Consider the following 576,716-nt stretch of genomic DNA (forward strand, 5'->3'; position numbering starts at 1 on the left):
GAGTAAAGAAAAGTGCCTCCCCCAAAGAGAATAAAAGCTACAAAATTAGAAGACACCAGGAAGGAGGAAAGGAGCATTTATCAGCTATTACCTGTGAGGGGCAGCAGCTGTTGGGTGTCAGCTCCTCTCCTGGGTGCAGATGCCCACATAGAAGATGCTGCTGCTCCAGGGGGTGGTTCGGTTGCACAAACTCTGTGCACTTCAAACAGAACCAGCTTAATATTCCACACCAGACCCTCTCCCCTTGTCAAGGAGGGGTCAGGCTACTCAATTCAAATGTTTGAGCTGCTACAAATCAGGGAGGACCCCGCAGGCAAACCCAGTTGTTGGCACACCTGGCAGGTAGACTCCTGCCAGTTCAACCCCAGGAGCATGGCCAGCACAGCACTTGACCTATCACAAGCTGGCTATCCCAAGCTATGTCCTCTGTTTTGAGAAATCCCGATGAACCAGGAGGGGCCGATGCCTCACACACTGCCCAGCAAAGCCACACTGCCTCCAGCCACACACCAGTCCCACAACAAGCCATTTTTCAGCCCAGATCTGCATTGCCAAGCGGAAGAAAAACAAAACAAAACAAACCACACCATACCTCATTTCACACAAAGGACTTATTTGCCCTTCAGAAATGATCTGGAAAGAAAAAAAAAATGGAAATACTGCCAGGTGAATTCACACTAGACTTTTTTAAATTAATCAGATTTTTCTGAACACTGAAAAACTGTGTTAACATTAGCAGAACCCTCCATACAAGCCTGTCTACTTTTTATAGTTTTCCATCTTCACACAGGGAGCTGGTAGGTGAGTATATATTTTTAACTGAACTACATTTATTCAGGTGAGAACTTAGCATATTTCATTGACTAGTGATTTTATTGTAATACAGAGAGTAAGAGATGCTCATTCTAAAATGCTCTGTGAACTCTATATGCTCAGCAATACTAAAGTGTGGCCATTTCCAGGCAAAAAACAGCAAATTACTCATAAAAAAGACGGACAGAGATGGGGAATCAACTTTCTTACCCAGAGCACAGTGAAGGTTTGTTGACTTTGGAAGTCTGAGGAATAAAACAGATGACAAGTAGAAGTACCTCCAGGAGTCAGGCAGGTCAGATTTATGGAAGCAGATACATTCACCCCCGCTCTGATACAGCACAGCAGAATCAGCTCCTGCTATAGGTTGCAAAAATAATTTTATAGCTTCTTTTTTTCAGGCGTGTCCTCCATTTCTAACACATTTTAGAGAAGTGCTAGAAAACGGGTGAAACACTTTTTACCATTCAGTTCGCCTCAAACTACTTTCAATTTTAAATACATCATGGTTAATACACCATTTTGTTTCAGAGGTCAAATTCATTTGGTTTGGAAAAAAAGACACACAAAATTTGAACCTGAAATGGAGCGATCTGCCTGCTATCCTACTGAGCACTTCATATTGACTCAACTCAATTTTTTCCAAGGATTTTGGTTCACAGAAAATTTTGAAGATTTTCATTTTTTAATCCCATATGCAGAATAGGAAAACAAAAAGCCCACAAACAAACAGAGTGTTGTGGAGTTGAAAACATGTTTCCCACGCAAGTCAGTCTAAAATGTTCAAGAAATGAAAGTTTCCTAGGGTAGGTTTTCTAATATATCATGTGATAATGTATGTGAGGAAGGTGGGAGGTTTCATCATCTCTCTCCTTAAAGCCTCCAACCCGGCTATTTTTTTGGATAACTGTAATTACTGTTTTGTATTCAATTATAAAAGCGCTTTTTAGTAACTAGCAACCTGCACACTTAACTCCAGATCACAAGCAAAGGATCTGCTGTGCCAGAAGCTGCCAGGCAGCTCCAGACCCGAAATCAAAAGTGGGCAAGAAGGAAAAGCACTTTGAAACCCTTCCACGTGGAAGACACCTATGGTTTTAATCATCACACACATTGGCTCTGTTATATTAATCACAGATTAAGTAGGAAGCAAAGTGATGACTAAGCAGCAACACGTTAATCACTCTCCTTACAAGCAAGAGTTCAAAGCCATTAATACAGCAAGACAGCTGAACAATGCAACGGGAGTTTGCTGAAAGTGCAGAAGGCTGCAGAATTCAGCAAGGAGGGAGTCCCGGGGTAATGACTCACCACTTCCTCCACACCACTTTACCATATGCTCAAAAATGAGTGGGAAAGCCATCAAGTGCTCTTCCCTCCCCAGCACAGAGAAGTTGCTGCGTCTCAGCCTTTACATATTAGACATCATCTCCCACCCAACAGTGAACCCCAGGCCAGGTGATCTGTCCAAGAGTATGCTGGTTCGTAGCACATGAACTGCTGCAGGGAAGTCCCGTCAATCCAGTTTTCTATTAAAAAGCCTTCAGGAAGGAGCTGGAAAGTGAGGAAAAAGCCAAATCACAAACACACAAAAAAATAAGATGTTCTTCTTTGCTCAGGAGAAACGAGCATCATCTGCTTCCATGCAGGGGTTTCCTAGGGCACAAGTTGTTTGGGGCAGCATGTGGTGTTTTAGTCTGAGCAGCCAGGACGTACCAGGCACACACCTGGTGACAGGCAGCATTGGGGAAAGGACACTCCAGCACCTGGTAGGCAAGTATCCCAAACAGGTCTTTTGAATGAATGGGAGCAAAGTCAGAAGCTCTGGTGGAGTTGTCTGCAAGTGAATAATTTGATCAATCTCAAAAACCTAATTTTCTGGTAATACTCTGTCATACTCCATTTTTCACTCTTAAAGTGTACTACAGAAGACATCCTGCATAGCTGTCCAGGAGGCTTTCTCTGCACTAAGTAGTACCAAAATGAGGATCAATAAAATCAGGACCAATATCAGAGGGAATTCAGATCCTCTCCTGTCACAACCAGGTCTTTACAGGATATCTCCAACCAGCACACTAATTCTGAGACAGGAGACTAGAGTGAGGGACTGCAGCCCATGTCACAGAGGGACACGGGGGACCCTGGGCAGCTTTGACTGTCCCTGCCCCAACAGTGAGCAGTGTCAGCTCCTGAGCACCCACAGGTCTGCATGCAGGAATTTGGGATGCCCTCACAGCTCCTGGTTTTCTGGTCCTGCCATTAACTCCGAGCTGCTGAGCAGTCACCTTAAGAAAAAAAATCTCTGCAGTCTCAGATTTCTGCTGCCATCTCTGGCAGTCCTTCATCCCAAGCCAATAACATTCTGGCTGCAAACAGCAAATCAGTGATCTAGGAAATCTGTGGTTCTCTCGTATCCATTCGGAGTCCCCTTATATCTCTTCTGACCTCTCTCTGGGTGACAACTTGGCCATGCTGGTCAACACAGGCAGGAAAGCCAGAGAAGCAAAGCCCAAATGCCATCTATTTCCCATAGTCAGAGTGACATAAACTGGGTCAGCACTAACTCGGGCAAGAAGGCTTTTGTGTCACCAGTCCTTTGACTTCAGTGTTGGTCACCACCACCTGTAGCTTGCAATGCTCCTATCACCACAAATGACTCAAGGGTTCCCCCAAAGGGGACTGTGGGGAAAGAGCATCTGGGACCCCCTTATGTCATCACTGGTCACTGACACTTATGCTGTACTGAACCACATCCCCGGCTCCCAAACCCCAGTGGCTCATGCCCAAGATAACCCTCAGAGCTCTCACACCTCACACCAAGAACAGGACAGGAGGTGGCAGCCCACCCGGGAATGCCATCAGCATGTGGCTGAGTACGCACTATGGCGTGGGGCAGATATCTTGATGATAATCTTTATCCCTCATGTACAGTGGTTTGCAGGAGCTGCTTAGAGCATGGTGATGGTATAACCACTGCCCCGAGCTCAGAGGCCATCTCACCCGCTGCAGAGGCTGTGTGTACACACAGGGGTGGGCTTGTCCTCTTCTCGGCTATGCAAGTAGAAATATTCACCTCTGTCCTTCTCTTGTGTTGCCTCAGCTGTTTAACAAGCCAGTCTGACAATTACTTACAGACTTCGATAAAAATCTCATGCCCCAATGCTGTTAAATTATGTAGAACAAGATTATAATTACATGTTAGAAAAAAGAAAAAAAGAAAAAACCCAAACCCTACACTTAAAATATTATTCACATTGTAAAAGAAAACACTCGAAAGTTACAAAATTCCAGAAGTAGAGCTGCCTGAACAACCTCTACGCAACACCACTTGCATATATATGCATTGCAATACAGGCTCTAACTATGCAGTGACAAACCATTTTCCACAGGACTCCTGGCCATGCCCCAGACAAAAGACCTTTAGTTAATGAGTCATTTTTAGATACCTTCTTTCACCTTTGTTGTTCAGTGTTTACCTGGATTGTTTGAAGATTTTTTTTCCCCTGGAGACTAGGGCTTCACTGACAGTGGAGACCGTAACAGACTTTTCCCAATGGTCCTTATTTTCAGTGTCTCCACACCTCCCCCTATTCCTCCCCCCCCTTTTTATTTTTAATAACGTTGTTTGAATCCAGCAGAGCTCCTGCTCAGTGACTCCAGGCTATCTCCAGCATATAGAATATAAAGAATTAATGCAATCTCAATGTATTACATATTTGCACTGCGTAGCATCTCCTGCTCCTTGGAAAGCAAATAAGCACATGCAAGTTGCAATACATTCAGATTTTTGAACTGATGAAAATAATTATGCAGTTCTATGGAAGATGAGGTGGTCTAGCAGCATACTAGGACAAGGACTGTACGGTGGTTCAAGACTTTTCTGTGTCCTCATGAATGTGGGTTTCAAGCTGCAGCTCAAAGAGCTGTGAATTAGCAAGGCTAATTGTGTACCTGGCAACAGCAGTCAGCACAAGTTTGTCCATGTCTTGTAAGGGACAAGCACTGATAACAGCATCTTCGCTCTCCCTGGGTATACCAGCAGCTCCAGCTCTGCCACCAGACTGTAAATTTATGAGCAAGAAGATCTGGAGCTGAGGCCAGGCTCAGCTGTGAGCCTGACCCAGAGCCTGACACGGCTGCTGCCAGCACATCACCTCTGCCCACAGCGCCGGCAAGGACAGTGCTACTGAGCACAAAGATGTTGAGTGGTTTATAGCAGGTGAAGCCAAGCTTTTACAGATTTATACACACATGGCTCTTGTAGGGATACAGGAAACAAAAAAAAAAAATCACTGTCAAAAATTATTATTCTAAACAGGGATTCAGCAGGCAAAGTTTTTCCTGTGTTGAATCACAGGGTTATAAAAGCTCAGGCCCAGAGAAAGGCGTGAAGAATGAGCAAGGTGGTGGCAGTCACTGCCAGAGCATGGCAGCAGAGGAGCCAGAGATGCCACAGGCTGCTCACGCAGGGCAGCACCCCTCACCTCGGCCTGGATCACTCAGACCGGTCAGGAACAGCCATGTCCTCATGTGCCACCACTGAAAGCCTTCTCCCTTGACATGCCTTTATACAGATGTCTGAAATTTTACTCACAGAAGCAGGATAACTGATTTTTCAGCAATAGCTTTCTATCAGATAATGGTATTTCTTATCCCAAAATTTCAAAAGGAGATTGTGACAGTATCAATAACATTTTATCTTAAAAGATATAAAAGAGAGTACTTGACCTCCTCAGATGAGGAATTTCTGTTTGGAGTTAAAAGTAACATATTTCTTGCTTTTGTTTATCTTGTATTATAAACAAATCAAATGTCATTTTGGTATCAAACCAAGACATCCCCCAGCTGTGTTGTTTGCACTGACCTGAACTGCCACATTGAAAGAAACCACGTTGTCACAGGGAGCAATAAATCCTAGGCTCCAGCTACTACACTCAGAGCAGTTATTTCATGCTCTGAACACCCCAACATACACAACTCTGCTGTCAGGCACAAGGAAAGAATTTGGAAACTTGCAGGCTCTGGGGATGTGGGAAATACAGAGCAAAAGCACAGTGGAGACCAGGGAAACATCCGCTGAAATTTGCCCAGGAAACCTGCAAAACTCGCACTCAGCTTTGTCAAGGGCAATTGGTTTTGGTGTGGAGCAAAGACTGCAGCAAGAGCAGCTGAGCAGGGAAAGGGCTCAGAGGCTGGATAACACTTTGGGTTTGAAAGCTGGAGCTGAGATGGGCTCTTTCAGCTGCTTATGGGTCCTGGGGAGCAGGTAAGAGCTGGAGCTGTGTCTGCAAGGGGTACAGCAGCCTGTCCCAGGGCCTACCACAGGGGAAACTGGGGCACACTGACTTCAGCCAATGGATAACATGCATTTCTCTTACAGAGGCACATTTTCAAAGCCAGATGCTGAGCTTGTGCCCTTGGAGTCACAATTTGCCCATGTATATTTGGATGTGCATCTTGTGTTTCAAAGTACGGCTCATACTACGGTGCAGTTTTAGGCAACTGGACAGTTACAGGACAGTTCTGCCTCACTGAGTTGCCTTTGAAATACCAGACACACACAGGTTTTTTTTTTTAAGAGCAGGGATATGTTTCAGTTTTAGAGGCTACGATAAAGCCATTTTGAAAATTCAGGTCCTGAATGGCCAATAACCCTTCAGAAGCAGAGAAACATTTGCTAAATGGCAAAGTTGCTTAAGCTGTACCTGCCAGCCTGAGCTGAGGTACCACGCTGATCTGACACCCTCATTAGCAGCATCCCCCCATCAGTCTCTGGACTCCCAATGTGTTTGTATCTGCCACTTCACTGCTGGGGAGACACCAAGCAGGGCAGGCTGCGAGGGACCTGCAAAGGTGGTTTCCACCTGGCCAGCCCAGCACCAAGACCTGTGCAAGAGCCCATCTTCCAGATCTGATCAACAACCAGTGCGAGGCAGCACCCAACACAGCTCCTGAAGGAAAGGCAAGGCTTCAAAATATCATTCTCCAGCAGTAAAATAATAAATAGAAGGCAGAGGGTTATTTGAAAATACAATTTCTTCTGAAAAATGAAATTACTATTTGGTTTGTGGGTTGTTGGGTTTTTTGTGGTGTTTGGGTTGTTGGGTTTTTTTGTTTGTTTTAAGAACAAACATGCAAAAGCACAAGTTGAGTGACTGCCCTGACACAGCTGCAATGGATTAATGCTGCCATTCGAGATGAAAACCAGCAGCAAGCTCTGCCCTTCAAAAAATAAGTAACCACAAGGCCAAAATAAAATTTGGTAATGAAAGGCTTATGGGACACCCATAAAGAGCAAGCTGGGACATAGCTGAGCTTGGCTTAGTCCAAGCCAGTCTCACCACCTTTCTTCCCTGTTTTACATTGACATTTACTGCAGCAGCAGATGCTGGAGCTGCACCCATAGAGGACTTCTACATGGGCTGGGCCACAGTCTCCCACATTACTGCAGCATGTCCCAGTCCCCAAGAGCTGTAGATTAGCTGTGTCATTGCTCATCACTCAGAGCCCTTCACAGCAAAAAGTCCAGGAATTTAATCTATACACCTCAGCCAACTTATCAAAAGCGTTCAAGATGTTTAGGTCATTAAGCAGCAATAGAAAATAATGAAAAAAACCAAACTTGCACGTCATTGCTATTAACTGCAGTGCGCTGTATAGTTTCAGGTTTCCGAACAAAATGCTGCATAGCAAAGCCAATGGAGGGGGGAAAAGTGGAGAGACTAAGGTCATCGAGAAGGTGAGAACAGAGCCGGGTCTGTCACTCAGAGCCAATGTATGTACATGACCTCTCCTGCAGCCTCTCTCTGCTCATTTAATCAGTTGTTTGGGGTGAATTTAATGCTGGGGAATTCAAAGCCCAAGCAGCAGCCAGAGCGCCCAGCACCCCCTGAGGTGGGAGCAGGGCTGGCTGTGCCAGTGCCCCTTGCTCCCAACCCAGCACAGCCACGGGGCCTTTCTTGAGCACAGGCCTACAAAAAAGCAGAGGTTGCCTGGGAGAGATGACCCAGATCATTTGTATCTGAAAAACTCAGCCTGCAGCAGCAGTAAGCTAGCGCAGATATTTGCTGCATATATTTCAGCAAAGCTTGACCTCTCCCCGCTGTGACCCCAAAGCACCATGAGTATTCTTCGCCTTCACAGCACCCATCACAGCAGGGTAACAGTGGCTGTAAGTGCTGCAGCCCAGTGCACAGGACCCATCCAGCCACCAAAATGAAGCCCACAGTCTCCTCACAGCCCCTGCCCAGGCAAAAGATTTTACAACTTGCACAGTGCTGCATACCCAACATCATCTGGCACTAATGCAGGCTCAGGATGCAGGGAACTGAGAAAGCAAATCTCTCTGAAACAGCAGAAATTCTATTTTTCTCAAAAGGATACTTGAAACTTTTGGTTTTCATCTCGTTTTTGTAAACTGAAAGCAAGAATGTCTCTGGTTAATAGATCAAAAGTAAAACGGCTTTTGTTAAACAAAATGAAAACAAACTCCCTTAAAGGGTGCTTTTTTTTCTTGTAAAACTTCAATTACATAGTAAAAACATGTCGCACAAGAAAAAAAAGCAATTATCAAGAAAATTTTCAATTCTACCCAGGAGCCTCCAAAATGTTGCTGTAGCTTCAGTGTATTCATAACATGACACATACACCAAGAAAGGCAAGAGGATGACATACCGTGAGGGTCTTGAATTAGGATAGTTGAAAGTTCAGATCCTAACCCTGGACTTGGCACTGCGTACTCCATGCAAGTTGCTGCCCTTACCCCCCATTTTGCCCCACAACACGAGCCCTGTGGTCCCTGCTTCCCCCACAAGCTGCCATGAAACCGGGCAGCAGCAGAGAGCTGAAGGGTTAACATGAACATTTGGATGTTTATTTTAAGAAGAGCATAAAACCCTGACAGGCCATAATTACAGTGTTGATAAGCAGGGAAGGAATATTTGATGTTTCAAATATCACATGACTAATTGGTGCTGGAACAGCTGTGTGTGTAATTTGGGTGATGTTTGCGGCATGTATCACAGGCTCATGCAGCACAGCAGGGAGGAGGGGGCTTCACACCGGGGCTTGGGGAGCGCTCCATCCTTGTGCATGGTCCACCCCCACCATGCATCACCCTGACACCACCAGCATATGAGGTGACCTTCCCCTTATTATATTGTCAAGCTGGATTAATGGAAAAGTAAAGAAATAAATTCCCATTTCTGTCCTTTGATTATTTTCTTGGATTAGGTTTCTCACCAGAGCATTACAGATACTCCACAGATATGTTGGTAGTTATCAGACTTTGGGCAAGACACCATTCAAAGACCCTGCAGAGGATGGCCTGGGCTATGGAGGGTAAGGTGGGAGGCAGGTTTCTCTTCTTGCAAAACCCACCCTTGGTTCCTCATTCAGCACACAAGACCTGTTCGTTTTGTTTTTTGAGCTTAAAATGGTAGCCAGGGAGGCTAGTAGCCCAGGAAGCAAAGAGCTCCAGAAACACCACCACCAAGTTCAGAGGGAGAGGGACAAGCCCTGATGACACTGCCACCCCTTCCTGCACCCTTTGCATTTGGTTGCTTCAAGTCAGACTAAAACTTCATCCTGTCCTTTCTACCCTTCCACATTTCTTCTCACTAAGGGTACCCTTCCACACTTATCCACTTGAGATAATAAATTAGATTAGTCTTTTTTCCCAGAAAGAGATGAATATTTCATTGCTGTGATTCTCTCTTCATCTCCCCTTTCTCCTGCTGACTTTGTCTCTCCAGATTCCCTCCTTGAGAAAGGGCTCTCCACCCAGCTTTCAGAAGTGATAGTAAATGAATAAACTTCTCTATTATATGTTACTCAAGACTGACTTTTTCCCTCTGTAGTCCAGGGGGAGTAGTGGACTATTTTTAAATCAGAGCTTAGTGTGATAAGACCCTTTAATTACTAGATAAAAATGCGTGCATCAGGGTATGAAGTTTGACTCTTTTTAAGCTTCTTTAGGGAAAAACACACTGAAATATAATCAACACTCCTAAAGAAAAGCTTCTGAGATTCACTAGTGGTAGCCATTTGCCACATATGAGTGGGAAACAGTGCAAGAGAGGAATCCCAAGGGCTGAGCTTGTGGCCAAGCCAGGATGAGACCGGAAATTTCACCCCAAGAAGCTGCCCACAGCCCCACAGACAGCCCAGCATCCACCACAGCATTTTTGCTGTTGCCCTGGCCTCCTGGTGGTGAGCACAGAGCCCAGCCTGCAGTCAGATTTTGGAAAGAGTTCATAGTTCTCCTCAAGCGCAAACCTGACTCTTTTTACACCATCCAGACCCATATGCAGGTGGAGAGAGTGAGGCCAACACTGGACTGTTACCTACAGTATCACAGAAACTTTTCTTAGGATGTCTTGACCACCTATTAGTGTCTCCATACACCTTGCAGCTCCCCATTCTTCACAAGATTCACCTACACTTCTGGTGTCATCTAGAGACAAGAGCTACTCCACACATACCCAAAGCTACTACTTGATCCACAAAACTCCAGCAGGGTCATATGATCATCATAACAGATAAAAATGCACCTAACAAAAAGCAATAAACAGACAAGTTGTGAGCCATCCACAACCTTCTTAACTATTAAGCATATTTGACTTTTTAAGGAGTACCCTGGAATGCCCAACCACCTACCAAACCGGCTGGATCATCCTTATCTAGAGCTTTCAGCTACTGCTGATAAAGTCAAACAAATAGTCTAGAACCAAAACAACCTATAAAAAAATTAATATCCAGCAGCAGCCCCCTCTCCCAGTGTAATTATAGCACAGTAGCATTAAAAGCACCAGATGAAACATAGTTAATACTCCAAATAAGCCCAGGCTTGCTAGGACACAGCACATACCCAATGAGGACTCCTAGGAAGCAAGAAACAAATCACACACTGCAAACAAGACAAGAACCTTCCAAAGGAGGCATTTTTAAAGCATGAGGCCCTTGAGTGCACCAATGAAGTCTAATCATCCTCACCTGGGACCTGCCCCTAATCTACAGTAATCATCCTCACCTGGGACCTGCCCCAATCTACCCTAATCATCCTCACTTGGGACCTGCCCCCCACTCCTGTCTGTTGGCCCAGCTGCTGCATTTAAGCTCCATCCTGGGACCTGTGCATGTTTGTTGCTGGTTCTGGTCAGTGGGTGGGGTTTCATGTCCTCATCATGGATCCTCTGCTAGATCATGATGCTATTTTTACCCTTGTCCAGGTTCTGTTCACCCTGGGGTATTCTGCTCCATGGGGGTACTGTCATCCACAAGCTCATCCCTATCCTACCTTGGGGGTGGTGCTAGGGGTCACGATTTCATCTCCTTCATTTTGCAAAACTTGGTGTTTTACTATAATTATGTTTTGGCTACAAACTGCAGAAGAGAGAAATGATTACGGGGTTTACTGTCTTCTGGAATTCTGCACAAGAGCCATGGAGCAGCTGTGGCTGAAATGATGAAGTATTTATATTGCTGTTTTTCAACCACAGGTGTTTCTTAGTACAAAAAAAAAAAATGATTCGCTCACATTACACTAATACGTAAGTGTACGTTGATTAAATCCACTGGCACCTGGTCCCACAGCCAAAAGGGAAAACAACTTGCAGATCATTCTCTATTTGTATATTTATAAACTCAATGTAGTTGATGTATGATATTATTGTATCTATGCCACATGCTGCACTAGTGCAGAGGGGCTTATTCCACAAAGAGCATTATATCATGGTATTTTCATCAGTAACCTTCTGTGAGATAAATCTGGAGGTGCTTAGATAGATTTGGGGAAGGAAAGGGAATCATTACCGCTTCCTATATATATATATTTTTCTGCTCAGGAATTGAGATATGTAATGCATATTTCTTTGCATTGAAAACCAGTAAACTTTTTGTAGGAATCATTCTGGAGTAAATCCACTATGACTGAAGGAGAGATAACTTAGTACTTCATTTAAAATCCACTAATATTGATTCCTGAATGCTTTTCCTCTCCCAAGGCTACAAGTCAGAAGAAACCCTGTCAGGGTCTGGCAGCACGCCCATCAGCATCTCTCCCAGAGCTCAGCCTGGGATGCAGGAGGTCTGAGGAGTCCATGTATCCAGCCTGTGCTGAGGACTGGGTAGTTCTCCTGCACCTTCACCCCAGGCTGTGCCGTCCTCTCTGCGTGCAGGGGGACAACTAACAAAGCAGCTGCTCCTTCGGCTGTTTGTCCTGACCCACAGATATCACCAATTGTATCAACTTTGCTTCGTTCTCACCAAGTGGCAGATCTGACTCATGCAAGAGGGGAACAGTGTGTTACAGCCCCCCTACAAGCCAGCACAGGCTAACGAGAATGAAAAGGAAGAGCCAATGCTCTCCTGACATCCAAGAGTCTCTGGGGTCCTGAGTTCCCATCAGCCCCCATTACCATTGCTCCGGGACATGCCCTGAGCAGTGACCTGCTCCCAGCCCTGCCACTTGAACCGCTCACTGGTTCATGAGAGTAGATAGAAAGAGGATCCTTTGGGAGGTTTTCTCAGGATTAACCTCTATCCAGGAGGGAGGATATCAAAGGGAAGCAAGTGAGCAGCAGGATAGCTAATATCCAAAACCTGTGGTGATCGAGTAGAAAAACTCAGCAAGGAGACACAGATGATTAGTAGTGGTGAAAGATTTGGGGGTGCTGTATTCTCGAACATAATGGGAAAAAGAGAGACTGGTTTTACAGGTCCAAAAGCAAACCTCTTTGCATGGTTTGTGTAGCTGCCTAGACAGGAGACAAAAAGGGCACTAGGATGTGGAAGGCTGTAGGCTGAAGCAGCATACCAGCTCTTCACATTGAATATAAAATGAGCATCCCCACTTGAAAAGCAGAATTGCTCACAGCTTATGCTCTGTGTTGGTATCACGTGTTTACCAAGGACCATTTCCCAGGAGTTGCCCTGGTTACACCACCATCCCCTGCCACAGGGATGGGCTCGAGGCAGCGGTTAGACTGGACTAGCAGCAGTGTTCATCCCTAATTCCAATTTAATTCACTGAACTTTGTATAAGCTTAAGATAACAGTTAAACTCAGGATGGCTCAGGAAAAGCCTAGACTGGAGACACAGAACAAGCATCTTCAAAGCAGAATGAGGTTTAACTACAGCTGATTATCCAACTTTCAAGCAGATAAATTACTTTGCAAAAAGACTGGTACAGCCAAGCCCCTTTTCAATTACAGAAAGCTAACTCAATCAGCTCCTATTCTTTTTAAATAGATCTGCTGGGTTTAAATGAATGTGCATAATATGTGGTCCATTTATTTCCAAGAACATTGCAGTGAAAGTTGCTTTATGGATTCACTGCAAAATCCTGAATAAAGAAAAAAAATCAATAGTAAATATCCACCTTTCTTAAAAAGAAAAGCCATTTTTTCCCGTAAAGTTCAATTCATTTTGTGCTGGCACTTACTGACCTTGATTAAGACACTTTCAATGTTTGTGCAGGGGCTTTTCTTCAATCAGTCTGCCAGAAGTTTCAGTTCCTTAAGTCGCAGGGCTTCCTACAGACTTGTAGAGCCTTTGATGGAAGGTGGGGGGAAATCACAAAGCTGAAACCCATCTTTGCACGTGCAGAGTGGCAGGGTGTGGGGATGGCTACGAATGCCCTCATTGCCTGTGTTGCAACATCAGCTCTAGATACTGTACTCCCTCGCAGTATGACCAGTATACATTGGGCACGGCTGAATTGGGAAGTCCAGCACGAGGTCACCAATCCCTGCTGAGCGTGCTTGAAACACCCCGATTCTGAGACACTCACTAGGGTTTGGGGCCTTTGTGGGCCCAGCAAACTTAGTCATTGAAGTGCTGGTGCAAGTCCTGAGGCAACGAATTCAACAAGGAACCCGAGAGCAGAATAATTCACTTTGTCTCTCTTGCTTAAATATTTTGCTTTGATTTCTCAAAAAGGCCCCAGCAGTTTCTGCAGCATCTGTCACAACAGCACTGGGCAGCATGTCTGTTGTTCAAGATCTAAGCAGGAGTCATGGTGCTTTGGGAGGTGGGTGGTTACCAGCAGAAAGCAGAAGGCTCTGCCATCTCCTTTTCACCTCCTTCAAGGGCCAAACTGGCTCAGCCACAATCATTAGCCAGGGGAGTGCATGGTTCTCACCATTGGGCAGCTGTAAGCAGGTGGTTGTGCTCACTCGGATAGGAGGTAAGACATGAAATGCGAGTTTCTGGTGTTTATACGAACCTGCTCATTAATCTGTACATACCACCATACACAACGTGGCTCCTCATAAAGAGCTGCACTATAGGAAGATGCAGAACAATTGTACAGTGAGATAACACTTCTGCTGAGGGTGGTAAGGCGTCTCTCCAAAGCAAGGGAAGAAAATGGTTAAAGTACCAAACAGACGTTTTGCTTGTAGTGAGCCTGACATTATCATGTGTCTGTGTACAGAGCAAATGGAAAATGTCATGCAAATGCAAAAGCACCTGTATATTCACTTTATCAGGCTTCAAATGATAACACGTGAACCAGATGCAGCCAAGAACAGCAGCATGCTTTGCAGGAGACTGGCTCTTCTCAAAATCCTTTCCTATTTTTCAAAGAAAGTTGAATAAATACTTGGAGAGAAATATTTTGCTTTGGTTTTTGAGATTTCCTTGACGAGAAACAAACCAAACCAAACCCCAGTATTAAAAACAAGACAAAACACTTCACTTTGATACGTAATAGCATTTTTCATTCTCTTTTGCTGGTGTTAGGGAGGAGGTTAGAAGAGAAGCACAAAGGAGCAAATGATTTCCCAAGATGATTTGCAAACCTGACAGCACAGCTAAATATATAACTCAGGTCAGTCAAGTCCCTGTCTATATAAATTAGTTGTCCACAATATATAGTATGTAACTAATTAAACATTGCTTCTCAACTGTTTTGAATGAATATGTAATTGTTTTTTTAGTAACAAGTGCCTCACATCTGATAGGCAAAACCATTTCTAGGGTAGGTTCGGGTAGATATCTCAGATTAATTCTCAGCCAACTCAGAGATTAACATGGGAAAGTGTCTATGCTAGCCTTAAAATTTGTGACTACTTTACATTAATTGGCAATCAATTAAATTGTGGTAAAAAATGCCCAGAGTGGACACACTCAGAGGAAAATAATTCACTCTGCATGCTGTATATGTTAATTTAAAATCACTGTAACAGTTATTTCAAAGCTAAGTCTTTCCCAATGTGACTGAGGATTAATCTCCCTTCGCATTCCAAGGGAGATAAGTACATTGCTATTAAGTGGGGCCATTTTTCAGATTTCCAAGCTAAAAAAAAAAAAAAACAACTAAAATATAAAAAGTTCTGACCTTTTTCTCAGAATATGTACCACGATTCTGGTCTTTAAGTGACCACTCTTTGGAGTTCTCTTTTGTAGACTACCCACCAGACCTTGCGATGTAACTGGAAAACCCTATTTGGGGTGAGGATTTCCTTTCTCCCAGACTTTGCCTGCAATAGGTGAATGAATTACCCAAGGTTAGGGAGGAAACTCGTTTCTCTTCGATGAGGCTGCTCCCGCTCCCGGGCACCGAGCACCAAGATTTCATTTTCCTCATCTTACTCAGAAAATTGAAAAACTTGGCAGATAAAAAGTGTGAAATAAGAATTAACAGCGAAAGAGGGAACTGTATATATTTTATTGCGAGAACTTTCCTTGGGACATTAAGGGTATTGGCTTCACTGTGAATTGTTATTATACACAATATATGGTTTTCTCTTAGACCCTTTTCTTCATTCTTCACCTCAGGAAAAAAAAATAAGTGTTAACAATGCTCTCAGCTATTAGTGAATCACTTTTGTGGTGTCTGAAATTAATGTAAACTGAAATCAGCACTTCACGTGCTGAGGTGAAGTTCTAAAGTTTTTTACTATGTGAAGCAAAGAGCGAGCTGAAAAAGCATGAAGATACTCATCAAAATGGTCCATTTTAGCTGCATGGCTTTTTCTGTTTTCAAAAGGCAAGAGAGGTGAGATTATCACAGCAGTTAAGAGGAGAAACAAGTTTCATTGAGCTGGCACATCTAGATAAATTAAACTCTGCTGTGAGATGTAAATGAATAAAGAAGACAGCAGAGAGGTGTAGATAGGGAGAGGGGATACTGCTCCCCCTTCTTGCCCCCGAATCCTGCTCTGACAGGCGGTCCTGAGGAAATGTCCAGGTGAAGCGGTGCCTGGGCACCCTGGTAGTATTTCGTGGCAACTCATGCCCTTCATCCTTCAGGAAAGGTCCCAGTTCCATCAGTCTTTACTGGTGTTTTCACACTGGGCAGTGCTGGGTGGCGGGGGCTTGTCCTTCAGTATGCAGCAAAGAGGTTAATCAGCAAGACTGAGAGTCCTCTCCAGAAGCAACACAGGCACCCTCCACCTCCTTTAGCAACTTCAGTCTTTAAATTAATACTAATAGTTTCATTCTGGTCTGGAGTTGACTGTTTTACTTCTATGGACTAGCTCCTGGCAGTCCTTGAAAACTCTCTGGCAGTGTGGCATCAGCTGTGTGCCACCTTCTAGATTCTCTCTGCATCCAAGCAAGAGAAAAACGTAGATTAAAAGGTCGCTTTTCCACATGGACAACTTCTATCCTTGCCAAGAGGGCCTTCTATCAACTCAGATAAGGACAACAGGCAGAGAAGGCGAAGTCTGGTATCCAAGTGGAAATAGTCATCATTCCCACATTAATCTATGGGACTCAGGGCAAAGCACGAGTTTCTGTCTGCCTTGGTCTCCCATATGCAGCATTAATTCAAATGTAACACATGGTTGTGAAATGCCATAGTCTGAAAAAATGGCAGGATTTTGAATAGCACACTTGTACCATAGGCTTTGGGGTCAGAGAAAAATAGGTGGCAGACTAAGCTTTCATAGATGAAAACAGATATTTCCAGAGGATAACCTCTATTACATTGGGGAAGGGTGTTATGAGAAAATTGCCAGTTCTTTGCAATTTTCTATTCTAAGGCATAGGAGGTTTATAACAGCCCCATGTGCTTTGGTTTAGATCATTTAGTCTGTTTTGCTAGCAAATATCACTATGTGCTGATAAGCTAAATTTCAGCAAACCTTGGTACAGTCAGCAGGGAGCCAGGTTTGTTCTGCGCTTTAACTTCATCAAAGCACATTCTTGCTTTCCTTTTTTCTTTTTTTCTTTCTTTGACTGAAGTACTGCAAATACTTCTGATCCCAATCTGAATAAATAACCTTGCACTGCAAACACAAGCTGTAGTCCCTGGTACCTGCATTGCACCGTCCCGCGTCCCACTTCTCAGGTACTTTGGAGGAGTCATTTTGACACATCAATCATTGCAAACTCCCTTTGTAGCTCCTCAACATCTACATCAATTCCTTGATGTGCCGCACTCGGAGCAGAGTAAACCCAGTGTTGTTACACACCAGCTTTCCAAGCTGCAGCATCCGAGCCAGATATCGTTTGCTGTAACTGGCCTTAGAAATCTGCACGTCTTCATCTCTGGGCCCCAGCCCAGTGCCTGGTGAAAGTTCACTGTGTGCCAAAGTCACTCAATGATCCGGCACAGAGGAAAAAGGAGGTAAGACTCCCTTTTCTGTGGGTACAATTAAATTCCTGATGCTTTCAAGTTATTCATTTGATTGACACAAAGCATTTAAACCAGCTGTGCTGGGTCTGTTGTTTCAGGAGACTCTCCTCCTCCAGCAGCATTTTGGGGAGTCTGATGGTCAGTGGGTGCAACTCAAACCCACGTCTGAGTCCTGTCAGGATCCTGCCTGGCCTCTGCCAAGCCAGCTTATCTCGTAGAATTCAAACCAACAACAGCGTGGCTGTGCTGCACCTAATTGATAGTAATGTTAAGAGACTGATTGTCATTCGAACACTAATTAAGGGAGATAGTTATTGACTGTAATGGGAGACAGACCAGGCTCTTGCATGTCTACTAAATAATGAGAAAGTGCTGTCAGTGCTGGGGAAATAATCACAATCATAATGTGCTGAGAAAAACGCAGCTTCCTTTTAATAAAACCTTTAACAGCAGCGAGAATGACACTAAAGCAGAAAGGACTTTCTGTTTACAGTCCTAGAAAGTTAACTCATTTCTTTCTTTATAACAGCATTTACAAACCCCAGTGCAGATTTGTTAGGAGGCCACCTACCACTAAGTTATATGGGTAACTGATACTTTTAAGATGCTTATATAAAATGTCATTCTCCCTCTGCTCACAGCACCTGAAATTTTCTATTTTCATTTAAAAATTCTTTGCTCTTAGCAGCTTTAGTGTGAGCTGGGGTTAGGCCTCCTCTGATAGTACTACCTAATGCCCCAATACCCAGCAAAATAAAAAGACTGAGCTTCCATGAAGTGAAAGCACAGGGTCCCCTTCTCCTCCTATCTTTTTTGGGGATGGGAACCACCATGGCAGATGCTGTGCAAATATGACATAAAAGAAGTTCACAGCCCAGTGAGCTTGGACTCAACACGGGAAACTACTGTCAGATGTAGCAAAAACCAACCAAACAAAAACACAAACCAAAACAACAACAAAGGAAAAGGGGAGCAAGCAAAGAGAAAAGAGTATGAATATGTATTTATTCACAATACCCACGTAGAGACATAGAGACATGATGTGGGGACAGTTCAACCCAGGCACCAGCCAGCTCCTGCCTAGATGAGAGGAACAGGGTGGTGAGAGATGGAAGACCCATGTCCCTGCCTTGGAAGCTAATTTTGTAGTTTGGGGTGGAGGCAGCTGGCATGTTGATGTGCAGAGCAGCTGCTCCTGGGAGGGGTATCACTGTCCCCCCTGCTCTGGGCAAGTTAAACACAGGGGTCTGCAGCACCTATTTCCGACAGCATGCAGAGTTTGTGCTCTTTAAGTGTGGCTGAGAGCATTCACAGTCAGTATGTGGTCCCTGATTTCAGGGAACTGTAGAGGGAATGTTATTTTACAGTCATATTTGGAACTAAGTATTTGGTTTACAAATATCCTTCTCCAAAATTAAATGCTGCAGGATTTCTCTTGACTATAATTTTTGCTTCCATCAATTCATCTTTGACCTATTGCTCCCTTTCTAATAGCAGAGGGGAAGGGGAGGAGGAAAGGGCTGTTCAAATTCCACTCCATCAAGGTCTTCACAATGTAGTAAGAGCTCAAAAATCCATAAAATTGGTCATCTTTCAGCTGCAAAATCCATGTCACATGCCAAGTATTACCACGACAATAAAAAGTTCTCCATTTTTATTGCCACAGAGCGTATTGATTGATTGTAATGTTTCCCAGGAACATTTGTATTTATGCACATGACTCTGTGAGCATTGACCAGATAGGGAGGAAAATCTCCAAGCCACCTCTTTGACCAAATGAGATTTTTCAGACAAATCACTGAGACTACGATTTTCAATGCTCATGTTGGCATTTTTATGATCATGGCTTCAGCTTATTAACACAGCATAGTGAAAACAGCTTGTTGTTTTTCCCATCCTTTTCTTCACCCCATTATACCAATGGACATTTATTACTTTTTGATAAAAGATGCACACCCCTCCCTTATGAGAGGGGCACTGGAGCAGGACGAGATGGCTCCTGCCTCTGTGCACCATCCCCAGAGTAACTGGGGAAGAGCAGGAACCGCAGTGTAATCATTCAATACAGTGACAAAATACAGGACTGAAGAAAAAAGCTTAGATTAAATAATTCTTCGATGTCCCTTATGTCTTCATCTATTTCTCAAAAGGCATTATGTGCAAAGCAGAAAACGGTATTACTTTTTATTAATAGAAGAGATGAATCATCTAAATGTCATTCAACAGTTGAAACCAATACCAAGGTTCAGGTTTCACAGCTGGCTGTAAAAGAGACAAGAAAAACGTTATAAAGATCATAAGTTGTTCATGTTTTGGGGAAGATCCAGATTCAGCCCCGAGGATTGTGACTCCCTCCAATCTCTATCTAATAGTCTGAAATCAAAGTTCTCCCTTTAAAGAGCATTTTCAAGATATGCAAGGAGGGCTGTGTGGGCTTTCTACCATGGATCCGACCTCCAAAAACCCAACACAACCTTTGGAAGGATGATGACAAGCTTCTCTAGGTGTCTAGAGGATCTCATTGGGCCAGCAGCAATCTTGCAGCATTGCTATGAAGTCAAAGAGCCAGGTGTCACATCAAGGGTGCTGCACAACAGCACAGCATGCACTGGGGGCTGCCATCTGCTCTGTGGGGCCACCTCCCACAGCCCACCAGGACCCAGGGACCTGGCAGCATCTCTGTGAGCTTTGGAGGAAGCCCAAGGTGAAAGGTGGTCTGGTCTTTCTTCAAGGCCAGCCTGGACAGGCTGCTGCTCGTTGCAAGAGGGTGGGACTACATGAGCTTTGAGGGTCCCTGGCAGCCCAAAGTATCCTCTGATTCTATCATTCCATGATTCTATGACCAAAGCATGAGGAAGTCCACTGATAAAGTCAAATCTCTTTTCCAAAGATCTGTGATTTTTGGGATGCTCACTCAGGTGGATTAAAGACTGAGGTGTCTCCTCTCATGAATCGTTCTTTTCTCACATCTCCTGAAGGCTGCCTGGCTTTCACCTCCATCTTTTGCACCACAGATACCTGAAAAAAACACGTGGTGTGGCACCAAATTGTTGGTGTCAGTTTGTCCTCACAAATTAGACTATAAAGTACCACAAAGCAGGACTTATTTCATGTGCAGTTCAGCTATTTCTGCTGAGGAGGTGGCAACCTAGGCACAAACTGCTACAGCCACCTGTCTTTAATCCACCTGCATAATCAGCCAGTGATTTTGGAAAAAGCCTGGTTTTAAGCCTGCCAGTCCAGGACATTCTGACTAATCGCAAGAGGGGAAACAGAGGGAATGGGATGCATGAGGGTATGAGCAGTACAGTCTCCAGAGCATGAGGAATTAATCGCTTGCATCCTAACTCTTCGCAAAGTGTGGAAGTCAACAGGAGGGAAGGATGCCCACGTCTTGCAGAATGAAGGTGTGTAAAGCCAGGGTCACCTTTCACAGCAAAACTTCACAGGAATTAGATGACAGCCCATCCGTGCTAAGAGTTTCTCCACATCAGAGGTTTTGAATTGCAGCAGAATAATTCCAGCATCTGTAATTAGTGCTTCCATTAAATTCTCGTTGTTCTCATATTAATTTCAGGAGTTTGGAACTGTCAGAAGCATTATTAAGGGCTGCTATCCTTGTCAGGAGCTGCAAATAAAAGTTGAGTTCCTGATTAAAAGTTTAGGGCAGCCCTCATTATTTTCTGCATCAGAAGAGTAGGCTTTTTGGGTTACTCTTTCAGTCCTTCCTGTTTCATTGCAGAGTCTCTAATTGTTTCTGCCTCAGAGCACTTAAAAAAATAAAAAGACAATTTCCTTTTCACATGCTCCTCACTGAAGCCAAATACAAAAATTCTCGCTTTTTGTTTTGTTTTTGTTAGATTGTTTGTTGGTTTTTCAGAGCCAGAAAGGCTCAGTGACACTAAGAAGGCTCTGAAAGGAGTCACGAGTTAATTTTCCAAACTACCTACTAACTGGACTGACAAAGGCACTGAGAGATGTAAGTCCCACGCAAATATTTAGGCGTCCTTTACTTCAGCAGCCAACTGCACCATCCCTTCTGCTGTCACTTTGCTCTGGGAGCAGAGGCAGCTCCACCCCACCACCTCCTCCCACCCTTCCTCCAGGTGCTGTTCAGTCCCATGGGGAACTGTGATTAACTGCCCCTCTCATTAAGTACCTTATGCAGCACATATGTCTCCATGTGAACCAGTACGATTGTTTTGGTTTTAAAAATACACCCCAGTTCCTGACTTCGCATTGAGCCATGGGCACTGGGGGATGAGGGGCTGTGAGTTTTGGAGAGGGAACAGGCACCGTGTGACAAATCAGATGTGGAAAATTTCTTATGCAAAAACATGCCACCTTGTGCTACAAGGCTACACTGCCTATAGGCAGCCTGCAGACACTGACAAATACATATACAGGCTTAGGCAGACAGGTAGGCTGGTGCTGCTGCCTGAGTGTGGCTACTCTGTGGCTAAACCCAGGGCTCAGGGCTGCTCACCAGGGCAGCTGAAGGGTTTTCAGCTAAATATTTGCTAGGAAACAAATATTCAGATGCATTTAACCTCATGGTAAACTCATGTCAAACTTGTGTAACTGTTTTCATTGGAAAATGAACCTTGAAAAATTAAGAAGTCACAAAATGTTGTATTTTTTACTTAAAGAAAGATTTGACTCCAAAATGATGTTTTGCTTTGGAATTTAGGCATTTGTTGTTAAATATAAATGGAATTTAAAAGTATGCATTCAGATGATTTAATATCATTTTATTAAATCTGATTTTTCCATACATAGAGAGTGACAATTCACACCTTTGTTTTGTTTTGTTTTGTTTGGCCAGTAAACAAAGAAACTGGTTATTCCAGTGAGCAACCAAATGCTTTTTTTTTTCTGTCAAATACTGAACATCTCTGAAGTCAAAGTTCTGTATTCCCTTGGTTACTTTTTAATTACATTGCAATAAAATTGCAAGGAATCTAATTTTGCCAGACAAAGCCTAGGGACTCTGTGGAAGGTGATGGGGGTCTAGCAGTTTTATACACTAATTACACTAACACGGGCCCTGGAATACTGTGCTATTTTTATTCATTCATGGAAAAAAAAAAGCCCTTTCATCTAGATCTGAGTGACTGCTATTTCATTCTCAAAAACAGTCAATGTACCCTTCATTTCTCAAAAAAGAGCTGCCCTCTTCTGTTTCCAGTGGATATTACCACCTTTTGAAATCCTAATGGGTGTGCTGTTGAAATCGAAATAAAATACCATCACTTTGCCTGCCTCAAAACAACAAATCCATATCAATAAAGCACTGCTGTCTTCCTTAAAGCCTCTGAAAACGGGGCAATATTAAATAAAAGCTTGAAATATGGGTTTAAGGAGGCAATTGTTTGGCATTTCTATAAGTATGTATGCAGTGCCATCAGGAGGTGCGATCACAGCATGTGGAAGCCCGGCTGAACTGGGGCTGAGCCGGCTGGTTTAGGCAGGACAGACAGACACAGGTGCATGGATGTGGGGACAGACATCCCACACGCATCTTTCAAGGGACAACTGCATCTTGACAGCTCTGAGCAGCTGTGAGAGCCCCTGCTAGGTATGGCCACCTCTGCAACCATCCCAATGGCTGCAGCCAGGACTTCGGAGTCTCGACCTGACTGAAGACTGATGAGATAGGTATAAATTGTAGAGCTGTTTGGTTTGGTGGTAGTGAGGTGCCTAGGGTGGGTTCTAGTTCACTTGTTGGTTCTAGAGGGGGTTCAAGGTCATTGTGATTCTGGAGTGGGGTTGGGTTCTGGGGGGGAGAGGTCCCAGAACCTAGTTCAGGATGTGCTCCTGTTTTGTCATCTCATGAGGATTTGTGGTACTTGCTGCTAATCGCAGTCTTGATGGATTATTTTGTTTCCTATTTTTTTTTTTTCTTACATGCTTTTATTCTTATCTGTGGCTTTTCTGAGTTGAAGGCCCATAGGATGGGGATCCTACCATCCCATAGAGGGCAGCTCTCCCCAGTTCCTAGCACGCTGACTCGTGCTGCCTCAGTGGCCGTTCTTTTCTCTGGAGACAAAATTGGAAACTGGACACACGGCAAGCTCCTACTTGCCACTGTCCTTCATGGCAACTGGTTATCACTTCCCTGCTCCAAGAGTCTTGTCCGACACTTGTCCAGTTGCCCTTGGTACCAGCTCTTGTCCCCAGAACCACTTCAGCCAGGGCAGGTGTGTCCATGCAGCTCAGAAAGGGCTCCACAATTCTCAAGTACACTCAAGTACTTGTACCCGCAGCTGCCAACAGCACGCTAACCTCAGAGCTGAAGAAGAAGCAGCTGAACCTCTCTGACAAGACTGAAATCTGCTGTATCACTTGCCTGCTTGCTCCTCGTGCACAAGGATGTCACAATGGCCATTGCTGCCACAGGGAGAGCCCTTTTGCAGCCTTGCCTGAAGTCCCGGGGTTGGAAAGCCGCGAAGATGAGATTACCTGGTCTCCTTATTGCTGGTCTACAGTGATGTTTGTGATCGCTAGAGGTAGCTGAAGCACTGTAAGCAGTTTACTGAGCTGACACTGCTGCTTTTGTACTTGTTGTAGTTTAGCCCCAGCTCCTGCTGGCAAATCGACGGCAAGTCAACTCTCCTAATTTCCCTGCAGTCTCAGCAACAGATTTCTATGCTTTGAGGGTGTAAAAGGGTACTTGAAAGCAGCCTCAAAGCACACAAAACAGATGAAGAGCTAACACATATTTAGTCCTCCAAAGGCTTAATTTCTGCAACAGGACTGTTTGCTTTGGTCATAGAACAACTCCACAGAAGGAAAACGCTGCAGTCATGATTTTTCCACGGTGCTGTAGGTGGCACCAGCTGTATTGGGTTAAAAGCAGCACTTCTAACATGGGTAAGTCATTTTTAATAAACAGAAATTGGAAAAGCCTCCAGCATCAAAACAGTATTAAAGATTGAACTCTTCTGGGAAAGACACATGGTATTTGTCTGGCAAAATCGCTGCCAGCCATCAAACACTATAATTGCAGAACATTAAGTTTTATCCCAAATGCCATACATAAGTGATGTTCCCGTGTGATGTGACACAGCTTCTTTTGCTTCTGAAGGAAATCTAGATCATCTTCAGCAGCACCTACTGAGCACAGGGTGACCTCAAGCAGTCTCCAGGAAGACACTGAAATATTAATAATTTGATCTCTGGCACTGCAGCATTAAGATGATGGGTTTCTATATGAAACATGTAGTTTGAGACTGGTAACCAGTGTTGCACCCTGGCAGAGACAAGGGATCACAGGCTTTAATTTTGATGTGGGTGGTCCAGGTAACTCCACTTTTGTGCAGGGAATTGTTCTCGGTGGCTCTGGCTGGGCTCAGGGGCTACAGCTGCACCCACTACAGTTGCACAACTACATACTAACAAGTCTCCTTTGTGGAGCTCAATTATGTAGAAGACTAACTTGCTTGTGTTTCTAAGTCTCATTTTCAAAGATAACTTGCAATCAGATTTAGCAAAATGCCACAGCAATTTAAAATGTCTGCTGAGATTTATGAAAACACCCAAGCAGATTAAATTCCAAGTGTTATTAAATGTTACCCGTGATCTATGACACTCTTGTGTCCAAGGGTTGGCAGGATCACCCAAGAGAACTTCAAATTCTCTGTTTCCAATCTCATTTCTTTCATTTCTTCTACCAATTACTACTTTTCCCTCTGGGATGTGTACACTATATTTTCTTTTAAATATTACAGCCTGTGATCCAGACCCAAGATATATCTTTGAATCCTGACATTTTAGGGAGTGATGCTCTGATTTGGAGGACCTTTGCTGTGTTCACCTTGGGAATACCATGTTGTACGGCAATGACAATAAATACTGTCTGGCATTTTGTAACCTCAAAACTCTCATGAACCATTTCAGAAAGCATGGCTGATCATCCATTTGCCATGCAGTTTGTGAAGTGGGCAGCCTTACAACTGCAGCAACACAGCTTCACGTTCTCATAACAGCTTTAGGACACCATTTCTTAAATCAAGACAATGTCTTTGAAGTTAGTGAGGGGAGAAGGCAACGCTGGCTTTGTTACCACAATCAGAAATGCAAGTTCAAAGTATGCATGCTAATTGTAAAGGCTGTTGCCATATAATTAGCATATAGAGTCTGTATCCAAATTAAGAAGAACTCCCTTGGAAGCTTATTACCTCCTAATATATACCCAGCACATATATACCTATAGCTGTGGCCTGTCCCATCTTTGCATTTCTTAGCAGCTGTGAGAAGCTGCATGAAGATTAATGCTAATCTAGATTAACAACGTGTCTTCAGAAATCTGTCCCACGTATTAGACACTAGGCAAGGTACGAAAAGACTCCAGGCTCACATAACCATCTCTCTGTCAAGAAACCTGTTAAAAGGAAAGATACTGCTCCACACATCCACATCCACGCGGGACTTCTAACACTTCTCTTCACACTCCGTTCACCCACGATCTCTGACACTTCTATCAAAGCTTCAGGTATGTAGCCTCATCTTCTTAACAGTCATTGTCATGTCTTCTGTGCTGACACTGGACTAACACACAGCCCACCCGAAGGACAAGGGCTTAACCAAGCCCTGCTGCATTTTCCCTTTGTGGGAAGTGAGTGCAGAGGAAGGTGCAGCCTGTTCAGCCATGCAGAACGATCCCCCACCCTTCTGCATCCTGCCTGCCAGGATGCAGCAGATCAGCCTCAAGGGAAGGCTAATGCAAATGGTCGGCAGTGTAGCTTGGATTTTATCAGATGTTATTTCAAGGGTATAATTGCAAATATGGCAGTTGAACATCCAGCATGTGTCTTGGGACTGTGGGATTGGCAAAAGACAGACTGGTACTATCCACTGCTGCCTCCCGTTTCTACCTCCTCGGTTTCATGTGTCTGGGGTCACTGCAACCTTGAAACATCTGTCTTGTTTGTATTTATATTCTTCTGTTACCACTTTTATTTGTACTTTTCAATAGCGCTCATTAGAGATTACTTGGGGTTTGCGTAATAAAAATCTGTGCTTCACACAAGTAAACAAACTTCAAATCAGAGTTGTTAAACAAACATTATAACAGCTGTCCTATTAATCACATTTCTGCAATTGTGTGACAAGGTAAATCAAAGATAAGTTAGTAGAAAACAGACCCCCGAAGACATAGTCACAGAGACCAGTGATAAGAGGAGGCATGAGAAGCACACAGCTCCTGTGCCTGGGTACCTTGGTGCTGGTGACCAGACAGACCAGCAGAAAGTACAGCAGCCCATAACAATGCCACCCAGCATAAATAAATGCAATACCCTGGAGATGCACCGCATTGTTCCTCTGCCTGAATTTGCACCTGCTAATCCAAATATGCTCCAAGTATCACTGTTAACTCGAGCAGCAGGTGCCCACCAGCTTTTAGAAACAGGAGCTGCTTGTCTAAGACCCCCACGTATTTGGTGGTTTGACCACTTCCTAATTAAGCCAAACATGATGCTGCCGAGATGCTGCAAACAGTATTAGAGGTAGCTGCGACAAGAAACAACTCTTCTAAATCTCTTCTAAACAGTGGATAATATCAAGGAGGAAGATACTGCTTCACATGCACACACACACCCTGCAGGTCAAAACGGAGGAGGACAAATCCCTGGAGGCTCTTGAGCCAGTGCTGCCTCACACAGGAGCTTCCAGTCCTCTTGAAATAATCCCCACCTCTGCAAGTTCACACAGAGCAAAAATGAGCCATTGTCATATGTGTCAGTTTGCTCTCTAGCTCTCTGGTCAGCTGCAATCAAAGATTTTTAGCATCATGCTGTTGTATTTTCCAATTCCTTTAAGTCTGAAGTATTCTTCACAGACTCCCCAAAATATCAGGCGTCATTCCATATGTCACCTGGCACACAGGGATTTTGCCATTTGACTTTTCACAGTTTTTTTTCATGCATACGTTTAATCATTTGAAACCCATGGTAATACATAGGCTCAGGTAGTGTTTTGCACATTATTGGCCTCATCGCATTTAGCTAAGTACACAGGCTGCCTTCTTCAGGTAAATACCATATTCCTGCATGTAGTTCCTCAGACGCACCCAATGCAACATTTCTACTTCATTGTGCAACTGTGTTCTTCTCTTCTTACAGCCCTATGCTTTGTCCTTTCATTCACAGAGCCTCTTTACCTGGATATCAAGAAACAAGCCTCAGATTAATACTTTTTTAACATCTTTATATGTACAGCAAACACCTGTTAAAGACACTCTCTAGTCTCAGATAACGTATTATGAATGATCTTTCTATCTCTCTTTACACTTGTGTAATTCCACCAGCTTTGAATAGATTTGCTCTTGTTTTATGCGGGTAGAGAGGTGATGCAAAGCCAGTGGAATAGGTCAATTGAAAGTGTGTCATTCACTGAAGGATTAAGCCAGTGAATTCTAGGTATTATATGCTACAGCAGCTCTTTTCTATTCAAAACAGACAAGCAGTATTCAAACCAAATGCTTTAGGAGAACTAGAAGTAGGAATAGAGAGAATTCATGTGAAGTGGACATAAATGAACACAGAAGAGCCTCCAGAACGTGCATTTTGCAAACACGCATCCTCTACAATCCTCCTAAAAGCTGTTTTTTCCACCCTCTCCACTAAGGTTTAATGGCAGAAGCAATATTGAGAGCTCTCTGCCAGGCTTCATTTTAAAACCACGGGCTAAAGTCCATTTCCTAACGCATTGTAAAGCCATTATATAAACACGAAAAAACAAATTATTATTAATAAAATTATTTGAAAAATCCAGTAATTTTCATCAGTCTGTGAACTGTGAGGCTGAATGGAGAAGTGGCAGGGTCAGCAGCCTGGTATTTAAAGGTCTTGGATTCAATCTTCCTTTCTGTGTGAATCACTTATTTCTTGTAAACTGGATTTCATCAGCTCTAAAATGGTGCAAGACAACCAAGTGAGATCCTTAGACATCAGAGTAATTAGAGAGGTAGAAGGAGGGCTACTTATGCTTTCAAATCATGCAATTAGTCTCAGATTTTCATCCATTTTTGTATTATTTTATTTGCTACCTAATTTAACAAACACCCATGGCTATGAATTAGGTTGCCCAGGTTTGTGTGTGTCACTATGGCTTGGCTGTGCCAAATTGCTATAGAATTAATATGGAATACAATTAGCACATATAAGTATTGAAAATTCAGTGGTTTAACATCAGATAATGGGGACACACTGCTCTGTAGAGTTTTGCTTCTCTCTGGTTCCTAGGATGACTGAGAGTAACACAGTCTGCTCGGGCATAAGACAATGAAGGGCTTGGGTCAGATTTAACATTAAACTCCACTTAAACATCTTTATGACCCTATTTACTGTAACTAAGAACCCATAAAACCTCCTGCATTTCATTGTTAGCACAGAAGTCACCTAAGAACTTAGCCAGCTCCCAGCCCAACGAAACGGTAAATCAGGATAATTCCACGGTGTCACTGTTCCCTGTAATGGCCCAATCCATTGAGTAACAGACGATTGGGGAGTGCAGGGACACATCCCTGTTTAGACAGCTGCTTCTGCATGCAGAGCTGTGCCTCAACAACAGTCCCACACCTTGAACACCTTGCATGTTCCACCAGGATCCTGCCCTTGAGGCCAACAGCTCCCTGCACTGACAGCAACGCTGCGGCACCGAGCAAGGGCAATGTTTGTCTCTTACCTGAGGTGAACCCAGCAAACCTCAGATTTCCTCTGCTTCAAGGCTCCAGTTCAGAATGTCCTTTCTGTTTGGAAAGTCATCTACACTGCATAAGCATATGCTCTTCTTCAACCCTCAAGTAATGAAAGAGGGAAAGAGCACACTGGCAGAAAATGTGTAAATATAAGTATCAGGCTCAGCTTGTGCCCACTTTTATTCTTTTTTAGTCAGAGTTAAAAGTCAGTCTGTGGTCAGCCTGAGGCTGTTCCAGGGCTTGTGATGTCTGCTCGAGGGGAAAGCACAGCTGCGAGCAGAGCCCATCCTCTACTTTCCGGTTCCCCTCCCATCAATTCCAAGCGCTCCCAACCCCTTCTGAAGCCAAGCCAGCTCAGGGGGAGAACTCACAGAATCCCAGAATGTCAGGGACTGGAAGGGACCACGAAAGCTCACCCAGTCCAATCCCCGTCGGAGCAGGAACACCCAGATGAGGTTACACAGGAAGGCATCCAGGCAGGTCTTGAATGCTTCCAGAGTAGGAGACTCCACAACCTTCCTGGGCAGCCTGTTCCAGGCTCTGTCACCCTCACTGAGAAGAAGTTTCTTCTCAAATTTAAGTGGAATCTTTTGTGTTCCAGTTTGTACCCATTACCCCTTGTCCTATCATTGGTTGTCACCGAGAAGAGCCTGGCTCCATCCTCGTGACACTCACCCTTTATATATCTGTAAACATTAATGAGGTCACCCCTCAGTCTCCTCAACTCGGCTGGCTATCGGTAACAGCTGGAAGTGCACTGACCCCCTTCACAGCAACCAGTTTTGCACTGGAATATAATCCTTCATCAGTGTATTAAAACATATTGCTCATGTAGTCGCACTCAACGCTAGGCTAAAATCAATTCAGTCATGCATAGTCCAGCTGTTTCGTGAGCAGCAGCGATACTAAACATTGAGGCTGTACAATGGTAAGAGCAAGATGGTTTATTGTATACTGAGGAAGAAAGAAAAATGTCATCAACTATTCCCTCACAGGGGTCAGTACAATATAAAGAAAATAAGGACAAATGTACAAAACCAACCTGACAAGAAGGCTCTAGATGAAACACGTTAAAAGCATTTGCAAATGATGTTGCTGGACAGATGGAGAAGGAAATTAAATCAAGTAATTTTTCCCCTGCAAAACACAGACTGAAAAACTGATTTTATATTTAAAAATGCACAGTCCTGCCTTTATCTGCAGACACGTCCGATAAAAAGATACCATTTCAGTTGTGATACATTTTTTAAAGGAGAAATTCCCAGGACAACTGTTTGACCACGTTTATTTGAAAGTGAATTTTATTTTCACTTCCAGCTTTATGCAGATGGCAAAGAAGCCAGCCCAGCTCAAAAAACAGAGGCTTAGTCACTAACTTCAAAGAAACCAGGTCCACACTTCTCCATTTTCTGTTAATTCTTCTGCAACCTTGGCATTTGTTTTTCCATAACCAGCAACAGATACCCATCTCATCCAGAGCATCCTTGTAAATATCATATTAAATAGAAGAAAAAAAGCCCAGAAAACAAAAACCACATATATGATAAAACATCAGCAGTATGAAATTCCTGAAGTGTTTCAAGGCTTGTTCCTACTCAACTAAAGTCAATGTACTTCAAACTATTTTAGCTGGAGCAGGAGCAAATCCTTACAGAACCAGATACACATTCCTCAAAAAGCAAAAGCTTAAGAGTCTTGTAACCCAAACACAGGAGGAAAAGACAAATTTTAGCAATGTACCTTGCCCAGCCCTAGCCAACATAATATATTTAGCTAGGGTATTTCATTTACTTCTGACCTGGGCAAGATTCCCACTGGTTACAGTGATAGCATTACTGAAATAATGTAGCAAAAGGACATCATCATGCATTAATGAATCCAAACATGGCAATACCTTTCCCTTCTAATACCCCATAATGGGCATCTAGAAAAGGAAAACAGACAGAAATCTTTACAGAAAAAAAATCTGCATTTTGTTACATTGATAACCATCCTAAGCAACTCCACAGAAGTTTTCAGGGTTCTTTTCGATCTACATGAAGAAAGCAAAAAGTCAAAAATAGACAAATGTTAGGTAAGATTAGAACACATTTACTCCTTAGTGCAGAATGCAAAACAACAGCTAATAATACAAACAAAACAGTATCACTTTGATACTCCTCACAAATACATGGATTCCACATGATTTACCTCCTTGCCTTAAAAGAAATGCTTAAATGTAGTATGAAGTTCATCTGTGTCCAAAAAATATCATCCCAAGTTACCAAAGGAACCATTGGAGGAAAAAAAAAAAATCAGAAATGGACATTCATGAGCAAGTTGCAAGGAAATCCCCATTTTGTTTGGCATTAAAAGAAACAAAGAAGATTCACTGGTTAGATTTGTTGGGGGTTTTTTTGTTTGTTTGTTTTATTGGTTTGGGGTGGGTTTTGTTGTTCTGGTCGGGTTTTTTGTATCAAGGGAAAGATAACAATACATATGTGGCAGGGAAAACATTTTCACAAATACAACAAATACCTGTTCTGATCCAAAAGCAAAGTGCAATGTAGAGTTTTCTATTTCAACAAAAACAACTTACAGAATAATGCCTTAAATATTAACAAATCAATTAGTGGTCAGCACACTAAAATAAATACGAACACATGGATTTATATTTTGTTTCTAGCAGCAAAGGTCATTAACCTACTGGCCAATGTGACAGCTTCACAGAAGTCCTCTTTCTTGGGTTTGGTACTTTGTTTAAACATAAGAAAGACTCATGGGGTCTGGAAAATGGTACTACAGCTGTACAGTTTTCTCCCCAGCCCACCTATGTCAAATAGGGTTTGGCCAGGACGTGTTTTCAATATGCGTTTTGAACACTGATAAGTAAGAGTTTGCATTGGCCTGAACCCTGACGATATTATTGAGGTGGGGTCTTTTCTCTTTGCAGTCAAGAATTTCCTGTGCTGGAGGGAGAGTGAGAAGATCAAGAACTGTTAAGAAATGCTGAAGAGGGGGAGGAAAGCTTTGGTCACCCATAAGGAAAGGCCATAACTGAGCACTGGAGCAAAGCGAGTCTCAGCTGCTTCTCCCAGCAAGGAATCTCTTTCCTCCCATGTAGGAAATCTCTTGTTGCTCAACTCCCACTGTCTGCTTTATACTTGCTACATAACCCACCACTTTGAAATTCTCAGGATGATGACATTCTAGTCAAAACGAAGCAGATACAGGCCTCTTTGCTCAAGGCAGACTCAAGCAGAGCAGCCCACAGAAACAGCCCCCTGTCCCTCCCTTACGCGTCCTCCCAATGTACAAGCACACTAGCGTGCTGCGGCACGTTTGCACCAGCTGTCGCCAGGCGGTAACAGCACTTGGAGCAAACTGGGTTTTGACACCTCTAGCTGTCACTGCCAAATGAGGAGCAGATCACCGGGCTGAGAGCAGGAGCAGCAACCAAAGCAAAGTGGTGAACAGTTGAATTCTGGGACACGTGAAAGCAGACAAAAATGTCTTCTTGGCCCTAGCAGTAAGATAAACACCAGTACCTACAGCTCGTCCTGCTCAGATTTCACAAAGTGTGGCTTTTCTGCTACTACTTGCAGCCTGTGGGAAATGCCACGCTTTAATTCACAGCAGGAGGGGTGTTTAATCATAGAGTAGAGATCACTCTGGTGAAGCACATTGTGGCAAGGCTCATACAACTCCTGCTGTCCCTGCAGTGCCGTGTCAGACTAGCAAAACAAAGACAGAACACAAAGAGAAAACCAGGGCCCTTTGACTACAAAAGATGGGGAGAAAAGGCTGATGAGATTTTTGGAAGGGGAATGTTCTTCAAGGCTGCACAGAGGGTGAGTCTGAGGCAGGAAAGCACAGAAGAAACAAACTTATAGGCTGCCAAAACTGCTCAGTCAGTGCTCTCCAACTTGGGCACCTGTTCTCCCACCTTCTGACATGCTCCAGCGCACATACCTTATTTAACTGGGCTTTGCACAGAGGAGAGGGAAACCCTTTCAAGAGGATGCCCATTGCTCTGCCTGTATCTGCAGGGCAAGGATCAGCATGGAATGATGCAGGGGGTTGCTTCTGACAACTGTGCAAGAGCTCACCTTGCCTGGATTTAGGAAGGCTGTGTTAAGGTTGTACAGCTACCTGATGCTCAAGCAGCTAAAGATAACAATATTTGATTTTTGAGGAGTGGCCAAGTGCAACAAACCTTTTTGAGGCAGACTAGAAAGATGAATAAAAACTACCCGGATTTTTGTTAGTTTACTCATTTTTCGTTGGTTAAGGCAAGCAGAAAGTCCTTCTGAAATGCAAAAGGCAGGAACAGAATAGCAAGAAACTTGGGTGGGAGAACTACCTTCAACATTATGTGCTAGCTAAAATTTATCCCTGGTAAAATGTTACTGATACCAATGGAGCTGCATCTAATTCAACCTACTGCCTAACAAGAGTGAGAGACAAGCCATGGTGCTTCCTTTACCTCCTCTCTGCTCCCGCCACTGGAGTCAATGAAGCTGCACCAGAGCACAGCTATGGCAGCGCAGTGGGGAATCAGGTCCAACAGAGGTTATCCACATGCTGCACTTGCCACTGAAGACAATGTTTTCGAAACACTGTGAACCGCATTCCAACCACAGCTCCTCACATCTACCCAAATGAGCAGAAAAATAAATGTCAGCCCTACTTCTGCTCTTTACCTCCTTTCTACTTTTGCTAAGGAAAATCTAAACAGACACACACCCTTTGGGTTTGTCTGCACTTAGGCAGTGGCTTAAAAAGTTTCATGAATACTTCGGCGTGGCCAAAAAGCTGTTACTCAAACAATCATTATCCCTGACATTTACATCCTACCTAACTTTGGATTTCTGATGATCCCTAAAACAATGAAGTTCACATCAAGGAATGGGACTAAAACCTATTCTGATATGGGAATACAAAGAGGAGAAAAAATTCATCCATTGTTGGTAGCTCTAGCCCAAAGGAGCATTTCACCTCTGCTCCATAACACGCTCTGGGCCCTGTGCAGAGAATGGCATGGAAGTGGAGCGCACCAACATGTGCTCCTCAAGAGCCAGGCAGCCCTGCTTTCCCACAGTGACAAGAGTTGCAGACCAGAGACCAACACTTGCTTTCTTCTACATCAGTATGCAAAGAAATTGCAGCTGACAGCTCCTTCCAACCTGTTCTCAACACTGCTCAGTCTAAGGCAGAATCAGAGCAGAGTACATCTCATCTGAGCAGGTTTGCTTTCCAATTCACTTCACCAAGCCACTGAGATCCCCACAGATTCTCTTCAGGGAGATGAGCTACACCCGTGGTACATCAAGGTGCCCAGCCAGCAACACGGAGAATCTTTTTTCATTGTTAACTGGTAGAAGAGAGTATTTCTGAATGGGCCTAAACAGCTGATATCCAATGTCAGATGTTCAGAATGAAATCTGCATCACAGAGGAAGCATTAAGAGGCATGACCCTCCAAGGAGAGGTATGCACAGCCTTTCTACAAGGATGCGGAAAGAACTTACTTTGGGTTGTAATGGGGGCCACAAGCAGCAATTTGTGGACAAGTACACCACCTAAGTCCCACATTCACAGGTCCCATGCCTGCCCTTCCTTTCCAAGCTGCCCAGAGATTTAGTCTGCTGTAGGGAGGCATTTGGGAGCACTGCTCTGTGATCTGCAAAGAGGGGAGTGGGCTTTGCACATGGTCCACCTGTGTGGTAGAACCACAGAAGTTCCCAGCACTTCTTGGGCTTTGCATATTCATGCAGAAGGCTGGGGAGAAGACAAAGTCCTCCCCACCACTCAATACAATGAAGAGCCTTAGATAATTAGCAAACAAACATCAAAAGCACTTCATGTCCCGCACAGCGTCATCCTGCCAACTATGACAGAAAAGAAATCTAACCATACCATTAAGTTTGCAGGTGTTACATGTATAGCTCGAGAGCAGACTCCTATCGAATGGAGCACAAAGCAGGGCATGTGGCAAACAGCAGGCGAGAGACAAGCTGCTCTATTTGCAAACTACTACCAAGGGTGGCGCATCATTGTACATAGCCGAGGTTCTCCATCTCATTCCTATACCGCTGTTCGGACACCTTGCTTTTATGCTGTTTGCTTTCTAAGTGCTGTCTGAACTCCATCTCCTCGCTGGCCCCGGCGTTGCACATGGAGCAGTAGAACTGGCCGCTGGGGGTGACGCACATGGCCAGATCCCGGGGAATCCTCTGGCGTGAGCGAGGATTGAAGTAGGGACCTGAGGAGGCAACAGAGAAGTCTTGTTTTAGTATGAGAAAGGAAAGCTTGGGGCAGCCCAGTGACAACTTTTAAGTCCAACAAATGTTTAAAAACAAGGCAAAGATTATCTTCTTCAACACATTAGAGACTGAACCTCATTTTCCCACGTGACTTCTTCATTGAGATCCCGATTTAAAGCAGGGTAGCACATAAAAGAACAGTAGCTGTTGGTATTTTCTAAAGCCGTAGAGTGGGCTTAGTGCCTCAGTCTTATTAAGAATCAATAGGGCTTTGAAAATTAGGAGCCTAATCATTTAAGTGATGATTCAAGTTTGTTTTGGTTTGTTTTTGTTTCTTTTTTCTTAACCCTCCAATTTGAGAATTAGAACAGTCATTTGATTAGAACAAGATGCCTCAGTTTAAAATTATCACAAAATTGCATTTAATATAACTTTAAAATATTTATATTTTCCACATGACAGTGGTTGAAATGACATGATTAAACCAAGCTTCACCAGCAACCAGGGCTTCAGCTAATATGTGCCCATAACGTAAAATGAAAATGAGAAACAGATGCTAGGCAGGACACTATAAAATACACTTTAAATCATAGCAAAGAGACAAAGTAAGTAGCTAACATCTGAGGAAGAACTGTACTCTAAGAGCAGATGGTCTCAGAGGGAGGCTAACATGCTCTCTCACTCTGGTCATGGGAGTGCCAGTACAGGTTGATGTGCTACAGTAGGAGTCAAAGCACCTGGCCACTCGCCAGGAAAATAAACCAGGAAAACTGTCACCACTTAGAGCAGCCTTAGAGACAAGCAGATGGTAAATTAAGTTACAAACTGAGAAACCAAACTAACAAGCAGGCTGACAAAACAAAGCAACTTTAGCAGCTCAGAAAAAAAACATGCAGACATGTAGGATCGGCAGAGCTAGGACCAGCTCCCTTTACAACCTCTGCTAAAACAGACCTTAGGAACAGCAGAAAAACAAGTCTATATATTATTCATTATTATTCCAACTATCGAACAGATTCAATCTCCCAGTTACCTGTGTTGTTTTGAACTGTATACGTATTTCTTCTGTTCTGCATCATCTTATATTCATTCCCTTCTTTCCTTGCCCTTCGTTTGCCTAGTTCTGATGCATCCCTGAAAATGAAACACATACAAACAGCTGCAGTTCAGAGCTTTCTGAGAAAATGCCAAAGACAGTGCCACATGCTTTCAGCCTGAGCGTGAAGTTGAACAATACCTACGAGAATGAGTTATTCTGTGCTTCTGCAAGACGCAGCCGTTTGGCGTGATTTTTCCCTTGGTAGTGAGCTTGTGCCACAGCTGGAGAGCTAAATGAGGCATCACAAAGCTTGCAGTAATCATTCTCTGTGGCCAAGATCACTCGGCCACCTGGTTTACTGGATCCCATCTAGCAGCAAAAGGAGAGAGAGGATGTGAAACAAACACAAGGAGGTTAAATCATTGAAATACTTGAATCAGTGGGACCGAGACCAGTATTGTCCTCATCAGACAGCAAGAGAGCTGGAATTAAAGCACATGGATTAGGACACTCTCAAGTGGTCCCCAAACTGTTCTTACAAGAACTTCATTTTCCCTGGCCCAGCATCTGGGAGAACCTGCAAATTCCTCAAGAACTAGGGAAACATCTGACCTCATATGGAGAGGAAAGCAACCTGAACAAACACCCTATACTTCTGCAATAGCTACCAAGGCTTGTTTACTTCACAGCAGTGATTTAACTCCTCCACTTCCTGACTGCTGGGAGCTGACAAACAGTAACTTTCACACTGAGGAAGACCCACTGAAAGGTATTTACAGTGTACCTAATCTCTCCACAGTACCGTCTCTAGACAGCTCCCTGATCACACTAAGAGATTAAAAAAACCAACAGCAGAGTTGCCAAATCTCTGATCTTTACCCTTCAGGTGGGAGGACACCTGGACTGAGACCTCCAAGGAAAGACCCAGCCTCACATGAGCAGCTCCTGCCTGTCTAGTCAGACCACACACTGATTGGGGCAGCAACCACGTCTCCTCAGTGTTTATATCATCCAGAGAAAAGTGCTTTGTAAACAGTGCAGCAGCAGTGGTTCAAACAGCCATTTCACTGTGGCACTTGCCAAGTCGAGTTTCTTCCACATCTCCTTTGATACTGTTCAAGCTTATAGACACACACAATTCTGACTTCCATATTACAACATGAATCCTCACATGGTCCTGGATCAGTCTTTTTATTGCCATGGACCATTTTCTCCATTAAAAAAGGCATCAGATACCCTAGCAGGTACAGCACCCACGTCCCACTACCTAGGACTGGACCCTGAGCCCTCTTGACTCAGTTCCATGAGCTGCAGAGTTATTTCCATGAGACCGAGTCTTCCTCTGGCAGCTTCAACAGCACAAAGAACAATCTGCCACTTACGGCAAATGCTCTTGGCTTTTCTACAGACAACAGAGGCTTATGCTTTTGAGAACGACAGGCAGAGTTTCGATCCCTGCAGCCCAGCTGTACAAGAGCCAGGTTGGCTGTTCAGTCCCATGACAATCAGATGTGATGAATTCTGGAAGAAGAAAGCAAAAATCATCTCTTTTGCCTCTAATGTGCCTGATACAAAATTAATCTGAGGGAATCACCCATTCACCCTACACACAAAAATGAGTACTGCAAAAGGAGCAACAAAAGAGGAATTAGATAACAGCCCTGGGCAATGGGTGCAGGAGCACCTAAGCACTTTTTTCATGTGGGCTTCACTCACACAATGGAGGGATGATTGTGCACAGAGCAGATGCCACATCCTCATTTCCAAATTCAGCTCCAACAATGCTGTTTTATACCTGCCCTTAAACAATAATCAGCAGCATATCGGACTTGCTGGGAATCAAACCATTTGCCATGCAGAAATAGAACATTTCAAGTCCAATCTGCAAGGGCAGATCAGTATCTGTACCTTCGAAGGAAAGCAAACAGTTCACAACAGGCCATTTCCATGAGCCCATGCCATCATAGGGAAAATTCTTTCCCAGCTTCTGCAGTAATCCTCAAAGTGTGACAACTAGTGATCCTTATTGGGGGTGAGGTGACAAGTAGCAGGATCTCAGTCACCTTCGCATGCCTTACCTGAGCTGGAAGGGAGACAACCTGAGGTGGGGCAGGCTCAACCGAACTACTCATCCTGGCAGGTGCTGGACAGCTATTGGCAGCATAGTAATTTCGGAGTTTCTTACTGTGGTTTTTACCCTGGAAAGAGAACCCAGATTAATTGCTGTCCTAATAATAGTATCTTACACTGAAAGAAAAAAGATCCAGAGACCAAAATGAGAAAGTGGCCACAAAGATGGCACCTCAGGTAAAGGAGCTGCCATCCAGAAAATAACAGCTCAGAACCTAAGAGATGCTGACCTTTTCTCCAAAATGCTCATCACTTAGCATGATTTAGTCTCATTTTCAACTGATTTTCTCAAATCAGTAAGGTTACAATTAGTTCCTCAATCTGTTTCCATTTCACTTAAAACTAGTATTTTGTATGTTAAACATGGAATGTTAACCGCTTTGCATAGCTTTTTGATAAGCCTGAACACACACACTTCTCATGAGGCTGAAAGCACGAGTTAAAATATGAGATTGAATATACAAAACCCTGCTTTATGTTTTATTTTCTCTTGGGAAACATATACTGTGGTTCTTTCGGGTGTTTTGAAAACCTGATAGAGCCACATGAGAGTATGTAAATGCATTGTGGACATATATTAAGGTATTTGTATAAATGCAAGTTATGTACTGTAAAGGCACTTCCATCCCCTCATGGAAAAAATACTGCAGAGATCAGATGTTGAAGTATAACAGTAATTCAACCTACCCCTTAACTGGCATGATACCACTTTTTCAGGGCCAAGAGCAAATCTGAGATCTGGGTCTGATGTGCTGAGGATATGGACAAACACCTTTTTGGATTTACTGGTGGAGAAAGTTACTATCTCCACATGTCACACAAATACAGCACTAGTAAGAGAGAGCACTAGTAAAACAGTGTAACATAAGACTATGAAATATTCAATCCCTCAGCTAAGAAGCATACACAAGTATCCCCTAACCTATTTCAGACAAGTCAACTACACCAGCTTGAAAAAAATCAGTTTGGTCTGAGCTGGCTCAGTTGATTCTGTCCAAAGCAGATGAGAAAGTTTGCACAAATGGCCCCAACAGCAGATCAGTCATGTACACAACCTCAGGAAGGAGGCAGTGATGAGCACACGGCAGCAGCTTCTAACTGCACTGCTGGATCCAGCAGAAAACATCTGTCCAGGCCTTACAAAATTATGTCTATGTAATCAGAAGATCTGTTTTATTGGATGAGTGTGCAGGTGGAAAACAGATTTCAGTAAAGGAAATTTATGAGCATCTGCCTTTTCATTCATGCCATCTTGGTACTACTTCTCTGGCCTGGAGCAGCTCAGGTGCTTCCTGTGCGTTAGCCCACACTTCACTCTGTGCTCCCACAGCAACGTGACCAGCAGTACGGGCACTGGCACAGGTACATCTGCGCATGCAGCAGTCCTGAAAGCTTGGTCTCGTGCTGTTCTCCTTACCTGGTAATGAGCCTGGGCTTGTTGTGCTGAATTCAGAGTGACATTGCAAAGCTTGCAGCACAGAGGCTTACATAGTTCCTCCAGCATAGGGTCCTGCTCCACCACCTTTGCAAGCTCTTCTTCCTGTGTCTGATGAAAGGAAGGCCCCAGTCCAAGAGATTTTGGTGGGGACAGTGGTGAGCTGGCTCTTGGCCTTGTAGCCACTGACATAGGAAGAGATGAAGGCTTCTCAGGATGAGGAAGAAGGCCTGCTTGCTGTAGAAGAATCATTGGCCAGGAAGACTGTGGGCATGCTACTTCTGAAGGACAAGGAGTCTTCCTCAGATCTGGACCAGAGAAACACAGATGCTGAAATAAGCAGTGTTAATAGGAACACTGATGATCCAAGGGACAAATTCTATGACTTCCTTGCCTCTACTTTGTCTTTCCACAATGCCAAGCAGGATAAAGTCAGTTTGTAACACAAGAACAGCAGCATCCCAGACAACCAGGGCCAGATTAAAAGACACATGTATAAGTGGATCAAAGACCAAAATGTAGTTGTTAGCACCCCACAGCACCTTCCTGGACAGGTGAAGTCTCCTAACCACTCACAGTACCTGACCGACAGCACACACCCCACTCCTCCATGACTGCAAGATGTGACGTACAACAAGCGCAGCACATGGAGCTGTGTTACGGGAATAGGAGGGACGCAACCGTCACCCACATCTTCTTTTGGCAGCCTAAGGACAAGCTCACACTCCAAGACCTAACCAAATATTGCAATGTATTACTGCCACTGATGACTTTAATAAAACCCAAATGTTTCAAAACAGATTTATTTTTTATAGGTAGATAGAAAACACATAAACACACACATCCCTCAAAAAGACCTTCCTGAGGAAAGATATTCTATGGTTCGCTTTTCTCAAGTAAGTCAACAAAAGCAGAAGAGTGGGAATCAACCCGAGCAGACGTTGTTGTACGCAGTCAGCTCCCAAGAACTCTTCCACGGCCTTGCTGAATGACCTTGAGCTATTTCTTATGTTTCCTTTACTAACTACAACCAATGTACCATCTAAAGATACATCTTCTTCTGCAAAATGGATAGCTTATCCCATATTAACCTTTATTTAATTATCTCTCAGTTAATTCAAGTTCTTAGAACTAACCCTACATTTCCAACAAGAGATTCTGTGAGGCTTATTTAATTAAAGTTTATAAATCACATGTAAAACCCGGGATGAACTTTCCTAGAATAATGCAGAGCTGTGATATTATGAATCAATGCACAGCTACTTTTGTTAATGTCTTATTAGCTCCTTATCATAACAAATCCTGTTCACTGCTACACTGGGATCAAGAGAAACGTTATCTTGGCCTTTGCAGATCATTTTCAGCTAAGGCTGCATTTGCAGTGATCCTGTTTACGCTATGGGCTTTTTTTGTTTGTTTAAGCAAAGGGTGAGCCAAATCTACATTTTAAACTAATGCTTCTGGAAAATTAGGGAAAGGTAAATTAAATGCCACCTCAGAACCGTGTTCCTAAGTTGCTTTTCAAAATAGAAATTTATTTCAAAGGCTTTTTAGCAACCTGGAGAAGCAGATAGCATTTACCTGGGATAAATTCTGGGATTAGAAGGTGTAAGGAAAAGGACTAGGGCGTGTTGGTCAACAAGAAGCTCAACATAACCAGGCACTGTGCACTTGCAGCCCACAAAGCCAACTGCATCCTGGGCTGCATCACAAGAAGCATGGCCAGCAGGTTAAGGGAGGTGATTGTCCCTCTCTGCCCTGCCATGGTGAGACCCCACCTGCAGTGCTGTGTCCAGCCCTGAGGCCCCCAACACAAGAAGGACATGGAGCTGCTGAAGCGGGTCCAGAGGAGGGCTGTGAAGACAGTCAGAGGGCTGGAGCACCTCTCCTGTGAGAAGAGGCTCAGACAGTTGGGGTTGTTCAGTCTGAAGAAGAGAAGGCTCTGGGGAGACCTTATTGCAGCCTTTCAGTACCCAACGGGGACCTACAGGAAAACCGGAGAGGGACTTTTTACAAGGGCACATAGCAACAGGACAAGGGATAATGGCTTTAAACTGAAAGATGGCAGATTTATTATGGATTAGATGTAAGGAAGGAATTCTTCCCCATGAGGGTGGTGAGGCACTGGAACAGGCTGCCAGAGAAGCTGTGGATGCCCCATCCCTGGAAGTGTTCAAGGTCAGGCTGGATGGGGCTTTGGGCAATCTGGTCTACTGGAAGATCCTACTTTAAGATCCCTTCCAACCCAAACTGTTCTACAATTCTATGATTTTCAATCTGCTAAAATTAGCTGGAGATAAATAAATTGCCACATTCAAGCTATTGAAAATGCCAGTTGATACCTGCATTTTTAGGGACCATATTACCTCTCTAAGTCTGGCTTCAGAGAGATCTATGTTCTATTAGGAAAAATAAAAGATAATTTAAAAACAAGACAAAACAAAACAGATTTGGAAATAATACAAGATTGGAGGCAACCTAGTTACTACTAGTAACTAAAGGTAAGGGAAAAGAGAAATGGGGGTAGGGATGGGGAAAGAGAAATGGGGGGGGTAGAGATGGGGAAAGAGAAATGGGGGAGTAGGGATGGGGAAAGAGAAATGGGGGGGTAGGGATGGGGAAAGAGCATGCATTGCCTTTGGGACAAGCTTCTAAGACAGTAATAAAGCCAACAGGAGTTTCTATGTCTTTAAATAGCCCTCCACCATCAAGCCTCTGAGAAATTCCAGAACTAACAGGATGTCACCATAAAAGCAAAATTAAAATAATTATCATTAAAAGTAACCAAAAAAAGATAAAACTGATTCCACCCCAAAGAAGGAAAAGGAAACACAGGTACAGCAGAAATCATCCCTCAGCACTGTAAATTCTGTAGTGCTATCTAACTTCCCTCCATCTTCAGCATATGTGTTCCTGGTTAATCAGAACTACAGAATAAAATTTTGCTGTCCTGTTTCCTCAGCTAGTAGTCTGTAGACAGTCTAATTAATTTCAGTGGGGCTACAGATGGAACAAGTTCATGGTGGTTAAATATATCATAACACTGACTTATCAAGGCAGTTTAGATCAGCTATGCAAGCAGGTAAGCACGCCATCCAATTTCAGAGTTTTATTATGCCACCATAATGGGATTCTTACCTTAAAATGGAAGTAAATTACAGCTAAATACTTCACAGAGCAATATAAGGAGGTTTACAGGAAATGACAGTCAGGATCCATCTTCTTAATTTTGCATGAGTGTTTGTTGCATCAAGTCATCCACACGCAACTGTCATAGATGGATTTGTCATATACAAGAGAGGAAACATGGGGGAAAAAGTATAATGTAATATTCTTAGAAAATCTTTAACTGTAAGTTCATCTACTGTTTCTTAAAGTAAACAGTAGTCTGAAGATAAAATTAATGCTGCATGGGCAATTTTAGAATTAGAACTACTTGACTTAGCATATGCAACAGTGATTTTCTTCTAATGGTGATCTTCATCACTGAAATTGCTCAAACTATCTTGATTTCTTTCTTACAGATATTATTTAAAAGAAAAAAGAATCGCTCAAATTCAGCTTATTTACACGTCCCTTTAACCCTCCACTGCTGGTTGCTACAGACACCCTGTCCAGGAGAAGGTAATGGGACAACTTTGACTCCTCCTTTCCCTTCACTTGAGAAGCTGCAAAATCTTACACTACAAAACAGCAAAGAAACAAGGAACCTTGGTCACCAGGGACTAATGATGGTGCAGCCCAGGGCAGGGTGAGGACCTGCAGCTCTCCAGAGTGAGCTGACGAGAGTTCTCCATCAAGACAGCATCTCTCAGATCTCAGCCATGCCTCCTCCTACATGCCTTATGGGTGGGGATATACTTTCTAGTCCAGGTCAGTTGTCCTCAGGCGGATACAAGTGACACAAACATGCAGCCCTCCTCACAAATTTCAGGCTAGGGCATCCCAAGGGCAGCAGTGAATGAGGAGACCCAGTGTCCACATCCTGAGGACCACAGCCTGGCAGCACCCAGGCACTGGTGGTGGCACAGATAACAGAGACTGGTATGACCTTAAATCCAAGCACCCTTTGATGAGGAAAGCACATCCGAAATGTGACCTTCCTTGGCCATAAGTGTAAAGCATACCAAGACATCTATGTGCCATGTGTTCCCACCAGAACTAGTTTTTAAATGCAGCTGTGGCAGCTAATAACAGTGACAGAAATTTAAACAAATTATGAACAAGTTGTGGGTTTGTTTCATTTGGTTTTATATTTCTTTTGTTTTTCCAAGACAGGAAGCATTTCTTCTCAAGTTTTTATCTTGAAACATTGACATCACTTAACCTAACTTTGCCAGGAACTTTACCCTTGGCCACAGACAGAACTTCATCCTGAAAAGCAGAGTCATTTTATAATGCTACAGGCATCAGAAACAGAGCACCACACCAAATACACATCATTCACAATTCTACCTCAAGGTGCTGGGCCCACTAACCCTCCATTGATGAGGACACACATTTAGCAACCCAGAAACTAAGGGTATCATTTTTCTCTTACATCAGCAGCGCCTCAGAAAACGCTGCTGTGATCCGAGCAGACATTTCTGCAGAGTAGCAGTGCCTTGCAGCCTCGGTGATGGACTCTGAGGGATAAAAATCCCGGGTACCCGCTACCCGGGAATAACCGCAGCCCGAGGATTGAGGGCACCAGCGCACAGCTCTGGAAACGCCGATGCAAACCCAGCACATACTAAAGGCAGACGCACCACCCAAGCAGCCTGAGCACCCCGGAACGCGGCAGAAACACGACGAGCCCCCCGGTAAAACCGGTCCCACAGGCCACACCGCCTCCCGGCCCTGCTGAAACCCTCGGTCCCGCCGCCCTCGGCCTGGGCCGTGTCCCCGCCGCGCCCCGCACACGCCCCGCGCCGGCCGGGGCCACGGCCCCACTCCCCCCTCACCGCTTCCCCCCGCAGGGCCAGCACCGGCGGGCACGGCCAGCACCAGCTGCAGGAAGTGACGACAGCGGGGCGGGGCCTGCGGCGGGGCGGAGCCTGGAGCATCCGGTCGCGGTCGGGTTTGATGCTCCGCGCCGGTGCTGCTCCCACGAAACCAGCAGCCGCCCCACTCGTGTGACAGCCCCGCGGCGCTGGCACCGGTGGTTTCAGCTCATGCGTGGCCCTGCCGTGCTGCTGGCCGGTCCCGTTTGTCCTCCGGTGCCCGGTACCTGCTGGCTGTCCGGATCCGCCTTCTTTCGGATAATCTCAGGGGAACGCGCAGTCCTCGTAACGCGCTTTTCGGCATTACGGGCTAAAATGGGGCTGATAAGTTGCTCCAAATATTTAACTGCTCAGTCAGAGCCTGCGCTGCGGGTTTGCACGAGGTTATTTCATCTCGCTGCTCTGGCACCTTCTGTTTCCAGCAGCAGAAACTGCCACTAACCCGAATTTATCTGTATTTTATTTTTCTCTCCAGCTTGTTCACACTGCTCATAGCCACAGTGAGTTCATGTCCCTTCAGCCCTTACGGCTGAGACCCCATGTTTCAACACAGTTTCTGGGATTTTCTCCTTTTGTTGAAACGGGAAAACGCTGAGGAGGGACTATGAGCTGAAACCACCAACAACACTTTAGGGCAGCGACCAGCCAACCCACCTGGGAATCCACCAGCTATCCCTGTCCATCCTCACTAATTTTTGTGAGATCTTAAAAAATTCCCGTTTAACAGTCTTGTTGCTGCAGGTCTGAAGCACAAACCATGGTGAGCTGTAGCAGAAGCAGCAAACGGGGGCAGCTCACAGCCAGGTGTGCTCACGGGAACCGTTGCTGCTGGGCGGCTGCTGGGGTACGTTTTGCCGTGACCCGGGTGGCCGGTGCTCCGGCCGATGGTCAGGGTCACCTGCAGCAGTTCAGCCACGGTGACAATGCGGGTGCCCTGCCAAGCCCTGGGGCAACACTTCAAGGAGGAGAATTCACCAACGCCCTCATCACGTTCACAGCTGGCTCCAAAACTTGCTTATGCCATCTCTCCTGGCGAGAGGATAAATATCCCTTGAGAAACAGGAGTGATTAACCGGGATGCCTGATGGGTTAATCACCCAGGTTCTCCCTGTCGCCTCCCTCCTGTCATCACCTCCACACCATCCCCACTTGTTGAGTCTTGTTTGCTCTCCCTGAGCTAAACCAGCCCAGCGCTCTCAGCTCAGACCCCGGTAACGCAGAACACCGGGGAGCTCACACTTTAAACGTTCTCCCTCTCTGCTTTCTCACTGAAGGAACTCACCCGCGGGCCGTTCTCCGCACAGACCACCAGATTCATGTGCAGTGACTCGATCCCAGCGGCAGCTCCAATTGTGAAGGAAACTCGCGGTGTCACCGGTAACCCAGCCGGGAAACGCGAGCGCGTTGAGTTCGGCCACCGTGGTTCTGCTGCGTGTGGCGGAACCGCGGCCGCAGCAGAGCGTTAATGACTTTACGACAATAACCGGGACAGAGGCACGGCTGGCCTGTCACACCCAGCTCGCCCGGGGAAGGCCGAGCCCGCTTTTCTGAAAGCTCGCTCCGGTCAGGTCACCGGTGGCCCGGTGCTGTGTGCGGAACCGGCAGCGCCGGCCAAGGGGGGCGGGAGGGAAGGCGGGCACCCCAGCGCCGGTGCAGGCCCCGCCGCGGCGGCAGGGGGCAGCATAATACCGCCGCGGGCTCTGGGAGCTGCCCTGGGCTGGAGGGAGGCGCCGCCGGTACCGCCCCGCGGCGGGAGCCGGACCGGGGGGGCGGGGCTTCACTCGCGGTGACGTCACACCGCGCCCCTCCGCTAGCGCACACCGCGCGACCCGCCACCGCCTTCTCCCCTCGGCCCGCCGCCGCTCCACTTCCGGCGGGCGGCGCCATCCCCATCCGGGGTCAGGGCCCCGCTCCCTTCCTGTTATTGCCCGTGCGGGAGGCGGCTCGGTGGGAGTGGTTGTGTCCGTCAGCGCCCGGGGGGTCGCTCGCCCGCGCAGGGGCGCAGAGGTGAACCGTGGGGGTACTGAAGGCCTGTGAGTGCTGCGGGGCGCTGCCCGACCCAGCTCTGCCCGGCCCAGCCCTGCCCGTCGGGGCGGCGGCCGCGGGCCGGCTGGGAGGTGGGGAGGCCGCGACTGTGAGGTGAGTGGGGCCGCGGTCGGTGCTGGGGCCGCCTGGCCGCCCAGCGAGCCGGCAGCGCTCTCGGGGCTGTCCTGCGGCAGGGCTCGGGGCTGCCGGGCACTGTGGCCGGGCGGGGGTTGCGCTGCGGGGTGTCCTGCCGGCTCTGGCTGTCGGGTGGGGAAGCGCAACCCTGGGTGGACGGTGGGATCGTAGTGGGGCTGCGTCCTGCCGGAGCTGCGGTGGCACTTCCCTGGGCTGGGAAAGCTCCGAGGGGTTCCTCCGGCAGGTCCTGGCTTGGGGGTCTCTTGTAGGCACCTGGCCTGGGAGAGTGAAAACCGTGGTGGTTTGTTGTGTTCGAGTGTGGCTCTCTTCATCCCCGAGTCCCAGTTATTTTTTGTACCGATGTTTCAGCAGTTGCTGGGATGGAGTGTGTGGGCTCACGGTTGGGCTGGTTAATGACACTGGGAGCCCTTTCCGACTGGGTGTGTGTATGAATCTGTGGCACACAGGCTTCTCTTTCTGGCTGCAGTTGACTTACAGTAGCAGTGTCACATCTGTGTCACCTATAAAAAAAACCTTCTTGTTTATTTCATACTGTCCAGAGGGAGTTTCCTATTGATGTTAAGCATGAATCTGCTATTTCTTGCCAGCGTTTGTGTATGTTCTAGTAGACTGTATGTTAACAAAACTATGACCAAACTAATACAAACTGCATGTTTGTTTTTCTTTGGGGACTTCGTTGCTGTTTTCAGTTTTCCTGAAGTTATTAAGGTATCAGACCTGTTACTTCTTCTGCTATGTCTCTATAAATTTTTTTTCTCTCTAACTTTGTTCTTGTTGACTTTAAAGATGTGATTGAACGCAGGTTGCTTTATAAACTGTGCATATTCAGAACAAGCACAAGGGAAGTACATGTTTGAAATAGACAGTATGGACTATAAAGTTTTGCTTGAGTTAATTCTGCAGTTACGATCATTCTGCAGCAAACTTGTAAAGAAGCTGGATTCCTAATCTGGGTTTTGTAGTACTTAATAGAAGAAGTCTGGACCCTGTTACATTAGTTACTTGTACCCTCACATCTCAGCTTTGAGCTGTAGCAGGCTTTCATGTTTGTCACATTGGGTAAAATTAGGAACTTTTTCATTATGATCTGAGTCATTCTTGAATTTCTCCCACCTCACAATTAATTTATGGAGATGTTCTCATACTTGTCGCTTCAGTTGCTTTCATGCTGCAATTCTATAATGCAGTGTAATAGTCAAAGTCCACCTCTTGTGTGTAAACATCGTTAGGTCCTAGGAATAATTCAGTACTAGGGATGATGGGATTTAATGGCTTGTCTGCTATAGGGAACTGACTAGATAAGCTGTGCTGAAATCAAGCCCCATGTGAGCTTAAAGTTTCACAATAAATAACTTTATTCTCAAACAGGAACGCTGTCAGTCTTTTCCAGAGTGGTCAGTTATTTGGAAGTGTATTTTAGCCAATGTCATGTAGACAAACCACACATCAGCCAAGCCCAGTGTTTGCGGAGGAATTTATGAAACAACACAATTCCTTATGTGTTCTGCGAAATATTCTGCATTTTCATTAAGCCAATAAATATGACAGCTTCAGAGCTGCAGTTGGAGTTTGACTGGAGGAGATGCTCTGCATTTCATAGGTGTTAGCTTGATGCCATTCTTAGCAACCTGGAGACAATGTTTCCTGTTTTTTTTCAAAGCACACTGAGCCCAGACTACAAATCCACATCACTGTGTTTTAGTTGCATCAGATTGCCATTCTGTGTTAGTGACAGCCTTGTTTTGCTGCTTGTTTCAGTTTAGTTGCATGAATAGTGAAACTGAGTGTTGTTTTGTTGTTATTTGTTTGTTTTTCTGGAGCATTCTTTGGGAAAGGTAGTGCAGTTGAGCTGTTTATAAAGCGATTGTGCTTTATTAGAAGTTGTGAAGTAGTTCAATACTTAGTTAACTGTTTCTCTGATCATCAGGCTATTCCTGCTCTCTGGAAGCAAATGGAAGATAGTTCTTCCTGGGTAGCTAACTCACTTTTTAAAAGTTGCTGGGAGCTTTAGAATAGGGATTTCTACAACAGACAAGTGTTTCACACTTCACCAGCATATACCAAGTATATCATAAAAGGTTTCCGGTTATCGGAAGAAAATCACACCTTTAAAAGGTGTTATTGCGTAAAGAATGGACTTCTGAGCACAGTTGTTGAGATTCAAATGTGCAGTGTGCTTTCTAGTGGCTTGGGCATGTGTAATACAAGTTTGAACAACCTTGATGGTCATCATAGTTTTAACACAGAAAGAAATTAAATTTATCTATTAATGGCTAAACAACAAGCATAAGGCTGGCATTTAGTCTGCAAAAACTGCTTTCTTAAACTTTTTATCAATTCATTTTGTAGCCTTCTAGACTTCTGGTGCAGATTCTCTGGGTACCAGGAACACTCGGATTTCTGAACACCTTGCAAGTGTCAGTCACGTACAAGTAGAGAACTGTTGCTGTTGCTTTTCCTGCCTGCTTTGGGGGAAAGGAAATTGGGATGATAATACATTCGTTCCAAATCACACAAGAAATACTAGCATCTTGTAGATTAACATCATATGTAGGTTTGCTTTGCGTAGTTGAGTAAATTAATCAAGGTTAACAAAGGCTGTAGTTAATGGGACATTTGAAAAATACTGTATTTGGGTGAAGGGAAGCTAAGAATTTTTTTTTTTAACCTTTGATACTGATGAAGAAACTGATTTTTATGATTTATAACTAGAGCAGGAATAATAGTCCTTCCAATAACTACTCTTTCCAATTTAGTCTTAAAATACCATTACAAAACTAAGTTTGGTGTTATTACTCACTGGTTTGAGGAAAAGTGTGCTGTGTGTGTGATCAAGTTGGATGGGGAGCGTTAGGGGAAAAAATAAGAGGTTGTACTTTGGCTAACTGAAGAGACAGACTTGTGACTTGTAGTGCAAGCAGAGGTACGGTTTGTTGGGTTTTTTTCAGTTTTTTATGCATTGCATTCCATGCTTGTAGGAGTTTTGTCTCATCCTTTTAAAAAGCCAGACATCCAGCTGCTTCAAGTGATGATGCCTGTCTGAAATTGTAGCTGTGGCTAGAAGAGGCCACAAAAATATTTATGCTAAAACTGGATGGGAATTTTCTTTTGCCCTTTAAGTTGATTGTGTCATGGCAAAGAATTCTGTTACTAGTTTCTCTTTGTAGTATCTTAATCCAAATGTGACCAGTGGAGAGAGAAAATAGATTTGTTTCTCTTGCTATTTATTTGGACACCAAACATATATGAATTGTTTTGAGTACAGGATTGGCCCAGATAACCTGCAGAGGTTCCTTTCAAATGAATTTATTCTATAATTCTATTTCTGAATGGTTAATGGAATATTAAATTAATCAGGAATAATGTTCTTTGGTATTAACTGTTTTGTTTCCCTGTGGCACTGCTATAGCATTAACTTTAAAAACAAAAACCCATCCAGCACAAAACCAAGCCTAACTGGGGAGCAGAGGGAATTAAACTTTTTTTAATAAAAAAGAGGCATTTTTTATAAATCCTGTAAGTTAACTTTTGTGGCCAAATGGAAAGGCAGCAGACTGAGTACAGTCTATGCAATTCTGGATCTGTCTCATCAGTCTAAGCAGTACTTAATGGTTTTGCAGTCAATATGTTGTTTTATATCGCATAGAATACCTTAACACTTCAACTCTAGCGAAGTATTTTTCTAGTTAATTCTGGGTACATATTTAGTGAAAGGCAGGCTGAGAAACCTGTGTTTTTCAAACAAGAAATGTGAGGGACAGTGGACATCATCCCTTGTTCTCTATTACGAGTGCTGTTCTCTTTAAGCCAGTGAAGTGGGGAATAGCAACACTTAGCAGGCATAACTGTCTAAGTACACTTGTTGGGAATATTTATAGTCTGTTTTTGAAAAACTGTGCTCAAATACCTGAACTCTAGAAATGTGAAAACAAAATTCAAAGAAACCAGCTTACCTGTGTCAAATGGAAGGGAAGGGGATGACAGTTCTGGTGCAGCTTTGCCTCTCAGGCAGGCTGCAAACTTGCAGCAGCAGAACTGAGTGACGACCTCTCCAGTCTAGTTAAGAACGGTTGGGTCAAACATAGAACTTAAGGTTCAGCGTTCTCTTGTTTCATGCCCCATTGCTTTGTACCAGTAGGAGGTTAGATATGCCTCAAAGAGATTGGGATTTGGTGGTTTTGTTTTGATCTTTGTTTGTTGGGGTTTGTTTGGTCTACCTGTTAAAATATTTCCATAAATTAACTTCATGACTTTTATGTAGGAAAACTTTGACAGTTTTGCTTATAGCTTCTGATGTAAATGCTTGTAAACGTAGCTTTTGAGGATTGTGAACCACAAAGCCTATTTGTCAAATATTGGAGACTTATTGAGTAAGACTTACTGTAAAGTTCCCTGAAATTTTGAGACAGCTGAGTCACTTTATTGGCTGTACATTATGACCCTCTACTAAGGCAAAGAAATATAGAGAAACATCCCTTGGGTGTTTTCTCACAAATCCAAACAAAAAAAAGAAAATTGGAAGGTTGCGTCGAAAACCTTATTTGTCACTGAGACTTAACAGTTTTTGTTATTCCCATACTAATTAGTCAGTCTTCTGCCAATGCTTAATGTGGCAGTTAATGGTGATGAATGATTCTTGCCCAACGTGTTCAAAGACTGTTCCCGTTTTTTAACTCTTGCTGTTAACTTGGGTACTTTTCATTAAGGCTGGAAAACACTAACTCTTGACTACAGGCATAATTTAAACGATAGAAGTTAATGGTGCTAGCGTAAGGGGAAGTTTCTAGATAGAGTGAGCTTCCTTTGGGAAAAGAGAAACAAAAACTTCCATTCCACATAATGCTTGTTGTGGGCACTCAACTGTGTGGACCATAAAACATACCACTTATTCTTCGTTTCTGTATTTATGTTCCTGGCTTTTGACAGAATGATTGGCAAATGTTGTGGCTGGATTATAAAAGTGGAAGTGATACTAATAAAACTGAAAATTGCTCTTCTGCTGCCCTCTGAAAAGTTTATGTGGATGTTGAACCACCAGTTCCACGTACCAATTTGTCAAGGCATTCTGCACTGGAGGGTGGACAGTGATTAATATATTGTCATTTCATGCTGTCACCTCTTGAAATCTTCAATTTTAAGTTCCATACAAGAGCACTTGTCCCAAGAAAACCTCTAGTGTCTAAGAGAGCTAATTTTTAAGCAACATCCAGACATCTTGAATCGTTTTGATTAGGGTGTATAATTGAGGATGTTTCCGAACAGGGTGCCAGTGAGTACTGCTTTTAGCCTAGAAAGTTTGCTACGAAGATTGATTTTATAATAAATTATTTTTTGGTGTAAACCAGTAATATGTGAAATTGAAATGCTGTCATTGTAGATGATAAACTTAATCAGTTATGTACACTTTTAAATAAGTGGTTACTAGCTAAAAGAAAGCGCTTAAAGTCGATTTTAACATTTTATTTGAGAAAGTAAAGTTTAACTGGTTTTGTCTTGTTTTTTATGTTTAACTGCCTACCACGGTTTTGGTTAGTAAAATTCTAATAACTTGCTCTGAAATGGAGGATAAAGCAGTGATGTTGTTATCACTGCTCAGCAGTACTCCCTAGATCTTAGATACCTCCAGCTTGGAATGTTTTGACATGTAGGGGAAGGTGGCATAACTACCACCAAGAGATAAAGGATAGAAACAGAAGCCAATGAGCAACAAAACGGCAGTTGATACATGAAGAAAAGGACAGCAAGACCTATTCCTGACTGTGGAAACTCTTCTCAATTATGTTGTCAAATTACTTTTCAAGCCAGCTCTTTAACTCTTCTTTCATCAACTCTCTTCCAAGCCTTTCATTGTATAATACATAAGCAAATAGGGTAGTATCGCAAGCAACTGCAAGGTGATACAAGGAGTGTAACTTTCCAAGCTGGGAAGTTGGGAAATCTCTCCACTATTGTGGAGATACTGCTGGTATTCACTCTTTAAATACCTAAGAGCTTATATCACTCTCTTTGGAAAGTTCATGTTGATTGCAAACATTGTCTATGTAGGCAAATATTAGCCATTTCTTTCAGATGTAGTAAACATGAATTGTTGGTACTCTGACCTTGTTAAAGAAACGATTTGGGTAACAGCTTGAAGTATAGGAAAAAGATGCCCTGATGCAAATATTTCAGTAGCCCCACACTTAAAATCCTGCCTTTTTGTTTGCAAAACATAGGACTTGCAAAGCAGATGCTTCTAACAGATCTGTACAGAGATGATAAACATTTGATTAAACATGATGAACAACCATTTGTCACAGTTTACCATAGCTGGTTTTATACTTCAGGCTGAAGCATGCAGGACCTAATGACATACATAGTCACAGTGAATCATGTTTGTTTGTACTTGAACGCAAATGCAAGTATGTTAGTGTCTGGAGTCATGATTTGGCACTCAACCTGTAAATGCAGAGAGAAGTCCTATTCAACCAGAGTCAACAGCTAGAATAAGAATGAACCTATCTGGACAAATTGGAGAGCTGGGCAATCACCAACCACCTGAAGTTCAACAAGGGCAAGTGCAGAATTTTGCTGCTGGGACACGGCAACCCTGGCCATACATACAGACTGGGAGATGAGATGCTGGAAAGCAGCTCTACAGAGAAGGATCTAGGGGTTCTGGTTGACGGCAAGTGGAACATGAGCCAGCAGTGCCCCTGGCAACCAAGAGGCCAACTGTGTCCTGGGTACATCCAGCACAGCATTGCCAGCCGGGCAGGGAGCGGGTTGTCCCACTCTGCTCTGTGCTGGTGTGGCCTCACCTGGAGCACTGGGTGCAGATCTGGGCAACACAGGATAAAAAAGATTAAGCTACTAGAGATTGTCCAGAAGAGGCTGCGAAGTTGGTGAAGAGTTTGACAGGGAAGCCATATGAAGGGTGGCTGATGTCACTTGTTTTGTTCAGCTTGGAGAAGACAAAGACTAAGAGACATCATGGTTACAGCTTCCTCACAAGGGGAGGAGGAGGGGCAGGTGCTGAACTCTCCTCTTTAGTGACCAGTGACAGAACCCGAGGGAATGGCAGGAAGATGTGCCAGGGGAGGTTTAGGTTGGACACTGGGAAAAGGTTCTTTGCCCAGAGGGTGCTGGAGCACTGGAACAGCCTCCCCAGGCACCAAACCTGGCAGTATTCAAGAAGAGACTGGACAATGCCCTCAGACACATGGCTGGAACTGCGGGGTTGTCATATGCAGGAACAAGAGTTGGACCCGATGATCCTTGTGGGTCCCTTCCAACCCAGCACATTCTTTGATTCTGTGATTCTAAACCTACATTTGCTATGGTTTCAGGGAAACTTAGGTTTCTTTGTAACTTATCTAAAGCAGCCAAATATGCTTAGAAAAATGAATAATTTGGTCAGCAGTATTGTTTACATAGAAGACCCAGTTTTCCAGTGTGCTTAGGTGCACTACACCTGTGTGATGTGTGACCTTCAGGGAGGTGAAGCCTGGTGGGAGTGTGTGGTGGCACTGAACACAGCTGCTCAGCGTCCCCCTGTGCTGCTCCTACTTGGTATGTGGGGTGAGCAGGACAGGCTCAGACTGCTGCTGTAGTAAATAAAGGTCTGTTGATAATCTTTTATGGAAAACTAATGGTGCTTACCTTTCAGCAGGGTTATCATCTACTGCTAAATAAATATTTAGTTAATCACCATTGGCTCTGTATCACAAATTAGGCTACTAGGGAACAGTACTTAATTATTTCTAACTGACTCTTGAAAAGCCATAGTATTTTCCTGTTGTGATTATAGCTTGTGTAGAAGTAGGCAACCGCTTCTACAGGGCCAGAGGTTGCAAAGAAATGGATTTACTTGCTTGCTATCTTCTTCCATATGTCTTTGTATAGGACAATTTGCTAAGAACTAAATGAATTTCAGCTGTTTGTAGAGCAAGTGTATTTAGCAGCAGAATCGGAATTTTTCATTAAGGTGGCTGTGCCTTTGTGTTAACTCTGTCACAAACTTCCTTCTCTCAACAAATGTTTGTTAAAAGGGAGTTAATAAATACCTCAGTGGAGAATGTGTTTTGTTTTTTCAGTCGATGAGCTTAAACAAAACAAAAAAAAATCTCCCATAGCTTTTGCTGAGGTATGTGGTTATTTACAAATGCTCTATCAGAAGTGAAGTTGCATCCTGTTCTCTGCTAGCAGAAATAATGATTTTTGCTAATTGCATTCAGTAAATCCATGTAGACTAAACCTATACTTCTATAAATGCCATTTGGCTACAGAAGTTAGTGAAGATAAATAGACAGCTAATTTATATCTGGATTATGAAACAGAAACTTCGGTCTTCCAGTTCACTGTTTTATGCTTAAAAATCTGCAAAGTTGCAAAAATACTGCTATCTACTGCCACTCTAAGAGTGTTGTGTTTTGGTTTTGATTTTTTTTTTTTTTTTTTTTACACAGTAGTTGCTTTTAGAATCTGGAGTAATTCAGTGTGGAAGAAACCCTTTTATCTCAAGTTAAAGTTGTTCTCAGACTCCATCCTAAGAAATGTTACGTGGGAAGTACACAATATGCTGTAAGTCAGTCTGAGTTTGATGTCTTTTCAGCTGCTTTTTAGTAAAGGAAGGGCTCGCAGGGTGGATCTTTTTGAATAAAGATGGATGTAAGTTCATAAACAGATATGAGACTAATCTCAGTCAAATTTTCTTATGAACGCACATTTATCTCTGTGCCTTCCATCCAGAGGAGCTGCTCAGATGAATGTTGTAGGCTGAACCCTCTTGATACTACTGCTTGTAGAGAGGCAAGTGCGGCAGGGTGAGGACTGCAGTACCTCTGCTGATTTATTGCAGTTCTTTGCCTGCCCTTCTAGGTATGGACAGTAGGAGAGGAAATCTGTTTTTCAGTACAACAGGAGGTTCATCTTGCTGTGGCAGAGTTGCTTCTGAAAGCCGAGGGGATGTGCCTGAGGGAGATCAGCACCAGGAAGGGCTCAGGATCTGGGTTACAGCTCCTTGTGTTAGGGGAAGATTCAGACTAGAGCAGAGCGCAGGACACCTGGGTTCCCTCTGCTCAGCTCCTTGTCCTTGTCCGTGTGCCAGCGCTTCCTGTTGTTAAAGATCCTGTTTACTGTCTGGGTTCCAGATATCCCAGGAAGGTGGGAGGATGGGAAGAAACATGGGAAGAAAAGTAAACAGCATTATTTAAGGTGGAGTGTTGTGGTTTTATATATATTCACCCCTTTTTACCTATTTGATCTTATAAAAGACACTCTAGAGTAATTTTTGTTTGCATCATCTTGCACTGATTTCCTAAAGCAGAATGTTTCTACATGTGAAAACTCACTTGGAAGCCCTTAGTATTTGTAGCAAGGAGCAGAATATGCTTTATGTACTTTTACTTCAAGTTCTTTCTGATGTTCACATAAGAATGTTTGTCGCTGATGTGAAATAGAGCATTAAGGAAATACATGTAATCAGAGGAAAACCTTATTTATATTGGTGCAAAATGGTGTGTTGCTCTGATTTTGTTGCTGAACTTTAAGGCTTTTGATTTAAAGAGCCTGAAAGAATTAGAGTGCTGCTGCCTGAGATGCAGAGTGCACACCTGGCTGCGGAGGAGCAGCTCCAACCAGAACACAGCCGGCTGGCAGAGTAATTCTCATTGTGCTGCATAGGAAGCCAAGCTAATGGTTGAAATAATGAGTAAGCAGATATGTGAAGTGTGGAGAGAAGTGGTGTTACTTTTCTAATTCTTTGTTGTGCTTTGTGACTACTAGTGTTTCTATAAATAACCAAATCCTTTGCTTTGAGGTGAAGCTAGAAATGGAATTACTGTCTGATTTAGGGCTAAAAAGGGAAATTTAATTCCAGGCTTTCCTTTGTTAAACAAAGAAAAAACTCTGCCTTTAACTGGAAGAAAATGTTCTGGGACAGACATTCTGCTCTTGCTATGTCATGGGATCCCTAGGGAAAAAGCACAGTCGTAGTGGGAATTTAGAGGTCACCAGCAACTTGCAAATGTCCCTTTCTCGTGATCCTGTTTTCATGGCTCCCAGATAGTGAGTAAAGTTATAAACAATATGCCTGCTTGGATCGGGGAGGGTGAGCAAGGGATTTGAAAAATAAAAATTTACAAAGGTCAACCAGTGTTTTCATACTGAAATAAACTGAAACTTTTTGCTGATTTCCAGTGAGGTTTTATATTCACAATAAAGAATGATCTTGTATTTCTGCTGTACTATAATCTGGTAGATGCTACCAATAATGTTAGGGGGTTTTAGCTCTGTCTAGAGTAAGGCCAGGGTGCTCAGCACTCGGTTTTGGTGGGGGAAAGTAGTAGGTAACTGCAAATAAAATTGGTAGTGTTTGGAAATACTTGCCTGTTTCAGAAGTAAACAAAATGCTAGGAAGATGTGTTTTTGACAGTGTTAAATCATGGTTTGTTTCCCTTGAGCTGCTGTTTGTGATCAGATAAGCAATTCTGCGTATCTGGGCCTTTTCTGTGAAATGATGATGAAAGTAATACGTAAGAAATGTGAAGGCAGAACTGCAATATAAGTCTCCTGCTTTCTATTCTAAACAAAGCAATATTGCTGCTGTTTAAATCTGTGCGCAATAATGTTTTCATAGAGGACAATTTCAGACATCTTTGTACTAGTCTTCCTGGAGTTTGGAAGAATGCCAGTGTGGCAAGCAGGAAGAACAAAAGGACAATACTGAAAATATCTAGTCTGGGGCAGTCTTACTGTCACCAGACAGCAGACTGGGACAGCAGCGAAATTAGACAGGCAGCTCTGCCCGGTTTTCTTCATGGTGAGTTTTGAAGTGCTTTATGTGTCTAAGGATGAGAGTAAAACATTTTGGTCTTCAAAAAGTTTGAAATGTCTTACATTGTGAAAAGTGTTACTCTTGTCCAAGGAATTTTTTTATTCCCCCTTTTGTTTTGGGAATTCCACAGGAGTTTAAAATGGCTTATTTGGGGATATACCTTCTGTGAGTTTGATAGAGAATCAAGGTGATCATATAACCTACACATAAACATGCAGTAAATCGGAATCTACAAGCACAGTTGGATTGTTCAATGAGTAGAAGCCTTTTTCTTAAGGCAATGCTAAGAGTCTAGAGGAAACTTCTACCTAGTAAAGAACTCAAATCTAGACACAAATCCTAATGAGCAGCTCTTTGCTGAAGCTACTACAAGCTAGTATAAAACATTGCTACATTCTGTATATGAAAGCAATGTAATGGGATTTGCCTTATGACTGGGAAAAGCAATGGACTTCAATTAAAATGTAGTAGTTTACTGAATGACTAATTCAGTTTCAAGTATGGACTGATAAAATTATATTGAGTGTTTAGTCTATCCTTTTGAATTGTTTTTGAAATGCTAGCTCGTGTTTATAGCAATGGAAAACTATTCAGTTCTCAGTCCCTGGAATGTGTGCCTCTTTGCATAAGGATCCCATACCTTATACATTTAATATAGTATTACAGCACCATACACTTTTTCTTTCTTCCTTCTGTGCTTGCTAGATTTCTTGCTAGTTGGTGCATTATAGATGGAAGGATTTCCTTCTTGCAGAGCCTGAAGATTAACTGTAAGTGCTCATGCTGATGACAGAAAACCTTAGCAGTAAGTCTGCTAAAGTGAACAAACATTCTTCCCTAGATTGACCTACAGACTTGCACAGGGGGTCTTCACCTGCTTTATAAGACGTATGTGTTAATATTAGATGGAGTTCTTCTCTTTGGAGAGCATGCCCACAGATAATTTACATTACAGGGAAAAAAAGCCTTATCAGTTAACTGTGTTTTATATACATTTTATATATATATATATATATATATATATAAAAATCTTAATTGCCAAATATTGATATCTGTGTGGAGCTGGTAGAATGTTTGCATAACCTCTAGACAGTGAAAATCAATTCACTTCATCTAATCTGTAAACAGATAATCTGCAAAAGTAAGTGTTCTCTTAGCAAGGGAGGGTTCTCCACACTTTCTGATAGAAGAGCCCATTGAAGGTCATTTCTTGTTTGCTTGTTTTTGTAATACGGATTCCATCTCTACTGGACAGTTACAGTCCTGCCTTTCAGCAAGACACAGAATACTTAGATCAGTGACACTTCTGTTTGAGATTGTTGTGGCAAAATGTTAATGTACAAAAAACACAGAGGAAAAAATACTTCCAGCGTGTCCTGCTGAGCTATAGATGCACAGGGCTTTTATGTGTAAAACTGTGGTGAGCACAGCTGCAGTAACCTCAGATGTCTTTAGAGGAAAATATATATATATATATATATATATTTTTTTTTATTCAAGTTAATTTTCCCAACCTTACTTTGCTTAAATTCTGAACATAGAAATTACTTCTGAGTACTAATGGTAGGAACCAATACTAACTATGCTGTGGTACAATTCTTACTGAATTTCTCCCTCGCTGAGCTCCATCCCTAAAGGGAAAGGAATTATTTTCAGAAGAAGTAGCAGCAAACTTTATGATGGTCTCATGTAAACCTTTTCAGAGTTAACACATTTGGATATCATCAAGAAGGCATTGGGAAAATAATTGTAGGCTGTAACTTAGAATCATAGAATCATTTTGGTTGGAAGAGACTCTCAAGATTGAGTCCAACCATAATGAATTCTAGCACTAAACCGTGTCCCTAAGAACCTCATCTGTATGTAACTTGTAATAAAATATTCAAGAGAATGAAATGGAGTTAACCATCCCGCTGTAGTTCTGCACGGTTCAGTGCTGTGAGGTGATAGAACTGTCATAGTTTACCAAAACCCGATTTTCCAAACTTGAAATCTCTTACTCTTAATGAGGGACTATATCAGCTACATCAGACTATAGCTGATCTCAATCCTATAAGAAAATAAATTATGTAAATTAGCATTAATATGATACATGGGAATCAGTATTTTGAGAAGTATGTTGTTTAACTTCTCGCTTCCTCCATGTGTATTTACTATTTTTGAATGGAGTTTTGAAATCTGCTCACTTCTAGGTTGGGTGCTAAGCAAGGTTGGTGATGAAGAATGTGCTGAATGGATAAGGAAGGCTGTAAGGAGTTGAAAAGAATGTGATTGTATCAGTGGGCATCTTTGAGTTTGGCCTCTCTGAGCATCTGTGGTATCCCAGAGGTTTTGGCAGGGGAAGAGAAGCTGAAGGTGTTTTTGGAAGGTCAGGGATTGCAAGTGTTCATTTGAAGTGCTGGTGTGTACCCTTAGTTGCGGTGAAATAACATCTCTTCAGAATTCTCTTAAAATTATAGTCTTTTACTGTTGAAGAACATAATTGATTCTATTTATTCCAGGCAGCCTTCCAGATTTAAAGTGTACACAGAAACACAAGCTGCCAACTATACTTCAAAACTGTTTCTGTGTACATTTTTGCTTTCCAGATCCAAACCCTGGAGGCGTACTTACATGTGCAAGTAAAATGAATGTGCACACAGAATGACTGTATGTGCCATTCCAGCACATGTCTGTATCCCAGTTTAAAACAAAAGCTGCTGTTTCAGGGCAGTTGCTCTAAAAAGAATGTAGATTTTTGGGGTGTCCCTTTTGGACCGTTTGCAAGTCTTTAAATAAGTTGTATTGAATTGTCCTTTAATGTTTGAAGTTTTTAAAAAGCCAAGGTTGACATTTACTGTGAAGAGATACTTGTCTGAAGGGATTTAATATCTATGTGTGTCCCAGCCCTGTCTCTGTGTTTTGTTAGCAATTATTGGTGGGGAGGGACGAGAAACTTGCAGTGGAACCAACCACCATTCTGGAAGCAGAACCAGCTCAGCACCGCTGCAGTTGCGCTCGCTTCCCTATGTAGAACCTGGTGTTCATCTGACTCCATGATTATCTCAAAGAAGCAGCTGAAAGAGCAGGAACTAACCAAAGAGAGGAAAAATGAGTAGTTGTTTGCCACTTTAATCCATCTGCCCCTGTAATGTGCTGGCTCGGGGAGCACGAGTGTTGGTGTGGTGAGGAATGAGAAGAGCTGCCTTGGGCAGGAAGAAGATGGGCTCTGACAGCCTTCGCTTCAGAGGAGCCTCAGCAGGTTGTGGAACTGAACTTGAAAGGCTGCTGGGATAAACTCAGTCTGTGTTGGGAATATTTAATTTGATTGTGGTCCATCTATAGTATTGTTGTTTGTATGTGTGGACAGAAAAGTTCTTACAACTGCATGCTGTTGGTTTTGGGTTTTCTTTATGCTGGTATATGCCTTAACAGTAATGTGTTTGTGCCTATGCTTGTAATTAAGAAATGAAAATACGCTTGTGATTCACTGGTATGGAGAGGGAGTCTTGTTCGTGTTTTGTCTGATCCAAAAGATGCTATTTAACCTTCTATTTCCTTTTATCTGTAAGCTGAGGATAGTTATCAGTAATTCAGAATTTTCCAAGTTACTCTAAATGATGTTATTTGGGTCCATTTGTAATGTTTTGTAACTGGTAATGTTTCTGAGTTTGGCTCTTTAAATACACTGTGAATGTGCTTAGAACTTTTCATTTCAGCATCTGCTCACTGAGACTATTGCAACAATGAGAAAAATAGCTTCTTTAAGCTCTTTTTTAAAAAAACAGCCAGTTGCAAAGCCCTTCTAAATATGCATGAGGTGTTAGTGGAAAAGCATTTTTCTAAACGTGCAGTGGTACTTTAGTACTTTGTTGATATTTCTGAAAGCCCAAACTACAGCTACAAAGGAGGGATTAAAAAAGACAACTGTATTGCTACTCAGAATTGCTTAGGAAGCAGTGGATTTGGGAAAACATAATTTTAATTCTAATGGTTCTTTTCAAGAACTGAAGCATGGCAGAAGCAGGTACTGGATGTACTTGGAAGGAAACTTTTCAGAAAATAAGTATCAAGGCATAGAAGTACAGAAATTAGGATCATTATTTCATTTTTACATCTATATTTATATATATTTATGTATTTATATAAAAAAATGTATGTATCTGTATATAAATATATATTAAGACATTTGCTCAGCAAAGCATAAGTATAGCATTTATTGCTTTTCTGCAGTAAGAGCTTTCAGAAAGCTGGTGAAAGAGAAGAGGTGTGAAGCTGTTGGTTTGGGGTTTTCCTTCTTTTCTGTTAGTAAGAAACCAAGACAGAGATGCAGTCGTAAGAGGGTTCTTGACTTAAAAGGTAACCAAGAATGGCTTTAGAATAGTAGCTTGGTAGTTATCCCAGCCCTTTGCTTTCAGGTCAGTTGATTGATAGAGGTGTGGTGGACAATGGACTGCTGTTCAGGTGTCTGTTGATTTTACTGTCTCTCATAATGTGCCTGCTGAAGTTAATGAAATTATGGGCTAAGTTTAAGTAATGCACTGTTGGAGACTTGCATGATTTATGATGGCCTTTGCAGTAACTTACTGTTCTGCAATGAGACTTTAGGTCTATGGTATTTGGTTCAGTGAAAATGTCTTGCTGCTCCGTGACAGTCAGAAAAGCAGCAGAACATATTGCATCACTGTAAATGTGAGCTCGGTTTGGACTCGGAACATGGTGGGCAGATACGGTTGTTCCCCCTCTACATTGCAAGAAAGGTATTGTGAAGGTAGAAGGGATACAAGGAAGGTGGCAAGGATTAACAAAAATATAGAATGACTTTTGAGCAGAGGAGGAGTAAATCATCTGGGACTATTATGGAAAAGAGGTGGTGGGGAGGATTTGATGGATCTCTGTAAAATTGAGCAATTATAAGAACTTGGTACAAGAAATCTAGGGTATCAGGTGGAAGTATCGGACTTCAGAACGAACAAAAGCAAATATATTTGTAACATGGAATGTTCTTGACTCTTGCCACAGAGGCCAACAGTTTGTATGTGAAAAATTCCTGAATGAACTCAGTAGTTCTTCATGAATTCTTTCACAAATACATAAATATTGCCTCAGCTTAAGGAGATGTAAAATAGCTGAATGTTAGGAGAGCTTATTGATCAAGTATCACTGCATACCTGCCATGTTCCTTTGCTCTTTGTTTGCATCTGTTCTTGGCTGCTGGGCTATCAGACATCTCTACTCTGTCCGGAGATAGTTTTTCTTGTACCTGCTCTCAGCCAGCGTAAGGCAGCGCTGCCAGAAGGTCAGACATGTGTTCCCCTCCTTTCCTTTGGCTGAGCGAAGACATTCATGCAGCTGCCGAAGGGAAGTAGAACAGGGAATTGAAACAAGCCCCACCAAAAAGCGTCAATGAAGCTCAGTTCTTCTGTCTCCTTTGTGGATAAAAGGGTTTGTCGCTGGTGGAATTAGCTTGTACTGAACTAAAAAACCTAAGGCCAAGTTTTGTGTGTACATGGAATCTTAAAATCAATTTCATGTTAGTGGTGTGTGAGTATTTAAGAGGTTTGGGATGAGAGAAAGTGGAAAAAAAAATAAATGAAGCATTGGTTTGGCTAAACTGAGCAGAGCTGATGGTGTGTATGTCCTCCAAATGACAAACCTTTCTCTGTCCAAATTAAAAATGTGAAGAACTGGGTTTGAGATTTGCTTTAAAATTGCTGTAATAATGATTTGAATATTAGATATTTTCATCCTCTATGTTATTTAAGTACTCTAATCGTAAATTATAAACTTCAGGTAAATAGAAATAATCCTCTAATTTTTAAAACAATACATGTACTGGCATTTTTTTCAAACTGATTCTACTATTAAGTATTTTATTTGAGGAGAAATCTACACCAAATAAAAGCCCCTTAGACATCAGTTTTATCAAGTCTTTTTTTATGAGTGTTTTGTAATGAATATTCTTCTACAAGTAAAAGTGGTGTTTGAACAATTTTATCTAAAGTTCCTTGTGATGTTCATATTTTACATTTTAATATTTAAATTTCTGGTTTTTTACTTAGGTTTACTTGTATGAATCACTACTTGAAAAAATTCCAGTACAGAGTTATCTAAAGACTTAAAAATGCCTCCACGACCATCATCTGGCGAACTATGGGGCATCCATTTGATGCCACCGCGGATCCTTGTGGAGTGTCTTCTCCCAAATGGAATGATAGTGACTCTAGAATGCCTCCGTGAGGCCACCTTACTAACAATTAAACATGAACTTTTTAAAGAAGCAAGAAAATACCCTCTCTATCAGCTCCTTCAAGATGAATCTTCTTACATTTTTGTAAGTGTCACACAAGAAGCAGAAAGAGAAGAATTTTTTGATGAAACACGGAGACTTTGTGACCTGCGACTGTTTCAACCTTTTCTAAAAGTCATCGAACCAGTAGGTAACAGAGAAGAAAAGATTCTTAATAGAGAAATAGGTGAGATTATCTTTATTTACACATAACTAATCCATTTACCTGGCTTCTTCTCTTCAAAATACAAAAGAAATAATTGAAATGGTTGGTTTGTCACCTGTATCTGTCAATCAGTGTTTGCATTTCATAGCTGTCAGTTTTTGCATCAAATGCTGAAGATGCTGATCATGGTAAAGCCAACATCTGTAAACTATGAATTGATTTTTTTTCCTATTCTGTTTCATTTGCATGTGAAGTCTTTGATTTTTAAGTATTTGTATGTGGGTTACAGGATATTTTTTGCTTATCTATTAGCAGGATTTAATGTTATTACAGAGCAGAGCTTGTTCTAATGTTTGGGAAGTCACTCTTAATTTCCTTTGAAGCTTACAAAATTGTAAATTCTGGCTTTAACTACAAATCTTAAACCATGTTTAGGATAGCACAGGTTTTAATACCACCCTATCTTGCTTAGAAAGTCAGATTTCAGAAATGAGGTGTTTTTCCCCCTGCGCCTGACAAAAAGAGCACGGGGGTGGGAGGGAAACAAAAACACCAGAGGTTGGAGGGGCAGAGAGGAGACAAATTCTGATGTTTTGAATAATCTCTGGGGTTGTGTATCACTTTCCATTATCTGCTGAGAAGGCACAGGGAGACTGGCATCTGTTTCAGCATCTAGGTAAGCGTCTAAATTCAGGCAATACAAACATCCCCGCTCCTGTTTAGTTGCTAACAGTCTCTTGCAGTGGTAGAGACTTGTCAACTGGAAATACTTGTTCTGGGGTACTCCTAATTGTTAAATTACTTCATTATTATGAATGCATCATAAGTAAACTACTTCTGTTTTGTAAAGCTTAAGCTGTTCAGAACTTAAGGAGAGCAGTGGTTAGCTAACCATGCAACAAGGACAATTGAAAGTTTCCATTTGAATGTAGTTGCATAAATTACTATTTATGCAAGTAATCTCATTAAGGTAAATTGAATTTTATCTGAGACTAAGGACCTGAGAGAAATGGACTCTTATTGCATGAATTTATGCCAAACAGTTGAAGTTCAATATCTCTTGGAGTGCTTGTCGCATTTTTAGATAGTGTAGTTCACAAAATAAATTGAATAGCTGTCATTCCGTTGGAAGCAAAGTTGATTATCATTCTCATAGCTACCAATAATCCTGCCAGGGTTTTAGAAAAAAATCAGCACTGTTCCTCTGGTCCACTTCAGAAACTTAGTGCTGGCTTCAAAGGAAGTTTGTTACTGGTCCTTTTCCTCCAGGAGGAGTGTTGGCTGTGAGAGTGGTGATTTAAAGCTTCCAGGATCTCCTGTGACTGTCTGTGTGTCTTCTAACCCTTTTTGTGACTGCTGGGGACACTTAACTGAGTTGTTCTTGAATGAAATAGAACTATTGTGTATACAAGTAGAAACCAGTGGTTAACACAAATGTTATGTTGTGTTTTACATAAAGCATGCTTTTTCTATCACTGATAGAAGCAATCTTTAGCTTCAATTATCAGCTGCAATTATTTCCTCATGCTTCATCACTGTAGGTTTTGCTATTGGCATGCCTGTCTGTGAGTTTGACATGGTAAAGGATCCAGAAGTACAAGACTTCAGAAGAAATATTCTTAATGTTTGTAAAGAAGCTGTGGAACTCCGAGATGCCAACGCACCACACAGTAGAGCATTATATGTCTGTCCTCCAAATGTAGAGTCTTCATCTGAGCTACCCAAACACATATACAATAAACTAGATAAAGGTAATATAAATATTTACAGTAGAAACAGTGTGTTTTTTTCAGTGCTTGAAATCAAAGAGTGCAACTGGTGACTTAAGTAAATCACTGTTTTACCTTATGTATTTAGTACATTCTAGCAATATCTTACAGCATAAGTTACTCAGAACTTTCTTGCTGAAGTGTAGATTCAGAAGTAAACAACATGTACATTTTTTTGCTATTCTCATAACTAAATCTTGAACTATAATTTGGTATATAGAGGTGATTTTTTTTTAATGGATATGCAACAGTTACTGCTGTTTTCTTGACAGCTGACTGCTCAGTAGGATTCACTTTTGAACCTCAATGAGTAAAAGTTTGAACTTTTACTACAATCAAAAATAAAGGGAGTGCGTGTAGTTCCTTGCAGAAGCTATAAGCCCTCCGAGAATTTGGACCGTGAATCTTGTCTACATCTTTCAGTAGTACTGCAAGCAACTTTCTGTGTTTGAGGCTAAGGGGGAGTTGTTTGTTTTGGGGGTTTAAGATTTTGTTTTGAAACTGTATTGAAAATGATAGGTGTAACATTATTTTACATTTATTCTAGGGCAAATTATAGTGGTGATATGGGTAATAGTCTCACCAAACAATGATAAGCAGAAATACACCTTAAAAATCAATCATGACTGTGTGCCTGAGCAAGTCATTGCTGAAGCAATTAGGAAGAAAACACGGAGCATGTTACTGTCGTCTGAACAACTGAAACTTTGCGTCTTGGAGTACCAGGGCAAATATATTTTAAAAGTGTGTGGCTGCGATGAATACTTGCTAGAAAAATATCCACTGAGCCAGTATAAGGTGAGTAACGTAATGGGTTTATTTTGAATTACACTGAAATAATGCAAATTTGTGAGGGAGAAAAATGATCAATTTTATGACTTACATGTTTTTTCATTAAATTCATCCAGACATAAAGTAGAAGCATGTGTGTCTCTAAACTAGTTGGCTAATGCATATAAGTAGTGTGCATATTTGTTGCTGTATGTGCTTTGAAAGAGAGTGGGGGAGAAAAAGTTATTTAAGCTAGAATGTATATCACTAGTGTAATTATTTTTTTTGTCTTTGAATGAAGTAGTTTACCTTTAACATTAGTGATAAATCAGTGGTAGGTACTTTCAGAAATATCCTAGATATCTGATGGCGAGGGATAAGTTACTCTTGAACGGGGCTGATGTAATACAAAAGGGAATTTGATCAGATGTTACATTATGAAGCAACCATTGCTACTGTGAATCTTGTCCCATCCCCCTCTAGGAGTGAAAAAAATCTGAACAAGGAGTTTTCCTGTTACTTACACCTTTAAATTTTTTGATCCTATTGAAAAAGTGACAAACTTCCAGCACTGCACAAATCATTCAGTCTTCCTTGTGGCTGTCTGTCCTTCGTCGCCTGGCTTGTTAGTGCTGCGAGTGTGAGACAGAACTGCTGACAGAAGAACATCAGAGCAGCCCCCTGGAGCAGGCAACAATGTTACCCTGTAGATTTCCTGACAGGCTGCTGCTGCTTCCTCTTTGAGGACTGAATTGTAATAAGCAGCTTCCATTCCCTTGGCTGAAATGGTTGATGACCTGCTCTCCAGAGCAATGGGCAGAGAAGCGGGTGGGGGGATCCTGAATAATGCGAAAAGCAGCTCTGTTCTATGGGAGCTGAGGAACAAGTGCAGGCATACATGAATAATTCTGCACAGTCATCTTGAGATCAAACACTAGACTTATTTGATCTAGCGTGGTTTCTTCAGAAGTACCTGATGCCTTTGCTCTGCCACAAAAGAGCCTGCTAATTACACTCCAGGGCTGGACCTGCCTTAACACATTGTATTTCGTGGTACTGTTGCCAGACTAAATGCGCTCAGCACTCCTGAATGGACACCATACAACTTTACAGCTCCAGTCTGTTAGGATCGGTGCTGGGCAGAAGGTAACAAGCACAACAGAACCTAAAATCAGTGTGTGTGCCATTTGCCTTGTGCTCTCTGCCTGTGACTGGGAGCATCAGTCGCCTGGGCTGGGTCTGTGCTGTGGCTGGGGCAGGAACAGCTCAGTGCTTCCAGGAACAGCTCTGCTCTGCAAGCACCCTGCTCAGTGTATGCTGCACTGTGCCAGAGCTACGAAGCACGGCAGGAAACCTGACCTGTCCTTTTGTCAGCTCTGTTCTGTCTCCAGTTCAGCCTTCCACTGTTGTAGGTGTTAGATCTCAAAATCTGTATGAAGTGCTGTGTGATCCTACCCAACAATGTATTTAAACAGTTGGATGTTATAACACCATGAAGGGTGCAAATACAGGGACATTGATAAGCCCTTTAAATACTTTTATATTTTCCTGTGTATTTTTAGGTACAGAATACCAAAAGTGTAAGCTTTGAAAACATGCTGGATTTTGGGTTTGTTTTCTTGCAGTATATAAGAAGCTGTATAATGCTTGGTCGCATGCCCAATCTGATGCTGATGGCTAAGGAAAGCCTGTATACCCAGCTGCCACTAGACACCTTTACAATGCCATCTTACTCCAGGCGTATCTCTACAGCTACACCCTACATGAACGGAGAAGCTACAGCCAAATCCCTCTGGACTATAAATAGTGCTCTCAGAATAAGAATCCTCTGTGCAACCTATGTAAATGTAAACATTAGAGACATTGACAAGGTAAGGCAAATGCCATATGGCACATATGTGGTTTCCCTCCTGTGAAAAAGAGGTGTTGTTTAACATGGTAAAAAATTAGACCACTCTGTTTAAGTTGAAGTACACAATTCTAAAAAGTATCGCCATGTTTTAGCATCTGAAAACTTTCATATACTACTGAAGAAGTGTGAGTAGTAGTATTTAGCTATGTATTCTACCTAATGGGAGGATAGTTTGCATAGTTCACTTCAGCCAAGTATGTAATGGATAGGAAAACAAAACCCATCTTGTTTTTGTGGGGAGATCAAGGAGAAAAGGTAGGTAGGGTTCAATCCTATTGAAGACATGTGGCAAGACTGGCACTCTAACGTTCTCAGAATTTGTTTGGTCTTTTCTTTCACTATACCTTGTTGAGAATGGAGTGTTTGGTTTTTTTTAGTGTTCATTTCAGGTTTCTCACCGTATTTTTTTTAAGAACTAGGTTTGCAATTAATGAGGAAAAAGACCAAAGCATTTTTTCTAGAAAGGTATACTTATATACTATGTTTCACACCTTGCAGAGAGTGAACGAATTTGGCCTAGGGAGTGATGGGCTGTTTGGTTTTCAGTTTTGGTTTTGTTTTTCACTTGATGGAAATTAAGGGTAATATGCTGTAACCACAGTATATGTTGATAGCAGTGGAAAAAATGTTTATAGTAACGTCTCAAAGATAGTACTAATATTAACATTGTTTTCAGATCTATGTTAGAACAGGTATCTACCATGGAGGAGAACCTTTGTGTGACAATGTGAATACTCAAAGGGTACCCTGTTCTAATCCCAGGTAAGCCACGTACTTGAAAAACTACAGAGGACTTGTCTTCCAGGGCATTATAAATGGTAGCACTGAAGGAGTAAAGGTTCAACTTGGCCATTGTTCAGGTAGAGCTTGTTACTGGGAATTCCTTGCCCTAAGTTTTGTAAGAACATTTTTACATATTGCATATAATAGTATAGTTTGTTTACTGAACAAATCTGTTTAACATGCATTTGCAGTTGCATATGAAACTCCAATATAGTTAGTCATTAATACTGGGAAATCAGCATAGCTCTGGGTGACTGAGCTCTATTTTTTGACCATGGATCAATAGCAGGTGTTCCCATTGCAGGTTCAGATTTCACTTTCAGCATGAGGCAGTGTCATGCGATATAACCTGTAAATTTGTTCCAGTGAGGTTGCGTAGGGTGTTCTAAAGCAGAACTGCTCTATGTGGGGATATGGCTGTCATCTGCTCACATAGAAGTGACTCCTAGATCTGGGCTGATTATTTTCAGGAGATTGGACCTGCCATCAATATTTTCTGGAAAAATAAATCACATGAACTTAAAAGTGTAAAAATAAGTTTTATATGAGCATATATAAACCTATTGAGTAGTAGTATCTAAATAATGTTCCTCTAACTTCGACTAACAGGGAGGTGTGAGATTTCAGCATCTGCTAGGATTAGGTGAAAGTATGTGTTCAGAAATAATCCTTGCATTTTCTGTTTGACTTCATGTCTTTATTAATACATTTTGAAACTTTTATTTTTGTCTGTATGTTTTCAATGAATATAATTAGGTTTTATAATTAGCAGGGCTAATAATATACAGAGCTGCTGAAAAATAGCCTCTCCCTCTGAGTTGCCCCAAATATAACTATACTTGAACTGATCATTTAACTGCTTTAGGGATAAAATCCTCTTGGAAAGGTGGTGAAGGGTATGGCTTGGAAACATGGACATAATTATAAAGATCTGTGTTACATGAAATCCACACCTAAGAAAAGTGAATGAAAGTTTCTGTCAATTTCTTTGTTCTTACAGGACTTGGACAGGTATTTCTTTGTAAAACTCTGCTTTTAGTAGCTACAGACACTGAAAAATTAATGCTGTCCTTGGAAGGTGCTGTCTCTTCCAACTGAGGCAGATTAGCATGCCAGTCCATTTAAGAAAATAAACTGTATTCAGCAATTAACCTTCAAAAGCACAGTTCTAGCAACTGAGAATGTCTGCTCAGAGAAGTTCATAAAAACAAAATGTATATTCCTGTAGGATGGATCTGTGCTTATATTACTGTGGTAAATAGAATAATATCTGAGTTAGGAATATTGCTTTGGATTTCTGTGTTATATTCCCATCTTGCAATTATGTTTTTACTTTCCAGCAGTTTGAATTTAGTGAAGTTCTGAAAGTGATGCCACGTTTTTTCCCCACTTTCTTTTTTCCCCGAAGTGAAAAATATTTCATAAGCTAAACCTTACATTAGTGTAACACATACGCATATCTGTTGGCTTTGGGTTAGACCTACTCTGGCCTTTGCAGTCAGTGGGTTTGCAAGAGTGAAAGTGAATGAGCCTGTTACTGAGTTTGGTGGAACTGAACCTAGGGTGACTTTTTAAAAGGTGGTGTGGCTAGAAGGCTAACTGAGGAAATTTCCATTCCCCAAAACAGTAGATGTGGTAAATGTATATAGGAGGACCCTTCATGCAAGAATAAGAAAGTGTACTCTTATTGCACGTATACAGTTTCGGTAGAAATAGAACAAATGCTTTTTAGTATAACTGCTGATTAAATGCAGTTCTCTTCCATGCTGTCCTTTAACTTGGTTTTATTCTGCTTTTTTAATGTTACAGATGGAATGAATGGCTACTGTATGACATGTACATTCCTGATCTTCCACGTGCTGCTCGGCTCTGCCTTTCTATCTGTTCTGTTAAAGGCCGGAAGGGCGCTAAAGAGGTAAAATACTTAATTGCTTTAATAAACTAATGACCAAAAGCTACTTAAGTCAAGTTTTGGAAGGTATTTGATAAATGCTGTCCTGACAGTGTGTCTTAATGTGATGGTTTTTGTTAATCTGATTGAAATATGTGTTTTTCTTTTCCTGTATCGTATTCAGACTACCACTTTGGTTTGTGTGTTGGTTTTTTTTTTTTGGTGGTCAGAAATTAAACAGCACAGGAAAAAGCTTATCCATTCAAGACTAAGTTGCTTCTAATTCTCTAATGTCAGACCCAGAGATCAGTGTTAGTGTTTTGAGGTGCAGGTGCCTTTAAACTCAAGTTTCTAAACCCATATGTTACTTACCTATTAAATAAGGGTAATGGTTTATACTTGGATTTAGAGTTGATTTTTAAAATAAAGGCAATTTGTGTTTCTTTAACATTGGATGCAAGATCTCCAATAGTAATTTTTAAGAATCTGCATATGGCATCAAATTCTAACCAGGGGCATCTTTACGTTCTGAGTTTGGATGTGTGTCACAGGTACTATATAGCTTTTGTCTATGACCAGGTTTCCAAATCTTACAGAATCATAGAATGGTTTGGGTTGGACAGGACCTTTAAAGACCATCTACTCTAACTCCCCAGCCGTGGACAGGGCCATTGCTCGCTAGTTCAGGTTGCTCGAAAGCCCCACTCAACCTGACCTTGAACACTTCAGGGGTGAGGCATCTGCAACTTCTCTGGGCAGCCTGTTCCACTGTCTGACCACCCTTATCGTGTTAAAAAAAAATCTGTGTGTGTATATATATATATATATATACATATAAAAATATAAAATATTTATGTTCAATCTAAACCTATTGTCTTTCATTTAAAACTGTTGCCCCTTGTTCTGCCACTACAGACCTTGATAAAAAGTTTCTCTCTGTCAAAAAACCCTCCATCATCTTGAGTTATTTTGATTTGGGGAAGATGTTAGCATGTGTTTGCAAGTGGTTCAATATCGTTTTGCAAAATCACTGCCAGGAGAGTCTGTCCTAAAAATATATGGTACAGCATTCACAACCTGCTTTCTGCTAGTCTGGGAATGTAATAACTTGCTCTGGGGTGAAAATGTTATTTCTTGTGACCCACTCTGCAATAAATACATGACACTCAACAAACATCCTTTAATCTCTTAAAGGAGCACTGTCCATTGGCTTGGGGGAATATAAACATGTTTGATTACACAGACACCCTTGTTTCTGGGAAAATGGCTTTGAACCTTTGGGCGGTACCTCATGGGCTGGAGGATTTGTTGAATCCTATTGGTGTTACTGGATCAAACCCAAATAAGGTAAGTATTTGCATGCTGGCTTCCTCCTTAAAAGTATGTTTTCAACATATGCTGTATTCTAATTAGTATTGCTCAACAGAAAAAGTAATTAAAATTCCCTTTACGTAGGAAACTCCATGTTTAGAGCTGGAATTCGATTGGTTTAGCAATCCTGTAAAGTTCCCAGATATGACGGTGATCGAAGAACATGCCAATTGGACTATATCACGTGAACTGGGCTTTAACTACAGCTGTGCGGGGCTGGTAAGGCAAACTCCCCCTCCAAGATTAGCTACTGAAATACAAAAGTATTACTTATTTTACTCAGTATGTTAGTGATAAAGAGAACTTTTTTCCATATATTCTGTTTTGGTGTAAAAGCAAAAAATCAGTTTTTTGTGTTTAGTAAAGTGAGAAATATATTCTCCCTCCTTTATGTGTTATCAGTAAACTGACCTAATGCTTCGCTGCCCAACCAAAACACTTTAGGGAGAAATTTACTGTGCAAACTGCTAGGGCTTTTTTGACACTTTTGTATCACTAATTCAGGTGTCTAAGATACTTAATTTAACTCTTCAGAAGGTGTAATTCTCCTTTTGTAACCTAAAGGTGCTTATAACTCTTTACTGGCTGTTTAATGGGCTAGTTATAGCCATAAGTACAGGGAATTTTAAGGGAACTGATTGGTACATACATGAGTGCGGTCCTTGATCTCTTCTCTTGCATGAATAAAATCCGTGCATTGACAATTGGCTTTTTGGTGAGGTCTGAATCTTTCTTAAAAGTACATTTTGGTTGATTAAAAGGAGAAAAAAGGAAAGCAGTGAAGCTAACAATGCTATGTATTTAAAGACAAGGCTGTGAATTGAGTTGGTGTGGTTTACTTCTGGAGGCTAGTGCAAAGACTTGAGTTTCCTCAAGAGACCTTTGTGGTCTGTGTGAAGGAGTCTCTATGTGGAAAGTTTTACTGTGCTTAAAAGTGTGTAAGCGTCAGTAAGCTTCCAGTTTGGGAATTCTGGTGATATTTATAACAATCCATCTCAACATATCTTGAACAAAGAGTTGCAGGCATTTGATTTCTCCTGATACTCTACAGGAAGCCCATCATAGAGTGGTGTATCTGCTTATGATGTATATTGTGACTGAGCTGTGCTGCAGGGCTCTCAAAAATGTTTAAGGACAGTTGGCTTCTTGGTAAATCACATTCCTTTGCTGTAATGCAGCCTATTACCTGCATGTATATATGTTCAGCTCATTGTTTTGTTGTATCTGAAGGCAAAAATAGTAAATGGTGGGGAGAATAAGCTCTTATTAGTGACCAAGTAATGATTGACTTACACTTTACAATTAAAAAAACCCCAATGTTCTGTGGCAGAATAAAGTCTCAAATTATTGCCTTGTCTTTTTTGTGATACTCCTTACAATACTGTAGGAGGAGGTCATAGTGCTTAAATATGGAGAAAGCCCATTTGCACTGGTGACTAAGTTGACAGGGAAACAAACCATGTATCACTGCTTTGATCTCTCATTGTTCATGCTGCTTTTCTTTCAACCCTCGTTGGTGTCTGCCAAAATCCTCTTATTACTTTTGCTTTCTTAAATCGTATTTCATTACATGGTTGGTAAGTTTGAACATCATTAGTGATCTCTTAGTGTTGTATTTGTCCCCTTTATCTTTTAATGTGTGCTGTCTTCAGGTCTGAAGCCAAACTTCCTATAGTCAGGTACTGTGTGTATTTATAGCTGTTTGTAACTATATTTAGGGAGTTAAAAGGCAATATGTTGTTACTCATTCAGAAATCAGATACTAGATTACTGTGTAACATTGACCGTATCTAAAATAAGTAAAAAATGCTTGTCTGAAATGGTCAAAATCTGCAACGCACTCACTGAGGTATGATTTTTATATAAATGTTTTTGTTATGATACAAAGAGCCATAACTCTTTAGTTTAACTGTAAAATGCATTACACTGCATTTAAATTTACTTTATGCATACTGAGATCACTTATAGGTCCATTAATATCTCAAATACGAAAGAATTTTCAAATATTAAATCTAATTTACTGTCCCACAATTCATAGAATTTCAAGTTTTTGGTGTTGACCGCAACAGGATAAATGCATTTTCCTTCTGGGCTTGACCTAAACTATGATCTTTCTGACCCACTATGCAGGTACATTTTATACTTTTTTGACTTTCACTTCCTATTTAGGATGACTCTTTCAGAATCCAGATGAATATGTACAATTAATGACTTGTTCAATACCAACTATTTGATCTTATGTCAGCAGCAGGGTGTAATTATGAAGTCATTTATCCATTAACTTCCTTATAGAGTGACTCTGGCTTTGCTACTTGCACTGTATCTGTTACCGTAATATTTGAGTGTGTTCTAGAAATTTTCCTGTGCCATATAGACAGTAGTCCTGAATAATTTCCTCCATTTCTAAGTCCAGTCCAGTGTAAAAGTGCATCAATATGTTGTTTGTTTTTTTCTAACATCTTGTACTATCACACTACTGACAGGGTAAGGTACTTAAAATCTTTTGAGCTGGTTGATTCATACCTTAATATTGGTAGATGTAAGCTTGAAAGCCAGAATATTCTTGTCCTGTATAATAGTAGTGAACCCATCGTAAGAACACATAATTTATGTAATTAAAGATAAATGTAGAGTAGAGGACTTTTAGTCTGAGGTAGGTAATCCTGTGGTATAACCTGACAACTGTTTCTGTGTTTGTGCATATTCTTAGAAATAACACCACTTCACCTTTTACAGAGTGCCTTAATCTCCTACCTGGTAATCTCAGACTGTTCAGATTGTTCTTCAGCTTTCTTTTTTTTTTCCTTTTTTTTTTTTTTTTCTTTTAGCCAGATGCATTGGAAGAACTTTCTTTAAAAGACATGTCGGTATTTCTGTTTCCAAGTACTATACTAGTTCAACCAGTTGAAAACTTCCAACAACAAAACCGGCAGACAAAACTCAGTTTCTTCTTGCTTGTTATCTGGCTGAATGTGCTCTGTAGAAATTGTCCAGGGAAAGAGCAGAACAAGAGGACAGATCCTGTGGGTTCTACATTTAAACATTTTGAATTTGGAAAAGAATTGGTCTTAGTTTTGTAGTAGTAGGTATCATACAGGTGTGAAAATATGAGTTCACTATAAAAGCACTGTTCAACTCTTTTAGAATTTTTGGGTTAGCTTCATCTTAAGTGTCAAACTTGGGTTTTGCAGTTGTATTTTATACTAAAGGCAATAATAAACCTGCTTAAGATTTCTCCTTTTTGCAGTGCAATTGATTCTGTAGTTGAAACCTCAAACTGCATCGTTTAATATGTTGCTTTGTGACACGCACGTGACGTGTTAAGAAATGGAAAGTATAGGAGAAGAATTGAATTTGGCACATGAGCTGTGAAAAATCAAGTAGTAGTAGTTTCAGTACCTTTGCTATAGGTCTAAGCTGGTTCTAATAAATGAAGTCTTAGATAAAATTAATTTTGGTGTGTACCGGTTCTTGTTTTCTGTGTCTTTGGAGAATATCTTATACTAATTCTGGTTAATGTTTTCCAGTCTTCCTGTTACTCAGGCTTTCCTACAGTGTTTTGCCTTTATTTACCTAGCTTCATCCCCCATATTTTGCTTTTTTCAGTTCTGATTCTTTTTCACTCCTTTCAGCAGCTCTGAGCACTCTCAAAACTGGAGACAGAAATGACCAGTTGCATTTTTGTGCTGCATTATGTTGTTCATCAGATGTCAATGGCTGCTACTTTTCCACACAGCTGGTTTAGTTTGATGGGCCTCTTGTTCCAGTAGTGACTAAAAGCAGTTGTAGAAATCAAAGGCCTAGTCTTTCATCTTTTATTTTAATTGGAATTCCTCAGTTATAACAAAAGGAAACAACAAGATCGTATTGCCTGCCATAGACTATAAGTGTTGCTCTGCTGTTAAAATATTTCAAATATGGTATATGACGAGAGAAGGAAAAGTGTGGAGGGTTAATGGCCAACTCTCTCTCTGCAGAGCAACAGAATAGCTCGAGATAATGAATTAAGAGAAAGTGACAAGGAGCAACTGCGAGCCATCTGTACACGGGATCCTTTGTCTGAAATCACTGAGCAAGAGAAGGACTTCCTCTGGAGCCACAGGTATTTAAAAACAAAAACCAAGTCAAAGAAAAAACCCTCATTGTCACAGTCAAACTTCACCCCATTCACTCCAAATTTCTCAATTGTCTTGGGTTTTGCTCCCTTTTCTTTATTCTGTTCTTTATTCTGTTCGGGTTAGTGTGTTAGAAAAGGCTTTTAAAGCATTCTGCATTGTGTGTCTTGGTTCGTAAGCCTATGGAGAAAAGTAAGTTGTTGAATTAGTTCACGTTTTTCCTATGCCTGCAGTCTTAGCTTTTGTGCATGGATCTTGACAGCACTTTATGGGATCAGGTGGGCTCTGCTGACCAAGGAAGGAAAAGGTGCAAGACTGAGGGCATATAGTAGATGGTTATTGAAGAAAAAAATGACATTTTGAACTTAGAACTTTTTTCTCTTTTGCAGACACTATTGTGTGAATACTCCAGAAATTCTGCCCAAGTTACTTTTGTCTGTTAAATGGAATTCTAGAGATGAAGTGGCCCAGGTAACACATAGCACTGAATTAAGTTGTAAAGGAACTTTTAAATAAGGTATTTTAAGTAAAACATTAATTAACTTCCAGAAGTTATGTGTGCATGATACATTGAATGAAAACTTACATAGTTCAAGCTGCCACTATAATTGACTGATCAGTCTGGTCTGTAGGTCTAGTTATTTGGCTCAATCTGAGTCTTCTGATTTCCTTCTGGTGGCATTACTTGAATCCTTGTTATGTTGCTGATTTGTCAGTTACAGTTAAGTGTGAGGTTTTGCTTTCATTCTTTTTATAGTGGATAAAATAACAAATGTTTATTGAGAAGACTGGCAAGTAAACAGCTTCTACTCAGATGTAGTTTGTGTCTGACAACACCTTCTAGTGATTGTGTATTACAGTTTCTTCCTAATCAATACAAATGTGTGATGTGCTTGGAATTCTTGTCCACAGATGTACTGTTTGGTAAAAGATTGGCCTCCAATCAAGCCAGAGCAAGCAATGGAGCTTTTGGACTGTAATTATCCAGATCCAATGGTGCGAGCTTTTGCAGTTCGGTGTCTAGAGAAGTACTTGACAGACGACAAACTGTCTCAGTATTTAATCCAGCTAGTACAGGTATAGAACATATTTTGATATACGTGATGTCTTGTGTATATTCAATAATCACAGAGGTTTAAATTCAACAAAAGTTAAGATGATGTGAAAAAGCAGTCATCAAAAGTAACGATTTTCATGGCAGATTATTTAGTAGGAGGAGATGAAATGTAGTTCCTTTTCTGTACTGCTGGGTTTTTTTGCTTGGTGGTAGTTAATAACAAAATTTTGCAGAGATGCAGAACTGTTCCACCAACTGGAACAGGGAGCTGCTTCAGCTGTCCTGACATATGGGAAAGTATGAGCAGAAGCATATTCACAAAATTTTGAGCAAGTTGAGGCTAAAGTATTTGTAACAGTAAAGGAAGCATCAGATACTAAGTTCCTGAAATAGAGGCAGCCAGTGTGCTGTTAGCAGATATTGTTCAAACCCAAACACATACAAGCATTAATGCCAAGATCAGTCATTCTACAGAAATTAATTTAAAGCATAAATTGCTTTTTAGTTAACTGCTTTTAATCTGTATGTTGTTCGTAGAAATAATAACTGCAGCTGATTATTCTTTTTTTTTTTTTATTTTCTCTAGGTTCTGAAATATGAACAGTATTTAGATAATCAGCTTGTGAGGTTTTTACTCAAGAAAGCACTGACCAATCAAAGGATAGGACACTTCTTCTTTTGGCATTTAAAGTAAGCTTAATATTGTGTTATGTTAAGGGGTGATGGAGTTCCTATTAGCTGTAAACAATTAGTTGTTTTAAAGGCTTGGCATACTTAATGTCATTTTTTAAGGAAAATATTAACACTTAAAGTTTGTTTTATATTGGTTAAGAGTTTGAATGCATAGTTTGGTAATAGAAGTCATCCCTTGCAGTTTCAAAAGTTGGTTAATAATAGATACCTAGTCCTGTATTTCTTTTTATCTAATAATGATTATTCTTAAAAGTAGGGTAGTCTAATATTGCTGGAAGCCTCCCATATTACTAGCTGGTTACACATTTGACAGACTTCTGCTGTTTGAGCTTTATTTTGTATACCAGATACCCCACCAGTCTTTCCCAGAAAGTTTTGGAAATGGTTGAGATCTAAAGAAAACCACCCAATTTGAGTAGATAAGGCTTTGAAAAGTAACTATTCATACATACTTGTTAAAGATTTCAGAGAGCTTGATAGCCAAGATATCTCTCTGTTCTTCCTAAGTACAACACAGGCTTATGTAGTTTCTGGTGTTGAGAAGGCTGAGCATAAATCATCTTATGGCATACTGGATTGTAGCTATACCCCACCTAAAAATGCTGTTCTCAGACAATGTGATCAGGCACAGACTGTGCAAAGGCTGAGATATGTAAGAACAAGGAAACTAGAGGGGCCACAGCCTGAGGCTGGCTACATGAGACAGGAGAAAATGAAACAGGTTAGCTTTGTTCTCAGCAAAGAAATCTGGAACTCGAATTGAAAGCCTGATGTTTCCCTCAGAGTTCCTGGAAAGTGTGGATTTTGGGTAAAGGCAAGGGGTAAAGGAGGACAGGATGGAGCAAAGAGGAATGGGGAAAAAGCCTATAAGCTCTGTGCTGAATTAATTGGAAAGGGTACTGAAGTGTAATCAGTCAGAATGAAATGAGTTGTGGGAGGTCAATACAAGTTATGTACCTAAAAAGATGGATCCATAAGTGGCCCTCAGGAAGATGTTACAGGTATAGCTTCATTTTTGGCACCTCTAAGTAGTCTTGTCTTTAAGCTATAACTGTTTCTTCCTCTCTATGTAGGTCTGAAATGCACAATAAAACTGTAAGTCAGAGGTTTGGTTTACTTCTGGAGTCCTATTGTCGAGCATGTGGAATGTACCTAAAGCATCTGAGCAGGCAGGTGGAGGCTATGGAGAAGCTGATTAACCTCACAGATATTCTCAAACAGGAAAAAAAAGATGAGACCCAGAAGGTATTTTAAACTGTCCACATACCAAAACTGTTACTGTAGAGTCACGGGAATTTTATTTTATTAACTAGAAAAGTATAAATGCTAACTTTGGTAGATCATATGATATCCTAGAAGCTGGAATGTTTTCTGTGTGCGTTGCCGCTGTCTGCCTCTTGAGGCAAGAGAACTTAAAGCTAAGGGTTTCAATTTGTGTAATATTTGGCTGATCTGTGTTGCTTATGTTGGAGCTGTGCAAAGCCATGCTTTAAAACCAAAGCTAAAATCTGAAACTTACCTTTGTTTACATGTAATTAGTGTTCTCAAAACCTAAATGTGATTATTTATCAGGTACAGATGAAGTTTCTTGTTGAGCAAATGAGACGGCCAGATTTTATGGATGCTTTACAAGGTTTTATCTCTCCTCTTAATCCTGCGCATCAACTGGGAAATCTTCGGTACTGTCTTCAGTTTTGAAGTTTATCTGGATACTTAAGTAAATGTGTAGTGATGTTAACATTAACAATGTTAATGTTAAATGCTAGCGTACTAAACTTTAGTATCTTCAAAGTTAACTGAACAAAATTTGTAGCAGAGTAATTCATGAAGAGTGATGTAGTTTTAATCTAATGGTGTAACAAATTAGGGAACAACATGACAGTGAGCTGTTCTGTTAAGGTGATGGGAACTGCAGCGCTTTTTCCATTTGTGAGGAACACACACTGCCCAAGGAAAACTTATGGCATAGCCAGTTCTTCTGCTGGGCTTAGCAAAAGGTTAATATTACACTTGCCAAATTAAGTTTGGAACTGAAAGTAAAAGTGGCTGATTGTCATGTGTGTGATACGTGTGTATCTTTAATTTGATACTAGTTCAAAGAGTTTGAAAAAAACAGGGAGCGCTTAGTACTATTACAGAAACATGGTATGAGAATCCAGTTGTGCCTGTTTCATAGAACTCTTATCTCTTTTACAGGCTTGAGGAGTGCAGGATAATGTCATCTGCAAAAAGGCCCTTGTGGTTGAACTGGGAAAACCCAGATATTATGTCTGAATTGTTATTTCAGAACAATGAGATAATATTTAAAAATGGAGACGGTAAGGGAAAATAAGTGTAATCCAAAAGCTATGTATCTGTTTATTTCCTAACCTACTGTTTAGTATATTTTCTAAGCATATAAAATACATATATTGAAAAAAAAAATCTGAGCAAAGCAATTTTCTTTTCCAGAAAAATTAAGCATGCACAATGAAGTATTGTTCTTAGTCATGTACAAATTTCATATGTTCTAAGATGCTTAGTCTGAGGTTGAACATGGTACTATTTAATACTTGGGTTTTTTACTCAAAAATGTCTTTAAGATATTACAGATGTGTAATCTGTAATTCCATTGTCATGTTTTTAGTGTTTATTTTTAAACAGCTTTGAAATCGCCACCACAAATTTTTATTCATTCTCAACTATTTAAAATCTGCTTTTCTCCATTGAGAGAACGAAACCTACACTAAACTGTGCAAGCCTCATTTCCCTTAGACACACTTTTTGGGAGGAAAAGTAAAACAAGATTTAACAAAGTGTTCTGGTGTTATGAAATTTGCAATCTCTATGTATTTGACTATTCCAGACTTGCGTCAGGACATGCTGACACTTCAGATAATCAGAATTATGGAAAACATCTGGCAAAACCAGGGTCTTGACCTTCGGTAAGCATTTGAGGTCATTCTCAAGGAATACCGTTTTTAATTTCTTTTGCATTGGTTTGTTACCAATGCTTCTGTTCTCCCAAGAGTAATAAATTAAATGCTATAAATAGGCATGTTTGTACATGTTAGAGCAATTTTTTTAAAAATAACATTCAGTTAGCTGAACTATTGAATTCTGTAAAGATACAATGGTATTTGAAAAATACTTAAGTCTTATTCAAGTGGCTGTGAGGGATACGCATACCAGGCAAGGCTACAGGAGCTGACACACATTAGCCACACGCTGGTCTGCTGATGGTATCTGTGAGATTTGCTTTGAAAAAGTTGTCAAACTTGCAGCCCTGTTGTGCGATGACTCTTTGTAGTTGGTACCTTCATCTGGGCACGCAAGGTGGGTATTACCCAGTCTGATACACGCGCAGCTTCTCCGCCTCGAAATAGTCTGTGCGTGCAGTAGCTTCTGCAGAATGCCATTCTGTAAAAACTAATATTTGGTACATTTTTTCCACAAAACTGATGATAATAAAATGTTTTAATGTTTTATAGTTTAATATCCTAAAGTAAGTAACAGATGACACCAGATGAAGGTTATCAAATATGTCTGCTGCTTGTTGTCTTAAAACTTAACTCTGGGGGAAAACAACAACAACAACAACAAACCACCTTTGTCTTTCAGGATGTTGCCTTATGGTTGTTTGTCTATTGGTGACTGTGTGGGACTCATCGAAGTGGTGAGGAGCTCTCATACCATCATGCAGATTCAGTGTAAAGGAGGCTTAAAAGGAGCATTGCAGTTCAACAGCCATACATTGCATCAGTGGCTCAGGGACAAGAACAAAGGAGAAATGTGAGATTTCCTGTTGCTTATTTTTCTTGTTGCTTGTTTTTCTTGTTCATGTCCTCTTTTTGGTGGAAACTTAAAGAGAACTAAAGTTTATCAAGTGCAAAATAATGTCCATCTGGTTTTGTAGGTGTTTTTTGGTGTTTGTGTTTTGTGGTTTTGTTTTTTTCCTGCTTGTAGCTCTTTTAATGACTCTGGCTGGTTGTGTGACCTCTCAGCAGCAAAGCGTAAGTTGGAGGTAGAACTGTGAAGATATGGCTTAAGTCTGTGTTTTAACAGTAACTCATCAAAATGAAAAACAATGGCGTTCAAAAAAGGGGCAGTCACTTTAATAACTACTTTACTGTTCTGCAATCTAACTGTAAGTACTTTTATTTTCAGAGTATGCCGAATTTCTTCTTTACTTTCATAAAGTGATAAGGTCCAGGAACTCTGCTTCGTTAAGAGAAGATAGTATAAATTGGTTCTTACTTAATAGGGAGGGGGGGAAATCTGCACATTTATTATTGAATATCTGTAGGAAAATATCTCCTTTGCTTGTTTTCCATAGGTATGATGCAGCTATTGACTTGTTTACACGTTCTTGTGCTGGCTACTGTGTTGCTACCTTTATACTGGGCATTGGTGACCGTCACAATAGTAACATCATGGTAAAAGATGATGGACAAGTAAGATACGTTTTTCTAAAAATATAGCCTAATGTCATCTCTTACTTTGATACGAGTTTGTTCTAAAAAATTCCATCTGAACAATAAGTGCTGAATTTTACTTTGACATCATTTAAACAAGGAATTACTAATCTTAAACTACCTTTCTGTCTTTCCAAGCTGTTTCACATTGACTTTGGGCACTTCCTCGATCACAAGAAGAAAAAATTTGGTTATAAAAGAGAGCGTGTGCCATTTGTCTTAACACAAGACTTTTTAATAGTGATTAGTAAAGGAGCTCAAGAATGTACCAAAACAAGGGAGTTTGAAAGGTGAGCCTGTTTTTAAGCACTTAACTTCCAGAGTATATACCTAAAATGCACTTTACTACCAGTGAACTTTAATAACTAGACCTTTTAACTGAAAAGTAGTATTTTAATTGGTTTGCAGTGGATATGTTTTAATTCTTTAGTTGGAGATCAGCCATCCACTTGTAAATCAGTGGGTGGTATCAGCGCTAATGTGGCCTTCAGTTCATGAAACCCCACTTTAGCTTTGCAGGGTCAGCACACATGTGAATAAATGCAGTTTTAGAGATCTTTTTTTTTTTTTTTAATTTAACACTTAAAGTCCTCTTGGGATTGTGTATCTGCAAAAACTGAGAATCCTTAAATGTCAGGTATAATGCTAGTCACTTAGCAATACTTTTCCTATAGCTGTTGTGATATCAGCTCTTCAGCTGGCTTTTGTAGTTTGTGACATTCTGCAGAACCTGCTAAGAAAGGAGAGTTTTAAAATAACAATAGTAAATAAATACGTAAATAAATTCTGTCTTTCCAGAGATCCAGTCTTTGAGAAGTTTCTTTTTTAATCTTAATTCCATTATGTTTTGGGCTTGGAAGACAGATTTTGAGTTATATAGTATCTGAATGCTGCAGTGAGGCTTTTTTGCATTTTTTTTTTTTCCTAACCTGACTTCAGTTATGATTTCAGCATAAACTGGCATTTCTTGCCCAATATTGTGACACTGCAAATGCGTTCTCCAGAGTATCTAGTGCTCTCATAAAACTACGGGTGAGCAGTGTGTCCCTGATAACCAGGAAAGCACTGTTTACAGCAGCATGTCAAGAAATGTGCTTTGAAATCTGAAATGTCAGTAGCAATGACTAAAATAGCTCTGTGAACTCCCAGAAACATGTGTGGAACACTTGCATGAATTGCAAATGAGGTTTTAGGCTGGAAAGCCTGTCTTAGTTTGGCTGTTGGGTTACTCTGACCACTACTAATTCTTACAGAAATGAAGATAATCTAAGTATGAAGATGAGGAAGTTTCCTCAGCAACATTATGGTGTTCTTATTAACTTCCAGTTACCTGAAAACTGTTTTGGAGGTGAAGAAGTAATATGCATCTAATAAGGAAATACACTGAGCTTTTTTTTTTCCCTGTCTCTTCCAGGTTTCAGGAGATGTGTTATAAGGCTTATCTAGCAATTCGACAGCATGCCAATCTCTTCATAAATCTTTTCTCCATGATGCTTGGCTCAGGAATGCCAGAACTGCAGTCATTTGACGATATTGCATACATTCGAAAGACCCTTGCTTTGGACAAAACAGAGCAGGAAGCTCTTGAGTACTTCATGAAACAGATGAATGATGCTCACCATGGTGGCTGGACAACAAAAATGGACTGGATCTTCCACACAATAAAGCAACATGCTTTGAACTGAAATGAAAGGAAAGAAAACAAGAACTGATGGCCCGCTTTGTGGGTACTGCACTGTTAATACCTGTTAGAAGCAGAGACTGGTTGCATAGGAATTGCACAAACCACAAACAACATTAGAATTTATGGCAAGAAAAGAGATGAACTGCTCAGACAACTGTTGAAAAATAATGTAAAACAGGGTTTCAGATAGCACTAAAATTGTACACTTCAAAAAATAAGCTTTAGTATGATGTGTGACTTCATGTTATGCCTTAAGCCCAAAAAGGTAAACTTGGAAGAATGTTTCCTTTTTTCATTTGATAGGATAAATTAGAAGGAAAAAAGAAAATAGTGCTAGCGTGAACATAGAGTCCATCACATATTACCTTAGATCTGGTACAGCAGGTGGTGACTATGCTGGATTGAGAAGAGTGAATTCAAATGACAGCAAATATTTAAATGCAGCATAGTTTGAAGGGAAGGAGTTTTAAGCTCAAAGATCTAAAAACAATAGTGAGAGGACAGTGCCTTTTAAATGTGCTCAGAGGCATTAACATTTATGGGGTTTAGATGACCCTTTGATTTCTGGGTCTGTCATCTGCACAGTTTCTGAAAGCAGTAGGAAATAGGCCTGTTCAGTATGGTGTTTCTTCTGCTCAGTATTTCTAGGGGTGCAATTCACACCTTCACAAGGAAACTCCCTATCATCCCCAAAAACTGGCTAACCTGGAAACTGAATGGTCAGAATTGGGTTTAGTGCAACAGAGTTGTAGTGTTCATCTTAGGTTTGCTTTAATCTAACTTGAACTGAATAGATTTTTTTCATACATGTTTTCCAGAACCTAAAGAAAGGTGAGTTATTAAAATTATTGAAAGATTATTTTTTTATAAAGGCTATTTATATAATAGGAACTATTATTAATATATATTCTTTATTTACATGATTTGTCCAATATTCAATCTTTTAATTTTGCAGCCCAGTTCTATCTGTCCAAGATTCCCGTTTCCATTAACGTCACTGAAGGTGACCAGAGATATATTCCTAGGACCAAATTCAGCCCTGGTGAAAGAGGATACAAGTACTGTTGAAGCAGTGGGAGATACACCCACTAATGCCAGTGGTGAACTTGGCCTAAGTCTCTTCAAAAAAATTTTGGGCATCACTCTATACATTACTGAAGTGATATGCTGACTATTCAAGGCACGTACATTTAAACCCTCAGTCTTTGGGTCCACCATTTCTCCTCTTTCTCTTCCTCATTTGGAAGTGGTTGTTTAATCCAGTAACAAATACATCAGCAATAGCAATTTAGATTTTCAATATGATGAATAATAAGCAGTTCAACATACAGCAGATACGTTGGCTAGCTCAAAGCATGTAGAGTTACCAAACATTTTATAGCTGTGTCTGTTTTGTGTGTGTGTGTAATATATATTTGTAATTCTGGTTGTTGTCCTCTAACACAATTATGATGTGTGCAATCAATTAAATTGGCACCACTTTTTCAAACTGTTCAGAGTACCGAGGATTTCAGATTGCCCATATGCACAACTTCAGGTAGGACTGACTTTTCTAATTGTGAAACAGGTTTTTTAATTGGTGAAACCCATGATTTTGAGGGTGATGCTCATCCTGACATTTTAAACTTGCTAGATTGGCAGCACTTGGAGTGAATTCCAAAGGTCTGGGGCTTTCAGGGGTTCAGCTCGTTCACTTGCAAACATGCACCGAGGTGCCACTCAAAGTGCAATACCCCATGTAATATAAAATACGCTGACAGCTGGTGTTAGATTAGAATATAAGTATATAAATAAACTGTACATTGTGCAGGCTGATGAGGTAATGAGTGGTTGGCTTCATTTAGCAAATTGTAATATATGAAAGATGTGCAATCGGTTACATTATGAAAGACTTTGGGGATTGTCTAGCCAAGGCTTTGGTCTTTGAAGACACTTTCATAGTCAAGATCCCGCAGTTGATTACTGCACACACGGATGCTTGATGTTGTGGGGGGAACCTGATTTTGTGAAAACTGCAGAAGTTCAAAGAATAGTATGGGGAATGTGAAGTTTTATTTCATTAGTTCTATGAAATATTTTGGACTAGTCCAATAGACTTCCCATTACTCATTTTATTGACTGTTACATATTCCTTTTTGTTCATATGAATATTTTAACTCTTGCTAACCTTGGTCATACTTTCTAGAGCAAAATTACCCTTGTAAATATTACTTTGTGGTCAACACACTAATGGTTTAGCTCTTTTAAATCATGGCTTAGCTTCAATTTATATTTAGTTCACAAAATCTGAAACCCTGTTGGCTGTAACTCTTAATTTAACAGAGTAAAACTTGCACAAATGCCATATTAGGTGCTACATTATCCTTATTTATCTGGTATTGAAACAATGCTTTACCTCACTTATGTAAGAGATGGTCAGCCTTTTGCAGCCTGGATGAAGAGGTGTATTCAAATTTATTGGATGAGCCCAGCTTATTTGCCCTTTTCTAGCTATTTACTTCTGTAAATATGAGTATAAACGTCTTTCAGTTCAAGCATACAGTGTTCTGTACCCTTTTTGCACAAACAGAAAGGTAGGAGGAATCAGGCTTTGTGTCCAGAACTTAATGCAACTAAATGCTGTGCATGAGCTGTAGAAGTTATTGTGAACATCAGATAGTAAAAGAAGGGAAACTTCATAGTGATACGGACATAACAATTTGAGATAATTATAGCCTTTAAATTAAAAAAAAAAAAAAAATAGGAAGAGCCCATGGGGTTCAAGCAGTTGTTCTTACCATAACCAGGATGGGCATTTGAAAAAGATTCTGCCAGTGTTTCAGGAAAGAAAAAACTTTAAGCTTCAAAGTATTGAACCCTAATTACCTTATCCTGTTGTGCCAGTTTTGTGCTGATGTAACTTGACTGAAGATAGTGGAGGTACTATTTACTTAGATTGCTGTAAAAATGAGAGGGTGTCATCTGTTCTCAGTATCAGAAATAAGAGCTGCTCACAGACTGTGAAAGCACCTGTAACTGACCTCGAGATTTTAACAGAGATTGCTTAGAATTTGGATTTTTTTTAAACTAAACCCACTACATGGATTTTTGAAAATGTGCCCTTTTATTCTGAGAGCTGCACAAAACACTAAGTTGCTTATTTTGAGCTTGAGTTGAATCTGACACCTTGCTCCTGCAAAACTTGGTAGTGGGGCTACCAGAGCAAGGAGCCCAGGATTGGGCTGTGTGGTTTATTACAAAGCATTGGGAAATAGTGATTTAGTGAAATACAAATTTAAGGACAGTAACTTTTTCAACTGTGAAACTGTTTGATTTATTGACAGAACAGGCTGGTGCCTATGCATTTTTCTTAAAGATATATTGCTTTCCTAAAGGTAGCAGAAAAAGCACCTGTACTGACTTAGGTATGCACACTTTTCTGTTCTGAAGGGGTGCAATAAGGTTTTTTCCATAGGTGACACAGGCTTTCAGTACAACTTAAAAATCATTTCAATAAAAACAAAATGGTGAGTGGTTTGGCATCTTGTGGAGAAGATATAAGCCTGCATATTAAGAGCAATATAGAAATTACCAAGCTTGTAGAGAACTTTGTATGTGATGACCATACTGTTAGTAGTTTGAAGGGTTGTTTCAGAGTTTTTTCCAACTTTCCCTTTATTGTAAAATATTAAATACCCGTAAGGTGGTCAGTAGCCCATGTTTGTTGACAATTTGAAGGTATTTTCTTTGCTTTGTCATTTTATAACTGGCATGTTCCAACGTCTGTTCTTACTAATAATTGTGAACTCCTCCTGTTTTGCATGTCTGTACAGGTTGCAGACCTGGGCTGGACCCATTCAAAAAGCAAATATCAACAAAGCCACTTGAAATTACTGTTTTGTTGATGTCTTTGACATCTTGAAAATGCTTCAAGTTAATGAAAATGGAGTGGTATTGCAGAAAGAATTGTAACTCGCTGCTTCTAAGATTTTTTTTTTTTTTAACTTTATCTTGTTTTAGTTTTACTTGAATGGAAGAACCACATTTGTTTTGTTTTTTAAATACTATATAGTTGTGGATGTTGCAGATTTATGAATCCCGATTTAATTTTGCAATACATGTTTCATACAAATAATGAATTTGTATTTTTTTTGTGCTGAAAGTTGTCTCAATTTAGGTAAGGCTTTATCTGTCCAGAATGATGTGTAGCTCATCACCCCTGCAGCTGGTGTGGGGGTTTTGGTTTGGGTTTTTTGTTGTTTTGTTTTATTTTTTTACATCTGTGTTAATGAAGGGAAGCCTACTGGAAACTGGATATGAAAGTTCTTGATCTGCGTACACTAACCCATCTATAGGTGCTCTGGTCTTTGAGAAATTCTGATTTCATTTATGCTGATATAACACTGACTTCAGGTCACTCTTGATTCACAACAGCATAAGAAATCAGAATTAGACTATATGTATGTTACAGTCCCAGGTTACTTATTCATAAGATTCAGGACGAAAGGTACTCTCTAAATGAGAGAAATGTTTACTAGCAGCCCAGATAAACGCTTGACAATTTTACTTTAGCCTTTTCAGCTCTCTAATTCATACCTGCTGTAATCTTGTCTATAATTACTTTCATTCCTGAGACTTCCAGGATTTTTATTGCTTGCTACCTTAAATGTTTCCTCTTCCTGCTCTTTCATCGTATAAAGACTTGTCGAACCCATGCTCAGGAAGAACAGTTGTTCTTAACTTGCAATGCAGTATTCTTGACTCCTGAGCTTTATGGGATAGACTTACAGAAGGATGAGGTCTTGCTGTATTAGCACCCCTGAGTCGAAGCCAGAGGTGGATCCCTCTGTCCCTATTTCTTTTCTCTCCACCACCTCTCTCCCCAAAAAAGGGACATGCCTATAGTGTAAGAACAATATCAAATATTTGAAAGAGAAGGTCAATTGAAGCAATGGTCTGCCTGTACTTTGAAGCTAACATCCCCATTGGTTTGCATAAATGTGTCTTAAGTTTAAGTGTCCTTACTGTCACTTCTGTATGTACTGCAATATTCTTTTAGCATAAAGGTGGCAAAAAATACACCGATTCTATCTTGACTGTTTCTGAAATTCTAGTGCCAGTTCCCCAGTAGCTGTTAAACTGGTTTAGGAACCGTTTAGTTCAGTGCAACTGTGTTCAGTTTTGTTAGGAATTTGTTCTAGTATTAAATGAATCACGGTTAAACCTGACCTAATCATATTGCTGAAATTATAGAAAGCCTAACTCAAGGAGAAGCTGTTTCTCCTAGGAATCTTCTGTCTGCTCTAGTTTAGTTAATCCATAAGAGCCCAAACATGGATATTCATCACTGCAGTCTCATTCTGGTTTATTTATTTGGTTTAAGTATGTATAATCTCTTCCCAGGCCTTATTAATAGTGTTCTATATCCTGAATTATCAACTGCCCCAGGCTGTCCAGAGTTGTCTTACTGTTTCATTAGGGGCAGGGGAAAGAAGAGGAAGGGAAGAAGAGATGAATCCTCTTCTTTCTTGTCTTACAGCCCCTGTGGTCCAAATCCTTCATCTTCTCTTGTGAAGATAAATGTCTAATTCATCACCTGGAAGTATCATCTCTTCCCCTTGCCCTCTTGCACCTCTGCAAGCTTTAACTGTGAATATCCACATACACTATTGAAATCCATTTCCCTGATGGAGAAAAGGATTTAAAATACTGCAGTCTGATGTCCTGGATTCTCAGGCTTAACATTTTGAAAGTACTGTGGTCATTGCAGCTGACACCACAATTGCAAGAACTTCCACAGAATCACATAAATTCACTGAGGTTTGTGGAGGCCTGTGGAGATTGTCCAGTCCAGCAGCCCTGTTGGAGGCAGGATGAGCCAGAGCAGGTTGCCCAGGCCATCATTCAGTTGGGTCTAGAGCCTGTCTGAGAAACAAGAGTCCACAGTAAAAGTTTTTTCTTACTGTTTATATAAAATTTCTTCAGTTTTGTTGCCTAATGTCCTTTGAGTGGGCAGCACTCACCTGTTGTCTTTTCTCCTCTCCATCAACTATATACATTGACTTGATGCTCCTCAAGCTTTCTCTTCACTGGGCTGAACAATCTCAGCTCTCTCAGCCTCCCTTCATCATCTTCATAACCCTTTGCTGGACCCATTCCAGTATGTCCATGGCCAGTTTATACTGGGAGCCCTGGACCCGGCACTCCAGGTGTGGCTTCCCCTGTGCTGAGCAGAGCGCAGGTTGGAGGTTCACCTCCCTCCACCTGTGGGCAATGCTTGTCCTAAGGCAGGGGAGGGTCCTGGTGGCATTTTGGATAAACAGAGCCCAGGAGGGTGTCATCTCTTGATGCTTAGATGTAACTTTGAAGCTAGAAGCTTTACATGTCTGCATCAAAAGGAGACTACAAACACCCACCAGTGCTTGAAATATCTTTTAGAAATGAGACAATTATCTTTGAAATAACCACTACTAGGGGGCGGGAGGGATGTTGCCATGTGTATGTAATTCTGTAATAAAGGTCCTGTGGTAAAGTAGTTAGAAAGCAAGACATTTTTAGTAATAATGGGCCAAAAAAGTATTTAAGATGCAGAAAGATGCATGTGTTGTCATACTGAGAATAGTCTTGCAGTATTTTTTTTTTTTAAAAAAGCTCTTTTTCCCCTTCTGCTGTGCTACTCAAGTAACAAAAGTTTGGCCTATGATACTTATTGTAGTTCATGTTCATGGGAAACTGTAAAAAGTCTGCTTTTTATTTATCTTCGTGGTCTGTATCACATGCTGTTTATTAAAAAAAGCCCTACTTTTGTTTGGTTTTTATCACACTTTTGAGTGTTCATGTATATACTAACAACTAAATTAAAACAATATGGTTGCTACACTTGTGAATTCTGAAGTGAGAGTTTAAGGAATCCTCAGTCTTGGAGGTGTGATTTGGTGCTGCAGCTCTGCCTTTAGAAAAAGGCTAGAACACAGAAATGGCATATATGTTAATTTGTAGGGGGGAACAGAAATAGAATTTGCATTATTTATGAGTGGGAAGTCCTAGATGCACATGGTGTTGGTTCTTGCACACATTGATCTTCAAAATAAGTAACATATTTTAGATGTTGGCTGTAGAAGTTGTGATAAGAGAGCAAGTGCTGTTCAAGTGTTTTAGCTGGATGGTTTTAAAGCCTCTGCTAAAACCAATCTGGCTTGGTTTTGAAAAATATCCTTCCTGCTTTTGTTACCAAAACTATAGTTTAAAAAACAAACAAACTAGGTTTATTTTTGTATCCAGTACCAGTTTTGAAAGAGTGAGACACATATCTGGGAAATGATGCACTGGCAAATACAAGAACATGGGGCTGCAGTGGAATTGCTTACATGGACATGTTGGTGACCCTGGACTTCAGTTTCCAACAAACTATTATCATGGGGAGGGATTTGAGCTCTTTTGCTGAGGATTTCACTTTTTTGGAGGGATGAGGGAGGTGTCAGGGTTTTTAATCAGGTCGCTTCTATACATCTTTGTCCCCAATAAGCTTTAAACTTTGTAGATGAGTCAATTCTATTTCCGATCAGCACTGCTTGGAAAAGGGCTGTGTTCCAGCAGGTGCTCAGTCTGCAGGGGATTTCAGCTCTGTAAAACTGTTAGATCATTACAAATAAAAGGACATCATTATCCTTACCTTTACTTTGGAGCTGAGCTCTGGTCTGGAGAGAGTGAATCCAAGTATGGCTAGTGATTTTGAAGTAGCTAGTTCCAGTAATCTGAACTAACGGATTAAACTTCTGTTTATTACAGCGTAAGGTGAGTTTTACCTTTTCCAGTAACTATGAAATGGTTATGAGTGGTTACTGCCTTGTTTTAAGTGCACTGGATGGTTGAGGGAAAGGACATGATTAGTTCTTGCTCAAATACAAGTTTTAGACTTTACTGCCATTACTGTGGTGTCATTTTTTTGGTAGTTCTAAGTCTAGATCCATAAAGCATCAAAAATATGGAAAACTTGCAAAATCATGTTGGTGAAACAGAAGGACGACTTGCAAAGCTTTAGCATGGGGCCTCAATGAGCTCTCCTGATTTTATGTTGGGAAATCACTCTGGTTTCCAACCTGATTTGGAAAGACTCGATCCAAAATCTGAACCCAGGGAAAACGAAAGGCAGGCAAACGGATGCTAGACAGGATGCCTCAGGTGATCTCCTGTAGGCCCTTTTAAACACTAACAATCTACCTTCAAAGATTATCATGAGCTACAATTACAGCTTTCATTGAAAAAGAATAGTTTGCCCTATTCTTATTTCAGTAAAGACACATCCCTACTAATTGAAACGAGCATCTGTGTGAATCACTGAGACCAGAAGGTGAATATCACACAGCATTTTCTGTATTTTCACTTGGAATGGGTTCTGGGTGATGAAACCCTGACCCAGAGCTGTCTGAACAGCCTGAGCACATGGTGGTTTGAAAAAAAGAGAGGACTCATTTAGACTTTTCTGTCTGAAGCTTTGATGACACTGTTTGATGTTTGTGACTTTGAACTGGATCTGCAGCTTCAAAGCGGATTCTCCTCAGATGTTTGCCTTTCACTCCAAGTCTTGTCTTTTTATCTGACATAGGTGGTGTTGGGCTGCGCTGCTTTGTGCGGAGAAGCAATCAAACAGAAGGTACAGAGATGTGTTGTGCTGCATGTGGAAGGGACTTGGTTGGTCTTGTTCTGTCTTGCTGAGCAGGACTGAATTAAAAGGAAGGGGGTGGGTTTTGTGGGGGATGGGATGGGGGGTGTTCTGTGTATTTTGTTTGGTGGTGGTTGTTGTTTTCTTTTTTCTGTTGTTTGTTATTTGCTTTGGGGGATTCATAGATTTGTATTTTTTTTAACCTTAGAAAATTACGGATTGTAAATTCCCATTACCACCCTCTGCTGGCAACTGGGGAAAGTGTGTGGGTGGTTTTATTTCTTTTTTTTTTCCTTTTTGGAATGTTTACATGGAAAATTTTTTGTGAATAGAGGGACAAATATGTGGGCATGCACCCATTTGGGTGGCTGTAGCCAGCTGATGAAGACTTGAACACAAACTGTCCTGGTGAAACCTCAGCTCCCGTGGCTGGATTAAACAGCAGAGAACAAACTGGCCTGGGATGCCAGGATCTTGTTTGATTGGCAGTTCAGCTCCAGAGATAATAGATACACCACATTTATTTCTGAGGCCTCAGCGGTGTGTGTTCAAAAGGATACCTTTATTTATAGCCGTGCTGCTTACTGTCAAAACTTCTGTGTGATGGCAGGACGAAGCTCTTTCTATGTGGCTCCAACCAAATCACATCACCCTAAAGATACATTTCCAGCTTTCAGGACAAAGGCTAAAGGTAGGATTTTATAAACTCAGTAAATCCAGTCTTTCCTTCTAGCTACTGAATAAAACTGAGGCCAGAAGCAAGGTGTGTGTGTGTGTGTGTGTATATATATATATATATATATATATATATATACACATATATATATATACACATATATATGTATTATTTTTTACTTGTCACTAGAGCAACAGCATTAGGGATGTTGTGGATACTCTGCTAATTGAAGCTTAATCTTAAAATTAGGTAGCTCCAGGCTAAGCAAGAGCAGAATTGCTCCATGTATGGAATTCCATGCTCAGTTTTAAGTCATCAAATTAAGTGACAGTAAAGGTCTCCCTGGTGTCTTCAAAATAAGTGAGTTCTTTTTCAAAATAGGATACTTTAAACAGCATCTTACTGCTTTGTGGAGAAATAGAACTTACTGCTCTATACTGCAGCATAAAAAAGTGAAGATGAGATGAGCAGAAGGAGGATTTTTTGTGTGTGATTATGACTTTGGAAAATTTTGAAAGGGGGAAGTTGCCTATTTTAATTCAATATCCTTATTTTATATTGATTTGCCTATACAGCAGCTTCTATGTTGTTACAAAATGTGTGTTGTGAGGTTCTTGCTTTGACATCACACCCTCTCTCATGTAAAATATGAGCCTGCCCTCTCCAAAGTGAGATTATATGCTACCAGGCGCTTTACAAGCCCCAAACAAAGCCTATATAGGAGAATGAGGTGGAGAACTTCCCTGAGCAGCTAGTTTGAGCGGTGAGATGCCGGGATCGTGTATAAAGGATGAACTAACGGTTTACGTCGCCCCCCGCGGTTGCTACGGCGACGGACGGGGGGCAGGAGGTGCCCGTCGGGCCGCCAGGGGGCGCCATGTCCGTGGCCGCCGCTGGCCCCGCCCCTTCCCCCGCGGTTTCTCCGCGCACGGAGGCGGCGGCGGCGCTGGGCGCGGAGCGGAAGGTGAGTTCCGGCGGCCACACAGGGGGGGAGCGGCCGCCGCCGTGGCCCGCAAGCCCGGGGAGCCCCGCAGCTCCGCCGGTCGCCGCCTCCCTCCCGCCTTTCACCCCGCCGGGCGCGGCCCGCGCGCCGCCGCCCGTGGCCCCGCGCCCGCCCCCATCTTACCCCTCGCCCCGGCGCCATTTGAAGCGAGAACCCGCACCCGCCGCCCTGAGGCGAGGGGCCCGCCCGCCGCCCCGCGTCCCTCGCCGGGGCGCAGAGAAGTGACTCACGCTCCGCAGCGCCCTCGGGCCCGCGCGTCTCCCCGTGCTGAGGCGGGGCCGGGCCTGCGGCGCTCCCCGCGGGCGGATCCCGCCGGGGCCCGCTCCCCGTCCTCGGAGCGTGGCCGCGGCCTCGCCCCTGCCCTCGGCTCCGCGCTGAGGCGCCGCCCGCCGCTGCCGCCGGGGCGGGGAGGCCGGAGCGTTTGCCGTGGGTCCGCGCTGCGGTCCCCGGTTCCGGCCCCCGCTGGGTCTCCGGAGATCTCGCGTTCCAGGGCCTGTACGGGCCGTTCCCAAAACCGCGCCCAGGAGCTGGGAAAGGTCCGGGAACGGTACCGGGCGGGGAGAAGGCTGAGCGGTGTAAACTGGGATAAAACTCCGTGTGCTGCAGGTTCTTCCCTTGCAATCAGAAAAAGCAGTGAGGGTGTTTGATTCTTCTAGACCATCACACGGTATTAAAAAAAAAAAAAAAAAAAAAAGTATTTTTCATGGTTTTCTCCCCTTAAAATCTTAATTCAGACAAATTATTTCATCTCATGAGATCAGTATTTACCTGATGAGGAGCCTGTTTTTCCCACTTTCACCTGTGGTGGACGGCGCTGGCTTTAGAAGATCCTAGGCCCATGGGTGCAGTGGTGTTACAGGAACCCACATCAGAGTCTATGTTTGCAGCCTCACCGCCTTCAAAACTGGGCCAGCGTACAGCTCAAGTGTTTTTGGTGTTGTCTCCATCAGTTTTTCTGTTGTCAGGAGCTGCCAAATGAAGTGAAAGGCAAGTAAACTGAGACTATACAAAAAATAATGAACTTATCTTACTAATTTTGATACTCTAAATCAAAATTAATATCAACTTTCAGTTTTTTAGCTTCATTCTTTGTAATACTTGTTTATCTGGCAGGTTTTTTGTGTGTTCAAGTTTTAAAATGTTTTAAAATGGTGTTTCTCTGTAGATGGAAATCTTCTCAAGCTGATGTATTCGCTGGGTTTGGGAGCTGTACAGCCATCAGCTTCTTAGCTGTTCTGCTTGTTGATCGTGAAGAGTCTAGGATTTTTTGGTAAGGGTGTATTACTTGTGTTAGTATTTTCAACGTAAAACTTCATCTGAAGGGCTCTGCTTCAGAACATTTGGTCTCTAACAAAAGGCACCAGGCTTGGAGTATGAAACGAGACTTCAGTACTTGTGCACATTTAATGTTTTCTTAACTGTAACAAAATGGGCTGGGGGTGAGAAAGAGGACTAGGAAAAACCTCTTCGATTTAATGTGAGGGTTTTCAAAAAGTTTGTATTGATGCATAAAGTAATGAAAGACAACCTGCATACAAACAAGTCTGTCTAATACTTGAATGTTTTCACTTCACAATTTGTTTAGACTGTTCAAAATGAATGAACATCCTAAAAAGAGGAAAAGGAAGACTCTACACCCTTCTCGATATTCAGGTCAGTCTAGAGCTTGAGTTATGTCCACTTTATTAAGTTTATTTTTTCTCAAAATAATAATTTTGTTACAAGAAGGGACCCCATCTGCTAGTACATGGAAGGTCATTAATATAAAGGGTAAGATAAGAAGTCTTGGTCTGAATGTACTGAGTACCCACTCTGTGCTCTGCTGTGCAGCCACTCTCAGTCAGTGCATCTGAACAGTTTTGTTCTGTGCTCCCTGCAAACTGGGAAACTTGTACAAGCTACAAAATGATCCTATTTGATGCACAAGGGGAGGGATTTTGTAGAAGTTGGGATGGGGCTGTCCAGAAGTGTTCAGCGCTGGACAAACGGTGCTCCTGTCACTGTCCTCTTTGGGAGCAGAGTTTGATAATGATTGTATCTGATGCTTCAAACATCAGGACAACAGCTGAAAGTTGTAAATCACACCAGGAATATTATCTGACCAGCACAGAATTCTCCTAACACAAAAAGTAAAAATGTAGCAGATTAAGATAATTTTGGTGAACATTAAGTACACATCGAGCTACATCCATGCATTAGTAAAACTTTTGTTTTGTTTTGTTGTAGATTCTTCGGGTGCAAGCAAATACATAGACAACAGTGGAATTTTTTCTGACCACTGCTATAGTGTCTGTTCTATGAAACAACCAGATATAAAGTTTTCTGAAAACAGAGGTAAGACTACATTTTGGGGTCTTGTTCTGCCGTTCTTTACTAAGTGTGTTGTGCTCATGTTCATACAAGTAAATGAAGCAGAAAATAAGTAGTGGGTGACTTCTGAGCAGCATTGTGATCTGATACACCTTAGACCAGTGGAAGGTTGTTTAATCGCTAGAATTTAAAGACAATTTTCTAAGTAAAAAAATGATGATGGAAAGATCCTTCAATTTTACAGCATTTATAATGATTAGACTTGTTTATCTAAATACACACTAGATAGGTAATGTAAAGCTGATGTAAATAAGAGCTGAGATGGAATTTACCAGCAATTGTAGGAAACTGTACTGGTACTTATGGAAAACAAAATGCCTTTTTGTAAAACATTGACCTAGTGGATGTGAAGCTTAGCAGAGTGAGTGTGAGGATGGATTATTATTCCTTTTCTTTTCACTCAAATTAGTCAGCAAGTCTCCAGAAGTCTTACAAAGCACTGTATTTTAAAATGTGATGTGCAGAAACATCTCAGAATATTTTTTTTGTCTTTCAAATGTAAAGTTTCATTTAAGGAATTTAATTTTTTTCCAGTGTAATCAATTGACTGTTTTTTTCTGAAATTTTAAAGACAGTTGCCACCTTTTGAATTATTTTGTAAGGAATGATGGCGATACTAGTAATAGGCAAACGATGACAAGAAAATCCTCCTTCTGTCTTTGCAGGTAGGTTCCACAGTCCCGTGCAGAGCCTGGACACAGATGATGACGGGAGTCCCGTGCATGCTGGGACTTCTCAGTGGAGTGGCTCCCATTCAAATGTTGTGGGGTTGCACTATACAGACCTCAAAAAGAAGGATAAAGGTATGTGTATTTGCAGCTTTGGTGCTGGGAAGTTGGAGAGCATGGCTCGTAGCTTTTAATGTAACTTTTTTGATTTGACAAGAGGTAAAAGATTAGTAATTTACATTCTTTATTTGTTAATTAAACATAATACGTAATCTGGCTGGGGAAAAAATAACTGCTTTTTGCATTTGTATGCTGCTACAACTAGCTGAAAAATTAAACATGTGCCCAGGTGCTTTGCAGGTGTTTTTTAACCTTTTGGTGTTATCTCTTTCCTCCTGCAGATAAAGGTACTAATCCTGGAATGTGCAGAGACTTATGTGATTCACCTATATTCAGTGACAGCCCTACAGAGGAAGAGAAACCTCTAGATATTCAAACTGTAGAAATTTCTACAACAGAAGTGAATGCTGTAGAAGTTCACGATATAGAAACACAAACTGTGTCACCTGAGAAGCTGGAAGCTGAGGACCTAGAGGAAATCCCTCTGGAAACCTGCAAAATCTTTGAGAAGAACCAGGCTTTGAATATCACAGCTCAACAGAAGTGGCCTTTGCTGAGAGCCAACAGCAGTGGCTTGTACAAGTGTGAGCTCTGTGAGTTTAATAGCAAGTACTTCTCCGATTTAAAGCAGCACATGATCCTGAAGCATAAGACATGTGCGGACACTCATGTCTGTAAAGTTTGTAAAGAAAGCTTCTCCAGCAAAGTGCAGCTCATTGAGCACATAAAACTCCATGAGGAGGATCCGTACATCTGTAAATATTGTGATTACAAAACAGTGATATTTGAGAACCTGAGTCAGCACATAGCAGACACTCACTTCAACGACCACCTTTACTGGTGTGAGCAGTGCGATATGCAGTTCTCCTCCAGCAGCGAGCTGTACCTGCACTTCCAGGAACACAGCTGTGACGAGCAGTATCTGTGTCAGTTCTGTGAGCATGAAACTAATGATCCGGAAGATCTGCACAGCCACGTGGTGAATGAACATGCGTGTCGGCTGATAGAGTTAAGTGACAGCTATAATAACAAGGAGCGTGGACAGTACAGTCTCATAAACAAAATCAGTTTTGACAAATGCAAAAACTTCTTTGTATGCCAAGTGTGCGGCTTTAGGAGCAGGCTGCATACAAACGTCAACAGGCATGTAGCTATTGAACACACCAAAATATTCCCTCATGTTTGTGATGACTGTGGGAAGGGATTTTCAGGTATGTTAGAGTATTGCAAGCATTTAAGCTCTCATTTATCTGAAGGGATTTATTTGTGTCAATACTGTGAATATTCAACAGGACAAATTGAAGACCTTAAAACTCATTTGGATTTCAGGCATTCAGCAGATTTGCCTCATAAATGTACCGATTGTTTAATGAGGTTTGGAAATGAAAAAGATCTTTTAAGTCATCTTCAGATACATGAGACGGCGTGATTACTTCCTTTCCTTGTAATCAATTTGTTAGAATTTGAATCAATTTCCAGTCACTGAAATGTGATATTAAATACAACTTTAACAGCAATTGTACAATTGTAATGTTTTCATCTTTATATCAGCATGTGTAACACCTTGGTGTTTTGAATTTCCTTGCCCTAGGGGTTCCTATAGGAATAATCATACAGTGTAGTGGATCAGATTTTGGGGGGAGGGACAGTGGGAGTAGTTGCATGTTGTGATAGAAGTTCTCATGGTCATCTGCACTTTCACATTTGATGTACAGGGGCAGCTCTTGAGCTTGAAAAGGGACAAAGAGAAAGCCAACACTGAGTTCCGTGCTTAAGTAACACCATACTGATCTCAGCTGCACATCCAGCTCGGGTTACCCTCTGTGGCAGCAGCTCATTGTCCTTACGCTGAGCAAATTACACCAGCCTGCCAAATATAAGGGGTGTTCTAAAAATTCCCAGGCATGGACATCTCCCAATTCACATACCAGCCTGCATTTCCCACCTCATACTCTTGATAAGCTTTTAAAATTGTCCCGTCTTTCTCTTGAGGTAACATATCTGACCTCATCGTTCACTTTCTTGGCTCAGTGTTTAATTTCAGCCCTTGTCTGTGGGACTGTCCGACAACCTTCTCTTCCACACGTTTACTACAGAGCTCCCACATGATTTTTTGTCTCTGTTCTTTACCTTCAGTTCCTATCTTTTAATGCACCAAGTAGACACACATTGCTTGTGTGCAGATTGGATCATGTTTTAAGGAGTAATTGTAAGGTAATTTGCTAGGTGTTCCAGCTGAGAATGTACAAAGATTGTGATTTTTCATATCTAAAATCCTAATTTAGTTGTCACTGGAATGATATATGTCACCAACGTAATTTAGAGCAAGTCTGTTAGTTTATAGTTGTATTATTATAAGTCTGTAGATTTATAATCAGCTTTCCAATGCTACTAATTTGAGGTCAGTTATAGTCTGTACATTTTATTTTTTTTTCTACATACAGGCTTAAAACACTGGTACAGTACAAAAAAAATTATTAACTTTAATGACTTTCAAATTATTTCACACAACTGTTCAGATTAGATAGTGCTGTCCTGCCATTATAATCTTTAGAAGTGAATTTTTACAATTCTGTAGCTGTATTTTGGAGTGGAAGCTTGGACAGATACGAGTGAGACCATTTAGATTGTGCTAGTTATCAGGGTGAAATTACCCATTAATTAGTGGTGGAGTTTGTTTCTTTCTGCATTGATTGTAAATTGGTAATGTCAGATTGTCTAGTGCAAGCTTTGTATAGATATAATTAATGTACAAAACATTTCTTAATCAGTGAGATCTAGTGTTAGCAGCTTCGAGGCAGGCAAGGGTCTTTGCATTTGACTTTTAAAGCTAAGGATAAAAATTGGCTGAGTATCATCAGTTTATGGAAGTTCCAGTTTCTAGAGAAGTATTTCTGGAAAGTCTGCTATGAACCAGTTAGTGTATATTTTTTTGTAGGAGGCAAAGTTTGAACTGCTGATGTACTACTAAATCTTCGGTATAGCCATTGAAAAAGGCAACCTGGCGGTGTCCTGACTGTATTTAATTAGCCCGTTGTATGACAATGTCTGTGGTAGAACTGCTGATTTCCTATTTTGAGCACATTCATCCTGGGTGGCTTAAAATGGTAGCAATAATATAGTCAACAAAGCTCTAAGAAGAATTATTTTATATGTGGAAAGTTCATTTTGTTCATATGGGTGTAACTGAGAGGGGAGGGCACTGGTTCTCTTAAAACTCTGCCCTTGGTGACACGCAGGTGGAGGGCACAGCTGAGCTCTGGAGAGAAAGCCACTCCAGGGGACAATGACAACATGAACTGTGGGAAAAAAGACATTTAAACAAACAATGACAACAAAAAAGTGGGCTTCAGCCGTGTGTATAGACCAGCACCATGTCCTGTGCAGGAAGGGTGGTCTCTTGTAAAAGTACAGAACTCTGTGATACAGAAAACTTGCTTGTTGACTCCTGAATAACTTGGGAGTTATTTCTGTCTCTGAACTGGGAATGAAAAGAATAACCCATAGGAATGCTATGAAACCAAATCCTTCCTAAAATGCACCCCATGGTATCTAATTAGGAAATAAAGTTTGTCTAATGTTGGGTTTTATAAATAAGGGACTAATCTTAGTGTTTTCTTTTTAGCACCTATGCGAAAGTAAATGGAAATACACAGGAGTAGCAGGTCTCCTATTACCTTAGCAGGAACAGAGGTAGGATATTGGTTTCCACACCACCAAGAAGGATATTAAGTAGAAAAAATAGATAATGAGTGGAATGTGTCTAGAAGCTGGAAGGCCAAAAGGAATGAGTGTATGTGCCAAGGACTGTGTGTTGTTCCAGTGGAAGAGTTGAGTTTATTTAAGTGAAATGTGTGAGCGAAGGTCAGAGCTGTGACACAGCCGAGCTGAACTGAGGGCACGGGCGATGCGGCTGCTCTGATACTGCCAGAGGCTTCAGTCGTCTTTAACCTGAGAGCCTGAGCAATTCCCTCGCTCTTGAATGAGACAAGTTAACTGCAGTAATCAGTAGGATGCCAGTAGTTTTATTTTTCTCCAAGACACCAAATAAATATATCAAATTCTGTTGTTCATTACACTGGTACCTACATGTCACCTACTTCTCCGGCAGCTTTCTGACTGGAGGCTGTTGGAAGTATTTTGAAATTGGGAGGAATATGTACTTGATGCTTTGAATTTCAGACTTCGAGCCTTTAGGCTTAAATACCTGTTGTGTATTTCAACTTCCCAGATTGTGTTTGTTATTGAACAAAAGAACTTTTTAACAGGAAAGATTTTGTTAACTTCAAAATTTAAATCCTGCTCCTTATTGCAAGAACTTACAGCAAATTCATAATTCTCAGTGATGTGTTCTCCAGAATGCTTATTGTCACTGATTGCCATTGTTGTGGTCATTCTCATTTTGTTATGCTCCTTCACGGTGATGTATCAAATGTATAAACTCCCCGTGCTTTCGAACCCATGAAGTCCACGAGTTTGTCATTCTCGCTGACAGAACGCTACGTTCTGTTGGAGCGCGGAGGCCGCGTCCCTTCCGCGGTGCGCAGGGAGGAACGGCATTTGAGCACAGAGGCTGCCACCGAGCCCCCCCGGTGTGCAGCGCTATGGAGGGCCCGGCTCCTCTTCCCGGGGCCCAGGGCAGCGGCTCGAGACAAGCCCGGCTCCATTTCAGGAGCAGCCGCCGCTCCTCGCGCTCCTCTGCCCTCGCTGAAGATGGCGGCTGCCCGCCCCCCCCCCAACTTGGGCCCTCAGTAAAAATGGCGGCCCCCCGCCCTCCCTTACAGCACGGCCGGGAGCGGGGTGAGGAGAGGCGGAAGCGGAAGTGATGTCCGCCCCCGTCCCGGCGGCGGCGGGCCAGGAGGAGGCGGCGGCGGCGGCGGCGGGGAGGGCCAGGGCGGCCGGCAGGGCCCCATCAGCGGCGCGGCGGTTGCCGGGTAACGGCGGAACGGCCTGGGGCGCTGTGAGGGACCGGGGGCGCCCTGTCCGCTGGGTCCGCTCCTGCCCTGAGCGGCGGGGCAGGGCTTGCCGGGTGGAGCCGCGGGCCTGTCCGCGCTGGGCCGAGGGGACAGCGCTGACCTCCGGGCGGCGGGGAGGTTCTGAGCGGCGTTTTCTGAGGGGAAAGTCTCGTATTTCGAGAGCAACCGGCACCAAATCAGGTTAGACCCGTACACGAGCTTCGTGAGCCGCTGTCGGTGTGTGTGGCGAGGGGAGGAGAGTTTGTCAGAGTAATGGAACCAGCGTAAACCAAACTTATTGATATTCGTTGTGGTTTGGGGCTTTGATTTTGAGTTTCGTTTTGATTTATTTTATTTTGTTTTTAACATCTGGGTGAGAAGTGCATGACTTCCCATGTAACTGGGTGTATGGGATGCTTCGGTCACTTTTATGTAACTTTCTTTGCAGTTCCATAATGGCAGACACTGCCGCCTCTCCCCTGAAGCACTTTGTGCTGGCTAAGAAGACGATCACTGCCATCTTTGACCAGCTGCTGGACTATGTCACCGAAGGAGCAACGTTTGTGGAAGGTTAGTGTTCTTAAACACAAGGGCCTTGTCTGCTGCTTTCAATATGTTTTACAGCAGCACAGTATACAGCATGGCATCCATTGATGTGCTGTTTGTGTAAACATATGCCTTCAGAAATAGCCACATTTTTCATTGGATGTTGATGTTTTTAGCTTAGGCTAGCTGGGACGCCTAGAATGGTTACATGTACGAAAATCTGATTGCATCACTCGGGCTGGTAGCCTGACCTCCTTTCCACCAGGGTGAAAGCTTAACCACTCCAGCATTTCTAGTCCTACTGCAGTTTCTTTTACATAGAAGGATAAACAGGTTCTTCCATTGTTCAGTTGGAAAGTAGACCCACATGATGTAATGCAAAGAACTTCTGATTACACCATCAGAAATTTTAGCAACGTGTAGACGCGTGTGTTACCGCTCAGAGTCGGTTGCTCGTTGCCCCGGTGAGCTGTGCAGGGACAGGAGAACCCAGCTTGGTTGGTGGATCCATGTGAGGTCCCAGTGTTCCCTTCTGGGGGAGGCAGGTGTCACAAGGAATGTGGTGCAGCAGTCTGTGGTCACAGGTGTGTTGAAGAGCGTCATTCAAGTTCTGAATAGATTTTAAATGCAGCAGTTAGGCTGTTGATTTATCTGCAGTGATTTATGTCATGATTTCACAAGTGCTTGTGGTGGAACTGTCAAATGACAAGGGCTAATATCAGTGTCTCTAGTGGGGTTTTGTTTGTTTTGGTTTTTTTATTGCTGTATAATTACAACCTACACAAATCTTTGTTGGTGTGTGGAGTACTGATGATCTGTATCTTGTATACACATGTACTCTATATGTGATTGTTTTTATGTTATTCTTTTTCTACGTGTAGCAACGTACAAGAATCCAGAGCTTGAACATGTAGCAACAGAAGATGAACTAGCAAAAATACAGACATATAAAAAAAAGTTAGCAGTCATCGGTGAGGTACTGTCACGGAGACACATGAAAGTGGCATTTTTTGGCAGGTAATGAACAGAATTACCAGAACTTAATTTGATTTTTTTTTTCCTTTCCTTGCAGGGCTTAGTTGACTGTATTTCTGATTTAAATGCACTGGAATTAGTGCTTCATTGTAAAATTACTATTTGAAATATAATACCTAAACCCATGTTCACCTTTATCTGGTTGATGCTGAATGTTTCTTTGATGCTGTCTTCATGACTGTAGATTAGTTTTGTATGTATTGGTATATGTTTTTCATTGATAAACTCTGTAAAATAGTTATTCTGTATGGATCCATTATTTGACTTAGGAAGGTTTGAGTTTGTCGTTGTCTTCTCCAGAACGGCTTTACTTTTTTTAATCTGATAGTTTTGTTTGTTTAATATCTTTGTTTTACTGAGCAGTTACTGTTAAGAACTTTTGCGTTTGATTGCAAGGACCGAAAAACTAAACTTTGAGCTGTTTCTGCTTCCACATATAAGCAGCTGAAGAAAAATAGGCAGTTCGAGACACTAGTCTTATTAGTTGTGTCGTAAGTTTGGCAGATCTGTGTGATGATTATAAGGGGTAACAGTAACAATGTAGTGTACGACTGACAGATCAATCTGAATGAAGCTGAATTCTGCTTTCCTGAATCACTAATTAGGAAACATTTTAGTTCACAGTCCTTCATGTTATTACTAGAGGCCAAACCTTTCACATATTTAGGTAGCATTTCCATAGCTATGGAAGATTTAAATTCACTTCTGTTCTAAAAAAGAATGTCTTTTCAGTATTTGGAAATTTTTAACTGGAGTCAGCTTCGGATCATCTCAGCTGTATCTTTTTATTTTTGCAGCAGGAATAAAGGGAGTTAAATGTATTTGTTGCAGCTGAAATGTGTTACTACATAAGAAGTATTCTGAAGAGATGCTGTCAGGTGTTTAGACCAAAAGTACTGAGGGTTCATATGTCACTGCTTGTATGTGTTGTGGTTTGGATTTCAGTCTCATCTGAGTGGAAAAGTCTTAAGTTTTCAGTGAGAAATTTTGCATATCTGCATTCTAAACATTGTGCCATTCTGTTGCTGTAAAATATTGAGGTTGTGGAAAGATGATAAAAATCTGCATTACTGCATGTGAAGCCAGATATAAAATAGTGAAGTCCTTCTGAAAGACTATGGTTCCAAGGCTTTCAAATGCTTTTATGTGTGTGGTTAATCTGCTGTCTGTTAGTCCGTTTTGCTTCAGGAAAATTGATTTTTCTGTGCTTAAATTTAAGCATGTGATTACATAGTTTTTCTGGAATACGAGTTTTCATGTTTTAGTTCTAAAAATTCTGTAATAGTATTGCTAAAAATGTGTACAACATTGGTCTTACCTTCACTTTGCTAAAAATAGTTCAGCTGTTTAAAGAAAATGATGAAAGGATCTGGGAAAAAGAAATTAGTTTTGTCTCAGCCTCGATTTTTCACAGTTAGAAGTTGAGAGTTGAGTCCATTTACCAGATGCGACGTGTCATAAAAGTTGCTTTTGCAAAGGGCAGAATTTCAGCACAGGAAAAAGAGACCTTAACTCTCTCTCTGACATTTTTAATATATTTGTAAAATGTCGTACAGTGAGCACTGAAATGTTTTTCCAGAAGAATTAGCTTTAAAGTGAGTTATAGTCTGTGCAACTTACTTCGTAGTGTTGTGTAATAGTTAAACCTCACACTGTTATGGGTGAAGACTAGAGGGTTAGCGTGAAGTAGGACATTACTGAGAACTTTAAGTTCTTGCAGGATCTTGAGTTGATGAACAGTTCCTTTTAATCAGCAGCGTTTTGGTTAATTTAGGTTTTCTTGGTTGGATAGGCAGTATTGATACCAAGAAAGATTTTGGGAATTGCTATTCAGATAAACTTTTCCTGCAGTCCCTATTCTGTTCTGGAAAGCTGTGCTGCCTTGGCTTGGAGCTCTGTCACCCAAAACAGCTTCCAGTGGGTGGGTCTGATGCAAGGAAATGGGGGAGCGTTCGGGTTCAGACAAAGGTACGTGTAATGTTGCTGTACTGGCCTCAGAGTGCTTTGATTTTCTTTTCCCCTAGAACAAGCAGCGGGAAGAGTTCGGTAATTAACGCAATGCTGTGGGATAAGGTGCTTCCTAGTGGGATTGGCCATACAACCAACTGCTTTCTCAGCGTGGAAGGGACAGATGGAGATAAAGCTTATCTTATGACAGAAGGATCAGATGAAAAGAAGAGTGTCAAGGTACAGTTCTTGAATGATCAATACTACTTTTCACAGTAACCATTTCTGAAAAGATGTGTCTTCTAAAAACGATTTCAAGTCTAACAAAAGTATAAGGCTAACTTGTTCTGTATTTTGAAGTTCCTGATGCAGGAGTGAATAACTAACAAATTGGGATGGTCTACTTCAGAGTCTTAGGTATTTCAGAGAAACAACTGATACGTGCCTTGTAGCACAGTGTATGTTGAGTGATTTACTTTTATAGAGCTGAGAGTAAGTTCTGTTACTTGTTAAGGGTTTGGAACATGCCTCTTATTCGGCCTTAGATTGCTTACTCACATTGATGTGTTAAACCTCTGAGGCAAATTCACAATGACGTTCAATGTCACACACTCTAGCCCTGTGGAGAATACTGCTTTGTCACTCCAAAGGAAATCCCATCTAGGTTTCAATGCACAACTTGTTCTTTAGTTGCTGAGTCTTAAGAGCTTTTTAAAAAATCGCAAATATTCGCTATTAGGAGTTATTAACTCTGTTATCCTGTTCCAGATAGGTCCTATCCAGGTTTGTTTGAGAACCAAATTAAACTGGTTTGCCGAGTTGTTTGTGGTGCATGTTAATTTTTGTCCTCTCTTTATAGACAGTCAATCAGCTTGCTCATGCACTTCACATGGATAAAGATTTGAAAGCTGGCTGTCTCGTCCATGTCTTTTGGCCCAAGTCAAAGTGTGCCCTGTTGAGAGATGATTTGGTTTTAGTAGACAGGTATGTTTTTTGCTTTAGTAAATGTTTACTGATTGATTATGGTTTGGTTGCAAAATTATTGAAAGGTGCTTTTTTTTGAGAGCACGGTTTGTTCTTTGTATATACTGCTGCCTGTCATCACCCCACTGATTTTGGCCTTGTAACAGTTGGAACAGACAACTGTCTTGTGACTGAGCTGAATAAGGGACCAGCTTTTGGCTGAGAATACTGCTAGCTTTAAAACAAATGGTTTGGAAGTGTGAGTAGGGTTGTTGCAGCAACAACCTTTTGCCCTTCTACTGTCTTTAAATCCTTCAAACTGATCACGTGAAGCACAAGCAATTTGGACTTCATTTTTAAAAGCTTCCGTTAAGAGTTGCAGTGCCTAGTATCAAAGTAATAGGTGACCTCAAAACATAATCGTGACTGTTGGATGTGTGTGCCTGTGTTGGGCAAGCGTTTCCTACAGTTTGTGTATTTAAAGAATTCTGAAACCTGTTGCTTTGTGTCAAATGCTCGTATCCCTGGCCACTGCGGTATGACCTGGTAATAGTTTTTCAAGATGTTAGGTGATCTGTACCTAATGTGTGAATCAATATAGATTGCATTTCAGGGTAATTCACTCAAATATGAGTGAATCTGTAAGTATGATTTCTTCATAAGCAGCAAAATAACATCCGGAGTGTGTTCTGATAAATTGCAGTGCTTTTGGTTGAATCTCTAATCTTGCACCTTGGAAATCAGTGGGAGTTTGTCATTCTTTTCTTGAGTGCAAGCTCGGGTCCTGTGTTAGTGGCAGAGAACACCAGTCTGGCTGGCACAGGGAGCTAGTTGGTTTGAGACACTTCTGGGTTTCTCAGCTTATGCACTTGTGCTGTCTCCTTGGGGACATGTCTTAGTATCGGAATGCTGGAAGCCAAGAGGGAATCCTTGCATCCATACTATGTAAGGCATGATTTGATCTGCACACTCTTGGTTGCTAAAGGTGAAGCATAAGGAGAGAAGTGAACCTGCAGAAACTGAGGTGTTGCAAACATGACCTGATGTTCTTTTGTATTCCACTTACTTTTAAAAAACTTCATTTTTATTTCCTATTAATTCTATGCACAGCTTGCATAGCATATCACTTTACAGTAGGTTTTTATTACTGGAAAATATTTTATGAACAATCATCATGTTTGAATAAAATTGAAAACTTGGGATACAGGGAGGTGGACCATTCTGTGAGACTGCTTGGGTATCTGATTAACTACCTGTCACTTCCCTTGGCTTTTATGCTTTGCGTATTTATTCGTTAGAAACTATATTTTGGGATGAGTAGATGGTCCAATGAGAGAGTGACTGATAAATGTGAAATGGTAATTGGCTTTTGCTATGTTTGCAGTGAGCCTGAGGTAAGCATCAGTCTAAAGCGATAAAGCTTTGTATCTTCTTACAAGGCCCTTAGACAATCTCATTCTATTTTTATCAATTTTGAAAAATCAAATAGTCCTTTGCTGTGTAAATACAAGCTTGTATTTTTTATTCTCAACAGCCCTGGCACAGATGTCACTACAGAACTGGACAGCTGGATTGACAAATTCTGCTTAGATGCTGACGTGTTTGTCTTGGTTGCCAATTCTGAATCAACTCTCATGAACACGGTATGGTGTGCAATGATTTTACGGTACTTCTTCATTTAAATACTCAGCAGTTCCATAACTGAAGTGGCTTCTCTTAGACCTTTTCTGAAGCTCCCATGAATCGTTGAACTTAGATCTTCTGAAGAATTTGGCTCTGGGAGGCAGGAAATAATGTGTATCCCTCACTAGGGAAAGAAGAACCAAGTTTCTTACTAGCTTTGCTTACTCTGACTTGAGCGTCACATTTGTCCTTTCTATCTCAGTTTCTTTTTTGATAAATGGATAATGTAGTGCTTGTCTTGCTTCACAATTTGTCAATATTTGTCAGTTGAAGACACTTGTATTATCAAAGAATTATGGAGTATTTCATATCCAGAAGGTCAGTAAAATACACAAAGTAGGTGAAGGAAGTTGAATTTGTGTCTTGCTCCTCATGTGTTCTTGTCTGAGAAGAGGGTGAATTCCTTTGATACACTTTGTGCTGAGGATGAGTGCCACAGGTTGACCTCATCGGACTGTGTTTCTTCTGAAGAAGTTGCTGTCAATAAGCACTCATGTTGCATGGTTCTGTGCAATGTGGAGAGCTGAAGATATTTTAACACCTTTATTCTATAAAGCTTTGTTTCAAGAGAGAGAAGACTTCTGTATACTTTGCAGGCTAAATATTGTATGACTTGTAGAAGGAGAGCATGTAAGATGGCCAAAGGAGCTCTTGTGAGACTCAAAATACAAGACCAGAGATTTGCTTTAATTTTGTAGTGATCTCCAGTTTTGATTAAACTAAGTATTGTGACTGCAGACAATATCAATATAAGGTTTCGAAGTTATTGAAAGTGTAACTGCCAGAATGTAGTGTAATGCTACTGAGAAATCTCTAGAAGACTTTTATTAAGCCTACAGTTGACAAATGAAATGCTCTGATTGCTCTGAGCATAGTTGTGGTGTGCAGAGTCTGAACTTTCTCATTATTGAGGCGATTTTAATGCAGTAAGGAACTGAATGTGCAGAGACAGTATTTCCTTGCATTCTAGCAAATTAGAATAGTTTGGTAGAAATCTGAGAACATAAAATGAGTTTAAAAATGTGACCTTCTGTCTTCTGAGCCAAATCCACAAACACTCAAGTGTGGAGAGTCTCTGGCTGTGTGCTGTGAACAAGCCAGGGCTTGATCCAGCTGTGCTACACGGAAGGATTTCCCTGAGACACCAGAGACAAAAGGACAGTAAACAGAAGCCGCTCTGCTCTCGACCCAGGCTGCAGGAGGGGCGTTGCCGCTGCGCATGAACAGTCTGTGAACAGTGCCCTGCAGCCAATCACCATAGTGGGGGGATGAGTGACTGTGAGTGTAACCAATTGTAGCCTGCGCTTGCCGCATGGCCTTTTGGTATAGAGTATATAAGGCTTGGAAAAACGTGGTCTCGGGGACATTGATATTCAGTGTTGTTTAAGAGTTCATTAAAGAGTACGGATGGTAAATTCACATTGAATTAGACTCCTTACTCTCGCCCGGCCCGCCCGTTCGATCAAAGAGCTTATGCCGGCGTCTGGATTCGTCGAATTTGCTACCGCCACAATTGGTAGCAGAGGATGGTTCGTTAGCAGAGCATAACGCTTCGGATCTACATATGGTAGCAGATGGATGGATCGTTAGCAAAGCATAATCGCTCCGGATCGAAATTACTGCGGTGAGCAGCGTTCATAAAAACGGAGCCAAGCCGGGGTGTGGGATAGTGTGCTTAGTCCGGTATCAAAAGACGGGCACCAGTCGAGCTGGCCACTCGCATCCTACGTTAAGACCGCGCTGATAAGATAATGGATATTGAAACAGCCGCGGCACTGCTGACGACTATTCTCTCTAAGAGAGGTATTGAATCGTCACAGGAAAAGCTAATCACATTGATTTTTTTAGCTCAGAAGTGGGGACACTTTGGGGAAGTTCCACTTTTGTTTTCCCCAACGGAATGGAGATCAGTGGGGGACACTATGTGGGACAAAACTATCAGAGGGGAAGAAGAGAAAGAAATTAAAGCTGTGAGAGAATTGTGGAAAACCGTATTAGAATCATTAGAAGTTTTGAAATCGGAACAACGTGCCGCCCTGAGAGCCGCGGAGGCGCTTGTCCCAGAACAAACCTGGACTGATAAAACTTGTCGTCCAAAAGAAAAGAGGGGCCTGTGGGCTACTCTGTGGGGTCTGCCTGCCGTTCGGGGTGGTCGCGGGGTCCCGGCTCAGCCAATACTTTCACAATCCGATCTGCAACGCGGATTAGAAACCGCGCGGCTCGTAAACAAAGAACCGGAAGTTTCCCCCTCCGAGTCTCTGGGGCAATGCGCCAAGAAGGCGGAAGTGCAACTAGTCGACTGTCCGGATGTGGGAGGCCCTGAGTGCCGCCCTCCTCCTACCGCTCCGCCTCTGCCCTGCCCCGAGCCGGACGCCCCACCTCCCTCCGAGAAAAGCGTGGAGGCCGGGCCGGCGCCGTCGCCGGGGCCGGGGCCGCCTCAAACTTTGCCTCCGCAAGCACCCGCGGAAGTTTTTTGTGAGCCTCCTCCTACATCATTGGGCTCACCCCAAGCAGTAGAGCAGTTACTGCAAGTCATTACCAACAAGCTTGAACAACTTAAGAGTGTCAAATGTAGAGAAAAATAAGGAACAAATTGAGTTTCAAAAACCAGCTTGCCCTTCACAAACAATGCAATCAAAGGTGCCTATAGACTCTACTGACCAGCCGCAGCCCCGACGTAGCAGATGGTCAGGGGTCATCAAAGATGCCATCCTAGAAGGTGATTGGTCTCCAGCAAAATTAGCCCTACCGGTAATTCAAAATATGAACACTCAGACAGCGGTATGGGAACCACACGATTGGAAAATTTTGCAACAAGCAAAACAAACAATCACCAACTATGGTATACGTTCAGAAGCGACCAGACAAATACTGCATTGGATTTTTACCGCTGACTTATTGTGTCCCATGGACTGTCAAAATTTAATGCGCCTATTATTAACTCCAGCGCAATTCCTCCTGTGGGAATCAGCTTGGTATCAACGAGCGCAGCAAGAAACAGCAAAACACACCAGTCCAAATGACCCATTAACCAATGTGGTACCTGATGCCTATACAGGTCGTGGACAGTATGCTACCATAGAAGTTCAACTGCGATTTACAGCTGAAATTCACCGAAAAGCTGCACAACTTGCCCTAGATGCCTTCTTAACCTTACCGGGACCATTAGCTCCCTCATTCAGCGGAATACGCCAAGGCACCACAGAAGATTTCTCACATTTTATTGACCGGCTACATGAGGGAGTAATGCAAAATCCGGACTTATCAGAAGAAATGAAAAATCAAATGTTTCGGCTGTTAGCTTTTGATAATGCAAATTCAAAGACTAAACAAATATTAGCAACTCTGCCACCAGGATCATCAGTAGAACAAATGCTGACACGAGTAGCCAGATCAGAAGAACACCGAAGTGCAGAGGTGATGGCTGCCGCTTTCGAAGGGGTCATGCAGAGATCTCTCCGACAAGTTAGCCAGCAAGTCTCATCTACAATGCAACCAGTTGTAGCAGCAGTTCAGCGATCAACAAATAAATTCTGTAAATCATCATACAATTCCTGTCATCGCTGTGGAAGTAAAGAACACGTCCGAACGAACTGTACTGCAGCAGTTTGGTGTGACAGATGCCAGTCTAACACTCATGCTACAAAAATGTGCCGGAGATCGGGAAACGGTCAAGTGAGCGCGAACGGAGTGCGCGCGAGGACACAAAGAACATCTCCGAACCTGTATCCCAATCAGCGACCAACCGTGAACCAGGCTTCTTTCACCTCAACAAGCCAAGCACCGCAGGAAGCCTCGGAGTTGATGTGGAGACAGCAGTAGATATAACATTGACCAATACTGCAATTCATAGAATACCAACTAATGCTAAAGGACCTTTATTTAGACAAGATAGTCTCATTGGAGGCCTATTGATTGGCCGTTCTTCTGCTAGTATCAAAGGTCTTATAGTAATACCAGGTATAATTGATGCAGATTTCACAGGAACTGTTCAAATCCTGGCCTACACTCTGCATCCGCCAATTTTTATTCCTTCTGGGAGTAGAATAGCTCAGGTAGTAGCACTGGAAAACTGCCTACCAATGCTTCCAGGAGTTCCTCCAGCATCCTCAACAGAAAGGCGTGATAAAGGATTTGGATCGACAGGTCCTGCAGTTTGCTTCACCTCATCAATGACTCAGCGTCCCATGTTACGTGTGCAACTATTTCAGTCTGATTCTACTGTTGTTGTAGAGGTAAATGCAATGCTTGATACTGGAGCTGATGTCTCCATCATTAGTCAATTCAAATGGCCACGAAATTGGAAACTTCAAAAATCAATCTCTTCCACTGTAGCTGGAGTAGGAGGTCAAACTACTCCAAATATAAGTGTTGATCCCATTTCCATTAGCTTCCCTGAAGGTCAATGTGTTACCCTTAGGGTGTATGTAATGGAATTGCCAAGCAGCCTTGAGGCGCTTATTGGCCGTGACGTCTTGGGGCAACTTGGTGCTGTGTTAACTACTTCACCTTTTCCTTAGTGGTCACTGGAAAGCAGTTGCCCAACCCTCCATTGACCTGGTTAACAGATAGCCCAGTTTGGGTTGACCAGTGGCCATTAACAGAAGAGCGACTGCAAAAGGCACGTGAATTAGTAGAAGAGCAATTAGTTGCAGGCCATATCAAGCCTTCTACTAGTCCATGGAATACCCCAATTTTTGTAATACCAAAAAAGAGTGGAAAGTGGCGATTATTACATGACTTGCGAAAGGTAAATGATCAAATGCAAGCCATGGGTGCTTTACAACCTGGATTACCATCACCTGTAATGTTACCAGAAAATTGGCATATTCTAATTATAGATTTAAAGGATTGTTTCTTTACCATTCCTTTACATGAACAAGATACACAGCGTTTTGCATTTACACTGCCTTCAGTAAACAAAGCGGAACCAGCTAAAAGGTATGAGTGGGTAGTGCTACCGCAAGGTATGAAAAATTCTCCTACACTGTGCCAAATGTATGTTGCATGGGCACTTCAATCTATTCGTGCATCATGGAAACAAACAATTATTTATCATTATATGGATGATATTCTGTTCTGTCAACATGCTGAGTTCACAGAAAGTTCCATAGTCCAAATTACAATCAAACTCAAAGAAAAGGGGTTGGTTATAGCTCCAGAGAAAGTTCAAAAGTCTGCACCTTGGAAATACCTTGGTTGGTCCATTTGTGATGCACAGATTCGTCCACAAAAAATTGAATTACATACTGATTTACAAACATTAAATGATGTCCAAAAATTGTTAGGGGACATACAATGGATTAGAAATTGCGTAGGCATTACTAACAATGATATAGCACCTCTTACTTCACTTCTAAAAGGAGGTGATCCAGCTAAGAAAATAAGCTTAGAGTCCGTGCATCTCAAATGTCTTTCTGATATTACACAAAAAGTACAGACAAATTGGTTTAGCCGAAGACTTTCTGATCAACCAGTTTCCCTCCTTATTAGCAATCTAGAACATCCGTGTGCAATCATCTGCCAGTGGCAAAACAAAAACGGGGAATTCCCCATAGATGTTGCTACAGATTCTTCCTTTTGTGCCACTGTCAGATCAAAAACAGAAAATGATTTGCGATTATTAGAGTGGATTTTTCTCAGTGTCCAACCAAAATTCAGTATTCAAACGAGACCAGAAGCAATTGGAGAATTGATTCGAAAAGGAAGATCTCGAATATTAGAAATTAGCGGTCAGGAACCAGATGACATCAGTATTCCGATAAATGGAGCCGATTTGGAATGGTGGCTGAGACATTCAGTGCCTATACAGAATGCATTATTAGGATTTATAGGCAAGGTACATTCACGACAACCAAAAGGTAAACTATGGCAATTCCTTAGAACAAATCAGTGGTTAGAGAGAAGCAAAGTAAAAGCAAAACCTGTTGAAGGCCTTACAGTATATACAGATGCAGGAAAACAAAGACACCAGGCAGCATGTGTCTGGCAAGAGAATAGTCAATGGAAACAGCATTTAATTGAAGGTTCAAAAGAGGATTCATTGCAGACTTTAGAGCTCACGGCAGTAATATGGGCCTTAAATAATTGGCTGAAATCTGCTTTAAATGTTGTCACAGATTCTTTGTATGTAGCAGGTGTAATACCCAGAATGGAAAATGCCCTGTTAAGACAATCGAATAATCCTCGATTAGGAAAATTGTTTGTACAATTGAGAGCTATTTTAAATCAAAGAAAAGAACCCTGCTGTGTGATTCACATCCGCAGTCATCAATGGAATCTTGGTCTAGGTGAAGGAAATCAAATTGCAGATAGTTTAGTAAGTTCAGTACAGCACATGCCTCCAACAGATAAATTCCAACAAGCGAGACAAAGTCATGAGAGCTTTCATCAGAATGCCAGAGGTCTCCAAAGACAATTCGATTTAACTTTAAATGAAGCAAGAAGTATTGTACAGGCATGTCCTCAGTGTGGAAGCCAGATGTTAGGTATAGGAATCGGTGTCAATCCTCGAGGTTTAAAAGCCTTAGAATTATGGCAAATGGATGTGACACATGTGCCAGAATTTGGAAGACTTAAATATGTGCATGTCACAATTGATACTTTTTCAAAAATGATATGGGCTACTGCTTTACCAGGGGAAAAAGCACTACATGTATGTAAACATCTTACAGCTTGTTTTGCTGTAATGGGTGTCCCAGAAAAGATTAAGACAGACAATGGCCCTGCCTATGTTAGCCAGAAAGTTAGAACTTTTCTAATGAAATGGGGAGTGAAACACGTTACAGGTATACCTCGTTCCCCAACAGGCCAAGGAATCATCGAGAGAGCACATCAAATGATTAAAGGGTATTTGAGCAAACAGAAGCAGGAAGAGTCAGATTGTCAACAGCGTTTAGCAAAGGTGTTGTTTACCTTGAATTATTTATGTCTAACTGGAGATCATGAGGAGCCTCCTGTGATCATTCATCATTATCAGATCAGACTAGGAAGGAAAAACACTTTACCAGAATTCATGGTGAGATATCGTGATCCCACCACTGGATTGTGGAAGGGACCAGTACCTGTTATTTTTAATGGTAGAGGGTATATGTGTCTCTCCACAGATCAAGGTCCATTGTGGGTTCCAAGCCGAGCAGTAAAGCCGGAGTTGAAACAAACTCAACCAAGTCAACTCCCTGCAGCAGAACCTTCGGAGGTCACAGAGTGAGGTGTAACCTTTGCATTGATTTAGCTGTGACATGTATGCGTACTATAGTTATATAAGTAGATCGTTAAACACCACTACCTCTTGAGTAAGTTTATCAACACCCAGCAGATCGTTTGTTATAAGTTGAGTATCTTTAAACCAAAGTTCTTGGAATTTGTTTAATCAATCCATTGCGATATTTAAACGGCAATGGAATACCTCAGGTTTATTGCAAAGTGCACTGTTTACGTTGATTGTTGTTGTTATTTATATGTTATGTATAAGTTGTTTTTTATCACATATCAAAGAAGGATTAGTACACACAGCTAATCAATCCTGGCTTGTCCAAAAAGAAAAAAAAAAAGAGGAATTGTGGAGAGTCTCTGGCTGTGTGCTGTGAACAAGCCAGGGCTTGATCCAGCTGTGCTACACGGAAGGATTTCCCTGAGACACCAGAGACAAAAGGACAGTAAACAGAAGCCGCTCTGCTCTCGACCCAGGCTGCAGGAGGGGCGTTGCCGCTGCGCATGAACAGTCTGTGAACAGTGCCCTGCAGCCAATCACCATAGTGGGGGGATGAGTGACTGTGAGTGTAACCAATTGTAGCCTGCGCTTGCCGCATGGCCTTTTGGTATAGAGTATATAAGGCTTGGAAAAACGTGGTCTCGGGGACATTGATATTCAGTGTTGTTTAAGAGTTCATTAAAGAGTACGGATGGTAAATTCACATTGAATTAGACTCCTTACTCTCGCCCGGCCCGCCCGTTCGATCAAAGAGCTTATGCCGGCGTCTGGATTCGTCGAATTTGCTACCGCCACACTCAAGTACAAAAGAGATGTGATTTAAAAGGAAAAGAAAGAAGATTCTGACAACATCCAAGGCAAAGAGATGATGTCGCACAACTATGGCTTTATCTTCTCCATGATCTCATGTGAAGGACACTCTTTGTCTTTTAGTATGAAGGGGGTCTAGAAATTGTTTTCATTATGTGCATATGATAGGTTGTTTTATTTTTCAATTAAAAAAGACAAAAAAAATTGGATTTTAGTGAACATCTCGTTACTGCATAAAAACATGGAAACATTAGGGACCTGTGTGCCAGATTTCAGTTTGGTGTAATGAGATAACAGTGAAAAGACCAAATTTTATCTGGTTGTCACATTGGATCTGGATGAACGAACCATTAAAAACAATCTGAGATAGTAAATATGCAGGAAAAAGGAATAGGCTGTACATCTGCTGGAAGATTCTGTTAATTCTGTATTTGGCTGCTCCTTAACACCCAGTCACAGAAGTGCTGCTCTGCTTTTTAATGTGATTTTTGGCCAATCTTTGCTCCTTGTTGGGCATGGCTGAAAGCTGCTAAATAGAAATAGGTTAGTCTTGCAGTTTGTTCAAAGCATTAAAGTCTTGCTGAGCTTTTTTGGTTGCCATACCTGTTCATATATCCTTGTAATTACTAGAATCTGGAAATAACGAGTGTCTGGGGTGTATATGGGGGGAAAGGAAGTAGATCTTAGCCATGATTGAGGCTGTGACTCAGTAAAGAGCCTTCTTATTTTCTCCTTTTAAATTTTTTCAGCCTGGTAGACACAAACGAAGTTGCCTTTAGCAATTATGTAACTGCTCTAAAGCATTTGTATTTTGCTTTGCATTGTGGCAAATTTCTCTCTTCATCTATACAAGCTTGTCCTTCAGGTAAAGCACGTGATAACCATGTTCTCATCCGCCTTAAGTGTTATTTTTACCTCTTACCGTGACAGGTTTGAGAATACTTGGCAGCTACTACACAACCACAGATTTTTTTTTTTTGCATAAACGTGATTTTTTTTCTACTATTTCCTCATAAATTCTTTTCAGACAAGGTCCTTGTTTCTGCAACAGTAATCTTGTTTATACGTACTTACTCCCCAGCTGGTGGAGACTAATGTATCTCCAGTGTTATGTCCAGAATACATGATGGTGTCTTGCCATAGCTTCAAAAAGCCGATGGCAGCAGAGATCTCTCTTCTGTTTGAGCTGTGCTGATGGGGGATTCCCTCCATCACGACTTACCCGTTACGACTGTGAAAACAGCACGTGCTAGGTGCAGGCAAGGGACACAGATATGTTTTCAGGTACCTGTATGTCTTAGTTTTAAAATTAAAACATTCAGCAATGGCTTTTTTCCTGTGGTTCAAGCCATACAACCTCATACAGGAAATGTAATTGTCTGCAGTTCAAGCTGACGTTGCCCATTTGAAGAATACAGCTAGAGCAGGGGTCTCAAACTCATTTTCACCAGGGCCGCATCAGCCTTGCGGTTGCCTTCAAAGGGCCGAATGTAATTTTAGGACTGTATAAATGTAGGAGTTTGATACCCCTGAGTCAGAGGATGTTTTTCTGGAGAACACGAGCATCTTGGTAGTTCAAATACAGAAGACTTCATAGTTTTAGCCAAGCATCTTATTTAAAAAACAAAACGAACAGATACAGTTGTGTTTTGTGTGTTCATTTTTTTTTCCTCTCTTCCCCAACAATATGTTGCATGTCACACAATTGCAAGCAAATTTAATAGAGGGCCAGGAGTATCAAAGGAGATGAAGTTTTGTGATAATAAGAGTGAAAGGAGAAAAAGAAAAACAGTGAATAACATGATAGATCCATAGAAAAACTGACTTTCTTTTCCAGTGTTTTCTAAACTATTTGTTTTGGAAGTTGTCTTAATTTGTATTTGTACCTATTTTTAGCAGTATCTTTTAGCACTGGTGTCAGTGTTAAGACATTTGATGACTTTTGAACTATCTTAAGCCTTTGTGTTGGATATCTGTGGGCTTTAATGCTAATGGATCCTTTCTAATAGGAAACTTTAAGAAAAAAACTTCAGAATTTGTTACATAAGAATGCGTGACTCTCGTTGGGATTTCTGTGGAGTTTTCTGTTTGTGTTTTAATTCTCAGGAGAAACATTTTTTCCATAAAGTGAATGAACGACTTTCCAAGCCGAACATCTTCATCCTGAATAATAGATGGGATGCTTCCGCATCAGAACCAGAATATATGGAAGATGTGAGTGACTTCATGGCTCTTATTTTCATTGAATTTAATATCTCTATATATTTATAAAGAATCCATATGCATAAAAGCATGCTAAATTGCCTAGGTAATATGGTTGTTAATACATAAACACCAGCTTTGTCTTATTAATAAAAGGATAAGTTATTTGGTCAGAAAATGGAAATCAGTTATTTCTTGTTCAGAGCAAAAAGCAACCTGCAATTCAAACTACAATATATGCAGGCAGGTAATACAATAGGAAGCTTGTTTAGCACCTTTTTCCTTCATAGTTAAGCTTGTTTTAAATGTTCTTTTGTTCCTGTAATGGTAATGCAGCCCAAGGGCACACATTACACACTTCTACCTGCACAGAGCAGCTGGTGAAGTGCAGTACTGGATGGTAACAGGTTGGGGTGCTCTGCAGGTCTGCCCAATAGCAACCAGCTGGCAGTGACACTTCCTTCTCTGTAAATGGGCAACGAAGTGGTTACCCCAGTAACTGACTGAGATATCCGACTGACATAAATACCGACAGTCACAGAAGAAAGCATCGTTACTTCCAGGGCTGTTTAGATGGGTAAAAACAGCTGCTGCAAGCATCAGTAGGGTGAGAAGGCAGCTGCTGTCTAAGGGGTTGTTCGGTATCTGTTTCTGACTCTGACATTCTCATTTGATGATGACTCAATTTTTGCTTTTTTCTCATGAGCTTTTTACCTTTTCCTTAGGTACGCAGGCAGCACATGGAGCGCTGTTTGACATTTCTAGTTGATGAGCTCAAAGTTATTGATGCTGTAGAAGCGAGGAATCGCATCTTTTTTGTTTCAGCAAAAGAAGTTCTGAGTGCCAGGAGACAGAAGGCCCAAGGAATGCCAGAGGGTGGTGTGTAGGAACTCTTGCTTTTCCTCAAATACAGAAAAATATCATAAAACTGGATAAACAATAGTATTTAATATACAGTCACTGTTGTGAGGTGTTGCTCTCTCCCTTATGATCTGTCATGTTTCACAGGTGGAGCCCTTGCTGAAGGATTTCAGACAAGATTCCAAGAATTTCAACATTTTGAGCAGATATTTGAGGTATTTATGATGGGCTTTTTAGACTGCCTGTTTTTCAATGCAAAAGTAGCTTAGCTTAATTGTACTGAATGTAACTTGTGTTAACAAGTGGAGTGTAAGGTATTCAAACCATGTGACAGCATTGCCTTGTCTATGGGCTCTGTTCATCTGTTCTCACTTTGAGCAGCACGTAGTTTTTAGAAATAAGTATTGTTCAATGTGGAAAGGGACCAAAACTGGACTCATAACTCGTGTTTTGAGATCTCAATACCAATACAAAAAGAGATGGTGGTCTTAGAAAGGAGTGTATCACTTACAATCATGAGATGTGAAATATTTGCTGTGTAGTAAGCCTTATTTCTCTCTGAAGTTATAGTATTGTAATGAATCATTGTAATTCAGGACATAAATAGTAAGAAAATCTGTTTCACCAATGTCAATCTAAATATTTACCTGCATTTTTAAAGCCAGAGTTTTGAAATTATCACTGTTACTCACCTCTTAGCTCTGATACTCCTGAACACTAACGCTATTTTTGTATGCCTGTTGCTGTACAGAATCCATCCTTCACCCTCTGTTTCCCTGTATTCATAGCTGGAGTTCACAGTTTGTTCAGAAGTAGGACTGGCTAGGCGGTTGAGTAGGTTTTTTGTGATAGGTTCTATTTGTCTTGATGAATTTGGTAACTCTAATTAAAGCCATTCTTGGGCATCTTAGGGAGGCATTTTGGATATGCCTTACTGGTTTTGGTTTATATCACACAACATGGGCCTGAACAATGCTCAGGACGGCTCCCGCATGCCTGAACAAGTAATTCCTTGCTCAGTATATTTAAAAAAAAATCAAACTGCTTCTGAGAACTATTTCTTCTCTCATTACAAGCAAGCCCATTTGACTTTAGCAAAACCAAGTAATGGAATTATATGTGTATATCAAAAAGGTGTTAAAACAACAGCTTGATTCTGTCTTGCATAAGCAATAAAATGTCGGACTAAAGTTTAAATTTAATCCTTATCCATATTCTTACGATAGATGACTGAGTTGTTGAAATGACTGGTTCAGAATACCAGCAGGGCCTGAGTCCATGAGGCATGAAATTTCTTGCTTGTGTCTCTCCTTGTAGCCAAACGTGAGTTTTTGTTTGTAATTTTTGTCCTTAGAACTTTATTAGGAAACTTTCAACCCATAGGAAGAAAGTGGAAATTAAGCTTCTAAATCAATCATTGTTCTCTAACTTATTCTATCATGTAGTCTATCGAAAGCTTTTTTGACAAAATATTTTATAATTATAGTTAAGCACTCAGCACTTTGGATATTTTAAGATGAAGATGGATGGCTGACTTGTTAAATCATGTGCTGCTGTGAGCGCTCAGCACATCCGTAAATCAGATGTCACAGTCTCAAGTTGGCCACCAAAATGAGAAGCATCCATCATGTGGTCACAGACATGACACGTTTCTTTGGCAGAAGCAGGAACAAAAACCAGTTCTGTGACAGCACTGAATGGCATTAAAACATCTTTTTTCTTCTTTCACATTTTCTGTTTTGTTTGCTGCAAACCTTCTGACTCCCACAGTGAGCATGGATTCTGTGATGTTTTCCCCTGCTTGGCCGTGTTTCATCCTGAAATCAGAATGAATGGCTTGGAATAGGAGTGTGATCATGTCACTTAAAGAGCATGACAACACGTGCTAAATTAAGATTGCCAAAGCAACTTATACTTTCAGTATCTGATGTTGCAGCACACTCAGGTCTTGTGGGCAATTTCCTAAGTTACAATGGCATTTTATTTGCTTTTAAAGCAAGGCTGATGCCTAAATGGTTCACCAGGTCTGAAATCTTCAGACCGAATACTCCAGTGACTGTCAGTTGAGCTGATAAAGCGACTGATGACAAGAGTTTGCTGGTGTCAGTTGTGTTTACAACACTAGGCTATACCAGCTCATACATCAGGTGGAATTTTCTCTGTTCAGTCTGGGAATGAAATCCTACTTGATTCTGTGCTCTATGTACTGCCAGACCCGATTTGGGTGCTACACAGCCCTGAGTACAAGTCCTGAGACTCTTGGATTATGCTTCAGTCTGTGAAAGGGAAGGGACAAGAGCACAGATGCTTCTGTCTGCCCTCGTCAGACGCTGACCCCTTCTCTGCCTCTATCTGTCTGTCCTGCCTTCACCTCCTTGTCAGGTGTCCTGTTCAGAGTTTCCAAACGTCTCTTGTACTTTTTCACCCAGTTCACATCTCTCAGCTACCTCATCACCTCATTTATAAACCCATCCACTCAATCCATGTTCCCACTGGATGTATCTGCTGGTTTTGCTCCTCCTGGATTCTCTCACCCTGCTTTTCTCTTCACTAAAGTTGGACGGCTTCTTCTTTTCCACGAGGGCTCAGGGAAGGAACCGTTACTTCTCCAGTACTTCCACATTCCTAATTTTAGTATCAGTTCCCTGTTGGGGCATCCTGTTCATCCTAGGACTGAAAGGAGCTCGGTATAGCAAGAATAAAAAAATAGTATAGAAACAACCCCTCAGTGCTAGTTTGTTGTGATATAGGAAGGAGATGGAACATTTTTAAAAGGCTTGTAACTACATTCCTGTAGACATTTGCGTGAGGGCGAAAGACATTCCAAAAAACGATATAGCATGTTCTTCCGCAAAACACAGGGTAGTTAAAGTTACTAAAAAAAAACTGGTTTAGGTGTTGCTAGAAACACTTGTAAGCAATGATGAAATTCAGGTTTGAGAGATTCGTGTAGTGTTTTTAAAAAGTGCTGTTACTATGTGTATCAGCTGTATTACAAAATAGAAAATAAGATATGCAGCCTGAAAGAGCTGGATTAATGGATCAATTCTGAATTTTTATGTTGTGGAATAAAAGAAAATGGTATGTGTATCTTTTTTGCGAAATCTTACAATGAGATACATAGAAATGCCTTCTGGAAACAGCAAAGCGCATGCACAGTGCCCTGTGTGCAGTCGTCCTTAGCGGATGTTCTGCGTAAAACCAGACCCCACTGTGCCTGCTGTCACGTTTCCCAAGTTTCTTCAGAAAACTGGCAACAGCAGTGGTGTGGGGAGGAGGGAGCGAGGGCGAACAGTCGTTCGGCTCTAAGTTGGAGTGAATAACACAGCCTGAATTAGTGCGGTACTGCCGAGCCCTTCCCTGCCGGCGCGGGCAGGCAGCGAGCTGTGCACTTACTGACTGGCTCGCTGTACTGGAAGTGGCCTGGAAGGTAACTGGTTTTGGTTATGCTGTTGAAACGTGCCTTTTCTCTTTGTTTTGACAAATACTTATTTACAGACTAACAGCAAAGCTGCTGCTGTCCCCCTTTCCCAGTCATTTAACTAACCTTTGTGTTTTTCCTAGTGCTCTAACTCGGATTTTCTGATTGTGTTGTGACTGTCATCCTTTTATCTACTGCACACTAATGCTGGGAAGACTCTTTCTTCTGTGTCTAGTCTAGCTCTCACAATGTGCTGATATTAATGAAACTCTGGCCTTTCATTGCTGATTTCTAGATCTGCTTCATCGAGGAACAGGGACTATTTTATTCATTCTGTTTATTTTGGTTTGATCTATTGTTTTTAGATAGCTGAAATGTGTTATTACAGCATATGCTCAGGTCATAGGGAAGTCTTCTAAAAGCAACCTCAGCTTGTTTGTGCTGTGAAAGGTGCATCCAGAGGTGCAAGACAGTTTACAAACCTCACAGTTTTGGTAAAAGGAAACTCGCTGCTTGTTTTCTTCCCCTCAAACACAGAAGATGTTGCTACTTTGTGGTGACACTTTGTGGTGACTTAGCGCATGTTGAGCTCCAGCAACATTTAATTGGCTACAAAGCTCTCACTTGAAAAAGGGTCAAAGGCTTAATTTATGGCTTATCACAGTTGATTTGCTTTTGCCCACATTGAACACTTAGGTATCTTTTCAGTCAGTGTCCTGTAGCTTCTGAATTGCTGTGTAATATTCAAGATTGAAGATTGAATAGAAATTTTATCTTTAGAGCATTCTCTACTCATTTAACACCTGTAATCTGCAACTAAGCTAATATGTTAAGGACTACTTAACAACATTTTTTTTTTATCCTGTGAGAGAATCTTTATTTCTTATTCCTAATTATATATTTTGTTCCTGAAGGCTCAGTGTCGACATGAGCATGTCAGATTTTATTGATAGAACTGCTTCTTGAAACTAAGAATATTTATTGCAAGAAAGAAAACTCAAGCTAGGCAATATTGCCGGCAGTCATGTTAGACATTTATAATTTTGAAGATATAGTTTGGAAAATATTCTGAGGAGCTAGATTTATCTTATGTATTCATCTGAGTTTTCTTTTTTTCTTTATTAATTTATTTTAAAATAATTAAAACCTATGCACGTTACTGTGAATCAACAGGAAGGTACAGATTTGCTGCTGTAGACTCATTTTGAGATTTCAGTTCTGTTGTCTTTTAATTTCTGTATGCTTTCTCCCTTTTTATTTCCTGTTGGTTTAAGTTCATGGTAAAATTAGCAGCATGTGCTTTCTGAGAGTGAAATTCCTGACTCTGTTGGCATGGAATTGCAGTAATGTGTTGTGGCTTGGGCCCCTCGCAGGAGTGTATCTCGCAGTCAGCCGTGAAAACCAAGTTTGAACAGCACACTATCAGAGCTAAACAGATAATAGATACTGTGAAAAACATTATGGACACCATAAACGTAGCAGCAGCGGAGAAAAGGTAGGTTGCTTGGAAAGCTGGTTGGCCTCGGTTCATCCAGATCCTCTGAGGAGCCGTTTCTATGCTGGTGATATCTTGGGCCATTATGGACTTTAAAATTCACTTTTCTTGCTTGATAGGGAATTTTTCTGGTGTGTCAGTCTTACTGCTTCTCACTTGCACCACTCAGTCTTGTCCTTGGTCTCTGACTTCTGCATGGGGATCTTGGTTGATTTTGTTACTCTTCATTACTGGTTTACAGTTCCTAAGGCAGTTTCTGGGTTTTCAAAATTTTTTCCAAAACTGTTTGAAATGTTAAGTTTTTCTGGCTGTATCCAACATTCCAGAAGTGTTTGGGCCTGCCTTACATAAGTGGGTTTTTTTCCTTAACTGAAAAAATAAATAAGAGGATGAACTTCAATTTGCAATGGGTTAGAATACTTATTGTAAGGGGTGAGAAGAGCCCCTACTAACAGAGGCTTGGCCTCTTGCCTTTTCCAAATTGTATCCTTAAATATCTTTATTTTCTCTTTGCTCTTGTAGTCCTTTTAGTGCTAATCATAGCAGCTCTGGCTGATAGTTTCATATGTTCTTTGAGGTTTGCATTTGTATGTTATTTTTCCCCTCACTTTTGTTGCTACCTCTTGTCTCTCATACACGATGAACTTGCTGTTGCCTTTAATCCTTTCTGTCCATCTTCTTCTGTTACAAGTGCGTCTTTATGTTTCATCAGACTCCACTGTGCCTGTCAAACACACTTCCTGAATGCGTGTTTAGATAGTAACTTGTCTCACGCTGTCAGATCCTATGAAAACAGGCTGTGAAATGTTTGAAAATATTCTGATTTTCTACTTTTTTCTGTCAGCCGACCTGCCAAATCCTGTGTAGTGGTCCCTCTTAATATGAGTTGCCGTTTGATGTTTCTGCTGGCCCTTCTATATGTAACTTCTCTAGAATTTAAGCAGTTTTTATTTAAATGATAGATCAGGGACTTCTGAAGAGAGTTGTTTGTGCCAGGGGTAGTTTCTGCTGCCCCTTCTTTGCTTTGCCAGGTTGTCAGACCCTGTTGCTGTTAGGGAATAGTTGAGTGGTGCTGGTGAGCAGCAGTAGGACAGTCTGATCAGATTTATCCTTTATTAAATTTTGAAATCAGGATAGACTGTTCCCATTTTTTTCCATTGTAATTATGGTAACAATTCCACCTCCAAATGCTGTTTTCCTAAATACATCAAAACTAAGGAATTCGGGTTATATTCGCTCAGTGCAGCCTTTAAATGCACCTGTAAATGGAATATCTCTGTTGCAGTCACTCTGAAGCGGTGCTTCTGCTTCCTTCAGCCAATGTCACTTTGGATTCTTTTTGGCTGCTCAGTGAGCCCTCAGCCAGGTGGTCCCTCCCTGGTCACGGGGCTTGTTCTGTCCCGGGAAGAATTCCTGCTGATGATGGTGATTCCTTTCTGCTGTGCTAGGGTCCATTCCATGGAAGAGCGAGAAGATCAGAAGGACAGATTGGACTTTGTTCGAAATCAACTCAATGTTTTGACAGAAGATACCAAGGAAAAAATCAAACGTGTTACTGAGGAAGTAGAAAGTAAAGTAAGTAATGGCAGTGTGAAAAATCTTCCAGGTTCCACTCTTGACTGGTTCTGTGAGTTGGCTCATTTAGGTGCCCACCCACCTTATGAAGTATGTTTGAAATGTCTAGTACATCCCTTTTCCAATATTTAAACAAACCAACCCAACCAAAAAAACCACCTCAAAACAGCAATCCTTCCTGACTGTCAGGTCATTGAATCAGTTATTGTAACAGTTAATGCAGTGATCTGTTTTCACTCTGACTGGAAAAGGCAGGAGAAATGTTTTATGTATTTACCGTGTTCTTCCAGGTCTCCTCTGCCATGACTGATGAGATTTGCCGACTTTCTGTTTTAGTTGATGAATTTTATTCAGATTTTCACCCTTCTCCTCAAGTATTGAAGCTCTATAAGACAGTAAGTTCTCTGGCATCGTTTGAAACCAGGCTCTTTGTCTTTCCCTTCATTTCTACTTCTGTATTTTCATAATTTGCATAACATTTGATGTGACACTTTGTTAAAGCATTGCAGGGTTTTTGCTTTCTGACATGCTCATATCTCTGTTGATCTAAAGCTGGAAAAGGCTGAAAATATTTTCCACTTAGTTTTTGAAACGAAATTACTTTTGGTTTTAAGTGTCTTTTCACTAGAGTGTTTACCAGAACTTTAATTTGCTGACATCCTGCTTTGTAGTCTTCACTTCCAGTGAATAAAGACCTTACATAAACAATTTTCACTACTCCTAAAATGAAATAGATCCAAAAATAGAATGAGCTTGCAAATACCTAACACCTTTAAAAAAATTAAAGAAAAAAAGGCAGTTTTTATTAAATTTCTAGAAATTCCTCCTCAGACTTAGTATTTTAAAGGAACATAGACCTATAAGGTTCATCTTTGTCCTGTCACGCTCAGATGTTCCTGTTGCTGAGTGAGCTGCTGTAACTTGCACTGGTTGGAGCTGCGTTGCGTGCCCAGCAGTGCTGAGTTTTCGGGGTGGTCGGTGCTGCCCCTGCTCTGCAAAGTGCCCAGAACAAACCTCCCTGTGGGCTCAGTTTGTCTTTGTGCAGAGCAGTGAGATGGGCTCCTACCAAATGACAACAGCAAAGGCTTTGCAGGGCACGATGGTAGTGGTACACTCAATAGGGTCACAGTTTATTGAAAATACAGACTTCTCCTTATCCCTTTTAGTGATTTCAGTCCTGGAGGGATCTCTCCTGTGTCACTTCAGTTAGGTTTTCAGTCACAGTATGCAATTTAAGAGCATGGTAGTTCCATGGTAACGCGCTTTTCTTCCCACTGTAAATACCAGTGCTTAGTGTTTAACATAGCTCTGCGCTGTATATGCAGTTGATTAGCTAAATATAAATTGATGAGCATATATTCTTTATAAAACTTCAGGAACTGAACAAACATATAGAAAACGGTTTGGGAAAGAACCTGGCTGATCGTTGCTCCAGTGAAGTCAACCAGGCGATGCATCAGTCCCAGCAAGAGATGATCGGTAAGGTGGGAGAGGAGGAATGCGCAGACTCTTTGTTTAAAGGAAGACAATTGAAGAAAACTTGCTTTTGAAAGAATTTTCTTTCTGATGGTGATTTAATGTTAACACTGCAAAATGATAAAGGAAAAGCCATCCTAGATCAAGACGGAGTGTGTGTTCAGCTCAGTAGCCCGTCTCTGATACTGACCAGTAACAAATGCATGGGGAGAATAACGAAGCAGGGTAAATACAGAGATCCATCCCCAGTTCAGGGACCCCTGAGCCAAGATACTGTGTCTGAATTAATGGCTTAAGCAGGTAGTAATGGACCTGTCCTCTGGGAACTCGTCTAATCCATTTGTAAACCCATTTAAACCTTTGGCTTCCACAACAGATATACGAAATACATTGTGAGATAATATTTCTGAAGTATAATCCTCTCCCTACGTCCCTCCAGATTCTGAGCAGAAAAGAGGATAGTTTCACAAAGTATTTCTGCACTTTTTTAATAAGTAGTAACTTAATTGCTATCCATCTCTCTCTTGTGATCTGTTTCTGGTAATAAAGGATTCAGAGCAAGATCGCAAATCCTTCTGTTGTCTTACACAATAACGTTGCCTTTTCTGTATGGTACCACAGAACTGCTGGATAAACCAACTTTTTCTTAGCCCATAATTATCTTTTCACCATTGATAGAGGCCTTTCAGTTAATTTGATCAATTTTCGAAGCAGTGCTTTATCAGTTGATTTTGCATGATTATTTTATCAGAGCAATAAATTGCCTGCTCTTTTAGGATCGATACTTCTGAAATGCCGACCAGTTTTACAAATAAATACGTAAATAAGCTAATTGGTCAGTTTAGATCTTCTGGTTCACAAAGCTGCTCAGCAGTGCAAGGATGCTACTTGTGAATATGCTGTAAAGCATTTAATGTTAACTCATTTTCACTAATGTGTTTCATTTCTAGAAAATCTGAAACCGTTGTTGCCTTCTGGTGTTCAGAATCAGCTCCACTTGCTAATTCCATGCAGGAGGTTTGACCTCAGCTACGATCTAAACTGTCATAGTCTGTGTGCGGATTTTCAAGAGGATATCATGTTCCACTTTTCCTTGGGATGGTCTTCGCTTGTCAACCGCTTCTTGGGTCCTAAACAAGCTCAGAGAGTGCTGTTGGGACTGGCAGATCCAAACTTACAAGTGAGTGCTTCAGAGACTGGGCTGACATTTGAAGTGCCTTGTTTTACCTTGATGAGAATATATTGACTTTTACAGGATTTGCCTCTAGTATTTACATGCTTGCTGCTCCTTTCCCCCAGTTCCTTTGTGTGAAATGTTTTTAGTGAGAGTTGTCTTTATTGGATTATATTCAGGGTTAGAATGGAACAAAAAGCCTTTCCTAAAATTTGTGTAGCTGTTACATGACTTTTGTTTTCTTTTGGATTGAAGCCTTTGGGTAACTTTTTAATTGGTAACTTTTGGATCCTTACAACAGAGCCAGTCCTATGCAGAACCCTTATTCTAACCCAGTCCCCTGTTGGGCAGAGAACTCTCACAACTTCCGCTGCTTATCAGGAGCGTTGTTGAGGTTTCTGTGCCAAAGAGTTTCCTTAAAGTAAATCAGACCCTGAATATATGAAAAGAAAATAAGACCAGTCTGCTGTGTAGTTCCTTAATGTTTTTTACTTAGGCTTCCGTATTCCACTCTCGTAGATCCCTCGTCCTTTAGCTACCACCCCGTCTGCCGCCAGCCTTCCTGCCACAACACCAGAGAGCGTGTCGCACGATGAGTTCATGGTTCCTTTGGTAATGAGTTTAGCTTCGCTGACGTCGCGGACCTCTATGAGCATCATCGTTGTTGGCGGAGTGGCAAGTAGCATTAGCAACATTCCCTCTACTAGAAGTGATGGCAAAGACTAAGCTGGTGTTTCCTGTTGGGGTGCAACATGAAGTGTGTGATGGACTTGGTAACACCAGGCCAGAAGAGCATGTGTAGTACATTGGATACCCGCAATCAGTTTGTAGAGAGAAAATTAGTCTAATTACTCCGAGAATAGTTGGACATATTCTCTATGCCATATGTCTGTGTTCAGTTTCTGAATTAGAGGATGATTTGATGGTGCCTCATTTGGTTTGGATTTAGTGGGAGCTTTGCTTCCTCCTTCACTAAAAAGCAGTGAGGCTTCTGTACCCTGCGGATTTTCCGTGCTACAGGGGCACCAGCTCATTTGATTACAGCTGTATTTCTCTGCTAAATAGTATGGAAGTAATACATTTTCTTAAACTAATCTGGTGAAAGGGCTATGACGATGATTAAAATCATGGGTGGAATTAGATTTTATTCTGTGGGCAACTTACTTAAGCTAATGAAGAATCTTCTTTTTCAGATTTGGAGAACAATAGGCTGGAAGCTCATCTCTCTTTCCTTGAGTATGTACGGGTTGTTGTATCTGTATGAGAGACTGACTTGGACCACTAAAGCAAAAGAGAGAGCCTTCAAACAGCAGTTTGTCAACTATGCTACTGAAAAGCTGCAGATGATTGTCAATCTGACCAGCGCTAATTGCAGCCATCAGGTGCAACAGTAAGTATCACACCGGTGTTTCCCAGTGGTGTCCTGGGCCTGGGGACTGGCTGTACCTGGTGTGGGAAGGCAGCTGTGGTGTCCCGTGGCGTTTATTATGAGGGACTTTTACAAGAATTTGAAATAACTTCCTAAAAAGATCCATACAGACATCCCCGTGTATGTGTGAGAGTTAATTGTCAGATGTAGGCCTTGTCCAGTGCCTTGCTCTGAGGATGTGGGAGCCAGCTCGGTTCTAGTAGAGACAGAGTTCTGCTTTTAGATGAGCATTGGACCAGCACCGAGTCCGTCTAATTGTGAGCGTCTGTTGTGCCTCAGGGGTTGGTTCGGGTCAGTTCTGGGAACTTTATGAACTGTTCCATTTCTGGCATTTGCTTTCCCAAATACTTTTTCACCTGTCTCTGCAACATAATGTCTGGGTGATTTGTGTCCCTCAGCCTGTCCCGCTGAAACAGTTGTTTTGATGAAATTATTATTTCAGACCATTAGGCCTGCTAAATGAGACCTCTAACCACCAGGGTGCAGACCAACCTCTCCAGCGTAGCCCAGGGGATTCTTTACTAATACAAAGTTCAGCTCCAGCAGAGGAAAGAAAATCATCCCCGTGTCCAGCAGCCGTGTGTCTCTGTGAGGACATGGAAGAGCTGGACTCAAGCCAATGCTCCAGGGAGGTGAAGTAGGGAGGAGAGGAGGTGTCTCCTCTCCTGTGGGAGAGCCTGGTTGCCGGCCCGGGGTGGTAACTGGGTGCTTTTGTCCTTTGTGTAAGAAAGAGACTTGGAGCTCAGGTTGGGAGCAAGTCCAGGGCGCTCCCACCCTGCAAAGGGCTCCTGTTCCCACTGAGCGGGGCCCTCTGCTGCTCCAGCATGTGTTGGTGCCAGAGTCCCCATCTCAGACTTGTCCCTGGTGATGCTCAATGAAAAATTGCCAGATGTGATGTTGGCATAGACTGAGGTGCGTTTTGTATGCTTAAGGTTTCTTTTTTTGATTTAAAGAAATACATAATTCTCCTGCTTTCTGCTGTTTTGTAGTCCCTTAGCAGCTGGAGAGTTTGATTGCTATGTTCTACTGTATACTGCACTGCTATGTGATGTATTTATTCTATCTTCTTGATTTAATTTACTTTTTTTTGTAGCACAGACTTTTGTAAATCGTGATTACAAACTTGTTTTCCCTTTAGGGAAATGGCCACTACCTTTGCTCGGCTCTGTCAGCAGGTGGATATTACCCAGAAAAACCTGGAAAACGAAATTGCTAGGCTTTCCAAAGAAATAGATCAGCTGGAGAACATACAGAGCAACTCCAGGCAGCTGAGGTGAGTTGAGGGGGACTGGCCATGAACAAATTCAGGGACGCTGGCACTCGCTGTTGCTTTCCAGTGGAAATGGGGCGGGCACGGGGGCAGACGGGTGTGCTGCAATACATTTTCTTTACTTGTAACTGGACAGCTCTGGTTAAGTTAAAGGAATGCATGCTTTGACCTAGGTGAATCAGCAAAGCTCCAAAAATACTCTTTTTTTGAGATTGTCTTTACCTTCGTCTCTCTTTATGGTATGGGAGAGATGGCGTTCTCAAGAATAATAATCTTGTGCAGGTAAATGAGGGTGGCACCTTCCCAAAGAACCCTCCCCATAGGAGAACACGAGAGCAGCTGTACACTGCTCAGTCCTTCACTGCAATATTGTTTTGCTCTTGGTTCCAGTAGCTGGTCTCTACTGATGAGAAACTTCCAGCAATTGGTGGTTTAGGGACTTAGCAGCAGCCTCGGCCCTGGTTTCGTGTGCTTTCCCCTGGCTGTGGGTTGCATCTTGGCCTCGGGCGTCCCCGACCGCCGTCGGACGTCTGTCCCCACAGCACAGGATGTCCTGCGAGTGCAGAACCTCTCCCAGGTTAAACACCAAAAGGCCAGAACCAGGGAGATCCCGGGCGGACCTGGCAGAGATTTGGGAAGCGGCTGGAGCCTTCTGCTGCCCGCTCAGCTCCTGCGCTCCCAACATCCACGGTTCAGGTTTTCTTAGTGCTGTTGGTTTCAGGAATAGAGGAATAGAAATTAAACAGGGGTGTTGATTCTACCTGTGATGTTACTGCATTGAAGTAAATCTGTTGCTTTTGTTTGTTTTACAGAAATAAAGCCATTCACCTTGAGAATGAACTAGATCGCTTTACAAAACATTTTCTTCAAAAGGGTAAATAAACTATCATTGTTAACTTTCCCAGTGATCCTTTGTAGGACAAAGTAGAAATTTTACAAATGACACTTCTCTGTGGAGTCACATGAAATGATTTATATGCTAAATGTTACTTTGATTACACTTTTTAATTATTGTAAAACTCGGTTTGGACTGGGATGGTGAACTAAGAGCTGTGGTACTGTGTTACATTTGTTTTGCAGATTTTGAGTTAAAAATTATCTTTAAACAACACTAAATTTTTTTGGGCACTTGACAATAAAAACCCAAATCCGTACTGGTTTTCAGTGGTGTTCAGCAGGGGCAAGTCTCGCTTCCTGGCATCCAGGAGCTCATGCAGGGAGAGCGAGCTTAGCCCAGTTACTACTGTCTGCTGCTTTCGGTTGCTTTGGAATTAGCCAGGGATGGAGGACGCTGCTGCTTTGTGTGCGTGTTTTTGAGTAATGAAGGGAAGTACAAACTCTAGCAAGGGGAAAGGACTCTTGACTGTTTTGAAAGCAAGTGAAATTGTTTTGGGCAGCAGTTCCTCAAATGGAAGTGAAAGAGGATGGCAAACAGCAGAGCCCTCACTGGAGAAATGCTGTAGGCTCTGGTTTTCCCCCGGTTGCCACATTTAGCCAAGATGGCACCGATTGTGTACAAATAAACCTATTTCAACAAGCTTGTCAGGCTTCTCACAGCTGGTGAAGTGGTGAAATGGTCATTTGCCCATGAGAGCACTGTTGGGGCGAGCAGCCCCATGGGGGTTTGCTGGGCAGAGGGTCCGACGCCAGTTTTGCAGGTCGGGGATGCAAGGGCCAGGCTGGACCGGGGAGAGCCTGGGGGGTTTGACAGGTGACCCTGAGTGGTCCCTCGGTTCTGCTGTCGGCCAGGTCTGTTCTAGCTGAGACCCGAGGCAGGTGCTTGGAGTTCACCTTCACTCACCTCCAGCAACGCAAAAGCCTCTTTTTAAGAAAAATACGTTAAGTTTTTGCTGTTGCTGTCTGCAGTCATTCAACACCTACTTTTTTCTAACTAGACTTTTAAAATATAACTTATTTTAAAAGAGAGAGCCTTCTCAGGATATTTCTATATTTTTATGGAAGTGTTAACATGACTAAATGAAATACTCAACTTTAAAACTAAGATGTGGGGATTTGCTATTTTCCAGTAAACAAGGGCTATCTTTAAAGGAAATAGATGTCAAAATGTAATGCTGGAGGCAGTTAATGAGTTGAAGACAAAGAGCGCTGTTTCACCACGGTGTGGTTGGGTGTTTGTGTCTGACTGTGCTAGCACACCTGCGGCTCTCTTGGAACTTTGCTTAGCAGATGCATGAGGGGTCACGAGGTCTTCTGAAGGCAACTGTGAAATACAAAAATGAGTATCAGCCCACCCGTCTTGTATGTGAGATGACAGATGTGTATTAATGCTCTTTTTCTGGAGCATTTTTATGGACATTGTATCACGATAAAACTTTAAATGCATGTGTTCTACAGTTGTTTATTAAAAAAAAATACTACTCCTTTGCTCCAGTAAGTCATTTGGCAGTTGTATCGAAGGTGACAATCTCAGCAGAGCTCTTACAGGTCACAGTACAGGACAGAACTGCTGAGGTTGCATTGGAAAAGCTGATTCCTGCAGCCGACAGCTGTGCGCTCCATAGAGCGGTTGGTGATCGATTAAATGTGTTGGTTTCGGAGAAGACAGAAGCCAGAATTCACTGTTGTGGGCAGGGCTGGGCTGTCACCATTCGGGGACACACACAATCCCGATCCCTGGGGCAGGGGGCCACTCGTCATTACAGCTGTAATAAAACACTCGAGTGACAGAGTCTGGTTAAAAGCACTTGTTTATTGGTTACAATATCAACTCATGGCAACATCTTTCACTGAGCCACTGTACAAATACAAAGGAAAAGATCCATCGTGGAAAAAAAAAGCTATAAACAGAGTTCATAGCAAGTGATATTTTTTTTTTTCACAGGGAAGTCTTTTTACAACAGCACTGTTAAAGAACAAATGGCACGAGTCCCTGGTTTTTTTAATAGCTTAAATAAAAGCTTTAAGACTGTTTCTGAATACATACACAATCCAAAGGCAGTGCAGAATCACTTCATAATTGGTAACATTACCGAAGTTTTCCAAAGTAGTCAGCAACAAGTAAAAAAAAAAACCCAAAAAACAAACCTAGCTGATGAGAAATGCTGGAAACTGAAGGCAAATTAACATCAAGCATGTTTAGAAGCATTTTGTTTTGGACTCCTTTGGATGTCATATGTACTACAAGTGTTCAGATGCTTTCATTTTTTAAAAAAAAGGAGAAAAACACAAATAGAGCACCATTGTGTAAGTAAAACAAAGGCTTGAAATATCTAAGACTATTCCACCGAAGTCCATATTAGTTAAAACCTAAAGATACTGTGTGGTATAAGAATGTCAGGCACATGTAATCTGTTATCAGTTATATCAATTAGTAACACTGTTCACACATTTACCATAACAACACTGCATTAACATTCTGCATGTATTTTACATAACCAGCAATTGGATAAAAAGGCTTGTGGTGCCTCTGAAGTGTAGGAAGTCGTTTCCCAGCATGCACGCCAGATTATACAAAGTGCACCATCAACCCATGCTTAATTACTTGTACAGGAAATGCTATCTCAAAAATCAGTCATTCTGCTACACAACCATTTATACCAACTAGTTGAATTAGCCAATACTCTCACCAACATCTCAAAGCACAGCACTAAACCTAGTGGAGGTGACAGTGTCCTCGAGGAGGAACAACTAAGCACTCTTGGAATGTTTGCACAATGTTTTCATTCCACCTTAAAGTAATGTGAACTTCATTGTGGGACAAGCGGTTACACTAACTGAAATAAACTATTTCCAACCCATGCATTACAGTAAGCACACTAGGACCAGCTCTTACATCAATTCAGCTTTGCCAAGTCAAGGTCAGGCCCTCTCCTTAGGCGGGGAAAAGCCTATTTAATCCATGTTCCACTTCAAATTGTATGTATTGTGATCAACACCTTGAATGGTCAGGTCTGCCAGATACCACAATGTATCTGCAATTTAGCAAGGCAGAGGGCAGCGATGTTCGGAAGAAAAAAGGTCTGGAGACAGATGGAAACAGGCCCACGTGACTGAAGTTACCGAGTACACATCAGTGAGATGCCATGGAAAAGCTTTTTGTGGTTTCCAGAATCTCAACCAATATCTCTACCAATAAATGGATGTCCGGGTGTACACAGGATTGTTCCAAGCTGGGCACTTGCCTGGTCAGTATTCTCTACCGCTAAGTTAGATCAACATTAGAACATGCTGACAAATACTGACAAAAAGAAAACTGCACCTGAATAAAATCAATCCTGTTACAGCACATAGTTCCACTTTCCAAGCCATAACCCATAAGGTTTTTAGAAGAGAGGCTAGCAAAGAGTTACCTTGGCACCCTTTTGGCACGGTGTTCTTAGTTACCCTTTTTCTGTAATTACACAAGTTATCTGACATTCAGATAATGATGCAGTTTGGCAAGAAACTTTTCAAGACAGGTTAAGCTGCACCCACGAGTGCTGCAGAATCTGCTGTATAAGCGCAGGTGCTGTCATGGCACAGTCAGAAATCAGACAGCTGCACACGGGGGCCTACACTGAACTACAGGCACATACTGTTTTCTGGGCATAAAACCTTTTAAGTAAAACCTGTGAAGGGTCCTTTTATTACCTTCCTCATATTAGGAGGAGTTTGAGCTTTTACCATTAAAATCGCAACCATTTTAGTAAGGGCATCAATAGTGAAAGGTCACTTATAGCCATTTAAAAAAGGAAATGCCGCAGCCTGTGCAAGTTCATTATTCGGCCTCATATAATAATAGTGTGTTACAAAACAAAACAAAACAACTCTGAACTATATCCAGGACAGCAATTAAGCCAGCAAATGTCACCTTGACAGGATCCACCACAAGCTGTCTGCAAGTTCCCAAGCAGCATCAGGTCCTGTTTTCCCGGTGGTGCTCGGGCTTCTTCCAGGTTCCCTTGTGCACGGACACCCGAGGAGCCGCCTCAGGACCTGCAGCTACAGACACTGGTTACCCCCAGCAAAACCCAGCACATATTTGTACGATGCTTTTGGAAACCTCATCAGCAAGTAGTTTACATTCCTTATTATTTCTTTTAAAAGCAGCTGAATCCAACAGACAATTGTCCATCAAGCAATAATAGTGAAATTATTTGCAGTAATACCTGTATGAGAGCCATTACCACATTTACCATCTACCTGAACTTTTAAGAAAAGTTATATACATTTGTAAAATTGTTTTTTGGAGTTTTGCAAGTAGAAACTAGTTTTAATACCAGAATGTAAAAATGGCACCCGTCTTTGCAACGGTGTTGACTAGGAAACTGGTTCAAAACACACTTCTATGGAAAAAAGATTTTTAGAAAAAGAATATTTTCTTAAAATTCCATAGTAACAAATTTCCAGAATGATTCACTCAAGGCAGCTGTGAGTTAAGAAGAATAATCAAGTGTAGCACTGAAAAATAAACCAAGTCTGCAAGATCCCAAAGAGCTGCTCACTCGAGGGAGTAACAAGAATTCCATAATAGTTCTGTTAATGCAGACAGATCACAATGCAAAACGCTGAGGAATTCCTCTCCCATACAATACAGTGTAATTTTGGTCCTGCACCACAGTCTGCTGTCAGTACACGTGCACTTCTCCAGCACAAGATGCGCCTTTTTCTTTTTTAAAAAGTGAATTTACTGTGATTGACTGGTACATTTATTGGCACCTTCACCATTATAGACATGGCAAGTTTACAGGCACAGTCTGGAAGTACTGAAATTTAGGATTACAAATGTCATAAATTTGACGAATAGTCATCTCAGCCACAAATCTGGTTTGATATATGACACGATACTGGGCACTTACATTTACTACTTGACCCCGAGATACCCAGACTCCCCATAACTTCAGATGAAGGCAGACTAACGTTATCTTCCAACCTGATGATTTAGAATTCACAGATCTTTAAAATAAATCACTTAAGAGAAGCCAATAGACTTAATTTCCCTTTCCAAAACCGCCACAGACGTTTAGATTCCCAAGAGAACATCCATTGCAAGCGCTGCCAGGCACCAAAAAGTTCAGCCCCCTTCCCGGGTAGTTTCGAATGGGCATCAGTCACTTGGTTTTTCTTTATCTACATTCAAATGTACTTAATCAGAACTCACATTTTATAAGCAACTGACATCAAAATTCAGAATAAAATCAAGACCAGGAGAGGAAATGGCTTATTTACAGCAGCAGAGCTGCAGAACAATTAGCATCTAATAAGCCACCATGGTCCAGACCTCTGTGACCACAGGAGAACAGGCAAGTCACTAAGTTTATAGTACAAAGTTTTAAAGAGTTCCACAGGTAAAAGTAAGGTTATTTGGTTCGTTTTAAGTTACACAATTCCTTTTCATAATTCACACTGCACAGAACTGACAAGAAGCGTTTTTGGTTGTGGCACGCTTTGGCAACCCCCTCCTTCGGAGAGGGGTTATAGGTGATTAACTGCACATTGAAATCTTCTTTAAGAATCTAAGCAAAGTCCTCCCATCCCAATTGCCTCAGCTGATTGTGGTAACTGAGCAAGCTTTGCAAATCCACTGCTTTCCGCACACCAAGCATCACGCCAGATCATTCTGTTAGTGCAAATCAGCCGGAGTTTGTGATGGGCCAGAACTGCCTCGTGTGGCTGGAGCTGAATTGTCAAAGGAAAAGCACTCGGCCACTTATCGACAGCAACGCGGGTCACTTGGCTTCCGCACCCAGGGACCGCGTGGAATAACTGATGCAAGAAGCTGCAGTAAGGAAGCTAATACTTCTGAAACCCTATTTTTTACCTTTTTATTTTTTTTTAATTATTTTTGCTGTTGTTGCAAATCTGCCTGGCATTAACTCCTTGGTGTTTGGAGGCCATGACTGCCAATGGATGGACCAGGAACCACTGGCTTAGATGAAGAACCCCCACGATTAAAAACAGGCAAGCAAGTCAAGGAGTGAGTGAATAAGGCGGTGGGTATCAACTGGGAGTCTCCAGGGCCTTTACAAAAATTTCAAATTCCTTCCATTATAAAAACACATACATACCATTGGCTTCACTTTATCTACAGTAAATTCACAAAAACATTTAAAACAGCAATCTAGTTTGTCCACTACAAAACTCAGAAGTGACATCTCAGGTTAAAAGCAAAGCTATAAATGTAGTTCCTTAAAAAATGCAAACATATTTCTTTACATACAGACAAATGTTACATGATTGGCTGCTATAATGTGTATATTCTGTTATGTACAAAAAAAAGTACAGGATTAGCAGACTGAGCACAAGCAAAAACCCTTCAAGGACAATCTAACCAAACCACCAAAACAAAAAGACTGGCTCTTAGTTTGTCGGTCACCATGATTATGTGTGCTGGCCCCTTTTAAAAAGTCAGTGATTTCTTCCCCCCTCCCCTATTTCTTCACTTGATTTTTTTCTAGTTTACAGAAAGCCTCTTTGTGTAATAATCAGTGAATAGAAAAACTTCACCTGCAAATACAAGGTAGAAATGTTATTTCACAGCTATAGGCTGCAGCATTGATCTCTCCAGGTCTCAAATGGAGAATGTACATGTTTGGCTCCCAGTTAATTCCAGATTCTGAGAAAACTGTCCCAAGACCCTGTAGCTACAGCCATGCCGTCATCAGTAACACCTAGACAGCTGACACGGTTGTCATGGCCAGCAAGGACACCTGGAAAAGAAGAAGCAATGAAAGTCAATATGTATAGGAGGTCGAGAACTTCAGCTGTTACTCTGCTTTCCCAGGTAAGTCTTCAAAATTGCTAAAAAAAGATGTAATGCAAGATCTCGTCACCCTCTTTGTCTTTACCCTGAAGAACTATATACATCACAACAGCCAAACCAATGAAACTCAACAGTGAGGTTTTTAAAAATTATGTGTACGCAATACCCTCCATTCTTCTCTCTGCCCTTACTACTTTTCTTTCTTTCTGCCCCAAAGACCTCATCCCTACTCAGGCTCTCTGCTGTTTTGTCCCTGTTCTCGGCAATGCTGTCCACAATTTCAGCCATCAAGTACTTCCAAAATCAAATGTGATGTCTTCTGACAATGCCCTGGATACAGGAACTACCTGGAGTTTCTCATGTTTTACAAACACTGAGGATTAAAAACACCATACGTTGTGTCAGGGTCCCAGGACAGAGGCCCCATACCCCACCTCTTCCCGCTTTGTTTTTGCTTTCCTTCCACCCCTCCTTGCGCTCGCCTGCTCTCCCAATGTGCCGCAGCCAGGTCCGGTCAAACTCAGCCTGTCCACGTCCCATAAGGAAAAGGAGATACTTTCAGCCTGAACAGCAGAGTGAAGGTTCAGAACTGAACCAGGCCCCATCACGTGAATTACTGTACAAAGCGAGTCAGCTGTAGCTATGCTATAAACACATTGTGTATCCTGAGAGAAGTGGCTAATTTAAGGACTAAAAGTGTCCACTTCCCCTCTCGCCCAAAGCAAAACCACTACTGTATTCTGAGTTACTTCCACTGATGGGTGCAAAAGTCAATGCAAATGTATAATTTTGTATTACTTAATTTCAAACACTTAAGTGAAATATATTTTCTGCAGACGTAATGTAATTTTGGAGGCTGTTCCTCAGCCTCACGAGCTGGTACCTTCCAGCACACAAATAATGGTCAATACCCAAAACCAGGAGTATTTCACTTACTCCACACACCATCTAGATCAAACTGTGCTGCAGGGCAACAACTGGAAGACATAACCAAATGCAAAAAAAAATATAAGGATGCCATTCCAAAAGAAAACAGTGTTAAGATGAAGCAAGCAGGTTCCAGAACATCAGCAGTAGCACTGGCAATGAACTGCCTCTGCATTTTGCACTAATTTTGAACATCCACCTTCTGCCAAGAAAAAGGAAAACTTGAGCTCGTTGCAGTGATGCACTCACCTGCTCTCTCCCCCTTCAGAGTGTCCCACACGTTGCAGTTGAAGTCATCATAACCTGCTAGCAAGAGGCGGCCGCTTTTGGAGAAGGCTACAGAAGTGATCCCGCAGATGATGTTGTCGTGCGAATACATCATTAACTCCTGGTCTGCGCGCAGGTCAAAGAGTCGGCAAGTGGCATCATCAGATCCAGTGGCAAATGCATGTCCATTAGGGAAAAACTGAAAGTTTTAATTAAGAGACAGGAGTTTGACACCAGAAAAATATATTGTCTTCAAAATAATGCATGAATATCACAGGATTCTTTCACCAGGATGACCAGATAAAAGCAGAATGATTTATTTTTTTAAAAAACCTGCATGTTAAAAAACTGCATATACACAGCTATGCAACGAAACACTTCTTGACTTGTACCAGTAACACCTGAGTGACTGGAGTCGTCCCCAGACAGTTCCTGCACTCGGTGTCACAGGAGTCAGAGCGGATGCAACTCCCTCCTACAAAATGAACACGCGCGGTTGTGTGTGCCCTGGCCGAGGGCCGGGAGGTCCCCGGGAGGCAGAAACACAACGTTCCAGCCTGAGCTGCTCAGCAAGGGCGGTTCAGCTCAGACACGAGATTGCAAGCAATTCAGTTTCCAAAAAAATCTACTCCAAATCAGAGTCATTCTCGCAACAGCCATATTGATTGAAATGGGAATGAAAAGATCTCGACACATCTCGGGATTCAGGTCTAAGTATAGGAACTGCATTTTTCTACTCGTCATGCCTTTGGTATTTTCTCAGCCTTAATAATTTGTCATGTTTATCAAAAACAGATGCAGCTTAGATTTAGATTTCATTCCCTTTTTATCAGAGCTTGCATCTTGCAGATCAGAACATAGTGTTACTATGACGGGAGGAAATATAATCCAGTTTATAAATATTACAAAATGATTCCAGGGATGAATATTCAACGTAAGTACTGATTTTAACTTTGCCTTCCAGAGTATTTCAATGAGAGCTCTTTTCAACAGAAAATATCAAGTACATTTTCATTCAACAAAAGGCTTTTAAGATGAGGATGCTTGGCTATTTTGCTCCCATCAGCATATTGCATTTATCCACAACTTTCAGTTTTTCACACATTGTCACACTGCAAAAAGTTCCCCCCCTGCATTCTTTGCTTCTAAAATAAAGTAAGGTCTCAGTTACTGAACAAAAACATAGCTGAAGCTATTCCAAGAATACTTCAACGCATCATACATAACGGTAATAATAATTATTCCATTATAAACTAGATTGTAAGTTATTAGACAACCTTCCTGTTTACACACAATTTAACAACCTCTACCCTCATAAAGTAATGGATTTTAAATTGAGGTAATCCAGTAGACTATGAGCTGAATTCAGGCAGCTGTAGCTCTTATCATCCCCCTTTCTTCCCATGTGGAAATACAAATGATCACTTACACAAACTGCATTGATATCTGACACGTGCCCTGTGAAGGACTGCCGGCACATTCCATCTCGGATATCCCAAAGCTTCGAGGAGGCATCACAGGCACCCGAAACAAAAGTCCTCATGTCTGGACTTAGAGAGAGACTCATCACGTCGCCAGTGTGCCCAGTGAATGTGGTGGTCTGCTGTCCGGTTTCAATGTCCCACAAAGCGCTGCAGATAAAGTGACAACATGAACACAACTCGTGTGATTATTTGATAATTTAAATTTTAAACACCAATTAAGGGATTGGAGGAAAAACAAACGAACAAAAAGAGAAAAAAAAAAAAAAGAGTGGGGAAAAAAAAAATGCCAAAGGAGTTAAAAAACTCACCAAGTGGTGTCTCCTGAGCTAGTGACAATTTGGTTGTCATCTAGAAAGCGACAACAGGACAAGTATCCTAAAAACCAAAACAGTTGCGTTAGTTTTAGACCCAGGAGTAATAGCTGAAGTTTAATATCCGAGATCGAAATTCCCTCACAACTAGTCTGTAAACCAATGGAACTGTTTCACAATTCACAACACACCTCCCAGCGCGATCGTTTCATTTCGTGCAATAAAAACACCAAAGCTGAAGCAAGAACCTTGCTGACCTGTATGGCCTGGCAGCTCTCGGCTCACTCTCACGTTGCCCTCTCTGGTTTTCAGGTTGTATATGGAGCAGATGTTGTCCAATCCACCACAGGCAACATAGTTTCCAGAGGGTGCATAGGCACAAGTCATCACCCAGGAGGATCGCAAAGGAATGGCGTGCATCTTCGGAAAGACAGAACTCGTGAATGCCACATCACGTGGCAGCTTTCAGTTTTCACTGAGGTCATTCATATAATTAATTAACTGTAGCAGATTAAACACACCAAGTAGGTTGTGTATTGTATTTCAGTACTTTAATTTTACAACATATTACAACTCATCCTCATATTTATAACATACATACTAGAATTAAAAAGATGAGCAGTCTCTGAGGTGGGTCTACAGAGCATCAGTACATTACTTAATAGCAAAGTTATTCTAAACTTAAACATTTACTAAACTTGTTTATCCTACTTCAGTTCCTTTGTCCAGTTCTTCTACCTCTCCAAACTACACGATACAAAAGGGGATGGTTGTACCCACGGAGACTGGACAGTTTACAGCAGCTCATCACCGCTCCGCACTCCACCTCAGCTTTGCTCATTTTACAGCTTTCCCCCCATTTTTAAAAAAAAAAAATTTCCCTCCTTCTCCTTTCTCTGTCCCCAAAAGCAAAGCATGTTTGTGAATTCTGAGCTTGTGTATTTCTACAATTTACAGCCAAATTAGTTTCAGAAGCAACACCATACGGACAGAGAGCAAAAGCTACAGGTTACCACACTAGCAAACTAGAGCAAAACATTACATATTACTTAGAACTACTGCTGCTGAAACACGACCTGCAACGTATCTCCAGTAACCAGCTAGTCAGGAGAGAAAATTAATTTTTAAAAAATGATGTCTGACTTAGAAGCAGACTGCTTTTCATGTTTTGCCTTGCAAACATGTAAAAATTGACATAACCACCCTCAAACACATAAATTATGCATGAATTGTTGATATGAATTATAAATAACTCTACCTTATTTGTTGTATAACTATCCCAAATAATTAATTTTCCATCTTGAGAAGCACTGACTAGTAGCCTAAATACAAACACAAAATATGTTAATATAAAACAAACAAAAATAATCTCAAAATAGACATACGTCATGCATGAGTACTAAGTGATTCAGAAATTTCATAATTTCATTACTAAGACTTGTGGGGGGGAGGGGACAGACAACCAGCAACATTTGTTGGCAAAAATCTCAAAGACCTATATATTATCTGACCAAAGAACCCCTGTGTCCACAGGGACTCACGATTAACAACGGACAGAACCAACCAACTTACTGAAATCACATTTTATGAACTCTCTCCACAGCTGCTTTTATTTTTCGTATACTAATATTTTAACTATACAGCTACACAAAAATAAACAAGAAATTCAGGAGAAAATAAACCTTATTTTGAGAGCAGAGTCTAGATTTTTTCTGGACTATATGAGGGAGAACAGACCACAAGGCTGTACTAAGATCTGAACATCAGTTGCTCTCGAGGCAGCATAACAGATCTCCCTCCTAGAAGTGAAGGAACTTTTTCCCCGATGTACAAAAGGATCTTTTTTTCACAGTGAAATAAAATTCGTTCTTAAAGTTATCATATCTGTTCTTACAGAAGTTACATAATTATTCAACACCTTGGAAAATACAATATCCATCACTCCAAAAATATGCATCACCACATCCCCTCCTCTTGCTCCCCAAAGAACTTGATTAAAAGAAGGAAAAGGCAAAATGTGTGTGGTGAGAAGAAGTGAAGTTCCTCTCCTTCCACTCACGGCTTTCCTATTACCACTGTGCAGTCCTCATTGGTTTTCAAAAGGCAAACTGTTAGACAAAAAGCCACCACAGTCATGGGCTGTGATCCTCCTGCAAGCGCACTGACACCACTCCGTAGGGCTCCCAAAACCTTGTACTAATTGGACAAGCGACAACCAGATTTCTAGCCCTTAACGTGGAGGTTTAAGGCTCACTGGTACGAACCTTGAGTCAGATCCCCAGTGCATAGCGTAGATTTTGGCTAAGTGACCTCGAAGCGTACGCCTTGTTCGCATTTGAATTCGACCCACTGAGTCCAGGCTTGTTGTGATCTAAAAATAAATAAAAAAATACCCTGAGATACTGAGGACTATTTTTAATATACAAGATAACTAAATACACTTGAACTTTGATAGAAAATAAGGTATCTTGGCATGCAACATGAAAAAGGAGACCAGTGTAAGGGCCAGGGGTAGGTCCACACAGCACCAGGGAAAACAGACTTTTGCAGAAGATAAGCTAACATGCTTCCAATAGCTATAACTGAAACTTCAGAAAGTTTTTAAAAATAATACTATGTAATACTGAGGCTACTTCAGATTACCAAATCTGTGAGTTTTTAATTGAAATCAATGCAACAAAATCCTCCCAATATTTACTGCATTGTTACTTTTAAAAGCATGGCAGAACTTCAAATACAAAATACTTTTCTAAAATGAAGCTAGTAGACATACATTTAAGTCTTTCTAAGAATACTAAACACAAAACCACACTCTATTTAAAAGGTAAACTGGAACCAAGACCCATTAAAAGATGGTAATTTTATATTGACTGGTTGGGGTTTTTTTGCCTTGTTCTGGTTTTGTTCATTTGCTTTGTTTTTAGTGGTTGTGTTTTGTTTTAAATAACTGTATAAATACACAGTGCATTTCCAAAGGCCGGTTCTACTTTGTTCTTCTAGCTACTAAACAGGAACATGTTACAGTCATAAATTGTAGGGATTTTTATTTTTTATATATATATCAAGTAACAGCCTCTACACAGGCTCAAGAACATACCTGAGCAAGAGTTGTGTCACTACACGCTTTCCTTGCATCCTGAAACAAAAGAATGGAACAATTTTAATCTAAAAGGCAACACCGAGAGTCACCTGAGAGGAAGCGTCTAAAGGAAAAATAACTTTTAAGCTGGACTTCACCACACTCAAAAAGCTACAAGCCAACACCACCATACACGCCAATGTGCCTTCTGTCACCCTAATATGTTTTATTGCCCAAGGAACGTGAAGCACAGGCACACAAGCTGGGTGGTGGTGGAGGAGAGGTTTAAGAAGGGCCATGTCCAGCAAATGCTGAGTCTCCCTTTCTACAGAAGATGCGATTCAAGGGCATTTGCAGCCATCCTATGGTCCCAGCGCCCACCCTCTGCCCTGCTGTGGATGTGCCCGCTCAGGTTGTGCTGAGCCCAAGAGAAGAGGAAGAACCGATCACCTGAAAAAGCAACCACGTACTGCAGGTGATCAGCAAGCTCTGTGCTCGAGGAGGCTCTTACATGAGCTCTCCTTGCCATCGCAGGTGTGATGAGGGCAGTTACGAGAGGCAGGGTGAAAATGAACAGGCAGGATCTGGAGAGCAGGACAGGCAGCAGGCTTCCTGAAGCTTAAGCTGCAGATGCACTTCACACCAAACAAAGAAAAAAAAATATTCTACTAACACCCTCACGCATTTCATGGAATGGATGGTGCTCACATCTCCATACAGATGCTCCTTTTTTTTATTTCGGATTCTATGGGTACAGTACTTACTATCTGTGTATTATTCAACCCTACCTAGAAGACAGACTTTACTTTTGCTTGTATAACCAGAGTAGCAGACCGGACACCTGACACAGGTGAGCACCACTAAGCCTAGTTCACGACACTCCAATCTTGCAAAACCCGGCTTCAGGTACAATTGCACTGCACTCCTGCAACTCAGCCTGCTGTCTTTGCTAAACAAAATGAGGCACGCAGCCAGCAACCACTTCTGAGGAGCACGGTTTAAAACAACTGGCTTAAAATTAGACAGGAACTCTACAGCACAAGCTGGAGATAAAACTATCAACAGCAGCATGGAAGGATCAGCCACAAGATAATTTCTAACTCCCCACAATTTCGCCAAATACCTTCCAACTTCTGCAACCAAGGAAGCAGGCAACCCACAAATGATGGATGCCGTTCTTCACCACTAATTTGTGTGTCCCCTGCCCCGCAAAAGTGTTTAATCTGTACACTAATGGCAATGCCCTCTTGGAGAGGAGGAAAGGAAACATTTACTCACATGCTTTGGAACCGTATCACATTCAGACTAAGATCTTAAAATTCTTCCAGCTCTTGCTTGAGAGTTATTTGACATTGCAACTTCAACAATTTTTTAGTGCATGCTTATTTTGACCACTCTTTATAGCTTTCCTCCCAGAAAGCAAGCCTGAGAGTGGATTAAGTCATCTCAAGTTATTTTTAAAATGTCTGAACTGTAGAAATATTTATAAAATGTTGACGTCTGGATTCAAGAGGGGCTTAAAATACCAGAGCAGCAAATCCCCCAGCGCTCAGGACTTATTTCACCCCCAGGCAGAAACACACTGAATTGTAAACCACTTTGTTTAGTTTAGCTGAAACACTTGAAGATGCTCAACATAAGATGAATTCTGAATGCAATCTGAATGAAACAAGCAATTTTTCGTAGAGAAAGTGCTATGAGCAACACCTATACTTGAGGCCAATACTTGCCATATGACTTGCAAATTTGTAGGAAAAGCAAAGTTTCAACAGGCTATTTTAATTCTCACTTTTTCACTGTCATTTCTACAAGTGAATCACCGTAACAGAATCATTAGTGTCGTAACATAAAAAGTTCCTCTATATAATTGTAGTTTTTTCTCAGTTCATGCAGTAGACAACGCAGGATTGGAGGAGGGGGAATAAATCAATGTGCAGTCTCCACCATTTCCTAGCATGCACACTTTTTCCCAGAACACCGTCTATGTCTTTAAATTATTGGTTCACTTTTTTTTTTCAAATGTCATTTAATTTCAAAGGACAATGTGCCAAGTATGCAACACTGCAAAAAATCACCTCCCAGTGAAGACATGCATCGCATGGGAACTCTACTACAGAAACAGGAATTAACTTTAACCAAAAAGCCATCTTGCTATCTAATAGTTCATCATTCACTGATGTTTCAAATTTCCTACACTCAAAATTCACGCAGTCTTATTTTATCCATCCATCACAGTCTATCTGTGCACAGAACAGAGCTACAGCTGTGGTAACTGCATGGGGAGGCAAAGGTACTCACATCAGTTACATATTGTAAAAAAAATATCGCTAGACATTTCTAAAACACTGCAGACTATAAAAGTCTATTTGGAAATTGACAGCTATGCAAAACAGTTCATTCTGCTTTAGCAAATTGCTAGGTACAATCTTACCTTCAATTCACTTATAAGCACAAAGCTGATTTTTCATTATTATATTGTTAGAGAAAATATCAGGCAAAAAACAAGAGGTATAAATAACTAAGATAGCAAACTGCTAGCTATATATAGAACATCTAATGTTAGCAACCTCACCTCTTCTTAGGAGCGTATCAAGAATAATTCCTGAAAATTACCAGCCTGCTAGATATTCTAGACACTTAAAAGCCCTTATTTTTTTAGATCCTACATCTGTCCTCTTACTCATTCTAAACAAAACACCTATGCAGAAAAAAACCTGTGCAATGGTTTAATGAGAGAAATATTCACCTATATAAATATGAAGCTGAATTGTTTGGTCAAGGAAGTTTTCTTGAAAGATGACTAGGTCATCAGGAGCATTTTCTAATTGGATATTGATCTGAAGTTAAAATTAAGCATAGAATATCCAACCCTGCACACAGATCCAAAGAGGCAAACCTTAATTGCCAAAAGACACCAACAGCAACAGGCACGGTTACTCAGCTGCATCTGCCTAGATCCAGTGTCAAGTTTGGGTGACAGAGCTGCAAGAGAAAAGTTAAATTGACCTAAAACCACAAAACGGTGCCCTTATACAAAGAGCCAATCAGATTTCTATGCTCCAAAATGTGAAAAGCAAACACTCCTGCAACACAGCCTAGCTTTCTCACTTGCCTAGTTATCTCCCTTCTTCACAGAATGCCATTTTCCATAAAACCAGACTGATTACTAAGACTGAATTAAAGACTAATGGGCTCAGTCCAAAATAATAAGAAAATCTTTACACATTGGCAGAGGAAGAACTGAAAAATTCTGTATACCTTTTATTTGTGCAATGCCATAATAAAGCTTAAATTTACAAAACAGTATTTTAAACTAAAATTTATTTGCATTCCTCTACAGAGCTGCTAGAACGGGCACCCAGTGCCACAACACTGACTGACCCCTGGCTTGTCTTAGTGTATTAAGTGAAAACAACTGGAGTCAGAACTCTCCTTGAATGACACTGAATGAGCAGCACCAACAGCAGCGTTTGTCCCCAACACAAGCACTAGCATATAAAGTGTGTTTCTCACACAGCTGATACTAATGAGCAGCCCCATGTACACCACAGCAGGTAGCAGATCCCCCCAGAAAAACTGCTGCCAGCAGATGCCAGGCTAAAAAAGTCAGTGTATGCAACATATTCTGAGAAAACTGTAGTCTTAGTTGCAAGTAATAATTGCAATCAAGGCATTCCCATACAAATTAGATTTATGGATGGATGCTTCATGCTTATAAAAAGGAAATTCTGACAAAGAATAAATAGACTTTGAAGATCCTTGTTACGCTTTGTACTTTTTCCTCTACTGAAAACTGCACCACTGAATTACACAGGCATGTTACAACAGATTCCTGGTAAACTGACTTTGGGTATGACAGCTCATACTTGGTTTATCTTCAATGAGTAATTTCAACAAAAAGTTGGCACATAAGGGGGCATCTGCATTTTCAAAAAAATAAATTCAACAGAAAGCAAAAAAACATAGGGCCTGCAGATATGACATCCACTCTAACACTCCCTGCTTTGGCCTGCACGCATAGCAAGAGTGGGAGTGCAGGGGCCACTCTCAGCCCAGAAACAAGCTTTTCTAATATCCTTAACTTTAACTTGTTGTGCCTAAGGTTCCAAAAGGTTACTGCTGACTTCTTTTAAAAAATGCAAAATAAAAAATTTGCAGTGACACACACTCCTAGTAACAAAACACAGCAAATTTCAATAGGAAATAAAACATCTTGTTCAAGAAATATTATGAATGCATATCACTGTATCAATGACTGACTTTTTTGATTTTTAAGCATATATTCTAGAAACATTTTAAGCTCTGCACAAGTTAAACAGGAGCAAATAACAGATGCAATCTTTATTCCTTTAAAGGATAACTTTATAACGAAAAATAAGCAATTAGCAATTCTTACTCTGATTTGATTTCGCAGTTGCTCTGCCTCCTGCCGTAACTGTTCCAGCTCACTCATCTTCGGTTTCTATTTCTCACGCTCCACTGGTGAAGAAAACCTGCCAAAAAGAGGGAAGAGAAGTTTTAGTATCACTTTCTCCTCTTTAAAAAAGAAAACAAAACCCCCATGAATGTATATATAATTTTAGAAAAGCTTCCGAATAGATACTGTCTTTAGTAGACTGTCTAATAAATACAGTGAAACTCCCAAACAACCATAAAAAGCAGAATTAAATTAAGTATTTTTTGAAGACTGAAGCAACTGTCAAAGAACCACCCACTGTACTTGAAAAACCTGTGACTGAATGCATTTGCAGCACCTCTCTTCTCACCCACCCCAAAACCTCTGTTGGTCTTCACCCCAAGATGGCAACAGAGAGCAGAGGCTGCGTGCGGGCTCAACAGCGCTATGATACAAACACCTTCACACGTGACGTCCAAGGTGGGTTTTGTTTTAATTAAAGAGGAAAATTTTGCATCCTAGACTGCAGCTGAAAAGCAGTTTTTCTACAATTTTTTCTACATTTTCCTTGGACAAGGCACAATGATGTTTTCATTTCTAAAGTACCCCCAGAGTGAGAAGGGATAGTGAAGACTGAACCATTCCTAAAATCATCCCCAGGCTGGTACAGCCCACAGCAGCCTAAAGCAGTTCTCATCTGAACAAGGACTCAAAGCCATCTTAATAAAAAGATCAATAACCAGTAAGACCACATGCAAGCACACTTTCAGGTTAGTAATTTTTTTAAATCACATTTTTGCATGTGATTTTTTCAGTGTGTTGAACAGTTTCCTCTCATCAATCTTCCTCTTTATCCCCAGTAGAACCAAACACCACTACAAAGGCCTCTTAAGTCTATTCACATATGTGTAGACTTGAATATCCTTGCAGGGAAAGTAAAAGAAGCTAGCAGCTTGCTCAGGAACAATCCAGGCACTTGTATGTTTTTCTTCATGACAGAAAAGCACATCAGAAAGGTGTGGGTGGTGGTCCCACTACATCGTCTAAAAAACCCAAAACACTTCTAGCTTGTAGAATAAGAAAAACAAAAGTCAGAATACTATTCATAAAATGAAAATTCAGGGAGGAAGGAAAATAAGTGGGGAGAAGAACCTATTTAAAACATTTTTATAAGCGTTTCATTCAAGCATAAGAGACAATACGGTAGTGTCCACCCAAATTTATTCCAATGAAAAATGGCTGAAAAACAGAGGAAGAAAGGTCCCAGCATGTCTGGTAAGGCGTAGACCCCTAGGAAAACATCTTTATTTGCTTTAGCTACTGGTTCTTTGCAGTTCAGTAGTGATGTGCTTCAAAAGGCCAACTCTGGAAGGCTTTTTTCTGTCTATAAAACACAACACTTCATAGATCTGAAGAGTGAAAGGTTTGGGTTCAAAGTAACTTACTAATAAGATAATCGCCCTTCGAATAAGAGCTTACATGACTTGTTGATAGCTACAAAACTTCTCATTACTCGAGAAGTATAGCATCAGTAATCATCCAACTACTCCTTTCTTTCAGGCCATGCTTTCCACAGATAACACTACAAAGTCCACTTCAGAATAAACCCACAAACATACACAAATTGGATCATCTCCAAATCAAAATACATCCTAATCGTTAAGAGCACAGTGGAGACTTAAAAGGCCTAACTAGTATTTTCAGCTATACATAAGCAAACTATGGGGTTCACACCTTCCCATTCCCTAAACCTATGCTGTGTTCAACTACGAATCCATATGTGAATATTCTAAGAAACTACTTTATTTACCATCATCTTCTATTTCAGAAGCCCAGAGTATTTAATAATGCTTAATACACAGCAGGCATAAAATAAAAGACATAAACACTAACGCCTGATTTCAAAATTCAAGTATTAAAAACTGTAATCTCTTCAGCATGCACGCTGATCACATGCCTTTACAGTCTTTGAAGTTCAATTACAACTTTAATATATTTGATTGGAATACTACACCTCTATGAAGTATAGATCCACCTGTAATTCTGACAGTGTTAAACTACACTTCTAAAAAGGTTTTTCCTTTTTTTTTTTTTTCAGTACAATGGCCTCGCCTAAGGCAAGTCAGCCACGGTATCTGCCACTGTTTCAGTATTCTTGCATGCTATTTTTAACAGGAGATTCCCAACAGAGAAGTTGATGCATCTCTAATTTTCTCAGAAAGGAAGTCAGCTTCTGCCCTGCAATGTGCCACACATTCAGTGCTCTGTAAACAGTAACTTCAACACAGAGAATAGTTGGTCACTAAGAAAGTGACATTATTATTCAACTGGAAGCAGGCATGGCTGGTCACGAGTAGCTATGCTCAGGACATTTTTCTATTGACAGGTAAAACTATGAGCATGTAAGAAAATTAGCTGTTGCCTTACATTGGAACATCAATGACCATTCTGCACTTAGAATCATAATCATAGAATTGTTTCAGTTGGAAGAGACCCTCTGGATCATCGAGTACAGCCATAACCTAACTCTAGCACTAAACCATGTCCCTAAGAACCTCATCTAAATGCCTTTTAAACCCCTTCAGGGATGGTGACTTCACCACTGCCCTGGGCAGCCTGTTCCAATGCCTGACAACCCTTTCCGTGAAGATTTTTTTTCTAATATTCAATCTAAACCTCCCCTGGTGCAACTTGGGGCCACTTCTCCTTGTCCTATCGCTTGCTAGTGGTAGAAGAGACCAACAACCTCCATTCTACAACCTCCTTTCAAGCAGTTGTAGACAGCGATGAAGTCTTTCCTCAGCCTCCTTTTCTCCAGGCTGAACCCCCAGTTCCCTCAGCTGCTCCTCATCACACTTGTGCTCCAGACCCCTCACCAGCTTCATCACCTCCTCTGCACTCTCTCTAGTACTTCAATGTCCTTCTTACAATGAGGGGCCCAAAACTGAGCACAGGATTCAAGGTGGGGCGTCACCAGCGCCGAGCACAGTGGCACAATCACTTCCCTAGTCCTGCTGCCACACTATGCCTGATACAAGCCAGGATGATGTTGGCCTTCAACCATAAAGTCAGTGTTAATGACTTTAATGTCATTTGAATCAGTACTGTTCATCAGTAATGCCATTTCTGTATCAAGCTGCACTAGCAGCTGAACAGCTGTTAAGCTTAACAGCTTTACATCATGTTATACCTGTACAAGTGCCTACATGGACAAAATCCAGCTTCAGAAGCCGTCTCACCCACCTGCCTTTAGATGAAAAAAATAAATTCCTACATAAATTTTTGAAATAAATAATTGTTGTTGTTGCTAGGACTTTTCAGCCACACATCGGTATGTTCTAAATTTGCATGGTCATTAGTGTTACTGCTCAGTAGAAACCTATCAGTGGTTCAAGATGAAGCTACACCTCAATGAACAGAATGGCCTCGAAGCCAGTACATATTTCTACAACTTCTAGATTCATTTTAGAACTGGATTATTCTAGCTTTAAACATTAAAGTTCCTTTCCAGTATGCAGCAGCTGAACGGCAAACTCTGAGATATTCTTAAGCTATATTTAAACACTGGGATACTACAGTAAACAAACTAAGTGCACTGTTTAACTATTAAGTTGAAGCATATCCAACACTCTTGTACTGGCTGGCTGCAGCTCTCAGTACAACTGCTCGTGTGTTCAGATCATCATCCGTCATGAAGTATTTAGCAGAACCATGAGCAAAATGCTTCCACTTGGGATTTTAAATTTTTTAAGCACTATTTTGAGGTGTCCACAGGATATCACAGAAAATGAGTGGGTAGGGAGAAAGCTGTCACACATGGATGCTTTTCCAGATTCACAGTAACTCCGCAAGCAGCATTTCTGAATTCCTGTCAAACTACCGTGTGAACATCTCACTGATGCCACTCACAACAGCAATGCAGGAAGATAAGCACGTGCCTGGAGCTTGCAGACACATCTGTGTCTGTTCTAATGTTACAGTGATATGGTTAAGAGAGGAAAAGAGAGGAAGCCATATTCAAGATGTAGTTGTGTGCATAAACCTTTATCCAGACTACATTTACTCGCTGTAATATTGTTTTTAAGTGTATCAGTGAGGTGACCAGTGACGCATGGCAGGAACACAGAACTGAGATGGCTGGCAGCACTGGCAAAGTAGAGGCCGCATCCTATAAACCTGTCCTGAGTGCAGAGAAGCAGCTCATCACCACAATCTGAAGTGCACTATTTCCCAACACTACCACTCATCAGATAAAAAACAACTTGTTTTTTATCAGATTAAATTCTGGGACTGCTTTTGCAGGGCTTACAGGGATTGCAAACAACAGAGGTGATCTCTGTATCACAAATTTCTCCTCATACAACAAATAACTGAAAAATCTCAGTGGATTCAACTCCAACCTGTACTAGGTTACAAAGGACACATACCTCTTCATTCTCTCTTCCAGGAAGATCAAAACAGTGCAGTCAGGAAGCAACACTGCTCCACAACCTGGAAAATTCTTTATTCTGAGCATGACCTTCCCTGTGAGCCCGGCTGTATCACATTCAGCCACGCATGCAGCAAAGCCATCAGCTCTTGCACTTCTATGGGCACGAGTCAGGATTCCTCCTGTCTTCTCAGGAGACCGGGAGTAATGTAATCTCTACCTCCCTGACTTATTAATATTTTTAATAAACCTTTAGTAAGAGAAAAAAATTCTGAGTCACCTTAGATGCAGAATACTAGTGGTATCTGCTTTTCAGCATTCACGGGTAGGAACCCTGATGAAGAAGCCAGATGCTTCTCTTCAAATGCAATTCATGATGTGCATGATGTACTATGAATAATATCATCTGCTACGGCAAAGGCGCCTTCAGGGGATGAGCACCAGGAAGGGCAAGAACTTTTAAACACTGTTGGTAGCCAGTGGGTATACCACAGTAGGACACCAGGCTACTAGGAAACGGGGTCAAGGACATGAGAGGCTTCCCATCAGAAGCAACAATATGGGGAGCTCGTTGTGAGCAATAACGATGGTACAGCTGAGGCGGCACATCTTTGCCCTCATAAAAGCAATGTCATTTGTAGGCTGAACTGTACCTCAGTGCAATTTTTCCTCAGCAGCCTTGTACAAGTCAATTTACTGATACCAAAATAAAGTGCCTCCCGCGGCAAAATAATTAAGTAAGTCAGATTCCACTGCATATCTAGTGCCAAGAAAGTCACTGGAGGGCTTGAGTGCTCCACAGATAAATTACCCCTTACACTATTCCTGATACAGTGGCAGTGTCACTTGCTAAGAGTTTTATTCTTCGTTATACAGGCAGGCAGTGACAAACTACCATAGGTTCTTGTCTTCAAAGTACTTTCTCTGCAACATGTGGACTCAAACACTGTGGCCAGAAAAACACCATTTTCTCTGCAAAAACTCACCCTGAATGCACTTGAAGACAGACTTTAAGAAAACCCACCAAGCCCAGGACCCCTGTGACAGCCCGGCCGGTGGCAGGGCAGGACACAGAGCCCATGCAAGCCGAGCTGCTGCAAGATGTTCAGCAGAGGGACCTGCCGACCCCACAGCACAGAGGGGACGCTGACGCAGGGGCCGAGAGCTGCCACAGCTCTGGAAAGCCAGGAAATGGGCTGATATTTGGCAGATTATTCAAAGCAGAACAGTCGGGCATGTAGAGATAGGAACCTTTAGTTCTGCAAAGCAGAGCTATTTCTGTCTTGGAGAAAATTCCAGTTTACAAATTAAGATGCTAAGTAATTTGTTTTCTTTTTAAAAAAAATAAAGCTTCGGCAAGCTTAGCTTATTCCCATGCAAAATCATCATATAGACAGAAGGAAAAAAAATGACTACAGAAGTGAAAATATGCTCCTCCCCACAACAAAGCATTGCTATCTTTGTGCCAAACATATAGAGATTAAAGGGACTGCAAAAAGAACAGTTTGACTGGATTCTTGAGAGCTATCGCTGAAAGAACTATTCAGGCAAGAATTTCGTTTAGTGTTCAAAAATTCAGTCCTTTAGAACTAAAATAAGTGCTTAGCTATACATATCAACGTCAGTTTTTCAACTCCTATGCAGTAAGATCTCAGAAGTGACGAACACACAGCAGCAGCAGTAAGAGAGGAGCTTTCACACAGATTTTCTGCGATCATCTCTACCAGTGATCACACAGGTGGCTAAACATAAGGAATGCTAACTACAGTGCTTTACTAAATATAGGAAAAAGACACCAAGAAATACTCCAGGTCTCTCAAGGAAGCTATACTGGTAACTCACACATTCGGGCTTCACTACACAAAACCTTCATGTGCTGAAGTCGCTTTGTAAAGTTCCCTGCTTGTCTTCGGTAGAGTGCTGACAGCACTGGACCGGGCTCCTGGCTCTGAAGCTGAGTTCCAGAAACATACACAGACTAATAATTTATATATTGAGGATGTGTCAAGAAGATTTTGATAAAACATTTCCTCATTTAGTGCTTCAGCACCCTTGCCCACCCATTTATGTCTCCCCAAAGCCATCAATAGAGAAGAAAAACACAGAGAGGTTTTTCTTACAGACTGAAGGGAATAGATTTGACATATTCAAAAATGGCTCAAAATTTATAAACTTTGACACTGGGGACAAAGTTTTGCTTCAAGTGAAATCTCTGACTGTGCAACAGCCATTTAAAATAAATGGATGAATGTTATACTGTTGTTACATATCTTCATATATAAAAAGTATTTTAGTTGGAATTTTACATAATATATTTACTACAGTAAAGCTGTCTGAGGACCACACACACACACACAGCTCTTCATTAAGGAAAATTAAACAAGGTTTTGGGTTTTATTGGGTATTTTGTTGTTTTTTTTTTTACTGTACCTTGGCCCTATGTTGTTTATTCTGTTTCTCAAAGAGACCTTACCAGCTATTCATTTTTCCAAGAATCCTTTGTTCTGATTTGTAGCTGTACTGCATCAACAAACAATGACAACAACAATAAGCAATGCAAGGAGCTTTTATATCGGCCAACTAATACTTCAAGTAGAGATACTAAGCTGAAATAACAGTATATAAGGGCTGTAATTGTGCACTGTGTACCTTGCTCTTTCTTTCTTGTCTCTCAAACCTCTTCATTGCATTTCCTTCCCTTCTGTATCTTTAACATATACTTTTGATGGGTGCATTAGTTGCAGAACATCTTAGACACTTCAGTAAAGAGAATAACGGTCAGCTTTTTTAGTTGGTTACTATTTAGAAAATAAGTTTGGAAATCCTAACTGAATCTTTTCCTTCAGTTTTTTCAATTATTAGACGGAATTAATGGTCCCCCTGATTTCCAAGCCCCCAGGCACACACACAGGAGCATTTTCCCTCGCAGATTCAGGAATTCAGGGCCCCCATCTCCCCAAGAAGAAAACAGGAAGCAGCCTGGGTGCGACCTTGCGCGCTGAGGTCAGCGCTATTGTTGCACTTCTGCACATTTTGGAAGTGTTTTAAAGCGATACGTCTCCCTTACAGCTTCAGTACAAAAACAGGAAATAATCAACCAACGCCTCTCAAGAGGAAGGGTATTAGCAGAACTTATTTAAACACCCATTTCTTTAACAGATACCATCCCCAATTTTAAGGAACCGATAAATGTATGTGCTCAAAATCACATGTACAGCTGGAAAGGAGAGGTCACAAAGGAGACACAGGAGCGAACACCAAATCAGCGGGATATGAAAGTACTCTTGTCTCTTCATGTGCCAACATGCCACACGCAGCTACATCGCAAATACAACCCCACCCACCAACTGTGTGGCAGAAGCAGTGTCAAGCCAACAATATTGCTTCTTCCTTCCTCCACCTAAACACCTCGTACCCCCATGCAGCAAATAAACCAGAAATATATGCCGTTTTATACACACATGGTTACTTGTGATTTCAATATAACTTTGAAATAAAGCCTGCCATATAGAAACATTCATCTTTACCACAATAGCTACTTGGAGGTATTAACAGAAGTAAATTGAGTGAGACAAATGCAAGTATTTGTGTTCAGCTTGAAACTTCAGAACTGTGAGTATCACTCTGAAGTGCTTTCCACCAACAGCGAGCAGAGGACATGGCAGCTTGGACACGTCCTGCAGCAGTGCTGCCGGGCCTAGAAGTCAATGTCACGTTTTGGGTGCTGCCGACACCGCACACACAGCTTGCCAAGGGAGAGCAAACCCACAGGGTGATCAGTCTTAACGGATCACCACACGTCTCTGCGTTCCATCACTGCTTTGAGTATGGTTTCCGTGGAAGACAAATAGACCAACACACACTGACCTTGTTGACAGCAGGCAAGAAAAAGACAAAGGAAACCACAGTGCAGAAATTTGAGTGAAATAATTCTCAAGTTTACTAGTAAAAGTGATCAGTAACTTTAGACTTTTACCCTTCTTCATACAATAAGCTGACACGTCACTAGATCAGTGCCTTAAGCGCAGAGATGTGGGAGTTTACTTCTCAAATGCAACTTCAAGTCTAAGCCAAGTACATTCATAAAACCTGTATAGAAAGCCTCTGCTCTTCTTTGCCCACAAACACTAGATTCTAGAAAAAAAACCAAGAAATTCAGTGTTAAGCACAAGACTGAAAAAAGCACAGGAAGGAAGGAATTTTTAACTCATGAATATTTCACAGTCCAAAAGAGTGAATTTTCCAAAAGTAACATTCTTGCATCTTATATTCACTATGTTCGTTTCCAGGTCAAAATGTTTTGGTACGTAAGCACAGATTTATTTTTATCACACTCCCTGCAAACAGAACCTCATGTGAAATTCAAATTATGTTGTCTTCAGTGACTATAATAATGATTCTCCAGTGAAAGTGGGGTTTACTGACCATAGGACACTCCATCACTGAACAAATTCTTATTGGTTCTGCAATTCAAAATGTGTAAGAATTGGCAAAAAAGATCTTAACGAAGCAAAAAGCTATAACCCTAAATAACAAGACAGGCAGATATGGTTCCAGACCAGTTTCTTCCTTGGGGACAGACAGGTGGACATGGACTCATACAGAGTGAGCTAAACCACCACATTATTTGCCTCTTCAAATACTCAGCTACACCCAGAAACTATTCTAGCAAGCTTTGCTACAAAATGTATACCTGAGAGTGTGACAATTCAAAGTGATTTCAAGAGATGACTTACATTAAAATCTACCCCTAAACAAGTTAGATTTTGTAATTTTTTTATCGATATTTACTGAAGTAGGACACTACTCTGGCATTTGTAGGGCCTGGCAGTGTTACGCATATAAAATCTAGTCTGGCACCTACATGTACAAAGGATTATTACTTAAGCTGAGAGCATGGCGACTGCACAGGATGCATAAAAGGTGCTAAGTGCACAGAACGTTTTAGGTTAAGTTAGTGGAGAAGATACACAGAGAGGAACTAATGCTGTCTACAAGAAAAGTGTCGCAATTGAACTAAGATGACTGTTCACTTGACTGAAATAATTTCTGGCTGACAGTTTTTGGGAGTAGAACATTCTGAGATGCTGCGGGAGCAGAAAGCCCAGCAGTACCAGTTACACATACACATTGTGTCCTTTCAAACGGATCACCAGCTTGGAAGAAAAATACTTTTGATCTATAGATAGTCTTCAGCAGCCGTCCCTCCTCACTATTCAGCACCACACACACACACACTCCCTTGGTACCGAAGCCACAGCGAGGCATTATGCCGTTCACATCATTACGCAGCTGTAACACTTAGCACACAGCTGTACTCTTTCATAAGAAAACAAGGGAATATAAACATTTGCTTTTTTATACTGATTATCCAAAGATCAGACAAAACTATTGCCCTCAGCTCTAATTTCAATTTTGCTTCTGGTTCACAATGCATTTCTGGTCAATTATTTTTGGTTCTAAGCCACCAAAATGAAGTTCTCTTCCAGACTAGAGTTCAGGTTACTTTCATAGTTCTGTCTGGTTTTTTTAGATGCATATTATCATAGGTCTTTAAAAATCTATCAAAACCTCATGTTACAGAGAGCCACTGAATGACTAGAATTCCCATACTAGAAAGTGAAAACCCTAAGTACTGGCTTTCATCCCTACTAATGCAAGCACGCGATGAAGAGCACATAGGGTGCATAGCTACTTCAGGTATCACTTGAGATGAGATTGATGTACCTAATCTACACTCTCTTGATGTTCCTCATGTAGTATTACTGCTTTTCAAATAGTCACTTATTAAAAAAGAAACTACATGAAATACTTAAGGAAGATGCTGTGTTAAAGCAATACATATCACCGTGCTTCTAACTATCTTCACACTTCCAGGATTCTCAAAATAAAGGCTGTCTACATAGGAGGAGTACTTCTAACATATTGATTATATCTAGCAAAAAAACTTTTAGGTAAGATAAAAACCTTTCTTACAAAAGAACCTATCTAGATAAAGCTGTCATTATGTTAAAAGGAAGTTGTAAATTAAACTTGTGGTTCATGGGTTTTCACACCTTTACAATGCATTAAAATCCGAATGTAGAGTACATAACTCAAAAAGAAATCTTTTTTTTTTTTTTTTTTTTAAAGAGGAAGATGTTCAGGTCACATAAACATAGAAAGTACAGCGGCCAAAAGTCAGAGTACCCACCCAACTACTGGAAGGAAAATGGCCCTAGATGAAGTTTCCGATAGAAGAGGATGGAAGAGAATCAAAATGCTGAAGGAAAGAAGTACAATATTCCCACCAGCAGTGATCTTTCCCCAAGAGTCACTTTCGTCTTTTAATACCAGAACTTTTCCATGAAAATGCAACACTCACTAGGTTATAAATAGCAGAACTGCCCTGTGGAGACAAAGCCTTCGGTTCCAGACAGGCAGGGATCTGCCAGGCACCGTGGCCACCAGAGAGCCCTGGGCTGCACAACCTGCTTTGCTGCAGGTTGTCTTTCCAATCCACTGAAACTTCTGTTCTTGTAAATATTTCCAACATATCTCAGGCAAAGTGAGCTGGGTCAACAGCAGCCTTGCCAAGCACATCATCTGTGCTCCCAGCGTTCACCGAAGAGCAGACACTCCTCTTGTAAGTCTTTCAATGTGCATACCCCAGAAGTCAAAAACATCATTTGGGAGTTTTTCTCAGCAACTGTGACTGAAACATTTGTAAAAATGGCTAAATATTCTTCAGCTCCTGCTGCCAGAAGTGAAGCTCAAAGAAAAATTATATCCAACTCAATGAACAGGCAAAGCCCTACCAATGAAACTCTCAAGCAATTTAACTATTTGCTTAGGATGTTGGCCTTTCAGCTGTCATCATGACAAAGTTACTACAAAGGTCTACAAATGAGGGCTGTGAGGTTTCTGTAGAGATTGCAAACAGAAAATTGCTAAAGCTTCTGAAGCAACACCATTAGGAAAAGCCAATTTTCTTCATCTCATCCCTTTTCAGAGTGTGTGTTTGGCTTTTGATGCCCATCTATTTGCATTTACAACAAACTATAACAGATGAGAGAAAAAAAACGCCTTAATGTCTTCCTGTTTGCAGGTACCCGACCTTCCCAACCAGCTGCTTTTCCTAAAGTTTCGAGAACAAGGAAGCACTGATATAGTTACATACTCATTTATAGCACTTTTACTTTGGACTTGTATTACATTTTTATTCTGCTTTACAAAAAAAAAAAAAAAATCCACCTCCATCTTTTGGGCTGCTTCTCAGACATAAGCGGAGTCTCCCTTTTCTGTTGCGTATCTTTGTTATTAAGGTTGTGTTCATAGCACCCAAAACAGTAGTTTTGCTTCCTGGCCAGCTCACTCTCCCTACTTTGGATTGGTTTTTATTTAGACACCTTGTAGCCAAACTTGCAGAAAAAGCAACCACAACGGAGAAGTTTCTTGCCCCACAAGTGTTAGTAAAGATTAGTAAGAGGCATTTAATATTCTATGAAATGCTGCGACACCTCGCTGCGGACCGCTGTCCTTCTCCCTGCCGCTGTCAGGAGCACCCAACATCCCTGCTGGGTCCTTCCTACCAGTCCAAGGGAAGGACAATGCTACCAGTATCATTATTAGTTTCTTGAAATTCTAGGACATTGGGTGATAATGTCTTCTTGGAAAAATTACTGTGTCATTTTTTGAACTCTGCCTGCTGTACCTAATGTTGAGATTGCCACAAAACTTGATGGGCTCTTCTACTTCCTTCCCTTCCCACCACCAACACGTACACATGAAGGAAAGGACTCCAGTTTACATTCTCACATAGCAACACAAGATAAATACTTCTGCTTAAACCTAATTTATCATTTGGAAGTGAGAGGGCAGGGACGCTCTTTCAGAATGAGCCCACCTAATAGATCACAGACTTATTAATTTTTCAATACTCTGACATCACATTGCACTGTGAAAGTCTTTAAGTCAAACCACCAAAACTGATCAAAGACATCAGATACACACTGAGGCTCTAAATTTATAGTGTGTTAGATCAGACTTTGACAAGCATAGCATCTATATATGCAATCTGAATATTTTTTTCAGCTCGGTAACAACTAAGCTGAATTTAAATCATGAATCTGAAGGAAATAAAATGTCTTCCTTTTCCAAACTAGGAATAAAATTGGTTCACATGAACAATCACTTAAAGCAATAATGGCAGAAAGGGTCACCAGAAAAATACTCAGATCAAGTATTTATATTTTAAATTGATCTGATTAAAATAATCTTTAACACAAGACTTAAATTGTGTACAAATATAACATAAATTGCATTTTAGTATATAAAATCATACAAGTGCTGTTTATGTTAGAAATAATTACTATATCAAAAAATATACAGGGCAACAAAAAAATATACAAAAATTAACCCCAAAAGAATCAAATCATCAAGTTATCCTGAAACTGCTTGGGTGCTCTGTGCTAGACTAGGCGCTGAACATCTGAATTAATAACTATGAAAACAAATCCAACAGGTCCAAGAGTTCCCAGTGCTGATTGAGGAGGTTATTTGTTCTTGTCAAAGATGCCAAGTCAGTCATCGAAAGCAGCTCCAAGATCTTCAGTCTCATTTATGAGGCACATTCAATCCTGGAATTAAGTTGATTCTATTTTGTTCTCCTGCTCTCCATTTGAAAATTAAAATCTCATAAAATAATTTTAACATTACTCAGCTCTTTTAATGTTTCAAAACAGTAGGATTCATAATGAGTCAAACACTTGGCTTATGTTTAAAATCCATATGATTAATATTTGCCTGAGATCTTAGCATAAGAAGGAAGGGAAAGCCACAGTTTCTGCAAATTGGCAAACCTATTTTGCTTCCAAACAACTGATTTTATGTAATAGGTGGAACTTAAAAGTGCCTTTTGCTCTACATTAGTCAGGCACATTTATCTTTCCTTTCCAGTTTAAGTCCTTTCAGAGGGCAATAGAGTGCACAAATTATAGTAACTGAATCAGAGTTTTACTGTACGTCAGCATCTCACATACTTGTGGAAACTGAGACATCTTAAAGGAAGTGACACTGCCTTCACTGAACAGCATCACTATTTGCTAGTTGATGTCCATCTGCATTTGTTTGAACTCTGTTTTTTATAAACCTTCAGCTCAGTTCTCATTCATCTTCTCATTATGGTATTTCCCCACTAAACACAGCAATTCAAAATAATCTGAACACTGAGTATCACTGATGGCATCCAAGTTGACATCCATTTAAAACATTCAGAAGTTCACCTCTTGGTCTTTTGTTTCAGGTTCTTCATAAATATGGACTGTTTGACAGTTCACATGCTGCTGAGCACATTAACATTATCCTGAGCAGTACAGCTTTTTTAAAATTAAAGCTGCAACTTCTAATAGCACTGCTTTGTGTTGTCTAGGAAGCTGTGAAGTTCTCTGTCCTAGTATCAGATAACAAACCACAACCTTAAGAGAAGAGCACACATTCATGTTTTTAGTTATCATTTGCTTTAGTTCTGTTCAGCATCTTTCACATAAACTCTATTACAAAACACCACATTGCAAAACACATAGGTTTCACACAAGAACAAAACAATAACAACTAAAATTAATTACACACCTCAGAAGGCTAAATAAGTGACAGGTCTGCATTCAATTAATGGAGAGGAAAAAAATCGGTGGAACTTAAAAAATATTTTCTTGATTAGCAATACTATGCATACTTTCTAAAAAGCAAGTTCCAGGCACTTGGGAATTGCATTAATCTGAGCACTGATACTCTCAGCCAGTATTAAGTACAAAACACAATCACTGCATTATTATTGTTCCTAAGTATTTACATTCCATGAGCAAGCACTGCACATCAAGCTCGTAGGATTCTGAATTTCTTACTAGTTCAATGAGACTTCTTAAAGTGACTCCTGTGATAAAAAGCAATAAATCAAATGACTCTGTCTTCAGTGACACAACAGTCTTTATTTATGACTCTGGCAGAGAAGACAGTAAGTGAGGAAGATTTACAACACACTGCATATTGTGATCTTTTAATTTTTTTTCTATCTCTTACTTCACCTTCAAAATCTTATATTCATAAATTGTGTGGCATTTTTAAAAGCTGTATAACGTTCTAGGACAGAACTACGCACAGTTCTGTATTTAAAAATATTTTACAAGGTTTTCTAATGAGATTTTTGAGTCCAAGCTTTTTCTTCAGAAACTGTTTGGAAAACTAAAATACTTGGACAAATTAAACACTAAACATATGATTCTATCATTCTATATAAGTATTCAACTAAGCAACACAAAAATATAGTTGAAACTTTCATTATCCAGCAATAACAGATGACATTTGTAGGCAACAATTTTCTATTTAAGATTTCCATGACCTGAGCAGTCTATTGAGACCAACTTTTTAAGCACTCAGGAAAGGGCTAAGCAGGAGACAGAGCACCAGCTGTACCACTTTAACAATACAGAAAAATACATCCCTGACACCTGAAACTCATGTCTTTCATGATTAACACATGAAAGACATTACCACATGTTATTATTACAGCTTTGGTTGTCAAAATATTACATCTGTATAACTAATCTATATTACCCACTGTAAAAACTGCTTATTTTAAGTAAATACATAATTCAATATTATCTGTATTTTGCCATATTAGACATACAGTGAGGCATATCCATGTATTTATGATCTCCCTCATTTTCCTAGTCCCCTTCTTCCAAGATAAAAATCAGTCTGTTCTTTTGAAGTACAAATTAACTTCACAGTTATTGTGCTTAAGAATCACAAACATTGCAAAAACCCACTAAAGATTCCCATCCCATTAAAAGACTTTCAGGATTGTAAAGATTCATCATGTGGTTTGTTTCATTTTAATTTGTTGATACAGTAGTTATTCCTGTGAACATGACTTCAGACTTTACCCAACTTCAATTGTCACTTAATTGTCAGATTCGTGACCATCTTTTACATCATTTCCAGTATTTCTAATAGAAGTCAGAGAGCAGTTTTAGCTTTTCCTCTGCACTCTTGAACGACCTTGCAGGCTGACGTCCCCCAAAATTCCCACTATTATCCCAACACCCACTGATTCCCTCAAAAACTACCAAAAATCTCTGGATCCTCTATTCACACTTACGGAAGTGTGTGAAATTCTGGAAAGCACATCAAATGCTCTTGTGTTAATTCTGTAGGTGAACCCCTAAGAACCAGAACGAGAGTGCGCTGACAACTGGCAAAAGAGGAAAAGCACCCAGTTCCCACCCAGGAACTGCCTCTCACCGCGCAATCGCTCTGATCTCTCAGTTCAGATTCTCAGCAGAAAACAGACAAAACATTTTTCCAAACAGAGACAAAACTAGAACTCAGAACTCCGCTAAATACGTAAAACCCACCAGACTTCGAAAAGCACAGTTTCATCTCTCCCAATCCTTTTATAGTGGATTTTGGAGGTCAGCCACCTATTTCTCTCTCTCTACACCACTTTGCCATTCTTTTCCCTTCCTTTCCTAATACACTCTACTTAGCAGGGAACAGCTATTCTTTCGTTGTTTCAGAAATGTACCATATATAATGAAATTAAACTCTATGTAATTTTTTCCTCAAGTCATACTTAGGTTTGAGACTTCCCATACTCCTATTTCAGAACTGAAAACTGGCCTGGAAAATGATGTGTTTTCCAAGCTACAATAATCAGTCTAATAAAAGACAATGTATCTACTCCCAAATTGTATAATTAACAGGAGGGAACCGATCTGAGGCTTATTTTGCATTAGTTTGGGTAATATTACAGCATAAACTAAACTTGTTGTCTACCGGATATAAGCAGTTTTGGATGCTTTGCACAATTTCCAAAGGAGATCAAACTAAAAATTAAAGAAGCTGACAACTTCAGCAATAAGTGCACATTAAAAAGGCAGATTTTGAGAAGAAAATTTGGCTGTGGAAAACAGCAGTACCTACAAAGTATGACACAAAAAGCATCTAATGACTTTGCACTTTTCCTAAAGACAGGGAGTACCTTCACATTTACCCTTGTCACAACACTCACGCAATGCATAGCCCCATTGCCACAAGACGAATTTACGGAATGCCAAAACCCAAACAAGTTCTATATAGATACAGAAATTAAAAAAAGAGCAGTTTCTCTACATATTGCATTAATGTGGAAACTGCCTGTTGCTACCAGCTGTATAGAGTTCTAAAACCAAATCTCTGGGGGAGTTGTTCTGCTGGGATGGCAGAAGCATTTTGAACACCCCTGTACACAGGTCAACGTGCCCTACGCATTGCTAATCCTATTGTTTTCAGCACCAGATCTTTCCTTGACGACCCCAGCAACACGGAGGTACTTCCCAGGCGGGCAGGGGCACCTTGGCTGCCAGGCGATTCTCCCTGTGAGCCCCACCTGCTGCTGCACCCATCACCGGCAGCACAGGGCGGGCGGGCCCGCGGGTTCCCTTCGGCGGAGCTGTGCCCAAGCTGCCGGCACTGGGGACTCGGTGCCGAGGACTCGCCAAGTGGCTGACGCCGCCCGCCCCGCTGCCCGGCCCGGGCAAACGCCGGTGTGACGAGCCTCTCCCTTCCGCCTCAAACTCCCGGGGAGGCCGCGGAGGCCTAACCCTGCCCGGCACCACCCTTACCGCGGAGGCTGGGCGCGAAGCCGTGCCCGCGCTCCGGGACGGACAGGAAGGCAAACCGCCGATGTCGCCCAGCCCTGACGGGCCCGGCCGCTCCCGGTGGACCCCGGCACCCGTAACCCCGAGGCGGGACCGCGCCCTTCACCCGCCCACCGCCTCAGCGCGGCGCCGCGGCGGGGCCCCTCGACCCGCAGCCGACGTCCCGGCGGGAGGCGCAGCCCCGGCGGCGGGGCATTACCTGCTAGCCGAGTCGCAGCGGCGCTGCCGGCCAAGCTGGGGCCGCTGGTGGCGGCGACGCCTGCGGCCGCCTCAACCGTCACCCCGCTGCGGCTGGGCTCTCCCCGCCGAGCACCGCCCCCTTCCCCCGACGCTGCGGCGCGGTGGTGCCGCCCATACCCCCCCTCTCGCCCGCGGGATGGGGCCGCCCGCGAAGGGAGGGGCGGGGGCCGGCGGGCGCGGGGCGGCTATGGCGCTGCCGGGCGGCTCCGCCGGGCTCTGCGGGGGCGCGGCAGTGGGGGGAAGGCAGAGGAGACGCTGGGGCTTCCCGGTAACGCGGTCCTGAAACCGCTCACTCCGCGCACGGAGAGCTCCATGCCCACCCTGCGCTGAAGGGCGGCGGGGCTGAGCCCGCCCCAGGCTTCGTGGTCCGAGCAGCGCCGCTTCAGGCGGGAAGCGCGCTGGAACCTTCCCCCCGGCCCCGACCGGCAGCCGCCAGCCCGCAGCCCCTCTCCCCAGCTCCGCGTGCGACCGAGCGCGGCGCGGGGGCGGTGGGCGCTGCCGCCGGACCAGGAAGTGAGGCCCACAGCCTCCCGCAGCCCGGCCGTGCCGCCGCGCCCCGCCCGGCCGAGGCTTCCCGGTGCCGGGGCGGCGGGGAGGAGAGCGCCGCCGGCCGCCCCATGGGACCAGCCACCGCCCTGGGACGCTCCCGCCGAGTCCCGGAGGACGGGCAGAGCCGCCCGTCCGCCAGGCTTCGGTCCCCACCGGCGGATTCCGGCTCCGCGGGCATTGCCCGCCCTGCCGCGGCCCGGGCGGGAAATACCTGCCGGCTCGCCGCCGCCGGGTAACGGTCCGCACGGGTGTCACCGAGCCGCCGCCTCCATGGCGCTCGGTCGCGGCGGGAGGAGCTCCTCCCCCTCCCGCATGGACCCAGCCAACGTGACGGGCCGTTGCCATGGCAGCGCAGCGCTGACGTCAGAGCACTTAAAGCGACAGCGAGCCGGCGGTCCTAGCACCGGGGCTCCTTTGCCCGCCGTGCCCTGGGCTGGCGCGGCGAGGCCAGGCCGGGTCCCCTCGGTTGTGTTCGGTGCGGAGGAGCCGCAGAGCCCGCGGAAGCCTCGTTTAAGGGCCCCAGAGCCTGGCGGCACCGAGCACCGAGCGGAGAAACCGTCCCCGCGTGCTGGCGGCGGCCGCGCTGCCGCATCACCGAGTGCCGCAGAGCCCGCGGCTTCAGGAGCCGCTGGGCTGAGGGCCGGCAGCACCACAAGAGTTCTGCTCCCCGCTCCCGGCAGTGGCGGGGCCTGCGGGCCTGTCCGGTGGTGTGGAGCACGGGACAAAGGAAGGGTTGGCCCAGGACAAGGCACCCGTGGGTGTGTCTGCCCTTCCCTGTCCAGTGCTCAAATTGCCACCAAATTGCCAAACATCAATCACAGCCAGCGTGAGACCTGAGAATACACGGAGCAGCTCAGCTGTGAGATGCTCCGGTCACACCTTCCACAGGCTGGCCTCGTCCGAGCTCAGTGCCACGGCGCACAGCCAACATCGGGCAGCCCTGGTCAGGACTCCCAACACTGAACATGGGACACCCGCATCATCCATGTGCTCAGCGTGGGTCTGCCACAGTGCCAGCACCACCAAGCCTCAAGATTTTTGTAAAAGATTTTACATTAATATCCTAACTGCTGTGGGTAAAGCAACCTTAGAGCTATTAGTGTATTAGTGATAAATGGCTTAGTGTTAATGGCAGTACATACTGGAACATACAGTACGTACCGTAATGAAACAGCTCATTGCTTGCCTTAAATCAGTTTTTAAAAACATTTATGCACTTCCCTTAACTGACTGACTCAAACCTATTATTGTAATAGCTTTGTCCTGGTTGCAAAGTCTACGCTGTGCTTTCCTGCACTGCAATACATCTGTCCCCTGTTTATCCAAAGGACAGATGTCATTCAGCAATATCTTTACTTTGCATTTAATGAGTTATCACATCACAAAAATCAACAAGGAATGGGTTTGATTTTTTCGTACCATACTCAAAGAGGAAAAAAAAACTTTATCAGAGTTGCTATATCACTGTATAAGTTGCTCATGTTTTTATAAAAGGGAGAAATTGGCACAAGGATAGTTCTCCCTTAAACTATGCTTGTTCCCTTTCATTTTTCTTTATTCAAACCTCAGATCTCAAGAGTAGTGATTACTGATAAGATACAGTCCAGAATGAGCACATCATTTCTCATCTTCTGTTTTGAAACAGCTCCGGAAAATACCAGGCAGTAAACAAAGTCCCAGAAAAGTTCAGATGGTATTTAGGTAGTTACATATGATTAAATTACCAGTCTTTGTCCTTCCAGTAGAGCAAATTAAAACATTTTCTAAATATTACATATTTTTTCCTCATGACTCATTTGGGAGATGGGGAAGTTTCTTCAGTTGCAGACTGGGAAAACTGAGCACACAAGGACATGGTTCTCAGCAGGGGAACTCATCATGCTGGGGGGCATTGCTTCAGCTGCGGTGGTCCAAGACCAACAGCAACGCAAAGCTTGCAAGGAAGAACATATTTTCTTAGAGCGATACAAAGAAATTACCTTTCTTTATAAAACTCATCTCACCTATTGCGTAGTCTGTTTAGTCATTTGTTATATGAAGAAGTTACAAATTCCTAACGAAACAGAAATCCCCAGTCCTGCTACTGGCAGTAATTTATCCAGTTCTGCTTCTGATCCCTGGCTTCATATGCCAAGCCCTACTCTGCAAAATCAGAGCTACCCCTAATGGAACTATTCTTATGCCAGTTCAGCAATATGCTTCGTATTATTTTAGAATGTATATAAGGAATTTGTCTTGCAGTGGAAGAGAAATGTTGAGATACAGTGCCAGATGAGTTTTAAAAATCAGTATCTAGATCAGTTTCTCTAACATGTTCTCTTTGAATTATGAGTTACTACAACCAACACAGCCACTTTGGCTTCTGATAGATTAAATTCTACTGGAGGCCCCTAGTGCTTGGATTCCTGCCTGATGAGTCTGAAACATCTCCAAAGGGAAGGTAGAGGAAAGGAACCTGTTTGGAGATTGTGCTGATTTAGCTGTAACTGAAAACCTCAGCCAAGTTAGCAGCAGCAGCAGCACCCTAATACACCCTTTTAATGGAAATTTTGTGAAACACTGCATGTCAGGACAGTGAACGGGTACTAGGAAGCAATGAGACATTTTCTTAACTCCCCAGTCTTGGCAGAGCCTGAGACCAAAACGCATGAAGATGGACAGGCACACATATAATCTCAATGGCTAAAAATACCACTAAAGTCTATGCATGTCTGTTCTTGGTTCCAGAGAATGCAGAGTTCCTTGTCAGCCTGGTACTTTCCATGTTCCATAAAGCCCTGACATTTCATCAGCCCATTATCTTATTCCTTCCCAAAACACTTCAGGATATACATGAATTAATTATGTTAGTTCAGGAGACAAGAAAGAAAAAAAAAAAGTCCACAAACCAAAACCAACAAAAAAATCCCAGATAACTAAGAGACAAAGATCCAGAGGGAATCCCCTCTGCTGGTGTGACTGAGTCACACCACACCTTTGACTGACTTTAAGAAAACAAAAGAAAAAAGAAATTGCTTATTCAGACTTCAGGATGAATTTATTGATGTAGCAATCCGCTTTCTTGACACCTCTAGAATGACAACCTGGCTTCCTGTGATCACTGTTTTTTTCATTGGTTAAATCAGGCCGCTCCCACAGTATGTACACTTTCCTTTTGCTTTGTCCTCATTCTTTATGTCTGACAGCACTTCTGCTCTTGCAGTCCACACAGCTACCCAAGTGAGATATGCTAATCTACATATTTTTTCTCTTACATTTCTATCTTTCTCTTCAGATCTCAGAAGTAAAATCATGATTAACCCCTTATTAATAAGTGAGCAATCTTACATCATTCCTTATTCAAGTCTTACAAAGAGCCAGAGACTTACAAGTTTACTTAATTTACTGATATAGTTTAATTACTCTGTTAAACAGGATTACACATATTATCTTTATATTCTATACACATGATGGGAAAACATGTCCACCTTCAGATATACCTTCCTCAAATTATTCCTCAATGAGAAGGCAAATGTTTTACTGCTTTACCTTCAATCACCTGCTTTTATTCTTACTGAAGTCAAACATTCATTCATTTCAAGAACCCTCCACTTGCTCAGCCACACAACTGAAGCATGACAGATCGTCTTTTGTCATTCTGTCAGTGGTTCTGTTTACACACGGTGACCTTTCACAGCACCAAGAAGCAGCGAGCTCTCTGCTCACCAGCTGATGCTCTACATAAAATGCATCTAAGGAGGCAATTTAGTTCCCGTTGTGTATGTGTCTCTCTAGCAGTCCATGAAAGAATGTGTATGGTGACTGCACTAGCTGCTCACCACCAGCTCCGGTCTTGGGAGCACTGTTTAATTGACCAGGTGGAGGGGAGTATCCATGCCGTGTTTTATTAGTGTCCTTGTGCTACCAAGAAACAGCAAACTTCAGTTTCTAGGGCTGCCAATCCAGCATAATTCAATGCCTTTTATATACACATGCTTATTCTTTAATACTTAATTAAAATACAAATCAAGGAAAAAGAATGTAAGGAGAAAAAGTAATAACACTTTTCTTGTTATTTAGGAGACTGAGGAAACAGTGGCTATCAGAGAGTGCATGTACTTCTTGAGGTCCAGTAGAACAACCGATCATGACCCGCAGCGTTGTGCAGCTAGTTTTGAGCTGGAGTGAGCCAGGTGACTCATCCCTTAAAGAGAACTGAACAATCACTGAACACTATTTAAACAGAAGGGGAGTGCATAGAGATGCTTCAAGTATGGCCTATACGTATACATGTATTTATTAATAATATGTATAAATATTTCTTTCAGACAAAATGATGGATCCTCATGGAACTACTGAAAAGTGCTCATCACAGGACAACAGCAACAAAAATCAAATGGGCTGAAAAAACCATTTGATCTGTACTGTTCCCTTCTAAGATCAGTTGCAACACTGAGAGATCAGTAGCGGGTTTTACTCGCTTGCTGTAATTTGCAAGTTATTTCACCAATGCTTAAGATCACTAAGTGAGGCAAAAGCAATGCTCATATTAATCACTGTGCTTCTGCACATCCTCTGATGCCGCAGTCCAACCCACTTGTAATAATGGCACGCGAGGGCTGAGAAAACTCTACAGCCCGTTTTGGAAATTCTTTGGATTTCTCTGGAGGGGAAGAGAAGTAGGCAAGCAGAGGAAGGGGAATCTGTATTTAAAACCTACACAGAAGAAATTAAGCGTCTGCCTACAAATCCCAGATTCAGGGGATGAAGCCTCGCATCAGCTGTAACTCTCTGGCAGCAACTGTGCTGAAATGGCCAGGGAGAAGGCTCCTTCCTACCAACTGCTGGCTGCTCAAATGTCATGATATTGGCTTTCTGCCCCATTTTCAGTTGCAGCGAACAGCAGATAGGAGGGGCAGAAACAATGAAGATCCCTTTTTAACTCTCGGTTTGAAAAACCTCCCAACCCTTTTCAGCCAAACAGACCTCCTAACTGCTATGAACGGTATTTTCTAGATCTTGCTTTGTAAATTACAATTACTTTACCATATACCTCACCTAATCCTAAACCCTGAGGATTTTAGTGTGTGCAGTAGGGAGCAAACAAGGACTACTTAGCTGCACAGACAACAGCAACTGATCACTTTTGGATACTTCTTTAACAAATGAAAAGCTGAATGTGCATTAAAGTTGTGTTCCGGGTCTAAAGTGGAATGAGTGCAGACAAAAAAGTGAATAGAGATGCAAGGAGCTTAACAGAGCATTCAATAACTGATATAGGTAGTAAAAGTGTGTGGAATTACGAAGAAAGTAGTTTTAAAAAAGTATTATTTCGTTCAGTCTGTTCAGAGACTGGCCTTTTTATGGGACAGGAAGCCAACTGAAGAAGCAAGATCATGTCCATTAATGAGCTTTAGAAATTCTTACAAATATGACCTAGTTTCCATTCACAACAAAATCAAACTACTTTTCACATTTTTAATGAAAAATTCTTGTATTGCATTGCTACTCAATATCTTAGAAAATAATAGGTGTAATATTTCTTAGTATATGTATTTGCATAGTGCCAAACTCCACTGTACATAATCACAATCCGGTCCCACTGAACACAGCTCAGCGTTGTGAACTGCAGAGTGAAGAATACCAAGCTGTCAGGTGTCACACTGGCAAACGCTTCGGTCAAGATCCGTAAATGAACCAAGAATTTAACTCGGAGTTGCAGTTGCATTACGGTAAAGATGGCAAAGGCTCCTTATTTTTCACTTTTGGAATCTAAGCTAACCTACAGGTGTAGTGCAGCAAGACATTTTCTTTACAGTCAAGTGTTGCATATTAGAATAATTACAGATATTTTTCACCTTTCAAGAGGCTGGGTTTCCAGGTCTACAGAGAGACAGAGACCATTTTTAGTAAACTTTTCAGCATACAGCTGCTGCTGGCTCTTAACCTGAATCTGCATCAACATTGTTGCTATGACCCCAGCCATTCCTGAGGGTTTCAGTTATAGTGAATTAATGATGCTGGAAATGGCACTGTGGCATAGGAAGAGAAACCACACTATTTCTATTTTTATCTGCAACAGTTTTAAAACACTGTAAGTAATACAAACTTATACAGCAAATGTGCCCTTAAAACTACTGTGCCCTGTTGGTGGATGCTTTATCCAAATTAAACGAGGAGGAGGGAACAGAGAGAACCCTAAGTTTAAGGAGACAGCAATACATACTCTCTGCAGTGCAGCTTCAGATCCGTACTGTAACTGTTTCACGAGTTATGAGGATTTGCTACTTGCATATCACGTGTTAAATGGGCTGAAGAATCTAGAATGTTTCAGATTTTTTACAATTCGAAGGCTAAGTTGTCTATAGTGATTTGGATGTGTACATCAATGATGACTCAACATTTAGACCTAATTCAGGAAAGGAAAATGAAGAACAGAGGCTTACTTGGCTTAGTCAACTCGTATACACTTTAAGGAGCACATGGAATAAAATACTGGGTTTCATTTGTGTTTTCCTTTAGTAAATAGCACTAGTAGATGCACAGTTTTTTTTGTGAAAGATTTTAAATTCTTCTTCGACTATGAGTGTCCTTCTGTGGGAAAGTAAGGCACAGAGTGGTGTAAACAGTTTGCCAAGCAAGCAGTGGCAGAGCCAAAATCAGAATTCAGATTGCCTGCCCACCTGCCTTCCTTCTACCCTTGCTGCTGAGCAAGTAACCCAACATGAGGGCTTTTCAGATGGAAGAACAATAGAGCTAAGTAGTGAAATTAAATATAAGCAAAGTGAAAATGACCAGTATGAGAGTCTAAATAAGCAAAATTAAAAAAAAGAACAGCAAAAACATTGTAAAATAAAATTAGAAATAACAATAAAGAAGTAATTTCCATTTTAATGCCTGATTGTTAATGGTTTGTTAATCATTTTCCTCATATACTCGGGGCTTTGGTCAAGAACTCTGAATGAAACCATTCAGGCTCTTTCGTGTATCTTTTACCAGAAGATCTCAGTGCTCCTTAGCCAAGGTGCTCCTTATTTTTGTTCATTTTGCTTGCCCATTTTCACTGCATGTCATTTCAATGCTGGAGAAAACATCAGCTTGACAGCTTTGCAGGCGAATGTTCTCTCTTTGCAGAGAAGGGAAGGATGTGCAGCAACAGAGGAAGCTCACGCTGACAGTGCTCAGCTGCGTGCCCAGCTCAGCTCTGCCCCAAATGCACCTGCGGGCGCAGCTCCTTCCCCCTTGGCTGTGACAGTCAGTTTGGGACCAGGGCACTACTGTTTTCTGTACTGCTTTTTCTGCTAGAAACTGGACTCGGGTACAGTTCACATCATCCATCAGACTGTGTTAACATGGTAACAGGTTCTAGTCACTAATGACCTGGGCTGGATTTGGCTGGGCAACAGGCCATGAACAAGAAAGCCTCCCTAAACCATTACCCGCTCCTCAAAACCATTCAAACCTCTGTAATGCTGGCAAAAAAATAGTCACTTTTTAAAGTAAAGCTTCTCACAACTGACAGAGAAGCAGTCGCCCCCGCAAGCACCTTATTCACTCACTGTACTGAACTGGCATTCCTTCAAGAGCTGGGAAGGGCCCAGAGCTGCTGATTCAAAGACATTTGGAATAAGAAATCAAAAATTGAAGGTTTTCGTTCCTTTCTGGCTTCTTGCTTCATCCCTTGGCCTGTTCTGCCAAATCGCCAGAGCAGTAGCACCTTTGCAAAGAAGTCCTGAGTATCTTGGCAAATACGTTAACAAGCATGTGAAAAAAAACAAGGTTTCCACAACTCCAAAGATGAAAAGGTTGGTTTAGAGTGGTGGAGGCTGAGCAACAGACAGGGACAAAGGGTCAGAAATCGATAAAGTTCTACAATCATGTCTAAACTACAGCAGACACAGAGGCGTCTTTTTCAGGAGAAACTTCTAAATGATCCTCATAGTAAGTCCACAGCTTATCTTCAGAGACATTTGTTTACATCAAATACCACTGGAAAAATGCCCATAAGGAAATTACCAGAATCAGTTGATATCTGTACTTGCAAAGAATTCCATCTTATGTCAACATGGCTATAATCAATCCAAGGCATTTCTCAATAAGGCAGTTGTATTTTCATTCATGTCTCTGCTGCCTTATAATTGACAGCTATTAATATTTGATGTTCAGTGCCATCTTGGAATGAGTAACAGCTAAAAGTTTATTATGAATTTCTCATGAACCCGTGGTTAGGACCAGCCTAAGTGAGCGAACAGAAAAGAAATTATTTGAATTCAACAAATTCAAGTCTCCCTCTTTGATGATCTGATTAAACTGGATCACCTTGATCTTTATAACTACTGAATAGCTGGGAATCTGTTTCTTTTGCAACCTGTCAGTTTGACAGCTGCATTTAAAAAGTAGCTGTTTTCCTGATGACTACCATATGAAGCTCTAAGTGACTAAACATCTCATCTTTACATTTTAGCAAGCAAGTGTTGTATTTGCTATGTTCAATAACATTATCAAGGTCAATATAATAGGATATTCCCTACAATTGTTAAAATTATCAATTTAACATTTTCAATCTTAAAAACAAATGTTATGGTTTCAAGATGGCTGGTGGAATTCTGCAGCTACATTGATTAAAATCCTAAAGAATTCTGTTCACTTCATGAAATTAATTGCAGTTAACTGCAGTTTCAAGCACCTGTAACGACGAGGAGAATTTACCTTTTTTTTTTTTTGCATTGCTAAAACAGAAAGAGAAAACGAGAGCACCCAGCAGTGCTACTATGAACCCTACCATTGTCTTCACTGGGATGAGACATACTGTAAGAAAAGCATATTTAATCTTTTAAGGGTAAACCATGTTCACCTATCACTGTTACACAGGCAGGGTAGGCCTCTCAGAGCAAACATGAGGACAGATTTGGCTGTTCTTTGGATTTCAAGTTTCCTGCTAGATCCCACCAAAACAGGAAACTGGGGAGCCGAGCAACAGACCTGACACAATAACCTCATCGATCTCTCAATTCTTTCTGCTAAAAGAAAGAAAAATAAAGATAGCAAAAGGAGTTGGAAAAGTCAGGATATGCTGGCCTGTGTGTGCATTGTAGAAATGATTAGTTAAGGTAGAGGGAAAGAACATCAAATGGGATAATGTCCCTGCGTGACTATCTTCAGACTACTCTGATTAGTGACAAAAAGTGGAGAGCTGGAGATCTATACAAATGTCATTAGACCGAGGGTTGTAATGTGATTTAGTGACGTGGCTACAGCGATAGCTGGTTCCCTTGACACAGCAAAACAAACCACGTTTTAGCATTGTTGGTTCACTACTGTGCTAAAAAAGCAAGCATCCATCATACAGGTTTGTCAGTACAAGTAGACAAGCAAGGGGCTGATGCTTATTCACATCACTGTGTTTTAAACTGATTATTTAAATTGGCATAAGGAGAGACAGGTCCTAAGACAAAATGTACTTCAAAGCACTGCAATAGTGCAATGAGGTTTGATCTTTCCAGCACACCAAATAAAGATTAATTCCTTTTCCTACTGTTCCCCTTCCTGTTTTTCTTTCATTCCCATTCGCCTCACTTTGTGTTTAACTGTGGCAGGCCAGGCTCTCGTCACTGCCTTCTCCAGGTGGCACCTGCTGGGGGATGCTTTCTGCAGCAGCTTCTGCAGCACAGTTTTGTTCCAGGGGATCACTAGTCACAGTCAGACTGTCTGGGCTCCAGCTGGCCATGCTATTCATAGTTCTCAGATTGCTTTTTCAGGCTACCCCATTGGCCACCCCTCATCCCATAACAGGGCAATTTTTAACTCTTCTCTCAAGGGAAGTAGCAAGGAAAAAAAAATGGGATAATGAGAGATAATGCTGTTTGCAAGCATATAAAACTTGGGGGGTCATTTTTGTAATCTTCATTATAACCTGGTTAATTTAACCCAGTGGTCCCTGTGATATAGGAGCATCTCATCTACGTCAGGGCATCAGGAGAGCCAGAAAAAAGTCTGTGGAAATTGCCCCAGTCCTTTTCTACTCTTCAGGCAATTCAAAATGCCAGAGACCCTCTTCAGTGACTAGAGGAGTCTGGGTATGTTCAATGCAGCAACCTAAATGCATCCATAAGCAAATGGATTTTTGTTATTAAATGATACAGTTTTATGAATAACTGAATCTTAATATAATTATTTCAAACCAACCTCCATCTATCAACAAAATCACCACAAAAAGACATTCTTAATGAGTATATAGAACAGAATGAAGTTGACTATTTGAAATCATAGCTGTCAAATTCATATTGGTGATTATGTTCTTTATAGACTAATTGCAGCTGATCTTTTTTAGCATTTTATGGTATGTCTGTCATCATAAATCCACAAAGCATATGAATACAATTTTCTGTTTTACAACCTTGATTTAATTGCATTTGTAAGCACTAGGAAACAAATATTAGCAGTGTTGTGCAACTGATGAGCAAGGCCCTGACACAGTGCACAAAAACATATTCCCTCTAACTTCTATCCATCTTCTGGAGGACATAACGCAGTCACTGTTTGCCTTCTTTCATGGTCATATTGTTCATACCAGTGGGAGGACGCTCCCTCATGACATATGACTGGCACAACATCAGTGTGCACTGGAAACAGATACTTTGCACCAAGTCCTCAGACACTCTGCATCTAAGTAGAGATGAACAGAATGAAAATATTCTCAGCCTAAGATAGGAAAGGGGAGACATGGTTCATAGGCTTCAGCACCTCCTTCAAGGCCTTCACAACATAAATAGTAAATTGTGTAACTGATACACTTGAACTCATTGACAAAGCAAGGAACCAAGTCCACAGCACCAGTTCTGAAAGATCGTTTAACAAAACACTATTTCTGTGATCATTTTGTTTCTCTACAATATTTGTAAATTCACAAGGGGGGAGCTTATGCACAGAAGACAGTACTGTGCTTTCTGCTTATTCTGGACACAAAATAATACCCAGAGCTTCCTCTAAAAGCCTGCTGAGAACACAGACTAAAAGAAAGCCTCCAAGGAGGAAGTACCGAAAAGTAAATAGGCAGCACGGGCAATGCTGCTGAGATTCACTACAGAAAGTCAGCATGTCAGAGTTTTAGTTAGTACCCTGAAAGTAAGTTTAGGAAACAGAAATTGCCATCTAATTCTTTCTGCAACATATAATTACATTCTTAACCTCTTTGTCTTTTTTTATTCTTTTTTGATAAAGTAGAAATAATTCATTTCCAGGAATGTAAGCTGCTTTAATTCACTTGAATCAAGCCTTTTTTTTTTTTAAACTGATTTAGTGCCTGACTCAGAACCATCATTCTTATTGCTTCTGTCAGACTATTCCACATTTCCCAGTGGCTTTCACTACTGCAGTTTGGAAGCACTCTTTGTTCTTCTAGTCCCAGTGCCTACTAAGGCTTTTCTTTTCATGTTCTTTGACGTTTCTTTCCTAGGAGCCGGGAATTCTCGTGTCCTCCTGTGTGAGCCAAATCTCCCAATGAATTTACAAACGTGCAGGATCAGCAGCTTAAAAAGTTTATTTGTTCTTCAGGGTTCTCTGTGTTCACAGGAAAAAGGACGCCTATAGGCAAACACAGCATTACTCGGTTTCATCTTCACAAAAACGAAGCTTAGGGAGGAAGGAAGGCAAAAGAGTGCAAAGTTAATGATTAAAAAACAAATAACAGCCTTCTCAAGTTTTTTTTTATCCGAGAGGTTGGTGGTTGCAGATGCAGTTACAGGACACTGAACTTACATGTTTCTTGAAATACATCAAAAGACTCCTTTGCTGTGTTGGTACAATGTCAGCAGTAACAGCTGATTCTAGAGTGTCATCAGATAATACATAACTTTGGATATATTTTTGAGACATCTTTCAACTCTGGTATCTATACTACATTTACATTGAGGCACCCAAAATTTGTAATGGTCTGACACCTCAGGCTGGAAAATGCTGCCTGCTCCCATTTACTTTAGCTTTGATATCTACATGAGAGAATGCTGGCCTGGTGTGTTAGAAAATGTTATGTATTCAATGTACATCCTACATATAAACCGAGATCAGCATCAATGACTAGATCAAATCCGCAGCATTAATTCAAACAAACAGCGCTGCTGACAACACTGGTTCTGTGGATAAGGACTCTTGTCTCACAAACTTACATATTAGACAATCTTCAAATTTCACTTTAATGTGGATGTCTCTCTTCTGATGTCAGAAATTTTATGGCAAGTAGTCTTGGTGATGAGCCAAGATTGGACACAATCTAACTATCTAATTGTGTGAAAATTCATGGTGAGACAGTGCCATTAATATCTTCTCATGCAGCAGAATGAAAACCTTTTCTTGTCTGCTGTGCACATGCAGGACAGAGCTATTGCTATAGACTCCTGTATTTTCCAGCAAGAGAGTTTATTCTCATATTTTAGTCTGACATTTTACAGCAACAGAGTCAACTACATTTCCTAAGTAGTTCCTACATCAGATTCTTTAACTTGTCAAAGTTAGTGAATTTGGATTACATGTGTGTGTAGTCCTGTGTAGACAAACCCTCAGTTTTCTGTGCATGTGAAATATCCCAGTTTCCTGCTACTGGATCTAAACACAGGGTGATTCAAAAAGATGGACCCAATGTCAAAGCAGTCTATTTCCCGACGGTAACATGTTCCAATTACAGAAAAATTTACCAACTGTTTAATGACTTATCTAGCAGTAATCATTTGAAACTCCATGCCCTGCCCTTTCAAGTGGTAAGAGTTTCATTCACGGGCTGTTCATGAGATACAGTGATTTCAAATTGGGTCCATCTTTTTGATGACACCCTGCATATTCCAGGCATATGTTTTGTTAATTGTCCATCATTTCAGTGTGATCTAGCTTGGAACATGTAAAACTGAAAAATATTATAAATACTTCTGCAGGTGTTTTACAAAGACTTTTACCCTAATTTTATTGATTGTTTTGGCCCACTATCCATAGATTTTCTACAAAAATCAGGTAAATCCATTCACAGTCATTTACACAGTTCAGTTTTCTATATCGCTTCTATTTAAACTGAGGTTTAAATAAACAGCAGGTCCATTTGCACACAAAAAGCATGGCACAAGGGTTTGAGTGCTCAGCTAAAGTCAGACCTAAGGCTCGGGTAGTTCTACCTCTTGCTGAGAGTGTTTTTTACACTTCTTTGTTTAACCTTCAAAACAGAACATGCAAGATAGTGCCATCACCTATAGATGACGCAATAAGTGTATGCCTCATCAGCATTACTTGCCAGCATTCCAACAGGAAATTATATTTTGTGGAGGATATTTTATTCTATTGGCATTATAATCACTGTCAAGGCCATCAGTAAAAGTGTTAAGCAGACAAAAACTCTGCCAGATCTCAGTTGTTTGTGCTACTGCATGTGCCTTTATCCTTGATGATATCCCCCAAACCAAGAGAGAATAATATTTTTATGAATAAATTCAGATAAATGCATGCTAGAGCAGTGAGGTGCTCTGGAATACTGAAATAGCTTGTGAATAGAAAAAAATCATTCGCTAGTACAAAATAAGGGCGTTGCTGCATTGTCTGCAGCAGACAGCAATGTTCAGCCTTCGGGGAGATACAGCAAGGAAAATTTAATGCAGCAGGAAATATTTCCAAACAAGAAGTTGGCCACCTGCTAAAAATGCATTTTATGTTGTAAGAAGTCCCTGTATTTCTGCTTCTTATTATTCTTCTCTTTCAGATGCTACTCCTTCAGGTAGTTTTAAGGAATCACCTAAAAATAGTCCTCTTCCTAAAAACAAATAAATCTCACAAACTCATGAAAAGAGGAAAAATTCTTCAATAGGAGTTCTTAGTTATTATTATAGTTTTCCCTCTGTCCAGCACCACTGAATACAGAATTTCTTCCCACTTTGTTTTTTTGGTGCCTGTTTTGCAGACTGAATAAAATGACTGTAAAACAGTTTGCATTCAAAACATCACACTTGCAACTGAAAGAACAGGATATTATACCATTAAAATAAGTTTCAGCATAATGGTAAAAAAATCTGTGACTGACAGTGGAGCCCATTTGAGTCATAAATTCTCACTTTTGAGGGACAAAAGGGACTATCACAATTGCTGTCTGAATTCCTACATACCAGAGACAATGTAATTCCACACAGTAATTCCTATGTCAGTCCCCTGCCTTTTGATCAGTAAAAGGAAGAGAAACTTGTACTTTACATGTCATACCCCACAAGCAAAAGATCAAGGGGATTCTTCAGCTTTATCCATTACAATTATCAGACAGATGTACAAAAAATATTACCAGCAACAAGGCAGAAACAAATCCTGGCTCCAAAAAACCTTGAACATAGATGAATCAGCACAAGGAAATACTGTTAGGATGGGAATATCTCTTAGAGACATCATCTTTTATAGGATGGATACGGCTAAAATCAAACTATTTTATACTTCACAAAGTTCCTGTAATTGGATCTTGCCAAATGGATAAATACTGTAATGGATCTGTTGCTTCATTAGCACACACTCTAATAACCTGCAGTACATCCATCAGGCTCTTCAGTCCCCCTGGGGAAGGCTGCTGCAAGCGGCTGACAGAGACACACGTCAGGCTCTGTCGGATCAGCAGAGTCGTGTTTTCTAGCCCAGGTACGGTCTGCAAACAGAACACCGGGCAGTTTGGGGCCAGGGTGCAAAAGCTGGACAGAGAAGAGGTTCTCCCTGTGAAGGGGAGCAGTGCTAGTTACAAGTGATTTCTGATGGGTTTGAATCACCATGAAGCCAAGGTGACTCTAAGGAGTTGAGGAAAAGATAATATTAATACTTTGGCCAAAGGAGTTTCAGGTTCATGGGTTAGCATTTGTAACTTGGAATGAGAATCTGTGGTGTTTGGATGGAAGAGCCACAGCTTCCTATTTCTACCCTGCCTGCTCTTAGACAGTTAGGGGAGCTCGGTTAGAAAGTCATCTAACAGCACTGATAAGCCTTGATGAACACTTCTGTCCATGACCTAATTAGTATCAAAAACCCAGGATGAGATTTGCAAAGACTTTCATGTTATATAATCTGAAATGTCTTTTCCAACCTAAATGATTCTATTCTATATTGCTTCTGTATTTATAGGCGCTTGCTTTTTTATATCAGCTTTAATTTGGAGCAGTTTAATATCCAAACCACCTTGATAATACCACAGAAATATTAAACAGAAGTGTAAATTATAAAACTGCATTTAAGTTAAGGCCTGAAAATGTAACCTCTGTCTTCAAGCCTGTCCATAGATAAAGGCCTAAAGGTTCTGAGTGGTGTCAAAAGAATTTGCACAGAATAGCCCCAAAACACACTTGGAGACTGGAGGCATGATTTACACCTGCATATAGGTTATACGGTACATTGTTTCTTAGCCTTTGAACACTTTGTTTTACAATATTAATATTGCTTTGTGTTTTATTTTTTGCATAGAATAGTGATTATACTGGCAGTTAGACTGACATCATTCTCGTGCTGTGAATCCCATAGCTACACTTATTATACATTAAGAACTGCAAAACACAGATTACTCAGATCAGATAACCTAACCAGTGGGAAATAAACACAAAAAGCTCACTTACCATGACAGTTTTGGAATCACACCAGGGATGAACTTCTCTCAGTGGGCTCTCCGAGCTCACGAGTCCTAAAGCATCATCTACAACATCTGCTAGAATGGCAGTCCAACGTTGTTGCCTTTGCTTTGAGATAAAAAGTCCGTCAGCTCAGTTCTAGCTCTTTACCTTCCCATTCACTCGTGTTTTCAACAGACATTTGATTTTTCTATTCTGTGTTTGCCTGTAACTATTTTTAGCAGCTAATAACGGGCACCCTAGGGAGCATGATGTCATCACACTTCGCACTTACGGAGCTCTCGCAAGTCACACCCAGCCAGCAGCAGCTGTCATGGTGGTGAGCTGGCTCATTAGGCGCGGGTAAGGGAGTGACACCTCAGAGCTGAGTTCAAAAGACCAAACAGGAGGGAGTTCAGTAAAATCTTGAACAAAGATTAGTTCTCTCTTTTGTAAGTAATCTGCAGCCAAGATTTGACAAACGGTATGCATTTTTTTAAGGCTGCTGAATACTTTTTACAGTACTAGCAAAAATACAGTCTTACTGGCAATCCTCTTGTCAGTGTCACACGCACAAGTTTTTGTGGACCTTTGGAATGAACACTGGCCAGCAGCCACATCACAAAAGAAGATTACTGAAGAGGCAGCAAGTGGCAGGTTTGTTAGTGATCTCAGCAGACAGGCTAAGGACTAAGTGATCATGGACACTGAACCCATCCATTATCAATTATTGCTCCCAGTATATTTAATAATTCATCTCCCTAGAAACCTCAGTTTGCTTTGGTATATGAGGCATCTACAACTTTCCTTCAAAGATGGAGATTCATTCCTTTGCTCATCGTGTAGCTCTTCTTTGCACCTCTCACAGTTCAGCTGTTTCCAGACTGATAAACACAACGGTAGAAATCCTCAAATGGATGTAACACTCCTAATATGGTACCACCATTTCCCTTTCTCTGTTAAAAAGTTCTCACCTTCCAAGATTGTATTTTTTTCTACAATAATTATATTCCATCGTATGATCATATTCGTCCTTCCACTGACAAGTACACTCAGATTTGTTTCTACTTCTGTTACTTCCAGTTCATAAACCCCCAGCTTATAGATGAAGTTATTACCGAACGCAAGGTGTATGCCTTTGTACAGTATACTACTTACTTATTACCAATGTCATATAACATTACCATTACTAATACTTTTTGAATGACAACCCAGTCCTTCTCAGCATTGGCAGTACCTTCCGACTTTGATCTAGGAATTTCACCTCAACACAACGGTAAATAAATTAAATAAAACAGGTCCCAAGACAAATCCCAAATAAACAACACTAGTAACATTCCTTCAGCCTTGTGACTTCCTTTTGAGTATTATCTTGAGCCAGCACTTTAGCCAGCTCACAACTCTTGTGTTCACCATCATTTTCAAATTCCAGAACAATTTTCTGTGGGATATATCAGTTACTGGAGTGAAGTGGATGAAGCCTGCTTTTGCTACTCCTAAAAAAATCAATTATATTGAAATATATTGAGCATTATATTATTATCTACCTTTGATAACATAATGTTGTAATTTATTCCAAAATAGCTCTCCATTCTTGCTATTGTCCAGTCACAGGAAAAAACAAAGTAACAAAACCCCTCTAACTTCCTAAAGAACCCCAACAAAACAAATCACCAGACGTACCACAAACCCACATTACTGCAGTTTCTTCAGCATTCTGGAAATTATCTGCATCACTGCAATTTGTCTTACCAGTAAGCTTTGCTTCCATGCCAGCAGCTGTAATTTCCAGTGCATCATTATAATTAATGTGATAGAATTATCACTGCTCTCATTAACTATACTGGTAACTGAGGTAAAACATTCACTTGATATCTGGATCACAGCTACCAAACTGTTAGTCTGTATCCCTGCCTTCATATGAAGCATCCCACTTCTTATCTTATACAGAACATAAATTTTATATGCAGTACAATACACTTTGCTTTGTATGTGCACACAAGTTGTAACAGTTGCTTATGCAAATGAGCAGTATCAATACAATGACCTAACCAGGAATACTAATTGTGGAAAAAATGGTGTGTGATGTTTTCATTCAGGAATATCCCCTTATTAACAGTTTTCCTTTTTCTCCCTAAATGCACTTGACACCTTAAGCACCTGGAATCTCATGCACATGACTGAAATTCACAGGAAAGATTTTTTTTCTCCATGAACAATTAAACACTTAGAATTTACCTTGGATTTTGTTCATTCTTACCTATCAGACAGCAATCTCCTGAGGCAAAAATCTAAACAAGGATGTTCTAAATCTCCTTAGCACGTTGGGCACCCAGCCTCTCAAAGCCCAAGATGAAAAGGTCCCTTTCAAGTATCAAAGATTATGTCCCCTAGAGAATCATGCTGTGCTGCTTTTGCCCATTCCTTTGAAAGGCTATATCAGGAAACCTCCTGTTATCAGTCACATGAAAATACCAACTAGACCCCAAAGCCAAGCTGACGTCAAAGAGGGACATCTAAAGGGTCTGTTTAAACACAGCTGAAAGGGTTGTTATGAGCCCCAATGCAGGAGCACCCACATCAGACGAGCACAGAGGAATCGCTGGCACAGCGGTCAGCCCGGGGATGAGGAAGCTGCTGCTCACCAGGAGTTCTATCTGGAGGAGAACATGTTTGGAACTAGGATTGCTCATTCACTCTCACTGTCAAAAAGTATATTAAAATAGAAAGACTGAATAGAACAGTAAAGTTTAGCAGTGGTGCAAAGAATAGATTTGTGTGTGTGTGTATTATCTTTGGCACTAGAAGAGTTTAGCACCAAGACAGATACAGGTTGCATGCATTTTAAGGGCTTGGATTGTTTATGAATACGTATCAGGGAAACAGATATATTTCTCTCCACAAAACACACATCCATGAACAGTATTATTGTATTTTTTATACCAAATTAATGACATTTCTCAACCACATGGTTGAAGATACTTTGTGTCTCTATGTAAAACTTTCCAAAGTTACATATTACAGTAGTCACATTTAGAACTTAAAGTCTACTTGCTGGAATTTTAAAATGCATTTTCCTTTAGCTATCTTTGCTACCACTTTGCTCACTTTTCACAAATGCTTGAGTTGTTGACTGAACAAGTCTTGCTTTACACATTGAAACCATTCCTTTGTTTGTCCTTGTGCTCTTTCCCTAGAGATTTTAAGTAATTTTTTTTCACATATTTACCCTTATTTACAGACCCAAGAAAATTCCTAAATAAAAAATTTGCTTCATTCTTTTGTCTTCTCCAAGACTGAATTACCATATTTCATAAACATCTGTTTCCTTGCTTAATTCCTAATTTTTCAGTTTGCGGGGAATATACCCACTCTGATTTTGCTGTTCCATGCTAAGTATGAGGGATTTAATTTCCTAATTTTGTGGCTGAGGGCATCTCTTCTCAGTGTTTCTAATTTTTATTTTAACCAAAATGATTTATCTCTCCTCTGTATTATAGAGTACTGTAGGACGACAGACAGTCTGGTTAAGCAACCGACCTTACAACCAAAACTGACAACGAAAAAGGACCTGTTCACACAAGAACTAAACGTCGAATCAAACAAAATTGCAGAAAAGAATTAACGTGTTTCTATTTCATCCTTCAGCTAATGTGAAATCATTCCCTACCACATATTATGTAATATTTTTCTGTCCAGACATATAAGTGCAGTAACTGGCCTTCCATTAAGCCACTTTAGGGAGTCAGTTTAGCAACAGGGTTTCAGAACGGTTTTGTGGCATGCAGCACACAAAATTCCTTTTCAGATTCTCTCCCATAACTTCTAAATATAACACTAATCTTATAGTGGTAAAAACTGTAATCAAGGAGTCTGTCCTTCACTCTATCATAGGACCAACCTCAAATTCACAACAGCATTTCTGAGGTAAACTGACATTTTTTATTCTGCAGCAGTATTTACACTGTCAACCTGACTTTAAATATCACACATACTTCCTGGTGACTTTATCAGCTGAATTTGATCTTCTTTGTATAAAAAGCCACTTAATAGGAGGAGGAAGTTTGTTTTTACTAATTTATTTAGGTATGGTGAATGCTTATGCAAGAACTGGTGATGAATGTCAGCCAAAAGGAAGAAATCCTGTCTTGCACCATGAAACATATTGATGCAATTGTTCCTCTGTTTAATCTAGGTTAAAAATAGTTTCCTATTAATATTACATTAAATCAGAACAGACTTTCAAATTGAAATATATATAGGAAAAAAAGCTGGTGCTTATATTTTTAAGTCGCAGTTGCAGCAGTAATTAAAACATACAGTGAGTATCAGGATCAAATTGTAGCATCTGTCTGTAAAGATTTGTTGGTACAGAGCTGTCACCCACGTGGCTTCTTGTCTTGTGTTAAACAAGACAAGTGCAACAGAGAAACATGGAAAGTGTTAATAGTGCTGCAAGTCAGATGCAAGGCACAGAGAATTCAACAGATCTTCTGAAGCAAGGCCTTGGACACAAGATTGTCAGTAATGACGTTTGGGGAAAAAAAAAGTATTTCTAACCATTAAATAAAATATTTGAATCATTTTTGAGTTGAAAATTTTTCATCCATTTTAATGAAAAGCCAGACCTCACTTATATTCCAGTAAATAAGGCATTTTTATTAAATCAGATATAGCACAAAAACTATTGCTCTTGTTTTAATTATGAAGTTTTCTCAATTTTTCAGAGAACTTGTTGAACTAAACAGCACAATTTATGATTTTACCAAGGACTTTTACAAAATACAAATCCTGATTAGACAAATAACCTTCCATCTCTAGGAAGGAACATAGGAGAGGAGAGTCCTTGAGTCTGTCTGACTTTAGATTTGGTTACAAATGCAATGCACAGCTCCAAGGTACTCTCTTCCACTGACTTTCTTTGTCTTTCAGACAAACCACTCAGCCTCTGCACATGAGATGTGAACGTTGTATAAATAACAGAAAGGAGTATGAGGGGAAAATGGAAGTTTCCCATGGTGATGGCACACAAGGAAAGAACATTATCAATATTAGGTTTGTAGTCCTAGGTACAGAGTTGCCTTTGCAGTGATCACACTTAGACTGGGTTTTTACCTCTGCTTAACTTTAATTCCTAACTCAGGGTCTTAAAATCAACAGTTGTCTACCTAAGTCTCCTATATGATCAGTGAAGAGTGTCAGGCTCCTCTAGAGGTGCTTCAGAGCAAAAGCCATACTCATGGATTCTGAATTACTTTCTGAAAGAACATCTGCATTTAACCTCCCAATAGCCCAGGAAAAAATTGTCTTCCTGCTTTAGGCACCTATGCTAGGCATGTACGGTTAAGCAACAGGAACTGCCTTACACATCTCTTTTCATGTGTTTCTGCGCTCTATTTCTATCACTTTCACAAATTCTGCTGAAGCTAGAAGTAGCAGATTTTATCAGTGCACTAACTGGTTCAACCACACTCTTTCCTGCTCTGATGCTTCTGGTTGTTTGCATGTCTAAACAGCATCTTTGATTCCCCTCTAGAGAGTATGCGCTCTTAAATTTGACTAATTTTAGTACCTCATCTATGACCATCTTCTCCAAGATGAAAGATCTCCTGTCTATATAACATGGGATGGTGATGCCTACATATGTTTATGAACTGGTTACATACTGATGTGTGAAAATTACTATACAGGCATAGCATATTGTATATTTTATAATCAGATACACAGTATGATTCTTACAGTCTCCTGTATTTCACCTGAATATCAATTTATTTACTACTAGCAATTTGTCACACTTCGATAAAATCAATTTCACATTTCTGAGAAGACAACATACTGATTAATAAAAACTCCAGTCTACTGCATGTCCTCCCTCCCGTGATTTGTGGGCATAGAAAACACTGCTACATTTTCTTTGCTGAGTGAAAAAATTCTGTAAGAAGAGGGACACAGAAGGCTTAAACTTTTTGAAGAAAAAAATAATACAATTCTTATAGAAGAGCCAGTACAATAAGCATGTGATTCCCTGCCAAGGGAAACAGTCTCCACAAACCATATAGACAGACAGCAGAGAGTGTAATCACTGTCTTGGGATCAGAGATAGAAATCAGGAGGCTCCAGCAGCTTGGTTCTTTATCTCTCAGAGAGCCTACAGAACACATCGGCTCTGGATCCAGCCTGGAGGTCATGGTGTGGACCACTGACAAGTTTTTTAAAATCGAGCCGGTCATAATAGCTGGTAGTTGCCCAGAGGAGGAAAGGGAGAAGGAAACCAGGCTCACTCTGTTCCAGAGTAGATGTCTGTATCTCTCAGCGAGGTCACAGAGATATAAATGTCTGCAGAAAACATTCCCAGCTCCACAGTGGTCACTTTACAAGGGGAAATGTGGAATCTGTCATGCTAAGGATTTATAAAAGGGTAAAGACACAATACCTACCACAGAGTACCATATATTCAGGAACATCCATATCTCAGGTCCTCTGGAGACAAAGTGAAGAATTTGCACAGTACTGAGCAGGTTTCAGGGGGCTGCTCATGAAACCCTGGGGGCATCCTATCCAGCCACTCTGCTGCGTGGAACGTTCCATCATTCCTAGGAGCGTAATAGCTGAATGCCTGTTGAGATCACTCACAATTCTATGTGGATATTATGGCAGGAATTTTGCAGGAAACAAGGCAGGAAAATCCAAGTCTGGGTATTGTTTGTTTTGTTTTTTAATTTCCTTTCTGGATTATGTAACAATCAGCTGAAACACTACTAGAAATTCAAGTCCAAGCCATGATGAAGCTGGTTTCAGATACACAGATGAAAATGTAAATACTGCTTTGGTTTGATAGATGGGGAGAACAGGAGAGTTGAACCTGGGTTACAAGATTTGGGTCTGTTCCTAGGTCTGTTAGCAAGCTGCTCATTGATCTTAGGTAGTTGTTTCCTTTTTCTGTAAAATAAGGCCATGATATTGACCTTCATTACAAAGCACTTTGAGAGCTATGATTAAAAGTACTAAATAAGAACTAATTATTATAATTAGATTTGATCCAGAACCAAAAGACATCAGTTTTCTAGTTCAGCCTTACTTGTGACTATAATTAAAATCTCATCGGAAGAGTTTTTGGGCTAAAATGGCAGACATCTCCCTGAGGGAAATTCTGAGTATTTTAATGCTCTTCTATCAGAAACCCTAACTTTACTTGAAACTCACATCTCAAAGCCAAGCCTTACCTAAGCTTCATCATCTTTACATCACCATAAATAGCAAAATGCAGCAATGAAGAGTTAAGAGTTATAATGTCTGAAAACAGAATTACTATTTGCTTTCAAAACAGCTGTTTTCCTCTTTACTACAAACTGAATGAAAACAAAGCAGATACTAATGGACAGATATAATTTCACGCAAATTAGATTTTATAAAGCTATTCAGAAAATTATTTAAGGTATATCCTGTGTTTCTGTAAGACCAGAAGTATTACCCTCAATTCCATAAGATTTCTGCTTTTTCTTGACAACCCCACTGCTCCTTTTGGATGGTTTCTAGTCTTTTTTTAAACCTCTTTAATAGACACACTGAATTCTGCCTCTTGACAGCATCCCAACATACCTAAAACAAGAAAGTAGATGTGCTGAATGTTTCTTTTGCTACAAGCTTCAGATCAGCCTCTGATGAGAAAAACACCTTTTCTTTCTAAAGCTGAAACATTTTAGCAAATATTGGTGCACTGTATCTGCTTTATAATAGAAGAAAATCCTCTTTAAGAAAAGGCTCTGAATTCACATCCCAAATCCAAACTGTGCATCACAGTCTGAATTTTCTAGTTTGATAGCACCAGTAAAATGCCTTCCAGAGACTAAATCCAGCCTTAATTCAGGTTTGTCTGATCAGCAGAGAATTAAGAAAAACCCACAGCAGAGCCTAACATCTCTAATAGCTTCTGTGCTAACTCCCATAACCCCTCCACATAAAAAATTGCTGGGGAAAGAAGCATTCCTTAAAAACAAACGTTTAAGAGGAATTTTAAAGAATCCTCATCCAAAGCAGACAATTAAGGAGCAGTCCAGCTCTAGATGGTATTTCTTTTTAACTTTCGTTGAATGTGATTATAACTCTAAATTCCTAACTTGTTTTAGGATGTTCTTACTACATTACATCATGCTACCCTGTGTATAAAAACAATGGAATGAAAGCCTCTAATTTTAGCTGTCAGAAGAATAAATGGTAACAGAAGCTTTCACTTAAAACTGCAGAACTTTAGGTAGCTACAGAAAAAGTTATTTTTCTCTGTATGTGAACAAATGCTCAGCCATTTAAGCAAAATTTCAGAAACTGTAAAAAGTTGTGTGTGCATAAGAGTTAATGGTGAAGGTGTCACTATGCTTAGAAATAGAGCTGACTTTTCCATGTCACATTCAGCTTATTAATAACCCAATTATTTCTGTTGCAATGGCACATGTCTCTCTCTGCTTCTTGTTATTGTTATGCAACTAGAATAGCTTTCAGAATCGCTTTTGGCTGAGCTTGAACAGGTAAATTATAAAATTAAGTTAGAATCGAGTTCTATGCTGAAATGCTATTGCAATTCAATAGATGAATGTTGAGTGACATAGAGTATGCAATTATGCAAGAAACTGTTTGCAACAAGCCATCTTGGAAGTACTTCCATTTGTGAGAGGACTTTTTTCATATTCTGAGTCTGAATACATTAAAAAGCCTGTAATCAGTTAATAGAGTCAAATCTGCAATTCTTAATTCTGAATAACTGCTGTAACAAGTTGAATTTCTCAATTCTTGTGATTAACTTACAAATAATGCCAAACACAAGAAGCTGGTTCAGAAAAATCAATGTAGGGAACCATTGCCAGTTTTCTCATAAATATTTCTGCCTTAGAAACCACTGAAATTTACACTCTCTTTGTCATGTGTTGTAGAAGGCTATATGCAATTTCAGCACTTTCTACATAAAATAATACAGATCTGGGTAAGATCTTGCATAAATGGATATAAAACTTATATGTGACCTCCTGGGAAATTGCCAAAGTGGTCCTTATGCTTACAAAATAAAACATTGATCTAATCTAATCTCTGTGTTTACACATGTATGACAATATTGTCACAAAGCTGCTTTGTTTAGCTGTGTATTTTCACGACCTTGAAGCTCAGGATAATGTATTTTTTATTCTATCCAGTATCTTCACACAAGGATATCTACAATCATTTAAGAAAATCTCCAGTTGGAGGAGTGGGAAAAAAAAGGGACTTCAACTGCTCAGTTTCTAAATTAAGCTACATCTGAAGTTAAAAATAGCCCTTCTGCCTGAAGATGCTACGCTGCCTGAATTTAAATAGCCCATTTCTCTCCCTGACAGATAACATTTATTGTGCTCTCTGCTGCAGCAAGAAAAATGCCTTCTATAGGAGGCTACCTTTTTTTTTAAGTCCAGTTTCACTTCAACTAAGTAGTCAGTGTTCTTGCCAGGACGTCTATCAATTTTCCCATAGATACATTCCTCAAATTTTACTAAACAGACCTAAAAATGTGCACATGTATATGTGTGGCTTCTCCTAGCACTCTCTGCAGGTTTTTCTGAGATCTATAGTAAGAATATACTGCCTGAAATGCAATCAGATTTCTACAATATGTATCCTAAAAGTGCTTGTGCCCATCCCTACCACACTCTTTTGTTTTCATTCACTTTCGCATATATATTTATAGATGTTTCATTGTTGATTCTAGATAAAAAGAAGCATTAAATGCTATTACATGCACTATACATGAAAATGTTTACTCACAGTTTTCCCCAAAGCACTGAATGGAACAGAGTAGAAACTATTCTGTTTCTCACTGTGCCCAACACAGAGACATAAGGACCTAAGGACATCTACCCTACCCGTATCCCTACTGTGATCAGAGGTCAAGCGGTCAGAATTAAATTCCACAGGGTCTGTTTGTGCTACTCACACAGAGTAACTCAAGCACTGTTTTTTTATTGCATGACGATTAGAAAGGTAAAAAAAACGTTGTAAGTCATCCAGTCCCTTCTCAGCAAAGCAGGTTAGTTCTTTTTGTTAAAATTTCTAGTGCTCCAATCAGCATAGTTTTAAACTTTCAAGCGCTGTATCCATGCTTGCCCCAGTAAACTGTTAATTTTCCTCAATATTCATTCTAAATTTACTGTGCCTTAGTTTAATCATTTTATAAGAATTGAAATTAATCGGATATACTTCTGAATTTTAGGCAAGAATATAAGAAAGCCAGACCTCTAGTGTGCAAAAGTGAAACTTGAATCTTGCTATATTGAGAAAATGCTACTTTCCCCCTCTTTGTTAATGTCATATTTTTTTATGAGCACTCCCAAAGGAATAGCACAGAAAGACTCAGGAATAAGTAAATGAAAGATGAGATGTATGTAAGTACTCTTCTTACCCCTGAGCAAGACATTCACATTGCAGTCAATTTGTAGACTAAAAGCCTGAAAGATCTCTGAAAGCTTTAAAAGCATCAATAATATTTGCAATTATATAAGCCAAAGGCAATGATCTAAATGCTGCAGTACTTAATTGAATAAAATACCCATTGAAGTCAATAGGAATTGCACTCAATTAAGCTGTACAGTATTTCAGGTCTACAGCATTTTGCATAATGTTACTACATAGCACCTGCAAGTAGTTTTCTCTGTATAGGGTAATGTTTGTGAGATGCGAGCCTTTGTGAAAGTAAACAGGACTGAACACCCATATGTTGTTCAGTTGTGTAGTTCCACTTGAACTGAACTGCAGCCATCAATCAGCACCAGGTTAAGGTCGAATGCACGTTCAGTTCTCCAGGTAAAGCTATAAGGCTACTTTGATTTGTAGGTCTGAAACAGCAAGGTTCAGAAGGACATGTAATAGCATGTTACAGAGGGACTGAATTTGACTCAAATTTCAGAAGAAATGGGAAACAAAATTAAATCTTTGTGAAATTTGATGTGCATGTCCATAGCCCGAAATACTCAGAGAAATACAGTCTCTGTAAGCACATTAACCCAAGCTATAGTTTCAGCTGTTAAACACTTGTAAATAAACAGGTGCATGTGTAGCGCAGACCTACCATTTTACAGGAGAGTTTATACAAGGTAAACTTGTCTCAGGACTTAAGAGGCTCTGGGGCTTCAGCATTTATTATATTAGAGTCCTTAGCTGTTACACCCCTTACTCTAAACGTGAAAGGAAAGCCACATCCACTGCTACTGAGGAACGAGAGAACAACGAGACTCAGTCTGAAGCACTGGCACTGAAGGCAGTTTGGTGTCACCTCTGCTTCTGGGGAAGATGGGATCATGGCTGCCAGAAACCATCAACATTGCGCTGTGCCTGAAAGCTTCACAAAAGCATGTAATAATGCATGTAATGAGTCTCCAGAATCACGTTTGTGAGGCCTGGAGAATGTTTCTCTTTCCAAATGAGAACTACTGAGTCATCCTGTTCATGCGAGACAGACTGTATTCTCTTCCCAGAGAGCTCCTTTGAATCACTATTACCACCAGATAACAGATGTTGCTCTCCAGGAAAGTTTTTCATGCAAGCTCTTATAATCATAGGGATTATTTCAACTTGACCTTGTAAATACAACAGAAAAACAAGATGAACTGGGGGATCTCAGAGGGCTCTGTGTTGTAGTACTTTGCATATCTAAGTAACTAAGCCGTGAACAACATGACTACTCAAAACACTCCATAAAGAATAACAGATAACATCCATACTCTTATAAAGCAATTACTACTTATTCCCATCTTACATACGGGAAGAAGCACACCCTGAAGTGTTAAATGGACTTGTCCAACATCATACAGTAAATACGTAAAAATTCAGGAATAAGTGATCCAACGTTCAAAAGCATCTACATCTCTATGAAAGTTAGACCCTACAGACATGCAATGAAACAAGTTAAATCATCTGAAAACAGGACCAAAAGCATAAATTGGAAGCTTTTAGTAAAGTGCTTAAAAATGCCCATCTCCTGACAATGGATTCTGTTTTAAACCACAAGACACTTCCCCCTCTAATTACTTGTTCAAAGTGAACCTTTACATGCATTTCAAAAGCGATGTTGAAAAGTACTGTAATACATACTAAATTTCAAACTTTCCTAACCATGCATACTCCTGGTCAAATAGCAGTAACTTTCCTTCTGCATGCCTTTATTGTGTTCCTGGATTGCAGCTTTGGATGATAAAGCACATTTTCACTACTCCTTTGCCACTTACTGGTATTTTTGAAATTTAAGTCAGACATTTATATTGTAAATATTCCTGTGCTTTCTGGTGCCACTTTAACTACGTTCAAGCAATTAAATTATTTCTGTAACGCCCTGAATACATGTATTTCATGATTTCACATCAGAGTTTTAGAGTTATGTCACCAGATCATAGAAGTAATAGAGCTATGCTTATTCAAGGCAGTGGACAATCAGGTCCAGGTAATGCAGTAAGAGCTTGGATTCCAAACAACAGCAACAAAATACAGAACCATAGGGCTTTGATTAGTAATCATCTTTGATTAATAATAATCTGAAAACAGGACTAAAAGCTTTTAGTAAAGTGCTTAAAAATGCCCATTTAATCTCTACAGCCACAAATTAAAAATCACAGTATTCCTTTAACAGAGATATTGTTTACTAAACAAACAAACAAAAAAAAAAAAGGTAATGCCACATCATGGAGAGATGATGCCTATCAGGTAAAATAATCCATCAGGTCTCAGGAGAATCAACCTCTAATAGCAAAGGCCACAGCTTAGGCTGAGCTGTCCAGTGCAGTGATAGTACTAATACTGTTATCAACAATGATTTGCTTTGTCATACACTATGTTTAGAAACTATTGTTCACTCGATGATTATACACTGTCATTTATTTTTTGCCTTCTGTTTCTCAAGGGATGAGGAGTTAGGGCTACTGAATGTTTTATATATATTATTGCACTTATCCAGCATGTCTCAATCTTCCTAAACACTGCTTCCTTTTTGTCATTCTAATTTGTCTTCCCATTCATGGGCATCTTCTAGTTTTCCAGACTGTGCCATACTTTTCTGTGGCAGTCTGAAGCCTGACCTTCCACCAGTGGATCTCTTCTTTTCCATGTATTCAAAAGTAGAAGATAAAGAAACAACGGGAATTCAACACTCCAGCAATGGACATGGCATTAAAAGAGTCAAATTACTCAACAGCACTTATACTGTGTTATGGGTAAATACTGTATCCCAAACTTTAGTGCCTGTCTCTAACAAACCTATCCTCCCTGGTTTACCACCCCAAACCCTGCAGACCAGCCTCAAGATGCTCCAGGGATCTTTGCAGCCTGCTCCATGGAGCTCTCTACTACTCAGTTAGTTTACTGCACTCCCAGTACAATAACTGCTAAAGCCACTTAGTTTGACCTAACTTTACAGCTTTCCTTCGTTATTCCAGTCTGACTCTTGATTTCTCAGAGTTGTTGCTGAAGAACTGCCCATCTCATGCATCACTCCTCAGAGCTGCAAATACCCTGCCCTAATTGTTGACAGACATTACACTGAAAAACTCACAATGCAGATTTCATTGCCTTTGCCTCCTTTCAGCTTCTCTCCCTCTGTCCCACTGCCTGAATTTAAATGCTATTCTCCACATAATACAGCCACAGAGCATTTTCAAGTTGGAAAGAGAGAGATGGAGAGACAGATAGACAGGATAAAGGTGAACAGAAAGATAGAAGACTGAGGTTTGTACCCGTCATGTTCTCCAGAAAGGTTTATCTCAGAATCTCCCATTTGAAAACCTACTTTATTAATTAACATGCCTTATCTACTTGTCCTCATGTTATTTTTCTGTAACAAGACACCACCTAGAATAACAGAAAATTATATTTTTGTGGTTTTGTTTCACAGATTACTAAAAATGATGGAATCATATGGAATGCTGATCAAGTAGGAAGGTTAGATAATTATACATTTTCTTTGCACTTCCTGATTTTTTTTCCCTCCAGTGTAACCATTTAACTATTATGCGTATCTTAGACTGCTTAAAAGTGATATTGAGAACAGAGATGTCAAAAAATGTAATGGCTTTTAGAAAGAGGAAACAGTTCTACTTTCTGAACAAACATATTTTCTTAAGAGCCTGATGAAAAGATCCTTTTCACCTCAGACTAAAACTGTCACACTCAATTTTCTTCTCTCTCATATGTTCACATTCAGACTCACTGCTGTGCTCCCGTTGTTTTGATAATCCAAAGCTATAATAAACACATCTGAATACACAGTAACATCTAAAATTTAGCAACTGGAATTTACCATGCTAAATTAAATGCCCTAAATGTGTATTTCCACTGGCAAGATGTGCCAGTCAAACTCACTCTCTATATATATCTGCAACAAGCAGGAAATAGAATGAAATAAATATACATACTTTTTTTGTGGTTAATATATGTAGTGCCCAACATGACATGTTAGATGCCAGGATGTGAATTACACAGAAGCTGTGCACAGGTGCAAATACATTAAGCAGCAAGTAGTAATTTTGATGAGACAGTTACTATTTTGAACTTTGATACCTTAGCAATTCTACAGAGAAACAATACAACAACCTCTTCAATTGTCCCTTCCTCCCAGGAAGCCAGCACACAAACAGGGGACTGTACCAAGAAACACACAACGAAAAAACCCCACCCCAAACCAGCCACTTCCATCATATGTGTCATAACCCAGATTACACGTAATAGAAACTTCTGAGGTCATTGGGAACTTCTAAATGGATTTTTTTGGCCTCCTTTTCCTATGTATTATTTAAGGGCTCTTACATGCAAAAAAACCCAAAATTTCAGCCAATTCTGCAAGGCACTGACCACCACCAGCTTTGACTGATAGCATCAGTTCCAGAAAAAATTCTGCAATCTGAAGGCTCTATTTTCTTATTTCCAACAGGTCAGCAAAGAGTCAGTCTATGAGCCTGCAAGTATCTATTTAATAGACAATATTTAAAGACAGGAGTTCAACATCTGATAAAACAGGGTTCAATGGATTTTCAGTTTTCCAGTTGACATGGTCTGTTATATACATACAGCACAATAAAGACTATTCAGAACTTCCCATTTGCCTTAGAGGCAACACAGCTAATGCTCTGTAATCTGCATTATAGCACATTGTGGGTTTTTTTGTTTTTAATTCATTCTTCCAAAAATATTTTTGGGATGAGTGGATATTATGGTGAACGTGGTGACAAGAAAGGCTGTAGGATTCATAATTACAGAGAGAATAAAAACCTGACCTGCTGTATATGCAGCTCTACTAAGATTTAATTGTTCAAATTAGGTAAAACCTCCCTGCTATCACTACTTTCAAGGTCAGTTACATATACCGCAAAAAAATTGGTAATGATGCTCAGTGTTTTGAATAAATCCAGAGATGTTAATAAAACCAAAAAGAAAAATCCTCACTTACCTCAACAGTTGTAAGCTGTTATTTCATACTCTGCAAACTTTCACTCCCCACTAACCAAACAAAAGTTCTGCAATCTTGATGCTAGAATAGCTCTCAAATACATACTGCAGAATACCAAAAAAGAGAAAGCCTATGTTGTCCTTACTAGCAGGCATCTCTCCAGGGATGATTGGTCATTACCCTGGCAACCCTCACAAATGGCAAATGACGTAAAGAGAGTGGGAAAAAAGCCACTGAGAGCAGAAAGCACTATATGCATTATAGATAGTTCTGAGAATCCATGCTCATATATGCATTAAATGGCTTCAGAGCAGCACAAGGGACCTTCAATTTTGCAGAGGTGCCTGCCGACGTGAATAAAAAACTTCCTAATGTTTTTCTTAATCAAAGCATTGGGAACATCTTTAAGTCTTTAATGGAAGTAAATTGTTTTCTGATTATTTTAATAATTCAGTCACTGTTTTTATTACGTTTTTTTCATTTCTGTTAAAATTTCCCATTCAATAGCTCACAGTGGTATTCAGAAAAGAATGAATGTATTTTTCATTATTCCTTTTCGCTTTATTTATTGTTACGTGAAATTACTTATATTTATTCACATTAGCTCTCCTACCCTCATTTTTCCCTAAAAATGCATTTGTACAAATTGTACAAGAGTTCATATGTTTATGTCTTTCGAAATAAACACATTAGCAGTTGTATTTAGTGCTACTGATAACTATACTCTGCCTAAAGATGACATGATTCTAGCCAAACACCAGAGAACCAAAGAAAAAGCATGTTGTTATTTTTGCAGAGCATGATCACAGTGAATTCGACCTACACATCATACTATGTACATCACAGAACTAGAGAAATTTGGGTATGGTTAGTTCTTCCACAATTAGACAGAGAAAAAAAAAAAATCACAAGTAAGATAAAAAGGAAATATGCTTTGATATTCATCTGCACCATTCTTCTTCACACAATTGAATAAAACTGAAGGGATTTTGGGTACAAAACCAAAGAAAGCATCTTCCACCCCTGCTTGCATGTGTTACTATTTACAAACCAGGATAGGCATCCTTTTACTTGCTCTTCTTTGAATCTCAGAATTTCTGGATTCCTAAATGCACATAAGAGCATACTAGAAAGCATTGGCAGTAGGATCGTTTTAAAACCTAAAGGAAAGGGCGCAGTTCTCAAAGATGAAATAAAAAGAGCTGAGAAAGTGAACTGAAGTAGCTGCTCTAACCACTTAACTGTTATGTAAAAGTTGGATGCGAACGGGTGTACCATGACAATTGAGTTTTGTGCTGAAGTCCTGATGAAAACACCTTAGATGGATTTGAACTCTACCCTGCTTCAAACCTGAAATGAAATAGAACCAACGAGCAGCTGCAACTAGGATATTTCTGTACCTAGCTGCCTGAATTCAAGTCATTAAAACTGTTTGGAGTAAAGTTTAGCACTCATTGAAATTGAGATGCATTCAAATGTGGGTGTCCTTGAAGAAGACAGGCAGGTTTTAGAGTTTTTAGCTGTTTTTTAGCTGGAGTTGTTTTTGTTTTTGGTTTTTTTTTTTTTAGCTGTTTTTTAGCTGGAGAAGATCATCTCAGATTTTAGCAGGCTCAATGCACTATATGCCATAGAGCTACAAAAAAATAAAAAAAAAGAAAACCTATCAGAACATATTATTATTTCTATAAAGGCCCTTACACTGTCACATCATGTGTACATGAGAAAAAAAAAAATAATCATTCACCTTTTTAACACTGCTAAGTAAGAACATTTTTTTTTTCTTCTCGAGGACAGATGTGTACCTTGTCAGATGATTCCAAACCCATTATTAGTGTCCTTGCACTTCTCCATTAGTAATGTTGCAGCTAGACTAGCTGATGTCAAGGATGTCTGTGTTGAAAGATAACATTCCTTAATAGCAGAATCTATAAGGCTTTCAGCATGCTCTGGCCTTCCCATGATTTGGCTTTACCTGAGAATATTATTACAGCAAAATTCAGTGAGATAAACTACAGAATAGAAAGTACCAATATTCAGAAAACGTGAACATCTGAAGACACTGCTGTTACTATCCTTTAGTACTCAATTTTAATTAAATTCACAGACACAGTTTGCTCTTTAACACAGATGCATCCAAAACCAGCAATTCATTAGTTTCGCTCTTTTTTCCAGTTCCAGGATTTGTCATCTAACACCTTTGCAACTCAGACCAGTCTCTTCTGACCCATAAACTATGTGCCAAAATACTCCAATAGATGACAGGCACTTTAGCTGGGGGGGTGTGGGCAGGAAAATCAGAGTAATTCTGACAAGAGAGGACAGTGGCAAGTCCTACCATTCCAACCCAAGACAGGGCAAGGTCACACAGCCCACCAATGATGGTGACACCTGCAGTGTCTGCTGCATTTCTTTCAGAGCTGGTAGTTCAGATAAACCAACAGCTACCAAGCCAACCAAATCACACTTCCGGTACATGCTGCAGCTTCAGGATCCGTACAGCACTAGAACTTATAGTAAGCAACACAGATCTTAAGTGCCCAGGAGGAGCTATACCTGTGCTAGCACCTGAGAGCATGAAAGCGTTGGTATACACTTAGAGAAACTGTGTTTACAACTTCATTTAGAGTAGATCTAAACAAGCCATTGAAAATAGGCAGCTGCTGAGCAGTATAGCTTAAAAGGCCTGGTTTTCTCCCGTTGTGTTTCATACTCCAGTTCTTCTGTGTATCTGAAAAAGCAGAAGTTTCTGATCCAACCTCTTACTAGGATAAAGATATTCATGCAGGCTGTGTTCTAGATGGATTATCCGTTGCCAAGTAATATAATACAAGCTTATGCTGCAACCTTATCATCTGTGGAAGCAACCAAAAAGATAGCATAAGCATAGTTTCCTAAAAGCACTAGGTTAAAAATACTTAGGACTTGCCTCCATTAGTTCTCCCCTATCACAAGCATCCCGCAGTGCTAGACAGTTTTCTCTCCCTATTTTACTTGATTGTTTGAAGAAAAAAAAAGTGTCACGACTGATAATAAAATTTTGCCCTAAAAGCCTTCTGTAGTTAAGTTTCAATAAATTAATAAATATAAAATACCAAGACTGTCACAGAGTGGTGCTCTTATATATTGTTTATTCCCTGACTACCCTCCTAGCCAGCATGCCCTATGCCATAGCTAATTTGCATAGAAAGGAGTAAGTAATGAAGACTACCCACACATGTAAGCTGACATATCAGGACTCAAGGAAATCTCATCATCTGCAGGTCTTGTCAAGTTCTGCACTGTACCACATCTTTTCCAGACAACACTTGGAAACACTGATTCCTCCAAATTTCACTTGCAAGGAAGATGTCTTGAGACTCACACACCTCTTGACTACAACTCTGTTACACTCAAATAAAAGACACTATGCCAGCGTAAAAGCAGCAAGAGAAAAAATCAGACTCCAATATAACCACATAAGTGGAAGAAAAAGGGATTATAAATTTGCATGTGATATAAAACCCAGAATTTTTATAATAGTTATTCAAAATGCCATGAACTTATCTGTTGCAGCAATTCCAATGATCATCAAATAATGCAAAGATCTTATCTACCACCTCAATGACTGTTTAAAATGGCGCATATTAATACAGATATGTGGTGATACTGTCATTTATCAGTCAATACTTTTGAATGGTAGTAGCACGACTGCCCTAGAATACAGATTTTCTGTGAACAAATACTCAGATAAAGCCCTGCAATCCTAAGCTTGCCTGTATAAATCAGTGTCTTCTAAATAAAAGCACACCCTTTTCTGCATGAGATGTCTTGCTGCGGTTCAATTGCATAGCTCTGCATATTCATTTTGGATTATAACACACATACTTGTCATTTTAATGACCTGGATGAATTCAGGAAAAAACAGGTGACAATCTCTTTGCAAACATGCCCATCCAGCAAATGCGCTATTATTTTTCCTCGCTGTTATAAACTTAATAATTTAAACAGCACAATCTCTTTTTTGTGATACAATAATATATAAACAGAGAAAATCAAGCCAATACCTTGGTTTTTGAAACCCAGTAAAAATAATGCTACTCTAGTTTGTATTCCAAAACCCAAATACACATTGTGCATTATGTTGTTGCTAGTGCCTCTGCCCCCAGCTTTGACCAGGCCTTCTCCTCGTGGTAGAGCAAATGTTGCACAGAATAGACATGGTTACACCAAAACCTCCCCTTCACAACAAACATTCTGAGAGGTCAAGCAAAAACGGCTTTCTACAGTAAAACAAATCAAGATTCCAAGCCTAAAGGGGTTCCAAAAAAGTAACATAAAAAGTGTCACGACTCCTATAGGATCATTGCTTAGCACACCCTTACAGCTCTACTCCCAAGACTACCTTATTTCACCCAATAAAGAATGCATATGCAGAAACAGAGACTCGAGGCTCCTCTCTCTCAGAGGAGCAGGTTAAATCAGCAAGCTCTGCTTTTGATTCCTTACCTTTGGCTGCACAGCGCCATGATTCTCAGCTGCACAGCATCACAGTTTCAAACTGCTATTGATCCAACACAGCACCCTCCTGGAAAGCTGAGAATAGGAATTCAAACCTTGCAAGGATGAAGACAGAGCAGCTGACCAAGAAATGGGAGATCTGTACTCCATGCTACCTGCTCAGCTGTCATAGCTAAATTTCCATTCTAGCTGTGGGAAGTGCAGGGAATCAAAATGCCTGATATAATGGCAAGGCTCAGCTGACACAAAGATCTTCTGTTTATTAGCTTAAGTTGGCTTCCCAACTGTAAGTAGCTTTGTTTCTACAGATGAGTGGTACTGAGCCAGGTCAAGTTTGGCCCAGCTTCCAAGCTAATAAGCTCTGCAAGAATCCAGAGTGACTAAAGACCAAGCACTAAGCTTGAAACAGTAAGTACTGCCAGATCTGAGCAAAATGAGACATATGTACACAAGAGACTCATTTGACTCTATTACCTCAGAACCAGTTCCAGGCAGATGTTGCTGTACCACTTTCACACCTGATCTGGCTCTGTGAATTCATATTATGCCCGAGCTAAATAAGCGAAGTGGTCCAGAGTCCTCCAATTTGGTTTCACATGAACCACTTACGGTTCAGAACAATTAAGCAGGAATAATATTATGTGGTTTTTTTCCCCCATTCTCCAGTGTATCCTGGCTGCTATTAGTCTAGCCAGAGTCAGCTGAAATATCAGCATGCATACTCTTCTTTTTTTTTTTTTTTCCCCTCCTCTCCGAAAACTAGTCAGGCCATCTATAGGTGATGGGAAGTTGACTGTATACTAACAGCAAGCACCATCACCTCTTCCTTCAATCATATTCTAAAATAAGAGTGTATAACGGGTCTTCTACAAAACGACAAGTTAAACACACCAGCTCTCAAAGAAGATTTGGGGACATGTATCCCCCATGACTTTCCTGCTGGAGTCACAAACAGATTTCAGACATATCTTCTTTCCTCAGCATTTTCAATCACTAAGTGCAAACATGCTGTACAGTGTTTCACTATTGCAAATCTAGTTTTAAGTTGTCCATCTTTAGTACATTTTATATTAAACAAAACTCAGTTCTTGGAATCCATTCTGAGGTAAGAACCTACAGGTCACACGTGGCAATTTTGAAGCCCCTTAGTGAGGTTTAGCATCTAGTTTGTGTTGTAGCTCTTTCCCCGCAGAGGTAGAACAAGACCTTATTTATACTCACAGCATCCCTGTAAGGAAGTACTAAAATTGACAAAGTACTTTAGCAAAGAAGTGGAAAGCTGAGAGGTCACTCAAAGCTCTTGAGTGAATGAGTATTAATGATGATTTTGCGTTTTCACCTACACTTTTTTTAGTTCACATAAACATTTAAGACCCCTTCTGAAAAGAAGAAAAATAAAATCTTTAACATGCATTTTGCAATCAAAAAACAAGGAGGGACACAGACATTACGAATAATCCATTGTCACAGCCAGTCTGCTGCCATATCTAAAAGCTGGCACTGCAGTCTGGGAGACTGACTGGCAGTTGAACAGCTGTTCAAAAGCAATGGGCCACCAGCAACCCAATGGGGAACTGCAGCTTGTTGAGAAACAAAATCATTCTGTTCAGTTTTGGCTTGACATCACTTTCTACATTGCTTTATATTACCAGAAAGGTGAATGCACTTGCTTGAAACAATTACATTTCAATGAAGATTTTAAAACCTCAAAGCAATAATCAGGAAGCTTCATATTCTCCAGACTATCACTGATGAAACTGAGTTTTGTTTACTAGCAAGCATAATTATTTGGTGTCTTGATTCATGCCTCACTTTTAAAATTATTCTTCTGTTTATTCCTGTGGACAATTTATGTCAGTGCCTGACTCTAGAGTTATTACATACAATAAATCAGTATGTGATATTCCCATGAAAAGCACAGAGCTTACATTATACCAACACCTGCAACCCCTGCTGAGATACTGTGGTCATTTGTACCAATATGGGAACCTAGATAAAACACATTCTTTCTATCTACTTTGATTTTATAACCCTTGCTTCTGAGGAACTATGCAAACTAAGCAAAAATACTTTAAAAAAAATATTTGGGTACATTATAGACAGTGGTTGCAAAAGCCTAGATTTTACCTGCTCTTATGCAAACATAGAATAACATGCAAAAATTCACTGAAATAATCCTAAATTTACATCTTTTTAAGCAAAGCTGGACTCTGCTGAAAAAAGATGCCTGGAGTTTATTTCTATTGTGCACTTCACTTTATAGGGTTATCCACACTGCTGTAAAGCAAAGTCACTGTAAAATGTTACCAAACAACAGTGATGATGTTGTATACACTTTCAACTGATGTAAGTGCCTATAAAAGCAAAAGGCAGAGAAAAGTAAGACCCAGACAGTTGTCAGTTTGAAATTCATTCCCCATGTCCTCCAGACTTCTTGAGCACTACACAGATTTGGCTTTATTTCGTTATGCTTGTCAAATCCTGAGGCTTCTAGATATCAGTGTGTTTTGCAGTGCATATTACCTTGCGGTTCCTGCTGTGGGTCTGATCAGCCACTGGAGCAGCAGGGGCTAGTCAAGCACAGGCATGCCCTCTCTCCATGTCTTACACAGCCACAAGCCTCTTGACTCAGGCACACATCTTCTGATGGCATCACCGGGAATTCTTCTGTGTTGAAGAAACACTGGAAGAAAATAAAGCAGCAGAATGCCGTGTTTGTTTCTGGCTTGCAAATCAATCATAAGCAGCTCTTGTGCAACAAGCGTGATCTGGCTCAAAGCGTCAATTGAATACAATGAACAATTACTATAAAATTAAGTACAAGAAGGAGCTAAATAAAGATCCTCTGGTGTTGTAATTCCAAATTTTCCAGACTGGTTTTCCCATCTGCAATTAATTCCTCCTCCTCAAACAACTCTACCTTAGGCATTAGTGCCACATACTGGAAATCATGGTAACACGTTAACTTTAAAAATTTCATAATACAAAATTGAGGTGCACTGACTTTATGAAGTGTCATTAGTGAAACAGCAGTGTTTATCATCCTAATACTACTATCCATATTTTGTAGTTGTATTGTATTATAACTTACGTAAAACCTTCAGATTTCTTAATTTCATTATAAAATTAGACATTTGCTCATTAGAGAATCAAACTGTGTGTCAGGTTCCTTACCCTTGAGAGTTAACAAGTGAAATCATTTCCTAATATTATCCTAATTGTACTTAAAAAACCCCACCCAACTGGTTGTCCTTTACTGTCGGATTTTACAAGTTTTCCCATGTTTTGATTCAGGATGAGACTTAAAAGAGGTCTGCTGGTCACCAGCCTAACATTAACTGCAACATCTTGGGAGCTGTAGTCTAAACAGACCTATCCAGCCTGCTTTTGTCCTTCACTAGCATAAAGTTTGCTGAAATTTGTAATAATCTCTTCTATCAACAACAGCTTTACAAACTACCTGAATAAAACTATTGGGTACACCAAATATAAATGCTACATCTCTTCTTAGCTCATTGATTAAATTCAGTGCAAATAAGGAAATAGAATTGAAACTTAAGACACAACTTAGGGGAAAAAAAAACAACACACACACACACACACACACACACACAAAAAACAAAACCAAACAAAAAACCACCTTTTTTTTGTAGGAAGTTTTGTAGGAAGTTCTGAACTCCCTATCAAAATAGGACAAAGCAAGATTCATAGAACTAATTTTTGTCTTACAGTAAAAATATAAGAAACTTTTTTTCACTATTTACAATCCAATAACTAATTGCTATTAAGGTCAATCATTATGCTATGTAACACTTCATAGGTAAATGTAAAGGCAATAAAGAAGATTACATTCTATTACACTAACTAAATTTAATGACTTCAAGATCCTTACTATAATATTACAGAAATAAGCTACACATTACATGAACTTGAAAAGACCACTCATGATTATACAAGGCCACACACACACCCCCCTCAAACCAGCCCTGATCCCTTCAAAACAACAAAAACCAAACCAAAACACTCATGTAAGAATTCAAAAAGGTACATACCAGGAATGCTTACACTTTAAGCTAATTCCCCTATTCTCCAGATAGAATTTTAGTCTTTTGTATTGCCAGCCTCTGGTTATGCCTGAGGTTTCTTTCTTTAGTTTCCTTTAATTCCTACAACTTTATATAGTTTCCCCTCTCTGGTTGTGCTGAACACCAAGTTTGGCTGAGAACTCTGACACCAAACCAGGGTTATCCACACGGAAACCCCAATTACAAATTCAACCGCTCAACAGCTGGCAACTCAGAACTGCCCACCCCCCCAGACCAGCCAGGCTCTGGTAGCACGGGCTGAGGTGCTCCAAGCGAGAAGGAAACAACACAAGGCTACGATAGAAAAAAGTAACTTAAAAGCGCTTTATTCTCAGGGGAAGAGCCCAAAGGAGCGGTGACTATAGCAGGGCAAGGACCCGCGGAAGGCCAAACCTCAGCCGGCCCTTCTCCCCAGTGCTCTCCACTCACTCCGCTCCTCAGTGTCCCCTCATGTGGCAGCAAGGCCATCCCACAAGCCCTCAGAACCCCCAAGGTACCTCTCCCCACTCCACCGAACCCAGCAACCTTTCCCTCATCTCAGCCCACCTCACCTGCCCCCCAGCCCGCTCCTCACACCTCCCGCCTCACCACCGCTCCCGTGCGCTGCACCTACACTTGAGCACTTGCGTGCGTTCTTGCCCGCCCGTCCTCCGCTTCCTGCCTTAGGATTGGCTGTCCGCGGCATAGCCCCACCTTCCTCCGGTCGCGATTGGCCCTTGTGCCCGAGCGGCGGTTCGGCGGAGCGCTGCTATTGGCGGGAAGGCGGCGGCCTACGGTTAGGCTGAGCAGCCGGCGGAGAGGGGAGCGGAGGCGCTATTGTTGCCGCATTGCCGAGGAAAGCAGCCGGCGGACACCCGGGCCGGGCAGGGCTTTTGCGGGCCCAGCGGCAGCCATGAGCGGCGGCGTGTACGGCGGAGGTGAGTCTGGTGCCGCCTGATTTGCCCGTCTTCCCTTCCCCCGCCCCGCGACCGTTGAGCTCGGCGCCGTCCCGTGAGGCGGCGCGTGCGAGCCTCCCCCGGGCGCTTCCCGCCTCCGCGCTGCTCCCTCAGGCCCCGCGCGGGGCCGCGGCCCGGCTCCCTCACAGCCCCGCCGCGGGGCCCGGCCCTCCTGCGCCCGCCGCTTCTTAGGCGCGGATTGGCAGCGTGCGTGAGGAAGAGGAGGCGGTTGCAGGCCTTGTTTCTGCTCCTCCCAGCGCCCTTTCGCTGAGATGTTTCCCCCGGAGACCGGCTCAAGCTGTGGCCTTGGGCTGAATTAGCGCAGCTCGGGATGCCGGGTGGGCCGAGAAGGACCCCGCGCTTTGGGAGCTGAGGTGTCGTTTCCTCCCGGAGCGCCTCTTCTGCGCACCCTTCCGTGAGGACGGGAGTCCTGGTGTTCTGGTTCAAACTTCGGTTCTCCTGAGGGCGGGCAGAGCCCCTCGGCGGGGATCGGGCCCTGCGGGGTGAGGCGCTCCCCGGTGTGACAGCCTGCACTGCCGGAGCCGCCGCTTTCACACCCGGATTTCTAATCCCGATCACCCGGGGAGCGCTGGGTTTGCCTGACTGTTAGTTAGCGCTCTTTGGAAACTTTGTCTTGTCATGTATTTCGATGCAGCTGTGTTGTCCCGCTTCTCTTAGAATTCGGCTTTTACTTATGCTAAAGCAAAAGTATTGCACATCCCCTTTAACGCTCATCTACAGTCTGTAGCTCTGGTACTGGTAACTGGAGTTCTGAATAGAGAAGTTTCTCCTTGTCTTGGATTATAGTAGAGTGTAATAATCATTCACTATCTCTTTCTTAACAATCTTTTCAGATGAAGTTGGGGCTCTTGTTTTTGACATTGGCTCGTATACAGTGAGAGCAGGCTATGCAGGCGAGGACTGTCCAAAGGTGAGAATCTGTGTGACTCAATGGAAACGCAACATGGATTTATGTTGTTTGTTAGTTCCAGGTTTTCAGAATATGCTGGGTTTTGTTCTGACTGTATTGTGTAAGGAAAGCTCTGAATTTATGAGCAAAAAACCACCCAAAACATTAATAATTCTCATATACTGTTCGCCTTTTGCCTTACAGGTTGATTTTCCAACGGCCATTGGTGTGGTGCTAGAACGGGACAATGGCAGCACTCTGATGGAGATAGATGGTGACAAAGGCAAACAAGGAGGCCCAACTTACTATATAGACACCAATGCCCTGAGAGTTCCAAGGGAAAATATGGAGGCCATTTCACCTTTAAAAAATGGAATGAGTATGGTGCTCTGTCTTTTTCTACCTGTTTTTAAAATTGTATTGCTAGGCTACAGAAGGTCATGGCTTTCATGTAAACACATGCTATGTATGGCAACAGAAACCGTAAATAGGGATACCTGATTTATATATTGCATAAAGTATAGCTGTTTTACAGCATTGGTGGACTTTCAGCATAATTCTTGAAATGTTATGGTCACGGTGCTTATAGAGAAGAGAATTGTGCAAAGCTATTAAAGGAGATGTGTGTCTGCTGAGGACAGCTTTTGGCTAAAGAGCTCTATGCAAAAAAAGTGTTGGAAAACCTGTATATATTTATGGAATGGAAAAAAACTTGAAGTAACTAATCAGCTCACTTCGATGTTGTTACAGTTGAAGACTGGGATAGTTTCCAGGCAATTTTGGATCACACTTACAAGATGCATATTAAATCTGAAGCAAGTTTGCATCCTGTCCTTATGTCCGAAGCACCAGTGAGTAAAAGCAGTTTTGCATTTTGAAAAGTCTTAACTGTATCTTCTTGCTGACTCTCCACACATTAGTCTTGAACAAGTCTGAGATTGGCTGGTATGAGTGTTAAAACTTAGCTACAAAAATAATACCTTTAAAATACTTTGCCAGGTTTTGGAAAGTAATCTAAGAAAAATGTCTAAAAAAGAAAACAATTTTAAATAGTGTGCATGAGTTTTGTTAGAAACTGTGCTATTGTTTTTCACTTATTGAAAATAAGTCTAAATTTTTTTAAAAAATATCACTGCCTGGAATAAAAGTGAAAAGATGTTGGATGTCTCGTGTATTAAATTACAGTTAATAAAAATGTTATTGAAAATCTGTCACTTCATTCAGGCTTACAACTAATATTACATGACAGAGAAAGATAATTATAATGGAGAAGTTTTAGTTTTTCTGTCTTGATTTGTGTAAATGGCCTGTAAGGTAAGTGAAGTGGCTGAACGCAGATTTCTGGAAAAATACGTGGACAAGGTTTGTCATTTACTAACGCTCAGCATTTTAAGAGCAAATCTTAAAATCAGAATACAAAAGGTAGACATGCCATACAAAAGTTATGCCTTTCTTTAATAAAATCTTATGGAAAGGATTTTTTCATTATTCCCTTGTGTTGAATTTTAGCTTGCGGAGTATGGATGAATTTGCAGTGGTTATTTCATGTTTGATGTCTCAGTGGGTGTCTGAATAGAGGTTCCCATTAACATTATCCTTACAGAACTAATCTTACTTTAATGTATTGACTTGGAAAAAACTTCATGTTTTCAGTAATGTGTAGAATAGTTGATATATATCCTGGCTTAATCGCAAGTACAGTAAAACTGTAGGAAGATGCCTTGGAAACAGGAAAATCTGGATTTATTTTCCTTTCAACTGGGCAGTTATTTCATGTATCTTTCCCCTTGAAAAATGGGCATGTTGGTTGTTTTAGACAGTTCTTTGAGAGACAGGTACTGGAAGAGCTGTAGAAGTGTCAAGAAATCTGTGTTGTAACAGTAAAAGTTTATGTCACTTTTGCCCTTGCATTTCAGAAGGCTTTCGGTATTTTTAAGTTGATACTTCTTTAATTCTGTATGGTAGATAAGCATTATTGTAGAAGAATTTTAATTTAGAAGTGTTCTAAAGAAGTAAATTACTAGAAATCTGTGTCTATAGAATTTTGGTATAATTTGAAACCGTGGCTATAATAAATGTAATTAGTTCTTCATTATGTTAGCATTCTTTTAGTGTGCTCTAATGATCCTCAAGATAAACACATCTTCCTTTTGGTCACTTGTTTGTGGTTTGATTTCTTTTTTTCTTCTAGTGGAATACTAGAGCAAAGCGTGAAAAACTGACTGAATTGATGTTTGAACACTACAACATCCCTGCTTTTTTCTTGTGTAAAACTGCTGTTTTAACAGCGTATCCTTTGGAATGGTTCACCACTTTTGTTGTTGTTTTCTCCTCCAGCAAATAACAGTAAACTTGTTCTATGCAATTCCTAGTATATCAGCATGTCTAACTGTTTTTTGTTCAAATTAGTTTTTCCATAAACATCTGAGGAGGAAGTAAAGAAATTCTGTTTCTGAACTTTAAAGCTTTAGAGCTGAATTTTGAAGTTCTCCCAATCTGTCTGTTTTCCTTCGAGGCAATGTCTGATCTCCCCCCCTCCCTGCATTGCCTATCATGGGGAAGAATATTACAGACCTCAAATGGTGTTGTCCAGGCTACTAAATACAGTAATTAGAGTTTTAAGTTCCTATAGCCTTAAGATGAATATTTGTAATTATTTTAAACTAATAACATGTTTTCAGCTTCAGAGTCAAAATGAATTGGGTGTATGTAGAGTATTGACTTGATGTCTCACCTTTGTACATCCAAAGCTCAAGTTAGTTCACAGATAGAAGTTAAATGCTATTTTTTTCTGTGAGGTTGTGCACTTCACAGGAAGAAGATATGCTCTGGAAAAGGAATAACACATCGAGGTCCTCATTCCTAGTTATGCTCTAAGTATATGGCAACATTTTTTTCTAAAGTGAAAATTACAATGTTTTCCGTAATAATTTTGGCAAGTTTTGCTAATGGGAGATCTACAGGTCTCATTTTGGATAGTGGAGCAACACACACCACTGCTATTCCAGTGCATGATGGATATGTACTTCAGCAAGGTAAAAATCTCCATGGGTAACAGCATTGTAGTATCAACGTTGAGTTAGCTTGCTTTCTGCTTCTACAGTTTTGTTATTAAATCTGTGTGTCCCCATAAATATGGAAAAAAAAAAAGATAAAAGCTTAGTGATGTTTACTGACATGGTTTGTTGGGAGAGTGTGTGATTTCAGGGCTTTCCAGGTTGGTGGGGTTTTTTTGTTTATTGGTTCTCTTTTTGTCTTCTAGGTATTGTAAAGTCACCACTTGCAGGAGACTTTATTACTATGCAGTGCCGGGAATTGTTTCAGGAAATGAACATAGAGATAATTCCTCCATATATGATTGCTTCAAAGGTGGGAAAGTAACTTTATTTAGTAAGTGTTTGATTGGGGAGACGCTTAAATGGCTAACTGATGATCATTTCTTCTGCAATCTCAGGAGGCAGTTCGTGAGGGATCACCAGCAAATTGGAAGAGAAAAGAGAAGTTACCCCAGGTCACTAGGTCTTGGCACAACTACATGTGTAATGTAAGTACTGCCACTCTCACGCTCCCCATGTGTCCCATAAAGAAGTTTTATGTGCAAGTATTTCAGGTTTTCCTCTTAAAGAACTAGAAAATCTTCAAAAAGTCAGTATCCATTCTATAAATTCTATTACATTGAAGACTGAAATTCTTATAACTATATTGTTCTTAACTCCATAGTGTGTCATCCAGGACTTCCAAGCTTCTGTCCTCCAAGTGTCAGATTCAACCTATGATGAACAGTACGTCACTGTTTTCCTTCTTGTAAAATTAATTATCAGTTGTGCATGGGGTGCTTAGCCTGTTCCTTGCTGTTGGCTGGTTTTATTACAGAACAATTTTTTAGATAAAAAAAGTTTATTTCTGAAAGTAGAAACACAGCGTGCATCGAGTTGATATTTTTTTATTTAGTATTCCAAGATGCATGAGACCATAATAAGTGTAAGTCATATCAGTCACAATATTCTTGTTGAAACCTTGGTATATAATGCTACTCAGATACTTTACCATCCTGTTTACATTGCACTTTACCATCTCACTTTCTGACTGATGCTTCAGGGTAGCAGCGCAGATGCCAACAGTTCATTATGAGTTCCCCAATGGCTATAACTGTGACTTCGGTGCTGAGCGTCTGAAAATTCCTGAAGGATTGTTTGACCCTTCAAATGTAAAGGTAAAGCAACTGCAATACATAGTAATTGGAAGGCTTTAAATTACTAGATTATCGCAACTTCCTCTGGCATGATGTTTTTAATTTCATTATTTGTATGTGTGTATTTACACTGTGTGGTTCTCTTTGGGGTACAATATGCCTGTGTGTATTAAGGTTGGACAAGCAAAGGATGAAATGTAGTTCAGAATGGGTGATGATAAGCTGAATGGGAAAACGGGATTTTTTTTTTTTCTGTTCCATAAAAAATGTTTATCTTCCTCTCTAGTAATATTTGTAAATTCAGCTTGTTCAGGGCTTCTATACGCCTTGCTCTTTTGAAGTGATGATCTGTAGATTACTAATTTTAATTCTAGGGTTTATCTGGTAACACGATGTTGGGTGTGAGCCATGTTGTCACAACAAGCGTTGGAATGTGTGATATAGACATCAGGCCGGTAAGTGTTAGTCAGACATGTATTATTTTAAGGCACAGATATTTTTGTGCTGATACAATGTTTTGGAACTGGAACACTTGATGAAGAAATGTGGATTTCCTAAGATAATGATAAACTCATTAGTTTAATTCTCTATGTGTTACATATTTGTATATGGAAATATGTACAATTACTGTTCAGTTATACAAAATGCTAAATCAGGGTTTTTTACTTTTACTCAGTGTTTGTACCTACTTTTAAATAGCTAATGTCCAGATTTTGTGGCTGGCACTGCATAACGTTCATTGAATTGGCTTCAGATAAAAATGGAGCCAGGCTCTTCTTGGTGACAACCAATGATAAGACAAGGGGCAATGGGTATAAGCTGGAACACAGGAGGTTCCATTTAAATTTGAGAAGAAACTTCTTCACGGTGAGCATGACGGAGCACTGGTACAGTCTGCCCAGGGAGGTTGTGGAGTCTCCTTCTCTGGAGACATTCAAGACCCACCTGGATGCCTTCCTGTGTAACCTGATCTAGATGTTCCTGCTCTGGCAGGGGGATTGGACTAGATATCTTTTGAGGTCCCTTCCAATCCCTAACATTCTGTGATTCTGTGATTTTATGTTGATAATTTTGAGTCATATTTTCTGATTTTTTGGGCATGGCATATGCACTTTCTAGATAACCAATCATATGGAACTTTTGTAGAGAGTAGAAGGAGGAAAAGATGTTTTAAAGGAAAACTGTCTTTTTAAAGCTATGTTCCGACTTTCTCAGGTGCCAGTTTAAAAAAAATATAGAAGTCTGATATGGATTGCATGGGGATTGTTGCAGAAATTTTTCCTCTTAACTGACGTGTCAGGCTGGCTGAGGCCATGATTTGTGTTCACCAACTGCAGCGTTACTGAAATTGAAAACTGTTGCAGTGCTGTGAGGTTTTTCTTTATGGCTGGGACATCCAGCTGTAAGGAAACCAACAGTCTGGGTACAGGAGATACCTGTAGGTGCAGGGTTCTCCATAGTAGAAAATATTTTGTGAAATTATTTAGAATAATTTATCACATAGCTTCTGCCTTTCTTGTTTAACATTAAGCTGTCTTGAAATATTTTTCAAGTGATTAAAAAATTAATTGGGTTGGGAGAAGTAATACATCACTTGATGCCAACAGTATTATTACTGTTGATTATATGTACTTGTGTGCCTTTCCTCTCTATTCTGTGAAACAGTTGTTTTCAGAATGATTTCAGAGTTAATATTGTAGGTTGCTTATTTTTTTAGGGCCTCTATGGCAGCGTGATCGTAGCAGGAGGAAACACTCTAATACAGAGTTTCACAGACAGATTGAACAGGGAGCTGTCTCAGAAAACTCCACCGGTAAAACAACTCTTCAAATTACTTCATCGAGTTACTTATTATTTTGCATTTGTGCCAGATAAATACACAAGTGTGTATCATAACTTTGTTATGAACCCAGCAGCTGAAGAGATTTCTGTGGGGTAAAAAAATCTCTAAAGAAAGAAGTCTTGGAAAGTTCTTATATGAAATGAATTCCAGCTTTCTGAATATTTTACTTTTCCATTCCTGCTTTCAGATTGTGATTCTAAGTTCTGTAATTGTCCCTAAGTAACAGTTGCTATTTCCCTTGATGGCCTCTCTTCTGAAGTGTTGCTGACTTAGTTAGGTTACTAACCTTCCTTAGGTTACCTGAGGCATATTCAGTCATTCTGGCTGAGGTCTTGTCACTTTGTCATGGGAGTTGTTCTTCCTGGATTCTACAGACAACTCAATGTACTCTTAAATAAAACGTGGTGATTTAACATATTTATATATTTTTTTAAATCACCTGATGTCAAAGAAAGTATTAATACCTTACACCTGTGTTCTTGAGAGTGCATATAGCTTATGATATTTCTTGAATATTCGTACTCAGGAAAAGAAGTTGTGCTTGTATCAACTCTTAAATAATTTTTAGGAGAAACTGAGAAGGGTAGTTACTCGCTTGAAACAGCTGAGGAGGAACCCAATGAAATTCAAATATTTTATTGCTACAAGACCTTTTGAAAGCAAAAGGAGTGAATGGGTCCAGAAAGGACGAGGTTATTAAAGTTCAGCAACATGAAACATTTTGGTCCCAGTGCACATTTTACATAGCCCGCTGTTAAGAGATGACGATATATACTGTGGGTATTAGTGCTCTTTACATGCCCTATTTCTGGCCTTAAGCATTTGCTGCTGCTCCCTGTTGGGAGACAAGATAAAAGCCACAAATGTTCTGTTCCACTGTGACTGTTCTTGAATCCTAAGTACAGGGCAGATGAGCGTCATTGCAAGTTCAATAAAATTGACCTTTTTCACCTGCATGTTGGTATATACACCAAGTTCCTCGTGCTGTCCTTCTCTTGTCCCTAAAGGTCACCAGCCTACAATTTGTCTGATTGTTCTTTCATTTTTCCTCCTTGTTTATTCAGAGCATGCGCCTGAAGTTGATAGCAAACAATACAACAGTGGAGCGGAGGTTCAGCTCATGGATTGGTGGTTCCATTTTGGCTTCTTTGGTTAGTATATTGCTATGCTAAGCAGCCCTGTCACCCAAAAATGTAATTCTGCATAAGTGTGCATTGCAGAGTTTGTGCCACTGTAACAATCATGATCTTGTCTATCCTTGTGGTAAGGTGAAGGGAATCTCTTTAAAAAAAACTAGAGAACAAGAGCATTTCCAATCAAAAATTAACTTTCCATTTTCTCCCATTTTGAATGGAAGGTGCAGACTTGAAATGCAATGTCTAGAAATGACATGTGTATAGTACACCGTGAAAGTGGCAAATCTGTTTCTGCATCATATTCCTGAGTTTAATTGTACAAGTTACTGAGTACTGAAATGGTTTGTGAAGATTCGTTCAGCAGTAAGGGAAAGGGAGACTGAAGTCAGTTTTTGATACTGCAACTTCTGTCAGAAGTTTAATCACCAGCAATATAAAACTCAGAAGGCAGATAAGCAGGTCAAGTCCTCTTACCTCATTTAAAGACTTGCTTGCTTTTCACCCTAATAATGTTTTTCTTAACCTTCATTTGTTTTCTGATTTGGTTTTTTTTTCTATTGTGTGTTTTGTGTTTTATTGTTTTTTGGGTTTTTTTAGGGTACTTTTCAACAGATGTGGATTTCCAAACAAGAATATGAAGAAGGAGGGAAACAGTGTGTAGAAAGAAAATGTCCTTAAGCCTCCTACTGTGAAAACTGCTGCCTGCTCAGTGCTCCTTCTGTTTTATAGCTTTAGCATACTCAGGAATGGGATGGACTCTTTTTTGTAGAAAGTTTATATTGGATTTTTTTGCATAATTCAAGTTCCATTTTAACAAACCTTAGAAATTTTAAGAGACCTAATTGGTACTACCATAGAAAAAGGATGTTTACATCCCTTGTAAAGCAATAATTCATGTAACAAGCATTTTATAATTTTGTATAAATGTCTATTTTCTCTAGTGTCTTTTCCTGGGAACAGCTTTACAGACTAGCTAATAGATAAGAGGCATAACCTTGCAAATGCCCATGCAAATTTACTTAAAATCTCTTGTCTACTTTTAAATATTAGTCTTCCTTGCTGGTACTTTGGCCTTAAACTGCTCTTATTTCTTTCTTAAAAAAATAAATTTGGTCTTTTATATTTGAGCAAATTTGTGAGTACTTACAGAGAAAGTTACTCTTCCATTTTGAAATTGAATGTTTGTATTTAGTAATCTATTATAGGTGACTCAGTTTACTCTCTCATCAAAGTGTTACATTCCATGTAGTGAATGTTATATTAAGCACTGGTTTGCTAATTTTGTATTATGGAGCAATTTCATTTCGGTAAACAATCAGTGCTTTCCACCTAAGAATGTATATAATGCCTTTGTGATGTAGGTAAGAAGGAAAACTTGTTGGAGCCAGGAAAGTTAAGGCAAAGAATTGTCTCTCCAAGATGAGGAGAGTAGTCGTAGAAGACCTCGGGATGTGGCTGGTCCATCTTACAGGGAGCTGTAACACAAGGAACAGTCACTGCTTGGTTATGGCTGGTTTAGCTCCCTCAGCTGCCTCGGCAGGGTCAGTAAGTGCCTGCATTTTGCACCGGGAGTGCACACTCAGGATCAGAGGATGTAGGAGGATTTATTTTTCAGCAGGAACTGGCTGTCAAGATGCAGCTCTGTGTTGCTGTTAAGCTTACTTTAATTTACAACTGTCTCATGTGCTGTATTGGAACACAATGAAGTTTTGCTCCTTATCTTGAAAGACGTGGAAAACCAAATAGCATTTACCCAATTTAAAAAATAAACAGTACTACTACATTTTTTGTATCCTAAAAGGATCTTGTGGGTAAATAATGATGAGGCCTCTAGCTGAAAACAGTTCCACATTACCTCCCAACAATAAAGTAATTTATCAAAACAGCCTGCTTCTGTCTGATCGTAATAACCATTAGTTGCTCGAGACAAAACTGCTTGCTCTGCATGTTCAAAGTTATTGATGAACCACATTTCTCTCACAAAATGAGGCAAACTTAAGTCAGCTACAGGGTTTCATATGTGTAATCAAAGTTATCATCTTCTGTTTATCGTAAAAGAATTATGGTCCAGTGGTAATATCTGTGAATGTTTTAGCACCATATGGAGAGCAAAACACTTTCTGGGGTTTTCTCACCACTGTTGAGAGTTTCTGTTTGAGAAGTGGGTATTTTGTGTGATACAGAGGAGTAAGTGAAGGTGAAGATGATGGAGGTTGGTGTGTTTATCTCCTACAGTTTTGTTTCCTTTGGACTTTCCCCTGTTCATCACATTACATTGCATAGCACATTTGCTTCATAAAAAGTAGTATTTGTGAGGTTTATTCTAAATTTCTACACAATCTCATCAGAAGGTTAAAAGCTTTCATGACGTAGGTGTTTACCATCAACTGAAAGCAGGAGCAGTGCCTTTCTACTTCAGTTTCACAGACTATTACCAGTGCATGCTGCAAAACAGCATTGCACAAGTGTTTGAATTTGTCATGGATATCTGGAAATCTAGGTATAAAGACTATATTGTTAAAAGTTCATATGCTGAGAATTTCATATTTCTAATAAGCCGAGTTAAAACAGGGAAAAAGTTCCCCACAGCAGATGGAAGAGCCTATTTTCCCATGCTTTTATGTAGAAAGCACACAACTTGAGTGACCTATCAGTAATTCAGGTGATCAGGGAATAAAGGCCACTATGTGAGCTTCAGAGGCTCTTGTGTTTGTCTGGTTTTAATACATATTTGTTAAACTAAACCAGGTAACTTATCCCTACACTTTATACATTCGTGTGGCAGTCAGTTGCTACTTTTCACTGATGTACTTTTATCATAGCTGGGTAACAGGTCATTTTTCAAATGTTTCTAGAAACAACCATTAAGATTAACTTCAGTTATGCACTAAAGCTGCTTTTCAATTCCAGATCAGGAGTTTAATTCAGGTCAAAGGTGGGATTAAAAAAAATGGAGCCTCAGGAATGCTCAGTTGAGTTGTTTGGTGCTTTCAGAACTCGTTTCATGTTTCAGTCACAAAGATACTCGACCAATTGCTTGCAGTTCTCTTCCAGCATGTTACTGCTGGCTCTGGGATTTTGCAGCAAGGTGAGGGAACTTCCTTTCCAAGACCTTCTGCCTCGTCTTCTCTAGGTTTCGCTTTCTTGCTCTTCTACGTAAAAATTTTTCACGTCTGAGTCTGAAATAAGTAAGTGTGGTTAATTTCTAGATAGCTTGTAACATCCTTAATAAGTTCCCTAATCAAATAGAGGCTCCCAATGATGAACAACTGAAGTATTAATTTGCTTTCAATAGCAAAAATGCCTGCAAAGCAAACTATGGTTTTTTTCCTTCTGCTTTTGAATTCCACAGAAATTCAGCCTCTGGGAGGATCTTAGTACTCTACATGTAAAATTACTTTTACAAGGCAACTAAGTCCTTTAACTGAGATGGGAAGAGCAAAAAGAAATCAGAACAAGCAGTAATTTTAAAAAGCCTTATTTTCAGTCTGCCAGCTTTAAAAACAAACAAAACCCACCACAACCACAAAACAAGATTAGTACTATTTTTCCTTGCAAAGTGGAATAAGGAGGACTGAGGAACAGATGAGAAAATAATTTTCAATGTCAAAAAGTATTTTTACCTGATGAAGTGATCCACATGACGTAAGTAATAGAATCTCCTCTTTTTGTATTTTTTGTTCAAGTACCATGGTATTGGCCATTCCTTATAAGTATACCTGTTAAAGATAGAGAAATGTGACTGCAGAATGTATACTTTTTGTCTTCATTTTTAGATTCTACCAGTTACACTTGGTTACAGTACAGTGATCACATGCTCGGACCACTAGATCGCAGAATTTGAATGTGGGTATTTACTTTCAGCTGTACTACTGGCTTGGTTTGTAACTTCATCTCGTATGTAACTCAACACCTTTGTGTAGGAAGTGGTCTTGTTTTAAAACCTGCATATGTTTGAAGAGAGGGCCCAGTATAGAGATTCTTTGCATCTACAAATTAAAGTTACTCCAACTTTATGTGGGCTCTTGCAATATTTTGGGTGGTTGTCCACCAACATGTGGATTTTGTGTTGTATCTAGGGAAGTCCAGATGGCTCAACTTCAACAGTACTCCCTAGTTTGTTCATGTGTTACACAATAGCTGTAGTAACAGACATTCTCCTAGTACAGAAATTATAATAGTCACATGGAACCAATTTTGTTATAATAACTGGTTGACCTTGCCACTACATTATTTAGGAACAATTATAACCACATAAAAAACCCCAAGACTCAAGAAGCACCTGAATGCTGACCAGAAAACTTGTTTCTTTCTATACACTGTATGCATCCTTTCTTGATTAGATAAGGATTTTCTGGTAAAGAGAGATAGCACGAGAAAAATTCACGCATATGAAACAAAAATTTTCTTTTCCATACCAGTAGGTGCGTCCTAAGAAGTCATGTCTCCACTCGCCAGGTACTGGTTTTTCATGGCCCGTTTGTAAAAGCCTCAAAGCAACTTCTCTTTCTTTGACAACCAAGTCTATATTTTTCATAGATTTTTCTACCTAGAAACAGGAAGTAGTTTCAGGATGGGCCAAAAATCCCCAATGCTAACAACTTCAAAAAATCTCAAATGCATGTCTAAGACAAAATTTAAAGGAAAAACAAAGGTAAAACACACTAGGAGTTCCATCATGCGTAATCTTACAGTTGCAGACTGAGAGAAGTGGCCCTGTGTACCAGAACAGTAAAGAACAGGTGCGTAAAAAAACCCGAGTTACAAGTATAAGAGAGATGAAATATCTGACAGTGAATATTCTTTAAGAACGTTCTGGCTAATATATAAAGCCAGATGAAGGTATTTAGTCAGGTCTGTCTCATAATATTACCGTAACAAACATACATGACAGCATGATAAATACTCTGCGAAGCAGCTGATTTTAATAAGCAGATTGCTGTATTCTGCCTTGGTGCAATCACGGTATTTAACTGGTGCTTGACTTCTGCTTTCTTGGGCTTCAGCCAAAACCAAACAGGCAATTACTAAAATTTGACTTTTGAAGTGTTGGGGCCACTTACTTAACAAGTCCCCTCCCAACACAAGTTCTGCTGTGATTTGTAGTTGCTGAATATGGATGTGTAGGTGGGACTAAGCAGAGAATACTGTTCAGAATAGGAGTCACAAGACACAGTTGAGAAACCATATTACGGTAAATTAGAACAAGATACACTAGGAGATACAAGGATAATTTTATATTGGATCTTCCCTAATTTATGAGTACAATGATGAAATTGCAAGAGCAGACCAAATAAATCCATGTCTGACACAAAAAGATATCATAATGCAGTTACGTGTGATGGCAAATAAGAGTTAAATGATTAACCAAACAAATAAATTCAGATGAACAACAAAGGTCAGACTTTTCCCAGATTTATTTGGATAAAGAGGGGGATATCTGAGAATCATGTGCCAAACAGCGGGATTATTTAACTGGCCAGTGAAGGTACAGATTTCCATCTGTGAGGCAGAAGCGTAGAGATGGCAGTTGAATTATAAGCAAATGAAATTTTCAATGGTAAAGATGCTGAGGAAAGAATTTAATAAATTAATGGCAGAATCACAAAAATGCAAAAGGAGGGGACGACAAAAGCGAGAACAGCAAAGAAACAAAGGTCACAAGTTTGGAGAAGACAATGTCAGAGACAAGAAGCTGGCAGTTAAGTAGCTAAAAAAAGTTTATGAAGGGTAAGAATATAGATAATGTTGAAGTTTTGCCAGCAAGTTTCTGGGCATGAAGATGGCAAAATATTCCTTAACATTATATAAAAAGTGGAGAGGCCTTTCCCACTACATTGCTTGAGAACAGTGTTTGTGCTTATATGAAGACCAGGGAAGTAGTTTTAAATAGTCTTAACAAGCTTACAAACAGTTTACCTTTCACTCAGCAATTTTACTTGGAATTATATTTTTAGCTAGTATGAAAAAGTTACCTTTTCTAATCTCTCTGGACTTGGCATAGGCTTGAGTTGTCGTTTTGATTCTTGCTCTAAAGTTAAAAGCATGTTTTTTTCCTTCAGTAGAACATACCTAGAGCAGAAAGCATAGTACTTCAAAAACAAGTTCTAGATGCTTTGGCAATTATTCACTTACTGCCCTGCTGGATAAAGCACAGTTGTCCAACCTATAATCGCATATCCTATACCTCCTAGGTTCACATAAAGAAGCAAAAAGATCCTGAGAACAGCCCTCCCCTGACCACCTCTGCTGGGCTATGTGCAGGACATATAAAGGGTGGCTGAGGGAGACAGATTTACTTGACTTAGGATAGAGGGAGCTAAGGAGGGATGAGGTTTCCACTAAGTAGACTTCCAATACCTGATAAAGAGTCAGACTCTTCTTACAGATGCACAGCAGAAAAACAACACAAGAAGAACTATTCATAGTAACAGTCAAGTGCTACTTTAGCCCTGGCACAGGTTGCCTAAAATGGCGATGCCATCTCCAGCCTCGGAGACTCTCAGAATCGGAATGGACGCAGACCCGAGCAACTGGTCTCATTTAGCAGTTTGTTCCACCCGAGGCTGCTCACAACCAACTCTGTCCTGTAGTTCACTGACCCCCAGAGGGCTCAAACTCAGCATCTTTGTAGCAAACCTGAACCATCACACAGCCCCTGCAGCACAGCTTTCCTGTTCTGAGCACTACAGGAACTTGGGCTGCTCCAAGCCCAAAGCAGCTTCAGCATGCAGAGCTGCATGGCAGACTAAGCTAGTGGCTAATCAGTTCACTAGCCACATTTTACAAAAACATGCAGACCTGCTTTGAAAGAAGAGATACTACTGGATCAAAACGTACTTACCAAAGTTTGTGCAGGTCTTCACTACTCTTGGCCCTTAGTTGCTTTATATTCCACGCATCCCCTGAAAAAAAAAATCACAACCTTTAAAAAATTAATTTAATAGAACACAGTTATCCTAAAAAAATATAAGTTCTTCTATTTGCATGCTCACCTGACTCAACAGAACAAGGATGACTTTTTTTAAAATATACTGCCTCTTGGAAAGCTGTCTTTGTTGCTTTGAATATACAAATGCAATGACATGTACTGTTTATTCATGTTTGTAAAAGGCTGGGAACAAGGAAAGCTATTCTATGAAATTAATCTTTACAGTGAAATAGTTTTCTTCCACAGTACCATATATTTCATCAAAGGATGTCTTTTCTACGATACTCTCAAGAGCAAGGCAGAAGATTTACAGCAAAATATTTTGCTGCATAATAGCTATTTGCTTTCATGAACACAGAAAAAAAATTAACAAGCATAAAGATGCACAACTATATGTATGTACATCTAAAATTAAGTTTTATGTAGCTATGAGTATTTCCTATAATGCAAAAGAACGGTCAGGTTTCAGCAGAGGACAAGTGGCTCAAAGATAACTACGAGAAATGCTAAATACAACTCACCAGACTTTACAGTTTTTTCCCCCCAGTTTTTTGGATCATCAAAAAACTCCTCCAGGCCTCTCCGAGACAGTGAAGTGTGCAGAAACTTCAGCTGATGGGCGGGCTCAACTTTTGCCAGGTTCTTGTGGAACGGACTCAGCGTCAATCTGCATAAAAATTGTCAGGAAAACTAGATATGAGAAGAAAAGTAATATTCAGCTAAATGAGGGTGTTTCATTCATGAAGGCACAGGTCCCAAAGACAGACACTGTGGCCCAGTAGCAACAATGTGAGTTCAACTCTTCATCAAAATGTCACCGCACTGTTTTCTCCTCTGCCCCGTCTCATCTAATTATCATTTATCTGTACTCAAGGATAAACAACAATTTGAAAATTGAAAGAAGGAACAAGTTTGAGCTACACTGTACAAGAACACAACCTCCTACATTGGATTTAAATGGTAAAAGCGGTATAAGTACAAAGCCCATGCTAGAAGCATAACGACTGCAAAACTGTAACGCGTGCAGGGGAATCCTTCATCCTGCGTTCGCACGGTGCCTTTTAACACAAGTCACCCCGCAAACCCCGGTTGAGGCGTCAGACACCAGGACAGCGGACAGCGCGGCGCCCAACTCCCACTAAGGCCGTTTTTTCCTCCGGGAACCGCGCTACGGCCCGCAGTGCACCCAGCCCACCCGCCCCGGTGCCTACCCGGGGAGCCCGGCAGCCGTCGGGCTCGGCCGCGCTCCTGACAGCCGCAGGACGGCCGTGAGGCGCCGGCACAGCGCGGCCATGCCCACGGCGGCCGCCATGACCCCGCCGCCGCTCCCACAATGCTGGGCGCCGGAAGGAAAGTGAAGGATCCTGCCCTTTTCCAATATGGTGGCCGCCTAGCTTCACCCAGCCGCGGACAAAGGGCGTTGCTGGCCCCGCCCCCCTGCCAGTTCCAGCTATGGCGGCCATGAGCCTGCTGCTCCGGGCAGTGGCTGCCTGGGGAGTTCGGCGGGCCGCGAGCGGCACGGCGGGCGCTGCTCGTCTCCCTTGGCTCGCCGGGGCCGCCCGCCTGCCCGGCACCGTCGGTATGGCCTCGGCGGCGGGAAGGACGGGAGCGGGTGTGCCAGGGGCGGAGTGACCTTGGGGAGCGGAGAAACGGTGCCCCTTGAGAAGCGGTGTTCCCTGAGGAGAGGGACACGGGAGGATGCCTCAGGGAGGTTCCCCCGCCGCCTCAGGGAGGTTCGCCCGCCGGGGCCGCGTCTCGGCGGCACAGCGGGTGTGGGGCGGGGGTCTCTCCGATGTGGGCTCCCGGCGGGGGCGCTCGCCGGGCTCGGGGCTGGGCAGGAGCGGAGCCGGGCGGCGGGAACGGTACCGGCTGCTGCGGCTGTTCCTGGGCTCAGCTCGTGTGGGAAACGCTTCAGTGTGCAGGGAAACCCCTCGAGAGGCTGCAACGTGTGTCTCCGTTCCTCGGAGAAATTGAATTTCTTGGGCAAAACATGGATCAAAATTGGCAGCAGGCCAAACTTCATCTGTAAATTTACTTGGTCCTATAAAACGACATTCCATTATTTGTTTGTTGGGACTTGGAGGTAGAAATAGATTGAGGTCTACAGTTAGAAGAAAAGTCAGTCCATTCTAGCAAAATAGGAAATTGGTTCAGGCAAACTTTTAGAAACATTGATGTCCTCCAGAAAACCAGCTTGTAACTTCTCAGCCACAGCTGTATGCTGCTGTGTTGGTTGGTTTGTTTTTCCCCACATGAGTTGTTGACCTTATACTGGAACAATCACCAAAGGGAGAAAAGCACATAATTCTTCAGTTCAATTTTCAGCTCCTGTGCGACACAGCAGCGACCATGGCAAGAGAATGTTTATTATCAAGGCAACGAGTTTTTATGATACTCGATTTCTGAACTTGTTGGTGAGTTTAAAGCAAATTTATTACATTCACTATAACACATCCTGTGCAAATGGTGTAACAGTGTCTAAAATACAACTTTCTCTAGTGTTTTCATGACAGATTCTAAAATGTGATTGGCATTATTTACATAAACAAGGACTTCCAGTCCTCCTCCTGAGGGATTTTTTTATATATGTTGTCAAATCAGCACCAGTTGAAGTAAAAATATTGGCTAAATGGCAAAGATTGTGATGGGTACTTAAATTAACGCTGTAGTAGCGTTCTTAGATTATGCATCTGTGTTCATGTTTGACCCTTAAAAAGCTAGGTTTTGGGTAAGGCCTATTAGGACGGGTAACAGCCAACCTGATACAACTCCCTTTGTGTGATCGGGAGCCCATTTTCCATCTTGTCCAGTCACCAAAGCCAGCCATGGTGGTATTTGTGGATTATATTGCATTGGTGTTCGTGCCTCCTTACAGTTCAGTGCTGAAGCCAGTTGTCACAAGACGCTGAGACAGCATTTGGGGACAGCGTCACTGTCTGCTGCTGCAGGGACTCACCTCTTTGGGAGGCTTCAAGTTGAACTAAACAGGCCCCTGGACACACACAACATCGCTGTTTCTGTATTCTAGTTTGTTATTTAACTCATTTTAAGCAACAATCTGTCTTTATGTACAACACCCTTGTCTAACCTATGAATGCAAATCTAAGACATCATTTTCAAATTAACTTCGTGTAAATTTTGTCAGACTTCTGAGTTTCCCGTACTGTTTCTTTTTCTTTTTATCCCCTATACAGAGATTCTATATATTTCTGACGGGCATACCAGTGGCACTATTCATAACGTATGTCAATATCTTCATTGGTAAGTGCTCTGTCGTGAGGAAGATAAGTACACAGTCAAAATTCTTAGGTGGATAAATGGCAACTAAACATGCTGGGTAGAAAAAAAGCGATCTTTTTAGGCTTGCTCTTTGGAAGACCATGAAATAGGCCTAACAGTTATAGTAGTATGGTATAAGTACAGAGAAGATGTTGCCAGTATTTTTCTTTTTCTGTAGTTGTTGGTTTTTAAAAGCTTTCCACATTTTTAAAAACTGAACAATTCCTTATTTTGACAGTCTGTCAAACACCAGCGAGGTTTAGTGAACAGTTCTATATTCAAGTGAGGAATTAGATATATGCAGTGAGAAGTTTCTGGGAAAATTACAAGTCCAATTTTTATGAACAGAGCTCACACTGAGGGATTAATTACTCTCCATGTGAAATAATGATTTTTTTTTTTCTTAATGTGAAAGGCAGACTATAACGCACTTAAAAAAGATTACTTGATCTAAATGTTTTCCCCCTCCTTTCCTTGTCAGGTGAAGCTGAACTTGCAGAGATTCCTGAAGGTTATGTTCCAGAGTACTGGGAATACTACAAAGTGAGTATAGCATATAAAAGGGTGGCACATTATGGACAACCTTCCTCTTGATGATACTTTTGGGAGTAAAATATGTGGAGTATGGTAGTGAGGATGAGCATATCCCTGCCATTGGGTGTCAGTGTAGTAGAACTCAAATTGTGCAATTATGATTTTGGTAAACTTGCCTTTTTTTCAGCTTTACAAAACATGTGTTGCTGTAGGAAATCTGTTCATTGACAGAAGTAGATGCATAAAGTTACAGGTCTTTTGCAAGTAAACTGCTGAACCTATATGCCAAGAATTCTTTTATAATATTCCTAAATAATAACAGCCTCCTGTTCTCTTTATTCTTAGCATGCAGATTTTGCCTTTGTTTCTAGTTCTGGAACTAGAACAGCTTAAGATATTGGAGTTTAAAGTGACATTACTTTCTTTTGTATTGTTTGCTAGTGTTGTTTCTAAGGCAAACATCACACATGCTTTTATATCTGGAATTGAATATTTTTATATTCAGAAACTCAAGGTTATACTGTTTTCATTTCATTGCATTTTCTTAAAATTAGTCCCTGACTGCTTGCTGCAAGCACTTTTTTGTTTCTGATAGGGAGTGATTGAATTCAGCAATACTGTTATGACTGTTTCAACTCATTTAGACTTTTCTTCCTAGTGAAATGACCTCTAAGTGGAAGCAAAACTTTAATATGTTACTGATTACAGTGAAAGATTTTGCGTCCATTTCTGTGATTAGAGTGGCAGTTTAAGGAACTTTACTTCAACAGGCAGAAAATAAATCATGTCTTCCATTAACTTTTAATTTTACTACAGAATAGTCATCTGCGGGTTATCTTGGCACTAAAGATGGCAAAAGAAATGCAGCTTTTCATGGTTCTGGTAGTACAAATAGTTCAGCATGGTTTTGACTTTACTATTACGGTTTGAATGGCAGCACCCATAGTGTTGATTATGTGTTTTCAGGACTGGTGATATGCAATATGACTTAGTTATGATGACATTTCTACTTGGAACTTGCATTAATGATCTCTGCTTTTATATTTTCAAGCACCCTATAAGTCGCTGGATAGCTCGTTACCTCCTTGACCCCCCTGAAAAGGACTATGAGAAAGAGCTGGCTTTGCTTGATATTGAAGCAAGGAAAACTGAAATGAGGTATGTTACATAGTTGAAGTGCTTAAAAATACTGATATGTGTTGTAGCTAACTGTTTGACCTTGCTTAACATACTGCATTGGATCCTGACATAACGTGCTTATTCATTTATCGCTTGACCCCGAGCACTTGCTGCACTGCCTGGTGCCAAAGTGGAAGCGACGGTGTCTGTAGTCCCTGCCTTCTCGGCATCAGGGTTACCAGAAATGGAACGATCCAAGGGCTGTCCTGTAAAATAACAGTCTCTCTCCAAAGCAGTTCATATTTATAAAGGTATAGCTTCATCTTCCCAAGTCAGGAAATGGACAGCTCTTTTGGCCTCTGTTAATACTTAATTAAGTAAAACAATAGTTTACAGGATTAGTTGTGTTTCTTGTTGCTGTTGAAAATTTTGTGGGCAGCAACAACGTTGTTGCACTGAGTTTATTCTCTACTTAGAGTAAACTCTGGTGGTAGAAGAAAGCCTGAGTTGTATGAACTGTTGCTATTGGAACCAAGACAGCATAGCTCTTTCTACTGTTGCATTTACTTCTGATTTTCTTGCTACTATATATTTTAGTTGAAAGCTGTATTGAAGCTGTCAGAACTCCTGCAAGTAGTTTTATTACTCTTTGTGTGAGATGACTTGCTGAAAAAAAGTTAAATAGAAGCATGTAATAACTCATGTTTAGTTGAATCCTTCATATTTTGGTACTATCTATGTTTCAGTAGTGTTTATAAACTGTAGGTCTATAAACCATACATGCTAAACTTATTGCTGTTGTCAGTAACACCCTGATATTAAACATTGATATATGCATGATCAAAACCAAAAAACCTTCATGTTGAGTGTGTCTGTTGCTCTTTTCTTTTTAGGATTATGGAGTTGGAGGCACGCAGACTGATGAGACACAGGGGAGATGGACCTTGGTATCATTATGAAACACCTGATAAAAATCTTGTTGACAATTCTATGAAATCCACACCCGATAATTGAACAATTTTAAGACAGTACGCATGGTCTTATATGCATACTGATAAATTGTGACTGAGCTATGTAATATACATCCTGCTGTTTACCGATGGAAATTAATAAAAGTAAACAATGTGTTCATTCTGACAATTTGAAAGAAACTGTGGCAGTTAAGCTCATTTAGCTATTAAAAGTTTTTAATCAGAGAAAATGCCTTATGTCAGTGGCCAACAATTACTCCTTTTCTTCAGAACATCAGTGCAAGAATGGGCTTTGTGACCTAATATATATGAAACAAGTAGGTAATGTTAGTCTTCATCATATGATTTCTAGTATTTAAAGTTTTAAATGAAAGGTATAAAAAAACTGTAAGGCTTTTTTCTTTCACAATGCTTTGTGTCAGATAATTTGTGGAAGATGACTTAAGTAAGAAAAATGCCTTCAAATCTTTGGAATATCAGGATTATCTCTACCACTTAGACAAATACTTTCTCATTACTTGTAGTCAAACTCATCTTGCATATTGTTCAACATCTGCCATCATTTTCTCTGCATTATCTCAAAAGTTTCTCTCTAGATATCTGTTAATACGCTTCATCTGTCATAGTGTCTGCAATACTGCTGCTTCTTAAATTTTTTGTCACCAGTTTTAAACTATTTTCCTCTTGTGTATGTGTAATCTGTGTTTGTTTACTCTTTTCTGCAGTCTCACCTCCTACATACTCTGTGTCCATAAAAGACTTCTTAAGGAGACTCTATAAAACAAACAAATAAACCAAACCACCCCCCCAAAAAAGCCCCAACCAAAGATGACTGACTTCTGTGCATCTTTCAGAAATGGACACTTCTCTATGTAGATCATCCAAAAAGTGGTCTCTCCCAAACATCTTCCTACATTGCTCTGGTTATATGATTGGTTGTTTTGTTTTTTTGTTTTTTTTTTTTTTTATGGTTTGTTTTTAGATGAGGTTTAAAAGCATAACGGGTACTTTTGCTATTATATATGCTTCCTAATTTTATGGTGATAGATGTAAAACACAGCCACATGTTCCATTTGTGGAAGAAAGGATCTCCATTGATGAAAACATAGTCAGTGCTCAGTAATATGTTAGTATTTCAGAAAATGCTTCATGAGGGCTACCTGCCATTGTCACATAACTTTCATGTTTTAAATATGTATCTAGTGATGTGGACAATTGCATGCCAAGTAGCTGTGGGGAGGATAGTCTTTAAAATTAATTTTAACAAGGCTTTGGTCTTATTACTTCAGATATCTCCTGTGTTTTCGAAAGGCAGAACTAAGACAGCAGTGCTTCTCTAAACCTATGACTATATATAATGTCAGGTGTAGGAGTAGAAAGCAAAGGAAAGATTCTTAAACATTTAAAAGCGTGTGCTGCATATAAATTCAAGTTTTAGTTATTTTTGGGGGGTTTGTAAGCCTATGTCTCTCACATACTTGAAAATACCCCCACTGTTTCTATGCTAAAAACTCTGCTCTATCATCTAAAGCTGCTCATGAGAAAGAAGAATCTAAGTGGACAAATACTAAACTGAGTATTTTCCTAGTAACTGCTATATATCTGATATTTTTAGCATTATATTCAAATTATTGATACTTTTGTTAGGGAATTTTCTTCTTACTGTAACAGGCTTATTAAGATGAACAAAGGAAAAAAGGAAAGTGCTATGGAAGGTTGTTATGAGAGTTTTGTTTGATCAAGCCAGAGAGAATGGTTTAGGTTGACATTAGTTAATGGGTTTTATGGGTCATCTTATTGCTGCTAGGTGAATAGATCCCATCTTCTTCTGGGTGATTACACAACTTTTAATTCATACAAAGGGAACTCTTGACATCAAAATCTCAAGATGAAAACTTGGAACTTTATTGTCCCAATGCATTTAGTGTAGAGAGGCCAGGTAAGTGATTTTGGAGTCAAAATGGTAAACCTTTCTGGTAACATTTAGGATAACAGCTTGTTTTACAAAGTGAATTGGAATTAAAATAATCAAATGAAGTGAGTCTAAAACATCAAGTGGAAATGTGCCATGCAACCATTACTAACGAAGAACAAATTAAGACATAAGGTGAATGAGACAAGTTGCACCTGAGGACATCCATACACACATCTGCCATACATTTCGAGAACCATGCAGCTATTTTTCTACACCACTTTTGACAACCACATAAGGAATACAGAGGGTACTCTCTCCATCTGGCAGGATTTTGCCACTAGAGGGATGTGATTCCTCTGGTTCTACCAGCAATGATACTCGTTTGGTTTCAAATCCCTCAAGAGAGTGATGGAAACTGCCCCTTGCAATTTGCGACCCTATTCAAAATTCCCACTTTTTTAAGGCAGGAAGTCCTTTAGTAACCCCTGATGATCTTGTGGTTTCTAACTGTCAGAACTCATACATTTCTTCCTTTGCATTAAGCAACATTGGACAGACTATTTAAAGCAAAGAACTCACTTGCCATTTCCTAACGCTGCCAGACATTAGAAAGACTCTGATTGATTTTGTATCCGTGTTTTGACTTCTCCTTTTTGTTGGAGTCAATCTTTCAGGTTAGATGACTTGTATGTCTTATTTTGGCTTTCATTGTTTATACATGCTGAGTTAATCATAAAAGAAGCCATTAAAAAAAGCACAAAGTCGTCAGGCAAAATAAATCTGTCTAGTGACCCTGTATTAATTTCTGGTTTTTATCTAGCATCCAAAGATGCCCATAAGTCTTCGACATGATGTCTGATTTTGTGTATGTCTAAGGCCATTCCATTGACATCAGCTCTGCCCTCAATATTTCACATTGTTCCCAACATTCGATTTTTTGCTAGAAAAATTTCTGAGAACAGATTGTACTGGTCTATTTCTTCACAACTGGATGGAAACTTATTTGTCAATTCTGTTGTTGAGATTCTACTAGAAACACGTTTTGAAAATTTTTGAGGCAAGAGGTGGTTCTAGCAAAGGTCACATCACCTGCTTGGAAAGTGATCAGTGGATCCTTGGATTAGTGTGGACTATGGGTGGAAGGATGTTCATCTACATTATATGGCTTCATTTTTAATGCATCAGTAATTTCTTTAATCCTGGAGCTGTCAGGCATATGCAATAATTTTATATTGCCTGGAAAACATATTGGTTTAGTATTGTTTGTTTTCTTACAAAGTTACTTCACTTTATTCCTCCTTCCCCTAACAGTATTTGAGGTCTGGAGCATCTTTCTTGTGAGGGGAGACAGAGAGAGCTGGGTCTGTTCAGCCTGGAGAAGGCTGAGAGGGGATTTTATCAATGTTTATAAATATCTCAAGGGTGGGTGTCAAGAGGATGGAACAAACCCATTCAGTGGTGCCCAACAACAGGATGAGGGACAACGGGCACAGATGGAAGCACAGGAGTTTCCATCTAAACACGAGGAGAAACTTGTTTAATTTGAGGGTGCCAGAGCACTGGAACAGGCTGCCCAGAGTGGCTGTAGAGTTCCCTTCTCTGGAGACATTCCAGACCCACCCGGACACATTCCTGTGTAACCTGCTCTGGGGAACCTGCTTTAGCAGGTGGGTTGGACTGGATGATCTCCAGAGGTCCCTTCCAACCCCAATCATCCTGTGATTCTGTCGAAGTGAAAAGCAAAGACAAACACAGCAAACGCCGAAAAAAGCTCATTTTAAGCTAAAGGTGCTATTCCTTGAGACACGCAACCCGGGCTTGGCCGCGGGGCCGCTGTGGGGAAGCGGAGCGGCCACGCGACACGGCGATGCCTAACGGTCGGCAGCGCGCGCGGGGCGGGAATCACCTCAGGAGCGCGGCCCCGCGTCCGCCCCGCAGGCACCTCCCGGCCCGCCCCCGCCGCCCTGCCCCTCCTTCCCGCCCTCGCCGGGACCCCCGAGTGCCGCCGCCGCCGCAGCTGGTGCGGCTCCTGCTGCCATTGGATTAAAAATAGCATCTTCCCTCCCCCTCCCCTCCCCTGGGCCCGGCTCCCGCCGCCGCTGCCGCGCCCTGCCCCGGGCCTGGCTGCCCTCCGCCTCCATTGCCCTCGCACTGCCCGACCGCCGTCGGCCGGCCGGCCGGAGGGAGGGAGCATGCAGCGGGCCGCGCTCTTCAGCGGCGGCGATGCGCAGATGGCCGCCGGGGACCTGGGCGAGCTGCTCGTCCCCTACATGCCCACGATCCGGGTGCCCAAGTCAGGGGACCGGGTCTACAAGACGGAGTGTGCTTTCTCCTACGACTCGCCTGTGAGTGCAGCGAAGCCGCCCCCGGCTGCCTCCGCTCCCCCTCCCCGCCGCGGGCACCCTGCGGCAAACCCGCTCCTCCTGCGGCCCCTTCCCCGCTGCACCCCCGGCTCCGAGGGCAGCCCCTCGCCCCCTCCCCGAGCCACTACCCCCCTCAGGCTTCAGTATCTCCCCCACCCATCCCTTTGCCCGCCCGCCCGCCTCCACCTGCCGTGGCTTCCTCCGCAGCCAGCTCTCCCCTCCCCTCCTGCCCGGGCCGTGGGGCCTCCCCCGCCACGCGTGGGGGTCGCTGCGGGGTGGGGTCCTGCCCTGCCCGGGTGTCCCTGCCCTGCGCCGGTGTCCCTGCCCCGTGTGCCCGCACGGCGCGGCCGGGATCGCTGCCGGCTCGCACACAGTAGCGGTGTCCGTTCGTTCCTTTGTTTATTTATTTTTCTCCTTAAGGCGGTCTGAAGTGGTTGCTTAGACACGGGGATTTTGCGCGTTTTGGGAAACTTTCCTGCCTGCTGGGAAATGGGCGCTGGCTGTCCGAGGTCTGGCTGCTCTCCCCGGGAGCCCTTGTTTTTGCTTTCACACTGAGGTAGTAGAAAGAGGCAGTAGGTGGCCTTCCCGTCTGTGTGTTTTGGCCAGCAGATGCCAATCTTTTTGCTTTCCTACTGTCTCGGCTCTCTTTCTCCTTTTAAAAATCTTAAGAGAGCTTCACAAGTAAAGCCTCAACCTGAACGTCAGTGTGAAAGTCCTCCTGAAACACTTTCTCTCCCAGGGTTTCAGTTACATCATTGGACTTCAACAAACTTGTAGTATTTCCACACTAGCTTGCTTAGTTTGCTGTTAAATGAGTATTTGATGTACAGTAAACTTTTTATGGTGTTACAGCTGTCTTGCAAAACATCCACAAGCTCCACAGATGGCATGTGTTCAGTGACAGATTTGTGGCCTAACTAATTTTTATTTTTGCTGGTAATACTGCAAGCCTTAATAAATACCAATGATCGATGCTTTGTAAGAAACAGGTGCTTAGAAATTCCACTTTTTAAATTGAGGTGATTTTTGATTAAAAGTTTCCTCTCTACATGAAGTTGAGGTTTCCCAGAGGTGATTGAGCACTGTGTATTGAGGTTAAAGTCAATGGCAGCAATCAAAAGGAAGCTCAGAGTTTACATTACGGAATATTCAATGGAAGATATGTTTCAAACAGATTTTTGAATCCTTTATCACCCCCTCTTTGATAATTCCTTCTAATACAGAAAATTAAAATTGGTTTTAAAGGTGACTCAGCTGTCTGGTGTTCATCATGTCTTGTTGAACAGAGGTTATTTTTACCCACACTCTTCAGATCTCAAGTGTCACCCAGCAGCCCTGACTGTGCTGGGTGGCAGTCTGGTTAAAACTGCCCAATCAGACTCTACTGCAGGGAGGCTAATTGAATTATATACTTTAAGAGGTTTTGGGGTTGGGGAAATCGATCTACCACGATCTTTCCTTCAGGTTTCTGTTTGAGTGAACACATGGTTGATGATTTTAGTACCACTTTCAGGCTTCTTCAACATTATGACTTATAAAAAGTTTCTGTTAACGAGTAGGAAGGGATATTAAATACTGTTGCAGATTAAAAAACAACTGATTGCCACCCCCCAACAAACCTCAAGTAAACACAGCAAATCTGTGTTCAGCAAAACAGTATGTTTGAGCAAAACATAAAACATTTGAACAAAAGTTAACTTGACAGAAACTGTGTATAAAAGTAGCAGAAGGAGTTGGAATCACAATGTGTGCTTTTTTTTGGTGCTTCTTCCTCTTGACTTTATTGGGAAGAGATTTCAGATTGTGGAAAATGTTGCCATCTGTTGTTAAAGCTTTTTGTTTAAAATGCATTATAGGCATTTTCTGGGCAAAAGCCTTGGCTGAACCTATGCAGTACCAGTAAAAATTAAATGAGTCTCAGTTTCTATTGTTTTCCATGAGTTCTCAGCCCATATCACTCCCCAGCTTAGCTGAACAGAAGTCTTGTCTCAGATTTAATTTTTTTATTCCCATATAATCTAACAGATACCTAAATAGTTTCTAGGATGATGATTCTAAAGGGCAAATGTGTGCTTTCTTGGGTGAAGCAGTGTCATTTACAAAACGAAAATAGCAAAGCTGTGTTTTTACAGTCTTTCATTCAGAAGGAAAGTGAAAGGATACAGACAGGTTGTTGCCTTGGCTGAAGGGAGATGTTTATGTCTGTATGCTTTGTATTAGGTTGGTTTTGGGACTTATTTTCTTAGGTTAGTCATGTATAACCTAACCAAGTCTCCTCATATTGAGGTGTCTGCCTCTTTTTGAAAGAAGAGGCACAGTTTATTTGTTTTGTTATAATATTTAAGCAAATGATCAATGTTAAAAAATGTGCTCTTGGTTTTATTATCTATGGTAAAATTCCAGTATATTTTTTTTCCACGTGCATTAACTGTAGCATGATGATCTTGTCAGAAAGGTAGTATTGTTAGAAAGACCCCCAAACAGATGAGAAATTCATGCCCTTAGATCTGGCCTATTTCCAACAGAACATGCTAAGCTTGGTTTCCAGGAAATTCAGCAGAAACAGGAGGCAAATTTCTGTGCACTGAAGAGCCCTACTGACACTTTTTAGTTTGCTTGTCTCATAAGATTAGAAAATATGCCTTTTTATGACTTAATTTTTAATGACTTTTTGGGGGCTTCGATGGCTTCTAGAAAGACTTTTTCTCTGATGAGGACTTCTAATCCAGTTAGCCGTTGATTCTTTATATGGGAACCGAGGAGGGAAGGAAGACTGCCTACAAAACACGGGCACAGCCTGGAGTTGAGTATCACGCCCTCTCGTGACTGGCCCAGCGGCTGTGGTAGCTCACCCTGCATTTTGATGGATGAAATCCCGTTCCTCTGATTTTTCAGATCTGATGTTCAGTCCATCCAGGTGACTGTATCTGTGCTGCTGTGATGTAGGTTTCTTCTCTCCTGTTTTGGCCACTGTGACCTCTCTTCCTATTTTGGCAGATGAGCTTCACTTTGTGTTCAGGAGAGCACAGGAAACAAAAAGTTGCATTTGTATAATCTTTTGTTCTCTTAATATTATTAATATAGATGTAAAGTACCCAGCTGGAAATTACACCTTTTAGTGGGATACTTGTCTCAAAGACTTCTAAAGATTTTAGACCAGATGCATCCTAAGGAGAGGCAACTTCTGGAAAGGGGATACAAACTGGAGTACAAGAAAAGCTCATGTGCAGGCTATGCATGTTGTAGATGGATGTGCTCTGAATCCTTCCCCACAAAGGGCATTGATTACAACTACAGCACAGGTCATGTGTCTGACACAGTGACAGGACCAAGCAGTCTGGTTCTGTAGATTGCAGGACTGTGTGTGTTTGAGTAGCTTAAACTTAGGCTTCACTCTGCTGGAAAACCTTGCTGCTGACAACAGCTTCCTTTGTGAATGTTGCTGACTTAATTTTTGTGTCTCAGGGCCTCTGTGATGGTTATGTCAGGACAAATCCCGAAGGCTAAACTGTGTGGATGCTTGGCTGTTTATTAGACAGTACAGTTGAGACTAAAATTCTTGAGAGTTTGCAGCATGTAATGGATATCAGCAACCACACTGCATAACATTTTCTAGAAATAAGCACCTTCTTTCTGTCTGTTCCTTTTTTCCTTGAAGAAAATGAGAAAGTCACAGGGGCCACTGTCTGGAAGGAGCAGACTGGTGTCTTGTTTCTATTGATGGGATGAGAGCAGCAGTGAAGAAACAAATAGGAGGATTGAATATACCAAGATAAATTGAGTACTCCAGACAAAAGATTTTGACCCAGCCACAAAAGGACCTCCAAATTATTGAGACAATGAGTTGCTTGGTGGTGACTGATCACCTGAAAAATCAGAGCAGTGTTGTACTGTTTCATCGCAGGGAGATAACAAAGCTGCCCATGGGCCAGTGTTTTGCTGGCTGGGAGTGTACCAGGATGCTGAGGTTAACTAAGTGGTCTTCCAAGGCTGGAAAATGGTAAAATCAGTAAGGGTTGTGCCTGCGGTGGCTCACAAATGAGAATTCTGCACCTTTGAAAAACAACCAGTGTATATGTGCATCGTTCATTTCTGTAAGTTTGTTCTAAATTTGGATCTTACCAGCCTTTCCCTCTATATCTGTAGCTGACCAAACTTTAGTTATCTTGTTATCTAGTGTAATGATGGCCTGGAATATTTTGGGTAGCAAAGAGGCTTTGATTGTAATGTACTGGAGTCCTAGAGGATAAATGTAGCAATGCAGATAAGTCGACAGCCTTGGAGCTCTGCCGAATCATTGAGGAGTCATTATATTTCCTCTCAACTTTTTTCCAGGATTTTCTGTTCTGGAAGCACAGTGCCATCTTTGTGACCAACAGAATTGTACAGACAGGGCTCTGCACAAAGCAAAAATCACCAGGCTCTCCCAAAATCAAAGCCACTATGAAAGAGGCACAAGTCGGCACTGCTTGAGCTGGGTGCTTGTAGAGAAATGTCCAGTGCCATCCCTACTCATTTGCATTTAATCCAGAACGTGGAGGATTTTAAACCTTTCAAAACTGTAATATATTTTTTATTATCACTTCATCTGGTTGTCCACATAATATCAGAACACCTGAGTCCTGGTTAAGTTTTTTATTTCAGTGATATGTTCTTTCTTCCAGCTGTTCAGTGTTTTGCATATTGGTGTCACAAACTCTGATAAAATATCAAATAGTAACTTTTACATTTGTTTCTCTCTCCCTCTCTTTTTAAAAGGATGGCAGGGGAAGGATTTGTTTTGCACTTGAAGCTAACGGTTATTAGAAGCTTTGTCCTTTTTTTCCTACTGCCAGATCATTTGTCCTTTCTTTCTCTGCCCGACCAACCTCTTCTTTTCGCATATCTCTCATATCTTTTACTGGTTTTGGTAGTATGTGGCTCCTTTTCACTGCTTGTATATATTTTCACATCAGTGCTTGTATATGTCAGTGATGTTCTGTTCCTTTTTCTGTTTGTTCTCCCACTCTTCCTCTTTACCTGCTGCCAAATTTTGCCCTCTTCTTTATTATTCCTTTTCTGCTTCCATTTTGGCTTTCTTATCACCTGTGGATGACAGAAGACAGTTGTCTAAAAGGTAGAATTATGCCAGTGTTCACACTCTATATTGTTTTTGAATGTGACTAAATATATTCCTGGCATTCGGCACATTTTTGGGGTTGATTCCCACCCCATCCTCTTCTCGCCCCTGCCCCGCTCCCCCACAAAGTGCTGTTGTGTTCAGTTGGTTGGCTGTGGTTTGTGGTTTAGGTTTTTTTGTTATTGTTTGGGTTTTTATAGTTTGTTTGTTTGGATTGTTTGTTTGTTGTTTTGGTTTGGTATTTTTGTTCGTTTGTTTTCCTTGTTTCAGTGTAGGTAGTACAGGTGAATGACTGAGACAGACTTTCTTTTCATTCCTCATTGTAAATTATTATGTATTGTTGAAATTAATATTAAGTGCTGAAACTTCTAGTATTCTTTAACACCTGTCCTGAAATAAAATGTCTGCCGTTTTGCTACACTATTGTGAGATTCAATGCAATATGTGTATGTTAGGGGTGTTCTTGTAACTTTTCCAAATATATTAAAGATTGTTTTGTAGTTATACAGGAAGAGTGTTGTGACCACAGCCAGATTAATTACAGTGATTCCTGATGAACAGACACTCTAAATAAAACCTCTAACACTTCTATATGGTTGAGGGTTTTGTGGGGAAACGCTCATGGATACCATGGCAGAATGCACAGAGGAGCCAGTGACCATCTGTCATAATTGGCACTTTTTACTTTATAGGTGGTAGGATGAACAAACTTTTCATTCTTTATATTTGGGTATGAAGATGCAAGGTGCCATTTTACTCATTTCTCTGGTACCTGTATTAGCAAGTTTTACTTTCATTCTAGTGGATGTAAAGCAAACACCTGTATAGTAGTCATTGTGCCCAAGTCTGTAACTCTTTGTCATGTTAGTAAATCGCCACAGCAATTGTGTTTTTTTAAATTCATTATTGTCTGAGCCACCTCAGGAGCTGAAATTGCTAAATCATAGATTTCCCTGAGGGGCCTAAATGATTCCGGGGGGTTAGTAATGGGATTGCAGGTCATTAATTGAAATCCTGCTCAGGTTAGTAGTGTTTGAAAGCTGCTAGTGTCTGGTGTCTTGAGTGTGTGTGAAGTGATGTGGTGATATCTCTCTGTTTCCTTGTGGACTGGTGTTCATGTTTACCAGACCTCTCATCTACCAGCTTCCTTGCTCTGTTACACCCTCAGTGTGAGGGAGTAACTGTCACATTTTAGCTCTTTTTCACTGTGGGTTCCCTGTTCTTTTCATTCCTCATCCTACCTCTGCAAAATATGAATTATTATCTAATGAAGTAAGAAGGACTATTTATTTTAATACTTTTCTCCCTGGTGTGGACAGTGTGTCTCCCTCTCTATCAAAAAGCACCTGGCACACAGTGACCATCTCAGCAGAAAAGGACAGGAAGAGATACAGTGAAGAGGAATTACTTTTCCTTCTATTCGGAGGGCAAGAAGACTAGTGTAGCCTCAAGTGGCTTTCTGGACATCAGCAGCAAGTACAAGCTTCTGCCCTAACAATGTCTTTAGGTCAGAGTAATAAGGGAAGACAATGTTTATATACTGCTTTATTCCAAACTTCAGTCTACATGCCCACTACACGCTGAGATAAGTGTGAGGGGGGAAAAACCCTGCTAAAATTTCTGGTTTTCTTTCTCAGGAAAAACTGTGTTTTTCTGGTATAAAATAGTGTCTTCAGTACTTTAGGTATGTCACATTCCTCCAGCATAAACTTTCACAGACTTCTAAAATGAGTGTTGATTACAAAGACTTACATGCCTACGTACAATATTGTTCCTTCCAGAACTACTTGTGTGCTCAGTAGGATTAAATTCAGTGGCACAAAGCCTGTCTTTGGTCACAGCTGAGTGTTCTTTGAGCACCAGTCAGGGGCCTTATCCTTTGTGCAGCCTTTTGCAAAGGTGGCTTTTTCACATGTGCCACTGTTTTGCTGTGACCTTTTAGGCTTTTGAACAGTGTGTCCACTTCTTTCCAAGTTGCTTGGGAGAATAGTCTGCCTGTGTTCTCCAGGAGAAACAACTGTTTTGTTAGTAACCACAACCAACTTACTCAGATGCTACATTTAGCTCATATATTGAAAGTGTCAAATTGTTGTCATAGACTACTTATCAGAAACAGTTCAGTGCTCTCTTGGATTACCTCCAGAAAGAGAGAGAATGATCTCCAAGAAAACAAATTGTATACAAAGTTCCTGAGACCCTAGAGTGACAACACTATATATTTTTATTTAGGCTGGGTACCTACAGGATTCTGTTGTAGAGGACACATCCATGACTTTCTCACAGAAGGTGATAATGCAAAAGGATTTGGAATACAGGAGCAGACAGCAAAGCTATAATGAGCCTTAAAGTAGATAAATCTGCAAAACAGTAGTGGAAATTAAAATATATCTAATGCATTGTAAAACCAATTTTATTTTATAAGTATTTTTAATACCAGATATGGAATTTTCTTTTAACCACTTTATTAATTTGAGGACAATTTTAGATGTCAGTCCTGTTCTCAAGGCTGTGAATATGTAAAATTCAAAGGAGCTGTTGTTGTTTTGGTTTAGTTTTTTGTTTGTTTGGGTGTTTTTGTACAATCTAACATAGGAGTTATGTGGATCAGAAATGAGGTGGCTAAGTAGTTCACTATTTACTCTGCAGAGACAATCATTGTGGTATCTAGATGCTGAAAGAATGACTTCATGGTGTGTGTTAAGTGTGAGTAGCAGATAGTCTAAACCCTTGCTTTGCCCTGCTAATTTGAATTCCAGAGCACTCAATGCAATTTTTGTCGTCTTGAGGTAGATGAAGCAACAGCCATATAGTTCATTACATGTTCATCTTTCAGCTAAATCTGGAAAGATGAAGCTTGTATGTGTTGGTTCACATTTAAGGCAAGCATGTTTTATCTTGGGATAAAACACTATTTTCTGGTCACTATTTGTGTTCTGTTCCTTAGTTCCATGGCTCTGCTGGCCACTGTGAAAGTACCAGTATTTATTGGTGTTTGAGACAGTTCTGTTCTGGCTTTAGTTATATTGATATAAAGAGTATGTTTGAAAGAGTAGCACACAGCTATGGATGAAGGTTGTAGGTAAATGAAGTTTAGATTCCTTTAAGTCCTAGAGAAATACTCAGTGCCAGTCTTTGAAATGGGTTGGGAAGAATTAACTGGGTTTAGAATGGCACATTCAAGCCTGGTTTTGGGGCAGTGGTAGGAGGGGAGACACTTGTCAGGCTCTGTCTGGTCTATGCCAGGTATCAAATGGGCAACAGCTGCTCAATGCTATTAGCCCTTCATCTTCCTTTTCTGAAGAGAATAAGGTGTGTTCACTGCTGCTGTTTAGGACAGTATTGGAGATAAGCTGTTAACTGTCAGACTTGTGCTCTGCTTCTTGTTTTAGTCCACAGGACTGGAGAGAGCCCAGCTCGTGCCATGGTTGGCATGTCAGGACAGGCAGCTTTGTGCTTGCTCTGGGTGGCTTGGCTGGGCTCAGAGGTAGAGCAGAGGTTCCTGCCTGGCAGAGCCTTGAAGACAGGTAGGCCAGGCAGGAGGGAGCTTCTTGGTTTACCGTATTGAACATGTTTCAGATGTGGCACTATCAGGTGGCATCCTGTCAAAGTAATTGTCGCTGTAACAGTTTTCAATACGTTATTATATGCATATATGTGCCTAAAGTGACTTGCTTCTGGAGATAATAAAACAAAAAATGATTTCCTTTTAAGGTGCCTATAGATAAGTTTAGTTCATGTTGTTCTTTGGGGAATTTAACGTGAGGTGTTCTATGCTACCCAATAGTACAAACACATTCACAATAGAAGGAAGGTCGCGGTGCTTCTGCAAGGCTGAGTCTTTGTTCTGCACCATGTATTCAAAACAATACATGTTAGAGAGGACTTAAAAAAACGATCCAACACTAGTGAGCCAGGTGACTGAAAGTCCTGGCAGTCTGAGTGATGTAGGAGAGATCTGGGAGCAGTGTTAAAATGCAGCAAGAACAGACAACAGCCAACATCAACACCTAGCTTTTGGGAGAGCAAAAAGTGATGGGTGTCCTGCCAGGTTATGTTACTGAAATGACAGCATTTGTGATCAGTACCAGGAATGTATATCTTTATATTTCCTTTGTAGTGCCCTTGTCTCCAAGCATTCTGATTGCATGATTAGAGAGAATCCCTGATAGATACTGAAGAATGTTCATGAAATGCTTGCCAGTTTTTTTGTTGGCCTGTTCTAAGAGCTGTAAGATCACTTGAGATGTGTTTTTCTTGGACAAGATTGTGATCAATGGTAGTTGTGGCTGAATTCCTGGACCGACAGCTCTGCCACACTTCTGATTTGGAAAGTTGTTCTTGCAATCAAGAAAAAAAAGTTCTGTTTCAAACAAATCTCTGTGAATTGGACTTTCAAGTGGAATTTTTCAAGACTAACTTCTAGTCCTCTAATTTGGACACTCACTGATCTGTAGTTGTAAAGTACCCTATTTCAATGAGTTTCTGTGGGCTGTGATATGATGTGGAAGTCTGTTAGAGGACTGATAATGTAACACCATAAAGTGCTGTGAAAGCCATGTTTTAAGTGCTTGCGTGATAACAGAAAGGGTCTGCAGTTCTTTGGGGTTTGTTTGTTTTTTTTCTGCTTACTGAGTCCTTTGTGTCTTGTTCAGTTCCTTCTCTTCTGTAACTATTTGTGTCATTCCTTTTAGGATTCAGAAGGAGGTCTCTACGTGTGCATGAATACGTTTCTGGGATTTGGAAGGGAACACGTTGAAAGGCATTACCGGAAAACAGGACACTGCGTATATTTGCATCTGAAACGACACGTGATAGAGGTGAGACTTGTGGCTTTCCTACCAACTACTCTGGCAGTTCTTGGCTCTCTTGTGCTTGTTTAGGTAACACATTTCAGACAAAGACCAAATCTTGAATGACACAAATGGACGTGGTCTGATTTGGGCCTGGATATCAAATTTAGGTGCTTGGATCCCAACCAATCCTATAGCTTCAGTTCTGAGATTAATCAAAAACCTTGAAGAGTCATATATTGAAGGCAGTTTGTTGCCTGACTTCAACTGATCTTTTTCACTATGCACTTCTGCATATCGCATACATATTGTCTGCATATTACATGCATACTGTAGGTAACTAAATAATTTTCTGGAACCTGCCTTTGAAGTGTAGAATTACTGGTTTTGACTCAGATTTGGCTGGAAGCTTCTGAGACTTTTTTTTTTTTTTTTTAATATGAGGTTTTATCTCAGGATGACAGGACTTCTTTTCATACTAAGATTTCTGTATGATTAAATCATGAGCACACATTCTGACCTGGCCTGGGATCTAAAGCTTGGCTTAAATCAATGCTGGATTCTAGAGCCACACACTGCCCTCATTCAGTCTTATACCCCCACACGTGAGTGTGTACATACAATTTTAATGTTCACTGTTCTTCCATAATATCACTGCATTTCAACAGTAATTTATAACATGTGTTTTTTAAAACTTCTGTCTGTGTGTGGTTTGTTTGGCATCTTTAAAGGGCTGTTAATGACTTCTGATCTGAGCTATATGGAAGGCAGTGTGTTGGCTTGTAGCTCACTCTGCTGTAAGCTGTCGTTTTTGGCAAGTTCAAGGGCCTAAAATAGCTGCTTGGAGCAGGGTAGAATACTTCACGTTTGTCATTCTACAGCAACGCTTCCCCTGGGTGATGAAGGTTCTGAGTTATGTAAAGTGCCCTGACCACTTATTTTATTTCCAGTAGATGACTATTCATATTTTATCAGAATTATACTGAGACGGATTGCTTGTATCCCAGGTTGAGATTACTAATGATGTTTGTTATACTTTAGAGTTGTCTTTCCTTGTAAGGGTAATAGCAACATTTTCCTTCACACTCTTAACTGAGTTTTTGGAGAGCCTAGTCTAGTTTTAGTTACAGTTCTTCTGAGTGAATTTAACACTCTTGAAAGATGATATCTAGGACGAGAGACAGGTGGACAGAAATCCTGTCAGCTTTGCTTGTATATAATTTTCTTGCAGCATGTGACCTGGGAATTTTCAATATTAAGGTAAACTGAGGTTAAAATGAAGCCTCAAGAATTCCTTTCCTAGATAAAGATTAAGCTGAAGAACTCCAAAAAGGAGAAACAAATATACCGACTGTTGTTTGGTGTTGCATACACCTTCAATTGTTCAGTGGTTCCTATTTTTCTTCTTTTGAATCATGATGTAGCAGAGGAACCTGACATCTATGTTTGGAGGTGGTGACACACTGGTGCATTGGGTCATCTGGTAGGAAACAGTGTTTGACTCTACAGTGCAGGTGAAGATTGTGTCATCTGACATGGCTCATAGATAGGATTCCTCATGTATTAATTCTGGGGTTTGTTTAATGTGACTGTTTGCTTCTCAGTTGCTATCTGTGTTTTCTTTTGAGCAAGGTGAAACGTCAGACCTTCACTGCAACAGTTTTGTGAAGTGTTTGGCACATACTGCACTGTGGTTTTCATTTCTTAAGCCAAGCTTTTGATGGTGTGGGATACAATAAAGCCAAAGGCATTGGATATATGCTATCTTAAGATTCTTTTAATGAGGCTGCTATTCTTGCCTGTGGTTTGCTTGGCATCATCCTTGCAAAATTCACTGCATTGCTGCAGAAATTCCTGTTTGCTTCCAAAAGTGTTTGGATTAAGTGTGAGTTGTGTATCTTGTCACAATCCAATTAGAAAATAAATCTCAAGCCTTGAGCCTATTGGCTTAAGTAGAACTAGAGCATCTGGCAGTGGCAGATCAGCACCACAGGCATTTGCTGAATCATCAGAAATGAGCCCAAGTCCAAGTTCTGGATCACCCTCTGGTAAAACTCTTACCTCTATCAAGAAAACAGATGAAATGTGGCAATGGTATGGTTAAAGGCAACGCAAAATATGCTACATTGACACTTTGTATGAGAAGCATGACAAATGGAATTTAATGGCACTACTGGTGCATTGTGCGGACTCCCATTAGCAGGGTGTGTCACGTGTGTTAGAAACCAAGACTGTTTTGTGACAGGTGGAGAAACAAGGTAAAAACTGTCAGGTTCTGGGTTTTTTATGAGTATTGAGCATCTACAATTCCAGTTCACATATGTTCAGCTGGAAAATCAAGCTGAAATATACATCAGGCTGGCAGTGATAAACACTCCATGTGAATTCTTAATCTTTGAAATCCCTGGTCTTAGTGACTTTCACAACATCCCACTTGGTGACGTCAGAATTCAGTTGGAACTTCCTAGTATAGGAAACAACTTTTTTTTTTTTTTTTTTTTTTTTAGTTCTGAAGCTATAATCTTGGGAGCATGTGTAATTTATTCATTCAGATTTGTATTCTTGGCTACTTTCTTTCCACTTCCCAGCAGAATTAAGGAAAAAAAAAAATTCTACTTGTTATTTTCACTTCATTGAGGATATTTTCTTGGTTTTTAATGTTGGAGTTGCAATCCTGACTCCCTTTCCCTGAGGCTCTTGTATATATGGCTAATAGGTGCTGTTCTTCAGTGCAGCCAAAGACTGTCAATTGCCATCTGGTCTTTCTAAGAATGGAAAACTTTCCTATGATGTATAACACTTCACCGATGAGTCAAGCAGTCTGCTTTGGCCAAAGCTTTATTTACATGATGAAGGGAACCACCCAAAATATGTGACCCTTTCACCTACCAAGGAGCAGAGGCAAACATGAACTTGCCCTAGGCTGACAGGTTCTTGGCTGCTTTCTCTCCACCTGTTGTATCCCAATATGATTATTATTATTATTTAAAAAAAAAAAAGTTACCTAGCTGCCTCACCAGTTATATTAACATTATACACTACATGATGCATCATGGTGGCATTATAGCCACAGAGGCTTATTTGATTTGATTTACTTTAATGGTGCCAGTTAATAAACAGCATTAAGAAGCAAGTGCATTGACTTTTACATTTACTCAGCTACTAGTGTTTTCCCTGGTGGTCTGAGGTATTTTGAACTGGGAAAGTAGCGCTTGAAACAATGTCACTTGGAATTTACTATTCTCTACTGTGGAGTTTAAATTTAAAAATAAAATAAAATCCTCCCCAAATTGCTTGGGTGTTGTTTGGTTTCCTCCATACTCTCTAATATTAAGAAAGCATAGTGGTAACTTGTATTGATCTTAATGCAAACAGGCATGGATCCTGATAGAAGGGGCATCTTTTTTTTTTTCTGAATAGAAGAAAATTAGCTGAACTGATAGATCATGGCAAAGTGGTCATACTGGGATTATGGAGGATTGAATCTTTTATGCAGCTAATAGCCTTTTTTCCCCCTTCAGTTCAGCTTTAGTCATTAAGAAATAGTGCAGGGCATCTAGTGGTGGAGACATCTGACTGTCTCTGTCTTCTTGATAGAACAGTATCACCCGTGGTGACCATGAGACATGCTCTACCTAGTTGCTAGCAGAACAAGTATGAAGGATACAAATGGTGGCTTTCTCACTTCATAAGAGTAGTAAGCAATGATGAGTTGAGTCACATTGTCAGAGATTAATGATTTACATTCTTGCTCAGCAAGGACTGGGACTTAATATTTCATATTTAATTCACCAAAAGGGTTGTCAAGCATTGGAACAGGCTGCCCAGGGAAGTTGTTGAGTTACCATTCCTGACGGTATTTAAAAGACACATAAATGTGATTCTTAGGGATGACCTTAAAAGTCTTTTCCAACCTAAACGATTCCATTATTCTAATAAAAGGACCATGAACAGATAGATGTGTGTCAGAAATGGTGATGGTATGGGGTTATTGCTGATTTACTATTGTCTCACTTCATGGATTTTTAATTGTTTCTTTTTCTCATTCCAGAAGGTACCAGGGGCATCTGGTGGAGCTTTACCAAAAAGGAGGAATGCTACGCTATTTTTAGGTATTGTGAACAGCTGCTTTCACACAGTCCTTTTCTGACCCTGTCTGAATGTGTACTTGCGTTCTATCCACCATTATGTCTGGCTTTAGAGCTCCTTGTGGGTTTTCTTTTTCTTTTGGGTTATTACTTTTTTTTTTCTAACTTTTAGTTCTTGTTTTTAAAGTTTGTCCAGACAAATAAGTAATTCTTAGCAATTTTGGTCCATATTCAGAGATATGTGTGTGTATACATGAAACATTTTAATCTAAAGTAGGCTGCCAACTATTCTCAAACAGCTTAGGGTTTGATAGGTGTTTTTTTGACTAATTCTGTCCCTTCTTTCTCTTTGTGATGTTCACAAAGCACTCTATTAATATGTTTCTCTGTACTGAATTTTTAGATAGGGCCTCAGCGTGACACTGCTCTGCTCAGCAGCTGGTCATAGGGAAGATTATCATTTCAAAGGCAAATGTTCTTAAGTGATGTTGTGGTCTCTCCTGTAATTAATGCAACAGTACATATATTATGAGCATCTCTTACTAATTCTTATTCCGTTATGTAGACAATTATGTCCCCTTGCTTCATGGAAAGCAGTTTTCTTACCATGTCCATTTCATCCAATATCCATTGATTCAGATTACCCAGAAAGCCTGAGGGCCTCATAAATATGAATGAGAATTTGATGCAATGCCTACATTCTCCCTCTTCCCACCACTTGTATTTCTCTTATTCATCTATTATTTATTGTCTCTGTATTAATAGTGAATTTTTATTCTGGTAATGAAAAGGTTAAATGTTTTCTTTACAACCACCAGCTCTTATGGCTAAGGGGAAACAATAGAGTGGCTTCCTTTTGGAATTGCTTTGATCTGGGGAATGTGTCCTTAAGAGGCCTTTGCAGATTGTGATCAATTAAATTGTTGCTGTTAATGTCTGCAGTAAGTTTTGCAAGGAGGACTTAGAGAGAAAAAAGTCTTAAGATGAGTCATAAAGAAATGAAACTTCTTTTGTAGGAAGAGACTGTTAAGTTGTAGATGCTGGTCTAAATGCCATTTACTGTCAGTTTACATTGAAAATAATGTTTGTCACTGGATGCTTATAACTGGTTCAGAAGCAAAGCTGATTGCAATGTAGCAGTTGTTGTACAGTGGTAGCAGTGTGCCTGTAAACAAGAAGTACAAAAGCATGGTCAAATTTTATTGTTGCTGATTTACTGCACACCTGTGATTGTGGTATGCCAGCACACAGTGTATGTGGCTTAGTGTCTCTGATGTGCCATGTAGGATTTCTCAGATTCCATCCTTGCACATGAGCATTTTCTTCCCCCTGAGTCGGTCTTGTGCAGCAGTTCCAAGTGTCCTGGTCCCAGGGAACATCTGAAGCTGGTGCACTTTCACTGGGGTGGATTTAGCACACGGAACTATCGCCATTTAATCCAGCACTTCTGGAATCTCATGCACTTTGGAAAATGTATCTCATCTGGTCTGTTGTTCTATTGCAGTTCTCTTTGCAGCCCCTAATGGCTGGGAGTAAAATGGTATCAACTCTCTGTTCTCATCCTTGAGATAATACTTCCATACATTCAAATGTTTTGTATCCACTTCTTTGGCTCAGCAGATTTTATAATTTCTTGGCCACACTTAAGGAAAAGAACAAAGAATTATTCCTGTCCTTGGACATAGCTGAGGAAATGAAAGCAGAGATGTCAGCTGATTTGATCATTTTGCATGTGACAGCAGCAGAGATGGTTAGCGAAATTTGTTGTCTTATCTCTTAATGCAACATCTTCCTCATTGGTTCAGAGCTGCTGGGCTTCTCATCTTAACACGTCATTTTAGTTCTGCCTTTCTTATTGTGACCTTGTGCACCTATGGTAGAGGTTTGCACCAAGCTGGCTATTATCAGACCATATATGTAGCCTGCCATGGAGGGTTCACCCTGTCAGACAAGAATAGACAAAAATCAATGGGTCACTCTGTCACGGAAGCACCCCAAAGTCAGTTTTATGCAGACAACAAGTTTCAAAACAGACTTTATTCTAGCCAGAAGAGTATAGCTAATAAACCAACTAGTAACAGGGTTTATACAATTAGTTAGCATTCCAACAATATAAAATACAGTTCAGATATCAGTTGAGAAGATTATTGGGATATGAAAACATAAGAATAATGAGGATCCACAATGTGCATGCATACACTCGCAAGAAACAAAACCAGAGGTCTCTTACTCCAGGGTACCCACAAGAAATAATAATTTACCTGGGTTAGGCAAGGACTCATTCAAGGATATATCCAGTAAATAACCACTCACCCAAATTGAGGAGGTGAGGCGCTCTCAATCCCTGGAAGTCTCCTTAGATGGCGTCCCAGTCTAAGGGGAGGGCTCCAGTTCACAAACCCTCTGCTCCAAGACCACTCAGCAGGGCTCTTCGGCAGGGACCTCGTTTTATAGCCTGGTCAGGTCTGACTGTGGGCATTATGACATAGTTCAGAAGCTTTGCAGCTACTCTGGTCACCTCCTTTGTTAATGACCCTCCCAATTGACAGAGGGTCCCATCCATCCTACCCCACCAGCTGGGTGGAGGTGAAGTCACCCTGCTCCAGGGCAGGGGAGAATGTGACTGTCAGCACCTTGTTACTACCCTAGGTTTGTACGTGGGGACAAACATGGTGGGGCACAAAAGGTGCTGAAGAGCCTTGAACTTCCCTATTGAAGGCTCCAAATCTCAGGGGAATGTGCAACTGCCACATGCTCTAACATCACTGTGTTTCTAGGTGTCTTTGAACAATTCCGTGAAAGCCCAGATATTTAAGCTTTATGTATGAAGTCAATCCAATTTGGGCATTCATTACATCGTTTCTTATAATCCTCTTTGATGTAGAGCGATTAAACATACTAAACCCTTTAAATCTCCTTAGTATTAGGAAAACATCTTTTGGATGCTCACTGATTACTTTCTCACACTGCTGCTATCCAGCATATGCAATAGAAATACAGACTGGTTAGGTCAGTCCAACTGAAAGCTTTATCTTTCCCAAACATTAAAAGATTCATAGGAAAGTTTGTGCATGTGCACATGTTCGTTACATTTTGAGGTCGTTTTGTTTTGGTTTTCTTTTGGAGAAGGCTGGAGGGTGTTGGCTATGAGTGCTCTATGTAATCAGGAAGCATTATAACATTGTGCATTGAAATGCATGAACTGCCTTTAATCTCAGTTGTTCAGGTGTTTCTAGGCAGTGTGGATGTGGTAACCAGCTCAGATTGTGAAAGCTTGGAGGGGATTCAGGGTGGTATTTAAGGCAGATTGTCTGCATCATGATACATGGAACAGTATCCTCACTGCATTTTTATCTAGGTTAGCAAGTTTGAAGATACTTTGTGCTTGTCAGTATGTGTGGCTACCGCACCAAGAAGTTTTAGATCCAGTCTGTAAACTCAAAAGAAATTGATTAATGGGATAAGACGATAGCTCCCCATGACTTCACAAGGGTCTTGGATAAGAAACATCTGTACTGTTGTCTTTGATATCCAACCTCTTGTTTAAATCAGCAACACTATGGTAAATGTGATACTAGTTTGGGGAAAAAAAGACGTGATGGGACCAGGAAATTATCATCAATAAATGTAATTTTTGTATTACCCCATCTGGAAGAAACAGAAGGGATCAGAATTGATAGGAAGTCATATAAATATGGTAGAACAGAAAAGAACTGTTGTGGATTTTCCAGAGTTAAGTAATGGTTCTGGGACCTTGTTATAGTAGTTCCCCTACGTATTCAGTGACTTTGTTAATGAGAGCAATCCAGTTAACAGGATTTGCTGGGATCTTCCTTACAAGATCATGGTCAAAGGGGTAGTAGAATAAGAGAGAAGATCCCTGTATTGAAGGGATCTGACACCCGATTCTTACAACAGAAAGTTACCGGCAGAATCCCTCTGGACCTGTTACTCCCAATGGAGTCCTTCATAATGTTCTAATTATGAAGAATTAATGTGATCATAAATGGTCTGTAAAGGGATTGAAAAATGAGGAATTAGAGTTTGCTGGTTGATTTAACATTATCTAAGAGATCAAATCTAGAAGTGATTTTTAATGTGTTAACAAGTAACTAAACCATAGATGAAGTAAATGTTGAAAAATGCGAAGAAGACAAGTGCTTTAACTGTGTGCACGGTGATGTGGTCTAGATTAGCTGTTACTGTTCAGAAAGGTATTTCGAAGAGATGGTGTGAATGGTTCTCTGAAAATGGCAGCTCAGTTGTCAGCAGCAGTGAAAGAATTGAGCAGAACATCAGGAGTAGAATGGCATTTTATCTTTTGTTTTCTATTATTTTGCATTATAAATAAGAAGTGAACCTCTCTCTGGAACAGAGAAACCACAGCTGCATTGAGTATCTCCCCCATCTCTCTTCCTCCAAAACCAACCAGACAAACAAACACAGATTCCACACCCCCAAGAAACAGAATACCCCAGATAAACACCTGGAAGCTAGGAGGTAGGCACTGAAGGAGGAATCGCTGCATTTTTGCCTTGTGGTACCTCTTTCTGGGCATCTGTTGATCCGTGCCAGAGCCTGGGCTCTGGGCTAAACAGAGCTGGCAGAGTGGCTGTCATAAAACTTGTCCATAGACAATGTCCTCTTCCAGATCAGTTACCATAGCAGTGTCTGCCAGTTGTGTCAGCTCTGTTTAGAGCAAAGTCAGGGCTACCTTAGACCATCAATTAAAAGTGTTTTGAAGTACTTGAATGAACAGCTCTGTCAGCAGATCTGTGAGGACGGTAATTGCTGATGAGAGGAGGAGCGGTATCCATGACACACAGCTGGTCACAGAGAACGCATCAGAAAGGCAGAGAAAACTTCCACTTAGAAAGTCTGGGAGAACATATAAGCTTGCTGAGCTTTTGCTGAATGGCACCTGCCTGCCGACGACATGCAGTGCACTTGTGGCTACTGTTGCCAAGCGTAAAGATGATTTGTAAGAGTGCCAGTACTGGGTTTGACCACAGGTACACTTAGGTCTGGATCTCATAGCAGCCAGTAGCAGAACCTTCTTTTCATTAAGGATGTTTTTGTTTGGTCAGCTTCTGAAGAGGACTTTCACCACAAGTGGTTTGAGTGGTTTAAGTTTATGTAAGTAAGTATACATGGAGTATATATATCTATGAATGGAAAAGTGGTGATTTAAAAGGATTTAAGTGTTTCCTGAGAATATTTTTGAACCTTAGCCTAGTAAATTGTGCATACTCCCCAGCAGTAGCAGTGGAACTGATTAGGCCATGAGTGAACCTGTTGCTTTCTGGCTTTGATATCTAAGCTTAAGTGTCAGTTATAGAATGGTGAGCAGATACCTTACACTAATGGAGTCTTAATAGTGTGATGGTTTAGGTAGAACTGTGGAAATTAGGTGAGATCAACAAAGGCTGATGTTGCTGGCAAAATAGTTAAGAATTTGAATTTTGATGGTTTAACTTTGCTCATTTAATACATGACTGTGCCAGGAATGTGAGGGATGAGGCCTATCTCTAGCAATAAGAATAACATACTAATGCTTTGGAAATGTAGAGAGCAATTTGAATGTTATTTTACAAGCAATTAATGATTCACATGATCCTAGTAGAAAGTTTTGCGTTTTCTTTCGCCACAAAGGATAATGTTATGACTGTAGAGTGATTTTTATTTTTTTTTAATTTCTTCTTTTTTTATAGTTAATCTGATGAGGTCAGTGTTCCAAATGTGCCTGAAGACAAAGGAAGCTCATAGTTTGCAAAGTGCTGCTGCTGCAATTCAGTGATATTTACAGGCTTCAGGAAATAATTATTTGATATAAAGACTCAGTCCTCCACTTCCAACTCCATACATATTTGTCCATGCCTTTCACTGAACGCAGGATCAAACCCAGATTCCTAAGATGTCTTTCTAGGGTTTCAAACTTAGTGGTAGGCTCACTAGTCAACATCCTCATTCAATTTTCGAGTTTGTATTCCCTTTCATATGCACACAGACACATCCATATGCACAGGAAATCCCATTGAGGGGTCCTCCCTGGAGTCTCCTTATGCCACTATTATTAGTGCAGTCAGTTGGTAACTCATCTAAATCTGATCTGGGCACATCCACTCCTTTTCTTCCCCTCTGGTGGGTTGGTTTACACTACTCTGTCTTCCACTTCCAGCTGCTGTTTTCAGTCAGTTCAGCAGCAATGCATTTCTCAGCGTCACTGAAGTGATGCCTGTAAGCGAGAGTAAATTTACTCTACTGACCGGATGCCCAAAATAACAACATCAGTCGAGCCTCTCTTTTAACGTGTCTGTTATTTTGCTCTGCCTGTCGTCCTGGCCTCCCAACACAACGCTGGTGACCTATGGACACTTTGTTTTAGTGACCACAGTGCTTAATTGGGGCTCTGAAGAGGCACCATAAAGCTCTTAGTCCACAAGAGGGGGGAAACGTTGTCGTGTGGACATTCACCACCAAGCTGTCAGCTCTTCAAGAAGGTTACAAACTGATTGGTTGTCTTGTGGCTCAGTCTTACAACTGAGTAAACCCTTTTTGCCCAGAGATTCTTCTCACCATGCACCTTGGAAGAGCAGCCTTGTCCAAGAAGCAGCTTTATATGAAGTATAGTGCTTGGAAGTTTGTATTTTTTCAATGTTTTTGGTGTCGCAGTGAATTTTAATCAAGCATGCTCCTTTTGCAAGTAGATTTCCTGCTGCTCCTCTTTCTTGTATCTACTCTTGTTCCTTTCTCAAATCTGCATTAGTTTTAAATCCAAGTTCAAAACAGCCTGCAGGCTGCACCTGATTCCCAGTGGCTATGGGGTCAGCCTCTACCCTCATTAATGTTTACTTCTAAAGTAATAGTAATCTGTTTTTCTTATATCTATGCTCATGCTTTCTTAGCTGTGTTTGCCCTTGCACAGGCATGGAAAATAGAATGCAGGTAGAACTTCTTACTGAACTTGTCAACTATGATTCTCAGCACATACAAGCCACAATTTAAAAGTATGAGTAGTAATTTGAGGGTTTTCAACTGGACATAATTAAGAAGACTGTCTGACAGTCAACAAAAGGTATTAGTTTATGTGGTCATTTGCTGTAACGAGATATTGGTCAGTGTCCTTAGAAGTCCTTTCCACTCTGAAGTACTGGTTCTGAACGCTGAGAAACTGTCTTCAGAGTGATAATTGTCCAAAAGGGCTTTATTTCTTTATCTCTCATTCAGAAGGAGTAGGTGTGTGGAATGGAAGTGTACCAGCTTTACATGCTCATCTGCAAAAGTGGAATTGCCAGTTAAATCCTCATGGGTTTCTTTTTGTTGTAGTTTGTTTTGTTTGTTTTATTTTTTTCCTGGAACTGTTATGAAGCTGTGTGTATCTTTCCTTAAAATAAGAAGTGTGCTGCTGCCATATCGGTGTGCCAGACATCCAGCATGCCATGCTGACTGGACATCATTTTCTGCTTTTCTGGTAATGTGAATGGTATGAAGCCTGGGAAGGTAAAAAGGAACCTTCCTTCGCTACCCATTACACACAAAAGGCTGGTGCTCCTGAGTGTGTGAAGTCCTCAGGCAGCAGCAGACGATTGTTAATAGGATACTCAGTCTTCCATCGCTGGAAAACTGGTTCAAATGCACGTCAGGTCAGCAGCAGCAGTTGCTACTATCTGGCTATCCTTGTCTGGCTTGTGAGATGACCTGAAGTGTGTGGCGGCATTTTGAACCCAGGCAACTGTATTATTGCTATTTCTATATAGCATATTGTGAGTACTGTAAACTTAATGTCGGTATCTTAAGGAAATAAAAATACCAGCAGGTTTAACAGACATCTGCAGATAAGAGTGGCTGATGTGAGCTGTCCTCAGGTTCCCTCTGGTGGCTGAGCGAAGAGTGTGACTGCAGGCCCTGGAAGAGGCCTTTGCTGCCTTTAAACCTGTCCAAACATACACTGAGTTTTTATCCTCTCTGAGAAACATCTGTAATATTTAGGAAATGGTCAGTACTTTTGGTTTTGCTGTGCTGACCACCATAAAATTGCTGGGCATGAAGTGAAAATTCTCTGTGATGTGTTGCCAATATGTATCATCAGCTTGGAGATACTCAGTTTCTTTGCTTCTTAAAACAAAAGAGGTTACTGTTGCAAGCTGCGTTTGCTGAGATTCATTCCTTTATCAAAACACAGGATTGCTAACAGCTGGGGAAAAAAGCCCCGAGTAAAGTGAGGTCACTGGTTGTCTCTGTTATTCTGCAGTAAGGGAAAGGGATCATTACAAAAATAGTGTGATTTGGAGAATTAGTAACAAATTAATATTTTCTTTATAAATGTCATGTTTTCAGAATAGTAAAAATTCTTGCTTTTGTGTCTATATTAAATTGGTGAGAAGGGGGTTTTGTTGGTTGCTGCTGAGAAAGAGGTCCTGCTGCTGAAAGTTGCTGATGGTGGGTGTTGTCACCCCTCAGAACTAGCTGGTGCAACAGGTGAGCCAAGAATTGAATGGAAACTGGATTATGTTCCTCTGAAGAGGTGGTCTTTCTAGGTCAAGTTAAAGTGTATTTTGATACATGTTTTTTCACTTATGATGTTCAGGCTGTTACTGCCCACTGGCTGAGTAGAGAGCTTAGTTTTCTGAATCTGGCCTCTGTCATCCACACTTCTCTCCCAAAATATACATTTGAGATTTCAGACATTCTCAGGGTGCAGTGGTTGCTACCAGTGCTCGTTTAGTACTGAGTAATTCGTTTAGCATATGCGTGTACTTGGAGTGAAAATAAGAGCCAGCTTTACCTACTGCTAATGCATTTTCTGTCTTGGTTGAACCTTACCCTGTCAGTGACTGTCTGGTACATCAGAATACAGCAGGTCCAGCATCTCCAGATGGCAGAATGATCCAGAAGATCCCATCCTTGCCTAGGCTATTTTTGCAGTTGAATCTTGTGAAATGTCTGACACAACATGCACATGTTTGGTCTAAACTTTTTCAGTTGTCCTGGAAAGAACTGAGCAAAATTTTAACTCGGTCTTGTCACTATAGGATAATCATACTTTTGATGAAGCCAGAGAGATAAGTACTGGCCATTTAGTTACCTATATACCCTCCTGGCTTCTCTTTGAGTCCACTTATTTCCGGACAAGCATTTTAGCTGATGTTGCTTGATCAAGGCTCATATTTAAGCAAAACAATCATCCTTACACTGGAATAAGAGTGTACACAAACACTGTGGAAAGCTTGATCTCCAAAGGAAAGCTAACTACTCTTTGCAACCAGTGTAATTATTTGTTTAATAAGTGCTTTTTAAACAAATAGTTACACTGGTTGCAAAGAGTAGTTAGCAAGAGAAGAATAATGCTGTTATAACTGTACTTGCTGTTGCTATTTGAGAGTATGGATGTGGGAATACTTCCAGCCATGGACGTCTTTGTGGGAGGAAAGGCCACAGGTTCAAGATGGATGGGAGGCATGGCATGTTTCAGACAGGTCTATGATCTGGAAAGTATGGGGGACTGAAACAGAGGTGCATTGTTTCTGCTCTGCAATTTGACCGTGGGTAGTGTGACCTGGTCTACACATTTTATAGTGTTCCAAGATCCTGGGTAAAAGGCACAGCAGTATTATATCCTGATTTTGTCCAAAATGGCCAAAATTTTGTTAGCTGCTTCCCAGAATGGGATGCAGTGCACCGCTTGGAAAGGGGGCAAATCAACTGTGACTGGGGACCAGATTAAGATGGAAAATTTGGTCCTCAGAACCTCTTACAGGATGGTCAGGTTTCAGTTTAGATTAGGACTTCACAAACATTTATAGTCAGAAGAAACTACTGACAGTGCCACCTTGCAGGCTGATCTCAGGCAAGCAATGTTTTATAGTGGTACCCCTGCCGCAATTTAGGAACCTTGATCTTGGGACAATTTCCTAACATTCCCCATCTTTTTTTGTTTCCCAGATCTAGAGACAAACGGTGATCTCAACAGTGATGACTTTGAATACGAAGATGAAGCAAAACTTGTTCTATTTCCTGATCACTATGAAATCGCATTACCCAATATAGAAGAGTTACCAGCACTGGTCAGTGAGTGTGTGCAAGTGGTGATAGGAATTGTCTCCTGCTTCAGTTTTTATCAACATGATGCTTTGTTTTCTTGTGTGTTGCTTGATTTTTACATATAGATCTTTATTAACCCACTATAATAGGGAGTAATAATTTTTTCAAGTCTACTTTTTTCTGGATTTCCTTTTACCTGCTGTATTCCTTCCCTTATTGTGATGCCAAGTTGTCCCAGGGAGGCTCACATAGTACATGTGCTTGTTCTCCTGCTAAAATAGTAACAACTGCTATCTAAAAGAATATGTGTGTATTTAAGTATATGAATCCAGTTCTGTATGTGGTTAGCAATGGGCTGAATGCCAAGTTCTGTCCAGTCGCTGAATTATGTTGGGTTTTGATTGATATACGTTTGTCTTCCAGGTGACGATAGCTTGTGATGCACTCCTCAGCGCAAAGTCACCCTACAGAAAGCAGGAACCTGACTCTTGGGAAGAAGAACTACAGGCATCTAAACATGCCAAAACACTTGTACAGTTAGACAACGGTGTTAGAATTCCCCCCAGGTGAGGGTGATAAGGTTTGTTCATTGTAGGCTCTCTAATACAGTCCAGAGTAACAGAACTGAAGCCAACAATTCTCTTGCGTGACTTCAGGCTGAGCATGTATGTTTGGTTTGACCTACCATAATTGGAAATACAGGGCTGGTTCCTGCCTTATTTCTGTAATTTCTTCCTATTTTTGCTTGCAGTGGTTGGAAATGCTCTAAATGTGACCTGCGGGAGAATCTGTGGCTAAACCTGACAGATGGTTCGGTGCTGTGTGGCAAGTGGTTCTTTGATGGCCATGGGGGGAACGGGCATGCAATGGAACACTACAAGGAGACGGGTTATCCCCTGGCCGTGAAGTTGGGAACCATCACGCCTGACGGAGCAGGTCAGCCACCTGGAAAGTTCTGAGATGGGTTATCTTTTGTGCATGAGACTGTCAATGTATATCTATTACCAGTTGGGTTTGTGCTTCTAGTGCAAGTGTTTGAGAGACTGATATGCAAAGAAGACCCTGTGAATCGGAATGGGGGAAAATGACCCACACACTCCATTTGAAGAAAGCCCTCACCTTTTCCATCTGCTCTTCTTCTCCTGTTCTATATTTGGTGTAAATAGTTTTTTGGCTTTGTATAATAGTAGATTTATAATAGAGGAATGGTATTGTTTTGAAACAGCAGAATCCAGAGAAGCAGTGTTTTTCAGTCCTGCTGCATTTGCTAGGGCAAATTATTCAGTCTTGTGTAACATAGAAATAATAACAGGACAATGATTTTTAAATTCAGAAAAGTCTGTTCTTATCAGCATGTATTTTTTTATCATACTGGAAACTGTACTGCTTTTCCTTCTTGTTTCAGTAACATTCTGTTCAGTCTAAGGAACACTCATCTTCATGGTGCTGCTGTGATGCTTGTTTTGTAAAATGTCTGATGATCTTGAGAGGGGAGAAAAAAAGCTATAGATGTATCCTTATTTTCATATTCTCCGGGTGTGACGTTACACAGTGTTGCTGTGGAAAAGATTATGGTGTGTAAAATTAAAAGCATGAGTAGCCGAAAAAGTCGTAAGCAAAAAGATCCTTTGCAGCTATACAGAGAAATAAAAAACGAAGAACACATAGCATGATTATATTTTGGTTTTAGTGCTTATGAGCATATGGATGAAGAATAGCTGTTTAGAGCAGCCATTTTTTTTAACACACATCAGTTGAGTTTTTCATCTTTAAGTCCTATTCAGTGTCAGGGAGTGGAGACTGTAGTGAGATTCAACCAGCTGTGCCACAGAAACACTGAGCAAAATTCATTCTTTTCCCTCCCGGATGGAATATTGTTTCCATGCATGAGCCTGATCTTGGATGATTTCTATCTCAGTTTCTCAATTATTGAAGGTGTGTGTGTTGTTTTGTTTTGTTTTGTTTTTTCCTTCCCATCTTTAGCAGCAGTACTTGTTTCCTTATGGCTGCTGTCTTTCTGCCTCCCATTGATCTTATGTGGCCTTCAGGATAACAAAGGCCAGGCTGTCATCCTTCCCTCTGAATGAGGGGCAGCAGCTGTTCTCCACAGACCTTTGTTCTTCTGGATGACGTTTACTTGGTTTCCCTATAGAAAATACTTCCCTCCCCCAACTCTCCTTGCTTCCTTTTCAGTAATTATTCTCTCTCTGATCTATATTGCAGTGGTAATCATAACCTCTCAATAGGGCTGGATGACAAATGAGCTTCAGGAGGGAGCCTCTGTGACGCAAAGTCTGTCTGGCTTCTCCTTCTCTGGACTGGACGGGGAGAGGTGATGATAGAGGAGTAATAAGCATTAGTCACTCTGCTGACATAACTCATTCCTTTTTCACATCGGTAAGAAAGAGAATGAGGTGTTGCCAATATTCCACTTATACTTAACCTGTGTGTATGCAGAGAAAATCTCCTTGTATTTTCTTGAGAAATCTGTGTTGTATATATTATGAAAGATTTCTGTGGCATTAGCACCATTTTGTAGTGTTCTGTCAACAAACAGATCTGGGATCAGGGCAGAAATTGAACCAGGCTTCTATCTTCTACTCTTGGACCTTGGACAGGATGCACAACACAGTCCAAAAAGTTGCTTGCTTCTCTAGGTTGAGTACTACTTGACAGACTGTGCTACCTGCTGCTTCTTTTGACAATGCCATTAGATTTCATTTCAAGTCATCGTCAGGTTATGTATTTGAAACTGGTTTGAGGAATAGAATGGGGCTTTGGCAGTGGTTTCTGACACGTACTTGCTTTGTGGATCCCAGTCTTGGCAATGTTTCATACTTCTTTGGGGGATCCTGAGCAACTTGTTTCTTCAAAGACAGTGTTGTTGTTGCCTTTTATCCTCTAAGAAGGAAGGAGTGATGTCTACACAGCAGAACAGGTGTAAATCTTAAGCTATGGAAGAAAAGGAAGTACACGTAGTATTGTCACTTTTCTTACCATAATAGGAATAATAAAGGATTTTCTCTGTTTAATAATATTTTTTGTTGTCTGTCTCAGATTTTTCTTGATTCTTACCCTGCTTGTATTCTTCCTTTCGTCCACTTTCTCAGTTTAATGATACCAGGTTTTGCACATCACATTTGCTGATTTGTCTGCTTTCCTTATCTACCAGAGTCTGTATGACAGCATTACAGACTTGCGTCTGGGCGCTGTCATCTTCTTTCTTTGATTGGCTGCTCTTTGATCTTTTTGAAATAAGTGAATTCTGTCTCTTTCCCAATAATTTAAGTTGGGAATGCAGCAGAAGGTACTGAAGTCTATGTATGACACAAGAGCTGGGATTGAGCAAAAGATTTGTGTGTGTTGTGTTCCATTTCTGCTGCTCTGGGTCAGTAGTCCCAGATGGCTGCTCTCTTCAGTTGCCAGAGCTAAGGAAAAACAAAATCAAAACTTCCACTTTGAAAGTTGTCACCCAAGATAAGTTGATGTGTAATCTCACTCCATTAGGTGTTTGAAATTTGCAGGATCTTTTGATTGCGCTGTGATCTCACCAGAAGACTATGGGAATGTTGTGATCTCTTGTGGGGGGATGAACAGTCCTGTCCTGCTACCACACAGTGGAATTCCAGCAGATGGGCAGCTACAGACACACACATGCCAGAGAGGTCACCAGGGCCAATGTTAATAGAGGGTCTGATGCCTAATCAGCAACTGGCAATCCAGCTCAAAGCACAATTCCCTGTTTTGAGAGAGTTAATGTTTTTCATAGGGCTGGTACATTTAAAAAGTTTCTTAGGTCTTTGAGGTCTTGTCTAACCTTCAACCTGTTGCTTCAGTGTGGTTTGGGCACTGGCAGACTTGAAAGAGACTGCCTTTTTGTTCAGGTCTCACATAGGTGATGGGCTGAGTCATACCCAGGGTCTGTAGTTGCCAGTGGAGGGCAGGGTAAGGACCCTTCAGAAGTGGTATTTATGCTTTGAACAGCCTTTACCTGGGTTCCTGCTCTCTTCTGTGTTTGTTTCTCTTTCTCCTGGCTAAGTTTTCTCTTACAGGCTAGATCTGGTCATCTGGGGCAGAGTGACTGTGAGAGAAACCCTGCTGGGAATGAAGGAAACTTGGCTGAGAGAAGTGCAGGCAGACTGGCAGGGGATTCTGGATTTTGGTATGAGACCAAAGCAGGGAAGTAGTTGTTCACTACAGAGGAAAGGGCCAGAGAAGAGGAAAAAATGTTCAAGTCTTACTAGTGCATGGCTTATCACTCATATCCTTTTATGCAGCATTATTATTATTTGCTCAAATAGATGAAACCTGCTCTGGACTTGGATTCATTACAGAACTTGTTTGGTAAACACAAAAATGAGAGGTTTTTTTCCTCAACCATTTTGTCCTTCTGTTGGATTTATTAAACTTGGTTTCATAATGAAAATATCAGCATTAGACATATTGCTTCCCTCCACAGTTTGAACTTTGCCCTGCCAAAATGTTTATGGGATTTTACTTAAGCCTATAAGTACCTATCATAGAGGTAGAACTGAAATCTAGGTCTCTCATAAAATAAAGCAAGACACTTCAGTCACAAAATTGGCCTTTCTCCCTAATCACAAGATTAGTCTCCCAAATCCAATCCAATGGTGTCCAATCCAATAAATACTTGTTTATTTCTAGTAAATAATTTCTCAGTTCTACCTGCATTTCCGAGGGAAAAGGGCGTAAGTGGATTCCTTAACTGTACTAGAAATTAAAATAACATTGACAGTAGTCAGCTCCAGATAATCTCAGTTTTGATATGTCTGCCTGTATCTAATAGCTCCACAAAAGCTCAGAATCTCTAGTTGCCATGTTCAAAATGTGGACTGGCCACATATCTGAGAATTTTGCATTCTCTGTTTCTTGTTTTCCTACAAATTTCATATTTTGGCGGGGGAGGGAAATACTATGACCATTATGAATATTCTTAGGTTTTAGTACTGCAAGGGCATGTAATTTCTTTCGAGGAGAGTAGTCGAGGTCGATTGTGTTGAGAACATTTAAGATATTTACTGACCTACGTGGATGTCTATACGTTTTTCTGCTGGTCGTAACCAAATGTGGAGAATATGAATAAGGCATCTTGTATAGGCAGACCTGTACTGCCAATGCAACGTTGGTAAACAAATAGAAGGGATAATATTTGATACTGCGGCTCATCTGTTTCTCTCTGCTTTTGTAGATGTCTATTCCTTTGATGAAGAGGAGCCGGTTTTAGATCCACATATAGCAAAACATTTGGCACACTTTGGAATCGATATGCTACAGATGCAAGTGGTAGGAAATCTGCCTTGTGTTAGTTTGTTGTTTACTTGGTTTTTGTTTAGTTGGGGGTGGGAGAGAAATGGGAGAAGAATGATACGTGTAGCTTATATTTGTGTGATTCCCTCAGACTGTTATACTATTTAGTTTTGAAAAGTTCAGCCAGCCTGATTGTGTTTTGCCTATTGCGTGTGTAAACAGATACAAATCTTAAGCAAAAACAAGCTAAGCAATAGATAAGTAAAAAACTGGTTGAAATGTTTTTACATAAAGTTATAAATTTCAGTTTAGGTCATGTTAATCAATACATTACTAAATGAAAAAATACATTGTTTCGAGTCTAGAAAACAGTGTGGTCTGTGATGTGGTACATTAGAAAGGGGCTGGGGCAAAAGGGGCCTGTTCCTGAACATGTTGCATGTTGCATGTTGCTGGTCTGTATTAGTATAGAAGTCCTTTTAATAATTTTTATCATAGTGGATGTTGATTCCATTTCTATTTAAATAATCTGAGAAATCTGAATGGAATATGGTTATAAAGCCCAGTGGGTGTTGGTTTTGTTATGTGGGGGTTTTGTTTGTGGCTTTTGTTTGGTTTTGTTTGTTTTTTCTCTCCACTCAAGCACATGACCTAGTATCACTATCTGAGAACACAAACATGAAAACTGTTAAAAATTAACAAACCTGATCTTGGTTTAGTGTATTTCATTGTCCATGTGGAGAGAAGACTAATAATAACTCTAGAATGATAGAGAAGAGTTAAACTGCAGTTTCAAAAGCCTTCATGGTACTAATAATATTTTTGGTATATACTAATTTCCTTACCAATATTGTGAATAAAAAGTCCTTTTTATCCAGTGCTCTTTCTTGAAAACCTGTTTTACTCACCAACCTTGAAAACTTAGTCTCAGGTGTTGCAAAGGTTTCACCTCCGGTCTTCAGACCAGTCTGAAAAGTTCTTAGTGAAGTGGTGGAGTAGTGCTGCAGTAAATAACACTGGAGCGACCTGTATCTACAAGCCAAAAGCTGAACTGGAAAGGGGAGAAACATCAGCATCACAAAATTTGGCTTTTCCCATTTGAAAGAAGGGGGAAGAGTTCTTGAATTTGCGGCTTTTCATCTGGTTTGTTTGCTAGGACCAGCTTCTACACCAGCAGCTATTCCTGGCCATTATAAATGGAATAGGAAGCCTGAAAAAAATGCAATGTTTTTATGCTGAGGCGTTAGGTCACAGCCCTGAGAGAAGTGAAGCTCCCAGCTGGGACTGAGGTCACAAGTAGGAATGTCTGGAGAGCCAGTGGTCTGTGGTAAAGAGCTAAGAGGTATCTTGGAAGAACAAGCTGCTGGTCTCCTGACCCTGATCTTCTCCCCTACATGCAGGATTTACCTCCCTTTGCCCATTGGTTTGGCTCTTCTTTTCTAGAGTACAGATCACAAATTTGGTGATGATGATAGCAGCAGTGTAATTGTTGCAGAATTTAAACAAGTTAAAAAAAAATCTTTTTGCTTTCAGACAGAAAATGAGCTAAGAGATAATGATATAAAACCCAGAGTCTCCGAATGGGAAGTGATTCAGGAAGCTGGCGTGAAACTCAAGCCCATGTATGGCCCAGGATACACTGGCATGAAGAACCTGGGAAACAGCTGCTACCTCAATGCTGTCATGCAAGCCATTTTCAGCATCCCAGAGTTCCAGCGAGCGTAAGTAGCTTGAAGCTGGTTCTAGTCACTAGCTGCTGCATTCCTCAGTCTTGTTTTTCTATTTTAATTTTTATCTCACCTGCAAACAGGTCTCGGTTCAGTGGCTGCTTAGAGGATTTACTAATGTGTTGTTCTGTTCTGGAAAATGTTGGAACACAAAACTCAATCTGCCTTTGAAATCAGAATTTACTCAGCTTCAGGGGTGGGAAATCATATGCCACTTTGTAAACTTGATTGCTCTGTCTCTGGTTTTTATACACGTGTGTACATATCTCTATTTATCTCTGTACCATCGGTATCACATCAGGGTTTTGTGTACTGGCCCATGCCTTCGTATAGCTGCACGAATCATTCCAGTGTCATTTGTGCACAAAATTGTACTGGCACAAACATGTTAATATTGATCCATGCTAGTGAAAAGCAATGCATCTTTTGCATGCAGGTCTGGATAAGAAGAGGGAAACTATCAGAGGCATTTCTAAATTAAAATTCCTATTTAAAAAAAAATACCGGATTTCATGAAAACGATAGTGTGAACATGTTATTCCACTGAATAATTAAGGGAGTAAAAAGAAAAATCACAACAGAAAAATATGAAATATTCCTGACTGATCAAAACTGAACATATCAGTCCAAGGAAAGAAGCCTTTTTATAAAGGGCAGTCTACAGTTTGCAATAAAATTCAGAGTCCTCTTTCATCCCACAGCAGTAGTAATGTGTGTGCTGGAAGTAAGTCTTTTAGATTTTGGAAAGCTTCTCAGGTTTTCACGTAGCAATGGCCTTCTGGAGAAGAAGAGGGAGAAAAGTTTGTTCACTTTGTTAGCCAAATGGGTACAGTCTGTAGATTCATTATGTGCCAGCTTTTCTATCTCCATTTTCAAAAAATATCAAAATGGATTTTATTAAGGGAAATTGCTTTTAGCAGTGTGGTCCTTGGAGTCACTTGGAGCACTCACTATCGACAAAGTACTGGAGATCTTTGATGGAAGAGGGACCAGGCAGAAATTAGATGTATTCTTTCAACATGGCCATATCTACCTAGCCTGTTCTTCTTGGGCTCAAGTGAAACAGTGTTCAGATAGTGCACTACTAAATGTTTCACTTTCCAACAAACTGGCTAGAACAATGTATTCCTCAGTGTTTTTTCCTCTGAAGAAACTCAATAAAAACCATTATTTTTTATATGTTTTGGTCCTGATACAAATTTGGTATTTATTTGACAATGTTTGTTAGGAGTCGAAAGTGCATTGGTTCTCAACCTAGCTCCGTGGTTTTGAGCAACACCATCCTGCAACTATTTCAAGATCAAGGAATAGAATTTAAATTCTAGATGAACAACAGCTCCATATCCTTTATAGCTAGAAGCTTCTAAGCAAAACTTACATGTCTATTTCCTAATTTCTTTACTGTTATTTTTCCATGATAGAAGCATTTGCCAGGGATAGATTAAGTCATTGCTATGATACAAAATTTGACTCATTAGCACAGAGGTAGCCTGCTGATGTATCACTGGTGAGGGCTGAGGATCCATTAGGATATCCTTGTGTAAATCTAGCTGCAATATTTGAATGCTTCTGCTTTGTTCTTGCTACCCAGGTATGTGGGAAACCTTCCACGAATATTTGATTACTCTCCTCTTGATCCAACACAAGATTTCAACACTCAGATGTAAGTGACACTTCTCAATGTTTTACTTGGTCAAATTAAATAGAATTGAAATAATTTAATGGTAAGGCAAAAAAGTCCACTTCTGCATGGTCTTGAAAGTAAGATTTTGCACAAGGTAGAATGGGAAGATTTACCTGCTTAATTGCATGTAGTGATGTTTCATCAGGGAATCAAAGACAGTAAACTTCTTTTTTGCTTGGAATAAAAATCTCTGCTTTTCTGTTCCTCTCACGTTTGTTTCCACCCTGTCACTTTCTTCTCCACAGGGCTAAATTGGGACACGGCCTCCTTTCAGGCCAGTACTCTAAGCCACCCGTGAAATCTGAGCTTATTGAGCAGGTGATGAAAGAAGAACACAAGGTATTTGAGTGAGTTTTAGCAGCCTGGTAACTAGATAAAAGTGATATCCTGAGAAAAGGGAACAGGTGCTGGGCATTGAAGAACACGTGTGGATCCAGCATGGGATGCTTAGCAAGGTGGAATGTGCAGGGTTCTAGTCAGGAATATATTAGTCAGGGGCTATTTATGCAAAGCATTAAAACAACCGTTGGTTCAGCTAATAAAGTGTTCTGCTCCGGTGATGAGTACAAAAGTGCATAGAACTTGCAACTTATGTTTATCTTATCTGAGGAACAAAAAATGTTACCTAGAGAGACCTGAGTATTTGGAAGCAAACTTCTAAACCCTCTTCAAGTTTCAGAAATAAAGAACTAAAGAGTTGTTTCCAGGAAGTGTCTGACTATTCCACCTGATTTCAGGAGGAGGTGTCTAGGTAATGCAAGATTGAGTGGTGCTGAAGGCTTTTATGTAATGAAGGTGGTGCTGTGCAGAGCCATGTCTGCTGGGGCTTTATTCAAGTATTTCATGATAGAGAAATCATGCAGAAGCATGTCTGTGCCAGTGGAATCTATCCTGGAAATGCAGCAGTATATGTAATTTGAGATATAAATTGAAACTCTTAATTGCTGAACAACCTGGGCAGAACAGTGTGTATATTCTGACTTAAAATAATTCACAATAGAAGAAAACTTTGGAATCTGCTTTCTCAGAACAGGCAGCTTCAGAACAAAGGTGTACTGAGGGGCACGTACTGTATAGCTAACATGCTACACACAAAGGAGAGAGGAATTGGGGGATGAAATAACCTTTTTTTTTCCCCCATGTTTATATAATACGGGATTTTATTTCTCTGTCATAGTGAGTATTACCAGTGGGAGACTGTACTTTTCTTTTTACTATAATTTGTGGTAATTTTGTAGCAAAAGAGATTTTTAGCTCACATTTTCCACCTAGTATCTAGTTTCAAGAACTGCAGTATTGTTGGTTCTATAATCTTCATATTGCCTTTGTGTTGTTCTTCTGCAACATGGAAGTTGCTTGTTTCTCTTACATTGCAAAAATCATCATGGCATGTGTTTGCATTGGAACATCCGTAGACCTGTGTCTTCATCTGTCTGTGATTTTTCCTCCTCCAGTAATGCATACATCCACTCTCACAGTCATCAGGAAACTTCTTCATATTCTTTTTCCAACAGTCTTTTGGTTTTAACAGTAAGGATGATTTTTGACAAACGCCTGACTGATCTGTTTGTATTAACAAGGTTTATGGGCACTATCTGATTCACTTGGTTTATCTTTTTACCTGCTCTTGCTTGCTTTTGTGAAGAAGAAAAGGTGTCAGTAGCTTAGTGGTGAGATGGAAAAGTTCTTTTTTTTTTTTCTAAGTTGGCGTAAGTTTCCATCAACCTTTGGAGAGTGAGATTAGTTTAGATTTTACCATTCTGCTCAATCTCTGCTGCTTTTGAAATTGCCCTTGTTTTCCCTAGAGTCATCCAATCAACAGTTGTCTTAAGCAAAATGTTAGTTACTGAGATAATATTATCTACCCAAGCTCATTTACTGTTTTAGGATTGTTTTACTATTTAAAACATCTACCTTGAAATGTCTTGTTTCAAGTGATGCTGAAAAAACTGGACTTAGAATATATTTGTGTACCTGCCAGCCTCAGTTGTTGGAATCCCAAGCAGCATGTGAAGTCAAACCACGGATTCCACAGATGGGATAGTTAGAATTGAAAGGTCAACTAATAACCAATACTGAAAATACTACCTGTAGAAAGGAACTGTCTTTATGGTGAAAGAACCTCTGATACCAACTTGTAGTTTCATACACAGTAGAAGTCATGCACACTTCTGTCACAAAGTGGTGATAGTGTCCATGGAAAGAGATATTTTCCTCTACCTTCATCTATTGGTTATTGATATAGGGATTTCTTCTTCTGAAATCAGAATGCCAAGAAGATTTTGGACCAAGATAGAGTATCTGGTGCAGAGTAGTTTGCATGATCTGAAAGTCCCGTGTCTCCTGAGTAATTGCTTTGTACAGTAGCTATTCATTGTTTTGGAACAACAAATGAGTCCTGCTTGTTTCCTTTAAATGAGTTAAAACCTTATCAATGCATCACTGTGACTAAGGAATAGTGGAATAGATTTAGCAACAGACTGCTCACATTAAATTATCTATACTGACTGACCTGCTTTCCTAAAAACACACAGGATATGAATGAAGAATCATGTGCTGGAACTTAAACCCTTTGAATAAAGCTACATGTCTGTGTTTAACCCAGCAGCCACTACTAGCAATGAGATGTTGAGAACGCTTTAGTGACAGATGGTATAAAACTCCATCAGGTAGTCGTAGCTGTCCGCTGGCATTTAACGATAAATATGCTGTTCCTAAGTTCTGTTTAAAAAAGTTGTAGTTACATGCATCAGATGACTTCTTTAGCAAACAATTTGTAGCATGTATTAGGATTTCAAATAGCTCTTACTTCTTTTGTTCTATGTTGTATTGAAGATTTATTTAGAAAACAAAAAAGGCAGGTATAGATCTTTTATCCATTCCCTCACTCTAGGCATGCAAATCTACGTTTTGTTGGTTTAAGGGTGCCTTTTTTGTTTGGTGTCTTCCCCTTCTCCCAGTAACAGTGGTATACATACAGATAGTCATCCAGAGAGTTTTACTGACATATATGATAAGTAGAATTGCATAGGATTTTATGCCTTCAGCATTTTCAAGTACTTCTGCATTGTGTCTATAAAATAAATTATTAATTTTATTTTTATTCATTTACTTTTTTATTCCCCTCCTACACGCAAGGAAGTTCTTTAGCTTTCTGGGTCTTTGGAATTCATCCAAAGTTTTGGGGAGTTGTTGCCTGTAAAAGCATACGTAAGAGGTCTGCAATGGTCCAGCACGATCTATTTTTAGCTAAACTGTTTTGCAACTGTTGATAGGGAAAGTATGCCAGGTATTCTATAAATATTTGTGGTACTGTGGAGCTAAAATTTTTCACCTCAGGCATTGAGTCTGGAAATGGCAGCAGTGTTCTTGGACCCACTTTAACATTGAAAAACAGGCTGTAAGTCTAAAGGGCTATCAGCTAGAACTTGATTTTCTGTTTAGAGCTTTGCCATTTCTTCTGCTATTTTTCTTGCCCTTGAGATGGAAAGGGTTTAGGGGACAAGATCTGATCCTCTTCTGTAGACTGTCACACATGGCATGTTTCGTTTCTCCCTGCTCAAATGGCTGAGTAAAAAATGTATAGGTGGGAACAAGGCTTAATTCCAAACTCATTGCTATTAACATCAGGGCAAATGTGCCACCTTGCCATGTTATTGCTTCTGACATAGAAAGAAGCCTGGTATGTAGTAATGTAACCCCTAGAACATCATCTTGCTCAAGCAATGCTGAGACTCTGTCTGTTTACATGAGCCTCTAAAGAGCATCTGAGCCTAATGTGGTTGCTGATGTGCTGCCAGAAGTTGAAAAAGGATTAAAATTGAGAATCTGCTTCTGACTTCAATGGGTCTAGGAATACCTTACCCTGGTGAAACCAAGAGTAAAGTTTTGTTCTTTTAGAGTGTTTTACACACCTTCCATTTCATGCTGCTTTTTCTGGTTTTATATTGGTATGATAGTGCAACTGTAGTAAAGAATAAGATTGACTGAGTATTTAACATCTCACATACCCTAAAGGCTACACTTTCACTTGGATTGTCTTGAAAATTAATTAGTCTCATGGAGGATGAAGGCAAATATGAGTAAAAAATTCTGACCCTTTCAAAAGTGTTGTTTAAAAGGGATAATAGCTAGTGTTGTCTTGAGGATGCAGCTTGCAGTGATCGGGGAAGCTTCTTAAAGCAGCATAGAGGGTGAGAAAGTCAAAACTAGGTCTTTCTTGGAAGCTAGAGATTTTCTGCCTTAGAGTAGTTTCATACTGATGTAACTGAATGGCCAGAGGCAGTATGTTCTGGTCCTTCAACATGACTGACACCTGCAAATTGCAAATTCATGTTTGTTCTTAACAACCCATCTGGGAATGCACATTGCACACGTTTTGGTTGTTCTGTGCTTGATTCTGTAGAGATCTCTGGAAAAGTGTTGTCCTGTGTAAAGCTGCTAGCTGATATACCTAAGTGCTCCAATACCCACACACTTTTAGGTGGAAAAGGGTTCTGAAAGAAATGTCAGATGTTGGAAAACAGTGTAGGCTTTCAGAAAACTACTAACTATTAGTAAACCTTCAGAAGTCTCTTTTTAACTTGAAAAAAACATGGAAAAATCAGATACAGTGAACGTTGTAAAACATTTTTTAAAAACATCAAATAATGTTTCAGGGCCCTTTCCATTTTTATTAAAATGGAAAACCAAATTAAACCGAAATTATCATTTCTCCAGTGGCAGAAATAGGCCGTAGATGTATGTAGTGCACTGACTTTGGGATATTTTGTCCAGGAATTAAGAAAAATCCTTCTTTAAAAGTTTTTTTTTCTTTTTTTTTTTTAGCCTCAACAGAATGGAATATCTCCCCGAATGTTTAAGGCTTTTATAAGTAAAGGACACCCAGAATTTTCCTCTAATAGACAACAAGATGCTCGGGAATTTTTCCTACACCTTATAAATCTAGTAGAGGTGAGAAAATCTAAATTACTGCTTCTTTTCCCTGGTTATGTTAGACAATGAGGGCAGAGCTGTTATATGAGTGGCTCATTTTTTGTTATACTCTTTTTAGTCTTGGATATATAGAAAATGGCACCAATTTAAATTAATTTTGGTTTAGAAACATTTTTTTCTTTAATTCTTCCTGCTCTTTATTTCAGGCTCTTGCATGACCACACATGGAGCCAGTGCTGCTGATAACAACTGCAACTTCTAAATTGCTATTCATTTTCTGATTACATGCTCTCCATTTTTGTACCATATTGAAGTCTGTCTTGGAATATTAATGAATTGAGTATTGTGATTATTATTATTATTCCAAATTTATATAATCACTGGGAGCAAATATAATTACCATGTCCAATTCTTTTACAAATCCCAGCTGTACATCATCGAATCATTGTGGGAGGAAGGACTCCCCTGCTGCAAGCAAAGTGACTATTTGTTGGTTGAATATTTCTGTATAAAACGTTAGTTCCACTGAACTCCTGCTCAAAGCTGTGTGTAAAAGAATCAGTACTGTGAATTTTAATGCTGTCTTTTTGAAAAGGAAGTTTACAAATACATGCAAGTTTGATTTAAAGCATTTCTTCTTCATCCTTCCTCCCTCTTTTTCCCATTTTCCCCAAGAATTGAGAGTGTCTATTCATGTGTTACAGTTTAGACAAAGTTATTCACATTTGCATGCATAATGTTCCACATCCCAAAATGCATGTATTGATTAGAGGGTGGTTAGAAGACATTTTTCTCGTTTGTTTTGATTTTTTTTTCCTGATAACAGACATTAACCTGAACAATAAAGAGGAAGTATATTATTTGTATGACATTGCCATCTGGATAATGAACTACAAGTGGCTTGATCTGTTTCAGTGCAGATTTGGAGTGGTAGGAGCAGTTCTATTTGCTGACAGGATGCTCCATGTTATTTACCTGAGCTTTCTGTCTTTATTGTAACCTGCCACCTTCCTACCTTCTTCTGTTTACCTTGACTCAGTCAGATTCATTAGGTGCATACTCTGCCAGTTACTACATGTAGAAAGATACTGCTGTGTGTGCAGACATTGTGGACTTCAGCGGGATTCTCTGTGGATGCAAGAGTTCTGCATGTAGTAAAATACAAGCTAAGCTGTCAGATACGGGTGCAAGATTGGTGTCTGTGCTTGCTGTAAACAACCAGCAGCCTTTGGGTTTTCTGGCCATTTTAATGATTGTCACTTATATGATTGGATCTAATATTCCTTTCAGAGGAACCCTGTAGGTTCAGAAAACCCTAGCGATGTTTTCCGGTTCCTGGTGGAAGAACGCACACAATGCTGCCAGTCCAGAAAGGTCCGCTACACAGAGAGGGTGGACTATATCATGCAGTTACCTGTTGCCATGGAGGCAGCAACGAACAAAGGTAAAGAAAGAAACTGGTCCATTGACTGTCCTCCTGGTGACTCTCTCAACCCCAAGGGAAATAAGTTCTCACCCCCATGTTGTCTCTTTATATGAATAGAATGGTTCGAGGCCATGTGATGAATCAAACCAATGACCTGATCAGGGGAAAGTTACTTGGTTTGGTTTTCTTTGAAGGAGATTTTAAATACACATCAGTTTTTGGTTTTACTGTCCTCAATTATATTTTTAGGGAAGAAGGATTCTACCTGCAAGTTTTCAGACAGATATTTTTCTCAGACTGTGGTACCACCATTAAGTGTCACCACTCAGGAATGTATCCCCAAGAATGTTAGCAGTTTGTATGATAAAGATGTTCAGAGATTTGTGATTTTAAATCTTAACATGAATTTGACCTAGGGATGTGCCACAGCACTTGTACTACAATATAATTACCCTTGGGTTTTGTGCGTGTGTGCCCAACAATCTACATTAGGATTGGATTTCCTTTGTCCTGCACAGTGAACCAGTATATAAAAATCTTCTTAACCCTAAAAAATGAACTGAACATACTAGCTAATGAATATTTTGTAAAAATATTTTCCAAAAATATTTTGCAAACACACACACACACACAAAATAAATAATAACAATAAAAAAATCAGATTTGTGTTTGTTAGCAGCAGATTTTTAAAGGAGAAAATGACTGAGGAGGCTAGAAGATTTGGACTCAGGAGGGAGGTACTGGCAAATCTTGATTGCCTCTGCAGTCACTGGTGAAGAGTCTTGTCGACTGAGATAATAAATGTTTGGTTGAGGTGGGAGTGAAGGACGTACCACTGGAACACTAGAAGGGGGGATATGCCTCTGGTTTCCTTCATAATCTCAATTTTTTTTTTTTTAAAGCCAGAAGGAACTACTCTGATTGTTTGATCAGATATTTTGAAATAGCACAAAACAGAGAATTCTACCTACTGCTTTTGACCTAGCCCACAACTCCTTGAACTGGGTGATATGTTTAAAAAAAAAAAAAGACTATTTTGATTTGAAAATTTAAATTTTGGAGACATTTGCATTCTATGTCCTCCATTTTCGGACATGATCCTACTGCTTATAAAAGTGTTATTTCCAGGTAATGACTTGAGAGGTAAAATTAGTTTATGAATTTACCATCCAGTGCTGCTCAGCTTGCCAGTGTCAGGACTTTTTCTAGATCACACTTAATCCTGTCCAGTCAGAAAGGCAGATGGCACAGATAGACAGCAATAATTTTCCAAGTCAGATTGAGCTGATGAAGCAGGTATTTGGTGTTACTATTAACACAGGATTCTGTCTGTCATGGCAAGGTTTTAGTTACATGTTGCTCAGTATTTCCCATTCTGTGTTTTTTCACCATGAACAGAAATGTTCAAAAAAGAGGTATGGTTGTAAGTGTTGGTCCTGACACCAAAGCAGACAAATGATTTGATGTCTAGTTAGAGCCATGTCAAAGTTTTATTGATAAGTAGGTTTTTGCATTTCTAAAACTTGCAAAAATAAGACTGATGGGGGACATCATAACCAGGACAATGTTCATTTAGCTTCTAGCATAATGTATATTTCTCAGATGAATTAATCGCCTATGAATTGAAGAGACGAGAAGCAGAAGCTGCAAGGAGACCTCCACCAGAGCTTGTCCGTGCCAAGATCCCATTTAGTGCCTGTCTACAGGCCTTTTCTGAACCCAGCAATGTAGAGGATTTCTGGAGCAGTGCCCTTCAAGCAAAATCTGCAGGAGTTAAGTAAGTGTGTGCCTAGCTGCCCGTTAAAAGCCTATATGGTAGTGATCTGTGCTTATCTTGCTACCTGGACATGATGAGAAGGTTGTGTTTCGTGTGAGAAAGATCTTTAGATGGATGGAAATTTTAGCCTTTGTGAAGTGCTATGCTGAAAACTTTATTTATATTATATTTTGTGTTATTTATTGTTTGTGTTTGGATTTCAACCCATCACCTTTATATGCTACAGTGTTTGGTTGCATATGTTAAGTTTGCTGTCATTTATATGCGACCGTGGCACAAGATGGACATGTCAAAGAAGCAACCCATCTTGTGTGTTTATAGTCAGGTAGGTAAAAGAAACAAGAACATCTTGAGCTTCAAAAAGCATTAAGAAAAAGTAGGACAGCAGGTAGAGATCAGTGCAATTTTTAGGGGTGGTATTTCTTGCCAAGAACACAGTTGCATATCTGGTTCCATTTTTATGTCAGCAGTAAGGAGTGGTTGAAAACTGGGCTCTGCAGCTGGTTTGCTGGGGCTAGGTACCTTCTATTTTTAGACCACTTAACATATCAATGACTCATTGCTGTCTTAGCACAGTTTCACTGACATCGAAAATTGGGAGACAAGTGCGCATGGTGGAGAAAAATGCAGCAGAAATCTAAAGGGTTTTTTGTATTAACTGTGAACATATTGGAAGAACATTCTAGTCTTTAAATAAATACAGGGTTAATTTGTGATTTGACTGTTATTCATCTGCTAGGTCTTTAAAAGCATTGAAAGATGAAGAATAATTTGCTACTTGAAATTCAAAAGTTTCGTGCTACAGATGATAAAGTTACTGAAATTGCAAGGTGGTGCTAACAAGAATTTAGAAAGTAGTTAGTTATAGTACGGTAGGACAGCCTTATATTTATGATGCATTTACTGTATTTTACCCCGTTAGGTGAATTAGAGGAAAGGATGGAAATTAAAGGGAAGGATGCAGGAAATTAAATGAGGGAAAAACAGGATCATAGAGAAGGAGAATGGTGGTACATATAATATTACGTTGTGTTCAAGATTAAACTTGTTTTTTGCGCTAAGTGGGCAAATATCAGAGATCCCCTTAAACTCCAGAGTCCTGCTCTGTTTTGATAAATATCACAGTAGCTCAATAAGAATATAATGTACTTTTTAACATAGCACTTCCATGTGAAAAACTACAAATTACAGGAGTTTTTATCGGTGCTTAATGAAATACTGTATAGGTGGACCAATATTTTGTGGACAATGCTACTGTTACTAGAAAGGGAGTGAAAAATGCCCTGAAGTTTTAGTCAATATGTCATTAAAAATTTGTTTCTTGACAGTGAACTTCAGAACAACTTGAGTAAGCAAGTTTAATATTACTTGTAGTTGTTTTCTAGAATCTTCCTACATGTTGAATTGTCTGCAAGTGTTTGTGCTGACAGTCAGGATATGAATGCATAGAAAGCTGTCGCCATACTTCTCACCTATAATCATAAACTTTTTTTAAAAATTTGTGTACACATAATCCATTGCTATTCACCTCACCCAGGGCTAAAGTTACTCATCTCAGTGTGCTGAGGTACTGAAATCTGTGCTGCCTGTGATTTGTTACCTTGTTTCACTGAATTGTATTTCTTGTGCATCCCAGGACTTCTCGTTTTGTTTCATTTCCTGAGTACTTAGTGGTGCAGATAAAGAAATTCACCTTTGGCCTTGATTGGATACCCAAAAAGCTTGGTATGTGCCATTTATATTTACCTTTTTCTCATTCTATCCAAGATAATCTATAAGGTGTACACATGCTTTGGTCTGTAATGAGGACCTAGCTTGAGTCTCAAGTTCATACTGTGAAGATCCTAATTGAATCTCTTTTTATGACGAATTAAACCAGTTCATGAGGTCTGTGGAGTTAAAATACAGTTCCATGTAGTCTGACCTCCTGGTTAAATGGTGCTTTAGTGTTCTGAATTTCTCAAATAACTGTTTTCAGGAGGATTTTCCTGGCTGTGTATGTAGCTTGAGTACCACAGTCCCTTCTCTGAAGGGGTATGTTGTACCGTTTGGTGATTTTGCTGGATTCATGAGCTCCGTCTGTTTCTCTGCTTCTGTAGATGTTTCTGTCGACATGCCAGATTTCCTAGATATCAGCCACCTTAGGGCCAGGGGTCTCCAGCCAGGAGAAGAGGAACTACCAGACATTGCTCCTCCCATTGTCATTCCCGATGACCCAAAAGGTATTTACTGACTTCTCTCCCAATTCTCTCCTGTCTCCCTTTTCCCTCTAGCACATACTGATTCTCCTTAATCTTCACCTTTTGGCGCTATGGAAAAAAAAAAAAAAACCAACGAACAAAAAAAAAAAAAAAAAAAAAAAACCACAAGCAAAACAAAACAGCGTTATGCTTTGGTAATTGAAGATTGTTACAACACCCCAGTTTTTCTGCTTTGATGTTTTCAGGATTTATGATTGATGCTGTTGCTTGGGACTCTCACCAAATAATTCATATTTCTATGAAATTGCTGTGCCCAAAGATAGGCAGCGTATTTTGTGAAACAGATTTCACTTGCTTTACTGGGTATAGTCCTGTAACTACCCTGTTGTGTGATGGTTTCCTCTTTTGCAATAGTACAGTGCTGCTCAGTGGAGCAGCTTCTGCTACCTTCTGATCTCTACATCTTTACCAGCAGAGTTGTTCCATGCTTTCCATCTGCATCGATGATTATCCTTACTTAAGGATGAAGTCTTTGTGCTCATCTTTATTGAACATTGATTGATTGGTATGTAGGACTGAAGTCAATAGAGAAGCGTGTGAAGAGCTTGACATCTATAGATGTCAGCTATACTCAGGGACCATCTTCTGTCTGTTCATTGGCATGACTCCCTTTCAGTAAAGTCGCTGTGTACTTCTTAGGGCCTGATACAAAGTACTTGGTCTCAGACCCCTGCACTGAGTCTCATGATGGGTGTCAGAAATAGAGTGAAGCATTAATCCACCCATTTCCTACATTTCCTAAGAGGTGTTACTAAACTGTTGTTATCTTTTGAGTACTCTTATACTAAATCTTGTCTAAAACCTGGTAGTCCGGGTGATACGGTAGCTAAATCAATCTCTTGATTCTCATATACTCCCTTCCATACAGTATATCATACATTCTGGTCAGAAGGAATTTCAAAATCTGTCAGTTACTATGATTATTTCCTGCAGGATTTTATTGTCAGAGTTCTGAGCAGATGGTTCAGTCACAGAGTTTCCTTGGATAACTTGAAATACTTTGGCTGAAGGTGGAACAATAAACACACCATGTATGCAGAATTGATTCACTCACTGTACAACCATACTTAATACACAAAGAACTACGATTTAAGAAAAAAAGCTTTCCGGGCATAAATTAAGATTCAAAATATTATTAATTTTTAAATTGCAAGAGTTGTTAGGTTGCAATAGGCCCTGGCAGGTGTGCATGCATACATAGTGCACTTCTCTGCATGAAACTGAGCTGTACAGCCAATTAAAAAAGGCTTTGTCTCAAGGAGCTGATGTGTGTCAGAACAAAGGCTATGGCAAAATGCAGTTCTCTAGTGGTGTTAATTTTGTCCCTTATCTGTAGGTTCCTCACCAAGGTCTAGTCTTTTTTTTATGCTCTTGCTCAATGAACTGACCTGGTTTTAGTGTAAGTGCATGGGTAATGGTACCTTATATAGAAATAAAACATATTCTTGCTTAAGTTGGTTTTAGTCAGACATCAGCTGTACTGGTTTATAGTACCAGTGGCACTTCTCTCTGAGTTAGGGAAATTACTGGGCAGAAACATCCCTGGTCTAATTAATGGCAAAAATATCAGGAGTGTAAGAATGAACCTGCCTTGCCTGTATGAGGTCAAATGTTTCTATGACTTCAAAAATATGGAATTGTTTTTCCTGTATGAATCTACTTAGCTTTCATATAAGTCCTTTTCCATGTTTTTTTTTCCTTACTCAATTTTCAGACCGTATGGTGAACCATTTCATGGAGTGTACGTATCTCATTTTTCAAAGACTGGTATTTCATCTGCTTAAAGAATTGTCATGCTTTTGCTCAGCTAATGGCTTCTTTGTCCTCATAGGGATGCATGGAGTATTGCCCTGCATGCTTCTAAATAATAGCTGACTTTTCCACTTGTTCAGCATTTACTTGCATGTGTGCAGGACTCTTTAAGAGTCTGCAGTAGCACCAGTGTAGTCAGAATATGAGCTGCTCCTCTATCTGCTGCTCATCAGCAGGATCTTGCAGTTCTGTGGGTCAGAGCTGTTTGATACTGGCTCCCTCTGTACTCTGAAGCTGTTGGTCCTTGTTGTTCAGAGATGAAGTTCAAGTGGAGACTGATAAATTCAGCAGCTCTTGTTTATCTCACCTGCAAGATCCTTCCTTAGAGGTGATTGTTTTTGGGTGCTTTCTCTAGCTGGCTCCAACTTCTTCACCCCTTGAAATGCAGTTGCGAATTTCTTCAGTAAATAAAGTCCTGTAGGAATTCATCAAGGTTTAAGGATCTATTTATATTACTAACACGAAAGATTACCAGTAGGTCTGTAACAAATGCTCTAATACTTTGTAAAAGGCTGTTTTCTAATGGGTGTGGGTTTACTGTGGTACTAAAACAAGTCCAAGAGATGTGTACTGTGATATGTGGCACCATGAATAACAGTAGGAAATATTATACAGTGGATGAAATTAGACTCTTTTATTTTAGAAGGTTCTTTCTTGTAGCTCTAGATATTGATGAGTCTTCGGTTATGCAACTGGCAGAAATGGGGTTTCCTTTGGAAGCGTGTCGAAAAGCTGTGTACTATACAGGCAACCTGGGTGCTGAAGTCGCTTTCAACTGGATCATTGCACACATGGAAGAACCAGGTCAGTGACTGGAGGGTGTAAGTTAAACTCAACCCCTGGTTGTGTATTTTGGCAGTCAGTAGAAATTTTATAATGTGTGACAGAGAAACCCCGTTCCCTACCCCAGGACACCTGGAGGTGTGTGAATTTTCCTAAGCTGCTCCTGCGATATGCAGATCTTGATCATTACTTGGCATCCTCTGCCTAGAAGAAGACACAAATCTAAGCTAAATCAGAAGTAAACTCTTCTGTCCTCAGTGATGGTGTGGGCCAGCTCTCTCTGTTTTCTACCCTTTGGCTAGGTCTGTGCTGCTAAGGGGGAAGCTGACTTGTGATCAAGTGTAAGTGCAAAGAATCCTGTGATCCAGATGCTTTTCTTCCATATCAGCCAGATCCAGCTCAGGCTAAAGTGTTCATGCTGTACTTAAAACTTGGGCTGTCCACTGATGGACGGGGCTGCTAGATGTTCTCCACTTCTTGTGTTTCATCCACGCAAAGTTTGGGCCCATAATTCAGTACCGAGTACACCTGAGCACTCCCTTGCCAGGAACCTCCAAATCTAGTTGAGTTCAGACTTCATTGTGGGCTTTTGTGTTGCTCATGTAAATGGAGAATGAATTTCACTCACATTTAAGTGATATATTTCAGCTGTGGCATCAGTTCATTTTATATCTATACATGTATCAGCTGGGTTGTCTACTATTCTGGTGTCATCATTGCTTCCATATCAGACGTTGCTACTTTCCTGCAGTTGTTTCACTTCTGTGAAGTGCAAAGTTGTTCCAGCCTGCTCAGTATGAGTTTGTCCACCTAAATATTTTGTAATATGCATGTTCATCTTGTTATTTTTAAGGCTTTCCATGCATCAAAGTCGCAGCTGGGCCAGTGAAATCAATTTATGTTGATTTCAGGACTGCTTTTGAGGTCCTGTTTGTTTGTGTTTGTTGTTGACTTTCTAGGTCAGTGGGGTAAAAGAACAAACTGATGAATGTTTGTTTGTTCCAGACTTCGCTGAGCCATTGGTCATACCTGCATTTGGAGAAGTCACTTCCAGTGGAGCAGCTGCATTTGGAGCTGTTGGGCTAGATAACCAACCTCCTGAAGAGATGGTTGCAATTATAATTTCTATGGGCTTCCAAAGGAATCTAGCAATTCAAGCGCTGAAAGCAACAGTGAGTTCCATGAGTTACTGGTAGCACTTGGCTTTTATTTCATCTTATGTGCTTTGTACATGTGCATACTCAAATGCCTTTGAAACATGCATTTAAAAATGCATTTACTGGATGATACACGTAGAACTATTCTGGCAAAGTGTGGGATGTCTGACTTCTCTGGGTTGGAGTGGGGAAGGTGGTTCGTGTGTTTCACTTGAATGTTAAAATGTGGAGGAGAGTGAGGAAAACTTAGCTGCTTTTACCATCTGTTGAGAAACAACCTGGATTCCTAAAGAGTATGTATCTTCAAGATGTGAACCCAGGGGACATGGGGATTAATTGTGGGAGGATTTATTTTCGATGTCAAATCCTGTTTTCTATAGAGGTAGAATATGTACCTTACAAGATCAAAGTGCTGTCAAACAAGATCCCCTTGTTCTTTTCAAAGACTGAATGGTAGCATGATGCTAGAGAATGTATTAAAGGCTGCTCTTTTGCTTGTTTGACTCACAGAACAATAACTTGGAGCGTGCGCTGGAATGGATATTCAGCCATCCTGAACTTGAGGAAGAAAATGAGCCTACTTTGGACATGATGAATATGGAGAACAATGCTAATGCCAATATCCTTGCAGAGACAGGGTTGGAGGGACCCAGGATCAAAGATGGGTCTGGAAGTAAGTTCTCCTTCAGCTTAAAATTTACTATCATGCTGTTGTGTCACACCTACACCATTCACATAGCTCCTCTCTGTTTTGAAAGTAGTTATCATGGGTTTTTGAGCATGATCCAGACAATTTACTTCCAGTCTTGCTTCTGTGGCTGAGACCAGTGCTGTGGGGCTGCTAAGTTCCATGGGCTCTGTTGCTCAGGAAACTCTTTCACTGGACTCACTGGATAAGTGGAGTCCAGGTTTCTCGTTGCCAGAACATATAAGTCTCTCCTGGCCTAGCTTTACTTTTTGTTTTGTTGCTGTAAGATAAAAAAGACAAAGAAAAACAAGAATGTTTAAATCTTCGGAGGCTGAGTATCCTTAAGAAAACGCTGCTGTTACAGACCCCCTGAGTTTCTGTCCTCCTCTGGTCTGATGGGAGATTGGAATAATCCCTTCAGCCAAGTTTCTTTTTTTAGATGTGGCAGGTATAGTTGGTATCCTGCAAGTACTGCTTTGCTATTTACTTTTTTTTTTTTCCTTTGGAATCCTCAGTCATACTACTGTTAAAAAAACCACAAGATGGGGCTGATGTACAGCAGTCAAAGTTGTGAAATAGGCAAAGAACATTGTAAGTTTAAAAGCACTAGAGTACAAAAGCTCAGCGGTGGTTCTAACATAAGGTTATCTCGTAATGTTTTTTGAAGGATCTTTAGTGACCAGTTCTAGTAACTGTAGTATGTTCTAAACTTGTATCTCTGACCTTGACTGAAAAAAAAAAAATAAGAGCCAATTTGATTTTTGTATATGTGGTTGCTGTTATTATATAATAACATTCATTTATTTGTTTTTAACATTATAAAGACCAATCTTAAGTCTCTTGGAGACATGGGAATCATTGATTATCATTGGGTCAAAAAAAAGATTTGGAGTAATTATTTTTTGTGGTACTTAGCCTTTATAGACTGAGACCATTTACTGAGTGCCTGAAATCCTGATAACCAACATGATACTGTAAAATGGCTCCAGAAAGCCTTCTCCACCAAAATCCAGGCCCCTGTCCTTATGCAATATCCTGAAAGAAGGTACCCTTTTACTTTTGGTGGTAATCTGGGTGAATGGCATGAATGGGTGGGGAACAAGAACCAATGCTGAGTTCTCCAGAGACTTTAAGCACAAAATTTGTCCCTGTATTAAAGAAAGAGGTTTCTTTTCTGTCCTCTCTTTTATGGGCTGCTGAAATTTAAACTTCTGGTTTTTGTGTTCATGCTTATAAACTTAGCTAATTTGTGTGCAGATTGAGCTCCATATCTGGCACTTTCTGTGGTGCTCTGTGAACTGGGAATGAATCTGCTGTTTTCTCTTTCCTAGTAGGGGCTGTGATCACAGCCCTGCTGTATGTGCACAAATCTGTGTGGGTTTGGTTTGGTTTGAGGTTTGACAGTGAATCTGACCACTAGCTAAAGCAAGAATATGCTGCAGTCTTAACAGAAACTGTAGTTGGGGATGCAAAGTCTGAGTTAGACGTGCTTAGCTACTTCTCCAGTATTAAAAATAAAACTTCCCCTGGAGTCAGATTGCAGCATTAGCGATAAAAGACTTACAGTGCTATTTGTATTTCTTAAACAGGATATGAGCTGTTTGGCTTCATCAGCCACATGGGAACATCCACAATGAGTGGCCACTATGTTTGTCACCTCAAAAAAGAAGGAAGGTGAGTGGGATTGGGAGAGACACACAAGGATGAGCAAATGTTTTCTTTGAAGCGTGCACCTTTACAGAGCAGGTTGTGTGTTCATGGCAGACAAAACATGCATGTAATTACCATTTGTACATTTCCCATGAAATAAATGAAGATTGTTACAAATTGTAGATGTGATGAGTCAGTTCTGATTCCTCTGAGGTCTATGCTGAAATGTACCATCAACTCTCCTGTGCTTGCTGTTCCAAATATCTGTTCATTTTGGGGCATGGGTTCTGTATCTGGCTCTCTTTATCTGAACTTCCCCCAACTTCCTTTCATTCCCCATCAACAGAAACCCATCAAACTATGGGCTGATATTAGTATTGCTAGTTTGGTGTTGCTGATCTCAGCTGTGATTTTGGGATGTTCCTAGTATTTGGCATTGGGAATCACTGGTTTTCCTTTATCTGAACAGTAACTACCTATTCATCTGAATGTCCCTCTTCTTTTTGGTTCCTCACTCTGCCAATACACGTACTTCAGCTGTTTCTTTAATCTTTTGTTTTGTTGCAATGCCTAATTTTAGATTTTAAGCTCTTTAAAGTTTGGGTCTTAGAAGCCTCTGATAAATTTGTCATGATTTTTATACACATGGAATGTAATCAGTCTTGTTTTCGTTTCAGATGGGTGATCTACAATGACCTTAGAGTCTGTGCCTCAGAACGACCTCCCAAAGACCTGGGCTACATTTATTTTTACCGCAGGATACCAAGTTAGGCCTTAAATCTATTAACCGGCCTTAAGAAACCATACACCTTTTTAACCTGCCCAAAAAAGTGTACAATAAAAATGTAAAACCAATGAAAGACCCCCAGCCCTTGGACTGCCAAAAAGCAAAGGAAAACAAGGGATATTTATAGTTTATTTAAAAAGAATCATTTGATGCTGCCTTAAATAGTAGTGGGAAAATTTCTATTAGGTGATGTATAGTACATTCTTTTCAATTTATACACCTTAAAGGATACCTTAAGACCATGCAGATTACTGGTGCAGTTTGCAGCCAGTATATGGAAAAAACACAAGTTTCAGTGTTGAACAAAACCAGCCCAGTTCAGCCCAGCTCCTGCTTGTTTTGTCCACACATCTGTTGAAGACAACAAAGAAATATTTGCATCTTTGGTAACTGGGAGACAGTGTTTTCAGCCAGAGTCCAGACCACTTAGAGAAATCATATCACATTTTAAGTTGGAGGGAGGGGTGTGCGAGTGTTCTTCAAATCAGAATGTCTTTTTGAGAGATTATTTTCGGTACTGTGAGAAAAGTCAACTAAAGTTATAGCTGTTGGAATTTTGGCTTGCCTTTTTGATGCATGAATCTAAGGGAGATGGAAGTAATGTCCTGTCAGTACTCTGTACATTTTCTGCCAAAGAGAAATAGAAGATTTTATTTTTGCAGACAGAGGTTTCTTCATCTCTTGAATGTTTGTTTTGCAAGTTCTTCCAACAGATTCAGGATTACAGATGGCTAAAAGAAGCAGACTTTCTGACTATAAACTTAAACGCACACCCTCAGGAAAGGCAAGGCTATTATTATTTATTTTTCTTATGAAAGAGGTAAAGGAGGTGTTAATGTCCCATTATATTTATTTCAGGGAAATATGCATCTAGAGCATTCACATTCCAGCTGAAATCAACTCCCTGACAAAGTACTCATAGCGCAATTCTGCTTTGTGCCAAAGGTTGCTTAAATGTTTAATGCCATTTGTGAGTGGGGGAAATTGCTTAGTAAAATAGCCGATTTATTGATTTACACCTCTCTCCTCCTTCCCGAAAAGAAAAATACTAGAACACCTTGAAATGATGTTTTGGCTTTTTAAAGACTTGCAAACACACCAATAATCTGATCTCTTCAACAGGCACCTTCTAAGAGGGGGTTTTATATCCCTGGCAGGTATGGAGGGATGGGTAGGTAGGGGCTGGCCTTTCCTGTCTTATTATTGGGGCGGTGTTATTTCACTTTTTATCATAGGCAAGAATACGTATGTGGGTTTTTTTAAATTGTGTTTGAAAACACTAATTCTAGAAAAAATACGATGCTGAGAGCGCTAAACATGTAATGATTCCAAAAAAACCCCAAAGGTTCAGTGTTGGCCACTGCTTAGAGACTGTTGCTGGAGTTGCCTCTTATAAACTCACTGAGCCCTCAAAATAAATTGGAACAGTCAAAAAGGAAAAAGTTCTCTGTAAGGAGAAGAATGCAGGAGAGGCAGGGAGGTGTAATTAGATTTTCCTCTGCAGTCAGTGCCTGCAAGTTTAATAGCAAAATTCAGTCAGCTACACACTGTAGAAGAGAACCCAAATAAAAAATCTGGTTATGAGCAGGCCATTTTATTTTTTCCAGAGCTTGGAGGAAAATAGTTCTCCCTCTGTAGTCATATGGATTCATGCAGAGCCAAAACCCACTTTTTTTTTTTTAATCAGTTTTCGATCTTAAAAGATTATGAGAGAAATTCTAGTGCAATAATTCTGTAGAGAGTAAATGGTTCCTAACTGTGGGGAAAGCTTCCTGCACTGAGTGCTGTTATTGACACAAAAGATCAGCATCCTACCACATTAGTAAGTGGCTCCTGTGAGATACAGGATGCTAGTAATTGTTTTCCTTCTAGGTTTTGAGTATTTGCGTGTTTCACCAGAAAATACCGGATTTGAAAGTGGGATCAGCAAATCGTGCAGTGATACATCTTCTATTTAAAATGAAAGAACAAAACTTCTGTATATCTATGTTTGTGCTCTTTCATTCTGGCACTAGAAAAAGGACAAAAGGCCTCTGTCTTTTCTTTTTATTTTAGATTTTTTTTTAATGCCCAGATATATTCCAAGGAAGTTCAACACAACAGCTTCCCCCTTGCCATGTGAACTTAAAGGGCTACTTATAAACAAGATCTGATGGCCACTACATTTTTATTTTGAAACCTCGGGTAAATAAAGGCCAACAGCATTGTTCCCATGTTCATTATTAAACTGGAAACATGGCTGGTCTAATAGGAGTAAGGATGGAGCTTGGACTCTCACAAACCATTAGTCTGGTACCTCCTAAACCTGGAGTAGCTGTGGGACTGATTGGTCTCGGGTAATAGGAGGAGCATTTAGAAAGCTGGCAGGTGCTAAACTGGAGATGGTGAATGGCAGGGGAGAGCCATTCCCTGGCTGCCATAGGTGAACTCTAGCAGCTCGGCTTCTGAAATTCTTTTCAGTTCATCACTCTTGTGTGCTGCCTCCTAGACTACCAAGTGGGTCAGAAGTGCAAGGAGCAATTTAGAGGAAAGGCTTATGGATCTTCTAAAATTTAGCACTTAAAAACATATTAAAATCCTTGAGGAATTATTAACTCCCGAAATAGTGGCTTCCCTCCCTTTTTTGAAATGGCCACTTAAGTCATCTCGTTTTTGTGGTAGGATGTGTGAAGTACATCATGAGTCTGGAGGCGCAGGATGTAAACTCCTGACTCTTCAGCTTAAAGTGAGGGTGAGGAGTTTGTGGTTTTTGTTTGTTTTTTAAGCACAATCAGTCTGTACTGAAAAAGTAACTTATTTATCAGGCTTTGCTTGCTAAGATTTGTATGCACTTAATTGTGTTGGGCCAGGCCTCAGTGCACAGCCTGGGCAGTGGCTGATGAGGAAACTCCATGTACCTGGGTACTGTAAGAGCTGTTGGGAGGCTGGGTGTGCTGAGAGCTTCTTGACAAAAAAGAATAGAGGAAGAAAAGTCACTGTGAGCTGTTTGAGACAATCTAACCTGAGAATTATGGCAAGCCAGGACTTGGCAACAAATAATGCTTTTATTTCTCGGACTCATTTTTATTTTTTCATATGGTACATTGAGGTTAGGAGAGTGAAAGGAAGAAAAACTCATCAACTTCTCCTTGTCATCCTTTTTCCCCCTCTCATTCCTAGCAGCATGCTGGATCTGGTAGAGCCCTTGTTTTGTGTCATAATCTTCAGTCTCTAAAACACATGTAGACACAATCTCCAAAATAATTTTTTCAAAGCTATGGTCTAAAAAGTAGCCTATATGTTTCTGTGCTGCTAGCACTTCTAATTCTGCTGGGTTCAGTAGCATTAATTCTGACTCACTTTGGTGTAACTGAAGCCAGAGTCAGTCCATTTTTTTTTTTATTCAGGCAGCCTCCCCTGGGTCGTAGTGCACATTCTGAATACAGATGCAACCACAGCTCATTAGGTTGTTTTAGAAGCATCTGCAATTCATTCCTTTCTTTCTCCATCCTGGCAACAGCCATTTTTATCTCTGATGTTTTCATACACTGGAAGACTATGCAAAATATGTAACTGGACATAACTTTTTATTCTCTTCCCATCATCCTTCCTACCTTAATGGCTGAGATCAGTTTTTGATTTCTGTTCACTCTTCAGTGGTTTTTACTGTTGTATCCTGGAAGTGTCTGTACTGGTTTACTTTGCACCATTCGGAGTTGTTTGCTTGAAGCACTGTTAACATTTTGGAAAGTATTTGTCTGAGATGAGAAAGGTTGTGAATGACATTGTTGCAACTGTTTTAAATTAAAAAGAAATATTCTCACATCTCGTGACTGTGTGGATTCTTGCTTCTTTCTTTCCTGTCTGAACTGAAGAGGGATAGACTGAATATGTTTTGATACTGCCTCTTTTCTTACTTTTTGTGGTGTTTGATGTTTTAATTAGAAAACCTGCATAGAGAACAAAGAGGTTTGGGAGTGTCTTGATTTCTTGTGACTCCTGGCACTTCAAAATCCCCAGGCTCTGAGGGGATATAAACATGGCAAAAATAGAAAACAGGATTTAAACTAAGATTGACTTTGTTTTTTAACGTTGAAGCTAGTTGATGTTCTTTGAACACAAGAGTTGACAATATTAATGTAGAACAGTGTTGCTATTTCACCTCTAAATTCCTGCTTTATCTGGTCTGTAATTCCTCATATTCATTTAGAAATTTGACCTCCTGTTCAGTAAAGAAGTCTTTTTTCCCTCATGTGTAAGGGCTTTACATAGCAGTGTGGCCACTTGGATTCTTTGGTAGATGCAAGAACAGACCAAAAAAGACGACTGTGGGATGGCATCCCTTTTATCTTTTTATAGGGTCATGGGACTGGAACTGGAGGACAGGCATAGAGGTAAACCTACCGGTCTGGGCATGACATCTCCTGATATGGAAGTAGAGGTCACATGAAATGTTGAATGGTACAAAAGGCGAAGGTGGTTCAGCTCCTGGAGTCTGAATTGAATGATGTGTTTTGGTTTCTTTTCGCCATCACAGATGGCATTTGTGCCCTTGGCAAGTCACGCCAAACTGTTCACACCGCTTGTAGGAACTGTAGAAGGTGGGAGAATGTGGCTTCTTGTGCAAGCTATAGGGCCCTGTTCAGAATTCATGCTCTGTTCCCCCGCACTAAAATGGGAGGTAACACCCCTCTGTCCCTCAGGTGTGCTACAGGCATAACATGAATAAGGGAGTCACAGCTGTGGTGAAAGACAAAAGCCGTAAAAATATTGAAGATGGATAGTGCATGGCTGACAGCTAGGGCTGAATAGGTGATTATAGTTTCAGACTTCTTTACCAGTAACCTTTGTGGTGTTTTTTTTGAGCAGTTTTGTATGTAGGATTTGGCACTAATGCTTTTCTCCCAGTCACTCCTGTTGTTTGGCTACAGGACTGCAGGGCTGTGTTCCTGGTCCATGTTTCCTACAGAGCACATAACTAATGGGCATTCCTGCTTCTTTTTTGTTGGTATGTCTGAGCAGCAAGAACTAAACTAACCTTAACATCTCCTGGCAAAACATGCCAGGGTCAAGAGCACACACTAATTGCTCCCTAAGGGTTAATGTGGGCTTAGTGTCTGATCCCTTTTCTTCTTTAGTAGAAGGTTCTGGTTAAAGCCATGGACAGCGTATGTTCTTCTGGCAGAGCTTTCCTTCTATCTGCAAACTGTGGCTGTATATTCTGTGTCTTTTTCTGGAGCCACCCACATGTCCATTGAGAGTGCCAGCCTTCAGATCCATGCCAATGCTGTCCTGCTTTGTCAGTCACCCTCTCCTCTAACTGTCACAGCCCCCTTGCTGGCTGTCATCTCTTCTGTCCACAGCAGGGTACAGGAATTTTATGTCCCTCTCATGTCCATACTTATGCTAATGTCCCATAACAGATGCATAAAGATGTCATTTCTACTCTATCAGCTTTTCACCTCATCACATGAAAGCCAAAACTGAAAAAAGCCTCCAGTCAACTCCCACTATGGTTTATGTGTTAGGGAACAAGCTGCCTCAGGATACCTGGGGTGAAGAAACTTCCCTAATGTTATGGGAAGTTGCTTGAGTAACGATTTCAACCACTGAAAGTTGGCTTTGTTGTTTCAGAGAGATCGTGTTGTAACATTATTACTTCTGTTTTAATTTTGAGGTGTGCAGTTGCATGATCTTCAGGAAAAGGTGTGTTCTACTTTTTATCCTCATACGGAGTGTATGTGCCAAAATCCTTTGGGCCAGGCCTCAGCTAGTATAAATTCCACTTGTAAGTATAATTGATCAACATGTTGAACTAAAATAATTTATAAAAATAACTCCACCTCAGAGTAACAATGAGTTTATGAAAAAAAAAAAAAGCTTGGTTGTGAAAAAAGCCTCTTCTGGGCTTAATTTTTAAGCAGAGAAACATGCTCACATTGTAAACAATAGGATTAGAAGACCTCATTTAAAAATAATCCTCTATTTCTCTTGGAGAAGTGGGTCCTATCCTGCCTTTCAGTTCAGATAATTATAGTCAAGACCATTTTCAAATTGAAAAGAGATTTGGAAATATTTGAAGCCACAGACAAAGTTTATTTTTAAAACATATTTAAAAATCGCACAGTTATAAATACAGGTAAATAAATACAATTTAATATGTGGAAAAGAACCCAAGGAAGGCATGCTTCCATTACAGTACAAAAATACTACATTGAATGTGGTGCTCTGCAAATAGTCATCTATGACCTTAATAAATTTAACACATCCAATATGCACATTGTTCATTTTTGAGGAAATAGATTCTTTTAAAGAGCAGTGCAAGGAAACATCAAATTAAAGCATCAGTAAACTGCAGGTCTGTGTTTAGTATTATACACAGCTGATAATGCACTAAGTATACAGAGGCAAAGTTACCTGTAGTAAGAAACTAATTTTTTACTCCATGTGTTCTTACAGACTCAGATTCTTAACCTGGGTCAATATGAACCTTTGTAACGAAATGTAAACATTCAGGTGTAGGGCTGAACTCCCACCTCACTGCCAAGCCTTGCACCCCCACTTAAGTGTCAGGCTTTACAGCAGCAGGGCTCTTCAGGTGGCCCAGGCGAAAGTATCTGCCAACCCTAGAATCTCTTCTTTCTTGTATGTTGGCTTAAAAATAAAGCCAAAAAAACTGATGCAAGATTGCAGAGGTCTTCAAACAGTTTACAGCATACAGAAGAAGCCGCACAGAACGTCTCTCAAACTATATAGTTTTAGTTCACTCTAGATATGTTATACTCTGATATATAAAATATATTTATAAATGTTTTGATTTTTCTGAATTTACAATAGATTACTGATATTAAAAAGGCTATTAAAATTAAAGTTTTAGCCAATGTCGATTGCATTCTGTAAATGTGGAAGGGGAAAAAAGATCAAAGCACATAAAGTCTTGACCGTGCAAGTTTGCTCAATGGGCTGTCACATGTGCAAGCATTTGTAAATTTACAGCTCATTTTGGGAAACTTTATATTCCTTCTGTCTCTTTCCCATGCCTAATATCTATTGTTTTGTGGGCTGAGGCTCTGAAACTTTCTGTGGATTCTGTGACATGCCCACTTTTCATTTTGCCTGGCTTTGTTCAAAGCATTCATGATCTCTTCATGCATGCCACTCCTTTTCTCTGATTTATTTCACAAGTCCAAAAATAGTAGAACTATAATGGAGGAATCTGGTTTCTAGCCTAGATGAGGTTTGAATATTAGATGATACTGTATTGCATACCCACCATTTTTTTCACAATGTGCAGTACATTTTATCTATCACTTCTGTCTGTGAATACTCAGTACTTTATAAATATTTATTACATAAATTCGCTGTACAGACTGCTAAGCTGAAAACATTGGTGACCAGAAATCTCAGTTTTTCATCTGTGCAGTTTACTCATGCGAAGTATTAATATATCTCATTCTGCAGACACGTGTTTGGGTAAAGAGATCTACAACCAATCTGTGTTTCACTCCAATTCTCACTGCCTCCAACAGGCAATCATTTAGGTCCCAGTTAATATTTCTGTCATGGTGGGTTTGGTGTTACGGAGGCCTGTACTCTATGGATGTTCATTGGATCACCTGGCTGGTCTACTGGTGTTGTCAGGGTCCTTCATTTTGCCTGACAGACAGGCCCAAGTTGTCTAAATTGGCTCTTTAACTCAGCTGAAAGCTCAGCACATCAGGTTAAGCAGGAAGAGCTAATTGTCTGCAGCTGAAATCAGAGCATGCAGCAGATACTCAGATCCTGTGAAGTTTTACATCTATGTATTTTAAACAGGACAGTCGGACACTGGGCTGTCTTCAGAGCTAGTGGGCAAGTTTGAAAAGCCTGGCTCATGGTAAATGTAGACACAGACAATTGTTTTTTCACTGGTTCTGGCAAACTTTATCTGTTTTGGTGCTATCTGGTTTACAGTAGAGATGAAAACGTGAAAATCTAGACACCCAGTTTCACTGGATAGCTGTGCAGATTTAGCTTTTTAATTCTTAAGAGGGTACTAAAACATTTCTGCAAAAGCTGTTACTACAGATGTCTGTTGTTAATTAAATACTTGATGCAAACATGAAATCCACAACACAAAGTGATTTCTAAGGATGGAATTTAAAAGGGGTTCTGCATTTGGTCTAACCTGTTCCAAATAAGATGAACAACTCAGTTTTGAGCTGGGCAGATGCAAAGTACTTTAAAAATATCTTCTAGACAATACTAATCAATAGGTTAAAAATACCCTATATGTGGGCCTTTTGCATGCATTCTGTAAACATGTACTCAAGTAGGATTGCTGCATGCTTTGTGTTAACGCTTCAGTGGCTATTTGTTAATGTAGTTGCATGCAATATTGTCCTGTGAGGTTTTGTGTCATTTGAACCTCCCCCTCAATATTTTTTACAAGCGCTGTGGTTTATCAGATCATAAGAAAATACTGTTAGATACAGATATGTATATGTGTTTTCCTAAAGATCAAACAATTCTCCAAACTGACATAAACGAGTCTATTGCAACAAGGTTTCTTGAGTTCTTACAGTTTGAAGAGATCAACAAGAAATGACCCTAGTTCTTTCATCACAAATCCTCATTCCTTAAGTAATCCCTTTGATTTCGGTGCCTGTTCAGCATGTGCAGCGGTAGCAGAGGCCAGCCCTGGTCCAGGAACTGAATACCTGCACACCAGCTCATCATGCAAAGTGCTGAGCACTCCTCTGAAGACCACAGACTTTCAGAGTTCAGCAGCTTGATGGGCTGGACTTATAGGTCATGAATATTCAGAAAGCTTTGCGGAAGAGAGGGACAGTCACAAGCTAGGGTTAGGAAAGCATTTTTTAACTGTATGAAATATAAAATAGAAGAAAGACTTAAAAAATTAGAATAAATTACCTGGCAGTGGTTAGTCACATCTGGAGAAAGAGAGGAGTAACAAGAAGGGGAAATGGGTGGGAGATGATGGTAAACTACTGCAGCATCCTAAGTTAGCATCACCCCATAAATGCTGTACAGTTGTTCTGAAATGCTTCTGAGTCTTCTCTGTTGAAATTGCTAGTGTTCGTGTAAAACTGCTTCCTTACTGAGACATGAGCATCCTTGTGTTTGTGTGTTATCTTTCAATTTACGTGAGTGGTGACCTCACCCACGCAGCCTGTGAAACAGCAGCGCTTCCCTGCTCCGTGTGATGCTGTCACATGCAGCGACTGTTCTCTGCCCTTCTGCCTTCCTTGCACACCTGGGCAAGCCAGGGGTGGCAACAGGTTTGACTTGGTCGAGCTCACAGGGAGCACTGAGGACCCAGATTTCCTGTCTGTCACTCCCAGGCTCAATCTGCCAGTGTTCAACGGCCGCCTAATTTATCCTACCTTATGCCTGGTTACAAGTATAAGTAGATGAATTTGTTCTTCAGGTTTAATATGCTGCAGCCTCCTCACATTTCCTCTTGCTGTTTCAGGCAGATCTATGTGCTCACCACCGAATATCCAAGAAACACCATGAGGAGGTCAGATCAAAGCTGTATCTAATCCTGTCTTCTGCACTGACAGTGCTTGGTAGTGGGTGCTAAAGAAAGATGATAAAGCCCATGAAATTGAAGAAGTCTCCACAAGTACCAAGAGCTGCTGAGCCTGACCTGTCAGTGAGCTCAGTCACCAGCCACTCTCCCACACAGACCAGGCCAGAACTGGTGTCTGGTGTGAGATGTGCCACTGTTCCCTGTAAATCTGTCTGCTTTAGTCTTCCCCTCACCCAGCGTTTTAGCCTATGGCCCATTAACCACATACCACTGACTAGCTAGAACAGGAGAGAAAGGCCAAGATAATCTCCAAGAGTGTGCGCGATCCCTTTTAATAGGCTCTGTAGCCTGTGTCCCATGCAGCAGAGCTGCAGTGCTTGTGATGAACTGGAGGCCTGAGTACCCCCTCAGGAGGAAGAGTACAGTCCCAGTGATTTGTCTCTATGTTTACACAATTTTCCTCATACCAGTCGCATGGGTGTGGACACGTATCAGCAGCTGAATGCAATTTTGAGCAGTCTGTCCCAGGATAAATCAAAAGCTACTTACTTTGCTCTTTTGGGGAAGGCTAGGAGAGTTGCGTTAGGTTTCCCTAACAGAATTGCTGTGTTACTCGTCCACATGCTAGAGGAGAAGAGGTTTAATGGACTGACATGAGCATCAAATGCCCCTTGTCATTCAGACTCTGAGAAGTCAAGCAGTTAAGTTTTTCTTTTTTTATTTGAAAGCTATAAAAATAAAGCTTCTGAACAGCTAACTGGTCTGGATAGGCTCTGATTATTGTACAGCCCAGCACAGAGGATATTCTAGAGCAACTTGTGTGATGGCAGGGCATCAAGCAAGATCTAAGCACATATGCCTTTGCTTTACAGCCTCATCTCAAAGCTGTCTCCCTTCTCTCTTATCACTTTCCAGATTCAACTGCACTGCACCTTCTGCTCTGCCTTATCAATAAAGAGCTGTCATCACACATTGCTGTCAAAGCAAAAGAGCAAACTGTTGTCAGCAGATATGCATACAGCAGCCCACTTAGCTAAAATGACATTCCCATTGAGTCCTTGATAACCAGTCTTTAGAGAAAATTGCAAGAATCAGTTATGGAATGCTTCATGGATGAATAGGAATAGATATATAAACAATGATAAAGCGCTATTTAAAAAATTCCTATAGCCACCATTTCTCTCTGTTCTGTGGGAGAGAGTATGGGGTGAGCTTTTATTTTTAAAATCAGAATTGGTTGTTTTTATTTAACAAACTATAGTTAGTGATGCAGTAGTTACACTGTTTTACGTGGAATTTTTCTTTCAGAGGTTGCTCAGAAAAACAAACAGCTGCAAGAAACTTCAAGTTTGTACTGGTGAAACTGTCCAGTTTCCACAGAGCTTCTTTCTCTGTGATCTGTGCAGTTGGATTTTGTTTTATCCAACTGATTGAGCTGGATTATTCTTTTAATGGTGTTTATAGAAAATGTGCTATTTGTCCCACTTTAACACATTTCAATAGCTACCCTGTACATTGAATTCCTGAGCACAGATCAACACAGTAGCCATTTAATTACACTTTTTATCTTTCACTATTTAGGAAAAAGTATTAAAAATATCAGCAACTGAAAAATGCCTCCTTAAAAATTTCTATTCCTGTCTTTGATCCCTTCACCTTGAGCTAAATGTGCACTGTAGCCAAATCAATCCATTTACCACTGCTGTGTGCTGCCCCCAGTGCTGTTCCGCATTCATCCAGTTGTGGAAAATTAAGATGGTGTACATATATATATACATTTTTAAGCAGCTACGAATACTGATGTTACCTAAGGATTTAGTCTGCTATCATGGAAATCATTGGGACTTTTGCTACTGCTTGCCATAACACCAGGATCAAATCTTAGTCTCAATCCTACAAGCATTATATAGATCAATTTTTTTCAGGGAAAATTTTCCCTTGCACGTGGTCTGCAGGCATTAACTCCTATGAAGACTTTTCGTTATTTGCAATAAAGATCTGTGGCTTATTATGTTCTGAAATGACATAATTCGCATACAACATGTATGTGCATGCACATGCATGTATGTGTGTAGTACCTGACAGATGCATAATAGAATAGTCTTTCTAATAGATATTGCAGTTTACACTGTATTTGCATTTTTAAAACATAAGAATATTGAAACCCTTCTCATCACATTTCAGGAAATGATATTTGGTCCTTGCCGATAAGGCTATCCCATACATTCTGTTTTTAGTAACTAAAATAACAGCATAGCACTATTTTACAAAAAGGAAGATTAAAGTGCGTGAGTACGTAGAGAGGTGCTGAGCTCCATTGAAGCAGATCCACTCTGTCCGAGATCAGGGATAGCTGGTTTAAACAGCAATGGTTCTAGTGCAAATTACCACTTCTGCTGGCAACACTTGGCCTTCCCATGTGTACGTGGCATAATTTCATAGACTTCCTTGTACAATGTTCCTCTTAGTATCGCACATGATTCACAACTCTGTGAGCCTGCAGAATTTGGCCCAAATTAATCAAGGTGCCTTTGGAAACAAAAATTTTCTTGGCTGCAAACTAATAAATATATTCAACATAAAGTTCATCCATTTTACATGCATCTATTTTCAGAGCTATGTTAAAAACAGACCTTGAGAAGACTTTTTGACAAAGAAACAAGGATGGGGAATCCACATTGGAGGGCAAAGTGCTGTCAGCACAGTGCGATGAGCTACTAAGTAGGTTCCTTGGATGCATTGCTTGCCATTCTAATGTGCAATAATGATTATCTAGGTTTGTTCTTAATATACTTTTCTTTGTATAGCTGTGTGTATGGAGAGAGATATAACTTGCATGGGACAAAGATTCTTCAGAAATGGCTATTTCATCTAGTTCAGGGCTTTGTCAGATTAGCCACAGCTCATTTCAGTCCTTTGAGTTTGAATTTATGTACAATATTTTGTGCTTTTGAACTTTTATTTTTGAATAATGTCCAAAATAATTCCCCTACTGATCTACAGCCATGATCTTTTGGAAAATGTGATCATTTTGAGATGAGTAATAAAAGAGTTCTCTGTTTCCGAATACAATTTAATCAATTTGTGGATACTTTTCATTACGGCTCTAGATTAAAAGCTCTTAACAGTATGTCTAGATCACCCACATTCGCTGCTTGAAATAGTTCTGGCTGGTCCATCATAGACAGAGCAATTCGAAGTGCTGCCCAAATATTGCCTGATAGAGCAGGATGGGGAACTTGTTGATTCCTGCTCTTCCTTTGCAAACTGAGAGCAGTGAGAAAATTACTGACAGCCTCTCTGTAGGGGAGAAGAAAAAAGAAACAAGCAATATAATTTGCAGTTCGTCAGTCTCTTTCTGTTATTCTTGCTTGATTTTCTTTAAACAAGCGGATATAGTTTGTAGTAATGCAGAGCTCACTCTATTCATACATCTGGGGATATTGTCTCCATTGCTGCAAAGCTCCTCTTCATCTTAACTGTCCTAAGCTGACAGTTGGGACCCTGAAATATCACCCTTGATTCCTGAAGGATGTACTGGAAGTGGTTTTGATGGCATTAGTTATTTAAAGCAGTTTAACTAAAGTTTCCTTTCTAAAGACAAGCTCTTATGTTTTCATTTAGAAAAGCTCTTAAGCACAGGACTAAGTTTACATCTGAGAGCAATCCCACTGATTATAATGAGAGTACTTGCACTTAGACATAAAAAAATGCTTGACCAGCTTGCTGAATGAGAATGTCAAATTTTCTTATAATAGATCAGTAGTTCCGTCATGTAGAATTTGTGAAAAGAAGAAAAGCATCATTGCTTTATTAGTACTTGGTGAAAAATAATTACAAAATTTTACAATAGCTGAGATTATGTAGCTATATTCTGATTATTATTTTTTTGTTTCTTGGATAACTCCAGCTAGAAAATGAATTTTCACTTAGTAGTTATGATCCCTGAGCTTTTTGTTTACACATTTTTGTAACTTACCTGTATGCGCCTAGGTTGATGCAGCTTATCCCTAAATTGTACCTGGACCTAATGAAGCCAGGTTGTATTTCTAAAGCACGTGTGTAGGCCTCAACGGCTTCTTCACTTCGATCCCCATTTGCCAATGTTGCTCCAAGACGGTTCCATAATGTGTAGTCCTGGTGAGAAAATTAGTTTTGTACTGTGGGTGTCAAAAAGGGACATGATAGCTCATTTTTGCTAGCAAAGTAAGGAGGACTGCACAAAATAACAGTATCGAAGCTTGTCTTAATTGACGTGGAATGTGAAGTTCTAACTCATGATTATAGGCAACTTTATATAACTAGGACAATTAATCAGCACACAGCTAGAAACTGGACATGTATAAATTTGCTTCTAAATGAGACTGTCTTGTAATTAACATTTCTATTTCAGGTATTAAAATTTAATGGCTGAAGTGACATCTCATAAATATTAGCCTCATCAAGAAGGGAGAAAGAAAATGGCTTGTAAAGCTAAAAATCTTTAAAACTTGAAAGCATAAAATGTACCTCCGGCCGAACAGTTAAAGCAGCACTAAATGCATCTATTGCTCTGTTAAATTCTCCATGCAGGTGGAAAAGAACTCCAAGTCCCGTCTGCAAGTCAGGGTCTATCATATCACCATTCTGGTGAGCAGCTTCCAGGTACAAGTCCTTTACTTCTTCAAGTAATGAGCTAGACAAGGGTGAAAAATACCTTAAAGTTTCATCTTACAGTTCTTTACAAAAATTGCAATATTGATTGCATAGCCAGAAATTAAAATCCTTTTAGTGGATGTATCAGAAGTGATATACTAGAATTTGAAAATAAGCTTCTTCAGCTTCATCATGGCAAAGATTTACTTCGAGGTGCTGTTGTAAACTCACGTCTGAAATAAAAATTTCACCTATGTAATGAAGTTCACCTATATAAAGAAGAGAACTAGTCTTAAGAGGAGCAGCTGAAGGAGCTGGGGCTGTTCAGCCTGGACAAAAGGAGGCTGAGGGAAGACGTTATTGCTGTCTACAACTACCCAAAAGGAGGTTGTAGCAAGGTGCAGGTCAGTCTCTTATCCAAAGTGGCAAGTGACAGTACAAAAGAAAATAGCCTCAAGTTGCATCGGGGGGTTTAGATTGGATATTATGAAAAATTCCTTCATGAAAGAGTTGTCAGGCATTGGAACAGGCTGCCGAGGGAAGTGGTTGAGCCACCATGCCTGGAGGTGTTTGAAAGATGTGTAGATAAGGTTCTTAGGGACATGGTTTCATGGTGGACTTGTCGGTCTTAGGCTAATGGTTGGACTCAATGATCTTAAAGGTCTTTTCCAACCTAAATGATTCTATGATTGTATGAAGTCAAAGTGCAGCTATGAACCCAAGTGAGATAATGCGAAGGCTTATTAAAACTATTAAAATTGGCTGAGTTTCTCAGACATAAGAGTTCCTTACTGGCAAAGAGACCAGTCATTCTGAAGAGGAACAGGTCAAGTGACTAGCCAAGACCCCTGAAGAAAGATGCCAAAATTTAAGACCTTGGTACCCCCTGTAGGCTTCATAAAACCTTTGCACTGACACCACCAGATGTCAGTGGGATGAGGCCAAAGTTACTTAGCAGTTAAGTCGAACTTGCATATTTTATTTTTGCCTATACTAAATTATCTTGTCAACCCGGGGCTTGTTAGTGATAAGTGTAAACCAGAAGGCCTGTGTTCAACATGACAGGCTGTGAGATAGCCCTAGTGTTTTGGTTCTATAATCATGTTTATGCCTTTAATAACTTTATCATGCATCTCACAATTCAGAAATACTTACTTACCAACCTCATGAAATCTTGATGAAGGGCTGCCAACTCATGATTTCTTTTTTTGTTACTTAAAATGGCTGCTACCTCCTACTATTATTGCTCCTCTGCAAGGCTGGAGTCAGATAAAATTACAACAGTGTCTCTTTGGTTAGAACTGAAATGGCTGTTAAACAAACAGATGCTACCTTCCAATATTTTCAGTGAACTGAAGCCATGTCCCACTGCAAAATGGCCGTCATTCCTGGCTTCTAGTGGCTTGGTTGGGATATAGGAAATACAGTGAGCAGTAGGAAGAACACACACATGTAAGAGCTGGATACAGGCCTGGGTTTGGAGACAGCTGAAGAATGAGGATGTGGGAATATAGAGAGAGCAGACAAGGTCAGAGGAAAGCGATGGGAGCAATGGGAAAGCATCTCTTTTTAGGTGTTTGTTTGTTTGCTTCTGTGGTTTTGTTTGTTTAAACTTCCAGGGACGGCATAAGATCGAGCCTTAATTTGCTAAACCAAATGTCCTGTGTTGGGTTCCCACTCTTGCCACTGGAGACACTGAGACTTCCATCAGAGGGAACAGGCTGGACTTCTGCAGAGTAAGGGGACACAGCATGCACCACCATTTCTAGTGACTTCATTACAATTTCTGCCATTAAGATTTACACTGCATTTACCTTTCATCTGATGTCTTAGACATTCTCCTGGTAAGTGCCGGGGACCCTTTTTTGCTTTTCACTATATATTTGTATTTTGGATTTTGCTTTATCCAGTTTCTTAGAGCTTGATAGGCTTCTTGTTGATGGCCAGTGTTAGTATAACTTACAGCCAGGGCCATCAGAGCTTTTAGGTTGTTTGGCTGTAGTTCCAGGCACCTAGGCAGGAAATAAAAATATATTGAGGTATTTTTTTAGCCAAACACAATTCTTTAGTTCTTCCAAAATAATCTGTATTAAAAAAAAAAAAATCACTCACACAAGTAATATCTACCCAAGTATACTTTTAAAGAAGGGACTTTCTCTTATTTTTCTGTGATAAGTGCATTATGCATATGTATACAGGGACACATGCATGTACACACACACATATGTACAGAAATGTATCCATGCAAGCTTTGTTTTCATTCTTCTGGTTATGAGTAAGCGTAGGTAGATTCATTTTTTAGTTACCTGTCTAGCAAACAAAGAGAAGCTTTATGTAAATTCAAGCAAACAGTTCAATATGGTTTGCAGGTATACAAAGAGGTATTTCTTCCACCTTTATGAATCTTCTCAGTCATCCTGAATTCTTAATTTTTCTTCAATAAAGCTGGAGCCTATCGAGTATCCTTTCTACAGTTATATGCCATTAACTGAAACCAAAATCTAGTCTATTTTGTGAACATCACTGTTGCTTGTTTCAAAATTGTGGGGATGAGCAAGCCCTAAATCAGGCAACCCCTTGGATTTCTCTCCAGGTAAGCTAATAAGTGTAAATTAGTTAGAGTATCCTCCAGTGAAATGACTGCATAGTTAACATTGCAAATGCAATTGAAAGTGGAGAGGGTACTTGCTTCAAATGGAAACATGAAAACCCACTACAGAAAGATAATATTAATGCTGCTATTTTGGAACTGACGTTTTACATACAATCATACTGGGATCTTCACATCTCTATCAAGCTAGAAATGTTGTCAGTTTAGTATTCAGCAGCTGAAGGGAACACATTCCAATTAAAAAAACCCCTTAATTAAAGAACAAACTACAGAAAATATGCCAAGTGGCTAGAATATAAAAAAGGCACTTTATTTGCATTATGATTATTCATGTTTATCTGGCCATGTAACTTTTCTTTTGTGCAACTACTTAATTTACTAGATTAAATATTGCACTTATTTAATAATTCAGAAATATTAACCCCTAGTAATGCCTCTGAAATCACTGGGAAGATTTCTATATCTATGCTAATGCTTCACTTAGTTAAATAGATGCTTCATGTTACGATATAAGTATGACGTTAAATATACCTAGGCTTCCATTAGCTCATACTCATCATACCCCTTATTAGCAATTATCTTTATCTACCTTTGGAGGGCGACAATGGCTGCCTGCTCATTTTCATTCTCTGCCTGCGTTATGCCAAGGAACTGCCAGGCCTGTAAAAATAATGAGTATTGTGTTATTTTGTCACATAGCAAGCAGTTACAACTGATATCACTGTAAGCAGTGGGGTAAATAAAAATAGCAGATCTGTCCAGCACTAACTACAGGTTTTTCTACAGTGTGCATACCAACACTACAAATCAATGTGGTTTTGAATATCTCTGGGTCTGAAAATATTTATAATTAATTAATGCAAAGATATTCTGTGAGTGTGTGATCACATGATGATTTCTTAAATTTGAATTACTGTACATTTTAAGTCTTACTAGAATTTTATGGATAACAGGGAAGAACAATTTGTATGTTGCAGAAGTTACAGGGATTCTAGAGAGTCTGGGAATTCTCTCTGCTTTTCAAAATACTGCTGTCTAATTTAATGTAGAAACACATTCAAAGAAACATAGATACTTACACTGTAAATATTTTCCATGTTTTACAGAAAACAGACTTCAAATATATACTCACTGAAAACACTAATATTGCAGAAATTGGTGTAACTTCTAAAAAATTGTCATCATTCTTGTTAAATCAAAAATGTTCACATTTTCAATAGCAGTTTTAAAAGATTGATTGAAAACTTCAAGAAAAGGAGGCAATGTTTGAAATATTGCCTCTTTCAAATCCTTTTAAATGACAGCTTGGAAATGCTATAATTTCAAAAATAGATTCTCATCTTATGAAAAGCTCACCTTTATTTATTTTAAGTCACGCGCTATTCCAAAATGAACACTAAGGTTCAGTCTGTTTCAGTCAGTCATGACTAGCAAAGGTTTGAGCCCTGAAATCATTCCATCACCGCACGCTAAAGGGAGTCCCTTTTCCTTTATCAGTAAAAGGCATGTGAGCAAGTACCTCTGCATCATTGGGTTCTTGCAGAATAGCAGCCTCCAGGTATAAGATTGTAACTGGCAGGTCACCTTCTTTCATTTTTTTCAGTCCTTCCTCAAAAGCACCAGGCCAGTCTTTGAAGGGATTCTCAGTATGGAAATAATAACCCTGGAGAAGGAACAATGGACCCGTGATGAAGAATTGTAGCAAGGAATGGCAACTCAATAAAATGGAATGACTCACTATTTTTCAACTGGATGTAAACATCCTTTATTCTATGAAAACACTGTGAGCTCCTCCGTGAAATTTCAATGACAAAACGTGTAAAAAGTCAGCATCACCGGACAGTTAGGTTTCTGCTCTTTATTTTTACTTTAGCTCTGAAGCTAAAGTACTTCCCAGTACTCGTGTTGGACTCTCATGCTCCTATCAAAGGTAATGGCAACAACTCACACTGACTGCAATAACAGCAGAACTGAACCTGGCATGAGCCCAGTGCATCCGATTTGATGGTACAAAGCACACATCAAGTGGTTGCCTCCCTGCAGTGCCTGTAACCTGGTGTCTGTGCAGTTAATACCCTGAAATCTTCAATTAACCTTTGAGAGAGAACAGTGTTGCAAAAGCCTCAGCTTATTTCAGAATTTCTTTAAATTCTGCCTTTTTCTCTCTTGCCAATGCAATTTAAAGGGTACATGCTAATATCAGCTACATAGTATAAATCAAATTAAAACCTACAAGGGAGGGAATGGAAAAGAGAGACAGAATCTCCATCATTTCTATCCTCAACAGTGTTTGAATGTGTAAGCCCAGATTCTCTTGTTTGGTGCTCTTCCTTAAGTGCCCATAATCCAGCAGTTTGCTTCATGATCCTTTCAGCTGAATTCAGGCAGTGTGCAAGTCTAAATGTGTTCTCACTATAGTAAGGTCTTTTAAAACTACCTCACTCACAGGCACTTAAAGAGGAAGAACTCTTTGGGATGAAATTATCTTCTGTGTTCACAGTTTTCTTGGGTTCCCTTGAACAGCTGAGGCTCATCTCTCATCTCCTCACAAGAAGAACATTCTGTATTAAAAAAACTTGGTGTTACCTTCTCAATGGTTGAGATGGTGACTTGCCCTGGTGCTTCCTGGTTCTCTGAAATCCAGTTTCTGCGAGCCATTTCTTCCCACTCTGCTTGCATTTTATCCCAAAACTCTGTGTCTGACTAGAAGAAAAAAGAGGAAAAAAGGGAAGAAAATGAACAACAAAACTTTAAAATGGTAAGCTTTGAATTTCTTTCTGGTAATTTTTTGCTGAGCAGTATTAATTCTCTTAATAATCATACTGACTGAAATACTACAGCACACATTTGGAATTCTATATAATTAAATTTCATATCTTATATTGGAATGCATTTTGTCAACAGAAAACTCTATCTCAGAGGCAGCACATGTTTTATTTGAAGCAGGATTTGCAGCAGCTTACACTGCATCTTATTGATGCTAACAACAAATTGTTACATAAAATTTGAAGGAAATAAATGCTGCTGTTCCCTGACCAAAAAAAAAAAAAAAAGTCAACCAAGCATAGATGCTAAAGAATAACAATAGATAAAACAGTTTAAAAGGGAACAAGCATCCCCCTTTGGTAGTTTCAGCATCATTTTCAATTATGTAAAAGAGTAATAGCAAAACTTGGACAGAGGGTGTTTACACAAGACAGTTAATAAAAATGGGGCTTTGGATATAGAGGAAAAATCCTAATATTGCATGGTGTACGGTACTGGTGAGAGGAATCGATAAGAGGTTATAAAATTGTACAGTAAGATTAATATTCAGCTCAAAGTCACAACAGAAAAATGCATATACAAGAGAAACAGAAATGATGAAAACAGAATGAGATTTAGGATGTGTAACAACCTTAACGAGGGAACCACTGTGGCTACTAGAAAATGATGCCAAAAACCAGAAATAGAATTGGGGAAAAAAAAGAGGGGAGAATCCAAGTTAAGGTGCTATTTTTTCAGCCTCCACACATTACTCATAAACCCCGAAAAGCAGTTAGTTCTATAGAAGTACATATGCTCAGCACTATGAGCCTTTGCGAAGTTTTCCAGTTCCTACAAGGTCATGGCCAGAACTTCATTGAACCGACACTACTGAGAGCACAGTTTCTCAGCTTATTTATGTCAAAGACAACAGTACGGATAATTCTATTGAGGTTTAGACAGAACTATTTGAGAGTGAGGTGCTAACTCACATTATTTGAAGGTGTTATAAACTGGTCCAGACAGTTTTGTCTCAGTCTTCGTTACAAGACTGACCGCTTTGCTACTGCTCCGCAGCCAGGCATGATGTGCAAAAATAGAGCTTAGTTAGTCTGTGATTGCCTGGCCTGCTACAACCCTCCTCAGGCACTGGGAGAAAGACAAACACAGACTGTGAACATCTCTAGGGTGAGTCAGCAGGGAGAACCTTTGAGATGAGGTGGGAAAGATTAGGAGGACCCGCACTGACTAAGTAGGTGTGGTTGCTTTAAGTCAGGAGGCTCTTCGCAACTGGCAAGGTGCATTCCCTGTCCAGAAATCTAACAGGCATTTCCCTTTCGCTCTTATCCAGCATCTTCTTCCAGGCGACTCAGAATTGTCTGAATTATGCAGTTATTTGATCTGCGAAGGTACCTGCTATGGCCCTCTGTGGACTAGGAAACAAACGTCAACCATTCTTTCACTCTTTGTAATAGAAGCGAACAGAACATGACAACTCTTACACAACAATTTCTGAGGTTTCAAAATTTGCTTTCATTCCAAATTTGATGGAAATACCATATTTTAGAGAGTTGTGAGATTGTGCTGAAGTGTCCATTTAGGGTTTGAAAAGGCTGGGATAATGAATAGGATCGCTCTTTCTTTTATCAGCCATGACCAGAGGCACTTGAATTCCTGAAAGTATCCTGTTCAACAGATGCCTCTATCAGCTCTTTTGCATTCAGAGCAAATCTCCACTGCACTGAAGAAAAAAATTACTTGACCATGTTTTTACTAGCAGTAATTTTTAGATTCAGGGTGAGGTAAAAAGACTGGAAATTTCCATTTCCTACAGATTAATAAAACTACTGAAAAGTAATTAGTAATGTCTTTTTAAACAGATTAACTTAAAGAAGTAATCATATATAGATACATACATATATATGAGTTTATATTAGAATAGTTTCTTGTATTTTTCCCACAAAAGTCCCTCATTAATCAATGATTTGGAAACACATCAAATAACATTTCTGTGGATTGTGAGCAAGCATAGAAGTGGGTTTAGGTCTTAAGTTCAAATTCTGCTGCTTAATTACATATTTATAATTCACACAGAAGTTCACTCTGTGCATACTCCACTCAGCAAGCCAGTGAATTACTATGCATTCAAGTAGCCATGCTTGATGGCTATCTATAGGGTGTCAAAGGTAGAGGAAAAACGTCACGGGGAGAAGACCTGTTTTGCTATAACATCTCTCAGCTCATCATTTGCTACTTGGACATGAGTCAGGACCCAACTGTTATTTTGAACTAGAAGCAAAGATTTGCTTGTTTGAGACAAATGAGTTTAAGTCCCAGCTACAGCTTTCTAAGCGTGTCCAGCACGTGGGGTTTCTGAAGCTGGTACGGCAGAGTCGCACAGAGCAACTGGATCATGCGCAAGTACAGCACCTGATAAAATGCTGTAATATTGCTGTGACAAATAAAAATGTCAATGGCAGAGCAGCTTAATGTCCTTGAGGAAGAGACCCATAAATATTACCTAGTCTTGGTTAAAGGCCTAAGTCTGTTTCAGCTGTTGTTAGTAGCAATTTTATCATTGACTTTAGTGGCAGGAGGGTTAAATTAATATTGAGTGCTTTTGAAAATCTGGCTCTGGCTCAAGACTCCTACATCTAATTTTAACTGTATTTGCTATGTGACTGGTGCCAATTACTTAATTTCAATGTTTTTGCTGCCTTAATGCTGGTGAATTACTTTTGATGTACCAGAAGTTTTCAGACCAGTTGAACACATTTAACATGTTCTCAGATCATCTGCAGCAGTTAAGTGGAATGACAACGAGGAAAAATGTTTATACCATCTTGCTACTTCCAAGCAGAATATTCTGCATTTTGTCAAAGAGGCTATTTTTCACTCTTAGTATTTAAAAATATGCTGAAGCAGTTAAACAAATGGGAGGCAAAATTAATTCCAGGCTCTTTATTTCTTATGATACAGTGAAGGGGTTTGGAGGATGGTGTGTGTTTTCTGAATATTGCTGGCTAATCTCTAAACTTACCTATTTTCCTAACTTTAACTGTAGAATTTTGCTTGTCCTGCACTGCCAAAAATTAATTTGTAGTGTTCCTTCTTGACCAATGCATGAGAAAGAAACGTTCTGTGGTGCTTCTTTCTTTGAATTACTGCGTCAACATACTCTTCAATGTGGAAGACACAGTAAGTTAAACTTATGTGCTAAATACATATGATTTCTTTAGCTGATATATTTTCAAAACAAAGTATGCCTTTTTAGTCAAGTCTAGAGAAAAAAAAAATATTTCAAGGCAAAGATTCCCATTGCGATGTGAAAGAGGACCAAATAAAACGCATCTGAATGCATCCTAGATCCCAATTTAAAATGTGGTTTAGGCAGCCTTAGCACATCCAAAAGGGATGTTCAAATAGTGAGACTGGAAAACCATAGGTACAGAAAGGATTCTAACTGGTATTCATGGGTACTACAAAACTGATTATTCTAGACTATGTTTTCCTAGGTTAGAATAAATCATTGCCATCTTCTTCCCACTATTGTCACATAATTTAGCTGTCATATGTTATGATGCTTCATAACAGTATATCATAGAGCAGACGGCTCATGTGACATGGTATAAATAAAATGCTGAGGAGGACAGCTCAAAATTTGTTTTCCATCTGCAGTTTAATCTCTACATCAGGGAACCATGGAATAAGAAAATATCAAAACTGCTTTTTTTTTTTTTTTTCCCATCTCTGAGACTTTTCTCGATTGGAAGTTTTTGCACTTTCTTGGTTTTGTTTTTATTTATTCCAGCTTATTACCAATAGGATAGTGTGTGATAAAACAATTGTGTTAATAGAATATAGGTACAGGATGGATCTGAATCCCCATGCTGGCATTTTTTAAAAAGTCTAAACTACTAATTTTTGGTAAAACACAGCTAATCATTAGAAAGATTACATTAAAGCATATTTGTATGGCACTAGGAAATCATGAATGCTTTAGGGTATTTGTGCCTCCCTCACATGCGTAGCAAATGGATGAAGCAAAATCAAATCCAGTTTCCAGAATGACAGATGAAAGTAGCAAAGTCTGCAAGCACCCAACCACTGCAAGTGGATCTGGACCCTCTCTAGTAAAAAAGTTAATTTACTTACCTCTTTCTTCTTAAAGGATTCCCCAATGGCATAGACATCTTTAAACCTTCTTAAGAAAGAATTACCTCACAGATCTTCATTAATCTTAAATTTGACATCTTAAAACCATTCCCAAAGCTCTAAAGTGAATACTGGGTAGAGGATAAAATTTGGTGTCTTCATCTACTGAATTGTTAATTAATTCCTTTCAAACTAGGCCACAAAGGACCTGAGATTTTCTTCCTTTTCCTGATCAGTTTTCTGGCTAATCTTACCACTTGGAGCTTTCCCAGTTGAAGAATATTACAGAAACATCCAAAGCCTAAAAGATGAAATTTTGAACTGTATCTATTCTGTGCTTATAGAAAGCACTAATCTTTCTGAGATGGGCTGCAATTTATTTCAATCACTCTAGCTTTCTTACCACTTCATTTTAACTAGGATGAAAATTCAACTCTTTTCATATGCAAATGAATAACTGCTCTATAAGGTCTTGAAGAATCCTTTCCTTTACATTTTAACTACCTGGTTCAAGTTTCTGTTTTAAGCAGAAAGAATAACTTGAGACTGCCAGCTACACAGTTATAGAAACATTCTATTTAATGCTTGTTTTTTGAGACTATATTAAGGCATTTTAACAACTTATCTTTTTTTTTTCCCCTAGAATGACCTTTAATGTGCAGGAGGTTTTTTTACAATATATTCTCCTCCTTACTTTACTCTGTAATGTAATTCAATAATGTCTTGTAATCTGTTGTTGGCCTCAACTAATTTTTCTTTTGGCTGAATGTCTGGGAACATCAGATTCCTTGTGTTGCGATCACAGAATACATCACGTGTCCCACCTGAAGGATCACTCTGCAGTGCAATTAGGAACATCTAGAGCATTCTAAGCAGTGGCAATTTCAAAGCAAGTCTCTCCTGTCCTGCCAGAGGCAAATGAGTATGATGTGTGACAGCAAAAACCCTATTGTACATTACAAGCAGTTATTTGCAAATAATCTATTTGATCAGTAAAACACAATGCGCTCAGAAAACACAAGAAAAAAGCATTCAGTTTATAGTTTATAAAACAGCTAACTTACTGGTTGTGTCCATTTTAGCCATGTAGGTTGAGATAGTTTTTTTTTTTTTTCTGTGCAATAAGATCCTTAGAAACCATGGCAGAAACCATGGTAGAAACCATGCAGTCTTATCCTAGCATATAATGAAAAAACCTACAAATCAAATTAATTTCTTAAATGAGAAATTCTGTTTCTAGCTAGAAGCCAACATATGATTTAGGCCTAGTTTTGTTTGTAATTAACCAATATCAATCCAGAATTGTTCAACTTCCAACACTGAAATTACAATGGTATAAAACTCAAGTTAAAGGAGTATTAAAACACAGGCACTAAGATTTAAATCTAACCCCAAATATCCCTAAAGTGTTCTAGATGTTTGGAGACTAATGAGACTGCAGTTCATGCTAAAAATAATGATTTTTGAGGAATCAGTTTCACAGCCTAATCCTTTCTACCCTAACAACTCCTTTCAGTGGCTGTTACGTAGCCCAGGTTGAACTTTTGTCTTCAGTGGGATGCATCCCTCTGGGCTCTTTGTGGTGATGTGATTTTGAATGGTTACCGACTGAATCCCTGAGAAGATATGATGCTCAAGATCGATGCTTGTATCTAATTTTTTATTGAATTCTGTTAAAAAACTGTATGCCACCTTTTCTCTAGACAGGATCAGGGTTTCAGTTGGGACCAGTGGTATAGGACAACACTCAAGAGGCATTTTCCATGTTGGAGAAGTAGTGGTTAGTGAAGAAAACAGAAGTGCAATAGGAGACCTATCCAAATACCTGCACCTTTTCAAACAAAATTTGTCAGGAAATGTGAGTACTCCTGTGTTTAACATTCTGCCACTAATCATAAAAATACATTGGTATGTTGTTACTGGTACATGTGCAGTTATCCATTACAGCAGGTATTCTGTTTATCAATGATTCCAAATTCGACTTTCACAGTGGAGAATTGGTTTGTGTCTGAGCTTAAATAACTGGCTGCACACATTCAGTTGCTGGGGAAAAATGTTTCACTCTAATACTTCAAGCTTAAGAGTACTTGCATTTATGGGGAATCTTTCTTGACCCACTTGCTATAGCAATAAAATTTGAGCTTGAAGAGTTGGTTCTGTCTAATCTATATTTATAGCTAAGGTTATTATTATTATTTTTTTTTTTTTTTAAGAGAGAAACTGTTATTTTAAATGAGTAACTCCAGGAAATGTATATTTCCTCTGCTTTAAATATCCCAGTTTGAAATTTCTCCTATACTTGTGCTGCAAGATGAATGAGAAATCCTTAGAACATTAGCTGAAAATGAAAACAGTAAATGAAGTAATACCTCAACCGCTGCCTTTGCTCTTTCAAATTCCTCCTCCAAGGAGTGATTTCTGGAGAGAAGAGGCCCTCCCCAACGCTGCTCCTTAGTTGATCGTGCCTAAAAAATAAAAGAATAAATCAGAGAGGGATGATATGCTCTCTGCCACATTTCTGAGTCACTTCCTTAATTGCCTAGAGCCCCAAATGGCCTTTTTCTTGGGCAAAACTAGCTGTGTCCCTGCATGAATTCCTCTGAATTCTCTTACACGATTGCAGAGATCATTCCTCATGGGAAGTAGAGTAATTTATCTTTTCCAGACCATTCTTTTCAGTCACAGTGTGTGAAAGATAAAGAGATATCCAAGACAAGACAATGTAAGAGTTGGGCTACAAAGGGCAGAGCTGACGGTTTGTATAAGACTTTTACCTTCCTTGTTCCTTCTCCTGTATGACTGTGGCAGTGCATGCCACTCATGTGCTCCAGGAAGAAAGCATCTTATTTTCCCTGTACATTTTGTGTTTTTTTCAGGTTCTGTTTTGGGATTACACTGGAGAGCCAGGTGTGCTATGGATTTTATTGGAAGGACAAATGCTTTTTAAAAGCAGCAGCTCTCCTGTGCTCTACTATCAGGCAATCCCTTTGGAAGTGCATAACAAGTTTCTCCCTGTTCTGTTATTAAAAACATATATTTTTTGCACAAAAGGCACAGTACAAAACCAAGAGATATTCGACGATGGCACAGAAAAGCACAAAGTGGCCTAATCTTGCTAAACAAGAGCTCCTCTTGCTAATCCCTTCCCTCATGTTTGTCAGAATTTAAACTCATTAGCCATTTGCCTGGCCATGGTCCCAATTGCATTAATTTACATTAATACATTCCTGGGTGTTCATATAAGTAATGTGCAATGCATGGTCAAACATGTATGTCCATGTGTGTGCAAACAGGGTTTTTTAACTAGAAAGATGGCATTTTTATGTCAATCCAGCCCTAAAATTTCTGGTTTGTTACTGAGTCTTTGGTGCCTCAGGTAGAGGCTGATCAGTGAAATGTATACTGGGTCGATTATATACCTGCAGTTAGAAAAGAACAATACAGCACAATTCCTGTGAGAAGCACATGATGGGGGGACACTGTGCATTATTCTGTGTTGGCTTCTGGACTTTGCTGCGTCAGGACACAGGGTGTGAGGGAAGGTCTATATGGAGGAGCTGTCAGTTCTGTTTTCACATCTACTGCCTCAGATCTACGTTGTTTGGAAAATACATTTTCCTTTGCTGAGGCCAAGAAGAGGTTTCAGGTTGTCATTGAAAACATAGCAAAACCCAGTCCAGTACACAAACCAGTTATTTTACTGATTAAGAGAGTTCAGGGCAGAAGAGAGAACTGGTTCAAATCATCCCGTTGCCTATATATCACATGACGGTGTCTGTCGCTCAGCATCCGCAGGATGAGACTGACATTCTGCAGAGAATAAATTGAGGTTGTCTGGAATATGTCTTTGAGGAAGGTGCTTGGATTTAATTTAAAGCTATCAAGAGACCTTAATCATATAACTTTGTTTGCAAATTTGTTTAATTGCCCTCCTTGTTTCCCTTATTAATTTTAATTTCAGTTTCCAACTATCACTTCTTATTCTTTTTCCATTACTTTAATGCACTTTTTTAGTACTCCTTGTTTTCTCTATGGAAAGATAATGATGACTTTAATCAGGTTTTAATTATCTTTTAAATGATATAAAGAGATTGAGATCTTAAATTACCTCATTATGAGGCATTTTATTCAGATTTCAACCTGGTTTGTGTCTCTTTTACTCTCCCTCTTTATGTTTTTATAGCTTCATTTTCTTTATAGACATCCAGACAACCGAACTCTATATTCCAGTACGTGTGTTGCTGTTTTTCTATACAGAAACCAGGTGATCTCCTGTCTCCCACTAATTATGTCTGATTCCACACACTTTCCTTGCCACAGCACTGCCCAGGGAGCACTCATGTTGACATCCTCGTACACTCTGAGCCAAAGATGCCTTTCAAATTGCATCATGGTGTAAGTAGAGCCTGCATTCTTCTTCTGAAAAGTATGATTTTTGAAACAACTGTATTGGAATATGCATTTATACAGACATCGTGGTCACCAGCTCATTTTTATGATGCTTTTATTTAATTTTTTTCATTCCACTGTGCCATCATATACAGATTTTTTGCCAGGAATGGCTCGCATATTTATCTTTAGATCAATAATACTGAAGATTATGGTTTCTCTTTGGCATCGCAGAACACCCATACGATTACAGCTCCTAGTACATAACTACTGTACTTGAGAACTGAAGTTAGCCAGTTTTAGTCTGTTTAAGAGCTGCTCTATTGACATTGTATGATCCTAATTTTAAAAATCAGAATATGGTATGTTAATTCAAACATCTTGCAGAATATTACACAGCCACCTGTAATCTGACCGAAGAATCAAATACTGTAAATCGTGATGTTCAGACTGAGTAGCGCTGCATAAGGGGAGCGTGAGCTTGTTGGGGCATTCGAGTGATGAGCGGGAAGAGGACAAGCACAGAAGTGTCTTCCTCCGCCACATGTCAGAGTACACGTGGTGTTCCCACACAATCCCCACAGAAACATACTTTCTCCTCCATTAAATGCCCACCTGCCCTCAACCCCAACCACTGTAGGATATCTCAGTACTGATAAAAGTGTAACAAGGAACTTTCCAGAATGGCAGATAAAAGAAAGAACAAAGATACTTTGGGTCAATGCAGCTTAAGAGTTAATAATATGCAATATATGATGTGACTAGAATACTGAGAAGCAAGACGGTCACATTCGATGACAGCCACCCTTGCTATTACCCATTCCAGCCTTCAAACACATTTATTCCTTATTAGTTCAAAGCTTGCCTTTGTGCTTTTGTATTGGCAGAAATGCTGGTAAACACAGGACTCTGTTAAGACGACTGCATAATTTTAATGAAAATATGACCTAGTTACTTAGTATTTCACTTTGATGGACTAAATCTAACATGTCAAAGATGACTGATGATTGTCTGAGAAATTGCTGATGGAAAACTGCAGCAAGTTTGATGAGATGAAATCTTTAGGGTATGGCAGAATCTGTTGCATATGCAAAGGTTACTTTTAAATGAGACAGACAAGATCTATAGAGGACAAAATATGGAAAACATATGCTTTGGTAAAAGCTCTAACGTGATTTATTTTACAAGCAGATTAAGAACTTGGTCAAGACAGATGAGCCTCTTTGTTGGGACCTGACGACTTTGACAATCCAAGTACAAACAGGATGAATGAAGCAGGCAGTGAATGAAAATACTAAATTTCTAAGGAAATTACCTAGAATAAGAACATAATCTCACTTCAGGTCAGTTCTCTGCACCACTAAGTATCAGTTTAACAACACTTCCTAGCTTGAATGGATCAGAAGTTTGAAAAAAAAGCAGCTTATGATAAAAACAAACAAAAATCCCAAACAGACAAACCAAATCAAATGAAATCAAACATGAAATATAACAACAGAGAAGAATTCCATACTCAGTTTCTTTTTCAAGTTGGCTGATTCAACTTCACATTTGAAAATTTTGAAATATCAATCATTTTACGAAACAGTATGAAGCCTCAACGGACTGTACTTGCAATGAACTAAAAATGCAGATTTTTGCTTCTGCAGTTATTCTAGTGGAAGAGAAACAGGAAATAGACCATATAAAGTAGAGATGTTATATACTAAATTTGTAACTGCTTTTACAAAAAGCCACAGCACTTAAATTCTGTGACTGTTTACTTGATTTACACACATCTCAGCTGAGCACAACCTTGCTGGCATGTACATTTATTAGGCTGCAGAACAGCCAGCCTCCTAGAAAGGGGTTAGAGGTACTTAAACTGGACAAAGCACATGCAAAGACACAGTCCATATCAAGTGGATGATATTATGCAATAGATCTTTTCCATTACTAAGATATATATATCTATGGTACAGAAAGGAAAAATATCATGCATTACAATTAGTGTTAGGCTTTCCAAAGGGAAAAAAAAGTCCTCTTTGTAATGAAGACATGGCAGTGAAATAAAGCAGACTTTTTTCCTGACCAAAACACAGGAATGGATCCCAATAAGTGGGTTCTGTTTCTACTCTCTGGACAAAAAAACAAAAGTGCACAATCTCAGAAAAGACACTTGGAATTTTAGTGTCTCAGTTTTCCATTTTCAAATGAGGCTATTATTTTCCATTAATTTCCAGATTTTCCATCTGACAGAAAAGTTCTGAAATCCAGGCATAAAAACAGCTGTAGAAGAGGAGAAAATGATTTTCAGCTAAAAGTTACTCCACCAAACAACTCTGTCTTTCCCCTGCCAGCAGCATTGGCTTATCTTGAAATTTTTCAGTTAAAAAATAAGAAGCAGGAAAGAAGGCGTGTAAGCAACCTCATCTGTGTGAATGCATATATAAATACATGTTTGCACATATATATGCATACACACTTGTCTAAAACCATCCAACTCTAACTAGTAATTTCTATAAGATCCTGTCCAATATACAATATGACAGTGGAACTGGGCCAATCTACAGACTTTCAGCCCCGGTCTCTCTGTGTTAGAGCTCCTTTTCCAGCAGGAAAAAGTCCTTTGACTACACTGTGGCTCTCCCACCTGTGGAAGTAAACTGCTAATGAACATTGGTCTAATGAATCCTTCCTGTATTCTTGAGCCATCTCCCAATTTCAGGGATTCCTTGACCAAGAGCCCTTGAGAATAGATACACTACGGGGAAACGGAATCATTTTGAATTTCAGAACTGGAGGAAGGGGAAAAAACGTGATGTTGTAAATTGTAGTTTGATGGCTTCCTCTCTGTACAGGAAGGTCACAGTTCACTGCAGTATTAAGCTCTGAATGTTTGAGATGCTGACATAGTTCAGTTAGCTTCATAACATACTAATCTGGAAGCTGTCTGAAGATTGGGCTGTATGAGTCTTTTAACGGATGATCTTGAAAATATCCCTTAAAAAGTTCTTCCAGAATGTGAACCGTTAGCCAGTGGGACAATTCCTCTTTGCTTTTTTATTGTTAATAAATCTACCAAATCCTCTTACCTGTATTGCAGGTGCAAGTTCTAATTCTGATGTTGAATCAGACTCCAAGGCACTCTTGACATTAGTCAGCTCAGACTGTGATCTGTTTTCTGTGGACCTAGAAATAATGCATTTGTATTCTCATCACTGCACACTGAGACATGCTGCCTTGTCTTTCAGCTTCATTAGCACATATTGATTCATCAGGTTCTTTCTTTTAACCACATTGTTTATCTTGCAGTTATCAAACATGCTTGGGCCTTTCTCAGTGTTCCCACTCTTACACTTTTCAGTTGCACAGAGGCAATAGTTAATACAACAGGGAAGAGTCAGGCCAGATTCACCAGTAGAGCGCTGGGTGTATATTGGCATGAAACTATTACAGTATAAAGGAATGAAGACTTTGCTTCTACCATTGGGCTTCTATTTCATAGCCAGGCAAAATGAGCTCAGGCAATGATACAAGACTGTACCTGCAGTGTCTAAGAATCAACCAGCACGTTACAGGACTTCACCTTGGCATGTGTGCATTTTTGTGCCATGATATCCTAATATTGTTTCTTCCTAGAAAATGAAGCCCTGTAGACCAAAATCGAGTTAACAGGGCAAAACTTGTGAAAAGCTCTGAGTGAATGAAACACTCAGATAAAGGGCAGGTTAAACTCCAGGATAAGCATCATTTGGTCAGAAAACTGCTTCCAGTGTATGAAAATGCTAATTATGGTCATGCATAATGTAGTGAATGAATGTCGCTTACAAATCAGGAAGGCAGGAGAATTAGTCTACGTGAACTGTCCCCAAAGGAAAAGTCCAATTCTTCCTCATTTACGTTCCCTGCAATTTCAGTTGAGCTGTGTGAAAGAGGTAGTGCTTGGCTTGGGTATTTTTTCTTGCCTCTTCCAGTTATACACAGAAATTATGCCCTCTTGGTAGTGAAACCAAAATACACTAGATATCCAATGACTGCCAAATCTCTGCCAAGTATCCTTTTTGACTCACGTTACTCCCGTGTTTGTAATTGTTTTTGGATCACTACATATCTTTGTAGAATTCTCACCACCATTTATTCAGTAATTGCACCTCCTACTTTTCACAACATTAAAAATTGCTGGCAAAGTGCCATTTTATAGTGCACTAGCTTATGATACGTTGTCCAAAACGTCTGCTTGAACACATTTAATGTACTCATAACAGATTTAATAGTATGACTTGTCATCAAGGGAGCATTTCTGTGAATTAAGAGAGCTGGACTGGAAGTATTTTTAAGAGGAAAGCAAAAAGTTGTACCATAAAAGTTCTTTTGATGGAGCTCTAGATGATGATGATGTTCGCTCTGTAGAAGGGTGGACCTTGCTACTCCTATCTCCATGAAAACTGACGTCATCCCATTTCTCTAGCTGTGTGTGAATATCAACTGAAAAATAAGAAAATGAAATATGAATCTTCTAAAGAAAGTATTGCAGAAAATGATCTCTCCTTTCTTAAATGTAGGTTATAGAGAAAATGGTGCCGTCAAACACCGTATGTTAGTTAAGCTCCAAAACACAGAAATGTTGTGCACCTTTTTAGCTGATATTCTGTGGAAATATTTGGGAATTCACAACGTTTTTCTAAATCTATTAGCATTCATGGTCAGAATGTCAGTGGAACTCAGGACTTAGAATCAGTGTTTGTATGCAATTTAGACCTGTTGATAAAATTATATGAAGTATTTAATAGTTTTTAATATCTTTGATTTCCTACTTGTAGTCAAATCATAAAAATACAACTTCTTTTAGTGACTACCATTTAAAAATGCCTGCATAGGCAACTGATATTATTCAGTCATATGTTGGACTTGCTTTGCAAAAATCAAACATTCATCTCCTGTTTGAAGATAAAGTTCTCAAAAAGAATTTCTGTGCTGATGAATGGAAATTTTGCTACCTTGGTATAAATTACATTTACCTTGCAAATTTCTCAGTCGTGGTGCAAGTAATTTAGTTTGGGTGGAACTAAATTAAATTCACCTTTTCTAAAGCTCATCTATAGATCACGCTTGGCAGGATATTGAGTTGTGTTTAGAATTTTTTTCAGTCTGTATAAATATGGCTCTGTTGTCAAGAATGTTTTTTTTTTTTTTCTCTCTTGTATGCATAGATAAAGCAGCATTTACAAATATAATGTGTATTTCTGACATCTGCAGTTCTGAAAAGGACATCCAGTATGGACTGCCTCTGATTTGTGTCTTTTACCAATTTCTTGTGATACCCCTGTAGATTTTTCTATCATTTTACTGACTCTAACTAAATTATTCTTTAAAAACCTTTCCAAAACTTTACTTGCCCATTTAATGACAACTTAATAAGTATAATGGCAAAGGCAAGAGTGTTTACAGTGACAAAGTATTTCAGGTTGTTTATAATGTGGAATAAAGGTTACACCCCCTGCCAAAATGTGGTGCAACAAAAATCCTGGTGTTGCTCATTACTTTGTGATAGTAGTAAGGAGAAACTTGTGCTAAGCAAGGGTCTGTAGCACTGCTAAAATCGCTACAGTCTTACCTAAATCTAGTGAAGACTTGTCTGAAACTCTGACAGTCTGGACCTTCTGCTCAGTATCCACACTGATAAGGTCAGAATTGTCTGTCTTCTTTCTGTGGGTTGAAGCTTTTAAGCCTTCACTTCTTGATGGATTCTCTGATTTCTTTGCTTTGTTTTGGTTTTGTAAGACAGGTTCACTAAGATCCAAGAGATCCAGACCTGTTGATAATACTTAGAGACAAAATGTTAGAATTCAATGTAGTTTTAATTCAAATAGCTGTCTTTTAAAAATGTATCTTATTTGGAAAAAAATTACTAGTGTGTTTGCGTTTGACTAGAGTGGATGTATATTTTCTGGCTAAAGATGATGACCAGCCTATTCAAATATGACTATGGATTTCAGGTGCTTAACTGGATGCAGTTTAGAAAAGCCTGATTTGCATAAAAGGCTTTTCCTCTGAAAATCTTAAAGACATCTGAGGACTTAAGGCTGTGGCCTTACTCCACAGTTTTTCTTATGTTGTGATGGTTGCCTATATAATCGAGCTTTTAGATTAAATTTGGTTTAATCTTATGATACATCAAGTCCTGGTACCAGCTGCTTAGGGCACTGCTGTTGTGCTGTTATGGAAAAAGCTGAAGAGTGGACAGCTTCTTGGTTGGACCTCTTGGGTCATAAAGGAATAATGGTATGTTTAGTAATCCTTTTTACTCGTCTTGTTGTTTGTGTTCTGGAGTATAAATACTGAATATAATTATAAATTCTACTGCTATTTCTATTAAGGATTATCTCAGTATAAAAGGCATGTTCAGTCAGAGTTCTTCATGTAGAAGTTGCTTAAAGAGTAACATTTCATATTCTTTAGCACATAAAAGATAGAAAAACTCGCTCTTTATCATCTTTTTATAAGGCAGGTGCTTTTGACAAATCAAGATGTATTATCTCTTGCAGTGCCTTATCTATGTTCTTGGTAAATCACTGAATTTCATCAGTCTTCATAGAATAAGAATTTTTTGTTATTAAATAAATCTAATTAACCCTTCCAATCTCATAGATATTCAAGGCAGATATAGGATCTACAGATACTCACTTTTTTACAATAAACACAACTCTTAAACAACCCAAAATGTTTCAATTCATGCCTGTAATATCTTTAGCTATATACGAAAGAAAAATTATTATTTACAGTAGTTATTTAATTCAATGTTCCAGTTTTTGCTATTAGAACTTGCATATTGCTTTAGACACGTATTAATTACATGTGAAGATGATCACCCAGCTGTCAATTATTCATCTTAATAATTTGCATGTACATAGATTGCAGTTAAATCCCTTCTAACAAGCCATTTTATGAGACAGCAATAGAAGCTGGTAGTGCTGCACTGATTTTAGTGTCTCAGCTGATCTGTCCAACTGCTTTGATCACCTGTGCACAAACACTGAATAGGAAGAGTCCAGTTTCTAAAAATGCTTCCAAAGGACAATATACTCCAAACATCACTGAGTATAATTCAAAAGGTTTTCAGGATTCGCTCTCACTTTTCATTACCTGCTCTACTATTTTACCGCAACACAAAGGAGCTCAGCAATGTGTTATATAGTTTCACTAATAAAGTGTCCAAACTCAGCCTGGACAAACTGTTCGATATCTCCTCCCTTTTCTTCAGCATCCATCCAAGTTTTTACTAAAGAAACCTTTCTAGAGTCAGGAATGGTTTTGGTTAAAACCAGACTAATTGTGGCTTACTCATAAATTGAAATGTTGCAAAAGGAAAGATTGAGAATTGGTCAAATGATAAGTACTTCCTGCTGAACTTAAACAAGTTCCCTTTAATTCAACCCCGGATATCTGCTAGAATACATGTGATTTGGATCACATCAGATTTGCCCTCAAATGTAATGAATAAAGTTTTTTTCTACTAAGAGATCAGGTAATTATAACTTAATACCAGCTTGTAATTTTGCTCAAATAGTAAAAAAAATCAAGAAATCACTTGACAAAAATGTACTGAAACTAAGATAACAGTAAAATTATTTCTCTCTAGTGAGGGATAGTAAAGAATCGTGTTTACCTGCAGTATTTGATGTTACAGGCCTTGCAACAGCTTCTGGTTTAGTTTCGCAGAGAAAGTCATCAATGGAGGGGCTCAGAAGGGGTCTGCTTTCTTGTTGCTCATTCACCAGCTAGCAATGAAACAACCCAGGGTCACAGAGTGTTGTTGGGATGCAGAATTTAAAGAAATAAAACATTCTCACAATATCATGTGCTTTATTTTTGGTTGTGAGAGAGTAAGATATTGTAATTAGAAGATGCACAAATAGCTCTGGGCATAAAATAAAAAAAATTAGCCACTCTTTTGGGCAAAATTATATTCCAGTTCTATAAATTCCACAAAAATAAAGCAGCAAGGTGATTTTTCCATAGCAATTATTGCATAATATTGCTTACAGGGCTAAAGTATACAGGGCCTGATGTAACTCCCTTCAAATCAATGGGTGAATTTGGCCTTCTCTATCACCAGGAGACTAAGGAGGGCTTATTTAGTATTTGAAAATGGTTGATTTTTCAGCAGTAACGTGCCTCCCCGCAGAACATGCACGTTACCATTTCCTCTATCAAATATGGATTAGCCCATTAAACAATAACCTGCCGAGACAGAAAACACTTCTCTGCAACACAAAGACGTATGAATGGCGGTGGAGGGATCCTGGTGAATGTATGAGCTCCCTGCCTGGGTTCTGACTCTGTGAAGACTCATGATCCAGGTTTTATTTATGGGCAGTTTTCCCTTTTTATTGTAATTGCATGAATGTATAGGTTTTCAGTTACCTGAAAGAAACTCTGCATTACAGGCTATTTCATGTATTAGGGATTAAATAGACAAAACAGTAAAACAGTCTCGTAAATAAGTCTCCTCTCTGCAGTCTATCTCTGATCGGAGGGTCAAGACCTGAGCTGAGCTGGATGGATACTGATGGCGTGGCCTGCATTTACTTTACCTTTAATAATGTATTCCTCTTTTTCTTTCACCAGGAGCTATTTCAGCTTTACTTTTGTCCTCTCTGCTCTTCTTCTCTCCATTCTGTTCTCACTGTTTTTCCATTGTTGAATTTTCAAAATTTTCTCTCAGATATATTTTAGCTTTTAAAATTAGGATGCTAACACAGATTAAAACTGGCAAAAAGGGTATTTACTCCTCCTCATTTTATATGTGTTAATTACTGGCATTTAAATACTCCAGTAGCAAGACTGCCTCTGAAGTTATTACAGCAAAACAGCTTAGATTTGCTGTTGTTCAGTACTTCATTTCTATATTACAAAGTTGTAAGAAAATACCGGAGCTATTTAAATAAAAACTCCATTATTTTGATGGATCAAACATTTAAGCTGGCACCTAGTGCTGACTGACTGTATAATATGTGCGTTTATTCATTTGCCCAGGACCTCACAGTTTTGCACTGAAATACCAATTTACATGAGTAACACGGAAGACAGATGAGTGATTGCCTGCCCAATCGTGTGCAGCAGAACATGCAAATGTGGGCCCTTAATTTAGAAATCTGGCAATGATACTGTCCCAGCCTGTAATTCAGCATATGCTAAACCCAGATTGCAGGTGCACCTTATAGGTGACTTAATCATGTGGGTTCTTAACTCTCCAAATTGATTGTCCAGGTTGCTGTCTCATTCAATGCACAGAAATTACTTGCTTAATTTGATCAATCTCAACACTTGACTGGAAATTGCATTTATACCATCTGCACACCTTTGATTGCCATTAAAGGTGCCTCAATAGGACCATGTTATCTCCAAGTCTGTATTTTTGCCTAATATTTATATTTAAGACTTAAGAGGACCTTGTTTTGCTATTTATTACTTGGTGTCAGTCCTTACTCATTTCTGTCGGTGAAAAAATGAAGTTGGATGCCTAGTTATTTCTTGTCCAAACTACTTTAATTGTTTTTAAAGTTTCTTTGTGATCAAACCCAGACATCAGCAAAAATTGCTTGAATGCATTTTTCTTTCTGCATTTACACATCCCATCCTAGGAAGTAGCATCACTAACAGCTGCTGCACTTCTGCAACAAGTTGCATATCCAGGTGAACATAGCATCCAGCAGAAAGACTGGGAAAACCTCTGGATCAGTTCGATCTTCAGTGATCTATTCTGTGATATACTAACAGCACAAAGAAAAGTCCTGCACCATTTGCAGGTGGACATGATGGAGGAAAGGAGAGGTTCTATGGCAATCACTCTAAAAGTAAAATCTTCATAGAAAATGTATCTATACATTTTTGTGTATCTATAAGAGTGTATCAATAGTGTACATTATTTAATAAGATTCCTATGATTTGAAGTTTCCCATTACATTCCGTGGAAATTTTATTTAAAAGGTGGGAGAACGAGGGAATGAAGAAGGGTTATGAGAACCCAGGCAGCCAAAATCACTCACTGGAGACAGTGAAGAATATAAAATCTGAAGATCATCTGAAAGGCAATTTATTGTCCGAAGCTGTTCCGGGGCTATGGGGATAAACTGAGAAGGGCAGCAATAATGCTGAGAATCAGAATTGTGGAGAGGAGGGAAACCAGAATTAACAATGATCTGAATTTCTCAAGGGTTCAAGTGAAGTATGAAGTAGCAGATGTCTGGCAAATACTTTTTCTTTTCAAAGCTGGTTATCACATCCCTAGAAATTTCTTTATTATGTTGTTTATATAAGGAAGACCTGCTCAACAACAGGCTTTCGTTAATTTGTACCAGCAGGTTATTGTTCAAAGTCCCTTGATAGAATTCTACCATTAAACTGAAAGAAGATTGGTGGTAGCAGCCACTTCATCAATTTTGCTGGCAAACACCAAAATTTAATTTTGTTGTGTCTTCTTTCTGCTGCATTTGCAGCAAGTTCAATTAGAGACAAATAGATTCCTCTTCTCTCCCTTACTTTGTGAACATATACACTAAATTCATCAGAGATGGGCCACCCAAATGATCAGAGGAATAAAGAATGCATTTTACAGGGAGACGAAAAGAGTTTGATTTGCTTATGCAAACAAAATGAAGATTGAGTAGGAATATAATTATTCTTCATGTTTACATAAAGGAAGAACAGTTAGATGACATTGGAGGAGGAAAGTTATTTCAGCTATTGAGAAAGGGTTGCACCACAACAAAGAGATCTAAACTGCACATGAATAAATCTGGTCTGAGAATTAAAAGAATCTTTCTAGCTATCAGAGCAGTGAAGTGTATGAGCATTGAGGGTTTGTTTTTGTTTCGCTGTGTTTTGTTTGTTTGTGGTTGGTTTTTGTTTTTGTTTTTACAGCAAGGGGACAAAAAGACTATTTTAAATGGCTTTTGACAAGCTTTTTACATGTCTGTTTACGATGTGATTGCTTTTGTGAAGTGGACTGTGGCCCAGAGGATCCCTCCCAGTCCTGTGTCCTAAGCTCCCATGACTAATGACTGGAAGTTGTAGGAGAGTCTTGTTAAAATGATTATTCCTACAAAATAATAATCTGCTTTCAACTGCAATATCTGGATCAAAACAGATAGCAAATACTTGATGAAGTCTACTAATTCTTAAAAAATACGAACTACATGTGTATAGCATTACAACATATTAGAAAAAATATGTTTTTGTCATGAAGCAGACATTTCATGATGAATCAAACCTCAATGTTAAAGAGTGCCATGAGCTGATATTTTTGCTGTAGGTGAGCGGGCAGTGGGGCAGTTTGTGTCACGGCTGTGTATGCAATGCCACTCGGTAAGTCCTCCATCTCGCACTTGGAATTTCATTTTGCTGCCTCATATGTTGTACCAAATTTATCCCTAGTTTAACTCTGCTCAAGTTATTAGAGTTATATCAGGCATGAATTTTGAGTAGTGCTATAAAACATTCATGAGATGAAAACTATTATCTATATTAAAGTAATAATTTATGGTTCTCAAGCACCTTTCAGGGTGAATATCACAGAATGCTTTAAAACATTCATGAATCAAGCCTGGCACCACCGCAGAGCTGAGGACTATTATGTCTACATTGCAGAGGAGAGCAGCAAAGTGAAATTAAGCAAGCTGCCCAGCATCACCCAGCGCTGGAGCAGGAGCCAGGCGGCTGGCGCTGCCCAGTATTGACATGTGCGGTGTTTGTACACACGCCAAGCCATACAGACTCAGCCTGTGAAAACTGTTCATTTCTGAGTACTAATTTAGCCAGCGAATGCCATAAATCCTCATAATGGCTCCAATAACTTATTTTTTGTTTATAAAATCAATTTTAATCGAAGAAAAAACCCACACACTCCTTTAACTGAAGGATATCTAAAATCTGTGGAGGGTAATACTCCCTAATTCTAATACATCTGAAGAGACCCATCCATAGTATAAGATACTCCTAAATTCAAATAAATTCATTTTCTGTGACTGACTTCTGCTGTTGGACAGCACCACAGAAAAAGCTGGGTGGTGTGTTGTGGTTTTGGTTGTTTGTTTTGTTGTTTGTTTTTGTGTTTTGTGGTTTTCTTTTTTCCCTCACCCCAATACTGCTATTGGTTTTTTTTGTTCCGCAGACCATATATGTGTTTTTTTTGGAGGTTTTGGGAGAGTCAAAAGTATCACCTGATGGTGATGGCCCTGCTACTTAAATATATAATCAAAGTAAGGATTATTTAGTAGAGAACTGAGATGAGGTGCAGAGGCCGGGTCAGACAGCGGCTATTGTGCTGAGGGCCATGTCTGCCATGTTTCCCCCCAGCACAGGCTAGGCAGTTCTGCAGCCTAGGGTGCTAAGGGAAATCACCTGCCCTCCATCTTCTGCACCCCAGCTGTCTGCATTTATTTAGCTGATGAACTTTATTACTTGCAGCTGCCTTTACTGCTGGATTTTTCTTTGGTTTGGCCAGTGGTCTCTGTGCTGCTGCCAGAGCTGCTGTGAGGAACAGGAGGAGGTGGCAGCTTATGGCAGTTCTTTCTCTGGGAGCTCCTCAGGCCTGAAGGGTAGGTGGGGGCTCAATTAATTGTGCGGGAGCTAAAAAAAATCATATCCTGAATGGGCCTGGACATGGGTGTGCTGGGGTAGGAAGGGAGATGTTGCTGTGGAAGAGGCTCAGTGCTGGCCCCCTGAAAGGGAGTGGTAGCCATGGGAGGGCCTCTAGATAATATCTAGCCTTGTGTCAGCTTCCCTCAGTCACCTGCCCAGCATTTCTTCCTCTGCCCTGCAGTCACCCCTAAACTCTCCCAAGCCTTATTTTGTCTCCTTGTTCTCCTAGGGTTGTCCTGCCTGGTAAAATACCTTCCTGGAGCTGTGGCCCCATGGAATCTCCTCAAGGGGGACACACTGCCCTGGGGAGCCTCCATGGGGCACCTAGCTGCTGCCATGGTGGCAGCTCTTGTTTTCACCTCGTTCTCAGGGCCTTTGGCTCATGGTTTTAATGCAGGTGCCTCTTACAATGCTGATGTTGCTGGTGGTGTGTTTTACTGTGCCAGAGACAATGTGAGATTATGTCTGCATACAACAACTGCTGTGGCTTTGGTGTCAGTTTGTTCCTAGTCTACATCTTATGTTGTAGTAAGAAAGTTATGGAACACCTAGGGAGTAGATGTTGTTTTGTTTGTTTGTTGTTTCGTTTTTGGTTTAAAAAAAAAAAGAGAGGATGGGCAGTTGACAGGGCTCTGTTGTGAAAAGTTTCCCCAGAGCAGCTTAGTTTGGCCTCAAGGCAGCAGGAGCTGCAGCACACCTGGTGCTCAGGGGAACAGCTGAGAGCACCGGTGTCTTACCCAGTGTTGCAATTACAGCTGATTGTGTTCATCTGCCTTGTCTGCTTTCTCTTCTCAGAGTGCTGGGCTCACACTGTGGGAGTGCTGGAGTGCACCGAGGCCGTCGGTAAGGTATGGTCCTGACATCCAATTGTATATGCTGTCTTACTACATTCCTGATGTTGATTTGTTTGCAATGCACAGTGCGTGTTCTTTTGCCTTTTTTTTTTAAATGATGTTAGTAGGGCATAACATAATGCTAGTCTTTAAGATAAACTACTTGGAATCTAAATTGGGGGGTTCCAGTCAGGCATAGGCAGCTAATTAGCACCTATGTTTTGAGCACATAGTGAACTAGTTCTCTTAAATTAAGTGCTGAAGTTCCTTCCGTGTTCAATAGGGAGAGATAAATGCCTAGAACAGCAACTCCATTAGGAGGTCTTGCCTGCCTAATTTATGCTGTCCCTCAGGAGGCTCTCAAAGGCACCTCGCTTTTCCACTGGCTATATATGGAACTTATTTTAGCAGGACTGGTTCAACGAGCACCTAAAATTTAGATGTAATTAGCCACCCAAGTTAGTTGAATTGCATTCTACCCCTTTGGTCACCTGAGGGTGACTGAATTACTCAAGGCACTAATTTGAAAGCCCCGAACTACTGATGGATAATCCCCTGTGTGGTTCAGCAGGCTGGCTGCTCCTGGGCACTCACATTTTGCTGTGCTGGTGAGTGTGGTTGAGCTGCCGACTGCATTGGTGAAATGATCTGACCTAGAAGGCTCAAGGTGTGGCAATGCACATTTGGTAATGAGCACAGGAGAAAGCAGGAATCTTTTAACTCAGATTTTATGTTGGATATATTGTATTTTTGAACTTTGCTCTGAGGAACTTGTTTGCTGCTTGGCTGAGACTGGACAAATAAGTGAATGAATTGGATTAATTTGAGTAGTTTGTAAGTGTTACACTGTTCTTTTAACTGAGCCAGAGGCATCTACTAAAGCACAAGCATCAATTGCTAATTCATTTGTATAAAACACAGCAATGGTTTCTCGATGGACAGGTTCTCTGCACATATCTGTCGCACTGTGATCTTTGGAGGCATTCATTAGAGTAAGAGAAAACAAGTGAATTCATTTCCACTTATTAACTATTTCAAAAAACTGATAAATGGGAACCACAAGTAGAAACTGAGGTTATTGTTCTCTAGAACATACTGGAAGTGTTGGCCCAACCATTGTATCTGCAGATTGTTATCTTGACATGTTCACTGAGGGGGGTTTGGAAAGGGAGCTCCTGTCAAAAATCACTAGGCTCACGCTAAAAGTTCAGGTTGAGTGAGCTATGTTTTTCTCTACTTGCTGTTCTAGCATGTTTATAAATATTCCACAATGAAAATTACCACCTCACACACTTTATTTACTATTATCTAGTAAGAATGATTGCTTTTTGCATCATCCTTGTGCCAGGGTCATACTTTTTTCCCCTCACTCTAATGTGAATTTATGTCCAAACGAAACTGACATGCCAGCCAAATATTTTGTTTTCACAAGAACAGAGAACCAATTCACAGGGCACACAGTATAATTGATTTCCACCAAGTGTGAATAGCAGGAAACTCTCAAACTGAAACAAACTCATTTCACCCTCCTGCAGAAGGCAGTTTTGTGCTGCTGCCTCTCTGAGGACTCTTGCTCAGCAGCTGGTAACCAGTACTCTGTTGCTAAGTGGTAGGAAGTGTATGGAGTGACCTGTGAATCAGAGGTGACAATTTCTTACTTGAAATCACACCAGCCAAGTGACCCCTCTGGGGCTTAATGCAAACAACTGACAGGGAGCTGATGTGAAGTCAGAGAAACTGTGAGAGGATTACTATGGACACCATACTGGATACTTAAACTCATATGGCAGCTGTGTTGTTGAAAACCGATGCTTGATGCCTAAATTGGTGAGTGATAATGTCCTTATATTGCATATTCCTAAACAGCATTTGCATTGCTTGGTGGCAACTCTTGCTGTGATGGCTGTGTCACAGTAGCATCCTATTTGAGTGCTAACCTATAAAAGTTATGATGTACTGTTGCAAAGCAGAACTAAATGTCTCACAGTTCACAATCTCCTTCCCTCTGTTCCTCTTGGTCTGGCTAAAGGACACTAAACATGGAATTGTAGTTGTGTCTGGTTCCTGCATTTTGGCCTCATTCCAGCAAAGCACTTAAGCGCGTTCAGCGAAACTCAAAGTTAAGCATGCACCTAACAGTCATGCTGGATCACAGCCATAGAGCAAGGGGAGGAAAGTTGCTCTTGTGATATTTGGACTGTGACTGACAATTTGGCCTTTACTGTTCATATAAAACCACAATTTACTGCAAATCTGTCTGTTGCATTAATGTCAGCATGCCCTGTTCACTTTTAAAGTCAAGGATGCTGTTTACTAAACCGAAGTGCCTGCCTTTCGTGGGTGTTATGAGATTTTATTTATTTGCTTTCCCTCACTTGGCTATGTGTTGTAGCATTACCCTGTGATTTGTGTTTTGACCTCTTCCTTTACCCATATCACCGTCTGAAGAGCTACCCTACAATGCTGAACAAAGACAAAATTAATTCATCATGCTAGATGCTTAGAGATCATTGAAGTAATATAGTCACTAAGAAATGACAAAATGTTATTTTGAAGAAATTATTTCTGTACTGTTAGTTGCTGGAAGTACCTAGTCTGTAGTCCGAAAATGGCCTGCTGGTTAACTGAGGGAGTAACAAATCTGACATGTCTGCTGAGTAAATGCAGGTGGGAAAAGTCTTGCAGAACAGAAAACCTGCAGAATCGGAGGTTATTTGTTGTCAAGCTCCAAAGAAACCTTTACCGTGGGAGGAGACATAAGTGTTGTGATAGTGTCTGGAGGGAACAAATGATAACTCATGGTGCTGGATTCTGTTTTCTGTATTAATTATTGAAATTACTTTTTGTATGGCAACAGCTGAAGAGGAATTCTGACTTTGAGAACTACAGCTCTCAAATGTTTTTAAATAAGGTGCAGGGGACAGAAACTGGAAGACTCCTGTTTCACTCACATTGCAGATGTTAGATTCGTACCCTTGCTGTTTCTCTAGGGGCAGCTATGATGATTGCTTACAAAATATTAGAGAATTATTTGATGTTTTTCATTAGCTGAAAGTGAAGAAGGCTGCCAGTATATGGGACTGAGCTACATATACAAATTCTTTATGAACCACCAGTGACCCATAGGTAAGTTCAAGTGTCAGCAGTCGTGGATTGTATAGGTCCTCATGTACTATTCTGAGTCTGGTACATAGTCAAATGTGAACTTAAATGAAAGAAACCACTGTTTTTTAAAGACCAAATCTTCATGCTATAGCAGTATGAAGACTGTAAAGATGAAGGTGAGGGAATTAACAATATCAGATATGTCACAGATTATCACAGAATTTAATTTTTGTAAAGCTTATGCTGTTCCTACTGATCTTCAGCCAGCCTTTGTTCATTTCCCATGCAACTGAAGTCATATTTTACTGTACCTTTGCTGTAGCTTTGCATGTAGGCTGTAATTATTTCGAAATCACACAGATTTATCTTGTCTTTTTTTGATGGGTTTTTCTTTTAAAACAGAGTTCTGTTGCATGTCTAGACCAAGGCTGTGGTTTTGGATGCATTACTGCGGGCAGTCATAGGCAGCAAGTTCTAATTTCTTGTTAAGTTACCCAGGCTTTCTCCCTAGGGGTCTGTCAAGGCGTGTGCATTTGCTTTGAAATGTTTTTGAAGATCGAAAAGCCTGAAACTTAAAAGCTGTTTGTGAGTTTTTTGGACTTGCAATTCAGTAGAACAGTTTCACTGTACAAACAGATCTTTGAATATAGAAGAGCTGTAGAATATGGCTTGCAACTCCTTCACAGGATAACATATTTTTACTTAGCATTCATGAATGAAGAGACAAAAAATTTCTGAAAATTAATTCCTATTCATAAATGATAGTAAAAAACAAAACAGGGCTAAACTGACATTATTTACAAAAAATGTTTATTCAAATAGTTCCGTGCTTATGGAATGCTGAGGCATTTTAAAATGTATGAAACAGTATAGTTAATTTTTTGTTTTAAGAAAAAATTACACCATCAATTCCCATGGCAATTTCAAATTAAGACTGTTATTTCATGGAAATGTATTTAATTTATGTGACAGAGAAATCTGTATAACTTTAGGCAAGCAGCCAATTTATGACTTCTAAGCATATTGTCAAGGCAACTTCATTATACTCATGAGACTATTTCTGCTGAAATTATGTGTACTGCCCTAAAAGCAATAATAGTGTTGAAGAGTATTTAACCTGGAGGTAAAGAATCAATCAATATTTGTACTGCTAAGCATGCATTTATTAATTCTGTATTTTTTAAGTCTTCTTGTATTTACCTTTTCTAATAATAGATGAAAAAGGGTTATCAATAGGACTTAAGTGTCCCCTATTAAACTACTAAAAACATTTACAGTAAATCAAACAAGACAGATTTGAGATGTATGGAAAATACTTATAATGAGTTTATCATTAATCCTTGAAATAGAATATAAAAATATGATCTGAGGTCTGGTCCTCCCAAGATCAGTGAGGAAATTGCCACTGTTCTCAGAGAGACGACTGGAATGTACAGCGAATTATTGTAGTCCAAACTTATTGTCATTATCTGAAACTGGAGTGATTTTTGCCTTTTTCTACATTGATGTGTATCAATTACTGAAAATTGGAGTCAATTCCTATTTAGATTGGTATAAAAGAGAACAGAAGCTAATTACATTTTCTTTAACTTTCTGTTATACTGTTACAATGCTATTTAGTAAACATTTCTGCACTGGGCTGTAAGACACTGCAAGTCTGATGCTAAGAAGCTTAGAATGAACATGATTGATTCAAATGGGACTGTAACTTTTATATGGAAAACTGCGATTATGCAATCAAATTGATCAGAAAAATCTGCTAACAACATTGGGAACTGAGTATCAGTTATCTTTAATTGGTTTCCTTTACAGAGTTGCAATGAAGCATTTGAAAGATCTTCTGTCAGTCTTTTAGAAACTTCCCCTCCCAAAAACCAAACTAAACCGAAAAAAAAACCCACAACCCCTGGAACAAAACAAAAACCCCAACCAGCAAAGACAAAAGAAATCAGTGGAATTTAGGCAGTAGAAGTGTTTGAGTGTTTCACTCATATACCCTTGAGCAACTATAAATAGGCTTGGATCAAGAAATGCCATGCAAATTAAGTTCACTTACTAATAATAATAAAAAATTCCTACTCTGGATACTAATACCTCATAGAGAAACTTTTAAAAAGCCTTAAGCATCTGGTGGAGTTAATTGGGGTATAGTCATGAAACATGTTTTTTGACAGCTTGTGTGTTGTAGTCTGCGTTTTTTCATGGGATAGGATGAATTTCAGTGTGTTTCTTGTAATTTCACCTTTTTCGATTTCGTCTCTCCACTTCAAATTCTAAAACTAAGTGTTTTATAGGTTAACTTTTTAAATTGTAAGCAGTCAATGTTAAAATTGTAGTCTGACCAGTGTCTGTGTAGTTCATGTAAATTCTAAGTAGGCAGCTCCCATGTTTTTTCAGTTATAATCACAAGTGGGGACAGCTTAAAATATATACTTTGCATTTCTTTTTCTTATTGGTGAATGTTTTATGGACTCTCATTTCTTTCCCATATAATACCAGAGTATATTTGCCACAGGATCACCTTGGAAATGAATCTCCTCCTGGAGGTCTTTTTTTCTTTCTATTATCTTTATAGGGATCCTACCAGCACTTGCTTTCCAATTTATGTCCTCTAATGAAGAATCTAAATTAAGTGTGATGAATCTGAGACAAATAATTCTTGTGACACTGTGAGATTTGTTTGTTTAAAATCAGGCAGGCAAGGTATTTAACTGCACTTTTTTACTGCTCAGTAAAGCAGTTAATGATATTTTAAAGTATAAGTGTGAATCTAAGTACTTTATTGAATCAAATCTTTTGAAGTCCACTGACCTGTAGTAAATTGGGAATTTCATAGCTGACTGTACAATTAAACTTTGACTCCAGGGGACATTTACGTTTAAATTTCTCATCAGAAATTCAGTCTGAAGTGAGCTTTTATTCTCCTGACAAATGCAAAGAAGCTGTGAAGAGGTTAAATAGAAATTTTATTTTGGAAATCAAATAGAACTTTATGCACAGTTTTTCTCCTTTATTTCTTTGCTTCAGTTAGCAGTTAACTTCCAGTTAACCTTTCAACCTTCAGCAAACTTTCTTTTACTTTTTCTGGGTTCTATTAGTATAAAAAGCCTCTTTTTAATTTGTTCCAGTCTCTTCTGGATTATCTTTTCAGAGATAAGGCGAGACAACAACATAGTAGAGAGTTATGTTCTACCAAATCCAGTTAGTACTGAAAGCTCACTCTCTGTTGATGCTCGAAATTTAATATTTGGCAAGTACTGAATGCTTTCTCACAACAATAAAGTGATTTTCATTAAAAATAATTGAGATAGAATCACAAAAATTAGATACTGAAAGGCCTACTCAATTACGAAGAATACCCCTCTGCTTATTGTGGTAGACTCATCACTGCTGGAATGATGGTCAGGATTCCCAGTTTTGCCATATATTGGCAGACTCCTCACTGGAGTCTGCATGTTCATGTTATTTGGAGATTTGCCTCCAGATTTGATGATGTGAAATAACACCTGATGATATAAAATAATCTGTGAATTGGAAACCTCATCACAATTAAATTCACGGTATTTATCTCAGCAAATAATTGTCATTTCTTACAAGCAGGGCTTTGCTAGAAGCATAACAATAAAATGTGAATATTTATCTGACTTTTCTGTGTTGGATATGTTTTTAATACTTTCCAGAAGAAGACAGAAAAAAAGCATCTCCTATAAACACAGGGGCTTCTCTACATTGTTACTATTTCAAAATGAGGATTTAGAGTCTGCTCTTTGTGTATCAGATTCCACTTACGCTTTCCTGTGGAATCTGCTTTCACAGTCAGACGTGAGTAATCCTTCATTCATCAAAGATTTTTAGAAACAAGAGATTTTATTTTTTAACTTTTCTAAAAGCACTCTATCTGGGCTCAATCCTTGTATTTTACTTGCAGGTTTCTTGCCTAGTTAGTTGTAGGGGTGGAGCAACACAGACACCTAATGTATCTCATTCTTTCCCAAGAGATACACAGCTGCTTGTACTGGGTATGGTGGTGGTGATAACTTTGAAGGACCAGACTTTGTATTTATGACCCAATTTAATCTGGCTTGGGAAACTTGTTTGCAGCCGATTTGGAACCTGCATGTTTCACCCTGTGAGCAGCAACCACATCCATCTGTTTCATCATGTAAAGAGCAGAGACAAACACTTTGGATGGTGATGGCTAAATGTATATCACAATATAGCGGTGTGTTATTCTAAATGAATGGGCTGAACAAGGGGTTTACACAGACACACTAAACAGGAAGCATCTCAAAACAATGTCACAGCCAGACGATTAGGATACAAATGAGGTATGCAATATGGTAGTATAACTGCACGTCACACATACATGATGCAGAGATGGCTATGGAAAATACTCACTTTTTCACTTGATTCTGCTTCCTTTTGGTTTCTGCACCCCTTTGGTGCATAGCAGGGAAGTAGGTATTTGTGTTTAGTGGAAGAAATTATACTGACTAACAGACACAAGCATTTTACTCATAAATTTATCACAGACTATTGCTGAGTTGACTGACAGACAACCACAACAAATGGTGCATTACACATCTGAAGAAACCAGGCTGAGCTCCTGGCCCTGTTGAAGCCAGTGGAAGTTTTGCCCTTTTTAGGGGACAGAGGTCAGTGTTTTATATTGTCTTATTGTTTTGTTAATCATTTAGCAGAAAATTGAAAACGATGCCTTAAAGGGACCGTCTGTCATGTAGTTATTTCATAGATATGACAATCCACCACAAACAAAAGATAGTGTTCAACAGGGGCTGAGGAGATTGCCAGACCTGGTTTCCAAAGTAGATGATGATATTTCTACAACGTGTGTATGTTAGTGCAGTGCATCTGTGATGCACTCCGAGAGCTATGTGCATCCTAAATACTTCCAAAGAAATACAGTAGCTGTTATCCTAAAATATGAATAGAATAAAACAGGATTGTGGATTTTGTTGAAGGGTCTCACATAAGAACTAATTTGTAGTATGATTACTTCCATTAAACCTCCTGTTGAGGAGGAGTAATTTATGTGCGCTAGAGATCAACAGTAAAGGAAATGCTTGAGGAACAAATTCATGTATGTGAGCAACAGAAGGGAGTAAAATTCACTCTTGTAACAAGATGGAAGTGCTGTGTGTGTCAGCATTCAGTCACTGCCTTCAGTAAACTAACGAAACCACCTATGGCTCAATGGGTGCTGCAAGGTGTGAGGTTTAGTGTGATGGCGTTATGCCCTTCCTTCGGCTGAAGTTGTAGAAATGAAAGCAAAGGGGTGAGCAAAATAGCACATTCTTACTTGGATCAGTAGAATCCCAGTGAGAGCTTAGGGACGGGATGTGAGATATTGAAAATGATACTACTGTGAAGTGGTGGTTTCTAATTTTATATATGCATTGCAAATGGGTCTTTTATATATGCATTGCAAAAGAATATTTGTGGCATGAAGTACATTGATGTTTTAAATAACTTTCTAGTAACTGACATATACAGTACTTTCTACAAATCCCTTTATTTGGGGAAAAAAAATGCATTTTTGTTTAAGTGTTTCTGTCAAAACATCTAAACCCCAAAGCGGTTCCATTATTGACCCCACGCTAGTTTTCCCCGCACTGAGGTTGGTGTGTGATCCCCTGGCAGAGGGGATCCCCCAGCAGCGCTGGGGCTGCCATGGCACCGAGGGGACGCAGGGGCCGGGCCGGGGTTCCCCTCGCTCCGCGTGTGCCACGTTCCGCGTGGGGCTTTGTCAACTCCCGCGTGGCCGTGACCCGCGTGGTGTCCGCGGCCTCCTCAGAGCCCCGCGCTCCGCCCACCTGTGATGTCATAGTAAGGAGGGGCTTTTCTTCTGCAGACTCCTCCCTCGGAATCTCCTTCATCACCATGGCAACAGCCTTATCTGCCGCCCTAGAGCCTTTCCCCTACAACAGCGAAATCAACAATGGCGCGAGTCAGCAGCGAGCCCGGCACAACCGCGCCCCGAAAACACACCCCCGAACCATCCCGGCCTTAAACTGACGGCGTTTACGGCTGGAAGCGAAGCTTAGTTTAAAGTAGAATACACAGTCTTAAAAATAACTTATCTGTGAGGCTGTTAGTTAACAGCGCAGAGGGATCTGGCCGGAGTCTTGTGACTCATTGGAGTTGCCCCAGTGAAGCCAAGGGGAACATGGCCCTGTCACGCTGGGCAAGAAATACCCCCATGTGAGCAGAAGGGTTTGGACCTTCTCCAGAGGAGTGTGGTTTGCAGGATCAGCCCCTTGGTTTAATTTTAATTACCCAACAGTTTGCATCTGAAATACCTGGGTTTTGGTTAAAAGTAGCATCAAGCTGATTTTGCAAATAGAGCACAGATCCTTGGAGTTCACTGAGGCAAACTCACCATGAAATTTGAATGTATAACCTGCAGGGCTGAGCCCACAGTGTTTATAGCTCTAGTAACATTTTAAAAAGCAATTTACATCATATAAACGGGCTGGGTTTTTTGCTAACAGAATGTACGGAGCCAAATTCTGCCATCATAGGCATTGCTATAGCTCTCCCAAAAATGGTCATTGTTGTTGAATTTACTGTAAGGATTATTTTTTAATTTGACTTTTCATAAAATTAGCTTAATATATCATAAATATTCAAGATAAAATATTTTAACATTATTTAATATTTCAGCCAAACAAAAAATTCACTAACGTTATGTGCCATACTCTCTTGGAAGCCATAGTTTTTATTTAAAAAGGATATTTATCTTCTTGAGTTCATGTGGATTTCTGTATTTTGACCTCTCATACTCTTGCAAGTGACAGAGAAAGTCTGAGCACGCACATAAAGCACGACAGCAGAACTGTATTATGCTGGTGACCCTGGGCATGTCCTTACTATTATACTCTAAAAGCTCCCATTGATTTCCATGGAAGCTTTAGCTGTGCAAAGACTGCAGGATCTGGCTCCATAAAAGCAGTATTTTATACTAGACTGTAATATATTTAGATACTTAGAAGTCTATTAACAGAAGGGGTTCTTTGCTACCACATCATATACTAGAATTACTTTCACTAGCATTGTATACTGTGTCCAATAAAACAAAACAAAACAAACAAACACAACGCTAGGGCTTATACTGAGCTACAGGTTGTTTCAGAAACATTTCATCCATTGCAGGTAAACACATTATATATTATTGTGTTTGTTTTTCAACAGATTTTATTGATCATCAGGTCAATCTTAGGTTAGCTTGCTTGTGCAACACATCAGTTACCTTACAGAGAGTTCTTTGCATGCTGCAAGAAATTCTCAGAGCAGAAGTGTCAGAAATGATAAGCGTGCTAGATTTGTGATGCCAAGTCATTGTAAAATCAAATAGATTTAATTCAGTGAGAATTACTTCTAATCGGTAAGCATATCAAAGGTTCTTGGCCAATTACATATTTACTCCATTCATGATTGGTATGACATATTCCAGGTCTATGAAGCTGGTTTCTAGTATGGCGCATGGAGATCTCGTTAGCTTGCACTGATAACATGCTATTCAATCTTTATAAAATGTAGTCCTTTTGTGCTGAGTGCTAGATCTAAATAGTTTATCGGCTAGAAAGGATGCATTGGAAAGCATGCAGTGCTTTTTATTTCTTGCAGAGTAAAAACCCACCAAAGCAAAGGTCAGGTCACTTTTTTGAAGACAGAGCCACTTTTTCTTCAAGGTTTCACCTACTACCTGAAAAGAGTCATGATACTCGTATTAGTGCCTGCTGGTAACCTCTCATGAACATAACTGCAAAACCCTGGGAGTGGTCGAACAATATATAAAATCTGTCTCGGCAGTTTACAGCGCTGATAGTACAAGTAGAACAGTAACCTGATGAATACTGTGCTATTTTTTATGAGCAGAATTTGTATATTTGCTAGTCAAAGCAAATGTTTTGATACTACTTTTTTACTAGGTCTTTCTTTAAGCTTTCCTTAAAGACTGCATGTAAGTCAGGTTGATTTACTTCTGGCTACTCACCTATGGTACGAGAAACATGAATCTGCTACCAGAAGTTAGCGGGTAATTTCCTGGCTACCAAATGGAAAGGCACTGCAGTGAAATAGCTGAAATTCTCACATTCTGGTGGAGAGATGCACAAGTGACCAATTCACTGGAAAACCCAGTTTTTTATTCTAGTGACTAGAAATGGGTTTTCTTGTTCAATGTAAGGTGTGTAAGCTTGAAAGTCTTGATCTCTGCATTTGCTGCAGTGAGTATTATGTGTTCGATCCTTGCCTGTGAAATGACTACGCAGAAGAATTGGAGAGGTATAAAAACAGGACAACCTTGTTACTGTTATGAACTGCAGCTGAAATTATGATCTCTAGCACATTTCTTACAATAACCATTGAAGGGCTTCTTTTTTTCTTTACTAGGCCTCCTTCAATATTAAGTGTTGTTTCTTAGTGTTTTGTCTTGCTGTATGTATTTATCTGTTACAACAGTCAATTGCTCAAAGCCTATAATTTTACACTTGCCAGGTCTTTCAAATGAACAGTTTGTTGACAGTGCAGATTTGCAAGTTAAGTTTTCTCAGGTAAACAACAGTTTAATAATTTGGTGAATAATTTCATAATTCTCTATTTGTCTGCAATATATAGATGGAAACAATTGTGGCCCAGAGCATGACAACCTGCGTATAAAGCAAGACAAACATGAATTGATGAAGGAAGAAGATATTATTTGTGTTCATGAGAGATACTGCTTAAGAAAAACTGAGAAACACGCCATTATTTCATTATTCAATACACTTTAGGTGATGTCTCCAGAGCAAAATAAGGAATAGAGTTCAGAGTATTCCCATGATGCTAAATGTTTATAATAGAATTGACTTCAAAACTTAATAATGGTTTCTCTAGGTTTATCCTTTGGGATCAGGTAATGGATAGTAATAGACATTGCCAAAGGAATATGCTGATTTGGCTGGGTTTTCTAAAGAAATACTCTGTTGTTGTTGTTGTTGATGTTCCTGAATAGTTCCAAATTAAATTTTGAACAATTCAACACTATTTAGATGTGGTACTTAATAGTGAGTATTTAATTAAACTACTGTAAGAGCATATTAATGTAAATTTCTAGGACAGCGTACAGTCGTGTGTGTGGTTTTGGTTTATCAGTGATGCTTAGAGCTTTGTAACTACGCTCATGTACGATAAAGCTTTTTTCTTTAAATATGTGAGACCAATAGATCACCTGCAAGTCAGGATGGACAGATCAGTTAGAATGAATACACAGTCATACTTGAAATGTTACTGTTTGGTGAAATACTATATAATTCTGTAATTCTTCATTATAGTTGTTTGCAAACTTGTTCTCATATACAAAAAGCCAGTGGTCAGTCCCATCTTAATCTTTAACATTTTGACAATGGTATTTAAACTGTGATTAATTACAGAAATTCTTTGTCGTCTGTGCACCAAAAGGATTTTTTCTAAATCCATAACAATTAGAAGTTTGCTTTGACAATATTTAAGGTACTTGAGTCCCAAATTCACCTTTCAGGAATATTTATACTATGTGTTCTTGTGAGAAAATGAACGGAAAGAAATTGAGTGATCAGATACTTATGTTTCTAAAAAAAAAAAAAATATGCATGGAGAAATTCTGCCTTTATGTAAACCCGTGCTATTCCATTTATTTTCCAAAGTTCCTACCAATCTGTCTCAGCTCTACTTGACGCATTATGATACATTGCTATTCAGTGAGCTATTCAAAATAATCTTAACAGAAGCGTGTTAAAAGTTAACCTATTGTAAAAGCTTCGTATATGCTTCCTTTGTAAAGAAATTTGATAGAAAAAAGTGATACGCAGACAGTGCTAGTACATGTATGATATGATTCTTGATTCCATGAGGCATCTCTCCTTTCTAGTTGAGGAGAAACACAACTTGATGTATTTCTGAGCATAATGCCAAAGTGACCAGCTACCCTCAACTTTTCACATGAGACTATTGAATTAAAATGTGTGTAAAAACAAAACAACAAAAGTCCCACCATGTACTTTTTCAGTCCAGACCATCTTGAAGTCCTGACCTTTAAATAGGTTGGGGAGGGGTTTTATAAAGCTAACTTTATGAAAGAAGCATTAGTGGTAGCTTTAATTCCAGTAGCTGTATTAGGAGAAAGACCAGACAGAGCTGCTGTCCGTGTTGAACCTGGGCTGCTTGGCTGCTCTCCAGATCCCCAGGCAGCTGATATATTACACTTACAGTACCAATTAAGCGGCCTATTCAAGCTGGCTTTATGCACCACAAATCTTTGTGTTTTGTGCAATTTAAAAATAAAAATGAAGTGACCGACTTGGCTTAACTGTTTAAGATTCTGCAGCGCTAACATTTTTACCTCTCAAAATGAGCACACACGGCTATGCAATGGTACCATGAGAGTTCAAGTGTCCACAATATGATTGTGAGCTCTTGATTTCACATAGAATCTGTTTATTACTTTGTATTTTTCCATTCTCAGGCTTTTCTCTTCATGTTTTCTCCATATGTTGGTCTTTCATCATCTATGTTTTTCTACCATTTTCTGGTGGTGTTATACCTTGCATCTTATATATATATATCTCATTAAAAATAATGAGAAGCCATATGGTGAGGCGGTTTTATGAACCAATGCAAGATGAATATTTAAACAGAAAATTCTGTTTCATCAAAGCTCTTGGTAGCTTTTTATTGTGAGCTTAAAGTGAGGTATCTATCCAAGGTGAATGGGAACATAAAACTTTAGGCAGTGCTGAGCTGACTGTGGTGTGGAGATATGTGAACAAGTTACACATTCTGAATTGGAAGAAGCATTGCCAAGGTCGGCCAGCTTTCAGGACCTGAGTGTTTCCATATTATACTTGCATTCTTTGGAACCTCCTATCAAGCTTTGTGTTTGTGATGGTCCAACATCTCCTGGCTCCTGACCTTTAGTATTTCCTTTTTATGAGGTTATGATGAAATAGAGAAGTGCTGGCTACAGAGAAGGAATTGGGTATAGAAAGGCCTGTGTAAGAAGTAATTTACAGCAAAGCAGCTAAATCCATATTGGCTGAGTACAAAGTGTACTAGTTACCTTTCATGCCTTTTTTCATTCTTATGTTGGTGGAATAACAGATTTCAGTATTAACATGGGAAGACTTTTCCTTTACTGCGTATGAGAAAATTGACAGAGAGAGAGATAATGGCTGATAAAAGGTGATCAGCGCAAACATTCACATCTGCCTTCACTGAGTTCTCTCTTATGCCCACTTATATGTCAATACTCCAGGTAAATTGCATTCCAGTTTAAGAAATGTTTGCATTGAAATGGCTTTGTTAGAGTTTCTGTTTGTTGACCATCAGTAACTGCTACATCATGTGTACTCCCGTGAGAAGTTTCTCATTCTGATGCCCACAGGTGGACTCTGAAAGCCAGTGGGTCTGCTTCCAGAGCAGCTCTGGGCAGAGCTCTGCAAGACTCATTTTCCTCTCAAAAATTTGCGTGAAGTTGTTGTGCTTGATGCATCTGAACACATGCTATGACTGGAAATTAATAAACGATTCTGTCAAATTTAACTCATTCTCTATAAACTGGTATGATCCTTGTAGCATAATAGGAGGAAGAGGCAGTAAAACTAGGAAACCAGGTTGGTATGTTGTTTGTTTTGTTTTTCTCTTAAGTCAAAATTTTATTTGGAATATACAAGGAAAGTGGATCTTTTGAGCAAGGTAGTGCTTTCTAATGTTGGAACAAAAACATTGACCTTACTGTAAGCAGTAAATCCAGCCCAGAGTGAGGTCTGGGACAGAACTGAGAACTCAAAGGTCATTTAAGGTTCTGGTCCTTTTATGAACTAATTATATAACGTAGCTGCTTGTGATAGCAGGTTTGGGTGAGACATTTTGCAGTCCTTTCTATGTAAGCTTCATCTTTTAATAAGACCATTGTGAATATGTAGAAACTATTTTTGTAGCACTTGATTGACTTCTTGATAATTTAGAACTGCATTATCAAAGGGGCAAGTCTTTTGACTGAACAATGCTATGTGACTTCAAAAATTTCAGGAATAGCTGCAGAATTTCTTTCATCTCTGCTTAATCTGTGTCAAAGAACATTCTGAAATGGGATTTAGCAACTAGCAATTCAAAATTTGTTTGGTAGTCTTTAGCAGAGAATTAATACTCAAGTATTTTTTCTCTCAGTTTGGGTTTATTTTATGTTGACTTCAGTCTAATGACCCTCAATGATAACATACACATAATAACAGTAGAATTAGTTCATTACTATGATATTGCATGTACTGATTTAGAACAAGGTTTTCCTCTGGTACTACTTCAAGAAAAATTCAAGGACCTCAGATCACTTCCTAAATAAACAATTTGGTGACTAATGTACCATCCATAGATTAAATGTATTTACTGCACACGTTATGTGTAAACTATATATTTTGCTCACATACTTCCTCCCAGAACATAATGTATTGCTCTTTAAAGTGGTTGGGGTTCCGTACCTCTGGAAGTTATTACACAATTTTTAATGTGTTTTTTTTTTCATGAAACGTTCAGAGAACTCACACTAATCGTCTGCAGCAAACTAAGATTAAAGGATACTCAGTGAGTCTGACTTGCCACTTTGATTCACATAATAGCAAGTTCTTTCACTGTGACCTACGGTTTTGTGCGCTCCTTGGCATGTTATCTTTAGTGGAGGGTCCTGGGCCGTTGTTCCTGTCCCATGAAGCACCACAGCAGCGGTGGATGCAATGGACAGAGTCAGGAGCACAGGGAGCTCCTGGAACAGCCATCGGGCAGCCAGGACCTGCTGTGGGCTGGGTGCGTAATGCAGAGCTTGCTTTCGTGGCACAGCAGTGAAAATCATATAATTCCCATGATGTTTATTCACATTTATGAACTGTTGGGCATTAGACTTAATCTGCTGTTTTCAAATGATAAACTCCACTTCCTCATAAAGAAACAATAGCACCTGAGTTATGTGCGTGTGCTGGAACTGTGGTAGTTTGTCAAAAATTCATATCAGTGGGAAAGCAGTGAAGTCTGTGCCTGAGGTGCAATGTCCCAAGAGCCAAAATAGTATTGATATTAATATGGCAGAGGCAGAATTGAGCAGAGCAGTGTGGAATGAGTCATGACATAGTGCAAATGTTCCTGTTTATTATTTTTTTTTAAGACAGATCCAGCTGTTCCCAGAAGCTGTTGTATCTTGATATCACTATCATTTCTCAATACAAAAATGTCCTTTGATGTGGCACCATAGAAGCATTTTTGGCCTTGTGTCCTTGGGACCAATGAGACTCTGAAATGTGTATTGCAATACTTTTAAATATGCACAAAAGACAACTAAAAGTATAACTATATCATGCGAGTTCATTAGAAACAAACAAAACAAAAAACAAAACCCAAGCAAAACCAAAATGATGCAGGTTCTGATGTTAAAATGGTGTGATCTGTGCTCTCCCTACCTGGAAGAAGGAAGAAATGTGTATTTTTTTTCTGGTGTTTGGCAGCTTAAGTACTTTGTTCTTTTTATTCTGATTTGATTATGAAACCATTCACTTCACAGCTATATGCCTGTGAAGCCAAAAGAAGGAATTAGATCCCATTAGACCAATATTCTTTTTTGTGGATACTTTCTCTGGATTGGGCAAGAGGCACATCAGACATTTAGAATGAGAAAAAAAGAAGCAAAGAAACACATAATTGAAAAGAAAATAAAACTCTTATAGAGCTAAAACTAGTCTCTGCATCCAGACTAATCTGATCATATCCTATAGTTACAATTCTATGAGAGACTTAAAACCATTTAAGTCCTGAAACCGGGGCTTTCTGCACAGAAAAGTACTGGCATACCTGCAGAGAATATACCAAATTTTTATCAAAACTGCTGGATGGACATAGTGGTTTCTTTCCTCTGGCTTTTCCATTACCATCCTGAAAGAATCTGCATTCCTTATTGTCACTATAGGGATGTTTTTTCTTTTGTGTTGAAAGTCCTTAGGAAGGTGGTATTATCTAGGAAAGTTGGAATTATGTTGAATAAGGACCCTGTTACTTGAGAGTCAGATAAACTTCTGCATACTGTTTTGAATAATAAGATATGTATTCAAATAAAAGAATTGGTAGGTGTCTCTTGCTAGGTGCCTTATTTCAGAACGATTTTAAGCTTGTATTACTTCTGAAATTTGTTATTTTGATCTGATTTTGTTTATGAAGGAAGACAGCATAGACACAAAAGACAGTTTAATGTATTTTCATCAGTATTAATTCTTATTGAAGATTAGGACGAAAATCGCAGGATTTGAGTTCTGTAAATCTGGGGTGAACATGTGATCAAAATCCATATCTTTAGTTTAAGTCTCTCACATAAATTCTTTCATGATCTGTGTACAGTGATTACAGGAAAAGATTTAACTCATATTAGCATTTTTGTTTTTCCCTCTTGTTAAATGCCTTGCTTGAATGTTGTGCAGAAAGAATGGAATTTTGTCTTAGCATGAAATGCTAAAATATATTTAATCCTGACATGACAATAAATACAATTCTGCTACATAAAAGGGTAGAAAGATGGTGAGACAGAGAATGAATGGAACAAAAAAAGTAATAACGGATAGATGGAAGGTTGTGATCTAGATTCGTTCTGATGCAGGCTTGTGATCAGACCTGTACATATTAAATAATGAAAACAAATCATACTAGATAGGTTTGGCAACAACGGTTCAGGATAGGTTATAATTGAAAAATAGTTTGGGGACTTATTTTCTTGACCTATTTGAGTTCTCTCCAGCCACTGTTCTCAGTGCTGCCAGGATAGACTGAGCACGTTCTGTAATACAAACATTTGATTCCCACCATAATATATGTATTCAATACCCTTGAATTTATTATGCCATTTTTCTGCTACAACCTCAAGATTTGAGTTCTTTCTGCAGTGAATGGAGACTAAAGTAGAACTGTTATAGAACTTCAGTAATAAAGGGGCTTTATGCTGTATCCTTGACCCAAAATTCTTTCTGTTTCTCTTGTGCTGTGTGTTCTTGGTAACAAAGGTTTCTGAATCTTAGTGTACTTACTTGCTAGAATAAAACTCTTTCTAACATTCTATAGTAGAATACGTTTACTCCCTTACTTTTATTCCCTAAAAATAGCAGATTACCATTTATCAGACATTAACAACCATAAATGAGGCAGTGGAATAACAGCGTGACTGCAAAATAAATTTGTGTCCCTGACCTGGAGGTGGCCTTTGCACGCTATTCCAGCTTTGGAATGATCTCATCTGAAGTACTGAAGTATGTTAATTCTGCAAAGGCAGCATTAACAGCACCGTATAAGCACATTTAAAGAGGATTATTGTACTGTCCCTTCATTTAGCTCCTTGTTTATTGCACACTTTGGAAACCTTTGGGAAGCAAGCTTTTAAAATTGAGGTATTATGAGTGTGCTCTTACAAGAAATTCGTTATTCTTTGAGGTGTACAATCAGTGTGGAGAATGGACTTTTCTAATCTACTACTTCTGCAAAAATGTTGTAATTACAAAAATGCAAATAATGTAGGTACACTAGTAGATAATTATTTCTAGACATAATCAGCAGTTCGGCTGTCTTGGACAATTAAAAGCTAATTCTTCTATCTTTACTGTTTAAGATAATTTTTTGGTATAATGGGCCACATCAGTTACATTTGTATAAATCTGCTCTTTTATATATATTTGCAAGTATTCTGTCTTCTTTTTGGCTTCAGTGGATTTAATTCCATTTTACAACAAGGACAGTTCTACAAGGAACTGAAAGCAATAGCTCTATTTCTATCAGCCAACACATCGCTGATATCAGGTATGTTTTGTATTCTGTTTAAACAGGCATTTACCCTCTCCTATGTCAGGTTGTGGTAATGTAATCAAAAGCACTATTTTTCATAAATTTATTTTTTACCTCCTTATTTTTTGCATAGTTACAAAGTAACAAGCATCTATAAAAGAGAGAGGTACTTATTCACTCAGTTTACACATGCTTTTAAAACGTATGCTTTAACATTATATAATAATGTATATACAGTACACTACGTTTTTCAGTCCACATGTGCTTTTGTCAAGGTTCTCGCTAGAGAAGTCTCTTTTTGTGTGTGTGTGTGTGCAACTGTATTTCAAAATTGAGTTACTTACTCTCAGTTTGAGGATGTCTGCAAGTCTGCAGTATAATTAAAAGGTCCACACTTTTACAACAGATATTTAAGTCAGCTTAGTTTGGTTGGTAGGGGAGTAATTTTGCGTAATAAAAACTCTATGAGTATCTACAGCATGATGTCTGGCAAGGCAGTATAAAGAAGCGGGTAATGGTAAATGCTTCTTACAGAGAGGTTCTTGATTCTCAAATCATGCCAATTCAGATTTTATATGCAAGGAATTGTAAAATAATCAGTTATGCTTGCTGTGAAGCCTCTTTAGCACTTTCTTGGGATTTGAATGATACTGCTTGTATCTCAAAACTGGCCTCTGGTACACAGAAAGTCCATTGGATGTTCAGTTGCACTAATTAGTGCATTCTGCCTCTTCAGCTGGGATGTCAGATCTAGTGCTGGTCTGTCCTATGTAGTTAAAGCTGAACTAAATCTTCCCTGTAGTTTGAGGGCATAGTAACCTAACGCTGTGGAGGTTAAGCTGCCTGGCAGAAGCATGACACTATTGCCAGAAATATCTCTCCTTGGAGATTCTATAAAAAAAGTAAATCTGTATTAGTCTTGTAGCCTGTGTGTACACTGCTTGTGTCCCCTTCCACAACAAATTCATTTAGCATGGACTGTTCTTGAACATCAAAATAAATCTCAATCAAGTGAGAGTCGGGATGAGTTAAGACTTTCTGAATTGCTTGCAGGCAGCCTCAATAAATGTGCTTATTATCAGAGAATTAACAAGCTAGTATCTGAGGGAAAGGGGAGCAGCAGCTTGGTTGTGTCTGTCCGCTTGTATGGAGTGACAGACCGGGATGCAGCTGATGAACACGTGGAGGGGAGTAGGGCTAATTCTGGCACCCCAGCATGGGCGAGATGGGTGCAGAGGATTTCGAATGTATGTATCTGTCTGCATCTTGACTTTCCTTCCTACTCACTGAGGAAAGCAACTGAGCTTACACTCTCTCTCTCTCAAGAGTCCACTGCAGAGCCACAAAGATGACGGAGTGGAGCATCTCCCTTATGAGGAAAGGCTGAGGAAGCTGGTTCTCTTTAGCCTGGAGAAGAGGAGACTGAGGGGTCTCTTCACACCTTAACATAAAGTGCCCCTGGACTCATTAGCAGCCAATAAAAAAATGCAAGCAGCTGATTCATAGTCAGTGAAGTGGGAAGTGTAGCCTAGAGCTGTTTTCACACACTTTTCTGTCCTCTCATCAGCTACACTTCAGGTTTTTTCACACATTTTTGTCTCATTTCATGAATAGTATAAGTTTCTATAAGTTTTCAGTAATGATTGAAGACAGTTTGGCTAAGGTAGACTGAGAACTTATTTCCTAATACATGAAAGACCATCTCCTTTCAAATGTTATTGTGTTATCCTGAAACTGTCAAAAAAAACCCCCAAACTGTTTCTTTCGTGCCCCTGTTATCTCACAAGTAGATGAAAACCGCCTTGTATGCCTGCTAAGGCTGTTGCTGTGGTTTTTTTGGTGTTGGCATTTTTGTCAAATACTGATCTTTTATTTCTTTATTGTCTGTGACAATATAGTTTAAATTTTAACACGACTGAGTTGTCGCTCTCAAAGTATTAACTGTGTATTATTTCTGCATATTGGTTTTTTATTTATTTTTGCACTCTGTAAACATCCTGACAATACCAGAAGCTGTGAATGAGTTTTTAGAAACTGTCTTCAAGAGCTGCTTGAAAATGTTCACTTTCATACATATAGACAGCTGATTATCAATTGTTAATAAAAATGAGACATCTGTGCAAAAGTGAGCTTTTTGAGAGTAGATGTGGATCAGCCACATGCAGACATTGCAAGCAAGTGCTTGTATTTTGTGCTGCATTTTGAAATTTCAGTTCGAAGTTTCCTTGTTGCTTTGTAAATCAGGGGCTGTATGTGCAGTTCATTTCCTGGGCACAAGAGAAGGATCAAGAACAAAATACCAGCTTTTGTTTGTCTTCTAGCTGCCCAATTTGCAACTCCTAATACCAGACGTGACTTGGTTATGACTACTTCAACTTAGCTTTTAAAGGCTAGTGAGAAGTATTACAGACATCACCAGATCAGCAAATTCTAGATTAATTTCAACTGTTTAAAATACTGTAGGAGCTAAGAGAAGAAGGACTTTCTTTGCAAGGTTTTGCAGTAAGATTTTTTTGTACCATTAAGGAAGTAGCTTTAAATTTCTGGACTGTGTGATACCATGTGATGCAGGGATTCCTAGTGATTCAGAGCTTTTAAGGTTATAACATTCCATGTGCTCACCTTAGCTGACCTGATATATAACTCATATTAAAAAAAATTCCTTTGAATTCTACATCACTTGTATCTCACAGGGCATATCCTCAAATACATATTTTATATAGAAAAAAGTCAATTCATGGAATTTATAATATTCTTCTTGCGAAGCTCTCCAGTGCTGCTTTTAAGTGAGAAGCTCATGTTTGTTGAATACCCGACCTCTTAGCTCAGAGAAAAAGCAAGTTCTGGTGGAGAGACTGTTTTGTTCCCTGCCCTGTGAGATGCATCCACAAACCCCATCCTGCTGTTCACTTCACGGTGTCCGTGCCTCACAGTGACGGTGCAGAGTATTCCCCAGGCAGCGACCCGGGGTGCCTGCTCAAGTGATGTGACTTGATCTGGAGGGTATTGTTTTACTTTGGAAAGCTGATACCTTTCTTCTCCTGGATCCACACATCAGGTCAGGTGTGATGTTGTGCAGAGAGGATTTAATGAATTTTCAGTTCTGTTCTGCATCTCTCTTCAGTGGCCTTAGGATTCTCTGCTGGCCTTTTGTTTTCAGATACTTTCCTATTCTCTGTAGTACAGTCCAAAAGGCAGCAGAGAACCTGCCATCGCAATAGGATTCTGTTGTATGTAACAGTTGAATTTCAGATAATCACTTGTTATAACTTTCAAGTTATGATTTATATAAACTCCCCTAGGAAATAATCATAAAATAGTAATGAAGGCTAGTTTTTGACCTTAATTTTACAATAAATATATTAACATTTGAAATTCGTCCTCTGAGAATTACGTGTTCAGTGAGTCAGAAATGCTGTTATAGAACTAAAACTAGACATTTCTCTTCACTTTTTGACTAATGGGGCCTTGTTCTGTTGTATGTTGCCCACTATTCTGTTTGTTATACTGAATATCATACCTAGTAACAATAGGAAGTGTTCATAAAGCAAGATGTGAAGTATTCACTAATGAAACTGCCAAGTTAGGATTACACCATGGACCATAAAAGCAGAGCTGTGGCTTCTTAGGAACACATTATATTGCATTAGCTATTGTACAATGTTGACATTTCTCCTAACTTTTTAATATATTGATTTAATATCATTATTTAGAAGAAGAGATGTGAATGGTCTGGAATACTGAGCACCTTTACAAAATGATCCAAATCAAGCAATGTCCAGAAACAGATGTATCAGGAGAACTGTTGGGACCTCTGCTCAGTTGGCACCAGCAGCGCCCATGCTATGGGAACACCCTTGTAAATGTTCTGTTTGTACCCAGATTGCATTTACCTCTTCTGGTGTGTGAGCAATTGCCTTTGGTTCATTGACTGACTGGAAAAGTCACAAGGAAAAAAATTCTTGTTCTTTGACAACTGAAGTGAGTTTTATGAAAATATTTAACTTTGAATCAAATGGATTGTTTTATTAAGTCCAAATCTTCTATATGGTTACTGAGGTGACAGAAAAAAATACAAGTCAGAGGAAATCAGTAGCTGAACATCTGGAACTGATATCTCCAGATATTTTTCACTGAAGACTGGCACCAAAAGCTGGGAATGCTGATAAGCCTGTGGATGATACAAGGCTTGAATGCATCATTAATACAGAGGCTTAACAGAATAATAGATCCAGGATGAAAGGTCTTTCTAATAACAAGGAACTTCTGCTGTTATCTGGGTGTCTATCACTTGGAAATAACCAATAAGAAAAAGCACCAGTCACAGAACTACTGCAAGCTGGTAATATTATGCAGCTCTGAATCGATCGTATGTATTCCAGTTCAAGACAGGAAATGTTTCTATTGTACTAACACTTCTGTTTCCTCATCTAAATATCGTAGTAGTCACATTTGAGAAGGGTTGATTGACACTAAGAGGTGCACAAAGGGCCCAATTGGGGGGAAGAAAGCTTTTCTTTAGAAAGAAATTCAAATGGTTGTCTCTTTCAGCAGAATAAAGGATGGATAGTGAGTAGACTTAGGTTAGAAATAAGAAGTTCCTGAAGCTGTCTAAAAGACGTAAATGAGAAAAAGTATTTTTAAGATGAATCTCTGCTTACAGAAAGGACGGTGACCTCTTATTGGTCCCTATATTAAGGGACTGGACATTAATGTGAATCCATGTTCCTGTGTTTCCAGCTTTGTTTGTAACATAATGCATGTCTGTTTTGAACAGAATGCCATTTTAAAATCAGGATCCAAAATTCTACAAAAAAATATTGAATTAAGAAGCTTATTTCTCATGTATTGAGTAGACAGACCACACTGAGACTTTTTTTCAGTGAATGATGTATTTACTAAGAAATTCCATCCCAACTATAGTTCAACATTTTTGTTCTCTCCCCGCAGGATACTTGCATCTTGTAAAACCAACAGGCTTCCTACACTGGGGAATCTATAAAAAGATTCTCTTACTGATTCATCTTCTAAGTGTTTCCATGACATAGTTTTGATGTTAAAACAAACACAGAACTGTATTTCATGGCACGTATGAATCATACGTCAAAACTTTTTTGACAAACTAATATAACAGTTGTCATGGGGTGATTGTATTTGGGTCTTGGTGGAGCTCAGCAAAGTAGGTAAATGCCCCCTCAGAGATTCCCTAGTCCTTGAATGCAGTGCTGGTGTTTCTAATACTATCTCTCCTTTTTGTAAAATCTGAACCCAGGAGTATCTCACACGTGTTAATCCCTTTGAGAGAGAAGATTTTTTTTCCAGAAAGAAAATTGTATATTATTCCTCAGGCCCTAGCCTGTGATTCAGCTACATGAGTTATGCAGTTTCATCTTTTTGTGCTGAGGTTTAGGTGAATTCACATTGTTAATGAATGGGGGGTCTCTGAAAACAAGACAGCTGCACAGGCTTGACCCTATCCAAACTATTACCTTGATTGCACATTCATTTCATGCGTCCTGCAGACATCACCAGCCAGCCGGTCCATATGTGCCATGTTTTGCCTGAAAAATCATCATTCATTGCCTGAAAAATCGTATGTTCATTGCATGTTTCTAAAACTGCATGCAACTCTCGATCGCTTCAGTCCATCTCTCACAGTGAAAAGAAACATGGACATTTAAAACCAGTTTACATATGTCTAATCAACAGGACTTTTGTGTGTTGGTTTTTTGTGTGTGTGTTTTGTTTTTTCCTTTGGAGCTTGTTGCATTAGACACATTGTTTTTCTTCTTGCTATTTCCACTGATGAATTCCAAAGGAAACAAAAAATCGTATCTCCTTTCTTAATTCTTCATTTTATAAGAACTACCTAGTGTTAGCAGCAGGTGGAATAAAAACAGCAGGACTAGAAGGATGTAAAGGAATTTAAGAATTTTCTGGCAAGGCTCAGCATTTGACAGGAAATCTTCACAATGCAGCTGCCATCTCTGTAGTAGAACAGAACAACTTCTGAGTTTGATGTTTTTCTCCCTGGGGTCCTAGTGGGTGGTGGATGTGAGGAAACGCTTCTGTAAAGGAGTGTTAACTTCTTAAAAGTTGTTCAGAATTGTGAACCAAGGCTAAAGGCCATGTAGCAGCTTACTGGCTAAGAGGATAGTGGTGTGTAAGAGAAATCGAAAAAAATAAAGGAATGTGGCACAAAGGGCAATGAAGAAGCCCAGCTGTCCCTCACCACTTTAAAGAGAAAATAATTTTCCCTAGTCCAGTTTTCTAAACTAGTTTCAACTATTAATGTGAAATCAAAGATGAGACTGTACTTAAACATCTTGTAGTAACGATGTCTGTAGTCTTTTACTTCTTTCATGTATAGAAGTATTGAAATAAGAGTGCAGAGCAACAAAAATCATGCAGGTGCTCTGTCTCATCTAGGTTGCTGACAATTTATGCTATTAAATAAGCTATTGAAAAATAATACTGTGTTTTGCTCAGAGAAATCCAAAACAGTTATTAACTTTTTACTGTAAAACTAGCAATTATCAAAATGGCTAGAATCCAGTTTAAAATATTACAGATACTCCTATTGTAGGTTTTTATACTGCTGCCCATCCTTGTTGGTATTGCTACATTATGAGCCCATGAGAACATGGATACACTGTGTTCTCTAAGTACTTACTAAAGCCAAAGTGTCGGTAGCTCACAGCAGGAACAGGTCGTCTTGCTTGTCCTCTCTGCTTTTATTAAGGTCTGAGTAATGCAATTATAAAACGATAAACTATATCCTGGATTCTAGTTGTACCTATATGTGATGATGGCATTAAGAATAGAAGCTTGTCTAAGATCTAAATATAATGATCTATTTTAACATGTATAAAGACTAAATCTCACACATTTAGATACTAAATATAATGCCCTGTCTGTAGTGAGGGATGTGACACAGGCTAGTATTTGTTATCTGCCCTTAGAGCATTAACCTGGTGGAATTTAGAGAGTGGTTATGGCCTGACCCTGCAAGATGTTAAATGCTCACAATCCCATTGCCTTCTCCAGCTATAAGGGGTACTCAGTAAATCCCATAAGTACGAATTACATTTAGCAAAACAAGTCCTCCTTCTCTAGTTGTAATCAGTTGAGTTCCTGAAGCATTCAGAATCCATTAGAAATAAACACTGAAAATCAGCCTAAAGGTTATATTCAGTCAGCATAAAAATGTCTGATTCGAAATTTCTAACTTTAGATTAAGTTTGGTTCCAAGCAGCAAATGAAGCTCATATGGCATTGTATGAATGACAGGGAAATGTTACCATGAAACACCTTGAATACTTCAGAATGGGAGAGCCTGGAGGTACCCCGATCACAGTGCATGGCTGCAGGCATCCACACAGCTCTGGGATGGTCATTACTCCTTATCAGCTGTTCTTCGCACAGATGAAAAAGAAAAAAAAATGTTCTTGAGAAAATTCACAGTCCTGTTATCAGTTTCACCACATCTCCCTGTTCCAAATACCATCAGGGATTGAGTGTACTTAGAGAGAAATACTGGTTTCAGGAGAATAGAGACAGCTGCTGAGGTGGAAAGTGCTGAGGTCAGACAGAAGCAGCAAGAACAGGGGTAATGAACAATGTCAGAAGTAAAGAGAAGGAAAAGACTGAGGAGATCACAATCCCTCATGAAGTATGCCATGGGCTGAGCTCAGCCAAGGGCTTAAAAAAAGCAAAGGAGTTAAACACAATGAAATGAGATTATAAGCATATACTGTACACTGAAAGTTCTCTGCTTATAGACTCGCATACGTGTAGCACTGAATATTTTTAGAGTGTGTTTGTGATTAAAGACTCAGAGGGAGAAAGCAGTTCTCCTGTGGACTTGGACAGCCTCATCTTTCCAACGAGTCTGCCACAGCTCCTGTGGCACAGAGAGCTGGAAATGCCCGGGAGCGAGCAAGAGCTGCAGCAAATCAAGCTTGGGCACTGTAGCTGCATTAGAAGTAATCCATCGCAGCAACATGCTTTTGCTGTGGTTTGTATTTATAGATAATGATTAACATCTGTGGATTTCAGAACACTTCCACTCAAGTTAGAGCAGTCTCACAGCAGTCGTGAAATCTGAATACCAGCACAGCATGTTGCTCTAACTGTACCATTTACACTTGCAACTATGTACTTATTTTGAGGGAAGGTGAAATAGAGCTGGTTGGCTTGGGAGTTATTCTGTATGCAGGTGGCATCACTGCTGCTGTTTCAGTGATATGATTTGTTTTTTTAATAATGTGCTTTTAGTAAGTAATAATTCTATTGAACTGTGCAGGTAATTGACGTATGTGAGTGCAAGTTATTTTTTATCTCCCAGTCTTTGTGTTACGTTTTGTCTTTTGTAATCTTTCTTATATATTTTCGAATTGTGGTGTTGCACCTCCAGGGAGGTAGATCTTGTATTTTTGACAGTCTAATGAGACATTTGCAACTATATGAAGTCATGCTACATCAGGACCAAGTTCCCTAGAGCTTTTCATGAGGGAGGAAGGATGATGCCCATTCATGACCATCCAATAAATGTGCTAGTTAAGGGTGTCTTAACAAGTTCTCCCACCAGTTCATTTTCAATAGAAGCTTTGTTGTGATTTCTAAGTCTCAAAACCATCTGGTGCCCAGTCTTGGGCAGTTTTGGACTACAATGAACCTGGACTTCCTGTTGAGATGTGAACTTCAAGCTGGTAATAAACAGTGAAAATTGATTGTCTTAAACCCCAGAACTCTATAGTACAAATAAGATCTCCAGTAATCTTATAGCCCTGCGTCTCCAGCCACTGCATGAGCTTAGAAAGTACTGCCTCCAGCTGCTGCCTGTGAAAGGCTTGGTGTTCTGAGGCATAACACTTTCCTGCAGATATGCATTAGTTGAACTTACATGTATTCTGTTAGAAGTCATCATCTAGAGAACTGATCTTTAAAATGTGGGTGGTCTACCTTGTATAAGGAGTTCAATGCTTAAATTAGTGAAAATACTTAGTGAAGCGGGATGTTTAATTTTTCTAGAGTGAAATCTTTTAAAAAGACCGATTAAGAAGATTCAGCAAATGCAGAAACATGAATATGGGAGCTTTAAAGCCTCTATTAGATGGTCATCTTTCAACAACATACATGCGTTTGCAGTTAATCGCTTTCTGTGTTACGCTTTCCAAAATGTAGACAGAGATGTAAATAGGTCTGAAGATTTCAACTGAGAAGTCACGTAATTTTCAAAGTTTTGCAGGATTCATGCTGCCATGTTATTTTACCCATTGCAGATGTAGAATACCAAATATTGACAAGCTGCACAGAGCACGCAGCTTCTTTTTTTCAGACTAAGGGTCTATCACATCATCAAACATCGAAGTAAAACTTCATGTACAATTCCAGTAAAAACTGGAATTGAATTATTAACCTCTAGAGGACTAAGTCAGCCTTAAAGGTAGCCTGTGGAGTTTTACTCTATACAATCTCCTCCTCACAGCAGATTTCTAGCTCCCAGTGTGCAGCCTGGCAGCAGTAGGTGAGCTGTGACTGTGATGGTATATGGCAGCTGAAAAAACCCTGAAGGGGAATGCCAAAATCCTGAAGTCTTAAAATCTGCCCTAGGAACTTTTATCCCCTCCTTCCTCTAGAGTACAATTTATTGACAAAGATTAAATTTAATTTTGGAGGAAAAAAACCTAATAAAGTAAAATGCAAAGAGTTGATGGTTGTGTGTGGTGGGTTTTGTGTGGGTTTTTTTGATTGTTGTGTGTGGTTTTGTTTTATTTTTTTGTTTTGGTTTTTTTCCCCTCCTTTGTATGTCTGGACATCTTTTGAAACTAACTGGGTGTCTTGGCACATCATATGGTGTGGCTCTTCAGCCTTACATATATTAAAAATTCAGCATGTTATTTGTGTGAAGGGATGTCCCCTGGGAATCTGCTACACCTGGAAGTCCAGGTGCCTCATTCCTCCTTTTTCTGTCTTGGTAATTTTTAATATTCCCTTCTTTGAGCTTGTAGCTCCCATGTGCCTGATATACCTTTGCCAGGAAAATGTGTTTTTGTTGCGATGTCTTTTAAACCAGTTTGAAGTACGTAGGATCCTATATCCTCCTTTTGGGTACAGTTGTACCCTTCTCTTCTCTCTGCACTTCCTGGAGGAGCTGAATTAGGAACATTCCAGGTACTGATGCAAGCAAGAGGAGTTCAAATAATCTGTAGGTTGTTTTCCATCCCCCTGTCTAAGCCCACTTTATGTAACTCTAATCTGCCTGCTAACACTGATTCAGGCTTCGTGTTAAATGGAAGAAGTAAAGGGCACCTCAGCATGGGGCTGGAATTGAGTCATTGGAAGTGCTACTTATAAGACACCAGTGGCTTCCTGAACTTCCTCAAGAGCTTTCTTCCAAGGAGTTATTAAATCTGCCACAGAGAGAGCTTTGATCCCTGGATGCATCTAAAGAGTTTCATCTTTTTCAAAATGTTGTATTATACTTGGTGTGTATTCGCAGAAAAAGCAGCTGAAGAGGTGGCCCAGGCAGCACTGTCAGGGTGCAGCTTTCCAAAGGTTCCCTCTGAAATTGTTTATAGCCAGTTTTATGGATATTGCTGGTTGTGTAACAACTACAGTTTGTAGGCACAAATGACAAAAAGTATTTGCAGTTAACTCAAGTGCTATAATCTGATCCTAATCTCTATTTTTAATCTGGTTTAATTTACTTGTACTAGAAGGAATGGATGATTTGGACTGTACCTGGCATTTGATCTTTATATTATACTTATTGGGTTCGTGGCATTTAATTAAAAATGTGTCAGGGTATTTTCTTAACTATAGCAAAAATCTTTCAGTAAATGATGGAGTTATGGGTTTTTCCGAACCAGCTTGTCTGTCGCTTTGTATTTTGACTTTGCTGTATTGCTGTCATTAAGATCTGCAGGCAGCACCAGAAAGCCCATAGATCCTCTTGTCAGTGCGTCCCACAATACTGGATGATTATAATTTTCTTTGATGTGAGAGAATGTATTTCAGTGGAAGCACTCCAGACCCAAAGAACTAACTTGAGAGTTTTAATTAAATGTCTTTTGCACTTGGCTGCTGCTGTCTGTGTGTGGCAGAGTGAGATGATGCAGCTTCTCGGTTTATTTATCTCTGCTATGGTGTTGCTGAACGAAGCTTCCTCCTTGCCTTTTTCAAGAAGGAAGACAAAATAAAATATTCGTTTTTTCATTGCAACTGTTGGCTCTGTCTGTCTGTGGGACACTTGGAGCTTGGACCATGTGAGGCAGGAAACCACTTGTATTTGGGAAGACTGTTGTTAATGCTTCTCAGGGGAGCCTGGATCCATTCTCCAGTTAAAGCCTCTGATTATGTCAGCCACTGGGTATCAAAAGAACAAAGGTTTGCACTTGTTATAAGTTCAATTAATTTCTGTGTCATGTGAAGGATATTGTAGTATGAGGTTCTGTATAAGATAGTTTTCTGCAGATTTATAGATTAGTTCTGTTTTTTATGTGTGTGTATATATAAAAATATAAATATATAGATAAATACATATATATAAACCTCTACTTCAGTGGGGCAAAAGGTTTTGTATCAGATGATCTCTAGAGGCCTGTTCAAAACTAAATTATTATATGATTCTATTACCTTATCCTGAATTTAAGCTTTACTTCCTTTTAAGAAAAAAGGTTTCAAATTTGAATAGAAGACCAGAGATGAGGGAGCACAGAGCCACCCAAGGTGTATTTCTGCCTGTGAATCATTTGGTGCCTCAGGTGAGAACTGAGGGACAGCGTTCATGAAGATGTCTGAGGTTCTTGTTCTGTACATGCCATCTAGCAAATGACTTTCTTACAAATTGTGGGAGCATTCAATCTTCAGCATGTCACATAAATCTGTGTGATAATCCTCAAAATGTGGACAGCAGCAAACTGGGTCCTGACTCAAGAAAAAGCAGCTGTGAAGGGATGTGAATACGCTGGGAATGTGAAAACACTCAAATTGATCAAATAACTAGGTGTCTGAAAGGGAAGAGTATGGAAACCCATCCCTCTTACTGAACTCAGATGTAAAACCTGAGCCTGTTTGGTGCAGAGAGGTGCAAACCTTGGTGGACTGTCCATTGTCCCTCTTGCTCAGCCCCTGCTCTGGTCCGGGGCAGGAACAGGGTCCCTTGAATGTCACACTCTCTAATTGCCGCTGGTAAGTTTGCTGTTTGGTCTGCTCCTCTTTCTGCATCTGCCACTTTGATTAATTTTTGTAAGGATGTTCTCCGCAGTAAATGCTGGTGATATATAAGATTAGTCTGAGTCAAAGAAGGAAAAGTCTCTGACACATTTTAAGGTTGATCTATATGAGCAATCCTCTTGTGCAGAGAAGGCACTTCCAGTGGAAGGAAATGTTACATTATGCGTTTATTATATGAGGCAAAACTTGAAAAATTACTGTTTGTTTTAGTGTTAGGAGAAAATAACTCTGTTTAATAACTGATTTCTGCCAATATTACCATTACAAGAGGGTATATTGCCCTCTGTTCTCTAAAGGGTAAAAAAAATGTTAGAATAGTGAGGAAAGAGCTGAATAGACACATGGGACTTTTGCTGGACAGGTACTAACTGGCGAAAATGTCAATGCCTGACCGTTTTGAATGTGCACCTTTGTTTTGAAAAGAGAAATTCTTACATGATTTGTGATGGAACTGGTGGACAGTAGGGCTCTAAAGACTAAAACATTAAATCTGGCCATGGGAATAAGGCAGATTCTGAAGAAATATATAATGCTACCATGTTATGTCAGCAGACTATAAACAAAATATAATTCTAAATTGTATTGGTCCCTCTCCAGTAATTTAACTTTACTGGTCTTTCAAAAGCTCTATAAAAGCTTCAGTCATTATCCACCTTTCAGAAACAGATAATAGCACAGGTAAATTCCGAATCGTGCCTGTAAAACAACTGAACCCTACAGAGTTGCTAAATATGTTCAGGAGGATGATCCTACTGAAGATTATTGTCTCCTAGGAGATAACGATCATTTTCATGCTTCCATAAAATTCTTGGTACCTTACAGAATCACTGAACTAAGAAATTAATTTCTACTACGTGTATGAGAACAAAAATGTTGGCAGACTTACTGTTTTCAAGTAACCCTTTGAGTACCGACATCTACATCAACTTGATTTTTTTCACAGGTAAGATTCTAACAAGATAAATGGCCACATGCTTCCACTTCTTTATTTTCATCTCTTTCTGTGTTGTAGTTGATTTAGACTGTAAATTCTTTGTTTGTGTACATCATCCAGTGTCAGTCATCACACGAACACCCTGATAGATCCACACTCACTGAATTTGGTTACTGTTACATGGAATTCTCAGTTCCTGTGTCCCTGGAGCAGACGGGCTCTGCCCCTCCTGAACTTAATGTTCTTTTCAGTCACATTAACTGGGATATAGGCACTGGTTTCTATTTGCATCCTTGCCTGAAATCCATTGTTAAGTGTAATCTAAAACTAAACAGTTTTCAGTGTCAGGCTGCAAATTTTGGATAATCTTTTTATGCAGTAGTGTGTCACCCACATAACCATTGAGCCGAAATTAATCTTTGAAAGAAATAAAGCATGCCTGAAAGGTTAACAGCTTGGAGTGTAAACCTTTTTCTCTGTGAGTATTTGATGTAAATAATGTATCATATGCTACTTACAAACGGCACTAGAGATGGGTTGAGTAATCAGGCCTTTCTTGTTGAGAAATCACATGTGAGCAGTCCTTCATTCTCGGTTGCAGGCTTTTTATTCAGAATTATTGAATGGATTCTCATGTGAACCTATTTCAGTCTACTGAAGGATTACAGATGTGTTTTCAGTGCTCAGCTTCTGTGTGATTTGTGACTTTCAGGATGTGATATTGGCTCTCTCTGTTTCTTGGTTGGATGAACGCAGCTCTAGCAAAGGCTTGAGAAATATAATCAGAGCTAAAAACATTTTTTAAAAGCTGATAGAGGAAGACTGGCTGAGTAAGGGATCTTTACATATTCTATTCTCGGTTTCCTGAGCTGAACCTTGCCAGAGGCTTTGTTACAAGGAGAAATATCCTGTATAATATTTGATATGGTGAAAGTTAAAGCATATGTATGAGTATGCATTTCTGCGTCAGGACTTAAGCCTCAGGCATTGTGGACGTATCTTCAAGCCCTTCTGTTAAATCCATTAAGTATTAACCTCTGCAGCCCTCTGTTAATCATCACCAAATTTTCTAAGCTAAAGGTGATAATACACGAAGGAGGAAAGAGCATATAAAGCAAGCAAATAAATTCCGTGAATATAACTCACATATTGTGTCAGAGATATTGCCATTGTTCTGGTGCTGTCCTTGCCCAGACACTTTGGATATGGACGTTGCCTTCTTCTATCTTGGGACAAAACCCAGGGAACGGGATAAGATATGGTGATGATCTTGAAAGATGTGCTAGCATGTGCTTGGTGACATTTATAATTTATTGCCAGAAACTAATTCTCCTTGGTTTTGTATACTATTTTGTGTACTATTAATTTCTCCTTCAATTTATCCACTTCTTTATAACTTCTTGAAAAAACTTGCTTACTAATTTGCTTAATGTAATTTTCTATTGAGCTCTCAATTTTTTTCTTTCCTAAATCGGTGCTGGAGATGGCTTTGTTCAGAAGGTAAGGAGATCCCAGTCTAGATACAACTGATTTCATCTGAACATATGGACTCTTTTAATTGAAAAAAAGACCACGCCTTTTTCCATTTCTAAGGGTCTTTTTTTCACCTGCTTATAACATCGTTGAGTATTTGTTATTGTCCAGGCTGTAGCAGGCTGAAATCTTGGCAGTTGTACATTTTGGGTATGTGATTAGCTATTTCTTTGCAGACTTTCAGGGTGGTTATTAATTGTACCCATAGCCAGGTTGTGCAGAACTCTTTTAAAAACACGTGTACTAGAAATCAGATACTGACACTTTTTCAAGAAACTTATAAGTAACTAATAAATGTTGTTTAAATTGAATTCTTTACGCATTTTTTTTTCCTAGTGAAGCTGCTGAACTTTACTCTTATAAACCTATTGTGAAGGAATCGCTACCTTCGTTACTGAAACATAGCAGACTCCAAAATGCAATTTGTTATGAATTGCATTGCACTACAAGTGTTACTGAGTCCATCAGCATTCAAGCGATTTGTAGCAATTTATTAGCAAACTTTTCCATTTTATGCCTTTAAAGTCTTTTAGAGAAGTTTTTGAGTTTCAGATGCATTAAAATTTTGAGAAAATGGGCAAAATATTCTGTTGGTTTGAATATGAGCAGTGACTGACCACATTTGTAGCTTTTAGGTGTGTGTTTCCATTTGCATGTGTAATGTTAAAAGCAGTCATGCTTTGGCAGACAAAGTGAGAGCTATCTAACCTAAATGATAAAATGTTGCACCATCCATTTCAAAATGACAAAATTGTCTATAATAGCTTTGGGAGTTTGCAGATGCTTCATTTGAAGTTCCTTATTACCTTCTGCTTTTACAGGCTTTTTATATTCTTCCTGTTTTTTCTACTGAGAAAATCATGTTATTCCAAGACTTGTCATCTTACTGAAGACAGCATATATTATGTGATTTGAAGTAGAACTGGAAACTAATAGGGTGTGTTACCCAAAACGCAGAGACCATTTTCTGAGAAACGTATTGTATCAGCGATAGGGCACACTGTTTTCAAAGATAAACCTCAGGAAACATTCACTACAAAGACCCATATGATTCCACTTCAGAAATGTAGCCACCAAGCAAACGAGCAAATAAGATTGTTACAGAGGCTTTAGATAAAAGGTGCTGACTAAATGATATATTGCAGTGCTATTTTACAGATTTGAATGATATTTTTAATTTTGTTTGCTGATGTATTATCACTCACATTTTTTTGAATAAATCAGGAAAATCCCTAGTGAGATTTGCATTGCTTCTAAAGATGTTTTAGGAGCAAGGTTATTTTTGGTTACCACTGCAGTATCGGAATGCTTCACAAATATTTATCTTTGCACCCCTTGATAAAGGCAGCACTAACCCTGCCTGGTATTGGCAATCATCCTACCTGTGCACTGGGAATCATGCAACTTTCCTGTTTTAATGGTCGAGCCTGCACTATGGAGCATTTTCTTTGGAATCTGAAGTGGCCTGTTTGAACGTGAATTTCTGACATCACAGTATAGGCAAGGAGATCTTGCACAAAGACATTAAGACAAATATTTAAGTCTTTTGCAGTCTGGAATGTCTCAGTGACTAGCTATACTTTTGAAGCATCTCTATTGACCAAAACCCTCAGAATATTTGGCATTATTTATAGTGCATTGTAAAGCATTTGTACCTCATGTTGATTTTAATTTTTTTAAATAGTACTTTATTTATTATTGTGCACTTGGTAGATGTGTGTTTCATCTTGGACATCAGGGACAATATCCTTGGTTGCTACTAGCTCTCATTACTCAACCAGCAACATTTTGCAACTTATACTCCTTTTGAGCATGTATTTCCATACTGAATGGCAAAATTACACAGTAGATAGATCTTTCGATACTTTATGCATCAGCAAATCTGCTGGAGGAAGAAAAACACGGTATCTCAGAAATGGCCATGGAAGTTTTCTGTCTTTGAACTTATAGTTATGAGAGGTGTTTTAATGTCATTCGTTACTATCTAGAAATGGTGAAACAACAAATTCCTACATAATCCAAGTGCAAAATGAGATCTCTTTTATGCTGTGGCTGAGCATATCCCAAATAATTTTAAGCTACTGATTGATTTTCTTTTACTTCCTGTAGGGTCTTTGGTTTAATAGAACAGTTTTAGCAGTGGAATGCAGAGTGACTGATTTTTTTTATCCCTCCATTAATCTCATATATGACAGTTGAAGTATACTTATGGCTTTTATTTTTCATATTTTGTCACAAAAATCTTTCATTTGTACATAGCTGCCTCATAAATGACCACATAGTTGAGTGGATGTTGTTTCAAATATTCTTTCTTCCACAGTGTGACAAAGCCAGTGAATCTACCGATAATTACAGGTAGCTTCTTTTACGAATGGTTCTGAAATAATTCAATCAACAGTTGTTCCTCCATCTAGTGACACCTATGGACAGTAATACATCTGAAGGGCACATCGGTCATGCTGTCCTCAGAGGAACCTGGAGAGATCAGGTTGTGCCTGCCCTGGTTTGCAGGTAGAGACTCAGGATGCTGTGGATCACAGAAGTCATGGCACAGCAGGGGTTTGAATATTTTTCTCCAGTTCATAAGATCTCTTTCTAATTAATGAACTGTTACATGTCTCCTGGGTGAGAAGTGTGAACACTATTTTTGTATCTCTTTTGCTTGTAGACCCTTGTACATGTCTAGGGGAGGTACAAACCTCTGCAAAGGGAATTTAAGCTTAGCAGCTGTGACATTGTTTTTCTTAAACACATTTATAGTCTCCCTAAATATTATCCATGAATTTTCCTTAATTGTGAACTTTTCCTGGCTGCAGTGGAAAATCATTGGTGTGGACTGAGATTTATTGGATAAAGCAACAATATGGAGCAAAAAACCAACCAACCAAAAGTAGTAATGATATTTTTGTCTGTTTTGTATTTTACTATAGTCATCTAGACATACTAGATCAGATTTTGGCCCTGAATCATTTGTTCCTTTGCAATAAATGGTTCCTTAAACCCTAGCCTTTACTACCCTTACAGTAAGGTTTAATCCCTTTGTACAGTTTATCTAATATTGACCGCTGCTGTGTGCCAAGAAATTAGATGAGGTCTTCTTCAATAAATCTTCTGTCTTTGAGAGTAACTCACTGCCAGCTGATCAGAAACCATGCTGCTTCCTGTAACTTCACACTTATTCATCTCTGCAAAATCATCCCACTGAAAACTGGCAGCAGAATTTTGGGTAGGTTTAATTAGTGGTAGAAAAAGTAGCTTAGGATTTCCTTGGATTGCATAAGCTGGAGGGGTGCAGGAGTCGCCTGTCTTGCACACAGGAATTTCCACCAATTCACTGCTTTGAAGTCTCTCAGTTGCTTGGCCTCTGAACTGTCTCAGATGTCTTGTTTGCTCTGGACTTCCTAGATGGAACCGCATCAGCTTATCACTGAACAAGGGAAAAACAAAGCAAATGTCTCTTGCTTTGCTGCCCACCTTCTGATTGCTCCTTCTGTCAGCCTCCTACTCTGGCTTGTAGTAGACATGTGAACTAGACTTAAATGTTGGGATGAGAAACATGAAGCAGAAGAGCAGAGTTAGAGAAAATTATCAGCAAGGAGGGGTCCTAAGATAAAGTACAAACATTATGTCAATCCAAACCAACTTGTCCTTTATTTGTAGTGAGAATGGATATATGTGCTCCTTCTGCATAACTTTAATATATCTTCAACCATTCTAACACAACTTAATTCTGAAAGGATCGGTGCTTAAATCAATGTGATTAGGTTCAGCTCCTGGCTCACCTACAGTTTTTTTGTGAAAGTTTGCTCAGACTCTTATAGTTTCAATTTGTCACCTCTGAGAGGACAGTGATGGCTAATTGCACATTTACAAAGTAAGAATAAAAATTTTAAATGTGACATATTTTTAGGAGCTGAAGTTTCATTTAAAATGTGATTCCTGCTAGATTTTTGTCAAGCTTTGGATTGCCAAAAGATAGACAAGGATCCAGTTGTATTTTGCTAATCCTAATGGAAGCTGGGGACCTATTCTGTCTGGTGATCCTGTAAATCCTGCAAAGTGTCATCTTTAGGCACTTAGTGAAGTGTGACTAAGGATCAGACAGAAATAAATCACTTCAGCTGTAGCAACATACTGTGTATCTGCTCGTTTACCCCAGGGATCAATAGTGGACCCAATACTGTTAAATAATTGATGGCCTGGTTGACCAGCCACAGCGAGACTGCAGACACAAAATTGGAAGGAGTGGTTGGTTCATCAAACGGTTGTGCTGCCATTTAGAGGGACCGCAAGAGGCTGGAAAAATGGGCTGATATGAATCTCAAGAGTTCAGCGAAGGGAACTGCAAAGTCCTGTACTGGGCGAGGAACAACCCCACACACTGGCACAGGCTGGGGGTTGACCAGTTAGAAAACAGCTTAGTAGAAAAGGACTTTGGAGGTTCCTGGTGGACACCAAATTGAACACAAGCCAGCAATGCGCACTTGTGACAGGTTCTACAGCCTCCTGTTCTGCATTAGGAAAATCCCATCCAGCAGATTGAGGAAGGAGTTTGTTTCCCTCTTCTCAGCCCTGGTGACACCACATCTGGAGTGCTGTGTCCAGTGCTGGGCAAAATACCAGTGGACATGGTCCTTGGTGACTTGCTTTAGGTAACTCTGAGCAGAACGTTGGAGTTGATGATCTCTAGAGGTTCCTGCCAGTATCAACAGCTACAGGATTCTGTGAAATCAATGAAGAATGGTGCAGGCTGGGAAAGTGAATCCTTATCATCTGATGGTTAACTAGTGATGATTTCAGGTATCTAAGCCCATAGTCCCACAGTGTCCTTAATTATATACGTACTCTTCACAAATTTACCTAAAGACTTTGAGCTTGGGAGGTGTGTTGTTGTTGTTGTTTGTTTGGTTTTTTTGGTTGTGTGTTGTTTTGCCCCTTTGTGGGCAATATGGCTCTGAACCCTCCCTGAACTGTGCATTGAAACTTCCCCTCAAACTTTCAGATCTTCTTGTGATTAGCAGGTCAAAATCTTAATATATTCTCATGGTTATTTTGAAAATCTCAGTATTAGCATTCAATAGTTTAAATTTCTATTTTGTATGTATGCTGCTAGCAAATTTGTGTGAAAACAGCGGTAGATATGCAGAGCTCAATGTTTAAGTGTGACCTCTGGGGTCTTCTGCTTTTGTGTTTTGCAGAATGTTTCTCTCTGTTGGAATACTTAATCCAGTTATGGTTGCAGAGTGAACTGAGAGGCTCAGATGGAAGGTGAAACAAAGATGCAAAGTATTATAGTTATGTGATACTTATGCTCAAGCTAAAGGGTTCTGAACAGAATAACCCAGGGGATTTTTTTTATGACAGAAGTAACATTTCATTCTAGGGTTTTTACTAGTCTTAAACATCTCGTCTCTGAATATTTTGCAGGCCTTGCTATTGTAATTGCATCTGCAGATCATGAAAAGAAACAACTTTCCCTGTTGAGAATAACATGAACAGATGCTGAATTCACAGTAAGTTACAATACACTGAGTCTATGCAGTTTGTTCCTAAAGAGGACAAGAAATCGCTGAGACTACACATTACTATGTTGGAGAAAACATAGCAGGAATACATATTTTCCAGTTTATTTTCCTAAGTCAACTGAAGACTACATACTGAAATATATCCATTCTGCTGAAAAAAAAAAAATAATATAAATAGTATACCAATGTTTCTAATTTACATTAATTTTCAGCTAAGTGGTTGTTATGTGAATTCTGTTCATGCACACAGAGCAAACTTTGGTCATACAGGATTGTACCTGAGGAGTTAGGTTGGTGGAGTTACTCAGTCAAAACTGAGAGAACAGTCTGGCCGCAGAAGAGAAAATGTGCATATTTCCAATCCTAATTGAAGTTGTCTGATCTCAAATTAGTGTAGAAGAGCTTGACTGAGATGTTGTCTTTTCCATTCACATTCATACTGGCTATTGATTTCAGCAAAATAATTAGAGAAGAACAAATATTGCAGTCTTAAAGGAGATGTCTGCTGTGCATGTGCGTATGTTCAAGCAGGGTAGAGGCTGGAAGCTTTGGGTCCTGGTCAGTAAGTGATTATGAGAAAACACTGAAGGCTCAAAAATGTTTAAAAAGAAATATCCCAAAGCCATATCAACTTCTCTGTGCTCAGCCTGTACTAATAGAAATTCTGTGTGAAGTTATGGGGACAAAGTTGTTGTGCATATTAAACACAAATCTGAACATCCATGCTTCCTATATGACAATAAATCTGACGCAACTTTCCTCAGCATGGTAATTTGTGTTTATCAGCATCCATGGTCCCCTTCAACAAGGAGTGCTTTGCTTTCTGTACCTATCACAAGAGAGAGATGAGAACTTAGAGTTTTCTAGATTAAAGCCAGTATAAATTAGCTTGCTCAAAGAAACCAGAAGTCACCTGCTTCTTGCAGCTTTCAATAAGAAGAATAAGAAGCAGATCCCTCTTTAGAATGCAGATTTAGTAACAGCTAATTAGTTTATGTAGCTAATCCTTTACATAGTCTTTCAGGTTATGAAGATATACTAAACAGTATGAATCAGAAAAAATATCTATGCTGTACTACTAATCAATCTCTAGGCATTTCCTTAGCTAATGTGTATTGAGACATCTTCCAAAGCCAAATACTGTTGGAACAGCTGAGAGAAGCTGTAGAAAAGCTGAGAGCGGAACTCACATCTGACTACTTCGGAGTTAAGCACAGAAGGGCTGCTCATTGTAAGGTGTCGGAATTGGGGGTTCAGGGAGTTTAGAAGAAAAACATGAATGCAAGTAATTTGGGATGGGGGGAAGGGCAATCTGATTAATCTTTCCTGTGCTGTCATGGCAAGAATGAAATAGGGTGCTGTAACTGGATTCACCTGCATGGAGGCAATTTTCAATTGAGTGAGATGTGGACATGGAAAAGCCCATCTTGGACAGCTTTTCAGCCCATGGTCAAGTCAAATCAAACATGACTATTTTGGTGTTTGTTTTTAATTAAACTCTTTTTTAGATATACTTTAGTATTCTGGGAGTACATGTATGACTGACTTTGCACACGCAAGTGTTTTCAACCTGAGGAGTTCTACAATCTCAGATTTTTGAACTTTCCCTACTTGCAGGTCTATGCCTTTTGAAAATTTCATGTCTGGGATTCAGTGTTATTGTAATGTGGTTCTAAAAGTCAAGAATTTCTGAATTCCTTTAGGAAATACGAGACAATCCACTAAAAGTAATGGGATGGTAAAAGTAAAATTAGCAATTATTTTACCTGCCTTCTGGCGTAAGTCTACCGTTTGAAGTTTCTCTCAACAACCATAAAATCTAGAAGCATTTCTTCCAAAATAAAAAGTGAGCTTTAGATCTGTGTAACTCTAGGGGCTGGCTGCTTAAGAAAGAGTGGAATGAGATTGAAAAGCAAACTGATGAAAACGGAAAATGATGCAATAAGAGAGATGTATGGAAGCTCCTTTTTGTGGTACACAGTTGCTTGGATTGAAGTCAACTGGAATTCACTGTATGTGGTTATTTTGTTTATTAATACAGGACAGTGTGTACACGGAAGGGGCAATTTATGCAGATTATATGACCGAGGAAGTGACAGTTGTGTATAACAACTTGCATTCAATTTATGCTTTATTGAATGTTGTCAATAGACAGCTCAGTGAATGGCAGAGCATCTGTCTGTTTTAACATAATTAAATTCTCTGTGATTTGCATCTCAGATCTGTTCTCCTGATAATAAGCTGTTCTGTGGACATGACATCATCTATTGAAACTCTTTGGAACATTGCACAATTATTAATATATTATCACTAAATTGATGGTGAATGGTTTTCCAAGTCATAAAATGAGACACTAGATTATTTTACAATAGAAAGGACGTAAAATAGCTAATTACTTGGACTGAATTGCCTAATTGATTTTATTCTGCACTTTGTATGTTAAACACTGACAAATGAGGGCAATTAATACCGTATTAAAGTTCAGAGTGTACGATGTGCAGCACATATTGCCAAGGGAGGTTATTTCCATCTCCCTGGTGCAGCTGTTTGTCACAAATAATCATGGGCATTAGCTCCCACCTCTTACCTTTTCAGGCTAGACTCCAAGAATATATATCTTTTCATGTTTTTATGTTTCTGTATTTAACAGAATTAAGTAACAAACCTCCAGTTCTTGAGAAGAAGTGAAGAATAGGTCCAGGAGGACTCTGAATGCTTGTGAGATCTTCTCCCCTGTTACATGGCTTTACATGGTCCATATTCCTTACGACTGCGCATAGTCTCAAACATTGAGTCAGTGGATATGTTATTTTTCAAATTTGTTAAATATTAATTACATATTATATATCATATACATATCCTCTTCTACGCCTTGTCTTTCTTATTGTGATGACTTCCTTGAGGTAGGCAGATTTTAGATACAGAATTTCTGTTCCAGTCATGCAAGTTCTAAATTTAATTTACCTAATCAAATGCTGTCATGCCCAAAGAGCTTCCAAATAAAGTAAAGCTCTTATTTTGGAGGGTTTTTTTGTTTTTGTTGTTTTTGGTGGTATGGGTTTTTTTTGTTTTGTTTGTTTGTTTGGGGTTTTTTTGTTTGTTTTTTTGTTGGGAAGTGGGTCCTTACATCAGAATTAATGATCTTGCAGCTTCTTGACTGCCTGAAGTTTTGCTTCTGGACATCTCTATTCTGATAGTTCTGAACTGTCTCATCCTGCATCTCTAAGATTCATTAAATAAGTGTTCTCATGTCTATTTTGGCTGCTTGGTTTATTCTGGCAGCCCTTCTCAGAGCATGCCAAATCTACACAACCATGGGATCCTTCTCCACTTTCACCCAGTAACGCCAGGATTAAAATAATCATCCTGTGTACTAGACTTGTTTTTCAAAATTATTTAAGCTTTCTTACTCCACCAGAGTACTCACATGCCAAACTGTAGGATATCCTGGGGTGGCCGGAAGATGTTCTCACTATGTTTTTATCAAAGCCACCCTAATTTGTGTGGAATAAATGTTTTTCAGCAGGCTAGAGACAGTCTGTGTTTATCAATGTAGAGGAAGCCAAGTGGTGGGGAAAACTGAGGGGGAATACTCTGACTTTCAGACCCTTGCTCTAGTGAACATTTCACTACTTATTTTCAAGTGATAATCAAAAGAAAGTCTAAAACTCAGGTGTTTTATTTTCTTTCCAGCATGACTACTTTGGCCGCTGGGCTATATCCAAGTTTGCTTTTATCCCTTTTCTGACTGTTGCTATGAATATTTAATCAATTCCATGCACAGTGGAGCAAATTCAGCAGGAAGGAATGAAAATGCCATTAATATAGCAGATTGTCCTACATCTGCTGGTTTGGGGACACCTTGAAAATTGCAGATGAAGTTCTGGATTCTTCAGACAAATTCTAGAAGGGGATAACTCCCCACTGGAGCCTGAGTAGGTGCTGCGTGCTGGAAAGGGCTCTGCTGCTCCTGCATGTGCTGTATTTTGGGAGGGGAGACTTCAGCCATCTCTGTTTCTTTGCAGCACAATGTTTGGTATCAGATTCCTGGTAAGCGATCAAATGAAGGGGTTTCTCCACCCCAGAAATAAGCCAAATCAGCCTTTTCTGAGCATTTAATTTCTTAAGCAGCTCCTGCTCCAGGCAATAATGACTGCGAATGCCGATTTCAGGCACACACTCACCCTACACACCCTGGGCTCAGCTTGAGCTGTAAATTTCGGGAGCCAGAGCAATACCTCTGAGTTAGATGCTGTCCCGTTGACCACCATGGTGCCTCTGTGCTTCTGCTGCCCTAACCAGGTGCTTGATGGAAAGGTAAGAATCCTAACGAACAAGTGTTTTGCAAAGATTTCATCTGTTCTCTCTCTATTTCAGCTTAAAGCATTTTTTTTTTTTTTTAATCCACAAGGACTTTCAGAATAATCATAATAATAAAATAAAAAAGTTGTTCAAATGATTAAAATCTACTGCCAATAGTATGTGGAAAAGACAAACTGTCTTTTTAATGATGCAATTTGAAAATCATATGTCAAAACACAAACGAAACAGCTTACTAAAGGAGAGCATGCCAGGTAGGTCAGCAAAGCACAGCACTGTGTGATGAAAGGCAGCGAGTGCAGAGCTGTGACTTGTCTCCATTGCGAAGCAGCACTTCCCAGGACCTTCCCCAGCACTTGAGCTGCAGAGCCACAGGAACACTTTCAGGCACAGTAAAGAACTATTTTGATCCTGTTTCACAGGTGAGATAATTCAAAGCAAAAAGAAGTACAAACAGAGAGATGATATATAATTATCCTTTGTTTCTTTTAGCTCATGGGCAGATTTTAATCCCCCTACCATTGATCCCAGTACATGTATGGCAATGAGGGCAGAGAGGAGCTGTGCAGTGTGGCCATTTCTGATACCATTCCACAGTAATCCCACGTAGGTCTGGTTCTATCTAAGCTGAGTCAACCTCTCTCTCTATTTCAATCTAGAGACAGTGTTCTTTTTTCCTCAGTAGCCTCTAGAGGTACTTGAAGTACACAGCCTTCTCCCTCCGTGTTTCAGGCAGTGCCTTATTAAAAGGTGATAAATAACTTGCTTGCAGTTTCCGCAGCTCACTAATACCAGAGATAGGAATAAAAGCAGCCAGAGCTTTTCTCCCTATTCATTTTCTGCTTAATACATAAGGAATAGAAATATTTTCTATTAATAAACATCGATGGAAGCTGAAGCCTGGACAGGATGGAAAAAAAAGTAGAGAACAAGTGTAATTTTCTGTACACAGTGACAGTCCCCATATTCCTCCAATGCAGTCCTACAGACATCAGCTTTGATGTCTCACTGGACCATTTCTTCTTCCATCTGCATCATTTTCCTTTCTGCAGATCTGTGTGCTTAGATTGATCTTTCTGAGATAGGTTACAAAGCCTCTGGACTTTCTCAGTCTAAATGCTGCTTTCGTGGTCCTGCTCTCAGTAAGGAGTTTTCCAGCAGAGTCAGAAAGAATTGAAAGAAAGTGAAGTCTTGTACTTGATGCAGATGAGTTAAAAACATTGCGCTGGTGCAATCATCAGTGCTGCACTTAACTTGTTTGCTGTAGTTCGTCTAATAAATGTCTGGGTCTTCAGGACTTTCACATTTAGTTAGCTGTAAATTAATTAGGATAATTTTGATTGCCACTGCTGACTTGCTGTTCTGCTGCTTATAAAAATGTGTATTTTTGCTTAGTTGTGCAGTTATGGTTTTGCTGGGGAAAAATCTAATCGTAAGCTATCACTGGCATTGCCAGGAGTCACCACAGAGGCCGGTCTCCAGTTATTAATGGGATTGCTGTCTGGTATTTTCTCTACGGTCATCAGTTTATAAGTTTTTGTTACACATCTTAATGTTCAGGCTTGCTTTCTCTCCTGACCATTTCCCTGCTGACCTCAGCAGTTTCTCCCTAGTCTCTCCTTCTCTTAATTTTTATTGCAGGTTCTGTGTTATTGTTAGACCTTTAAATAGCGAAGCTACATGGTGGTCTTTTATTCACTGCACTTTTTCTCAATCTGTTGCAGTTGCACTAGCAATCTGCACTCAGGTATCCCCCACATTGTGCTTTCATAGTCTTTTTCTAACAGGAACTGGGAGAGGAACAAGACTGTAAAAATGATGATATTTCACCATTTATTTTATGTATCTAGTAAATTTGGAACATTACGGACAACAGCATCTTTACTATTGAATGGAAACTTTAGAATAACTATTGCTTTTGTGAGAGTTCAGATTAGCAGCAACAGCCAGAGCCTGGTTTCTGAGCAGTGATGAGCAAGGGATTCAAAGGAAGAGGGGGTTAAAAGAAATACTGTGTTTCACCCCCCCCCCGCCCCTTTCCCCGTGTCAACCAAGTTATTTTCATTTGGTTTCATGTGGAAGTCTGAAATTTCAAACTCAACATACTCTTTTTACTCAGTTCCAGTTATATCATAATAGTGTTGTCATCACTATAACAAGATTAAACTGAAATAGCCTGCATTGAGTTAGATTTTGCTGAAGGCAGCACCGTGTGCCCAAAAACATGCTTGCTTTTTCAAGCTGTATCAGCCAATCTAATAAAGGTACCATTTTTACAAAACTCTCTTCACTTGTGCCCATTCCTCATATCCTCTTAAATCAGTAAATAAAGTTAAGGGAATCTAAAAATAAACCAGGCTGGTTTTGTGGATGGTTCCCAAGCATACCATGTAAAACACCTCAAGAATTTGGCTATGTATCTGCTCAGTAGTATTCCAGTATTTCTTCTGGGGGACAATTGCTAGGAAGAAAAGTGAGAGATGAGGACATTTTTCTTTTTTATTTGAATGTGACTTTTCTCATTTTGTATAAAAGACTTGTGTTTAGTTATTGAATCCTAGTGGCATGCAAAGTGGTTCCTTTGCTGAGAGCACTACTCTCATGCTCTACTCTCATTAATATGTGCTTGATTTCAACTGGACACTTTGGTATTGCTGTCAATGAATGAAATGCACAGCAGGTGAAGAGATTAGAAGCACATTTTGCTGGAGGGTTTCAAGCAAATATATCTTAATATCTCTTAATGATGTGTTGACTAAACCATATTCACACAGTTAGTCAGACACCATTCCTTTGAATTTGTTAATATAGTGTAAAGAAAATATTCAAGATTTTTTTGACCCTCCCTTCTTATTATTATTGTTTGTCCTATTATCTAGAGATTCTGTGTTTATTTTGAGATAGAGTACCCTTCTTACATACGGTGTTCTAATTCTGAAATTCTTACTTTTTCTTCACTAGTTGGTACTTAAGAACTCACATTTATAGGAGTTACCATTTGAGTGTAAGTAGCCAGGATTTAAATCAACAGACAAGGACTTTTTCTGACTTTCATTTTGCATTGACCATTGAAGTCACTTGATTGGTATAAATTTAATGATATACCTTATCCTTAAAAAATATACTGAAATGCTATTTCCCTGAACATTCCAACTAAAAGACAAAAGCCTCTTCTAAAACAACCCACTCCAGGAAGCTGCTTGTGCATGTTTTTACTTTGCACATGTACTGAGATAATCAAACCACTCTGAGAAGGCAGGTTATTCCTTCCCCACTTGACAAGCAGTCTTATGGCTTTAGTCTTGCTCGCCTATGTGAAAAGAAGGCAATCTGGAGGGAAAACAACATGCCTTTGCTAGCATCAGAACTAATCATTTACATCAGTGCTTGAAGACTGGTCTTCTACATTTTCAGTTTTATCTGGCAGGATTCAGACTTCTGTGAAGTAGAAGGAGCTCACTGGGGGAAAACATCAGTTGAGATACTGTCGACTGCATCTTTTCTTATTTTAAATCTACCTAGGTGTACAGTAGGAGGAGAAACTTTTCCGTAGACATATATATATATCTAAAAGAGAAAAACAGTATTTACATGAATGTTGCAATTAAAATTCTAGCTCTCAGCTTATCTGGGAGAGACAATTTGGAACCCTCTGGAAATTGTTCCTCTACATGTCAAATATTAAGTTGATGAAATTCAAGCTTATACTGAGTTATACAATGTGAGCATCAGATAACTTCATTATAAATGATGGTAACTGAAGTACAATCTGAGAGCAATGTCCCTGAAAGTTCTCACAGAGCAGTTAAGTGCTGTCCCAGATTGCACCATGTTTCTTCAGAGTCTAGGACGTGGTAATAAAATAAATGTTTATTATCTGCTGTTATTGATGTTAATGATAAATCCATTAATCATTGGAATTGTAGAGAATTTTGACTGATTTCAGATTTGAATCTGACCTATGATAAGCAGCTGGACTGAAGCCTGAGGTCACTGTACTTCACTTCCATGTTTTCTGTGAATTCTGCCAGACGAGGAAGCAAAAAGCTGCACTTGACTTTTCTTCCCTTGCAAGTGACTTGGAAAACTGTTGTGCTGTGAAAAAAAGCGTCCACTATTGATGTCTATTACTTAAATAACTCATTCCTCTCCTTTCCCTATTATTTTAATCCAATGAGGACAAGGCAACAAAGAAAAAGCTGAAGCATGGGCAGTGACTGTAGGTGAAGTCAGAAGACATTGTGCTGTGAGAGCATTAGTCCTCGCTTGTGTTATTAGCAGCAATGATTCAGTGGGCAGATATTGGAGTTCTCGTTAATTCACCTTCTGTTTTGCTCATTCCTCTGTGATTAGCGTTTGTAAAGCAACTCTCCACCCTTTGCTGCACATTCAAAATATAATGCTATATTTAACCAGCAAGGCATACAGAGTTCTTTGCATAAACACTGTTGGGTGCTTGTACATACTTACAAGGCAATAATATGACTGCAGTTATTATCCAATTAAACAGACAGAACATGACAGGAATGATAAAATCAATGTAATAACACAAAGGGAGAAACTGTTAGTTAAATATTATCTATATCCCAATACTTTTAAAATTTCAAGAGTTAAGGGCATTTTAACTGTATGCTTATTTTATTAATTACTTGGGATGGCAAGCTGTAAATCAGCTGCCACTGTTACAGTTTGCAAATACCAATGAAGTCCTGTAATCAAGATTATGCAAAATAAGTTCTGATCAAAGTGAATTTTATTTCTTTTATCTTTCTTTCTTTCTCAAAACTGAGTTCTGATCAAAATCAAATTATCAAATAACAAAGATTTTGATCCACTCCTGTGACATGAGCTGATACTAATTATGGTATTTGTGACTTTTATGTAAGAGCGGAGCTCACAGTTGAAATAGTTGCATAAAGACCAGGTTGATTAACAATGTGACATCTGAGTTGTTGTGTGGTGGGTTTTGTTTGTTTGGTGTATTTATGTATTTATTTTTAATTGCTGTACCAAGCAGACCAATTTGGGAGGTAATTGGGTTTGTACTGTGCTTCCAGTTTAGAAATCTGCCAGTGAATTGTGCTGGAGAGGAAACTGTAATTGAGCAGCCAGAGTTAGGTGATTGTTTTGTGTATATTTGTAGACAACCTTCCTTAAGGGGACTGGGGAGAACGTGAAAGAAAAGGACTTCCCTTTGCTTTTTCTTGTGCTCTGTAAAACAGTACATCTGAACTGGTCTGCAATACTACTGGTCAATGGAAAAAAAAATTGAACTCAGCCTGTAGCACCCACCTGTTTCAAACTCTGTGTCCAGCTACTTGTGCCCTCCCTGAGCTGCTGCGCAGCAGCGCTGCCTGCAGTGAACCTTCCAGAGATCTTTTGGCGTGCAGTCTGCTCTGGCTTCAGGACTACACACCTGCTCGTGTCCTGGTCTTGGACTCCTCAGGACCTCAAGCAGACCGCTGTTTCTGAATCCAGAGATCTGGGGCACTCTGTGCCAGTCTAAACATTAACAACGGTGGTAGGCCCTTGGGTTCATGCAGGCTTTTAAAAAATACCACTTGTGGGACCCTCAAAAGCAGCAGTATCCTGAAGCTGGTGTTATGACCAAAGTAAATACGAGTACCCCTTTCTGTATGTAGGGCTTTCTTTAACCTCTTAGGAGATAAGTTGTCTTTGCATGGATTCTCCTCTTATACATGGTCCAGTACAATATCATGAAGAGTTTGTATAAATATTGAATAAGCAGCTCAATGATCTGCAGTAAATGACTGTTTGAGGGAACAAAGTCTCAATTTGATGGATTTTCTGGCTTGCAATGACAGATCTGATGTCATGCTCCACGCTAGAGTAGTTGTATTATTTCATGCTGCTGGCGCTGAAAGAACCCAACCACTTGTATCAATAGGGAAGCGAGTTTGGCAGGAGTACCTTTGTGAGCAGTGTTGTTCCCTACAATGCTAAACAGATTGGACCCCTTGGACAGCTGCTTGGTTTGCTGTTTGATTTTTTTTTTTTAAAAGAAGACTGGGTTGATGTCTGGATTATCTGTTCAGTGAGAGTGAGATTCAGTCTTGCAAGGAAGTAATCTCTAAGTGTTTGCTTCTTACATGCCTTTAGAACAGAACTTGGCCACAGAAAGGTTCAGATAACGCTGACTAGTAAGAAAAAGAAGTGTCTGTAATTGACTGGTGTAATTTATGCAGATATTTAGATACATCCAATCCCTCTTTATAAACATAGTCTATTACAGATACAGTTTTTTGTAAACATTCTCTGTCTTAAATCTCCAATATTCATGTAATATCAGTGTTTTCCAGATGAGAATTACATAGGAAATAAAATCTCATTGTATCCTAGTCTGAAGAAAAGACATGTCAAACAAATTCTTCATTGCAAATCCTCAACGAGCACTAGATTGCCTATGATTCTTTTCAGAAAGCATCACTTATTTTTTTGACAAAATGCTGAGAATGGCAAAGACAGCAAAATGTACGTAACACCCAGAGGCATCAGCACAGCCTACCTGCCCTTTGCTGACTGCTCATTTTCAGATAATTCTGCATATTTTTGCATAATAGACATGCTATAATTTCTGTTAATGCTTTTTCAACTTTGAGATTTTTTTAAGCAAAATACACTCTCTCTCTTGGCTATGACAAGCTTCTTCCTAAGTTGTCATTACCATGCAGTTAGTGTTGGGCTATACAATTAGGAAAAACTAATTAGACAAAACAGGTAATAGTGCTGAATACCCTAGCCATGTGCATTTGAATTTAACTACTGCTGCATATTGTTAAACTGTGAGTACACTGAGGAATGCACTATCCTTTGTCTTTTGCTGTCTGTTAAGATGGCTTGGATTTCTAAAAGATGGATTCTAAACAGTCTCTTGGACTCAGCTGAGGAATTAGTGTCATATTCTTTGCTTTGTATCACTGGAGATCAGACTGGATGATCACAGTGGTCTCTCTCACAGTTAAAAGCTACATGTGCCATATGACTGGAATCAGTCCATGCAAAACCCGCATGTCAAGCCTGTGTTTCTGCTGAGACCAGAAGAACAGGGTGAAGTAGGAGGAGGGAGCTGTGAGTATTTGGAGCCAAAAGTGATTCCTCTCATGGAGTACATGTTGTTTGGATTTACTCAGAAGTGGAACAAACTGAGGGTTCCTTAGTTCCTCTGCTGACATCTGTACTAAGAAATTAACCATACCTAGGTCTGTTCCTCATTGTTGAACCTAACTGGCATAGAACAACTGACATCCATACTACAAACTTTCACCGTCCTGCAAAGATGCTCTGCAATCAGGTTGCTACTAGGAGTGCTCGCTCTTCTCTGCTACATCCTGAGTCACGCAATGTTTGGAAGATCACTGGTTAACATGGGCCAAAAACATATCAGGGACCATTACAGCAATTTAGCAGTAAAGACAATTGCAGTGCAGTGCCCAGGAACATTCCCTGACCTTCTTATGAGGATAAACAAAACCTGTAGGGTAACAGCATTTAGCTTAATTTCTCAGACTTTGTGCTTGACATAACTGCCTGTAGGTTGTTGGCAATGTATGAGTAGTTATTCCAAAAAGAAACCGTATTTCAATAAACAAAACCTGAAAGCTCTTTGAGGCTACTTGAAATATCACACCTTCCTAGATGTAAGGAGTGGAAAAAAGCAGCAAGTTCTGCCACTTCCTCTCCTCACAGCTCAGGTGTGGATCAGTTTTAAAGGAGACAGGCAGGCAGACAATGTGTTTCATAAAGATTTCTGGTACAATTACATTACACTGGAGCACCAGGATGAAGAGGCATCAATGTTAAGATTTGCAATAGAAAATGTAACTTGTTCATTTGATTAAAATTGCTGACTGCAAATTGGGTTTGTGTTCTAGTTGTACTCTAAAAGCATGAATTTGTGTCAGACAAATTGTTGCTTCATGGGGGACTGCAGGAGGAGGAGCTTTCTGGAGATCAGCCTCATACACAGACAGCATGTGCTCACTGGAATTGCAAATGCCGTGTTTTGTTCGGGCACTGACTCTTGGAAGGGGGGAAGAACCGAATGAAGAAAAAAGGTGGTGTTACTGAGCAGGGTTCCGCAGTCAGCGAATGGTTCTTCAGATAACCCGGCGTTAGGCACTTGTTCTGACTGCCTAACTCAGGGACAGCCCACGCTGCTCTCCCAGGGACCCTGCTGATTAGCTGGGGAGCTAATTTAGATACTGAAATTTAGGTTTAAAAATTCTGCTTTGTTTTAACTTCCAGCCTGTCACAAACAACTGAAAAGAGACTTTTCTTTGCATTTCACTGTTTGCAACATGGAGATAAATCTAATGCCCAACTTTCCAATTACAGTCCCTACATATTGTACTAATAAAGCCACTGTGTATGTAAGAAAGGTAGTAGGTACAACGCTTGTTTCTGCTCCATCCTCAGTGTGGCTGGGTGGTTGGATACCAGCCGCTGACCAGAGCTGGGCTGCCACTGCTGCCATTCACCCCTTACTCCAGTGAGTATTTTAGGGCACAGCTCTGTGAGCACTGACGCTTGCACTTCCCTGCCTGCAGCTGAATGACATGACACATGTATTTAGTAACTGTGTTTGTAATTTTTTTTTTTCCTAAGTTATATGGGCATACTGGTAAAAATGGAAGAATTAGAGGCATTGGAAACTCCTGTTTATAACATATCTGAGAACAGCAGAACCAGTGAGGGCTTTCTTCTCATTACTCAAGAGTTCGAGTTCTAAAACAGCTTGGAGAGATCACATATTGGTAAAACCCAGTCTTCTGTCTATAATTCTATCAGCTCAGGTGAAGTTTTACAATAATTTTCTTACTAGTTAGAGTCTAGATTGAGACTCTCCATGTGTTTTTTTAAAGACACTAAGTCTTATGCAATTAAATTTTTCTTGCACGTACGTGTGGAAAAAAAAAACACCAACAAGTTTTTGCAGTTCCCTGGTGTGTGTCTGCAACTCTGGGAGAAATAGAGTTAGATAAAGAGATTCCCTTTGCAGCTTTCTCAAGCTAATGTCTCACCCCAACTTTCATTTTGCTTTTCTCTCTCAGTATGTTTTTGCTCACCACTTGCAGCCAGCAACATATGCTGAAGCTCAATAAGATGAAGTAGCTGGGTCATACTGCAGAAAGTGCTGATGTGAGCTGTTTCTTAACAGGTTGAGCTGTGTTCCCACATTGGATGTGCTGAAACAATAGATTTTTTTTGTAGTGTATGTGTATATATGTTCTTCTTGGACTTAGGCTATGTATGTACAGAATAATTTTAATGATGTGAGATTTAGTTTTTCCTGTCTTATGCCTCAAAAATAAATAACTTGCTATATTGGAGTACTCAACAATTCCTGCTATTTCAAGGTCCTGATTATATAAAATGAAAACCTGGAATGTAGCAGCCTGAAACTTCACTGTACGTTAAAATGCTATGGTATTAAAATGCAATGCCAAAGGGATTAGATAGTTACAATAGGATAGCGATGGGCAAAATGTGTGATGGCAGGTCTGAATGGTTTTCTGAGTGTGATCCCTCACTGACCAGGTAATTTAAGGCTTTGTCTTGATCTCATTTTCATATGTATACATTAAGTAGAGTGGTTAAACTTGTCATAATAAAAACACTGCTAAAAAGAAAAAAATGGGATTAGAACAGTGAACAAGGCAGGTAATTTCTGCATTTTGTGTAGGTTTGGAGGGCAGAGAATGGAGCTGATGATTATTTCTCAGATGAAGGGCTTTGTGATATGGCAGAAAAGCACTGTAACTGATGACACAAAAAGGAGAAAAACAGGAAAACACGATAAAAACTTCATTTGCTGCTATGTGGAGTTTCATTTTCTCATTTTAACTTTAATTGCCAATATATGGGAAAAAAAAAAATACATCTGTGCTTTGCATCCAAGAGGATAGCCCCTTTTCCCCCGCCTGCATTTTGGGAAGCTAGTGTGTTTTCTGACTTACATCTGTCAGTGAATTCAACCACATGATAGATCTCTGTAAGGTAGGTTGGTACCATCCCTAAAGTATTTTCGTAAAGAGAGAAACTGAGGCACAGAGAACCTCAGAAAGCAGAGGACCGTATTTATAGGCACAGTGACCCATGTGGCCAGTAATATTCTCCAGAGTGCTGGCATTTTTTCAAATACCTTGGAATCCTACTAAGGGATCTTTGGTATGTGCAAGGCTGACAACATATGAATAAATATTGGTGTGAAATGTTTATTGCTGATTTGCGAACTTTGTGGTCTGTATGGGAAGGTTTCCAGGATGGTGCTAAGGTTCATATTCAAGGCACAGGAGTTAATAAAATATTAAAGTCCATAGACATAGAGCAAGGATTTTTAATTGGAGATGACATTCTGGTGTTTACTGGGAGCTTTGCATTGAGGTCATATCTCCTTTCATTTTATTTTTCTGGCTATGCATATAAAATACAGATATAAAGTCTTGTTTTGTCAAAATGCATTTAGAAATTTAGCCTTAGTTATTAAATCTAATGAAGACGTAGCTATTGATTTTCTGGGGACAAGAGTGCTCTTATTATGTAGAGGTTACAGTTCTACCCATTTTCACAATATCATGAAATATTTGTTCATTATAAGTCCGGTAAGAAGTCAAAATGGAAAATTTTTTTCAGTCTCTTTCTGTGACCTTTCATCTGATTCTGAATTTCTTTGCCTGAAGTACTAGTTACATAGGTTGCTTATTTAGAAAAGTTCAATTCTGTATTTCTTGTATATAGAAATGATCTAAAACTCATGTGTAATCAGATTTTGATTGATTTGTATAGTTCATTCTTAAAGCTACCATTGGAGAGTACTAGTGACATAGTTAAAAGCAGCTTTTTCAAGTAAATATAGCTATAGAGCTGCATATGTTCAAAAGCATACAGTTTGGAAAAGGTCCCTCGTAATCTTACACAAATAGCTTTATTTCCCACAAGGCTCCCATTATCTTTTGCAGTAATTGGGCCATAAATGCTAGTTTTACAGGAAAACTTTATTTTTAAATACATTTCACATTTTAGATAAAGCCAGAAATTGTTCAAGATGCTTGAACTTCAGGTTGCTGCACTGATAAAATATACTCTAAGAAGTTCCAGAAGGGTACAACCTCTGCAGCATGAACCACAGCTGTTGTGGCCTTGCCTGCTCACTGTCATGGACTCAGGTGTGCAGATCGATGCTGACTTCCAGAAACTTCCCAGAATCGCATATTGGCTAAAAGAGTTTACTGTTAAGTGTCTACATGTAAAATTTTCTTCACATAGAAGATTTCCAGGGATTGGAACAGGCTGCCCGGGGAAGTGGTGGAGTCACCAGCCCTGGAGGTGTTTAAAAGATGTGTCGATGAAGTTCTCAGGGATGTGGTTTAGAGAGGGACTTGGCAGTGCTGGGTTAATGGTTGGACTCAATCTTAAATGTCTTTTCCATCCCAAGTATTTCCATTATTATATGTTTTTAAAAACAGTTGTTTTACTTTCGGCATCTGCCCATTATATTCTTTTTTTAGTGCTTAGAGCATAAAATATACAGCATCCACAATTTTCAAGTCAAAGGGTAAAAGATTCTGTCTCATGGTAGGATGTTCACGTTATTTCTTGGAGCTGTTGAAGTGTTTTGTTTCTTTCCACTGTATTGTCACCATTTGATGTATTGGTAAGTCTTTGGCACTGAATTAACTTCAACTCATAATCACTCTTTGTGCAGAAAGCCCTTTAACTGCTGTTTTTTGTGGAACATGATGAAGTGAAAGGGGAGTAAAAGTTATTAAAGGAACACATACAATTAGTCAGTAAAATGATCTCCTTTTTCTGAAGGACAACTGCATGTGTCCATGAGAGTGAGCTTTAATTAAGTTATATAGGCTAGTGTGGTAGGATCCCACAAGGCTGACATAAGGGAGGAATCGCAAATGCCTCAAATGCTGTTATAGATGCATTGCATTCTGTTTCTGGGAAAACTTTTCAGTATAACTTGATGTGTTGGATTGTCAAAATGTTATTTAAATAATGCTGAGATAGTATTCAGGAGATGGGCCTCAGTTAAGTAAGACTTAGTACTCTGTAGTTACTGATAAATCTTTTAATTACTTTATGTTTTAGTAATTCTATTTCCAGTAGTTTTACCTGCAGTTTAACCCCTAATTGTGCTAAAGTAAGCTTTAGAAAAGAAAAGGATGCCTTTCCCTGGGAATTTCCAGCTAACAGCTGCTGCCAGGGAACCGCTCACCATCACGTACAGTTACAGTCACCAGCTCTGAACAATTACAGTGCAGGACAAAGCCCTACACCTGCATTGTTTGTTCAGTAGCTGAGTACTTAGGGAACCCAGGTGACTTTAAGTCAGCTAAATGTGACACCACTGCTCTGTCACAATAAACCTGGTTTGCCCTGCCAGTCTGGAGCTTCACTGGTGGTGTTGTCAGCTGAAGGGATCCAAGCAGATTTGTGCAAACACAGTGTGGTAGAACGATCTGTCTTGATTAAGGCTTATTTGAATAGCTTTGTTTTGAGTAAATACAGTGGCAAGGGAGAGGTACAGGCACATAATCTTGTCAGTGAATTATTAAGTATCAACTGTTGCTGCTGGATAAATACAATTAAAGGAATTGGGAGAGGAAAAAAAATAATTGGTCAACCTGTTAGAAATTTGAGGCAAGGAGCTGCTTTAGCTAAGTAAGGCTGACAGCATCCAGGTAGAGATTTGTTGCGCTACCTGAGGTCTGCTGAGACTGTTCTAAATAAAACAAGCGGGCTTTGCTTCATAAACAAGTTGATTCAACTACTGAGTCCCTGTAGAGGGTTTTTTTTTGCCTTTGTATTGTCCTGAGGGAATAGTGAAAACATCCTTTCAATCCTAATCCAACCTTAAAAATACATTGTAGGTGTGTTTTGGTTTGAGTTAATGAGATTGAGTCATTTCTGAAAGAAATTGAATGTCATATTGTTCAAAATATATAAGCTTCTATAGTAGCTCCTAACTGACTAGTTCAGGTGAACGATCAAACCGCGTTTTGCATGCAAGGTCACTCCATTTCTGTTCCACTCGTACACAGTAGATTTCCAAATCAGCACACTTCATTTTGGTATTAGCTGTACAGAAATGACTTCTATTTATGTCAATAGATGGGGAGAAGGGAATTAATAGAAGAAATTAGTGTCTTCATGGAGTTAACAGGACAGAAATGAATCCAGTGAATGTAATTGGAAAGCATGGAACACAGCGTTGTAAGTGCTGGTGGTATTGGTTATCATAAATGATAAGCAATGGGGGTGGGTAATACTCTCTGTGATATTTTTCCTTTCCACTGAATAGGGAAAGAAGAGTTTAGCAGTAGAGTCAACACGTTTTCTATTTTGACCTGTGTTTATTGTTACCTTGATTTACCAGCACAATGTAATTTCTCCTTTCAGCTTTCCTCTGGTATTTTCTTGGCTTCTAGCATTCTCTTGATGAGAGGCCTGTCTCCAACTAGAGTCTGTTTAGTGTCTTTAAATGTTGATTATTCTTCCCAAGTCAGGGCATACACTAACATCTTTCTTTTACTGACAAGTTCAAACTCCTTTGTCTTTTGCTTTCATTCTAAGTCTGGATAAAAATATTTTTTCCATTTTTTGCAACTGGTTGAATAACCTTGTTTTCATGCCTAAGGAAGAGAGGAGTTCTTTATCTGTAGCCTTGTCCAGATTATTGTTAGTGGGAATTGTTTTCGGGCTTAGAGACCATCGCATACTATTCTGTTAATTTGACTGTAAAAACTTTCATTACCAGGGACTTTCTGAGAATATTCTAAAATAGATGGATGTTCAAACTACTTCAGAGTAGGCAGTTTACGTTTTTCTTACTATGACGTACAGGAATACACACTCCAGACACACACATGTGACTAGATTTTAAGTTCACTCTACAAAGCAGCCTTCCTATTTCTTGACCCAGCTGTTTTCTAAAAGTTGGTCACAATTCCCTCCCACGAGACTGGAGGTGAAATCCTGGTTCTTCCAAAAGCAATGGAGACTTTTACACTTTAAGATCATTTTGTGCCTTATACAGCAAGAGGTGGCTGCTGTCTTGAGAGTTATTCCTCTGACTCCTCCAACTGCCACTTTTGTCCATGGTAAAAGAACTGAAACGCTGTGTTGGGAACACAAAGATACAGACTTTAAGCTGATTCTTTCACGTCCTTATTTGCACAGCTTCTGACTCAGGTGTGCTCTCCATTCCTTTAAACATAATTTCACACCTTCTCATTATGATTAATCTTATCTGAGAATTCTAAAAATATTATCTGCTTTATTATATTCTTGTAAGATAGTTTATAATGTATTACTTATGAGTATGAAAGAAATGTTATAATAAGTTGCTAATACTAACTAGGAATACTTTGAACAATCTGGAGAATCACAACTGGAATACCTTGAGCAATTGATAGATTTCCCATTGCTTTAGGTCTGTAAGCTTAAACTATATGCTTTGTCAGAGTATATGCTATTTTCATTTAAGCTGTCTTCATCTTGAAGATCAAATGAGTGAAGTTTATCAGCCTGTATTATGATATGGGTCATATGAAACGACAATAAATGGATGCTTCTAGACTCAAAATCTGTCAATGTATTAGAACACATTTTGTAATTTCAGATATGGTCCAAATGTCCAAAACACTTGCTAGTTTTACCATTAGATGTGTACCTCAGCCTGTATTTATAACGTGTATCTCAATCCTAGCTCCTGAATCTTGTTATTGGTACAATGTCATCGTTCAATGGGAGCTTCTGCCTGGTTTTGTCTACAGTTGCTCACAGACATTTGTATATATAGGTGAAAACTTACACTAGTTAAAATTTCTGGATAATCAGCTTCATTTTTCGTGTTACCATGAGACTGAGACTCTAGAGTAACTAATATTTCCTCATTTCCCTTACAGCTATTGTTAAATTAGATTAGAATTTAGTTTGGGGGTCTCTTGTGTTTTTTTTCTCTCTCCTTTGGGATCAACCATGTGGAAATTCATCACACGAAATACCTTGCTTGCAGCAGTGCAATAACTTTCAATAAAAAGGAAAATATTGAAGTAACTTTACTAAGTGGCTAAAATTGTTCAAATGAATTACAAATGATATCTAAATGAAATTTTACAAGAGACTGTCTAGACCTACCAAAAAAAAGAATGCGTTAAGTGAAGCTCTACCACTGCTAATCAAAGAACAGTAATTCTTTTTCACTCTTCCACATGTAAAATGATTTGCTTAAAAAGAAATCCTCATTCCATGAGGCTGAATGCAGTGAAAAGGAAAATATTAAGCAATTATTATTTTTCAGAACAAGCAGAAGTTTCAAGCAAGAGAAATACATGTTTGCTCTAGAGAACAAACCACAAGCAGTAACCAGGAAGTGGTGACTGAGGGCTGGTTTAATGCACCTGTACTCAAAGAAAAATCTTACCCCATTAGCAGTACCATTAAATCCAGCAGCATTACTCTTACCAGAATGTAATATGAGCTTTTTCTAAGTTGTCACAATCTGACACTACAGGAATGTATAAGACGGCAATGGAATGTTTCCCCATGGCTGCTCATCTGCACATTCATAATGCATTTGAAATACTGTGTGGCTTTTTTTTTTTTTTTTTAAGATCTGTATCTATTCTTGGAGATGAGGTTTTCATACACAATTCACACAACACACTGCATCCCTGATGTTTTGCACAGTTTTGTTTCTACCGCTCCCCAACTATTACTGTGCATATGGTTTCTTTACATAGATTGAAGCACCGACATAGTCAAAAGGTTAATACCTTGCAGGGAAGGAGGAAAGGGTTTCCGAAAGGGTTTCCAAAAGGTTAGGAGCCTCCCTAAGGACTTCATGGCAGCCATGATACCTATATTCCTTTTAGATGGTAATATTTGGCAATAGACTTGCATGCTTAGATTAGCAGATAAGCAATTTACATTCCCCTAGTCTGCTCTCAAAGCCTCACTGTTCTGAAGCAATCTGTCACTCTCTGGTAGAAGATCCAGACTTCACGGTTCAGCCTCTGAGTGTCTGGAAATGACCCTCATTTCTCAAAAGTGGGAAATCATTCTGATTTCTGTACCTTACAGTCTCTTCTGCAAGCTGGATGTTTCTGACACCCTTTTGCATTGAGTCTTTTCACCATAAAACACAAAATCCTCTTAACATTTTCCCCCAGAACTTACCTTGCAGTATTTTGGTAGCATGATACTAGCTCGCACTGGACTTTCTTCCCTGGAGCCTGGCATCAGAGTCCAAATGAGGTCATTAACCTAAAAAAGTGTAGTGGTCTCATCCTAGTCTTTGTCATGGCTGTCTGAAGATTCCCATTGCAGAGGCGATGCCTCGCTCAGGCTGGTTCCAGTCCGCTCTGCAGACTCTGTTTCAGAGCCAGGCTCAGGGCTCGGGCAGTGGGATCGCTAATGGCCAGGGCTGTGCAGCTCCAGCACTGCTGTGTCAGTAGCAGGAAGCTTTTACTGTGCCTGGGTTCCTGTCAGTGCTACTAATTCAATCACTTACATATGCAATAAATTCACATGAAAAATTAACAAATACTTAGCCAGCAGCAGTGTCCTCTCTTCTTTTTCTTTTCTCCTCTTCCCCCTCTAAAAAGCCATATAACTACTTCTTAAAACAATTTGGTTTAATGGTTTCTGGATGTTTTCAGTATGTTCTGTATTTCAGCATTTGATGGAAAAAAATCTTTTATTGCTGTATAGCAATATTAAATATTAATCCATAACATTAAGTTATTTATCTGTTTTTTTTCCTAATAACTTGCACCAGATTCTTTTAATTATTTCTGTATCATCCCTTGAAATAAGAGTCTCTGCAGATGTCAGAGATGGGGTATAGCTCAGAAATTTGCAGTGATCTGTTTCATTCAACTCAAGATCTATCTGATTTAATTCTATTCTCCATCTCTGACCCACTACAGATAACTTTTGGTATGATCATTAGTAGTAATAGTTCTAAAGGCAGTGCAGCATGTGGAGGGAATAGGACTCAGGACTCCTTCCTTCTCCTAAACAAGAATCTCCACAGGGAATTGAGATCCAAGCATCTTATCTTTTTGAGAGGCTGCTGATCTTCCCTGGAGAGCTGGTCTGGGATTCCAGAAGCAGCAGCTTACAGCTCACACAGTTTAATGACAAAAGTGCTTTCAAAACTGAGAAGTACTGAAAGCAAAAGCTATGGCTTTTAACAGCAGGTTTTGTTGAAACTGCCTTTCTTAGTGTAGCTTAAGAAATGAGGGTGGAAGAGAATGCCTGTATCCTCCTTTACCCATGGGGCAGACTGAGATTCATACCTACTCTGAAGATTTAGTGTCTTTCTGCAGATAAAGGCTGTTAAAGCAGCTGGTAACCACAGTGGTATTTAGGACATCTTTGGCATATTCCTGCTCCTGCAGAAGTGCTCTAGTGGCCGGGCTGTGTGTCTCATAGCTGTCTTAACTGGCTGGCCTGCTCTCATGGCTGCTTTTTGACACTGTAGCAAAGAATCGTGTGGCTGAGCATGTGCTCCAGGTGATATAAAGGTGCTAATCTTAAATTCCTGTGTTTGCTAAAGTGTTTTATCTGAGTTTAGTTAAGGAGACTAAAAAAAAAGTGTACATAACTGCATGACTGTGTGCTTCTATATGTTTTATTACATCTGGATAACACTCTGTGAGGATGGAAGTCCTTTTGTTCCCATCTTACTGATGGAGAAGAGAGGCACATAGGCGAGAAGTGCCTTGCCCAAGTTCACGTAGAAAATCTGTGGCAATGACAAAAAACGAACGTAACCCCAGATCTCTGTGTAGTACTGCTGTAACCGCTGGAGGTTACTTCATTGTGCATGTGGATCCAGAACGTTTTTGGACAGCACTTGCATTTAAATAGAAATCCAATCCATCTGGGGCTGGTGCCAGTGTAAATGATTTGTAAGTAGCTGATAAAACCCTGAGCAGTGCCAGTGAAGGACTTAAGACCTGGCACATGCATACTTGGGAGGAAAACGACCTGCCAGGACCTTTCCCACACACTGAACTGTCAGGCCCTTTGTTCCCACATGCAGCTAATTATGCTTCCAACTTCAAACTTTCTCCCCATATCTGAGCCAGATGTTGTCTTTCAAATCCAATCAGTAAATAACAGTTTCACAAAATTATGTAGTTGATTGAATGCTTTTCTTATCTAATCTATTGGAAGAAATTATCTGAAAACAATGCAATCTGCCTTTCTTACAGAGAGTAGATCATGTTTAAAAGCCTTCAGACTGTACACTAGGTATTTTAATCCTTCAACTATTTCTGCAGAAAGTAGATAATGTGCCACAAACAAATGGAGTGTCAACAAGTACAAATCCCCAAAGCAGAATTTAGCCTACTTCTATACCAGTTACTGCTGTGTATTCACAGAATGACTATATTCCTTTAAAACTACCTTGGGGCAAGGAACAATGCTTCCCATTGTGAAAGAATCTAAACAAAATCCTGAAATCAACGGTATCTTGCTCACTAATTTTTACTGGAACTAAGATTGCACTGGATGAGGAGTAGATCAACACAGAGTAGCATCTTTTTAAACTAATGTTGTAGTATAAGAGTACATGATGCCATGATTCTCTGCCAATAATAGGTATTAATAAGAAGGTGACATAAGACAGAAATCTGTGATGAATTTCCTGTTTTGAAATGATGCTTCTCATATTCCAGAAACTATTTTACTGCCCATAAACACAAATTCCAATGGTCTCCCCAGAACTAAAACTGTGGAGAAAGAAATGGTAACGAGATCCACTAAACAAATGTTTCTCCTGTTATTTAGTGAAAACCTGTGAATATAAGTCAGAGCAGAATTTATTTATTATCTGTAATATATTTGTTTTGTCCTTTATGAAAATTATTTAATTGTTTGAGGAGAAACAAATGACAAGAGTAGATGAACCCTTAAGCAGTGACTCTATTGCTTTTCAAGAAGTGTCAGTTACAAAGAATCAAGAGAACCCACAAAAAATATAGATGCATAATTGCCTCTGACTAGAAAATGTAGAGTATTCTGTAAAGTATTAGCAGGTTTTGATAGGTATGTATTTAATTGTCAGCTGAAGTGGGAATGATAGTTCAGCCACCTTCTCAATGGTTTCAAAATAAAACATATACCAGAATCTGTTATATAAATGTCATAGTGAAAAAAGTAACAGTGCTCAGGTTCCGCTTGTAGATGAGTGTAAATGTGTTCCTTTTGCAATTCCTGCTGACCCCTGTCCAAATGATTATGCAGCTGAAGCAACTATTTTCTTGTCTGTTGAAATGCTAGGTAGGATTTTAATTGTTAGAACTGATGATTTAGCAAGAAAGACTAGAAACCGAAGAGCAGCTGTCAGAAGAGATACATCGAAAGCACCATGCAGCCATTCAACTCTGTTTAAGTCAAAAAAGTTGATTGTTTGTTTTGTATTAGTGTAAGCCAAGCACTCTATATCCTTGTGAAGAGCTGTGCAAAAGTTAGAAAAAAACCTTAATATTTCCATATGTTCTACTTGCAATTCTTCAGCCAATTGCAATTGTTCAGTGGGCACACTAGCTACACACGTTTAAGCCATTTGACATACTTCGTCTTGGTGTACATAGCCTTCTAGTCTGTGTCTGTCTTGTCGGGTTGGCCACTGCAGTAATGTAATCCTGCTCTCTAATTCTACAAATGATGCTTATACAGGATGGAACTTGAGCAGGATTGTGTGCAAGAAGCAACAGTAAATACTCGCATTTGTAAATTCACAAAAAAATTACTTTGGTTGGTGCTTAGCAAATACACAAAATATACATGCAACAACCTGAATGTACTTTTTTTTTTTTGTGATGATTAATGAGTCTGAGTTAATTACTCTGAATTTTATTTGAAACTTTATTTCTGATATTTGTCAATGACTATTGAGAAGAGGGCAGTAAAATTTTGTTACTCTTTGACAACTATAAACCACTTTGGAAATAAGGGTTCATTTTTTTTGAGTACTGGCGAGAAGAATTACTTAATGCATCAAATGACTGTCCTATTTCCTTGCTCAGTAAATTCAGCAATATGCTTTTGACTGGTCACTATCCAGTGATCTCACCTGTTTGGAAACTCTTTGCTGGCATGACTCCTGCAATTCTGAAATATGAGTAACAGTGATGCTCGGTAAACTGCAGCCCAGCAAATGCCAGCAGCCAAGAGCTATAAGGCTGTAATGATGTTATCGAGTTGTGATGGAGTTTTCATGGACATCTGCCTGTCTGATACACTGAGGGATGTAAATCACAGCCATCGTGATCTGAAATGGGACAGAAACTCCAGCAATCAGATCCTGAAGTAGTTTTATGAGCCTGAACTAACCCAAAAATAATCTTCTGACTCAGGCTGCTAGAAGGGACATGGGACTATAAGGTGTCATTTTATGATCCTTTCCAAGAGAACAGTCCAAAGTGAGTTTGGTAGTTTTTCCTGACTAGGACTGCAAGACAGAGCACTGAGTTCTCTTATTTAAGAGCATATGCTTGAAGTAATGACTATCAAATTTATATTTGTAGCTCAGGAGAGAAAAGTGGTGGTAATACGGAGCAAAAGCTGTATCTTAGCTCTGAGGTCTGGGAAAATACCCCTGCTGGTTCTGATAGGTTCTGGTTTAGATCCTCATGCACACAGTCTTTGGCTGTTAGTAAAATAATTCTAAGCTTACTGTTACACACTGTTAACTCAGCTGGTGATTTCAAGCCCTATGTGCCTGCTTGTGGGAACATGAATACAAGATGTGGAAAAGCTCCAGTGTTTTTAGCATGAACCATTGAGTTTTGCTGTATGGGTGCAATGCATTTCCTCTGATTATTAAGGTCTTATACGTAGCAAAACTATCAGTTCAGCTGAGTGGGAGACTCGATAAGGAGGCTGGCAGAGAGAGTATTCAAACTGTAGAGCTCAGCTATGCGAGCAGTCAGAACGGTGGTTCGGGCTGGGTAATGGGAGGAGAGGTGACACTCATTTGTCAGTTCCTGTCTGGCTCTATTAGCAGAAGGTTCCTGAAGCTGTGAAGACAATCAAGCCCTCCACAGCCATAATAGAAAGACTTTTGACTTCTTGACATTGAAGGTTTTGGTCTTACGGAACAAGAGTTGGGGTTTGTTTGTGCTGAAGTCAGAGAAATTTCAGAAAACGAGGAGAGTGTTGCTGGCTTATTGAGGTTCAGTCTTCAGCTCTCAAGGGGAGCATGCCATGCTAAGTCTTTAATAAACTGTGTTTCATCTTTAAAGCAATTAGGTTTTTTGCCTCCACTATTCCAGTTGAAAGACTATTGAAAATCTTGATTGCTTTAATGATCAGAAACCTTCTTCTAATTTCCAACCTAAATTTATTCACGGACAGTTAATATCCATTTGTTCCTGTGCCAGTTTTGTCCTTAGCTAATTTAGGTTTTTCCGTATCTGGTGTTTATCTCCCTGATGCATTTATGTGCCGTGATTATGCTCCTGCTGATCTGTCATTTTGCTTGACAAAATAAGCCAAAATCTTTAGGTCTTTTTTTTCATAAGCTAAGCTTTCCCTTCTCCTTGATGATCTTTCTTTGGACCTGTTTCCATGCCTCTTGACCAGATCTGTACAAGATGCTCGACTGAAAATTTGTGAGTGGCATTGTAAACTGGCATTACTATTTTCCTGATTATTCTGGAAAAACATCTTCTAAAACTAGAACTGCATCTGTCTTTTTTTATGGATATATCATATTAATGGCTTATAGTCATCTTTTATGTGAAAGTTAGTCATTTCTAAATGATATTTTGCAGCTTAGGGTAGGCATTTTTTGTTATTGATGTTCAACAGCATATTGTGCTGTTAAATCTAATCATATTTGTACTGTTGAAGTTCACACAGCTCCCTCTGCATAGTGACCTGAAACTCATCAGTACTGACAATGTTTCCCAATACTGATGATGTTTCCCAGCACTGACTAATCAACAAATGCAGTCAACATCTTCCTGTTTCTAGCAGGTTTCTGGATGAAACATTAGACATCAGTTCCAATACTCATGCACAAGGACCTTCCCTATTAAACTTTCTTCAATCTGACAGTCCTTCTTTTAATACTATAATTTTCATTTCCCTGTGAATGAGTTTCTTGCCCTTTTAACAGATTTTCTCTGCAAAATGTTACTGCTGCTGATCATTCTTCCTTGTATTCCTTTTTAAAGCCTTAAAATTGTCCTGGTTCTTGAAAGGAGTGTTAAATAACAAATAGCAAAAGAAGAAAGATCTTATCTACATCTGAAACCTATAACTGGAAAATTCTCTTCCTTGCTAAACTTCATGAATGACAGCAGAAATAACTTGTCACTTTGAGACATGTCAAGCTATACTTGACATTATTTCATTAATCAGTTTTATGGCCATTCTGTCATTATTTCTATGACAATAGTGTCCATGGCCTTATTGTAGACTAAGACCATCCTCCCACTTTACACAAATAATGTTAATCTGTTCTTCTGTGCAAAATACCAGCTACGAACTTTTAAAATATTTGAAAATGTCGCCTTAGAAAATGCAATTTGTAACAGCTTTCCTGCCCCTATTCAGGAGATGTTATAGTCTCTACTTGACATTGGAACTTTGGAATCTAATTGGTGATCTTAGGAAGACAAGAATTAATGTGAAAAAGATTTGGAAGCCAATTATTTTCTTATTTATATTACTTTAAATTCCACCTACGTTTACTCATGTAAAGATAAATACTGCTGCCTGTAATGTTGGCAAGGCAAATTTTAAAATTTGCTTCTTCAGCTTTTGAAAATTAGTCTATAAAGCCATATGATTGAGCTAAGGAAAAGAAAATACAAAGAAAAATTTGACTGGTCCTAAAATAAATGCATGTCGAGATCATTGTGAGGCTGCCATTTCTAAATGTCAGTGGATAAAAGTATTTGAATTTCTTTTATGGATCTCATAACAGAAAACAAAGTCTTAATGTAATCAAGAAAGATTGTTTGTCTGAATTCATTGCACAATACTTTCCTTATCAAATATGCTTTTGTTATTATGCTGACAGATTCTAAATGCATAACCGTTATTTTGTATGTTAATTGAAAAATGTTGTCCAAGGATGTTTTGTATTCATGTAACTTGTATTATATTCAACGTCCATTTTAGGACAAGAGGCTTTTTAAGGGATCGATGTGAAATTAACAGTGGCAAGTTACCAGAAGATAGTAGTCTGCTGTAAGACAAGTGAACGTGTAGTAGTAGAGTGTTCCCGTATTTTACAGAGAAAGTCACAAAGGCTGTAACGTGGTTCTTTTTACCTAGGGGTTGCCTAAATAGATGAGCATGTGAGAAAAGTGAGTTCACGGACGTTGATGTAACCTACAGACATGTTGTAGTGGCTGTAGGTAAAGAGTCAGGTTGCTCCTCTAGAGCCAGCTACTTCACTTTTCTTGATGGTCCCCTACTGTCTCCTAATCTAGATGTAGTTAGTGAGCAGTGAGCTCTGCTGGCAGAGCAGTCCTTAGCCATCAGTTTGCTTCTTTCTACTCGTGGCAGTAATTTCACTGTGCGACATTTTTGCCTTGTGACCAAGCACTGCTGAGAGGTGACCGAGACCCTGTCTCACGTAGCATGCAGGCATGACAGGGGTGAGCTGGGCTGCTCTGCTGTGGGCAGCACAAATGAAACTGCAGTGTGAACGTGGCAGGAGGCAAAGCATTTGAAGAAAACCTTTGAACCTGAACAGGGAGGAGAAAATGAACAACGAGGACAGAGAGACAGAAGAAACGCCGGCAAATCTGTCTGAGCATCTTGATAGGCCATGGAGAAGCGGCTGAAGGAAACCTGAGGTTTCCATCTGTTTTGCTATCCTGATAGCAGTTTAATCAAGAATGTTCAGGAAGAACTGCAGGAGGTTTAGAGTGGATATTAGGAAAAACTTCTTCATGAAAAAGGTTGTCGGGCATTGGAACAGGCTGCCCAGGGCAGTGGTGGAGTCACCATCGCTGAAAGGGTTTAAAAGGCGTTTAGATGAGGTTCTTAGGGGCACGGTTTAGTGACAGAGTTAGGTTATGGTTGGACTTGATGATCCTGAGGGTCTCTTCCAACTGAAATGATTCTCTAATGCTATGACTGTGTAAACTTTGGAAAAACCACATTTAGGACCTAACGTTAAACTCTGGGTAGTGTTTTCTGTTCATGGGGATAGGCGATCTGATAATTTTTTTTCCCCATTCAGTAGAATAAGTTTCAATTACATTATACTTTAGAATTCACTTAATTGATTTACATGCAAATAGACCATTGATAGTGAAATTCATGTACTGATGACTCAGAATTTCAAAAGCCCAAGAAGAAAGCAATGAAATGTCATACTATTCATAATAAGTGTAACCTGTTAGAAGAATTTGCTGAATATGGTCTTTAAGATCCTTAGGCTTTTTGTTAGCAATGTTATTGGCCAATGATGATAATGCATAAGTACAGAGAGTCAGCTCTTAGTTTACATGTCATGACACCTGATTTGGAAGACAAGTACTTCCCTCAGTTTTGCAGTATCAGCTCTCTCTGAAATAAACTGTGCAAACTTGCATTCTGTGAGACAAACTTGTAGATACTTCCCATGCTGGGTATGTAAACAAAAAAGCTGGGCAGGCTCATTCTAAGTACTATCCCAATGTTTTTACCATTTTAATTCCTAAGTATTGCAAAAAGGGTAACAAATTAAACCAGGCAGATGGTTTTAAAAAGACCTGGTTTAGACATCAAACCCATTTTGTTTTGATTTATTTTTTTTTCTGGAGAATCAGCTTGCTTAGAAGCAAGGTGATTATTAATTTGGAATTATTTTCTACAGATGGATGTTTGATACTGCATTTCCTAAACAAAACTCTAAATTTCTGTATGTGCTTATCTTGTCTTTCCCATCCTTCCCTGTGCTTTGTCCTACCTGGATATTTCATACTGATCTATCTTGTGGACATTTTTTTCCAACGTTTTAGTCTCCTTTGCATAGCAGTTTCATCTACATCCTTCCATTCTGAGACTGCTGGCATGCCTTTTTCTCTCTGATATATTAACAGTGGGTCCCATTAAAACTCATTAGTTCTTGAACACGTATAAGCCTAAACTTCCCAACAAGTCTAAGCTAAGTGATCAAAATAGAATCTCTCTCTCTGTAGGTCTTCAGGCAGCTGAGTATTTTGCTATTGATCATCAACCCTTGGTTTTTGAGTTGTGCAGGTGCATTTTTAGGATATTTGAAAACATAAATAAAAAAAAAAGCGCTGTTCAAGCTTAGCATACATGCTAGGTAATGAGTGGGGCGAAATGGATGTGCGGGAAGGTGAAGGGGCTTGCTGAAGCTGTGTGATGAAGCTAGAGGTAAAATCCAGGTTTCTAGATGTGCACATTAAAGAACTAATAACTGCTTTATGCTGTCATACATTGTGACAATAGTGGTAGATTAAGTAAAAAAACACAGCAAGATTTCTTGAGTAAACAGTGCCCTTTTTATGAAAGCTGTATACCGGAATTAGACTACCATATTTATATAAATTAACGATAGTCTTAGGGACTGTTGGTTTTTTATGTTTTGAAGGAATTTAATGCCAGAATATAAAGATGAATTCTTATTTAATTAGTAAGAATCCCTCTTAATATGCACCCAGCAAATTTCACTGTGTGCCTTCGCAAGATTTTCTGCTAGGTTCTTGTAAAACTGCCCAGAGCTTCAAGCAACGCTTCTCTATACCAGCTTCACAAATACAATTTGTACAGTTGCAGTATGTGTCTTAGTCAAAAGCACTATATCACCTACTTTCTTTGAATGAACTTCTTTCAATGAAAGTGAGCTCATTATTTTTAGCTTGTTTCACTTATAAGCAGCTCATAATCTGCTGTTTGAAAATTGAAAAGCTGCTGGTGAAAAACTGGAAAATATCAAGACAAAATGGAAAACATACCACCGTAAACACTGCCCTAGTATTGTGAATACTTTTAGAAAAGGCTTGTAATAATGAAAAATTATCAGTTTATTATAATGGATTTTCAGCTAGGCTAGGAGTTATGATTCATCAACATCCCTAGGGATCAGTTAGTATTCCAGTTATATGCCCAGATTTTTAGAATTTTGTAGCTTAAAGTTATTGTTTTTGCTGATCTTAACAGCTAAATGAAGATTCAATTTTATGTTGTGCGTATTCTTTATGAGCCAGTTTTATTCATGTACAAACTGCATGGCTGAGAGATGGCTTTTTTTTAGTTCATAATTGTTTATTTTAGGTGGCAGTGTAACCAGCACCATTATAGCATTTTTAATAGGTTACCAAATAAGCAAAGATGGGACTTGCATCTACAGCTAATCTTGAGACAGTTCTGCTTCACTTCTGCCGGCGAGTTAGCTCTGTCTTAAGTGTTGGGGAATTAGTGCAAGAAGTGTTTTTTATAACTTCTGAAATACTTAGCGACACTTCTTGGGACCAGTAAAATACAGGAAGCCCTTGAGGTTTCATCTTGCAAGAATTTTCATGTATACATAGTTACTTTTCTGTAAACCCACTACGATCATTTAGATATGTATTTGACAACTGGAATCTTACTGAAAGGTAAATGGTTAATATGTCTTGTTTCATGTAAACATGAAAGGCCAATGATAGAATGTTGAATATCTCTAATAGTACAGAAAACAACAATTCAGGGCATGAAGTTGATTGTATATGCAATTAAAAGTTTAGGAGTCTATCTGACCTGGAACTTGGCCAAGGCATCGTGACTAATAAGCCTGTTCTTATGAAAAAGTGCCAGAGGAACTCTGATAGCCATGTGAGGTCAAGATATCTGCTTTGTCTAAATTAAGCCATCTCAAAACATAACACTGCCATACATAAAATCCCCTGCCAGCATTTGGCAAAACACTTGTGTTCAAGCATTTGTGCTGGAGAAAGCTGACTATATACAGCATCAAGGCAAACAGTTTTGAAAACATTTAAAAAATTTCCTAGGAAGCAAAATGCTGCTAAAAATCCTATTCCATGATTGTAATTTACCCTCCATCCATTTATAGAACTTTCATAAAAGCCAACGGGAGAGACTGGTACCAGGTGTATAATATACTGTAAAAACTTCAAAACATCTTATTGTTGGTTGTTAAAATTATAGACATTTTAGAACAGTGACTGTGGAATGAACTCGGCTTGTGTTCTGCTTCCATCTGGCCTGCTAATGTTTCCTTGAAGAAGAGGGAAAACAGCACACACTGTGTTGCACACATTATCCTAAGAGACAAATACTTTCTCTCACACCTGTGCAGTTGAGCACTTAGATTCAGTTCTTTTGCCACATGTGTGTAATCCCAGGGTGTGCTCCTGTAACCATCAGGTTTCATCCTGTCAGAGCCTCAATCTACTGAATTAAACAGGACTTCTTATATAACCAAAGTTGTTCATTTGTAGGCAAACAGTCTGTGCATCTCATTGGAAGTTTTCTTTCTCATGCAAAAGCCCCACGTTAAAGGCTCAGGCTTCAGGAGGCAGTGATGTGCCTTAGAACCTATACCGGTCCCTGGAGTGTTCTTGAGTAAACCAAAGTAGGTTGGTAAATATGGCTAAATCGAATGCCTATGCTCATTATGATGGTGAAATAGCTTTGAAAGAGCTTGTGTTTGTGGTCCTGGCTCTGTGGGAGTCCACTTTGGCTTTCTCCTGATATTTTATGTGGAAGTGTGCAGTGCACAAGCAATGCAAAAGCTAGACCTGTAGAAAGGTATGTGGAAATGTATAGACAGTGGTTGAACTGGTAACTGACCTTATTTTTTAGAATTTTTTTTAAATTGTCTTTGAAATTTCAGCATAGGACCTCTCTAGTATTTCTGTGTAGTGAGGATTCACTTATAAAACAGTAAGAGGGAAATCAACCTAGATCTTTGGAATAAACTGATTTTTCTGGGATTCAGAAAAAATAAAAAAACAATCCATGCTATAAAGTAAAAATTAAGATATACACATGTTATGGCCTGATGTAGTAAACTACTTTAGGTGCTTGCTGGACTTCAGCAGTGCTTAAATATAAAGTAGATTTCATTTACGCTTACAGAAATTACTGAGCTTAGTCAGAAATTCCCCACTCAAGCTGATAATGCTTGATGCCTCTGCAAGATAGGTGAAGTCTCAATCTCTGTAATTATGCTTATTACATTGTTACAGCTGATGTTCTCATATTTCAGAAGTTTTCCAAGAATTAGCTGAGTTGCATCAGGTTATTAGTAAAACATTGTCTCTCTAAACATCTTTTAAAGGAATTGGACTAAGGAGTTATTTCTACAGATTTTACTTTTACATCTGAGAACAAAACACAAGGAGAAAGGGAAACGATGGCTGGCATTCTAAATCAGATCCTACATTTGATCACAGTAACTTCAGAAGAGCTTTTGCCTTGAAAACTGTAGGATCAGACATTGTATATTGGCACATCATTTTGAATTTGGGTGTATGAAGTTACACGCTTAAGTACCCAGGTCCAGCTAAACATTCTGATTTCACTTAAAGAAGTGGAAGCTCTGAGTGCTCAAACAAGATTGTTTTGTTTAGGAGCCCAGGTACTGACTTAAGTGCCTGCCTTAATCCACGCAAATTTGGATGGTTTTATGGTTCACTTTTATTTCAGGTTGGCAGGTAATTGTAAATAGTTTTCCATAAACTAGTACAAATCTTATCAGAAGTCTTGGAGATATTAAGAAAGGACTCATAGAGCTTAGGATGTGCCTACATTTTTGTTTGGATGTGGTTTGATCCTGTACTTGTACAGTAACTCTGATAGTTTGTGTTCCAATGTGGTTTGATAAACATTACAGTATATTGTTCTGTAAAGAAATTAGCTCTTCATTGTCTTTGACTCAATTAGAAGTTCTATTTAAGGATATAGTAAACGTGAAAATCTCTCCTAATGCTTTAGTCTTTTTAGGTGTTATCTGAAGAACATTAATGCTTCCCATTGGGATAAAAATATGTTTAAAAGTTTGGTTGATGAACTCAGGTGTGTTTTTATTTTTAACAGTGTCAAGTATACTCAATATGAATTCAGCAATCTTTTTAATAGGATTTGGTAAGAATTTGATTACATTTGGGCTAGAAAAATAAAAATATTTTGAAAGAAAAATATTTAAAGCAGATTAGTCACAACATATTTGTATGTTTTAACCTGCTTTTTCTATTGCAAATTTGATTTCAACCTTTTAATGACTCAGAAAATCTAGTGCTGCAGACACCTCAATATTCCATTACATTTACTTTTAAAAAGTGTTGTACAGTTGTTGAAACCTTGCAATATATTAGTCATAGCAAAGAACTTCTGCTCTCTTAAGGATATAACTCCCTATTTGCCAATGTCCAACAGAGTGTCATTAGTTACAGGAGTGGGTTTTTGTGTTACCATAAAATAATGCATACTTTAACCTTGTTGTCAGAAGTAAATAGTAATACATATACTCCTTCCATTCATTATATTTCTTGTTAAAACCTGTTTGCTCTTCTATCACGTGCAGTATTACGATGCATTATTTATCACTGTTGATCAGATAGCACAAACATGGTATTGTTCAGTTCTGGAAAGCAGAGAGTGCTGAATCAGAGTCCTCACTTAACTCAAGTATGAGATTGTATTGTACACAACCATGTGTTTGACATTGACTGAAGTTTACTCTCCCCGACAACAATTCAGCAAATTTTTAAATGCTGTGCAGAATCACACCCACGAGAAGTGGTCAGCTTACACTTACTGGATCTGCAGGTTCTTTGTAAACAGCCTTAGTACTAACAGCACTACATGCAAGGCTGGTGCCACTGTACGTGATGAAAGCATTTGATCATTCCTGGCAATGAACACAAGCCAGATTGGATCAAAAAGCAAAATGAATTTGGGAGATCAGTGTAAACCTTTACTTTGGCATTTCCTCCTCCTTCAAAATATCCTTGGCTTTCCAAGGAAGAGCCATGTGAAGGAGAGCGGGAGTCAAGGTTAAAGTCATCACGTCCAAGGCACTAGTATGTTTTTATCAGGCAGAGGCATTTGCTGCTACGGTGATGTGGATCAATAGGATCATGAGACAAGATTTTTGCCTAAAATGTTGAAGTCACTTAGACACGTGTTTGAATTCATTCTACAAAGTCATTCTAGGGCTTAGCAAAATCAATCCTTACCCTGTGTTGAGAGGGAAGAAATCCATCACCTTTAAGCACAACACACTGTGCAAATCGATGGCTTTAGTGTGGCATGAAATCTTTGCAGATTTTGCAAAGCAAGTGCTCTGTCTTTTCCTTTATTGTTTGCCCTTCACTTGACATACAGGAAGAGATGCATCAAGAGGATGGCAGGAGACATGTGTCACTTAAAGCATGCCATAACAATGTTTGCCCTGGAATGCTCTATAGAATCTGTTTGAACAAGCAGGCATAATAAATGAATACATTGACACAAAACTTCACCTACTTACAAAGTTGTTAGAACCCCTTTTCCATCCTCCCCCTTGAGCAGTGCTAGCCCCAGGCCAGCTCTTCCCTCCAGCCCTGCGCTGGAGTGCCATGACCACATTGCACCAGTTCACTTGTTGCACGGTGCCAAGGCGGCATCTCCCCTCTGCTCAACCCACAGGAACTTCACAGAACCATATTTCAGCGGATCCCGTTCAAAGGGCTTCTCCAGCTTGCTGACAGCCTCTTACCTGCATGTGTCCCTGGTACATTCTGCTTTGGCTGGTTCGGGTGTCCCTCAGGCTGACAGGTTGGGTGTGCGCTGGGGTGGGGGCACTTTTCCTGTGCACTCGACTAAAAGAAAGAAAGAAAAAAAAAAAAAGCCTAACCCTGAAAGAGCTATTTTTGCTGAAGATTCAGCTTGTCCTGGAAGCTCCTTTACTGCTTTCAGTAACCCAGAGATCCGGGCTGCTTTCTTCCCTCCTCTCTTTTCCCTCCTGCCTCTCCCTCCCGCTCCCTTTTCAATGCGGCGCTGCGAACTGCACAGGAGCTGTTCCTCGCGGGGTGCTGAGGGGCGGGCCGGACCCAGGCGGCGGCGGGGCCGCCGGGCGGGGAGCGCCGTGGGGCGGAGCGCGGCCGCCCGCTGCCGGGCCTCGCCCGCCGCCCCGCACCGCGCCTTGTCCCGCTGCCAGCTGGCCCGGCCTGCCCGCCTGGCGGCCCGCTGGCCCTCCCCCGCCTCCCGGAGGCAGCCCCAGTCTCCTTCCCTCCCTCTTTTCTCCTTCCTTCCTTCCCTCCCTCCTTCTATCCCTCCTCCCTCCCTCCGTCCGCAGAGGCAGCGCTCGGCATCCGGGGAACGCGCGGAGTCCCGCGGAGCGGCCGCGGCCACCGGGCGGGGCCCGGCCGAGTTCCTGGGGGAACCGCGGTCCCACCGCCCTGCCAGCGGCTGGCGACTCACTCTGCAGCAGTTAAATAAATAAAATGGTGAGCATAACAACAAAAAACCCTGAGCGTCCCAGAGCTAGAGCACAGCAAAACCTGGATCTGGCACACGCAGCCTCCCAGATGGCCGCGGGTTTTGGCTCCTGGGGTGGAAGGAGCGGGGATTGCATCCCGGAGAATGGTTGCCCCCGCACCCTGGGGTCAGAGCACCCGGCTCAGAGCCCTTCCCCGCCGCTGCCGCAGCTGAAGAGGCTGCTGCCTGCAGCACTCAAAAAGTTGGCATCACAGGATGAGAGAGATGCAGAGGCTGTAGTTGTAATTGAACTGAAATTTACGAATATGTTGCGTCGGGCTCTATCTTGTGCTCCGTGAATGAAGGCACATGTGGTCTGTCATGATTCACAGAAAATACCAGGAGACTCTTGTTCTAGCTTGGTAGTATTCCTCAGTAATTTTTACTAAAGATACTGTTATACAGAAAAAAATCTGACCTTGTAAACAGACACAACAGGCCTGCTACATCCTGCAAGTACCACCTGCATCATCTTGGATCCAGCTTTTTTTCTTTTCCCCCCACTGCCAACTTCTAATCTACTAATAAGAGCAGCTGCTTCAATTTCATTGCAAATTTCTGTCCCACCCAGTGTATCTATATTCAGTATACAGAAAACATCTAGCACCTGTACTTTGCTAGATTGTATAATTTCTCGGCTCTGGGTTCTCAAGTCCTATTATTAAACTACACAAAACTTTATGATGCTTTTCATTGACCAGAGCAATCCAATCTTAAGCATGTTCCAGTACTAGAGCAATCCAAAGCAGATTTCTTATTCCTGAAACTGGTACATTTGTATAATCGCAGCTGCCTAAATATGCCTTTTTGAAGTGTTCCTACTCAGCTAAAAAAGTGGAGTTTTGCAGAACACAAGTTTGTAAAAACATCAGTGATGGCACAAGCAAAATCTAGCGAATTATTTTTTTCACTTAAGTTTGCGAATTTTATCTTTTAGATACGTAGCAAAAGTGACGGTTCTCTTACATCCAATGAATATGTATCTGGCTCACGGAGATTTTCAGAACAGCCTAGGCGTTTAGCCATGTATTGGTGATAAAAGGAAATAAGAAATGAATATTTTTTGTCTAAATCCCTTAAGCCGCTTTGAAAACCTCAATTAAGAGCTGATACGCTTAAAATACTTCTTTGGGATTGTCCATACATGTTAGACATACCTCGCTGTAAAACTCCGCTGTGTAATACAAACGGTGACTGCACTTACATAGATGAAAAGATAAGATTTGAATTATCGTGGTTTCATTTAAAATATAAAATATGGAGTACAGATTTTTGAGATATAGATATCTGGATGCTTTTGTGCTCAATTTAGAAGAAGGTTCAGGTCTAGATGAGAAAAAGCAAGTCCTATTTAAGCTTGGAGCCTTGGTGTATTTGCAGTTGGTAGAACAGAGATATATCAGACTCTTAAGCTTTTAGCAGTCTTAAAGGTGCACTATTTCACTTTGGCTGCAGTAGATCCAGATTGCCCTTTCCTGGGTTAGTGTGCAGGTTTTGTACAGTAGCTGAATTTTTAAAAGGCATGTGAATATTTCATTTTTATTGTTTTAAGTACAGGGCTCTTTTGCTTTTCTCAGAGTGGAAGCTGGGGTAAATTTGTCAAAGCCACTATGTAGCACTATATATTTTTTTTCTAAATCTAAATATATGTATAATGACTTAAATTTTCCTATGGGATAGAAAGAGCTACACTTATAGTAGAAGAATTGTTAATTGAGGAATGATTATTCATGGCATATTATTTGTGGGTGAGGGACAAACATTGGTAGAATTTGGCAAGATCCAAATGCTAGATATGAGATTTTATAGTATAGTGTGTATTGGAATAGGAATTTTTCTTAATGCATCAGAAGAAGGCGAATTCATTTTGCAATTTGTTGATGCAGTGGCACACTCAGGCACATTTTGGCAGGATCTAGTAGATCCAGTAAAGCCAGGTAGATCCAGCTTTTACCTTTTCCCTTAGCAGGGCCTGAACCACTTGACTCCCATCAGTAAGAAGGCTGCAAAGCAGCCACCAGTGCAGCGGGGAGATGGATGCAGAGATAGATGGATGGCAGTGGCTTCTTCCGGAGGAGCTGATCTTTAAATATCTTTCACTGCAAGCCACACTCGCTCACACGGCGCTGTGCTTCCGCAAGTGGAAACTCTGCCTTTGCTCTAGCTCTTCACTAGAAGAAGCTTCAGCAAGATTATTTCTTTCTCTGCCTAGTTCTACTCTGGAGTCAATGCAGGATATTTATTGCTCAGTTATAGTACAATTTCAAAAATGTGTGATGGTGGGTGGGACAGAAAGCATCAGTGTGCAATTCTGTGACATAAATATAAAGGCAAGTTCTTTACAGCTTAGCAAAAGGCGTGTGCCAGGGCCCATGCTGCTTGGAAGTCTGCTCTATTTGTGAATGTGAAGGTCTGTTTTGTTACAGGGTATATTTAATTGCACAAGGTTCACTTGCCTAAAATGCTTTTTTTGTGGTCTCTTTTGGTCTGTCTCTGTAGCTGCATTGCTGTTTGAGCCAGCGATGTCTGTGTCCTCTGAGCTCTCTAAGCTATGCTGTTTGTTATGGCAAAAATGGGAAAAATCATGGTAGAAAATATGAAAGTCATAATGTTTGTTAAGAAAAAGAAGAGTCACCATATGGCTCAACAGATTTTAATTAATATTAAATTGCCAGGGGAAGTTTTGTAAAAAGTCAAATAAGAATCCTTTATTTTACAAATAAATGCTCAGAATTTATTTTCAAATACATTTCTGGGTCAGTTAGGACTATTAGGAAGCCTAGAGATAGTCATGGGAGTGTAGGGGCATGTTCAGAAATACAGAAGTGCACTGGTGTTTTGGACAATCTGGCAACTACCGAGTTATTGTCAAAACTCTGACAATTAACTCCCACCGGGAGGTCTATTGATTCTCCATAGAGGCAGATATTTCATTCCTTTAGGCATTACTGATATTTATGTCATCTTGCAAATTTAAAAAAATAGTTTTAAATCACCCTGAAACTGCTCAAGACAACACGTATAGACTTCAAGTTACTAACAGTTATTATAATCTTTGTTAAAAAGGTGATTGGAATGACAAAGTCTGTGGTTTCCATGCTAAGAAACCACATGTCTAGGGTAAGTAATGATTTTTATTAGGGAAATCATGCGGTGAAGACCTGGAAACAGTGCCTTTGGGAGCTCAGCCCTCCAGGGCCACAGCAGGTTGTTGTCTCCATTGCTCACTGTGCTGAGCAGATCGTCCTGAATCTCTTGGTGTCGTCATACAACCTGTTGTATGACAACAGGTTGGGTTACAGACATCCAACAGTAGCATCTGTTTGGTCGTAAAGACACAGATTTGCTGCTTTGTTCAACAGTAGAGTCACATTGTGATGTATGTACCTTATTTAAAACATCAGTCTATTAGGTCGTGTAACCATGAAGATATTAAGTAATTTGCATACATGGAAACTTTTGGGTTTTATTAAGAAATACATCCTTATGAACATTAACACTAACAAATACTTTCATTAATAATATTTTCTGCTAACTAAAGATAATTGGCCTAATTTGTGAAAACATGGAACTGATTAAAAAATTAACTACCAAAAATATCCTTGCTTATTTTTAGACTTGAGCGAAGTGCAAATACTGTGAAAATTCAGTTGTTAATGTATTAATAGTCTTAAATCTTATAACATAGAATAAAGAATTCACAATATTAGTTCAGACAGATTCTAATGACACTTTATACTTAGTTTTCTAGTTGCCGTTGTAAGGTATGAATGGTACAACCACACATCAGTGAAAGTGCTAATTATATTATGTGTGTTTACACATTGCTTTTATATGCTGATATGATTTGTACGTGTTTAGGGAATGCACATAAAAAAGGTGTTTGAGGTGCTTTACATGCTTTAATGAATAATAAATTTGAGCAACACACAATCCTAAATTAATTTTAAAAAGCTAAAAGTTTTGCTAATGATGCATATAAACGTTTAATTAACAAGACTCGGTGTAGAAAGCACAAGTCACAGTAACAAAGAGCAATTAGTTTGTAAATACCCTGAGTAGAATACTAACAGGGTAATTCTTCTTTATGTTGGAATTGCACTGGTTTTGTTCACTGTAACTCTGCTCTGTCAGTAAATACCAACGTAGAACTTCTTAACAAAATGAAGAAAAATGCCCCGTTATTCCAGATTTTGACCAGCATAATTAGAAAGTCCACAGTCTTATTTCATTTGAAGCTTTGGTTGTTGTTACATATAGTATGTCTGCTGTTAGCCCGATTTTATATATAGGGTAAGTGCTGTGAATGGGCAGAGGGGGAGCAGTCCAGCTGTGTCTCTGTTAGCAGTGGTTTACCTGTAGTACAGTGTGTGATGGGGCAGGGTTACTGCTGCTACACAGCCTGTGCCACTCATGCCCAGACCTGAAACAAGTGCTGTGGAGAAACTGTAACCTCCTCGGGAAAGGTGGGCTCTGAGGGGGCTTTCACATGCACTTGTTTGAGTTCGGCATCAACCGGTGCTGCCAAATGTGGCCTGCTTGAGGGAGGGTAGAAGTTGTGGTTGTCGGTTAACATCTTACCCACATCGGGTCATAACAACAGGGAATGGCTGCCTGTTAGATCTGTCCTGCCTTTATCCTCTGTGGTCATATTTGTTAGCGCCGTAGTTACTGTTGTTTGTCCAGCCATATATTCGGTTTCCTAGCAGAAGAGTTTTTCTTTGTTTGTAGGGAGGCTGTATAGTAACACTGTTCTCCACACAGAAGTGCCTTACACAAAAAGAAAGGAGAAGAAATTGTGTCTCTCCGCTTCCTCATGCACTGGATTGCACATTCCAAGAAAACTACGTTTCAATGGCCAAACGGCCAATGCTCTCAAGTTTTCTTGAATTTGGACCCTGGGTTGCTTATGCTGAAGTAAACACAAACTTTTCACTGATTCAGTTGAAACAGAGAACATGGTTAAAGGCCTTCATGTAAGTGTTGCAGGCTTGTAAACTCACCATTCCTCATTTATCAGGTAGAAAGATGTTTTATGGAAGATATAGAATCTCCAAGCATACACATGTACTGGAGTTACCATGACTGCAGTGTAGCATAAATGGATTAGGGTTGATTCTGCAATGTCTTATTGAAAGTCTCAAAATATGGAAAGTGCACAACCCCCAGGATGATTAGCTCTGGTCCTGAACTATCCTACTGTTTGAAAGTTTTTACTGTTGACCTTACTTAAATATGCATTGCTGAACTTCATGCCCTTTTTGCTTTAGCCATAATAGATGTGGAGAAGGATGTTTTCCCTTTCCCTTTGTAGCTTCTTCATACATATTTTGAGAAAATTATTGCATATCCCTTAAGTTTCTATTTTCTAGACTAAAGTAATTCCAGTTCCTTGTCAACCTTGTCAAATAGATTGGGTTTTCTAGATCTTTATTATCTTTCTTATTACTTGCCTTAGACTGGTTTACTACAGTAATGTCCAAAACTGGACAAGTACTCTAATCTGCTATTTTTGAGTTGACTAGAAAAATTCCTTTATGTGTATTACAGGCAGTATTTCTGTTCATATGTCCCCCCATATGATGTCACAACACCATGATGCTGTTGAGTCGTGTTCAGCTTGGAATCTGCTGTTACCTTTGGTGATGGTCCTGGATCATGCACTTTACCCACTGTGGTTTTTGTGGTTCATTAGTTCTACCTAACTGTAGAATTTTGCCACCATACTTACTGACTTGTATCCTACTTATTTAAAATGATTTCTTCACTTTATCTAAATGCTTTTAAATTCTGATCACATCCTTGTGTTGTTCTCACAAGCTTTCCAGCTTCATGTTGCCTGCAAATTTAACAAATATGCTTTCTATTCCTTGAACCAAATCATTAATCAAAATACTGAATTATGTGGTGCTCAATGGAATGCCATTTGGGAAACCCCTCGAGTTTGGAGGTAAATGATCAATAACTGTTTTCTGTGTAGAGTTAGCAGCCACCTAACAGCAGTTTTTCTAGACCACGTTTCCCCCAGGTGTTTATTACAATATCATAAAGTTCTTATCAGAAGTATCTAGTCTTTTTTGCCTGTCTGTAATGCCTCTATTGTACAGAGAAAACAGTCTGCATTGCTAGTTACTCAGCCTCTTATCATCTTCTAGATACTTAAATTGTTTGTTTGATTAATTGTAGTAGTATTTCTGCTGTAATTTAAAGTAAGCTTTTTGGCCTTTCTCTGCTCTCTTTTTAATGCTAAGTTTGTATGTGTTTACAAGTTGTGTTTAAAGCTTCTGAAATAGTTTCGATATGTGCCCAAAGTATCTGAGGGTGAATTTGATCAGGTGTAGTTAGTCTGAAAACAACTAACTTGCCTAAATGCCTTCAAGCCTGTGTCTTCCCAACACTAGTGTTAGGTCTGTTAGACTTCTGATTACAGCTGACCACCTTAGGTAATTTAAACCTAGGGTTTTGTTTTTTTTTCAGATAGCAGTACTATTTGAACACCTTGTAGCTCACCGTGGGCTCCAAAACACGTTTTAAAAGCTTCATGAATATGCAGCTGTTTTACCTACTCCAAGCTCGTGATATCTGTGGCCAGATGGGTGCCAATGTCCAGGCTGGCTTTGGTTTAAAGCTAGTTTTGGTATCTCTGCACCACATTGTCACTGCATCAGTGATTACAATGTAAACATATCAATTTACCCTGAAGTTAGGAAAAATTACTTATGTAGAATACCTGTAGAGTTAATGAAAATCAGGTTTAAATGGTTTAATACTGCTAAAAATGCTTACCTAGTATCAGTATCTAAAATATGCAAGACTTCAAATGAAAGAATGATTTGCAAGGATATTATTCTGATCCTTTTTTCTTGAGTACAAAAATGCTCTACGGATCTCAAAGTGAGAACTTATACTCTTTTATTATATTTTATGCACTTGTAATTACCGATAATACAGGTGAGACATATTCCTCTTACCATATTGCTTGCTTCGTTATTTGCTGTACTTGAGAAACCCTGAGAATTTACTGGATTCAGTGAAACATCCATTGAGAGTGACTGCACGCAGTTACATAAGGGATTTCCTGGCAGCAAAAGGTTTAAAGTTGCTGTATAAATTCTGGGTAGACAGCACAAAAAAGATACAAGAATACTTTGTACCTCAGATCCTATTCAATACAGAAGAAAGAAGGATTTTTGTTGCAGTATGAATGTTCTTAATAATTGGAGATGTACAGCAATACAGAGGAGTTAAAAATTCAAATGCCAAGCTCTTAGGAATTGTGTTTAAACTACTGATTTCAAAGCATTTTGTGAGTAAGTGCTGTTATCTGCTTTTTGTACAGGCAGAGATAGGGTTTGGGAAATTCATTTCATCACTAACTGTGGAGGTTGTTAAACAGCTACTGTTCAAGTTAAGACATTTTATGATCAGCAGTTCCAATAACGTTCATCGGGGAGTATTCAAGGAACCGCTTAAGAATGTCTCTGAACTGTTAATGGTGTATTTTATTAATTGATACAGCACTGGGAAGGCCAATACTGTGCCAGAATTTTAAATGTGATGCCTTAGTCATTACAGGCCTTCCAGCCTGGTGCCAATCCCTGACAAAATAATGGAAGACTGATATGGGACATTATTAGTAAAGTAATAATCAAGAATAATGTAATTTATGGCAGTTCTCATTGGCTTATGGAAAATATATTGTGTCAGACTAACTCAATAGCTTTCTTGTGATATATGAGGTTTAGCTGATGAATGTTGCCATGCTGATGTAATGGACTTTCTTAGGGCATTTATCATGGTACCACACAACCTTTGATTAAGAAATAAGAATAATGCAAATTCAACAACACATTAAAAGGACCTAAAACTACTTATCTGGTAGCCTTAATATGCGAAGTTGGAATCACTATCTGATTGGATCCCTTAGGCATTGTTGGGCTCTGCTCTGTTTCCCAGTTCTTTTAATGACTGGAAAAATATTAAAAAATCATTAATGGTAAATTTATGTAGATGGAATGAAGTTTGGGACTTTGGAAATAAAGTTAACTTATGAAGTGATCCATAAATCATATATGCTTCAGTAAAACTTGAAGGTAAAATCATATACGTGTATATTTGGTTCAGATGTATATATTTTCATATATACAAACAAGTAATTCAGCTTACATTTACAGGATGAATGACTCTCTCCTAAGAGATAATGACTGAAAAGTGTCTGGGAGATCATGAGAGATGATTGGTTGAACATAGGATGTCACTGTCACACAGTGGCCAAAGGTCGGAAGAGAAACTTCAAACAGGAATCGTGAAGTTTGTGCTATTTCTGTGCCACTGGTGATGTCACAACTTCCTAAATATCTGAGTACGTGTGAAGGTTCAGATTCATGTTTCAAAAAAGGAGTAAGAATTGGTGAAGGCCTAGGAAATGATTAATGGATTGGACATTCTGTGCAGCAGGATACTCAAGCACTTGAACTGATTTAGTTTCAGCGAAGATAATTTTTCCCAGCCTGTATCTATTCCATATAAGGCACAGAATATGATAACGGAAAACTTCTCAACATAGCAGTCATAAAATAATAAAATGTTGAAAAGTTGGAAGTTAGGCAGAAGTGGACTCTGGGTGCACATTTTTGTAATAAAGATAATAAGCTGTGGAATTTGTTTTTGAAGGTTCATTGTGTATTATCTGTCTGGAATTTTTAGAATCAGGAGTATTTTTTTTCTGAAAAATATATTCTACTTCAAGTGGGAGTTGATTTAGAGTAGACTTATAGTTGTATTGAGGGAACAAACAATTGATCATTGTGATTACTGGTTTCGTAATCTCTAAACTGATTTACTCAAGACTGCCTAGTAGGATGCTGGCAGAAGAAGGACAGTACCTGCTCTTACGGATTCCTGAGCTGCAGTGTTGTCCTTTATACCACACAACTTCCTACTAAGGCTGGGATTTCTTAAATATGTATTTCTTCTTAAATATATTTCTTCTTAAATATATATATATATTTCTTCTTAAATATATATTTCTTCAGACATGCATGTGTCTTTCCTGCTCTCATGCTCAGCGTGGGAGATTAAAGGAGGCTTCTTTTCCCATCTGTGCACCTTGCCCAGAAACAGTTCTCAAGCTGCGCTTTTTGTTGTGCGAGTGCAGCAACGTTGAAACCCCACACATGGCCAACCTGAACCTCCGTCCCATTCATCTAGACTGTTGGTGTCACCCCGGGAAGGCTCTTCTGGGAAGCCGGGGCCAACCTCCCACATAGACCCTGTATCAGATGGAGAATGCGTTTTCCTCAGTGCCCTTAGAGCCATCAGACCTTTTTTCATTACAGCTTTTGGCCTCCCTCTGCTCTGCTGGCTCCCAAAGTCATTACTTTTTTTCTGCTGAGCTGGAAGTTCATGTTTCAGATGTTGTTTTTTCATAATGCATGCACTGTTCAAACCTGAAAGAATACTGTTTTATGAATGATGGTGGGTTTTTTTGTTGGTGATTTTTGTCATTGTTTTGTTTGTTTGTTTTTGTTTTGGTTGGTTTGTTTTTTTGTCTGAAACATCTATAAGGGTTAAAAAGTTCCTGTCACAAATCAGGAATTGGTTCTGATACACAGAAAACGCATACCACCGAAAAAGGGAACACATAAGGAAAGACTGTTTCTGAGACCTGAGTTAGTGGGATCCTGAACATGTGTGTGTCCCACCAGCTCAGCTGGCCAAATCCTCCCCGTCCTTGCTCAGATGCCTGATTCTGAGAGGTGCTCTTAAATTCTTCAATCCAACGAGGCCAGTCCCTGAGTGATTCAATGTCACTGCTCTAAGTTCTTTGGTATTCTTTATTTCTTTATGCTTGATGTAGTGTCATGTGGAGAGCCAGCAGAACGGTCTCTATTTTACAGCATTTCACAGCAGGAAAGGCAACAGTGCAGAGCAGTACGTACATCACCCAGCTGATAAGAGAACAGATCCCCATTTGATTCCAGCACACGCTGGTGCGGGGAGCTGCCAAGGGAAAAGCCGCAGGGTCACAAGTTTTGTGCACACCAGCTTCAGTTCACCTTTTCTCCTGCTGTCACAGAAATGGCCAGACATGATTAACAGCGAGGAAGTAAATTTTAAATGGTGAGACTTTTTAAATGTGAGACTTGGCATGTAGGATTAGTCTGCCACAAACAAATTCTGCTGAATCTTTCCTTTTGGCTTTTCTGTCGCTCACATATACCTTGTGTTTCAGGCTCATGTTTTAATGGTTCTAAGCATATTTGTAACAGAGGTATTCATTTTGATGGCACTGAGGGGAAAATGCATCTTATCTTCAGTTAGTAACAAGATAGTTACCTTAAAATCTTGGGACGTGTTGATGGTAACAGAGACAAGAGTAATTGAGAACCTTTGACATAGACAGAATGAAAAACTTCACTGTAGATTTTAAAGGTCTTTAAAGAATGCACATCCTGTGATCTAAAACAACAGCAGTGGTCATCAGTTTAACAGGCTGAGATAGGAGAAGAGTAATCTATTATGTCTTATGCCTATGTGAGAAGTGTCTCTATTTTCACACCTGTGAAACAAATTATTGAAGTGCACAGGTGGGCCCTGAAGTCTGTCTTTTGATAAACTGATTCTTTGAGAGCTGAAATCCAGTTTGTGTCAGGTAAACCACATTTATTTTAGGCTTTGTTTGTGTTCATATGAAAAGACTCTAGTTGGGGGTGGGCTGGAATTAACTTTGGCTTTGGGCCAGTTTAACTAACTCTGTCCCTATTGTCAAAACCAAAATAAACCCCCCACCTTTTCAAAGTGAACACAGGCGATACAATAACACAAGTCTCACAGGAAGGTGTGGGATTTGCGCTCAGAGATCTCTTGGTGCTTCTGCAAATCTCGTTCCAAAAAATGAGCATGCTCATTACAAACAACTGTATAAAAGTGATTCTGTGGAGGTGTGCAACTGAATAAAGCACAAAAGTAAAGCTTAGAGAACACTTCAAAAAGTCTTATTCCTAACTGTTGTTGCAAGTTTTCATTATTCACTGTTTTTCACTTTAAAATTGAATTTTCAATTCTCAGTAACCATGTCTTTGCGTCATTTTCAAAAATAAACATGTCCTTAGTTTGTCAGGAAATGTTGTCTGGTCATGGAAGCAGAGGAGTTAGTCCAGGAACTTATATATTCTAATCTTGTCCCGGCACTGTTTCTCTTTAAAACTGCCACTAACACAGTCTCCCTGCTTCTGTTTTCTCAGTGTAAAGTGGGGCAGAGATGCGTGCAGGTAATTAGCTGCACATGTCCCAGGGCCAGCAGAGAGTGATAAAGGCTTTTACTGACAATTCGTCTTAATGGGGGATTTCAGATTCAGGAAGACCAGGAGCAGATGTGATTAGGAAAAAAAGAAAAAGGCAATGAGTAACAGATATAAAAACATAGAGTAATAAATACAAACAAATCGTGGAGTTATGCTTACTTTTGTCATGATAGACAACCTTTCACTACTAGAATACGTATACAGTAATAAAAGCTGCAAAATCCTGGAGCTGATCCTCAGCAGGGATAAATTCTCATAGCTCCATGACAACGGAGTTGTGATAATTTCTACCTGCCAAAGGCCTCCTCCTTACTGAACAACTCCACCTCTTCCAAGGGGGAGTTCAACTTTTTGCAGGAGGGTGTTTACCACCTCTGTTGTAGGCTTAGTAAGTAAATCCTACATAAATGTCTTAGAAGGCAAGTAAGTCTTGTACTGCTTTGCTGCATTGGAGTATTCCACCTGCTGTGTTGTGGGGATGTTAAGATGAACAATTTGGCCTCCAAAGAATTCCTAACAGGGAAGACTTTGCTAACTAATGTGAAAGTCAGCTGGTGTCCCTTGAGACACTATAATTAAGATACAGCAGATGTTGAAACTTTTCTCCAGAAAGTACAAGTGATTAAGATATCATGTGTAGTAGAAATATGCATTTGTTTAGATACAGGGAAGAATTTAGGTAGTATGTGAGGTACCTGTTTCATTAGACAGGGAGGAAGATACAGTATGTGCTGGGAGATTTGGTGAGAGACGTTCATGGCAAAATAATTGACTTGAGAAGCGTCTAGCTGATGAAGCGCAAAAACATTGCTGGCATTTGGAAGATGAAGGCTATATAGAGAATTTGTACTTTGGAAAAAGAAATACTTGACAGGTCCAAGAAGGAGGCAAGAGCTTAATTTTTTTAATGCATTCCCCTTTATTCACTGTATTTGGATTACTGTATATCATCCTGCTTTGCTCTATTACCAAACACAGAGATGGAGACCCTTTGGAGAAAAATGTTTGGTCCTGTCTTTCTAGGTTGGAAGTTCTCAAAACTCTCATCTGTCTCTGAAGTATGGATTGATTTCCAACTGAACCTGCATTATTGCTCATCTGCTGTTTCTTTTTGCTAGGGGAACCTTGCTTAGTGTATATCTGCTCTTTGAGACACGCAGGGTGTCTCTTTCTGATGTGCTGTAAATCCTTCCAACAGCTGATTCTGGGATGCTGATATTCAAGTTTGGGTGCCTCTTCATAAATCAAAGCAAGCAAATTGCTGCTTAAGCACTGTTTATGCAAACTTTGGTTCCAAAACTAAGTGGTGTTCCCATTAATGATTCCAAAAATGCACTTAGACTGTATAATATTGAAGCCTTTGCTCCAGTGGTGGATAAGGAGATTTTAATAAATTCAATTAAATCTTCACAATTCTTTTCATGGTAACAGATTGTGCTATCACCCTACAAGAACTGTGAAGTGCGTTAATAGTGATCAAAATATCTACTGTACCTGCTTCTCAGTTTTCTTACATTACTGGCATGTTAGCTCTGCTGTCTTGTCTAAATTCCAATTTAAACACTTATGTTCTGCCCACCTTAATTCTGGCTCCTTCCATGCACTCAATGCTCCCATCGACTCCCCTACTCATCCTTTATTTCTGCTCTAACCTGTTGAGTAGCTATTATGAGCTGTGAAGCTATGAAGCTCTAGTCATGATTCCTCTGTATAATCGACATGTTAATTTTCACAGCACGTCCTTAGGACAAAAGGCAACATATGAGTTATTACTTCCCAGTATAACTATATAATTTCAGATGTAAATGTGAAGAACTGAGGCAAGCTAAGCCAAGGTTGCTGGGAGCAGTATTGGCACCGTGCATTCAGCATGCTTTCATTTGTGTTCCAGTTGCAGTAAATAAAATGTGTTCAGACTCCAAAAAAATTCACAGTGAAAACCACGTGTAATCCCTCCAAAGGGTGGACTACAGTTCCGTAGAGGTCTCACTCTTCAGCTAATTAGTATAGCAAAAATGCTTTCAATTGCTGTAACATTTTTCTCCTAAGCATTGCAAAACATTGTATAAGTTTTAATGAATTTAGACTTGAAATATCATGATGATATGGGTTATCATCATAATCTTCATCTGACAGAAAGACGCACTGAATCTCAAAGGAAAGTTACATGACCTGGAGAGGAAACTTTGAAGTACCAATGACTCCAACTTTGAAGTCAACTTCTCTCTGAAATGTTAAGATCATTTGTCATGTCAGTAAAACATCAGTCTCAAAATACAATTTGCAATTTCCAAAGGAAGTCAAAAGAGTGTTTATATACCTAAACATCTTAGGTATGGCTGAAGCCCAGTTTCTCTAGGTCATGAAAGTGAGTAATCACTTCCTGTAATCAGTAATTACAAGCAGTTCTAACTTGGCCATCCTGTAGGAACGGAGCTGTTACTAGAAATAAAAGATGATTAGTTGTTTCCTGGTTAATGTAAACACACAAGCAGAGATGGGTTGAGTGTGGATTGTTACCTCCTGAGCCTTTTCTTTATTTATTTGTTGTACTTAGATTGGCATAATGGGTTTCTATCTATAAGTCTCCTGGGCTAGGGAGAAATGTTTCTAGTTTGCCATGCCCACAAATACAAAGGCTAAGGACTGGCAGAAGAAATACACCTTACCTCAAACCAAAGTTACTTTTCTTGGTTCAGACAGAAACCTAACAGAGGGTTAACAGAGCTAAATTTAACTTCAAGTTCAAGTCAATTACATTTATTCCCCTACCAGCTTGTATTTCCCCTCAAAATTCCCCTAAAATTTTAAATTTTAGCTGCAAAGGAAAGAATAGAATGGACAAGAGACTGTAACATGTACTTTCTATATTTCCAGAACAGGACTTTTCCCCCAACCTTGCTGGGTGGCCTTGGACTTCCTCTGTAGCCAAAACACTGTCACACAGTTAATTTCTTCTCATAGCTGAGCTCCTCTGTCTTGTTGTCCATATTTCAGCTTTATTAATTGCACTAGCATGCTGCAAAAAAACTCACATCTTCAAGTGATTCTACTACACGGTAGCACAGTCTACTGCTGCAGTCACAGAGCAAAGCTGACACTGAGATACATATGGTCTTTGTCAGGGAATAAGAAGGAAAATACAATAATGTGGTTATATAAGTCAGTGATGCGGCCTCATGTAGTACTGTGCAATTTAACCACTGATATGAGGAGATCATGAGGATCATGACCGGCTGTTTTAGAAAGGAAGATTAATTCTTTCTTTGAAACAAAGTGGGGAAAGTTGCAGAATATCTGGGAATAAGTGTTTTATAGAGGGAGATTGGGAACTTTCCCTTATGCTAGTAACACTTGTGTGTTTTAGAGACTAGAAATTCCCTCTCTCAGAAGGCCTCGTATGTGCCAAATTCACTTATGTTACAGCTAACTGCTATTTCAGACCTGAAGAAAGGTTTGCATACCTGAAAGCCCCTCTAGTTTTTAGTTATTCTGGTTGTCTGATTCAAAATCTAGCTCTGCTTTTTCAGCCTAGATGATCATGACTATAAGAGTATTTAAGAAGAATCACTCGTTTGTCTCTTTTAATGTTAGGAACTTCAAGCATGTTTTATTTTCTCAGCAGCGTGACATCTCTGAGAAGTTACAAAACTCAAGCTTATTGAAGCCTGAAATACTTATACAAAGGACAAAGCAGTTTAGAAACCTGGTAATGGTTCTAACTTCTCTTGTCACAGGATGAACTGTTTGTCAACCAGTGTTAAAAGAATGAAGAAAAATGAGAGTTCAATTCTGCATATTAGTGACTTTTTCAGGCATTTCATTGGTACAACAGAGAACAGCAAAAAAGGCCACTGCCTGGAATTTAATGAGATGTCTCTGGCAGTCAGACACGGATTGAATGAACAAGCAGCATTTATAGATCTATAAGTTATATTTATAGACCTATAGTTACTTTAAACCAGGTATCCAATGTGTGCTGGTGAATTTCACCTTAAAAGAGCAAATTAGATGTCATGCTCTGCAATACAGCTTTGTTTTATCATCACTGGTCAGGTTCTTTATTCAGATTTCACTGAACAGCAATAAAGACAGATCAGCATCTAAATGCACACAGCAGATGTGTACCGAATTGGGATGTAAACTTCAGCTTCACTGTGCTGAAATAATAGAATGAAAATCATGGAAAGGACATGGATTAGGGTTTTATGGTAACAAATGAGACCTCAGTGTTGTCTTGGGCTTATTTGTCCAGTGGTGGACTGGGATATGGTCTATTATCATTTGGACTGGTTGTTCTGTGATGTAGCATTCAAGAAGGTTCCAAAGCAGAAAAGTCCACATCCTTTTGATCATAAAATGCAAGCTTTTCTGGGCAGGGACCTGGAACATTCGCTATTTAGTGAAGAATGAGGAACACATGGCACTTTGTAACTAATAAATGATAAAAATACAGCATGAGTAACCATTCTGTGAAAAGAGAACAGGAAGTGCTTTGAGAATATCAACTGTAGGACCAGGATTACCTAACGAGCTGTAATTCATTATTCATCATTCAACTTTAGAGTTTTAACTCCTAAACGAAGCGCTGCTAAAAATTAGTTTTTTTAAAAAAATTGAAAAGCAAAAATATGGTACAAACCCTTAGGTGGGATTTGGCAAAAGCTCAAAACAATTAGAAAGAAGAGAATGAGAAAAATACAAAAACTGACAAAGAACAAAATTCGAATTCTGTTTATTTATGGTCTATCAGTAAAATCAATGAATTTCTATGGGATGTGAAAGTACCTATACTCTGTGATGTTCTTTTACATAGCACAGTGTGTCACTATCACAGAACTCCTTTTCTTTTTACTGTTGCCTCGATGAAATGCATTTCACTGATTCAATGCATCTCGTAAACATTTTTCCAGAGAGTAAAATGTTGTTTGAGACGATGTTAATTAAAATTTCCATCAGGATTTAGACCTTGGTGATCCAAAGGTGGCATGAAAATGAGAAAGAGAAATTAATGTTTACTTGAAATATTTTTTATAAATCTTATTTGTAGTTTTGTTTTCTATTATTTTGCAAACTAAGAATGAGCTTGAGAAGATATAGTCTGACAGGTCAGTCTTATGTGAGAGCACAATAATGAGAAATTTGTAGATGTTATGGATGTATTCAAAATTAAATAATACAATTCAGGAATTTTAATTAGAAAAAATGTATTGCAAAAATAAAAACATTCTTGTGTTCTGAGGATTTTCTTTTTTCTTCACAAAGACCAAAGTGCCTCGTGGAACTGGCGTCTTTTATTGCAAATTCAAAATGAAACTCAGAGACTCCTATCCTGTAGATATTTCATTTAAGCTGAGAATGGACCAGATGCTGCCCATGTATACCAAATACTCTATTTACTTCTTTGAGTAGTCACATTAACCACTTTGTTCTTCCCATGCTACTGTAAATACTGTAGGTAACAAATATTTTCAGGATCAGATTATAATACTGTCATGACAAAACCAACATTGATTACTTGGGTAATCTCTTCGCTGTAGGAAATCCAGCTTGTTCTTCCAAGTCCAGCTCTGAACAGTGCCAGGAGCTGCAGAGGCACTGCTGTGCGAGGCTTTCGTGTGTCGCTTCTGTGTCTGCACTGGTTATTTTTCTGTATTTTACAAAAATAACATGCCAGCTCTTAACACTACGAATTTGGCTGCCTACTCTGTCAGTAACATCTAATCTATCTGTCTTAGTTATCTCAAGTGATCTCCACACACATCCTTTTATTTATAATTTTCTGCACCAGAAAGAAACTTTTAACAGTGCACATTTTATTATTCTGCTACATCCAGCTGGCAGTTCATATATTTATCTTCAGTGACTGGTGACACGTATTCCATGTATAGCAGGATGTCATCTCTGGATGTAAATCTATCTATATACATGTACAGAAAAAGAGGAGAGAAAGGGCACTGGAAATAATTAGTTTTTTTTGGTGACAAACTTTAGCATATTATTTATAGACAAATCTACCCTATTAAATCTTGACAGAGGGACATGTCAGCAGTATTACCCATAATTGTTTGATACTCACAAAGTGATCCACACTGCAGATACCCCAGAGCATCTGATGATTTTGAAAGCATGCGACAGTGGAGCGATGCTCATTTTCCTGTAGAAGTTGCCTATGCGAGTTTTAGAACTGTGGGTTTAAGAATATTGCCAACAAATTCACTATATTTCTTTCCTCATACAAGACCATACTAATGACAGAGAACTGTGTTCTGTGGAAAGTATAATACTTCCAGGTAATGCCTTTACTCATAGTGACAGGCAATTGCAATGATCCAAAAATAATTTTCAGCACTGTAAAATTTTTTGCAGCAATTAGCAGGAGTCTGCAAAACTCTTTGCTGAGAGTTAGAATTGGAAAAAGCAGAGCTGACTAATGGAGCAATGTGTAAGAAGAAATAAAGAGGTCATCTACCTATAGAGAACTAGAAAATGCTGTTCCACATTCTTTTAGCAGAGCAGCATTTTAGAGAGGAGTCAGATATTTTTCCATCAGACTGTCTTTAGTATTCAGAGCAGAAGGTTTTTCTTCTGTTCTTACTGCCTTTGAAATATTTGATTATGGGACACGTTTAGAGATTTCACTGTCTCCCACCTGGAATTGGGAACACTCAGCATCTTGAATGTGCAAGACCCTTGGCAGCTGCTGCCATCTGACAGGAGGATGTGTGAGTCCAGTTTTCTGAAGGGTATGATGGCTCCTGTTAGAGATGAACAGTGTCATACAGTGAAATGGGCCTGTCAAGTGATGTGATTGATTTGCAGACCAGTCCTCACCCACAACTTTTTCCTGTTTTATCTTAACCATGTAAGACAGAGCCAGGCAACTGTTGTTCTCGCTGTCGGGAGAGCTGGCAGGGAAGACCCTAAAAGCTTAAATAGAAGGTTGCCTTGGCCTGTAGGAAAGTTGCAGAGAGCTGTCTGGAGGTGCTGGTGACTCTTAAGTGGCTTAATTAGCAAGAAGCACTGTGACAGCCATTTCAGTAAGAGACAAGCTTGCTCTTTATACCTTACAGCCCCAGAGCTGGTACCTAAAATAGCTATTTGCGTGTTCCAGGCAGAAAGTGCATCTGGGTTTGGTGAGGAGGGGAAGGGCTCTCTTATTAGTCTGTTTTTCTGATGTTGTGCTGCAAAGGAGTGAGTCTTGGCAGGCACATGGCTATAGCTCAGTGGCCCAGTCCCCAGCTCGCTGTGGTAGGGTGACAATTGTCCTGCTAAGGAAATAATAAAAAAATTCAGGGAATAAAGCAGATTAAATAAAAATGGTGACTTTAGTCACTAGCCAAAATACCAGAAATAAATAATGTTGCAGCTTAGTAGGGTTCTTATATTATTCTCTTTCTTACAGTGTAGGGGCACAGAAATCAGATATAAGTAGATGTTACCAGTGTTAGTTGATCTATTTTTCAATTGCATAGAACAGCAAATCTGTCTTTTGTGGTTTTCCTTTGAAGGCAAGCAGGGGAAGTGGAATGAGATGTGTCCCTGAGGTTTGCTGCAATGTCAATCCTTAAAGGCTTTGTATATGTTCCTTTAAGATGTACAACGATATAGAGGTAATTTCTAAAAGCAAATACCAGAAGATGCTTATGAATGTAAAGTTAAAATGGTTTTGTTAAGTAACTAAAAGTTAGACAGTTTTTTCAAACCTAAACAAAGCCTAAAATTGCAGAAGAGTAAGTGTAATTAATGGGAAGATTCTTCTCTGTGATATGATGAGTACAAAACCAAATTGAAGTGCCAGACCTGTTATTTCAAGCAAGTAGAACAATGGAGGATAAAAGGAGAGTTCAACCATGAAATCCAGGAAAAATAATTAGAGATGAAGCAGAGTGAAAAACAGGATAATGTAAGGAAACAAAAGAGAGCACAACTGAAAAGTGATCATAAGTAAATGTAGCTAATAGTATAAAGGCTCTGAACCAAACAAAATATGCAAAGAGACTAAGGCTGGATCACATCAGTGTGAAAATTCTTGTGGTTTCACCATCCTTCGCTCTGTGATGGATGTGACTAACACAATAACAAAGATGTTACTTTAAGAGATTAAGTTTTTAAGTGCTAGTCTGTTTTCTAATCTGCCTCAGTGTTTACTTGTTTCTGCAGAAGCATAGAAATTCAAACCCTCCTGTGTCATGAGCAAGACACTCGAGCCAATGCAAATGTTGTTATCAGTATTAATCTAGTATTGTGACTCTGAAAGTGCTATACTAGATGCTTTAGCAAAGGGGCCGAGGAACATTGCAGGGGCTAATCACAGAATAATTCAATCAAGGTAACTTCCTTCCTAATCAACTCCAAGATTGGCTAAGGCCCTGAGTTCCATAAGTGTATAGAATTAGCTTTTCAAGCCAGGAGGCGTGAGAAATCTGACATCCTGTTTAACACAAGATACAGAACCTCATTTAATAATTCCTGCATGAAGCCTACCACTATTCAAATACAAACATAGATGGTTAAATACAGACAGTTATTATTTCAAAATGACAGGAGGAGGAAGAAGAACAACTGCATTTTTGGATTTACTGTATTGCTGTGAGCCATCAGTCTGATGCAGTCATGAAACAGCTAAATTGAGGAGGTGTGGTCTAGACAATAGAATAGTGAGGTGGGCTGCAAACTGGCTTAAAGAGAGAAGCCAGAGAGTGGTGGTCAATGGTACGGAGTCCAGTTGGAGGCCAGTATCTAGTGGAGTGACTCACAGATCAGTACTGGGGCCAATATTATTTAATATATTCATTAACGATTTGGACGAGGGAATTGAGTGTACTATCAGCAAGTTTGCTGATGACACTAAGCTGGGAGGAGTGGCTGACACACCAGAAGGCTGTGCTGCCATCCAGCGGGACCTGGACAGGCTGGAGCGGGGGATAACCTGATGGAATTTAACAAGGGAAAGTGTAGAGTCCTGCATCTGGGCAGGAACAACCCCAGGTTCCAGTATAGGTTGGGAAATTACATATTAGAGAGCAGCGTAGGGGAAAGGGACCTGGGGGTCCTGGTGGACAACAGGATGACCATGAGCCAGCACTGTGCCCTTGTGGCCAGGAAGGCCAATGGTATCCTTGGGTGTATTACAAGGGGGGTGGTCAGTAGATCGAGAGAGGTCCTCCTTCCCCTCTACTCCGCCCTGGTGAGACCCCATCTGGAATATTGTGTCCAGTTCTGGGCCCCTCAGTTCAAGAAGGACAGGGAACTGCTGGAGAGGGTCCAGCGTAGGGCAACAAAGATGATTAAGGGAGTGGAGCATCTCCCTTATGAAGAAAGGCTGAGGGAGCTGGGTCTCTTTAGTTTGGAGAAGAGGAGACTGAGGGGTGATCTTATTAATGTTTATAAATATATAAAGGGTGAGTGCCATGAGAATGGATCCAGGCTCTTCTCAGTGGCAAACAATGATAGGACAAGAAGTAATGGGATCAAGCTGGAACACAAGAGGTTCCGCTTAAATTTGAGAAAAAACTTCTTCTCAGTGAGGGTGACAGACACTGGAACAGGCTACCCAGGGAGGTTGTGGAATCTCCTACTCTGAAGACATTCAAAACCGCCTGGACACCTTCCTGTGCGACCTCACCTAGGCGTTCCTGCTCCAGCAGGGGGATTGGACTGGATGATCTTTTGAGGTCCCTTCCAATCCCTGACATACTGTGATACTGTGAATAATCTGAGATGTACATCAGACAAGAAATTTCCAGTGGAACTGTGAAAGTTTCAATGTCATTTTATAAGGCATTAGAAAGATTTAACTTGGAAAATTCCGAATAATTCTCATCACTCAGGTTAAAAAAAGATTACTTTAAGGCAACAAACATCTTTGTTTTTAAGGAGAGGCCCAAAGAACAGAGCTTCCAAAATGAAGATAAAGTCAGCTGTTGCTGTGATTATAACTGAAGCTGCACTGAGCTGCTGTTCATCTCGGTGTTGCAGCATTAAAGCACTGTGAAAGAGCCACCCTCTGCTAAACTCAGTGGCATTGCTAGCCAAGATATAAAATAGCATATATAGAGATGTGAGCTACATACAAATATATTTTCCTAGTATTTTTTTTCTAGTTTAGAATGGATATGCATATCACTGGTTATAATGACTGTCCTTTTCTAAAATTTCTGATTTACCTTCAACCATTTATTTGCTGTAATCAGTCCTTGCATGAATGTAATTTACTTCATTATTTTTTTCACAAGTGAATATGCACAAAATAGGTTTGCACATGTAATCCAGAACATGCAATAGTCACTCATCAGGAGACTCGGCATTGGCGGGACTTCAAAACTGCTCAATGCTCAGTAACTCCTTTGTGTGACAAAAAGAGCATGGTACACGGGTTCGAGGATTTCTAAAAAGCTGTCACTTTTCTGAAAGCAGGTGAAGTTTGAAATACTGTACCAAGTCCCTCAAACTTTCCCATTCTTAGTTTCCTTGTCAGTTAAATGGAGTTAAAATTTATGACATATTTTCTGGCTCCAGTGGGTCTTCATTTAAACTCAAATTTAGACAGGTTCTGAACAAGCCCAAATTATTAATGTTTCAAGAGAAGTTATTGCCAAGTATTATTAATGTAATTTCTCTGCAGGATTTATAGATGTTATTTTTCATAATTCTGAATCAGAATCTCTTTTTATATAGAAAAGCTATGCAGGAGACAGAAGTAATGACATACTGTGCACATATACCTTCTTAATGTATGCAAATTATTGTGTTTTTAGAAATTATACACATCGACTGCAATCTTACAAAAACCTGTAAATTAAAATGAAAGAAAATTACTTTAAAACTGCCTTGTTTATTGAGCATTTATCATTCTCTCAGACAAGAAAATAAAGTAAAAAGAAACTTAGAACAGCCTGAGGCATCAGTAGAACTTCTTATCGGAACAAATGATCATCTACTTACGAGATGCTGGTTCTGAAAATCAATTAATAGTGACAATACCTTTTAAGAAGACTGCAATACTTAATCGTAAGGTTTTTTTAATCTTCCTATGGACCAAATCCTGGCTCTTGGTAAAATCACTGTGAGTTTCATTAATGCCCCTAATGAGAGCATGATGAAACCTCAAGAGCCTCATTTGAAAATGTATTCGCTTTTTGAGCATCACCAAGAACAAGTTCAAATTAGCTGCATCACACTATGGAATCAAAACCTGTACTTGTGTTTGTCTCTTTGTGAGAGTGCACGCTATGCGTATAAAAGAGTATTCTATTAAAAAAAATCGTATGATGTTTTCAATGAGTACTAATACAAAATGATAACACATCCTGAACAGGTTAGGCAGTCGGTGAAGTTCTCTTTTGGCATCCTGTAGCTTTTTGTCATTTTTAGCAAGCATGTGCCACAGTGCATTTTGCTTCTTTTACAAAAAATCAACATTTTTAGAAGTTGTGCTTTTGATGTGGTGCATCTTGAGTTTAAGGGAGGACAATGTGTGTCTGGATTCTGTTCTTATGGCTTTTCTATTTATAGATGGATAAAATAATCTGAAATGCTGCGAAATTCAAAGAAGTATCTTCATATAGTTGTGTATGTATGCAAACTAATTGCTTTGTATTTGAGGGGCTCTTTGAATTTCTCTTTGATGGGAAACCTCACCTGACTTGGACACAGGCAGCTTGACTGACTGAGAACTCCTTGATTGCATGGGCATTGGTGCACGGCTGTTCTGTCACGGTGGAGTTATTCGTTTAACTCTCATGGTCGTACACAGGTGTTACAAGCCGGTGCTATACTGTGCTCAGAATTGAGCCAAGAATTGCTTTTCTTCCAGCAAATTGTGAGGAGTCTGTCAAGGAAGCAGTTGTCAGTGATGTCTAGATGTTTTAGTCTTGACATCACGTCTATGATCAACATGTTCTACATTAGATAGTGTTTCCTGCTCTCATTGCCTTTTGGCACGTTCCAGTCTGTCACCACTGCCGTCAGGTAAATAGTAATACGGTCTTAGTGCTGTGCTTTTCCCATTTGACCTTGACATTTCAAGCTACAGGGATTCTGTCTTTTTGACATGGTTAACTTTTCACTCTTATCTGAAAGTGGGTTTTCTTTGATGCACAATACAGTATTTTCTTCTACTTGGTTTTCCTTTATGGATTACTGAGTTTACAATATCCCACTAATGTCTTCTACAGGTTTCTCTTGTACCTTTTATATCAATATTTTAATTTAAAGTTAGGTGCTCTGGTCTTTGTGATTTTCTTTTAAACTTTTGCTGAATGTTTTCTGTGCCATATTTGAAAGACACAGTGTTCCCATGACTTTATCCTGAAAGACGGACCAACTGCAACCATGTGTTCTTTTGCTCCAGCTTTCTATAATACCCTAGTTTAAAAACTGTTCCGTCACTGGTAGCCTGGTTCCAATCTTGTTTAGGTGATGCCAGATTTGTCCTGTGTAAACTCCCTCATTGAATCTGAAATGCCATTCTTCACAGCATTTTATTATTTTGCTTCCATGTTTGTCCCCATGTGAGGTACTGTGAGCATTTCAGGGTCTTCTACAATAGAGATTCTTTATCTTCAGCTTTCTGCCTTAACTTCCTGAATTTTACCACTGGGGTCTGTCTATTAGTCTTCCTTGTAAAACTGATATCCACAGGGACTGTGACCCTCAGCATCTCCAGCATTCCCTGGGATCCAGTCCCCATGTCTGCTGAGGTCTCACACCCCAGCTCAAGCCTTCCTCTTGTGAGGGTTTCCAGTGAGCCCTCACCGCCCCTGCTCCAGCTGCAGTTCAATAACATAAGCCAAATGAATGTCTGCAATCGTTTACATATAGTAAGCATTTTCCAGATCTCAAAATGACAAACCAGTTCAAGTGAGCTATGTGGTTCTGATCTTCAGAAATGAGCTATTTGCTGACAGTGTTCTGGGCTAAGGTATGTGATGATTCCTTTAGAGCTGTGAATTATGCACTTTTATTAAGATTAAATATATTGAACTATGCAAATGAGTTGGAAAAAAACCTTTTCGGTGAAGATAATGCTGCTTGCAGCCATGGAGGAATCAGACAGGTATTTCTTTGTGTGAACCGCTGCAGAGTCAAGGCTTCTATTCCATGTTCGCTTCACATGTGTCTGGTGTTATATAAGCAAGATCTATTTTTAAAAGCCTACAACATTTAAATATGCAGTACAACATAGGGGAAATACAGAATGATTAAAGAGGGATTGCTATTTTGTAAACAAGTTGTGATCATCATTACAACCTTCGCAGCAATTAAAAGGGTATCTTGCTATACAGACTTGTAGGAAGGATACAGTTACATAAGGAGAAGCTGCTTAGTGCTTTTGCTGTTTGTCAGTCTGTGTATTCCCTCTGTTACTGGATTTGTACAGAACTGACTGGAGTATGAACCGATTTTTCCTGCTTTCACTCTGCTTCCTAGCTCTTACAGGATCTCTGTGGATGAGTGCACACCACAGTTCAGGGGTCTGGGCAAAACAATTGCTGCTGCTCTTTTGGCTTAATGACCTTGAAATAGGCATCAAGTATGCAGTTGGTTAGTTTCTATGCATAAAAATGTCAAAACCCACTCTGTTTTATGCATCTTCCTTTGTCCTCAGAGAGGCTGTTTGTCATTTGTAACTTCCTCCTGAGGAATGTGCCACCTGCATTTCCTCACTCCTAACAGTGTAACCTGAAGCAAAAAGAAATATCCAAGAAAGGACCAGGAACCTTAAGAAATGCTGAATAGCTCTAAGCTTTCCAATTACTTATCTACAATGGGGAAATCCTACAGATTTTTAGGACTTTTTTCTTTTTTTTTCCACCAGAGGAACATCCACATCCTATTGTGCATTTCTGAAGCTGAATATCAGAATATCTAAATAAGACTGAAATCCTGCAGCCAGTAGATGGGTATGTAGAGGAGCACAGAGTACATTATCACTAATGGCAGGTTGCATTATGATCTGGCTAGTGACCCAGATGTATAAAGTAACTGTTTACCCATGTACAATATGCTTGTTTCTGGTAGCCTAGTAACCAATGGAAATCAGAGATCAGAAACTGTCACTTTGAAAGATCAGAGGGTAATTTAAATCCACCTGAGGCTGCTTCACATTGACTATGTGCTTCCACTCCTTAAGCAACATAATACCCTGTACAATAGACTGAAATGCCATGTTGTGGTTCATGTCTGTGGGAATTATGTGTGCAGTAATGAGAAGTCAGTGTTACAAACATGACTTTTCAGTGGTGGGGTTTTGTTTGTTTGGGTTTTGTTGTTGTTGTTTGTTTTGTGGTGTTTTGTTTCTGTGGTTGTGGTTTGGTTTTTACCTCTTGCTTTATTTTATATCCATGGACAAAGTTAAAATTTGTTCTCCTTGAGTTTCAAAAGCAGGGAAGTATTATCCAGTACCAAAGGCATGATGCCAAGAGTCAGGAAATTGAAGTGCCTTTCCCATCTCTGCCACTGATTTGCTGCTGTGTCATCTTGGAGAAGACATTCAGCATGAGAGGAAAGAGTGATTCTGACTCCCAGTAAAAACTGAATGTTAGGGCATCATTCATTTTACCTTAAAGTAGATGTCTGAATCCTACTTATTTCTTACAGAGATAAAAGGGTAGTTTAGCATTAGTCTAAAGCTGTTTAAAGCTATGTAGAAGAATCAGATCTCTCAGCTCACACAAACTATATGACATTCACACAACTTGACCTGCTGAATTAGATGGTTCACACATTTTTAATCTGACATATATGTAGCTCGGGCTGTCTGCATTCAAAGACGTCAATATATGTGGCAAAATTGCTGCAAATTACTAACAATCAATATACATGAATATCTCATAAATGTTGTTAGGAAACATCTAGCACTGATCTTAGCACTTCAGTTAATGATAAGTGGCACAAATAAGGGGCTGGGTAGGCTGCAATGGGGAGGAAAAAGCAGTGTTGACTGGCTCAGGGCAGGAATATTTTGTGCTGTTCTTGCTGCTGAAGACATTGTGTCATCAATCCCAGACTCTTACACTGGCCTTAGATTTCTGTGGCTTAGTTTGACATGTTTAAATTGAGATTATTTTACTTTCCTGTATCAGTGAGTAGCTGGAATGATGAATAAAGATTGTAAAGTATTGTCTGAGGGCAAATAATCATCACACTTAACACAGACACTGTAATTCATGGCTACAGTTCAGTTCAACAGCTGGGTGTATGTGTCTGTGACAGCTGTTTTTTATGCTTTTACCCCAGCGGAACCTGGATGGCCTTGGTGATGAATGGTATTTACCTTATGACGTAAGTATGGTATTTACCTTATGACATAATTAAAAATGATTTTTTTTCCTATGAAAGAGTGAACATGAAGTTCTAAAGCAAATAAGCAGCTACATGAGTAAGATTCTGATGTTCTGCAGTTACTGGCAAATTACAGAGATGACACGGGTAGGAATATGCATGGAAGCATGGCAGAAGTGGTTGTTTCAACTTGCTGAGGTTGTACTGCTGCCTGAAGCACAAGCTCAGCCTCACAGCCAGTTCTGAAAAAACAGCAGCTCCTTTCAGAAGTTTACGTGAAAAAAAGAGCTCTGGAAAAATTTTTTCATTAGAATAAAATACCTTTTCATGGGGATGAGCTCTCTTTAAAGGCAACTTGGAAACTCTGAACACTTGTTTTCCCTTAACATTCACAGAAATTGGGTGCCTCTACTTTTAGGGCAGCTTTGATTGTTTCAGTAATAAACCTAATCCATACACTTCGTCACGATAACTTGCTTTCCTGTTGCTTTGCATTACTGAAACCTATTGTGGGGAGCAGCCTCCTGAAAATAGCTCTCTGCAACGACCATCAGCTACCATCAGTTTTATTCTTCACATAATTTAATCTTGTCCACATCATTTGTAAAGGGGTGCCTGCTATCAGCTGTTTAGCTCAGCCATCCTTAGTGCTCTTCTGGCACCGTATGCCAAGAGGCACTGGGCTGTCAAAGCTAATACATGCTTCATTACACACCATCAGAAATAAAAAAGTAATAACATTGCAGTGGGGAAACTGAAGTACAGAGATAAGTGGAGGCAGAGTCTAGGCACTCTTCATACCATTAATTACTGTTTAAGTATTAATAGCAGACTTTTTGTCATTCCTAGATACCTCAGACAAGAACAGCATATTTGGATGAGGCCTTTTAAGTCAGTCTATGTCTTAATTGTTTAGAGGTCAAGACAGGTGGGCACAAGGTATGGAAAAAAAGTATCTAAAAAGTATCTAAAAAGTATCTAATCTAATCCATTTTAGAGGGGAGCTGAGGCACAAAATTTAAAGTAGATGCCCAAAGTCACAGAGGAACTTTGCAAGAAAGTCAGAAGTGGCGTTCACACACGCTTAGGCTCCAGTCCTTTCTTTAATAAGATGACTGTTCCTTTTCTCTGTGGGATATGCAGAGCCTTACTGCTGTATCCCGTGGACACACACCCCCACTCAGGAATTTCATTCCCTGAGGCTTTTCTGCCCCTCCTGTCTGCTGACAGTTGAGAGAACAAGATTTCTAAGGAACCTACTGAGCAAACTGGGCCCTCTCAATGCTGTGTCTGTTGTGATTTTCATTTTTCCGGCTGTGTCAAAACTGATTTGGGGTCAGCTTGTCTCCTGAAAAAGAACACAAAAGCACAATATGTGTGTATTTTGGATGCATCCTGAATACTTATATCCAGATTGTAGTCATATGCATAAGGCAGATTAAAAACTTCAAATCAACTTTTGCTGGTTATATAGAAAGGGTATGGAAAAGGCAAGGGAGATAACAGAGGACTTTTTTCTAGTCTTAGACATCAGACTTGAGGGCATGAGTAGATATATGGCATCTGTCCAGAACATGTTTGTGACAGGAACACTAATTGTTTAAATGAAATGATTTTTCAAAAGGAAAAAGAACACTGTGGTCCTGATTTCCCACTGTAACATACTTTGTCTGTAAAAAATTTTATTGATGTTACAGAGAGAGTTATTTTGTTTTACTGAGATGTAATTGTTGGACACTTAAATTCTATATCATCAAGGGCATTAAGCAGACAGTTTTATTAATGTACAATAGATAGAACCTGCCACCAAATTTGAATAGTTGCGTTTTGCACTCATTTTGTCTGGTTATAAACGGCTAAAGAAGATCTATGGCAACATAGAGTCTCAGATCAGATGTTTACATTACTGAATATGGACTCACTGTGAAAACAACTTGCAAACTGATTAGCAAATGAGTGCAATATGATTGGTAATCTTTTATGAGTGCCTGTGATTTCAGAATATGGTTCTCAAATTGCTGGCATCCCAGTTGCTTCAAAACATAGGAACTCTGATTCAAGGCTCAAGCCTTCCACAGTTTCATCTGTTCTGATTGCACATCTTGTATCAGTGTAATCCACTGTGGCACAGCTTGTCCCATAACGCTTGTATAATGAAAATAAAGAAAGTTTCCACAATCTCATCATTTCCCAAATTTATAGGGACTTTACCAGTTGTGTGGCATATGAATATTCAATATACTCCAATGTGTCAGAATATGTTATGAATAATTTATAGCTTTAGACTGAAGTCTTGTCCTTTCAGCTTTGGAAATATATGCATCAACACTGACTTCTCTATTTCCTGGTATTGAAACTGTATCCTAAATAGTCTTTGTTCTAAATTGCCAGCTTAACTGAGGCAGCCCAGGACACGAAAGAACACATGTACTTGGTGATGTTATAACAGTGGGTATTAAAAGGGAATTTATTAGTAATATCATGTGTAAATTGTTATCTGAAAAACCAGAATCCTTCCTATGCTTGGTCTCTGCAGCAAAGAGTGGCAAAGTTGTAGTTTATCCAGTGTGCTGAAACCTGGCTCTAAAGCCCATTAAGCTACATGTGAAACATTATTGCTTTCTAGATAAAATCCCAACGTTTGATTCTCTGTCATCAGACATGAACTGGACTGCTTTATCACATCTCTTTTTTTTCTACAACCGTGTTTCTGTTTCATACATAGAAATTCCTGTATCAGGACTAAACAGTATGATTTTATAAGAAGGCTATTAAAGTGTGAGGTAGTTTCACACTTGTGTGTATGGAAATAAGATTGGTGACATACTTTACAATTGAGCTTTAATTATAATAGGCAGCTGGAAGACTAAGATTCTAGTAAGGTGCTGCTCAGATTAGTGTTCGCTTCTCTTGTTGCTCCTAGAGAACACATAGCTTGTGCCATATTTTAGTCTTCATTTAATTTTGACATAAATGATGTTTCATTTCAAAAGAATTTATGATAGGCTTGTTTACAAGGACAAACAGTTCTTAGGAAAGAACCAGTAGAATGGCCTAAAAGTTCATGTTTCTTCCTTTAATAATTGTAAACTAAACATTGTTACAAGAATTTCCAGTATACATAAATTACCTCAGCATCTGTTGGCCTCTTTAGTTATGTGGTTAGCCCACCTGCACTTTCAGTTGCAGTATTGCATTTAACAGCACAGTTCTTTATTTTCTATTCATAGAGAAACCTGCTAGGCATTGCTGGGATCACACATTTATTCTGATACTAGAAAACAACAAAAGCTTCTTGACATCCTGATGAATGTTTGTCTGGTGGAAGCCCTGAACACTGATGTCAGGTGATTCAAAGAGAGCCTATTTTCATTTAAAAAAGAAATAAGTTGAATAAGGAATAAGCCTGCACGGTTATCATTCAAAACAATGAAAGCGTGAACACAGCCTAATCTGAAGGCTCAGAACCCACAAGTTAATTGATTAAAATTATAACTGTAATTTTTAATCTTGACATTCTTGGGATATGGTTCATTTTACATGGTTCAGGATTTCTGAACTGTTGCAGCTCTGCAGTCTACATAGATGCTAAACATAAACCAAATGTATGTGGGTCAGTACGTAGAAGGAGGAGGCAGTGTAGCAATGGCGGAGCCAATGCATCTGGTTTCACGTGCAGAAACCAAGCTTAACAATGCTTCACACTGGGAGTGCTTTTAATCCCAGATCAGAGTACATGAAGAAAAAAGCTGGACACAGTGAGGACATGCTAGGCTTTTATGAACAGGTTGCTCCCCTGGGCACGTTAGCAAAACTGGGAGGGCCATGGCGCAGCTGGAGCCTTCAGGAAAGATTTCTGTTGATGTTGCTGGACTTCATCCCTTTGAGCATGGGGCAGTGGCCTGGAGCAGTCCCTAAGCAACTGGCTGTGGTTTTTGGAGGAGGTGCAGCTCTAGCTGCCAGATAGTGCTGTGGAAACTAAGGGTTGAACCTGATCAAGCTCTCTGGCTTCCCTGTCCTTCTCTATCCTGCTGAACAGCCTATTTGTATGGAGAAGCCAGGAAGGGCAGGGTAGATGTGCCTCAGCCACACGTCTTGCCTTGGGCAAAGGACAGAGGAAGCTGCAGAAGGAGGGAGATACACAATCTTGGAAGTTTTGGAACAATTTTACCAGAACTGAGAAAGGAGCACAAGGCTTGTGTGGGAAAGCGCTGACACGTATCCAAATGGAGATGTTTGAAGGATCACAGCAGTTTCCTTTGGATTTACCCATGGAATCTGAAGATTTGCTTTCTGTTTTCTGCTATGTACTTGTTCTATTTTTATCTTTCTGCTCTCTGCTTAGGAAATTTTTTCTACTATATACTCTCCCCCTCCCCCCGATTCTCCTCAGGTTTGCAGTTTTTCTGTTTTGAAGTGCTAAATTAGGGTGAAAGTGCAACAGTATAATTTATATTTATGGAACTGCTGCAGGTACGAGGGGCTCAGTGGTCTGCACAAGGAGAAAAACAGTTTAGTGAAGAGAGTACAACCAGTGTTTAATCTCTGACATGAGGAAACTATTGCAGTTCGGCTTGTGTATCATCCAGTCTGAAGCCCTACAAGAGTATAAAGGAACCAAAACATAAATGAGAATTCTGTATGTAATGGATTTGTTCATTATTGTTTCCAAATTGAAAATACAGTTCATCTCCAGCTGAGATGAACTGTATTTCTTTCACTGGGATAACATACATGGAAAAAAGGAAGGGAAAGAAAATTGAGAACAAAGACTTTGAGACTTGAGAATACCTGCACAGATAAGTTTTCTTTCTATTGTTACACAAACATATCATTCTGCAATACCTATAAATCATTCTGAGGTAGGTGTTACCTATCTACCTGAGTGAGGAGAGAAAAACGAAACACGTATTGCATGCCTAAATGTTCACTTTCCTTCTGTTTTATGCATTCAGTGAGGCAATTTAGGTTAAAAACTCTCTGTAAATGAGAGGTTGCATCCAATGAGAAAAAATTTCCCTGTGTGAAATTTTCCGTAGGCTGAAGATCAGTTTGCCAGTTCTCAGCTGCGTGTTTTCAAGATGGGTCAGAACTGCCATCTTTTGCAACCCATAACATTTACAGTGACTGCGCTTGTCTGCCTGTGGCCGTGGGCGGCGCTCCCTTGGCAGTGGTACCCGACAGCAGGGCTGGGAGCATCTGCAGGAGGGGAGGCAAAACTGGCAGGCAACAGTCTGCTCTGAGCCAGCTCATACCAACAGGGAAAGGCTGTTCTGTGTCAGATTCCAACCACAGGAGGCAATGCCTTCCCTCAGGACCCTTCCCTTCCTTACTAACCTACTTAGATGATGCTTGAATACAGAACTTCTACCCACAGACTACTTCTCTTTCCAGAATATGTGCTCCATAGGTATTTTATTAACTAATAACTAATCTCTTATTCTATTTACTTTAATTATTTACCTAAATCTTTATAATAGCGACTGTGTATAAATAAAAATGACAAAAAAGTTCTTTCTCTGCAGAATTTTGGTTTCAAATTCCAGTATTGTAGAGATATTGGCATTTTCTGAAACAATTGTGTTTAGATTTTTAGTAGAGACTAGGTGACTTGTGTAGTCTGAATCTCAGCCAGGACCCAGTAGATTCCGTTATGAAGAAGAGTCTTTCTTGTTTCCTTTGAGTCAGAACATCAAATGTGCTCTGATGTGATGGATCACAATAGCAGAACAGTTTCTCTCTCCTTTTGCTTCATCTGCCTCAAGACATGAAAGAGAGAGAAGGCAGAGCATGGAGTGAATATGTAAGGTGAATGAACATAGTTCAGAAGGTAAATTTGAAACTTCAACAGGAGCATGACCAAGCCAAAAGCTGTTGAATGAAATATATGAGTGGGTAGATCTGCAACTGAGCAAGTTGTCATAGGTCATTTTCTATTTCAGTAGGCCTGTGATAAATTTTCCCAGCTGGGGTTATAGCTCTAGAATCTTCACTTCCCTTAACTTTCTATACCTGCAGGTTTCTCTGCATTGGTCCAATATGATCTGAAACCAGACAGAACTCATTTATGCTCTTATGTCATATAAAAAGGATGTTTATTTTCCTTATGTCTCATATCTCACTAAAGGATGTTTATTTTCCTTATGTTCATATCTCACTAAAAACCTCTAGATTTGTTTGCATCCAGGGAGTAAAATTTTGCTTTGTGTTGAACATTGGTTCAACTGACCAGAGTCCTGCTGGTGCTGCTCAAAGTACAATGCATCTGTCAGACTCATTGGTCCCCTACAGGTCTGTTTTTACTAGCAGGAAATAAGATCAAAATCATGAAATAAAGGTAAATAAACCTATCTCTCAAATTAATGGTAGATGCTGTCCCTACTCAAGAACCAACCTAAAGCTCTCATTCTCTTCACTGCTGATGTCTTTAATTATGGTAGTTAGACAGATGGAAAGATCATTGTGCAGGTTTTATTTAAGAGGTTCGTGCCATGGTAGCTTTTTTGCCAAGGGTAATCAGTTGCATTAAGAAATTTGCCAGAAAGAACAAATCTGTCTTATTTATAGTTAGCTAGGTTCTAATTATTTCTCCTAAATAGGCAGGCAGATAATAATGTGTAAACAAAAAGCAAGCATAGAACTGCAATTACTACAGAGTGGATAGCTTCCCCCAAGCTGTATAATATTTTAAAGCTTTACCATCTCACAGAACAAAACCACTCAAATTGAGCAGACCACAAACATGTCTAAATTTTTAATAATCCATTTTTTTTTCTGTCACGCAAAGAAATGATGGGTTCCTTTCCTACACTAATAGTTACCTGAAGCACCTTGTGTCCTGAGAAACGGATCACCAGTGCACAAATCTGGTACTGATAAACGTGAAAACAAGCTCTATGCTGTGTCTTCAGCTCTTGATAGGATTAATAAGGATTAATATACCAAAGCACAAGCAAAACATAATTAATTCCAGAAAATATATTTCTGGTTAAAGAAAGCTGACTAAAACATCTCATGTACTTAGCGCGTCAAGCTCTTAGTGCGGTTTTGTAAAAAGTGTCACGCTGGAAGACTGATGAACACTTGAAAAACAGATCTCGGTCATAATTGATTTCTCCTAAAACCTGACCTCAACAATGACAGCCGTGACGGTCCGTGCTGTGATCAGACAGATGATTGTATGTGCCGCCTGTGCACTCTCTCCCTGTGGCTAGAAATGGGCAAAGCTGTCTGTCTTTTCAGGACATCACATGAATGCAATGAAAAGAGTGTCACTAATCTTTTGCAATAGATTTTAGTGGTACAAGATGAAATGAAAAGAGTTAAGAATGTGGTTATTTGGGCTGCCCAATGAAAGTGTGTATGAAGAGCAGAGGTACTTTTACACGGGTTTGCTACCATAGCAACTTTTCCCTTTCAATGTGCAATGGAGTGAGGGAAGTTGCAGCAACTGGAGCAGATCTGAGGTTGCACAGTGGCCAGACAAATGGAAGAAGATGATCTCAGGCCACTCATTGTAGGAGGTGTGTGAGAGCTGCCATCTGTGTTGATCAGCAACTGCTTATAGCCAGCTCCTTCCAGAGCCGCAGGGAGAAATAGACCTACAGGTGGAGCTGAGAAGCCCTTTTTATTGTTCACCAGCTTCCAGGCACTTCAATGGCATCCTCACCAAATGCAGACTCACAAAACAGACTTTGGAATGCCTTTCCTGTGCAGGGAAATCTCTATTGTGAGGGTTCGCGAAAGTAACTTTCTTTTAGTTCTTGGAAGTGAGAAGAAGTGACAGCTGCATGCATTTAAATTCCTGTTATGAGAGGTGGAAAGGATGCTCATGGTAAAACCTTATTAATATCAATACAATCATTTATACTGTAATAATGACATAAATAAGCCTCTTCAAAGGATTTAGGGCAGGTATCTGGAAAAACATTCTGTCATCTGCCTTTGATGGGAGCTTCAAGGCAAATAATAAATGAGCAGATGAAACTTTCTGTAGAAGGTCGTGTTTTCAAACATGTCTAAATAACTTCCTCAGTTCCTGATCGCAGTGCGCTAAAAGCAAAAGCAGATCATTAAAAATAGAGAAGGTACTTCCAGATTAGGTCTGGCTACAAAAATCCTAAGGTTTCTCTTGAGAATTGCTAATGAATAAATTAAACTAGCTTCATTTCCAGTGAATTAACATCAAACTAATTTCCCAAACAGTGAAAACTAAAAATAAAAAATGGAAGAAGCTAATTACTTGTGTTCTAACTTTGTTTCTTGCAAATTCTGTCCCCAATTGTTTTCGCAAATTTAATTGATTGACTAGTTAAAGGCACAAAGAAAGCCAGCTAGAATATAGACGTGGAAGAAAAGAAACACGTGCAAGTTGATGAAGCCATGACTGTACACAAAATATTTAAGTATGATTTGAAAGAAATCCCGAGTTCGGTGTAAAGGAAAGATTTCTTATGTGTCTTGAGTTACAGAAAGGAGAAACATTGCCCTTGTCAATAATAGCCAGATTCTGTGATGATTTAAGACAAGATATCCATATTAGATAATGCAGAGTAGAGTATTGCAGTGATCCAAGCTGTACAAAGCTTTTGCTGTAGCTTTAGGGAGACTCTCAGGCAGAGGACAGCCCAGGAGTAGTCTTCAAACTAGTCTCAATTCCTCTCTGTTCAGCTCTGAGAGGCTGCAGATTTTCAGTTTCTGAAACCTGAGAAAGGATTCAGGAAAGACCAGCCAGGGGATTTTTTCAGTAGGGTATATTTTAATCACTAGCTGGAGGGCTCTTACATACTACTTGCCAGAGGCACTTATTAAAAAACTGGTTATGAATATGCAAGAGAGTATTTACAGGAGATGAAGGGATGTCATGATTTGAGCTATTGCTACTTTAAAAATATATCAGGTTCAGTCTGAAGCAGCCCATGAACTAATTACTTTAGTAATGATGTTAAAATGAACAGGAAGTGAATTATGGACATGGTCAAATTAAAAAATAGGAAAAGGACCACACTTAGGTAGAAAAATCAACAAAGAAAATAAAATTATTCTTGAGCCAACACCATACTTTAAATACATGGGGAACTTGATTGTAAGGGAATTACCCCAGCACATGAAATCAAGCAGCTGAGTATCTTCCTGAGTTGGGTCCTGTAGGAATACAGTGCAGTAAGATAATCTTAAAAGTATTTAGACTTCAGGTGGTAGCATAAAAGTTATTTAGTGGAGTTCACTGTGCTAACAGAAGGTGAAAGCTTTTCAGAAGAAGAGTATTTCAAAGGACAATATTGTTGGGTTGTCACTAGAAAATTTAATTGTGAGTCTTCTATATGTATTCCAGAAACCTTTTATGGGAGGCAAGAGATGTGGCTGCTCTGTAAGAGCAGTAGAATCAAGCTTTTGGTTTAAGCTGATCATGAGAGAGACTGTGAGAGAAAATATTTCCTGTATGACTTCTTAGCTCTGCCTCCCATCAACAGATATTATTCTCCTGCTTTGGAAATTGGTATTATTATGTATTATTATATATAATAGAACATGTTTTTATCTTAGCTCTGTGCTCTGTTGTTTCAGACTCATCCTGCTGGAATCACAGGAGTGAATTAGACTTGTATTTGCAACAGCATAGTTTTAATCTATATACAAACACATTAAAAAAAAAAAAAAGTTGATGTGCTGAGTACAACTCTTCCTCCATTAAAATTACAGAGAATTTTGCCAGTACTTTTAATTGGATCAGGATCCTGTCCCATGTTGCTTCTCTAGAACTGTACAGAACACCCAGATGATTCAAGTTTCTTTACAGTGTAGAACTGAAAATCAAACACTTCATCCATTTCAGCTCTGAGAAAATGTGTTCTTCTGACTAAAAAATGATTTCCCAGTCTGTTGATGACTTGACTTTACTACAGAGAGATTTTTTTTATTTCCGGATTTGAGATGGAGTTATTTGCAATCTGGGTTCCCGTAGGGTCTCTCTAGGCCCCTGAGTATCCCTGTAAAGAACTGCATTCATTAGCATGGGAGCTACATATTGCCTGGAAGCAACTTTTGCAAGAAAGGTTAATTAGTGAGGGTTTTGTTATTTTCCACCCTTCTATGAACTTTCATTTTAAGAACAAGGAATTCAGGAATTCCTGAAACATTCCAATCTACACCTTAAGATCCCACATGTTAATTAATTCAGTTCAGTTAGAACACTGATTTATGTTCTGAAAGTGAGTCATTTCTCATTTAGCTACAGAATACTTCATTTTCTACTTCAAAGGGGAATAAATAGTTCACAATAAATATTATCTCCTCTTTAAACATTTTTATTGATGGCATGCCGTCAATGCTAGGACTGTGCAGTTAGTTAATCCAGTTTCTAAGTGAGGTCGATCTTAGAATCATAGAGTAGTTTAGGCAGGAAGGGACCTTCAAAGGTCATCTAGTCCAACCTCCCTGCAATGAGCAGAGGCATCTTCAACTAGATCAGGTTGCTAGGTCAGAATCTTGTACACATTGCTGTACAATGCACATTGTAAAAATATTAAACTCAGTGAAAGATTATACAGCATATAAAATACAGTAGCCTCTTTATGGTTGACTTTGAATGTGCAGTCAGTCAAACCATCATTATCTAAAAGCTGTGGATACATTGCTGATGAAAAGCTAATGAAAGGAATCAAATTTGAAGAATTATTTGATTATCTCATAGCAGTTTTGATTATTTTCCTGTAAAGTTTAAAATTTAGGAAAAACATCCTAAATCTGAGCTGTGAAATAGGCCTTTCCTTCATCCCCTAACATTTTTTTTCTGATAATTAGTAAGAAACATGCAACAAAATTTTGAATTTGTAATCCAGTCATACCTTCCTCCTCTTCTATCTCTAGCTATTTTGTCTCTCTCTGTTACGTCTGTGGGTTTGTTGTTGTTGTTGTTGTTTCTTTGTCTCTGGGATGTTCTTATCCTCATTTTGTTTGTTTATTAAAATCCCTGCTCAGGGCAGGGAATGCTGTTTAGCATCGCCGTGTACTAACCCAGCCTCCTCAAGTACTGTCTGCTGCAATCTGAGATGTTATGCGGGAGGGACTGAAATGACTACATTACAAAAGGAGATGATAATTTTGAGTAGCTGTTCTTCCCTTTTCAGTGATTCTTCTGATCTTTTTTATTTGGAACATAAGAACATTCCATTCTGTAGTATTTCTTTCCACACCTGTGGTGGCATAGGGGACGCTGTCCTTGCTTATGGAGGACTGAATGCAAAGCCATCTGTTTAGTTTGGAGAGACAACACTCACCGTGTATCCATTTGTTTCTATTTGTTTTGGTTTCTCTGTGCTGTGATTTTCTGATACATGTGAGAAAGCTCTGATTACTGGAGTTGTCTATGGAGAAACATGTAGAGAGCTTGTTTTTCTCATGTGCTCTGATATTCTTAAGTTTCACCTACATATATTGTAGAATTACAGAATCACAGAATATATCAAGTTGGAAAGGACCCATAAGGATCGATATATCATAGGATATATTGTTATTTATTTCCTGTGTATGCTTTCTTGAACTTAAGACTTAAATATATGATTTTGAAATGTATGGTAGGTTCTTGATAGGAAATTGAAGGCTGTGAATATAAACTTCTAATTGGCTTTAAAAGCCTAGACATATTTTAACATTAGTTTGAATTCTACCCAGGCAATTAATGGATAAGAACTGTTTGAAGTCCCTTGTAGCATAAACTTGGGGAGTCTGGCCCAGATCTCAGAAATGGTTCATTCAGAGAACCTGATGCTATAACAGATCCTGCTGGTCACTGACTCAGCAGAGGTCAGATGGGCACCCAGCATCTCTCCCATGCACAGCATCCAGCCACACACTGTGCAAAAAAACAGTAGCTAAACTTGAAACTGCTGTAGGTAGAGAGCCCAGCACCCTCTTCACTGTCTGTTTTTCTTTTTTCTCTAAATCATGTTGGAGTTAGATTTGCATGCTGATGAGTAAGATAGCTGAAAACTTCATTAACTTATAAGAACACAAAATCACACCAGATTGTTTAACTCAATTAATCAGAAGTAACTCTCACAACAGATTGAAGAGTATTAGAACAAAACAGGGTATCCTCCCTGCATGTGTCTTCCTGCAGTGCAGCATGCAGATGGTCATCTCTAGATCTCAAATCTTTGACTGTCAGAGAATCCAAAATGACTGACCCACGTTTACCAGTCACTGTAATCAGTGCGTGGCAGCCGCCAAGGTCAAGCCCATGAGTACAGCAGCTGTTCCCACTGGGTGACAGCTCTTCTCAATCCTGTGCTCTGGACTTCACAGCATTTGCAAAACATTTTTTTATGCAATAATCAATGTTTTCGGCATTTCTGAAAGAATGAATTTCACCCAGCTGAATTCTTGGGGGCTTCTCTTACTCTCTCTCTTTCTTCTCCCTCAGCTCTCAGAATGCAAAATCAGCTCCAAGAGTGAATGCAGACCTCTGACATAGCCAGATGTTTTTCCTTTCTTTCAGACTTCCACTAACAGCCTGTCAACAGATATAAAAAATATTAACTTTCTTTAGTTATGGCTATGTATCAAAGAACCTCATCAGTAATTGTGCAGCCTGTGCAGGCTGGTGAATTTTGTCATGTTCCAGTATTGAAGGAAGTCAAGTGTTAAATGTTTTCACCAAAGAGATGAAGTCATCCTGTGCACTAAGAACACTTGGCTCTTCTGTGCCTAGATCAGGTGCTATCAGGGCATTTCAAAAAAGAAACAGGGATACACAGGGAAAAAACTCATGCTGTTTATATATGATAATTCACACAACTAAAGTGAGATCTCATTTCTCCTTTTCCCCTGTATTTGTAACAGCAGCCCTGAATGGGAGTTCCTACAATCTGATGCAGAAACACCTTTCTGGAGAACTAGGTGCTGTAATCTCTGTTTAAATTTAGTATTAGGGCTGCATGCCCTTGGTTGCTCCTCTGGCAGTTGTTGAGGCTTAGCTGATTGATTTCTCAACTTGCGAGTGGGCATCTGTAGAGAAGACATTGATCTCTCTAAAGCTGGTCACATTATGTCCTAGGATAATAAGCAGCTTAATTTAGGTTTCCAGAGATATCTATGAGTGAGATTGGGGTCTTTGTCACTACAGTGAATAAGAGGGCACGACAGAGATGACAGATCATTAAATAACTGCTGTCCTTCCCTTCCCTTCCCTTCCCTTCCCTTCCCTTCCCTTCCCTTCCCTTCCCTTCCCTTCCCTTCCCTTCCCTTCCCTTCCCTTCCCTTCCCTTCCCTTCCCTTCCCTTCCCTTCCCTTCCCTTCCCTTCCCTTCCCTTCCCTTCCCTTCCCTTCCCTTCCCTTCCCTTCCCTTCCCTTCCCTTCCCTTCCCTTCCCTTCCCTTCCCTTCCCTTCCCTTCCCTTCCCTTCCCTTCCCTTCCCTTCCCTTCCCTTCCCCTCTCTCCTCTCTTCAAGCATTTTCTGAAACAGCACTAACATGTGATAACACACACTTATTCTCTCATCCTGGCTGTTCAGTGGACACTTTGGTGTGAGAAGGGAGGAATTATTTTGTTTTAATGTAAAGATTTCCTTGTATTCCTTATACTAACGCCACAGAAGGCAACATCACACCAATACATCTTTCTTATGCACAGAGAGGACTGGGGTCAGCAATGCCCTGACATTGGTATCCTGTGCTTTTAAGGGCAGAGCTCTGTGTCCTTGTGTATATTAAACTAATTCGCCTTTGGTATAATTTGTGTCAGTTTCTTTTTTATAATATGTGTCTGTGATCAGTGACCATCAGAGCAGAAAAGAAATTAAAAACCCTTGGAATAAAGCTGCATTTTCTTTGAGTTTATCACAGTGAACTACTTTCAAAAGAAAGCAAAAGGGAAATACAGCTGCAGCTGATGACAAAGGAAATGGAATTTATTTAAACACAGCTGGAAACAATGCTGGAGATGAAGACAGTGCTTTGAAATAGTTTTTACAGAGAACTTTCTAAACAAATCCTATTTTCTCTCAGGCTGGCATGCTTTGTGCACTAACTTTTGGGAACATTTGCAATGTGGCTGGATGCTGATGCAATTGTTAATAGTGGTGTTGCCTTCTACTTATTGTGTTGTAAAAAAAAAGTATGTTGTTCTCAAAGTAGTCTGATAAAGCTTAGACCCTCCACTTGTCCCCGAAATTCCTTTTCTAACCAGTTACATCAAATTCCTCTATTTGGATTGATGTTGCTTTACTTTTTCTGTGTGGATCTTCATAGTACTGATCTTACAATGACTGTACAGAAGTTACCTATGGCTACTCTCTTTGCAGCGCAAGGGAGAGATACTCATGTTATTAAACTGGCTGGAATTTTGGTTTTGTCAACCAAAATATTTTTTCTTTTGTGCACCGTTGTAGTGTTTTGTACTGTTAAAAAAACCCAAACAAACAAACAAAAAAAGAAGTTAAAATTCGATTGCTTTTTATTTAAATTGCAAATACTGACTGTCAAAAAGTTCGATAAACTTTGTAGCTGACTGGGAAATATCAAAAAAGCAAAGCTTGAGTTGTATATTTTAAGTCTCAAAATGTAATTCCAAATAAGTTTATGTGCTTGTAGTGTAACCAGTCCTCGGTCCAAACTGGTTCAGGAGGGTGAGCAAGTACCTCATACCCCACAGTGCTACACTGTGTTTGCAAAAGGACTCAGTTGCCGATTTTGTAGAGCTTTTCTGTTTCTTGTTAGGGAAGGGACCAGAAGCGGATGCTGCTCAAATAAATGGAGGTTTCTTGTGCCTGTGGTCATTTCTGTGCCACACACAAAAGAGCCTGTTCCTCGCTGGGTAATCCTGTTGAGGAAAGCACTATTTAAGGCTTCCAGTAAATCCTTTTGTAGAATAAAATCACCGACATACCTTTTGGATGACAGTAGAAGGGGTGTAGCTTGATGATGCAGTAATGGGTTAGAATCTGTGGATTCCTGAGTTCTAGAGCCACCTGTGACACTAAGACAACACATATTCTTAGTCAGATACCTCAGGTCAGTTTGTCTCAGTCTCCCAGTTTGTAAGTGCTAAAGTTTTCGCATTTACCCTAATGGAGTCTTTATGTAAAGGGAAACAAGTACAGTGAAGAGGAGGAAAGGAGCCCTGTTGCTTATACTGAAATGTATCACAGGTGAGGCTAGACAGTAATGTGTTATCTGAAAGGTTTTTATTCTTTACTGCCTTAGAAACAATTGAGCTTTAACACATGCATAGCTGATCCTGACAGTACGTCTCTTTGTCTATTAAATATCATTTACACTGCAGGCTGGCTGAGAAAAAGGGTATTCAGGGGAGCGTAATTTCATTGCCAGAGCACTGATCAAAAGTATTTTCTTTTAATGCAAACAGTGAAGATACAGAGTATATATGAATGTAAAATGTAGATCTAGAGCATGGGAGGACTTATTTTCTATTAGACGATAAATTTATTTCATTAACGTAGTGGTGAAGAGTGTTTGAATTCTACTTCGTGCAACTTCCAATGAGACAGCACAGTAACAGGCACCTCTAATGTGTATGGGATCTGGGTATCAGGCGTTTGGCATTGAATTATTTGACTACAGTGACAAACCATTAACTCCATTCCTGCAAAGAATCACTTGTAATTTTTCTTTCCAAGGACATTGTGTGATGAGCCTCTAAGAGGGAAAAGGTGCTTTTTCCAGTCCTGGTACTAGAGTTGGTTTAGACAGTGTCTAGCACAGTAGAGTCCCAGGTTCGGGTGGTGCTTACAGGCACTACAACAACAACGAACGTAGTAATCGTAATAAAATACACATTTTCAAAGTTTGCACCGTGAAGTTCCCTGAAATAAGAAAAAAAATATATTTTGTCTGAGAAAGTTCTTTGTAATTGGATATAATTACCTGCAAGGACTATTAGCTGACTTGCTTTTTAGAGCATTAAAATCTGAACTGCTTTTTCTGCTGTTCAGGGTGAGAGTATTTCAGTGCTTTATTACTCATCATAAAGGAAAATATACTTTATTCTACATCAGAGTCACAGTCTGTATTGCTGTTCTATTAATGAGATTTTTAATCACTGTCTTACTAATTTGTTTTAAGAAAAATATTAGTTTACATTACTGTTAAACTTCCTTAATTGCTTGCTATAATCATTATAGGAAATCTTGCCAGCTTGTAATACTCAGTAGGAAAAATAGCTTCTATTCAGTCTAATCCATGGTGATACTTTCACCAGACCCTTGTTTCCATGCTAAAATTGTGAGATATATGGGCCTTAAATTCTCAGGTAGAGAAGACTCCTCAGCAGGGGTGTTACAGAGGGAGCAGGGAGGATACGGCAAAGATGCTTTGTGCTGTTTGAGCTGCACAAGGATGCAGCTTATGCCAGAAGTGACTGGTAAAGGCACAGCCAAAGTGCTCTGGCAATCTGAGAAATGCTGTGGTGCTTAAAGCAGAAAGGAGAGACCGACACGACATGACTCACATCATAACTGCCCTCCACTCTCTTTATTGGGCTTGTGAGACTGGTTGCCGCTATGCTTCAGCATGAAGTGCTTGCGAAGATAGTCTTGACAGTAGAAATAAGTTCAGCACACCATTTGGACTTCTCTAATCTCCTCCTGAGTAGGGGTAACTAGCCAAGGGATCACTCTGCAAACAGATCTATACTGCTGCCGGTGCTGGAACAAATTTGTTCAGAGATGTCTTGTATCACAGAATGTGGGCACATCTTTGGAAAATCAGAACAGAATCTTTCCGTATCACTCAACAAAATAATGTTCTTATTTAAAGGTGCCAGATATGGTCTCCAAAAGCTTCAAAATTTTCTTTTCAACAGCAGAATTTTTTTCTGCCACTTCTATGGAAGGAGAGGATGTTGCAGTTGCCTCTAATATTCATTCTTTAGTTGAGTCTGCTGCATAGTGTCAGTGGGTACGATAAGGACATCTGCTGACTTAGAACTGGATGGAAGCCTCCAGTTCACTATCTGTCTGAACTCTGAGTGGTAAGAGGCTTCACTTCTTTTGACTTTTTTTATTATGCTGGGAAATCAAGTCCTTAAATCGGAACACTTCATTTATATCACAACATAAGTCTGGTTTCAGCACGACCCAGTAAAGAACATATGTGGCTACACAAAATATGCCATTAGTGTATCAAGCAAATGAAGGGACTGTACGTGATTTTTAATTTGAGAGATGCCTGTGGTGCAGCTATATTTTTTCTAGTGCTAAATATAAGAAAGAATAATTATGTGATTATTTCAAGTGCACAATATACTTAACTCTTCTTTTTTGCTGTGGTGTCTGTAAAGCCCAAACAAGAGAAATTATTCTGTGAAGGGTAAAGAGCTTCTTGTATATATGTTACCTGTGTGCATCTGAGAATTTCTTCCTTGAGAATATTTGAATCTATTAAAAACCAAATTACTAAGTCCTCCACAAAGACCCAGTAATGAATCTATTTTAGATCTCTTCTTTCTGAAGTACAGATGATCTTACTTGAGATGCCGAGGTAGAGTGAGAACTTTCCTCTCTTCCTCTTTTGTCTGGTGAGAAATACAACAGGGGAGAGTATCATGGGCTTGTTGTGATTATTTAATATCCCTCACAGCGGTTTGTTAAAAGGAGCATTGTTAGGACTCACATCTAGTAGTTTCTGAAGGGTATCATCAGAGAACGCTCTGCAATATTTCATGGCTGGGGAAGTAACCTGAAACCCAAGGGACACGAGCCCTTGGACTGACTAAAGTCCTTGTAGTTCTGGGGGCATTTTCAGAGGCAATATGAGAGAAACAGACAGAGAATTTAGGGACAACCTCTTACTGTACTAAAGGAATACACAAAGGCTTCAAGTTTTATGGGATGTAGGAACCAGTGAAAAGATATATGGGAAGAAGGAAAGAGGAAATATAAAGAATCCTTTATTCATTATATGGCAGGTGGGTGGTTGGCTCACAAACTTTGTGAGCTGACTAGGAATACTTCAGTGAAGGTGAAAAACAGATGTTCTGGTGTCATTAAAAATTGCTGGAAGTGGTTTTCCTAGAAGCCAGTTGGGAAAGATGGGAATGTAGGGAGAAATGCTTTTAACTATGCTCACTTTAGAGTACTAGTGGAGTTAAATGGACTGGGTTGGATTTTGGTGACAATTTCTAGCAAGAATACTGAAACCAGTTTAAAAATAATTGAGGTCAAGGAGCTTTGGTTACACCTTACACGTGCATGAATAGAAAATATGATACTGTAACATGCTAAACCAAGTGGATTAGGTTATATATATCTATAAACTGATAGCTCAGTCAGTGGCTTGGAAAAGATAGATGGCATTTTAGGAAATTCAGTTTAAAGTGCACCTACAATTGAAACTAAGCAATAAAATACAGAACAAGAGGGGATAATAATGTTGTAAACTATGATACTAAAAGTCCACTGTGAGTGTTGGGAACTGGACCATAAAATGACTGAAAATAGGCACCATATTCAGCTTCAGACATCAGAAAATACTGAGCCAAAGGCAAAGAATATTTTCAGGAACCTGTGATTAAGATCAGTTACTGCCTAGGCAGCTTACCATCTGGAGGAGGGAAACATCTCTCTTCGATTACTACACCGACAACTACTATGCCCATTACTACACCGATGATTACAATGTCAATGCTGATAACTACACCAGTGCTGACTATGACGTCAATTACTACAGTGACTATGACACTTGACACTGATTACTACGCTGATTATAACACCAATGACTGCTGCATTGACACCGTCACTACTACACCAATTATTATACAAATGACTATGCCAATGCCGATGAGAGTTCGGTCAAATACCCACTATGTATTTCAAGTATATTCTGATATGTTGAAGAAATTTTTTTAAAAAATTATTTTCTATAGATCAGTCAGTTAAACCTTTCATGTTTAGAAGTTGCAATCCATGTGAAAGTGGAGAAGGGTTTCAATCCATGTGAGAGTGGAGAAGGGTGTCTAGACCATGAAAACAAACTTGTATCACTTTACGTCATTCTGATTAATTGCTTTAAAATAGTCCCCATCATGATTTCCACTAAACATATTTTCCAGAAGTTTTTAAAAAACGTTACTGCCTTGTCAAGGCTGTGGAGATAACTAATATCATGCCTGTTATTTATGGTCAGTTTTCCTTGGCTTCTTTCTGAATTGAATTCAGACCAATTACACTAGCTTTTGGGATATCAGGTATTCATAAGTACTGGTGACTACAGTGCTGGTAAATTACATAATAAATTACATAGATTTTTGTGATACTGGAGATAACTACTTTCTGACACCTCAGTAATTAGGTTGATAAGTATGTGTCTCTGTGAAGAAATGCTGCATTTAAGTTACAATCCTAAATCAAAGTCTCTAACTGGCTTTTCATATTAGACTTTCCTTGTGAGTGATCGTGAGTGGTTTTCTCATGTATTGTATCTGCCAATGATGTTTAAATCATCCTACATGGTATACATTGATTTCATTTGAATTAACCTGAAGCCATAGGACTACAAGCTGAATATTCATCTCTTTGTTTTCAGCATCTAAAGTTGAAAAGCACAGTGTACTTTCTAGTTCCTACCACCTTCAGGTCTATCAGGGCTGAAACCTTGACACCAGTGCTAATATGCCTTTGTTTCCAGAATGCTGAGAGTGAAGTAGTTCACCTCTTTTCTCACAGCTTTGTAAAAGGAGTATCAAAACTGTCTGTGGGATATAATCCTCTGGGGCTTGCCTTTTTTTTTCTTTTCTTTTTTTCTCTTCTTTCTTAAAAGCACCTGGGGACTTGGGACCACATTCCCAAATAGAAAACTGCAAGGCTTCTGCCTGAACTTTGGATTCAAGTCCATTTCTGCTGATCTTTGAAGTTCTGTGCTAGCGAAGCTCAAGGTGGGTTGTCACCAGCAAAGGTGCTCCCTGGGTAGTATTTTGGAGCTTGGTGCTCGCTGATATGGATTTTATTCATTGAGTCAGCTGAGAAACAAGTAGGGTTATGAGTAGAGTAGAAAGGAATGGCTCAAGTGAACAAAGAAAGTGCTTTGTCATGTAAGAGCTGTGCACAGCCGTGAGCCTTTCCATTTCTCTGCCATGTAAGTAACTAAGGAGCAGTAGGGAGCCCCATTACCTCCCTGTACGTGAGCTGCTTTATCTTCATAAACGGGAACGGGGCCAATGCCAGATTGCTTTTCTCCTGCTATGCAGGAGGGCAAAAGGTGGGCAAGCAAGCATGTGAAAAATACTGAATCTTGATGTTATTTTTCATCCTTTTATGTAAATCTATTTGCTGATTTTTCTATATTTGTTCAACTGAGCCACAGCAAAAAAAAAAAAAGAAAGAAAGCTTCTAAGGAGAGAAAAAACTGTTTTCCACTAAATGCAGAGAGTAACTTAGAGATAGAATAAGATAATATTTAGATTTTTTATTTGCTAAAGCTGTATTACACTAATCTGTTAATATTTATTTATAATATTTACCTGTTAGTAAAAAAGCTGATGTGCTAATCAGGGCAACTTCATGGACAGCAGTTGAAGTTTAGAGTCTGCACAGCCAGCTGTGTTGGAAGTGCAGAGATTGCCTTGCCGCAATGCTTCTTGAAAAGTATATCCAGTTTTTGTCACCAAGAGCAAATCAGCTTTATGCAGTAATGGGGTAATACAAACTAGTCTGAGTTATGAGAACCTCTCAAGAAAAAAGCAGATCCCAATAGCACCATGTTTTAATAAAGATACTTTCTTTCCACTGTCAAAATGGATTCCCCCAGCTTTATATTTTTATTGCACATTCTCTACCAGCTGAGGGAATATCAGTGTTCTGCCCAATTCAGCTTTAGCAAGGCCATCACTTTCAAATTTGTTGTGTTCTATTGTATCATATATTAATAAATGCTGGTAATAAGAGATATGTGGATTGAATCAACAAGCTGTTTATAAACATCAGGAAATTTTCAATTAGAACATTTAATCTTCAGGATGCACAACCAGCTAGCTTTCACAAGATACAGACATGAGAAATATGGGTTTAATATTTTAAAATTCTCATATATTTTCTTGAGTCGTTACTTGTTCATTGTGGTTGCAAAGGCTCTTCTTCATGAAAAAAAATTGAGCTTTCTGTCAGCAAAAGATATTTTCAATGTAAAATACAGTGAAATAAAAAGAAAGAAAGAGAAAACAATTTGACTGTAGAGAGATAATGACACTGTTTTAGTCAACAGGTCAGCTACCTGTGACTTAGTCAGAGGTATTTACTTTATTGACTAAATGACACATTGCAGTTTTTTGTGTGTATGGAACCATGGTATTGATGATGCAGCTGCTGGTGAATGAATTGGGCTCTGGTTTGAATCCCAGGTGTTGAGCATGAAATAATCCACCTGGATTATTAACACATTATTTGAGTTTACAATGGAGAGGGTTAGGAGGTTTTTTTTGCATGTTAATAGTAAATTCATTTAGCCTCTGAGATACCATGAATACTCTACACGTTTAGGATGGCAACGGTCTATTATACAACAAAGATCTTTGCTCAGTGTGAATTTCAGGTAATAAAGCTGAACACTGCAGTTCAGTGTGATACAATTCAGACTTACAGCGCTGCCACATAAAGGTGTACAAGTTATTAAGACCAAGTTTGTCTGCTGAAGCAATTGGATTGCCAGCAGACTTGTTCTGGCTTGCACCATCCCGGCACAAGAGTTCCTGTTATAGACCTTCCATTTATTATATTTCTGAAACACTAAATCATCCAGTGTGGCTGGGTTGCCCAGAGAAGTTGTGGATGCCCCACACATTTCTGGAGGCTCTCAAATCTCTGTTTTTGTCATTTTGTTTGTCTTTTTAGCTGCATCAGCTCCAGCTGTTGCAGTTCACAGGACACCTAAGCAAGCTGAAGTGTCAGTTTAGAGATGGAGTGTTGGCTTAGTCACTGAATTTTACAATACAGAGATACTTTTTTTAAAACTTTCCTTACAAAAGCAAATTTGAGTCTAAATGAACTTTTCTACTTTTCTGGGAGCTTGAGGCTACTATGGGTGACTTCTATCTTTAACTGCTCTAGTCAGCACAGTAGCAGGTTACTGCCATTGAAAACTGGGTAATTATCAGTTTCCCCAAGCAGGGAATGGTATATACCCAGCAAATCTGTCTAACTAGATTAGGAAACCTGAGTAAAGGTATTTTGCCTTGCTCTACCTGGGGGCTAAGTGCTTCTAAATATCCTTTCTAAATTCTGCTTAAAACACCTTTCACTCCAATCTGCCTATTTCTCCCTGTCCCAGTCAGGCACTGCTACCTGTCTCCCTTCTGCCTCCTCACTGTAAGAACACATGAAGTGTACTGAATATGCCAACAATTTTTCAAAAATTCTCTCATGAAGACTTTTCTTGCCTTTTTTTTTTTTTTTTTGGTGACACATTAAATTCAAGGCCCTGATGGTTCTGTGCAGGAATAACGCTGTGTCCATTTATAGCCCTGGTGACTCCAACAGATGGGAATGGGGTGCCAGGGGAAGGGTGATGACAGAGCCTTGAGTTAGTCACAGCCTTGAGATCATATAAAAAACCACCCACTCACAATTACCTAAATATTATATTAGAAGATAATAAACTAGATATTAATTTGGTAAATAGAGATGGATTAGAAACCCTGGGTGAGACAGATTTAATATAGAGCTTGAAAGTCAGACTCCCTGACCCCCATCCTTGCAGTCTTGCTCTGAAGGTCAAAATCTGTCAGCAGCAGAAGTTAAAAATCCTGTGTCGGACAGTCTTTCAGCACCCCTGAATACAACATGCCTTCTGCCCACCACTTTGGGGTACACTGTGGACAGAGCCTTCCTCAGCGGGTACCAGGTATCTGGGATTTATCGTAACCCGCTGCCCAGGGCACAGCAGCTCAGACGAGGGACAGGTCTCATCCCCTCTGTGCAGCTGCACCTTCTTGATGGTGTGGGTGCTGTGCATTTTTGGTTAAACTTTGAACAAAGAGATTATACAATTATGCTCTTAGAGAAAATGGAAAGGGATCAAAAGTTCACATCTGGGTGCTGATTCTGGAGATTCTCCTGGGTACATTATCTTTTGCTCATGGGGGGCTATTGAAAAACATTAGGACTCATGAAGATACTGTTAACAGCCATCACTGGTTTACAATTAATTGTAACTGTTGAGAATTTATTGATTTTTAGTTTGGAAGCTTGCTCTCCTGTGAACCCTAACAGTACTGGGTAGCTCTTCTTTGAGCTAGTTAAAATCTTCAGTTATGACAGGAAGGTACAGTGTGGCTGTGTCAAGCAGATGCCATTTGGATAATGTTTTTTTTTCTGATGTTTGGCTCAAATTTTGACCCTTACAGTGTCAAAACCTTTGGACAGTTAAAACACACTTGCACTACATTAAAGAATAATTGTCAATACTTTAGTCATAAGACAACTCTAAGAAACTTGATGCTGAGTTTCCACATGTGCAAGAACACAAATTGACTCTTTTTCAGACAAATGAAAAGCAACCAGTTGAAATAAAATTAAATTTCAATCCAACCTGTAATCTCACAGTAACTTATAGTGGTTACAGATAATGTGAATGTACAGTTTTTTGATTCAGTCATTATTTTTAACAGTTGAGCCTGTCTAATTATTAGCTGGATTGTGAAGTCAATTCCTTTCATGTGTTCAGTAACTCATCTTGTCTAAATTGTTTGAGCTCCTCGGAGATAGTTTTTGAATATGCATGACATATTGCAGCATAATAACTAGGAAGTCATTTTGTGTTGCATCTCATTAGCAAAATAAAGTATCAAAACAGGTTTCCTTTCCTTTAGAGGAAGCTCTTCAATTAGCTCTGGAGAATAATTCACCTTCAGTTCCCTCACACATGTTAATACCTATTCCTGAATATTTGATCTTAAATACTAGACTATATTCACTTTAATTACGTTGCATGTAATTTACTTTTCCTCTTCAAGGATCCTAAAAGACTAGACCAGTTTGGGGCTGAGTTCTAAATTTAAATCACAAGCTTGAATCAAATAGTTTGTTCTGTGTTTGGCACAATGTTTATGGGATGGACTTTTCAGGTCTTGCTTTCAGTAAGTAGCAGCTGTCTGCTCAGGTTGCTCCTTGCCATAGAGCAGGACTTTGGGGTACAACACGTGTCAGTGGTAGAGCCCTAAATCTGGTGCTAATTCTACAACCCACGTATGAGAGAGTGCAGAACTTGCTCCACAATCATTCGATGTACCACATTAATATATGGCCTATTAAAAAAAAACCAAAACAACAAAACACATTTATGTAGTTCCAAAAGATGAGTCACATTGTAAACAAGTATATCCTTGCATACCATCTGGGATGACTTCATTCTCTGCTGCAGCAGAACACAGCAATCGCTCAAGTGTGTTCTGTGATTCCACCCAGCAGTTTAGGACAGGAAAAAACTCAACTGTACGTTCAAAACTAGAGGGAAAAACTATAGAGGGAGTATATGGTGCTTTGGTCAGAACATAGTTTGTCTTCTGAGATCTTAGGGCTATATAGTCCTATCTGTAAATAGACATTCTAACTACTGAGTTTTCTGTTTTCTTCAGGTTTTTTAATGCTTTCACAGATTATTGTATTTTCATAAGGATAGAGATTCTCAGTAGAGTCCCTGGACTCGGGGAATGTGTCCCAGGAATGACAGAGAAGTGTGAATATCTGCTAGAGCCCAGCATTTGTGCTTACAATTCCTAGTCTGCCTGAGCAAATTCTGATCTAGTATGAGGTTCACATTGTGTTTTTATCATGGCAGTTGTGGGAACCATGAATTTGAAGAAACCTCAGGGTTTTTGTAATAGACTGCACTGCTTACCAAGAGGCAGGCCATTTTAAATTATAGAAATAAAGTTCATGTAGGATTGCTGGCCTTTAGGACAAATGGCTGCACTATCATTGCAACCTGTCACGGTCATGAAGCAATCTTGTAGATAGAGGAATCTGCTCAGTAAAGCTGTCATTTAGTAGTTATAATCATATTCAATATGCTTTTCCTTCATTTGTCCTCATGTAATTTATTATAAATGTTCATATTGAAATCAAGCCTTGCTGGAAAAAGAATCTGATGGAAACACAAGAGATGTTACTCTGTCTACAGGATACTCAGTCATTCAGGGGAAAAGACAGATTATACGTCTGGCTTAAAATTCTGACCTTACAGGAAAAGCATCTTCATATTTCTCAGCTGTGATAATATCTCTAAATACACCACACAATCATTTTTACTGCATTTTGTACATGTCTTGTGAAGAATGGATGTAGAGTTCACCAAGTCTAATGTACTGAGGGTTGTTATGAAAAGTCAGTAAAACAGAGGAGTAGGAAATAGATGTGAGTGATGTACAAGGAAACAAATTGCATCTCAGTGGGACATGGCTTGGGCAGAGCAATCATTCTTATTCCTCGAGTAATTTCCATTTCTCCAGGGAGCTGCTTTATAATTAATGCTCTTTGTTTATGGTATATTTATGCCTGAAAAAAAAAATAATAGAAGACATGTCCTTCAGCAAGTATCCCAGCATGCAGGCCAGTAATTATTCTTATATAACTCATATTGTATGTAGTATAAAGCTCCCATGCAGTGCCTGAACACTGAAGGGCTGCTAATACATTCAGCAAGCACAAGTTAGGAAAAAATAATTCTTTAGAGTGGGGCTAGAGAAAAAATATCCCTTTGACTCTCCAGCCCATCTGTACTGATGAGTGGGCTCGAGGTTTGATGCTGTCATACTTGCAAAAAGTGTAGATGTAGCAGAAAGGAGCTCTTCTCTCCATCCTGCCGCCCCTGCATTGCCTGAGGAAAAGCTCCAGTCCTGTGCTGGAGGCCTGGCAGAGATCCCTGTGGGAAGGTTCCTTTGAAGGTTTGGATCAATCCTCATCATTTGTATGATGAGTAAACCTGTAGGAGCTGCTTCATTTCCAGGCACTTTGGACCAAGCATCACAGTTTGATTCCTGGTACCTAGAACCCCTTCTTTATCCAAACCCTACAAGTGTTGCGTAGCTACAGCTCTGAGCTCAGCTCCCATTAATAGACGTTTCTGCCATGCTGCTCAAGCTCTAACTCCACAGTCTGTGAATGCACAGGTGAGCTAACATCTGTTGAATGAAGCAGAGTACAAGTCACAAATATTTCCTCTTTGCATTAACTTGTTTTAGAGTTTTGTTTTTATTAAAATCTCACAGCTTTAAGCAGCAGTTGTTACTATTTTCACAAATCCCTTTAGGGAATTTCTGATTTGGGTGACCCAGCTGCAGAATGCCTGGTACTGTGGTTTCTATCACTAAAAGAAGACAAGCTTGCTGCCATTAGTATTGTTTGTAACTTACAAGAGAAAAAAAGTATTTCTGAACTGGTTTTAAGAAACAGAAGCTTCTAAGTCAAAACTTGATCAAAGCACCTCTTGATTACAGGTATTTTGGAGAAAATCGAGATTCCAGACAGACACATTTGATCTGTGCAAGTAGTAGGTTACTTGATCAGAATGCAGTACAAACTGCAAATATTCCATTTCATTTACATCCTGTAATAGCAAGCAGGACTTCAACTTTATGCAAGCAGTAAGGAGAAAATGGGCTGGTTTTGTACTGGGATCTGAACTAAACTCAGCACTCTCTGTCTTGTCTGTCTCTTACTGAACAGGTTCATTTAAATTGATTCATAGGATAAACAATTCTAATACCGACATGGCTCCTGACTTTTGTAATTTAAATTCTCATAACTCCGTATCACTCCTGATATTAGGTAGTTTTATTAAAACCGTGTCTTTTGCTGTCCAGTGGTTATGTGGGCAAGCCAGCTTTTCTGTATTGCCATTTGAAAATGTGGCTGGTGTACAGCTAAAATATCAGAGACACACTAAAAAATGTAAATACATTATTTGTGGGGGAAAGATTCACACTTTTAAATAAATCTCTCGATTTTTTTAAGGCCTGACTCACAATTTCAATGCTACTGTTGGCAATATTGCTGGTTTTCTCCAGATGGTTCTTTTTGAAAGGGAAAAATCTCACAGTACTCTGTGGGACACTTATCTTGAAATTCAAATAGCAATGCTGGATTTGTAAAAGAAAGATGAAAAGAAAGAGAATGCACAAATCCAACAATCTGGGACAGGTGTTTAAAACCGGATTATGTTTTGTCTTATCTACTCAGGGATGTTCAAAAAAATTAACTCAAGTGAATTTGGATTTGAAAGGTATTAGTGAAACCATATTAAATCATTTTACATACATGCAGTCAGAATTTAAATGGCCTCAATTTGCTTTAGTTTGTTTCACTATGAAATGAATTAATGAAACCAAGTTGTGTCACCTTTATTTCTGAGGGAAAGTCCATCCATTTGGTAGAGCTGATCTACATAATTTGCCTTGAACTGACACCTTTTGGTTAATTTAGCTTCTCTTCCTGAATGTCCTTGACATGGCTGGGAGATAGCAAAGGGCCAACAAAGGAGGTAATGACTGTCAGATTCAGTGAGATTCTTTTTGGTTTATGCTTACTTTGAGATTTTTCAGGCTCCTGATATTCCCTGTGGAACATGCTGTCTTCCTCCTCCGATGAAGTCAGTGAAAACTCATCTGCAAATGGTGTGAATCATGTATGTTGCTGATGTATTTGTGCTTCTTTAAGCAGATGCATGTAAAGACCCAGCTGAGGTGGTTTTGTTGTTCCACCTTGTGAGTGCAGAGATGTCAGCAAAGGGAACTTTCCATTCTTGAGTTCCTTGCATTGCATAAACATGGGAAAAGCAGGTGGACAGGAGGTACATCAGCCAGTACCTGTGCCCAGTTCCTGCATCTGAAATCAGAGTGGCAATTCCTAATACAAGCAACAGGGCAAACTGGGCAAAAATCATGCACAGGCATTTTTCTACCAAATTAATTCTAGTCCATGGCATTGAGTTAATGTTGGCTTTCTGCTTTCATGCTCTAGCTAAAAGGTTGGTGGTACCTGACCCCATGGAGCGTTGCAGACAGGTAATACCGGGTCCAACACAGAGCTTGCAAATGCAACAGTAGCTAGACAAATTTTTCCAACTAATCTTAAAAGGCAGTGAGAGGTTATACTGTATCTTCTGTTTCTTATGTGTGGACAGAGTCTCTGATTTAGTGCCAGGGAGTCTAAGGGTGGACTTACATTTGTCAAATCTGAAAGTGGTCTGAATGAGACACCACAATGATCCTTGTTGTTGTTGAAACTGAAAACTTGGAAAATGAGTCTCTGTGTTTAAAACATCATGTGGTTATGTGAGATTTAAATTTAATGATCAAGTGTATTCTTTGCAATTCTGCCAAACATTTTAAGTTTGGTTTTGTTGTTGTTGTTTTCCTGCATTCTCTCTGTTCTTTCACTTTGTGCAATCAGTTCAAGACTTGTTGAGTTATGGAACAGATATTGCCCATTACTTTAAATATTTGCACCATAATATTTGCACCAAATATTTGTTTTAAGAAGCTCACATTTCCTTTCACAACTATCATTTTCTAAATCAGTACCTAGCATTTCAGTTATACAGATCTTTAAAACAGAACTTTGATTTTAATAAATATGTTGTTAAAAGGAAACTGATTTTGAGAGTCTGTGGAGGCATTGAACTGAAAAACACTGCTGAAAATCAGGAGAATCACACAGATCTCACTAGCATCTAAATCCACCTTTAAATTGCGCAGTAAAAAGACAGCAGACTCTTGGAAATATTTTAGGAATCTAAGCTATTTTACAATGAAAGTAGATTCCTATATGTGTGTATCCAGACAAAAAGATAGAATAACTTAATTATGCTCCCTCCAGTAACATATGGAACACTTCAAATCAGACAATTTTCACAGCAAAACCTTTTCTGTTGTTACTCACCATGTAACAGGAAAGCAGAAAAACTCCAGAGAACATGCAAATCTGGTTGTGAAGGGTCTGAAATTTAATAGAGATTAGTTCTTGGGATACAAGCCCTCTTGTCCTTCATATCAAGATAGATTTCTCATACCTGCTTTGCTGTTTGTCACGTATCATGCCAAGAAGTGTGACAAAGATCAAAAGTGTGATTTTATCCTTATTGGAAAGCACTTAGGCAAACTATGTTGTATTTAGAAAGTGACCAACATAATTTACTTAGCCTTCAAAAAAATTATTTATGTATTTTCAGTGTAAGTTGTATTTTGGACTGGCAGTTCTCACTACGTGTTCCTTTGCTCTCATTCACTATGGAGAATATATGGAATACTTGAGTGGTTCCCAACAAGCCCAGATGAATAGCTGTGAGCTATATATACTTCTGCAGGAGTGAGGTTGGGGTTGTGGCATTTTCACTAGTGATTAAATGTCTTCCAAACCTATTCATGCTGCAGAGCTATAAATGATGGATTTTTCACATTAATGAAAGGAGCCCTTGGAGCCCTCCAGAGTGCACAGTTCTATTTTTACATTTCACTATCGGAGAATGAGGAAAGATAGGCCAGTGTGTTTCTTTTTTTAAAATGGCAGGAACAGAAATTCAGCCTGTTCTGGCCATCGTTCAAGTGCCAGCATTGTTAACCGTAGTTTGGCACGAATTCAGAGCTCATACTGGTTACTTCATTTCATCAGGGTGATTTTTCTTACTTACTTTGAGCTCATTGGCCTACCTGACCTAAAAATAAACATCTGCAGGAAATCTGAAACCCCTCCACTATGAAAATGAAGTGGTATGCGATCTAAGAAAGGGGCTGTAATTGGAAATCAAGCTTGAAGGTCCTCAAGAAATGATGCTGTGGCTTATTATGTTGTTGTCTGTTTTGTATTGTTACCTGTATCTTGGTGTTTGTGAGTACAGGAGAGGGAGAAGAGGCCTCATGTGAACGGTTTAGTTCCTTGTGTTTGCTTTTCAGGGAGGATTCGGTCATCCTATGGGTGTCCTGGAAAAAAACAAACAAACAAACAAACAAACAAACAAAATGAAAAAAAAGGCTTTTGATTAAAGTAGAATAGGAGAAAATCTGCCATCCTTAAGGTGACTGTGATAAAAAAATAAATTAAGAGCAAATTGTCCATTCATAGGTCATCTTTATCGATCACCCTGAATAAAAAGGGAACACATAATTTCACCTGTACCTGATCTGTCTGTAAAAGTGTGTGTAGCTGTGTTTGCATAAATAGTACTCTGTCATCCAGAGCTGATAAGGCAGCAGGAACAATAGATCTTAGACAACAAAACTGAAGTAATTTATTCTTGTAGCCCAGTATTGCAACAGGTTTGTTTGTATTCTGTTTTTATGAATAGCAAAGCTAGAACTGCATAAAAGTAAAAGCTAGGATTGCGCTACTGAGACAGCTTTGACTTCCAACAACTGGCATTTAGGATAAACAGTGTGAGAGATGATTAAGTTTCAGCTTTCTGTAAACAGGAAGAAACTCTACTGAAAATGGAATTCTGAAAGGGTTTTCTAATTTGCAGCTCCCTTGAGAAGAGAATGTGGTCTGTGACTGAAGCTACCTACGTGTTCCTGTAAGCCCAAATATATAATCTTCTGGGCATCTCAGCATGAGGCTTCTTCTCAGAATACAATATTCAGTTGTTGTTGGACTGGTTCTCCTAAAACGGTTTCAGGCACGTATAAATGAGTCAGAAGTGAGTTGTTCACTAATAATTGCATGAGGAAAGAGGCTGCATCCTTGAAGTCTTTGAGAATCACTTAAAATGTGTTGATTTCTTTTCTTTGTTTTCTGGTTTTGGTGAAAAAAAAAAAAAAAAAAAAAAGTCAATCAAAACCCAAGGAAAGAAATCAAGACATTAAAGCTGCAAAACACTTGTGGCTCAGTGCTGTCAGAGACTTTGCGTTACCCTCAGCAAGTGGTCAAATAATGTCTCTTGGGAAGAACGGAGGTCAGGCTCTCTAGAGAAATCGTTATGTTAATTACCAATACAAGGCAGTTTAAGAAATTGAAGAGATTAAGACCAAAGCCTACTCAAAGTTTTAATATACTGTGTATAGTACCTTAAGTCAGCACCAGCGCAGAACGGAGAGAATGGAGGAGCGTAGCTGCTCCAAAGCAGCTCTCATCTTGATAGAACTCTTTACAGTTGCCTAAAAAAATGCTCATCTTTGGTGTTCTACAATGCCATAACTTGGGTAGGTGACAGACTGAACTGCAAACAGTGTTTTTGATAACACTGCTAAATCTAAATTGCTATTTTAATCAACTGTAGCACTCAGATTTTCAGCTGATAAAAATGTGTGCAGAAGACACATTGTTGGTGTAAGTGCAGTGGTATTTGAAATCAATATAAACTGAGCAAAATTATGTTCCTCTTTGCTTTTCTTCTTAGGTTTCTATGGAAACCTTCTTGAAGGTGGTCTGAGGAAAAGAAATGTTAAAATAGAACAATAAAATATGTTATTTATACATGCAAAGTAAATATCCTTCCTGCATTTTTTATGGAGGTGAAAATGTGATTTTGTCATTTAATATTCTCCCTTGACAGCCAAATTAACTATGACCTAGTCTCCTTAGGGTTTACTTTTCTGCACTTGACCGGCATGTTGCAGAGAGGAAAAGCAGTCATCTTCTACACTGAGCATCTATTATTTATTTGCTCTGTCTTACTAAACTGTCTTTGTTTATCCAACAACCTTTAGAATTTGTACCGTGAAAAGAATATCTAAAAAGTTTCTTTGAAATGACAGCTCTGTTAAGCTCTTCACAAACATAACTTTCCTTCAGAGTTTCAACCAGAAGAATATAAAAATAAAAAATATATTGATACATCACTCTAAATAAATGTTAATAACAAGCGGTTAGGAAGTATTGTGTACCCATATTCTTTTAATGAATCATTGTTGCATAGAATGAATTTTCACTTACCCTAAAAGAACTGCATATACTAGGTGTGACTACTTTGATATCTGGCACTGTTCTGCTATATGTATCAGGTTTGTATTTTCACGTTGTGGTACAGTTTTGTTGGTTGTGTTCTTATCAGTCTGGTGACCTGTCTTTGAGGGTTGGCTGTTAAAGCTGAACACGCACTCTGGTCTGTGCCATAGATATGCAGCAACTGTCATGAACAGAATTACTCTGAGAAAACATTTGGGAGGCTACAGAACCCTACACTGGGTTTAGTCCCATGATAGAAACAGCTTTCCAAGAAAGGGTTCAGACGTGCCATAGCCACTGCACACTTAATGTGTACACAGCTCCTGCTTTGCTTTTTCTCCTTCCAGGTTTGGAAAAATCTCTCTTGGGATCTGCCAAAGGGCTCTCCAGTCACTGTTAGGTTATCTTCCTCTTCTGTCATGTGTTCTTCTCCGGCCTGGGCCCATTAATAAACCTCTGTAATTGGAGTTTTAACCCTCCCTTTAATGGAAGTGTGTGTGTTTTCTCAGGCTCTTCTCAGAAATCCAGTGAAGAAAGTAATAGGGAGTCTCTTCTAGCTTTCTCTTCCTCCCACGAGAACAATTTAAGGTTATAGTTTTTCTATTCCTTCAACCTCGAGGAACTGTGTTACAAATCCGTGAGCCCCATCCAAGGAATCTTCACTATTTGCTGGTATATATTGACATCTCATTTGTTGAGCACTACAGTAACAGGCACCAGATGGAGCTGGATGATGTTAAGCAAATAATCTGCTCACCAAAATATATATTTTTAATATGATTAAAGTTCTGAATTAATAGAATTACTGATAACAGAAAGGGATTATTTTTTGGAGAATGATTGAAATGTTTTGTTCTGTTATTTTCAAAATATAAGATTTTAACTTCTTTCAAGTCTTTTGATTTGAAGGTTAGCTGGCTTTTCCAGGAAAGATTGCTTACCGGAGACCTCTACTGTGCAGGGGCTCTAAAATGATGCAACCTCTTTCTTAACCCTTTATACACTCAACCCTGCCACAGCACAGGGTGCAAGGGAGAGCAGAGAGTGATGACTCTGAGCCCAGAGGAGTTCAGGCTCAGCTTCACTCAGTGTACAGATATCTTCCTGCAAAGTCTCCTCTTTCATCTCCCTGCTCCCTACTGTCTCTGTTGCCTTAATCTTTTCTGTTAGATAGATGAAACACTTGTTTTGTTCTGGCTAGCACAGCGGTAGTTGCATTCCCCAAACTCTTCTGTCCTCTTTCCTTCCTGTCTCCCTTCTCTCTGTTACCATTTCCTCCCCTTCCTTAGTTTAAGCTAAGTCCTCTGGTTTCATTTCTATCTGCAATCCTGTAGAATCTTATCCTGTAATTTTTTTTTTTTTAATCATTGTATAACCTGCTTGTAAAATAGCCCAAGGAATGTGTTCAGATACCACCTGATCACATTGAAACTCAAAACAACTGATAAATGCATTAAACAAAAAAAAAAGCAACCAAGTATACAAAGCCTTGCCAACTTAGGATGAATTGTCAGTGAAAAATGGAAGCTGCATGGAAATGTAGAAAGTGCTTTTATTAGTGGTTTCAAAATGCTTGAAAACCTTTTCAGGATGATTAAAAAAACCCATCATACAGCTTATTCAGTTGCTACTTGGAAGCTGATGGCTAAAATCCTTAGCCAAGGCTTTTTTGCTTTTTTCGTCAATGCCTTTCTGTATCCAAGTCTCTGGGTGCTGAGATGACCCACCACATACGGCCCCCCCTTGCCCTGCATAGAATATGGATAAGTTCCCTGCACTCAAAATCTTCAAAACATATAAGTCTTTCCTGGGTTCCATATCAAGAGGCTGTCAGCCTGTCTTGAAGAACACCTAGTCAGCATAGAATAATAAGGTTGAAATTTAATGCACAGGCTGTTTCGAAAAGATGGACAATCTGAAATCACTCTGTCTTTGAAATTGTGTCCGTATTTTTGAAGATCTCTGCAGTTTATGTGTCTCAGTTTGAATATTTGAATGCTTAAGACTAGACAGAAGTCGAATGAGAAACTTTTGGAGCAGAAGCAGGTTAAGAATGTCTTAGTAATACCATGGAAAGAAAAGGCAATCTCTTCTTTCCTGTCATTCTGGGTAGTACGTGCCCAAGGCAGCCATTCTTCTGCGATAGTACTTACCAGAGCCACGGCAGAAAGACCCTGTGAAGGGGTGGCAGGGATGGCTTTACTTTTTATCGTTAGGTAGTAAAACATTTTTATGTCAATGGAAGACAGAGGTGTGCTCTTGGACTGTGTGTTGGACTGGGAAGGCGAATCCAGAAGGACAGGTTTTTATCCTGGGACTTCTTTTATACATATATCCAGGTCCATTTACTAAGCCTGGTTCTTCAACAGACATCCACTAGGACATCCATGTCTGGATTTATCTGGAAATTAAGCAGAGCTCCAGCCTGGCTCATTGAAAGCAGTTTGCTGTGAAAGAACTTCAGAGCCAGATCCATTCTCTCTCTATGCTTATTGTGTTTGGTTTATATGAGCACAAATCAATAATATTTTTGTAAAAATCAAAAGGCCTGAACACTGATAAAGTCAAGTTGCTGCAAGAATAAATAATGAGACAGGCAAACTGTTCAAATGTAGCAGTTGCATTATGTGCCCTTTCAGGGGAATCCAGTGTCTAACCCTTAATAAGTCTGTGCATTCCTCTGCTAGACCTGAGGCGCTGCAGAGGTGGAGGTGGCACAAATAACCATTAAAATAAAAAAATTGTGAGAAACATGAAGCACTAACATAACACTTCTGCCTTCACTGCACTGGGCAATCAATGAATTGTTGGCTGTTCAAACAGTCCTGCGAGGTAAGCCCTTGCTGGACTCTGTCCTAGGGAGATACTGCAAATGCCATGCGATGGCCTTTCATGCAAACCAGTTTTGTGCTTTAGAATGATTTCTGAGGCACGATAAAAGTCAAGTCTGGCACTGTCTGTACAAAAAGATGACTTCCTCCAAAGGAAGGGCAATCCGTCTGTCTTTTGAAAAGGTAAAGGACTGTAAGATGCTGGTACAGCAACAGGAAAGACATAAAACACAAAAATATTGAAGCAATGGTAATTTCCCCCATCCCCCTCTTTTTTGGCTGGGTCCTTTGACCAGCTGCAAAAATTTGTTTTGGCTTTTGAGTTGCTGTGGGTTCATTCCACCTGACAAATGACTCTGCTGCAGGTGGCTGCCCTGACTACAGGGCACCTTTATTGTCCAGAGCAGCACAAAATACCCAAAACCAGGGAGACGTGCAGTCTGTGTTGTGCTTAATCTGCAAATATCATATGTGTGAAGGTGCTGTGAAAACTTATAAAATGATTCCTAGTTTCATTCTTCTTTAGCTCTGTAGCTCTTTGACACTGACTAACCAATATTTGATTGTGTGACATTAAGACCCTGCAATATGTCTGAAACTTGCATTTTGCCTCATGCATCAAGCAAGCCAAGCAATAGTATAGACAAAATAAAAGTATTTTACTGTGAATTATCTGCTGTTGCCTTATAAAAGCTTCTGTTCGGAGGCAGAGGAACTATCCAAAATCATATTGAGCAGAGCTGGAAAGAGCCTCTCAGTCTGTTATAAAAACTGCTGAAATATATTTTTGCTCATTTTAAAAATAGTGGGAATATTGCAGTATGCCATGACTGACTCTTCTTTTAGCACAAAAAAGCAGTAATGGAACGTTGCAGTGTTATTCTAACATGCCAGCTATCTCATTTGCTGCACAGTCAAAAGCTGGTTTTGAAAGTAATTAGAGTGAATATACAGCCAAGATTTTAAGTGCTAAGTAACACAGAATTTTAAATTCAAGTATCTTGCCGTATAAGGAAAGATATCATCCTATATAAGGATTGGACAAATTTCTGGTCTTAAGAGCTCATAAACGCTTTTCCTGTTCAGACTGAAAAGTTTAGAATCAATGATATTGAAGAGACTATTAATTTTTAGCTGCCCATTTTTTATGTTTTCTAATGTGTCTAAATGGTCCATTCTCTTGTTTAACATTTCTTTGTCACAAGAAGAAACAGTCAAGTGAAACCAGTCATTCATCCATTGGCACACTTTCCCCCAGCTGTTCTCCCATTGAATTCCCTTTCCTTCTGAATAGTAAGTCTTGCTAAGTTGCTCTCACTTTCAAAGTCAATTAAAATAAAATGTTTAGCTTTGGCCTGAGTGTAAAGACTGTCTTTTATCAGGGAAGTCATGAAAGCCAGTCTCTAGATGAACACTTTACTGGATATGCTTTGAAATCAGCTTCTTTTAAATTGGGAAGGATCCAGCTCATCTGAGCTCAGCTATGGCAATACGTAGTGTTGCCAACATCAGATGTTGAAAATGTCTGCCAGCCATTTGGGAATCCTGAAAATGGCGTAAGAATTTTGAAATGTAAAAATAACAACTTTGAGGGTTTGCCTTAACTTTCGTGAGCTTTGGGTTGTTGCTCAGTGAAATGACAAAAACTGGCAGCACTGGGCATGGCGCTGGGAGAGGCGAGAGATATTTTTCCGAGTACATTTACTAACTTTCTTCTGGATGGAGCTTCAGCCAAATTTCAACAAAGAAGCTAGAAAGCTGATGTACAGTAAAAGACATAGCAAGAAATTTGTCACTTATCAAGATTTTACTCTTTAATATAACCACTTTGAACAACTGGGACAGATTGGCATGCACTCTGCTTGTCCCTTGAGGTGGTGTGGACACACTCTTTGAACTGAAGTGGATGGTAAAATTCCCAGTTTTGACAGATGAATTCATCTGCTGAAGTATGTGGTGAGGTAAGGTATTGGCTGGCCTGACTTTGCCACATCCACTTGAGACTCAAACGGGCCACAGTACTTTGGCCAAGGCTGGCCCAGGCCAGTGGCAATGACTATACTTGGGTAGCACATTTTTCTCTTGACGCAAGCTCTGACATTGCTCCAGTTCCCATAATGCAGGTTTCTTTTATCTCTAGCCAGGCAGCAGTCTGAGCAGTTTTGTGGAAGGGAAGGGGTTTCTGTGCTCATGCAAACTGACAGATACAAAGAGAGGAAATAAATGCTGAGTGAGACAGAAAAGCCCAAAGGACTGAGACAGATGTGGCTGTTCAGAGCTCAGAAGGGAGTCTCTGCTCTTTGAATTACCTTTAGTATGTCAGACTTTGGATGTTGTGTGTGGGTGCCATCCAGCTTTTAGCATTGTTATCCACTGGGACACAGACTATGACTAAAAGCAAAAACTGGAAAATGTGTGGAAGAAATGGTCTCTAAAAAGCACATTTTCTCACTCACTATTGCTTTCTTTTCCCAGTTTCACTTTATAGCCTTGTCAGACAGGAGCATCATGTTTTCTGTGCTCTCTAAGGGACAAAAGAACACTAGATCCAATGAACTGAGAAGAGAATAGGATGGCTTTCAAGTTATGCAAACAAAAAATCACCATGTGTTGTTTGGTGAGGGTCATTGGGTTGAGTTTTTTGTTGTTCATTCATACTTGGCCAACAAAGGAATGTTCAGTGATCCTGTCTTCAGCTACTGAATGTTCTACATATTATTTACCTAGGTATCTATTTATCTTCCCCCACATGTCAGACTGCCTTCTGTGCATGTCGCAGGTTGTTTTATCTGTAAACAATTAGCTAAGAGTAAACCAGTAAGCGAATGAATTCGTTGCACACATAGATGGTAGTTCCTCAATTTTACATACTTGTTGTGCACTGCAGATCTCCTCTCTGTGGCTACCTATGTGTCTTCTTGAAAACTGATTCCGAGTCTCCTTCCAGCAGCTCATACTGCAGGAGGCTCGGTGGTTTTGGCCAGAGTCTTCTTATGGTGCCAGGAAGGGCAGGACTTCTATCCTGGAGTTCGAGATACCTACTGCAGTCTGGAACAGGAGGTGTGCAAGTCACCCTCCCCTCAAACACTGCATCAGGCTTCACTTGTTAAGTGATGGGATCGCTGTGCAGCAACTCGCTTCCTTTCTGGGCATTTTCACTGTCTTTCCAGGCCTGCCATCCTTCCTTCTCTCCTATTTGCTCACCTCAGTTCACAGCCAATGGGTTTTTAGAGTCAGGGCACCATCAATTCAAGCTTCCAGATTAAAGGACAAACTTTACTAATGGCCTGGAGGCATTAATAAGCACTAATTCATTAAATGCTGGAAGACAGGAGCAGAAAAATGCTTGATTCAGAGATAAAGTGGCTTAATGCTAATTAGATCTATTGAGCAATCCAAAAACATGTCATAAATTGGAAAAGACTTTTCCCGATTAGTGAGGAGTTCATTAAAGAAAGACTAAAAGCTAGCAGGGGGTAGGAAAGAGCTTGAAGTACATGAATATATTTCAACTAGACTTGAAAAGAGAACTGTTCTCATATCTTAAGGAGTCTGCCGATTCTAAATCTTCTCTACCTAATTCTGAACAACAGAGACAAGTACTAAGGGGTTTAACGTAGTATCCAGTAAGGCCTCGACTTACCAACATGTTTTTCCAGGTTCTTAGTTCATACCCTGTCCGTAAAGCATTCAAAATGTGTGCTTATGTTACGTCAATTTAAATATTTATTCCTGGTTCTATTAGCAGTTGCAAGAATAAATGTGTCTGATAGTTTCAGTAAGAATTATGAACCTGTCTGTTTACCTGTTTTGTGTTTTGCATAGGGGTACATTTCTTGATGACATCCTACCTCCTTTGCATGACAATTAAGAATACCTAAAAAAGTTGTTTCATGCTTCTAGGCATACAATGACTTAAGAAAAAGTGAAGGGACATTACAGATATTATTTATAATAGGGTCCTTTTTTTCAAAGTGCTGTCCAAACCATGAGAAGATAGAACAAGCAGTTTAAATGTTTATTGCAGAAGAAAGATGTATCAATACATGATGTACACAACAAGTATTTTGTGAATCCCCTTGGGAGAAGCCCTTCCTTTGGAAACTTCATTCTGTCAAGCTGCTGAGAAAGCTCACAAGGATTAGCTCACGAATATTTATGTAACTCTCCCTTCCTGTGTCTCTGGCAAGTGTCTTTTTTGTATTATCCATTGACAAGCTTTAATTGCCTTTAGCACCAAGTAACTGTACCAACAGTGAGCTAGACCGTGCTGCCAGCAATTAAAGGGAGCTGGTTTTCAACAGTATCAGTACCTTGATGTTTTTCTGGATATCCAAAGACTTTGTGATCTACAATGAAGGAAATGCTTTTCTATGCTGTACTTTCACATGAAAGGTGGGTTCACAATTCTAACAAATAAGACAGACACAAATTTGCATGCACTTACTGGGCATATGAACAACCACAGAACGTGCAGGCATGGCAGACATCAATGTCTGTATACAAACTGTAAGGCAGTGGGGCTTCAGTATTGGTATCCTGAGTGTTGCTGTAGTGCAAATCAGTGGAAATTATCATGGTTGACCAAGAGGTGAAAAAATAGAAGAAATCAGTTCTTTGCATTGTATGTTTTGCTTATGATTAAAAATTAAATGACACGTTAGAGCTACATTTTCATATATGGCGTTATTCTTTCTCTGGCCAGACTGAGACATGAATTCCAAGTTGCCAAGCATCCTTAGTTTTCTAGGGCAAGTTGGTGGAAATAGCAAGTTCTTAGCCCTTCTACAAATTGAGGTCTGTTAGTTTAACTATAAAAGTTGCCTGAATGATGGCTTTAGAATCACACCATTTCACTGTTATCCTGCATAGTTTAGCAACTTACCTAATATAAAAACATGAACTAACACATTTGCGATCTTGCAGATAAATTAATATCAGCTTCTGGAATACACTTCCTCCTTTTAACTCTTGTACTGCTAATTTCTGTAATGGGACACTTTAAAAAAGACCTAGATAATCTTGTGATATTTTCTGATGTGTAGGATCATCTTACAAATAATATTATATTTATGCCTTTCATGTGTCTGCATATGTTTTATATTGTGGAGCCTTTCAAATTGCAGCTTTTTGTCTTAGTGAAATTCTTTTTTACAAAATTTTGAACAAATAATGTGTGTCAAAGTATGGCTGTCAGCTGGGCTTGTGAGTATATTTCATCCTATTATGTCAAAATCAAATATAGAAAGGTTATGCATCTTTTCCAGTATCTAAGGAGAGAATGGAGCTCTGGGACTTCTTCCTCTTGCTTTCATATTAAAGCTGCCAGTCTAAAGGTCTTTGTAGTAAACAATCTGCTCCTGCTGCTGGTGGTAAAAAAGTAGCAGTCTTATGCGTAGACATAATCATCATCAAAATACAGGTATTTCATTTTTTGATTGCACTTACATGGAAATCAGGGATCAAAATAATAAATTTTGGTCAAGCAACATTTTGCCTTCAAACATGACTGTTCCCAAATTGAATTAATTCCCTTTTAGATGAATCAATTCATGCTTAGCATCAGGATGGCTCTTGAGTTCAGATTCTCAAAAATCAGCTGGAAAGGATAAAGGTTGAGCAATTATTTTCACGACTGGCTGCCCATTCAATTTCTGTTTCTCTAATGGGATTGTTCAGTGAGTATTCTACAAAAAGCACTGAAATTGGTTAAGCTAATTCCAGTCTGCGAAAAAGACGAAAAACCCATAACATGGTATTTAGCTGCTTCCTTTTTTACAGGTTCTGCCTAAGCTCTTGTACTGCATTTTAATCTGTGTAACTTCAGAGAGTTTTGACAGAGGAAGCTCAGCTCTGACTTTCCGTTCAGCCATGCTTCAGCAGAACACCTACACATGTTCTTCAGTGCTATTGCCTTTCGTGAATAAACACGCAGCTATACATAAGCTGCTGCTTAAATCTCTCCTTGCTTTTGACATTTAACATTTATTAACTTGTTGCATATTGTTATTGCTTCGTTGATACAGAGTGAGTGACAAGGATTTATAACAAGTGGAGATCTGGATAAATATAATTAATAGGAAAAATCATGATATTTTTAGCTGGAAACAAAAACCTGCCAAGGATCTCTGGCAATCTATAGTCACATTTAGCTATAACAACCAGGTAAATAAAAAACCCCAACAAAACAACCAAAACCAAACAAACAAATAAAACATCAAGCAGGAAAGTTCATCATATCAGAAGCTATTTACCCACATGCACTTCTTCAGTGTGTCTGATTTGCCTCTGGCAATTTGTATCCTCACCAGCATCAGTCTCCCTATGTTTGGCTACATGGTGAAACATGGCAGGGGAATAAACAATCACATCTCTCCCAACATATACCCTGTGGATTATTGTACAACTGCAAAACTGCTGATACAAGCAGGTGTAGATTGGCGTTGAAGATGGGGTAAATACTCCTCAATCAGCCTTAATCAATTCTGCTCATTAATGTGTAATGACAGCTCCAGACTTTAGAAGTATAACAGATGTACCAACAAAGCTGTCAGCTGAGGCTGATATACTCTTCTAGCTTGGGTGTATAGGTGCAAATCATCGTCTGGGAGAGGAAGACTCAGCCAGGCAGACAACAGAAAACATAAAGACGAATTCATTTTAAATGTATTCAAGTTTACCTAATATACAATCTCAGTGTATAAGTCGATATAATGTAAGCTCAGCGAAGTCCGAGTTACAAGATTGCATGGAACTTTTATGACTTTTTAACGACATTCTGTAGGAGTGAATATTAGCTACATAATGGCTAATGCTATAACACTGTCTCTGCTCATGTGAAACTGCTTTGGGAAAGAATTTCACCATACTGAGGAATTTCTTTGACTGGGTATTTTTAAGTAAACAACCAATGAATTAATGACCTGGAAATATCTCAGATATTAAATGAGTTTATTAGGTGTACAAAGCTCTGCCACTGTTCAGTAGTTACTTCGTCTTTCAAAAGATCAGGAAAGATGGAAATTGCTGGAACATCTATCAAGGGTACAAGAGAAGAGAGTCCTGTGGCAGACTTACTATAGGGTGATAAACAAAGGATATCTGGGTAAAAACCTTCTTTCAAACTTTGGCCTAAAGGGAAAAATACTGGAAATTTAGGAGTGCTTGGAGGGGGAAAACAGTGAAACAACTCTGAGATGAGGATGAGTCTCCAGGGCAGAAGCAGCTCTCTCTCCTCTGCAGAAACAAGTTGTCTCAGTTGATGACTGATTCCCCACCTGGGACCTGCAGATTGTGCAAACATTGCACCACTCCCCATGTCCAACACAGGTTAATATTATTGTAGTTCATTTATTAGTAGGAAGTATGCTGTGGGGCAGATTTATAAAGATATAGAAGTACTTAACTCCTGTTGTTAACAAAATGCCTTTGAAAATCAGCCGTTGTGTTCTAACCATCTAATTTCTCTTGATTATTGAAATGTTACTCACTTCTTAAAATAACTAGTCAAGTCATGAAAAGGAAAATTATTTCCTTACCGAATTTTAATTCCTACTTAATAACAGGCTCTCACTGGCTTTTGAATGTAGGATCAGTGAAGAGTTCAGTGCTTTTAAAGATATATCTCCCCAACAAAAAGAGGAACAAAGCATATCTTATCAGAATGCTAAACAAATAAGTCTTAATCTTGAAATCTGAGTCCTGGCTTAGTCTTTACCACATCATATCTCTTTCACAGGTGCCTAAATTCTGCTGTGACTGGAGTAGATGGGTTTCTTATCCATCAGAGGTCAGTGAGAGAGGATGCTCTTAATCCATGAAGCGGGGGAAACAGAACTTGCAAACTCCAGGGAGTGTCACATTCTATAAAAATTGTCAGAATCCTTGGGAAATGCAGAGTTATCTCCATGACAAGTTGAACCCTGTGTGGACTCTGATATCTCCTGTGGTTTCTCCTCCCAGCAGGTTCCTTTGTAGCTGTAGTGACAGGACTTTGCAAGCCACAGGTACTTTTTTCATACCAGGAAGGTCTGCAGGGCCTGGGATGTAAGAAAAGGGATAGTCTGCCTGCAAGAAAGTAGAAGCAAGAGCAAGTGTGCTAGAACTGCTATTTCCTTAATTACCAGCTACACCCAGTTGGACTAAATCCTCTGAAAATAGAATTGATTATTTTTTAAATTATCACAATAGCTTTATTTAATCTAGAACAAGTATGAGCAAAGCTCATTTAAAAGCTGGCCAATCTTTTTAATTATTCATTGTTCTTCAGTTACTTTGTCATGTGAGAGGAAAAACACTTCAAGATTTTTCTTAAAGTGGCTAAATCCATATTCATCTTTAGCTTGGTTTTCCCATTGCTTTTGAGGGAGGTAATGAGTCAGTTTAAACTGTGTCAGCATTTGGCTGTGAGTGAATTTTATAAAATTATTTTAATTGATTTTTAAGTTTCAGATAATATGTTAACAGGCAGTCATTGAATTTTGCTTATGCGTATAAACAAACAAACAGAACTCATAGGAATGTGTAATGTTAAATCAGGTGTTTTACATTTAGGCTCAAATCTAACTAATAACTTCTAAATCTGCTTTTGTATGCACATGCAAATTTCCATCAAATGCAGTGCCAGGGATTGCAGGGTTGGCCTACTAGAATATTTTAGGACACTTTCCTCTCAAATCTGAGTTCTTAGACCCAATTTTCATTTGAAAGCAGGAATGAGTCCATAGAAGCCAGTGAAATTACACAGCAACAAAATTGATCTCATCCCCGAGATCTGATGCAAGCGAAGGGCAGGATGAAAGCCTGGACTCCCAGCACCCTTTACATGCCCTTGCACTGAAAAGAATGGGGCATCTGCTGGGTCTCTGGCATGTGTTGATCTGATTTAGAGGTCCAGCAATTCAGTTCTTTACCCCAGGACCCTTGTGGGTCTCAGGAAATAGAGGACACATGCAGCACAGTGGAGTTTGGCCATAGCATATGCCACTGCAAACAGTCTGTTCCAGTTCTCAGCAAGCGAAAAAGGAGTCCCTCTGCTGACACTTCAACAAATTAATCTCCCCTTCTTTATGGTGCCTTTGTTGCTGGAGTATTGTTAAGAGACGTTAGTGTACGGATTGTTCAGTACTTTGAATTGTAAGCTCTGCTTGTAATCTCTGCTAGTATCAGATATGATGTAAATACTACAGAAAAATTCATGGAAAGATGAAGTCTCTGCAGGAAAGGAACATTTAAATGCTATTAATTGAAAGAATCACCAGGGAGGAAGGAAGAGAGAAAGAGATCACCATCACTGGAAATGAAAGATATAAAAGATAAACCATTTCCATCACTGCAGTTCAGCAGCGTGCAGGAGTTGTTAAGGCAGATGCCATTATTTGTCTGTGTGGGTAGTTCTCTTTGTAATATACTACAGCTCTTCAAAACAGATTTGTGCCTTCCCTTTTCTTTCTGTTTTACCTCATATATATATATATATAAATATATATATATGTACACAACTTCTCCGTATATTTAATGATTAGGACATTAAAAAAACTTTTGCCAGTTAGAAACAGGTATTACAAAATACTCCTCAACTGTATTGGGAGTCTCTATTGGGTGTCTGTTAAACAGGGAATACCAGTCATATCATAATAAATAAAGTGATATATTTGTTATTGAACCACAATGTAGCTGCTCAGAAACAGTGGCTCTATTTCCTGCTTTGCCACTCTTGCTTTATAATCCTGCGAAATTTGCTCAAAATTTCTGGGTATCTATATTTGGTTTTTATCCAATTTTGGTTTTATCTACTGAAACTATTTATCACTATGAAGACTTTTCCTCTGGCTTTCTGTGTATTTTGCTCTGCACTCTAAATCCCTCATCTAATTTGGGACCTGGGCACTGCTGTAGTCCAGAAATAGTGAGAGATAACAGTAGCACTAAGTTAGGATTGAAAAAGGCAGTTCCTCTGACACTTGGCATTTCCTGTAATGTCAATACACTGAAAGGTTTGAAGAAAGTGTTCTGAATTGTGCTGCTGTCACTGGTTGAATCTCCGAGCCTTCTGAAATTGAGAGCGGCACGCGTGGCTTGTGTTTGGGTTGAGAACTCCAAGAAAACAAGGAAGTTTTCCTGGAGCCTGCTCTTGGTAGCAATTGTGTAATCAATGGTAAGGACAGACTTTGAGTATTCTACAAGCATGACATTTGACATGACTAAAATATTTTATCAGTGGCCTCTGCAGGAATTTCTTTAAGCATCACTGACACACAGTTAATTGCAATGGGGAAAAGGCAAGACAGCAGGAAGCAAAAATGCTCGATGCCTAATGACATTACAGCTTTTACAGACCAGTAATTCTGAGGCCACAGTGAATTGCAGCTTCGGAGTTAACTAATAATGATACATCCTGAGGCAACGCAAGAAGAATTTTTCTGTCTCAGACTAGATCAGGACAGTTTATCATCAGCAAAGACACTTTCTGTAAGGATACAGGCATAGTTTTCTGATATCTTAGTAAATTTAGTATGCCCAGTATACACCAAAGCACAGTTTAATTTAAATTTAATAAGGTTTCCATACAACTTTTTACAAGGGTAGACAAACCTGATCCCTTGCGCAGTAGGATTGTTTCATAAATTCCCTTGGCAGTTTCACTTGGATCAACTGTTCCCTTATCTGCTATTCAGTGGTATGAGCTGCTAGAAGATCCCACCCGCAGCTGTCTGTATTTCACTGATAAGTGAAGTAACTGCAGTCACTTATTTCAGCAGAGTCTGTGGGTCCAGCTTGAGCTCTGGATCCTGTGTGGCTGCATTCTGTAGAGATCTGTAATGAGCAGGTGTCATCCTGGAAATGGGTGGATTCCAACAGAAACTAGAAATCTCAAAACAGCAGCACCACCAAGCTTAACCTTCTGAATTGGGATTCCAGAACCAAGGGATCACAAAGAAATGCTGAAATGTGCCTTGTCTCCAGGTTATCTATAAGGCAAATGTAGCCTGGAATCACAGCCTGCACAGCAGTGCCAGCTGGCAGTCTGAGACTTTGCAAGAAACCATCCAGAAAAGTTTTTGGGAAGCCCAGCAGCTTCCAGCAGGTCTCTTCTGATATGACAAACAGGTATTTTTCAACAACAGCAAAATTATTAAAATATTTTTTATCATTTCTACCTCCAATTCTGAGTTGGTCCTGATTTTTTAGTGCAAACAACAGGCATCAGTTAGAACTATTCATGTGTTTTCCATAGAGAGCACAAAACCTAAAATCCACTCCTTGCTTGCAATGTTATTCAGTCATTTTTTTTTCTTGAGAAAATCTGGCAAAACCTAATACATTTTGATTTTCAAGTTTTTAAAATGATCATTTTGTTCCCTTTTCCACTGTGAGTTTGACATTGTCTACAGGCTGCATTTATACTTCTGTTGTAAGGCAGTTGCTAAGTAGAACCACAGCAGTTAGAGATGGTAAGAACTTCCCGAGTCACCTAGTTCAAGCCCTCTGCTAGGTTATATTTGAAAAGTAAAAGAAATCGGCCTTTTACATAAGGATTCTCCTGGTTCAAATGATGACAAATTTGCAGGATTGGTCACATAGGATTTTCAATTTTGTTCAATAGTTTTGTCATATAGGAAGCAATACCGTTTTTGCTAATGATGGAAAATGAGGTTTGCCGTGTTGCCTGGCATGATTTATGATGGGGTGCAACACACTATAAAGTTCTTTAGCCTTTAATTCCACCAAGACTTACAATCTTTACAATCTCAAAAATTAATTAATGTAGCAGTTGAATAAGTGTGAAAATGAAGCAGAAATTATTTCCTAATGACTTAGTTAAAATGTTTATTTTAAGCTTCACAAGGGACCTTGTTTTTCAAAGTTAAGACTCCTCATAAAGAACCCGGCTGTGAAATGGGATTGGTTAAAAGATAAGAAACTATTTATTATATTCCTAACAAATTGACAAAGTTTTAGAGATACAGATTTAATCATCTCTTAGTTTGCAGCAGGAATACAATTTGAACTTCATCTAAGTGTGCTTTTTATTCCCTTCACTTCACCTAAATGTAGCTACACTGCAGCATTTAGGTGTTGCCAGTGAACCTGACTCAGATTTCTTCATCATTATTGTAAGTAATGGCAATGCTGCAGGCCAGACAGTGCCACTCCTGATACCTTTGGGACTTCTTTATTGCCAATGCAAAACAAATGGCTTGAATTCAGGAGGCAAACCTGATGGAAAACCAAAATCGGAACAGCAGGCAGCTCCGGCTCCTTCAGCTGTGACTCCAGAATAAAATTTTGTTTTTGTAAGGAGCAGAAACAAGCTGTAATCTGGAAAACCAGCAGTAACAAATCTTTAGTGTGCAAAAGTAACATTCGTAAATATCTAATTTTAGAGTAGAATGGCACTAGCGGCTTCTGAATACGAGGTTACTTAGTGGTAGATCAAGCAAACTTGTGAAAAGGCTGGTTACCCAGGGGGCTGTATATTGCCATGTCTTTGGAAATATGCGCAAGGGATGATAAAATAGAGTCATGCAGAGCCAAGCTCTTTTGAAAGTGTTGCCAAATAGCTTTCAGAAGAGTTGCTCCCCTAAACTACTGGCTCCAAATATCCTTATTATCTTTATCTTCCATATAAATGAAGGACAGAAAGTAGGATGTTGCAGCCCTACTGGCTGGGCAGTGTAACATGCTTTCACAAGAAGCTGAGAGAGACGGTTATCAAATTACCTGGAAATGTGAATCATGTTTGCTTATTCCATTGTGGATTTGAAGAGCCAGAGAGAAGCGTGATCCATTTTTATGGCCTGAATACTCCTTGTTATGACAGAGTCCTACCCCTTTTTCACTATTGGTTTTGAATCAGGCAAGCCTATGCACTATAAAGCAAAAAAATATATGCATGTTGTTTTAGTATGGAAAAGTAAATATCTCATTTCCAGTCAAATTCATGCTTCAGTGCAAAAGGATCCCAAATGTGCCAGTCACTACAGGAGTGAACAGTAAGTTACCACATTTTGCTGCTACAGAATTTCACCCTTAAGAACGGACAGACAGAGTAAGCCCAGAGTAAGACTCAATCTCTTTTTGGATGTACCTTCACCAGCTCAGGTTTATTGTCCTGGATGCCTTCCCTCTCCTTCAAGAGAGGAATAAACCGTGGCTCTGAACTGTATCTGTGGGGCAGTGAGTTTCTGTACTAATCCTGTCCATCACACCCCTAGCATTACCTCTGCAGGTTCCTACACTCAAAGCAAAGCTATATTTTTCCTATACCAGTGCACAGCTTCATGCCAGTTTTCTCAGTCTTGCTTTCAAGCTTTGTGGAAATTCTAATGGAAGCACTAAATCATTATGCTGTGGAAAGTGAGCCTGCTTTGGCTATTAACTGCAATTAGCATTCACCCTTCCTGTTTTAAATGAGCGCACTGCCCTGGGATCCTCCTCTGAACACAACATTTTGCTCATCTTAGGTCTTGATTGTCTTTCTAGTAAATAGGTACCTTGAGAATCGCTCAGCAATAATCGCTATCATAGCTCATCATTCTGCAAGACTGGGGTTTTATGATAAATTTATGCAATACTTATATAAACAAAGGCTAATGGAGTTATGCAAATCATTTCCTTTAGTACTGAAGAATAGATTATTAGTGTGAACTTAAAATCCAGATTGTATTATCATTTAGATTTATGAAATATGACTGCAAGAGGCTTTCAACCACACTACCTTTACATTACGCAGCTCTAGAGAGCACCTTACAAAACACTGGAAAATCAAGCCCACTGAGTTAGATAACGACCCTTTCTAGCTCCACTCTGCCATTCTGGGGACTAAACAGCAAAATACCGATGTGTGTGGGAATTTCTTCTTAGGAAATGGGCCTTTGAGTTCAGAGAGTAACCAAGTGGCAGCACATTATTTGCTGCCTTCTGGCTCCTCTCCTTGCAGCATGACCAGGGAAAGCCTGTCAGACACAGCATATCCTTTGCTGCAAGAATATCCCTTTGGGGCTGTGCCAGCCCATGATGTACTAAGGCGACCTCTATTAGATGGCTTTGTGCCACGAAACTGGGCCAATCTTTAGCTGCAGACTAAAGTCAGAGTGCAAAAGATTTATGGCTATACCTGCTTGAGTGCAGTTTGGAGTGCAGAGTTGCTATAGGAACCTGGTCAAAGCACCCAAGGTTCCCTTTTGTTCAAGTGTCATCTTTAATCCCGTCACAAACACATTAGTTTACCTGGGGATATGGTAACCGGGCTGATAGGCTGTTGCAATTATCCGTGTTGAGAGAATCCACTGAAATTGATTCAGAAAAGGAAGAATAAGAATTTGAGGGAGGGGAAGAAGGGGAACGGGGACTCTTTTTTTTTATAATACTCTTTCTGTTCTTCAGTGTTGAAAGGCAAGGTAAGTTCAGTTGAGCTAAATGCAAAAAATGTAAAGTGAAGAAAACACGATTTGGACAGGAGAAGAAAGGCTGTACAGAACAGTCTGTGAGCAGCAGGAGGGCGCTTTGCTGTGCCCAGGTGCTCTGCGACAGCTCAGGTAACATCATCTGCCTTGCACTGAAGCACACAACCAATGCTCATTTGATCCACTTTGCTACTTTGCTGTAGTAAAATTCAACAGAGGGTGAAGCACAGAGCTGGGGTTGGTAACTGCCTCAGAGATGCTAGCAAAAATACACGTCTCTGTCACTGTAGTCACATACCCTTTAGAACGCCTGTTCCCATCTTCACTGAATTCTGACCACTACAGCCACCTCTGCATCTGGGAATTAGGGAATGAACCATTTTGGTCAGGAACAAACAGGTCTGCTTTAGGTTAAAAGTTTACCAAACTCTTTACAGACAAAGGTACCGGAATAGCTCTCTGCTCCTTTTCCTGCTGTTTGCACAGTAAATAACACGGGCATACAGCTATCCCCGAGATACACAGGTGTTCTCAATGCACAAAAGTCTAAAGCCTGGTTTTCTGCCTGCCTGGGCAGGCTTCCAAGACACAGACAAGAGTGAACTGATGAAGAAATATTTGACTCTCAAAGGAAACTTCTACTCTTCTGTGCTCACACCACATTCAGAGAGACAGTTCTTCCACAGAACAATTTTTTGGGAAAAGAACAAGGAAGTATTTTCTTTCTGAGTGCCCAGATGCTTTGGTAAGCTAAATATTAATGTAGACTTGGATTTAAATAGTTATTATGTAGCAAAAAAAAATCTGCAGTTGCCAGGTTATACGGAAATAAATATATGGCTTGTAAGTCTCACTTATTTTCCTTTTTAAACTGAAAGCGCATGAGGATCAACAGGAAAAACTCCCCATTTTTGCAAACTACCACAACCCCACAGGCTCCAACAACAGCCCTTTCACATAATGTCTCTCTGCTGAGGTTCTGATCTACTCATCCCATGGCAAGCATTAAGGCAGAAATAGCAGAACTCCTCACATCATCTCCCTAACACCTGAAGTGCTGTTGAAAAGCATGTCCTCAATCCTCAAATATATAGCCAGCTCAGTCAAATCTGTGTCCTGAGCCAAAATTTTGTCCTGAAACCACTATTGTGACTAAGCTGAGGGTGGTATTAGAAGGTATTAAATATTTATTTGGGGATTCTGATGATGCTGAACATTTTTTCCTGTGGAAGTTCCTATCCCAATGACCGTAAATGAAGAACAGGGCTTGGATGAAGCAGATGGTTCAGCAGATGGTGACTTGCTCCTTTTTTTAACCAGGCTTTTGTGTAAATGGAGTATGGCGTAGATCTCTTTATGCTTTTTGACTTTGAGAGTGTGTATATGTGCTTCTAGGTTTTAATAAGTGTTTAATTGTGAAATCATGTGTCACGATGATGATACAGATTTTAGTGGCTTTGAGAAGTTCTTGAAAATTTAGTTTGTTCTCTGATTTCTGAAACAAACACTATTTTTGTGAAAGGGGTATTTTGTGTTGATTGTTATTAATAATTAAATAGGAGTAGCCCACAATCCTTGAGTGTGGGACCGGACAAAGCAAGATTCTGTTGCAGTCTTTAATTTTTTTGCTCTTTTCTGGTTTTGTTTCTCCATTATTAGGCTTAGCTTTCCTGAGCATCCACTGTATTAAGATTTCAATGAAACTAAAACCAAAAGAGCCAAGAAGTAACTGAAGAAGGGTGAGATGCGAGGTTCGCTTTGCAAAAAGTTCTGTTGAGCTGTCGAAAGTTCAACAGCTCTCAGCACCTACTTACTTATTTACTTACTGTGCTGAAGTTAACAGCCCCCTGAAACCTGCCAGCAGGACAGTTTGTGCGTGTGCTCCCTAACCCATTTTATTCAAAATCAGCTGGATTAGTGAAAAAAATATACTGCTGAACCGTTTCAACTAATGTGCCTCTTATAAACTAATGTAGGTTAAGAAAAAGTCACATGAGCAGCCTGAGCATCAGCAGATCTGAGGTAGCATAATTTCTACCACAGGAAACATCATGATTTGCAGTGAGGATTATATTAAGGGTGGCAGCGTATTACACTGGCACAGCTGGAACCAGAAGAGAACGTCCTTTTACTGTCCAAGAGTGGTTAAACCAACAGTGTCATCTGTGCCCTTGAAGTTCTTATTCCTGTAACACACCCATGAACTTGCTTCTAATTTCATGTTATTTCATTAGGCCATAGAGTGGTCTTCTAGGATTCAGCTTTGCATGGACAGTGGTCTTCTTGTATCTCATTCTATGTAAATTCTCATACCAGCTAGTATCTAAGTGCCTTGTAACTTTTCAATGGGAAAGGGTATCTTTTAGCATTTGAGATTTGTTCTTTTGCTCATTATTTTCCCAGATTGTATAGGCAGAGCTATGTTTTTGCTGGCAGAGTTCATAGGTTTAACAGACTTTTAAAGTACACTAGAATATATTTTTGTTTCTAAGTCAAAAGACAATCTACTTCCAGAGTTGTCCAGCTTAACTTTGTCTCCTGCTTGAAGTGTTTCTAAGCTGAATATAATCAAGATCTATTCTAAGAATTCCTAAGGGATCTCTTCACACAGAATTTGGAATGGATCCATGGGTTTCCACACTTTAATCAATGCACCGTCTAATATTGATTTCCTCCAGGAGTCAAAGTGATTTGTTTCCCTTCCCTGGAGAGTTTGGGGTTTTACCTTTGGCTGCAGTCCTTGAATTAATATGGAAATTGAGAACATCACTCAGGACCAGGCTCACATGAAAGTAAAATGTGCAGTTTCATGGAGCCAGATATCCCATGCACGCTCAGACGCTCAGATGATTGCTCTGTCTCCTTCTCTGGCAGCTGGACAACTCATACAGCTCTTTGCTCATCTCTCTCTAAGCTTCTTTGAGGAGCAGAACAGTAAGTGACTTATTACTGATCTCTTTTTTTCCCCTTTCTTATGATAGCTCTTCCTCCTCATGTCACTCTGGCGTAAAGGTCAGCGCAGTTCTCTCTGGAAATTCGCTCAGGCTGGTAAGGTAATAAGGAGCTGATTACAAACCAGAAAGCAGCTAGATGGAAAGCAGCCATCTCTCCCATCATTAATCCATACTGACCTACAGGTGACTGTCTATCAAGCAAAAAGTTTCACATTTGCAGCTAAAGCCTAATACCTTCCTTCTAATCAGCATTTCTAAGCTGCCAATATGAATGATTATAACATTGGCTGTGTGAGGTTTCCTTTCATCACTTGGCAGCATCAAGGCAGAGTAGCTCTCACTCTTTTTCTACCACATAAAACTGGAAAATGAAATACTGGGGAATCAGATGTCAGCATCAGGGTATTCCATGTTAGAACTACTGATGTAAGCCTCAGTATCACGGAGGACCGAGGACCTTGTGGTCTCCTCTTCCTCGTCACCATCTCTGTGTGCTGTGCACACGGAGATACAATTGAGCATAAAGAAATACATGGCATGATGAGAGTGAGGGCACTTGCAGCAGTGTAGAGGTCATCAAAGTCATTTTTTTAGATGACATACATGATTTTTTGAACTTGTCAAAATGCCAAGAGAGTTGTAGCAATTCCTCCTGGAGACAAAGACATGACTGCAAGCAATGATGTAATCAGGGTCATATCCAGCCTCATTTGAAGGGTAAGGTTCTTGGTGGTGTTAAGTGACAATCTGTCCTGAATTTGTCATCCCCATATGCCATCAGTAACAACTTACAAAACACACCTCTCATTTTAGATCCAAGTTTGCATCTGTTCCAAGTAAAACATGTGCCATCTCCCTGTATATTCCTAGCAAGTCTATATTAGACAACACATGAGTAAGCTGAGTGAAACAGGAAAATGTCCTTTCTATATAATGACAAAATAAATTGCAAATCACTGTCATTTTTACCTGTCTTTACATGAATACAAAATTTCAGTGGAAAAAACACGTCAAAATACCATATTTGTGTATGAAAGGTTATTGTAGCTCACGTACTATTTCTTAGGAGAAACATATTTTCATATATTTTCCAGAATGTGATGATAAACAACAATTTGTCCTGGGGGAAAAAATAAATCTAAAAGGTATAGAAATTTAGTAAGCAATGACATCACAGGTGATGCTTCAGTGGTGATTTGTCTACCTGTGTTTCATTGGTCAATCATACAGGTAAAAGACATTTTAAAAATAAAGACCCAGGCTGAGAGAAATCTATCCCTGGATACTGAGATGGTTTATGGGAGATTGGAGCTTCAAAGGAATTGATTTATAAATGTTTTCTATTTTTAAATATGCAGCTGGACATCCAGTATGATTTACAGAAGCATCTGACTGGCTTATATGCTTAGTTTTCATTGACTAACAAGCAGTGTTTAGGTGCTTCTATAAATCTCCCCAGCTGTTTCTCTTCATCTTTAGGCACATAAATGTTCTGTAAACGTGAAACAAAAATTCAGGGCATCATTTTCAAAACCTGAGATCATGTGTGGCATCAATGGTGAGATTTCAAAAATGCTCTTTTCTCAACATCCTGAACACTTGCAAGTTCTGCAAATTCGCTATCATTGTTTGACATATACTTTTCCAGGAATTTTGAACTTCTCATCTGAAAAAAATCAAGGCATATTAGAGAGAAATCTGCAACCACAGAATAGAAACATTTTAACACTAATATGTGCAGGGGGTTTTTTGTTTGTTTGCTTTTTACAGTTACAGTGATGCAGAACAAAAGACCTTTGAACTACAATTCTGCTCTAAATAAATACTGTTGCTGCTTTGTTTGCTTAGCATACTGATTTTCTATATCAGATACACTAACTTTACATTTTAACACATCTTTTATGAAGTGACAGGTCAGGAAAAAATAAAGTCAAATATGTTTTGATATGTTATTGACAAGAAGAAAATTTCTCTTTAGATTTCTAGATCTATGGAACCCCAGTGTCTTCAGGGAAACCCTACAAAGGGAGGTAATTAAAATATAGTATTTCTGTTTTTATACAAGGTAGTAATAGAAAGACATTTTTATCATCTTAGATGCATCAATTCCAGGAGGTATGGGAGAGCAAAGGTTTGCTTTTAGCATTTAAGCAAGAAGCCTTGTTGAACAAGAAGGTGTCATGATTGCTTATCAAAACATGATTGCCTTAACGGGCTTAAATAACTGTGCTTTATTGAGTATTCAGAACAGATTTGGCTTTCCAGATATTTTTCTAAGGGAAGTTTCTGCTGAGCTGGCACTGAAATTCCAAGTTGCAGAACTGAGAAGTTTGTAAGATCCAATTATAATGCAAAAAAACAAAAGCAAATGATGTCCTATAGAAATGCTGACTCTAGTATAAACATGGTGGCATTCCCAAGTGCTACCTTTGTTATAAATGTTCTTATTTTTCCCTGTATTTACAGTTTGGTGGTACAAGGTTCTGCCATATGTTACTGTGATTTTCGGAATTGTTTTCTGAAATAAATACTGATATAATGTAGAGTTCTTTCTCTCCTTCCTTTTCTTGCCCCATCATCCTTGTTTCCTGTTAGCATGTCAATATGAATCAAAATTAGGCCAAAAGGAACTGAGGTGGTAAAACCTGAGATGAGTTATAATTAAAGTGATGGAACTATATTGCTGAGCTCTGCTATGCTTTGAAATATTCTGCCATCTTACTGAAAGTGGATGAAATGCTCTGTGCCAAATTATCTGCTTTCTAAACTGCAAGTCCTAATAGGAGAGTTGCTATAAGTTTCCAGTTGTTTTTCAAGGGTATAGTTAGGGCTGCAATCTCCTGTTTTTGGGTACTTCAGTGACTACTGTGAGCGTTTGCGTGATATGTAAGACTGGGAAGGCAAATTCACATCTTCCCAAATTAGCACCCTCTGTGCAGCCATTTTTCTGCTCTTTGTCCCACTTTGTGCAAGATCAGCTGTCCTTGCAAGGGTATAAAAGAAGGTGTTATCCATACGTATGTGGTGTTATGGATTGCAGAATCCCTAACATCTAAACAGATTTCCTCAGCAAATGCTTCAGACTGCGTAGTAGTATCAGGGTTACAGTCGGGCCTGGGATATATTTTGTTCGTTTCACTAGAAGTTTACTGGTTTTCTGATGTTTCTTTAAAACTAGCATAGATACTTTGAAACCAGACAATGTGATCAGAAAGGTTTTTAGGAGAACTTCGTAATTCAAGATAAAGAAAGAAAATACTCAGAAAGTAAAAAAAAAAAAAAAAACAAAAACAAAAACTTATCTTCATACATTCAAACCCTACCTTTAGATGTTCAAATCACAGCAATTCGCTTTCATTTTAAGAAGAGTCAATAATATTTTAAAAACTAGTGAAGATTTAGAATTGGCTTCTTGTAGAGATGCCAAGCATGTATAAATCTGACCTGGTCCAATACAAGATTTCCTAATTCAGAATAAGACAAATGCAAGTTAAGCTCAATTATACATGAAAATGACTCAAGGAATGTACAGTTTAAAAAAATGCAATAAATTATGTATGAAATTGAGTCATTCCACCACATTGTTGTCACAAATGCAACATGTCAGGGACACCACATTAAGAAAAAAAAGGGTGACTATAGAAAACACAAAATCTAACTAGCTGACTGTTGTTAGACTCACATTTTTGTGCCTGATTAAAATTTAATCCACATAAATTAAAAATAATTGAAAAAAATCTCCCAGCAACCCAAAATCTCTTCCTAGGCTCTGTGTACTTTCCAAGGTTTTCTTCCTGTAGTGGTGATGACTCCAAACAGCTAACAGCTGTGAGGGTTCCAGCAGGTAAATATGGCATTTTCATGAAGGTCTTAGTAGGGAAATGTGAAGAATACAGTCTTATCCCAGTAGAGCACAGGCAGAAATAATGGTCAGATGAAGGCGCAGTCACAATCCCAGCTCTTCTCACTCTACCAGTGCTGCTGAAGGCAAAGTGTGTTCTTCAGATCAGCTCCTACATCCAGGTACCTCTTCTCACCCACCCTGCTCTGGCAGTAAGATTTAGCTCTTCTTAATTCAAAAGGAACACAGGTGATTCCACTTGCACCTCTTTTATAGAGAGGCCCAGTCACCTTGCCCTTCATTTCCAAATACAAGCAGTTTCAGCAGTTTATCGGTGCTGCTCCCTGGTACACATGAGAGAAGACGAGAGGTTTGTGGCAGAAATAAACCCACCCGCAGCTAGGACAAGCTGTAGCCTAATTAAACTTAACTGTCCCCAAGTGCTTTAATGAGAAGAGTTGCTCAAAATTACCTAAACTAATCCACTTTCTTAAAACCCCCCGAGGTTTTGTTTTCCTTCGGTTTATTAGGATTTTACCTTTCTAATACCTACGATAGTGATAATGTGGCTTTAGGTTTACACTTAGGAATCTGCAAGCAGAATTTGACCACTAGGCATTAAGACAGAAGTACTCATCTTTAGAGAGCTCTTCAGCCTGAGAACATTTTCATCGCTTGCTCGCTAACATTAATCGCAGCACTCTCCATCTGTTAGCAAGTAAGTTGCAAGCTTAACTAATTGTTAGAATTTTTTGAGAAAAAACAAAGACACTGAAAACAAAAGTTCACACTGACTTGAACAGTGGATTCAAGGCCCCAGAAAGAAAACGAAAACACTTTCTTGTTAATGAGAAAATATCATCTTCTATTTATATAACTCCTTTTTGTTCTTGAGAACCTCATCAGTTTGGGCTTGACCTTATCTTTTTCCTACTTATGTATTTTCTATGCAGTGTCTCAAAATTAAGGGGACTGGAAAACCAGAATTAGGCCCTTTAAAGTGAGTATCTAAATGACTAATAATGACTTAACAAAAGCCTTTAAGAAGGCAAAAGAGCACTGCAGTGTTGTATAATGACTGTCAAGCCGAGTTTAGGACAGGAAACGGAGGAGATCCCTAAAGGAAAAAAGAGAATTCAGGTGCCTGGAAAATAATACAACCTTAAAAATGCTATTTTATCTGCTTGGCAGTCAATTTTCTGTTGAGGTAAAGCTGAGTAGTCATAGAAAGGCTGTTTTTTCCCTTTTCAAACATATGCAACAGCCTTCTGGACCCTTTCCTAAGTAATTCAAGACATATCTAAGCATTGTATTCTGCCTTCAAAGTGTGGATTTATGCATAGAGGAAATACTTCTGTTCACAAAAGCAAAGCCTGGGGGCATCTACATTAACAACTGCTCTCCAATATTTCCGAAGGACCTTTGATGCCGCTCACCACTGTGCCATTGCAGCCGCACTTTTGTGGTTACAGTTTGGCAGTTGAGAACTCAATGGAGAAGGTAAAATGGAAGCCGTTGTGACCCTAATAGGTTTATGGGTTGGATTCTAGTCTGCAAAACCCTCGAACCCATTCCATTTGTACATATATAACAAACACTTTGTAGGAAAAAATGGAGATGAGAGACAGAAAGAGGATAAACTCAGACTTATGTACCAAATAAACTAGAGGAGATTATTTTTCTGTTTGTCAGCTGAATATAGCTGCATCCCACCACATTCAGTCTCTGCTCAGTGTGATTCTCTGCATACTTTGATCAAAACCACAGGAATGTACGAAAGACAATAAGACTCCTTCCTTGCGCCCCTTTAATTTTGATCGGCTTTTATCTCTGAAGCAGCTCTAACTGGAAAACTGTAAGAAACAGATTTGTAATTAATAGCAACAGAGCCAAAATTGTGAAAATCTGAAGACGTAAGAAGGATTTTTTTTTTTATTAAAAAATGGGCAATAATTTTATCTCTTCAAGGCAAATAGTAATATTTACTAATTTGATCTGGCATACTTAGCACATTAGGTTCCTCTATGTAGTTAAGGAGGACAATTTAAAGTGACAATACCAAATACTCATTTTGAGTATTTGGGTGCTTCAGGAACCTGAATTTGATTTTCAGGTTATGAATGGATCTGAATAACAGCAATTTCTCTTTGGAATTCTTCAACACATGAAGCTGTTGCAAAGGCTTTGAAATGTGCTCTTTTCACTGAGATTTCTGACCCACTGGAGGATTTGAGGCAAGCGACTTCACCTCTATGTACCTCAATTTCCTCATCTAGAAATTGAAGATAATCATATTTTTGTATGTTACTTTGAGCCCTGCTGATTGCAAGTGCTGTATGAGAACAGTACTAATTTTTATAAGAATTTATTTTTTTAAATGCCTACATCTTGATAATTGAGTTTGGCTTTAATTCAAAGTGACAAGAAGAGACTTAAATGAAAACAGGGCAATTTGTGGATATACAAGATAATTTTTTTCATATATAATTCTTTTCCGTATGAATGTATGCATTTATTCTATACAAAGTCTTCCTGAAAAGTTCAGACCTCTCACCTCCCTTAACTGTAAATTATTGCTCTGTGCAACAGGTCAGACTGTGTGCTGCCCTGAGCAGCAGCTAATGATACTCTTAGGAGCCTGTTTTTAATCATTTCAGAGCACTGATAATATTTTGAGCACTTTTAAAGATGCAGTCTATCAAAAAAAAAAAACCAACAAAAAACAAACAAACAAAAAAACAAAAAGAAAACCACCACCAAAAACAAACAAACAAAAAACCCCAACAACAAAAAATAACCCCAGAGATTAAAGTACCTAAAGAAAAATTGTATTCTGTGTCTCCATCAGGCAACAATCTCAGTCACATTCTGGCGCTGAGTCGAGCAAGTTTTACTCCATCCCTCTTCACAGACAGTGGAGAGGGAGTTTTTGTCTATAAATAGATCTGAGGAGCTGGGTTCCTGTTAAGAGTTTGCTCATGAGCAAGAGAGAGGTGAGCTCTTGTTGTTCGCATCTTTGCCTGCTTTTCACAGCTGGGGAGCCAGCAGTAACAAGGCTGTTCTGGAGATAAATAGTGCCCTGGTGACACCAGACGGAACAAGAACAGCAGCAGCAGTGCTGCAGGTGACCCTGGTGGCCTTAGGCTTTGCTGATCAATCAGCAGAGCCTGGGGGAGCCGGCAGCTGGGAGAGCATCTGGCTCTCTGTCCCTGTCTGATGATTCCTCCTCATCCTCACCTTTGGCATCTTTTAGTTTGGGCCTTGTTAGATCTGTGGTTCAAAGTGTTATGTATTAGAGCCCAAGCATACAAGCATGTGCAATTAACAGTAGATTTATAAATGTCACTGGCTGGCATTTTCACTGTTGTGGCACACAAAAAGCAGTTCTGAACTCTGGACTCCTGAAGGCACAAAATCAATGCGTAAAATTGTTTAAAATATACATAGCTATAGAGCTTTAGGTCCTTGTGCTTCTCTTCGGAGTAAAATGCATTAGTTCCCTGGGGAACCGTGGGAAATTACAACTGCTGTTCTAATTTTCTCAATAAAAGAAAATGTTAAAAGCCCTCAGCAAGCACTCAGGAAGTGGCACTTTGCAGTTGATGCTTGATGATGATAAAAATATTTATTCAGTGAAAAAATAACTGTAAGAGAACATTTTAAGAGCTTTTATATAGGCTTTTTCCAACCAAACTCACGTCGTATGTAGGCCTGTCAATCACATGAAATGCACATTCCGAAAACCTATCCAAAAAGTACAATGAAACTATTCTTTGAGAAACAGGGAAGTTCTGAGTTGGCCTGTCCTCCCCTCTCTCCCCTTCCCTTCCCTTCCCTTCCCTTCCCTTCCCTTCCCTTCCCTTCCCTTCCCTTCCCTTCCCTTCCCTTCCCTTCCCTTCCCTTCCCTTCCCTTCCCTTCCCTTCCCTTCCCTTCCCTTCCCTTCCCTTCCCTTCCCTTCCCTTCCCTTCCCTTCCCTTCCCCCTTCTATTTATTTATTTGGTTGTTTAATTGTTTATTTATTTGGTTAATTGTTTATTTATTTTTATGGTAGCTGTTTCCATTGTGACATTTGAAAGTTCAGCTGTGACATTAATGGTTTGTGAAGATGAACTGGCCGGTGACTCACAAATGGTTCCCGAATTTTCTGTTCCGGGAAACAGCAGGCGAAGGAAAGCCACAGAGTCTGTCAAGAGTTCAGCTGTTTGATCTGCTGCCTGGTAAAATCTCCAGGCACTATGCACTGCTTTAACCTGTTTCTTATTATTTGTATTGAAGTTATTTTTGAGTCAGTCAGCAATTATGTATTGTGCTTTCTCTTTGCTACAAATTCAATGTTTAATAATACTGGTACAGGATCTATAGTTATATATTAGCTTTCCTTGGAAAAATGTTTGCCTTAGCGGAAATTGGGGTAACATGGAGGCCACAGTGTGATAAATTCCAGCCCTACTTTGCGACCTAATACTATGCTCATGAGATTATATTTTCTCAAATGTTTCTTTTGCACTGAGCCATGGGCCTCAAATTCAGAGATGAGCTGTAATAACTGCTGGCTGAAAAAGTTATAGATGATACAGATATCCATGGGAACTGGATTTGAGAGAGAACATTCGGGTTATACAGTAAGGAACACCAAATTATATGTCATTAGGCATGGGTACAGTTTCCTGTAAACGTTTTGAAAAATAGAGTTGTGGACTAATGCATTTGGGCTAAATTTACTGCTGCCCTAAGTGTTGTGAATTCCATAGTGTTTGCTATTGTGGAATTCTGACCTTTCTATGTCAATATTATCAGAAAACTTGTGGGGAGTGTTGTAACTTTCAGAATTCATGGAGATTTCAGCATGTTTTGATGATGTCCCAGAACGCTGCAACATAGATTCAGGGGATGGTCACGAGAATGCAGAGGCCATTCCTTAACAATACATCGCTGTTCAACATATCTCTTAAACATATGCTTGGTCCAGAGGCTTACAGATCACATTATCTTATACTGTGATCTCTGCTGATTTCTTTTGTCTGTGATAAAACCTGTGGGTTCTGTTGTTAAACTGACCAAAAGAGGTACAATAGCAGAAGAGGGTGCCAGCCAGGAGAGAACTTCCATGCTCAGGAGTCATGAAGGGCACATCTACGTCACACAGTGAAACTGAGAGCAGTGTAAATTCTTTAACACAATGTTCCTGAACTAATGAGCCTGCCTGTGAAGCTGGTGTTATTGCCTCAGACTTGGCACTGCACCAAAGCAGCTGCGTTGCAGACGAGCCCTCAGTGCTGGGTGCACTGTCTGCGTGTCCCGGTGCTGGTCAGCAGCAGTCATGGGTTCTCCTCATGGTCCGCCCGTTGCCATAGAAAGCTGCCTGCAGGACTTTTGTGTAAAAGGCACAATAAGGTTGAAAGATATATTGTAGGTTAGACTGTATATTGATCTGTAGATCCTGAATTATGTCACAGCCCAGAGAGCTGATCAAACTTAAGTCGAATCCCCTATCAAGCCATAAAGCAGGCGTTCCCAAGGGGACTGAACCCACCGCGGGTATCACGCAGTGGGGTCAGGTACTGGGAGCAGACGCACAGCACACCAGCACCGTTGCTGCCGCTCCAGCTCTGCGTAAGCCGTGCCGTGGGCCGGGATTTCTGTGCTGCATCGCTCGGAGGCACAGCACAGGAGATCAGCATTCATCTTCCTCCCCTGTGGTTTGGCACAAACAAATAACAGCTGGAACTAAAATGGTTAGCATAGGTTTATTAACTTTGAGGGAAGCAAATCATAAAAGGGCAAATTGAAATTAACTGGGTTGAACACAGGGTAGATCAATAGGATTATACAAGGGTCACAAAAAGGGAGGACTTTCTTCTATTCTGTGACCTTTCATGAGGACAAGCTTGAGGGAACACAGAGACAGAAAAGATTCTGAGCTCTAGCTAGTAGCAATAACCAGATGTTTTTAGCAGGTGCCATAAGCCCTGAACAGTGGGGTTTTGCTACGTGATATCTTATTTGTCTAAATCCAAATAAGGACTTAGAGTAAGGCCAGAGATATGCAGGTGGCTATGGCATCTGATTCCAAAAGCTCAATGGCATCTCATTTGCTCTGGCTGGAATGCAGAAGGAAAATTTCTTCTCAACAGGCTACTGAGCTAAGAATAACTCCATCAAACAGACTTTCAGGCTTCTTTTGTGCATAGATATTAAACAGAAGTAATTCAATGACTACTGAGACAAATTTTGTTATTACAAATTTGGAGAAAGTTCTTGAGGATTTCAGTTCACCATCCAGGGCAGTTTATACTAAGGTTGCACAGTGTATTTTAATAACGTCTAAGGCTGTGAGCTTGCATGAGGTGTTGCTGCAGGCAGCACTTGCTGCAGTATCTACTATAGTACTAGAACCTGGTTGAAATAATTTTGAGTATGAAATATAAAATTAAAATCTCTGCAATGAATCATACTCATTTTCATAAGTGTACCTGTGCATATATACACCAAAATTGCAGTTGTCTCCATTCCTGGAATGGGATTTTAATGTAAGCCAAACAGTTATTTTCTAAAGCTAATGGCAAGTCAAGAGTAACATCAAGATCCAGTTTGATAAAGAGGTGAATGCTGGGTTAGAATAAGGTGACTAATTGTACAGTAGACATCACTGGTAGCTCCTGGGAAAATACAGTCACTAAGAACCCAGACAAACAAGTAACTCACATGTTAATGAAATCTCCTGGCTGTGCTTTGGGTATCCTCTGGATGAGTTATGAAAAAAAATGTTAGCAACTGGGAAACAAATAATCTGTTTCTTGGAAGTCTTTAAAACTTGATGAAATGCAACAAAAATTAGATTCAACCTGGAAAAATGCAAAATAATCTATCTCAAAAAAAAATAATTCTTGCTGTACATGCTTACTGCGAGGGACAAATCTGGAAAGCAGTAATGTGAAGGACCAAGAAACTGTTGGAGTGCCTGTGCTTGTGCAACATGAATAAGGAGGTAATAGTTCATTTCCATACAATTCATATAGAATACATGCATTTCTAGGTAGCTCATTACAACAAACAAATTGAAGGTCATCCAGTGTACAGCAGAAATAAATACTGAGGGATTTTTTAATAGACAAAATAGGGTAGATTGGATGGGAACAATATTTAGGGGTTGGTAAAAGGAAGGTTAAATGGTTGAGAATCAAAGAACTTGCCAGCAATGTACAAATGAAATAAACAGTAAGAAGGATTATTAGGATGTTCTGAGGCAGAAGGAAGGAAGAAATTAAAATTTAGGCTGGATACTAAGATTAAAACTCTGATACAGAAATGAATTATACAGTGTAAAATTCTCCTAGGGAACTATTTAAACTTCTTTGCTTGAAGACTTGGACAAAGTCTCGACTAATCTATTTCAGCAAATAATTTGTTTCTATTAGCATCAGGACACAACCTTCTCACAAGCTCCCGGTAACTTCAGTGCATTTTGTAGGTGCCATACGCAGCGGCAGCAGGGACTGGGCCGCTGTTAGCGCTGGGCTGGGGCGCAGCCAACTCCCGGTTGTTGGTATCCAACACAGTTCAGACCCACGACAGGACCTGGGACCAGTCCGACCTCCAAGATGAGCCTGTATAGATCTGTTGGTGTTGTGTTCTGGAACAGGTGAAGAGGCCATTTTCACTGACAGGACCCTTTTAGTTTTCCAGTGTGTTTTGCCCTGTAGAAACGTTCTCTGGCGTCATTTGCTGTGGTTTTATTTCGTTGTGCCTTTTTGTTTGGGTTTTTTATAGTTTTTGGTTGGTTGGTTGGTTTGTTTTATGTCAATATGGGAGTACATTGCGTGTCTGGGAGCAAATAATGACTCTAAGATGATTACCATGTTATTATTAAACTATGGGATAATCACCATCCTGTCAAGTGTCAGTGCATGCATTTCATCAGCCCTCATGTGACTGCGGCTCCTGCACTGAACTCCCAGTAGCTTTTTCTGATCTAAGGAGAATATTTTTCCTGGTCTGCTGCTGAATGTGATCCCTCTGGAACTGCAAACAGCACAAAGAAAACAAAGATGGATAAACACTACTAAGACACCCCTCAAAAATAATACTTTTTTTTACTATTTGAAGTGAACCTAGGTTGACTTTTCAGATGACAACATACTGATGTGACCGGTAACAGTGAACAAGCTGAGGCATTAGAAAGCATGAACTTCTTAATAACCAGATAATTTGGCTTTTCAGACTGCTGATGGGTCACAGACAAGGCACCTGCAGGATGAAATGGACTTGTACCTCATGCTGCAACTGCTTTTCCACTCGTCAAAGTGCAAAGCCTGAGTTTGTGCCAGGGCCTTGAGTATACGTCCTTCTGGAGTTTAGTTGACTAAGTTAAGGGGTTTGGTGGGCTGAGCTCTAGATCAGCTCCTTCGCTGACAAGAACTTCTGTGAAAAAAACTAAAAGACAGGGCCTGCCTCTCCTTTCCCCTGGGAGTTGTTTCTCAGCTGAAGGTTTCATCTGGTTTTTCCTGTGCCAAGCTCTGACCTTCAAACTTAGACCTGGGCCCAGACCCACTGGCTGGGCTTCTTGGCTGGGAGCTACCTTGTCACTGGGGACTCACTGTGCGATTGCTGGGCTGTGTCTGACTGACCGCTGTCCCCAGCCCTGACCCTGACCTGCTGCTCCACTTCCCAGCTCTTTGGTGCGGTCACTGCTCCCACCCACCTCCTGGTCGTGCTCACCCCTGCTCACCTTCTTCCACACGCAGGTGGCCCTTGCTGCCCTCTGACAGTTTGTCCCTTCACTGGTTTCATGTACCTGAGCAACTGGGCTAATGCTGTTTGGGAGCTCAAAATAAAACATGTGGGTTCCATAATAATTGCTTTCCGCGGTCCAGCATGTTGCATAGCCAAAAACTGAAGTCAAGTTTGTAAGTAATGGTGTAGTTTGCCCAAACAGATGAGTGAGACTGAAGGCAGAAAGAGATTCCCTGTGAAGTGGGATGTTCAAACTACAGTTCAGCTGCTGACAGACTTTTATTTCTACCGTCCTGCTGCTGTGTCTTTTCATCTGTGAGAGCCACTGTACAAGATAGAGAACAGTGGATTTCTCCACTGAAAAACTCCTTTGGTTTGGTTTTTGGGTTTTTCCATGGAGCTGGCATTTAATCACTAAGATGTGTCATGCTGCTAAGCTGCATGACAGCATGATGCACCAAAGGATGCTCCCTACTGAAAATGTAAACTATTTATGCTGTATATTTTTCTACCTATGGAACCTTGATATTTGCTAGTAATGGTTTTCCTTTTTTCCAGCTAAATTACAAAAAAGTGTCTGCATTTCCACTCTGGTATCAGTGAAGCTAAACAGCTCTTGTACTCTTACCTTAACAACATATTTTTCTTCTCTGTGATCATTATTTTAAAGCAGGAAAGCAATAATATGTTTTCCCTGTGAAAGAAATAAAGACTTGTATATCACACTAGCCAAGCTGCTGCTTTGTCCTGCTCATTCTGGCTTCTAAAATAGCTCTTAAAGAGACCAAATGACTGTTTCATCTGCCAGCTGTAGGAGATGCAATTTCTGAAGCAGAATACAGAGGATTATAGCCCATTTTAGGTACCAACAGGAACCCACTACTGCTCAGAGTCTGCAATTGCAATATCTTAGACTTCTCATTGTAGCCCTTGTTGTATTTTGATATCTCTATTTGGCCTTACTGGAGATATGTACCCTAATCTACTTTTTCCCTATAATTTCCCTGTCCTACATCTTCCCTCATTGCTGGGTTTTTTGGTGGTGGTTTTTGTTTTTGTTTTCCCAGTGCTTTACAATAAATGATTTGTCAAAGACTCTAGGTAGTTTCTGACCAGGTGATAATGTAAATCTTTTCTCTGCTGCTCACTCACCCCTTACCCAAAGGCACTGCCAGCTCTGGTTAGGGAAGACTTTTCCTTTCACCTTGGCACTCAATGCCAAAATGACCATTGCACTCTATGGAAAACCTTTTCTCACATTTTGAAGTTTCCAAACCTCTTCTGAATTGCAGGACCCAAAACTATTTGGATGCTGTACATTATTTGAATGAACTGATTTTGAAGAAAAACTGTTCCTTGTATTTTTCAGATGTACTTTATGATCACTCCTAACACGAGGCAGACGTTTTCAGTTTTCAAGAAGAAAAGCACTACATTTGCATTCTAAGATTAAAAACAAAGTTAGAGAAGTGAAAGATAAAAAATAATGAAACGCTGCATTTAAGGGCCTGACAATAATCTATTTCCCTATCTGCCACTTAAGTTCCTTAGAGGCACATTTTGGCAGTGGGAACCAACAACACAGTTCAACTGCATCTGCTTGAAGTGTTGCTCTTCAGGACCAACTTTCTCCTGGAATATTAACCTGCTGTTTAAGCTTCTGATTGCATGTATGCTACCTGTCATTAACCAAGCCTTACAGATGTGAAGTGCTATATCATTTCCTTCCAACTTCTCAACTTAAGGAAACATTGTGTTGGAGTTCTGATTAACACTCACTGTCAGGGAAGATACAGAACTTGACCAGACTGAATTGTGCTTACAAGGGTTTTGTTGAAAGCTTTTTATAGGCAGTATGTTGACATTTTGTACAGATGGAGAAATGTGGATTTCTTTCTCCCACTTACTGTTCTCCTACACACGTACACACAGTCCCTCATGTATATATTTGCCAGTTTTAGGAGGATCAGATTATCACAATTGCAAGAGGGGAGTTTTAAGCACCAGTATTTTAAATTCGTATGTTTATTCCTCATTCACAATCAACTCAGTGCAGAGCTACATCTATAATTAGTTGTGACAGCAAACAATTCCATTTGCATATGTAAGAACTTCATTTGTGGTACCAATTATCATCCTGTCTTAGGGCAGAATTTGCAAAGGTATTTACATGCCTAACCTGCTTTTATGGGTTTTGAAACCTTATTAGGCACCATTCTGTGACTTTAGCTGCCAATACCTTTAAAAACAGAATTTGGTATCAGTGTCATAGAATATGCTACAAAAGAGAGATGAATGGAATACATAATTTCATTTCTGTTTGTCTCTGCATTTGATTTGGAACACAATTTTAGATTTATCTTTTTTTTTTTTTTTAAGAGATAAATTCTGGCTATTGCTGTACTCTTGACATGGGTCCCTTCTACTCTAATTCCATTATCTTCACACAAATACACCTTTTTTTTTTTTTTTTTCTCAGAAACATTATATTTTTCACATTTCAAGCTGCTTCTTATTTCTGCTTTAGATTTTCAGTTGTTTCAGAGTTTCTGTTCCCTGTGATTGTGTATTTGAGTTCAACTGCCTCAATAAGACAAGAATATAGAGAAAATCAACAGATGTACATTACTTACATTTCAACAGCCCCAACCAAACAGTGTCTGGAACTTGACACTTGATTGCACTGATGTGTTGTAATTAATGTTTTCCTAATTGCAGACAGAAATGACTGATTTCTGACTTTCATGCTTGACCTGGAACCTGTTGAAGTCAATGGGAGCCCTCGCAGTCTCCATCCAAAATTCATCAGAGGCACTATCCATTAAAAACAGTGGCAGTTGTTTCTGTCTCAGCCTTTGTGACTTGTTCACTGAGTCAAAAGGCAGACTGGGACACCAGGCAACAGATTTTACAAGTTTTATGATACAAAGTGGAAACCTCTAATAATATGTTATAAACCTAAGGATAATGATGAAGTTCAGAGCAGATATATTTTTTTTGCATGACTTTTTAATTTACTTGCAAATCAGTTTAGCTTTCTGGATTTAACACTCTGAGGAATTCAACCAATTTTTAAACAAAAAACCATCAAACACGTACATCAGTTTGGCATTTCACTGTTCCACTCAGCCTCTGCTTGTGGTTGTTGACTGGAAAAACAAACCTGATCTGTCAGGAGACCAATGAATGTCTACACACAAGGGTCGCTACTTATGGCTATTAGTTACTGGAATTATATCATCCACATAATACTGGAATTCACTTGTCTTTCTATTTGCAAAAGTATTTGTTCATCACTGTATTTCCAGACAATTCTAATTGAGATAAAAATTAATTGGAAACCATATCAGACAAACTCAGCTTATCAGCTTTAATGGGAGTTTCACCTGCTTAGGACAAAACTTATTTTTTGATACTTTTAATTTGTTTTAAATAAAGGTAAGGTTATGTATTAAATGAGAGCAAGCATGGATGTAATTAATCTGTATTGTGAAGTTGCCAACTGTTTAATTCTTCATGAGTTAATTAAAACAATTTTAATTTAGTTTAGTTTAATTTTAATTTAGTTTAAATACTGACAAATTGTAAGGAAGTTAAGAAGCTGGTATTTGGTTTGTGACAACGATTACACGCCTGGTTCATTGTAAGCAATTAAGAAAACAACTTCTGATATTTGTTAATTGCTCTTTAGTCAGTATTTATTACATGTGCTGCACAGATGGAATGGTAGAGCAACTGACCATGAGATACAAAAAGAAGCACTTTGCTTTATCACAAATAGAAGAACTTCAACCGGTTTAGATCTTCAAAATACTTCAGAGACTTCTTTGAACATCTTTGGAAAGGTCATTTATGTGACATGACAATTTAGAAAACTGACAATTGCTGGAGAAAGTATTTTACAATTTACAAACATGTATACAGCTCTATTATGGATAAGAGACTTAATAATTCAGAGTATTTGCATGTTTAAACATCTCCTTGTAGTGCTTGTAGACTTGAAATCAAATATTCTTACTATATTTTGTTATATGTTGGAAACATAATTTTGTGTTTTAAGTAACTATCTGCTCTGCTGACTGGAAAGTTGTGATGCTGACTGTAAGCTGCAATGACTTTAAAACTCAGGAACAGGATGACTCTCCCTTGCTATAAAGCAGTAGATACTATCAGTCTGTGAAGTGTTAGAAGCTGGAAAAAAATCATTAAAAAAACCCCTAAACCTGCCTGCTTGGCATGCCTTCTGCTGAGTCCCTTATGTATCATAGGAATTTGCTCTGTAGGCAGTATTTCTAGATATGCGGCAAGCTGTACAGGTGGGTGTATACATATTGTCTCTGTCATGATTACCACTAAGTTGCCTGACTGGTGTTCCTGTCAGAAAAGTAAACCTTCATTCATGACAGCCTGTTTTTTCATAGTAAGGTTAAAAAAAATGTCAAATCCAATGTTTCGTTTAGTAACATTTTCACCTGAAACCTTCAAACACTTGTCAGTAATCTGCAGGCACAAAACACAGCACTAAATGCACAAGCAATAATCCTTGCAGCCACACAAAGGCTCAGCAGTGCCACTGCCTGCGCTTTGACAGAAATCACCACAAGTCAGAGGGGGTTCTCACTTGACATTTCTTAACTATTATTTCTGTTGTTTTCTAACAGGGCCTAATGGTTGATTCAGAGCCTGGGCAGTTTCCACGGTCTGCCTTTGCATATTTATCATGTGCGACCGATTATTCTTTGTCTATACATTTCCAGAAATCCGGGATACCGTAAGCAGGTGCTCAGCTTGTCTCCAGGTGGGTCACTGGAATCATACTCTCTCTCACAGACCATGCCAAAGTTGGCTTGAGTTGTTGCATCACTCTGGGTTTGGTGTTGTTTTCACACTTCATATTTGGCAATCATGACTGCAGACGTAATGTTTTGCTCCAAGTAGAGCTACTAACTGGCTAGCAATTATTTTGTGCTGAACTTCACTTCATCACTCTCGAGCTAAAATAAAATCTTGGATATCATGTCGTCTTTGAACAATCCCTTTGCTGCTTCATAAATCAACAGAAAGTCTGGGCAGCAGGACAGCTTTTGGCAGAGTTTGCCAAAAATCTGACAACACAGCTGGAAGTATAGCTCTTCATGTTAATTCTCATTAGTTCTATTAGTTTCATCTTTCTTTGCCCAAAGAACATATTTAGCTTAATATTTCGTTCCCACTTGCAGAAGGCTAAAATTTACCTCAAATCTGCTGAAACTTTGCAGAAAATAATACTTTGACAAGCATGATCTTGGAGGATCTAATCTTTTTGTCAGAGATAAAATGTAGTTCTTGTCACAAAATCCTTTCCTCCCTGTGATTTTCTTGTAGGCTTTACCACCGATACTGGGTACTTGGGAACATTTGAAAAGCAACTTGACCTTGTTGCATTCAAACTGTGCTTACTCAAGTTTGATGAAAATCTGCATGGTTTTCACATAACTGCTTTGAAATTCTATCATGCCTACCGGTTTTGGGGTTGTTCAGGTGACCTAACCCTGTGAGTGTGACCCTGGGTTCAGAGCTAGCTGGGTGTAAACTCACACGCTTGTTCAGACATGTCTGGTTTCAGAGCATCTGGAATGTTCCTCTTCGAGTAGGATGATGTGTTGGCTTGTATCACTTTCTTCTGCAGAATCAGGACTCTTCCTGTCAGCTTTGTTTATTTAGCATTTGGGACGAAGCACTATTCATCCAGGCAGTTCCTAAGTCAATGGAACAGAGGATTAATGATGTTGCAGAGTATGGAGCATGTCCCAGGCCTGAGTCTCTTAACTTGTATATATTTCCGTGGGTTTATTCCATACTGTCCCCTTTAGCATTATCCCTGCCTGAAGTGTGGTGGCTGCTATGACCTTCTATCAAAAATATTTTCTGTTGGGTAACTAAAATGAAACAAGTAAAAACTGAAGAGAAAAAAAAATCCACCGCTGAAAACATGCAGAGATGTTTTTAAAAACACAGTGGATATCCAGGCAGTATCCCATGAGATAAAAGGGTGGCAAAAGCTCGTGTGTGCCCTGAGTGAGGCGGAACAACACACAATGTGCCATAGCCTTGCTTTGCTTCTGAGTTCCTTACCATAACCTGAAAAATAGGAAAGAAAATTACAAGTTCATGCTCACATACCCTGCTCCAGCAAAGCTCTTTCTAAAGATCGCATTATTTGTAGTATTTTAGTTTGTTTAAGATAACTTCAGAATTTGTTTGGCCCAGTTACAGAAAGGATCACTTTAAATATGATGCTAATCCTCATGTTCAGGGGCAAATAATCTACATTCTGTGTATTAATATGATATAAATAATTGCATTTCCTAAAAAGCAAATGATTTCTACTTAGAGATTAATATGTCTGTAAGAAAAGTCCATGATAATAGGTGGCTCAGCTCTCACAATAATTTTTTCCTGGTATGTGAAGTCGAAAAGCCACAACATTTAAAGTATTTATGCATAATGTCTTACTTTTTTTATGTCGTGTGTGCATCTGCATATTAGACTGGAGAAAAGCTTACACAAGCAGAGTTTGTGTTTCAAACTTATTTTATTGCTGGCTCTTTGTATTTACTAAGCAACACACATTAGCTCTTCCTCAAAATACCATTCCCTCAAATAAAACTGCCATAATTTGCAATAGTGCAACACAGTTCAGGACATTGCACTTGCAGTCTGATTCCCTTTCTGCACCAGGTCTTTGCAGGTGCGTTAACCTTTCCATGTCAATCTCTCTCTAATCCATCTTAACGTCTAGAAATTTCCATCTAGCATTCAGGGTTTTTTTTTCCACCATGGTAACCGGAAATCAAAGTATGCATGTGGTCTTATATAGATCAGGAAGACTTTAAATCAAAATCCTGACAGCTGTTTGGTACATAGTAAGTGTCCTTTATCTTGTTATATTAAAACAGGAGGACATGAAATGAAAATAAAAGATAAATTTGCCCTTCTAGTGTCTTACTCAAGTCTGCTATACCAGCGATATCCCTGCTGGCTTTGAACTGAGCTTCTGAGACCAGTGTCTTTGATACGATCCCTGCCCTCTCAGTCGTGCTGCTTCCTAGAGGAGTCTGTGTCACTGATCTGCTGACAGCCAGATTGCTATTTTTTCTTCAACGTTGTACTGAGGGTAGAAGTGACATTATGCTGTTTGCAGTGGGGTTTCTTTTCCTTCCCTGCCCCCACCCATGCCCTTTTAAAATTAATTATTAAATGCAATGCCATGGACAAATTATTCTTGGTGAGTGAGGGATCTTTTTAATAGGCTGGGATTAATTCCAGCTGGTTTTAAGCACCTTTCTCCATTAGCTAGAGGAGGTGATTAGCATGAAGAGCCTCCTGAGTTAAGTGTCTTTTTAGCATCTAAAGTTGGCGCTGGTAAACTGAACCAGCAAATCCTGAATTAGGCCTGTTTTAATGGCTCAACTATAATCTCAGTGCATTATCTTTTCCTGAGATAATTGCCCATTTTCCCCTAGGTTTTAGTAAAGCTGTTCTGACGAAGCAAGCCAGAACACCTCTCACCCGCACACTTTGTTTCCTTTGTACGAATCTTTGATGAGGGACAGACCAAAGAACCTGCATTATGGACACCGTGGTGGTTTCCTTCAACCTGAGCCCTGTCACCCCCTGGGGTGTCTGTGATGCCCCTTTGTTTATTCTCTCTGTCTTAATCAGTGCAAACATGTATGAACTGACTGAAAGCTAATTGAGAATTTCTTGAGTGAAGTGTCTCCTTAGATATGAATGATCATAGAATCATTTTGGTTGGAAGAGACCCTCAGGATCATTGAGTCCAACCATAACCTAACTCCAGCACTAAACCATGTTCCTAAGAACCTCGTCTATGTGCATTTTAAACCCTTCCAGGGCTGGTGACTCCACCACTGCCCTGGGCAGCCTGTTCCAATGCCTGACAACCCTTTCTGTGAAGAATTTTTTTCCCAATATCCAATCTAAACCTCCCGTGGTCCAACTTGGGGGCACTTCCTCTCGTCCTATCATTTGCTACTTGGGAGAAGAGACCAACATCCTCCATGCTACAACCTCCTTTCAGGCAGGTGCAGAGTGAGCAGGTCTCCCCTGAGCTCCTGTTCTCCAGGCTGAACCCCCCCGTCCCTCAGCCGCTGCCATCACCCTTGTGCTCCAGCCCCGCACCGCCTGTCGCCTCCTCTGCACTTCACCCTCTGAAACAAACATCGTCCAGAAGCAGCGCCTCCTCAGAACGAGATACACAGGTGAGGAAGCGCTGTCTTTTCTCTTTAAGCAGCTGTATTCGGTGCCACTGTTGCACACAGACACTCGGTCTGTGCCGGCCCCGCCACGCCCCGTTCCCCCCGCCCCGCTCCCGTCCGCCGTGCTCAGCGGGGCCGCAGCGCCCTCTCCCGGCTCCGCGCTCGGGGCCGCTCCCTCGGCGCTGCCTGGCCGGCAGACTTTCCGCAGGCGACCGCCATCTGGGTAATTTTTACTTTGGATATTTTTATCTTCTATTTTTCTCGTGGTGCTTTTCTAACACTGACAAGGGGAACCCGGGAGGGGGCCCATCAGAGCAAACCCCACGGTCCTCCTGCTCCCCAGGGGGCGCTGTACACGAGGATTAACTTTGGCCCCGCCCTCTCCGAGTGGCGCACGCGCGTTGCTCGCAGGGTCTCCCCAGGCCGGCGGGGGGTGGTTCCGGTTCCGGTGGAGGTGGCAGCGGCGGAATGGATCGGGAGCTGCTGCGCCAGGCGCTGAGCTACCATGGTCCCACGCTGCTATCGCTGCTCCGCGCCGAGCAGCACGACAACCCCGACTTCCGCGGGCTGCTGCCGCCGCCGGGGACCGCCCTGGAGCCGCCCCGCGGGTCCCCGCACCCACCGGCCTCCTGGTGAGGGGCGCCGGGTCTGCGCCGTGCAGGGGAGCGAGCGGGCGAGCCCGGAGGGGCCCGTGGGATGTTTCTCACCGGGTTCTCCTTCCTCTAGGAAAGAGAGGACGAGCCTCGACACCGAGATCAAGCGCTTCATCGCCAAAAAAGCCGATCTCCTTTTTGCTCACTCCTGGAAGCCCAACGGGCCTCTGGCCGACACGATCGAGGAAGATGAAGGTGAGGCTGGTGAGGCAGGTGTTGCTCTGTCCGCCCGCCGGGGAGTGCGGGGACCCTCCACGACGTGAGCAGAATGTTTAAAAACAAGGTGAAAAATTTTTGTTGCTGCTTTTAGAGGCTGTGCATAAACTTCTGTTAGTACAAATAAAGCAGATTGCAGCATGTGTTTCTATCGTGATGCGTTTTGTGTTTTCAGGCTGTAGCTTGGTCGCTTCGTAACTGTGAATTTCTCATGTGTTGCAGAGTGTTACGCTGTTATGCCTCCCCTGGAACGGTTCATGGACGTTCCCAGGGAAGATAGGAGAGAATTATTTTTTCGAGACATCGAACGTGGTGACATCGTGATTGGGAGGATTACTTCGATTCGTGAATTTGGCTTTTTCATGGTGCTGATATGTCTGGGAAGTGGTGTCATACGGGAGATTTCGGATTTAGAAATCACTGTAAGATACAGCTGTAATCGGTATTTTTTTCTTGATGTTGTTGATGTGTTGGTTGCTTCTTGCACCTCTTAATGGAGTGGTACGCGTACAGGTAAAACTGAATTTTGGCATAGTTGGTAGTTGAATTTGTAGACAGTTTATGATACTTTACTGAGTCAGCAAACAGTTCTTTTATGACCTGTACTTAATATTTTGTCATAGAATTACAGAATAGTTTGGGTTGGAAGAGTCCTTCAAAGCTCATCCAGTCCAACCCCCTGCCATGCGCAGGGGCATCTTCAACCAGATCAGGTTTCTCAGAGCCCCATCCAGCCTTGAATGTCTCCAGGGTTGGGACATTCACCACCTCTCTGGGCAACCTGAGCCAGTGTTTCACCACACTCATAGTAAAAATTTCATTTAGTATAAATCTTCCTTCTAGTTCAAAACCGTGACCCCTTGTCCTATCACAACAGGCTCTGATAAAACATCTGTCCCCGTCTTTCTTATTGGCCCCGTTTAAGTACTGAATGGCCACAATAAGGTCTCCCCAGAGCCTTCTCTTCTCCAGGCTGAATAACCCCAAATCTCTCAGCCTGTCCTCACAACAGAGCTGTTCTATCCCTCTGATCATCTTGGTGGCCTCCTCTGGCCCCTCTCCCACAGGTCCATGTCTTTCCTGTGCTGAGGGCTCCAGATCTGGACACAGGACTCCAGGTGGGGTCTCACCAGAGCAGAGGGGCAGAACCGCTTCCCTTGACCTGCTGGCTCCACTGCTTTTGATACAGCCCAACATACGATTGGCCTTTTGGACTTACTTCTCTAGAGTTGAAAAGTTCATCATATACGGCTGCATAATTTTTATTTGAACCAAGTCATGGTTTTAACTATCACAGCTGTGGTATGCATTAAGATTAAACTAATCTTTTGTCTTTATCTTGTGGAGGGAAATACATTTGGCTTTGTTTCTGATATTCCTGTTTTATTCTGCTGCAGGCTCTTTGTCCTTTGAGAGATGTGCCTTCTCAAAGCAACCATGGAGATCCTTTATCTTATTATCAAACAGGAGACCTTATTCGAGGCAAGTAGCCACAAAAGTTGTCAGGAATCTGTCTGGTTTAGTTTTGAGACATTTCTGTAATTTTATCTTAACTTCTATTGTTTGTGTAGCTGCAATCAAGGACGTTGATCGTTACCATGAGAAGCTCACGGTGTCACTTTACAGCTCAGCTCTTCCACCCAACCTTTGCAGTACAAAACTAGGTGTAATTACTTCTGATGACTTCCCATTACATTATAAGTAAGAATATGTTATTCACCTCTACTCACTAGGTGTATGTAGTGTGTCTGAAGAGCATCTTTAAACTTGTCAGTTCTGATTTAATTGGATGATTGCATACTTTTTATTGTTCATCTCTTCAATGTACTTATTTCTGGCTATTTCAGGTGTGGTTGGTTTTATAACATCTTTCCCAAAATGTAAGGAAAGCAAAAAAAAAGTAAGGTATCTGTCACTGTGGGACTGTGCTAAAACAAAACAGAACAAACCAACAAAACAAAACCAAACCAAAAACCTTGGGAGACTGGAATGGAATATGAAACTTGTATAAATTTTAAAATTATCCTTAAAGACAGAAGGACACAGCTATCTGTGTGGTTTTGTAAGGTTTCTGTATGTTCTGAAGATAGCTAGATGGGTGACAAAACAGGTTTCTAAAGCTCACTTGCGCCAAAGCATGTAAGGGTTGCTGAATAGTAGGAAAATACAGGCCTGTAAAAAGGAACAGTTTGTGAGCTGTAACAAGTATCGATGTAGGCGGTTTTGTCCTAAGCATAAGCATCATAAAATGGAGTATAGTGTCTGCGATTGTGTTTGTGTACATTAGTGCTTTTTTAAAGGCGAAGCATGGAAGTTGCTAACACAGGGGAGACTTTCGAAGAGGTTTTGCATCGTTCCCCAGGATTTGCTAATCCATCGATAGTTGAATATTTAGCAGAAAAACTAGGACTAAGTGAATCAAATCCACCGTCTTTGTTGAGAAGTCTTCAAATGTAAGTGATTTTTTATCTTGTTCCTATCCTACAGCTTTGTGGAGATTATTCTAATCCATTGAGATAGACTTGTGAGTGGAAGTCCTAGACCACTTACACTTAAACCTTTTTCATTTTGATTTGCATGACTGTAGCTTATATGTCCTCAACTATTTAAAAGCAAACTTCTCTAGAGTAAGAAATTTACATTTGAAATTCTCTTGCTCTGAATAAGCAAGTAATTTTATCACACGTTTGATACCAAATGCTTTAGGAATGTCTTGCTTAGATCTCATCAATATCTTTGGATTGAAGTAGGATGTTTAAGTTTTAATGTTTTCTGTCAGACGTTTACTTACAGTGTTTATTTTAGCAACAGATCTGACCTTTTTAGTAAAACAGGCTTAAAGATATGCAATGATTGATGTTGTGAGCACTCTCTATATATAAGCCCTCAAAGATGTGAATAAGATATATTTCTGTTATATGTGCTGCAGCTGTACTAGTTCGATTCAGCACTTAGAGAATGGCTTCAGAAGTATGAAAGAGCATTATTGATTGATGGAGAGCAGTAAAGCATTGTGTAACTAACATTTCAGTTTATTTTAACTGCATTGTGTATTGTAAGTTTAATTTCGTAGACTCAGAAGCCAACTTGGTGTTTTTGTTTTTTTCCTGAAAGGAAAAATTTCAGTGAAGAAGATTTTGCCCCTGCATTGAGGAAAACACAATCTGCATCTTGGGCCTTGAAATGGTATGCAGTGCTTCTTGTCAGAGCTTATTGGTAGCTTAGATTAGGTTACAGATTATATTTCTTAACAGGAAGTACACATTGAACGAGTTTTTTCACTGCATGTGTAGTGATGTAACCAGGAAGATCTTCTTGAAAGTGACTGTAACTGTCAAGTGGGTACATGATAGATGAATTCTCGTGATTCAGTTCCAAAATATGTCAGGTTTAAGGGAGAACTTCTTAGAATGTTTATAATATGCTGACCTACTGACGAGATGAGAGCAAGATTTGTGACAATACCAAGTACAGATTTTCCATTTTATAATTTGGTCTTGAATGACCTAATGGTGTTTGTTGTGCCATTCAAATCTCAACACGTAGATGTAACAAGTGCACTTGCTGTCTTGGAAAAGTTAAATGTATTTCCCTGGCTGCATCTGGAACAGCATCTCTGGCCCAGGCCTATTGCCTTTGCACCATGCAGTGTATTGGGACATACTACAGGATGGAGGCAGCAGAAGTAAGAGATTTCTCCTAAAAATGTTTTGTTTTTTTTTTTTTTGTGGAAAAACTTGAATCTTTAATCTGCCAGCTCAAAAAAAAAATCTGAGTGAAGCTTCAGTATTTCTGGTTTCTGTGCTAACAAAGCAGTGTTTTTCTTAAAACAACAGTGTTTTGCTACTCTCTTTAATTGCAGAAAAAGGTGCTTATAATGTTAAAGGAAATATAAATTTTAATTTTTAAAAGAAGTCTGTAACAAAAAGTTCTGAAATTCAAGTCATATCAGTTCTCTTCCAAGAAGTTAATCTCTTAGTAGATGTACAAGAAAGGTTCAGGTAATGTGAAATACAAAACCTTGGAATATTCCAGTTTGAGATGAACTGGTTCAGTGTTTATCATCTACCCATCTCACCTTGTGTCATTCATCTAATGGTGATTTTTAGCTTTGGTTATAATTAAGCCTCTTACAGTTTAATGGTGGTAGGTAACACATAGCTTTGTGCAGAGAGGTGCTTGAATATTAATTCTGTAAATAAAAGACAGTGAAATACAGATTTGCAGAAGTGCTCTCTGGTGCCTTAAGATTTTGGATTGAAGACAATATATTGTTAGGGAACTACATCAGTATCACATAAATTTGAAATACCACTGTTAAAACTTGACATTGTTATCTTGTACTTATTAGCCATCACTTTCTGGAACCATATTTTTGAGTAACTGTCAGTATAAAATCTGCGTAGGCCAACTGTACATAATAACTTCTAAATATTTTTCTGCAGTGTGAAGGCTGGGGTTGATTATTTTAAGGTTGGGCGCCATGTGGAAGCCATGAATGAGTACAACAAGGCTTTGGAAATTGATCCACAAAATGTTGAAGCTTTGGTAGCACGTGGAGCTCTGTAAGTCTACTTGTTTCATTGGTTTTTCTACTTTGTGAAAGAGAAACAGCACTAAAATCTTTTCTGTTGTTCTAGGTATGCAACAAAAGGAAGTCTGAACAAAGCCATAGGTGATTTTGAAATTGCTTTAGAAAACTGTCCTACCCATAGAAATGCAAGAAAATACCTTTGTCAGACACTTGTGGAGAGAGGCGGGCAGTAAGTCTTTAGGCTGTATTTTTGGCTGGTTGTTAACAATTTTTCTCCTAATATTTTTTAAATAATGTTCTAGTTAGGACACAAAATTGGATGTTTCTTTCTTGGTTGTGTGTTTAAAAAAAAAAAAAGTTTTTGGAAATACTTTTATTTTAAATTTGCTTGTGCAATTGGTTGACACTTTCTCGTCTATCCCAGTTAGAATCCTGGCAAAATACTTGATGTTTAATCCTTGATATCCTTTCATTGGTATGTTACCAGGCTTGCATAGTGTCTTGCGGAATGTTTGAATATATTCCAATAGGTTTGTTGTTGTTTTTGGGGTTTTTTTAAGAAATTATTTGTAACAAAATTGTGTTCTGTTACTCTACTGAAGTATTGGTTAACCACCGTAACATAAAATTTTAGTTTTGAATGTTCAGGGAATAGATTTCTTTTAAGCTGTGCGTTAAGAAGAGACAGTATTTTGGAAACTGAAATTTCAGATTACTGATGATCAGGAGGGAACATGTCAGAGATACCGTTTCAGTTCTTTACTGAGGTGGGCTGAGAAAACTATGATACATAGCACGTTGGAGGGATACAGTGGTGGTGTCATAGTGCAAACAAGAAAAGTAATTCTAAAAATAATAAAAAATTGTCAAAACCTGTGGCTTAACTGTATATGAATTATCTCTTGAATTCTAGGTTGGAAGAGGAAGACAAACTTGTAAATGCTGAGAGTTACTATAAAAAAGCCTTAAGTTTGGATGAGACGTTTCAGGAAGCAGAAGAGGCCTTAACGAAACTCCGTAAGCATATGCAGGTGATTCTTTACTTTCTCTTCATATAGTGCTCTCAATAACAATAAATGAACATCAAAAATCATATTGAATCTTTTGGACAGGGAGAGTTTAAGTTGGCAGTTTGTCTTATTCCCCACTGATCTCGAATAGGCTTCAGTAGTTTAAGGATTATTCATCTGATGAGATGCCTTTCTGCATTTACATGTATTTTAATACATAAGTCTGGTCCTGTTACTGTTGTGCTAGGATGGTTGAAACAACACTGAAGTCTCTTTTCCTGTAATACTGATTATGTGTTTTTCTCCAATGCATTTTCTTCTGAATTGGACCGTTGTTGCTGTATCTGACATCTGGTGCTGCTCATCACCAACAAACCCTTGGAACATGATTTCTTACGTAAACTATGCATCAAACTGGTCTGTGAAATTGTTACAAAACGGTTTGTATTCAAACACGGCCAACCTGAATACACTTTTCAATGGGTTCTACCATGTTTTACTTGTGAACTACAATAATGATACTTTCCCTCAAATCTTTTTGGTTTTGTTTCGGGGTTGTTTTTTTGTTTTGTCTTCTCTGTGTTGCTAATATTGTTTTTTCTTGCATATTCTATCTATACCTTTTGGGCTCCATGCTTCACGGTGTGCTGGATCATGGGTACCACTACAATGGCTGGTTAAATATATTTTTAATGGGATAAAAACTGCAATATGGTCCTTAATGTAAACCCGATTATCACAATGGCCAATGCCAAACTCCTGAACAATATTAATTCTTGATCTGGGAATCCTGGTAAAACATCCCTGATGTAATTATACATTTGAATGGGGTTGGGGACATGGGGAAAAATACCCGTGTTAACACTTTCAATGTAATTTTTTTTATGATGCTTGGGTTGAAAAAAGAAATCTTTGGAAATGAGGGAGAAACAAGCTGCCAAAGAAGAGAGACAGAAAGAAAAGAAAGTAGAAACAAGTGCAGAAAAATTGCGTAAGCTCTTAAAAGAAGAAAAAAGGTAACTTGGTTATATTCAGTATACTGATTATGTGGCAATAAGTGGAGACAGGACTATGAACAATCCCTTTCCAAACAGACTCCAGCAGTAAGCTAGGTAGAACTTCTACCTTGGTAAGCTGCTTTTCCTCTAGAATTGCTTTGTGGGTAGTATCCTTTAGTGCATATAACCTTTAGTAGAGATCTATGTGGAAGAGAAATTGTTTAACAAAATGCTTTGCAATGTGAAGCATTTGCAAAGTGTAATGCTATATTAAACCGGGAAAGATGAACAAGCTGTTTGATGGATTTAATATTAATTTTTTTAAGAAGAAATGACATGTGAAAACGTCTTGCCAGATCAGGCTCAGTTTCCATTCATGCCTTACAGTCCTATCTCAGCCAAACTCTGGGGAGTACAGATTTGCTTTCTACATGTATTTTTGTCTGATAGTGAAGATTATCTCACATGTTAATTACATTTTTTAGGTTGAAGAAGAAAAGGAAAGTATCAACTCCTTCCTCCTCCTCCTCTTCCTCATCAAGTGATTCTTCATCAGATGTATCAATTTCTTCCTCCTCTTCCTCTGATCACAAGAAACGTAAGAAAAAACGTCGGCATAGATCTGAGTCTTCCCGCAGCTCCAAAAAGTGCTCATCTAGAGCTTCTTCCCATTATAAAGATCAGAGTAGGAAAGAGGAGTGGTATTCGCCTCCAGCTGATACCTCTGCTTCCTTTCTTAACCAAAATTTTGAAGTGGAAAAACTGCTGGAAAGGCAGGACAGCTTAGTGTGTCCAAAAACAGAAGTAAGAGAGAAAGGCAGACACTGTTCTTTTTCAAGGACTTCAGGTGATGATGAAGACACTTTTGGAGGTAGGTCTGAAGATTCAAGGGATTCTTACAGTAGCTCCAGAACTCTGCCAAGTTGTAGCAAAACTGAAAAATACAGTAAAACTGATAGATTTTTCTCCAGTCGGAGGGGTCCTTCAAGTTCCTATCATAAGTCAGATGATAAACCCAGGATGCATTATTTTAGGAAATTAGAAAGGGATGTCGAGGGGAGAAAAGAGCAGTTTAAAAAACATGGTTCAGGTCAAGACAGGTATTATATGTCTCCAGCAGGGTCTGACCATTCTGGCAGGTCAGTGGGAAGGTACAGATCGTATTCTAGCACCTCCTTTCATGAGGGTGACAGAGGTTATGAGAGTGATAGGCATGTGGTAAGTGAGTCTAAGAATAGGAAAAGAAATGATGAGGAGTCTGATGAAGCAAAGGAACCAGATGAGGAAATGTCTTTGAATGGTACAGCCCAAACAGAAAGTGACATTAAAAGAAACCTGCCCCAGAACTTAGTTAACATATTTAATCAAATAGCTGAGTTTGAGAGGGAAAAAGGAAGTAAGCAGAAGAAACAATGAAGTACCCAAGAAAACACTATTCTGATGAGTGTAGTTAAATGAACTTTTATCTGAGTATCTCTTGAGGAAATGTATATGAAGAGTGATAGGCAGAATTTGTTCTGTCTTGCAGAATATCAAAGGATTCTTAAAGATTGTGTGGTGGAAAGAAATGCAAGAATATCTTACATAAAATACCAGTTATTTTAACTTGTAAGTTTCCTATGCTCTCAATTTGAGATGTTCCTGTATCGTATTCTCTGTCTGATGGGCTGAAATCCTTGGGCAGCCCCGGACTGTAGTTAGCTGTGTAACCCACATCAGATACGCACTTTAACAACAGATGGCTTTTGTTTGTTTTCATTCCCTGGGGTACTATTGACTATTGATATTTTTGTATCAGACTTAACTTTGAGCTTTACAAAGGGGATAACTGAGTGAAAATCACATGCCATCAATGTATATAGCTCATTTGATCATTAAATTTTCTTATTTTTTCTTGATTTTGTGTCTTGATTTTTGTTTGGGATGTTTTATACTGGTGCACTGGTTATATATGCTGCTTAAGTGAACGGAACCCTCCCGTGCCTGTGGGAAGGCAAGTGTATTATGTTCCTTAAATGTATCAAATGCATTCTCTAAATAATGTAGAAAACCCAACCGAAGTAGACGAGAGTTTTAAAATAGTGGTTATTGTCTAGGTAAGTCGAGGTCTGGACTGTTTGGTGTTTGTGTTTTTGTTGTTTGGTATTTGCTGTACAAGTAGCTTGAAGGCAGCGGTTGCATTCATGTGGAAAAAGTCACGTTCTATTTCCAGTGAGTTCTCCAGGGGTGGTTGGCAAAACACACAAGGAGCTAATATCTGGCACACACACAACACTAATTGTGCTTCAGCTGTAAGTTGTCCATGTAATTCTGTAGATACTAATCAGTTGTAAAAAAGGTATTGCGTAATTTTGAATAGAAAAAGTACAGCTTTACTGACTTTAATTATATTCTGTCATCTTTCAATTAAGATTTGATCTGAGATGACTATTTGATTAATAGTCAAAGTTGATCTTGAAACAAAACATACATTTTCTTGTCTGAGTTGTTGCAGTGTAATCTAGAACTATTCTGACAGCAGTGAGGTACCAGTTCACTAAAATTAACGGCTTTAACAGAACTCTCCTTTTCGTTCTATAAGAAAAGTAAATTAATGGCTTCTGAAGGGGTTTGCAAATTTTTAGTTCTCCAACAGCAAAATGAGAAAGTAATTTAAAGGTTAATTTATTTAATTATATAAAGTATATGCTTTACATTTTACCTAGATAATTCATTGCATGCTTTAGAAGAAAGTTGAAACATACATTTCTGAGAGAAATTAATGCTAAGATTGCCAGTAGACCTTGATAAATAAGTTAAGGCTTCTTAATTAGTCTAACTAGTGTTAAGCCGTTACAATGGCCTTCAAAAGATTACTTAAGACTTTTTTTGCGTTTACAAATGTCAGAGGTACTATCTCTGCTGGACGGAGCGTCCACCCCAGGAGCGTCGATAGGCAAGCTCAGGTCTATGACTTTGAGTGATGACGTCTGACTAGAGCCTGAACTTGTGCTTCCGGAGGATCTGAAAGACACAAGTTTACTCCTCAGTACGCAGAAATCCCTGTACATAAATGAATAGCTTACAACAAAGCCACCCGGCAGCAGCGTTTATTCTTGGTAAGATCCCTTGTAAACATTCCCACTAATTGCTGAAGTAACCTATGGGAACGTTGTTAGATCGTAACCAATTCAAAGTGTTACACGCACTGTTAGTTGAATATATGTTGAACAGGGGAAAAAGGAATCGGTAAAAGCATAACACGGCTGTCTTTCCTATTAGGAAAGGGAGCTCACACTACCAAGTGCAAAACGTGGCTGGAGCTCAAGTATGATGTGAAACCACTCTAATTAGAGCACAGTTAGCAAAATTAAATGTAATTATTCTGTAATTACAGTTTTATTTTAAACTCTGATGGATGCTGAAGTAAACTGAATGGCATGCTAAAAATATCTAGTAAACTTAATGGTGGGACAGCGTAAGGAGAGAGTTTTCACAAAGCGCTCAGGAAGGTGCGACTGAAAGACCTTCAGGATTGAGTAATCGAGTCATTTAGGGACTAATTTTGCTGGTTTAAGCTTTAAAATAAATTGAAAAAAAATAAAGCCAAGAAAACTGCTCGCACTTACCTGGTAGAAGCTACTGAGCTTTGCGTGGATGATGATCGAGAACTCTGACTACCAGCAGCAGAAGCAATTTTAGGAAGCTCTAAATTGGACTAGAGAATTTGGAAAGAAAATGTTGATGTAATGGTTGTTACAATAGGACTGGGTATATAGGAGGGTTTATAGTCCTTTGTATTTGAAGAGAGGTTGAAAGCAGATGAACACTTTTCCTGTCTTACCCTATGTATTGTTGAATTGAGGACTTGCCCTTGAAAGATACTCATCAGTAGACTAGAGTCATCAATCAAGATTTTGGGGGCAGTTAACTGGAAAACTTACCTGGTGAAAGTACATTTGAAAGGGTGCAATTAAATCAGGATTTGCTTCTAGAACATCAGCTAACAATTTGTTGATGGTTTTGTTGAAGATTTTCATTTCACGGAGATCAATGTCTCTTTCTTCCTGTGTTTCTGTTTGAGTTTTCTTCAGGGATTGAATTTCTCTGGATAGTCTGGAACACTTTTTAACACAAATATTTTTAAAGCATTGCTAGAATGGAAGTTCAGCACTTTTTCATAAACCTGCCAAGTTTGAATTATGTGGTTTTAACCATGCTACTGTCTATAAGGTTAGAAGTTGTCTTAAATGAATATACCGACCTGTTTTATAACCCTTTCCAGCTTTGGCTTCTGTTCTTCTATGTCTTTGTTCAGCTGCAAAACAAGCGCTTGTTTTTCCTTCTTTTGCTCTTGGAAGAACGCTTCCTGCTTCAGGAGTGTATCAAAACTTTTTTCCATGCTCTACAAATTCATTTGAACAGCAGTTTTAGTTTATAAAGCAGTTCTGATATCCTTTCACTGTTCGTGTTACTTTGTGGGAGGGTCTGTTATGGCTACTGCTTGCTTCTAAATGTAGCTCAAGCAATTAGTATAATGGTAACACAACTCAAAACTTTCTGCCTGTCAAATTCTTTAGTGGATAAATACCTGGATAAAGAGACCACCACCTAATGTACTTATCTTTAAAAATATATTATTAATGAAGTTTTAACTACGTATTTTTAGATGTGCCTCCGAGCAATGTCTACTTGACCCAGTACCAATTTACCAGTGCAAGCGATCCTAAGAAAATAACATTGTTTTCCATGGGAAGAAATGGATACTTTTGGCTGGAATTAATACCTTCAGCTCCATAAAGGTGGCTCTGATTTTTAAAAAATAAATACATAAAAAGGCCTTAACACCTCATTATATCCTAGGACTTACTCCCTGATGAAGATAGGTGTCTTTTATTTCAGAGATATTATTTATTAAATAACACATATGTACTATGGTGGTAGAATAAGCAACAGGAGTGTTTGTTGACCTGTAGCCAGTGACTTAGGGCTTAGAATAACAGGGATATAACAAGGTGTCTTTGATTTCTTCTACCTAAGAACATTTTAACTAAGTTGTCACACCTCGGAGTTAAGTGTTGTTCCTTCTTAAGGGCTCAGTGGGCTTTTTGGTAACAAAGGGAACCCAGAGTAAGTCCTTATGTGGAGCCTGAACACAAGCTATCCTTTACCTGCATGTATTGCTCATCCTGCTCAGTTAAGAGTCAGCTAGCTTGCTTGAGCTAAATTAATCCTGTTTAAACTGAAGCACCCTGAAAGCTAATGAAATATGTTCTTCTAGAAAAATTCTGGGATGTGGATGCCAGAGACACCAGATGTGTGGATTTTAACCTCTGCAGTACTGGACAGGATGATACAATATAGCGGTGTATGCTACACAAAAATACAGCTGGGTGCCAGAACAGAGCATCTGGCACTGAGCATCTGGCATTTTGAAACTTCTAGCTGTAAAAAAAACAAACAAAACAAACAAACAAACAAACAAAAAAAAACAAAAACGAAAAAGCCTGAAGTTTCATTGTGATTCGAGGAAAAAACAAGCACTCAATTTTCGAAAGGAGAGGTAGAGCCTTCTAAAAAAGTTGTATCCATTCATACAAAGCACAGGATATCAAAGAACAGACAAAAATTTTCTGTCAATAAGATGGCTTGCATGGATTTAGCTATGTGCTGCAGCCTTCTCTGTTCAACCAGAACTTGTGCTTGTATTTTACCTGGAGATTTTCCTGAAGTTCCTTGATCTGTCTTTGTTTGTATCTGTATTTTTCATCAACAACCCTTTTCTCCTCCTCTAGTTTCAATTTTTCCTCATATTCCTCACCTGTCATCCCAAACAAAGAGGCAGCATTAATGCTGGACAAGCAGCATATACAACTGCATTTTCACTTTAAAATAAGTTGCACTTTATAGTAGCTGCACCACAGAGTATTACTATATTAGTCTTGGCAGTATGAGAGACCTCAAGGTTTAAAGGGTTTTTTTAAGTACTCTACTAGTAATTCCAAATCACTGGGACAAAGTAACTGGATTCATGAGAATGATTTAAGAGCTACTGTTGCCAGAGCCAGCAGAGGGCACAAAAGTTAAATATTTTCTGTAATTAAGTTTATGGTAATGCTTTTTATATGCAAAATGAAAAAGTTCCACTGAAGGACAGCAACCTTATGAAGTGTGAGTGGCAACCGAAACAACAGATGAAGATATTTTCCAGAATTCTGAGAAATTTCCAGGATCCAAAAACTTGTAGTTGGATAGTCCATATTTTAAAGTCTACTGACACTACGCTAAAATAACACAGTTTAAGTGTTCATCTTCCTCTTCATTTTCCCAGATGACAGTTTGCTATTTTTTCCTCTCTTCCATGCAAAAATCAGAGATGATGTTGGTGTAGCTATGGGGTGGATCATCCTGCTGGATGAGTAGCTGTGTGTGACACAGCACTACAGAGAATGTAGCGGGGTTTGTTCTGTGCAGTTTTATCCCCTAGCCCTATGTACTTCAGGGGCACTTCTTTCTGCCCGTAATGACTTTTTTTTTCTCCCCCCAATAATTGTCTTTATGCTTTACATCTTCTGAATGACTGTTAACAAAATGTATATAGTCTTAGATATTTTCACAACAATCAGATGTGAGAACATAATATTAGTTAATTATGCCTTACTCTGCTTTCTTGTGTGCTTATTCTGCTGAACTGTTCACAGTAGCATGTCACTTACACCCTGCTGCTACTACCAGTTTTCGTCTCTCTCTGTGATTCATTCTTTTGTGCCATGGAATTTCCTCACTCTCTACCCAAGTTATACCATCATCTATAACTCAGACAGCAAATAGCAATTTCTATTTTACATACTTGTCTCAGTGACTTCCTTGAAAGAGTTTCGGTAATTGCTGTTGCAGTTATTAAGCACACACAAAGTGTTTTCCAAAGCTACAATTTCTTTTTCAGCTGTGCAGATCTTTGCATCTAAATCATCACCTTCACGTTTAAGTGCTTCCTTTTCCTGTGCAGCCTGGAAATAAAACTGATACTTTAGGTGATTGCACACATACTGAAAATATTAGGACAATTATACAGAAAAAAAAATACCTGCAATATTTACAGATTAAAATCCTAGGTAGATATGGGGCTTATCTGTGTTGTCAGGCTTGAACTGAGATTTGAGTTACTAAGTAACTCAAAGGAGTAGTTATTTACAGCACGGGAATCTTTTTGAGATACTTAATCCACGTGCATTTCATTATTGGTGTCTGTCTCTCCATCTCAACTCACAAAGTCCTGGTCAGCAGCATCCACACTGTACAAAGCAGTTTCCGTGCTTTGCACTGCTGATGGGAACTGCAGCACATGCTTCACGTCTGTTTGTTTTCCTTACCCACAAAAGCCAAGTAAGATTTGAGCCTGTACATTATATAAAACCACCAAGAGTGTTAAAAGTAAGCTAGTGTGTCTGGGAGTTACTCACCTCAAAACCTTCATTCATCTGACCAGCAAGATGTAAGAAACAGGCAGCTGGTGAAGTATTTTCTATAGCCCCTCAGAAAATTTGAGGTGGTGAAAAAATCTCCATACTTCCAGAGGATAAACTACCAACCGTGACAAGGGTTTTACTGAGGGTCTTCTGCTGTGCTAGACCTCATAATAGCAGAAATACCATAATTCAGAAATTTAACACTTAAGAATGAGAAGAAGATGGACTTCAGAGCCAAGATCACAGCTAGAAGCGTTTTGCTTTAAGAGGACATAAAGAGAATTTGTGGACCTCAAAAATAATAGATTTTTATTCTAGAATTGGGGCATTACCTTATGGATAAAGACTGATTTTTTTTTTTTCTCCAATGAAAAGCTGAAGTATACATGAGTGAATGATAAGTAAAGGGGAAAGCTGACATTCTGCAAGGTTTAAACAGGACAGGGTGAAATAAATACCTAAAAAATAACTCCGAAGGGTAGAAAAAATTAAGATCATGTGAGGATGTGATAATCAGTCACAGATTACCACAAGACTTCTTGTCTTTGTAAATTAATGAGCACTGGAGTGAAAATTTTCAAGGTGCTCAAAATTAATGCTCCACGGACCTTAGGACTGACCACAGAGATCCATGTGAAATTGCTTTATCATCTGAATAAACAACAGCGTCACATAGTGTAAAACAACTAGATGGAAAGTAAGCAGTAGGTAAGGAGGTTGTCTTATTTACTTGAATAGAGCCCAGGGAAATCTATAGCTTAAATACTCAAAGTAGAAGGAATTACGTTAATAAAATACCTTTATTACATAGTAGGTAATGGTTTTCTCTTCTCCATCGGATGGCATCATGACAACAGTAAGAAGTTCATATCTGCATCTCAGTTTATCAATTTTACTGAGGCGATCTTGAAATTCAGCACTGATTTATTTAGAAAAAAAAAAATAAATGGGTTGTGAAAGTATTATTCTGGTAGTGTTTTGCAGGCAGTTCTTGCTGTAGCAGTTTGAATTACTGGGGTTATGGCAGCAGTTGTGCTTCTGCTGGTTTTTGTTGTTTTCTGTTGTCCCAGCTACAGTCATCTTGTTCTTGTGGTTACCCACACTTCTCTTGCAGTTCTAAACTGAGACAAAATTATTTTCATACTCCAGATCATTGCATCTTGAAGGACTGTGCCACGGTCCTCCCCCAAAATTTTAAAGGTTTGGCATTTAAACTGTACAGCTGCGCAAGCTGCCTCCTGCTGATATTATCTTAATATTGCCACTACTAGATGAGCGTAAGCAACAGTAGGCAACAACCCCAAATCAAATTACACGGAAGTATCAATTAGCTGTGTAATTATCAAAGGAAAAAAGCCACACAGTCTGCACTCTCGGTGAGCAGTTAAGCTTTAGTCACACTAAATCACTCTAATTTCCTATTGTGTGGGGTGTGGTTAGCAGAGGAGGGAATAAAAAGCCTGCCAGCTTTCCACAGCTCAGCTGCTGAAGCATTGATTTGACGGGCTACAGATACTGGGATTGCAGAGCTAAAACTCTCTCAGATACTTAGCACTAAATATTACAGAAGGGAAAAGTTATTTCATACATGGTTACTTTATAATAGCGTATATACATAATTCACAAAGTTTAATTTTGTTATATAGGACAGATAATGGAGAGTTCATTTGTTAAAAAGACAAATCCCAAACCAGACAGACATGCTGTATGAGTCAAAGAAATCACAGTTATATCAAGTTGGGAGTAAACCCTCTTTAAAAGCAACGTTTCTGCCATACCTCCAGGCACACTGATTTCACATTTCCTGATTATTTTGGAGAATGCACATGACATTTACTTTTTTTAAAGTAAGGAAACTGAGGTTTCCTCTCAGTACTGTAGAGAATCATCAGAATAAACAACAATATCTCTTGGTCACCAAACTGTTAAAGATGTAGGCTGGATTTCAGAGAAGGGATGTCTTGCTAACCTCACATGTCTTGGTAAATATATAGAGACTTATTTCATCCTCCATTTCTCTAATTGGTGAAACTGGATAAAATGCTTCACTTTTTTGAGTAAGTCCCCGTGTAATCTATACTCAGCAAAAGTTATGAGTTTAATTTATATAAGAATAGTTACCTTATACGTTGCCGTTCCTGATCCACAAGTCTTATCTGCGAATCCAGCATTGCCTTATGAATCTTGATTTCCTCAGTTCTTTCTGCTATTGCTTTCTGTAACTCCAATTTTTGTTTTTCCAGTGTCAGAACCTTCTCTGTCTTATTATACAGAATATCTCGAAGACGGTTCAGTTCTAGTTTTAAGAGATTATCGTCCACCATCATCTCCTAATAAATGCCAAAAAGGTCTCAAAATAAGAAAGCATTGTTTATAATTAAGATGTCTATAGCAGTTAATAAGTTGTTGTGTTGTGTGGTTTTTTTATAAAGCATCCATTGTTTTACCTTTTACATATACAACTGTCAGACTCATTTTGCTCCGCATTTAAAAATGTTCTCAATTTCTCGTTTGCTAACAGTTCACATGGTGAGTGCAATAGGGGTAGTTTGTTTCCTACAAATTCAGACTTAGATAGGGGTTGAGAGGCTTTTCCACCTACACCTTTCAGTCAGCATTACCAGTGGTAAGACTATAAAGGTGGTCTCAAAGAAATCAAGCAGATCTTACAAGGAACTTTCTGAAGCAGTTAATATCTCACTGAAACCATTTTAATTCTCTTGGAATGTGTTATAGATTTTGTAGGTCTAAAAGTCCTGTTGTTATATGGGCAAATTTATATATACCAAAACTCATGAAAAACAGCAAGTGGTGAACTTGATTACCATGCAAACACTTGGAATCATTAAAAAAAATCTGTTATGGATTCCAAACTCTGTACCATTTCTTCTCTGAGGTCTTTAACGCCATCAGCTGCTTCTTTTATTCCCCTGAATTTCATCCGCAAGGCAGCGTTCCAGGTTAGGGAGCATTTTCACTGAAGAGCAGGTGCCCCAGTGAAGTCAAGAGCAAAACCTCCTCCCATTACTTAGACCCTGTATTGTTCTACTACCTTAGTGCTTCTTTTAGGAAAGCTAGAGCTTATTGCAGGAAAAAAATGTGCAGTAATTAGAGGACTAGGAACTGGGGTTTTTTTGCTGTTTACTAACATATGGGGAGAAAGACTTCCATTTTATTTCTAATACCTTAAATTGTAATGTAGGTATATCCAAACCATCTGCTGAGAAAAGTCTCACAATGTAATAAGAGAACCGAGCCAAACTTCTTAGCTGGCATCACAGATTGAGAATAAAAATTCAGTACAAGGTAAAGATGTCCTTGGGCAGTATATAAATTTTCTATTTTGAAGGCAATCATTTATAAGAAAAAAAAGCAAAACAAACCGAACACACTGACCAAGTCGATATGATGGTATAAGTAATATGCAATTAAATTAATAACCCAAAGAAACTTTATGCTGCAGACACAGGAGAAGCATCATGTTGACTAGTAAGAGAATAGTGACAAAAGTGACTTCAGAGTTTGGGAATGAAGGTGTAAGGCAAGAAACTACAAAGAGGGTTGTTATGGATATAATGATGTAGCACTGTGGGAGGCAGACAACAGCCTGCAGAATAAGTCATGAGTTTGTGTTTTAAGAAGCAAACAGGTTCTGTGTTAGTAAAGCTGCAAAATAAAACTGTACCTGCTTAATGGCTTTCGCTTTTTTCAACTCCTGATCTGATCTCTCATTGAAAAGATTTAGTTCATTTATCTTCACCATCACACCACTTGTTTCTTCTCCTGTCTTATCCATTGCTCTCTTGAGGAAATGGACATCGCTCTGTTTCCAAGTGAAGTTATGTTTAATTTATTTCAGTGAATGTAGTTTGCACCGAAAGCTACCAGTTAATTTTAAATTAGATATTTTTAAGTCCTGAAACCAGGAACCATCATCTTCATGTGTCTATGTGCTGCTCTGCAAACAGTGCCTAGAGCAATGCAGACCGCATGCAGTCTCCTATTTCTGCATGGTGCTAATGACAAATTCTGACATTTACAAGCAGTCAGTCACACCTTGAAGTGGAAGCTAAACTCGCCTTTCCAACTTTTCAATGCTTCTCTTTCTGCTAAGGTGCTTTAGTTGTACAGTAACAACCTATTTTTCTGGAAGGTACAGGGAATGTATGAAGTTTTCCACTGTTACACAAAGTTCAGATATCTTTTAATCTAATACCAAGTTATTAATTAATAAGACCCAATCTACTTTGTTAGCTGAGGTTTCTAGATGTTACATAATCAACCTGATGTCCTAAGGAAGTTACCTCAAGTTTCTTGTGCTGCGCCTGTAAAACATCATATGCGTTTTTCTTTTCTTCTAAGGTTTTCTTAAGCTCAGCAATTTTTGCTTCCAAAGCTTGTCTCTCATCTGCGTTAACATCTCCTTCTAACCGTGACAGCCGTCTCTGTACTTGCTGAATATAAAAATCCTGTTAAAATAATTTTAAAGAGAATTAATAGTCTGAGATAAGCAATTATAACCTTCCTATAAAGCTAAAACATTGATATAAACTTGGATCTAAATGTTGGCTTTAGGACAGTCACCCAATTAAGCTATTGTTTTATAATAATTTAGGGCTTATAGACCTCATTAGCAAAATATTCTTAGATAACTGATGTGCAGTGACAGTTCAGGAATAATCTTCTAGAAGAGTAACAAAGCATCCTCAGCACAGTCTGCTGTAGGGAGGCTCACAATTGAGTTGCCATCTTGCTGTTACCAGTAGATGCTGATATAAAAGAGCAAATTTCAAAGTGGTGCATAGGAAATATGCACAAAATCCAATTAGTAAATAACAGGATTTGGCCATGTACCTCTTGTATTGCTTTAAAAATTTACCCTGAGGTTTCTTGTGGTTCAGAGGGATCAAAGTAAAGAACTGATTTGAGAAATTAGTGGGGAAAGCAGCAGATCCAAAAAAATAATGAAATACACAAGTACATAATGTAGGTAATACTATAGCAAGTTTCAGTTATCTCAATTTTATCCATACATCCAGAGACAGAAATAAACGCAGACTTCAAATTATACTGCATGGCATTTCCAAAATGTTGACAAAGATTACAGAACTCAAGCAATTTACTCTCACTAGACCCAAAAATCATAGTATGAAAGTGTGTTAATATTTTACCTGGTTATAAATGTGTTCTTGTTGTTTTAATGCTTCTGCATCAAGTCTGTGCAGCCGACTCTTAAGATTTTTAAGGGATGTTCGACTTCCCTCAATTTCCGCTAGAACACACTTCTCCTTATCCTTCTGTGCCTTTAACTCTTGAGTCTTCTTGAAAAGTAGTTCTTTTAGCTGCTTCACTTCTGTTTCTTTTTCCTGGTGACAAGTTAACAATTCAGTAGTGAGAACTAATTAATCACATAAGTAATTTCTGAGGAATTATTTGCCTTTATTAATCATATATAGGATGATTTAAAAATTTCAATACTCTATCCATTAATATGAACACAGAATTTCTTAGGTCTTCAAAATGGTTGCCAAGAAAAGTCTTTGACTTAAAGAGAAAGTTGCGGGGGTTTGTTGTTGATGTTTTTTGTTGTTATGGTGGTGTGGGTTTGTTTTGTGGGGTTTTTTGTTTGTTTGTGGTGGGGTTTTTTGTTTGGTTGGTTTTTAACTTGGATCCTACCATACTGAGGCCATTCAGCGTGCTGCTTTCCTGTAAGGTACAGCTCCAAAACGAGTGCTGTGGCATCACAAGCCTGTTCTGAGACTCATTTACGTTTAGCTCAAGTCTGGTACAGAGTTGGAAGATGCACATTTAAATTAATATAGAAAACCACCTTAGAATTCACTTCTCTAATTAAAAATGTGTTTCTTCTTGATTTTATATGTACACATTATGAAATTTGCTTGTGAAGTATTTCACTGGGTTTAATAAGAGCAAAAGATAACTTCTTCCCTAAGAGTTTGTAATTACAGTCTACCAAATTGAATTTTTTTGTAGTTAAACTTGCTGTAAGTTTAATACAAAATTTTACAGTGGTGTCAGTGGGCTTTGGATCACACCTGAACAAAGGAGTTTAACTTCAGAAGTAAATTCTTTTTACACAGGTGCCCAATACCAAGCTGTATCTCTGAAACTAATGACAATAATGAATTCATCTCCTAAAACTGGATCATGATGGCTGCGTAGTCATTCTTGCATATCTAAATTCATTTATTTAATGGAAATTGTTTCTCTCCCTTTAATTGAGGTTGTTAATAGAGATAAAGTATTCAGTAAGCTTCACCATGCAACAGTGTTTTGCCACAGATTGAAGAGGGAGAAGTATCACAGAACTGAAGTGCAAAATGGTGACATTTCATCCACATTGTTCCTGTAAACATCTCTTCACAGTAAATTAATAGAAGCAGCAAATAGCTATGTGTGTCTAATGGTGATGGGAAGCACGCTTCTGATCAATACGTCACAGACATTGTTCAAGAACAGTTCATCCTAGTTAAAATATCACCCTGAAGCTGTGGAGCTGCTGAGCTCAATGTCATCTTAGGTTATCCGCCAGAGACGCAAGTAGAGAAACCCTGCTAATGGTTGAGCCGCCCCACTAACAGTCTTAAGGGGAGCAAATGAGATTTTCATTTCAATGAAATGTTATCTCATTCTAACTTGTTTTCAAATTATCTGAAAAAACAAAACAGTAAGTAAGGCCTGTAACTTAAGGAACTCTATAAAGGAAAGGCATCCCCTCTCTAGTTTCTATATGTATATTTAAAATTACAGTTAATTCCTGTGGAGTTAAAAGGTTTGAAAAAATAACACTCCACCCTCTCAGTTCCTGTGTTAGTATGTGGGGAAACCATGTTCTGAATTACTAGTACCACTTATTTTCCTCCAGTTTTCCCAGCACAGGTGCTGAGGTATCTACATGAACATTACTTCATCATTTGATGAAATAGCTACATTCCATTTTAATCCATCAATGTTTTCTAGATAGAGCTTGCAAATTAAATGAATCCTCATTTGCAGAAACCATGAAAAACATTTTACCTTGACAATTTTTTCTTCTTCCTTTAGCACTTCTTCCATCCTCAAAGCTTTTTCTTCTGAACTGAGTGTCTTCTCAGTCAAAAGTTCCAGCTTGGTGGAAAGACTTGCATTTCTTTCTTTAAGAAAGCTTGCTCTAAACAAAATTACATGATTTAACAAGTTAAATGTATGTTGCATATACAACACTGCCGAAGTTTATCCGGCTAAACTTTAACCTGTGATAAACAAGGCCTTGATTTTTTTTCACACCCTTTAAAAACAAGGATTACCAGGAGTATTTCCTAAATTGCCCAGTGCCAGAAACTATGCAGAACATGAAATAATCAGAAAGCTGGAGGCTTTAATCATCAATGTTATTTAAGGTTCTTCGCTAGCTCAAAGATTTGATTATATTACTAACCCATACAAATTATGTTTTAAACGTCTGTTTCTTACCTGTCTTGTTTTTTCTGAATTTCTTTCTTCAGATTGGTTACTTGTGTTCTCAAAGACTCCAGATCAGAAGCAGTTTTGTCCACAGTGCATTTCAAAGTATCCAGCTAATAAATTACAAAATAGAGCAACCAAGCTCTTATTTACTTTGGTACGTGCTAGGATAGTTAAAATATTAAGGGACCTATTTATTGCAAAGTACTACATTTCTTTCTAACACTCTTTTCCAAATGAGAAGTGCTGCAAATTCTGAGGTGCTGTAAATCACCACAGCTTAATCTGAATAGACAAAATACTTAATAATTAATAATACACAAGGAATCATTAAGGTGCTGTGGGCTGCAGTTCTTCTCCAACAGCATCTGTGTAAGTGGAACCATGGTTTTATAGAGCACTGCTCACTTGAATGAGGTTCTTTGTGAACGTAGATAGCCTTACGTATTGACTAAATACCTCTAATTCAAACTTTGTTGGGTACATAAAACTATTTTGATTAAGGAACACTGACAAAAATACACACATTTAATTTAGTAAAAAAGCATGACAGCATACAGTCATTAAGCAGGATAGGAACATTTTACAATCGGTAGCTCATTAATCTTCACAGTATCACTTAACAGTGCAATTGTCTTCACTTTCACAGATGAAGAAACCTGATCAAGGCTGTACACAGAGCAGGTCTCTGTACCAGGATGAGAACTGGAAGGTCACAAGTTGTCAGCTGAACTGTAAGTCTGTTTCTTTCCTTGTTTCTCACTTACATGCCACAGATGTTCTAACACCTAATAATGGGAGACTGTCCTCATTATCACATTGCGTAGTATTAATTGGGAAAAACATCAAGTAAGAATCTCACATTTTAAGAGATAAAACCCTACCAATTCTGGGAACCCTCAAATTTGCATGAATTATAGGGTAATCTAATAACCTACACCTTGCTTGAGCTACCTACAGTTTAATTACTATATCAGTTTGTGAACCACCTTCCACAGCAAAGCTATCCGAAGTTAAGGCAACAGCAGATGCAGGGTTTTTAATCACTGAGCTGGCTGGGTGGCCCAGAGTTACCATTTTCTTGTTAAGAGAAAACTTAGGTAATGCAAGTGTATCCCTTCTCAACAGGGCCACGAGACTTGAATTACCTCTTAGAAGTACTTCTACAGGCATTTAAATAATTAAGCAATGCAGCTCATTCCTAGCTTTAAGTGCAGATTACACATAGGTAACAGAGTTAAGTATGGACAGCATCAAGCATGGCTCATTGAGAGTAGCCCTGTCCTACTGCCTCTGGATTAGAAAGCCATGTGAGAGCGTTTGGGGTTTTGTTTTGTTTTTTTAAAATAATTTCAACCTGACTACAAGGGCCATCAACACGCACTTCTGAGAGCACAGGATAGGAACTGTTTAGAATCTAGAAGAGGTTTCTCTCATCGTTATACAATACTGCAGCCTATGTACCCTAAAGACAAGACACGCTTCCTTGTGAAGCATCTAACAGTGATTCAGAGAAAATTCACCAATTTTATACCAACACAGAGAACACAAGCTCATCTCTTTACCACTACCCATGAAAGGATTAAATTGAGGGTTCAGATCCCGTTAATCACAAATAGACTGAGAAGAGCAGATGTTTTGTTGAATTATTAAGAGCCTAGTATAAAAACAGAGAAAAACAAATGCGATTCCTGTATTTCCTCCACGTAGTCAAAAGTTAGAGCTACAAGTTCTAGTTCCAGTCTATTTTTCTGAACAGTTTGTTCATGCTTACCTCATCCTGCAGCCGAACTCTGTAAGTCTCCTGACTTTGGTATTCATTTCGGAGGCCGGCAGCTTCCTGTTCAGCTGAAGAAATTTTCTTTTCATATTCCATATTATTAAGAGTTTCATTTACCAAAAAGGAAGTCTTCTCTTTCAGCACAGTTTCTTTCTTTCTGATCTCCTGTTTTATCTCTGCTATTAGCTATCAGGATAAAAACATTTTAGATTTGCTTGCATTACTTAAGATGTGTTAGATTAATAAAAGGCACACCCAGAAGATAGAATGCTGTTCAGACTATTCTTTGCACAAGACAGCCCAGTTAGCACATCATTTTTAAATGACTTCATTCCACCAGTCACAACACCAAATATAATTGTTTTGGATTGGAAACCTCCAAAATAATCCAATCAAGAAGTAAAAAAAAAAAAAAAGACACTGTAAACTTGTATGAAATAAAAATAATTTCTGATTGCTTGAATAGAAAAAAAGAAAAGTCTATGCAAAGAAAACTTCAGAAAGACTTGAAGTGGAGAAAAATGCAAGAGGAAAATGACCAACAGTAGTGGTGCATCCTTTAGCTGACAGATTTATAGCTATTCAGTGAAATGTTTACGAAAGCATCAGTAGGTCTGTTCTATAGACTACTAATATATACAAGGTTGGCCAGAGCTGGGGTTTTTTTTGTTGTTGTTGTTGGGTTGGGTTTTTTGTTTGTTCTTTGCAGGAGTCTTCTGACCTGAAATACTATGAAATCAAAATATTTCAGCTAGATTAGACCACTATATTTTCTGTTTGGTAATATTTCTTCTGGCTTGCCATTTTCTATTAGTACATTTTTTTAACGTAAGCATTGCTAATTCCTTCAATAATAATTGTTCGGTTTTCTTTTTTATATTGCATCTCAGACACAGAATCTCCTCCTTGCAGTTGAATACCCGTACTCTCTCAGAAATAACACTTCATCTTGTTGCTTCTAGGATCACAGAAAATACTGAAACTGGCATGCTTTGCGTTTTCCAATGACCTTGAGATTGAAAATTAAATGTTGGATAGTATCAAGCGGAGCAGCATTACTTACACTGTGAGATACTGCTTTCAAAATAAATTCTGAATGTATTTTAGTAATATCTGAACTTCTAAACACCTTAATAAAATTCAGAGGTAAACACAAAGAAAACACTGAACATCTAAAAGACCAAGTAATTCTGTGTTTGACTGCCAAAATTCCTATCAATATCATCGATACAAAGTAGGCTGATATCCTGACATGGACCAGTTACAGCGGTTTTACCAAAGCACAATGATCAATCTGTTCATCTCTTTTCTGCATCTGCTGTATCGCGTTCTCCCACTGCTTGATGACTTCTTGCCTTTCCTGATGAGCTCTGCGAAAATCTTCAGCTGTCCTGTCAAGCTCTATCTGTTTAAAAGAAAGCACTCCCATGATTTCTGATTTTAAAAATTTCATATGTAACAAGATCTCTTCAAGAACCTGAAGCACAAACCTGAGCCGTTATGGTTTCTGTAAGCTCATTATCAAGAGCCCTGCGCTTTTGATTTGCTTGCATGGTCAACTTTTCTACTTGAAGGGTTAATGCCTAAAATGAAAGGATAAAAAATATTATGTATTTGAATACAAATATGTGATGTCTTATAAATTCTTAAAGCTCTGCTATAATTAGAGGTGAAATTACCGAGGCATTAATTTTATTGTGTTTTAGAAAAAAAAAAAAGCATCTAGCCTTTCCAATTTTTGGCTATACAAGAGCCCATAATCTCATCAGCCTCTGGGACCAGACTGGAGCTACGTCAGAGTAACCCTTCATCACATATAAACTTGTATGTGGTGTCCTCAGCATCAGCTATTTCACTTCACTCTTCCAACTACGCTGTGTCACTCGCTGATGTAAATGGTATCAGTAAGACTGTTTGTGTAAGCTAAAGTTTTGGGGTTAAGCATTTAATGAGTAGCAATAAATTTTCTCCTCCCTGTATTTAAAGTCTCAAAAGAATATTAACCAGGGATACTTATCTCTGAATTAATATACTTCAGAACTAACCCTTATGAAGTCTGAACTTATGACTGGAGGGTCTATTTATACCATCTCTCATTATTCTAGGCAGCTTTACTGAAATAGATATACTTTGTTCTAAGTATTAACAAATTCAGTTCTAATGAGAAAATCTACACTATTTATGCATGTTTAATTCAGTGATACTGTTTCCTAAACTTTATTATCCATTTGTGCACTTTCTTAGAAAAACTCAAACTTGAATTGTACCCAAATGAACAAACAAATTAATGTCTTCAATTATGCCTTTCACCTTTTGTAAAACCTGTTCTCTGTCTTCAAATGCTAAAATGGTTCTAATTCTGAAAATTGTTGTCATTTCTACTTACTCCTAGTTTCCCTTCATCTTGTTGTGCATACTTCTGGATTGTGAGAGAGTCATTATCTTTACGATTAGTTTCCTGTATCCAGCTCTCCAGAACTTCCTCATCACAGTTCATCTGTTGTTTTAAGTTTTCCAACTTCTTCGTGGTTTTATCTATAGTATTCTAATAAAATAAGAGATAATTAAAGGGTTAAACATCTACTATTTTATTTGAATAGTAATTGAAACAACCAGTTCAAGTACTGTAAAAGGTTTACATACATCTTGTTGTCAACAGAACTGTTAGCTTGCTTTGTTGTTAGTTGTGTATTATACTTGAAGAATGCTAATACATTTCCTGGTCTTAAAGAAGAGACAAGACAGTAAATTACCACAAAACTAAAACACAAATTATTTTAAACAGAAAAGTCATCCTGTGGTGAGATATACCTATATGTGGGATCTTTATTCTAGATAATAAACTCATCTGAGGCATCAGAGGGTAAAGTTTCTTCCTTCCACACTAAGGTCCAGTTCTTGGATCCTTATCCTGCGTATCAATTTACCAGTGGCCCCTCATGACTGTGAAGAGATTTCTGACACAAATATGAGAGAATCTGGATCCAGGTGAATAGCAAGGATACCTCCATCATGCTACCCATTCTGAGGGACTGGAGATTACAGACTTGATGAGGACAAAAAGAGCAAATAAAAAACCAAACACATAATTTAAATTGTTGGTAGAAAGAAGAAGATACAGTCCCATAAAACAGAAAAACACCTGTAATTAGATAGCATTAGACTACTTTTTAATGTAAAGCAAATTTTTGACCTTGAAATCATGCACCCAACTTATTTATGTGGGGAAGAACATTTGCCACCAACAATTTAGTTTTAAAAACATAAAGAAAATACCTCTGAGAATTAACAAGATGGTGATATGGATGTGTGACTGTGTATCTGGCATTAAGAACTGCAGTCTTTCAATATCTACCTAATATTTGCTAAGCCTTGACCAATCTATGCAAGGAGATGCTCAGTGTGCCTCTACTTGCCTGCACAGGGAAAAGCACATCCAGAACATTTATTATACTTTAAAAGATTTAGTTATAATTAGTTACTCTTGACTTATACTATTATTTCTGTAAGTGCAAGTGAGGACAAGTCACTTCAATACAGGTGTTCTACAAAAATTTTAAACCTTACTTCTTGGCTGTTTTTCTTTTCTCTTAAGGAAACAATCTCATCTTCCAGTCGTTTGATCTCAGTTTTGAGACGTCCTTGTTCTCTCTCAGCAAGGGCTTTAAAGTGTCGTTCAGTTTCAATTTCATTCTCTTTGGCTCTGTAAAGAGACTGGAGAATAACACACTTCAGCATTTTACAATAATCAAGTGGCATATATGGATTTAAAAAAGCAAGTTTTTCTACATACAGCCAAATTCCAAGTCAGAGATGGTATGATTTTGTCATGCAAATATAGGAATTTTCAGAGCAACTCTTGTATGGATCTTAGTATCGCAAGAGTATGTATTCTTTTATATATATATACACACACATATACCCCCATTGTATCAAATATCCACAGATCAACCATTTATAGCCCTAAAAACTCACTTCAAAGATATTTCACCCAAGATTCTGAATCTTCATCTTTCAAAATCAAAATCTTAGTGTCTTGATCACCAGCAGCTTTATGTCATATTGAGGAGGCACAGCAAAAGAAATCATTTAATTGTTGCATGCAGAGACAGAGACCAGGCTGGCCTACAGCAGTATCTCTATATTGTCTAATCTATCTGACAAATGCAATTTAACAGGCGTTTTCTTCCTTGTATAATAACAAACCTATTACTTACTAGAAGCTTCTCTTGAGTAGAGACTAGTATGTGCTACCTCTTTCTTTATGTGCAAATTAGAACTTGAGTCTAGCACCAAAAAAATTAAACAGTTGTTCAGCTGCAGGGAAGTTTCTTAAAACTTTTTCAGCTAGGATATTTTACCTGAAGCGTGTGCAGCTTTGACTCGGGACTCTTTAGAAATTTAAACCACCCATTTTGACCAATTAACAGAGTGTAAGTGAAGACTTGCACCTAAGCCATCTCACTTCATTTTTCATGTCCACAGAATAACTCTTCACTAGCATTTCACAATTAACTCTTGGCCATTATAAAGATTATAAATTTGTTTTTCCCCTTACACTGATGTTTTATTTTCCTTGAACAGTTTTTTCTTATCCTCTACAAAAGTCTCCCTTAATCAAGAATTCGAAAATGCATCTATCTTGCCTTTTTTCTAGGTACAATCATTTGATCTTGGAAAGTCTTTTTAATGATGATCACGTAATGTCACTGAGATATAGTTTATCTTTTGTTTCCTGTGGAAATCCTGACAAATCTCCAAGAAATCTGCCAAAGTATATAGGATCACCAGCCACAGAAAGATACTCAGACTACCAGTCTGTCTGATAAAATGGATCTGCTAGAGGTAGTGATTTACCGCAGTGAAGCTCAGCTCTTCTCTCACGTTTCGCAGATGAGATGTCATTGCTTTTATTCGCTCTTCTAAGTCGGTCAACTCATTTTGCAGGTTCAGTTTTTCTTTTTGCATCTTCTGCAGCTATTTAAGAGTTACACTTGTCAATTATCTGGTTTTAGTTGAGTGTTTATTACTTGCAACTACTTAAAAATATAGTCATTGCAATTACTAATATAAAACAAAGTAACAAGTATGCACTGCATTCCTCCAAATTATTGAAACAAGAGATTTGGGAAGACGAGGTAGTGACAAAAACTCTTTTGCCATTAAGTCCTGTTTATGATCGGGACAACCAGACCTGCCCAGGCGCTACAGCTGAGGCCAAACGGGGGCACGTTCGGGCTCTCGCTGCCCCCGCCGGGCCGGGACCCCGCGGGTACCGCTGCCCTCGCCTTACGGCCGGGACCGCGCTCCCAGTTTCCCCGCGCAGCTCGGCGGAACCCGGGGGTTTTCCCGGCGGGGAAGGCTGCCCGGGGAAGGCGGGGAGGGGCAGGGCGCCGGCGGCCCCTCAGAGCCAGGCCGGTAGCTCCGCGCTCCGGCGGCCCTACTGGGGAGCCCTCCGGGCCGCTGGCGGGCGGCTTGTCCCTCTCCCCGCCCCGGCCGAAGCCCCGCGCTCACTTCGTCCTCCAGCGCCTTGTTCTCCGCGTTGGCCACGGGGATGGCGTAGCCATCGTCCCAGTGGAGCTCGGCCAGCACTGAGGCGGTGGAGCGGCTGCCGACGCTGTCCATGCCCGCTGGGGAACCGCGCAGGGCAGGGCCCGGCCTGGCGTCCCCGGGCCCTTGGCAACGGCGAGTCCGGGCAGCTCCGGGGACCCGCCTCCCGCCCCGCCCCGGCCGTTGGCGGCTCTGCCCCGCGGTTTGCGGTGGGTTCGGGAATTCCTGGTGTCAGTGCTTACATCAGCTCCCGAGTGGGGCTGTGGTCAGTGGAGCTGCCGAGCTCTCCGGAGGCGATGGCCTCGGCTGTGGTCACTTGTCACCTTGTCAGACTCCGTGCCTTGGGCTGACAGGCCGCTGGCAGCACCTCAGAGCCCCCCAGGCTCAGCTGCTCCCTGCCGGAGCACCAGCCCCGTGTCACAGCTGCGTCAAACGCAGGGCAGCTCAGCTGTGGCTGCTGTCACCTCACAGCACATTGCTAGGGCGGTACATAGTCCGTGTCCTATTTCTGAAGAGGCCTCTGGTGCTATCACAGAATCACAGAATGTTAGGGATTGGAAGGGACCTCAAAAGATCGTATAGTCCAATCCCCCCGCTAGAGCAGGAGCACCGGGGATGAGGTTCCACAGGAAGGCGTCTGGGCGGGTTATCCCCTAGTGACCATCAGGTGTGTTTCCTCAGCCAGAGATTGCATCCAGGTGACCATAGGCACTAATGCCATACCCTTTGTAAACTTGGCTGCTACCTTTTTGAACTTATCTGTACTTCTGCATTGCAAATCATCCTGTGCTATTGAGTTCTGTCATTTGTAGCTGGAGGAAGGGTTGGTAGGGAGCAGAGTCCTGCTGCAGAAACCCTCTGTTGGTGACTATTTGCAATATTGTCTGGCTGAAACATCTGAAAAGACATAGAAGGAATCAATCAAACATGATTAAAAAGTGGATGAGCAAAACAGCCATAAGCATTGAGAAATGGCTGGGAGGAGGTTTGGAGGAGAGCGGAGTTTGCAGGGAGATTTGTTACAAAACGTGGGCATAGTAGCAACACTGACCATAGCAGGAGATGTTATTCTTGCTAGATATCTGCATATGTTATGGAATAATATTTTCAGAGAGGGAACAATTGCTGAAAAACAGTGAAAGTTGTCCTTGATTAAGGTGCACCAAAATGGCAGCTTGCAGTATTGTACAGGTTATTGTTGGGTTTTGATTGTTGGTCACTTCACTGATCATCCCCCTGGGAGAAGTCCTGAGTTGTTCTTAGAAGTGTTGTTCTTTTTTTTCTTTCATTGTGAGGAGGCAACCTAGTTTCTTAAAAACAGAGGAATGGTACAGGGGTCAGTGCCTCAAGCTACCTGTGAAACAAATCCAGAGGTCATGAGGAAGATATTTTGTGCCTCTATTGTCTTACCTGGCATGGTGACGTATGGATGATTCTAAGATGTGCTCCATAATATTTTTTAAGCAAGCTTAACGGGAAAATGTAGTGGCTTGAGACAGTAATTGGCAGCAAGAAGCCTCCTGTCACATTCTTGTTTGCCCTCTGGCAAGTCTGAAGTTGTGATGGCCAAAGTCCTCTGTTTTGATCTCCTTCCTGTGCACTTTTACAGCCTGCACCTCACTGATGCCGTCTGTCCGATTATGAGAATGATGTGCACAGTACAGTTTGTGTCTTCCAGAGGAATGTGGGATGATTTGACCTACATTACCAGCGTGGACAAGACAAAGATGATCATCTGCAAGAGGATAAAAGATAGCTGAGATATATGGCCATTTAGAAGAAGGGAATTTTCTATAGGCAGAAAAATCAGGCCTCTTAAGACACATGTATTCTTGATTCCAGTATATGTGGAGGAGATTCCTAGAAGACTGACATGTGCAGACAGCTGGCTTTTCAGATGAATTCTTAGGACCAGCAGCTCTCAGTGCTGTCTCAGGACTGGGGATATGCACAAAAGGGATCAGTGCAGAAGTGATGTATCAGCGCGATAACAAGGTGGGAGCTCCAGCTGTTGGGAAGGTGTCAGGTGGGAGGGCTGTTTGCTAAGTACCGGCTTTTTGACCCACCGGAGGGGAGGTATTGCAGAGTGCAGTGTGGTGACCTGACTGAAGGGAAAGGTTGAATTCCAAAGACACTACAAGCTACTAGAAAAGACAGCAGAGAGTACAATGGCATATCACTGTGTACAAACTAGGGGCCCCTTCATTTCCTACCCAACATGAGAACCTCCTTTCACTCACTGTATGTGAAAAATAAATGCAACTTACTTTGCAGGGACTTTAAATTAACATCTGTAATGCGATGTGGCATTGCAGTGATGAGCACTTGAATGTCTTGTGTTATCCAAGCAGAGCTTGTGTGTTAAATAACACATAAGACCACACAGTGCCCATAAAGAAGAAAGCAGATTATTGGGTAGCTGTTTGTTATTAGGTAAACAGTCAGTCCTATTCACTGAGCAAGACAGGCATCCAGTGAAACAATGGTAATTTATAATAGTTTACCATGATGCATACATGTAAGAAACCAAATTAAATCATTCTTGATGCAGTTATTTAAAACACATACCAAACTTTTGAATTTTTGTAATTGTGTTTTGTTCATATGTTTTTGTGAGTACAGTATTTATACATAGTGCCTGAAAAGTATGAAGTGTTATATGAGTAGAGAGTATTACTTCACAATTTTCATGGAAATTCCACACCCCTTGATTTCTCTTGCCTGATCCTGACTAAACAAATCTCCATGATATGCTTTTGTTTGTGTGGCTTTTCCCTTTTTCTGCCCGTGGTAACATATTCAGTGTGTGTGTGTGTCTGTCAGACACTCTCGTCCAGCAGATGGTGCTGCACGTCTGTGCATTTCAGCGAGATTTTGTGTTGTTTTCTTTTTTAATAGTTATTGATTCCCCAGTTAAAAGGGAAAATATAATTCCTATTCTTAAATATATGTATGCACAGAAGGGTGTTTTGTTTTTTTTTTTTTTTTTTCTAAATTATGTGTGTTATTTTTAAAGCTGTTAGAGAAACAAAAGTAATTGTAACATGACAAATTATTTTCCCCTGTTAACATTCCTTTTGGATTGAATTTTCAATTATGTAGACCACTGTGCCCATTTGTTCAAATTACATAAATGTAAAACAACTGTTTCTGGCCTTTAAAAAGACCTATAGCTCCTCTTGTGCCTGTTAAAAAATAATTGTTGTTTATTTGTTTATACCAAAGCTCCTGAAATGGGTATCTGCCTGAAAACAAAGATTTCTATTATGATTTGCTTTCTAGCAAATGATACTTTTGTTATCTAAAATACAGGAAAATATTTTTTCTTGGCTTTACATATAAGCCATCTCCTGAAAAAAAGATTCATTTAAAGGATTATTGGATTATTTAAAACTAAACCAATGCGGACAGTTATTGTCATTTAATCACTGCTAATTATAAATTTCACATGTGAACCTTTTCCTCTGTAAGTCACAGGGTGTTTTTTAAGGGGATGTAGTGGGACACATTATATCTTTTCTTTCAAATGGGTGCACTAAGACTAACGCAATGGAAGGAGCAAAAATGGGAAGAAATACTGAGGGGACTGTGCAAGTAAGTGTGGATCACAACATGCAGGAAGTTTGAAGGATGGAGAATCTGGCATCATAATTTAGGTATTGACTAAAAATCTGATGACTTTATTGAAACCTGGATCTTCTGACTTAGAAGAAACACAGTTGCATGAAAAGGAAAATTGTTCATAATCCAGGTCTGATGTGTTATCAGTTACTTATTGCTAGCCAGTGAATGACAGAAATTGACACCCATTTTAATATCTTGGTCTTAGAAAAAAAATAGCAAATAAAACCCAAAATCAAATACTTCTGAAGTTTGAGGAGGTTTAAATTTCTCACCAATAGATTCTCTTTGGCCTGTTCTATACGTTTTGCGTAATCGTTCTGGTGAAGGCTGTGACTTTTGCTGGTACAGTGCTGTGGGCAGGGGCTTTGGTGCGGTAGATATGGGTGCAGAGCAGAAAAAACCCCTCCTTTTGCTGCGATATTCATTTGAAAAATTACTAGAGGCCTTACCAACATAGGGTCATTTATTTTACTCGTACAACCTGAGTTTTCACTAAGAGACTGCTAGGGCAGCCGTGACAACAAATCCCTTTAAGCATAGACAAAAGCTGATTTTATGTCAGTGGCAAAGGGTCTGTACGGCCCCTTTGAGCATCAGCCAACAGAGGGCATTGCAGCCAGCAGTCTGAATGGTGCCCAGTGGGTTAGGATGTACGTTTTCAAAACACTGTTCAGAAAATGTTCATGTAAAACCATTACTAGGTTTTATTTAATAACCTCCTAACCCCCTCTCTCTCTCCTCCTCCTCCCCTGTGTTCCTCTAATGCCTTTTACAGCTCTTGCTGCACAGCGTGAAGCCTTAGAGCTGTATTCATCAATGACTCACACCCTTGCTTAGGGGCCAATTTTCATGGAAGCTATACAGGAAAATCTTGAAATGCACCTATCTCATGCAGGGCACAAGATGATTTCTCTATTCATTACTATTCCAAAAGGACTTGTTGCCCTTTGGAAATGTTCAGATATTACTTACATTTGTGTGCGCATGCATACGTGTGCAGAGGTAACTTGCCTTTAGATTTGAGTGTTCTAAAAATAAAAATGTATTGTTATTATCATTGATGCTCATCAGCTGAAAGGTAACTAAGGACCTGCTTACAGTGACTGGAAGCAGGCAAATGCAAAAGAAAAAGCAGCGCTGTGCTTCAGATGAGCAAATCCTACAGACTCAAGCACAAAACTTGTTAAAAATCACCCTTTTTTGAATGCTACGATTAGCAGCCTTCTGAGGAATTTGGGAGTAAAGCCAAGGACTTACTCTGAGAAACCAAACTGCACTTTTGCCTGCAGAAGTTGTGTAGGTCAAGGTTACAGTACTTTTCTAAAACACTGGAAGAAAACATGTTCTTTTCCCTTAAGACCTTTCTGTTTAAAAACTGACAGGGAGGCCTGACTGCAAAATGACCACTCATAGAATAATTACACTCTGAGGGGTTGCTGATTGTAACCAAAATTACTTTAAACAGTTTTAAGGAAGGGACTGAGACTTAGTGCTTAGCATAAGGGAGTTTTATTTACGTATGTACAAAGTAGCTTACATCCCTACAGGATTATAGTAATTGCAATAGTTTACTGTAAGTTGTTGTAAAAATTGTGCCACAAAATGATGAATCAGAACTGTAGGAAAAAAAAAAAAGAGGGTAAAATTTTCTTTTCATAATTTTTCTGACTTAGGCATTTCAAATCATAATTCTAAAAATAGCGTTTTCCTTCTCTTTGTTTCTTAAACAGAATGGAAAAATCTCTTTCTGCAGATCAAGCCTATCCAGTGACATTAATTTCTACCTTCAGTCTGCTCAGGTGAGTTACTCAAGGATGCTAAAGATCAGATTTGTTTTTTCCCTATTTGTGGATATTATTTTGCCTAAGGGAGTTTTGCTAACATAACTTTTTGCTTGGCAGATAGTTTCTTCCTTGTTAAGATGGCCTAACGAGAGCGCGTTGTCTTACAAGAGTGCATACAATTACCAAGCTCTACTTTTATGTTACACATAACAGGAAAATTCTTGATCCTATCGGATCCCTAGAATAGGAGGCATTGAGTCCCATAAAGGCAGTAGCATGATCCTTGTTTTAAAGGTGATGAAACGGGCAAAAGAGGTTAAGTGACTTGCCTGACGTTGCCCAGAGTGCAAAGTAGGAGATAAGAATTTTTCACTTGCGTTTTACATTCAGACACAACCATAACACCTATATGAAAGTAATTGCTATTTTGTTTCCATAGGGTAGCCTGTTCCATTTCTTCATTCCTAAAGTCCATTTGTGGTGTAGAGAATATGTAGGGATTGCAAATGTACTTGTAAGTAGCATTCCACAGTTGAACTAATTGCCAGGCCAAGCAAGAGACCACAGTAAATGGGTGAATAATTTGATCCAAGATGGATTTGTACTCTACCAACACAGCCTGAAATCTTCTAATGCTTTTGGATTTGGCTGTGAGCTGTTCATTCTTGTCTGAGCCTGTTCTTTTCTATTGCCATATTTTCTCTGGATATAATTTCTGTTCACCTTATCTTTGTATAAAAGGCCACATCTTTACCATATTTCCAGGGAGTAGTCAGTAGTAGCATATGAAATTTACTGCTATAGACCAAAATATGACAGATAAAGGTAGTGCATTGCAAAGTTCTTGCCCTCAATCATGCAGAAGGTGCTCTCTGCTTCTGTGAGCAGTGGTACAAATGTGGCTACACTGTAATGGGAGAAAGGTTAACAGCAAACCAAGACATTTTCTGCAGCAAAAGGAGCTGGAATCTTCTCTAAGCAATTACCTTTTATGTAATAAACAATGTCAGTGGTCAATAGAGGGAGTTTTCTTACCCTAATCCCCTTCCATTTAACTGAAAATAGAAATGCTATTAGTTTGACTAGCAGGTTGGTGTATTGTGAGGTATGGCCATACATGGTTGTATGGTAAACTTAACTGCCAGCAGAAGTGTTACTACAGTAGCCTCTGTCTATCCTTTCCTCGAATGAAATACAATAAACAAATAAAATGCATGCTAGAGCTTCAGTGATGTTAGGTGCTTTTGGCAGACGTGTCTATTGATAAACTGCAGTTTCTCTGGAATACAGAGTACATTGCCTTTTCTTACAGATTCCATTGGCATAATGAAATTGTGAGTAGCTTCTCCTGTAGTTTTAGCCTCTATTGACTCTGAAAATCCACCTCTAATTACTAATGGATACTTTCCAAAACATAAACAATGTTACGGTGAAGCAAGGGCAGTGCCCTGGAAGGCCAGTGGCCTTGTAGTTATAGGAAGCTGATCAAAGAGAACCTTAGGCTGACCTGAGCCATGGCCTTTCCCGTGTTTTGCTGAAGTCTCAAGTAACTACAATTTCTTCTATTGCCTCTTGTGTCTATGAATCCTCAGTGCTTGAATCCTTCTGCTTCTGGCTTATAAAATCCTGTGTCTGTAGTAAGATTCTTCATTTTCCTCCTCATTTTGGCAGTACTGAGGGAATCAGAACAGTTGTTAATTGTTTATTTCTTAGCAGTTCTGGTTTTTGTGGAAGGAAATTTGCCTGCCTTCTACTGGCATATGTGGAGCCAGAGTTGTCAAGGCAACAGCTTTTGCTTGGGGAACAGCAGAAGAGAAAGTGACAGAAACGTCCTCCTGAGAACCAAGGTCTTTTGTTGTATGTCATATAAACATGTGCGTGCTCTTTTTACTGCAAAGAGTATCTATTTACTGGTTAGTGAAAATAGAAGTTACACACAGTGCAACATAATGAGATGGAGCTTATGCTTCTGACAAAAACATTCTAATGTATACACAGGTGTATAATTGCAGCCCCAAACTGGGCTTGTGTTCCGTGTATTTGTTCTGTTGTTCAAGGTCATTACATGGCCATGTTAAAACACTGGCATAAATCAAATGGTTTTAGACTTTTGGAAGGGAAAGGGCGCTCGTTTTTGCTTACTACCTAGAACTTTTAGCAAATAAAACTTTCTACTTAATATTTTTATAACTATTCAGTGCTTCAGAAGAAGGGTGTCTAAACTACTAACTGGACTTTTGTGGTGATATATTGCTTGCCTTCACAGGGAGATTTGTTTCGCATGCTGGACAAACTTTAAAAGCAGTGATCCAAGATCTTTAACTAGTAAAAATCACATAGCTCATAGGAACCAACAGAGCTACGCTAAATTTTATCTGGTGCAGATCATGGAATGCATTAATTCAACACAGAAAATACCATTGCAAAAGTGCTAGAAATGCATATAACCCAGCAGAAGTACCTTCTTTCTGTCACTAGGGCAGGATCCTTCTGCATTGTAATATTTTTGGAATTTCTATTGCCTCAACAGCCACCAGTTAGAAAATCTTATATCTGTATATCATAGTTGGAATATTTGATGCGTATTTCTATGATGCGTTTCCCATTAGACACAGATTGAGGCTATCAAGAGTTTAACAACACATTTTGTATTGGGAGATCAGATGCTCCTAAGACTTGCGCTGTGCTTAGTATTTGACACACAGTGTTACCATCTTCGTGCAGTAGTTACTTGACATCTCTAAAGTACATATTTGCGGTTATGTTACTGCTATATGTGTAGTAAAATACTATATAGGACATAGCATAATCTTCTTTGATATTATGATCCTGTAATTTTCTTTAAAAAGATTAATCTTGTAAATACGGTAAAGTTATTTTAGTAGTTGCAGTAAGCTGTTTAAGATTAATGTGCAGCAGCATTATTTGTAGTCAGTGACCTTGATAGCTTGTACTTATAGTTGAGATATATTTTTCTTTGTTTCTTTATTTTCTTGGCCTTGGTTAAAAATAACCCCAAACACACTTTGATTTCTGATTTACAGAATAACTTCTAAACTTTTACAAACTGTGATACACATAGATTTTGGAGCTATTTTAACACTTATTCCTATTTCTCGTAGTCATTCATGTCACTAGGGAGTAAGGTACACCTACAGATACAAAACATTACCTATGAGTTAGGCTCTTTGAAGTGCATTTCATTGCAGTTATCAGTCATTGCAGAATAAGGTTCTGAGCCTAGGAGTACAGATGAAAATATATACAATCCCTTTAAAAGGCAGAATATTTGAATTTAGGTTGCAACACAGACGGTTGCATGAAATGATCTCTCCTGACATGTCAGCTGAAATATCAGAAATCCTATTTCTAATCCCTTCCACGTAATATGGCATGGGGACATAGATACATATCAGCCATAAAGAGAAACAGCACAGCCTTTCAGGCAGGCTCCGCAGGCTGCCTAGAATTCAATCCCCCCTTCTCCAGCCTCTCCACCCACTGGTTGAGTCTCTTGTTGCCCTTCCAACACCTAATGCACTCCTGACACAATGGAGGGAGGGCAGGAGCAGTGTGGTGAAAAATTAGACACTGCAGACAAAAACTTGACAGACTGTCTTTCTCCTAGTGCCACAATATGAACTGGCCAAGTGAGAAATAATGGCCATTATCCCGTCTCACTGAGTGACTTAAGTGACTTACAGCCACATGCAGAGAAAGTTCTTTGGACTATTTCCATGGGGTTTTTTAATTTAATTTGCATGATAACATGTACTAGGTGGGTTTGTACAGTTTAAGCAGCTTCATTTTAATCTGACCCCTGTGTAAAGTGAGGATAATTTCACTGAATTTATTGGAGTAACTTCATTATCAAGTGGATGTTGCGAGAGCACTTTCGCGGTCTTTAGGCAGCTTTCCAGTTGTTGCTTCTCTATGCTTATGATAAACTGCAATTTACATCTTCCCCACGACTGAGGTTTCCAGGCCTGCTGGGCATTCAACCAGCGCTGCACTTCTGACTCCTGAGGCAACGGGGCTCTTTGTGAATGGTGTCAGTGTTGTGAAGGTCGTCAGTTGTGTCAACATCCAGAAGTCTCAAGCAGCCAAGCAGTTGCTATATTGATAACACTCTGGAAAATGTAGATATTCTAATAAGTGCAATGCTATATTTACAACTTTACAAAAGCCATCTCAAGTTCACTTGAATGCTTGCCTTTGGCATTCCAGACTGGTACCTGCATCCCAGGATGCTGGTCAGGCCACTCTTTCTTACCTTTGTCAGAAATCCTGTCTTTGACTTGAGATACTTTCCCCTCTGAAAGCTTCACTAATATTGGTAAACTCCAGTGAAAAGTTTCAGTTCTGAGAAGAACAGTTTTCCTGAAGAATTCTCAGCAAGATCTTTACAAGACCTGTGATAAAAGCAGCTGTTCGCTGCCTCCATGTCCAGTTTCTCATGCTAATTCAAAAGCATAGCCATGGACTCGAGACGAGCGGCCGTATGAGCAGAAGCAACCAGAGTCTAAATGTAAGAAGAGAAGGACCGAGAGCTGTGCAGTACTGTGACTGCGCAATCACATGGGAATTGGAGCCACAAAACCCAGCTATCCCCTATTGTCTGCTACAGCTCCGGTAGCCTGACCTGACCAATAAATCCTTTAATTAATTACAATTGGGGCCATACTTTTATACATGTACTAAAGCCTGGAGAAGACTGCTTGTACCTATTCAGCCAGTTGCTGTTAGTGTGCACAGCTCTTAAAAATCACACTCGGGGCAACCATGAGCATGATGTACATCCTGAGTTTTCCATCTCCCACCTGCGCTGGCGGTGTCTGCAGAGCCCATGGGCAGCGCGGGCACGTCCTGGGTGGAAGCCCTTCCAGCCCCCTGAGGTGCCGCCTGGAGGTGATCGGGAGGCTTTTCTGGGTGTGCCTGAAGCCATGTTTATATGAACAGCATGTCTGCTCTTGAGATGACATTGAAGTATGACTTGAGAGGCAACAAAAGATGCTGTTTGTCTTTTATTTATTAGAGAAGATACTGGAAATAACGGCAAGCCAAAAATATTTCAGATTATTTTAAGTGCAACACACCAGAAACTGCTTCCTTCCCTTTGGAGTGGAAATGTGTTTATCAATCTCTTCCCATTTAATATTTCTGATGGAAGCATAATTAGCCACTATTTTATATTCATTCTACCGTCAGCATCCTTCATATTTTCTTCATTCCTTCTCTTTCTTTTTGGAATTTGTGTTTAGATGGAAGAAGGTGTTTTCTCAAAGTGCGTTAAAAAATGCCTTATCTCCTCCTGGTTGTTATTCTTCAAAAAAACGCTTATTTTATTTTGTATGGTGGTATGGAAGTGAAATAAAATAAAAAACCCCACTGCAATGAATATAAAACTATGAAAGATAAGAACTTGAAATCCAGTGAAGGAGTTCTGATTCCATATTTAATATGCATTAGAAATTTATAGTAAAATCATTATTTTTAATGAAATATTACTTGCAGAGAATCAGATAATAATCTGTGTACTCTTTTTTTCTTTTTTACCATTGTTCCAATGTGCTAAAATCATATTTTTTTGCAGTATAGCAGTCCTGTTGATGAAGCCTGAAGTACATGACAATATGACTGAAATTCATTATCAAGCAAATAGTGTAGTGAACTCTGCAGCAATTCATCACCAAGTAATCTTGCTTTTCTCTCTGGCCTTACTCTAAATGTGATTTGCACCCTTATGGAAAGAGGACCTTGTGCTGGTTTTAATGTTACATACAAATGCTCTCGCTTTATACAATTTCCACTATGCCTGTTTACGTTTAGTAGCGGTGTTATTGATTTAAGCTGTACTGATTTGAAAGCAGAAGTCTTTAACACTTAAGCCTCCTCAAAGTTTCTCATAAATTTGTGGCATTTTGCCAGCTTTGCCACAGAGCTGCTGGAAGGAAACGCTCCAGCTGCAGGAATAACTGCAGCCAAAAAGTAACGTCCAAATAGAAATTATCTAGTTTGCGATTTTGCTTTGATCACCAGATGTTTGTCATGTGACTTCAGCATTAGAAAACAAGAGAGAGGAGAAAGTGGGTGCTGTGATGCTCAGCTTGAATCTGACACAAGAGCTCATAGCTCAGCAATAGATATACACAAATAATTATTGACTTTATCCGTTTTGGTTGAGAGATTCCTTGTTTTATCACAATGTAGATTACAGCAAACATCGTCCCCGTGCAAAGTTTTGCTTTCATGTCTTAATTCTTAAAACTCTGAAAGACTATGGAAACAGGGCAAGGTACACTCCAGATTAATGGTATTGATTACTCTGTTTCGATTGGTAATTTGACTCTAACAAAGCCTAACTGTTCTCTGTGTACTGGTTTATAGCAATGTTATTAAATTATACAGAGTACTATTCTCGGCTTCTAAGGGCTGTAGAATTAGATTCACATCTTCTTCCTGGTTTTAGCATCGGCATTCATTTGATTTAACTTCCTCCAATACAGTGTACTTGAAGGAGCCTTTTTCAGCTTCTCTTAGTTATGAATTAGTTGAGCCATTTCAAAATGCAGGAATTGAAAGTCCTTAGCCTTTAACATCTCTGTCAACTATCTCATATCATGCAAAGCTCCATCTAAAATCTCCTTATGATTTTTGCTTATATGTATATACATTTTTATATATGTATACACATATTAACCTCACAGAATGGTTGATGCAAACTTTTGGTGATCTAGAGATTTAGAAGTGTCTGGAAATGTCCATTCTAAACTTATGCAGGATCTGTTTATAGCTACTTATTGATATAATATACATATTACATGATGCGTGCCATAGAATTTCTAAGTGAGCTTGAGTAAACGACTTAATCTGTGTGTGTGACTGTCGGGCCAAAGCACAAGTCCTTCCCCTCCATCCTCTCCCACCTGGGCCACACGTTTGTGTCCCCTGCTGCCTTCAATATTTGTCAGTTCCTTTCTCAACCTATGTCGGCACCTTAGCCCAGCAAAACTATGCTCAGTTTTGAGGGGATAATTTGGTACTGGAAGCGTGAACTAGAACCGCCCAGCAAATGGCCCAGGAAGCACAGAGGGAGGAGAGGGCAGATGCAAGGCCTGGCAGCTACATTTCTGGTTTAGGTTGTGAAACTACAGGCTCAATTCTAAGTTAACAAAGCTATGATAATACTTTCTTGTCCAACATTTTATCCATATTATCTGTTTAGTTTTTAAGCTCTGCAGATCAAAGACTGCACCTTTTAGTGAATTGCACAGTGACAACCACAGTGGACCCCATATTTAGGTACCAAGACCGTGCTGATTTAAGTTCAATATAGAAGCAGCAGGCTTTTTTTGATTGCTTATTTTCTGTACTCTTTTTGGGTTGTGCTGCAAACACATCTAGCTTTACTGATAACAGACCATATTCTCTGCTGATTGTATTTCAGCTTATTATTTATGATATAATGTGAATTTATAATTAGGTTGACTTTGGTTTTTTGTAGTGCTGCTTCTGAGAAGCATAGGTTTCTTTAACTATATAAATACCTGCTTTTCTTTATAACATGAAGTCTTTTTACTTGTGTACTTCCTTGACCTACTTAGCAGTCCTAACAGCAATTAGTTTTGTACCCTTTTTTCTCTATTACCCACAGGAGTGTGTGGTGTAGGTCTTGACTGTAAGAGGAAATAATGCCACCAATTAGTTTGGAATCTGGAACAACAAAAAAGTGCTTTTATGTGAAAGAAAATATTCTTAACATTTTTAACAACTTCTGAATGTACTGTCTCCACCCTTCACTGTAGTATTTTGCATACTTCTGGTATTTCTGGGTCTGTTTCTCACAGAAGTGTTGAGAAAATTTCATGCTTTCACATTTTTCAGCTGTAATACTATTTACTTCGAAAAGAAATAAATATCCGCCAGTATTCTGCCAGGTTTTCTCTAGACATCCACACTGAGGTAGTTTTATTTGATCCTTTTATGCCCAAGATTAAATTTCCTGGTGTTGTATGGTGAGATACCAGTGCTTATTTTCAGGCAATGATCTTACGGAAACTTCTGCATTCAAAATTATTTACACCAAAATTGAAAATGCCAGTAGCCTTTGTTTCAGTAACAGAACATCTGTTTTGCTCTCATGCTTCTATAAAAAGCCCATTTCTGAATACTTACATATATTCTTCATCTTCCACTATGGGACCAACCCTGTAGTTCTTATTTAGGAAAAATTAGTAGTTAAGAATACTAATATTTTAGTGTTATATCAAAAATAAATCCACAAACTTACATTGAGTCAACTGATGGGAAGGAATTGCCTGAGTTCTGAATGTTCATAGGGTTTATGGTGTATAAGGTTGAACTGCACTTAACACATTTCTTCCATAACTTTATGTGATTCAGTAATTCTCGACTTTCTGAAATGTTCATTTAACTTACTATATAAATGCTGCAGGTGTTTCAGAGCCTGATCACACTGTCTGTGTTCAGACAACTATCCACTGTCCCCAATGAGGAGTTTTATGTTCAAAGAGGTTCCCCTGTGACAGGAGTTTTGCCTGAAGAGAGGAAGCTGGATCAGTCCCACATGTTGTAGGGACTTGAAATCGGGCATTAATATGCAGTAGAGCTATGACAGTGGCTTTAATTCTACTCACATTAATTTTCACTGTTATTATTAATTAAACCCTGAAAATCAGGGATTTAATGGAAAATCTGACAGACCTTTAATTATAGCATTTCAACAGTCTTATAGCATAGAATGTCCTCTACTAGTGCACAGGACATTCTGTACTTGAGAGGATACAGAGAGAAGTCATAGTTTTTGGTGTTCTTTATGTTCAGAATGTTTTTTAATTCATGACAGGCTTTTACACAGTTTTGTCTGCTGCATCTGGGTAAGTTATATAAAGCGAATAATTATTGTCTTCCCGAACAATTTGGAAACAGAAATTTTTATATATTTTTTAATGCAATTGCTCTTTATTTTTAAAAATTATCTGTCATTGTTTTAGGAGAGTAGATTTCAGTTTATGGATTTCTCACAAGCTATTTATGTAGCCTATTGCATTATGCTCACAGATATTCATATGACTTCTGTTATTCAGATTGCAAACTTGTGGGAGGACCTTTTTGTTCTCTGTTTGTCTAACATCTATCATTGTGGGGTCCCGACCAGAATTCCTATGTGCACCCATGATATAAGCCATAAATTACAGTAATTCATCACAGGTGATTTGTATCACTGTGTCTAAAGCCGTTGCATCATGTGTGTTCCATTAAGGTCTCAAAATGAACTGCTTAGGCCTTGACTGCATAGGGTAAGAATTATGTCAAAAAGTATGGTGTAATTTACAGATACTGAACTGTCAGGAGGGGTAAGAAACTGCAGAGAATAATCACATATTGTGGATAGCAGTGTTCTCTACTATTTAGTGCATTGCATTTCAATTTATTCAAACATACAACCATATAATATGTGTTTTTATGAGTGAAACACAGTATTACACCCTACTTGCTAATTTTTAAAATTTTATCACAACTTGTGCAATGTATACTTTCCATTAAAGAACATTCCTGGATTCACATGAACTTATGATAATTGAAATTGTTATTGAAGGGTGGAGGGAGATGAATGCAAAGTTTTAACTCTGGAGACTATGAAGGAATTACAGTCTGAAAGTCTCAAAACCAGAGACAAATTTAACAGTATTTGTAGCTATTAATATCTATAGCTAAAACAATGAGTAATTTTGTAGAAGCTGAGTAATGGGTTTTTGATATTGATAAAAACTGGTGCTTAATCAGTTAGCCACCTGTCCTCTTAGTTAGATAACAGAACTGTAAGAAATGAGAGAAAATGCGTATGTTCTAAAATTCATAGCGAAAGGAATTTGAGGATGTTCCATATTAGAAAGGATTTCAACTTTTATGTGACTTATTCTAAGATTTCTGAATTTTTATGCTATTCAGTAATGTTTGGATGTGTACATAAGAACCAATTCTAGAAACATTTTAGCCAGTTAAAAAAAGTTTTGCTAGGAATCCAGTGAAAACCATCTGCCATGGTTTGCATTTGCATTGTATATTCTATCCAAGTAAAAACATTTTGAGAGTCAAACATACTTGCACAAGGTATGGCATGAGTTATCTCATTTTTATAGAGCAACATATGTAGGAATGGGAGTTATTGAATAGAACCACTCTCTGCATTAGCAACTACTACTGAGCATCAGGAAGCATTCCTAAGAGTTAAAAACTTCTGGATTACTTTAGGGATGATAAACACATGAGTTTCTGTGACCAGAAGTTGTTCTCTGAGATCCCAGTCCCAAACACTTGTTGGTTTTTCTCACACTATTACCCTGAATGAGGCAAAAGTTACTGATTTGAGTAAACCTTAAATGATCACATTTCTTTTTTATCTGCCCATGAAGGTGGACCCACGCTCGTTCTCCACAGACAGTACTTCTGGTGGCTGTGCACAGAAGTGCCTTAAAACTCCATTTAAGATCTTGAGTGCTGGCCCAGGGGATTCCATCACCACGCTTGCCAAGTCCAGAAAGCCACTAAAGCCCTGGCTCTGCACACTATGCCAGCTGCCATAGGGAGAACCTAATCCTGTGTTCATGTGAAATTAAGGCCCAGAAACAAAATTTACATGAAAAAAACTGTTCAGCTGATCCTATCTGTCTTCACTCAACTTTAGAAAGAACCCAGACTTCTAGCTTTGGTTCCTGCAGATTTTCAGAGCTCCACCATTTCTTCGCAATCTAGGTCTAGTTTTACACCTACTGATAATTTTTAATTCTCCTATCTGGCCAGAGCCTTCTTTAATGTATAGACATTTAAAATATCTCATTGAGAAACTATTTGTTCTTCTCTGGAATTTGAATTTTCTGCGGAGAGACAGGGAAGCTGGTTTCACATTATACCTAGGCCAGTCTAATAGCTACCTCAAGCTTCACAGAGCTGCCTGCTCCCCCTTCTCTTTGCCAGCAATAAGCTCTTTGCTTCTGTTACCTTGCTCTGGCATTTATTCAGTCCCCTGCTAAACCAGTTACAGAAGCTCAACTACCAGAAAAAGAGATATATATAATATATCTATTTTATATATCAAATATAATATTAGATATTCAATATCCAATAGATTTGCAGGGCTCTGATGTGAAACAACAGCCTGAGAGCTGCCCTGCATTGTCTGTCTCTAGTCCTCTCTGAGAATGCAATATGAAATAAAAGAATACCTATGGCAGATAACAAATAAATATGCATTTTATGTAAATTTAGTGAAAAATGCCTCCAAAATAATTGCTTCAAGTCGTTAGGAAAGCTGCTTTAGTGTAAGAACTGCAGACTTCTTCTTAGCAGTGCCAGCGTGGATTGGCTGGGTTTAGCAAAGCGCTGTGGATGTCAGCGATGGACAAAATTGTTGTTAGCATTAGAAAATCGCCTGCTGTGTGGACGGGCTTAATGCGCTATTATATGGTATGGATGCAAATTTAATGGGCTTGAAAATGGAGAGATTGAGCCTGAAACCTGTAGGGCACGTCCTTGGCCCAAACTAACCCACACCGCTTCTGATCAGGAGTCAGTCTACCAAAGTGGAAGGCATTAAACCAGCAGTTGATTAGAATTGGGACCCAGTTACTTACAGGGGAGCTATGGGCAGGTGACCATGATGGCGTTTTGTTTTGTTTTGTTTTTTTTAATATCTGTATTTTTTTCAAGACGCAGAGTAGCTATCTGTTTAAATGGACATGAAATGCAAACCCAAAGTGTTAAAATGACATTTAGAAATGGCGTAACAATACAGACAATATTAAAAGAATGCAATTTGAGAAGGTGTCCTTCCTCACACGGTAATGGGATTGCCACTGCTGCTCAGCACATCACAAGAAAGTTTTATCTTAAAAGAGCAAAATAATGTCATTAACAGAAAATTAAACTTAAAGTCACCGTGAACTATGGACTTAAAAGACCCTCAAGAAATGAAAACCAATTGTCTGTTGGAAAACCAGGAGGTCAAGTAGTCATTGACCAACCAAAAGCTGCACCGTTGCTGAAACGTACAGTACTTTCAAATCCAATTAACTGTTTCAAGCAGACAGTCCTCATTTTCCCTTTCATCAGGAGGGGAAATTTGCAATCATATATTCCAATGAAAGTTAAGTTGTTTTGATCTGATAATTGTCAGATGTATTTATCTTAATTTGTACGTTTCTAATGCTTAAAGCTCCAAGCTGTTCAGATATAACAGAAGTACTGGGAAATGAGGTACAAAATGCTGGAATTCAAATTAACCAATAAATATATTTTAATATATATCAGCAGGACTCTAGAGGATTCCATTAATGTTGAAAAATAGAAAGGATTTAGGTTAATTTGGTAAGAAGGCAGGTCAGAACGTTTACAACAGTGGCATAGAATTGTATAGAGATGCAAAATTTTTCAAGAGAGCCGAATTTTTTCAAAAACGCTGACTCTAGCTGTCACAGCCCTGCCTTGGTTAAATCCAGTGGAGAGATATGAGGACTTTCTAATTTGCTTTCCCTCTATTTTAATAATAGCTGTGCATAAGTAATTTATGAAAGGCCAACCAGGCAGTGGGCAACAGAAAATTAAACTCATTTTATCTGAAAGCAGGTGGATTTCTATATATCATTAGCATGCATAGAATTCTCACAATGTTATTTCTCATACTGATGGAATGTAACCAAATAATATATGAGTTTTTTGCTTATGCACGAGTGAAATTTTTAGATAAAAGTGCCAGCCCCAATGGCAATTTTCTGCAAAACGAAAACTAATTCTGCGAAGCTTCTTATTACTGGGAAGACTCATTTGGCTTGCATTAGAGACTGACATAAGTGACTTTAGGATTTTACTAACAGATTAGATGAGATGTGCTATATGCAGTAATATCATTAGAGAATGTAGCAGCAGAAGCAGAAGAGTTTGTGGCACTTAAGGACACTGGCACAAGTCAATTGTTTTCATTTATGACAAGCTTTCAAATGATTTTTTTTTCTCCTGTTGAGAATATGTTTTAGTTTTAGGTTTCCCTCAGCATTCCACCAAGACTAAAAAAAAAATACTCTGCCTCAATTATTCCTCATTTTATTTCAGCTGCTGATACTAAAGCTATTGTATATCCCTGCCTTACCACCTGTATCGCCGTGAGAGAGGCTGGATCTTTATGAAGAAAACAACAGTAAAACTCAATAAATATATTGTCGGTGTTATTCTAAGCTAAATGAGAAGAGAGAAGCAAACCACATATTTCTCTACTTGGTTTATTTTCACTGTTCACCAACAGAAGCAGATTTGCGATCTACACACATATTGTTCAAAGGACTCTAAAACAGCAACATGTAGGCTACAACCATTTGAATTAACCAAACTGAGCTTTTGGATTTTTTCACTTATAAGACTCTGTTAAGAGTTTTTTTCTTTTAATTATGATACCCAAAAGTGCATCGTGCGTAAGGCCTTTTTTCACTCTTACACCTTGTTTAACAATAAATGGCATTTGCTACAGAGTATTTTTCCTCTGAGGCAAGGAGAAGGAATAAAGCCATATCCTGTATGAAATTATATAATGTTTTACCATGAGGATGAAGGAGCAGCCAGGTAGTTTGTCTCAAAGTGAAACTTTCTGTTTTCTTTTCTTTTTTTTTTTTAATTCAAGAAGCAATAGTAACAGCTACCAGGAGTTAGCAGGAACTGCTCTTTTAACGGGTTGTATTAGTTTGTACTGATTCTTTGGAGTTGGCAATACATTTTGTTCACATTTGAATTTCAATAAAGAGGGAAGATATGAGTGTGTTGTTGGAGCCAATAACACTGACCAAGTCGTATGACAGAGTCAGTGTCCTTTGTAACCCCGACCCACGCGAGGGGACTGTGTCCAGCTGCTCTTTAGCTGCTTACGCAGGTTCTTATAGCAGCACTCATGTATGTCACACTTATTTATATTATATGATTTTTTTCCTTGCTTTACTCTGATAGCAAAGCTTATATTTCCTCCATATTCACTATTTTTATAGAGCTTGACTACTAAAGGCCCTAAGAAATAGGAAAATACAATCCTCAGGTAGACTGCATGGGTATAAATGTAGAATGATTGCGTTTACTTCAGCAAAGCTAATCTGGGTGTTTAATGCTCTGCTTAAAAAGCAGAGTTTAGCCTAATGTAACCAATATTTAAAGCAGACTTGATGTTAAAAAGAATGGCAAGTTCTCAGGTGAAAAAGCTGGTCTTGGCCATACTGAGGCAAGTGCCAAAGAGTTCTGCTGAGATCAATCTATTTCCTTCAGAATCTGCTCAGCACAAACAGGGACAGAATTTGGCTCTGTTGTGACATGGACTCAGTGTATTAAATGATAATGATTAGAACGGAAATGGTAACATTCAAGCAGATAGATTGCGAGGCTCTTTACACACTGGTTCTTTACACACTCTGGTTCCCTGTCGCAATCACTTGCCACTCTTAGCAAATGTGTAAACGAGAGAGAAGAAATAACTGAAGAAATATAAGAAATCTGAAACTTCTGTACCAAGGCACTCAGACATTTTGCCACCATCTGCTGAGATCTGGCTCCTGCTAGTGTGGGAGAGCAGAAATACGAGGACAGGATTATGTTGTCATTCCAGATCAGCCCTTCTCCGTTCTGTGTCATCTTGTACCTACCTCATTATCGAATGATCTGACCCGTGCTAATTTTTATATGACGCTGACACCTAGCATAGAAACCTAGGACAAGACTATCTGGAACAGCTTAAACCATTACATCTGTTTCTTGCAGTCACAGATATGTCACATAATTCTGATCATAAAAGTCTGAAATTCCATCTAAAAGCAAATTAGGTTCTCTGCCCCCACATTCTCTATTGGAAAGCCGATCCAAGACCTCCTGCCATGAAAAATTTTCATGACAAACCAAATGTAACAGCAAGTTTGTTCCTGTGCTTTGTTCTATAGCTTTATTAGCTGATCTCCTTTTGTCATCTTTGTTTTAAATCCAGCCTGAGTTATGGAAGACCTGTGCAGTAGACCTGGAGCTTTGTGCTGCTGTTCCATAGACTGCCCAGATGCTTCCCGAGTCTTCTGGCATTATCCAGTTGTGCATTCAAACAAGTAAGTCTTACAAAAGCCAGCTCACCCTCTTCAGTGCTAGGAAATGCTGTTTCCTGTGCAATATTCCCATTCACCTTTGGTGCTTAACAGCACTTACAGCCTTAACCATAAGTCTTCTGTAGGGTAGTACAAAGTATTTAAGTTGTTTATAACAGCGATTACAGCATAGACAAAAGACAGAAGTGAGAACAGAGAAAGTAGATAATGTGTTGGGAGGACATTAGAAGAATTTTGCCTTGCAAATGGAGTAAAAGAAGGTGTACCTTTTTCCTCAGTTTGCATCTTATTTTTGTCGTAATTTATTTCCGGCTTAGAACATTAAAGTCAAACCAGGCACATAGATATCTTTATTTTTTTCCCCATTTTCATTTAAATATATAACTTTTGAGGGCATTCAACCATCTGCTTTTTATTTGCAGCCTGCAATCAGAAAGTATTTTCACTGTATTATTAAAAGCTGAAACATAAATACTATATTTTTAATCTTAAGCATTTTAAAAATGGAAGGAGATACTTTCCAGTAAGTGTCAGTAAGTCTAGCTCTGAGTTGCTTGTGTTGACATACTGCTGAGGGCTAAAAACAGCTTATACAGATTTTATTTGTTTATAGCGCAAATTATAAAATGTTCCACCAAAATAAGTAATGACAATTTTTGTCTACATAAATGTGCATGTAAATGTAATGATGTTTGTTGTCATTTCAACATGACTACCATTATTGAAATAGAAGAGCCAGTACTAATTCTTACTGTCACATTTCTTAAAAAATGAAGATAAGGCATTTAAAGAAGTGTCAAGGTTTTCAGTGTTGATCATTCATCTCCTGCATGCTCTTAGAATAACACCCGCAGCAAAACAGACAGACAAAAGCTAACTAGAGTTCTGCTTTCTAATCTCTTTAAGAAACATACATTTGAAGATACTTTCCAACTTCAGAGTGTTCTGAAACTCAGAGAGACCTTAATGAATACGATGTGAGGTTTTGTCGTTGTTTTAAAGGTTGCATAACCTGGGCATGGGGTAAAACCTCGTGCTGGCCACTGTATAGAGATCCTGTCCTCTTTGTGGGAATGTCTTCTGTATGGTCTGTATGTTCTGTATGGTTTCCTCTGTTTTAAGTAGGGTTTATGGCTGAATAGATTTAAGAGTTCAGAAGTCTTGAATCTCAATCTTGTCTCTTCCACTGAAGTTGCATATGACCCCAGGTGGGAAGCGTGGGGTAGGGAAGGTGGTGTCACCTGTTTTTTGAGGGAATGTCTGATTTTCTGTGCCTGAGCCATGCCTCTCAAAGGCCTGAGTATTCACACATTGAAAATAATTTCAGCTTAAAACTGCAGACGTGCAAAGTCTTTGAAACCAGATGTCTCACATGTTCCAGAATGCAAAAGCTGCTTTTGAAACATTTTCATTACTCCATGCCTCAGTTTCCCTCAGATGCTTGCAGAATGAGATAGATTCCATAACGTGAGAGTAAGACGGATACTAATTTATTAATATCTGTGAGATACTTTGAATATGTGAATTACATTAATTATTACTGTGTGCTTTTCCATTCTAAGGGCTCAACAAACATACGGCAGTGGGACAGGCAGAGGTCCCTGTACCACACTGTGACACAATTGCAATGACCTTTCTGCAAGGTGTAGGGTCTGCTTCATGCCAGTGACTTTTGGAGCAGTATAGTGGGGTCAGGGACACTCGTGGAGTAGAAAGGTGGAAAATGAAAGGCTGAAAACTGTAGGTTCACCTGAATCCAGAAGCTCTCTTCAGGATTCTGCCCAGGTTAATCCAACAGACCTTTGCTAACTATAACCGACATCTCTAAGGGGCAAACACTAAACCAGCAAGGCACACAGCATTATGAGATTGGTTTGGGGAAATAACCCTGATATAGGTCCTAGACATAGCTCTGATCATAAAATTCAGGAGAATATTGGAAAACTTTTCTTCTTCCTTTTTAAATTGATTGAATCCGCAGATAATGCTTTAATTATTCACGCTCATGATGCGGTATTTTGTTCAGCAGTTTCTGAGAAGTCAGCACCACAGTATGCTCACCGATTGTTACTGTCATCATAAACTTTCCCACCATCTTTCGTCTTATGTAAATTTAATTCCAAACACACCACTTCATGCTTTATTATCTCATAACAGCAATTGCATTTGGCCCTTTGATTCATCTGTGGAGAATGCATTATGAAGCAAAGCATAAACATCATAAAATGGTTAGTTCATGGGGCTTCTAATTTCAGGAACATCACAAAATGCTAATTCGTAGTCTTCATAGTAGGAAAAAAAATACATTTCAGTGGATGTCGTGAGGGTAAATCCCTGCTCTCATCCTTCACTTGGAAAATGCTGCAGCTTAAAGAAACTTAAAAGCTCTAATAAAACTTAGAGCAAACCAACTTGCCGGAGGGTTCATCTACACTTCAGTGTAAAAAGAGTCTTCAAAATAGTCTAGATGTGAAGGAATGAAAGAACAGGTTGCATTTTCTTCTCTTTTACCTGTCATATATTATGGGCTGCAGTTGTTTTCTCATTGGTGTAGTTAATTTTAAAAAGTGGTGAAGCTGCACCTTCAGGGTAATTTCCTAATTGTAATGGTACTGAACCACAGCAAAATCAACACTATTATGGCTCTAGGAAGAGACAAGCCAGCCTGTTTGGGCAGAAGCCGGAAGGGTCTGTGTGCAGGTTCAGTGTACGGCACAGGCAGGAAACCTGGGCTGGGAGAGAAGAGAGTGTGTTGAGTAGAGAAAATATGAACTACACTGCTTACAACCCCCACTCCTGCTAAGGATGGAGGAGGCACACATTGCTTTTTCACTTCATGATATGTATGTGTGAAAACTTCATCCACAGATGTTTCTATATCGATTTGTCCCTATTTACAAGTATAATTCATCTTGAAGACTCATGGACTGGGCAGATACATAGATTTATTTTGGCTTGTATTTGACACTGTAAGTAGCAGAAAAAGTTTAGACAAAATTTCCCAGCTGTGGGGTGTGCCTGTGTGAAAGCACCGGAGGACTGGGGGGAACTGGGAAGCTGCACAGGCTGTTCTGGGCAGCTCTGCTTGCACCACCTGCACTTACACAGCCCATCAATAGGTCTTAGTGCCTTTTTAGAATTTCTCACCTATTTGCCTTTAATTCCCCTTTCTCCGTATTTTAACAAAAATGTTGGGGTGGTTTTTGTTCTTTGTATCTTTCCAGCAGAACGTGAGGTCATTTCTGAGATCATAAAAAGCTCTGTGTACCTCGAATGGCTCAGTGCGAGCTGCGTGAACGTGCTTACTGACAGAGACACCGAGCTCCCTGGCTGCTGCCCTTTGGGGCTCTGGAGGAGCAGCCCCCCCGTGACACACTCCTGGTGTCTCTGTTGGTCATACCGGCCTCGTGAGCTGTGTGTAAGAGCTGCGGGCAGGGTGCGAGTAATCCAGGCAAGCTCCATGGGTACGCAAGAGCGTACGATGCATATGCCATGGAGGTTGCACTTTGGTTCTGTTTGCCACGTGTCTCTGTAGGTGGCAGGCGATTTGGGGCCTAAAGGTGGTGCAGAAACAGCAAAGGACTTGCTGGCTTCTGCTTTTCATGTCCATTAATTAGAAGAGTTGTCTAAAATAAGGATTAAATAATCTTGTTAGACAATAAAATTTGTCGGGTATCCTTCTCTCACCTTCCATGCCTGGTAACTAGCACAGCAAGTTCAGCCTGCTGATGTTTGTATGGATGTGGTCCTTTCAAAAAAAAAAAGTAGGTTCACCTACTCAGTTTATATTTCTGGTAGTCTGAATGTGAAGTAAACTGCTCTTAGCCATAATTTTCAACAATAAAACCAGCATTGTTTTGTAGCCCATGCTCAGATTTACTGGAAAAGTCATGAAGCTAGATTATCACCTGGGGCAGTTGCAACCTACTTTTGCCAGGACGCACAGACATACATTGATTTATGTTAGTGAGGATATAATTCATTGTCTCTCGTTGCAGCAGAGCTATTGTATTCTTCAGTAGGTATTCTGATAAAAGTGCATCTACCCCTGCTATTCTGCAGCCAGTTGTAACTATATATGTATGTAGGAAAAGATTGGCTACTCTTTTTTTTTAAGTTGAGACGATAGCAATTGAATATGAAAGAGACGGAATCCCCCACACAGTACAGGCAGTGCTATTTTTTTACATTTTGGATCATGCTTGCTTCGGATCAGAACATTACTTTGTGTAATGTGGCAACCTTGATTTTTGTCCTGGCTATCAAAACTGTTGAGTTTGTGGTTTTATTCCCTGCAAATCATCATCATTATTTACTGTTAGATGAATAATTTAGATATGTTACTTTTATGAAGACTCAAAGGAAAATTGAGTCTGTATCTCCAATGCCAGCAGAGAGTTTGTAAATTGTATTGGGATGGAGTTTCTAAAATCCGATCAGTGCTGTAGATTATTCTATATATGAATGGAAAGGAGGTGAAGTGTATTTATTGCAAGGTGCATTTAAATTTTCAAACCTGTAGGTAAACTTTAGCCTCTTAATATTAATAACATTGCATTGGTAGGAAAACAAATATGCTCACCTTGTGTTTTTTATATTTTCTTTAATTTTGGATATTACAAACAACATAGGCATGGAAAGCTGTAATAGCCCATGATTTCTAATATTGGGTAAAGCACAAATATAAAATATACTTGAAGCTCAGCTCTAAGTAGATTATAAACATTTAATATAGAATGTTATCATAATATTCAGAGCACCAAATTGCAGACTTCTGTCACCCACTTTCAGGCATGCTTCTGAAGATCATAGTTAATTCTGCTGATTTATGGTAATGCTGTAGCACTATCATATGCAGCATCAGAAACCACTAACAAGCTTAGTATAAGCTTGGACTGAAATGGTTTGAGGTTTAAATTTCTGTAACGATTATAAACTAGAGGGAGTGAAATCCCACTTCAGCAAAAAAATAAAAGTGCCTTGTTACAATTCAATATTGCATCCTCTCTCTCTCCCCCTCTCATTCCAACCCCCCTTACTTTCTCTTCTTTCTTTAGCTTCTCTGAGGAGCCATATTTGAGAAAAGTAATTTTAAATTGTGACTGGCATTTTTAAATTTAAAAATAATCCTTTTTGTATGGTAATGCGCTTTATAATTAGGAGACACAATGTTAGCATTTATTGGAAGTAGAAAAAAAGCTAGGCTGAAAAGTATTAAAATCAACTAGATTTTTTTTGCCCATTTCACTTGAAATGATAGCTATTTATAAACCAAATCTGATGACTTTGCTAACCCTTTCAATAAACATTTTAATAAGATATGTCAGATTTGACTGTCTCAGAGATACTACAGTACTGCAATTACTATAAAACCTCTCTCAAAACTCACTCTGAACTTGAGGTTAGTGTGAAGCTCATGAAGGTGTGCAAAGATGAAACATGGTGAACCAGAACTTTAAAGCATGTAAATCACAGTGCACTTGCTGCATAATGAAATCAAAGGAACTACAGTAACTTGCAGTTATTGAGAATCTACCATTCACACCCTGGGCTCCTCTCTCCCTGTGCCTTTGTGAGAGCCATGCTCCGGAGCCATTTCTGGCAAATGGCTGACAATATACTACAAATAAAAGACTTCAGGAACCTTGTCATTGATTTAGGCAACATATTGCCATTTTCAAATTATAGATTCCCTACTCCCATCAGCCAAAATTGCTTTTTCTCCCCTTAGCCTTATGAACATGTAAAAACTGATGAAGATTTTGCAAGGATTTGAAATGTTTACTTTCTGGACATCAGATTTGATAGCAACAATCAAATAATGATATCTGAGTATCAAATCTTAAAGAAAGCTGGTTTTAAAAGTCACCTCAGTTTGGGCAAATAGAAACATTATAACCCACCCCAGCCTCCCCCTCCCACCCCCCAGTGCTGTTATTCATCAAAATTAAGGTCAAGCAAACAATGCAAGGAAAACAGCTACATTTTTCTTTTTTTTTGCAAAATTTGTATGGAACTGATTGTTCTCCCTTGGTGCAAGCTGTTTGATTTCATAGAGTTCTGTTACTTGTTCCTTATCTATTAGAAAACAAATCATGATGAAGCATCAATGAAAACTTTATGATCTTGGGCCATATTCAGATATACCTGTTGACTTCAATGGAACTATGAAGTTTTTTAAGGCAAAGAAAAATTCACTACCAAATTTTTGTAATTTATTGAAGCTGAGCCACATCTTGTTTACAGTAATCATGATTGTCCCTCCATATTGCCTTTTTCATCCCAATTACTTAAAAATAAGAATCATGACTTAAACAAAATTCCTAATTGTTTTCCCTAGCACCTTTTCCCAAGAAAGCTCTATAGAATTTGTCACCTGAATCCAACAGCATCAGGATGTGGCACAGTAGTTGATTATATGGTGATGAGTTTTACCTTCATGGTGGGGAAACTGGTGCTGCCACCAAACACGTCGCACAGAATCACAGGTTCATGCACTGGAGCATGTCCCCCATTTAGAGAAGCACATGGGATCCACCAGCTTTCTGTTGAAAAGCTGAAAAAGGGAATCAGCTTTTCTGGGATCTGAACCTGTGTTTCCAAGTTGTTCAGCTGTTTTGCATCTGTTGCCAAAAGGCTACTGAGGTGGCCAATGATCCAAGCTTTTTACTCTACAAATGGATCTAACTGGTTTTGTTGCTTTTTCTCCATCAGCCTAGCAGAGATGTGAAAAGGAAGTCACCAAGTTTGGTAAGATTTGGGAGGGCTCATCATCCGGTGTTGAAATACTGACTCCACATGCTCCAGCTTTCTTTTCAGGATGTCACTCTCCCGCCTCCACACTCACCACCAAACAAACATAGAAATCTACTACTGTTCTCCCCATGCACTCCATTTTCTTCCAATCTGAGAGCCATTTGTGTGTATAATTGAAAATTAGCAGTGCAGCTGTTTGAAGAGAGTAATTTATCACAGCACATTGTTCGCTCCTGACACTTTAGACCTGGCTCTAACAAGGCAGTGGTTGCTGGGGGTTGAGCTGCAGAAAGTGATTCGGCTGTAATGCCGCGTTTCCCCTGCTTTGTTGCTAATTGTAGCCTCTTTTTCTCCATTGAATTGGGAGTTGAGTAAAAGAGCTTGTTTGCTCTGTGCGACGAGGCTGCCAGGGCCGCTTGGGCTATTATCACAAGATACTCTTGATCTTTTGAAAAGCAGGAAATAGAATTTTTCTCCAACAGGGAAAGTAATTTGCGATGCGTCCATTAGTTCTTCATTAAAGCAAGATTAAATTGCACGGCAAATCACATCTGTGTTTGGATGATTAAAGGGTGGCATTTTAGAGGCCAAAACTAATTACTAGCCAAAATGAATGGGAGTGAAAAAACAGTCATGTTTTTACATTAGATAGTGTGGCTTGTAATTAGATTCAAGCTAATTCCACTATTTCTTCTCATTTAATGAGATGAGCCTGTCCTCATCTTTTTCTAGGCCATGCTAACAGCCCCAAATGTATAATTTTGATAATACTGAGAGTTTACTTTATTGAAATTTCTTAGCTACCTGCCACAAGTGACTGTTCTGTCTAGTGGTGCTTCATTATCCATCAACACAAGCTACTGTGCATGGCCCAAGCAAGCATCTCAGGCAATCTCTGTACGTTTATATGTATGTATATTTATATAAGTATTAATTTGTGTGTCTGTATACCCACACATATATAAATATAATACCTGTGATATGTGTATATATTTTTGTTAAATGAATCCAGAAATGTTTGAAAGAGTGTTGAAGGAAAGGAAGATACGTCTTTGTATATCTGGAAAGTACAAATCTCCATGAAAAAATTCCTTTAATTATGGAGATTTGTGGAGCCAGTTGTTCTTCAGGCATGAGAAGAAGGAAGTAAATAGGTGCATCAAGTGGTGAACGGTTGAAGTAACACAGTTATTTCCTAGATTTAAAAAAATGAGTTTCTGGTAGTTGTTATTATAGCAATAACTCTCAGATGCTTGAAACTGATATCTGATTCCAAATGATACAGTCGTTGATTAACATTAGGATGCATTCTGTTCCTAAGATGAAAAATTCTTGTTTCTCATAAACAGATGCTGCCAATGAAATATGGTGCTATTTCTCCTCTTCTTGGGTTCCTAGACTGAGAAGGAAGTGAAGTATAAAGGACAAAATTTGGATGAATATGAGGCCCAGAGAACAGGTGTTGTCCCTTGCATCTGCTCCCTGGGGATCCTCTGGAAATCGATGGATTGGAGGTATGTTATCTCTTCCATAAAATTCATTGCAGTTACTCCCTGAGACAGGTGTGGACACGGCCGGGTGTCTGTTCACAGACCTGCAGGGAAACAGCGGAGCGGGAGCTGGAGCGGGGCAGATAGGGAGGAGAAGTGCAGAGACTGCTCCGTAGCAGCCTCTGATCTTCCAATTTCCAGAAAGATGACTGGCATTTCGGAGTACGCCTGTAACTAGTTCTTGAAGACTGGAATACTTCTCACTTCTGTGCTCCCAGCTCTGTCCTCAGCAGAGCATTCAGGAATAAGCTTTCAGGAGATCGGGCTCTGGGAGATACATATAGACCAACACACAAAAGAGCACAACAGAAATCTTCCAGTCAGGAAGACAGACACCTTGAAGACTTTAGAATTTAAAGGCCAATTCTGCAAAAGTTTACCATTACTGGCTGTTGATTTATTTTCATGAGCTTGCTGTTGGCATTTTAATACCTTTAACATAATTGTATAATCAGGCAATTGCATGGACTTTAGTACCTTCTTTTGAGCACACACTTAATGAATAATTGGAGTGTGTATTTCCTTTCTCTTCCAGTTCCCCAAGTGTTTTTTTAGAGATCACTAATGCCATTCTAAGGGGAATTCACCTTTGTCTGTGTTTGCCCTATCTTTGTTATTCCCTGAACATTTGCTGTTGGCCACTGTCAGCAGACAGAATTACAGAACAGACCTTTGATTCAGTCCAGGATGGCAATTCATGTATTCTTAGCACTTCCTGCTGGAGTAGTCACTGTGGCTTGCGCCAAATACACCATCATGGAGGACTTATGAAAATGCTAAAAACTAATTTATAATGCATATGTACATGTCGGTGTAGAGCTGGACTTTCAAAAAACAAATTCTCCTTTGAGCCATATTAAGCATTTCCCACTCGCTGCAAAATTCTCTTCATCTTCAGTAGTTTATTAGGGCATTTTTTGCTAACCTTTTGGTGCCTTACTGTCTTCTATGAAAGTTAGGACACTCAACATTGTGGTTCGTTTGCTGCATTCCTTTTGCTAGATCATTGGTTTATATTCGCTGTAGTGGTTTTCCAATGAAAACAGTATTTGTAAGTAAGAACCATGAAGCTAGCTCCAGTGGCAGAATACCACAGGGGCGATTAAGCTCACTCTGATAATTTTTAGAGATTTGGTGGTTCTTCTTGAGAAGCAACAATGTATTCCATGATTGCCAGTTGCATCTAAATTTGCTCTTAACATTTGACAAACCAAATTTTGAATGTAATGCAGAAGTTCTAGCAAAGCAAAAGGAAAGTTTCTTGACTGCAAAATTGCAAATCTACTTAAAAGGAGAGAAATCCCTCTGGATCAGAGTCCTTTCCTACTTCTTGCTTAGGAACCTTCAGACAACTTAGCCAAAGGGACTGACTTAATGATATTTTGCCCCATGAAAGTACTTTTCAGAGATGACTTGCAGTTGCTTCTCTGAGCTTCTAGTTATTGCTTTTGTCTCATGGAATTTTCATGATTAATTTATTTTTTATTTTTCTTCCTTATTTTTATTTAATCTGATAAGAACGAGATTTTAGTGACTCAAATCTCTATTATTTATTATTTGTGTTACCTCTGGAAATCAGTTTCAGACTAATGGACATGAAACTTGCAGCTTTGTTTTAAGTATTATTTAATGTCAATGTATTAATGAGTTGTACATGGGACAATTTTGAACAGTATTTCAAAGTTATAAGATGATTTTATTACATGTATAACATAATGAATGCTCACTCTACATTACATCTTACCAAACTTGCAGTCATCTTTCTGCTGCAAGATTAAAAAAAAAAAAATAGTTGAAAAGCTTGCTATTTTGTGTGTTTTGCCTAAACTACTTTTCCCTACCTTTTATCAGTTTTAGGGACTCATGCCATTGCACCTGCATTTGAATTCTTTTAATTACAGGGAACCTTGCTTGCTAAAACAATAAGAGAAATGTGTCCATTTATCATTGCTTGTAGCTGGAAGAACTATGACTGACGTTCCTGCAGATATTCTGGCAAGCTAAGAAACTTCTTACGGCTAATGGGAGTGGCTAAGAATTCATCTGAAGACAGAAGGGTCCTGTTTTGTTCTGAAGACACTTATATTTTCTAAATTGGGGATTGCAGATTTCAAAACTTTTTGAGCCCTCTGCTGACCTTGAAAGCTTTCTGCAGTAATGGAACCGAAGTCTGCAATAACAAGCCTTAAACCACTTATATATACTGTATTTTTTGCTTCCTAACATGGTTCTTTGTGACAGTATATGCAACCATGGGTCATGTAGTTTTCTAACCAGTATACTTGAAAATAAAAGATCTGCAGATTCTGGAGAAGTTACTTTTGGCTGTGGCAGTGGTTCCCAAAGTGTTTTCTACGGAATATCACCCTCAATAGTAATTGGTGTACATTTTCTTTGATCATTTCCAGACTCCCTGTGACTGGTCTATCAAAATGGTCACATTCCAGGTGAGTAACAAGCATTCCCACTTTTCTTTTTTTCCTCTTTCTGGATAAGTAGTAAGGAATAACTTTCAGGCTCAACCATACAGATAAGTTGTCCAAATAACTTCACTGCAGTGAGCTGGAAAGCCCAAGACAGGATAAAATACAGGTTTTTTGTTTTTTTTTTTTAATCCATAGAGGATCTATAAAAAATTACAATTAGTTCTGAGACCTAAATAAATAGTAAAAGACCAGATTATATTCCTTCTCCATATATATTAGATAAAGATCAATCAGTCAAATTCTCTAGTTGTTTCTGATTGTTTTCCAGAAAATGAAGCATAGCTGTTAAGATGTTAACACCCCTACATGTCACTGTATTTATACACATATTATTAATTTTTCCTTTAACATCATTAAAGAAGGCATTATTTGAGGACCTTATAGTCTAAGAGAGATAAAGAAATCTATGCAAGACTACTAGATCACTATATTTTTTTCAAAGATTAGCAATTCACAGTTACCATACTTCTGATGGGAGAGATAACCACTAGCTGAGCTGGTAACAGTGACTTCTTAATCTTCCTGATTATCGTAAGTATTTGTATGATTGTGCCTGTAGAAAGGCTAGAAAATTTGTCCATAGCTCAAGAAATACTGGGGGGAAAAGTGAGTTGTGAAGAGGAATCAGTAAGTTTTATGGCCTGCCACAGAAGGAAAGGCTTTCTGGGCAAAGACACCATGAGAGATAGGAAGAAGATAGGATAGATTATGAGGACAGCAGCTTTAGCAAGACTGAGTCAAGACTTAGCTGGAAGCAAGAAGAGGGAGCCAGCATGATACGGCTATCCAGCTAGCACTTGCTTTCATTGGTATGATAAGTGAAATCTCAGGAATAAATTTTATTGGAGACAGAATAATTTATCTAAGTCATGATCTTGGCATTTGGTGGAGGTGCTATAATTTAAAAAGTTGATCAGATCTTCCAGTAACAAAATCTGTATTATGACAAGTAATACTCAGGTCACACTTCTCCTTTGAAGTTTTAATGGCCACTACAATTTTGTGTTAGTCACTCACTTATGTTTGAAGTGAGCGTGCGAAGCCTTGGCTGTCTCCATTTGTCTATAACTACTTTAGAAGCTTCTGAAGGCACTGAGCTCATAAAACTGCAGGCTTCAAAGAGCTTATTCAAAGATACCATTCTGCCGCTGCCATTTATCAAAGGGGCACTTTTAAAATATATATCTCTTTATAATAAAATGTTTTTTTAAAATATAAACCTGACAGTGGGGATGATTGAAACAAAATCTCCATTGGCTTCAATGGCAGCAGTTTAGTTTTAAAGATAACATTCATATTCCTACATATAATGTTATATTCAAGTTAAGTTGCTAATATTTGGAATCAGAATTAATTTTTTTCCTCCTTTTTTTTTTTCCCCTTCTCCATCCTAATTTTTTGAAACTTCAATATGAGTTTAACCTGAACTTTAAATAAAATTTTAAATTTAACCCCATAATACTGAAAATTATTGTCTCTCCTAAAGAAAACAGAAACTCACTGTTGTAGAATTCATCTTATTGGGCAGATACAAACCCAAAGCGTTGGAATGCTTAAGCAAGGCTGTAATTTATTAAAAAAGTAGGACAAGATTTCTGTAATGTATGAGTCCCATGATAGATCTTTCAGAGATCTAGTACCTGATGCTGGGTAAATCACATGGCATCAAGTTATTTTATATTCCCTTTAAACAAGAATAATATTTCCCTACATTACATTCTTAGTGGAATACTCTATTGTCCCATCCAGTTCCCAAAAAAACAGCAGCAGACTTTCCATTGATTTTTCTGTTTATTAGACCAGCCCTTTAACTCATCTTAACTTCTGTAAAGAATTGTGGCCTGGGGTGAAAGTAGCAGTGGATGTCCACAAAACGGGTATGGTATTAACCAGCAATGATTTTAGAAATGCATCATCGTGGTTATAAAGTGCTCCTACTCCTTCCTTACCCCGACAGCTCGGTCGCTTGTTCTGGTTGCTCCAACAGTGGACGTTACAACGTCCCCATCTGTTGCCACGGAAATGGCTGTGATTTTGCAAATTCAGCTTTGTGTCTTCACAGTGAAATCACACAGAAAAAGAAAGAAATGGGCAATAAGGGAGAAGCCCTGTTTAAGGACAAAAGCAATTTGATTCTAAATTCAGGCCTGAAACCCCTACCTTCAGTGGGATAACTCCCCATACGAGCATGTTTTGAAGTTCCCACTTTTCTGTTTTCGCTTACCTGGTTTCCCTGGTCGCTTTGGGGCCTGAATCAGGTGTTTGGACTTATTACACTACAGCTAAATAATGATAAAATTATGATTATGATATTGTAAACATAGCTAATAGCATGGGAAACAGCCACACAAACACAGGTCTTCAATGCATTTTCTTCATTTTCACTGCTGTAATTTATCTACCCCCTCAAGCATGCAAGAGCCTGCATTTGGGCCATATTCTATGGATGAACAGGTTGACTGCATTTTGAAATTGGTTTGCATAACCATCCCAGAGTAATTATTTCACTTTTGCTTTTCTGAAATAATTGTTCTGGTTTGGATAACAATAATTTTTCTTTGAAGTAAAATTATTATTATTTTAGAATAAAATTCCCTACAACTGAAAATATACTGGAATACCTAAATGATACCTATCTGGTAGATCCCCTATTAAGAAAAAACTTCAGAATCTAGACTTTTTTAAACAAGCGTGTCAAGTATTTCTTCTTCTGCAGAAGCACTGTCTCTTTATTTAATTTAATCGAGGAATGAATTTGAGGATTGCACTACATCTACTAATAATTGTATTTTAGATGCTAGTTGGCTTTCCAGACTGCTATTTTGAATTCCTGGCTATTCCTGGAATAGACAGCACTGCTTGGAAAAGCATGACTTTGTTAGTGGCCTGCTTTAGAATTAATGCAGCTGCCAATCAATAAAAATTAGCATTGATGCCATTTGATAAATATATAAATTCCGTGGTCTCTCCAGTTCTGAAATATGAGGGTAAATTATTGGCTTGCTGGGAGTGTTGTACGAAATTCTGTTTTCATCTTGGCAGAACCATTTAGGGAGACCAACACAATAATACAGTTCTTGCACCTAAAGTTTTAGACTGGAATTGTGTTTAAAGAGTTTACTTTTGTGTAGAGATGGAGATGACTGATTATTTTTTGCTGGATAAACAAAACTAAATTCTGTAAGTGTTACAGTCTTACCTTTGAAATAATTTTGAGAGACTACTGGAACTCTAGGCCTTTTTGACCCTAGCACTTTTTTAAACTTCTTTTTTAAACCTCAAGATACCTGGAACATGGCATTGGAAGGTGTCCCCTAGTTTACTGAGTCCAGTCCCCCACAACACTAGGTAACCACAGATGGAGTTCACAGAATATCCACTGAGAAAGTGGACAAACCTAGACATACACTAAGACCCTATAGTGTTAAACTGAGACATTTAATTCAAAATCCAAAGTGTCAGATACTGCAATAAACCAGGAAAGGCCTTTTGGAGACCAGCAGTGCATTGCAGTGGATACTGAACCCCCCCACGCATCCTGCTTAATGTTCAGCTTTGCTCTCCTCTGTGAGACAAGCCCAACAGTAAAAACCAGAGATGTGCAATTCTGATAAGCTCTGGGATACAAGCTGTCACTAGTTACTTTGATGAAAAATCTTAGGTGGAATTTATAATCTATTTATTGTAGAATAAGATCCACAGGGGGTTTGTTGATAAAGTGAAACTTAATTACCAATGTTTCCTCAAATCTCCTCTGATGCTCCATGTAGTTGCTGTCAAAGTTTGGAGATGTGTGTATCCCATAACTGTACACACTTTAAAGTTCTCCAAAGGCCTAAAGTTCAGCCTTGGCATCATGCTGCCTCACAGGTACAACAAGGGGAGCACATGGGCTGGTTCCTTCTGCAGAGGGTGTTGCAGTTTAGACATTTATGAAGCCAGAGGAAGGATGGATGATTGTGATTCTTTAGTTCGGTGGTTACGTTTCAACTCATTGCAGCCAACAATGTCTTTATCAGCCATCAGTCATGGACTAAAGTACTGAAGTAATCCCAGGGATGGGAGTTGGGACTTTTTTTTTTTGCTGTTCAGTGATTTTTAAAGGGAATGTATTTCAAGAATCCTGTGATCAACAATATTACTTGGCAAAAATACTTATTCTTTATAATAAAATCCTGAATAAGATCAATCATTATGGTTCAGACATAGCTAATGCATCTATATAATGTGAGGTTGCTCAGACCAAATGCTTAGGGTAGAAAGAACAGAGGCCAAAACAGTAATTGCAGTAAATTGACTGAATAGTTTGAGAGCTACTGAAAAAGTCTTCAAGTCTTCTTTCCAAATGCTAGAATTTGCAGTTACAGGAACTATATTCATTAGAAATATATACCTTGGCCCAACTACGGAGAACAGAGCTAGCAAAAGGTTCAAAAGAAGGACAAATTGGTTTTCATAAATGTAGGACAACTGTAAAATATTTCAAAACTGCTCCATGAAAAAGGATGCGATAGTGTGTCTAGCTAAGCTGGCATAATTGTATTAAACCTCAGATTAAATTTTGCTGTGTCTATTTCAAACTCAAAGACAGGGATATGCACTGAAAAGCTTGTCTCTCCCATTTATAGCATTTGGTCTCATAAATTGTATTACCTTTCTTCACTTCACATGACTTGCTTATATAATGCAGACATGCACCACTCAGGAAAAACTGTCAAGGTATAAGAGCAAACAGAAATACATGAACAAACAGCTTGAGGACAAAGCTGTGATCACATGGGAGCAGTTCTCTCTGAGGCGCTAAATGCATTTTCAAAGCAGGATTTTGTTCCTGATTAGTTCCTGGATGTAAATTTCAAAATAAATATTGGTATTCAGTGAAAGATAATTACTAGAGGCATTATGAGCCTGACCACTTACTGTCAAAAGCAAAAGCTATGCTTGTTTAATAATGTAAACAGAATAGGAACTCATGTCTGAACCATTTTGAATCACATTATAAGAAGATGAAAATAGCACTTGAAACAATGCAACAGGGATCCCATGTGAATTTGGATTGAAGAGCAGGCTGCAGAATCTTAACTATCGTGTATTGGGTAGACCTTGTCTGCTGATCAGGATTCAAATGCTTTTCTTGAATCTCTTAAGCACTTTGTTAAGTTCTTCATGTGCTTTTAGCAAAAGGTAACACATTGATACAGATTCCATTGTGCTGAATTGTTCACACCAGAAGAAAGCTAAGTGGTTAAAATAATAGTTACTGAATAAATTCAGGCATCTACTAAGGTAATAATAAGCTCACTGTTGAAAAAAACAAGATGAGGATCCAAAGATAGTGGCAGATACTATGAAAGTATTTTGAAATGCAGAAGTATTGTTATTTTAATGAAAAAAAGCCACTAGTTTGAGTAGAATCAACTTAGTAAAGGAGATTCAGATGTGTTGCATATGTGTTGTAGACACCTCTTTCCAAATTTCCTCTTTAGCCTCAACCCAGCCCAGCAATTAAAATGCCATAATCTGAATCTTTAGGGTTCCAGAAGAAGAATAAGTAATTACCTCTGAACTGCTTATTTGAAGTAAAACTAATTAGTCCCATACTTTGAGAGGCAGACTATACTACACGTAACAGAGACTGCATGCCAGAAAAGGATTAACCATACTAACTATATGGAAGTTTTATTCACTGGCAAACTCATCAGAGCACTGAAAGGAAGGGAGATGCACACAAGGTGAGCCTTCAGGAAGGACCATTACCCGGGCAACAACCAGTCGCATGTTCCGCTCAGGCTGGAGGACATATGACCGATAGACTACAAGGAGCACTGGCACAGGAAAAAAACCTTATGGAAGTTACAGAAACAAATTATTGATTATTTTTTAAGCCTAACAAAGCACAAAAAACCCTCAAGAAGCTTATACAGGATGAATCATTCTGCTAGATGATCACCCAGTGGTGCAATCTTCTGATCCGTTCTCATTTTAAATATTGAGTTATAATAGAATATGCTGAATAACAAAGGCTTATCGTAATTTGGCCAGGATGGTATTCCATGCAAGTTCATAGATAATGGTTTACAAGTCACAACTGCCTCATTTTTGTTATTCTCTGTTATATCAGTGGAAGTAGAATACTTTCTAGCTTTTATGGTCACTAGTAGTAGAAGAAAAATTAGCATAAATACCAGAGAAACTGATTTAAAAAAAATATAAAGTATCAACAACTTAATACCTTTTTCTGAAACTGGGAGTATCACATATTAGAATTGCCAGATCTGAGACTTAGAGGCCAAAGGAAAAATGTTGTTAGTGCCTAGCAAAAACAAGATATCCCCAAATGGTTGTCACCACAGACCAAACAAAACATGATAACAAATGACCCCTATTTCAAACTGAAAAAAAGAGATACGTTTCCAACAGTGGTTGCTAGCCCAGGAAGATAACATATAGTCCGTTCTCATAAAAGTCATGTACTATCATTCACCCCAGGTCAATTTTACAGGAAGAATCATTGAAGCTCTTTCAACAAAGCTCGGACTAGTCTACACAGATACAGACAGTATGAGCAAGAGGTTATAATAGCTACTGAAGTAGTGATTATGTAGTTTACACATCTTTTTTTTCTTTTTCATTATTTAGATATAGCTGAGGTTAGGAGATAACAACAGCCTATTGCCAATGCTTTTGTCATACCTTTAACACAAAGGCTATTTGTAAACTTGCATGGGGTTATTTTTCTTGTATAATCCCATACAGTAGTCACTATTGAGGATGATGAATACATCGGGAGACTGCTTTTTAGGCCTTGCCTTGCACTAAGCAATTTTAATATTTGTCTAGTTAGCTTGTGAAGGTCCTATCCATCACTTCCCCATTCTGTTAAATTTTCAGGAACGCCCTGAAGCACCCCTGTCGGTCATCGTGTCAGATACCATGGGTGTCCTTCCTCCCAGCCCCACAGGGGCTCTTTCCATCCCCAGACCATCCGCTCTTCACTCATACATGTTGGACTCTTGTGGCTCTTTCCTCCAGATCTATCATTCACACCATTATTAATTCTCTTATTCCTGCAGTGAGAAGACAAGCAGAGATGAGATATTTTGTTGTTATACTGCATGCCATTAATAGCTTTGATCTGTAGACAAGTGCAGATCATATTGAAGCTTTTGGTTCTGCCAGCTCTATATCTGAGCTTCATATATTCCGTTTAGCTTTCTTTCTCATTTGATTCTGCTTAAATCTGTAAATACCTACGCATTTAGGACATTCTTTGAGAAACTGTGGAACTGATTGGGTGTATTATTCAAAAGTTTCCATATTACAACCAAAAAGACAAACGACACCAACTCGAGAACAAAACCTTGCTTCATTTGGCTGCCTGTGTTATCTGCAGCAGTTGTCCCGGGGTGAGCTATTTGGAGGATATACAGAAGCATGTGTGACTTTCATGTTGCTATTAAGGTGAAGCCATTGTGACAAGAACTGTGACTAGTTTTCATAAAGATAGTTTGAAAAGACAAAACCAGGGCATCGGCTTTACTTCATAGATAGCAGAAAGAAGGCAAGGGGCACAGCTAGAGGAACTAGGAACCAAGAACAGCCAGCTAGAGAAAGTTGTGTGATCAAAGACCAAGAAAAGGGTTTTTTTTCATGAAATTTGCCATTAGAGATATTGAGGAGGCCTATGTATTAAATTCCTGAGTTTTGAGGCACTGTAATAGAGCTGTCAAACAAAGATATAGAAAGTGCCACTGTTTCCACTAGACATGACAAGCTAAGGATTCCCAACAAAGTAAGCTGCCGGGGCCACCTGAAGAGGGATAATGAAAGTGATTACATCAGCAAAGGGGAAGGAACAATCCAGGTAAAGAGTTGGTGGATGTTTGATCTTGGAGGGTTGCTGTTACCTCCAGTGCAGTCATCCAAAGCTGTCTACAAATTAAATAGGCTAAAAGAACAAGAATGCCTAGGATTTCTTCCAGGAATTTCTGTAGTTACCTACTAGGCATCAAAGGAGACTTCTTTTGAACCTTCAAATATACAAGGAGGTCACATGCACTAGTGACTGCAGAATTGGTAACCTATTATTCGTTATTTTCTTTTATTGATTGTTTTACAGTCCCCAAGGCATGGATGTTGCTTTCTATGACACACACACCAAAAAAAAAAAAAGGTTCTGTAAAATCCTTGGTTTTTTTTTTTTACAGGAGTAACAGCAGCCATCTGTTGTTGTTAATGACAATGGCAGCTTAGTTTTATCCCTATTAATTCTGATTAGGGGGTCTCATGTGAATATTAAGACCAATTTTGATTATGAATGATGTCCTGCAACCAGAAAAATATGTCAGGTTGACCTAAGATATTTTCTTATTTAAATATCACCTTTTAAAACCTAAAATCACAACAGGTTAATTATTTGGCTTAACCACTTGATTTTTTTTTTTTTTTAAAGGGAACATAAGATGAAATACTTGAGTTATTCTGACATTCGGGACAAAGAGACAGACAAAAGCAATGAGAAAATTGTGGAAAAGTAAGGTGTCACCCATGAATGTAAATAAGCACTAATTAAACAGCTGTAGTTAGAAAAATAATATACTTGTTTTATAACTCTAGGTGGCAGCAGTGGAACAAAATAGAGAAAAATGTATTGTTATGATTATACTTGCTCACTGTTAATGCAGAATCTATTAATTAAATGTTGCTGGTGTTTTGAGGGTTTTTTTTTACGCAATAATACTTTTGTACTCTAGATGGCAGCAACATCACAAGATACGGAAAAATAAGATTCCTTGTATTCATGCTGTGTCTGAATTTGCAGCCCCTTCAGGTTTTTGGAGGTTGAAGTTGCAGAGGTTGAAATGCAGATTTACTGTAAGCACTTCTCCACCACAAAAGAAGAAAAAAAATCACAATAACTGTTAAATTTATCATATACAATTAGAGATAAATCACTTCTGAAGTCAGGCTACAGCTTAGCAGTCTTAGAACATTCCGGGTTTTACTAATGGGGAACTGATGTGCAGAAAACATAAATGATAGTACCTTTCCAGCTGGGTGTAGGATACTGATCCTTAAAAATCTGTGCCTGTGTATACCTGGCATGGATCTTGCTTTTGTGTGTTAGGAGAATTCCAGCCTTTGCAAGAGAAGGCAATATCAATAACCACATCATGTAGTCTGTCTTTAAAGTTTTTGCATGCATCAGTTCAGAAGGACTGCCTATGCATAAGTCTAGCTAAAGGACTTTGAAGTGAAAAGAAGGCATTTGCTTTAGATTATACAAAGTTTTGGTAAACCCCATTTTGATTATTGTTTGAACAGAAAGCACGACAGGTGCCAGCCTAGCAGAAGGCAGATCTGGAGGTGGAACCACATAACCTCAGCTCCTTTGCTTTTTCCTCTCCTGATGGAGACAAGGTCCCAACTGGATGAAAAGCTCAAGCAGTCCAGGAACACCTTCATGTTCAAATCATTACCTGCCAGGTGAGGTTACATAAAATTCTACAGAGAATTATTTAAGTATAGCAAGTTTGTTGTACATATCGTTGGGGGTGTCTACCATGTGTATTTTTACCGCTGTTATGGCCAAAGAGCAAATACCCACAAGGGACTGTGTGATAGGCAGTGTAATGCATCACTAAGTGTAAACACTGAATATTAAGGGAAATCCAGTGTATTTGGGAGGGAAATGAGTTTGCTGCTGAGGTAGAGAATGGACTTATGGAAAATGGGGCACTCACTTTCTCCAGCTGGCTGCTGTATTGTCCTCAGTCTCAAAGGTTTCTTGAGGGCTAAGCAGGGTATCGCCTGGTCCAGTTTTAATTGTGTTAGGAGCACATTTTGTCAGAAACAAATTATTGCCCAGTGCCCTGGTAGGGTCACATTATGGAGCTGAATCCTTTGGGGTATTTTTGTGAGTGTGTCTTCTTCAAAGGTACAAATCTGTGTGGTGAGTGAGATGGCCGACTGTGGTCTGTTAGTGTGATCTATGAATAGGACTATGTAAGAGACCCAAACGCTAATTGGGGGCCTGTCAGGTTTTTCCATGATCGCTTAATATTCACTCATTATGGAAATGTTCTTTGTCTGTGCTGCTTACTAAATATATATATGTATATATATGTAATTAAATTATTATTTTGTTTTAAAAATTATTAAATCTTTCTACAGAAAAAAATGAAAGCAAGAAACTATAGTTGAGCTGGTATCACCAGTATTAAGCTAAAGTGGAAGTTAAGGCAGTCCACTTACTGAGTGATTACTAACTGAAGTGTTTTGTTATATAAATAGATGTTTGTTAGCTATTGATATATTGGATTAGAATTAAATCATCAGATCATCAGTTCCAAAGACTGACTGTAAACTCCAAATAATTCATTATGAGCTCTTTGAATTCATTTGCTGTATCTGTTATTCAGAATTGGTTAATGTTTTGATAGGGAAATGAAAAGAAAAAAGCCTTAGCACCTGAACAAAACTTTCTAAGATATGATGGTCTCCTTTCAGTTCCTCTGTGGTGGCTAATACCTTCCTTTTCTCAAAAGTAAGCTAATCAGACTATTGTTTCAGAATGCTTATAACTGTTACAAAGTTTTCTGGCACTTTTCCCAGATAAACTCCAGTTACTTATAATGAACCAGCCTATGGCTTTCTCAAATCATAAAACTAAATCAAAAATATTTTGGATGCCTCTCACCAAGGAAAAGCAAGGATAAAAGTAGATAAAAGAAAAATAAATATTGAAGATTACAAAAAAAAACCACCAAAATGCAAGTCCTCTGTTCTTATGGTCTCCTGGAAGAAGAAGTGAAATGATCCAAGAGGTGGTGCTGGCGCTGTGCTTCACTACCGGCTTCTTCACAATGCAGCAGGCAGCCCATGCACCGGGCTGCACAGGCAGAGCTGGAGCTCTGCAATTACATGTGCTGAGGTTTCTATTTTCTGGTGAATACCAGGTGCTGCTGTGAAGCGTGCCACAGGTTTTACATCTTCCGCAGTCCTGTGTAACTTCACTGCTTGCCAGCCAGTGATGTGTGATGCTCAGAGTTTTCTGAGGATTTGGCAAAGCTTTGCCACTTGTCCTGTAGGTACAAGTACCTGCTTGGGGGGATGTTTCAGGGAGATAGTGATTTCATGGAAATAGTATTTTTTCCTATTAAAATGAGATTCCTGTTGAACTTAACTTATCACTGTGGCATGAAAAAACACAGTGAAAGTAAGTGCATTGTATCCTTCACCTTGGTAATATCTCTGTGGTCCTTCTCTGCTTTGAATGGATTCTTTTAAGGCTCGGACAACTCTTGATAGTAGAGATCCCATTAGCTGGTGCCAGGTAATGTTGCTGATGGGATGAGGGTGAGGACCGCTGCTGCCTTCTCATAGTAATATTAATATATATAGTAATATAGTAGTGTTATTTTCTGTCTGCCATTTAATGTCAGCTGAATAGCAGCTAAGTATTGCAAGACGCTAATCAGCAGGTTTGTTGTTTTGTTTATTTCCTTTTCATTGTAGTGACTTTGAAAATTTCTTTTGAGGAGAGTTCTTGTGCCTCAGACTATAACAGACTTACCTACTGTCTGACCTACTCTTCAGTTATATGGAGAAAGGACTGAAGACATCTTCTAGAAAGAACATCTTGAAGTGGAGTAATGCAACAAGAGGAATGATACAACAAGGCTACAGAATGTATGTTTTCTTTGGAGAGGAAAAAATGCACTAACACACAAACATTTTCTGCATGTGCACGAGTGCCCAGCTCACTTACACAATGCCACTTCATTGAAGTGGTCCTCTCAGCCTGTGAGGTACCATCGTTAGCCAGGGAGACATAAATTACTCCTTGCTTTGTGAAGTACTATAATTATCAAGCATTGAGGTGTCTTAATTTACTGTAATGAGATGATCACTGAAGATGCTGAAGAGCTCTGGCTGAGATAGTTGCAGAATTCTTGCAGCAGAACCTGCCTTCTTGGAAGTCTTATCCAGCACTTGTTGAATTTTTTGTTTTCTTATGCTTTGTAGATCTGTCCTATGATTTCTAACACACTGCCATCCCCAGTTCAGTATCCCACTGTAGGTTACACTGGGTAACCATATATCCTAAAGGAAGAGATTCACCAGCATCTCAATCTGTGTCTGATGACCTTCTTTAACATTAGTGCCTTGGAAGTGTGACTAGGAGGAGGGAAATTCTCCAACTAATATTTGATTAATAAAGAGATACTTGCTTAACAGCATGTGAAGGTTATGTAGCTTCTGTGCAGGCAATCTAAACTGTTCCCTGGTATAGATTATTACAACAGGATCTTTCATTAGAGGTCCATGAAATAAATGTTACTACAAATTATAAATCATTGCATGAGGAGGAGAAAGCACTGTACTCAAACAAATCATTTGCCTTACTGATCAGCACAAAGTTTCTGACAGAGCTGTTCTGCTCATTTGAAGTCTTCTTCACCTGCTTTTTGCTGTTGTCTGATAACACAAAGCAGAGATGTGCAGCCTCAGTAGCTGGAAGAGCTGGATGTCTGCTTAACACAGCCCTGTAACATACACGCCCTCCTCCCGCTGCAGCTCCCAGCCAGCAGCTCTCATCCTCTTCTGTACCACAAACCCCCCTCACTGCCGCACCAGCAGCAGCTCCTGCCCTCTCCGACCTGCCCCAGCAGCCCCCAGCCTCTGCATGTTCAGCCTCTGCAGCACTGGGCTCATCTCAAGAGTTTTCCGTCACTTCCACTGTGTCAGAAGCGACACTTTTCCTCTTCACCAACTGGTCAGCTTTCATTTCCCGTGAAAGCCCCTGCCACTAGACCTCATTTTCTGTATCTGTAGAAGGCTGCTGCAGAGGGGAGGAGGAAGAAGCAGACAAAAGGTCTGAGCAGGGCAGGGGAAAGGCTGGAGCTAAGGTGGGGATAACTCATGGACCAATTCCAGCATCAGAGCTGTCTGCTAGACCACCAGGAGCTGTAGTGTTTTCACATATGGAGAAGAGTTGGTCTTCTCCAGTTACAGTTCAGATGTACCCTGACTGAGATGATGACCTTAAGCTTGTGTTCTGATGAACTTCACAGCTTGAGTTTAGAATTAATGAGCATCATGGTTTCCACTTAGTGGATTTTAAATACTTTTTAGAAAAACCTTTCCTCTTGATGCACACAGGCAGCACTGAGTCACCCCAAATCCTAGAAAATTCAGTAGATCTTACACTGATGTAGACGTCAAAAAATTCATTGCTTGTTTAGTAACCAAGTTTGAGCAGTATGTTTTGAACTGAAGAGCTCAAACCTACGAGGAAAAAATCTCAACATTTCAAGCTGAAAGCAACTCTTATCTTTGAAGCACAGACAAGCTACACCAGTAACGTTCTCAGTTGAGCATGCAGATTCTTAGTTTGGTTTTGCCGATATCTACAAAGTAACAATTCAGCATACATCTTAATACAGACGTCTCTCTGTCTGGCACCTGCAAGACTTTCCTCCAGTACTTTCTCTCTTTTAATGCTGTAAACATCAGTATTAGCAATGACCGATTCAGCAACATATACCTTGAACTTGGGCATAGTGACTTGGCACCTGAGCCCAATGCAGCTTTGGTAGGACTGAGCTCCCTCATATCTTACCAAGTCTCCTCTTAAAAGGTTACATGTCAAAGTGGGACCAGACTACATTACCAGGCTATTCAGAAAATGCAGAGTATCAAAGTAAGATTATTTGTTTATGATGCTATTTCTATTCTGATAAGGGGTTAGGCAGAGATATGTTTTTCCATAAACAACCTTTTCCTTCTGTTCAGTCTTATCTACTGCCTTCTAACTCCATTGTACTATAGCTATTTTTTCCAGATTCAAACAGGTGAGAGAGTGAGACAGCAATTATTCCACTTTTTTGTCCTGTCAACAGAATTGTTTATGAAGTTTCATGTAGTTACGTGTGTAGATATGTATTGAATGAAGCTGGATAGATGATACAAGTTGAAATTTGAAAGGCAGAGGTCTTGACTGACCGGAAGTGAAAGCCTCAAATATTATATATGCGTGACATGGTGAAATACTGGAAACACAAGCTCTAGGTACAGTTTCAACTCCACAGTGATGGTGTCAGGTCTTGGGTTGCTGTTTTTTCAAACCTAATGGATCAAAAATTATAACCCTTGCTTTAAACTGGTTGAATTTTGTCCAGAATCACTGGCAGAGGGTGGTAATGCATCTACTTTGCAGAGAAGAATATGTAGAAATTCAAGTATTATGTGTAATCTCATTATCAAAGAGACGCCAAAGCTTTGATGTCAACAGAAGCCCTTCTGTGGATTTGATATAGAATTAATTTCTGTAATCTTAATTATTTTTACTCTCTCTTAATATGTTTATTGCATCATGAAATCCTGTTTTCCTAAGAGACAGAAAACAGTTTGGGGATTTTATTTTCTTTCTTTTTTTCAATTTTAATTTGGTTTTAGTGGAAGTATTTGTTGTGAAATGCCTCTGTCCAGAGGGCCAGTAGAGGACATACATGTCTTGTAAGAGAGATAGAGGTGGCATACGGGCCTTACGATGGGATGAAGAACGATAATTCGTTCAAAATCCTTGGTTGTAATATTTTGATGTATTATGACAATATAATCTTGCATGTTAATAACAGATTATAATATGTATATTTATAGGGCAGTATTTAGCCAGATGAGATTTGCTTATGTAAATTCTACTACCTGTGTTTGAAACTGATAGTGGCTGTTACTTACTAGTACTCCACAAAAGGCATAGTGTAGCTTGAGACTCAGTGGCATTGTGGGTTTGGAGGGCTCTGTCCATGGTTGGTTGTTTCCTCCTCGTTCTTCAGTGAGGATTTCTAGAAACATGTATTCTCTGCAAGAACTCTAATGTTCTTCTACTTTGGTGACATTAATTTCATGTCGTTGCATGCCCTTTCACAGACTCAATTTAACGTGCCATTTTTCTCTGCCACACAGAACAGGGATGAGTGAGGAAGAACCAAAACTTTTCTGAAAACAGAATGAAAGGCTTTATTATATGAAGCTTAAACAGAAAAGCAAGAGTGACAGGATTTCCATACAACTGAAAGATTATCTTCTTTAAATGTGTAACTCGTGTTTGCTCTTTATGGGTAGATTGTTAGACTTTATGTTCAGCTCTCTCAAGAGGCATTTAGACTTCAAATACAGTAATAAATTAATTTGCAAGATAGAGACAATAATGAAAGATTCAATTTCAAACCACTGACATGAAACTTTTGTGCAATTTTCAAACATGAAAAAGCATAAATGACAGCCTTATTTACTCACGTAAATGAACCCACCAATGAAGTAAAATACAAGCCATTAGGAAGAGAAGCTCCTTTTCTTTGTCTGCGAAGCGATGTGACTCACAGCAAGGCTATTGCCAGCGTTCCTCCACGTCACTTGGCCACCCCACTCCCCTCAGAGGCCACTCACAACAAAGTGAGGGCAGACAAGAGATCTGGTGTACGCAGTCCTTGCTTTTTCTTAGATAACTAAGGTTACTCTTAGCAACAAGGAGGTG

The 576,716-nt window shown here is 39.6% G+C and overlaps 12 protein-coding genes across 29 annotated transcripts; 7 read left to right on the forward strand and 5 right to left on the reverse strand.

The window, feature by feature from the left end:
- Positions 1-30,029: 30,029 nt before the first annotated feature.
- On the reverse strand, positions 30,030-46,525 carry ZMAT3 (zinc finger matrin-type 3). Of its 6 annotated transcripts, none has more exons than XM_071812589.1 (7): positions 46,213-46,525; positions 43,087-43,216; positions 39,931-40,256; positions 38,462-38,581; positions 36,586-36,752; positions 36,378-36,478; positions 30,030-35,343 (listed from the first exon to the last, which is right to left on the reverse strand). In XM_071812589.1, exons 3-7 carry the CDS (start codon positions 40,198-40,200, stop codon positions 35,132-35,134), a joined length of 870 nt encoding a protein of 289 aa, XP_071668690.1. In that variant the 5' UTR covers positions 40,201-40,256; positions 43,087-43,216; positions 46,213-46,525; the 3' UTR covers positions 30,030-35,131. The 6 variants fall into 6 exon arrangements, with proteins under 6 accessions (XP_071668690.1, XP_071668688.1, XP_071668689.1 ...); XM_071812587.1 differs by lacking the exon at positions 46,213-46,525 and adding an exon at positions 44,892-44,980; XM_071812588.1 differs by lacking the exon at positions 46,213-46,525 and adding an exon at positions 41,727-41,932 and having other exon boundaries at positions 43,087-44,791.
- Positions 46,526-46,727: 202 nt separating this feature from the next.
- On the forward strand, positions 46,728-88,975 carry PIK3CA (phosphatidylinositol-4,5-bisphosphate 3-kinase catalytic subunit alpha). The gene is made up of 21 exons (XM_065844268.2): positions 46,728-47,069; positions 63,969-64,382; positions 65,903-66,112; positions 66,678-66,928; positions 68,527-68,772; positions 69,490-69,575; positions 71,406-71,511; positions 72,682-72,834; positions 72,943-73,077; positions 76,836-76,960; positions 77,363-77,444; positions 77,886-78,050; positions 78,617-78,720; positions 79,797-79,968; positions 80,296-80,402; positions 80,920-81,041; positions 81,569-81,647; positions 82,324-82,494; positions 83,039-83,156; positions 83,316-83,467; positions 84,592-88,975. Exons 2-21 carry the CDS (start codon positions 64,031-64,033, stop codon positions 84,860-84,862), a joined length of 3,207 nt encoding a protein of 1,068 aa, XP_065700340.1. The 5' UTR covers positions 46,728-47,069; positions 63,969-64,030; the 3' UTR covers positions 84,863-88,975.
- Positions 88,976-95,029: 6,054 nt separating this feature from the next.
- ZNF639 (zinc finger protein 639) lies at positions 95,030-99,856 on the forward strand. 4 transcript variants are annotated; one of them, XM_065844887.2, is made up of 7 exons: positions 95,061-95,142; positions 95,916-96,168; positions 96,347-96,451; positions 96,767-96,834; positions 97,408-97,515; positions 98,217-98,354; positions 98,621-99,856. In XM_065844887.2, exons 4-7 carry the CDS (start codon positions 96,777-96,779, stop codon positions 99,766-99,768), a joined length of 1,452 nt encoding a protein of 483 aa, XP_065700959.1. In that variant the 5' UTR covers positions 95,061-95,142; positions 95,916-96,168; positions 96,347-96,451; positions 96,767-96,776; the 3' UTR covers positions 99,769-99,856. The 4 variants fall into 4 exon arrangements, with proteins under 4 accessions (XP_065700962.1, XP_065700959.1, XP_065700960.1 ...); XM_065844888.2 differs by having other exon boundaries at positions 95,071-95,142; positions 95,943-96,168; XM_065844889.2 differs by having other exon boundaries at positions 95,088-95,142; positions 96,069-96,168.
- Positions 99,857-103,177: 3,321 nt separating this feature from the next.
- MFN1 (mitofusin 1) lies at positions 103,178-134,779 on the forward strand. 3 transcript variants are annotated; one of them, XM_065845114.2, is made up of 18 exons: positions 103,178-103,273; positions 103,743-103,864; positions 104,722-104,857; positions 106,900-107,062; positions 107,682-107,806; positions 109,320-109,428; positions 119,598-119,705; positions 120,419-120,572; positions 120,702-120,769; positions 125,349-125,470; positions 126,919-127,045; positions 127,336-127,440; positions 128,422-128,524; positions 129,472-129,701; positions 130,215-130,370; positions 130,889-131,085; positions 132,263-132,397; positions 133,207-134,779. In XM_065845114.2, the coding sequence occupies exons 2-18, from the start codon at positions 103,750-103,752 to the stop codon at positions 133,274-133,276; spliced, it is 2,223 nt and encodes a 740-aa protein (XP_065701186.1). In that variant the 5' UTR covers positions 103,178-103,273; positions 103,743-103,749; the 3' UTR covers positions 133,277-134,779. The 3 variants fall into 3 exon arrangements, with proteins under 3 accessions (XP_065701186.1, XP_065701187.1, XP_071668692.1); XM_065845115.2 differs by lacking the exon at positions 103,178-103,273 and adding an exon at positions 103,280-103,495; XM_071812591.1 differs by lacking the exons at positions 103,178-103,273; positions 132,263-132,397; positions 133,207-134,779 and adding exons at positions 103,280-103,495; positions 131,567-132,201.
- A 305-nt stretch (positions 134,780-135,084) lies between these two features.
- Positions 135,085-208,047, reverse strand: GNB4 (G protein subunit beta 4). Of its 3 annotated transcripts, XM_065845123.2 has the most exons (11): positions 208,031-208,047; positions 206,502-206,661; positions 150,561-150,657; positions 146,183-146,221; positions 145,350-145,456; positions 144,344-144,407; positions 143,343-143,505; positions 143,083-143,149; positions 142,720-142,921; positions 141,273-141,489; positions 135,085-140,043 (listed from the first exon to the last, which is right to left on the reverse strand). In XM_065845123.2, the coding sequence occupies exons 3-11, from the start codon at positions 150,615-150,617 to the stop codon at positions 139,937-139,939; spliced, it is 1,023 nt and encodes a 340-aa protein (XP_065701195.1). In that variant the 5' UTR covers positions 150,618-150,657; positions 206,502-206,661; positions 208,031-208,047; the 3' UTR covers positions 135,085-139,936. The 3 variants fall into 3 exon arrangements, with proteins under 3 accessions (XP_065701195.1, XP_065701192.1, XP_065701194.1); XM_065845120.2 differs by lacking the exons at positions 206,502-206,661; positions 208,031-208,047 and adding an exon at positions 168,667-168,791; XM_065845122.2 differs by lacking the exons at positions 206,502-206,661; positions 208,031-208,047 and adding an exon at positions 167,866-167,987.
- A 783-nt stretch (positions 208,048-208,830) lies between these two features.
- Positions 208,831-218,964, forward strand: ACTL6A (actin like 6A). Of its 2 annotated transcripts, none has more exons than XM_065845117.2 (14): positions 208,831-208,980; positions 209,853-209,929; positions 210,113-210,287; positions 210,659-210,759; positions 212,100-212,197; positions 212,849-212,943; positions 213,171-213,277; positions 213,363-213,452; positions 213,629-213,690; positions 214,007-214,121; positions 214,475-214,555; positions 215,818-215,913; positions 217,008-217,094; positions 217,677-218,964. In XM_065845117.2, exons 1-14 carry the CDS (start codon positions 208,956-208,958, stop codon positions 217,755-217,757), a joined length of 1,290 nt encoding a protein of 429 aa, XP_065701189.1. In that variant the 5' UTR covers positions 208,831-208,955; the 3' UTR covers positions 217,758-218,964. The 2 variants fall into 2 exon arrangements, with proteins under 2 accessions (XP_065701189.1, XP_065701191.1); XM_065845119.2 differs by lacking the exon at positions 208,831-208,980 and adding an exon at positions 209,167-209,372.
- A 1,009-nt stretch (positions 218,965-219,973) lies between these two features.
- On the reverse strand, positions 219,974-225,367 carry MRPL47 (mitochondrial ribosomal protein L47). Its single transcript, XM_065845125.2, has 7 exons — positions 225,222-225,367; positions 224,532-224,677; positions 223,924-223,984; positions 223,055-223,151; positions 221,498-221,628; positions 220,703-220,798; positions 219,974-220,258 (listed from the first exon to the last, which is right to left on the reverse strand). The coding sequence occupies exons 1-7, from the start codon at positions 225,320-225,322 to the stop codon at positions 220,138-220,140; spliced, it is 753 nt and encodes a 250-aa protein (XP_065701197.1). The 5' UTR covers positions 225,323-225,367; the 3' UTR covers positions 219,974-220,137.
- Positions 225,368-225,433: 66 nt separating this feature from the next.
- NDUFB5 (NADH:ubiquinone oxidoreductase subunit B5) lies at positions 225,434-230,143 on the forward strand. 2 transcript variants are annotated; one of them, XM_065845127.2, is made up of 6 exons: positions 225,434-225,589; positions 226,336-226,424; positions 227,205-227,271; positions 227,771-227,832; positions 228,875-228,981; positions 229,836-230,143. In XM_065845127.2, exons 1-6 carry the CDS (start codon positions 225,463-225,465, stop codon positions 229,954-229,956), a joined length of 573 nt encoding a protein of 190 aa, XP_065701199.1. In that variant the 5' UTR covers positions 225,434-225,462; the 3' UTR covers positions 229,957-230,143. The 2 variants fall into 2 exon arrangements, with proteins under 2 accessions (XP_065701199.1, XP_065701198.1); XM_065845126.2 differs by having other exon boundaries at positions 225,435-225,589; positions 226,324-226,424.
- Positions 230,144-233,923: 3,780 nt separating this feature from the next.
- Positions 233,924-287,988, forward strand: USP13 (ubiquitin specific peptidase 13). 2 transcript variants are annotated; one of them, XM_065844483.2, is made up of 21 exons: positions 233,924-234,173; positions 244,002-244,127; positions 248,152-248,212; positions 258,131-258,252; positions 258,653-258,795; positions 258,981-259,165; positions 263,439-263,533; positions 265,031-265,218; positions 266,816-266,887; positions 267,154-267,247; positions 271,736-271,861; positions 273,134-273,287; positions 274,872-275,046; positions 276,683-276,771; positions 277,146-277,268; positions 279,022-279,048; positions 279,780-279,923; positions 280,908-281,074; positions 281,570-281,732; positions 283,337-283,421; positions 284,075-287,988. In XM_065844483.2, exons 1-21 carry the CDS (start codon positions 234,021-234,023, stop codon positions 284,166-284,168), a joined length of 2,586 nt encoding a protein of 861 aa, XP_065700555.1. In that variant the 5' UTR covers positions 233,924-234,020; the 3' UTR covers positions 284,169-287,988. The 2 variants fall into 2 exon arrangements, with proteins under 2 accessions (XP_065700555.1, XP_065700556.1); XM_065844484.2 differs by lacking the exon at positions 279,022-279,048.
- A 2,320-nt stretch (positions 287,989-290,308) lies between these two features.
- Positions 290,309-336,518, reverse strand: PEX5L (peroxisomal biogenesis factor 5 like). 2 transcript variants are annotated; one of them, XM_071812593.1, is made up of 14 exons: positions 336,456-336,518; positions 334,630-334,734; positions 319,882-319,993; positions 317,830-318,039; positions 316,574-316,700; positions 315,308-315,404; positions 310,214-310,309; positions 303,531-303,647; positions 302,464-302,607; positions 301,534-301,604; positions 300,148-300,345; positions 298,208-298,373; positions 297,678-297,835; positions 290,309-296,998 (listed from the first exon to the last, which is right to left on the reverse strand). In XM_071812593.1, the coding sequence occupies exons 2-14, from the start codon at positions 334,696-334,698 to the stop codon at positions 296,797-296,799; spliced, it is 1,767 nt and encodes a 588-aa protein (XP_071668694.1). In that variant the 5' UTR covers positions 334,699-334,734; positions 336,456-336,518; the 3' UTR covers positions 290,309-296,796. The 2 variants fall into 2 exon arrangements, with proteins under 2 accessions (XP_071668694.1, XP_071668695.1); XM_071812594.1 differs by lacking the exon at positions 317,830-318,039.
- A 164,090-nt stretch (positions 336,519-500,608) lies between these two features.
- Positions 500,609-509,494, forward strand: TTC14 (tetratricopeptide repeat domain 14). Of its 2 annotated transcripts, XM_065844489.2 has the most exons (12): positions 500,609-500,817; positions 500,912-501,033; positions 501,277-501,476; positions 502,452-502,536; positions 502,626-502,755; positions 503,355-503,507; positions 504,169-504,240; positions 505,500-505,619; positions 505,695-505,817; positions 506,502-506,619; positions 507,505-507,614; positions 508,082-509,494. In XM_065844489.2, the coding sequence occupies exons 1-12, from the start codon at positions 500,654-500,656 to the stop codon at positions 509,010-509,012; spliced, it is 2,328 nt and encodes a 775-aa protein (XP_065700561.1). In that variant the 5' UTR covers positions 500,609-500,653; the 3' UTR covers positions 509,013-509,494. The 2 variants fall into 2 exon arrangements, with proteins under 2 accessions (XP_065700561.1, XP_071668697.1); XM_071812596.1 differs by lacking the exons at positions 500,609-500,817; positions 500,912-501,033 and adding an exon at positions 501,049-501,121.
- Positions 509,495-510,247: 753 nt separating this feature from the next.
- CCDC39 (coiled-coil domain 39 molecular ruler complex subunit) lies at positions 510,248-529,972 on the reverse strand. Its single transcript, XM_065844758.2, has 20 exons — positions 529,803-529,972; positions 529,146-529,265; positions 527,856-528,002; positions 526,675-526,833; positions 525,779-525,871; positions 525,565-525,693; positions 524,283-524,474; positions 522,518-522,621; positions 522,083-522,215; positions 520,216-520,410; positions 519,349-519,513; positions 518,730-518,867; positions 517,166-517,374; positions 515,843-515,963; positions 514,426-514,585; positions 513,290-513,396; positions 511,840-511,980; positions 511,520-511,699; positions 511,205-511,293; positions 510,248-510,599 (listed from the first exon to the last, which is right to left on the reverse strand). Exons 1-20 carry the CDS (start codon positions 529,911-529,913, stop codon positions 510,449-510,451), a joined length of 2,844 nt encoding a protein of 947 aa, XP_065700830.1. The 5' UTR covers positions 529,914-529,972; the 3' UTR covers positions 510,248-510,448.
- Between the last annotated feature and the right edge of the window lie 46,744 nt (positions 529,973-576,716).

Source organism: Patagioenas fasciata, chromosome 9 (genome assembly GCF_037038585.1).
Source record: "Patagioenas fasciata isolate bPatFas1 chromosome 9, bPatFas1.hap1, whole genome shotgun sequence".
Taxonomy (NCBI): domain Eukaryota; kingdom Metazoa; phylum Chordata; class Aves; order Columbiformes; family Columbidae; genus Patagioenas; species Patagioenas fasciata.

Bases quoted from the DNA above. Each gene is read 5' to 3' on its own strand.
- USP13 (XM_065844483.2), top strand. From the start codon at position 234,021: ATGCAGCGGGCCGCGCTCTTCAGCGGCGGCGATGCGCAGATGGCCGCC. The intron at 279,924-280,907 runs GTCAGTGACTGG...TGTTTGTTCCAG, and splicing joins TGCACACATGGAAGAACCAG to ACTTCGCTGAGCCATTGGTC. The intron at 281,075-281,569 runs GTGAGTTCCATG...TTTGACTCACAG, and splicing joins TTCAAGCGCTGAAAGCAACA to AACAATAACTTGGAGCGTGC.
- ACTL6A (XM_065845117.2), top strand. From the start codon at position 208,956: ATGAGCGGCGGCGTGTACGGCGGAG. The intron at 208,981-209,852 runs GTGAGTCTGGTG...CAATCTTTTCAG, and splicing joins CGGCGGCGTGTACGGCGGAG to ATGAAGTTGGGGCTCTTGTT. The intron at 209,930-210,112 runs GTGAGAATCTGT...TTTGCCTTACAG, and splicing joins CAGGCGAGGACTGTCCAAAG to GTTGATTTTCCAACGGCCAT.
- MRPL47 (XM_065845125.2), bottom strand. From the start codon at position 225,322: ATGGCGGCCGCCGTGGGCATGGCCGCGCTGTGCCGGCGCCTCACGGCC. The intron at 221,629-223,054 runs GTAACTTTTTCA...TCCTGTTTCTAG, and splicing joins GTCCAGAGAGATTAGAAAAG to GTAGAAAAATCTATGAAAAA. The intron at 220,799-221,497 runs GTATGGAAAAGA...TATCTTTAACAG, and splicing joins TTCTTAGGACGCACCTACTG to GTATACTTATAAGGAATGGC.
- TTC14 (XM_065844489.2), top strand. From the start codon at position 500,654: ATGGATCGGGAGCTGCTGCGCCAGGCGCTGAGCTACCATGGTCCCACG. The intron at 502,756-503,354 runs GTAAGAATATGT...GCTTTTTTAAAG, and splicing joins GACTTCCCATTACATTATAA to GCGAAGCATGGAAGTTGCTA. The intron at 504,241-505,499 runs GTATGCAGTGCT...ATTTTTCTGCAG, and splicing joins GCATCTTGGGCCTTGAAATG to TGTGAAGGCTGGGGTTGATT.
- ZNF639 (XM_065844890.2), top strand. From the start codon at position 96,777: ATGAATGAACATCCTAAAAAGAGGAAAAGGAAGACTCTACACCCTTCT. The intron at 97,516-98,216 runs GTAAGACTACAT...CTGTCTTTGCAG, and splicing joins AAAGTTTTCTGAAAACAGAG to GTAGGTTCCACAGTCCCGTG. The intron at 98,355-98,620 runs GTATGTGTATTT...TTCCTCCTGCAG, and splicing joins CCTCAAAAAGAAGGATAAAG to ATAAAGGTACTAATCCTGGA.
- NDUFB5 (XM_065845126.2), top strand. From the start codon at position 225,463: ATGGCGGCCATGAGCCTGCTGCTCCGGGCAGTGGCTGCCTGGGGAGTT. The intron at 226,425-227,204 runs GTGAGTTTAAAG...TCCCCTATACAG, and splicing joins CTCGATTTCTGAACTTGTTG to AGATTCTATATATTTCTGAC. The intron at 228,982-229,835 runs GTATGTTACATA...TTTTCTTTTTAG, and splicing joins GCAAGGAAAACTGAAATGAG to GATTATGGAGTTGGAGGCAC.
- PEX5L (XM_071812593.1), bottom strand. From the start codon at position 334,698: ATGGTGATGAAGGAGATTCCGAGGGAGGAGTCTGCAGAAGAAAAGCCC. The intron at 303,648-310,213 runs GTATTACTTCAT...TTTTTCTTCTAG, and splicing joins GAGCAAAGGCAGCGGTTGAG to TCAGACACAGAGTTTTGGGA. The intron at 301,605-302,463 runs GTACTTGCTCAC...TTATTTTTACAG, and splicing joins AAGAACCCAATGATGCAGAG to GCCTGGCAGTTCCTTGGCAT.
- CCDC39 (XM_065844758.2), bottom strand. From the start codon at position 529,913: ATGGACAGCGTCGGCAGCCGCTCCACCGCCTCAGTGCTGGCCGAGCTC. The intron at 528,003-529,145 runs GTAAATCACTAC...GTTATTCTCCAG, and splicing joins AAGAGCTGAGCTTCACTGCG to TCTCTTTACAGAGCCAAAGA. The intron at 524,475-525,564 runs GTAAAACCGCTG...TTATCCTGATAG, and splicing joins AGATTGATCATTGTGCTTTG to CTAATAGCAGAGATAAAACA.
- PIK3CA (XM_065844268.2), top strand. From the start codon at position 64,031: ATGCCTCCACGACCATCATCTGGCGAACTATGGGGCATCCATTTGATG. The intron at 69,576-71,405 runs GTAAGCCACGTA...TTAATGTTACAG, and splicing joins GTACCCTGTTCTAATCCCAG to ATGGAATGAATGGCTACTGT. The intron at 72,835-72,942 runs GTAAGTATTTGC...CCCTTTACGTAG, and splicing joins CTGGATCAAACCCAAATAAG to GAAACTCCATGTTTAGAGCT.
- MFN1 (XM_065845114.2), top strand. From the start codon at position 103,750: ATGGCAGACACTGCCGCCTCTCCCCTGAAGCACTTTGTGCTGGCTAAG. The intron at 103,865-104,721 runs GTTAGTGTTCTT...TTCTACGTGTAG, and splicing joins AGGAGCAACGTTTGTGGAAG to CAACGTACAAGAATCCAGAG. The intron at 120,770-125,348 runs GTATTTATGATG...GGCCCCTCGCAG, and splicing joins ATTTTGAGCAGATATTTGAG to GAGTGTATCTCGCAGTCAGC.
- GNB4 (XM_065845123.2), bottom strand. From the start codon at position 150,617: ATGAGTGAGCTGGAACAGTTACGGCAGGAGGCAGAGCAACTGCGAAAT. The intron at 143,150-143,342 runs GTCAGCAAGGTT...TTTGGTTTTTAG, and splicing joins AGAGCTGCCAGGCCATACAG to GATACTTGTCCTGTTGTCGC. The intron at 141,490-142,719 runs GTAAGTGATCAT...TAAAACTTTCAG, and splicing joins CAGATATCAATGCAGTTTGT to TTTTTCCCTAATGGACATGC.
- ZMAT3 (XM_071812590.1), bottom strand. From the start codon at position 40,200: ATGATTCTTCTACAGCAAGCAGGCCTTCTTCCTCATCCTGAGAAGCCT. The intron at 38,582-39,930 runs GTAAGGAGAACA...TTCTCTTTCCAG, and splicing joins AAGCCCAGGCTCATTACCAG to GGTAAAAACCACAGTAAGAA. The intron at 36,753-38,461 runs GTAAGGCATGCG...TTTTGCTGCTAG, and splicing joins TTGTCTCCCTTCCAGCTCAG to ATGGGATCCAGTAAACCAGG.